At 40.3% G+C, this 509,173-nt stretch overlaps 54 protein-coding genes and 7 long non-coding RNA genes across 109 annotated transcripts; 31 read left to right on the plus strand and 30 right to left on the minus strand.

Annotated features, from left to right (window-relative positions):
* The first annotated feature begins 12,820 nt into the window (after positions 1-12,820).
* Positions 12,821-38,361, plus strand: LOC107223426. Its single transcript, XM_015663105.2, has 7 exons — positions 12,821-13,755; positions 20,607-20,819; positions 20,905-21,043; positions 33,918-34,044; positions 34,872-34,920; positions 35,111-35,290; positions 35,365-38,361. The coding sequence occupies exons 1-7, from the start codon at positions 13,454-13,456 to the stop codon at positions 38,141-38,143; spliced, it is 3,789 nt and encodes a 1,262-aa protein (XP_015518591.1). The 5' UTR covers positions 12,821-13,453; the 3' UTR covers positions 38,144-38,361.
* LOC124292690 lies at positions 24,127-25,869 on the plus strand. The gene is made up of 2 exons (XR_006902548.1): positions 24,127-24,760; positions 25,261-25,869. It is a non-coding gene; the product is annotated as an uncharacterized LOC124292690 (long non-coding RNA).
* Positions 38,362-39,142: 781 nt separating the features above from the next.
* On the minus strand, positions 39,143-43,338 carry LOC107223430 (ATP-dependent RNA helicase DDX42). 2 transcript variants are annotated; one of them, XM_015663108.2, is made up of 10 exons: positions 43,171-43,338; positions 42,737-42,960; positions 42,363-42,635; positions 41,702-42,242; positions 41,381-41,609; positions 41,009-41,283; positions 40,767-40,917; positions 40,247-40,587; positions 40,052-40,180; positions 39,143-39,971 (listed from the first exon to the last, which is right to left on the minus strand). In XM_015663108.2, the coding sequence occupies exons 2-10, from the start codon at positions 42,949-42,951 to the stop codon at positions 39,765-39,767; spliced, it is 2,361 nt and encodes a 786-aa protein (XP_015518594.2). In that variant the 5' UTR covers positions 42,952-42,960; positions 43,171-43,338; the 3' UTR covers positions 39,143-39,764. The 2 variants fall into 2 exon arrangements, with proteins under 2 accessions (XP_015518594.2, XP_046586055.1); XM_046730099.1 differs by lacking the exon at positions 43,171-43,338 and having other exon boundaries at positions 42,363-42,625; positions 42,737-42,877.
* A 1,412-nt stretch (positions 43,339-44,750) lies between these two features.
* LOC124292691 lies at positions 44,751-47,652 on the plus strand. Its single transcript, XR_006902549.1, has 3 exons — positions 44,751-44,944; positions 45,188-45,297; positions 46,304-47,652. It is a non-coding gene; the product is annotated as an uncharacterized LOC124292691 (long non-coding RNA).
* A 3,746-nt stretch (positions 47,653-51,398) lies between these two features.
* LOC107223428 (protein tweety) lies at positions 51,399-71,692 on the minus strand. The gene is made up of 9 exons (XM_015663107.2): positions 71,608-71,692; positions 58,158-58,388; positions 56,165-56,437; positions 55,750-56,084; positions 55,227-55,658; positions 55,023-55,124; positions 54,681-54,914; positions 53,525-53,718; positions 51,399-53,427 (listed from the first exon to the last, which is right to left on the minus strand). Exons 2-8 carry the CDS (start codon positions 58,293-58,295, stop codon positions 53,547-53,549), a joined length of 1,686 nt encoding a protein of 561 aa, XP_015518593.1. The 5' UTR covers positions 58,296-58,388; positions 71,608-71,692; the 3' UTR covers positions 51,399-53,427; positions 53,525-53,546.
* A 249-nt stretch (positions 71,693-71,941) lies between these two features.
* LOC107223427 (ubiquitin carboxyl-terminal hydrolase 31) lies at positions 71,942-94,021 on the minus strand. The gene is made up of 4 exons (XM_015663106.2): positions 92,878-94,021; positions 77,247-77,620; positions 75,499-76,909; positions 71,942-75,350 (listed from the first exon to the last, which is right to left on the minus strand). The coding sequence occupies exons 1-4, from the start codon at positions 93,727-93,729 to the stop codon at positions 75,231-75,233; spliced, it is 2,757 nt and encodes a 918-aa protein (XP_015518592.2). The 5' UTR covers positions 93,730-94,021; the 3' UTR covers positions 71,942-75,230.
* Positions 94,022-95,166: 1,145 nt separating this feature from the next.
* On the plus strand, positions 95,167-98,068 carry LOC107223422 (major royal jelly protein 1). The gene is made up of 6 exons (XM_015663099.2): positions 95,167-95,561; positions 95,780-96,047; positions 96,143-96,278; positions 96,498-96,688; positions 96,772-96,918; positions 97,231-98,068. The coding sequence occupies exons 1-6, from the start codon at positions 95,389-95,391 to the stop codon at positions 97,441-97,443; spliced, it is 1,128 nt and encodes a 375-aa protein (XP_015518585.2). The 5' UTR covers positions 95,167-95,388; the 3' UTR covers positions 97,444-98,068.
* A 609-nt stretch (positions 98,069-98,677) lies between these two features.
* On the minus strand, positions 98,678-100,597 carry LOC107223431 (major royal jelly protein 1-like). The gene is made up of 3 exons (XM_015663109.2): positions 100,480-100,597; positions 99,478-100,408; positions 98,678-98,941 (listed from the first exon to the last, which is right to left on the minus strand). The coding sequence occupies exons 1-3, from the start codon at positions 100,513-100,515 to the stop codon at positions 98,715-98,717; spliced, it is 1,194 nt and encodes a 397-aa protein (XP_015518595.1). The 5' UTR covers positions 100,516-100,597; the 3' UTR covers positions 98,678-98,714.
* On the plus strand, positions 99,622-112,059 carry LOC107223425 (protein yellow). The gene is made up of 8 exons (XM_015663103.2): positions 99,622-99,625; positions 107,295-107,326; positions 108,962-109,238; positions 109,314-109,538; positions 109,785-109,887; positions 110,027-110,115; positions 110,404-110,696; positions 111,136-112,059. The coding sequence occupies exons 2-8, from the start codon at positions 107,322-107,324 to the stop codon at positions 111,395-111,397; spliced, it is 1,254 nt and encodes a 417-aa protein (XP_015518589.2). The 5' UTR covers positions 99,622-99,625; positions 107,295-107,321; the 3' UTR covers positions 111,398-112,059.
* Positions 101,998-103,634, plus strand: LOC107223433 (major royal jelly protein 1). The gene is made up of 3 exons (XM_015663112.2): positions 101,998-102,310; positions 102,385-102,640; positions 102,744-103,634. The coding sequence occupies exons 1-3, from the start codon at positions 102,084-102,086 to the stop codon at positions 103,377-103,379; spliced, it is 1,119 nt and encodes a 372-aa protein (XP_015518598.1). The 5' UTR covers positions 101,998-102,083; the 3' UTR covers positions 103,380-103,634.
* Positions 112,060-114,706: 2,647 nt separating the features above from the next.
* Positions 114,707-121,387, plus strand: LOC107223421 (protein yellow). 6 transcript variants are annotated; one of them, XM_046733010.1, is made up of 7 exons: positions 114,711-114,853; positions 117,866-117,945; positions 118,158-118,385; positions 119,189-119,370; positions 119,483-119,943; positions 120,006-120,246; positions 120,312-121,387. In XM_046733010.1, exons 3-7 carry the CDS (start codon positions 118,166-118,168, stop codon positions 120,534-120,536), a joined length of 1,329 nt encoding a protein of 442 aa, XP_046588966.1. In that variant the 5' UTR covers positions 114,711-114,853; positions 117,866-117,945; positions 118,158-118,165; the 3' UTR covers positions 120,537-121,387. The 6 variants fall into 6 exon arrangements, with proteins under 6 accessions (XP_046588965.1, XP_046588966.1, XP_046588964.1 ...); XM_046733012.1 differs by lacking the exon at positions 114,711-114,853 and adding an exon at positions 115,225-115,419; XM_046733011.1 differs by lacking the exon at positions 114,711-114,853 and adding an exon at positions 115,438-115,667.
* A 203-nt stretch (positions 121,388-121,590) lies between these two features.
* LOC124293164 (major royal jelly protein 1-like) lies at positions 121,591-124,837 on the plus strand. The gene is made up of 6 exons (XM_046733014.1): positions 121,591-121,729; positions 121,956-122,181; positions 122,256-122,434; positions 122,490-122,708; positions 122,785-123,204; positions 123,267-124,837. Exons 2-6 carry the CDS (start codon positions 121,977-121,979, stop codon positions 123,537-123,539), a joined length of 1,296 nt encoding a protein of 431 aa, XP_046588970.1. The 5' UTR covers positions 121,591-121,729; positions 121,956-121,976; the 3' UTR covers positions 123,540-124,837.
* Positions 124,838-124,898: 61 nt separating this feature from the next.
* LOC107223424 (maltase 1) lies at positions 124,899-127,987 on the minus strand. 2 transcript variants are annotated; one of them, XM_046733007.1, is made up of 7 exons: positions 127,793-127,987; positions 127,096-127,280; positions 126,501-126,964; positions 125,977-126,420; positions 125,641-125,896; positions 125,174-125,519; positions 124,899-125,088 (listed from the first exon to the last, which is right to left on the minus strand). In XM_046733007.1, the coding sequence occupies exons 2-7, from the start codon at positions 127,262-127,264 to the stop codon at positions 125,013-125,015; spliced, it is 1,755 nt and encodes a 584-aa protein (XP_046588963.1). In that variant the 5' UTR covers positions 127,265-127,280; positions 127,793-127,987; the 3' UTR covers positions 124,899-125,012. The 2 variants fall into 2 exon arrangements, with proteins under 2 accessions (XP_046588963.1, XP_015518588.2); XM_015663102.2 differs by lacking the exon at positions 127,793-127,987 and having other exon boundaries at positions 127,096-127,306.
* A 7,094-nt stretch (positions 127,988-135,081) lies between these two features.
* Positions 135,082-138,201, minus strand: LOC124293163 (major royal jelly protein 1-like). 3 transcript variants are annotated; one of them, XR_006903105.1, is made up of 6 exons: positions 137,532-137,766; positions 137,099-137,271; positions 136,807-137,025; positions 136,201-136,626; positions 135,712-136,039; positions 135,082-135,527 (listed from the first exon to the last, which is right to left on the minus strand). XR_006903105.1 is itself a non-coding variant. In XM_046733013.1 (6 exons), the coding sequence occupies exons 2-6, from the start codon at positions 137,731-137,733 to the stop codon at positions 135,764-135,766; spliced, it is 1,296 nt and encodes a 431-aa protein (XP_046588969.1). In that variant the 5' UTR covers positions 137,734-137,766; positions 138,017-138,201; the 3' UTR covers positions 135,602-135,763. The 3 variants fall into 3 exon arrangements, 1 of the variants encoding a protein (XP_046588969.1); XR_006903104.1 differs by having other exon boundaries at positions 135,082-135,543; XM_046733013.1 differs by lacking the exon at positions 135,082-135,527 and adding an exon at positions 138,017-138,201 and having other exon boundaries at positions 135,602-136,039.
* Positions 138,202-146,331: 8,130 nt separating this feature from the next.
* Positions 146,332-148,924, plus strand: LOC107222278 (alpha-glucosidase). Its single transcript, XM_046733006.1, has 6 exons — positions 146,332-146,530; positions 146,665-147,128; positions 147,209-147,652; positions 147,799-148,054; positions 148,176-148,521; positions 148,607-148,924. Exons 1-6 carry the CDS (start codon positions 146,362-146,364, stop codon positions 148,677-148,679), a joined length of 1,752 nt encoding a protein of 583 aa, XP_046588962.1. The 5' UTR covers positions 146,332-146,361; the 3' UTR covers positions 148,680-148,924.
* A 4,755-nt stretch (positions 148,925-153,679) lies between these two features.
* LOC107220269 (major royal jelly protein 1) lies at positions 153,680-156,553 on the plus strand. Of its 2 annotated transcripts, XM_046731224.1 has the most exons (7): positions 153,680-153,790; positions 154,020-154,498; positions 154,570-154,797; positions 154,899-155,065; positions 155,137-155,355; positions 155,481-155,912; positions 156,140-156,553. In XM_046731224.1, exons 2-7 carry the CDS (start codon positions 154,417-154,419, stop codon positions 156,425-156,427), a joined length of 1,416 nt encoding a protein of 471 aa, XP_046587180.1. In that variant the 5' UTR covers positions 153,680-153,790; positions 154,020-154,416; the 3' UTR covers positions 156,428-156,553. The 2 variants fall into 2 exon arrangements, with proteins under 2 accessions (XP_046587180.1, XP_046587181.1); XM_046731225.1 differs by lacking the exon at positions 154,020-154,498 and having other exon boundaries at positions 153,697-153,790.
* An 887-nt stretch (positions 156,554-157,440) lies between these two features.
* Positions 157,441-159,615, plus strand: LOC124292864 (major royal jelly protein 1-like). Its single transcript, XM_046731227.1, has 5 exons — positions 157,441-157,685; positions 157,946-158,118; positions 158,192-158,410; positions 158,591-159,016; positions 159,178-159,615. The coding sequence occupies exons 1-5, from the start codon at positions 157,484-157,486 to the stop codon at positions 159,451-159,453; spliced, it is 1,296 nt and encodes a 431-aa protein (XP_046587183.1). The 5' UTR covers positions 157,441-157,483; the 3' UTR covers positions 159,454-159,615.
* Positions 159,616-162,210: 2,595 nt separating this feature from the next.
* On the plus strand, positions 162,211-164,441 carry LOC107216489 (major royal jelly protein 1). 2 transcript variants are annotated; one of them, XM_046731638.1, is made up of 6 exons: positions 162,211-162,281; positions 162,485-162,704; positions 162,804-162,973; positions 163,048-163,266; positions 163,368-163,790; positions 163,888-164,441. In XM_046731638.1, exons 2-6 carry the CDS (start codon positions 162,503-162,505, stop codon positions 164,158-164,160), a joined length of 1,287 nt encoding a protein of 428 aa, XP_046587594.1. In that variant the 5' UTR covers positions 162,211-162,281; positions 162,485-162,502; the 3' UTR covers positions 164,161-164,441. The 2 variants fall into 2 exon arrangements, with proteins under 2 accessions (XP_046587594.1, XP_015509170.2); XM_015653684.2 differs by having other exon boundaries at positions 162,237-162,342.
* A 1,680-nt stretch (positions 164,442-166,121) lies between these two features.
* Positions 166,122-167,687, plus strand: LOC107216477 (major royal jelly protein 1-like). Its single transcript, XM_015653672.2, has 5 exons — positions 166,122-166,305; positions 166,411-166,583; positions 166,659-166,877; positions 166,959-167,381; positions 167,463-167,687. The coding sequence occupies exons 1-5, from the start codon at positions 166,122-166,124 to the stop codon at positions 167,685-167,687; spliced, it is 1,224 nt and encodes a 407-aa protein (XP_015509158.1).
* Positions 167,688-172,169: 4,482 nt separating this feature from the next.
* On the plus strand, positions 172,170-179,584 carry LOC107216515 (protein yellow). Of its 3 annotated transcripts, none has more exons than XM_015653726.2 (6): positions 172,170-172,406; positions 174,405-174,621; positions 177,073-177,209; positions 177,430-177,585; positions 178,000-178,249; positions 178,347-179,584. In XM_015653726.2, the coding sequence occupies exons 2-6, from the start codon at positions 174,414-174,416 to the stop codon at positions 179,285-179,287; spliced, it is 1,692 nt and encodes a 563-aa protein (XP_015509212.1). In that variant the 5' UTR covers positions 172,170-172,406; positions 174,405-174,413; the 3' UTR covers positions 179,288-179,584. The 3 variants fall into 3 exon arrangements, with proteins under 3 accessions (XP_015509212.1, XP_015509213.1, XP_046587658.1); XM_015653727.2 differs by lacking the exon at positions 172,170-172,406 and adding an exon at positions 172,709-173,206; XM_046731702.1 differs by lacking the exons at positions 172,170-172,406; positions 174,405-174,621 and adding an exon at positions 176,547-176,689.
* Positions 179,585-186,338: 6,754 nt separating this feature from the next.
* LOC124293035 lies at positions 186,339-190,716 on the minus strand. The gene is made up of 3 exons (XM_046731942.1): positions 190,315-190,716; positions 186,519-186,767; positions 186,339-186,384 (listed from the first exon to the last, which is right to left on the minus strand). Exons 1-3 carry the CDS (start codon positions 190,389-190,391, stop codon positions 186,339-186,341), a joined length of 372 nt encoding a protein of 123 aa, XP_046587898.1. The 5' UTR covers positions 190,392-190,716.
* Positions 190,717-190,750: 34 nt separating this feature from the next.
* Positions 190,751-196,437, plus strand: LOC107216505 (lysosomal-associated transmembrane protein 4B). The gene is made up of 5 exons (XM_015653714.2): positions 190,751-190,965; positions 194,108-194,180; positions 194,275-194,436; positions 195,476-195,629; positions 195,783-196,437. Exons 2-5 carry the CDS (start codon positions 194,109-194,111, stop codon positions 195,896-195,898), a joined length of 504 nt encoding a protein of 167 aa, XP_015509200.1. The 5' UTR covers positions 190,751-190,965; position 194,108; the 3' UTR covers positions 195,899-196,437.
* LOC107216492 (UPF0764 protein C16orf89 homolog) lies at positions 196,214-199,065 on the minus strand. 2 transcript variants are annotated; one of them, XM_015653688.2, is made up of 7 exons: positions 198,894-199,065; positions 198,700-198,798; positions 198,468-198,617; positions 197,905-198,203; positions 197,259-197,394; positions 196,741-196,843; positions 196,214-196,680 (listed from the first exon to the last, which is right to left on the minus strand). In XM_015653688.2, the coding sequence occupies exons 1-7, from the start codon at positions 199,036-199,038 to the stop codon at positions 196,533-196,535; spliced, it is 1,080 nt and encodes a 359-aa protein (XP_015509174.2). In that variant the 5' UTR covers positions 199,039-199,065; the 3' UTR covers positions 196,214-196,532. The 2 variants fall into 2 exon arrangements, with proteins under 2 accessions (XP_015509174.2, XP_046587659.1); XM_046731703.1 differs by having other exon boundaries at positions 197,809-198,203.
* A 414-nt stretch (positions 199,066-199,479) lies between these two features.
* LOC107216491 lies at positions 199,480-201,176 on the minus strand. Its single transcript, XM_015653687.2, has 4 exons — positions 200,929-201,176; positions 200,652-200,790; positions 200,106-200,174; positions 199,480-199,893 (listed from the first exon to the last, which is right to left on the minus strand). Coding segments are annotated over exons 1-4 (309 nt in total). The 5' UTR covers positions 200,931-201,176; the 3' UTR covers positions 199,480-199,794.
* A 2,064-nt stretch (positions 201,177-203,240) lies between these two features.
* LOC107216514 (L-xylulose reductase) lies at positions 203,241-205,000 on the plus strand. Its single transcript, XM_015653725.2, has 4 exons — positions 203,241-203,439; positions 203,689-204,118; positions 204,384-204,532; positions 204,751-205,000. The coding sequence occupies exons 1-4, from the start codon at positions 203,388-203,390 to the stop codon at positions 204,852-204,854; spliced, it is 735 nt and encodes a 244-aa protein (XP_015509211.2). The 5' UTR covers positions 203,241-203,387; the 3' UTR covers positions 204,855-205,000.
* LOC124292938 lies at positions 203,926-212,254 on the minus strand. 2 transcript variants are annotated; one of them, XR_006902899.1, is made up of 7 exons: positions 212,182-212,254; positions 210,506-210,642; positions 209,851-209,975; positions 209,587-209,695; positions 209,211-209,295; positions 208,099-208,150; positions 203,926-205,222 (listed from the first exon to the last, which is right to left on the minus strand). It is a non-coding gene; the product is annotated as an uncharacterized LOC124292938 (long non-coding RNA). The 2 variants fall into 2 exon arrangements; XR_006902898.1 differs by lacking the exon at positions 212,182-212,254 and adding an exon at positions 210,826-211,178.
* LOC107216484 (L-xylulose reductase) lies at positions 211,343-213,806 on the plus strand. Of its 3 annotated transcripts, XM_046731706.1 has the most exons (6): positions 211,448-211,573; positions 211,653-211,719; positions 212,121-212,153; positions 212,232-212,661; positions 213,075-213,223; positions 213,456-213,806. In XM_046731706.1, exons 2-6 carry the CDS (start codon positions 211,692-211,694, stop codon positions 213,557-213,559), a joined length of 744 nt encoding a protein of 247 aa, XP_046587662.1. In that variant the 5' UTR covers positions 211,448-211,573; positions 211,653-211,691; the 3' UTR covers positions 213,560-213,806. The 3 variants fall into 3 exon arrangements, with proteins under 3 accessions (XP_046587663.1, XP_046587662.1, XP_015509166.1); XM_015653680.2 differs by lacking the exon at positions 211,653-211,719 and having other exon boundaries at positions 211,520-211,573; XM_046731707.1 differs by lacking the exons at positions 211,448-211,573; positions 211,653-211,719; positions 212,121-212,153 and adding an exon at positions 211,343-211,411 and having other exon boundaries at positions 212,327-212,661.
* A 3,184-nt stretch (positions 213,807-216,990) lies between these two features.
* LOC107216498 (casein kinase I) lies at positions 216,991-228,364 on the minus strand. The gene is made up of 9 exons (XM_015653696.2): positions 227,893-228,364; positions 227,540-227,650; positions 226,751-226,899; positions 225,350-225,546; positions 224,957-225,159; positions 224,539-224,800; positions 223,971-224,119; positions 218,951-219,044; positions 216,991-217,320 (listed from the first exon to the last, which is right to left on the minus strand). The coding sequence occupies exons 1-9, from the start codon at positions 227,966-227,968 to the stop codon at positions 217,185-217,187; spliced, it is 1,377 nt and encodes a 458-aa protein (XP_015509182.2). The 5' UTR covers positions 227,969-228,364; the 3' UTR covers positions 216,991-217,184.
* A 417-nt stretch (positions 228,365-228,781) lies between these two features.
* Positions 228,782-241,381, minus strand: LOC107216499 (lethal(2) giant larvae protein homolog 1). Of its 7 annotated transcripts, none has more exons than XM_046731700.1 (17): positions 241,252-241,381; positions 240,871-240,958; positions 239,047-239,144; positions 238,606-238,696; positions 237,680-237,921; positions 237,374-237,512; positions 236,642-236,829; positions 236,230-236,518; positions 235,379-236,138; positions 235,123-235,279; positions 234,887-235,032; positions 234,285-234,801; positions 233,903-234,177; positions 233,378-233,510; positions 232,741-232,940; positions 232,372-232,454; positions 228,782-231,962 (listed from the first exon to the last, which is right to left on the minus strand). In XM_046731700.1, the coding sequence occupies exons 2-17, from the start codon at positions 240,952-240,954 to the stop codon at positions 231,861-231,863; spliced, it is 3,504 nt and encodes a 1,167-aa protein (XP_046587656.1). In that variant the 5' UTR covers positions 240,955-240,958; positions 241,252-241,381; the 3' UTR covers positions 228,782-231,860. The 7 variants fall into 7 exon arrangements, with proteins under 7 accessions (XP_046587656.1, XP_046587652.1, XP_046587651.1 ...); XM_046731696.1 differs by having other exon boundaries at positions 232,741-232,958; positions 241,048-241,362; XM_046731695.1 differs by having other exon boundaries at positions 236,642-236,856; positions 241,048-241,362.
* Positions 241,382-243,640: 2,259 nt separating this feature from the next.
* LOC107216483 (glutaminyl-peptide cyclotransferase) lies at positions 243,641-246,006 on the minus strand. The gene is made up of 6 exons (XM_015653679.2): positions 245,831-246,006; positions 245,047-245,190; positions 244,634-244,903; positions 244,389-244,550; positions 244,012-244,237; positions 243,641-243,867 (listed from the first exon to the last, which is right to left on the minus strand). The coding sequence occupies exons 1-6, from the start codon at positions 245,924-245,926 to the stop codon at positions 243,716-243,718; spliced, it is 1,050 nt and encodes a 349-aa protein (XP_015509165.2). The 5' UTR covers positions 245,927-246,006; the 3' UTR covers positions 243,641-243,715.
* A 1,038-nt stretch (positions 246,007-247,044) lies between these two features.
* LOC107216504 lies at positions 247,045-268,582 on the minus strand. 3 transcript variants are annotated; one of them, XM_015653713.2, is made up of 7 exons: positions 267,928-268,582; positions 262,079-262,205; positions 254,400-254,510; positions 253,723-253,860; positions 253,509-253,606; positions 251,917-252,082; positions 247,045-248,422 (listed from the first exon to the last, which is right to left on the minus strand). In XM_015653713.2, exons 1-7 carry the CDS (start codon positions 268,051-268,053, stop codon positions 248,319-248,321), a joined length of 870 nt encoding a protein of 289 aa, XP_015509199.1. In that variant the 5' UTR covers positions 268,054-268,582; the 3' UTR covers positions 247,045-248,318. The 3 variants fall into 3 exon arrangements, with proteins under 3 accessions (XP_015509199.1, XP_015509198.1, XP_046587661.1); XM_015653712.2 differs by lacking the exon at positions 251,917-252,082 and adding an exon at positions 252,134-252,299 and having other exon boundaries at positions 267,928-268,581; XM_046731705.1 differs by lacking the exons at positions 251,917-252,082; positions 267,928-268,582 and adding exons at positions 252,134-252,299; positions 262,298-262,438.
* Positions 268,583-271,341: 2,759 nt separating this feature from the next.
* LOC107216510 (nudC domain-containing protein 3) lies at positions 271,342-274,328 on the minus strand. 2 transcript variants are annotated; one of them, XM_046731633.1, is made up of 5 exons: positions 274,106-274,328; positions 272,865-273,152; positions 272,213-272,783; positions 271,853-272,041; positions 271,342-271,732 (listed from the first exon to the last, which is right to left on the minus strand). In XM_046731633.1, exons 2-5 carry the CDS (start codon positions 272,960-272,962, stop codon positions 271,640-271,642), a joined length of 951 nt encoding a protein of 316 aa, XP_046587589.1. In that variant the 5' UTR covers positions 272,963-273,152; positions 274,106-274,328; the 3' UTR covers positions 271,342-271,639. The 2 variants fall into 2 exon arrangements, with proteins under 2 accessions (XP_046587589.1, XP_015509205.1); XM_015653719.2 differs by having other exon boundaries at positions 272,213-272,768; positions 274,106-274,322.
* Positions 273,783-276,705, plus strand: LOC107216509 (protein CLP1 homolog). Its single transcript, XM_015653718.2, has 3 exons — positions 273,783-274,075; positions 274,438-275,495; positions 275,575-276,705. Exons 1-3 carry the CDS (start codon positions 273,977-273,979, stop codon positions 275,684-275,686), a joined length of 1,269 nt encoding a protein of 422 aa, XP_015509204.1. The 5' UTR covers positions 273,783-273,976; the 3' UTR covers positions 275,687-276,705.
* Positions 275,798-279,309, minus strand: LOC107216500. Its single transcript, XM_015653704.2, has 3 exons — positions 278,920-279,309; positions 277,969-278,764; positions 275,798-277,305 (listed from the first exon to the last, which is right to left on the minus strand). Exons 1-3 carry the CDS (start codon positions 278,920-278,922, stop codon positions 276,011-276,013), a joined length of 2,094 nt encoding a protein of 697 aa, XP_015509190.1. The 5' UTR covers positions 278,923-279,309; the 3' UTR covers positions 275,798-276,010.
* Positions 279,310-279,721: 412 nt separating this feature from the next.
* Positions 279,722-282,836, plus strand: LOC107216501 (ras-related protein Rab-8A). Of its 2 annotated transcripts, XM_015653705.2 has the most exons (5): positions 279,722-279,994; positions 280,290-280,350; positions 280,515-280,860; positions 281,043-281,045; positions 281,325-282,836. In XM_015653705.2, the coding sequence occupies exons 1-5, from the start codon at positions 279,871-279,873 to the stop codon at positions 281,421-281,423; spliced, it is 633 nt and encodes a 210-aa protein (XP_015509191.1). In that variant the 5' UTR covers positions 279,722-279,870; the 3' UTR covers positions 281,424-282,836. The 2 variants fall into 2 exon arrangements, with proteins under 2 accessions (XP_015509191.1, XP_015509192.1); XM_015653706.2 differs by lacking the exon at positions 281,043-281,045.
* On the minus strand, positions 282,601-284,576 carry LOC107216487. Its single transcript, XM_015653682.2, has 3 exons — positions 283,896-284,576; positions 283,389-283,768; positions 282,601-283,145 (listed from the first exon to the last, which is right to left on the minus strand). Exons 1-3 carry the CDS (start codon positions 284,109-284,111, stop codon positions 282,965-282,967), a joined length of 777 nt encoding a protein of 258 aa, XP_015509168.1. The 5' UTR covers positions 284,112-284,576; the 3' UTR covers positions 282,601-282,964.
* A 405-nt stretch (positions 284,577-284,981) lies between these two features.
* LOC107216503 (nuclear distribution protein nudE-like 1-B) lies at positions 284,982-294,239 on the plus strand. 7 transcript variants are annotated; one of them, XR_006902883.1, is made up of 9 exons: positions 285,166-285,318; positions 285,962-286,176; positions 286,295-286,585; positions 287,058-287,194; positions 287,281-287,469; positions 288,692-288,813; positions 289,332-289,534; positions 289,971-290,041; positions 292,172-294,239. XR_006902883.1 is itself a non-coding variant. In XM_015653707.2 (9 exons), exons 3-8 carry the CDS (start codon positions 286,091-286,093, stop codon positions 289,485-289,487), a joined length of 981 nt encoding a protein of 326 aa, XP_015509193.2. In that variant the 5' UTR covers positions 285,167-285,318; positions 285,556-285,733; positions 285,962-286,090; the 3' UTR covers positions 289,488-289,534; positions 289,971-294,239. The 7 variants fall into 7 exon arrangements, 5 of the variants coding, with proteins under 5 accessions (XP_046587586.1, XP_015509194.2, XP_046587587.1 ...); XR_006902882.1 differs by lacking the exon at positions 292,172-294,239 and adding an exon at positions 291,737-291,806; XM_015653707.2 differs by adding an exon at positions 285,556-285,733 and having other exon boundaries at positions 285,167-285,318; positions 289,971-294,239.
* On the minus strand, positions 293,971-296,071 carry LOC107216496 (histone H3.3A). 2 transcript variants are annotated; one of them, XM_015653694.2, is made up of 3 exons: positions 295,959-296,071; positions 295,113-295,249; positions 293,971-295,014 (listed from the first exon to the last, which is right to left on the minus strand). In XM_015653694.2, exons 2-3 carry the CDS (start codon positions 295,238-295,240, stop codon positions 294,732-294,734), a joined length of 411 nt encoding a protein of 136 aa, XP_015509180.1. In that variant the 5' UTR covers positions 295,241-295,249; positions 295,959-296,071; the 3' UTR covers positions 293,971-294,731. The 2 variants fall into 2 exon arrangements, with proteins under 2 accessions (XP_015509180.1, XP_046587591.1); XM_046731635.1 differs by lacking the exon at positions 295,959-296,071 and adding an exon at positions 295,661-295,773.
* Positions 296,072-296,612: 541 nt separating this feature from the next.
* LOC107216497 (histone H3.3A) lies at positions 296,613-298,427 on the minus strand. 2 transcript variants are annotated; one of them, XM_015653695.2, is made up of 3 exons: positions 298,274-298,427; positions 297,696-297,825; positions 296,613-297,572 (listed from the first exon to the last, which is right to left on the minus strand). In XM_015653695.2, the coding sequence occupies exons 2-3, from the start codon at positions 297,821-297,823 to the stop codon at positions 297,290-297,292; spliced, it is 411 nt and encodes a 136-aa protein (XP_015509181.1). In that variant the 5' UTR covers positions 297,824-297,825; positions 298,274-298,427; the 3' UTR covers positions 296,613-297,289. The 2 variants fall into 2 exon arrangements, with proteins under 2 accessions (XP_015509181.1, XP_046587592.1); XM_046731636.1 differs by having other exon boundaries at positions 298,279-298,291.
* A 1,584-nt stretch (positions 298,428-300,011) lies between these two features.
* On the minus strand, positions 300,012-301,605 carry LOC124293036. The gene is made up of 6 exons (XM_046731943.1): positions 301,558-301,605; positions 301,152-301,404; positions 300,842-301,073; positions 300,580-300,754; positions 300,312-300,470; positions 300,012-300,173 (listed from the first exon to the last, which is right to left on the minus strand). Exons 1-6 carry the CDS (start codon positions 301,603-301,605, stop codon positions 300,012-300,014), a joined length of 1,029 nt encoding a protein of 342 aa, XP_046587899.1.
* A 1,161-nt stretch (positions 301,606-302,766) lies between these two features.
* Positions 302,767-305,377, minus strand: LOC107216513 (proteasome activator complex subunit 3). Of its 4 annotated transcripts, none has more exons than XM_015653724.2 (5): positions 305,228-305,377; positions 304,179-304,211; positions 303,705-304,031; positions 303,359-303,495; positions 302,767-303,275 (listed from the first exon to the last, which is right to left on the minus strand). In XM_015653724.2, exons 1-5 carry the CDS (start codon positions 305,249-305,251, stop codon positions 303,053-303,055), a joined length of 744 nt encoding a protein of 247 aa, XP_015509210.1. In that variant the 5' UTR covers positions 305,252-305,377; the 3' UTR covers positions 302,767-303,052. The 4 variants fall into 4 exon arrangements, with proteins under 4 accessions (XP_015509210.1, XP_015509208.1, XP_046587590.1 ...); XM_015653722.2 differs by lacking the exon at positions 305,228-305,377 and adding an exon at positions 305,039-305,164; XM_046731634.1 differs by lacking the exon at positions 305,228-305,377 and adding an exon at positions 304,620-304,787.
* A 226-nt stretch (positions 305,378-305,603) lies between these two features.
* LOC107216512 (transmembrane channel-like protein 5) lies at positions 305,604-311,093 on the plus strand. Of its 2 annotated transcripts, none has more exons than XM_015653720.2 (10): positions 305,604-306,372; positions 306,592-306,714; positions 306,818-307,152; positions 307,465-307,616; positions 307,686-307,770; positions 308,012-308,160; positions 308,331-308,721; positions 308,848-309,533; positions 309,621-309,754; positions 309,844-311,093. In XM_015653720.2, exons 1-10 carry the CDS (start codon positions 306,309-306,311, stop codon positions 310,188-310,190), a joined length of 2,466 nt encoding a protein of 821 aa, XP_015509206.1. In that variant the 5' UTR covers positions 305,604-306,308; the 3' UTR covers positions 310,191-311,093. The 2 variants fall into 2 exon arrangements, with proteins under 2 accessions (XP_015509206.1, XP_046587585.1); XM_046731629.1 differs by lacking the exon at positions 305,604-306,372 and adding an exon at positions 306,408-306,494.
* Positions 311,094-311,112: 19 nt separating this feature from the next.
* LOC107216478 (dynein axonemal heavy chain 3) lies at positions 311,113-325,443 on the plus strand. 4 transcript variants are annotated; one of them, XM_046731626.1, is made up of 13 exons: positions 311,113-311,274; positions 311,342-311,835; positions 311,902-312,131; positions 312,204-312,473; positions 312,554-312,916; positions 313,001-313,211; positions 313,331-313,558; positions 313,652-317,476; positions 317,559-317,864; positions 317,967-323,006; positions 323,132-323,289; positions 323,370-324,138; positions 324,215-325,443. In XM_046731626.1, exons 2-13 carry the CDS (start codon positions 311,380-311,382, stop codon positions 324,509-324,511), a joined length of 12,153 nt encoding a protein of 4,050 aa, XP_046587582.1. In that variant the 5' UTR covers positions 311,113-311,274; positions 311,342-311,379; the 3' UTR covers positions 324,512-325,443. The 4 variants fall into 4 exon arrangements, with proteins under 4 accessions (XP_046587582.1, XP_015509159.2, XP_046587583.1 ...); XM_015653673.2 differs by having other exon boundaries at positions 311,113-311,835; XM_046731627.1 differs by lacking the exons at positions 311,113-311,274; positions 311,342-311,835; positions 311,902-312,131; positions 312,204-312,473 and having other exon boundaries at positions 312,739-312,888; positions 312,972-313,211; positions 324,215-325,440.
* A 224-nt stretch (positions 325,444-325,667) lies between these two features.
* Positions 325,668-332,294, plus strand: LOC107216516 (forkhead box protein K1). The gene is made up of 5 exons (XM_015653728.2): positions 325,668-326,440; positions 327,359-328,123; positions 328,775-329,028; positions 329,489-329,591; positions 329,748-332,294. Exons 1-5 carry the CDS (start codon positions 326,082-326,084, stop codon positions 329,926-329,928), a joined length of 1,662 nt encoding a protein of 553 aa, XP_015509214.1. The 5' UTR covers positions 325,668-326,081; the 3' UTR covers positions 329,929-332,294.
* Positions 332,295-339,513: 7,219 nt separating this feature from the next.
* On the minus strand, positions 339,514-340,513 carry LOC124292855. Its single transcript, XR_006902794.1, has 3 exons — positions 340,336-340,513; positions 339,858-340,172; positions 339,514-339,768 (listed from the first exon to the last, which is right to left on the minus strand). It is a non-coding gene; the product is annotated as an uncharacterized LOC124292855 (long non-coding RNA).
* Positions 340,514-340,656: 143 nt separating this feature from the next.
* LOC107216507 (cubilin) lies at positions 340,657-424,931 on the plus strand. 2 transcript variants are annotated; one of them, XM_046731083.1, is made up of 5 exons: positions 340,657-340,696; positions 341,316-341,404; positions 381,327-381,491; positions 402,873-403,087; positions 420,191-424,931. In XM_046731083.1, exons 3-5 carry the CDS (start codon positions 381,404-381,406, stop codon positions 422,537-422,539), a joined length of 2,652 nt encoding a protein of 883 aa, XP_046587039.1. In that variant the 5' UTR covers positions 340,657-340,696; positions 341,316-341,404; positions 381,327-381,403; the 3' UTR covers positions 422,540-424,931. The 2 variants fall into 2 exon arrangements, with proteins under 2 accessions (XP_046587039.1, XP_015509202.1); XM_015653716.2 differs by lacking the exons at positions 340,657-340,696; positions 341,316-341,404 and adding an exon at positions 375,118-375,553.
* Positions 424,932-427,351: 2,420 nt separating this feature from the next.
* Positions 427,352-431,245, plus strand: LOC107216479 (innexin inx2-like). Its single transcript, XM_015653675.2, has 6 exons — positions 427,352-427,666; positions 428,731-428,882; positions 429,067-429,309; positions 429,839-430,134; positions 430,211-430,427; positions 431,160-431,245. Exons 1-6 carry the CDS (start codon positions 427,486-427,488, stop codon positions 431,193-431,195), a joined length of 1,125 nt encoding a protein of 374 aa, XP_015509161.2. The 5' UTR covers positions 427,352-427,485; the 3' UTR covers positions 431,196-431,245.
* Positions 431,246-431,253: 8 nt separating this feature from the next.
* On the plus strand, positions 431,254-434,189 carry LOC107216480. Its single transcript, XM_015653676.2, has 5 exons — positions 431,254-431,604; positions 431,699-431,874; positions 431,959-432,572; positions 432,648-432,753; positions 433,015-434,189. The coding sequence occupies exons 1-5, from the start codon at positions 431,378-431,380 to the stop codon at positions 433,155-433,157; spliced, it is 1,266 nt and encodes a 421-aa protein (XP_015509162.1). The 5' UTR covers positions 431,254-431,377; the 3' UTR covers positions 433,158-434,189.
* Positions 433,142-439,415, plus strand: LOC107216508. Its single transcript, XM_046732320.1, has 6 exons — positions 433,142-433,160; positions 437,201-437,658; positions 437,748-438,037; positions 438,108-438,520; positions 438,604-438,734; positions 438,800-439,415. Exons 2-6 carry the CDS (start codon positions 437,251-437,253, stop codon positions 439,130-439,132), a joined length of 1,575 nt encoding a protein of 524 aa, XP_046588276.1. The 5' UTR covers positions 433,142-433,160; positions 437,201-437,250; the 3' UTR covers positions 439,133-439,415.
* Positions 434,252-434,599, minus strand: LOC124293076. The gene is made up of 2 exons (XR_006902987.1): positions 434,501-434,599; positions 434,252-434,357 (listed from the first exon to the last, which is right to left on the minus strand). It is a non-coding gene; the product is annotated as an uncharacterized LOC124293076 (long non-coding RNA).
* Positions 439,140-440,149, minus strand: LOC107216488 (protein BUD31 homolog). Its single transcript, XM_015653683.2, has 3 exons — positions 439,907-440,149; positions 439,705-439,827; positions 439,140-439,545 (listed from the first exon to the last, which is right to left on the minus strand). Exons 1-3 carry the CDS (start codon positions 439,998-440,000, stop codon positions 439,328-439,330), a joined length of 435 nt encoding a protein of 144 aa, XP_015509169.1. The 5' UTR covers positions 440,001-440,149; the 3' UTR covers positions 439,140-439,327.
* Positions 440,150-440,254: 105 nt separating this feature from the next.
* LOC107216485 (28 kDa heat- and acid-stable phosphoprotein) lies at positions 440,255-441,944 on the plus strand. The gene is made up of 5 exons (XM_015653681.2): positions 440,255-440,454; positions 440,607-440,704; positions 440,791-440,928; positions 441,278-441,411; positions 441,520-441,944. Exons 1-5 carry the CDS (start codon positions 440,445-440,447, stop codon positions 441,734-441,736), a joined length of 597 nt encoding a protein of 198 aa, XP_015509167.1. The 5' UTR covers positions 440,255-440,444; the 3' UTR covers positions 441,737-441,944.
* A 1,237-nt stretch (positions 441,945-443,181) lies between these two features.
* LOC107216481 (vicilin-like seed storage protein At2g18540) lies at positions 443,182-445,842 on the plus strand. The gene is made up of 4 exons (XM_046732325.1): positions 443,182-443,999; positions 444,074-444,492; positions 444,621-444,761; positions 444,882-445,842. The coding sequence occupies exons 1-4, from the start codon at positions 443,407-443,409 to the stop codon at positions 445,043-445,045; spliced, it is 1,317 nt and encodes a 438-aa protein (XP_046588281.1). The 5' UTR covers positions 443,182-443,406; the 3' UTR covers positions 445,046-445,842.
* Positions 445,843-445,985: 143 nt separating this feature from the next.
* Positions 445,986-462,481, minus strand: LOC107216506. 5 transcript variants are annotated; one of them, XM_046732323.1, is made up of 22 exons: positions 462,441-462,481; positions 458,957-459,117; positions 458,671-458,880; positions 457,816-458,017; positions 456,249-456,409; positions 456,040-456,171; positions 455,772-455,951; positions 455,402-455,653; positions 454,762-455,286; positions 453,819-454,028; positions 453,457-453,620; positions 452,939-453,086; positions 452,696-452,810; positions 451,509-451,646; positions 447,943-448,002; positions 447,745-447,872; positions 447,512-447,643; positions 447,238-447,442; positions 446,998-447,146; positions 446,684-446,899; positions 446,477-446,578; positions 445,986-446,395 (listed from the first exon to the last, which is right to left on the minus strand). In XM_046732323.1, the coding sequence occupies exons 2-22, from the start codon at positions 459,107-459,109 to the stop codon at positions 446,309-446,311; spliced, it is 3,669 nt and encodes a 1,222-aa protein (XP_046588279.1). In that variant the 5' UTR covers positions 459,110-459,117; positions 462,441-462,481; the 3' UTR covers positions 445,986-446,308. The 5 variants fall into 5 exon arrangements, with proteins under 5 accessions (XP_046588279.1, XP_015509201.2, XP_046588278.1 ...); XM_015653715.2 differs by lacking the exon at positions 462,441-462,481 and adding an exon at positions 461,968-462,261; XM_046732322.1 differs by lacking the exon at positions 462,441-462,481 and adding an exon at positions 460,838-461,024.
* Positions 462,482-463,504: 1,023 nt separating this feature from the next.
* LOC107216490 lies at positions 463,505-465,440 on the plus strand. The gene is made up of 4 exons (XM_015653686.2): positions 463,505-463,655; positions 463,763-463,905; positions 464,958-465,083; positions 465,153-465,440. Exons 1-4 carry the CDS (start codon positions 463,598-463,600, stop codon positions 465,270-465,272), a joined length of 447 nt encoding a protein of 148 aa, XP_015509172.1. The 5' UTR covers positions 463,505-463,597; the 3' UTR covers positions 465,273-465,440.
* A 63-nt stretch (positions 465,441-465,503) lies between these two features.
* LOC107216517 (peptidoglycan-recognition protein SC2) lies at positions 465,504-471,265 on the minus strand. Its single transcript, XM_015653729.2, has 4 exons — positions 471,068-471,265; positions 468,890-469,234; positions 468,516-468,804; positions 465,504-465,784 (listed from the first exon to the last, which is right to left on the minus strand). The coding sequence occupies exons 1-4, from the start codon at positions 471,183-471,185 to the stop codon at positions 465,595-465,597; spliced, it is 942 nt and encodes a 313-aa protein (XP_015509215.2). The 5' UTR covers positions 471,186-471,265; the 3' UTR covers positions 465,504-465,594.
* Positions 471,266-472,104: 839 nt separating this feature from the next.
* On the plus strand, positions 472,105-475,997 carry LOC107216493 (transcription initiation factor TFIID subunit 5). The gene is made up of 10 exons (XM_015653690.2): positions 472,105-472,531; positions 472,621-472,806; positions 472,880-473,082; positions 473,168-473,364; positions 473,453-473,657; positions 473,736-473,855; positions 473,925-474,070; positions 474,167-474,304; positions 474,455-474,648; positions 474,716-475,997. Exons 1-10 carry the CDS (start codon positions 472,469-472,471, stop codon positions 475,220-475,222), a joined length of 1,959 nt encoding a protein of 652 aa, XP_015509176.1. The 5' UTR covers positions 472,105-472,468; the 3' UTR covers positions 475,223-475,997.
* Positions 475,497-478,922, minus strand: LOC107216494 (enolase). Of its 2 annotated transcripts, XM_015653691.2 has the most exons (8): positions 478,765-478,882; positions 478,531-478,603; positions 477,985-478,081; positions 477,726-477,899; positions 477,259-477,416; positions 476,860-477,160; positions 476,468-476,754; positions 475,497-476,349 (listed from the first exon to the last, which is right to left on the minus strand). In XM_015653691.2, exons 2-8 carry the CDS (start codon positions 478,593-478,595, stop codon positions 476,028-476,030), a joined length of 1,404 nt encoding a protein of 467 aa, XP_015509177.1. In that variant the 5' UTR covers positions 478,596-478,603; positions 478,765-478,882; the 3' UTR covers positions 475,497-476,027. The 2 variants fall into 2 exon arrangements, with proteins under 2 accessions (XP_015509177.1, XP_015509178.1); XM_015653692.2 differs by lacking the exon at positions 478,531-478,603 and having other exon boundaries at positions 478,765-478,922.
* A 6,182-nt stretch (positions 478,923-485,104) lies between these two features.
* On the minus strand, positions 485,105-487,050 carry LOC124292719. The gene is made up of 3 exons (XR_006902624.1): positions 486,851-487,050; positions 486,493-486,629; positions 485,105-486,228 (listed from the first exon to the last, which is right to left on the minus strand). It is a non-coding gene; the product is annotated as an uncharacterized LOC124292719 (long non-coding RNA).
* A 4,296-nt stretch (positions 487,051-491,346) lies between these two features.
* LOC107220792 lies at positions 491,347-495,716 on the minus strand. Its single transcript, XM_015659527.2, has 3 exons — positions 495,126-495,716; positions 493,219-493,433; positions 491,347-493,062 (listed from the first exon to the last, which is right to left on the minus strand). Exons 1-3 carry the CDS (start codon positions 495,210-495,212, stop codon positions 492,948-492,950), a joined length of 417 nt encoding a protein of 138 aa, XP_015515013.1. The 5' UTR covers positions 495,213-495,716; the 3' UTR covers positions 491,347-492,947.
* Positions 495,717-499,733: 4,017 nt separating this feature from the next.
* On the minus strand, positions 499,734-501,171 carry LOC124292734. Its single transcript, XR_006902641.1, has 2 exons — positions 500,011-501,171; positions 499,734-499,817 (listed from the first exon to the last, which is right to left on the minus strand). It is a non-coding gene; the product is annotated as an uncharacterized LOC124292734 (long non-coding RNA).
* Between the last annotated feature and the right edge of the window lie 8,002 nt (positions 501,172-509,173).

Here is a 509,173-nt window from a genome sequence, read left to right on the forward strand (position 1 = left end):
ACGCTCTAAAAATACGAGCCCTGCCGATTAAAATGAGCTTTTGTCAACGGGGGGACCGATATGGCGATTCGCGGGACCTTTTTTACAGACGCACAGGCCAAACGGCGCGGAGTGATCGCTTTCAACTCGCTCCCTATAAATAGCCGCGAATTGTTCACCGCGTAATGCCGCGCAGGTGACGCGGTGAATCACGGCGTTCGTCTCTGCGGAATTGCCGCGCCACCGCTTGTAATCCTTTTAGTCTTAGGGAAATAGGAGGGAAAAAGGTAACGCGTATAAGTACCTGTGCCTGATGTCGATCTTTTTTACCGACCGGCTGCTGAGCCGCTGTGAGACCGTTTGATGCGGCTTTTTCAACGCTTTGTAACGGGCCCGCAAGCCTGTCTCTTGCGCTTTCCTTATGCCGCCTGGCGGGGGATTGAAATTTTCAGAAGAGACAGATCGATCCCAGGAAATCGTATCAGGGCGCGATATAACCAGGCACGGAATCCACGCCGAAATCGGCAGTGATTCGGAATTTCAATTTAGAAATACCTTCTGTCGTTCATGGGTTGCTAAATTATTGGTGACTCAACAAAGCGGGATTTATATCATTAACAAAAGTCGAACACGCAAGAACGAGATTTGAGATTCGAAGATCCTCGAGTCCCACTTCGCATTTTGTAAACCTCTTTCTCAGCTTCTCTTGTAAATACATGCACTCCAGTTTCTCACTTGATTTACTCTACCAACGACGGATGGATTCATTCTCACTTCTCACGAATTGATGCGAAGGCTAGCAAAAGTGTCCACATTTTGCAAAGTCAGGCTACGTTCGGAACGAATATAGCTTCCGGAAATTAAGTATCGATTACAATACATTGCTTGCGCTCAGTTATGTCCGGCAGAACATCTCGTGGATGGTTTTTCTGCTAGCCGCACCTGAGGATTATTCTCTTATAGTGTAAACACCCGTCTGTAGGCGCGTGTTTACCGTCGAGCACAGAAATTATACGGGCTTAGATTAGGCAGTCAGTAAGACTTCAGCTCTCGTCGAGTTCAATTGGTTGCCGTATTTTCGGTATGCATTTGTTCTGTGAATATATAAAGTCTTCTTCCTCTTCGAGCACAACTGTAAGAATGTCTGTAAGTGTGTTTACATTTTGGAATCTTACGCTTCTGATGCGTTGTGTGTTGCCCAACTTTTATTCGGAGTTACATTATTCTAAGTAATAAATCTGAGTAAACAATCGTGATAATATTAGTGAGTGGTACTTGGCGGATCTTTTTAGAAAAATACCTTGGGAAATAAATCAAATTCTATCATTATCGTTTCATGTATAAATCATGCCTTGGAAGAAGCACGCCAAGTTTCACGTACCAATTTAATTTTGTTTACGATCACATCACGGTGCGATGGACTTTCACAATTGGTTCGTAACACATGAACTCCTACAATGCAACTTAATAAATCGTGAGCGATTACTGTTTTGTAGATTAATTGACCATCGTTCCGAATTCGCAGAACTTTAGTGTTCTCAAAGTTATAAAACATTTGGTAAATGAAGTAGGTGATTTTGAGTTTTAAGAAATCTGTCGTGCAAGATTTTCCAAGTCGAAAACAAATTTGGCATGTAGATGGAGTCACCAAGTTTTTGCGGGTTCTTGACTCAGTGGTAGAACAGTCGTATATATAATCTCTCCAAAAAGCACCTCTGGTGCAAAAAATTCTCGCCAAGTACATTAAAAATGAGGCCATAACCCACAAAAATACCTTCTCTGATCAAAAATGTATGCATACAGTCACCTCGTACAAAAAAGATCCAAATCTCATGCTAGCGCCAAGTAGGTGTCTGTTAATTCACAACAAAACCATGATTGAAACTCTACTCTTAGCTTCCATATCTTTTAGGAAGAGCATTATTGCCACACTGGGAAGACTATGTCATTTCTCATACTCATTCAAATCGCTTGTACCACGAGTCAATTATACAATATGGACAACCGCATTAATCACTGCTTCTGTATGTCTATGTACACCAAAAAGCGTATGTCAATGTCATAAATATAAAAAGAACGACTGAAGGTGAAGAAAAATCTTGATCGAACTGACGATTTCGACGATGTTGGAAGTATTAAAACTGGTATATTTTGGCTCTACGTGCGCCGTTCGTATTATTATAAGGCTTAAATGAAAGTCCATAAAATTTATAAACGTAAAAAAGTTGTCAAATGTTGAATTCCATCGCGAGAGGGGAGATATGTGTGACAATATTTTCAACGAGTACGTTAGAAGGCTTTTCTTCGCGCGCGTTAATGTTTTTAATGAACTTGGCGCGATCGGCGACCGCCGATCTTGATACACACTTGAACGGTTCAGCTTTGACATATCTGCAGACAATTTCATTCCTACGTTTATTTTTCTTTTGTTGTTCGACTCTAGAACATTACCATTTAAATAGAGTTTGGTTAAAATCGTTTCAACCGAAGCGGGTAGGAGTCTAAAACTAAGTGGTTATAGCCCAGGGGCAGCGCCTACGCACATTTCGCATCAAGACAACATCAACGAATTAATAACGATATTCGACGCGTATTCGGTTCAATTAATAATACTACTATACATCCAGATTATTGCCTATTGATATTATAATTATAATAATCTTCAATTTGTTATAAATAATTTTTGTCGATCATGGTTATAATAACAACAATCATCATCGGACACACACTTCTTCCGGCAGGAATTAATATAAACGCATCAAATTATCCTATAAAACAGTCATTATCTTACAGGATTTTTTCACTCGAAGAATTCGTATAACTGTATCGAATAGAATTAATTGTACAGAACTTTCTCCACCCCGAGACTTCGCTGTTGAATTGGACGAGAAAAATAAACAAATCCGTGCAGGCTTGTTAGCATCAAGATGATAAAGATCAAGTGTTCGCGATCTCTACATTGATCGGCTAATCTTCCGTATGATGAATCATTTGTTGAACCTTGTTTCATTGTGTTGTGTTTCCTTGTTTTCAATTGCCATTGAAACTGATCTGCGTTCAAAAATTTGTCAAACTGTCAGCAAACTTAAAAATCATTTTTCCCATCAAATTTGATTATAGAGAACATGAAGTAAGGAATGAATCATTTGAACTTATCGTAAATTGTTTGTGGAAAAACGAAATTGGCATTAAAATTGGCAAAAATTGCGAGGCGTAAACGTGCAAGTGATAAATCCGTGATATATCCCCAGGGATTGTTGAATTATTAGGTATAACACAAAGATCAGTTTTATAGCTCGGCGCAAGGGCGCCAACTGTTATTATATATATAATATGTTACAAGCCTGCCTGCATGGTAGACCCAAACGCACGGTCGTAATGGGCGAACCTGAGAACGTCGAGTGATTGACGGACGTTGAGCTACCGTGCCTATAACTCGCTTTAAAAAAAAAAAAAAAAACAACAAACAAATAAATAAAACCGACAGAAAGACGAGAAAATAAAAAAATATACAAGCAAAAAAATTAAAATCCACCTACCGAAGCGAGTCGAGGCGTATAAAGCCCGGAGCAACTGCCCTGTAATTATAATCTCAAATGCCGCGACGGCCGCGAACTTGCGTACCTGCACACCGCGTGTGCGTAACGCGCCAGTTTGCACAATATAACTGCTATTATATAGGTCCGATGGAAATCGCGCGCTACCGACACCTCGGATCTGCAGGGTTACACCTTGATTAACACCAGAGGCTGCACACTTCTTACGACGCCCATTGTAATTACGCATGTGAAGAAGGCCGTCGAACGCGAGTCGTGATCGGAAGGAGAGCGATAAAATTTTGCCACCGGGAGCGAAATTTTGCCGCGGCGACATCTGGCGGCAGAGAATTTAGCGCTCAAGCTCGGCCGTATTTAATTTTAAAACACCTCGTAATCGATATTTTTTGCGGTATACGGATTCCGTGTGGCAAAATTTGAATCTCACAGCTTGCACTAAGCTCTGTGCGAGCGCGTATTCGCGTAATTTACTTCAAATCATTTCGACGATAGCCAAGTTCTGTACGCCATGATTGCTGCGCCTCGCTCTCCTTCGTTCGCTTGTAATACGTATAAAATGTAACAACTCTTGACACCTGGTCTAATTTTACAAAGACACGTAACACAAGCAGATCATACATTCGCGGAAATCGCATGAGATATTATATCGTGCTTACCGATGCAACCGAATCGGTATTCAAGCAATTATACCAACCGTGCGAATATTTCCCGTGATGCGTGTTCACGTTTCTGTTCTTTTGCGGAAGAAAGCCGCGCCGCGTTCGCGCTGCGTGTCTATATAAAGCGACGTGTATCATAAACTAAATTATTGTTACCCATTATTTTTATCTTCTTTATACCGCGGAACAATTATTTATCCTGCATTTCGCAGAATTTCAGATACGTGGAATAATTTATTTCCCACAGGATTTTCGTGCAAATCTACAGCAATAAGACTGTAAGAAGTGCGCAGTTGTGGTAAAATCGAAACGATCTCACTCTCGTTACTTTTAGCCAAGATTAAACTCGCCTTGATCGTTGCTAATCTCGATGCAAACTAGCTCAGAAAAGTTTGGGAACGAAAAATAGCGCGCTGCATTGTTAAAAATTTCTGTGTTGAACTTCCTACACTGTATTAGAAGTTTCATTCGGGTATGCAACAGTGAATTCACCATTTATTCAATTTACAAATACGATAAATTTACTACACAGTTTAGTAAATTGAAATAATTTTTTTGTCTTTTTCTTATAAATATTATTAAAATCAAAAATTTCATCGTAAATTTAAGGCAAATACGTAGTAATGTACCTCGCTACACCGAATTTGTAAATTTGCAACCTGATTTCGTAATTTGACAACTTTTTTATACAGTAAATGTGCAGTAAATTCACAGTCATTTTTCTCAATGTAGGACTGTTACCTCAGCTATTTAGGTCCTTCGCGGCGAACGATTCGTCCGTAAAGTCAGAGTGACTGCAGTCAATCAGTCAGTCAGTCGGTGAGGCAGCCGTTTCTATTGTATATGTATACGGTTTTAAGAGTCGTAAATTACACAGGTTCGTTGCAGCACATAGAGCGGCGTGTCCGCAACGACGACTATAAGCAATAAGTAAGTAGGTAAGTGAGTAAAAGAGTAGAGGAGTAAGTAAGCATGAGAATGTTGAGACTGGAGGCCTAGGCTGAACTGGATTCTCACGATCGGCGAGTCGTCTTGAAGTATCGCTGTTGGTAGGAAATTGCGTCAATAGTACGCATTTAGCGAAAAATTTTCTGAAAACAACATCACGTTCAGATTTTCGAAAGGCCGATTCGTCTTGCGAACAAGCCTCTGACAGGTTATAGTGATCGAAATCAAGTGTAATTAGTAGGACAATTAGTACGTCGAAAAGAGTCCATAATTATTCTTTCAATTTATCATACCTCGGAGCTAAATTATTGGTTATTAGACAGAATTTATTTGACACCGAACCGGCAGTGAAATATACAAGAGTACCTACTCAATGTCGAACAACTGCCGGAAGAAATCCATAACGATTTTGAGAACCTGTGAACCGGAGGTTATCACGATGTGGCAGAACAGACTTAACATTGATGAATTTTCGAAGATCGTTAGTCGCCTTAACGGTCCATTGCCATGTAAGTAAGTATAAATGTGGGGTGAAAAATAAGCTTGTCGAAACCTGTCGATTTCGTCATCGGCATAAATTATTTTCAGCTGTATAAAGAGTGATGAGAACGGCCATTATAATTGGCTTCTACCTGTATTTCAGTCCGCGCTGAATACGTTTCATTGTCACACAGGGTCGAAGCCTCGAGGAGTGATTCTTAATTTGGGAAAGCGGTGGTCGGAAGTCGGAGGGCTGATTGCCATTCGATCCGACCTATAATTACACCCATTAAACGTTTCTTGTATTATTATGAGCGTCAAAACGCGCGCGTACTCGAAGCCGGAATTTAAATTACCGCGATGCAATTACCCAATGTATAAATCACGTGCGGTGCCTCGATACGTGCGTCCACGTGTCTATAGTACGAGTATCTACGATGCACGCTAACAATCGACTATTTCTTTACCCGAATCGCGCAAATGACTGATCCACGCGCACCTGTATCAACGGAGTGGCAAAAAAACCTTGAATGATTCGTAGAGTGCAGCGTTGTATATGTAGGTGCGAGTCCGCCGTGATACATGGATTATTTCTATACATTTTTAAACTCGACGTCCACGGCTGATCAGCTCGGCGGCCATTTTAATTATTCCTGAAAAGTGCACCGTAAGCCAAACACTTGTGAAATTTTTTAACAGACGTTTAAAAAATTCTGACAAACTTTGGATTTTTTTCACGTGATTCGAACACATGAGACATTTGTTGGAACGATTTTGGAGAAGGTTTTTACGTCTTTTCCAAGTTACTCATATCGGGAAATCAAAATTCATGGTGAATCAATTTTTCATGAAAACTTCTTTGAAATCGATCGACAAAGCCCATAAAACGTATTTTACGAAAATTTTTGGCCCAATTTTGGGAAGAATTGCGATTCAATAAAAAATATCGATAGATGTAATTTTGTGAGACTCAATTTGCCGATATTTGAAAACTTATCGGACACTCTCCGTGCCCAAAATCATTGAAAATATTCGACTTGTGTAGAAAATGATGACAAATAATTCAGAGGTTACAAGACTATTTTAAAGTTCGACAAAGGTGTCGTTATAACATTTCATAATTTCTATAAGCTGGGGTAAAATTCCCTCATAATTCAAAATCAGGTGTAAGTATATTTTTCAGGCAGGTTCGCGTTCGAGTTAGCGAGTAAAAACCACCCCAAGATAGTTTAACCGTACGAAAGCTGAAGTCTTCTTTGGAACAATTTACGGTTTATTTACATCGGTTCACCTCGTTGATTGTGGAAAAATAAGAGGCGTAGGTACGAGTCGAGAATTTCCAGGTTCGCGTCGTTCGCGAGGTTTCTCGGGTTCAACCACCTCGCCGGTCTTCTTCGGTGTAACACCGCCAGGTTCTTCAATATATCGGGTTCTGATTCAGAGGGTCCTACGCATTCGCGTCCTGGACATATTTAGGTATCCGCGCCCACTGATTGCGAGTTTCTCGTAAGTCGCGTAACCGAAGGGCGTATCTTGACGCTCCGTAGCCCGCGCTTCCTTTCGAACCCATCTTTTATACCCTCGGTAGATTGTAGGCTGAAAAACGAATAAAAGTTTCGTGACGCGAGCACGATCGATTTATCCCGCTTATCGGTGGACAAATTTTCCACACGCCTTGCAGCCAGTCAAGTTATCAGTAATTGTATATCGACACTTAACGTCAATTAAATTCGGGCCTCTCGGCCCACGGCTCCTAAAACGACCTCACCGCCGAAGACCTTGGATGTGCCACCTGAGGTGGGCGCCTTGAGGCGAAGATCAGTTGTTCCCTTCATCTGCGACGTATTTTTTTATTTTATTTTATTTTTATTGCTTCTCTCCTCTCCCTATCCGGGAGTCTGGGTCAGAGTTTGGCGGACTTCCTGCTGCGCTGCAGCGCGGAATCATGTACAATATATATAAGCGTAATGATTCGCCTTCACCCCGTGCTGCAATTAAAAATAGCCATCAAATCCACATCCCGAGTTCTTTTTCTGAGGATTAACTGGATACCCGGGTGTCTTTAACAGGCAAAGAGAGACACGACGTAATAGAATCCCTGAAACGTTCGCCGCGAGATCGGTGCTCACAAATAACGCCGCTGCACACAATCAAGCCGGCAAGTCGAGGGACGCGATCGCTTGTTGCGAATTTATTGCGGATTCAAACCGCTGTAAATAGAAATCATTAAAACGGTCGTAACAATTTATTATCTCTCCTCGGCTGCTATACGGCGACGCCGGACATTTTCCTCTCTTTGTCCTCATTTTATTTTCGACTAGAAAACGCGACGCCGACCTCCGGCCGGGATTAGGGCAGTGCTGCTGATTTCCGGGTGCAGCCTCGAGCGCCTCGAAATCACGAGAGATCCGGCGAAAATTTACCGCAGCATGGAACTCGACTTGACCTCCGAGCAGCGAGGATATTCACGAGACATGCACGTCGGCCTGGCTACACTTACCGCGGTAATAGTGCTTTTACACTGAGGAGAATTCCGATGCCGGAGATTATAATCAACGGGTCAATTGCGTGCAGTCTGATCCTGCAGCCTCCGCCGCTTTGCTGATTCTGCGATTTAGGCATTCCCCGATTATTACATATATGATATGTATGCACATATTCCGCTGAATCGCTGGAAAATATATGAATTGTATGTATACGTATGATTTACTCGACGTGATCAGCTTATCGTTAAGCACACGAGAGGCTTACTTCGACTTTAACATGTCGAGAATGAGATTTGAACACAGAAATTGGAAGGTATAACAAGCATGAACTGCACGCGACTTCTTTCGAGCTAACTTCTCGATTGAATCCATTTGTAATCATTAATAATTTTTTAATTTTCAATAAGATTGTAAACGAAAGCTCGGTTATGTATTTGTTACTTCAGACTGCTTCATAATGGCAAAAAGTCCTTTCCGATTTCGATGTGATTTCAATCTGAGACACTTTTATATTGAATTTCTTAAGACAACACTGATCTTGATTTTGATTGACAAACAATAACATTAAATTGTCGTTTTAATAAACAAATCTTATCCAGTGAACACGTGAAAGATAGTTTTCCAAACAAAACAATCCGTCGTAAATAAAAGTTTCTAATTTTTGTATTTTTTATATACCCCTTATAAAACAATCATCGCGTCTTATACGGACATTTGAATTTAATTGACCAGCACAAAGAATCAAATTCACACTTTCGAGAATTGGATAATTTTAGTTCACCGAGATCATCAGTGACTGGTGGTGACTTAAAAAAAAAAAATATATGCCATACATATATGTAGATGAGTTGTAGCAAAATTTCGCAGAGCCTCATCGTGAGATCGTTCATAATACCGAAAATTCTTTTATCAAGAATGTAATAAATATGCATCGTAATCGTATCGAGGAAGTTCGTCCGGATTAAATACACACCACAATGGAGATTAAACATTCGTTTAATCCGGCAAGACGCATACTCAACAGCCCCAGTTATAAGGATATAATCCTTCAGTCCCGGTGACAGATTCGGGTCGCGTTCTCCGCGGTGATAAAATCATGAAGAGACTCGGAGCAGCGGACAGTGATACGCGTCGCCCGGTCTTTGCAAGTGCATTTCAGCTGCCTGCAAGCGCAGGGCATGAAATGCCCGTTGAGAATTTGTTATTAATGACGCGCTGCCATATTTGTCAATGAAAACCATGCGCGCATTGCTCGCCCTCCGCAGAACTAAAATGCAAATTTATACGGACGTATAAGTACCTTATATATACACACACGTGTATCTACATATATATATATATATATATATATATATATATATATATATACACACGAGGCTCGCTTTAAGATGAATCGCGCGATATGCGAGAAGCTCTTTTATTTTTCCGGGCAAAAACCTATGTAGCCAGCATGGCGAAAAATCCGGGTGGTTCGGGGCATAACGCGCACGCCACAATTCCTACTCAGAAAACTCATTATCTCCCTTGGGAGAACTTGTTATATTATAATGGGCTTGTATACGTATATAGTATACATATATGATGCGTAGATCGGAGTAAAAGAAATTCTTCTTTGTTGCTCGGATCCCCGGAGCGATCGAGATCCGGCTTATATTCTGACGAATGTTCGGTGATATTTTTCGAAACACATGCAGCGGGGGGGAGGGGGGGAGGCAAAGCATCGTATAATGATCTTAACCCTGGACCTCGTTTGAGTCCTCGGTATTAAAATGCGAATTTCGCGCCTCTGCGGCTGCTCCGCTTGCCTGAGATTTTCATCTACAAAACCATGCAGAGAAACAAAGCGGGGCGGATCCGTAGTCAAGTCGCGAATTATAGACGGTCCGTTTCTTGCGGAAGGTCAGAGGATCATTGACTTTAATTCCACCCGCGATGATTGAAACATTTTCAAAGAGGTGCTCGGTTAACACTCGTCTTTGTTTACCGCGTCTCGCACGCTCTGAATACCGTTAATTGTGCGAATGTAAAATGCGAAAGGAAACAAGAAAACTGAGAGGAAGATTTAAATTTAAGTACGATTTTTCTGCACTACGGGATCGAAATGTAGTCAACATTTTTTGGTAATTGAATACTGGCTGAATAGATATGGCTATTTTTTTTCTAAAAATGTAGTTTCCATTTGGCAAAACCGATTCCAGGATGTTTCGAAGGCAACGGAGGGGAAATAACCACCTCTCTCTGCAACTTGTTTAATTAATTCCTCTGCACTTAAATGGGAGAAAATAAGCTTCCATATGACGATTCGCCGGAGTTTCTTTGTGCTTTACGATTATCGGCTCATGTTGGCGGACCCGCGACGCGAAGAGTGCAACTTCCGGGATGAGAGAAGCCGATCCGGCTGCATTGCAGGCTTGCAGCGACGACCTCTCGACGAGAGTAAAAGATAAAACTGTGCATCAGGCGTCAGGATCTTAAGACTCCGCTAACGAGGCTAACGTGTTTCTCACCGGGCGCAGACTCCGGCTGACGGGCCAAGTCAAAAAGGTTTATTTTAATCGTTCATTGTGAAAACAAGCCAATTCTCATCTCGTCAAGAATATCAAGCGACAGCCACCGCTGCAATCCTTTCCTGATCGTACGTCATCGTTCGTTGCACAAATATACCTACACCTTATCGTTGCAGAAAATGACTCGCCTTGGCGCTGAACGTTTTTTCTCCGATACCGACAGACGTGCAAAATATATAATTCTTAACCGCGCTGATTGACTCTATACATGTAATGTGAAAATGGTAACACCTTAATGTAACCACAAAATTGCCATTTGTTGAAAAAATATCTCGTAATCGCAAATTCGAATCGTTAAATAAATTCTTGTCAATTTTCTCACAAACTGTTTTATAATCAACCGCCGCGGCTAATCGGCAAAAAATTTTGAGCATTCTTTCTGGGAACGTGAAGAAATTGTGTAAAAATTACAGGTAGCATATTTTTTCCAGTAGCGCATATTCCGCCTCCGTGATGTCGGGCTAATTCAAGGAAAGCAAATGTTTGCAGTCCGACTCGTCGGCCGTCCGAGTTTGTATTATACGGCTGTACAAGGTGCTCTCTGATAAATTACCGCGAACTCATGCACGCGTCCAGAGAGAACGTATATAGGTAGGTAAGTGCATGTTAAATTCCGTAAACGAAGACTCACGTATCTTTCATCTGGTGTATGTACAAATACATACAAGTATACGTATGGCGCGCATAGGCATGAGACACAATCTAAAACCACTATGGCGGAAATGGGGAGACCTTCGCTTCCATTATAGCTCGGAAACGGTGATTTACTGTTCAGGCTATCTAGATCTAGAAAAAGCAGCAACCCTTGGCGTTTATGAGACATACGGAGCGAAACGACGTAGCCGCGAATCAAACTGCACGAACTTAACCCGATGCCGCGTTAGTTCCGGAATCAAAAATTTCTGACCAATCGTCAGGACGAGCTTTTACTCCACGGCCGCGTGTAATTATTGCAATTTTATCAAGGTGAGATCGGATTTCTTTGACCTCTTTTCTTCTATCATAAATATTGTTTCTACTTATTTTTCTTTATGTGATTTTCTCGTATCCTGAGTTTAATTGGAATTCAGATTTCCTGAATCAGTTTTCATCCTGTTTTCACCTCGGATTTAATTTCTTGATAACCGCAGGAAAAAAAGAGTTTCCATTCTAGGAACTTGAACGTTGCATGTGAAATTCGAACCGCGGTCTGTTTTGTTCATTTCCTTCTTCATTGTCCCATTTATATTTTCGTTTTTACCATCGGTTTATTCACGGATCGAATTTCAGAAATCAAGCAAATGTTTTACAAGCTCGAAATCATTATTTGAACAAAATATATTATATTATTGTCTGATGTCTAGAAAAAACAATAATATTCTCGTTCTGAAGATAATTCGAGATTGCTCTGTGGTTTAAAATTCTTCAATTCCTTCTTCAAAATAAAAGAAAATAGAAAAAAAAAGAAATAGCAAAAGTCCGATCATAACGCAAAATTAAAAAATAAAAAAAAAAACCTTTAAAACCTTGTGCTCAAAGTTGAAGTGGAAAAAACGAATCAGCAAACCTTTCGGTCTTGACCGAAAACTGAAGTACCCACGATTCCCAGAAAGATATCGATGCTACGTGTGCTCATCCCGAGGACCGGGCAGGCTTAAGGATGCGTGGGACGTACAGTCAGGTCGAAAATGCGTCAAAATAAAGGTTCAAAAAATGAAACTGATCCGGATAGAGTTATACTGTATCAACTTTTTTAGCAATGGATAGTCAAAAATTGTTGTTTTTTTTTTTTTTTGTTTTTTTTTTGTTACTTTTGCTTGGTAACTCGATATTTACAATTCAAATCCAGGGTTCAATAAATATTTTACCGTATCACAGATCACACTTTTTTCCGATGGTAATAAAAAATAGCTAATTTGATTCACAAACGTGCGAATGTGTCGATCTTTGTTTCAGATTTTTGCCCCGACTGTACGGCCCGTATGTCCTTAATAAAGAGGGAAATTAGCAGTGTCAACAGAGTCTGGCGACCGGCGGACAAACAACGACAACGAAAACGCGGCGTCTGGCTCCACCTACGTCAGAGTGTCCTGCACCTCGGCGTCGCGACGGCGGCGGCGGCGTCTCGACGCAGCCTCGAGTGGGAGAGAGAGGAGATCGTAAAGACTTTGATCGGTTCGGAGCCGCGGTGCAGGAGCCGGACGATGCTGGCGCGGATCGACAGTAACGTATCCGCGCTGGACCGCGCAGGAAGTCAGCAGCGAGCGAGAGAACGGGCGCCTCTCTCGAGAGGAAGAGGAAACGGACGAAGAGGAGGTTTCGCCGATCAGGCATGTGAAATTAATGCTCGCGCGGTTTCGTACGGAGATTGCACGAGACGTCGATTCGCCGAACGATTTCCGGTTGTGCCGATTACCGCAGTCGCGCGCGGCAATTACGAACAGTCCTCGAAATCGTAGGGAGAGTAAAAAAAAAAAAGTAGGATTTCTACGGTGTCGCTCGTCAGTGCGTGCGGTGAAACTCGAGCTTGCAACACCGGCGAGAGAAGTTGAAGAATCGCGTTTATCACAGATCGACTCGATTGTCCGCCGATTCTCTTTTCGCGTAAATCGCGGAACTGTGAGTTTGAAAATCGGTGCTGCTCTTGCGAATTCGCGCCGTCGGCTCGTGATGGGATCAGCTGTGCTGACGCCATCGGTCGACTGGTGAACGCGAGGCTTTGAGCGCGCTGCCGATTCCGAAATCGACGTTGCAAGATCGGCGCCGGCGCCCTTCTGCCTGGCACCATTTTTGCTGACATGATATACCCCTCGAGTCATCAGGCTCCGACGATGTCCTCCGCCAGGAAAATTTCCCCCAGACCGCAGCACCGATCCGGGAAATCGGCACCAACGCCGAACTCACCGTCACCCTCGAAGGGCCGACGGACTCTCGATCGAAACGGCGGGGCCGAACGCTGTCGCGGAAGGTGCAGAGTTCAGTGGAGCGAGAAACACGTCAAGGAGGGCCTCGTCCTTGTCCAGGAGTCGCAGCTCGCCCGAGTCGTCAAGACTGGACCGATTTCCGAACACTACGAAATCGATCCGAAGCCCTTCGCCAGGTGAGTCGACAAATTTTTTTTAAGACAATTACGCCGATTTTATACCGATCATTTTTCAACCGATTTCCTTGATGCAAAAGATTTGGTTCGATAGATCTATCGTTCCGTATTTCTTTTTGATCCCGGCAAGGCATTTGATGAATTTGATCGCAATAAAGTGAATACAATGCAAATTCGGAAGATTTGTAAAATTCAAATCACAGAAAGAAACAAACGTTGTATTGATCTCGATAAATCTCGTTCTATAGATCGTTCCAGTATATCTTATTTGAACAAATCGTAATGAAATAAAACGCGCGACGAAGGACGAAGGGCGCTATAATTATAATAACAGTGACCGCGGGCTGTTTTGACGCGTGATCAGTTATTGAAAAGTTGTTAGCTCGGTCAGAACCGATCCGATCGACGATTAATGCGTCGACTGGGCAGCCGTGGACGCCTACAAGTATCGGATCGGTTGGCACGATTCATTTTAGCCGGACCGCAGCAGACCGAATGTTTCAACACTCACCTGTATGTCGAGCTGTGGATACTGTCCCGTCGCCCACGTTTCGAGCCTCGAAAGCAAAACATACGGTAACTTCGCAGCATCCATGCGTTTATATGGGCCATTCCCGTAAGAATCTAACTCACCTTTTCTCCATTCCGATTAATTTGAATTTTTTTTTCATCCGCGTCGGCGAATCTTCTCAAACGATTCGAAATCCCGTTTTGATTATCGGAATATTCCCCTTCCAGATTCAATATCTTGATTTTAATTTTTTTAAATTTGTAAAAAAATAAATCAGTCTCTGATTTATGAACCTGTTGAAAAATGAGTAGACTGTTTTTCAATTGTTTCCGATTGCCTGGATCGGAAACGAAGGATGAAACAATTTTTTATTCAATATTATATAAATACACGGGAACGCCTCTCTCGACGAATATTTGCATTCAGGTTATATCGAAGTTTGTAATAGTGACCGTTGCAAAATATTGTCAAGTGGCAAAAAAGGAACGACGAAACGAAGCTGAATTTTCATAAGGCGGGTTACGCAGTCGAGAGTAGCGATATAATTCTACACGTATAATAACGCGGTGCTGCAGCAGCGGCGGCGGCGGCACGAGCTCGTCGTGTTCATTAATAATTGACTTCGTTTTATTTCAATTTGTCACGCAACGTACCTATAATAATTCTGACACGTGTACGGCGGAAACTTGCGTTAGGCCTATCTGACGCGAATTAATCAACTTTATTACGCCAATTAATATCGCTGCGCAAATTGGACTTTTAATAACTATATAGACTCAAGTATGTACAACGTATATACGTATTATATACTTAACACCGTCTCTGCGTCGCACGCGTAAAAGATGGCCGTGTTCACTTCTTACAGCCAGCCGGATCTTCGTTACCTTAAAAGAAAAACAAAACTTTGAATAGCGTAAGTTTCGCAGGAATATTTGCCAACATTGTACGTACAGAGACGAGTTTTGACGGAGAACTTTGATTGAATTGTTTTACGAATATTCCATTCAATTTTTTTTTAATTTCTTAATTTTTTTTATTGTTTTTTTTTTTTTTTTGTACAGCGATTATTCACAGCAAACGGTCTAACCGGAAAGATATCGCAGAGCTGACCTAGTCTTGAATTTCTAACATCGCGAGAAGTCGATCGAACTGTACAGATTTGGTGTCCATAATCGATATCCAAAGACTTATAGATAACTTCTCTGGCGTTAAATTGTGCGTGATTTTGAGCAGGTGTGACACTCTAACAAGATTCTCGGTCGAGATGAAGCCACAAATCTCTTGAGCAATTGGTCGGATCATTTTGCGAGAAACCTAAATCGCCTAAACGGTGCGTGGGATTGGAAGTAACGAATATAATTCGCGGCGTGTAGGCGCGCGGTGCCAATTCGCCAAAGGTTCGTTGTGCCACTCGCAAACGGATTTCCACGCATTCGTTACACATTTATTACCCCTCGCGCGTCTTGAATTATATCGGACGGCGATAGGTGGCCGTCAAAAGATGCCGGTTATGCGTGCCGATAGATCGATATATTATCGCAACAACGAAACGACGTCGCGACGGTGAGTGATCGTCAGTGTTGAAACGGAACATGCGGCTGGAAGAGAATGGCTACTTGATAATATGCTAATTTCTGGCTGTCCAAAGCGCTCGGCGGTTATAACCTATCTTGATAATTATATTGCGATCATTCGAATCACGCGCCATTCAGCTGCGGCGGAATCGCACGGGTCGCCGGACGCGTTACGCAAACCGATTAAACCCCCACGGATTTATCAGTCGTGCAAAGGTTGCATTTTTCGTCGAGTCTTAAATCTCCGCGGGATCGTTCACGTTTCTACCCAAAACTGTATAATATTAATAATAATAATAATAATAATAATAATGAATCGTGGAATTGGAAAATTCGAAAAATCTTCATCTCGTCAACGTCGCTTTGTTTACTCGGACTGGAAGTCGAATGACATCACGCACGCTGCTTGCTGCTGCATTTTTCTTTATGCAAAGCAGGTGCTGCGGCACGCTGCAATGATCTAATCTAATGCATAAAGTCGGAGTCGACGGCTGGTTTGAAGCTGGACGTACATCGGGCTCTTCGTAATTCCTTGACGATCGTATTTATTTCCATAGTTTTTGGTGTTTTTTTTTTTTTTTTTGACAACTTAGAAGCAACGCAATCGAGACAATTATCGTCGACACGATTTCACGAAGAGCGAAATTTTTGGGCATGATTTGCAAACAATTTTCTTCCAAGGACAAGACGAAAATTCAAGCATGGCGATGTGAGACTTCGCTTCAATTATATGCTAATTGTAACGTATTGTAACTTCGTGATGGTAATTGTACGGTATAACTGATTCTGCTAAATTGCGAACGCAATCGGCGACCGTTTATTCGCGTCGATTGCAAATTTCAATTGTAGAGGGTACCTAATTGGCAATAAATTCAACCTCAATAATATCCTACATTGCAATTGTAATTGCTAATTCCCAATCACGTATTCGCTTACAACCGCATGTAATTTCACTGTTCGCATAACTCTGATCGATATCTTACAGCGGCATCCAGAACAGCTATAGATGAATAACAATTAGCCCTGAAATAATGAAAACTATCAGATCAATCATTTCAAAGGCTAAAATTATAATCGTAACGTTGTAGCCGAGGAATAATCTAGAATTAATTTAAAAAAAGAAAATTGTTATCTCATTACCGAGATGATTAAAAATACGCGAACGCTAACGAAGGAGTAAATTTGCGAAAGCTGATCGTTCACAGCGCGGAGGTTAAATCGCTAATGAACTCGTCGCGATCGCGTATTTTAATAAACGCGAGTTAAGCGCCGCCTTATTGTTGTCTAGGATAGCGAAACGAGTTATGGACACGGATTAAGTTCACGGCACAGACACAAAACGAGTTTCTGCATACACGCGCGTAATAATTGCAACGCAGGCATTCTCGATACTAATCTCCGATAAGATCTATGTGCTGGTTTGTTTTTCTGCTTCCAGAAATGTTTATATACATGTGTGTGTGTGTGCAAGTACGTAAGCGACACACACGACCAAGCGTACGAAGTTTCGCGAGGTAGATCACTGTGACAATAATTGCGATAAGTGCACAAGAGAGTAATCGTAATCATAAGTTTGAGGCGTGGAAAACACACATGCAATATTCATGAATCGACGAATGCACGGTGTCGTCACGCTAGTCGCGTACCGCCAGATTACACATAGATACACATCTATCATACCAGGTGTACCAACCAACCTGCGGCTCGTGTTAGCGAGTCGCCATCTCTGCAACCTTTATGCACCTACCTATATCCGCGGCGCATGACGTATGTTCCAGACGTCTACACCGTGTATCAACTTTGCGTTTAACGTTCTACGCTCGATTACAAACAACCATGGGAATATAAGACGCACTTCTCCGTGTCAAATGCAGCTTGCCCATGGCGCGGCGGTGTTATAATTTCGATTTGTCACGAGCACGAAGTCGTTTCGCTCGTCAGGACCGCCGAGTCCTGTGTCGTGGAATAAGGTATGTTATTATACGCGGAATGCGAAAGCCGCAGGGGGAGTATTTTATGGCATAATTTCGCCGCTGCCGAGGATTCTCCCGCAGGGAGTAAATAAAGGAGCGTTAAGAATAATGAGGAAATGTTACAACGATGAAACAGGAACATTAACAGTACAGTGACACCCTCGATGCGACCTGCGGATATAATGCGGTGGGCGACTCTCGACGATGCTGCACGCAAGCTGAGAACGCGTAAAAGCCGCATCGTGAGCTTGTTTTAACAAGCGACAGCCTTATTCGTCCATTACGATTTGCCATCCTCATCGCGAAATCCTGTTCCTGCATTTTTTAAAATTTTATTACTTCTTCTTTTTTTCTTCCTGTCTTGTTAGTCAAATCGCGCGACGAAGAAATAACGCAGCTTTGATACGTATCCTTCGTCGTCGGCTTCTCGTTCCGAATATACATTTAGGCATACCATAGATATGTAATTTTTAGAAACTCGTAGACGATCTCTTCACTCGATAAATGATAATGGCGGATTTAATAATTGTTGCTGTAGAGAAATTTGCGAATAATGGAAATTGCGGTGAATTTTAATTTCGAGAAGCTATGGATGTTGAGACGTTTTGAGACGAGAGCGCAATTACCGTTCACCCCTTCAATCTAAGATATATTCTAATCTATACCTGGCAGGTGATTTCAACACCTGCAGTCAGAGAGATCAACGCTACGCTTAAGCTCACATAATCGGCAACCAGCGAGTGAAATAAAATTCGTACTTCTCTTATTTCAACGGGATAAAATAGATATTACAGCTGAATAGCAATCGGTATATACCGGATTCTAAATTGATGCATTATTAATGAAGTGCCGGACTGTGTCAGGAGGTGGTTCACCTATATTCACGTTGTAGCGGCGTTTCACGTTTGCTTCGCCTCTAATCTAGCCAGTTTAATATTTACACATACGTTATATGGTATGCACGACGAACGACTCGAACGAGCCTTCGATATTGTTTCGAAAGTAATTTTGACTTTAATTTTTTATCGCAAGTCCGAAGGTGTTTGACAGTGTTTTATCGACTCTGCGGCAAATAGGGAAGTAAGTGAGTCAGGATTCTGACTCTATTATATACTCGAATTATTTATACCGGGTTTCAGGGCTGAAACGCGTTTGTTTATCATAAAATTGTACGAACAGTGAGAATTTGCGTGATTTATAGCCAACAGTTTGCACGATCCTTCAATGTTTCGTGCGGAATTTCAAAAGCCCACGCTGTTACTTTGGCCGAAGTGAAAAGCCAAACTTTAACATCTAACGAATCTTAAATCTTTTCGTAGGAATAAAAATCAGCGGCTGATATAACAGTCCGCCAAAATAGGATCAATCCTTCGATTCAACTGTCGTCCATCGGAATATACCTTTTAAAGAAAGCGAGAGGTGAATAAAAAAGAAAATTAACACTATGATATATGATATATAGAAACACACCCACGTTAAACTCGGAGATAAAAATTTTTGTGCAAATGTTAAATTATCGCTTCCACTTATTCATAATCCGAATCGGAAGATTTATTAGATTTGACAAAGAATCGAAAGATCTTCAAGTAATTCTCAAAATATGTAAAAATTTGTACCGTATGTATCGCGCGTCAAGTCTTTTGTTAAATAATCCGTTGAATTTTTGTATTATCGAAGGAACGCTGCAATCGAGTTGCAACATCACCGAGCGATCTTGTTTAAATGAAATCGATCGAGACTTCCAGAAGTATCATTACAGGCTCTGCTCATAGCTGCGCGTGGCGTATAAGGAACCGGCATCGATAAATCAGTTTTGTCGTTGGTCAAAGAACATGGCGAGAGGGTTCCCAGCATGCCGCCATTGTCACTGGGAACATGATCGCTGATCCTTCGGCAGTTCTTGCCTGTACGAGTGCGTGTTTGTAGGACGGCCTAGTCACGTGTTGTAACCATTAAATATAACAATCTATACCGAAAGCAGCGTCTCATTCGGGTCGCCCGCTCCACAGAGAAAAAAATTCCTTCCGCAGCCTTGTAACTATTTCGATAATTTATTACAATCCGTCCGAGGCTCGGAGCCCCTTTTTCAAATCCACCTTACGCATATGGGATTCCCCCGAGTTTGCATTTATAAGGAAGGGATAAAAGTCAGGACTCGCTTTGAAGCTAGTGCAGCGGTTTGCAATCGACTGAGGTTCAAACGACCGATGGGAATAACTCACCTTCCGTAGTCGATAAGTCGATTCATTACGTGTATATTATCCGTTGCCTGACGGTGAAAATAAAATAACGCGCAAGTAGGCCTTCGGGCACGCTAAGCGCCGCGGCGCCAGCCTTGTCCGATCCCTGTTACAACGAAATCTGCCTGCCATGGTTCTTAAATCATTGCCTCTGTTGATCACGTGGAACACGGCGCGACCACGTGAATCCAATTATTCAATTCCCTGAAACCTTTTCTAACCCAGACATTTACATCGTCGAATTAATCATTCCCCGCCTGCAAGCTCTACGAGCGGCGGAACTATTGTCGCTGTGTTCGATTTTACACCAGCTATCTGTCAAATTCAACGACATTTACAAATTTTTGACTCTTGGTTTCGAATAACTATCGGTGTTCGATATCTTCAATGTTACAGGGCGCGTCAGGGTAGGTGGTGAATTGATGCTACATAGATTATAAAAAAAATTTCATTGATTTTGAACTGACAAACCTGACTTCCTTAATTAGTCCAAGATGAAAATGTTTAAAAATCGATCGCAGTAACGCCTGTTTATGATTATCCCAATTTGCAGCGGACAATGGGCAAAGGTTTACCGATGCAGATCTCGATCTACGGGGATCGTCTACGCGGCAAAATACTCGTCGAGAAATCGGTTCAACGCCGATTGCAGCGCTGAACTTCGACACGAAATAGCTCTCCTCTCGCTCTGTTCCCAGTCGCCACGCGTCGTCCGACTTCACGACGTCTACGAAACCCCGAAGGAAATCATCCTGGTGATGGAATTGTGAGTTTGGGGGAATACCGACGAAGCGATAAGAGGAAGAAAGCACGTAAACCAGTTCGTTCTGATTCTCACTTCCACTTTCCAGCGCTCCGGGAGGTGATCTTCAGACTCTGATAGACGGCGACTTGGTCCCTCTGGAAGGCGACGTGGTCCACTTCGTCCGACAGCTGGTGGAAGGCCTCGCCTATCTCCACGAGAGGAACATCGCTCACCTGGATATAAAGGTTGGTGCAATTGCGTTTCACAGACGTTTCACAGACGTGGTGAACGGAGCGATAATCGAGCGCAGCGAAAGTCCGCGGACGCGTTGATATTCGTTCGCTCGAAAAAAAAGTAAAGGTTTACGCATTAATCCGGCGATCCTGACGCAAGACTCTCGAGTATTCAGCTCGGCGAGCAATCCCGTCAATCAAAGCGCAGATATATAGCGGCGCAGCTGATCGATGGCTGGATCGATGGGTAAATTTTCTCGCATATACGTAGATTATACATACCTGTATCGATCGATCGATCAGACGCGCAAAGTCCGACGTCTTGTAGGCTGCCGCTGGAGGAGTGAGACATGCCGAGCAATTAATAAAGCCTTGTAAAGGCATCGACGGGATCAGAAAACGTCTTCTGACATTTCATCTCGGGCCTAGATCGCCCGATCTTTTATCGGCGCGTATACGAACGTACCGAGCCGAGGGTGTTCGGAATGAAAAATAGATATACCTATTCGTTCGACCCAAGCGAATGATTACTTGACCATGTATCAGCAAGTGCAGGATCAACTATTGCCTATTCGACGCGAGCAATTGCAGTTGCAGTCACACACTCGCACACACACACGCATTCGTACATAAATATATCGAGTAAGCATCTGGGAACAGTATCAGCGTCATGCTGTATAATTTGATTGAAATGACGCGGTGCTAATTTGCCAGAACACGGATGTACACCAGATGCAGTCCAATCAACCAATCGACGAACGTGTACAAGCCGAATGGAATTCCATGGCAGCGTCTTCGGGATCGCCTGTAAAAAACTGAGTATCGCGTATGTAGTCAAGGATCGTGAATTGAAAACGTAGCGTTCATCCTCGCCGAATACTCCCAAGCACACAACGATACGCGCATACGGAATGTACGTACCAGGATACGGAGCGAGTGCAATGCCGGAGTTCGCTGCATCTGCTGCAATTCCGTTTAATTGCGACGCCCGTTACAAGCATTGTGATTCACGGATTGTATCGCTCGAGACACCGTTCCGCGATAAGCTCGGGGTGAAAACAAATTGGAATTCCATTTACGGCGCGTCGCTGTGGGGAACAAAGGGTCGTATAAACCGAGAACAGGACAGGATCCTCCTTTCTCGCAAACCGACTCATACCTTATATACCCGTTACCAAAGTGTCGGGCTTCCGCGTGTCGCGAGCATCGCACACGGATCCTGGGTCGAACTTTTTTGCTCGTTTGATTCTTCGATGTATATTCAGAAGCTCGATTGCTAATTGCCACTCTCAAAGTGGTGGGAATGGAAAATCGGTAAATTTATTCACACCTGTAACGATTTCACCGCATTTCCTCACATCCAACGTCTACATAAAATGCATTTCAAGTGAATTCGATCGACTTCTCACCAACTAGGAACTCTACATGTATCTTTGAGTAGAATTTAGGATGGATCGAGTGTAGGTCAAAACAATGTCCAATCAACGATTACGAGGTACGAAATACAGATTGAACAACCAGAATTGAGGTCAATCAAGTTGAATGAAAATGGTGAAAAAAAAGTGAAGTAGTAAAAAGAAATCAACTGATTCGCACGCTCGTCAACAACTTTTGACATGCAATGCCTGTCAACTTTATTGTTTTCGCCTGTTTCATTAATTGAAATCTATTTAAACTCGGTTTCTTAATTTTTCCATTTCGACACTTTTCTGACTTTACTCTACACGTGACACATGCTTTCAACTCGAAACTTCTGCCAACTTATCGGTGACTGATTGGGGACAGTTTTGAATAGAGGAGAGAAAATCCGGCAAAAGTGCGGCTCACCTGGACCACAGCCATTTGTTCAAGAAGAAGAAGAAGAAGAAGAAGAAGAAGAAGAAGAAGAAGAAGAAGTGCAGCACCTGTCCTTGACGATTTGCGGCAGCGGGACGGAGATCTCGGGATCTCGAGATGAGGAGGAGGAGACCCAGTAAACATGAGCCGGTTAAAATGTGGTTGAAGAAACGTTAAGGTCGTATAATTATGGTATAGGTAGAAAATATTACCGTGTTCGATATACGGTAATTTTTCAGTAAAATATTAATCGTTGTCTCTCCACAAATATTATACGATTTTCATTACACGTACATTTAAACAACGGTTTCTAGACTAATAATCAACGTTTTGTTTACTAGTTCAATTGCTAATTTAAATTCGTTAAAAACCGGTATATTTATAGATATTAAAATACAAATTTTCTACGTTTCATCGTCAACGTTTTGTTGTGGTAAGCGAGATTCGTAGTATAAACGTGTGGTAAAACCGTTTATATTTCTAGTCTTATGAACAGTTAATATACATGTTTTATTCCTTCACCGGTAACACAAGTTTAACGTTTAATTCACTGCTTTTCTACAACATTTAAACAACGGTTTCTAGACTAATAATCAACGTTTTGTTTACTAGCTCAATTGTCAATTTAAATTCGTTAAAAATCGGTATATTTGTAGGTATTAAAATACAAAATTTCTGCGTTCCATCATCAACGTTTTATTGTGGTAAGCGAGATCCGTAGTATAAACGTGTGGTAAAATCCATTATATTTCTAGTCTCATGAACAGCTAATATACATATTTTATTCCTTCACCAGTAACACAAGTTTAACGTTTCGTATAGTTACCATACCTTGCCAATATGTTCTCATTAATTGTTTAATAATTAAGTCAATACACTTTTGATCTACTGATCACATGTAATACGTGAAAATTACGTCGTACATAGACTTGTCATATCGATACACAGAATTATATACCTACTCGGGCCGAAACGTAAACAAGATTTGTTTCGTACCTTTCTGACCTTCATATCCAAGAATACTACCCTTTTCAACATAGTGAGGGCAGGAATCAACTTTTACATCATTTACTTACATATTGCGATGTTTGAATTTGGAACTATAATCATTATATTCAAGTTTTTCTCATGTTAGCAGTGACTAAAATTCAACGTTTTGTTATCCTCCTCAGCACGTTCTTCTGATTACCTTAAATTTTGTAAACAACTGGTCATTCGATTTCCAATCTTTTTTTTCATTCGATAAACTAGTAAGTATCATCAAAAATATGAAAAAATTCAGGTGACATAACACTAGAAGTGATAATTTTATTCTACGTAATATTGTAAAGTAGAACAATATGTTACCTCCATTTTTTCAAATTCTTTTCCTTGTGTTATTGTTAATTCCCTAACATAGGAAAAAAAGTTGAAAAATCGATGAACAGATTTTTTTACAAAGGTCACCAAGAAATTACGTAGTTGAGCATATAAGTGCATCCCTTCGCGGCGTCTTTATTAATTGTAAAACATACGTTTTCCTATACCATAATGTATATATTGGAATAACCCATGCTAGGAAAGCGAGTGGCCGTAGATGAAGCTCGTGTACCATGGATGTTACATATACGTATAATGAGCGCATGTATCAAACGACAAGCGGTCGCGAAGAATCGAGAATGTCCGAGCGTGAAATACTCGCGCCTCTTCTTCTGCCTCTGATTGGCTCGCTAGGTCAGCGTGTTGTAACTCGTACGGTTCCTGCACGCTGAGAGCCGAGGACGACGCGCCAGAATGCCCCCCCCCCACCGCCGTTCGCGAAGGCTCTCAGCTCACGCGATCAGTGAATCAGTCTAATTTGACCAACTTCCGAGGTCAGTGCACGTCCGTGTTTATGTGAGCCTTCATAAGCTGGTAAGTACAAATGTATTTTCTATTTGGAAAAATTTATCACGATGATTCAATACAGACGAAAATGACAATACAGGCGTAAATAACCTGACAATAAAAAGAAGAAACAAATACTTTGTGATTGCGTCGTACTTGCTTTTGAACGTCGCCGAAAGGATGTAGGCACAATAGAATTGCTTGTAGATAATGCTATAAGAAGCATGTCTATGGTATGGAATATATACTGATTGCAAATAGAAGCCGCAGATATTTATTGTTAGCTTCATTCTTACTTGTGCAGGCATCGTTTTTCTTTTATAAGGTTATCCAGTGAAATAGATCGCTAACACATACGTATCATGTACGAATGAACGATCATTTAGTGGCTGCATCTTTTCCCAATAAACACACAGTGGTTGAAATGATATATAATAGACCTGTCAAGACACGTTGAGAGAACGTTGAAATGGCACATAAAGATTATTCTACCTAGAATACAGGTGTTAAATACTATGTATTTTCAGGTATTTGACGGATTAGCAGTGATATCGAGGAAGTGAATGCTCCAGCTGCGGTCGAATAATAATTAAAACTTATGCGTACTGCGTACCTAGACAACGCTTTCTATAGCGTCTGTGTTCTTTTTTGAAATAATGTGCCAATACTTTTTATTATTTTACTTTGTCAGGATTGTGATTTTTTACCTAGTCCCGAGATGAAAGTTAACAATTTTCCTCGTTAGGGTATAATCATTGTATGATTATTTTGTTTCATGTTTTATTTGTTATCAAACCTCTTGTATCGGATATAAGTTTTTGTTTGTTCATGTTTACTTAATTTTACTATTTGCTATACTTCTATACTCTTGTGAGTACATCTGTACAATTGAGGTATGCGTATATGTAAAAGACTGTATGTTTATTTATACATCCCAGTCAACATTCACACAGTTACATCGTTGGCATAATAAAATGTCCGCATCAACGATACAGACAAACTGGTATATAAAAAACTACTGTTATGTTTCGGATACATTGTTAAAGCGGATATTTCGATACGTGTGCAATGTAACTATTGTCATTGTTGCCTTGGATGAAAGTACCTTATAATAAATATATATCATGTTTCGCAAAGGTGTGTGCTTTATCTCATTTAGTTGTCCTGTATTTCTCATAAGAATACATAGGTGTGGATGTAAAATAATTAATATCATTTAATTGGTGCAAGTTACCATTACTGAAATAGCTAAGAATGTGAGCGTTGCTGTATCATCTAACCCCTGAGATAAGTCCATATTGACCATACAAGAAGCTTTTAACAGCTTGTGTATTAATATAGTACATGAAAAATTATACCGAAAACATATTCTCAAGTTGGTTGTTACACGTTTATCGGAACCGCGTGATATTCGATTAAGTGTATTCAATTAAACGTATAATAATTGTTTACGGATATCGTTTTTACGTTAAATCAACACACATTAAGTACGTGTATTATTATGAAAAAAATTTTCCAATGAACACGCTTATTAAACGTGTTTGAACCACGAAAAATGGTGGCTATAACAGGTATATATTAAACGTCTACGTTAACATTTAAATTGCGTTCTTTCATACTTGTTTCATTACGTTTCTGAAAACCGTAATTTCGACGTTTACTTCAACCGTGGAATATCCGGATCATAATCACTAACAGAAAACGTTGATGAGCGCAGTAGAAAAAACCTATATCAGGGCGGACATTTTTCACGAGAAAAAACGTATGTGCTGAACGATTATTCAACTATATACAACGTTATTTTTCGACGTATTTCTTACGATTTATTTACCAGCAATGTTTATTGGGGAGGAAATGAGTGCGGTCAGAAGTGTAGGTCGCACGGAGCGTCCTTTGTTCGGGTCTTGCCTATACGGCGTACAAAGAGAACCGGCTCGCGCGTATAATGCCGGACCGCGAGAAAGTCGCGCCGGGTCCTCGAGGCAGGCCCTAAGCTGGCCCAGCGTTCCGCGGTCCCCGGGAAATCTCATCGATCATTTGATCAATTTGTCCAGCCTTCACGGGCCGGTCGGGAACAACGCGCGTCGCGTGGCGCCCGTCTTTTATACCTACCCTCGACACCGGCGATCCACCCGCGAAATGCGACGCAACTTATTTCAAATTTGGTCTCTGATCCCCCCGCCTTTCGCCATGAAATCAAATCCCAAAGCTTAAGTGGTTTTCATACACTTGTTACACACGTTTTGTACAGGAATGATTTATTTTTGCGATTACCTAACTCTTTTTAAAAATTTTTTTTTTTAATATGTTTTTTTTTTTAATTTTGGTGAGAAGAAAAAATGATTCTAGTGTTAATCTGTTATAGTGTATATGATGGAAAATTTGCTTCTTTAAAATGAAAACCTATTTACAATTGGTGGTTTGCAGATAGGAAATTGAGTTTTCGTTTTTTTTTTTTCTTACTGTTTTATTTGATAGATTCTTATTCCTGAAACGTGATATCAAAACCTCTCGGCATTTCTCAGGAATATTATTATTTCCGGTATAATAATTTAAACCACAATTTTATAAAAATGTTACATACTGTTTGTCTGATAGTGAGAAACTGACTAGATTAAAAACTATACCTGATGATGTACCGATTCAACCGGAGGTTGAAATTAAATACGGCGAGGGTCGTTTTGACACGGAATATCCTATACAACTTGCTGGGCCAAGCTGCAAAGCTTACTTTTCAACGATTCGATCGGTGCAGCCAACTGGAGCCCGAGGTCGGTTGCAGGCATTGCAAATGTCGCGAAGAAAAATTTTCCATACCGGGTTTGCGGTAACCAAAATGGCCGTGAATTTTTGTGTCGAAAATTCCATGACATTTCCAGGCTTTCCAGGATCCAAAACCTAGTCTTCCCTGACATATTCCCAGTTCTATTAAGTTACTAAAACCTAAATCGTTCAGCTTATCAACTCTGTGTGCTGTTCAAATTCAATTTCAATTGAAGATAAATATAATGTACAAAAAGGTCGGTTTAAGCGAATTTGTTTTCACGACGAAAAACAGTAAACTAGCCACTTCAAAAAATCCATTTCCAATTCCCATCATAGAAATATGATATTTTTAGTTATTTCCATAAACAAATTAAAAGTCCCGTGATATTTCCGTGTTTTTCAGGTTTTCCAAGGGTGTGTAGCCACCCTGGTAACGTTGTTTTGGCTACACGTGAATTAATACAGCCTCACAGTCACGATTCTCATTTTTTCATTCATTTTTATTTCAAGGAATGTCCGTAATCTAGCATAAACAATTTGAAACGACGATCTAGGCCGACTGCCGAGATCGTAAAACTTACTCAAGGGGGTGGATGACCTTGAGCTAACGAATTACTAAAAGCCACTGCGAAACAGCGGTACGCGCATTAAAAAAAAAAAAAAAAGAGAAAAGGAAAACGCGTCTGTCCTTATGTCATACTTTCGGTTTCTGTATTTGGCGCGCGAGAACGTGTTCAAAAGTGAGAGTAGAAGATGACGACTTGTTTGTTTCCAAGATAGCAGCATAACTGCAACGAGTTGGAATTCTCGAAGGGATTAAACATCCCGAGAAAATTTTCACCCCGATTCTTTGGATTATTCAAATTACTCGGTAATTGGTAATTGACTCTACGATGCTGGCGATGGAAAATTTCCCAATGAATAAAAATAGAGAATGATCATCGTCACTGCATACCTACAAATGGATCTAAAATTGGATTAATCCGAGCTGGTTGCCGTAGATCAGCAACGTCGATTCCCGGTCAGAAGTAATAGAAATATTTCTAAATGAGAAAAGCGTCAACCGCGATTTACGGTATTCACCATATAGGATTACGGCGTGCCGATAAGCACGTATGCAGGCGATCGAAGTAAAGTGCAGAAATGCGAACAGAGTTTGTACCAGAGCCGCTGGGTATTCGGCGAGCCTCGTCCTCGATAGTCGAAAAATCGTCTAATTAAGATATCTCGATTCGAAATCGAGCTAGCAGAGGCTATTTATTCACCGTCGTCGTAATTGCGGATAATAAACTTTGCCCGGCTATCTTCTCTCCTCTTCTTTCTCACAATTGCCTTGAGCTCGTTTCCCCTAAGACTTTCGAACGTCTATGAATTAAAATTAAGCTCGCTGATCGACGCCGCCAACCGACTCCTTATTCTTTTAATACCAACTGCGAATAAATTTTTGGAAACCGGTAACGTCCAGTCCAAAAATGATCCTCCTAAACGGTCAAAGTTCAAGGGCGGAGGGTGTTGCGAACGCTACTGTTCAAGGACGAACCGATTTCTTCACCTTCTTCGAGCCGCGTTCTTCGCATCCGGTCTATCAATGCAGATCAGAATTGGCCGGCTAGGTGGAAGTCGTTAAGGGCGATCGACTGGCCCCCACGCTACGCGAGGCGTTGACCACACCCTGTATTTTCTACCTGGTGAATCACACCTGGTGTCCTGGTCCACCGTCGTCAGCCTCCCGCCTCCGTTTCTCCGCGAACGCTGCTCGCGCTATTCTAGAGTAGATTAGCGCCCGGTCTGGTACGAGCGATCCAAGATCCATGATCCAAGATTCTTTCGATTTTGCTACGCTGTTTGCGCGAAGAGAATCGGTGGAAAACGGAGGCGTGATACGTCGGAGACGATCTTGGCGAGCTTTTTTCGCAACGTCTCGGAGCCGAAGTAGACCGCAGCCTTGTATTCGCAGATTTATGAAATCTTCCGCCTACGATCTCGACTCGCAGGCGAGAGATCGGAGAAGGACGCTTGGGTTGCACGTCGGAACAAGAATACAAAAAATTTGGACGCGAAGCGACGATTTCGTCAACGATTATCAGCCTGCGAGTATCGAATGGTTGGAAATTTTTCTACGACAGAGAGATTCTTCAATGCTCCATGCGGGACGAAAGAAATCGCGGAAAAATTCCCGGAATCGCTGTAAACCGATACGCGGAATCAGATAGATCGGTAATTAATGACCGTGGGAATTTAAATGTTTTCGAGATGTGCCCACGTGCTTTCAGCTTCGGGTGTATCTGTGGACTGTAACCTGCGCCGTTTCGCTTCGCTTTATCACCGGCGAGTGTATAATCGTTTCCGGCAACGTCCGAGTCAAAGATTTTCACCGATACGCGTAATTAGAGGCCTGGATCACCGGCCCACGCGAAACGGCCGAATGTCTTTCAGAAACGATTCGAATCGATCGTAGGCAAGCATTTACGCCTTGTTCCTCGAATAATATCGCCGATTCCGACCCTCCTGATTAATGATCCACGTTTTATCCACATGCTCCTCAGACGCGCTTCGGAGTTACATGAATAATCGACGTGTATACAAGACCCGCCTTCAAGGTGTACGTTATAATTAGCGTACTCGGTGCCGTTTGCGGTACGTGCGTAAATGTAATTATGTCAATTTTACGAATGATTAACAATATCTCGCCGGGATTCATTGTTGATAATATTTTCATCCGTATTATGTCATTCGCGAGTTCTACTCTGGCGTTTTAATATACATATGTACGTACAATGCACGCGATCCCTAATTGCAGTACGATACCTTTCAAATCGCGATGAGATCTGGACAATTTTTTATTTTCAAAAATTTGATCTCGAGAATCCTTGAAACTCTTTGTATTGGTGTAATCCTCTGTGACTTAAACTTGATATTACGTTGATCTGAGTTGAAGAAATTTTGTGCTGTCATCAATTATACCTATACGTATGTATAAGTCTATCCAAAGAATTTGCCAAGTCACCACTTATAACTGTAAGTGATAATGCGGTCTGGCAAAAAATGATATTCTTCGAACGAATTTCAAGTGATTTATATATTGTTTACGAAAAATTGTGTGACATGTTTCAAAATATTGTTAAATAATTCTCAAGCTCCTAAAACTCTATCCAAATGAATGGTATAATTAGTATTGTTATAAGAATTTATTAATGTCCATGACAATGTTGGACAACTAGTTAGACCAAACAGTTACAAAAGACAAAGTATCTCAAAGAGGAGAAATCCAAAAATACTATTCTAGAAAATAAAATACAATTAAAAAACCTGAAATTAATAGAAATCAAATCAAAACAGTCAAAGTAAGAGACACGGGGAAACAATAAAAATTAGTACAGCGTTACGAAATAAGAAATACAGAGAAGCAATGAAAAGCAAGGTGCAAGTATAGAGATTTAGGTCAGATTACGTAAAATACAAATAAAAATAACCACGCATCTAAAATTCAAATTAATTGAAATCAGAGGATTCGAAAATAATTCAATACATCTGTGTAATTTTTCACGATTACTTAAAATTCGTGGTGGAAAAGTTGGCGGGATAGTAAATAAAAATCACGTTTTATTTTCGCAGGTTTTATTCCACGTATCATTGGCTATTGTTATTAGTAACCTGAGATAAACACGGAGTTTGAATATTCATTCGCCCACACGACGAGCAGTCAAGGTTTAATATTAAAGTTCGAAGATGCAACCAGCATGTGAATTATACTCACCGATGACAGCATGCGTTCTGAATTACACGCGTTTTTAGTCTACGGACTAAAGAATATCCATTTTCTCTCTTTCACTCTTTCACTATTTTGGTGGGTGAAGCAGTCTTTCACCCGATAACCTAAAACGGAGTTTGATCATTTTGAAATTCTTGTACGTTTTAATAGTTTTTGAATAAACTCGATTTTGTGACAGAATAATCGGTTTCTTTTATCAGACTATAAACATGAACCTCTGTCATCGATGTTTGATCAGTTTCAAAGTTACGGAATATTCCGTTTGCTGCATACATATTCAATCGAACATTTTTCACTTGAAAGACGTTGATAAAGTTGTGAAAATGCGAGAGTGAATCCCTGTTCGCTCGAAGACGTCCGGATCCCACGTGGGAAATAATTTGTGATCAAAAAAGCGACTTCTCCAGTTTCGGATACCCTCTCACAATGAACTAGAAATTTCAATGGTCACACACAACGTCTCGTGTTCGCCACTCGGTACGAATAGCGTATGTTTACGCGGGCGCAGGTCTAGACAACGAAGATTTATCGCAACAGCATGTGCCGTGTTTATGTAAATGATAGCGATGTTTTCTCAAGTAAACCAGGCAGCTGTGCGACAGTTGCACTCCGAAGCGCGTAGGTTTTATTTCCTGATCGCGGAATATCGGCCGGAGTTGGACTAGAGATTTAGCTACGGGAAGCTGCTCCGCGCCTCTTGGAGTGATTGACGAACAACGATTTCCAAGATCGGAACTGCATCTTGGACAGAAATTATCATCACGAGTCAATCAGCGACCAAGTCAACGAACACAGGGAAAGAAATTGCGATTATGATGGCGAAGTGGATGAAAATATGTTAGGACGGAGTAATTTTTCTTACCTTGTTAACAACAATTTAGTGTTTGACATTTTTTAATCATCAGCTTCGCTTTCTCCTTAATCCTTTTTTCCTCAATCTTACCCTGCACGTGCCTGATCCTTATTTTCAGCAACCAGAGTCCGCAGCATCGGATTTTTCCGCGAATTAAACCAACCTACCAGGCTGGACTGCGGCAGGCTGCGAATATGGCGCGGCATGAAACACGCCGGTAATTACTGAGTTAATAACGTAATTAAATGTAGTGTCTACTTATGGCCGCGTATTTGGTCCGGTCGTAATCTCCGGTCCGAGCGGGAACTTGATGCGCATTATACTCGGGATAAACGACGTTGCTGAATTACTGCAGATGTAGGCATAACAGCGATCCGCAAGTTCGTCGGTCTCATGTTTGTTCCTTACGATAAGACAAAAAAAGGAGTTCAATGCCTTTTCCCGAGGTTAAAGAAGGCAATTGCTCCACTTCGAGTGAGAATCGTTCCTCTTTCTCTTCATTTTTTCTTCTTCTCTTTTTTCACAAAACAGCAATATACGATTTGTTCATCAAGGAATTCAGTCCCTCGGGAGTTACCTGCAAACAGACTGTTATCGCTTTTATACGAGAACGGCGCCTACGCCAACCGTCGACATGTTGAAGTTTGCCTACCGGGCGTGCAGCAGGCTTTCACCGTTTTCCTTTGGCCATTTTAATCGGCTCTGATTACCGAACGCACGTTATCCGAGTGCGGAGAATAACTCGAGCGTGAAGATTTGCGCCGGCTGTTAATATTATACAGTGACTGAGGTATGGAGGTTGCAATGACTGAAAAACTGACTGGATTATGATCGCTTTTGAGCCAGGATTCAGTTGCTGCTTCGCTGCTTTGAACAGCTAGACTATTAAATTTCGAACGAAATTCCGACGCCGGTTGTAAACCAAAGGATATGAATGGACCCATGCAAATGGTTACAATCCTCGGAGGCGCGAAGACACGGAGCAGTCTAATCCTTGGATAGTTAACAACTACGCTTCACACCCACTAAAACGGGATGTAAAGTGGGTTTATTCGCAGACTCGCGTTTCCGACGACACGCGGACTGCGAAAAACAAGATTATTTGTTGCTATTCTTGGACCGACATTCCACGTATATGGACACCGTGACGTTGGGATGAGGCAGAACTCGTGACTTCAAGATATACGTCAACTTATAGCCATTCAGTGGCCACGACTCCAGACGCCAAATAAAAAAAAAACACCTTATGCTCGTAGAAATTTGTCCCACGGAAATTGAAGATGGGTCATTTTTGCTCTCGTTAACCTCCGTGTCAACGAACCGTCCTCTTCGCTTCCCTCAATCAAGGGGGTTATCAAAATTTCTCATTTCAAAGGAAAGTCCAGTCGGATGAACAAAGATTCTCTTGAATTGACCGAATTCTTTTTTTTGCTTCATGGACAGCTCAATATACGTTCGATCCGAATGAATTGTTTGGTGGTTGATATCATCAAATCGTTTTCGCATCGCATTCGTATACGAATATGGTAATCTGATACAATCCATGAAATATTTGGTTGCGTGACACTGTAACATTTACAAATGAATAATTTAACCAATGTCCATTCGATCATCAAACTCCCATTTTAAATCAACTATCTTGTTTATTTTAAGCTGTTGATTATTTCAATCTGATAAGAAGTCGTTTAATAACCATATGAACGTTCTATTGAAAATACTAATTTTGTTTTGCAAATGTCAAATCTGCGTTTTTTATCCCAGATCTGAATTTTACTCAACAAATTAAATTTCAGCCTCAAAACTTAGTGATGATGGGGGCTTTCCCGGAGTGCGACGTGAAGCTGTGCGATTTTGAGATTTCGCGAGTTGTGCTGGAAGGAACGGAGGTCAGAGAGATACTCGGGACGCCGGACTACGTGGGTAAGTGGTTGTTTCGTATTAATTTCTTTCCCCTTCGTCTTGACTTGGCCCCGATCTCCTTAAGGCAGGGTGCAATTAACCGACGATGATTGATCAGTATAAAATGATCTATATTAATTGACACGTTGGCCTAGCTGTAATAATTACGATTTATATAAGCGGTCGTTGCTGCTGTTGCTGCTGCTGGTGCTGGTGCATCAGCTGCAGCTTTGCAAGGATGAAGAGAAGGCTATTATACCTACTCAAAGTGTATAACGGACGGAAGATGCGGAGAAACGAGAGAAAGAATAATCGACATTAACGTTTCTGGTAATAGAAAATAACGTTTATTGCAATCGTATTTTAACCGCTAATCCGCCGGCGATGATAGCATCTTCACTCGGCTTTTACGACCGAATTTATCGGTTGTTTGGGTTTGCGAGAATGTTATACCACGATATTCTTCTCACTCTCTCTCTCTCTCTCTTTCTCTCTTCGCATATCTTGCTGGTAAATTATATTCTAGTTTTAAACGGCATCTGTATACCGAGCTGCTGCTTGCCCGCCACATGACGTCATTCCACCGTTTGCCGCTTCGTGTATGCCTTGTCTTTGTCCATACTAAGGTACCTACTTAGGTCCCACGAGTTTAGTCAATAAATATGTGACGCTGGCACACTTAAACTATGTATACACTCGCTCTAGCGATATTCTACCGGTGTACGTCATTACGCGAATATCGATCGAATTATGCAACGCGTTCCGGGGATAAAGAACTGGTTGACTTAGGTCCAAGATCAGCTGCAGAAACTTCAATCTAAAGTAAATACCATTTTTGTTCGTTTCAGCTCCCGAAATTCTGCACTACGAGCCCATCACCTTGGCAGCTGACATGTGGTGTGTACTCATTAACGTTTGCATACTTTCAAAAGCTTGTTCCAAGCTCATAAGTCTGGGTTAAGTAATCACTTGTTATACTTCCTGAGGCTGAGAAAAAATAACTCTGCGAACTTAGCGATCGATCCACCTGCCCATAAACTGCATCACTGTTTTTACGCCATACTTAATCGAGAAAAACGCTCCACAGGTCCCTTGGAGTGACGACATACGTGTTACTGACTGGATTTTCACCATTCGGAGGAGACACGGACCAGGAAACCTTCCAGAACATCTCACTCGGTGAAGTTGATTTTCCAGAGGAATTATTCGAGGACGTTTCATCGCAGGCGAAAGACTTCGTGGCCAGACTCCTCGTGCCGGATCCTAGGTGAGCAGACTTTCGCGGTTCTTTATCGTTGACTCTGATTCTTTGCTTCCTGCACTCCAATTCATTTTCCACAGAGCACGCATGAACGCCAAACAATGTCTTCGTCACGATTGGCTCCGCGGTGCTCCGACTCAGGCTTCGCCGCACCTTCGGAGGTATCTGTCAAAGTCGCGAGAGGTGTTGCTGGAACGAGTCGTAAGCCGGGAGAACCTGAGGAGAGCGACGCTGCTGAGCCAAGCGAGGAGCCACGCGAATTTGTCGGAGGGAAACTGCAAGGGGATCCAAGGACTCGGGGGAAATTTGAGCCAAAGCGAGATGTGCCTGCAGAGCTACGGCATGACCGGAAGTCAAATCAGCCTCCCGGGAAGCGAGGACGGCGTCATAAGTCCGTCGGACTCGCAAGTCAGCCTCGAGTCAACGTATCAGAACGCCGAGTTTGCGCTGAGTCAAAGCTGCCTGCTTAACAAAGAGCAGACTCAAGGCCTGCTGAGTCAGGCGCAGAGCAAATCTCACGCCAACTTGAGCCACGGACCGAGCAGAGGAATCCTTTCGAGGATGAGAAACTTGAGCGAGACTCAGTCACAGTTCTGTCTGTTGAACATGGCGAAGAACATTCCTCGGCACGTGATGAATCCGCTCTTCAGCAGGTCGCGGGATAAGCTATACGGCCTCAAAAGCCTCTCCAAGTCCCAAGGAGTCCTGGACATATACAGGAGCCTGGAGTGCCTCAAGACCAGGAAGAACCAAAGGGCAAGAACCGAAGATATGCTTCCCGTTTTCAAACAACTAAGCGCTGACATCGCGGCATCTAATGCTTCCCTCGGGTCTGCGGATTGGAGTCTGGACTCGGGCCACACTTCGGATTCGCTCTACCAAACCGGTGGAGACGAGGTTAAAACGGACGGGAATAGGAACGACGCTAAAGTGAACCTTGGAGCGAGCGAAGATCCGGTGAAAACCAATTCCAGTCATCCGAACGGACAAAACTCGAATGGAGCCGTATCACCGGAAGATGACAAGCCAGAAGTTGAACGTTCCCTGGGTAATGGAAGGGTTTGTTCTACCCAGAAGCCAGAAAGCGGTTACGGAAAATCCCTGACCATTGAGTCACTAGTTGGAGCCACAAAAAACCCTTCTTACGATTCTGAAGGTAATCTGGACTCCTTGCAGTCAGTGGAATCTATCGAGTCAGTTGAGTCTGACACGCTGACGGAAGACTCGGACGAAACCCCGAACAGGTTGTCAGTCAAGCAGCCTAGCAAGCGGCAGAATTCGGACATATCGAGTCATTCGAACAACTCCGGTAACTCCGACGAAAAGGACGATCACTCGGAGTCGGAGAACGACGAACCGAAGTACACGGTTGCTCAGTTGGTTTCGGCGTTCAACAAGCATCAGGAGGTCGCCTCGAAGACGAGCCTAGAGGCTATTATGACGGAGAAGAGAATAAACGAGGTCAATTTTCCCACCGGACCGAAGGCTCTCAGGCTTTTCATACCTGATATAAACATCACGGAGAGCACGATAGTCAGGCGAAAGACCAGCTACAAGCCGAGGAAGAACTGGGAGGAACTGAGGAAAATGAACGAGAGAAACGAGGGGGTGACGAAGAGGAATTTCGACGACTCCGGGAACGAAGACGAGGACGACGATGACGATAAAACAGCTTCGGATCACGCGTCAGCGGTGGATAACGAAAGTGTTCATATTTCCGAAAGTTCCGCGAACGTTACCTCTGATACACGACGATCGAATGAGAGTTCGGTGAGCGCGGTAAATTGTGAAGATTCGAATGCAGTGGATCGGGTTAAGATTGTGATAGAAATAGGGGGTATCGAAGATGCTGCGACGTCTCTGGAAGACCGTGAGAACGTGAAAATCGATGAGAAATACAAGCAGTGCGTTGACGGTGTTGCCTTGCTCGGAAAAGCAGCGGATCATCAAATATCGGGTGGAAAAGTAACGAAAGAGAGACCGGCAAAGGCTGAAACGACGAACCAGAACCGCACGACTACCAAGAGCCACAACGAAAGAGTGGCGAACTATATTTTCGCGGATGTTGCGACCTGTAAGAAGGAAGACAAGAACGAACCTCCGACCCGGATAAAGAAGACCTCGGGAAAGGAGGACGGGAGGCCGACACCGAAGGTGGATAACACCGTGAACCTCAAGGACATCCTGCAGAGAGTGGACAACTCTCAAACGTCGCCGAAGGAGAATCTAGAGAATTTGCGGAAGAGAACGTCGATCGCCAAGATCATACTGAACGACAACTTGACCCTCGACGAGGATGCCAACAACAACGGGGGCGGCAGTCCATCCATACAGAGGGCAAAGAGCGAACCGCCGCTGATCGTGACACAGGACAACAGGAAGATGCAGCTCGACATTCCGCCGTCTTTCGTTAGGTCAGCATCCCTCTCGAGTGAGAGCAGCTGCCTGACTCCATCGAGCGTCCAGTCGGACATCGGAATGTCCTGGGAGGACGTCCGCGTTAATAAAAGCCAAATTCAAAGTCCAACCGGCGTGGGATCGATGGGTCTGGAGAGTAAGAACCTGCAGCGACGAATCCCTGGGTGGGAAATATCGGGAGGAGACGGGTCCCATAAAGGGCAACTGCAGAGCTGCAACGACGCTAAGGGGGGGTCGACTGTTAGCTTGGAGGAGAAAAAGATCTGGGGCAAAGTGTGCACGGGTTCTTACACCCGGGCGATGGAGAAATTCAACGGTAAAAATCCCCCCGAATTGGGTGGGAAAAAATCGTCGCCAAACTCGTTGGTAGCGTCGCACGATCAGGCGGAAAAAACTAGGAGAAAAAGCAGCCCCGCCATGCCGCAGTTCGTCAATCCCTGATGCAGATCTTAGCACGTAGACGTGATCAATGTTACCATGAAGCCATATGGCACCGATCGTTTCGCGGAGAAAATAGATTATAGCGAGACACACCTCGCAGTTCAGGTTTCCATAGTTATAAGCCTTCGGACCACATAGACTGAAATGAAAAAAAAAAAAACTCCAACACCGACTACAGAGATGTACCTATAAGTGTATGCTTAACAAGGGCACGTCCCGAGAATGCCGCTGCGGTTGCTCACGCCGATCTTCCGACGACCTCAGCACTTTGTACCAATTAGCATCGGCTAAACCGAGCTTTGTGTTTACTTGTATGGCACGATCAATCGTTATACCAGAGTTTAAATTACGCAAGGCTCGATTCCTGAGCCCGTTTCAATACCCATTTGAAGTGAAAACGACGATTTGCGATCGGAGAGAGAGAAAAAAAAATGTTACTAAACAGGTTCTTTTTTTCCAATCGTTCAAAGTGAATCATATCCATTTTGGCACAAATTACTCAACTGCGCGCACAGTACGAGCGAATTACTCAAAGGTCGTTCTTCAACGTGGAGAGATATTTATCGAACAAGTATTTAGCGCAAAGCAGCATTGATTAGCTGCAAACTTGGTTAACAATATGAAAAAAGAAATTTATTAGAAATATTTGACCGAGGAAATTCGAACATGGGTATAAAGTAGCGCGTTTCTTTCATTTTTCATTTTCATTTCTTGGGTATACGAAACGGAATACATAATATCATATTCTCTGCATACAGTATGTATTGTAGATCGATAAAGCAAATATTCATTACGTTTTCGTAACGATTATACATATATTAATTTTTTTATAATTTTTTGCGAGGAGTTAACCGCTGATGACCTTATTCTTTCTATACATTGCCACAAAAGTTCACAGGAGATGTTGAGATAAAGATTAGAACAAGTATAGTTAGACAGTTGTTGCTCCGTAATTGGACAGTAGTTGACTCCTCGGTTAGACATTTTTTTTTTTTATGATTGCAGTTTTATATTAAAAATAGAGATAAATCTAAACGACTCATTATTGTATCGGAAATAATATGATGTACTAGATAACTAGTAATCTGCGATTAGCACTATATGTTACAATACAAGCAGTATAAATTTGACCATTGAGAAGTACATCTTGCCTAATTCTATTGTTTCTCTGGCAAATACATAAATATTGCGGATCACAGCGGAGCCCTAAATCATCTTATAGCGGATCGCATTTGTATCTTGAGTGTAAATTGATCATGCTAGGAGTTTTGGGTGAATGCGAAACAAGCTAAAAGACCATTTACTGGATGCTGTGAACCCTTTCCTATAAATCTGATCGTTGTTGGAAATAGAAAATTATGTAACTCGTGCAGAGGACAAACTAATGTAAAAGATGTATGATCGTTGAATCAACTTTATCTTTCGTATATCAATAAATATGATTAAACAGGAACCTAAGGATCAAATTGGCACACGACTCGCACAGAATTGGTAAAATGAGGATTTATTTTCATTATAATAATATAAAACAAAACAGGCTTTGCAGTCGGTGTATTTGCGATGATAGAATAATCGTAGATTTGGGCTCACTGATATGGCTTGGCAGCAATTTTAATCCGACTCACTCCCATCGACTCTTTCTGACCCTCCGCCTCTCTCCCGTTGCCGCAGAGTTAGAATTCTGATATTCCTGGCCCTCCGACTGCTCGCTGAGACCGGCGGCTGACGTAGGAGGTGAAGAAGAGGGTAGCATTGGCGGAGGCGGGGGCATCACGACAGATGCTGGCTGAATCGTTTGCTCCCACGTGTGATCCGAAGACGCACGGAACTATAACAAAAAACAAACAAATAATTAAATAATTTTCGAACGGTTCGGCAGGTGGCAGCGATTACAATATAAGATCATACCTGAGTGTTGTACTGGCTTTTGAAGGCAGCTTTCATCGCCGAGAGTCGATCGCTTCCCGGTCCATGTCTCTCCAATTTTTTGACTACTTCGCTGATGTCCTTCGATGCCGGATTCGAGGATCCGCCACTCTGTAGAATTGAAGATGAATTAACGGTGTACAAACGTGTACTTACAATTACGTGTTTGCAACAAACCTGTCCACTGTTTGTTCCATCGGACACTCGACCTCTGAACCCGAGTCCTGCACCACCGACGTTCAAGCTTTTGCCTTTTCCACCTTTAAATCTCGATTTTCGGAACCAGGCACTTTGCAAGGCCAGATCGAGCAGACCTTTCGGTACATCTTGATTCGCTCCCTCTAAATTTCTCACTAAATGACCAGCGAATTCTTTATCTTTGTCAGTGACCAGAGTGAACGCTGTTCCCTTTTCTCCTGCTCGACCTGTCCTTCCTATCCTGTGTGTGTGCGTGTCTATGTCGCGCGCCACATCGTAATTCAGTACCGTTTTTATGTGAGGGATATCCAAGCCACGAGCTGAAGTTAAGAGTATTGCGATAAATATACCATATAGAAAAACTTCAGACCACACGTCTGCTTTGTTCTCATAAAAGGTATCTCGACGTAAAAAATCAGGGGGAATTGCAAAATCAGTTGAGAGATTTCTTTGAATAGTAAATTTCAATATCGTTATTTCTGTCACAGATGTAGCTTACCTGCGACATCGGTAGCGACAAGTATACTTATTTCTTGTTTCTTGAAAGCAGTGATAACTTTGTTTCGTTCGATCTGGTCCATATCACCGTGCAACAGGAGAACATCGAATTCCTTCAATTTTAGATTGTTCGAGACCTCCTCAGCGTTTAGCTAAGATCAAAAATTGAAAAACGCTCAAAGATCGTAGCCTGTGTTTATTTGCCGTAACTGATTCTCGTTGGTTTATTATAATATTCCGCACCTTTTTAGTTACAAATATGAGTAGACTACCAGCGCTGAGAAATTCAACAATGTTATGCAGTAGCCAAGACCATTTGGCAGCAGGATTACTGTTGAACATGACAACGTGTTGCGTCACGTCTGTGTTAGCTTCTCCTACATCTCCTTGAACAATCCTTATAGGATCCGTGAGCACGTCACGCGCCAGTTTTTCAACCCTCTTCTTAAAAGTCGCACTGAACAGTAGCGTTTGTCTGTCTGGTCTGACATGGTTGCAAATCGACCTTACCTGTGGTTCTGAACATTGTATGTGATAAAAATGAGTTTGTTTGTACAGAACAGTAATGACTTTTGATGTTTCAATGTAAAGGATATCGCCTGGCTGCTCACTCACCAAAACCCATGTCAAACATTCTGTCAGCTTCGTCAAGCACGAGAAACGAAACTCTGGCCAAATTGGTAGCCTTCATCTTGACCAAATCGATCATTCGACCAGGAGTAGCAACGACTATTTCCGCACCTCCTTCCAAGGCTTTGCTTTGCTCCCATTTACTGCCACCTCCGTAGCAACAGCATACTTGTATGTTATATACCTTGCCAAATTTCTTAGCCTCTTGGTATATCTGCAAGAAGATAATTTTCCAGGTAATTATTAAAGTTTATAATTTGTCATTTTCTACAACTGACGGTAAATTATCGTTGCTACAAATTTTACCTGCTGTGATAATTCTCTGGTTGGCGCTAATATCAGACCGATTGGCCCATCGCCTGGCTTTAGTTCTTGCTGATCCATAATGTGCACCAACATCGGCCAAATAAACGCCGCTGTTTTTCCACTACCAGTTTTAGCAATTCCTATCAAATCCCGGCCACTCAGAGCAGCAGGTATTGCTTGTGCCTGAATGGGAGTCGGCTGAGTATACTCGTTTTTTCTAATCGACTTTATCAAAGCATCGTCGAATCCGAAATGTGCAAAGCTGGTGACTGGATTGGGCGCAGAAGGACCGGTCACTTTGATTCCCAAGGTCTGCCGTAAGTCCTCGACTTGCTGCTTGTTTAAATTTGCAATCTCCTCGTGTACATTATAGAAATTCTTTTCAAATGGTTCGTAGTTTATTTCACTGTGATCAATCGGAGGCAAGGGATCAATGTCCTTCTTTTTTGGTGGTGGTATTGGGTTCCCATCTTCGTCATACTCAATCTCCTGATCCGAGTCATCTTGCTGAAGCCCTGCTGTAGGGTTTTCTTCCATATATCTGAAAAACGAAATGCAGTCATTTTTATCACACCACTTTGAACTTTCTTGTGATTGTTTACAATATGGAATTTTTAGCGAATGGAAGACGTCGTATGCTTTTTTATAAATAAAATATTACTTGTAGTAACTCTCCTCGTCGTCTTCATCATCGATGTCAGTTCTGATTCCCTTGGATTTGTCTTCCATTCTCATCTCTTCAGCCAGCTCAGCTTCGAATGTATTCTTTTTAACTTCAGCGTCGATTCCAGCCATAAACGCGTCGAGTGGATCCTCGTCACTGTCACTTTCCTGTTTTCGATTGTCTTTCTTCATAAGTTCGTAGGTCGGAGAACCCGGCGCAGGGATATATTCCAATGAGGAAGTCGGCGCATCGTCATCATCCTCAAAATATCTGATTATGTAAATTGATTTTATAATCGACTTACTTTTTAAACTAAATCCTATCTGGGAAACTTCAATAATAATAGTAACTACCAACTGAACAACACTTACTCTTCCTCAGTTTTGCTTCGCTTTTTAGGTATCCCCCAGTTTGCAGATAGAGCGTTCTCGGTTATAGAATTCATTGTATGATAGCCTTGTTTGCTGAGAGTTGAGTTGTTCGGGGGTGGCGGAATGTTGACGCCGCTTCTCTTGGTTCCAGCCATCTGAAATCCAGCGAAGCCAAAGCCCTTTGGCTTGTTACCACCTCCCCGGTGGTAACTCATTTTTCAGTGCTATCATAAAATCGTTGTAAATACAAAGTCAACTTCAACTTGGTGTACGGTAAATATTTCAGGAAAGGATACCAAATAGCAAAACTGTATACTCAGCCCGGTTAGGTTAAGTACAAGGTTTACTCTACGAATGAAGCAAGAATGTAATTTCCCGCTATTCGACTAAGGGTGCCCATATAATTAATTGAAATTCTGTGGTACTTTACTCACATTAATCTGGCGATATTCGAATAAAATTACGATCACTGTTACATTTAACAATGGTAAGGTGGTCGATGGCACCGGACACTGGACGACCGAATTAACCTCTTTGCGAACGAGTGAATCTCGATGAATCTACAGACCGCCTGCAGCAGCACTGGTATAGAATAAAAATGTCCGAAATCACGCTACGAGCAGATAACAAAGTTCTCTTTCTCTCTTTCTAATAACGCATGCGCAATACGCCATCGCAGCTGACTATATTTAGACTTGGGGGCAATAGCAGTTTCACGTATTATCAACCAAATAACTAACCACATCGGTAAATGAAGTTCTTCATAACCAACAACTATCTATATTTTACAAAGGCGAGAAAATACGTAGATAAAAATGGGAAAGTAAAAACTGCACGCGAGTATGCGTACATGTATAAGTACGACTTGAAATAGCGATTGAAATGAAACTGTAGTAAGCGCGAGGTAATACTTTGATTTGAATCGTTACATCGCTACTTTGTCGGAACACGTAGTTATAATCTGTTATTCCGCATCGAAGGAAATTGAAATGAATATAGTTACACTTTGCACTGTAGTACATAACAAGAAGATAACCCGAGAATTTCTTTGCACGGATTTATAAAAGTTTGACTATTGCATTAAACGTATCGCCTGCCTCTTTTGGAAAGCAATCCTTGGGGATCACCCTTACCATATAAAAAGATCTTTTTTGGAATATTTAGTGTTACAAGTACGCGTGATAGAATTTTATTATTGTTAATTGAAAAGTGTGTCAACCCAAAAAGTACAGATACGTGGCTTTGGAATTTGGTATAGATGTCAAGAATAAGTAAACGATTGGTTGCAAAATCATCCGAAAACTTGGAGTCTTCTGTACCCCATGATCCATTGCTTATCTTTAAGAAAAATTATCAACGTTAGATATTACCACTGATATGTGGGAAACGTGTTTTTGTTTGCGGAATTATACGAAAAATATGAAAAACATCGAAAGCCTGCACTCTAAATATTACCCAAACCTCGATTCCAACTGATGCAATTTAAAATTCGAAAAATCTCCAAAGACTCCAGGAGTTTAGATGTGTAAATTCGTGATCTTGGAAACGGGTGAAGCAACACAGTTAACAGCAAATCGATCGTGTTATTCAACTCGATGCAATCAGTTTCAGAATTTTAGAATTTTTTTTCCCTTGACGTCATCGATCTATATAGACGAAAATCAGTTAGCCGAATTCCTCAGTCTGGTAACAACCGCGCAGTAGAGAGGACGTATGAGAATCGCGCTCCGCAGATTTCGAGTTCCGGGTTCTCTACCTCCTGGATCCTGCGCTCCGGGTCCGCTTCCTGATGCAACGCGAGTTCCAGGACAAGCGCTCCGTGGTCCCTGCGCTCCAGGTCCACTACCTGGTGAAACTCGACTTCCAGGACAACCGCTCCGTAGTTTCTGCGCTCAAGGTCCATTACCTGGTGAAACTCGACTTCAGGAACAAGCGCTCCGTACTTCCTGCGCTCCAGGTCCGCTACCTGGTGAAACTCGACTTCCAAGACAAGCGCTCCGTGGTTCTAGTGGTCCAGGTCCTTGACCTGGTAACGTTCGACCTTCAGGACTAATTTTCCGTAGATTTGGCTGTTGAGATCCTCCACCTGATGTTACTCGACTTCAGGACTAATTTTCCGTAGTTCTATCTGTCCAGGTCCTCCACCTGATGGATCTTGACATCCAGGAGAAGCGCTCCGTAGTTCTGGCTGTCCCGGTCCTTGACCTGGTAACGTTCGACCTTCAGGACTAATTTTCCGTAATTCTGGTTAAACCTGTCATGTTCACAATAAATTATTTCAATTCATTTTTCGTGCAAGCCCAAATTCATTAGCTATCAATGCGCTAGTAAAATTCCAATAATTTTTCATAATTTTCTCATAAACTTCTGGGTAAAATGTGACCTTAAAAAAATTACATTAATCCTTACACAATATTTTTGATGAGATCTAATACTTGTAATATTTATTAGTATTCGAGGTATAACCCGAGGTGGTCAGCGGTGGTCGTTGGTGGTGGTTGGAGGTAGTCGAGCTGGACGAGGAGAACAAGGTGGACAAGGAGGATGAGGATTTGTGCTCGGTGAGTTTAACATTTTTATAATATTTGATGAAGAAGGATCAGTATCAGGAGTAGGAATAGGAGTAGGATCAGAAGGAGGAGTAGGAGTAAGATCAGGAATAGAATCAGGAGTAGGAGTAGGAGTATGAGTAGGATCAGAAGTGGGATCGGGAGTAGAAGTAGGAGTAGGAATAGGATCAGGAGTAGGATTAGCAGTAGGATCAGGAGTAGGAGTAGGAGTAGGATCAGAGAAAGATGTAGAAATAGGAGTAGAAGTAGGAGTAGAAGTAGGAGAAGTAGTAGGAATAGGACTCGGAGTAGGAATAGGAGTAGAAGTAGTAACAGTAGGAGTAGTAGATCAGGAGTAGAAGTAGGAGTAGGAATAGGGTCAGGAGTAGGATTAGCAGTAGGATCAGGAGTAGGACTAGGAGTAGGATCAGAGAAAGATGTAGAAATAGGAGTAGAAGTAGAAGTAGAAGTAGGAGTAGTAGTAGGAATAGGACTCGGAGTAGGAATAGGAGTAGAAGTAGTAACAGTAGGAGTAGTAGTAGGATCAGGGGTAGAAGTAGGAGTAGGAATAGGATCAGAAGTAGGAGTAGAAGTAGACGCTAGAGGGGCAGCCTAGACAGAAATCGTACCTAAGTTAATTTTCAGGGTATTCCTCAAGGTGCGACGTCTTCAGAGGTACCGGCACGACTTGATCGGGCGTCTCGACGTCCGACGTTTCCCACTCTCCTTAGGGTTACCCCTTCCCTCCCTGTCGCGAGGCCTCCGTTACACGCGATTCTGGGTATTTTATGCTCCGTGCGTAGGCGTATGTTGATTTCGAGGCCAGTTCGGACGAGTAGAAAAAATCCAGAAAAATACAGTTTGGACGTGTAAATCGTATTAGTGTGCACGATCGTATATATAGGTATGTACGTGCGTGCGTGTGTGCGGGAAGGGGGCACTTGTATGATCAACAATTTTTACTGATAATTCGAAATTTGTTTTGAATAGAAAGCACTAATTTTAGATCTTGTTTCAGGTAACTCTGCACATACCTTCGATCTGTTCGCTATATTGGTACACGACGAGTGAACCTCGTTTCGTGGGCTCCATCCGATTGGACTCAGCAACACGAATTCGTCGCCTAATTCTCGAAAGTGCAATAACAAAAATTAAACGTGAAATAGTTGTAGCTATTATGAGAAAGGATAAGTTAGGTTAAGGATCTCTGGATAGGTGCACTCTGGTTTAATGACATGAAACTGCATATTGAAGCGTTCGCTGAAACTGTACTTATGACTAACTCCTTGAATGCGGGAGGATTACAATACAAGGAGTCGTTTGGACAGCATTGCAGCGCTGCGACATTCTTGAATAACGAACGAAGTACATCGGATAACCATCGGAAATACAACTTGTTTAAATTCTTCCTGATACCTGCTTCCACAACTGACACATAATTCATATCTATTCTAATGCTCGATACAAAGCATTGATTCTGCAAGCTATTGAATCGTGTTATATGAGATTAGATAAGTCGGAACGCATGATGGATGATCAAAAATGATAACACAAAATAATATGCACGTGAAAAAACACACAGGCCTCACTAGCATACAGTGAGAATATGTACGTCCGACTCCTTAGCTGTGGGTCCTACGATGTTCTGGATGCCGTGATTTTGACGATTCTGAATGATGTTGGAATCAATTCTTGAATGCATTATTTCGACGCAATTTTGCGAAAGGAATCGTTTGGGCGCGGTCCAAGTACGCTGCGCCCAAGAAATTCAGAATTGCAGCCGAAAGCATCCGATTCCTACCGAGTTTTCAGATGGATGGGAAAGGAAAATTATGAATTCACAGTGACAAAGTTTTTGTTTCAGTTCAGTTACAGTTTATTCAATGTGCCTTAAATCTAATACAAGTGTTCGCGTGACAGTGTACGGTACTTCAACAGGTTGCCTAATAGTAGTTATTATAAAGTTGAAGACACAGAGAATATGAGGAAAGAGAAGTACAATATAAGTTGCTTTGAGCAGAATGCGTGAATGGTTATATGGGTGTGAGGTATATGTTGTAAAGTTCAAGTTCTGAGCTATACACGTGTGCAATGTACATACCTCTAAAGAATACGATACGAATAATATTGGTATATAATAATTTTACTACTGCATGTAACCTGTACTAAAATCAATAAATTAATAAATTTCCCTGTATCCTTTATGCCTTTTTTCTGCTGTTGTTTCTACGGTATTTCTAGTGTATTTTCGGCGTTGCTGGGTGTACAATTGATTGGAACACGGACATACAAATGAATTGCGAAGCAAACGATTTTTTGCTAAAACAGTGACCCCTTTGCATTTTTTGCGAAAATTTTCGCGATTTCCAAAAGTGCTGGAATAGATTCTTTCTTGCACTATTCCGACGTAATTTTGCCAGAGAAATCGATTGGGCGCAGTCTCGATACGCTGCGAGCAGCGGATCAAAAGTTACAGCCGAAAAACCAGAAGTTGTGTTTTCGACATTTTTCAGCAGGTGCTTTTTCCTTCGTAACTTCTTCCCTGTTGATCCCACGCTCTTTTCGCTGCGTTTTCTGAGTTCCTGGGGGTCCAATTAGTCAGGAAATAGTCATACAAGTCGAATCTGAGACCACAAATTTTTGGCTCCAAAAATGAAGAAAAAAGTAAGGCTAACCCCTTTGCATTTTTGGCGAAAATTTTCGCGATTTTGAAAAGTGCTGGAAAGAAATCTTTGATGCACTATTCCGACGCGATTTTGCGAGAGAAATCGATTGGGCGCAGTCTCGGTACGCTGCGAGCAGCGGATCAAAAGTTACAGCCGAAAAACCAGAAGCTGTGTTTTCGACATTTTTCAGCAGGTGCTTTTTCCTTCGTAACTTCTTCCCTGTTGATCCCACGCTCTTTTCGCTGCGTTTTCTGAGTTCCTGGGGGTCCAATTAGTCAGGAAATAGTCATACAAGTCGAATCTGAGACCACAAATTTTTGGCTCCAAAAATGAAGAAAAAAGTAAGGCTAACCCCTTTGCATTTTTGGCGAAAATTTTCGCGATTTTGAAAAGTGCTGGAATAAATTCTTTCGTGCACTATTCCGACGTAATTTTGCGAGAGGAATCGATAAAGCGCAGTCCCGATACGCTTCGAGCAACGAATCAAATCTAAATTCCAAGAATTCTTTTTGTTTTTTGGGTGAACTTTTTTATCCGCTCAATGCAACGACTGTAGATGACGTTTGGGCTCTGGACAAGTTGCAGAAATGAGTTTTATGTATCTTTTCCACCAACCGCGAATTTAGGAATCATATTCGGTAATTCAAAAATGCTACACCATTTTAGTTTCATTTCTCTTTATCACTTTAACCGTAAAGGACGTTTCAATTTTCAAATACGCTATTTAGTACAAATTTCTGATCGTATGTAGGAGACCAGAGAAGTATTGCAATTTAAACTTTTTGTTTTCACCTGAACACAATCCATTTCACGTTTCCTAGATTCTCAGGTCGAATCAATTAATAACTAAGCCATTATCACTCCCATTCGCTATTTAGTACATAACTTTTTTTACGATGAAGTGTGTTTCCTGATTCAAATATCGCCCTGAAAGGGTAAAATGATCTTTACTGAGTTACACATGTATACTTGGACAGTTAGAAAGCTGGAGTTGGACATGATAGGCGCGAAAGACATGAGTATTGCCATGTTTCGCTCGAGAATTTGCCCTTAGAGCCAAAGAAACGAAAACAAAATAAATGAGTGCAAAAATAATATTATACCATTTTACGGAGATAAAACAAGAACATTTTTATACAATGACGTAGTAATTCGTATTTTATTTCTTCTCTTACAGTACTTGTGTATCATTACAATAGTAGGAATAAAGTTTGGATTATCGCACTTAAGAGACAATAATAATAATAATAATAATAATAATAATAAACAAAAACCGTTTGATTGTAAATGGATCAAATAATGAATTACTCTTACGTTTAACATTGTATTTTTCTCCACACATAAAAAAGTGTTACAAATCTTAATCTTGTTACGCTCGGATAGCCTCTATGTTTATTCTTAAGTGTAGACCTCTTGTTGAACAAAAAAAAAAAGAAGAGAAAAGAAAAATTGCATAAATTGTAATCGATTTTTAATGTCATCACAGAGAATCAAAACAGTCGACAGTATTTTGTACATACAAGTCAGGTATGTAGTTAATTCTTTAATTTCACCTGTGTTTGATACTCTGTATTTCCTAATGTCGATATATGTAATGTGTGTCGAAGGTTTAGTATGACACGTTTGCTACGAGTAGGCCAAAATTGCAACAGTACGCTTTTAATAAATGCAGGAACTACAGAATAATTATTTCTATAAATTATATTATTTATTAAATTTTTTAAATATATATTATATGCAAATATATTTTCGTATCTAAAATAATTCGTAAACGAAAACCGGTTTCATAGATCTCAAATGGAATTGTACTTGTTTCAAAGAATTGATAATATGTGTATAAAATTCCTCGGATTGCCGAAATTCGGATCGTTCAATACTTGGATTAAATATTTCGGTGCGAATTGACGAACAGTTACAACAAATTTTATCAACAAACGCTATATAATAGGCTACGATGTATTTAGATTTTAGAATTCAACAATCTTAAATTTAATTATTATTGTTATCTTTATTCGAATTACAATTATATCAATTAACTCGCTCATGTTGACGGTAATTAGTGAAAAAAAAAACAACAATTAAGATAAATAAAAATCATACGGGATTCTAAATTGAGTGCAATCGTTAATTCATTTATTCAAGAGAATATTGAATTGATCCCATTTACTATTACGACAGTCTTAGCAAGGTTCAAATCATTTTCATAATTCTATTATTATGCCTGTTATTACTCTTACTTTCTAAAATCCAAACGTAGTGTCACATTTCATATCTCTATTTTTTATAATTTTCATCTTCTTCCCAATACGTAGTTCCATTGAATCACGTTCGCTGATCTAATATACCTTCAAAATTGAGCCGCTTTACAGAGTTTGGCAAGAAATACATATACCTATATAGTTATATATAGGTATATATATGTATATATTTTGTATGTATTTTTACGCATTTTTCTTCCTTTGTTTATTAAAGATACAACATTACTGACTAGGACTATTTTCTTATCACACTAAAAAATAATGTACTTTTTTTTTTCTCCCACTCATCAAATCAATTTATGTACCAGTATTTCCAATTAAACTAATTAATTACTAATCTACTTTGAATTGTCCTATACGCTACTTTCAATAAATATTACAAATATTTACATTATGGCCGATGTTCACTCGATCCTCTTATCGTTTACGTCTTCGTATCAACGAATTTGCACACACACGTGATGTAAATCTTTTAGTGTTTCCATTAATGATAACAGAAAAGTGTTTTTTGTCTTTTTTGCAAGTGAAATAGATTTAAATTGCGAGTCGTAATTAACAGGTGTGCCATTAAATTGTGAATATTTCACTACTAATTGTGTGACTTATTACCACGCGAATGATAAACTGTTATAAAGTTATTGTAAACGGGGTGTGTAAATAAAATGTTATTCCAGAATATTATCCTTAGATTACACATTAAGATTCAAAATTCCACATTTTATAAGTTTCATTCAGCTACAGCATTATATATACAATGGTTTTTTTCTAATTGTTTATAAACTAAACCGAAATCTTTTTCATCTAACTTGGCAGTTTCGTTGCAATTGTTTTTTATTTTGTCTTTCTCTGTCTATCTTCAATAAGTTACGTGATGGAAGTAAAATCACCATCGTTGTTACAGGTAATTTCGCGCCCAAAAAAATCTTCAAAATCCGTACAAAGTAAACGTATATATGTGTCTTTTACGGGATCTTGCAAATACAACAATGCCACATAACGTCCGTGTCTGCGCAACTATTTCTTAAGATTACAGTAAATACGATATTATATCGTAGTATTAGAAAATAATCCGTTTTGTTGTGGTTGTAACCGATAAATTGATGAAGTTTAATGAAACTTTACCATAGGTTCATCAATCGATACGATAGTTCTGACGTAATGTGTTTGTACTTAAAAAACGTGGCCTGAGTTTTGGGCAGCATTTTATACAATATGCATTAAATTATGGATACTAATATTACTTGTTTGTCGGTGTTTTTTTTCTTTTTTTTTTTTTCAAGAGGAAGAAAAATCAATTGGGAGATAACAAATATACTTACACATATATACACATTCGTATATAGCTATATATTAAAATTCATACTAATCAATTGCCAACGGCTTGATATACCGATGAAATTGAAAAGATTTGTGTGCTTTTTCTCGTCTCTCCTGTACATGTTACAATTAATCGAAACGTTTGGCTGCAATGTATATGAAAATTATCTTTCAGTTTACCTAGACGTTATAATTTTTTTCTTGTTTCATTTTTTTGTCGAAAGATATTTAAATGCATTAAAACAATGACGTCTCGTCATCAATAATAATTATGTCTTTTGTGGAGTACAAATACACGTACATTTTCTTAGCAACAGTTCATTAGAAAATGAGCATTCTTATTTTTTTTTTTCTTATTACTAATGAAAATCAAACTCCGATCAATGTGCAATCGTAATATTACCAATCACATACCATACATACATATGTATATATATATATATTCAGTGATCTACGTGATTAATAATTTGAAATATATAAATATGTAGGTTTGCGTGAAATCTTTCGTGAAAATAACCTATGTATAAATTTGAATCCGAACTGATAGAACGCCAAAAACCAACGCATGCAAATTCCAACGTCCGTTTCACTAACTCCGGTATAACGTAACATACCATAAAATCTACTACAACCAGATTCTTCTATACGGGAACACTGAGTATTTTTACCATTTTCCGTCCACTGACGGTTAAACGGTTTTTTCTCAATATTGATATTCGATCAAGCTTTCACCAGTGAATTAACCAACCTATTTTCACATAATTAGATCCAAGATTTTTTCGCCCCCTCATTATCGTTACGCTATCGTCGTCACGACGATTTCACAACTCGAAATAAACCCCCGCCGCTCAATAAATCGCATATCCTATGCCTAGCTTACGTAATCCGAAGACTCCAGAGATATCACCGTATAGTACTTCAAGCGATCAAAGAAACGTTAAAATCACTCCTATATCAGTTTGCCGATTACATAGTATTCATTTGTTTACCGTGAAAAGTAACATATGTGTTATTTTATCTGCTTGTCCTTACCGAATTCATCGACCCATTTATATGTACGTATTTTGTATTGAGTGTATGACAAACCGTTTATTAAACTTTAACCGGTATGTGCGTTTAAAATCGTTTCAATTATTTAATTGTATTACCGATGATTCGTTATTTAATGAGATACAAGAAGATTGTTTTGATTATGTTTCTTGATATTTTCACACACGCGCACACATACACGCACACACACACACACACACACGTTCGTAACACATACACATACAGTATTTGTCGATCGTGAGCTGTATTCAATTTCTTATTCTCAATAGAGAAATTTTGTTTCAGTTTCTTCGAAAGTTTTACTCTACAATCCAATCAACTATCGTCAAATCGATCGTTACACCCACGAAATTCTCCCAATTACAATTCGGTAACGGCATATAAATTGGGATCGCTGCCTTGTACCTGACTCAAAGTGGGAACGGGTTTTTCCTGCCTAGCTTGAGCCCTGTTGTATGTTCCATACATGTTCGGTACCGCGTTGTTTTGTCCACCGTTATTAAACTGACCCCTCGAAAAATTACGGTCCAAAGTACGAACCTGATCCTGCATCTGATCTTGTATTCTGATATTAGGAGCTTTGTTTCTAACCAGGGATCTGAACTGATTCATGTTCGACTGCGAACGTGACTCGAACTCCCAGGAAGGCTGGGATGGATTAGGCGGTAACGGTCGGTTCTGATTCCACGCCGGAGTTGGACCGCGTTTCAGATTGGCCAGGTTCTTCGGATCAAGGGTCTGCGTTTTTCTAGAGTCTTGGAAAGTGGCTAGATGAGCTGGGCCGTGCGAATTATTGTGCGACAGAGTCCCGGTGAAAGACGCGACGGTTGGCGTCCAGGGCGGTTCTCTACCTAAAAGTTGAAGACGAAGAACCAGTCATTAAACGAACGAGTAGACTTCGACAATGAAAAAGCCAAGAATGGAAGTACGACTCGAGCCAGGTCTTACCAGGTCCCGAGGGGGCGTGCCCTCAGTAGAAATCACTAGATTCAAGGGTTTTGCACTGTTTGCTTAAAGTCGCGTACTGGCCAGGTTGGTCTCCGAGCCCAGCCCTGTGGTGCTCAGCCCGTCCACTTGCCGATTGCTGATTATGCTGAGCCGATTTAATGTCCCCGGCTCCTCCCCCGTTGACACCCCCACCTCTGTAACATGCAGGGAAAAAAAAAATTAAAAAAAAAAAAATATCAAACAAATAAACTTGCAACTTTTTCTATCGTTCGAACGCGCCATTCTGATCTTTATCATTTATATATGTATGTATACTAATATATATATATATATAGTTGGAAATGTAAAGTTGCGCTCAAGTTTAATAATGACCTCGATTTGAATCTATGTTATTCTGTATATAAGAATCAATGAGAATGCATAATTTTTAACTTATAAGCCCATTGTTCGCAGGATGTGAAAAAAAAAAATCAAGGAAAACATTCAAAGCAACATTCGGGATTACGTAATTATATGTATATCAAATACTAATATATTAATAGCGCGCAATTCTACATACAGCAGCCAATAATTACTTCAAATTAAACGGCGTTATTTATAAATGTAAATGGTTTACATTTTCATAGTTAACTTTGTCGTTTTTGGCTGTTTTTTCTTTTTCTTTTTTTTTTTTAATGAAAAATCAATACAATTGTTACTACATGCCGTTCCGGATTTATTATCAGATTGATTAAAACAATTATTGTAAGAGGGCTGGGAAACGTTTATTGAAATGATCGATTTCGGACTTCGGATGGTGCCAAAATCTTGTCAACTTGCAAGAACTGAATCGATGCTATTTGGCGATAAGTTAACCGTTTCGAGCAAAAGTTCCTAGACCCCTTGACACGATAACTGAGACGATACAGTTAGAAAGTTAATACAGAAAAGATAAAATTTCGATCGTAAATATTAAGAAGAAAAAAATAGTCGAGAGAGAAGAAACAAAATTACAAGGAAATATATATAAAAAATAAATTTAAAAAAAAAAAAAAAAGTACACAACAAAGATCGAGCAAAACCGGCGTGATTTTGAAAAATTGTTAAACTCGTTTTATTTTTGAATCATTGACTGTAAAGTAAAATATAAAAATATAAATATTAATCATGCACAAACTTGAGCATGCTCTCGTGCAGTTGACGTGCTCGAGCAGTAGCTGTTGCGTAGGACGGCGGGGGAGGCGTGAGCAACAAGGGCTGCTTAATAGCATTTTTGTTGCCAATTTGAATACTAGGAGGGGCTGTAGGCGGGTACGACCCTTGGCCACGAAGAGTGCGTGCTGCGATAGCCTGCGAAGCCGCCGACGGAGGTAGGAACGGATCCTGTTCGTCCACTTGATGATAGTCGCGTCTGCGGGAGCAAAAAGAGAGACGAATAAATAAAGGAACGAGTATATGACAAAGAGTTGGATTCGACGCCGGACGTTGATTCATTCGCAAAATTGCCGACCGGGCTTACCGTTTCCGTATGTAAATCCACGTGTGCGAATCGACCCAAACGAGGACAGTGAAAAACAATCCGGCAGCAAGACTCGCAAGCAGCATGAACGTCAGCCCGTATCTGTGGTAAAGAAAAAAATTAAATGTTATTTGGATGAAAACTTTTCATGATAAATGGAGTAATTATTCCAACAACAATAACAAATCAATTATTCATACTCACAATCCTAAGTGGCAAAGACTTTTCGCAGCGTTAACATATTGCTTGTGCAGAGGTTTGCAGTCGAGGATAGTAGCGAGATTCGACATTAGACGATCGACGGAATTTACGTCGGTCATGAGGCTACTGAGCCTCGGTTGGAGCTGTTGACTCTTGAACAAGTCGTCGGCTAATCGTGTAACGATATTCAAATTCAGCCGCATGTTAACGGCGGCTCGTTGACCGTCCCGCAGTCTCTGGGTGAAGGGATTACTCCGAGTACTTTCGCAGTGGGTGTAGTAAGACAGGACCTCGGAAGCCAGTGTCGAGGGTACCGCCCTTGTCAAGTAATCGTCCGGAGACACGCAGAGATCTCCTAGAGCTACCGAGGTCGCCAGATAAAGGGAGGCCATTAGCCACGAGACTATCACGGCGAACAAACCAAACACGGAAAAGCTGTAATGCAGAGAAGATTTTTCGGTAAGCCTGGCGCGTCTTCGCGTTGTAAGCGAGGAGAAGGAAAGTTAAGGAAATACGTGAAACTCACGTGATCAGGGCGCATCGAGAGTGACGAGCTACGCCGACGAGTAAAACAACGCAGAGAACGAGAAGGGCGCTGAGAACAGCCATGGTAACCGGCCACCTTAACTGCTCGATTTTCTCCCCCATTCCAATGGCACCAGCCAAGCCAATTCCACTCAGTGGTCTCCTCATCTCGATGCTCCGGTTAGCGGCGACGCTTGTATTCAGTTTCATGCTAGTCAAGGCGGCGAGCAAAGCTGCCAGCATGGTTTTGTTGCTCGTCGGTTCGTCGAAGGCGTCTTCGAGAGCTGTTAGCTGGACCTGAATTTTCTGCTTGAGCGTTGCCTCTATCGTACCAGTCTGCGTGCAAGAAATCGGAAATAAAATCGAGGCTATGCCTTCAAACTGCGAGAATACCGAGAGAGCGTAGAAAACCTCACCTGATTTCTTATCGACATAATAATACCGTCGACGTGTTTCGCCGCCGAAATAAGCTGTATCAATCCATTGTGGAGGTCGTCGTTCCCGTAGAGACCAACGGCAACGGCGCCGCAGCACAACAGAGCCAGTATGGCGAGCGAACACTTCAACAGAGCGATGGATCTCCTTGGTCTTGGTTTCCGATCGCAGCATCTCGTCACGAGATAAACCAGCAGGACCAGAAGGGTGAGAATAAGCCAAGCTGCCGGGATACTGCCCAGTATGCCCAAGCTCTGTGGATGAAAGAGGAGATTTGAAAAAATTAAAAATAATAAAAACCGTGAGAAACAGTGCAGCTCGCAGAAAGAAGACACCTGCTTCTTTCGATCGGTGACCTGGAAGAAGCTGACTGTGTAGTTGCAGCTCATTCCGCGCGGTATAAGCAATTGAATAACCAATGGGGAAAATCAAAGCACTAATGATTTGTTAGATTGCAAAATTGAGCTTGGACGAGTCTCAGAATAATTGAACCGTCAAACTGTTAAACTGCAGAACAGTGAACTTGATTAGAAATGCAGAGGAGCTCAAGTGTGCAATCTGCAGATTCGTTCTGATTGATAATCCTGCTATGCGTATAGCTACGCAGCTTAAGTACAGTTATACAATATCATTGTGTCGCTGTGCTTGAAACACAACGGATTATAAGATTATGAGTTGAGTCAGTAGCGTCAACGTAACGAAGCATTGTGAATAAATTCATCGTGCATTACAATTTGAAAATGACCAATAGAATAATATCGCCGAAAAAAAATTGAACACTTCGCGCAACCGCCAAGGCTAACCGTCGTTGGGTTCCGACGTTGAAAAAACAGGCAACGGTTGTTTGTTTAGCTGTTACGAATAAATACACTCGTCGTATTAACAATCAACGGATGTGGGGCAACTTTTCAATTTTCATCTATCATTACGCTACACGACATAACGTCGTAAGTTGTAAAACCGCGGACATAAATGGAAATTTTCTATGACTTTCCGTTAGATGTTAACGTAAGATTATCAAACAATTGAAACGAGGATAGCGAAGGAGACTTTGGACTTTGTTCAGTTTGAACTTGATACGTCATACATCCCGATGATTGAATTCGATTAGTCATCGACTTCCAAAGCAGGAAAACCTTGCTTCCAGTGATTCGTTTGAATACGCGTAAACCGCTGTACAAAGATAATTCTTCTACCGTAATTTTATTACCGGGTAATAAATACGCGGTCGGAATATGCGGCAATAAATGATTTCTTGTCATTTCTAGGCCTCGTATGGTAAACGCGGCCTTTCGTGAACGAGTGGAAAAAAACTTGCCTAGTAACAATTGAAATCGAACCAGAAACTATCGAACCGAAACCTTACACGACTTCCATCGAATCGTATTACACTGAAATTGCGCAACAACTACGTGTGTAATATACGAAAACTAATTTCATCGCGAGACTATAATAAACTGTAGACTCTTTGATACTTGACCTGAGAAGGACTTAAAAATTTCCCGACCAAATATCACTGTAAAAAAAAAAAACGTATTTATATATGTATACATGAAAAGAGCTGCACGAGTTTTATTTCCTCTGTAAAATTCTTGTATTTTAATTGCAAACTATGCACGTAGACTTGAATTCAGACTGCAAGCACAACATACATATATAATACAGTATTCACATAGTTTCAACGACTCGCGTTACCTGCCTTCGGGGGATTCTGAAAATCCTTTGTACATTCCATCCGCGGTACACGGGATTCCTTACATATTTCATCAACGAGACGAAATATATATATATATATATATATATTATATACATAGATATTTGCAGGTACTTCGAATGCTGCAGAGATCTTCTTACATGCTCGCCTTGTAATTTTATTATGCGCGCGTATGCATACACGTATACATAATATATGTATACACAGGTACCTTAGGTATGACATGGAAACAGTACAGAGATGCGATCCGAAAAGCTCACCTCGAGATAAATTTCCGAGTGTGGATTGAAAGTGTTGTTCACGGAATGAAGAGACACGTTGAGGTGAGGGAGGTTGTGAAATATTCTTGCCAACTGTGGTACCGTGTACTGTTCTTGCTGCTGTTGACCCCCCGCCATTTTGGAGAAGAATCCTTATCTATCCGACAATCCCCTTGGATCTTTCCCCGCAACCTGCTAACAGCTTCCTCCACTTGTCAGGACATGCTCTGGCTGCAAATGAGGAATAAGAAGAAGAAAAGGATAAGTTTTCAAGACATGTATGTACATGTATATATATATATTTGCTACGGTAGCAATTAAATCACATCACGTGTACAATTTTATGATACATGGGAATTGGTACGGTAAACGGAAATCATGAACCTGTAATTTGATGCACGTGCAGCAGTACTTTAACGAACGCAACTTAAATGTGTTATATTATAGACGCGTATCGGAGAGGCTGCAGTTTGTCTTGATTATACGCCATTGCGTAATTGTCGCGTGTCGCCGGTCGCATTGTTTCGTTTTATACATCATATTATGCATGTAACGTAGGTATACGCCATAGAGATTTTCCCCGAATGAGTCAAGAGCCGAGCGAGCGATGCCCTCCGTCGTGCTACGTGAGGAGTCAAATTAAATTAGTCGAGGCGTTGTTGTACCGGCTGAAATGATTTTAATTAATGAAATCAGTGTGTTTAACGTTGTTTTCTCTAATCGTTGCTGTGTACATATATATATATATACATACAAACGTATTGTATCATAGCCTTCTCGACAGAAATAAAACTACTCGCTAACCCGTTTGACGCATACAGGAATAGGTCACTCGTGTAGAACTCGACGGGTCAAATAAAACTGCACCGTGCGGATTGTAAAAAAATTTATAAGATGAGAAAAAAAAAAAATGCGCTGAACTGCAGAATTCCTGTCCCATTTTTATTTTATCCTTTGTTTTCATATTACATATATTGTATGGAATATTAACACCGCAGGAAATGACAGGCACAGAGGAAAACCAATACATTTTGCGATGACATTCACAATTTGGCGGAAGTCGAGGTCGCATAATACACGTTGTTTTTTCTTTGTTAGAAAAAAAAAAAAGAGTATTTCAATCATTGTAAATAACCGGACAATAGACTCTGATTGCGTATGAGACTCAGAAATGTACAGCATTTGTTGCTAATATATAGTCGAGCCCTTCGCGTCGATACGAATGAGAGATTATTTAATTTTATCGAAAAAACCAAAAAAAAAAAATCAGAAAAAGAAACTCGTAATTGTAAAATTATACACGTGTGGTATTTTTCGTGAATAAGACACGATAATCTTCATGGAATTCCGGGAGTATCGCCTTCCGGTTTTTGTCCATCATCGGAAGGCGATAACGGCGGGCCGTTAAAGAGAAAGTTCGAGTGTATATTCTTAGGCCCTCTCCTATATAGGTATAATATAAGAGTGGCCGGGGGTTCAAGGACCGAATTCAAAAATCACGATTAGCTTCACGATGAGGGTTCGTCTTCTTCTTAAGACGAGTTGTACAAAATAAAGCTGACGCGGAAGGAGATAGTGGGGCAAAAATGATAACGGGGAACATCGAGATGTTGAATATTTAATCAAGATTCCGTCAAGTTTTTATACCTCATTTAACAAAGAAAATACCCTCGCGTCATCCGCGTGGAAAATGAATTAAATGCGCTCAAGAAATTATAGTTACATTTTTTAATTCAAGTTTTTTTCCTTACAAAATATACTCGTACGTACCTACGTGTGATTTCTTTTCATATCTCACTGTGCAGACTCGCGGTCATCAATTCATATATGTAGAAGTTAGTATAATATATTCTATTGCGGAAAGCGAGTCGGAATATTCCAGATAATCAGACATAACGACATCATCCTCTGTTCTCTTTGTCTAAAGATATCTGTCACGAGCGTTGTTCCTGATGCAAAAACTAGACGCATAGCTTGAAATGAAATTCTGGACAGTAGAGGAGTGGATGAAATTTGATAAGCTCGAAAAGCTTCGCGTCGCTCAATTACCAATCATTTACATTGGATTTATTCTATGTAATGAAAATAATTTTGTGACTAACAATTCCAAAATTTTCGTCAGCAGTAAATAGCGCGGTGAAAAAAATATTTTCTTCTTTATCTCCTCGTGTCTTCTGCAGCAGTTATCACTGCAGGGCGCGAGAGAGCGAAGGAGGCTTGCGAGCTGCATTAGTGAGTCATGGAGGGCAGAAAATACTCTGAATACATGTATACGTGACACGTGTATGTATATTTTAAAGCGGCCGATACAACAGTGTAGGTTACACAGCGACGATGGTGGGAAGATAGAAACGTCTATGATACACAAGCGTTTTCTAAATATCTTTTCAACGTTCCCAGTAATAATCATCGTTCTCAAATTTCAATTCTCGTTTTCGCATTGTAAACTTTTGAGGAAATAATAGTTGACGATTCGATTGAAACGTCAATTGGCAAGATTGATCAATAAAAAAAATGTATAGTACAGAGTTTTCTCTTCCTAGCGGAGGATAATAAAATCCTCGAAACTGTATCTTGAACATTATTTTTCACGCAGCTGTAATCACACCGTAAAAATAATTCGACTGCCTAGCTGCTAGCCGTTTAAGACATAACACGCACGTAAGGTTTTCGTTTTTCAATTTTTCCTCTTTATTTCTCTCACAGCTCGAGGCTCCCGTTACAAGTTACGACTGTTTAAGTGCGTTCCTGGTTTCGTGGGTTCCCAGAAGCTGCAACCGCGTCTCAAGAAGAAGGATGAGGAGAAGGAGGAGGACGAAGGCGAGACTTGAGAGAGTCGAAGAGAGTCGAAGAGATCGACATATCACAGCGAGTAGCTGCAGCGGCATCATAGAGCGTACACACATGCCGCAAGTATCATCCATATGCATACGCGCATACGTTGGCATACGTCACGTGTAACGAAAGCGAAGCTAAGGCAATGGACCAGAGACAAGGAAGGCAAAAGGCTACGGGATATAGGCGATATCTTTTTACCGAACGCGCACGCACGGATGCGTAACTTCCACACAACTTTGAACGGGTGTTTCTACGGTTCCGAAGCACCACGTTGCCTGCCGCCCTTCTCTCGTAGTACTCGAGACATCTGCGTCATGCGGCGAACTCTGACGGTCTATATCCATCAACCCGTGTGGAAATAAAGGTAGCAGAAGGTGCTTTATGACGAGTGGAGGCGTTGCGCAGAGATATCAGGATCGTGCGATTCCAGCCTCGCGTTTATGGCGACGGGATGGAACGTCCCTTAAAAACCACCGTCATCCATACCGAGCGAGGGAAAATTTTTACACTTATGGTCGGTCAAATATTGACATTTTTACGTTGATGAAAACGAACTTTTTCCCTCTAACCGCGTAAAGTCTACAATGTAATTATTTTCTGATACAGACACGCCGATACCACATTTTATTGAGACTCTTTGGACGGTTTAACGCTGATGGTAAAACATTGATTAAGCTAAGTCAAGACTAAGAAAACAAGTTCATTTTTCAGTTACCAAAAAAGGTGGCGTCGACGACTACGATAATTACTTTAAATAGTTTACACTTTTCTCGTAATTGTAACAATATTTGAACGATACACTTTCTTTTTTACTTACATTTTCCATCAATTCTGTCCAAGTGAAACTGCTATCTGGGAAGCAAAGGTCTGATGTGAAAAGTTTCCGCGATATTCCAGCACAAACAAACCAATGAAAAAAAGAAGTTCAAACTGGAATTTTCACACGCGAAATTTTTACGATATTTTTTTGTTTCCATCATTTGCAGAAAAAAACGAATTTGGGATCTCAATCGTTGTTGCGCGGGTGCTCTTTTTTGGGGAGTGGGATTTGACAGTTCTCTTTTTTGGAAAGGAGTTTCGGTGCGATCGGGAGGCGATAGCGGCGGCTACGCAACGTCGTCCGTGAATATTATGATTCATATCTCACAATCAGGTCGTCTACCAACCACGACTGCATCCGTGAACAGCTGCTGCTCTGGACTAAGCGGCTTCTCTTATATCCCGTTCATCTAATGATCACAGGTCGCAGGAAATCGAGTGTTTAAAGACCGACGAATAAACTTCCGGCGTACCTTGTACGATACATATAACACACACACACACACACACACATGCACGCACACGCGCGCGTTATATACCAATCCTATATATTGTGTAAATACATGTATCTATCCATGGCTGGAAGTATCTGCCGGAAGAAAAAGAAATTCGTTCAAGTTACGTAAAAACTGTCGTAATATATTGGATTTGTTTTCTACTTTTACCGTATTTTAACATGCGTAATTTTATCATGCAAACCGGAAAAATTATCATCATGTAAAGCGAAAAAATTCATTTACTTATGGACTGCATGGTTTGTTGGTTTTTGAAGAACAAGAGAAAAAAAAACCATAACTGGAATATATTATTTAGATGTTAAATGTTTTTCAAAGTTTTCTTTCTTTTTCAAATACCTGGGTATAAAATTAATGTTAAAAAATTAAATTCACGTCAAGACTTTCTCACATCTCGAGAGTATTAAGATAGTCGGTGTACGTGGTAAACATATTTCAATCTGAATTTAAAAAAAAAACACAGCGAAAATACGTTTGAATTTTTTAATCGACCGCTCTGTGTTTAAACTCGTAGAATAGAACGCTTGCGTTATTCGTTATTCTCCTCTCTCTCCTGCACCGTGACGGTTTACCGTGGCCCATATAGACCCGGAGCACGAAACGTACATGCATGCATACGTACGTATAACAGTTTGTGTCCTCATCCAGCCATGGAGCTGGATAATGTAGCGGGTAAGGCATACACCGCCTTTATTGATTTCAGAAAACCATCGCACGCACGTACGTATATCATTATAGATCCTTCCCCATGAGCAGGTGTTACACGGTACGACACCTTGTAAGATTATTCCAACAACATTAACAAATTTTCCCGTACCCATTATAACGGAACTTCATTTTTCACACTCATAGTATATAAATAATAAAAAGTAGGAATTACTCGTCGTCAGTCAACCGCACAGATTTTGAAAAGCGAGCAATGTAGACGATTTAAAAAAAATTTTCCACTTTCAAAATCCGTACAAGTACGGGCACAAAAATTGTTCGACGGAAATTGAAAAGTAAAAAAAAATTGTAGTATCCCGAACTATCTCGTTCGGTGAATATCTGATAATAAAATTTTTTTAAAACTAGATATAATTATTTCGTAATACGATTCAATTGACTAAAGTGTTACAGTGTCGACAGAGGATGGAAAACAGTATTATGGTATAAAAAAGAAATAAGGAAATAAATTCAAGGCAATAGATGCGCGGTGGTAGAAAAATACGATCATGCACACGCAACGCGCGATCTCCCCGAAAAGTCATCATTCCTCGTGTCGTGTAGCCTGCATAGCTTCCAGCAGGGGTGGCCCTTGCGTGATGCGTTATACGCGTGAGTTAAGTATTATTTACACACGTCCCTCTCTCTCTCTCTCTCGCTTTCTGTAGTTCGTTGCATGACACAGGGGAAAAATATCCACATATGCGTACGGTATACACGTATATAGATACGTAGAGAAACATGCCATATACATGAGTATACGTAATCCATAACGGTGAACCGTGTACTATTCGTCACAGAATTTACTCTCTCTCTCCCTTTACGTCCATTTTTTTATTTAATATGGGAAGAAAAAGGGCGGGTTTCCTCTGTCGGTAAGGGTAGGACCGCTACACGACCTTAACAATTCAAAAAAAATTATTTTCGTCTCTGCATCGATTACAAATCATCCAACCTGTTGTAAAAATTCATAATGTTTTGCTGCATGTATAAATGTAAAACAAAAGTTCATTTCAAATATGAAATCCAACCTCTTCTCTGCGTAATAAAATTGCGAGGAGAACGAAACATGATTTTGCATCAAATATAACTTTCTATAACAAAAATTTTCAAAATTATGACTGAACACCTTTTTTCGAGTAAACACTAATCAAGCATCTAACCCCTGCAGGAATTCTCACACACACGCCCGATATTTGTTGATTAGTTATTGTAACTTTCTTATAAAACGTACGAGACCATGAATGATTATTCCAAACCGAGATTGTATAATCTCTAGCAATCCTCTGTGTTATAGTAATGTTTGATATAGCTCGAAACGCGTATAAAAAAAAAAAAAAAAAAAAAAAAAAAAAACCGATATCCCGTGCAATAGGAAGCAAGTGAAACGTCGGCACACGGGATGTCTATAAACGAGTTCTACTCCGCTTACATAATGGGGAAAAGTGACTGCGGTGCGTGCGAAAATTGAGGTAAAAATATGCACGCATATACGTATATAGATCATAAAAGTTTCTCGGCATCGATACGTCTACGTACCAACACACTGAAAGGCGTGGCGATCTCCCGAGGGATGGATGGACGGGAGAAAGAGAGGGAGGGAGGGAGGGAGGGCGACGGGTTCACTCACACCCGGGAATCGATCGGGAACCAAGTCGACGGAGCCGGCGCCGCGCCGAGTTCCGCGACCCTTTTCTCTCCCTCTCGCTCTCTCGGCTATAAAGTACCCAGTCCCAGTCCTTACGTACGGAAGTACGAGAAGAGAGGCTCTTCTCGGGCGACCCGCGCCTCCGTGTCTATCGCCCCAACTTCCGGTTGCACCCGACGTAACTTCGCGATCACGAAGCCGGAGGCGGTACCAAAATCACCGGGTACTGCACGGATGCCTGAACATGGATAGACGGGACACGTCGAGTCATCTTTCGGATTTCGTAACAAATGCAATTATTTGTAGTTTATTTATTTTTTAATTTACATTTTCCAAAATTTATTAATGAAAACATAGATGATCGACGGTAATTGTAAATGTTTCGTAAAGTTTCTGAAATATGTCTTCAAACATTTATGTATGTACACACATTAAATAACAACACGGTTAATGAACAAGTTTGAAACATTTTTTTGCAAACACGAATCACTCTAGAAAATGCGAAGAGATACAGAAAGTTTAAGTCATACGATATATTGTATATCTTATCGATAGCGCGTCGAGTCGTAATTTCGCAGGCTTTTTCCCCTTCCGTAAAGATGGTAAAGAATAAAAAAAAAAAAAGAGTAGAAAAAAAACGAAAGGTCGGTGGATTTATTGCCAAGGACAGGTAGGTATAATAATATATAAGGTACAACAGTTATAGTGCAGAAGCACGATATGAGATATTGCCCCCGGATTCGCGGTCTCCCGATATTGCACACCGTTCGCTTTTAGTTATATATATATATATATATATATATATATCAATTAGAGCGGAATATATTTCACCTGAATTGAGAAATTGTTTTTTTTACAAGTACAATACTATAAACGACAGCCGCAGCTGCGTCCTGTATAATTTACAGCCTCAATGCCAAAGACTTTGTACGGTGAGAGTTGAACACGGTCAAACTTATAAATTGACGATAAATTTATCAGTCTTATTAGTGACTGTATATCACTGTAAATATTTTTCTCATTTCCAGTTTCTTTTCGTTTCACGATTGCGTGTGCCTACTCGATAATTAAATTATTGATGAAAAGTTTACCAAATCACGTACGTCGTCACATTTTCTTGGAATTATTTATAACTCAATGCGGTATTTATCATTGTTATTTGTGTTTTAAAATTTTATCGTTATACCTAATTCTACGAGTGCTTGCGGAAAGTGTTGACACGAACGAACTAATAATGTATCCAGGGTACTGAAAAAATAATACATACAGAGTGGTGACAATTATACCGTATTACACAGGGCAGCCGTAATAACAAGACGTCGTAAAAATTTATGCACACTCTTTGTTTGTTCGCAAATTTCTTCAATTTTGCAATTGTTCTGCGGCTGGTGATCGTCGACTCTCGCGCAAATCTGTCGAGTCAAGCGACGAGCTGCCGGTGTTAATCGAATTAGTCGAGGGTTGAGTGGCGAGGGACGCGATTCAATGAAGGAATACCATCAACGAATGAATGAAAGCTGTGAAGTGCAATAAAGTGCTCGTATACGCCCAAGGTAACTTTACATTCCTGCTTAACCTTATTTTTCCCGAATTTCCATAATATCCAATGGGACGCGGCATGAATTTATGATTCGACTCAGCCGTGTTGAATTTTCGTTAAAATTACCGTTGCATATCCGTCACGTATGTGAACAAAATACGTTATATTAGAGTCTGCGCCGATTTCCATTTCAAAAATTATTTTTCTACACGCATAACGTGACGCTGTAAGAAGGGGGGGGTTAAATATTCCGAAAATGAGCCGTCACGAGTTTTACCAACAGCCCCTGAAATCTGTTCAATCCCAAAAAAAAACATTGCCTGTTGAAATTTGTAACCACAGTAGACTTCACTTATACTTTTTCAACCCTGACTCGATCGTTCCTTTGATTTTATGTTAATCTGCAGTTTTATAGCCGGATACTGATAAATCTTTAATCTTACAGCTGGTGTCGTTTCCAGAAGCTTTATACTTCCTTGCAGGTTTTACGACTCCCGCGCACAATAGGTGGAGGTATTTAGGTACCGTGCATCTATGCGTTATACCCATCGGAATCGGAAACCGATAGGCGATCGAGTAGCTGTATGAAATAGTCTCGAGCAACCAGCGAGGATCTCTTGTCGAAACGTCACGTAAACAACAAGCAATTAGATCGAACGATCCCCCCTCGTTTTCTGATTGCAGAACACGATTTGTCCTTGCGAATACGGCCGTCATTTAGTTCCGCGCTCTTATTTAGAGAGGTAATCGTTAAGTTTCAGTGCAATTGCCGAGCTGAACTGCTGGCCAAAAAAGTGGCTGAATTAACTCCTCTGTTCGTTAATTGATCTAATAATTTGAAAATTTCTATTAACGATATTTTTTACACCTCGACACTGCATTAATAATAGAAATTGCCAAAATGAATAAAGAAGAAAAATTCAACATTGTAAGTACGCAAAATGTTACAGTTTATGTCCGAGTTACGTGAAATTCTTGGGCAAGCGAATATATGCTCTCGGTTTTATGGCGAGCCGACTAACGATGCCCTGTGATATAATAACGACCGGAAGTACGCGGTGTTTCGGTCATTAGCTGACCGGTCAATATCACACGCATTATATTGTACACGACGATAATATCGTAGGATTTTGTACGTGACACTAACTCGTGAGAATATCTTATTATCACCACGCTCAGTATTTAAGATGGTATAGTTTTTAGATCCCGATCCTTCTGCCAATTTTTCTCCAAGTTTTCCAAAAGCTTAAAGAAAAAAATACCGAATCCTGAAACGGCAGCGGCATTACTGCAACCACGTGTCAGATTCATCGAACAAATGTGGCGAGCAGATGGCTCGACGAACGTGAACTGCAGCGAGAATTAGGGTCTCTATGTAATTGCAGCTAGACATCGGATGGTCTACTACACGAAAGTTTTGTGAATACGAATGTGTACATAAGTATAAATAAAAATGGATTAAAAGTGTAGATAAACGTACGAAAATATCCATGAGCGATGATTCTTCTCTGGATTAATTATTCGCATTAATAACGACGAGACTGAGTACGTTTCCAATTAATTTATTCCTTGATACACGCGCCTCTCCGTCTCTTTGTCGATTCTTCGCACGGACATCACAATTCCCATATCACGCGTCTCGCTGCTATCACGTACTTTGAATCACGTGTCCAAAATATATACAATTTTAATCCAATTCCAAAGTTCTGTTACACCTTCTTGTCGCAGCAGCGTCATTTGCGACTACATACTCTACTCCTAGCTGCTGACACTTTGCGAGTGTAACAAAGAAGCGGCCTTGAGTGTAAGAAGCACCGTCACCGGCAGATGATAATTACAGTTATTACGGTTGGTTCGGTTTTAGTTGACTGGAAAAAACAGCGGGGAAACTTGGCGATAACCGCGCGATTGCACCTCCTGATTAATTAAATATACGTTTGTTTTTCTTTACTCGTTGAAGCGATTACCTGACCCCAACTGCAACGCATCGCTGCTACAGAAGAAAACAGGGAAACATACTCGGGATTTTTATTTTTATACCTATATCCATGCGGTGATGCAATCCCTAGGTTGAGACTCGAGTGTAGTTCTCGTCATTCGCGCAGTGTTGCAGCTCGCTTTGCTCGCAATTAGTACGACTTTTGACGAGGTTGAAGTTAGTAAGCTAGTAAGATTGGAGAAAAAATCAATAATTTTTTTCATTTTTATAATGATTTTTAAGGAACTAAGATTCCGAAATATAACGATGACTTTTGCCGACTCTAGGAAAGAAAACTATAACGATATTACGACGCGATGTTAGTTTTTCCATTGCGTTTCAGTGGTCGTCGTTGATTCAATTCTTACTTACATAACTATACGTACAGAAAAATTGTTATCGCGGGGTAGAAATATAATCATCGCGATTTTAGATATATAAATATCCCTGAATAATAACAATCATAGTGATAATAAAATTTACGCGCCGTGACAGTTAAAAAAAAGGGGAAAAAAAAAAACAGTTTGCCGAACGAACTCTAACTCAATTTGTTATCTTACGCCTGATAAATTTGTAATTACCAATTCCTAATCTTTAATTTTTACATCACATCATACAAGGCGCCAACCATTGGTACAAACATACTTCGAGACACATTTTTTCAAACGTCTGATCGAAACAAATTAAATGTTCGTCGCTCAATTCTTTCTTTCCTTTTTTATTTTTCCTTTTCATCCCGTTTTTATTTTTTTTTTTTTTATTTTCGTACTATACCAGGAGTTTTCTCGTCGTGTTAAATACGTCGTTCCTCGCAGATGAGTTTCGTCGCTGCATGCCCGTATTATACGTACGCCAGATCCGGCGTGCATCTCTCCACGCATTCGTGCTGCATATGTATGAATCTATGTATAAATGTATGTATGTATGATACATATTCACTGCATCCGGCGAGTCCTCTATTACGAGCGAGCGTTCGTTTCTTCTTTCGTCGTTGTTTTCTTTTCTCTTCTTTTTATTTTTTTTTTTTTTATTATTTCATTTACTTTATTTTATTTGTTTTACGATTTCGTCTCTTCTCTCCCAACTCTTCGCGCCCTATTTAAACCGCGTTGCGATTATATTCTTAATTCCGCCCTTGAGTCGCCGTTTAAAACTTCCCCGCAAATTTCCTTCCGCGCAGTATGTATACACATACATACGTGTTATGCTCGATATCGTTCGAACAGCAGGACTGGCGTTAACCGAGCCACGGTTTAACCACCTCTAGTAATTAGTTGCGCCGGAATGCGTCGTCAGGTGCAAACCACCGAGCCTTAAATCACCTGCACTGCGACGTTGCATTGCTCGACTAAAAATGCAGGGACGTCACCGCGATGATGATTCAATTATACGTTTGTTGGTATAGTGATCGCGCGGAAAACTCCCAAGGACGAAAAATAGTTTTTCTTTCTTTTCGTTCACGAAACGATATTATTTATACTTTTCACAGACATTACAGGACTTCGATTATAAATCCGATTTAAATTCGTACGAAAATATTAAGTAACAAATCGCAACATAGACCTTGAAATCTTTCTGTCATTCGGGTCAGAAATCGTCTATAAAAATTCTTTTTTTTTCTCGCCCTGTCTATGAATTTTTCCATTTTTTGCTGTTAATTTCTTTTTCTTCCATGTCACTGCGGACTTGGTTTGTATTTTATTTTAATTTTTTTTACTATCGTACGAGATACCGCGGTCTGGAATCATCCGAGATTTGTATTTATCGTCGGATTGTATTAAGTACATATGTCATACAGAAGCGAGGTGATAAGACGATGGAGTCTTGTGCGTAATGGCCTCGCGATTTGAAACGCTACTTTTGCTAATTGCCCGCCACACACTGCACATTCAATATTTATCTACGCCAGTAGTAGTTGCCCAACACTCTACAGAAAATCCCGGCTTCGATTCCCATGGTAATTAAAGACTGGATGCGGGAAAAGAGAACACCAAATTGATGGCTGTCTCTTTTTTTTTTTAACTACTTGATACATTTGTAATAAGAAACGCGTAACGGTGTCCGAAGAAGAATATAGAAGATATATTATTTTGTGTTTTTGTGTTTTGCTTTCCAAAGAAATGGGTTCAAATTTTATGTCTTTAACGTTGTAATACAAAAACCAATGTAAGATTAGTGAATTTATGTTAGTCCATACGTACAACATCTCACGATTGCAAAATGGACCTAGAAATATTTTATAAAAAAAAAAACGAGTATGCAGAGTATCACTGCTGTACTCGAAATTGTGATTGTTGTGTTTTTATTGATTGTCAAAGTATTTAAATCGCTCAAAGCTGTAAAATGTTTCGTTCTACCGAACTCAAATTTCCTCTGCGTACATTTATCCATTTTCTCAGATCCAAGTGATTGCGGAGAAAGAAAAAATAGCAAACTCGGAAAAAGGAATGATGAGAAAAAAAAAAAAAAATTGCAAGGCTAAATCAAATACCGACATCCCCAGCTACACTAACCGGCATCAGTATTGAATTTGGTTTCGTGCAAGTAAACAATACAACTGCACCGTTATCAGCGACCCTCGTCTCTTATCTGAACTCGTGCGTCGTCTATGCCTACAACCATCTCTCTCCAAAACAAAGTCGTACGACTCTACTCCAGACAACGAACGTTCAACCTTTCCCCCCGTAATACTTAATAATGAAATTGTCGACCAATCGCAGATTCGTACTTCCGCCTTGTGCATCATACACTGTGCAACGTAGTTAATAATCTACGTAGGGGTTCTTTGTCCCGTAAGCGTAGCGTAACGTAACGTAACCTCGTAAACGGGGCCCGCATGGCGGGTACGCATTAATGTGGGACCCTGAGGGTCGGGGGAAGGAGAAACGGTGGCAGTGGGTAGACAGGAAGGAAGCAGCAGGAAGGAGGAAGAGACGCCCCCGAGAGAGTCTAACCGGTGAAAATCCACCCTCGCTCAGAAGCGGCAGAGATGAATGTATCGATCCCGACCTACACACACTACACGAGTGGCTTTCGCCGACGAGGACGTAGCGCCGCGTTCCCTGCACTAATATCCTCCCCGTTTGCGATCAGGGATAGGCGCTGGCCGATCCTTGGATTTGACGAGCGGGACGAATGCAAAACGAGGCATCGTCATTCCCGTCGGTTGATACTATCGTCGATTGTCAAGGATTGAACCAGCGGTCATTTGTCGTATATAGAGACTCTCGAATGCCATTTTTTGTTGTCGATCGGAGGGTCCCGAAAGAATTGTCACAGCCGAGGATACCTGAGACTTTGTAATCGGCAGTGAGACGCGATAAATCGTCCCCGCGATTCACAATTTCGTGGCTGATATCATCGGGCGTTTGTTTACAGTGGATAAATAACAACGGGTATACCCTTACCTCAGTTTTCAGTTAGAAACGTCGGGGGTTCAACACCGCGCACTTGACTACACCTCACACAACTTCACTCGTTGCGGGCTCGAGGCCGACTCGCGATTTTTACTAATCGGCTGTACGCGGCGAGAGCGATGCCAGCGCCATCCGGCGGTGATTCCGACGACCACGCCGACGCCATTTTGAAAGCGATTGGGCGGCAAAACTTCAGAAATTCAAAGATCTATTCTTCGTAGGGAGATACGATTTCAAATCCTTTTTTTTCTCTCTGCTTATAAATTTTTATTCGTATCTATATATCGCATCAATCGTTGAAATCATACTTGAGTCTCTTTTCATATATTATCATTAATATATATAATATATATATTTATCGATAACCCTATTGTTTGGTTACACGATGTATGTACGAATGAAATATGACATGTATGGGGTAAAATAGCTATTAAAAAACGTTCTGACAATAATAATATAATAATCATCATAGTAATATTAATAATTAATATAATAATCTTCAATGCTTCGTACCTGTTATTATATATTTGTACAATATGTATGATATCATCGCGGCGGTAACGAGAGAATTATTATTAATACTATTACTATTTACATATGTATCTGTTTTTTTTTTTTAATGTTTTTATTAGTTGTGGAAATAGATAATAATCACATTAATGCCCAAGGTTTACAGAGAAAAATACCCCGAAGGCTCCGAGGATTTAATGTCGGCAATCTGTACACCAGAGGCTTGAATTTTGTAAGGCATTGTCAATCTTCAGTCGTTAATTTACGTAGCTGCGTATTTTATTCATGCGTGTGAGTGCATTCTCACGTTTTTTTTCCGTCAAATTTCGTCAACTTAAAAAATTACAATGTTAATATTTCATAAAGTTGGTCGTTTCGGATCGTCTGTACCGTGCACTGGAAACTAATCAAACTACGCAATCTACCATCAGAAATGTATACCAAGTTACGAGGACGTATACACAATATTGAAAGAAGTTTTTTTTCATCCCATTTTTAACATAACCACTTGTACGAGGTTCAACGTGCCTCGGTAACCCTGTAATTTAACTAAAACGGTCAGCTGATTATATCTATCGGGCGCCATATTGCTCAGCTCACGCACATAAGTTGGATCTAAATGCAGTAAAATTTATAAATTAAAGTGACTCCTCGTTTTCTATCTTCTTGAACTTTTTTCACAGACATATCCATCTTATGAATAATAGATTTTTATTACTACAATGACCATTACGAAATTTTAAAAATTCCCTAACCACGCGCAAGTTTTTTACACACACAGAGGCACGTACACACACACATACACAATTAATTATCGTGAAAACCGCATACTTTCCTTCTAATTTTTCTCTTCAACCATTACAACTTCAAATACGAAGTATAGGTATAAAATTGTTTTTCTAGAACAACATATTACGCAGTACTGAACAATACTTGTTATAATAACAACAACAACGATGGTCGTTATTGGCGTATAATTATAATTATCATTACTATATGTATACAAATACAACCATGTTTTGCCGAACAGTCCTCAGAGCCTCCGAAAATAAAACTATATATTCACGTACCTATAGATACTCTACAGATCAATTTACAGAGTTTATGTAAGGCTTGTTATATGCATATTTATATGTATTTATATTAGGAGTATCCATACGCTTGTGGATCATTTTCTAAAATTGGCGTTATTACAGTTAAAAATGGACAAAGTATTCGCTGAGCAAAAAGTATTCTTATTATTATTACTACTTTTTGTCTCTTAATGGAATAAACAATCTTTCAATTGTTATAAGAACAAAAACAATTGAATGATTATTAAATATATGCGAATAATTTACGAAGATCATTTTCTATCTTGCTGCCGCAATAATTTTCGACGATTACTTGTAGAGCATATTTAATTACATTAATATTGAAAGGAAAATTTATCACGGCTGATACGGATTTCATTCGTTCGTAAAGATCCAACGGGCATTTAGTACTTCGAATTTTGCGTATTTCGTATAATATCCCATTTTAGTAGCAAAAATTCATTGAATATAATTACTGTAACACAATTTGCAGCTGCATCCTTGTATGATTTTGCAGACCGAGATTACAAAGGTTACGGCTGAATTTCGACAATTTTTTCTTGTTTTTCCGTATCGTGATGTCATAATATATTTCTCCCGTTCGTAGCTGCTAACTCTGACCACGATGCGTGACTAGCAATGTTGCCTTCAAATAATTTGATCACCTACATACATGGACATAAATTTAAATTGAGTTTTTCGTTCATCTTTTTGTAACAAAGCTTACCTATCTGGAATGATTATAATTAATTGAAACTCGATAATCATGTAGAATTAATATGAAACTGTTCAACTTGTGCCGCGAAGGTTATCGACTAAAATTAATCAATCGAAACTGCCAACACGGATGACGCGTACTTTTCGTATTAAAAATGCTACACATAATTCAAACGGTACATGATAATATTAAAACGTTACATAATTCAAATAGTGTATCAATATTATTAATCTATTTCCAATGTAATTATTAATATTCGATAAGGCCACTAGTGGGTGATATAAATACAATATAAATATTATATCTAAACACAGACTCGATGTGCAATACGCTGTCAATTCTAATCAATGTTCGACTGAACATAGTAGGTGCAGTAGCCCTGGAAATAAGAAAGTTTTTCAAATTGAATAAGCTTACGTCCGTGGTCATGGTTAAAAAATAAAACTTTCAAGCGCCTGTACATCTGTAATAACTTGTCAAATTTGAGGACTGATTATACAAATAGCGTCAAAATTGCATACTTTCGTTCTTCTCTGTACAAGATCTGACATAGAATTGACGATGCGTTACATTGATAATCTGTGATACATAACAATTTATGAATCAATAGGAAGAAGTATTCTATCCATCGACCTATTGCCTAACTTATGTGTTACATATAGTTAAATATCATTGAAATATTTTACTTTGGTAAATTAGGAAATAGGTCTTTTCTCCGAAACAGTCTGCGAAATAGGGGAAATATCTACAGTTTCCCTTCTATATAACATTCAACTCGTACATTTTTTGTATAGAAATACATTATAAATAAGAAATGAAACCTGTGTGTATGCGTGTGTATGCGTGTGTATCGAATAGTAGGTCGTATGCAATAATATAATATAATATAATAGAATAGAATATAATATATGTATATGTAATATGTATACTTTAAATTTGTAATCAGAAATAGCTTCGAAAGAGCATAATTATGAGATCTTTTGTAATTATTTCCAAAAACCGTACACAAATATGTCCTATTATTATAACTATTATTACTAGTAACCAATTAAATGACAATGATTAGACGAATCGATATAATTATAAGATATCCGTACGACGATAATTAAAATACAAAAAACCCCAGACTTATATTCACTGTCTTTTTCTTTTTAAATATTAAATCAGTTTTTCAGACTTTCTCGTATATAATATACCTTCGCTTATCTTCCTATTATTACTATAATTATTTTTGTTATTATTAAATCCGATTTTCAACGGCATTGTCCAAGCCAAGCTCACAGGTCGGACCAACACCCGACTTAGATCGTGTGTTACAAAGTAGATTCATGTATCACTGTAGGTTCCGGTTCACCGTTTTCATCGTGAATCACAGCTGGAAGAAGGGGAGTCAGTGCGATCGATGACGTCTTCCTTACCGGCTTCGGCGAGGCCTGAAATGCAGAACCAATCGTTGTATTATAACAAATATGAAACTCATTATAAAGGAACTTTAATGAACGAATTGGAAAATTCCGTTCAAAGAAGTAATAATACCGTACAGAAAAATATTGAGATACGTAGACGGAATATTTTACCTACCCATTCTCTCCTTGGCGGCGCTTCGTCGTCAGAGTAATGATCAGTTTCTCCATTCTCAGTTTCGGTAGCGACGTTGCGTTTTTTGGGTTGAAGAGTTGCGTAGTTGCGACAACCTCTGTTGAAATTGTTCAAATTCTTTTCCTCGACGATTTTATCCTGGCACAAAACCTCTTGAGATTTGCTCTGTTTGTTGTTGCCAACACTGGCGGTATTTTTATTACTAAAATGAAAAGGCGGCATTCTGGAGACCCAATGGTCAAGCCCAGACCCAGCTGAGCTAGTCGAAGCTGCGGACGAGTTGCCGGCGGAATTATTGGTGAGTCCGCGCCTCTGATAGAACAGCATGTAAGCCGCGTTGGTTATCAAATTCGTGTCGGTGACAGCCTCGACTCTGGTATCGTCGAAGCAGTACCACTGAGTGTCGTAGGGATTCCGACAAAACGCCGTGTAATGACCGCCCTGAAGATCCTGGCCGTGGTGATTGCATATGGCGTAGAGATCGTAGACGTTCTCGTCATACTTTGGCAGGTTCTGCCTGGGTCTGGGCTTCTTCCAGGGTGACCATCCAAGTCCCCCGAGCATCGTCAGGTTCGTATGCGTCTGCATGTTGTTGTGAGCGAGATGCGGCGTCATGTCGAAACCGTAAAGCGGAAAGTCAACTAGCGTCGTGAGCTTCGAGGTCGACCTCTGCTTCGACTGCTGCTTGAACCTCTTCAAGTGTATGACTAATATGTCGGGCAGGGACCAAAGTCCCAGCTTCTTGACCACTTCCTGTTTTCTGTTACAGTAAGGACAGTGCCAAGCGTCTTCCGCCCCCAGGATCTCGGCTTTGGTGTAGAGGTCGAAGCACTCCTCAAGCGTCACCGCTCCACCCTGCTCCGAGTTCGTCTTCAGCTGTTTAACGCTGGCGTGTTCCTCGATTTGATCGGAATCGTCCTGGATGATGTTCCCCTTGGTAGCCTCGTCCCATTCGAGTATCAGCTTAACGTGCTGAGGTCCGGAGTCGTCCGCGCAGAGAGCTAACGCCTGCTCGATTTGTTCGGTGTAAAGAGGATGCTCGACGCAGGGATCTATGCATGGATGCTCGTCCTGGACGGGGGTTGCGGCCGGATCGGCCACCCTGATGTTAAACAGACCCGGACTTTGGCTCGACGTGAGAACGTCGTCGGTCAACGTCGTGTGCATTTCCTTGAGCAGTAGTTTCTGCAAGTCTTCGTAAGAGGTTTCCCTCGAAACCTGCATCGTGTACGGACTACCGAATCGTTCCCTCAAATCCCCTTTCACCAGGACGTTTATCCATACGAGTAAAATGTACGCCTGCTCCGCCGGCTCCTTGAGCTGCGGTAATTCTATGCAGTACAACGGATCGTTCTCCGTTATCACAGAAAGTGGCTGACAGTCGGAGAATGTTCTGAAAATGATTATTTTTTTTTTTGCGTTAGCAAATCAGATCGGCATATAGTTAATTATATATTCAAAATCATCGAAGAACAATCTCAGTCAACTTTTCGAGGCTAAGGAAATGAAGGAGAAAAGATACAAAGAAAGGTGTGATGAAAAGATGCGTTAGATATTCATAATCATTACAACGTAATTGGGCTCTAAATGTTGGCGGTTTGTCTTATTATTCAGTTGAATTGCGATAAAGGATCCTGCGGTCAGACAACCGGACGCGCATTGCAGTGCAACGGGTTGCCCAGCGTAAGGCGGTCGAGTCGATTTTATCACTCCGTGTAACGGACTCTCACCTGTGAAATCCTTCGTCGTGAACTTCGGTGAGCAGCATATGATCCTCACTTATTCCGGTGTCGCTGGCCAGGATTTCGCGAAGTTCCTTGACGTTACCTGCCTGATTTACGCTGACGCCGATCTTGACTTGACGAGGTTGCTGCGACGTGTAAAGAACGTTTATGAAGAGGCTTATCTGTCGGTGATTCTGCGGTACGGGTACCGAGACGCACAGAAACGGATCGAAGGTGTTCGACTGCCGATGACATCGCGGACACGTCAGACTCGACCGGAACTGGGCTTGAAACACGGCGTGGACGAAGGAGTTGTTGCATCTCACGTGATTCGCGAGCGTTTCCGCCGCCACAATGTCGTCCGGTCTTCCAAAAGAATTCTGAAAATTAATCAAAAAGATAAAAGAATTAAAATTTGTCCGCATATTGTGCGTATCATCTATCCGATAAAATATAGTTTCTGTTTAATTAAAAACCGGGCGTATCATCGACTGATAAAATAGATATGTGTCATACATATTTTGCATTCAATTTAAGAAATTTAGCTCGCCGTACAAAATTGTATAACAATCTGAACATATTGCAGGTAGGCATTTACAAAACCCGATATGGGAAATATTGCAGCTAGCATCAACTGCACATTTCAACCCACATTCTGCAATGTGGTTTATATAATAACATCGTTATCTGGAAACTTGTTTTATATAATATACATATATTATTGTAGTCTCATGTTTCGGCAAATGCTGTTGCGTTGTGAATTATTACGTAATTACAGATCTGCGTATACTATACCTAAGCAGACTTACGTTTGTGAATATGATATTTGACATTCATGGCTTATACACCGCGCATGAATATATACCATCTTTATGCTAATCTTGTGATACATACTCCGTGTCTAGATTCGAATTGGGGGATATTTTTTCTGTTTAAAAAGAGGAAATCGGTGTTGCATGGTAAAATTGGCTTGACGTATTTATATATTCGATTTCCAGTTCCGGAAGCTTAGTTTTTAGTCTTAAACGAAGCCTCGTGAAACCGGAAATCGGTAGTCAAATTCTAAAAAATCATTCACCCGGTTTGAATTTTTCAAACACTCTAACCGAAATATCTCGAAAACTATACAAGTTGGGAAAAGTTGTATTTGGTTTAATTTTGTAGATAATCGAATTAAATTGTCTACAAAAAAAAAAAGTCGAGAAATTATTTTTATCAGCTTAAAACACGGAGGAGATTACAATTTACGAGCATCTTCATTCGTTTATTCAATGCACTCAGCTTTAAACGTTCGTATCGAATACAAGATGAACATTTAGGTGTATAGTAGTCTCAACCTTATTTATACAAAATTTGATTATCTGCAAAATGAAGCCGAAAACAGCTTTCCAACGTGTATAGTTTTCTGTGGTTAGAGTGTCAGAAAAATTCAAACCGTATGAATCACCTTTTAGAATTTCACTTACCGAGTCCCGGTTTCACGAGGCTTCTTTTGAGGCTAAAAATTAAATTGTCGAAGGGTACGCATGAAGAAAAAAAGTTTAAAAAAAAAAAAAAAAAAAAAAAAAAACCGGCCCAGTATACTATACATATAACGAAATGAAAATGCAGTTATACATCACAAAATTCACCGTACGTTAACATACAAACATTGACGATCAATGACAGCGCACTTAATAATTGGCACGCGATTCTATGTGCTGCACCGCCGAAGCTCGATCGTGCCCAGACTTGATCATGAAGTGAAATCGTCCTGTAGTCGTGGTTTTCACTCGCTCTCAAGCATACCCTACAAAATGTAACACAAATGCCGCTGCTGTTTCTGGCGCTGACCAAGCAACCAAGCGAGCAAGTCGTGCAGCTCTAATGGCGAAGCGGTGCATGTATGTAGTCCAAGGATCTCGAAAGATAAGAGGCGCGCAGCCAGGGAATAAAAAATGCATCATCAAGTAATAGTAGACGCTGCAGCCAAGAAAGCCGGGAATCGAGTGCACAAATATACCGCTGCTCTTTCGATTATAGCTGCGGTGCACTGATGGACATACGCCTCTGTGTGAGTGTGTGTGTTTGTTCTACCGCGATCGCCGTACTGTAGTAAAAAGCGGTCTACATTTACGGAAAGAAGTGATCTTAAGACAATATTGATTCCGTTCTGTTATACGTAAACCTCAATCAGTGACGTTGCGGAAGGCCTCGACCGCAAGACAATTAATTTTTCTTGTTCAATACAATGTCGCGTGACATCCGTTGAAATGAAAAAGTTATACTACAATCTGAACATTACGACGTCACGCAAATGCAACTGGCTATATTTTTGTTAATAAAACATTGAAATAAAAAAAGTAAAAATACGTGTCAATTATTTTCCGTTATTCTGTCTGGCGGATTTAATGGAATTATTCAGAATTTCTCATTCAACGACCCAATTTTACATTCAATAAATAATGATATGTAAATTCGTGCATAATCTCGTTCGAATTAAGAAAGGATTTATGTAATTATGATTATCGATTTGCTAAATTACGATTTCAGGATTATCCTTGATCCAATTACCGACGCATCAAGCCGCGTTTGCGTGATGATAGAGCCGAGTTGGAAGTAAATTTCGTCGCAATCTTCAACGGCCGGCACAAAGTTCCCCCATAGTTTAAACAGTAGGTCTAGGTATAATCCGCCGATTATAATAATAGATGCGCCCATCATCACCCCGAGTCTGCGTCAGCTGTCTGATAAGTTTTACAAGTTACAACGGCACGTGTTTGGCGTCACCGCGCGATGGATGTTAAAACGTTTTGCGGTCCGCAGAGTAGTTAGTCATAGAGTTAGTTATACGTACATGTATATACATACCGTACCGTCCGACTTACACATATCGCCAATGTATGCACATCATATGCATACGCACACAAATATATATATATTTACACAAATATACACATACTAACTGGTTAAAACGAGTTGCTCTATATATAGAACGGCGTGTAATAAGCCCTGCACGATGAGTCGATATGTTATTATTATTACGTACCGCAGGATGAGAGAGATTTTGTCAATTATGTAAATTTCAACGATAGCTCGTTGTTGTGTTGCTATCATTATTATTGTTATTAAATGCCAGGCGACGGGTAAAACCCAGAGATATACCTGATTCACATATTACACCTATCGATCAGATGCAGCGGATCCACTGCACGTTGTTTTTATCGCATCGCGAAATAATCACGGCGCCACGTATCCAGCCGATCGACAAACGCAGTCCGTTTATTATACCTGATATCTTCGTCTCAGGCAATTCAGCTGTAAAACGCAGAGGTGTGTTAATCGTATATACCATATACGTATATACGCATATATCATATGTATGGAATGATAAATAAGAGATAGACGTGCGATATACCGTATCATCTGATTACACGTTATAATCAACGTTCGAGTCGTCTTGGTATGTACTTTTCTGCACCACGAAGGAAAGAAAGAGAAAGAAATGGTCGCGACAGAAACGCGATTTAACGCCGTTGCAAGTACTTTAATATCTTGTTATGCGGTTTTGCTCGACAGAGCTGACCATCTGCGACGTTGTTACATAGCTGTGCAGATATATACCGGAAGGATTATACCAACTCCAAGATTACCGAACTTACATTATACTCGTTATAATTCGCAGTCGTTAATTCATACAATACCTCGTTACGTATCAATTATACACAAGCGATTGTTTCGACGATTAAAATATTCGATGCGTACCCAATTTTTTTTAATCTTTCATGTCACTGAAACTTGTGACTTAAAAATTCGTTAAAAATTAATCGATATTTCAATTAACTTCAAATCTATCGTGTATACGTAAAGAAATTATATTTCTACTTTTTCAAACATTCATATCATCGATGAATATAAACTAATGTCGAATTCACACTCGCGTAAGAAAATCTTCGCTCTGTATTAATAATTTTTGCACTCGTCGCGAAATAATAATAATAATAATAATAATAATAATAATAATAATAGTTATTATTTAACGTTCGTGCAACTGTACTCCGAATAACATTGACAACTTCTCGCGAGAAAGCGCGCAGTGCCTGACACAGACAGCCTGTCTGCCTCTGAACGCACGTTACATACCGTATAGCTATATATTGATCCGTGTTAAAACGTAGTGAAACGCGTAGTGGTTCAATAAACTCAAAATACTGCCTGACCAGTGGTAAGGGAGAGAGACCGAAGTTTTCTATAGTCATTCTTCAGTAAATTACACTATATATAATACAGCCGGAAGTTTACGAATCCGTCGAATCACGGTGTTCATTGCTTTTTCCGTCTTTTGCCTATTCTTCTTCTTTAACTACATTATTCTGCTACTATTCGACGAGTGTTTGGTTCTATTTTGGGAGGGGAAAAATTTCTCAATTTGCATGATAATATTAGATCACACATAAAACATTGCTGTTTTTTTTTTGCTTCTTTTTTTTTGCGTTACGTACAAAATCCGAGTGTTACGTTTGACGAAAATATTACCTCATATGTTGCAATTATTGCACGTTAATAATATAAATATATATACATACATAGAAATTTCGTAGAAAAATTGTGAAAGAAATTAAATAATTCTCGCACGGCTCATTCCGCGATTTTTAATTGATATAGAATGCATATGTGAAACATGTCGAGTGAAAGAAAAACACGATGTCAAGAAAAGACTAATGATTTGCTCCCGGGCACACAAATATGATTTAGGTTCCATATCTCCTGGAAAACGATTAATAAAGTTATGATTCGAGTTAGAGAATTTATCACATCCGGTTATATACAGTGAATTATATTGTATACAACCGTGATCCGAAAATAGTTTTCGTTTAGGTAATTATATATATACACCGTATATGTATACGGGGACCCTGTGTCGCAGGGACAGGGTGCGACCCTTTATAGGTGCGTTATATACATAACGAGTACAAAAGCGAAAACGGAAGTGCGGCGGTAGAGGCGTGGCGTAAATTGAAGAAGGAAGTAAGAAAAAAACAAATAAATAAAGAAAACGAGCCTCACAGGCGCCGGAAATGCATCGGAAGTAAACTAAAATTAGCCATTGGGCGCTGTGACTAACATAAATCAGCTATGCATCATGCGTTTAACTATGATACATCGAATAACAATTTTTCCATATCTTCCCAACTTTCAAAATCGATCAACCGACCAAGTACTTAATTTTCTATGATAAAAACTATCATCTACCACGGATTTTTCCTAAGGCGTGCAGCGACTACCGAAATAAAGGGACAACTCAAGGCACGACGAAAAAAAAAAAAAAATACGACGCGGAGACGAAGATGATGATAATGCTCGATAAACGGAGGAGCGAGCACTCAGTCGGATAGTCGTAGTCGTAGCTAATTGTCTCGATTGAATAAAACTCGGATTCAAAGGTCCTGACCCCAAAAAATCAGCCGAGTCAGTGTACACATGACATTAGTCATTGGAATACCGTCCGGCAAATGTATACATGATAATAATATGTGTATTATACATGCCGTGGGAGCTGCAGTGTTGAGTCATCGAGTATAACGAGGATTTGGAAAATCAAACTCTCGATTATAAATGGAGTTACGTAAGTTTGGAAATTTCAAAAATTCATCCATTTATTCATTTAGAAATATTATGTAATAGTACATGATGTCAATAATATTTTCCCAGAGCTTCAAGTTAATTAGAGTAAAAGCCTGAGAAAGAACCTTTGGAAATTCCTCTACATTAGGCTCGATCAGCCGGGAGCATCGCAGGTACGTATATCGTTATTTTCTCAAAACTGTATTTTTGTAATCGGTGGACAGGATTTCTCAGCAACTAACGTACCGTGGTTATTGAAATTTTGCAGACTTTTTCTAAATAGAGTTAACTATAGTACTTGGACGAAGGTTTGTTTTTTCTTTTTTTTTTTATTCGATCACGATTTAATTTACAAGGCAACGCATGTTGTAGATGTTTACCGAAAATTGTAGTTTATTTGCGTACAATTCTGCTCAAAATTTAAATAAATTTTTTTTTGAAATTCCTCGTCAAAGTATAAGCTATAATAGAAAATATTTGGTTTTTGTTTAACCTTCGAAACCCATGTAACCCCTTAATTAAAGCCAGAGGAGGCACGGTAGTTCCTCTCACCAGCTGCGGCGATAGACAATAATTGCCTCCGAGAATTGTTTCAGCCGTAAGTAAAGCTGATGCACGGCCCTAACCATAAGCCGCTGTGCAGAGAGGGTAAAATTGAATTACCGCAACCCCCAGAAGACTTAAGAGTTGCGATCCGATTTTCCTTAGCTTATACGTTGTACGTATACGTAACGTACGTACGTATTATTTTCCTTCATCGGTAAACTTACAGCCACGCAAGTTCACTGTACCTAAGAGTTTCACTTGGTAAATTCTCCACACTATTTCTCATTCATTCAATTATCACGCATTACACGCTGCAGACTCATTAATTAATGTTGTTACACCTAAAAATAGATAGCCAAATTACCACCATAGTCGGACAACCGTTTTAAATTCTGTTGTTAAATACCGTGTAACGTTTAGAAATAACGTATCTACGTACACGATGTACAATCCATTTACGGCAACGAATCATCCATAATATTATACAAAGAAATCCATTAGTGGAAGTTCCATACTCATAAATCGCTGCTGTACAGGTACAGCATCACATAATTAAACCGGAAATACTATCGCGGGCAGGTGGAACCTGTACCGGTAGAAAACTCGTTCAACTCAGTCAAAGGTATGCAGTATGTGCTATAATATTTTGTCGTATACATACACGTGTGTGCATATGCACGAAGGCTGACCTCTCCTCACGCAGGCATAAAGACACACCAATGTGCATTATGTGCGGAATTTAATTCTTGGTCAATGTCACTCGGGTCCATCATACACGAGGGGAGGCGTTGAATGACGTCATCATTACGTGGACGAAATGAGGTATTATCGCATGCATGCACGCATGCGTGTATGTGGATACGTACGTATATTCATGCACGACGCGCCCGCAGGTCTTGACAAGCGATAAACTGCCGGTGCACGAACCGCGTCACTGATTAGCTAATTCAGTGCCTCCGCACCTGCATCGCGCCGATGCGACCACCGGAATTCCGCGACGTATTAGCCGCGTGCTAAACTGCCACAGCCTGCAAGCAAAATGTGCCGCGACTTGCGAGAGAATACAGCTATCATTATACCATACGAAACGGTGTTACGGTATGTAATATTATTACAGAAAATTGTTGGAAATAATAATGTTTAATTACGTTTTGTTATTGTTATATACTGTAATGTATTCATTGTGCATAATAAACGTTTTTCACACTAATTGCAAGGTGTGCAGGAATATTCGAAACAACGTTTGGTCCTCTAATATCCCGTTTCTACGTGCATCTGTGTTTTCTTCCATGTTTCGCGTTTTTATAACTTCGTTAGTCTCGCTCGTTGCGAAAAATCTGCACAGGCAAGCAGCAGCAGCGGTGAGATCTGAATTTCCTATCCTGTCTTTGGGACTGTACCAGTAACGGTAGTTACGGTCGTTACGTACACAGGTTTTGGTCTAATTGAAACGACTTTCAATTTTTTTGTTCTCTCTCTCTCTTCTCCTCTCTTCTGATATATATTTTTTCACCGATAAAACGTTGCTGTTGCGTGACTGTCGTGTTGCAAAATAAATTATGTAAAACACGAGACTGTACATCAAGTTACAACAACCGTACACAGCTGTTGGCTACAATTATGCATGTAGTAACGACGTACAACGCAAGCCCCTATAATCTTGCCTGATTCGTTTAAACGCGACAACGAAATCGATCTCTGTAAGGCGTGACTTCTAGATCGTATTCGAAGCTCTATAACCAAAGCTACGACTTTGCTTCGATCCTTGTTGCTTATCGCACCAATGTGTACATAGAAGTGTGTGTGTGATCCGTGTGTACATTGCACACACATTGTACACGTATTAAAGCTACCTTGGCACGGTTGATCAGTCCCGCATCAACACCCTGAGCACCTCCACTGTCACGCGAGACCATAACCTCGAACGAGTTACGAACTCGACATAATATATATTATATATAATACATATATCTATCTATCTATCTATTTATCCATCTATCGGCGGTGTTCAATTCTTTCAGGGACGGAACCAGTACGGAAAAGCCCACAGAAACCGTAGCTGGTTCTGGAGAGACTCCACACCGCATAACGGAACGCGCATGCGCGAATTATAATAACGATTACAATTGTACCCTTGCGTACGAATAAACAACGCGATTATCACCGACCAATAATAACCGAGAGGATCAAACGACAAGGCGGCGTGTTTGCAGACTTGCAAGTCCTGTTTCCGATTGCGGTGTCTGTATATTTAAGGTTAGGATTACGTTAGGTTATGTTGTGTTGGCGAGCTAAGCCGCCGCCGGCCGTTCCTCTTCGCCGGAATAACTATACCTACATAATAATACGAGCGTGGGTAGGGTACGGGGCTTGTTTTCGTTTACTATACATCAGCACGACCTTCGCACCGGCGGAGCAGCACAGAAGCAAGCATGGTCACGGAGTCATAACACGTAACAATCCTCCGCCACCGACTACACAATACGCCCGCCGGCTGGAACGATGATTCACGACGACGTCGTTCGTGGATTTTGCATATTTAATTATGAGGACAACGGGTGATAAACTGATGCAGAAATCAGCGACGAGACACAATTAGAAGAGAAAAAACAACGAGCGGCACGGCGGCTTGTGTTCCCTGCAAAAAAAATCTGCGGAAGGTCTACCAAACGTCCAAGGTGGATTGCCGACGATGATCCATGACCAAAGTTCCTTTGCGCGAACGCTGTGCGACCGATAGTTTTCGAATTAGAGATCGCGCAAGCTTTCCACCAATCGGAGAACGGCGGGGGCGTGGCCCGAGTCACGTGGAAGCCCGGCGATTGGCGGATCTTCAACGTTCCATAACTCGAAAACTATCGGTCCCTCGAAGTTTCTGCAAAGGGCGATTAGCCTTGTATTTTCATAAGGAATCTACCCTGCAAGTTTCGTTTCTCCAGAAAGGGATCGCGCGCCCCATGTTATATATCGACCTTCTTATTTACGTGTACTTATTTATTTATTACAACGACCGCGTGTCAAGTGGGGCACGTCACGCTAGCCAGCGAATATTTCGTCCTCCACCCGACGTTTTTACGTATCTACAATGTATACACAATATACATACCTACTTGTTACCGTACAAACCGGCGCATTCAAGTTTCTCTTTTGCTACAAGCGTATTTCTGGAAATTCGGTTTCGATCCAGCGCATATGCGCGTATGCATAAAGAACGCGAACCAGAACATGAGACAAGAAACCGACGAACCGGACTTTTCGGTGAATTCGAAGGCCGGATTCGACGAGTCATTCTCGGTCTATTTACGCACCGCTTGGATATGCAAAGCGCATATCGGGTGTTCATTTATTAATTATCTTTATTTACCTTACAAGTGGTCGTGTATACCTAAAAAGTGGAGTTTTTTTTTTTTTAATCCTCATTTTACCGACAGAGTTTCACAGACATCGCGTTAAACATTGCGCAGTCATGTATGAAAAAAAGATGTACACGTTGTACATCGTGCGGCAAATTTGTTGTTAAATTGTAAGAAGGAGGAATAAAAAATAAAAATAAAAAATTTACGGGTAACAAGAAAAGAACCAAGAATAGAGAAACAATGAAAATTCTTCAGCTCTGGTAATTGGAAAGTCCTACCACTTTTGAGAAATTTCATTATTATGGATATGTGCTCCTGTGTGTATTTATAACCTTACGTACCGTTTTGAAACGACACCTCGTTCAGACACAACGATACGAGTATTCCCTGTGCATACATTCAAGCCTCCTGCGTTCATACAACCTAACGAACAAATATGGGGAAAAATATGATAAATATATCCGCAAATACGCGGCCCGCTTCAGGTCTTACATTCTTATCGCAAAAAGTGCAACCTCAGCGTGGTTATTCTTACGCATATTTCAAGCTCAAGATACACACGTACACGCCTACGCGCAAGTATAACGTAAGAGACAGTGACAGCGTCGCCACTCTGAATGACTTTAAATGGTAAAGAAATATGTTTGAAAAAATCTACCATACGGCTTCTTGCTTGCTTAAGCCACAAAGGAGAAAGAGCGAGAGAAGAAAACTCCTTTGGTTCACGAGACTGTGCAATAAGAATAGGTACACGAAGCGCGATAATTCATGACGTGACGGTATCGTATTTACTTATCGTGATCCTCTTCTTCTTCTTCTTCTTCTTTCTCTTTCTTTTCTCCTTTTGTATTTTTTATATCTCTTTACCAATCTTTCATCACTCAAAGAAGTTTACAAGCACTGCCAGCCGTCGCGGTTGTCGCAGACATAATGCGCACACTTAGGCATACCACGCATTGTATTATATACGTACTCATACTTAATTCAATGGATGGTTACGATGACATCACCGTAACGACACTTTTTTCGATTTATTATTTCTCTGCAGTCTCGTGCGTAGAAATGAAACACGATTTTAATACAATATCGTTCGAATAATATTTGGTAATTTTTCTTCTGTTACTGCTTTTACACCATACTGACGATGATTGCAGCTATCGCAACGACGATTGTCGGCCAATCGCGCATTTTCTTTTCCCCGCGTTATTATTCGTTCACCGTATATCATTAGTAAATATTAGTTGACCCGTCCCTCTCCGTCGTTTCCAACGAACGTTACGAAATAAGCTGCGATTTAGTGAAAGTGATCGAGCGATTCTCAAAGCGCGATGAATGTAATCTTCAAGTTGTAAGGATAATCTCAAGAGTTTTCTTCCCGCTGCTTCAACAACAAATTTTACCTGTAGTAAATTCGATTCTTCGTTCTATTTTTCCTCTCCGCTTTCATTCGCTGACACTAGTGAAACGATAAGCTATGCTATGCGTGTGAATTGTGATTGGAGAAAATAAAGGCGAGTTGGTTATTTCAACAATATTACACGTACGGTATAGATATAGAGATCGCGCTTGGTGACTAATCTCATGTTTTATTCTTTTACCTCGCGGCGAGAAAAATTACAACAACACGAAATACCATAACCTTATATATACGTGAAAAATTGCAACAATGTATTTAAAAATAATCGTTACGTTCAAAGTCATGTAAATACCTCCGTATAACGAAAAGGAATCAACAACGTTACGTGGCTCAAGATCAAATAAGACAAACGTGTTAAAAATTGCCGACCAACGATATTTGAGTATAGTATGAAAGTAACTGAAAAAAAAAATTCAGAAATTGCGTAATTTTCACCATAATTAGTGTATAGATAGCGACTATAAACAAACGAGAAAGTGTATAACGTAAAAAGAGTGAGTGACGGTAGGTAGGTAGCAGTACTAGCGGCATGAGAAGTGAATGAACTCTACACCCGCTGCTGTATTCGAGAAGTCGCAGAGTCAGTCAGTCAGTAAGTCAGTCAGTCATTCAGAAAGTTCATCACGGAGATAAGTTATATATATAGAATAAACCGATGTAATCACTTTTAATTAAACGAGCTATACATAACGACATATTATACTATATAGCTGTAATTTATCGAGCAGCAGCTGGACACGGAGATATTCAATCGCATTTTTCTCCTCATGCGCAGCTCATCGTTAATAAATTCATTGATCGCGATAATAATAAGAATCGTGAGTGAGATGAAATACGTGTTGGACATATGGCCGAACGCGACATTTTGTGTACACAGACTGGTTAACATGGGTAATTTTTATTGAGAAACAAAAAAATTCAGTCTTCGAGTTATATCTGAATCCGTTACAGCAAATACGTCCCTGTCTCTCAGTTTATCTATAATGCAACAGAGAAAAAAATAACAAAATGTGCGCTCACTAAAAGATTAGATAAGCTGCGGCCGAACAAACTTTAGCTACCGCCTCGACTGATATATATAATACTAGCATTAAACTAGCTGTATATGCGTAGACTATATTTGTCGAGGAAGCTTGCACAAACTCGGTATTCGTGCCGTTCGCATTTGTCGGAAACTACAATGACGAACCCGAGTAAACAATCAGGGAAAATTCACGACGAAAGCTTTGTAAGAATCGGAGAGTATTAGGATTCCAATATTTTTTCACACTGCTGATCAAACAGAGCAAAATTAGGTACGCACTAGGGTGTTCGTTATTTTACTAGTTTTCGTGTTTTTTCAACGCAATCCTAAAAACATGTTCAGATTAGAGAAAAAAAAAAATAACCTGTGAATATAAAATTATTTGGCTAATATTAAACCGCGTCGAGAGGCGATTCAAATTTTGAATCAAAAATACATTGAAACTTTCGATGTTTTTCAATTATTTTTTTTTTTTCATACACTAAAATGGACTGAACGAATTAATTTGATGCTTTAGAACAATCTTTATATTTCTGACTAAATATAGGAACAAAATAATTTGGAAAGAGTGCAGGTATTTCGTAGATAACGACACTCAATTGAACAGTCAAAATTATGGTTTCGTTAAATGTAAGAAAGTTTTGAGATTTTATCTATTTTTTTTTTTTTTTTACATGTTACGTTGGAAGTATAAATATTGTTTTCAAGCATCAAAATAATTTTTTAAATCGATTTTAATTTATCGAGAAAAAAACGCAACTAACTGTAAAAATGGGTACGTTTTAGGGTGAAATTAACTGCTTTAGGGTGCGTATAGAGAAAATTATCAGTTTCAGAGTGCTTATGGGAGAAGAAGAAAAAATTGGATACTTTAACAATAAGATAGAGCACCCACTGTGTTGTCTGTAATATTGTTCCTGCCACTTATCGTCCGTTTGGCAAAATTCTAATCGTGTTTCTTCCTAGCCTTTGGCTTCTGCACGAAGCAGATAACAATACGCGGAGGAGGAGAGGAGCTAGTCGCATCTAATGAGTAATTAAATATAAGTCATCCCCAGAGCACTGTGTAGCCTGCATTGCGGAGAAGCAGAAATGAAAAATATGTCGAGAGTAAGAATGCGAGTAGCGTCAGCAGCCAGCAGCAACGGGAACGACGATGAACGTTGAACCGTTCCGTTCATCGTCAAGAAATGTTAATTGGCAATTCTGTCTCTCATTCAGGAATTCCTTGCTTAAGGAGACGTTTTTATTTGGCCTGTCAGGGTGCAGCTGTACAGCTCCAATTAAAATCCGTCATTCAGCGGGTTCAAATTCAGCACATAAAAATCCTTCTACGAGGGATAGATTTGTATGGAATAATGTTTTTCAAACCGTCATTTACAGCGTGTACAGATTTTAAAGAAAATTATATAGTTTGCGAATTTCGTACTTTTTTCTCTCGCTCGCGGTGGAAAATCGCAACCGCGCCGGTTTAAAACTGACTTTATTGTTACGTACAGCGAGCAAAGACCGCGGACAATGTTTTATTTTCTCCGAACGCGAAATAAATTTAGGTGAAGGCCTGCCTCCAGTCCAACCGACGTCTCCGTCCCGCCTATCCGTCTGCGGCCTTTCGACTCGCATCACATTGTAACAAATGTACTATATATATATATATATATTACTGTCTTCCCAAGGACACCGGGTGTAAGCTGCCGATTTCTGCGTTCTATGTTGTAGGAAATGCGAAAAGGAGAAGATTATGTGCACGCATATGCTATAATTCGGTATCGGAGCCTCTCACGATTACAGCCCGCTCCTCTCCGCATCGTCCAAGAATAGAGGCGATACTTCGTCGTTGCTATTATGCATTTATTCGTTAGTTTCTGCGGTATTTGTTTAATTTCGACAGTCAGAGGATGCGCGGCGTGAAGCCTCGCGACGACGTTTAGCGACGTCGAAGAACCAACCTTTTTTGGAGGGGCAAGGAAGGGGAGGGGGGGAGGATCACTGATTAATTCATACGGCATCATAACCATCGTGAAGAGACTTCGTTCCCGGTTAGGTGCATAGAATTTTTGGTCAAGGACACGGCGAGTAAGCGCTGCGAGAATAGCGTAAGATAATACTACTTGTAGACATGTGCGAATGTTTTTGGAACGATCGCGTTCAACTTGTTACGTTTCATTAGCATTTTTACGCTAATCGAAACTCACAATTATACTCGAGAAGTTATTTTACACGTTAGTTGATAATACGTGACTATTGTGAGGATTGGCGTAATTTTTTCCGTCTTCCTTGTACAAATATACATATTACTCGTTATGTACGATGATGCAAAGGTGTAGTGAATTATACGTAAACGTTAGAGTTTTGCAAGACGCGGTAACAACGACGATAATAAGGAGAAGAGGGAAGCGGGAAACGCGCGAGTGACGGATTTCTGTAATGTTCTAGACGATGACGAGTCCGGCAACATGATGGGGCCCAAATCTGACGAAACACGGATCTATTTATAAACGGCGGAGTATTAAACAGTTTTACATCACACGCTCGTGAAAAAAATATCAAGAAGAATACGATGGATTTGTCTCATCGGAGCATAATAAAGACAAGGAAACGACTGACTAAGCCTCGCATATTGTTTTGACATCAAGTACAAAGTGGCACAATCAACAACGCCTTCTTTCTAACTTCATCGAATCGCGAGATCTTTGTCACAAATTTTCAATACATTAGTCAAAATTTAATTCTATGACGACTGTTTCGGTGATTCAGGTTTGTCCTAAAAAATAAGAAAAAAAAACCGCCCGGGTAACGATTAATGAAAACAGTGGAAACACAACGAGGGAACTAATTATAAACACGTAAAGTGGTTTTTTCCCGAGCCAGGTTCGAATTTCAAGGGCGCTTCGCTCGACGAGGTTCTGTACTACGAATAAGAGGAACGAATACACGCATGCTTGAGAGTATTCTAAACACTAGGAAATGACGAATAATTTGTTTCAGGTTCGTCGACGTGTACGCGTGGAAACTAACGAGACGAATGTTCGACTCCTAAGCGCCTAAACTAATTATTACGTAACATGTAAGCCTGATGTTCAGCTCCAAAGGTGATTCAATATACATGGGATATCTTCTTAAACGTTGCATCGACTGGCGCTTCTTCCTTATTCGCAATACTTGCAATTAGCACTTTCGTAATACTTAGGAAGAGTTAGGCACGTTTCTGGGTGCAAAAAACCTCGTAATATGTTTACGTACGAAAATGGAATATTCGATCAAGTCGTTCCACCGGTTGAGTTGCCAAGTGGCACAGGTAAAAGAAATTTACGAATTTCATCATCGATCGCGGGATGCAATGTCTGAATTTTTGTTAACCGATCGGCGTTTTTGTCACCTCTGGAAATGTGATTGAAGCTAGTAGTAACGTTACTATATGTAACGACGCATGTTCGGTAAAGAGCTATACTTCGCCCCATTAGAATTGTCTGAAATTTAGAACACCATACCGAACCAAACGAACAATCGATATTTTTCAAAAGCCAACTACTTAAAAAAAAAAAAAAAAAATCATTCCAAAATTGCAAGACAACGAATTTCTTCCCGATATTTCGTGACGCTTACGTTACTTACGTCAACATCGTCCCTGGGAAACCTAGGCTAGATATCGAGATTGGTAATAAGACGTGATTAGTAAGAGTCTCTCACCTTGATGATCTTGTACTTCTTTTTTGTCGCCTGATTGAGGTCCTCGTGGACCTTGTCCAGTAACCAAAGCAGGAACTCCTGTGCGTCGTGTTGAAGATTGCCTCTGTACTGGCTCCCGTACTTGTCGACGACGCTCTTGAAGGTGGTGCTCATTTCGGGGTCGTACTGGCAGCTCCATATGGCCTTGAGAAGCAGGGCGAGTTGCTCGGTGATCTCGCCCTTGGTCCCGTACTTCTTCGAATTGAGCTTGTTGCGGCGAGATAGGTCGACCTTGTACTGGTCGAGGACGAAATACTCGGCCAGTATGTCGGTGTGGGACAGGCACTGGAGTACGGCGTTCATGAAGCAGGTGTTGCCGTGGTTCCTCAGCCCGATCACCCCGGGGACGCGGTCCGGCGGAATGTGCGCCGGCCTGGGGGGCGGGACCCTGAGGTCGTGGGCCGAGAGGCTGAGTCCGTCGCAGTTCGAGGGTTTCTGTTGGACCCCAACGCTCGACATGTGCTGGACCATCTTGTTGATGAGCTTCTTCCACGAGGGCCGCCTGAAGATCTTTTTCCCGGGCTGTCGTTCGGCCGTCGCGTAAAAACCACCGCCAGGATGGATCTGTCCCTGGGGGGCGTTCGCGTCCTGCTGCTGCTGCTGTCCGCCGTCCTTGTGCTTCACCCGACGCTTCGACATCTTCGCCGCGTTCTGAAACGGGTTCTTCGGCAGCGTGAAGGTCCGTCGGAACCTGTGACCCTCCGCGCTTCGCGTCCCTCCGTCAGTCGATCCGTCGGACCGAATTGCCGCCGTTGAGTTTGAGACGACTTTAACCTCTTCCACGCCCAGCTCGCTCTCGGACACCGGTTTCATTACTCCGATTACATACAACTCTCGTTCCTGCTTTTACCGCTTTTGGATAACCCTCGCGAGTTTATCAACGCGAGTCCGAAGACATTCTCGAATTGCGACGCGCACCTCTGGATATTCACTCACCGCACCTTCCTCGGAGACATCACATCTCGCGATATACCGATATTATTATATATTCACCGACTCACTACGCCACGACACGCACTCGACATCAGGCTGCTCGCAATCAACTCCGCCTCCTTACTACACGGTACACACTGTCCACGGTGCACAGCGGCCATTTGCAACCTTTTTTACTCACCCGATGCTAGCGCCACACCGCGTCGGTATTTCGCAGCTCGTCGTCACGTGTCGCGTTGTGCTACGCATTATAGGTGTGTGTGTCGTACACGTTCATCGTGGCTCGGAACCTTGGCACGCTCTTGCGGATTTCATAGAAACGGGTCGGTCAACTCTTTCTCACGAATCGAGACGGCGCAGCCAGCCTGTAATACCTACACTTGTGTGTATGCAGCTTTCCTGAGTTACCGACAGTCGGAAAATTCAGCTCACTCGTCGCGGATGGAATCCAAGTAACTCTACGGACCCCGATGATAAAACAATTATCTTCTATGCTTATACACAGGATCAACCGTTTTATCATAGGGGTTCGTAGAGTGATCAGCCTCTCTAACGTTGAGTGAATTTTAAGCAACTTACAACTATTAGACTAATTACCAGCAGGTAATGGTGTTCGGTCGGTCGATTGAATTTTTATTTTCAATTCAATTTAATCAAGTAATTGTCGCTATACATGCCGACGGTTAGACGATGCAGTTTCGTTATAGCTACAGCGATATGTTTTTATATTACGTCTATAAATATTATTTGAACGATTATTTTTTAGACTTGAGAATAATTTATTACAACGAGACTTTACTGATGATTTTATTGCGATAGTAATATAATCGTATATTCAATAGCAAGATTTTCCGAATTATTTTTCTTGTAAACATGCGGGCATTCGACATGCGTCCTATATGCATTTCGAGGAGTAAATTAAAAAAAAACAAAAATGAAATTACACTCGCAAAGGTGATTTCTTGTTGGATTAATTAGTGATATACGTCTAGATGTTTTCAGTTCTTTCAATTACTTCATAGACGAGTTGTCAAATAATTTTGATACCGGTATAATATTCTCACGAGACTAATTACTGAGAATTTCTTTTATTGCGTTTTACCGCTCGAGAAACCTGATCAATTAATTTAATCGTTACACGACGTGCATGCGTAAACTATACACGTCGGAATCAGCTTAAACAGCGGTTGAATTATTGATACTCGAGATTAAAATACATGTTTAAAAAAATTTCACCTGTAAAAAATAAAATCTGATACTCACAGGCGGCAAGTTATTTGTAATGCAATTATAACGATATTACAGGCAAACCGATTGCAAAATAAGATTCAAGCGGTCGGTGACTCGGTGAATAGAATATATGAACATGGATTCTCGTCTTATCCGGGTGTACTTGTTCGATACATGAATATTTAGTACAACCGCAGCACAATTTATGACAGACAACACCGCGCTGATATCAGCAAATAATAACCAGGCACGATGGAAGAGAGTCGGTTGGCTCATTAATCTAGTCTTCCTCCAACGTTACCGCCGAAAATGCCAATTCTAAGTAATTTAATCTTGACAACGATTCTTCTTCCAATCTTCGATCCATGCTCTGTGATCCTAGAAGCCTTTGCCTGGAATTTTTCAACCGTCGGACTTCCTCACAACGTTCCGATATGGAGGTTCACCGTATGGAGGAACAAGGCTTACTTCGCGGTACCCAGGTTCAGAATTAGTTATACATTTTCTACGAGTCATTGTGTGAGAAGAAAACCGTATCTTACGATTACCATTAATTGCGGCAAGGCGTCGAATGAATTCGCTGACAAAAGTGCCGCGATCTGCTTGTCATATCAATGAATGTATTGTAAAGAATTATCGAACTATCGGAATCCTATTTACTCACGTTTGCAACTCAATGTGTTAATCGTTATACAAACAGGTGGGACAAAGCGACCAAGGTGCAATTCACGCTGCTCGAAGCTACCTGGCCGGAGTTTGGAAATCCATTGCAACTAGCAGCGGTGACTGCTGACTTGCTTCCGTTTCCGGATTCGAAATCCCAACAGGAAGACGATTGCCAGGATCTACAGTCTGTAACCGGATTAGACTCTGACGTCAGAGGAAGGCTTTGGATCCTAGATGCACCCACACGCAGCCATCGGTGTTCCGCGAAGATTGTCATTTTTGATTTACGAAGAAACGAAAAGGTGCGAAAATGATAATCATATTCGCCAGCTAGTATCGGGCAATTTTTTACGACGATCGTATCTTGTGCACTGATTTGAGACGCTTCTGGATTCAGGTAACCGAAACAAAACTGCAGAACATTCCGTCTCGGGATTTGAAGTGCCTCGTTGTGGACCCAGTCGCTGGTCAACGCGGGTTTCAAGCCTACGTCAGTGACCCCGGAGACCAAAGCATAATCGTTTACAGTCTCGGTGAGCATTTGTTACGAACTATTAAATCTATACGTGGTCTTGCAGGAAGTGGAAAGTGGCTTTTCGATATTGGATCAATCGTCACCCGCAATTACAGAACATCTTTTCAAGTCTTTCCGAGGCTGCAAGAAGCTCTCAAAATCTGTTTCATCTCGAGTCCGACAGAACGTTGTATTCACTACACGGAAAATCTTTGGTTTTTTGCATGCGCCTGCTCAGCCGAGAGGACCTGGTGGAGATTGAAACTGTCGAGTCAATCTGACATCCCTAAAATATTCAGCACTGACTTGGCGATTTCCCGAAAGAGTCCCATAATGTATTTGACCGGATATGGGTCAGACGATTTGTTCAGCATGGACCTGAACAGCATTCGCAACGGAGGAGTGCCCCCATCTGTTCTGATGAAAAACGTGAGTGCCCTCGCAGAAGCATCGTAATCGTGTGAATAATGATTTCCGGTGGTGAAAAACACAAAAGTAAAACTGGTTTGCAGGAATCGCTGAGCGGAATTTCCGTCACGTGGATCGGATCGAAGATGGGTCCGTCGTCCGGACTGATCTGCGACCTTCGAGGTGGTCTGCACTACTTCCTGACGACGGAAATCGCAAGCGTGAGATGGGATTCTAGGCAAAAGTTAGAGGCAAGTTTATCCGCGTTAATTAAGTGTCGTTTCGAAAATGTGTCGTATGATTGAACGCGTTTTAAAGCCGTCATCATCAGCTGCATGTTGTGTAATTACACACATCGTCTATCAATCGGTTCACTTTACTTGCTAATGGCGTAATAACTAATCGCATAATATTGATAATCATACCTTTGAGTAATTCGGAAGTCGTTAGTTTTGATCGCCATAGCTGATACTCGATTGATGGTCGATTACCTGGATGACTGTGGGTCTCGCAGGGTTTTAACGGCTTTATCTTTTCCTTCTCTTTACCGGATCTGCGATCAGGCGGAGGGACACAGGATCCAGCTTCAGTCTGAAACCATCCCGAGCATAACCGACTACGCCCTGGATTCCCAGAAGAACGTCTGGGCTGTTGTCAACGAAAGACATCCCCTGCGAGACCCGAAGGACTCGAAGGATACCGTAGGCTGGAAAAATCGCAAATCGATTAAAAAACGTACGATAAAAGTTTACAAATACAAACCGTTCGTTTTGTAAGCTTCAGTAAAGTTTACGGCTATTATATTTGCACGCACGGTGACCTGAGACATCATTTATTCGTTCGAAGTCCACCGATTTCGCTGCTTTGTATCAAATCTTTTTTTGGCGAACTGTGAATGTCAAATTTGACAGCATGTCAATTATTCTTGAACGCATTCTTTTATGAAAGGCCCGCAGTCAAGGCAAACTTCCTTTGTCCGTAGGCTTATTTGGCCTGCAACGGCAATCGCGTGATCGATATTAAAATATTGGTTTGTATTTACGCAGTGCAACGTTTGCTCCGTATTATGTATCGCTTGCCACGATCGCTGTGCGATACGTGGATCATGTATGTATATTACACCCATACGATTATTACGCAATTCGAAACACTGCGCTACCTGTGTGATGTTGATACAAACGAGATCAGATTCTGAACGTCTGTATATTATCTCTACGTATACATATAAGTTATATATTATTACCGACCGTGAGACCGGTACTCAATTAGGTGAAAGTTATACCATGCGACTATGTGTACAGAATTTTACGCTCATCAATTATAATGACACGCGTACGGATGGTTATTGGGGTGAAACTCTTAATTATACATACAACAGACTCGGGGTAGTATCAACAAAATTAAACAAAAGAAGAATATTTCGGAGATAAAGTTCAAAAAATATGGAATGAAAATAACGGGGAACAAATTGTCGTTCAAATTAGTGCATTAATTTTTTTATTATTGCTATCATAATCAACAACTGTAAAATTGTTGACGTCGAATAAACTGGCCCTAATAGTTCACACAATGGACGACAAAGAACCAATCTATTCATCTTGCCTGGACTCGCGGACTTTGATAAACTGTTTCATTAATAATCGGATTATTCTTTCCTCGGTATGACAATTTTCGGCACTGGTCTACTTGCGTCTTGTATCCGTCACTCAACGTCGTTTTAAGAAATTGCAATTTAACTACAGACACGTATGTATTAAAAGATTTTGAATTTAATCGATAACGAAATTGGCCGAAGCATGAAATTTGACTAGAATATCACGTTGAACATGTCAAGCTAAACTTTTCTATTTCTGTACGCATGTACTACGAAACGGAAAGATAGCGACGGTAAATCGGTAGAAGGGAGGGCGAGAAAGCAAAACTAGAAAAAATACAGTTATATGTAACAGAAGTTTTTAGATCATTTCAGCGGGCCGAATCGTTCGATCCGATCTTGAATGATTCGTTTCGTTATTTCGTCCGGGATCTGTCCGCGGTTTTGTGAAATTTAGTCATCGCACGACTTAACCAGGGGATGAATGACCACGGATGCACCGGCGCAGCCTATCGTGTTTTGAATGAAGTCCTGGAAGTTGCTCTCGATGACCCACATCAGCCTCTTGTATCCGGGAACGACGCCGGTGGCAAGGCGACATTCGCCGCCCTTTTGTACCAGGAGGAAATTGTCGCTCTTGAAGCAGGTGTCCGTGTTCCACATGTAGATATCCGACTCGCCTGTAAATAAGACCAATTTAAATTCCTCGATCTCTAAGTTGCGCAAAATCTTATATAGGACAATATAAAGCGATACGTTTATTTTTACCAGCTAGACTAGGCACGTAACGAGTGCGTGCATGGCAACAGTCGTTGATAACCAATTCGTATGTAAGAGTATTTGCCGAATGATTGCGAGCGTTGATCGATCGAAAATTGACTAGCAGTTTTGTTCATTCGACCCCGAATCGTTTGTTCGAGAAATCGGTTACGATCCAAAATTGTAGTAATTTCATTTCATCGACATTCTCCGCTAACGAAGTACAGATCAAGCCCAAAATTGGAACCGATAACCATGGCCGGACGCGATTTTGAATCGTAGAAAATGGTAATTGAGTTGATTTTCATCGGTCTAAGTTGAAATCGACATTTTTCATCCCATTAAACCCGCAGTTATTAAACAACGAATCAGAATGATCTGTTATCAATCGAATATTCGCTTGGCGACTTATCCGATTGCGAGTTGGTTTATATCCTTGAAGAAATACCGAACTCACCCTTGTTCCTGAAGAAGAGCGCCGCGCCTCCGTCGGTACCAAGAAGAACAATCTTCGCGTTCTTGACGCCGACGTCAACCACGGCACCGTTGGTGGATCCCTTGCGAAGATGAACAGTCTTGATGCTGAACATTCTACTGGAGCTCAGGTAAGTGAAGTAGAGAACAGTGGCGCCGCAGGACTTTCTTGCAAGGGCGAGGTAGAGCACATCGCGTCTCGCGCATCCGAGGGTGACAGCCTTGGGTAAAACGACGCGGAATCCGCGGTTCGCGAGGACGTCGAAGACGATGATGGCGCGAGTGGCGGCGTCGGATATGTAGAGGAAAATGCACCCGTCCTCGGCGAGGTCGACGGCGAGGTACTGAAGCCTGGAGGCCGCGGAGACGAGGGTGCTGAGGTCGACTACCTTGACGACCTTTCCGGTCTTGACGTTGATGCCGAGGACCTTCGGCGCGCACCTTCGCACCGGCTGGGACTCGAGGGTGTAAACGATTCCGGCGTCCAGAACCCAGAGGATGTCCTGAGCGTCCAGGAAGACGTCGACGGCGCTCTGGATCGCACCGCAGTTGCCCTCCTCCTGCATCGACCAGCACGGGAATGGAGTGATCGTAGCTGCGCAGCCCTTGTTCTTCAGCGAGACGACGCCGAGGGTGAACGGAACGCCGACCTTGAACCGTGGCTGAGCAACGAAGACCTCGTCCTTGTATATCTGAATCCGGGTGGCGATGATGTTCTTTGGCACGTAGCGGCCGTTCGTCTCGTAGATGGTCCTCGTGCTGGCGCAGGGCCAGGCCAGGTTCTGACCCGACAGGCTGTAGGTCAGGTCAGGGAGCAGCTGCTTGTCGCAGGACATCGAGGCGGAGGCGCAGCCGACGGAGATGACGAACGCGCAGAGCGCGCCCAGGAGGAATCGGTTCATCCTGTATTGGATCTGCCGAGGGGAATGAAGCGAGTCAGATTAAACGGCCCCGAGGAGAAAATCGATGGGCCGGAGTTACTTACCGAATAATATGTGGAGCTGAAACGACCGAAGTACATGTGAAATTCCTTCGTCGGGGTTATATATAGTCGATGCTTGGACACCGTTTGATTTGTTTACTGTTTTTCTTATTATACGATTTTCAGCGAGGCTGTTTTTATTGTTTTGGGTGTTGAAACCCGGCCTTGCGACAAGGAATTACGAACTTTGCACGACGCGGTTGCCTCGATTTTACGACAGTGATAATTATTTTCATTCAGTCTTTCGTTGCGTTATTTTCTCGCGCTGCAACGTCAGACTCTGGCGGAAGTATTCGTGCCATCCTCATCCGTGTTTGTAAAAACTACAAAATTCGTTGACAAATAAGATCGCAAAACAGGAAGAGATTCAGGAAGGGAATCGCTCTTCTTCTTTGTTTCGTCGGCTCTCCACCGATTGCGAAACTTTCCGATAATCCCGACTCATCGTGTCGTATCGATTATCAATCAATTTCCCAAGCTTGTCACTCGAATGAAAGAATCGAAAATTTTCCGTGCTTCACCCTCAAAATCCTATTTCTCTTCAGGCCATGATCACATTTTGAAAAGCTGCACGGAAAGAAAAATATTGCAGATTTTACATCTCCTGCGGTTAATATACGAACGGTACTTTTTTTAGAGTTAAATATACAGCAATCCATATATTCAGCACAACAGATGTAAGATCTGCGTAACATTTTTTTCATGTGTGCACCACGTTGGATTTCACCACAAGATGTATAAAATATTAATTGTCGTAGCCTTCCTACTTATGTTTTGTGGCTTTTTCGTTGAAGATGAAAAGAAATACAATCTGTCCCATCAGGTTCGAAAATTAAATCAGTAGCGGAAGTCGCAGTATCAAATTACCGCTAGATATAATCGTAACACGACTTTCGATGTTTGACGATTAAAGACGTAAGAGAAAGTTCGGTAAAACGATACGGTTTAAAGAAATCGGAGATACTCTCCGTAGATTGTGCTAAAGTTGAGATCGATTGTTCGCAGAAAATATGCTTCTCCAATACGTGAATTGTATTGTGAATCCATTTCCTAAAAAAAGGTTTTCAAGCTCAACAGAATAATTTTTTCCACTGCGGGGCAGAAAAATTTTGACAATGCGAGTCCAGCTCGAATTTGAGCTTTCTCTATTTCCTGCGTCGAGCATTCGTGTCTACTTTTTTTTTCTTCTTTTTCGTTTTCCTTTGAGTACGTACAATATATATTTTACAAAACGATCATTTTCTACTTGGCCGACGGTAAAAAAAATCGCGAATAACAATGGAATCGGGATGCTCGCGGTGAGTGCCGAATACAGTGAGCAGCGTCGACGCGTGCAGAATGTTTTCTGTTTGTAATAATTATTTAAAAAATATTTCGCAAGAGTACGGCATCGGTGGCAGAATGTGTTTGTGTATATATATGTGGCGTAACCTTTTGGCGCTCAGTCTGTCTCTCAGTCTCGCGGCAAACTCTCATCGGTAATAAATATATATATATATACATACGCGTATATATATATGTATATATATATCTGTAAAAAAGGGATCGGAAAAAAGTAAAAGAAATTACAAAAAATTTTAAGAAAAAAGAAGAACGCCGAGTATAAAATGCTGCGATTATTAGCGGTGGCGTTCGCCCTCGCCGCCGTAACAACGGCCTACGATTGCAACCGCGGGGTGGAAATGAAGAGCATCCAGTGGACCGGCGGTTCCTTCGAATGGCCTTGTTCGACGACCAAGAGCATCTTCAAGAACAGCGGCCGCTACAACACAAAGCACGTGATCGCGACCCGAGCCCAAATCTACAGGGACGAAGCCTTCCTGGTACTGCCAAGGTAACGAAGCGAAATCGAATTAACCGTAAGGTCATGTATCCGGGTCATCTCTCATCTCCTCGCGCTTCTCTCAGGTACAAGTCCGGCGTTCCGGTGACCGTGGCCAAGGTCTCACTGAGGAGCAAAGGCTGCTCCGCAACCCTCACCGCCTTCCCGTGCTGGTCGATGCAGGAAGAGGGAACCTGCAGCGCCTTCCAGAACGCGGTGGACCTCTTCCTCGACCCCCAGGACATCCTATGGGTCCTCGACACAGGCGTGGTTATGACCCTCGAGGAGCCGGTGTACAGATGCCCGCCCAAGGTCGTGGCCATTAACGTGAAAACCGGCAAGGTGAGGAAGTTGGGAGGAAAAAATAAAGAAGGCAAACCTTTCCCCGACGTCATCCTCTTCGCGTTCTTGAAGTTATCCCTCCGTGTCTTTTTTCCCTTCGCAGATCGTCAAGACCATAGACCTCAGCGGCCTTGCCTGCTCCTCTTCTCGTCTGCAATACCTCGTCGTCGATTACTCATCCGACGGACGGATAACCCTCTACGTTTCGGACGCGGCGATGCGGGCCATCCTCGTTTACGACGTGACGGCTGGCAGAGGCTACCGCGTCGTGCTTCCTGCGGCCGTTACATCGGGGGCGGCGCGTCGCGACGTCTTGTACCTGGCGCTCGTCCGTCGGTCCGACGGTAGCAGCTGCCTCGTGTTCACCTACCTGAGCAGCTCGAGGATGTTCACGATAAGGACGGAGTACCTGCGGAAGGGATCGGCGTCCGGAAAGGTCCACGACCTCGGACCGAAGCCCGCCACCCTCGTGATCCTCGGTACCGACGGCGGCGCGGCCCTCTTCTTCAGGTACGAAGGCCGCTCCGAGGTCTACAGATGGGACACAGCGAACTGCTTCAAGCAGGAGAACTTCCAGCTTGTTTACCAGGGCTCGAGCTGCCTTCTCGCCACCCAGGTGGTCGTCGACTACAAACGCGGCCGCATGCGCGTCCTTGAGTCAAACTTCCCCGACTTCATCCAGGGCACCGTTGGCTGCGGCGCCAATCAAGCCCTCACCATAATGCAAGCCTGCAGTTGAGCCGATGTAGCGCTCCCGGAATTGTCTTGACTTCGCTCGTCCTGATCCTGCCCTCCCTCCACCAACTGAAGTACGCACAGCTCGTCGAAGGCCCCGAAAAGTTGGACAATTTTTTGCAATTTTGTGATAGCTCGAAGAAGCCGCATCGGAGGATTTCGTTCTCTTTGTACGAATTCTTGTTCGCCGAATAATTAGTTCAAGTCGCGGTCAGAATTCCAGCGAGTCTTGTACATACAATAAATATACATATGAATACAAGAATACGGATATATTTTGTTTTTCTCCCTAACGAAATTCAATCTGCGTCACACCCTTGACCCAATTTTATATGACGCGTCCTACGTCGACATCATTTTCAGATTCTTCCAAATTACCCGTGGTATTTTGTTCATGGTATTCAACTTGTCGTCAAGATTCAATTCCCAATCTCTATGATGGGGGTTAATTTGTAATTTCACGTCCGATACATATTGCGCGAGTATGTGTAATTGGAGTAAATAATTGATGCCGAATATTTTACACGCTTATTTTCCGGTGTACATTGTTTCTTGGAAATATTTGGTGAAAAAAAAAAATTACCGAGTAAAAGTCCGAACTTTCCTGACGCTTTTGGCTGACTGCGCAATTTCATTATTTTATTTTTTATCATTACGACGATGCGAAGTAAAGGAAAAAGATGTTACGTATAAAGTTTTGTTGAAACCGAGATTCTCGGGTCAGAGATAAGATAAAATGGACTTTCTACGTGCACAGAAAAATTAATACAACGGAAAAATAATTAGAGTAATGACGCAATCTGTTTTCACTCTGAACGCCCTATTTAACATGCGTATACAAGATTCACCCTTGCGATTATTCTTTGGCCGCAAATTCAGTGAACCATACGTCGAACACACGCTACTGTCCACTTGTTAGATTTGCTGACAAGGAATGAAAGAGAGAGTTTCGACGCATTGTGCGGCATATTGTTTTCAAACTCGAACACTTTGCAAGCATATGTATGTAACACGAGTCGGAGAAAATTCCGGAAAAACGGAATTCGCTGTACAACGTATGAGAGGTGAATAATAATTTATTGTTATTAAAATTTGCTACGTAACGTGATTACGATGTCGACACTGTATTAAATATCACATGACTTCTACATGAATTTATGATAACTTGCCGTGGTAACATGTTATTACTTTATAAATTTTATGGCAAATTAATTATATGTTGTAGAAAAGCATTTCCAAGATACAATCTCGAGTTCGGAACCGCACCAAATGGCGCCTGCAACGTGATATAGACAGCGGGACTTGTTTCTGAAACCCTCGCGAGTAACTCGTTCATTTTACTCGCACTAACGCCTCAGGCGATACGAATACATATAAATGCGTGGTCAACGAGGTTTACGATAAAAAGTGTGTACGTATCCTTGCACCATATTAACCAGCAAACTGCTCCCGCTCAGCCACTATATGTTGTTATTTATCATTACGGGCCAAGCATGGATATAATACTAATTAGTAGACAGCTACAATTTCATCAGACCAATCCTCGGACGTGATCATTAAGAGCAAGTTGCAATCGATTCGTTCGTTTATATATTTTGCTTCGAGAAGAATAAAAAAATAACTTAGCAAAAAGCAGAAGTTTTCTCCAAACGTTGTAAACTGCACTCGCATAAAATAAATATCTCAACTTCGGGTGTAAATTCGAACCCTGATCTTTTTTATGGGAATTTAACATTATATATTACACCCGAGTTGAGGTTTCTTCGCCGTGAGTGCGACAGAATGTTTCAAGTATCCGATAACATTCCGTAGAAAAAGGATTGAAAAATTTGTTTCACCGTTTAACCATTACGGGAACTGGATCAGAGTAACATTGTAGACACCAATCAAGATCCTGAGGACTGTTATTAACTGGAATCAAGGTAGTTGTAGGAGGTGTGGTTGTCGATAAAATGTAGGTACAGTAATCTGGGATCAGTTCTAGTTGCAATCACGATTAATTTTTTCGTTAAGTGAAAATGTTCAGTGCGTGGTCAACAACATTGCATGCGAATGCCGAAGCGCTAAGCTGGAAAATCGCGTTAAATACAGTCAACTTTCTCCCGTGAAAAATACCCCGCCCTCCGAATTCCGATCGCGACTTCGGCTGGCCGCAAGTCATGGCCTTGAAATTTGTGGGTGGTACCAATCGGCGGAGATCAGTTTGGTTCCGTTTTCACAAGAACGGCGAAAAAACTTGGCACCAACTTTCAACGCGGCCGATGCCAAGGGCATCGCCGCTTCAATTATCGGTCTGCACAACGAAACGATCGCCGCATGCACGTATATCCACCATTGATCGAAACCACTGTCCCTGCCGGAAGGCTTGGCTGTATGTACGAGTCTAGAATGCCCGCGGATCCGAATTGTCTAAGAGCTAGAAGTGGGGACCAGGAATGCCTTATTGCGTTGAAAAAGAAAAGCAAACGCGGAAATTAATTGGTGTTTAGTCGGCATCGGAGAGACAGAGAATTCAAAGTCAACCGCAGCTTGACTGACACCAAATCTTGACGGTTGTGTATCTTTATCGAAATGCCACGGACGTTTATTTAGGTGCAATATATCTTCGTTCTCGCCTCGTTCTATTTTGCAGTCGCACGCCTTTCGTTACTTGTCGAAAACGCGATTGCGAAATTTTTAAAATATCACGCTGACCTGATAAAGGCGTATGAATTCGTAGCACAGGACGCGGCGAGTCCGTTGGAATTCATGCGATAACTTGCTGAGCGAGTGGAAGGCGCAGCGTTTGAACGTCGGATTAAACGTAACAACTCGCGTGGTTGTGAAAAATAATTACACGTATTACGCACAATGTAACAGCGGCCAGCGAGAAATTGGACCTATTTCCCATTTTGTTTCTTCCGAGCGTCGTAACAACGAGAATGCTACAGCCACGTACTCGTCGAGCCCCGCCTTTCATTCTTTCGCGTGACCTTTACCTCAATTGTATCGCAACACAACGAGCCGATCTCGCTTAGGCATGCCCGCGATTCCTCAGACACGATGACCCAACAGTGATTAGCCGACGAGTGTTTCTGTAGGGTCATTGCATAAAGCGATCATCAGAGGCACGGACAACAGGGAAATTTCATTGGTATGGGAGTATCGTATCTCGCCTGGGTCGTTCTCTCTGACAATAGCAAGGCCGTTGATCAGAGTTCCGCAAACAACGTCCAGGATGTGTGGTTCATAAATCTACGAGCGAAAGTACAGACCGCCTGAATCTAAGATCACGGACTAGCCTTAGACATGCGGCACGAATGGTTATCACAGGAATACTCACCGTCCCGCGATTCTGGAAGCTCGCAAACTCGCAATTGGTGCCTCAGGTTGAATACCAAACGCTTGTCAAGGTTCGCATGCAAGACCATTTTAAAGTGTCGAATCGAAGCCTCACTTTTGGGCACGTAAAAATGTTGAAACAAGCAAGGAGAACGCAAAATCGAAAAAGGAGGCGTACTTTTTCCTGCACCTCGGAACGCGACACACCCAGCCCTCGCATAATAGCCGATTGGTGGGAGTGGAGCACGGAGTGTGAGCACTGTTACTGTGTGGTTTCGATGTGTGTATCTATCGAAAGGTAGAGGTGTAACACCACCGTAACGCGATTACGCAGTAGCCCTCACCTCGCGAGCAAATGTGTCTCCGTCTCGGGAGACGGGGGAGATTTGCATCGAGGTAAGTACGGTATACCTGGATATCGGACCAGGTCTTGGTTCTTACTGGCCCATTCGCCCCCACGAAGCCGTTCTATCACTTGACGGCGGTACTTGTTCCACACTGCGGAAGAATCGGCGCGTCTAGTTGATCGAGTCCTGGCCACCGATCCGTAGTGCCTACAGTCGACGGTGTCCCAAGTTCCTCAGATCCTTTGAAGAAGACGTCAGCCTGTTCCGTCTACCCGAATATGAGGTAAGTCGTTGTGCCGCTGGTCGATGGACGTGAGAATATTCCAACGAAAAATTGTGGCAAAGGGTGAACGTGTATGCAAATGTTGGTCGATGAATCGAGGTGCGTGGTTTTTGTGCACGGCAATTGTCGCTGGTTTTATACTGTTCAGACTGAATCCGTATTCAGTCAAGCGATACCAGCCAGCAAATGGGATAGTTTTTTTTCCTTCCTGTACGTCTTTCTGTCTGCTAAGTTTGCATTCACTTCTCGAATGCAGATATGCAACGAGCATAAATTGCAAATAAACGAGAAAAACGGATTTGAGAACAATGATCGTAGATAAAGTTTGGGGACGATTTGCCGATGCGTTGATACGCCTGATTGATCGCTGGCAAAATTCTCACGCTGATTTGCGTAACATTGTCGGTATCGTTGGTTAGCCTGGTATGGCAAGGTATCGTTAAGGAGCTGGAGCATGATCCGTGATTGCCAGTGGCTAGGGAATAAGTGTAAGAAAAAAGAGTAACGCTTGATCTTTCATTTTTCAACCCACCACCTCATTTGTCGCCAATAATCACACTACACAATCACTGCGATGATCGCACCGATAGATAAGCGGCGGTATTGTTCTTTGAATAACGCCATTGTTAGTATTTGGCACAAACGGTAGCTGTTTAACGTTCTGCAGGATATTTACAAACGGCACAATTATACCTGATGCCATTGTGATTCTAGACAATGATAAATATAAACCATGCGTAGCTGTTGCATGCCTGTGAAATTTTATCCTGTAGGACGAATGAGTTAGATCCAATAGACTAGGTTAATGCATGTCATTGAATAAAGGTTATCATATCAAACTGGATAATATAACATGTCTTGGGCATGGTAAACTATTAAGCACCAGTTTGCGATTACAGCGATGCTTTAAAAGCAAATAAATGTTACTCATGCGAAGCGAAGTACACACGGATGGTTTGATTTACGCATGGAACTGAAACAAGTTTCAACACAGCTTGAAAATATAATAATATCTCGACGTGGATTGGCAACAAGAAACCATCGATTGACAGTTTCCGGTTACGGTAATTGTGTCAAGCTGTCCTCTTGTGCGTAAGGAAATTTGTATTTACGACCGATCGTGAGTAAACTCGTTTACTCGAAGTTACGCCGCCTTGGCCTCCGCAGAATACCGACACAGGTATTCAAGCCTTCGTACGGTTCACTACGGAAACTGTAACGGCAACGACAAGGGCCACTCTAAGGAGCTGGTGGACTGGTTTAACGAGCGTAAATCCCTTTCTCTCCTTGTGCAAGTAAATTGGACGTTCGAGGAATTTTGCAGGAACCTACATACCTCGAGCCGTTGCCGCAACGCCGCGAAACCGCGATACAACCCTTCGAGGCTAACGTGAGGTTTCTTGCCATATTGATTTCGATTTCCGAAATTCATCATTTCACAGATCGTGCTGCAGGAGATTGCGAGGCTACTTTAAAGAACAATTCTAAACAATTTATATTCTTCATAGTCAGCGCTTTCTTGAGGAAAGATGGATTCAGACGTAAAGCCGTAAAAATTTCATCGTCTTGGTCTTGACGTCGACTATACGGAGTATTTTCAAAAAACTAACGTCTCCTTACCACTGAAACGAGCAGGATGCTTCCGGCCATCGCCTTCTTTGGCGTCCTGGTGTCGCTGAGCTCGGCGGCTGATCAACTGGAAGTGATAGCGCAGTGGCCTCTTATGGACTTCGCGCTGCCGTACGACCGAGGTTTCCTGGATAACTTCCGTCCCGAGAACGTGGTGCCAACGGGGATCGAGATCGCCTGGCACCGCATATTCGTCGCCACCCCGAGACTACGAGCAGGAATTCCGGCGACCCTGAGTTTCATCCCACGGGACATCCCACCAGGCAGCAGTCCTCAGCTCCAGGTAGGGAAAGCGTTGCCCGATAAAGCAGGGAAAATTTGACAAGTCCTCAACTTTGTTTTTTTTTTCGATATCCAGGCTTATCCTTCCTGGGACTGGCACACCGCTGGACGCGGCGATGTCAACTGCTCCGGGTTGACCTCGGTCTACAGGATTCGAGCTGACAAGTGCAACAGGCTTTGGGTCGTCGACAGTGGGGTGATGACCTCCATCGATGACTTCACCTCCGTCTGTCCCCCGAAAATTGTGGTCTTTGATCTGCAGACCGATCAGGTTATTCGGACCTTCCAGTTTCCTCGTGAGGTAAGCCGACCGCTACTTTCTCTTTGAGTGTATATTTGTTTGCACGGAATCGCACGTGCCCGCAAGTCGACAGCGCTGAAAGGATCGCTTACACTTGACCACGTACGGTTACTACGTTGTTTTTAAATTTATGCTGTAGTACGTAGAGAATCCTGCAACACGCGTGTAGGCAACAACCCGTCTACACCTACTTTCTAATCACTGGACAAGGGCGCGACCGATCTTACCGTCACCGTTTACTTTTAGGTACTGAGGCTAAATTCACTCCTTACTAATCTTGTGATAGACGACAACGCGGCAACGACTTGCGATGACGTCTTTGTCTACATGCCCGATACCACAGCACCGGGTATGATGATTAATCAGATAAAAAGCACATGAAAATTGCCGATCACCCTCTTGACAAACAATTTTTCAATAGATGATAATTAGAGTACGACGGAGAACTTGAGTGAGACTAATACCTACTCTGATTTCATCATCTCCAGGAATTGTCGTTTACGACGCAGCTACGGACAGGAGTTGGAGAGTGTCGCACGCCTCCATGTATCCGGATCCCGATCACACCATGTATCAGGTATAGAAAACGACTTCGATTATAATTTATTGACAAATGCCCGTCAGTATTATTCGAGTCAAAAGTGCTTACTGTAATATAAAGAAACACTCTATTCAATCCGCTGATAAAAGCTACCACTTGCAACGTCGATTATCGAAACATCAAGCTGTTACTACGGTAGACTGTGATGGGTTTTCTTGCATTAAAATTAAGCCGCGCGCATGTGATTTTAGTACGAAGACCGGTTTTTCGTTCGAATAACAGTATTGCTTCCGTTCTTGCAATCACCGTGTCTTTCTCCCCCAGATCGGCGGGGATACATTCGAGCTCTTGGACGGAATCGTCGGTATGGCTTTCTCGCCGCGACAGGGGACCGTGTACTTCCAGCCATTGGCAACGGATCGTCTCTTCAGCGTGCCGACTTCCGCTCTGCAGGCTGGAGCTCCAGCATTCGGTGAACAACTACCGGTTACATTGGTTGGTAGGAAATCGAGTCAGGGTATGGGATTGGGTCTTGACCCTAGAGACGACACGATTCTCTTCTCACCGCTGACCGAAACCGCAATCGCCGCTTGGCAACCGCACTCGAATAAACAACGGTGAGTTATTAGTTCCACACGAAAACCATGACGGTATTTGACGATCGAGTGCTGCTTTTTTTTGTTCCCTTTTAATTGAGAATATTAAATCTTTCATTGCTCGTAATAAGAAAACTTTTACAGTTGGATTGGTTAAGATATATTATTTTCTTGTGGGTAAAAGTGCCAAATCACCCCTTGATACGCCTTACTTCGGAGGGTGGTTTCACCCCCTTAAAGCGTTTAATGGCAGATGAAAAGAAACACGTGTCGCGCAGTTTTTAGTCTACTGTAACATATTGCAAAAGAAATCAAATCGGAAAGATCGACCTCGGATGCCTTTCTTGTAAGACCAAACCATTTCCATTGCATTTCAGTTTTTTCTCTGAGATTCGTTGAATCTCAAATCTCGAAACCTAAGCGATTCAGGTTAATTCGACTTTGCTTCTACTTCTCACAGAATACTAGCGTACAGTCCTGAGCTGCTTCAGTTCGTTGCGGAAGTGAGATGGGTGGACCGTGACGGAGGTAACATTTGGGCGCTTTCATCGCGTTTCCAAAAGTTCTTCAAGAAGGAAGTTGACCCGCGAGATATCAACGTACGCATAATGAGAATCCGCAGCGAAGAGGAATCGCCGGTCGTTGCCTTTCCGGCCGGTGGATACAGGCAGATAAATCCCGTCTTTGGACACAACGTTTACAACAATACACTCGGCTTCTAAGTATAGGTATGGGACGCGATAAGCAGATATCATATCATTGAAGAACCGTTTTAACTCAAATAACCATGTTCGGGTAAAAATCGTACAACGTTGTTAAGCGACGTAAGCAAGTTTTTTTTCATCATGCTCGAGAAATCTCATGTAACGAGATTTAGTTACTGTAAAAATAATACTCGCACGGCGATAAATAATTAAGCTTAGCCCGTAACAGGAATTTTATCGATATACCTTTGAAGAAACAAATAGTTTAAAAAAGAAGAAAACTTATGTTCATTTTCATTTCAAACTGTGCTTATTCGGAAGAAAATTATTTAACCCTACGTGTGAAGCGTTGCATGTTGTTTCGATCTGTTTGAAAATATCTAGGAATTATCGACTGCCGCAATGCATAGCACAGCTTTGCAATATCTTGTATATAGTTCGCCATGAGAGAGAAACAGAGGGAAAAAAGAAACAATAAATTTCACGTGATGCAAGAGCTACGTAAATGAATTTTTGCATCGCGGGCAAATTCCACGCATCGTAAATACGCACATATTATACCACTTCGTAGCTCAGAAACACGACCAAAACGAAACGCTGTGTCATATTTTATACTCACAGTGTATTTTATACAATCAAATAAATTTGTTTACTCAGTGATGTAAACTCATCGCACGTTATCTGTTCCTTTCCTTTTTTTCTCCCATATCAATTTAGTTATGCCAGAATTTGCGGTCACATTTTCCGCTCAATGACGCAATACGACTAGCGTCGGTGCATCGGTCCTTGCCGCAAAAAAAAAAAAAATAAATAAATAAAAAAAATAAAACTCAAAAGAAAGGAGCAACCATCGACTGTCACATTACTTATATATGCAAATTTCAGACTTTGTGACTCGATGCAAATCTTTGAGAGTATAATAACGAATACCTTTTGTCAACCACGCGAGATTGCCTGCTTTAATTGCCTGAACGATAATGAAAAACATCTTTACGTCGAGGTTAGTAGATTTTCTCAGAGTGAAAAAAAAATGTAAACGTTTAATAGGAAGGTAATTAGACCGCATTGCTTTCTCCGTACTTATAACGCAATATGTTACAAGTTTTTTTTATAAACAATGGATGGATAACCAACGCCTTATTGTATGCAACTGAGCACGCGTATCGTAAAGGCGTGTGTCGGTTTTTACGTAGCGTTGCTTTGCATCAAATGAAAATGCCGAATAGCCGAATGATGAACAAAGACTCGAACAGCGTGCAATTGCCGCGAATGTCAACGCTTGGCCTAAATAAAACCGATACGTATCGCATCGATAAAAATTGCAAATTACACGCTTTTCTGTGCAATATACAATTCGCACAGGATTTACGGGCAAGCGGAGGCGAGTATACGCTATCATTTATGAACCGAGAGGCAACGAAAAATGACGATGCAAAAGAAGAGTGAAACAAAGAGTAGCAAGGCCCTGTCCTACTTAAATTTCCCAGATATTTCACTCCGCTTCGAAACGACGCACGGGAAAAATTTACTCTGTTATTCCGAGGACTGTCGACATAGGTGTACACCTAATACAGGTGATGTTTGCATAAATTTGTTCAATTTTTCTCTGTGAGCTAACAGCAACCGGTATGAATTGAAATCGGAATAATGGAACGCTCGTGAATTATTGAGACAGTTTTCTCCGACTTACCTAGTATTTCCAAGAATTGCGCACTAATCGCCGTATTGCCCACGAGTAAATTTCGTACTTTTGTCTTACTATATAGCGGCTGCAGCGGCAGTTCTCTTTCTCAATAACGTTATTAACACGACATGGCTATCAGTACGGGTTTGCTAATAATTTATGCCCCTTTAGGCAAGCTAATGGCACAGGCTTCGCGGTATTCGGAGACTACAAAGATTCAGAGCGTGACCATTGGCCATCGTATCGTTACCCATCCCACTGTACCTCTGACCCATTTCTTTTGAACTATGATCCGTTCCGAACTCCGTGTCATATTTCATGAGTTATATAATTCACCGTTGGTTGTTTCCTTCGACTTGTCCTGAATTTGCTCCATAGCATCTGTAATTTACGCAGCGAATGCGTGATTGCGTTGCACAGGAACATTTATTTTTGAAAGATGGCTTACCTCCAATTTCACGGTCGAATATGCATGGATGAAGAACGTCAAATAACGATATCCGGTTTCTGATTGGTCGTAGTTCGTTAGTTTAGCTAATTCATGAGAAATCGTGAGGTCGTAGACAAATATACTAGAATAGTGTACGAAGATCTTGGCAAATATTGAAACGAAAACAATATAATTGCTGAGAAATTACATCCAATGTGCCAAAGGTAGAAAATAGGCAATTTCTTTTTTTCCAACGAATGACCCAAACATTGAATATTCTTTTGCCTTTTCGCTCCGCTAAAGCGGTTGGATATCGTGCTGAGATGCCTATTGGATTCGTAGAAAAATTTCAACTGTCGGGATTTGATGAGTTAATATTATGCGTCGTCCCGGGATATTGCCAGAGGCCAATATGCGCCGTTGGTCTGCTTTAACAGTTGTAAAACTCTCCAAGGAGCGTCTGCAGCAACGACCGGAGGCCCCAGGAAATTCCATAAGCGTGTCCGCAGACTTGCTTACGTGAGATAACTACAAATTGGTCGATTATCGAAAGAGACGATGAAAAAAATATCAGCTCGTAAATTTAACATCAAGCTACTATAAACGTTATGACGGTAGGTTAAATTAAACTCCGTCATTTCTACTAATGGAAAGAAGATCACAAGATCAAAGGTCATCGCTCGGCACACTTTCGACACTTGGCAGTCTCCGGACGCGGTTGTGAAAATTATCTGTGACCGCAGAAAGAATCGTTCGCTATTTATTCCTATCACACTTCGTTGTTCGAATTCCTCGCCTTATGCTATAGGTATATTACAGGTAGGGGAAAGCGCGACAAGTTGACGACCTTCCCGCACGGAAAAATTGCATACGTCACGGAAGACACGCCGAATGACAGCGTGTTCGAGAAAATGGCCGCAACTAAGATTTACACCTCGGCGAAAATTTACAGTCGAGGAAAATCATCGACGCTGGTCGAGAGCGCATCGTTCGAGGAAAACCCTGCACGTTCAAGAGCAGGTTACACCCACCCGCTTCTTCCTCGGACGAGGATGTAGAATATCAGGCTTCAATGATATCATCAAAATTCCCCGGCAGTGGGGGCGCGTTTCCCTCTCTAAATAAACCATCGTACTTCCAACCTGTTTCCACATGCCGCGCGCAGAGGCGGAGTGAAAAAGAGGCATCCAATCTTTGCACGCGGCTCTGGGAGAATGAGTATATAAGCGTAATACGTAAAATCTTTGAAAAGAGACAAACTTTGCAGTAACGCTTCCGAGTCCGCTGAGAGAAGACCGTCGACGACCTCGAGTCGTTGGTTTGCATTTTCGTCCGACTGGGCTGGACATCGGAATTTCCGGTACGCAAAACTCCGCCCCTGATCCTTGTTCGGCGATCGCAAGCCCTGACAGGGTGTGAAACCAGTATTCTAAAAATCTGTGGCAGTTTTCGGAATCCTCTTTGAACGATAAAAAAAAGTGGGTGTCGGTCTTCTATCCAGGTGAAGAATTATTTGTACAGTTAATGCGGCGGCGTAAGCGAGCGAGAGAAATTTTGAGTGATCGATTGCGGCTCGAAGTTGACAGAGCCGTAGTTTGATGCTGCACGATTTTCGGTCAAGTAGTTTCGAATACCGAGGTTTCTAGTTTCCGGAAAGCATTCGAAGTCGCGTAGAGACGCTCTTGCAGAGTTTAATTGTGCCGCGGTACTACGAGCGCAGAGTTGGGAGTCAGTGAGTTTCGCTTTTCGTGCAAAATCACAGTCAAGCATTGACCGCTGAAGCGTTAGCATCACGTCACCGCATCTGAGAATAATGATTGTGGAAAATAGCGAACATAGATTACGAACCGTGAATTGTAGCAGCAACGTGAGGCCGTAGTCTCGATAAATTGCCGATAGTGAACGTTCGACGGATTGACATGAAAAGTAATCATTGTTACGGCGGAAAAAGAACCAAATCGGTATATCGTGTCCCGGTGAAAGTTTACGGCAAAAGAAGTATATTATACCTATGCCTAGTAGTAGTACCCAGTTTTGTTTACAACAGTTCTGCAGACTTGATAAGAAGTGTTTCATTAGCGCGTTGTAAAGTTCTCCGCGATTTTCGACGGCTTCAGGAATTCTTCGCAGTGCAATTGGCATCATCGTTATAGTGAAATTCGCATTTCCCAATCGTAAGTTCGATTCCGGGTTTACGTGTAATTTTCGAAACTTCTACTCGTACCATCCGCTTATCGATGAGTTACGCGAAAGCAATTATCACGACTTCTTTACTGCAGTTGCTTATTCGCAATAAGTGGTTATTCCAGTCCACTGAATGATAAACGTGATGTATCATTCTTTGATTGCGTTATAACGCAATTGATTGCAGCAATAACATTGGAACAATTTGTTCTTTCTTATTCGTAAAAAATTGACATCCTTATTTGTGCGAATTTTTTTCCCAAAAATTTGCCTGTAGCCGAGTAATCTTTATTCCAATTAACGATTACGGTAAGCGTCGGTATAGACGTAGAATTGTTTAACCGACCGTATAATCGAATAGTCATTTAAACGGTGAACTTTTTTGATTTCGTAATAATTAAATGATTTTCAGTTTTATCACCGAAATATTCCAACGCTTTTGCAAGTGTATCTAAACCGGTATTAGACAGATTTCGGTCAGAATTCGAATTCGTTTACGTCTCAGCGATGAATTAATCATTCATTACACTGTTTTACAATTTCCTCATATCACGGTAATATGCTGTTTTGAATAACCGAAATCAGTTCGAGATCAGAGTATGCTAATTTTGTTCTAATTTTACACAAATTGAACTCTAGCCTTGCAATATCGTCAAAACTTTGATCATTACCAAAATAGCTCCCAAGACGAAATGTTTAAAAACGTGTCTAATTAATTAACGTATCAATCACCATCTTACCTTACTGAAAATGTTCATATGTCAAATCATATAATATTTTAAAAGAATTCAGCCTGTAATTTATTACATGATTTATTTTGTAAATTCTATAAAACATATAAAAAATCACATAATAAATTAGAAAATCACGAATCATTAGATATACTCGTACGAGATCAAAAATTATACAATCGCCTGTACGGTGAACTGTATGAATTTTTATCTAGTATATCAGATGATTCGTATCTAACAAACAAGATGATTGCAACGTCTGGTATATTAATAATTGCGCAAACGTAATTGCTTCATTGTTTGTACATGTGATAGATAACGCGTCTGAATATGCAGCGGATTAAAAGTAATCCCCAGTTCTCTGTAATCGGATAAAATCCATGTTGCATTGCGAGTGGATGCCTTATCGGGGTGCATTGCGAATAGTGACGTCATTCAAGTTACTCATCAAGTTGGTTTTGCCGAGGAGCGGAAATTCCAAAGCAAATTCCAATGTTCCGAAAAAAGTAAACACAATTTTTTAATTGCACAGATAACTTATTATCTTCCCAAACACGAATCGAAACGTTTACGTATTACGATATTTAGTCAGTTGCGATAGCCTCTTTGGCAGCTGGGCTTCCTGGCATATAACAAAAAACCGGTCTCCCACGCCTCATTACACAACTTGTTTGTCATCGTTTACTGAGCTGCCGTCGCTTCGCTTCACTATTAATATTGTAAACAATGCGAGAGCCCACCCGCTTGAGTTTTGGAAAAAAATTATTTCTTCACGCTTATGCGCTTGGAAATTCGAATTTTCGCTTGCGTAACCGATGAAGATCAAAAATTCTACCGAGGATTAAAAAATTTGCGAGCTTCGCCGATTTTTCTCATCTGTTCAACGCTTTTTGTTTACTTAGCTACTCAAATATCGTTCTCGGTGGAAACAACAAGCCACCGAGGCCAACAACGCTACAATATTACGAGACTTTAATGTAAATTCAGTTGATAATACCGACGTTTGATATATCCTACTGTAATTCATAGCTTCCATAGCTAGGTCGCATGTCAAATTTTCGAATAACGTCGCGATACAGTGAATGTGACCTGATCACCTAAAACTCTACCGGAATTCATCTCGGTAATGACTTTATATAAGAACACCGACAGCATTATGCCATTAGGAATCATTATGTTCGCCCCAAATTATTCTACCTCACTTTGTGTAAAACCTTTGTGAATTATAGGCTCTGTCAAAAGATTAAGTATCACAGACTAGAATTTTTTTATCTGTTGCCATTAGTTATCGATTAAAAAAAACGATTCTTATTCTGTTCAGATTCATAATATTCATAAAATCGTATCGTAAAGGCGTTCTGCTTTCGGAAAAGATATGTAATAATAAACTGAACAATTGTACAAAAGCAAGAAATCAATCGTCGAATTGTGTACTCAGGTTAAAATTTTCTTTACAGATTGTTACACGTTAATTTGAAGAATAAAAACTTTTTTAATTTCGGCAACGTCTCAAATCTACGATTGAGAGAAAAGCAAGGTAAGATAATATGTAAGTAGAAACTAAATTACGACGTTCCTCGTCGTCCCGATATGCCGTATAATTACTCGCACACACTATACTTTCCTACTGCTGTATATTAGGTGATTTAGTAAACGTGGACATATGGAACTACGACTATGATACCTACGCACTGTCGGAGCTACGGTATATTGACCATTGATTACTCAATTGCGCTGTATTTTCCGCAGGTGAAGCGATGATGGACCTTAGGCGAGTGGCCTCACATGCAGTCTTTGTCATTCTTATCATCTCGGGGGTCCGGGCCCACTCTTCAAATAACGAATTCCGAAGCATTTACTCCTGGAAGGCCCTCGAGTTCGCTTTTACGACTCCCCAGGCGAGAGAGACTGCCATTGAGCTGGGCGAATTCATACCTGGCAAACCGCTGCCCATCGACGTTGACACTTATCGCGGCAGTAAGTTTACCGTCTACATTCTACGATTCGAACCCTAGAGAAAAAGGACACAGGAAATGAGATAGCAATGCGTCACAGTGGATTCCGCCTAAATTCCCGTCCGCCGAGACTCTTGGAAATCGGCTATCACCGTCTGACGAGAGACGGTTCAAGCGAGTAGTTAACGCGTTAGAAGTTTTCAAGAGTTCACTGTGGTCGCATTGTGTCCTTGAATTGATGTGCGAAAAGGAGAATAGGAAGAAAGAATTAGCGGAAGCAAGTGGAGGTACCGGTCACGCGATTGTACATACGATTCGGTAAGACTTGCAAGGATGGTTCAGGAGGAGTATACCCAATATACCGGGTGTGCTTAATCCGCGGAAATTACGTTTTCAATTGGGCGTACACGTACAACACGGTATGAGGTACATGGTATGACGAGCCCGTTCATGCGATTGGTGTTCACGTGATGGACGCCATCATTTATGACCATATAGTGTTCACCTTATCTCATCATCAAAGGGCAATGCTTGTTACGAAAAGCCTATACTTAGTAATTCTTGTTCACCAGATAGTTGTTGATTCTTGTTTGCTGCCTACTAGACGGAATTTATACCAGCACTCATCTCGCTGTTTTACAGTAATGCAATAAAAAACCGGTTTTATAATGCTAGTGAAAAAAAGGTGTTCGGTCGGAAGGTGAATTTTTAATACTCACGTTCCATCTTTTCCTTGTATAAAAATATTCACTGATTTTATTTACGCTGCCATAGACTTGCAGGTTTTAAGCATCGTTTGAATTCATCTTGAAATCAAATTTACAGGCAGAACTGGATCCCGGATTTTCGTATCGATACCACGATTCCAACAAGGAGTACCGGTAACCTTGGGCTACGTAACCAACGTTGTTTCAAGTCATGACAATCCGGTAATCGCACCTTATCCAAGCTGGGATTGGCACCGGTCCGGTGATTGCGACGGTTTGACCAGCGTTTGGAGGATGCAGGTGACGTACATGTTGGTTTAAAATGGAGATATTCGTGAAAACGAAACAGCAGATCCAACTCTGTGTGGAAATATTCAATATCCAATGTATCCATCTTCTTGCACATCCGCAGATTGACCGTTGCGGGCGATTGTGGGTGATGGACACGGGGAAAATCGTGGAAAATCAAATATGCTCGCCACAGCTGCTAGTCTTCTCGCTCGAGACGAACCAGCTCCTCTCGCGTTACAGATTCCCAAAGGACCACGTCAAGGAGAGCTCCCTCTTCGTGAGCCCGGTCGTCGACGTGCGCGGTCAGTTTTGTCAGAACACCTTTGTCTACGTCGCCGACGTGACCGGGTTCGGCCTGATAGTGTACGACCACCAGAAAACTCGAAGCTGGAGGATAAACAACAACCTGTTCTACCCATACCCGAACTACGGAACGTTCTCCATCAAGGGCGAAGTCTTCGATCTGATGGACGGCGTTCTGGGGATGGCGCTGAGCCCTCTGAAGCCAAACGAGGACAGAACCCTGTACTTCCACTCGCTGGCGAGTAGAGTAGAGTCCTACGTCGCGACCTCGGTTATAAGGTAAAAGAAATGCCAAATTTGAACGAACACCCGATGGTCTGACCGGTGTACTCTGGTTTCAGGAACTATTCTCTCTTCCACGAGAATCCCGACGGAGCTGCTCGCTCCTTCGTCTCCTTTAAAAACGAACGGAGCACCCAATCGGCGGCCGAAGCCATGGACAAGAACGGCGTCATGTACTTCGGACTGCTTTCCGAGTTGGCGATCGGCTGCTGGAATAGCAGGAACTATGAATACGGCGATGAATTCATTGAGAGGATCGCCGTGAATGCGGACACCCTGCAATTCCCCTCTGGAGTCAAGGTAATAGGAATATCTCGGATGCTGTGCAACGCGTGAGGCAGCGGTGACGACTTGTCTGTTTCCAGGTTATCACCGAGTCCGACGGACATCAGCAGCTCTGGGTGATAACGGTGTCCTTCCAACGAGTTATGGTTGGAACCCTGACTCCGAACGAAACGAACTTCCGGATCCAGGCTGCCGATATCAATGAGCTGGTGCGCGGAACGAAGTGTGACGTCGCTTCTCTGAACATAAACGCGATCAGGGAGTCAGCGACCAGCGGTGGTGGTACTCTGACATTTCCACAATGAGTGTCAAGGCCCCGCGAAAAGTTCTCCAAATCACCTAACATAATTTCGTACTTTTCGCGGTTCACCAAACACTACCGCTGCAAAGTGTCTTGCGTGCATGTCAGAATGAAACCTGAGGGGTATAGTTTTTACATTGATCATGGATGACGTCAACGATGAGATTTTACTATCGGGTGAAATCGAGAAAGCTACGCATGGACGGTGCATTGTTTGATATTGCAGTTCCTAAATCTGCGTGTTATCGTTGAAGACGTGTTGGACCTTGGCCGTAAAACTGAGTGCAAATTCTTCAGCCGATTGTTCTGCTGGATGAATTTAACCCGTTCGTACCCGATGCTATTCCACACGTTTCCAAGCCACGCACCCATTTGGACAGTCCGAGGATTGAAGGGTCAAGCCTGTAAATACAGAGAGAATAGTTGAGTGAAATAGGTTTTTGTATTAATAAATTATACTATTTATGGCGCATAGAGCTGGTGTAATTAGGTAAGCAATGTAATGTGAGTTAAGTACTCGGAAAAACCATCCTCGTTTATCAACCGTTATCGGTTCACAGTTAACACGGCTGTACAATTTTTTCGCAGTTCTGAGTAAAATGTCACAATACTTTGACCTTCGTTTAAATAGAAACGCGTGTCGCGAGTTTGGATGAAGAATAATATCGATTAACAAATTGTATAAATTTGATTAATATTTAACAATTCTAGTTATGAGTATAACCGTTGCAACAAAGAAAGTTGATTTGGTCAGTCAAAGACTTACAATCAACAGGATATGACTAATAAATATATACACATTTATAGTATTCTAAGTTAAGTGTAATAATAAATGTTGATCGATAGAATACTGAATTAATCTTGTGTCTGTGCTTTGACTAATTATCCTGATCACATTAAATTTGAACTTTTGCATTTAGCCGTTAAGATAGATTACACAACGCTCGAATTTCAGTCCCCAAAAAAGAAGCATCGGAGCAGAATGAAATTTTAGTAGAGACCAGAAATTGCGCGAAGAGAACGCAATCGGAAATTAAACAGCTGTGCCAATAATATTTGGCCCGCTCAACTAAATTATGCTGGGTTTCAAGGTAGTCACGAATAAACTTCGTAGTCAAAACCATCGTTATCGACATTGCACATCGATCGCTAATTTTGTTAAAGCCGGACGAAACTCTACTTCAACGAACACTTAGAGTAAGTCTGTAATCATAACAATGAATTAAGTTTGCGTACGTCAATCATATCATCATTAATATTTAGATGAAAATTACGTAACTATAGAAACAACACGTAGGTGATCAAACCGATTGGATGATGCGATTGAATTATTTCTCTTCTTTTGTTCCATCAAGTCACATAGGCACCATCAAGTTTCGAATAAAGCCCGTTTTCTAATGTGTTCCTGTTCTCTTCGGAGCAGGAATCGAAGAACCGTAATAAAATGACAACCCCATCTAGACCATTTCGTATACTCACAATCGTATTGTCATGTGTTGGCTCGTTGTTGGCGGCAGAACTTACGACTATCCATGAATGGAAGTACATTGAATACGCGGCCGAAGATCCACTTGTTGAGCATATGTTGCAAGTTTCTGAAGAATACAATTACACGAAAATCATACCAATTGATTTCCAGAAAATCTCAGGTACAATCTGCAGCAAACACATCTAGACAAAATAATCACCTGTTGCTTCTACAGCTCAGAACTTTCGTTTCCAGGCAATAGAGTTCTGGTTACAACACCCAGATATTCCAACGATTTGTTAATTCCAAGTTTGTCAATTGTTTCGCCTATGATCGGGGACGGTGGTTCGTTGCTGGAGCCCTACCCAAATTGGGATTGGCACGAGACAGAATGTTGTGGTGATGAAATAATAACAAGCGTGTCTCGTCTTTTCGTGAGTACCAAATCGTCCCGTTTCGACTCTTTGCACTGATTGAATATTTTTCCAGACGGACCAGTGCAACAGGCTGTGGTTCGTCGACTCCGGGAAGATAGGAGATAAGCAAGTATGTTCTGCTAAGCTGTTCGCCTTCAATACGACAACCGACCAGGTGATCCATCGGATTGATATTCCACATGAGTTGACCCATAATTCTGTAGATCCGAGCAAGGGCCGGCTTGAGATACAATTCGTCGAGACGAAGGGGGACTCCTGCGATGAGACTTGGGTTAGTTACGGACTTTCATGTCAGTTCGAAATCGTTGCCGCTAAGAATTCGATTTTCACGAAAGAATCCTCCTCAGGCTTACATTGGGGACCCGGAGGGCTATGGCCTTGTTATTTGGGACGGTTCGGACATATGGCGTCTGGAAAACGACGACGTTTATGCCCCGGCCTCGTCAGCTACGAAGTTCAGCGTTGCCGGCGAGAACGTCACCCTGGAACTCGGGACTTCCATTGTGAGGATACCACCCCCGGGATTCATCGACGAGGACTATCTTCTTCTGAGACCATTGTCCTCCTACTCAGACTACGCGATAAGAGTCGAGGATTTGCACAATTCGAAGAACAGCAGTGTAACTTACTACAAGGGCAACATTACGCTGCCGTCGCAAGAGCTTGTCAAAGTCTTCTCGAAGTCCGGGGTCCTTATGGGCGCCTTGGCCTCGAGTCTGGTAGTGGCTTGCTGGAACCTGGCAAATCCTCTGGCTACAGAGTACGTGGTGAGTAGAACCCCGATCAGAATTCAGTGCTTCGTATTACAGCCAATTTTCAACTGTCTCAGGGTACACCGTTGGAGGATGACGAGGCTCTGCAATTTACCAGCGCTGCTAAAATATTCGAAGGATCTGAGCCCGGATTTGAGCACGAAGAGTACTGGATGCTGACCAATCGGTATCAAAAATTCGCCCTGGGTACCATGGACTTCGACGATGTCAATTTCAGAATTCTGTCGGTCAACATCGCTGATACCGTCCAAGGCACGGTGTGCGCGCCGAGCTCGCACAGTGCCACTAGCATTGAGGATAAATTTTTCTTTGAATATGAAACGGTATGAGAAATTTTCCATAAGCTCGTCTATATTCTGGTGTCCTTTACGATAGTATCCACTCACAATCAGTTTCCCCATGTAGCGTACCTCCTTATAAACTGAGCGACTTATGTACGTACTTTAGCACTGAAATGTATTTTTGGTTTGAAGCAGACGATCTTTCCAGCAATTCATTACATCGTCGGTTAAAATTGTATTCGAAAATGATTAAATTATAGTGATAAAGGAACATCTTGACAATTATATGGACAGAATTATGTACGGGCGGGGGGAATGCGTGTCATTATGGGGAAAACCTCCAAGTTTTATTCGCCATTGACGAGACACTGAACTTGTTCTGCAAGTGATACATAATGTACTGTATACAATATTCGTATATAATCTATTTCTATACAGAGGGTTCAGTATTTTGCTTACGGTGAAACTTTCTTGTTGTATGGCAAGATATATATTTTTTATCTCGATTATTCAAATTATAAAAACGTTGGCCGTTGAGCTTGAAGCTCTTCACGAACGGAAGTATATAAACTATAATTACGTGATAATTATTCCACATTCTTAAAAGTGTTCGGAAATTTACCAAAATTTTACTGTACCACAGTGTAATTGAATAAAAAATTCCGTGTTGTAAAGTGTATTACTAGGCATTCTCATTGAATTTGCATATAAATTTCCTAATTTCGCTCAACTTGGTTGGAGGAACGCTGGAGCGTACTTTGAATTTAAGAAATTATATAGTAAATGCATTGTATTTGTAAACTTGCTAGACATTTTCTGTACTTTATTTGGAATTTACTAAACATACTGCTGAATTTAAGTGATAAAAACCATAGAACTTTGGTTTTCTCCAAGTTATAAAACATTTGGTCTAGACAAAATAAGAGATTGTGAGTTGTAAAAAATCTGACATGCAAAATTTTTTGACTTTGTAGCTTCGGAAATTAGTATTTTTATTAGTGTTAAGCCCATATTTGACTCGGCATCTCCGTCTCCGTCTGTAGATCGATGTTTTCAGTTTACCGTGAATATTAGCGATTGAAATGAGTAGAATGATAAAATAACATAACGCTAGATGCATGATCATATCGGAACGTTTATCACAAATTGAAGGAAATGACGATAGTTTTAAAAAACGACGATCACCTAACAACGACGAATGGATACTGTTTGTAAATTTCTCATATCAGAGGATGAATTTTCAAACTCAGTATCGTAAATTTGACAACCGTTCTTAGTTTTGCTGTTAGACAGGCAACTCAAAAAACAGAGTCACGACCGTTCGCGGAAAAAAGCGGGGACTTGTTCTGTGAGAAAAAAAATGTGATCTGTGATTGGAGAGGCATTAACAGCCATGCGCGTCTGAAGTAATGGTTCATACATGTGTCTTTATTCAGCGGTAACTGAATTGAAACTTGGAATAAATTTTGGAATACTTCCCGCAGTTATTACTCGGATGGGAATTTCGCTGGTTGATGAATCTCAAGCACTAGTTGTCCCGAGCAAGACCATTGAGCCATATTCGGGAAGTTCTATACTTGACTTGCTGTACGTATCTCTGAAAGTTAAAAGGTGAATAATGAAAGAACATTCGCCAGAAAACTCGATTACTTACACTTCTCAGCAACAAATGGAGAACTTACCCAATTTTTGCGCTCAATCCGGAATAGATATCAGCGATTTTGAGTGACAACTCGTCGGGCAGACCGTCAAAGTAATTATCCAAGTCCACCGTGACGGTGGAATTCTCCCAGTTTATCAACACAACTATCGGCTCCTCACCGTCAAGTTGCCTAGCGATACCTACCACCTGATCCTCAATAAGTTCGACGTCGACCGTTCCCTCCCGCCATACGGTGGTGTTGCGCAGAGCGATTGCTTGTTGAATATTCTTATAATGGCTGAAATCCGCCTCTTTTTCAGTGGCAAGGTTCACCGTCAAGTAGTTCGGATTGACCTTGAGGAAAGGAGTAGAGTTTGTGGAAAAACCTGAAAGTTATCGATCCAAATACAATTTCTCAGATAAATTTTAAGGAGGCTCGAGTACAAAGACTTGCCATCGAGAAAGTAGAGTTACTACCTTTGATCAATGAAAACGGGGCACACTAACCGGCAGAAGTGGTGTTGTCCCATTGGTAAGGAGTGCGCCAGGGATCTCGCGAGATCAGAGAGTAAGTTGTATTGGTTGTACTGCAAGCAAAATGATCAATAGTTTCTTCCCACGTAAGATATGTGTCCGTCATACCGAGCTCATCGCCATTGAACATAGTAAAAACACCAGGCATCAAAAGTACGGACATGTGAAACCCATCCGTTCGGTACAGTCCGATTCGTGTGGCGATTCGAGAGAAGTCGTGATTCCCTAACTACGTGCATATGAGTCATAAGACTTACCGACCATACAAAATTGAAGGAACGAAGATTTAAAAATGCACCTATAACTCACCACCCAATTAGCTGTTTTACCCGATGGCATATTGTCCAGCCATTTGACGTATATGCCGTAGATGTCCTCCGCTGTATCTAGAACAGCTTCATTGGCGATATCTCCGTCTCTAATGAAGTTCAAGTTGAATGGAAAGTCATCACCGTAGTCATACCATTTCATAACGTAATCAATGTCAGAGTATCCTTCCGTGCAGATGAACCGAACCTTGTCGTTACCCTTTGAGACTGTGTAATTGTTTATGTGTTCCTTCCACTCTTGCACGATAGGATAATTTTCTGGTTGATCCTTTGTTTGGGTGTGGTTCAGGTAGAAATAATTGGTTGAATCGACATCTTTGTCGGACCTAGTTTCGTTCTCCAAAGTAGAAGACTCTACATAGTACGGCACAGCGTCGATACGGAAGCCATCTACGTTACGATCAAGCCAGAACGTAAGAACGTTCTGAAAAGTCATGAAATTTCAGATGAATTCTCCCTGCCTCTTACACTAACAGATGTTATTCAAAGGAAATTAAGTTTTACCTTCATTTCCGTCATCACGAAAGGGTTCCTCCAGTTGAGGTCGACTTCGTGCACGCTGAACTGATGAAGATAATAAGCTTCGCGTTCGTCGACCCATTCCCAAACGGTGCCGTCGTTGAAGGCGTCCAACCAATTATTTGGATAGCTAAGATAGTCGCCGTAATAAACTCCTTTGTTCCAGACGTAGTAACTGTAGTATGGTTCGATGCCCTGCTTCGCTTTGACGAACCATTCGTGCTCGTCACTCGTGTGGTTGGGAACAAAGTCGATGATTACTTTGAGTCCCAATTTATGGGCCGCAGTTACCAGTGCATCGAAATCGTCAAGTGTCCCATAAAGTGAGTTCACGGCAATAAAATTGGAAATGTCGTAGCCACTGTCAACCATGGGAGTCTCGTATATCGGCGGCAGCCAAATGCATGTCACCCCCATGTCGACGAAGTGATCCAATTTGCTCTTGATACCTGTATAATGATTGTGGGAGTATCGTTAAAAAAATCACTGCCAGAAAAACTGTATTTCCTTCACCCCACATATTTATGAAATAATCAACAAACCGAAATGTTTTCTTTATTGATCAAACAGGCTGGCTTACCATTCAAATCGCCCTTTCCATTGCCATCACTGTCTTTGAAGGATTCGATCCAGATTTCATACATGACGTTTGTTTGCCACCACTCTGTTGGTACGGTGACATTGTATGTGATAGCATGAATTGATGCCGAAACAGCAAGGATCAGGTAGAACAGCCGTAGGGCGCTCATTACTTATACTGTAGGGCTACGTAGCGATAGACCATCAAAACACTTCACATCGAACAAAAAAATACATCGAACATCGAAGAAAAAAAATCAGGTAAAAAATCAAAAATCAAAAATATGGGCCACATGCGTCTTCGTGTTTTGTTAGAAGTGATGTAAATCAAATTGTCACTTCTGTATTCGGTCAGTATTTCATATTAAAGCTAATCCTGAAAAATCGAAGGTTTTTGGCTCTTGTTGAACCTACCATTTCCCGTTGTCTAAATCTATTGATGCGAAAATCAATTATCAAATCATTTACTCATGTTTTCCTATAGTTTGTACACAGCTGATACAATGTTAGATTTTATATAGTAGGGAAGATCGGGGGAAAGTAAGGCAGAAAAAAAAATTGAATGAATTCTTTCTTCATTATTCGCAACTGCTTTTTCCCTCTTGACAGTTTAACAAGTGATCCATTTTCGGCGTTTTTTAGTAAGCAGGAATTGAGAAATGGCTTTCCAATAACAAGAATCATGATATTTCTAGTACCTCGTATGACGTTGTGTTGGTCTCTTGTGAAAAATGGAAAATCATAGGCAAAGATTTGATTAGAAAATCGATTGAATATAAGCCCTCCAATCTCGTCCATACCGATACGAATGACACAACTGTTAGTTGTTCTGGTGTACTCGCCCTGTTAAGATCTTCTAATGACAGCCTTTCGGCTTACTTAAATGACTTTGTACGTACCTTGAGCTGACCGTTACCAGTTGGCATGCTTCACGAGTACAAAAGCCCATCTTATAGAAACCTTTCGGTGTAATTTTATCTTCTAGGTCATAAATAAATGTAGTAAACTACTACCTTCGTGACAACTTTAGTGCAAACGTGATTTGAGCTAAGACAGATAAAGATAACAACGCGACTATCTTTCCGTGAGTGATCAATATTTCAGTATCGACACAACTAAAAAAGCTTCAGCCATTAGGCTATTGCTGTATGTTGACGATTTTTCCTAACCTATGTAAAAACTTATTGGAAATTTATTCAGTGTTTTGCCATCTTTATTGCGACATAAATGCAAAGCCAAACGTGATATAACTCGCGAATTTTATTACAGCCATACTTTTATTTCAAAGACATGATTCCTGTGTTGCCCTAACACGTCGAATTGTAATAATTTTTTACTGTTCTTTTAATTGTTTTCGTGAGTGAAAAAATGTTGCAATAGCTCCTTCTTGTCTCTGCAAGTAAGTACTTCGTGATAAATCATGTGGAAATTCGCATAATACGGAGTTAACATATCCTTGCATCAGGGACCATGACGCAAAGTATTGATCATGCTGATAAACCTTTTTCTGAATTTCTGTTTTTGAATATTAATTAATAATCTCTTCTTTCATACGTATGATTTGTGAGATAAAAGACACATCGATTTCTTGTTTAAATAATTTACAAACTGTGTATTGTTTCCGACATGAATTGCACCGCACGTAGTGTGAATTGGTTTGAATTCATCAAACTGAGAATATTAGAAAAAAATTAACAAGTCAGAAAAACAGTATCAGTAATACGTTATTTCAAACTTTTTTTTCATACGTCTCTGTGCTTGCCACACAGCTAGGAAACAAGTTTAGCCATATCCGTAATCGTAAGCGTTGATTATATTCAATCCGAGTGTTGCCACATATGCATAATGTTGGCCTGCGTAAAATGCAAAGTTTTCCTCCGTCATACTATCGCTGTTTCGGATAAATTTTCGCAAACAATTCGAAATATCCGAGAACTCTTCCGTGGCGTTCCCAAAATTTATCCTTTTTCAAAATGAAAATGAACTGCAGTCTTTCATCATCCGATAACAGAAATATCTAAAATAGGTTAATACTATATGGTAGGTACATTATAAAAATAGGCTCTTGAAATATTATGAAAAAACTGGACACCACGGTAGTTTTTCGAAAAATATAGAAGACGTCTTATGACATCGGCGCATTCATCACTTTATCTCGATCGAGATAGATTAGTTGATTTGTAGTCAATTAGCCAGTTTTGTTCCAAGTGCCAGAATCCAATCGCAGAAACTTCGACGAAACTCATGATCGAAAGACCCTACCTAGTAAAACTTTTCACTTGTACTCGACTCCGTGGTATAAGAGTCGTATATATAATCCCTCCAGAAAGCACATCCGGTGCGAAAACCTTTCGCCAAGTATATTTAAAATGTGGTCATTACCCACAAAAACACCATCTCTGATCAAAAATGTATGCATATAATCAACTCGTACGAAAAAGAATCAAATCACGCACTATCACCAAATACATGTCTGTCAATTTACAATAAACGTACGATTGAAACTTGACCCTCAGTTTTCATATCTCTTAGGAATCACAATGCTGCTACTCTGGGTTCAGACTAACCCTAAACTTATCCAACTATAAGTGATAATTGAGTATGAAGAAAATTAAAAAAAACTCACACATAAACATACTTTCGAATTACAAATAAAATACGGCGGTGCCGATCAGACGAGTCAAGAATTGATAAAGTTTTCCGATCGCGATGTGAGCAGGGAATGTTGTCTGTTATTTTGACTTCCAACTATGAGTGTGCTACCAAACCGTACTACCGCTATGTGATTGCAAGCAAAGGATTGGCAACTGCTATATAATGCTATTGAAAAACGAGAGAAAAAAAACACTATACTAGTACGTGAAACTTGGCGTGCCTTTTTCAAGGCATGATGCATACACTATAAGCATCTTGTTTATTTGTTAACTATTTATAAAAGAAAATCACAAAATGAAATGATGGGTGACCGAAACCTTGAAGGGTTATCGACCGCTTACTAATTCTTACCAATTCTTGTGTGATCATGCAACCTTAACCATACATCGAAAAACTGTCATTAATTTATAACTCGGTAGTTCGTCTAATTTCCGTGGGCTCAGCGTCTTCCTTGTTCATGGGGATATTCCCTGGGATGTCGTGTCTTATGGGATGGATCGTGGAATATCGAGGCCCGTGCGAGATCTATGGTGCGAAAGAGAGATGGTCGGATCGAATCCCGGCTCCAGCGTCGTCGATATTAGAAGCTCTGTCCAATGTTACTACTAAGTCGTCCTCCTCTGATCCCTTATTCGCACCGTTGGCTATAGCCCAATTGAAAAGTCAATCAATCCCGATCGTCGTTCAAAGTACTTCTATCACTCATTTCTCGACTTTCAGAGATACTTACAACAAATCAAGCATGTACATCCCAGCGTATGGCGCAATGGTACTTCTGGGTACAAGTTCGTAGAGCCATTCCGAATCAATCCGAGATATTTTGTTCTTACGACAATTTTGCACACAAGCATCAACGATGGATTGACGTTCCTTGCACCATTCGACGATCAGTCTGGCCGAAACTCATCACAAACTAAAGTTTAACTTTTGATGATTACTTGGAAACGTTATCTTCGCCCCTTTAAAATAACGCAAAAAATGTATTCGAGGTCCGTTTCAAGTCGTACGTATAACAATGGACTCTAAACTTGAATAACTATTACTTACCGATTTGTAGTTCACGCACAATAATTTCGAAATAAAGTAGAACAAATTTTCGTAGTCAAGTGTAACCGGATGGTATATCATTATATTGTTATGAACGAAAGTTAATTGATAATTTTCAAATAATGTGAAAATCTGTTCGTACCCCTTAATTCAGGGTTAACCTCGAAGTCGAAGGTTTACTCCCAAGTCTAGAGTTTACTCCCAAGTTGAGAGCTTACCTCTTAAGTGAGGGTTAACCCCCAAGTCAAGGGTTTATCTCCGAGTTGAGGGTGAACCTCCCAATCGAGGATTCACTTTGAAAGAATTCTCGAGTCAAGAGCTTATTGTGTCATTTCATTGGGATTATAGATATAACGGTATTACAAAAGTCCATTACACACTATTAGTAAATACAATAGAAACTGACTCATCAAGAAGTTGTCTGGTTATTTCTCATTTGATATCTTGAATCTATCATATACATATGTTATATATGCATTTGGATATTCATTTTTATCATTGAATGCCACGAAAATTATATATAAACATTATTAAATTCTTGTATATCTATACGAATTCGCGTTTAATATAGAAGGAGGGTATAATGCATCCCCACGCAGAAAAATAATCGTGAATAAAATTTAACGTACGTATGTATAATTCATATAGCCACGAAGAATTATCTATACGCAATGCATTCCATTCATTATTATATTATAATGAAGATGTATGCGTACATGTACAATGTACATACACTATATGAAAATATATAAAATATTCAGATTCGATAATTTTCAGATAATTTCCAAGAACTATCATATAAAAAATGACTGAGAAAATCGAAGAGGGTCAATGTTTTTGATTCACCGAGTTGACGTGAGAATCCCCATATAAAGTGTAGTTTATGATTTCTAATTTCAACCCTGAAAAAACTAAGTAGTATTCTTTTGGTGCGTTGCATAATGGCATGCAGGGTAAGTAAAATGCAACATCAATAGTGATCCTTATACTATATGATGCGATGGCTCAATTCCAGCGAGCTGCTCGAAAGTTTAATTCAAATTGAATCATTGGTTTTGCTATAAATAATATGTAGATAGATCATTTCACATGTTGTTGAGAATAATAGAACTTCAACGAATATCATAAGAATTACCTTGGAAATTTCACGGGTTATGTTACCCTGCAATGGAATCAAGGCTTCACCACCAATCTTTTACATATTATATTTTCGCGTCGACACTCAAATTTTAGAGTTTACCCTCAAGAAGAGATAGGTGTATCCCTTGGGGTTGCAGGGGACAATCCCCGCAATGTTGATAGTTCACCCTCACATTTAATATCAGTTAAATCTTAGGGATATGAATTACCCTCATCGTTGAAGGTGTACCTTCAACGTCGAGGATTCACCTTCATGTCTTGGGGATTGAACCCTCAATTGTTAGGAATTAACCTTTATCGCTAAGGGTTTACCTTCAACGTTGAGGCTTCACCTTCAACGTCGAGGGTTCATCTTCAACTCTGGGGGATGAACCTTCAATCGTTGAGGGTTAATCTCCAACTGTTGGAGATAAACCCTCCATTAATGATGATTTACCTTCAATTTTTGGGGGTAAACCCCCAAATTTAGGGGTTTATCCTCAACTTTTAGGGTGAATCCTTAAATTTTAAGGCTTACCCGCAAAAATTGAGGGTTTTTTTCCATGAGGGTAAAATCCTGTACATCATTGACATTTTTCCATCGCACCATGTTCTCGAGATATCGTCGGTTAAAAAAATTGATCAGATACGTACATACACACTCACACAGAGAGAGGTCCATCTGGAAATGATTGGAGGTGATTCTCTAGATCTGGAAGCGTCGAAGTCTAGTGAAAACTCGACTTTTCATTTTCGGGGTAATTATAATAACTTCCTTTTTTCTTTGAAAATAGAGAAACAGGAAGTTGAAAATGTATGAAATAATGTTGACAAATTTGGTACAATGTGACATCCTCCAGATTTTACGTTCCTTCAATTCTGTTCTCGCACTCTTACAGCTACTTTAAGGCGATCCGCAACCTTCATTTCCAGCTACGTGAAGTAACAGTGTCACCATTTAACGAAATAAATGGATTAATAAATAATATCAAACAATTAGATTCTAATTATATAATTTAACGAAATAAATATTATCTTATTTCCTTAAATGGTGATTTTTTACTTTATGACACAACTTTGATGCGCTGGTACTTTGTTAATTTCATCGTTCTAAATCGCCCAATTTTTTGTAGAATATCTATGAATATAGGAAAGACATATGCCAAGTTTCAGATTTTTCAAAATACTATTTAGGCGGGGGGGGAAAAAAATAGTGCAGTAAGTCCGAATTCCCATTGAAATTACATGGGAAAATTCATGGCCTTGGCGGGAGTACTTAGGGTTGGCTTACAGGCTCCCGGTTTGGCGTACTTTTTTATTGATTTATTTGCAAACTTTTTCCGTCTTGTCCGCAGGAAAATTCGAAAACACCCCAAATAAGGACCAACCTAATATATGTGTATATATATATATATATATATATATATGGGGCAGCACCTACTGCTACGTAATGTGGAAGCCACATAGACGAATCGTTTTCTAGATTATGAAAAGATTTTTAAAACATTTATATCTTTCGTACAACAAATTTCTTCGTACTGTCAAAAGATATCAAGAAAAATGTGAATTACAGTTTACAAAGAAAAATTTCGGAACAGAATCCAGGGTGGCGAAGCTTCTGTAGTATACATATAACATGGTTTTTATGTATGTATAAGTTCGTATCAGCACATCGGTCTATATGCGCATCACAAATGTGGAAGCTCGCAAGATTTGTTATACCAAATGTTTCTCGTTTTTGATTGAACGCGTAATTTATGGGAAGAAATAAAGCATATCAAGACACTTTGAAAGTATGAAAAGATCGTTGCAAAGGTACTTCTTTGGTGAATTCGAAACGATGTTGAAATCAGGCAGTACTATAAGACAATTCATTCTTATTTGTATAGGATTTGTATGAAGTGAATTATGAATACAAATTACTTTTTTGGCGTTACAAAAATTCTGTTATACCAGCCTCATTATGCTTGTCTTAACTTTGAAATAGTATTTGTTTAGATTATTCCCGACTCAACCATAAAGTTAACTTTTTTAACCGGAAAAGCGGAATGAAAGTAACATATTATTCCATCTTAACGCATTTGCGGGAAATATGAAGCCATATGTCCAGCAAAACCAAATTAGCGGGAAATATGAGGCCACGTTCCTTCCTGTCTTACTCTCGTTGATCTAGACTTTTCCTTCAGTTACTCTGCCTTTCCTTCTTCCTTACCGCCATCGTTATCGTCGCTATCGTTCTTCTCGAAAACCCTCTTTCGTTTGCACTATCGTTTAACTTCTTTCCTTTCACTACAGATTACCTTTCTCTTACCTTCTCTCTTCTGTGCTATCGATAAGTTTAATTTAAATTAAATTCAGTGCTTGTGAGCCCGGGTCACAGGCTGAGGTAAAGCTTCCGCTTTTGTCACATATCATTACGAAGTTGCTCATGTTCTCTGTTTTATCGTATTGTATTTGTCTTTGGTATGTCGAATTTTTTGAGTATAGGAATTTAGCATTTTGATCACCTAGCGATAACGCTCTCGTAAATTATCCCTCGTAATTTACTGTAATTAATATTCTCTGGTCAAAGCTACCGATTTTCGTAAATTATTAATTAATCTCAATCTTTCTTATAAGTTAAACTCTATCGTAAGGTCTGTCTTAGTCTTTCGTTACTAACATCCAAGCTATCGTCACTTTCGTTAACTATCGATTTCTAATAAAGTTCTCATTCTCGCATTAAATTAACAGGCTAATAATTATCGTAGCGTCCATCTTTGGAAATTAGGTGAAATCACGTCGCCTAGTGACGCATAGTCTTAAGTAGGTTTTTGCATTATATCGCTTCTCCGAACCTACGCTCAGTTCTCTCTGTTAACTGTCGTCTTTGTTCAACTGCCGTTTAATTTTATTCCATCGAAAATCTTGCGAACTATTCTTGTTGACTTATCGATTGCTGCTAATTTTTGTAATCCAGTTTGACCGACGCGAATTTGTGAACCTAATCGACAATATGCGACTGATTGACTTGTTAATTTATCCTGACTTGAGCTTATTCTTTATTACTTTAATTCTTTAATTATCGTTAGCTATCTTGAATACCGCCACTCTAGTAGTTCGTGTGAGTACCTGAGCCTAGCCAGCCATACAACGGGTTCTCTAATTACTAATATCGTATCACATATTTATTTCGAAATCGATGTTGAAGCGTCTGGCGCCCAACAGATATCGTTTTATTCTTGTTCATTGAATTCAGAGTAATTAGAGAATCGCACCAAAGTGTCAACGGTGAGTCCTCAGCTGATGGTATAACAAATTAGCGTTACAACATATATCTATAAAGTCTATAAATATCGTAACATATCATATGTATACCGAGTGAGTCCCGTTTTTCAAGTCAACAATGTGTCCAGAGTTGATAATAAGTCGAGAACAAACGTTTTTATGTAACACAGGAATAAAAGTCAATTATTCCCTTCTTGCACGATGTACTGCGATCGGTATTTTATTGATCCAAGACTTATATGAAGCCGTGAAGTCCATAAAAATATTAATCGCACTCGGTAGCGATGTTTCTATGCGACCCCAAACGATAAACCCTCGCAAATCCAACGTGTTCGTCCGTAATATCTTGGAAAATTCGATTCTATGAAGTAAATTCTTTTTTGTATTTTAGGCGTAAGCAATCTTGTGCAATAATGAAGTATGATTGTTGAAAAACTTTATTTTCTGACATTTTAATACGACTGAAGAACGAATATACCCGAGTTTGTGTAGCTACCGAAGTAGTCTAAGAATGCGAAATATTCCTTACCAAGAATTTAGTTTCGCACGCTACGCGCCACGCTAATACGGTCGGTGACAGTTTATACGGATACAGTTTTCAGGTAAAGAAAATTTATATCAAGTATACTATCCAAAACTTCGTGATCCTCCGGTTCGCATACAGTGTCTTTGACAAGGGCAGCGACGTCGGCCGTTATCATTCTGAAGTTTATCTCGTCGAAATTCATCGTGCCCAATACGTACTTCTGGAATCTATTCGTCAATACCCAGACTGTCTCGATGTCACTACCGTCTTCTATTATGGGCTTGACGCTGGAAATATACTGCAAGGTAGTTTCACTCTGCTCCAGAACACCCTGAAATCATTCGCAACCATACATCAGAGCTGCAGATCTGAAACTTATTCTAAACCACGGCGTGTAATCGCGTTAAAAGTTCGAAATCATAGGAAATTTTTGAAACAACTAATTAAATTGTGCGGACAAATTTTATCGGAGAAATGCGGCATTGTACGTACGACGTAGCCGTTATCCAGAGGATTCTGTAGATTCCAACACACCAATTCCGTTTCATCAGTGAATCCAGTGATGACGATACCTCCGTATTTTGTAAAAACCTTTCCAACTTCATGACTCGATGCTGTCCAATTGCTAACGTAGTATGTGACGTTACTTCCCGAGTACTGGGTATTATGCATGTCTTCCAAAGAAGCCGCGTACGTCTTAAAGGAAGATAAGGCCTTAAACATCAAATATTTCTCCTTCAGAAATCCATCGAGAGTTAACAAAAAGCCAGAAGGTCCAATGCCCATGGTGAAATTTTCTCCAGCAATGCTAAATTGCGAGCCAGCTTCGGACGGGAGGAAAATCTCATCGTTTAATCGCCACGCCTTCTCTCCGTTGAAAATCACCATGCCGTAGCTCGATACATCGCCAATGTATACCTGTAAGTGTACAATAACCGTTGATTTTCCACTATATAAATCATCAATTTAGCCAAAGTGGAATACGAATAATATGTCATTATATTCAGTCCAAGACCAACGCCGTTTCACCATAATTCCAGATGCTGTAAACGATGTCTAGAACGGAACGAATCGTAATTGAAACTGTAGTCGACTAACCCAGTAATCGTCGCAAGCGTTAGCAGAGCATTCTACGACTTGTATTTCGAGTATTCCCGTGTCGTTGTTCCAGGGACCGCGCAGTAAATCGCTCGAGAATTCAAAGCTCTCCAGCAGCTCGTCGGTCGTCGAGCTGAAGGCGAGAATCTTGGCCGGGCATATCAGTTCGTTGCCGATTGTACCAGAGTCCACTATCCAAATTCTGCCGCAGTCGTCGATCTGTGACAAATTAAATATCACGTGTAAAGATGTGTACCGAATATTCTTACCAGCCACCTTTCAATATACTTGCAACTGCTCTGTTGACGCTCGTGATCCCCGAACAGTCTCCCGATGACTTATTGTGCCAGCTCCAATCTGGGTACGGAGCCAGCAATGGACCACCGTCGCCGGTTGCGTCCGAAATCGTCGATAGAGTCGCCGGGTTATTGTAGAATTTCGGAGTTGTTACCATTCGTCGGCCATCTAAGCATGTAGACACAAGTGAATTAGACTCTGTGATAGATCTGAACTGATTTCTTACCAACAGAATATTGTAAGATATGGACAAAGAAATTTAAAAATTTTATAATTTTTAGTGCGGTCGGTTGTGCCATGACCACCCAATTCATGTTCAAATTTGCCATATTCCTATTGTAAATCGACGACGATGAGTAGAGCTGCGGCATCGAAGCAGTCAGTAACGATTTACTACGAGCGACAGTTAATCATTACGAGAGGTGTACCTGGCAGTGGCTGTTGGTCAAACATCAAGATTCTCGAGTGGTTGTAAACACCCTGTTCGATGGCATCTTGTTTTTGATCCGTACTTTGCCATACATAGTCAACGTATTTCCATTCGTAAATAACGTCCAGTTCAGTCGCAGATAAGCCAGTGCAGGCCAATATAACCGGCAGTAGCCAATTAATTCGGAAAAAAATTGTCATCCCGAAAGTCTCACGGTAAATTTCCAGGAAATACTGTTGAGTGAAAAAAAATTTATTTTTCAACTCTTTTATTTCTTATTAACAGTAACTTCTTGCTACTGTTGCAACAGATATTTGAATGATTCTATAGGCAGTTCTTTGAAATATTTACAACACCCAGGTCATAGTTACATAAAAATATAAACAGTTGGCAGTTTAACAAGTGATCCATTTTCGGCATTTTTTAGTAAGCAGAATTTGAGAAATGGCTTTCCAATAACAAGAATCATGATATTTCTAGTACCTCATATTACGTTGTGTTGGTCTCTTGTGAAAAATGGAGAATCATAGTCAAAGATTTGATTAGAAAATCGATTGAATATAAGCCCTCCAATCTCGTCCATACCGATACGAATGACACAACTGTTAGTTGTTCTGGTGTACTCGCCCTGTTAAGATCTTCTAATGACAGCCTTTCGGCTTACTTAAATGACTTTGTACGTACCTTGAGCTAACCGTCACCAGTTGGCATGCTCCACGAGTACAAAAGCCCATCTTATAGAAACCTTTCGGTGTAATTTTATCTTCTAGGTCATAAATAAATGTAGTAAACTACTACCTTCGTGACAACTTTAGTGCAAACGTGATTTGAGCCAAGACAGATAAAGATGACAACGCGACTATCTTTCCGTGAGTGATCAATATTTCAGTATCGACACAACTAAAAAAGCTTCAGCCATTAGGCTATTGCTGTATGTTGATGGTTTTTCCTAACCCGTGTAAAAACTTATTGGAAATTTATTCAGTGTTTTACCATCTTTATTGCGACATAACTGCAAAGCCAAACGTGATATAACTCGCGAATTTTATTACAGCCATACTTTTATTTCAAAGACATGATTCCTGTGTTGCCCTAACACGTCGAATTGTAATAATTTTTTACTGTTCTTTTAATTGTTTTCGTGAGTGAAAAAATGTTGCAATAGCTCCTTCTTGTCTCTGCAAGTAAGTACTTCGTGATAAATCATGTGGAAATTCGCATAATACGGAGTTAACATATCCTTGCATCAGGGACCATGACGCAAAGTATTGATCATGCTGATAAACCTTTTTCTGAATTTTTGTTTTTGAGTATTAATTAATAATCTCTTCTTTCATACGTATGATTTGTGAGATAAAAGACACATCGATTTCTTGTTTAAATAATTTACAAACTGTGTATTGTTTCTGACATGAATTGCACTGCACGTACTGTGAATTGGTTTGAATTCATTAAAGTGAGAATATTAGAAAAAAATTAACAAGTCAGAAAAACAGTATCAGTAATACGTTATTTCAAACTTTTTTTTTCGTACGTCTCTGTGCTTGCCACACAGCTAGGAAACAAGTTTAGCCATGTCCGTAATCGTAAGCGTTGATTATATTCAATCCGAGTGTTGCCACATACGCATAATGTTGGCCTGCGTAAAATGCAAAGTTTTCCTCCGTTATACTATCGTCTGTTTTGGATAAATTTTCGCAAACAATTCGAAATAACCGAGAACTCTTCCGTGGCGTTCCCAAAATTTATCCTTTTCAAATTGAAAATGAACCGCAGTCTTTCATCATCCGATAACAGAAATATGTAAAATAGGTTAATACTATATGGTAGGTACATTAAAAAAATAGGCTCTTGAAATATTATGAAAAAATTGGACACCACGGTAGTTTTTCGAAAAATATAGAAGACGTCTTATGACATCGGCGCATTCATCACTTTATCTCGATCGAGATAGATTAGTTGATTTGTAGTCAATTAGCCAGTTTTGTTCCAAGTGCCAGAATCCAATCGCAGAAACTTCGACGAAACTCATGATCGAAAGACCCTACCTAGTAAAACTTTTCACTTGTACTCGACTCCGTGGTATAAGAGTCGTATATATAATCCCTCCAGAAAGCACATCCGGTGCGAAAACCTTTCGCCAAGTATATTTAAAATGTGGTCATTACCCACAAAAACACCATCTCTGATCAAAAATGTATGCATATAATCACCTCGTACGAAAAAAGATTCAAATCACGCACTATCACCAAGTACATGTCTGTCAATTTACTATAAACGTACGATTGAAACTTGACCCTCAGTTTTCATATCTCTTAGGAATCACAATGCTGCTACTCTGGGTTCAGACTAACCCTAAACTTATCCAACTATAAGTGATAATTGAGTATGAAGAAAATTAAAAAAAACTCACACATAAACATACTTTCGAATTACAAATAAAATACGGCGGTGCCGATCAGACGAGTCAAAAATTGATAAAGTTTTCCGATCGCGATGTGAGCAGGGAATGAATGTTTATTTTGACATCCAACTATGAGTGTGTTACCAAACCGTACTACCGCTATGTGATTGCAAGCAAAGGATTGGCAACTGCTATGTAATGCTATTGAAAAACGAGAGAAAAAAAACACTATACTAGTACGTGAAACTTGGCGTGCCTTTTTCAAGGCATGATGCATACACTATAAGAATCTTGTTTATTTGTTAACTATTTATAAAAGAAAATCACAAAATGAAATGATGGGTGACCGAAACCTTGAAGGGTTATCGACCGCTTACTAATTCTTACCAATTCTTGTGTGATCATGCAACCTTAACCATACATCGAAAAACTGTCATTAATTTATAACTCGGTAGTTCGTCTAATTTCCGTGGGCTCAGCGTCTTCCTTGTTCATGGGGATATTCCCTGGGATGTCGTGTCTTATGGGATGGATCGTGGAATATCGAGGCCCGTGCGAGATCTATGGTGCGAAAGAGAGATGGTCGGATCGAATCCCGGCTCCAGCGTCGTCGATATTAGAAGCTCTGTCCAATGTTACTACTAAGTCGTCCTCCTCTGATCCCTTATTCGCACCGTTGGCTATAGCCCAATTGAAAAGTCAATCAATCCCGATCGTCGTTCAAAGTACTTCTATCACTCATTTCTCGACTTTCAGAGATACTTACAACAAATCAAGCATGTACATCCCAGCGTATGGCGCAATGGTACTTCTGGGTACAAGTTCGTAGAGCCATTCCGAATCAATCCGAGATATTTTGTTCTTACGACAATTTTGCACACAAGCATCAACGATGGATTGACGTTCCTTGCACCATTCGACGATCAGTCTGGCCGAAACTCATCACAAACTAAAGTTTAACTTTTGATGATTACTTGGAAACGTTATCTTCGCCCCTTTAAAATAACGCAAAAAATGTATTCGAGGTCCGTTTCAAGTCGTACGTATAACAATGGACTCTAAACTTGAATAACTATTACTTACCGATTTGTAGTTCACGCACAATAATTTCGAAATAAAGTAGAACAAATTTTCGTAGTCAAGTGTAACCGGATGGTATATCATTATATTGTTATGAACGAAAGTTAATTGATAATTTTCAAATAATGTGAAAATCTGTTCGTACCCCTTAATTCAGGGTTAACCTCGAAGTCGAAGGTTTACTCCCAAGTCTAGAGTTTACTCCCAAGTTGAGAGCTTACCTCTTAAGTGAGGGTTAACCCCCAAGTCAAGGGTTTATCTCCGAGTTGAGGGTGAACCTCCCAATCGAGGATTCACTTTGAAAGAATTCTCGAGTCAAGAGCTTATTGTGTCATTTCATTGGGATTATAGATATAACGGTATTACAAAAGTCCATTACACACTATTAGTAAATACAATAGAAACTGACTCATCAAGAAGTTGTCTGGTTATTTCTCATTTGATATCTTGAATCTATCATATACATATGTTATATATGCATTTGGATATTCATTTTTATCATTGAATGCCACGAAAATTATATATAAACATTATTAAATTCTTGTATATCTATACGAATTCGCGTTTAATATAGAAGGAGGGTATAATGCATCCCCACGCAGAAAAATAATCGTGAATAAAATTTAACGTACGTATGTATAATTCATATAGCCACGAAGAATTATCTATACGCAATGCATTCCATTCATTATTATATTATAATGAAGATGTATGCGTACATGTACAATGTACATACACTATATGAAAATATATAAAATATTCAGATTCGATAATTTTCAGATAATTTCCAAGAACTATCATATAAAAAATGACTGAGAAAATCGAAGAGGGTCAATGTTTTTGATTCACCGAGTTGACGTGAGAATCCCCATATAAAGTGTAGTTTATGATTTCTAATTTCAACCCTGAAAAAACTAAGTAGTATTCTTTTGGTGCGTTGCATAATGGCATGCAGGGTAAGTAAAATGCAACATCAATAGTGATCCTTATACTATATGATGCGATGGCTCAATTCCAGCGAGCTGCTCGAAAGTTGAATTCAAATTGAATCATTGGTTTTGCTATAAATAATATGTAGATAGATCATTTCACATGTTGTTGAGAGTAATAGAACTTCAACGAATATCATAAGAATTACCTTGGAAATTTCACGGGTTATGTTACCCTGCAATGGAATCAAGGCTTCACCACCAATCTTTTACATATTATATTTTCGCGTCGACACTCAAATTTTAGAGTTTACCCTCAAGAAGAGATAGGTGTATCCCTTGGGGTTGCAGGGGACAATCCCCGCAATGTTGATAGTTCACCCTCACATTTAATATCAGTTAAATCTTAGGGATATGAATTACCCTCATCGTTGAAGGTGTACCTTCAACGTCGAGGATTCACCTTCATGTCTTGGGGATTGAACCCTCAATTGTTAGGAATTAACCTTTATCGCTAAGGGTTTACCTTCAACGTCGAGGGTTCATCTTCAACTCTTGGGGATGATATATATATATATAATATATATAATATATATAATATATATATATTAGGTTGGTCCTTATTTGGGGTGTCTTCGAATTTTCATGTGGACAAGGCGGAAACAGTTTGCAAATAAATCAATATATATATATATGGGGCATTTCACGACAACTCAACCCCCGTATCTTTGCATCTCCAAGAACCAGCTGTTCATATTGCTAATGCTATAAGTAATTCGTAACCCTTCGAAATTCAGACGCGCAAATTCTTCTCTGTCATTACATCAATGAGTCTTCCAGTAATGTTTAAACCATCGAGATGAAATGTAACGAGAACTTACACGCGCAAGCTTTCGGAACAAGTGATAAAACAAACTCTCTCAAATTCTACAGAAATGCATACCACTTGAAATATTCGATGCGCTAAATGATTCGTCACAGGAACTGACGAATGATTTTCACAACAATTCGATTCATCTGCGTATTCATAATGAATTTTGCAAGCAGTGATAATCGAAATCATGGGTTTTATGACTAATCAACTTGAAGTAAACTCAATTTGAATATTTAGTAGAAATAACTAGAGGGATGATTATTATTGCCTCGAATTTCGGTTAATGTGCGACGTAATGTAGTTAATTTTAGCGAGGTTTCTGTCTACCATTACACAGCTGAATTGATGATCAAGGAAACTTCGGTCTTATTTCCGTAACATTGCACTAAATTGATTATTTTTTCAGGTATGTATTAGTTCCGCAACACGGCGCAATTTAGGTAGGCGGATATCGTGGATTATTAAGCTAATTTTTCTGTACGTGACACACCTGAAATGACAAGAGATGCCACGAAGGTCGATCGTAATTCGTACCAAGTACTGCTAAGGAATTACGTAAGCTCAGCTGTAAAGGAAGGAGGGACATGATACAAGAAATTCCCATTAAAGTTCTAGGGTATATTTCATGTTTTTTCGATACATACGTTACTATTTATTGTAATGGTAAAATAATTCTTAGCTTTCATTCAGGAACGCAAAGTGAAAAGTAATCATTCACTAGAAATTCTCTCCTGGCCGAAACGATCCTTCTACGTATGTTTTGCCCAAGGATTGGCCAAAATTGGAAATAACTCATAGACATACCTACGGATAGAAATTTGGCTGCAATTTTAGGACCTGGTCGGCATCTAGCCGGGATTCTGGCAAAAAAATTATTTGTTTTAAAAAAATATTGAGTACAAAGTTCGAAGTAGGTATGACGTAATTTTTGAACGCTTCTATAAACGATGAAAAGATAGCGTTGACATAGACAATGGAAATTCTCGCACGTACCACGCAATTATTTGAAAGTTAGTATAGCTACAGTTTCTTAAAACTATTCCGGAAGTTTCGATTTATTAGTTGCGCAATTTGAAATTATTTTATTACGCACTACAGTGAGTTTTTCCAAACATTTTTTTCATTGCACAGCTGTATTTATCGTAAAGTATACGTAATGTGTAAATTGTCATTTTTGTAAATCCTTCGGGTGAAAAATTCATTTTACAAAGAGAACATCATTCAACAGTGTGGAGTATTTTACTGAGATAATATTTTTAGTCATTTCCTTAATTTCGCCGTTATGTATCACACTTGATTTGATATTAGTTTATCACGAAGATTTCACGTGCTTCCTAACCCACAAGGGAGAAAACTTGTTAAAACTCTTTAGTTCTGAAAATTCGCTTCGCTTGAAAACGGTAAACATCCTGTTGGAATTCCATCATCCGGAAAGAATTTCAGGGGGAGCGCCCGGTGAAATTGTCAAGTCCGGCACGTTTCGATAGAACTAAATGCGCATCCAATTATCCTACCGAACGCCTGAGATTTTCTCAAAATTCTCCAGATTTGACAGCGTTCTCCGACATTATTCGAGACGCCCGTTTCATCCGAGCACTCTGCATTGAACAATTATATACAACTTCAGATAATACGGAGAACCGTGAATAAAACGGAATCATCCGCTATGCCTGATGCGTATGAAATAGTTTTGCGTCGCATCTTTAGTTGAACATGCATAAACTTGTAAAAGATTCTTGCGATTTTTTACATTGCGAACTATAAACGTGACAATTCCGATTGTGGAGTCAAGGGTGGAATATCGTAATGGCTTGGATCGTATAATATTCAAGCATTTCAAAGCTTGATTGGAAAAAGTATTTTTCTTAATCCCTGTAGTGACAGCGTATTACTGATATATTTTTGGAGTGGACACTGCCCGAAGGTCGTTGGAGAAGCAGCCCCTCGAAATAAATATATATTTCCAATGGTTATACACAAAGGCTAGATACGATTGGAAAAATTCAACCGCTTGATGTATTTAGATTCCGGATATGGGAAAATTTTTGACATTTTTCAGACGGCGTTAACTTTATTGGATTCTGAAATAAATTTACGTTTAAAGAATAAAATTATCGAACTGCAATCTCTTACACATAATCGACTTTCATATCCGCGCTAGGTAAATCTTTCTAAATATTAATGGTTCAAAAGTAATTATACAACGGAAAAACCAGAATATTTTGAAAACCCTGTTGATTTTAGTTTCGGTGGATCACAAACACATAGTCAAATACCCGGTTGTAATCATATAGCTGTTGTAAGATCTGCACGGTGCAAAAAGAAATTTTTCCATCATACAAATATAATTATTCGTACTTACCCTTACTTGAGGGGTAGTTTACACCCTTTATGGATGTTTCTTCAAGTATGCACGAGTACACATACACAACATTTGTGTTTTCGATATAATGGCACCAGTCATATCAGAATGGATTGGCAAATGTATGATACCGTGAATGAAGAGTAAAACAGAGAGGGTGGTTCACCCTCTCAAACATACCTAATAATTTTGTGACATGCCGGCGCTCAATGTACTCTGTTGCCTAAATAAAGGTTCATTTACGCAGTTCGACCGCCTCTATAACCCCTATCACTTTGGTCACTTGATGCTGGGTCACCTTGCAGTTATATATTTTTATTGATTTACATGAATAAAATTTTCGTTTTTGATTCATTGAAATCGGTCCAGCATGTTCCAAAAACAGTTGAAACATAAATTGATTACTGCGTTGTCTTAGGCTTTTATATTTTTAAGGCAACTGAAGTTTTCATTACCGAAAAATCTAAAATTTTCAGTAATTATTATAAAGCCACTTAACGGGTTTAGCGGGTTGATTTTTTTCGAAATAATCATATGATATTGTATGATATTACCAAGGATTTGTTAACAGTAAGCAGCAACATAAAATTTCATTTTCATCATTGGTTTTCCGTGTTTTTCTCATCGTCTGAAGTTCAAAAAAATACCGCATTCGCTTTAGCCTAACAACATGTCGCAGTATTTTTAAAATTACCTCTTTGATTTAATAATATTTTGAAATCAAATTAAAACTTTCCGATTTTAATGTGTTGTGGCAGAGATCAAGAGGTCAAATATGTTTATGCTTGAACATCGGCCAATGTCCATGATAAATACAATAGTTGTATTTTTAGCTAAAAGTGGTCATCAGAAACTTTGAAACAATGAACAAAGAGGTTTTGGTCGCGGTAATAACTAACAAACCCACCGTCTTCGCAATATCTATGGTGTACAGGATTACATTTGGACAAGAAAAAAAGGTAACGCACCGTGTAGAAACGTATGAATTCCGATTATGATTATAGAAGCATGAAAATAAACGACTTCTCATTGGGGAAACGCTTTTACAAAGAACACATTTTATTTGCGTTCCCCCACGCCGCAAACCAATGAGTAATGGCGAAATACGGTATCAATTATTCGTATAAATACAGCTGAAAACGGATGAGATGTCAAGCGACGAAGAATTCGAGTGTCACGATGTGTGCTCCCCAGCTGCTCTTCCTCATCCTTGCTGCTGCGGCATCGGTTGATGCCGTAACTTACAATGTCACCGCACCCACCGAGTGGTGGCAGAAAAACGTTATCTACGAAGTCTGGGTCGAATCGTTTAAGGACAGTGATGGCGATGGAAAAGGAGATCTGAATGGTAAGTCACATGGTTTTCTTTACAATGGCGACATTGTTTTCTTGCCATTCAATTCGTACACATATGTAGTGAGGTGAATGCAGTTAAATTACCAACTTCGATATTTCTGACTTTGCTCTGTAATAATTGAATAGGTATCAAGAGCAAAATGGAACACTTTGTCGACCTGGGCGTGACGTGCATTTGGCTGCCGCCCATATACGAGACTCCCATGGTTGACAGTGGCTACGACATTTCCAATTTCACTGCCGTGAACACAGATTACGGGACACTTGACGATTTCGATGCACTGGTAACTGCGGCCCATGAATTGGGACTAAAAGTAATCATCGACTTTGTTCCCAACCACACGAGTGACGAACACGAATGGTTCCTCAAAGCAAAACAGGGAATCGAACCATACTACAGTTACTACGTCTGGAACAAAGGAGTTTATTACGGCGACTATCTTAGCTATCCAAATAATTGGTTGGACGTCTTCAACGACGGCACCGTTTGGGAATGGGTCGACGAACGCGAAGCTTATTATCTTCATCAATTCAGCGTGCACGAAGTCGACCTTAACTGGACGAACCCTCTCGTGATGTCGGAAATGAAGGTAAAACATACTTTCATTTGAATAACATCTGTTTGTTTAAGAGGCAGCGAGAATTCATCTGAAATTTCATGACTTTTCAGAACGTTCTTACGTTCTGGCTTGATCATGACGTAGATGGCTTCCGTATCGACGCTGCGCCGTACTACGTAGAGTCTTCTACTCTGGAGAACGAAACTAGGTCCGACAAAGATGTCGATTCAAGCAATTATTTCTACCTGAACCACACCCAAACAAAGGATCAACCAGAAAATTATCCTATCGTGAAAGAGTGGAAGGAACACATAAACAATTATACAGCCTCAAAGGGTAACGACAAGGTTCGGTTCATCTGCACGGAAGGATACTCTGACATTGAATACGTTATGAAATGGTATGACTACGATGATGACTTTCCATTCAACTTTTACTTCATCAAAGACGGAGATATCGCCAACGACGCTGTTATAGATACAGCGGAGGACATCTACGACATATTCATCGAATGGCTCGACAATATGCCATCGGGTAAAACAGCTAATTGGGTGGTAAGTCATTGTTGCATTTATTAATCTACGTTCCGTCAAGTTTGCATGTTTGGCACTTCCTCTTCGGAGGCATAGCCATTTGGAAGAAGAATAAGACGAAGAAGTTTGTATGTTCTGTAAGTTTCACGATTCTCGTTTCCATGCAGCTCGGAAATCACGACATGAATCGAATCGCTACACGAATCGGACTGTACCGAACTGATGGACTTCACTTGTCGACACTTTTGCTGCCTGGTGTTTTCACCATGTACAATGGTGATGAGCTCGGTATGACCAACACATATCTCACGTGGGCAGAAACTACCGATGTCCGAGCTTGCAGTACGACTAATACAACTTACACTCTGTACTCGCGAGACCCCGTGCGCACTCCGTACCAATGGGACAACACCACTTCTGCCGGTTAGTATGCCCCATTTTTCTTGAACGAAGGCGCTAACCTTTCTCTCTGATTGGTAAACCTTTGAACTCGAGTCTCGTCAAAATTTCTCCGTGAAATTGTATATGGATCGACCACTTTCAGGTTTCTCCACAAACTCTACAACTTTCCTCAAGGTCAATCCGGACTACGTGACAGTAAACCTTGCCGCTGAGAAAGAGGCCGATTTCAGTCATTACCAAAATATACAAAAAGCAATTGCTCTACGTAACACCACCGTATGGGAAGAAGGAACAGTCGACGTCGAACTTATTGAAGATCAGATGGTAGGTATCGCTAGGCAACTTGACGGCGAGAATCCAATAGTTGTGTTGATGAACTGGGAAAATTCCACCGTCACGGTCGACTTGGATGATTACTTTGACGGTCTGCCCGATACCCTGGAACTTGTTATAGCTGATATGTATTCCGGACTGAACGACAACGTCGGGTGAGTTGATCGATTATTGTTGAAGAGTACAAATAGCCTCCATTACTGTTCAAAGTAATTCATGACTCTCCTCTCTTACTTCCAGAGATACATACGAAAAATCGAGCATAGAGGTCCCGGAGCATGGCTCAATGGTACTCCTGGGTGTGAGTTCGTAAGACCACCGCTGAATCCATCCGTAACATTCTGATGGTGCAATATATGGGCAACGAACATGCTGAGATCTTTTCAAACATCCGGCAAAGAAAATGGACGAAACTTATAGCAAACGAGATTCATAACTCCTTGAGAATTACTAACAACTGAAATTCTTGGCCTGCTGCCTGCGAAAAAGTATTTGAGACCTACTCCAAATTGTAGCCCAATAATTACAAAATAAAGATAAGCCAACCACTACTTTAAACCTTCGTGGCTGTTACTTGTCCAATCACAGGTTACACACTCCATCCTTTCATTCCTGTCGTTGAATTGAAAAAAAAAATATTGTCTCGATCGTCTAAATACAGCAGTCACGGGCGGCGAAGTGAATATCACATTATTACAACAATTTGCAAGTTGTACGAAATAGATCAAAAATAGTTCTGTTGAATAAATTATTATTGGGGTAGCGGTGGACGGCAACCGGCCGCCCGCCATTACGTAGAGACACCTTTAATGATTTTTTACTCGAAAACGAAGAAAAACACCCCTCTGGAATTAATTCACAGGTTGTAGTACAGTTCAAGGAACATGTCAGAATTTTAAAAAAATTTTTTTATGGAGTCAGTCACCATTTTAAAAATCTTTGAAAAATTAATTGTTAAATAAACAATTGATAACAACTTTTTTTTAACATTTCGTATTTTTTTTTTAAATTCTATGGAGCTTTCCGCGTAATTTGAAAAAAAAAAAATATTGTATCTAATTTTTTGCCGAAGTTATGAATTTTTGAAAAAAATGGGAGTCTAATTTGTTATTGTTAATAAAAAATCGAATTTTGCATTATGAGACTCGCGCTTTGGCACAAAAATCTAACTCCCCCTACAGAATCCACATGCCAAATTAAAAAAATATCTGAGAGACGACTGATCCGGTTGACGCGGAATAGCCCATACGCGAATATGTTCAGTCGCCTGAGCTGATCATTTTTCAGGAACATTTTTATGACATTGGCTTCAAAATTTCTCTAATTTTTCAAAAAACTCTGTTAATCCATTTCCATTCGTGTGACGCTCAGCTATTTCCCTGTAACAAGTGTACGGGCTAATTTTAAAAAAAGTCGCTTCTAAGTTTTGCCGCCCCAAGTTATAGCTTATTCAGCCAATTGGCAAAAACAAGGAAATAACAAAAAACAGAAAATAATTTTTTTCGCAGGATTAAATAGACCGCTTTATTTGAAAATTAATCACGTTATTGAGAAAGTCGAGAGTTTTTATAGACATAATGGTCAGTTTTTGAGCTTATTAAATTAATGATAAAAAAAAATTGTTAACTCTCAAATTTTTGTTCCTTACTGTGATATTTTTTTCAGTATAAAGATAAATGCACTAAAAATCTATCCATTGTATCTATAAAAGCTCTTCACTCTATCGATTCATAACATATTAAATTTTCAATCAAATCGGTTTTGTCAATCCTGAGAATTTCTTCTTTTTTTTACTAAGAGGTTAAGGTCTGATACCTTCAGGGTCGTAGTGTTTTAATTAAGGCTGTTCGGGCTCCCGAAAACTCGGGTAAAAACTTCGAATACGGGACGTGTTTGAATCGGATCCATTTTTTTAGCAATCCCGGTAAGAACCATTTTATTTCCGAACCGATAAAGCACATAAAATACATATGTAGTACACGGATTATACGAAATCGCAATAGTAAATTCGAAGTATTCGTACTATTTCTTTATTGCCATATCTTCAGTGTCAAATGAAAATGCATTGGAGTTTTTTCCATCAGAACCGTATACAGTATGGGGCTGTTAATCTTTCTTTTGGGTTTGAACTACGTGGACTTCTATACTTGGAGATATATGTATACGATATATATTAATGATAAAAATTAATAATAGTTGATAAAATTTACGGTCTTTTTACGACTTATAATTGGGCGACTCTCTTCAACGCCTGTGAATAAAAGTGCTTGAGAAGTAAAAACTTCTTTCGCAATCTTACCTTTCCCCCCTTCTTCATACTGAAACTACAATCACACTCGCAGTATCGAATAAAAAAGGGTCACGTTAGATTACTTTTTTCGTTTTCAAAACTCGCGTTTATTACGAAACGACTCGGTAAATTTGAATATCTTTTACTGTTTATTCAAGTGAAGTTTGCATATTGGTTCCCCGTGCAGTAATCCAATGTTAAATTATCACGCGGAAAATCAGTCAAAGTCCTGCTCATACTGCTCGATGAGACGTGTAGCAGATTCGGCCTTATTTGAATTTGGAAGAAAAATGTGTAGAAAGGAAAAACAGATATTCTGAACGTGTTTGGCCTACGATTTGCAAAGTTTGATCAGCAGATGAATGTAATTTTTTATTCATTCAAGCGTGACATTTCGAATAAATTCAAATATGGAATGTCTGTTATTGCGAAATCATAATAATCATTTCACCTTGCACAAGCATCGACGTGTACGTTAGAAATACGTGTCGCAGCTTAATATAAAGTTTTATGTATATTCAAAAACGCGGATTCGAGAAATTTCTAGGAGATGATTAGGCTATGTTTTGCTTTCCGTCGGTATAATCTTCAAAAATTGATCGAATAACGTTATTTATTAGTCGTTTATTCGCTTCAACGATGAAAGCGCACTTCGAGTCTGTTCAAACTTCAACAAAAATACTGCCCTTCCAAAATTCGTTACTTCGTTAATGCGTTGAGGGTCAATGATAAGATTTCCGACCGTCTTAACCATTTATAATAAAAGGTTAAAACCGGACAATTTTACAAACCAATTTATATATCGAAGATTGAATGGACACTGGTCAGCGCTGCGATCTTGCCACCTTCACAATCAAAATGACTCATACGTCACCACGGATTTGGATAAAAATAATCACTGATGTGTAATGAAGGAAGATCTGCGAATATTAATCGCATGGCAGGATGTAAAATTTTACGCGCTATCACGTGGAAATAATACGTATGCCTGGTAACTTGAGTTGATCACGTGAAACATTTCGGAAATTGAGTGGAATCTTTATTTCTGGATGACGATTTACACAGCTGTGCAACATAAAAGAATATTTTGCTAAATTCAACAGCGTTGCCTAATTCATCGTTGATTACAGATTGAGATGATAACGATTTCGAACGAGCGCGATTTCGAAATAATTTTACCGTCTGCAAATTAAGAGTATATTTATCTTAGGGAACTAGGAAGCGAAAAGAATGGAAATGTTTAATTTTTTTCCTTATTCTGTTACTACGATCTCTTCCAAATATTTTAGCGTAAGACAAACTGAAAAATTCGCAATATTGGGCTCAGGGGGACTAGAAAGCCTTTGACGACTGAAAACGTGGTAAAAAGTGAATTCGCCTTTGTAAACTACTGAAAAAACATGAGCAATTTTTTTTGATATTCCTAAATCTTTTTTTTTTTAATGAAGATATCAACCTCTTCTAGAAAGTGAACCAAGGTTTGTGTGAAAAAATGAAAATTATTATTGTTGTTGTTACAATAAATATCATTCGTTTTTCAATGTTTTTCAAATTTTAGCTACGTTTTTTTAATTTTCATGTTTTCTCAAAAATTTCAGCTTCAGTCTGCAAAGGAACATCCCCCGAAGAGAATGAAGCTTGAAAATTGCCGAAAACTCCTACCGTTCAGCGCATGAGACACGTGGTCTTCTTTATCCGCCCGTACTTCCCTTGAATATTTATATTTTTCAAACTTTAACCACTAAATTTTATAACCAAAACTTCAATAAAACGTTTTAAAAAAGAAATTGTACGTATGTTGGTTCAGTTCTTCACAAATGCCATTTGAATTTTATCTCATTTCCGGCTTATTTGCGCTTCCTAGTCCCTTTGAATCAATGGTTTGTTTTTTTTTTTTTGTTTTTTTTTTGTTTTTTTACTTCACCGTTAGTGTTCAGAAACGAAGTGAGAACTACTTTGCATATGCATTTTCGACCATATTGTATCTTTACAACGATTGATTTTGTAAGAAGAATGAAGATTGAATTGGACTGAAAGGACCAATCTGGTAAAAAATATATTGCGGCAGATAACAATTAGAATGAAAACTTATATGCAACTTATATGTAACACAGGGTCTTGCCGGAAACTATTTTTGAAAATCTTTGTTTGCAAAACAAACATAGTTTTCAAAGTCAGAATATGTTGAAACACAAGCAAGTGTGTTCTATAGTATGGTGATTAAGAAAAATCGACTACTTTTTTTCAAGTTTACACAATTAATAGTAACAGTGAAGTGACATAAAATGTCTGTCAAAATAACAAATTAACCCTGAATTCATTCAACGTGGAAAAAAGGTTATTTGTTAATTCTGAATTTAATAACTCGCCAACGGACGAACACACAGAAAGACCGAAGACATAGTACTTTGGAGGATTGAACCCTCTACAAAATGGATCCCCAGTCGCCATGTGATAAATCTACGCGTTCAAATGTTATTCAATGTCAAACTTAAACTTGTATAAAATTTCAAATTTTTTGAGAGCAAAACTGTCAGACTTACCACAAAATGCCGGAGGACCATTTCTGTAGAAGGCCTTGCTAGGCTGTAAAAAACAACTTAATACAAATCGGCGTTATCGATTTATTTTGTACGTGCACTCGTATGCGAGTTATAAAATTCAGAATTATCAATCAAAATTTCGCCTATGTCAAATGTATGGGAAATAGAAAATTGAAATGCCGAATCTATAACTATTTTAACAGGCTTCTTTCATCTTATTTTACCACACTGCAGTTATTGAATTTGCGAATTTGGTGTGACAGCGCAATCACAATCATGGCTACATACGTGGCTTTCATGTATAAGCAAGCATTGAAATTATTGGTAAATCGTTTTCGTCCGAAAAATGGCGTAGATTCCAAAACTGGGGTTGGGTGTGCGGCTTAACGGATCGCTGCGCTTGAAACCAATAAAAGGTAATCGATAATTGCACATGTTAAACTTATATAATGATTATAGAGCCGAATGGGATGTAAAAGACCTTGACGTCGAGTAGTATAAATAGCCCCTGTTCTAAGGGGAGCATCAGATTCACATCCAGCATCGTGAGTGAAGAATCTGGAAGATTTTGTGACAGCAAACTACCTCAACGTGAGTATTGGATTTTCGAGGAAAACCAGTTGCATCTCATGACGCAAAAAAGTCAGTCATTTTTACTCACAAATGCATCTCGGAACCAAACTAATCGACATTTAAACGCGGCCACTTTGACCAAAGTTCAACTATTAGAACAGTTGTGCTGATCATTGTTACACTACGTACATACGTATATAATTCACTTGACCTGCAGCACCTTATAGCTTTGTAAATTTTTTTTTAGATAAAACGATGACGTAAATCTCTATGCACAAAAAGATCAGGGAAAACTCGCGAAGATGGCGGTTTTAAGACGCGACGACGACTCTACGAAGTTAGCCTTTTAAAGTCCCTTTCTTCATATCGTTCCCAAGTTTTCATGATAAATTTATATTTGAATTTGGAAAAAAATTCATTTTCAAAGGGAACAAAGTCAGTAAAATGGAAGAAAGAACGGTCGAAATTGTCTATTTAGGGCAGTATCGTACTGCTTGTTTAATACGCAAGAGAAACACGCAGAGGTAGGAGAAAGTATTGTTTCGTAAGCTACGCAAAATTGATGAGAATATGAAGATCCGGTGATGAATCGCATCGGGTATCGATCCAATCTTCTGCTAATTATAAGCGTTACATGAGTACAAATGGAACAGACCCCGTTGAAGCTTTATATTGACCGTAGAAAAGTATGTTCCTCGGAAACGAGCAAAACGAGCGACGAGGCCGGTTAGTCTTAGAAAATAAAATTTAATACCAATTATAAGATTTACTCAATCCATCCTATTTTTCGAAATTAGGAACTCCGCTCTTCATCATGACGCTTCAGTTTTCCCGTATTTGGAGAATACTGCCCATTTTCTTGGCATGCGTGGCATGGTCTTCAGCTGCAGCAGATCTCGAAACCATTTACGAATGGAAATACATCGACTACGTTTGGGAAAGCGACGCGGAAAAAGAAGCCGCTGTTGCCAATGAAACATACGACTACACTAACATCGTAGTGGTCGATGTTCAATCACTGCCTGGTACTTCAATTATGCTTCTTACGAAAAATATTTGCAATCGAGTATGAAGCTGCTTCGGAAATGCTCTATTTGCATCATTTTAATGATATTTGGCTTTGCAGACGATCGTGTGATTGTGACGACTCCAAGGTACAAGAATAACCCCGCTACCTTATCGGTGATTTCGTCTCAATCCGCGGACAATGGTCCACTGCTGCAACCTTATCCCAGCTGGTCATGGAATAACGCTGACGACTGCTCAGGTTTCACGAGCGTCAACAGAGTTTACGTGAGTATATGAGAAAATTCTAGAGGAATTGAATTATTTACTGTGGTACACTTACCGTCCGATTATTGCAGCTCGACCAGTGCAACAGACTTTGGCTTGTAGACTCCGGAAAAATCGGAAACGAGCAGGTTTGCAGTGCCAAAATTTTCGGGTTTGACCCGAGCACAGACGAAATGTTGTACAACATGACGATCCCCGATAACATAAGCCATAATCCAACCAACACCAGCCAAGGGCGACTCGAATTGCAGGTTGTTGAAACAACTGGGGACAACTGTGAAAATACTTGGGTCAGTAAATTGTATGTTACTGCAGATTCAAATTTTGAACTTCCAGGCTTCCTCCTTAGTGAAGCTATCTTACAATGTATTCATCAAGTCATAAAGCCTTTCATTTGACATTTTTTCGTTCACAGCTTTACATATCGGACTTGGAGGGCTACGGGCTTCTCATTTCCAATCTAACGGCCACATGGCGGCTCCAAGATAAGATCTTCGAGCCGGATTATTCGGATGCAAGTGCAACGAACTTCACCTCATGCGATGAGTCTGTAGATATGTATCTCGGACCTTCGGGCCTTCTAATTTTTCCTCCTGGATTCGTGGAGGATGGAAATTACTTGATTTTCAAGCCCATGTCAAAAATAAAGTCGTACACCGTGAACGTTGACGAATTGCACAACTCCTGGACCGGAAGTGAACTCTCCTTCTACCTTTCGACTTACACACCGCCGAGTCAGGAACCCGCGAAAACTTACACAAAGGAGGGTCTCTTGTTCGCTAATTTCATCTCTGCCAATGCCATTGGATGCTGGCATCTGGAACACCCTCTGGCAGACGCCAATGTCGTAAGTAACATCGAGATCTCTGAATCAAAATAATGATGAAGTTACGTGAATTCTATCAAACCAATTCTCAGTTACACAATATTGACGAATTAATTGTCTGAAGAAGCTTCCTGAGAGCAATTTCATAAACCTCGTGAACAAACTTCAAGCGATATCTGTATTTCAATCGATAACGTTTCAGTGATCTCTAAAATTGTACTACAGCGTGTGATTTTGGACTTTTCCAGGCGGAGTTGACGCAAGATGACGAAAGGCTGCAGTTCGTTTTCAGTTTGAAAATGAAACATTTCACAAACGGTACCCAAGAACTCTGGGTCATGTCAAATCGCTTGCAAAAGTTCATACTCGGAACTGTCGATTTTACTGACGTCAACATCAGAATTATGACCGTGGAGCCGTATGCCTACGTTGAAGGCACAGTGTGCGAACCAGAGTCGTATGAAGTAGTTGACACTATCTTCGAGAAGAACTACACGCTTTACGAACAGAGCGCCTGCCTGTACACACCTTCATAACCTGGGAAGTGTTTGATACGTCTAATATACTTTGCAATAACGATTTTCAATTTCATACGTATATCTAACTTGTCTTCGATTATGTAAGCATAGATTCATACGTAATAAACTTATTCAGCAATCAAATTCTTTATCAATGTGATTATCTTGTACCTACTGATTCTATATCCCCCATTCCTCAATGCTTTCGAGTTCTTTTCTCTTAATTGCATGAGATTTTTATCGTTAGTCTGGGGTAAATAGACTCAAGGATTCACCTTAGATTCGGCGTTCAATTATGTTACAAGTTGGTTAATTTTAAAGAAATATTATCAAAGTCCGGTTTCTGACAAATGAATCGGATACGAGTTTTTCGAATATTAGCGTTTATATACGCTTAAGTTATGACAAAACGAAGTCGTGCGAAAGCGTGTTCTCTAGATTGGAAGTTTTTGGTGGGGACAATCCGATTGATTACCTTCTCCAGCTGGCGATAAACTGCCAAACGTTCACATCCGATTCTCACCTACCACTCGTGATTTCCACGGTCCTCATTGGTGGTTACTAATGTTTACCTATTACCATTGTATCATTCTTTTTCTCAATTATTTTTATGTAACCTTGTCGCCTGTACTTCCTCGTTTTTTGTCTCCTCCATAATTGCTCATTTGCAGTTGAAGGGAACTGAATACGCAAAATGTAAGAAGGGATTAAATTCGAGGAAAATTGTGACTTTTTCAAGGTATAAAAACTCGCGCCCTCAGGTGAATTTAACTTATCTTAGTCCAAGATATTGCGTGGTCTACTGAATTGGTGAGTACAGTATTAACGAGACGTAGGTGAAAAGTTTTCATTGCCGAAATTTATTTCGATAATCTTGCCAAGGCTGCACTGTTTATATTTTTATGTAACTATGACCTGGGTGTTGTAAATATTTCAAAGAACTGCCTATAGAATCATTCAAATATCTGTTGCAACAGTAGCAAGAAGTTACTGTTAATAAGAAATAAAAGAGTTGAAAAATAAATTTTTTTCACTCAACAGTATTTCCTGGAAATTTACCGTGAGACTTTCGGGATGACAAGTTTTTTCCGAATTAATTGGCTACTGCCGATTATATTGGCCTGCACTGGCTTATCTGCGACTGAACTGGACGTTATTTACGAATGGAAATACGTTGACTATGTATGGCAAAGTACGGATCAAAAACAAGATGCCATCGAACAGGGTGTTTACAACCACTCGAGAATCTTGATGTTTGACCAACAGCCACTGCCAGGTACACCTCTCGTAATGATTAACTGTCGTTCGTGGTAAATCGTTACTGACTGCTTCGATGCCGCAGCTCTACTCATCGTCGTCGATTTACAATAGGAATATGGCAAATTTGAACATGAATTGGGTGGTCATGGCACAACCGACCGCACTAAAAATGATAAAATTTTTGAATTTCTTTGTCCATATCTTATAATATTCTGTTGGTAAGAAATCAGTTCGGACCTATCACAGAGTCTAATTGACTTGTGTCTACATGCTTAGATGGCCGACGAATGGTAACAACTCCGAAATTCTACAATAACCCGGCGACTCTATCGACGATTTCGGACGCAACCGGCGACGGTGGTCCATTGCTGGCTCCGTACCCAGATTGGAGCTGGCACAATAAGTCATCGGGAGACTGTTCGGGGATCACGAGCGTCAACAGAGCAGTTGCAAGTATATTGAAAGGTGGCTGGTAAGAATATTCGGTACACATCTTTACACGTGATATTTAATTTGTCACAGATCGACGACTGCGGCAGAATTTGGATAGTGGACTCTGGTACAATCGGCAACGAACTGATATGCCCGGCCAAGATTCTCGCCTTCAGCTCGACGACCGACGAGCTGCTGGAGAGCTTTGAATTCTCGAGCGATTTACTGCGCGGTCCCTGGAACAACGACACGGGAATACTCGAAATACAAGTCGTAGAATGCTCTGCTAACGCTTGCGACGATTACTGGGTTAGTCGACTACAGTTTCAATTACGATTCGTTCCGTTCTAGACATCGTTTACAGCATCTGGAATTATGGTGAAACGGCGTTGGTCTTGGACTGAATATAATGACATATTATTCGTATTCCACTTTGGCTAAATTGATGATTTATATAGTGGAAAATCAACGGTTATTGTACACTTACAGGTATACATTGGCGATGTATCGAGCTACGGCATGGTGATTTTCAACGGAGAGAAGGCGTGGCGATTAAACGATGAGATTTTCCTCCCGTCCGAAGCTGGCTCGCAATTTAGCATTGCTGGAGAAAATTTCACCATGGGCATTGGACCTTCTGGCTTTTTGTTAACTCTCGATGGATTTCTGAAGGAGAAATATTTGATGTTTAAGGCCTTATCTTCCTTTAAGACGTACGCGGCTTCTTTGGAAGACATGCATAATACCCAGTACTCGGGAAGTAACGTCACATACTACGTTAGCAATTGGACAGCATCGAGTCATGAAGTTGGAAAGGTTTTTACAAAATACGGAGGTATCGTCATCACTGGATTCACTGATGAAACGGAATTGGTGTGTTGGAATCTACAGAATCCTCTGGATAACGGCTACGTCGTACGTACAATGCCGCATTTCTCCGATAAAATTTGTCCGCACAATTTAATTAGTTGTTTCAAAAATTTCCTATGATTTCGAACTTTTAACGCGATTACACGCCGTGGTTTAGAATAAGTTTCAGATCTGCAGCTCTGATGTATGGTTGCGAATGATTTCAGGGTGTTCTGGAGCAGAGTGAAACTACCTTGCAGTATATTTCCAGCGTCAAGCCCATAATAGAAGACGGTAGTGACATCGAGACAGTCTGGGTATTGACGAATAGATTCCAGAAGTACGTATTGGGCACGATGAATTTCGACGAGATAAACTTCAGAATGATAACGGCCGACGTCGCTGCCCTTGTCAAAGACACTGTATGCGAACCGGAGGATCACGAAGTTTTGGATAGTATACTTGATATAAATTTTCTTTACCTGAAAACTGTATCCGTATAAACTGTCACCGACCGTATTAGCGTGGCGCGTAGCGTGCGAAACTAAATTCTTGGTAAGGAATATTTCGCATTCTTAGACTACTTCGGTAGCTACACAAACTCGGGTATAATCGTTTTTCAGTCGTATTAAAATGTCACAAAATAAAGCTTTTCAACAATCATACTTCATTATTGCACAAGATTGTTTACGTCTAAAATACAAAAAAGAATTTACTTCATAGAATCGAATTTTCCAAGATATTACGGACGAACACGTTGGATTTGCGAGGGTTTATCGTTTGGGGTCGCATAGAAACATCGCTACCGAGTGGATTAATATTTTTATGAACTTCACGGCTTCATATAAGTCTTGGATCAATAAAATACCGATCGCAGTACATCTTGCAACAAGGGAATAATTGACTTTTATTCCTGTGTTACATAAAAAAGTTTGTTCTCGACTTATTATCAACTCTGGACACATTGTTGACTTGAAAAACGGGACTCACTCGGTATACATATGATATGTTATGATATTTATAGACTTTATAGGTATACGTTGTAAAGCTAATTTGTTATACCATCAGCTGAGGACTCACCGTTGACACTTTGGTGCGATTCTCTAATTACTCTGAATTCAATGAACAAGAATAAAACGATATCTGTTGGGCGCCAGACGCTTCAACATCGATTTCGAAATAAATATGCGATACGATATTAGTAATTAGAGAACCCGTTGTATGGCTGGCTAGGCTCAGGTACTCACACGAACTACTAGAGTGGCGGTATTCAAGATAGCTAACGATAATTAAAGAATTAAAGTAATAAAGAATAAGCTCAAGTCAGGATAAATTAACAAGTCAATCAGTCGCATATTGTCGATTAGGTTCACAAATTCGCGTCGGTCAAACTGGATTACAAAAATTAGCAGCAATCGATAAGTCAACAAGAATAGTTCGCAAGATTTTCGATGGAATAAAATTAAACGGCAGTTGAACAAAGACGACAGTTAACAGAGAGAACTGAGCGTAGGTTCGGAGAAGCGATATAATGCAAAAACCTACTTAAGACTATGCGTCACTAGGCGACGTGATTTCACCTAATTTCCAAAGATGGACGCTACGATAATTATTAGCCTGTTAATTTAATGCGAGAATGAGAACTTTATTAGAAATCGATAGTTAACGAAAGTGACGATAGCTTGGATGTTAGTAACGAAAGACTAAGACAGACCTTACGATAGAGTTTAACTTATAAGAAAGATTGAGATTAATTAATAATTTACGAAAATCGGTAGCTTTGACCAGAGAATATTAATTACAGTAAATTACGAGGGATAATTTACGAGAGCGTTATCGCTAGGTGATCAAAATGCTAAATTCCTATACTCAAAAAATTCGACATACCAAAGACAAATACAATACGATAAAACAGAGAACATGAGCAACTTCGTAATGATATGTGACAAAAGCGGAAGCTTTACCTCAGCCTGTGACCCGGGCTCACAAGCACTGAATTTAATTTAAATTAAACTTATCGATAGCACAGAAGAGAGAAGGTAAGAGAAAGGTAATCTGTAGTGAAAGGAAAGAAGTTAAACGATAGTGCAAACGAAAGAGGGTTTTCGAGAAGAACGATAGCGACGATAACGATGGCGGTAAGGAAGAAGGAAAGGCAGAGTAACTGAAGGAAAAGTCTAGATCAACGAGAGTAAGACAGGAAGGAACGTGGCCTCATATTTCCCGCTAATTTGGTTTTGCTGGACATATGGCTTCATATTTCCCGCAAATGCGTTAAGATGGAATAATATGTTACTTTCATTCCGCTTTTCCGGTTAAAAAAGTTAACTTTATGGTTGAGTCGGGAATAATCTAAACAAATACTATTTCAAAGTTAAGACAAGCATAATGAGGCTGGTATAACAGAATTTTTGTAACGCCAAAAAAGTAATTTGTATTCATAATTCACTTCATACAAATCCTATACAAATAAGAATGAATTGTCTTATAGTACTGCCTGATTTCAACATCGTTTCGAATTCACCAAAGAAGTACCTTTGCAACGATCTTTTCATACTTTCAAAGTGTCTTGATATGCTTTATTTCTTCCCATAAATTACGCGTTCAATCAAAAACGAGAAACATTTGGTATAACAAATCTTGCGAGCTTCCACATTTGTGATGCGCATATAGACCGATGTGCTGATACGAACTTATACATACATAAAAACCATGTTATATGTATACTACAGAAGCTTCGCCACCCTGGATTCTGTTCCGAAATTTTTCTTTGTAAACTGTAATTCACATTTTTCTTGATATCTTTTGACAGTACGAAGAAATTTGTTGTACGAAAGATATAAATGTTTTAAAAATCTTTTCATAATCTAGAAAACGATTCGTCTATGTGGCTTCCACATTACGTAGCAGTCGGTGTACTGACGCTTTTTTTTCAACGACACTCACAGCAGGCCTAATCCACTTTTCTACGAGGATTTACGAAATTGTAAGCATGTTCTTAACATTTAATTAAAAAACTCTTTCCATACGATGTATGAACAAAGCGGATAAAGTTATAGGAATATATCGTAAAATATTATTCATAATGGAAGAACATTGGAGCAGAATTCAAAGAGGGGCTTGATTCCTGAAGTAGCAGCTGAGGTGACGGCGACGAGATCTTTATATAGTGTCTCCGACCATTTGTGTACATATCACATACATCGTAATTATTATATGCTTTTTTAATTTATACATTCGAAGTGTTATATAAATCGCAGCTCTCGTAGAAACGGGCATATAGACTACGAACCACCAAGGACGCAGCTCTTGAAAGTTCAATTCGAAATAAGTGAGTTCACTAATACAATATTCACAAAATTCTCAACAACAACTTACTCAAGCTACATTGGGTAAGCCACTTTGATTGTTGATGGTGTATGTGTAGAGATAACTACGCTTCACAAGAAACAGTTTACGTACTTCGAAACTACGGAGACCGCTTAATCCCATTAGTCCGATCATTATCATAAACTTGTCCGTTCTCTGCATTAGATACCAATAACAAACAAAATGAAAATCCTATTCCAACCGACGTGGATATTGCCAATGATATTGGCTTGCACTGCTCGCTGCTCGGCAGATCTGGACGTTCTGCATACGTGGAAGTACATCGATTACGTCTGGGATAACGACACGCAAAAAGAAGATGCGGTCGCTTCTGGTCAATACGACGCTACAAAAATCGCTATTAATGATGTTCAACAACTTCCAGGTATGATCCTGTCATAGTTCATTATTAATGGTCAATGTATTCCCGACGATCCAACCTTTTGAAGACATCGGTGTCACATAAATTTTTGTAATTCCTTAGACGGTCGGGTGCTGGTGACCACTCCGAAGTATTTCAATAACCCCGCAAGTTTGTCCGTGATTTCGAATACGTCAGGTGATGGAGGTCCGCTGCTGGAGCCCTATCCCAGCTGGAGTTGGCATACAACAGACGGAAATAGCTCCAGCATTACTAGCGTCAATAGAGTTCGGGTAAGTATCGTACAATGGTAGAAAAACAACATTCAGCAATTATTTCACAACTCTATATTATTGGCGCCCTACAGGTGGACCAGTGCAACAGACTTTGGATCGTCGACTCCGGAAAAATAGGAAACGATCAAGTATCGCCAGCTCGTATTCTGATATTTGATCCCGCTACAGACGAGTTGCTGGAACGCATTGAGATTCCAGACGAATTGTCTCACAATCCCAATGACACAAGCAAAGGAAAATTAGAACTACAAGCTGTCGAGACAGAGGGGGATACTTGTGAAAAAACTTGGGTGCGTTGAACACTAGTCTAAAGTACTGGGATCGGTGCAAATTTTGTGAATCCCAACTTTTAGTCAGTTTCGATTGCATGCGAATCACTCGTGGGTTTCAGGTATACATTGGAGATCTGGAAGGATGGGGTCTTCTTATCTACAACGGATCTGACATATGGCGCATTGACAACGACGAATTATTCGCCCCGCAAGAGGAGTACACCACATTTTCTCTCAATGACAAAAATGTAACGTTAAATACCGGAGTAGCCAGCATGCTGATCCTGCCTGATGGATTCTTCAGAGAAAAATCGACAATCTTTAAGCCGATGGCTTCGGAAGTTGGGTACGGTGCGTCCCTTGAAGATCTACACAACTCTTTCTCGGGGAACGTGGTCAGGTATTACAAGACCAACTTCACCGCCCCCAGCCAAGAACTTGCAAGGGATATCTCGTCGGATGGTATTCTAATCGCCGGTTTCCCCACCGTCTCAGTCCTTGTCTGCTGGAATATAGAGTGGCCCCTGCTTGATGCTAACGTAGTAAGTAACCGTGATTGATTTTACAGTAATTTTACAGATCAAAGTTACTTCTATACCACGTCAAACTGCATCATTATTGCTGCATAAATTTCTTCAGGTAACGCTGCAAACGAGTGACGAGTATTTACAATTCGTCAGTGGTGTGAAGATTACCAATGGGATTCAAAGCGGTGTTGAAGGTGACAACGTTTGGGTTGCGTCGATTCATTTACAGCAGTTCATCTCGGGTTCCCTGGACATCACTGAGGACAATTATTACATCCTCGGAGGAAATGTGAAAACCCTCGTGAACGGCACAAGGTGTCAAACTGGGCCACGTCCGTTGGTCGATGATCTTAACGATAAGTTCTTCTTCTCTTACAGTCCATAATTCTTTCTGTACCAACTCCTCCGTAATATACGTTCGTTCCGGTCTAGCGGTTCTTTGAAACTGTTGCTACTTCGAATCAAGAAGATGTGCTGATGCTTATATTAATGTGAAGGTCACTCGTTGAACGAGTTTAAATGCAATTTTTCTAGGAATACATCGAACTTTTCAGCAGTAAAATTAAGCTTTCACACTGACAATTTGTATTCGTACCTTGTGCATTGTATACATTGTAAACAAGGACCGTTACCTAACCTTTCAATTAATAAAGCATTGGAACGAAACTTGCGGTTGTATACTTTGAGTAACATAAGCAAGAAATCGAATAATACCAGAACATCCATGACCCTGCTCACATCCTAGGTATTAGCTTATTGTCAGTGCTATGCCATCTATGTGACATTGAGACGGTCGGGTTGGGCGAAAATCTGCTCCATACGTTTACGTACTCATCATGTGTAAACTTGAATTCAAGTCAAGATATTGATGACTATGATATGTGGATCGTTGAATCAGGTCTGCTGCTTAAATGACACTGGATAAGCCTGGTGTCACAGTAAAGGCAATAACGAAGACGCAGCTGCGTCAACATTCGGTCACTCGATTGTTTCCCATCGCCAAGAACTCGAGTCTAGTCATTCATCTAGATTTAGGATGTATTAAAATACACGCTGTGTAATACACAAAATGAGCTCTTCTGTTGCTTTGGTGAAAATTTTGCCATGCAAATCACTGTAAAACTGTATTAAAATGGATTTTCGAAAATAAATTTTCACATTCACACCCGATAATCATCCTCGTAAGACCTGAAATATAGCATGCAAGTAACCTTTAGCGATTTCTGCACTGATTTAGCTAACTGAGAACAGTAGAATCATCGGTATATTTTCAAAACGACGAACGGTTATGTTATAACGGTAAGAAAATGACTAATAAGTGAAAAGTAAGAGCAGTTATGAATAGGTAGGCCCAACAGAATGTTCAGTGGCAGATTCGAGCTGGTCGTACCGACACGTGATCCAATTGCAAGAGCAAGAGTTGATTGTAAGTGAAAAGTTGTGCAAATTCGCAGGGAAAAGTTCATATTTCTACTGTCTACTTGCAAAATGTCATATTAGCAGGCGAAGAAACAATCTTTTGCATTGTTTAATGATCTTGTTTTGCAAACTTTCACGTTCAATGTTTCAAAAGAATTTACACTCGAGCAATGTCCGGGCACCACTAAAATTGTGCCCTGATTACTGCAGGTACTATCATCAACAGTTCAATATATGAACTGAGATCAGAAACGATTAAGTATTCAAGCCATGGAAAAAGGTTCAAAGTCTTACGACACATTTTGACAATCTTTCAGACAATGTTTTTCACCTCCGACCGCCCAGGGCCTTGGCAAAATCTGATTCAGACACTATATCACTATTTCATATTTTGGACACATTTTTGTTGGAACGAGGAGTTATGAAATAATCAATTAACCGTTTCAAAGTTGATGTAATGGCTTTCAGAAGTTCTATTAGCTGGAAACCAGGAACACGTTCCGTCAGCGTTCAGTTGAATTCGGTTCGTGGTGCCCGTCATTGCAATTAAAATCAGTTGTGCTAACCAAAGAACCATTTTCCTCACGCACCCTCGACAACGGAAGTCGTTGATATGCAAAACAGTTTAAAATTTGCTTCAGAATTAAGATTAACTCCTATCACCCGGGCATAAATTACGTTTAAAAACCTATCTCACCGGCCTTCCTTAGAAGGCTGTCACTGTCCAGTGTGCGACTGATAAAGGCCACCTTTATGATGTACGGTTGACTATGATAAATACTGCATTCGCTGTTACTTATAATGGCAGGAATCATTTTCACTACATCATCAGTGGGATAACGTGTAGTATACCGTTTCGAGGAAGGCAAAAACGTTCGGATGTATGATTCATTGGACTATTTACGTTCCAGAAATTTTCTTCCGAGGATGCATCGCTTCGTACTTATTCTAACTATCGCCAATTGTGCGGTGGCTGCAAAATTGAACGTGGTTTATCAATGGAAATACATCGACTACGTCTGGAACAGCGAAGAACATCGACAATGGGCAATTGCCGAAGGGAGATACAACTACACGAAGATCTTCACGATCGACGTTCAGAAGGCTCCAGGTACCGACGTGAAATGCAAGCCCACAAGCCTGATTCGAAAATTGATTTTGATTGACGTGATCGTTTCCTGAAACTCGTTACTAATCTTCATACCTACACTCATAGATCAACGAGTCTTTGTCACAACGCCAGCATTCAATGCTGACGCAGTTCCGGCGACCCTTTCAACGATATCCTCGCGTCAAGGTCCCGGTGGTCCGCTATTACAGCCCTATCCAAATTGGACCTGGCACATACCTGGGAACTGTAACGGCATCACAAGTGTGTGGAGAGTGGCTGTAAGTTGTGACCAACGAGTTCTGGTCGATGTTATATCACATTGTTGTATCATCTTTTGTGCTGTTTTTCCGCAGGTCGACGAATGCGATAGACTCTGGGTGCTTGATAGCGGAAAAATTGGCAGTAATCAGGTGTGTCCAGCTCAACTTTTGGTATTTGATTTGAGAACCGACATACTGCAGCAACGAATCATCGTCCCAAATTACCTCTCGCATAATCCCACAAACAAGAGTCTGGGGCTACTAATTACCCCTGTCGTTGAGACAGTGGACATCTACTGTCGTCGGACATGGGTCAGTAGTCTTCTGATTTTTGAGTAAAACTAAATCTATTCGTGGCTGGAAGTATTGAACCATCAAACATGATGTTTCAAGGTTTACATAGCGGACGTACAGGGTGGGGGTCTTATAATCTGGGACGGATCGCGGATTTGGCGCCTCGACAACGAAGTATTCAAAGCGGACCCAACGGCCTCGACGTTCACCATCGCTGGGGAGAATTTTACTCTTGCGGATGGGATTTTCGGACTCGCGGTGTCACCCCGCTACTCGCGACATGCCCGCCGTTTATTTTTCAAGCCGTTGGCCTCCCTCAGAGAATATTCCTACGCTGTTGACGATCTACACGGACTGGGATCCAGATTAAAATCTCTAAGGTACACCACTTCTAACTATCAATTTCCCAGTCAGGCTACCGCACAAGCATTTTCACGGGAAGGTATCCTGTTCTTCGGACTGACGACAGAAATAGCAATAGCATGCTGGAACATGAATCACCCGATGGACAACGAGCACGTTGTAAGTTGAGGATTCCCGATAGGATTTTCGCTTCGCGTGAAAATTTTTAATTGCTATATTGAATGTGAGTTATTTTTTCAGGCCATCTTGGCCCAGAACAGCGACACCTTGCAGTTCGCCAGTGGGGTCAAGGTTTCGAAACGCGGCCTTGATGTACTCAAAGAGGACCTTTGGGTCTCGACAAACCGCTTCCAAAAAATATTCACTGGCACTCAAAACTTCAGTGAAATCAACTTTAGAATCCTCAGCGCTCCAGTCGAAGTCCTCGTCAAGAATTCTAAATGTCAGCGGGATAAGAATTACTGATCAGAATAACCATGATCGCGTGTCAGACTCGACGTATATATATATATATGAACTATTCCTTCAAACGAGCATAGTTGTTAATACCTGTTCAATCACAGATCACATGTTTTTTTTACAAAATAAATCCTCGCTTTTTTCACGAACGATCATGACTCTGTTTTTTGACTTGCCTGTCTAGCAGCGATACTAAAAACACTTGTCGAACTAATCAAATTGAGTTTGAAACATCATCCTCTAATATGAGAAATTTACTAACAGTATCCATCGGTAATTCCTGGGTGATCGAGGTTATTTGAAACTTTCGTCATTTCGTTCAATTTGTGAGAAACATTTCGATACGAACATGCATCTAGCGTTATTTTATTTTATCATTCTACACATTTCAACTGTGGCAATTCAGTGGCAATTCTTATTAATAACCCAATTCATAGTAAAAGAATCAGTCTGCATTGACGTGTGAAGATAACGTCAGACATGAGATTATAGACAACTAGTAGGAATAAATAAAGCATAACTGCATCGCTTTCTGAGTTTTCAATCAATACAATATGGAAATTTAAGTAATTTGTGATTATTTCGTGACTGTAACTGACGTGCTTGTGATATGCCAGGCTGAGCCTGATGTCACGAAAGAACCCTGAATCTGCTCTCGTCACACTCACCGGTTGCATCGATTGAAAGGAAGTATATATCCGTAAGTTATTTCACACGTATCAAATATTTATGAAATATTCAACATCCACGGCACAGTATATGAATCGTTATCAAGTCTGGCATTAAGATTCCCATAAACAATATAATGTAGGGCCCAATATAATGACGTCACAGAAGTTCGGGTCACCAAAAGTCAACCAAGTATTGAAATAATTTAAATTTCATAAGCTTTTTCTTACACTAGTTATATACATTTATTCTAATTACTTTATTTCAATCTATTTATTATTTATTATCCTGGAGATGTTAGTCAAAGAAAATTATCCAGGGAGTTTTACGAAGGAGTGATTTTAGCCGAGTGGAGATTTTATCCAAAGGAAATCTTATCCGCGGTATTTTGTCCTGAAATTTTGTCTGGAGAGATTTCATGCAGAAGGAGGGTTTTTTCATGGGATATTTTGTTCGGCACAGATTTTGTACGGTGCGATTTTATGCTGGGGATCTGATTGGGGAAATTTTGTCCGGAGAGATTTCTTGACTGGGATATTTTGACCAGCCACCGGGCAATGGTCCAGATCAGCTGCAATAATGGCAACTCTCTTCTATGCATTTCCATAATCCTTGATGCGATATTACCGACCGTGGTAGCGTCGCGTCATGCTAGCATGCAACAAGTGTAAGACAGGTCACGTCGCTTAGGCGCCAAATCAGCAAACAATGAGTCTTGGTCTCATTGTCAGTACAGTCTAGCCACAACTGAGCAAAGTTATCTGCAGTTTTCCTTGTCATATGTGCAAATGCGGGTATTTCTACTGAAAGTCATAGGACAGCTGCAGACGTATAAGGCCAATTCCACATCAAAGCTTACAGACTCGAATTAAGATTTCAACAACACTTTTCCCAATTTTTAAACCATTCTTCACAGATTCTTCACAGTAACAAATTATTTCTTCCAAAGTGTGGATTCTCCTTTTCGAAGTAAAACAGTCCTTTCTTTCTCCTCACGTACCATCCTATCTTTCAAAATCACCATCGTCCTCAATATCTGTCCTCTGCAGATGGTCGAGCCTTTGCAAAAACTTCAACATTCGAGTCAATCAAATTTCCGGCCACTTTATCGACGGTGTCTGATAAAAGAGGACCCGGTGGTCCGCTGCTAAAGCTCTATCCCGTTTAGAACGCTTGCGATGGTATCCACAGTGTTTGGAGAGTAGCTGTAAGTTTCAACTAGTCTAGTCTAAGTTTTTCTCGAAGTATTACACGTGATTTACCGTAGGTCGACGACTGGAACAGACTTTGGATACTAGAAGATGGAAAGGTTTTGAGACGACTTCGTTTGCTTGGCAAGATTTTAATTTTCAATTTGAAAAACTGACAACTGCAGGAAATTGAAATCCCAAAGAATATCTCGCAGAACTCTGATGATGAAAGCCTGGTGCTGCTCATCCTGCATGTACTTGAATCGAAAGGCCAAGATTGCAAAGAATCTTGGGTCAGTTATGCAATGAATTGTGAAATAGATCGGCAGAAATATTTCCAACAATAATAATAATAATCATATTATCGAACGAATCCAATTTTTAAAGGCTTACGCGTTTTAAAGACAAGTACAAGTCGGCGGGCCCGTAATTTGGAACCGGAAAGAATTGCGAAAACGACGCGTTCAAAGCGAACAAGGCAGTGACGAATTTCAGCATCACCACCGAAAACTTTATCCTGAGGGATAGACTTTTCGAACTCGCGTGTTCGCCACCAATCTCCTCTAAAGATCCCTATCTATATTTCAACCGATTGGCTTCTTATAAAGAGCATTTCTGATCTCTCAACGACCTGCCCTACAGCTTGGAAAACATATTCGACAACCTCAGTACGTTAACACCGATATTGTGCTTCCCAGTTAAGTTACCGCAGAAGAATTTTCCCAGAGAGGTACCTTGTTCCTTGGTTTTTGTTGTTGAGTAAGCTGCAGTTTGTCCCCACGTTACCCGATCCTAAAATCTCCAAAGATCTAGATTTTACACTTAAATTAGCCGTAGTAGTCCTGCATCGGTTTTTATTCGAAAACCACCATCTCGTGAAGTTACAGGCCGTCGTATTTACACTGCAAAGTTTCTGGTCCGTTTACTTGTATTTTGCGGTCACGCGGCGGACGCGCTACCACAACAGGCAATCATGATATGCTATCCTCACCATTGTTGGTTTCGAAATACCATAATCGTATAACATCTGTTTAAAAGTGATCAAATCCATTCGAAACCATATCAAGCTCATGTTTTATGTTTATGTTTATTTTTTTTTACTTTTATGATCACCTGAACTTTATGTTTATAACAAAGCACTGAGCTTCATATCAAGCTCATGTTTTATGAGCTTGATATAAAGCTCAGTGCTTCGTTGTAAACATAAAGTTCAGGTGATCATTCTACTACACCTCCATGCAAATGCACTCCAATCGTTTACACGAATTATTTTAAACTGATTCACAGATTATCTTATTTGCTCTTATTTGCTCAAGATAAGGAGACCCGTAAATTTTCCCGTAGTTTCAAGGTGACAATAGATCTATACGACATATATCTAAAGAAGAGCTCTAGCTGACGACTAATCGCTTCCAGAAAATAATGCGTGGCACCCAAAACTTCGATTAAGTGAACGTGAGAATCCTGCTAGAGTTGCTCTTTGAAGTAGTGGAAGGATTAAATTTATACTGTACTTAACCAGTATAATCTCAGTGTAATAATCTGAGTCTATGGAATAATAATCAATTCACATGTAATCACCGTTATGTTAGTGCAAGCTTGTTTCTGGGTACGACCACGTATGCAGATATTGTGAAAACAAGAAAGAGGTTCGATTCAATTTTGTTTCTTCCCCTTCTTGTCCTTTCATTTTTGGCCACCCGGATTTCGCTGATGAATAGTTACTCCGTGCTCTAAATTTCGTATGGTCAAACATTCGTCGGATGGATGGCTTACGATTACGCTATAATTGGTTTCGCAACCCTGGACATTAATTCTTGCTCGTGATCCAAGGACTCATTTACTCGGAATCAGGTTTATAACTTGAGCCATCGGAAATGAAAGTATTGGTGCAAAATGCAACCTACCTTCGCTGCAGTAAGGTCATGATCTAGCTTAAGCTTTACTGTGATATTTAAATCATCCGGATGTGTCAGTTGCTCGTTGAGAACATCTCGTGATTCGAGCGCAAACTTTTTCTTTCCACGCTGTAACAATTTGGACAGTCGTAGATTCAAGCCGTAGATTATTTCAGTTCGTTTATATCATCGATATATCGACTGAAATCGATACCATGCATTGTTAAATTTTACGCAAGAACATCAAGTTTAAAATTGTTAATTTCCCATGAACGATATTTTGTCTTTCATGGCCAGTCTCAGTAAATAATTAATTCATGAAACAAGTTAGGTAAGTGGTAGAGATGCAGGCAAAATAGAACAAACAAGAGCAACAACAAAAAGTTCTGGATTAGATGACTGTTCTAAAATTGAATGGTCCACTGCACGAGTGGGCGGCTACTACTCATTGCTTAACATACCTGATGGAACCTGGCTGATTATCTTGATTGGCGTTTCGAATATCGACAGAGCCTGCAATGTTATGGTGCGTGCGATTGATCACAAGACTAATAAATATTCCGTACAAATTGGGTTCAGGTTGCAACCGAGGAGAGTGGAACCGGAATCAAATTTTCGTCATGGCAAAAGTTGATCTTGGAATTAGCACGAAAAAAACCTCGCCGCATTCGTGTGTAGGTAAGTACAAAAGCTTGGAATTGATTCGAAGCAACGCAATCGATACTACGGATCGAAGTATGACACGGGTGGATCAGTCACTTTAGATCAGTATAAGCGAAGTTTAATAAATTGCGAAAGCAAAAATCCAGAAATTTTTAATTATAATTCTGTTATTGGAAGATTGAAAGGAATGTCGCTGATACTTCGACACTAATTCAAAAAACGACTGTTTAAAAATATTTAAATTGGATTTAAAAAAAAACCATGTTATGTGAAAGCTTTCCAGGGATTATGCGTCGCTGCTAAATGTAAGTACACGGATATTTTACATAATTTGCTAAAATGAGCTCTTTCAAAGGTCATTCACACTTTCTCTAGGTTACTAATTAGAGGCCTTAAGAGAAAGGAAAAATTTTAGGGTAGAGAGGGCGACAACACGCGTCTCTAAATTATGCAAGGTGCGTGTAAATTTCTCCGCTTCCCTGTGCGGATCCAGTTTAACGAATCGTTTCGGAATTGGGCTGTTGTTTCAATTTCTACAGTAGCCTGTAGACAAGAGGTAACCGGACTACAATAACAGTGCCGAGGCTTTCTCCAAGTGGGGCGGTCAGTCAGTCGGCTCTAGAGATTGATCTGTCCTTAAATGTTATAACGGGCCGACCGTATCGTAGTAGCAAAATAACTATAAGCCGGACTGACAGCTGCGCGGACGGTTCAAAGTATTCGGTGATCTTTGACGTAGCCGAGTTTGCTTTGTACCGGAGGGGGGCAAAACGAGCCGGAAGTGAATACGGAAAGAGCAGGTGCATCCGCGGATGAAAGTCTCAGGGTGAAATTTATCAGGAAGAAACATTAACACAAGCAGGGCCAGCTCAGAGAAGATTACGTTGTTTCATGAGCTCTCATGAGAAGTGAATAGAGTGATGAATTTGCTCGGCACGTAATATCACACGAGCTAACAACAAGTTCGATAACGATCTCGCGGCTATTCAACCAAAATAAAAACTCCACCTGCAACGTGAGGATGCCACGTGAGAATAGGAGAAAAGAAATGCCGACTGACTCAACTCTGGAGGCTTTTACACCTTATACAGTCTGAATTACTGAGGTACTTGACCCTGTCTCGAGATTTTCTTACGACTGAAATGTCGACAAATAATTGGAACAAAAATTCTATAACATTTAAACTTATTAGTTATTTTGTTTCTCATGCTAATACGCTGATAATGATAACGTTATTAACACGCTGGTTACAAAAAATGATCAAGGTAGATAGCTGTAGTTGTAATTCGTACCTTGTACAACTTGTTCTGTCAACATATTTAACCACATAATTTAAGTGCAAATAGGTTTTTGTAAATCGGGAATTATAAAATATCAGTTGTTTCATTGAAAGAATGTAAAACATCAGTTGCACAGGCACAACTGTAGAAACTATGAATTCTAATATACAAAAACCTTGCGCAATTATCTAAATGCTTAAATAATTATGTTAAAACTTCGTTTCATTTATTTTTATCATGAGCTATCCCCCTTTACTGCATAGGTTTCAGATAGTTCAAAACATTTAGCAAAATTTATCGTAAATACACAAGAGAAATGGCGATTTCGCATAAATCTTTTCACGACATTTAATCGGCGCCTAAAATCATCATCAACATCTTTTCTCCGACTAGAAAACAAACAAAAAAATATCAGCAAGTCCACTCTTGCGAATCACGCGTAGCTTGGAAGGTACCGTAACCGATCAGAAATCGACATAAATTAATACGATGCTTACATGACAGCATCGTTTTGCCATCCCTGATGATTGTACATTTATTTCACGTTCGACGATTTCTACACGAATGGCATAACGGTTCGTTAACTGACGTTGAACCCGAGCTGTTGGCACGTTGACATAAATTTATCTCATGACTCTAACGCGTGAAGATTAGCTGAAATGTTACTAAACATGGCTATGTCGTAAATTGCGAAAAACGAAAGCCTTGCGCAACTATGTATATTGATGTTGAGTTTTGCGACTGTTGCAAATATCTGAACATTTTCTATTGCGTGCACTGTTTGCGAACATTCCGTGCTCACACGCGGCAGCTACGTAAGTAGATCGGTATAAAACAGGTGCGCGAGAAAACGAAGTAGCGAACGTAAATTACCATTGAAAGTGTACAAGAATTATTTGCCCGTCAAATATCGCTGTTACGTGTCGCATTTTTATGCTTCGTTTGTTCTTTTTTTTTTTTTGCCTACTCTTTTATACGTTATTGCACAGAGCTGAATGATCTTGTGAATGTTCTACTTTTAAGAAATGCAACATGACAAGGAAGGCCAAAAATACAGAACGAGATCTTGCCAGCACCGGTTGGATTTACAAATGGAGTCCAGGGGAGAATGCCAGATCTCCAGGCACCTATTTCCACGAACTGGACCAGGCAGCCTGGACCAACCCTGCTATCTTTAAATACCACGAAGAATTTTTGCAGAATAATAGAGGAAAGCTGAGAAATGCAAGCGGCAAAGGGAGTAAGTATTCCACATCGACAAGCAGCAAAATTTTCGCAAAATTTTCCAGAGTCACACGTAAAAAAGTGTAATGTAGATTTTACATCTGTTGTGATGACTATATGAACATCACTTTTTCCGAGTCAAATCTACATGAATTGCGATATATCTAACCAAGCATATTGTAGCTCTTTTTATCAGATTTGTAAGTCTTGCCGCAATTGTTGTACATACATATTCACCACAGGAAATGTAAAATCCACAATATTTTTCTTTTCGTGCATCGGCGATTTTCCGCATGCGATACAGAACGTGTTTCGTAATTTTCGAACGCATCCAAGAATTCATTATCGAAATAAATGCGAGGTGTGATGCGTTAGGAAAAACGGCGACAGGCACGCCTACCGACCGAATGGGCCATTCGATATCCAACGTAAATAATTGGCAGATTACGTAAATACGAATATTTTACTAGTAGGTAACTGTAGAAGTTGGAACTCGCAGTTATGAAAGCGACTCTTTGTTACAACGTCCCGTACTTTTTACTGCAGACTGTACTTATTTATTACCCGACGTATTCACAACGACCATCACCCGGCGAGGCCGACCTTTTTCACACGCTGCCTGGGGTCGGGAGAAAAACCGATTAACGGCTGATCAGAATCCGCGAAGATTCTCAAAACTACGTACAACGGAGGTCTCCTCTCCTTCAGCGAACACGTTGATTAAAGCCGTTGTACAGTATCACTGACGCGGAGCAAACGTAACGGCGACTAACTTTTGCGAAAATTGAACATCAGTGATCCGCGCGCATTATCCACGCTCGTTTATTCGCACAGCTATATAACATAAAATTAATTAATGAGTTGGACAGCGCAGTCTGCAGTTAGGGTTTTACATAATTTCTGACCCAATTGTGATATTATCTGGCTCCGGCGCTTTTTCAACGTTGATCAGCCGTATAAGTTGTCGATCTATTCACTTGAGCAACGGTTGGCAAATAAATGGCAACTACATAACAGATAGCCGCACCAAAAAAGAGGATCCGCCAACGTCTGCAAGAAATTTATAAAAAGTTGCTCAGCTCGATTCTTTGCATTACAGACTTCCCAATATCTATACACAAGTTGATGAAATGCCTGACGTCTTCTCCTACCGTCGAAAAAAATGTTGCGCACAACTTTTTGGCCGCGACATGAAAAAAAAAAAAAAAATACCAACGTAAAAACCACCGAGCAATAAATTCTTTCAACTAATTTCTTTTGCAACACTAAAACGTCAAAAGTTGATTTAAGTACTCCATTCCGCTCGAGAAAGCACAAAATGTATCTTATAGACTGTGAAAGTGCACAAATGACAAATGACCATCTGCGGTTGGATTGAATGGTTTAGCTACACAGAAAGAAGAATAATTGTAGATGTTACATCTCCCGTGGTGAATATATGAACAGCACTTTTTTTGAGTTAAATCTAAAGCAATTGTAGCAAGATTGACAGTAAGAGAATTGACAGTAAGAGTTACAATATACTTGGGTCGATATACCGCAACTGATTTAGAATTGACTCCAAAAAGGTGCTGTCGATATATTCAACACGATAGTTGTAAAATCTACGTTAAATTTTTTTTCCGCGTACGATAATTATCTTAATTGCGTTAATTAATGCTCACATGCAGTCTCGTTTGCATCGTGGACATGCGATTAATACCAACTGATTTGCGTTTTTTGCTAATTCGTCTTGTGCAGTCTACAATGGAATCCTTGTGCTGCACTCGTGTTCCCATTCGAAATAATGGTCGATTTGCCTTTTACAAGTGAATCTAGGCCTCCTTCTGAGCGTACTCGTATCCAGACGCCTCGAGGCTGTTACATCACAGGGTTCTCACAGAGAGAAAGGTAGGGATTCTCTGGCTCTGATGGGGACGAGCGCCTCGGACGATATGCCAATACGATCTCACACTGCACCGTGTATCAGCAGCGACATCCTCTCATACGCAAACCTTTTGCGGCGACGAACTCTCGCTTCGCAAGAGCCGCGTTTCCTGTTAAAGTGCGTTGCACGTGGTGATAAAACATCGTTGAAAATAGTAGTACGTTATTTTCATCGTCTATGCCTCGATTAAGCATTGAGTAACGGATCGCGATCACCCATACCATTTGGGAAAAAATTCACCTATAAAACAAACAACGAAAGAAAACATCGGTCGCTCGATGCGGCAGTTTTAAAAGAAAGATGCAACATTTACTGTATCGTAAAAAAGAAAGAGTGAATTGAGTTAAAAAGTCGATGAAAAAGAGCAGCTTTTTTCTCATCGCGTCGGAGTGATATCGGTGCTGTTCCGCGTGCGGTCAAATCGAGTCGTATTTGTTTTGTTGTGTGCCGTTAAATCCATTTCACGCTGATCTTCGCTCGTTCTGTGTAACAATTTAACGACTCGTACTTCGTTACAAGAATTCATTCGAATTTTCACAGGCATGGCCAACGTGATTCCATGGCTCATGTCGATGTCCCTGATCGGAGCCCAGAACTTCGGGAACTTGCCGGGGCCCGGAACCGTTTCCCAAGACCTACTACCTCCACCGAAAAGCCCAGGGTACTACAGTGCTCCGGTAAGCCCTTTGTCAGTTTGCAAGATCATTATTCTGGTTTCTTTGTCTCGTATATTTTTCAAGTGAGCGTCAAAGTTTGTGCTTAGCTCACACTTTTTCTCCTTGCACCCAACACGCAGTAGAATAAACGCTACAAATTATCGCCAACAGCGAGAACATCGAGTGACTTGACACAAAGGTGGAAGATTACACAAGTGAAAATGATCTTGGCTTGTTTCAGAATCACGTCAACACGGACGCTGTGTACCAAGTGCCAAGCCCGGCACTCAGAAGCATCATCAACGTCCAGACGGAGGAGTATAGTACTGCGCACAAATTCATTCCGCCAGAAAACAACGGATACAATGACGAGTACAGCGGACCAGCCATGGAGCAGGTGAAATTTCCTTTTTTTAATTATCAGAAAGAATCAGTGTCGAGCAGTATGTTGGTGGTCACGGTACCTAATTTATACCCATGCAAACCGGTTGTGATGATCCCGGAAGCACAGTACCGTGAGAATCTTCAAAGTCTGACGTACAGCGAACATGCGTTAGAACCGAGAAGCTGTCCGCTACATGAATTATGTTACTGCAGAATTCACCATTTTAAATGTCAGCTGAATACGGAGAAACAAAGAGCTCGTAATTTATAAGTATATAACGAATCCCCAACTCTTTCTTAATTAGCTCCAGGCAATAATCATAATGTTTTCATAAAGATTGAAAGTGAAACTTTCGTTTTCATCGCCAGTTTTCTACCCTCTACTATTCCCTCACTACGTCGTGGAATTTACTGATATCTTTGGCAGATTTACTCGTGGAGGACCGTCGATTTCGAGTTCGACAGCGAGTTGTCGAGGCAGCGTGCTATTGATGCTGGTCACTACGAGCTGGAAAATGCTCTGCCCCTGGGAATTGAGGTGTGGAAGGATAAAATATTCCTGACTCTACCAAGGTGGAAGAAAGGCATACCTGCCACCCTCGCCACCGTTCCGCGATATTCAAGAGAGAAAAGCCCGAAACTGCGCCCGTACCCAAACTGGGCGTGGCACGACCCAGGTAGAGTTGGCGAAGAAAAAATGTTTAACACCAAAACATCAGCCCGTATTCGGTTAGGAATTGTTCGTAACAATACAAGAATGTAAATTTGTTGCAGAAAATTGCGCCGGATTAACGTCTGTCTTCCGGGTTCAAGTGGACCAATGCGATCGACTGTGGGTCTTGGATTCGGGGCAAACGGACATCATGTCGGATCCGCAGCAAGTCTGTCCCCCTGAATTATTCATTTTCGATTTAAAGACCGACAGGCTACTGAAAAAGTACACTTTGCCGAAGAAGTACGTAAAGCAAGATTCTCTGTATTCGAATCTCGCGGTAGACATCCGCGCCGGGGAGTGCGAGCACGCGTTCGCCTATCTCGCCGACGTTTGGCGATTCGGAATAGTCGTCTATGACCTCTTCAAGGACAAATCCTTCCGAATCGAGCACCACTTTTTCTTCCCGGACCCGCTGTCATCGAGATACGAACTTCACGGTCTGCACTTTCAATGGACCGACGGGATCTTCGGGCTCTCCCTGAGTCCAGTCGACGTGAATAACGACCGCACTCTCTTTTTTCATCCAATGTCAAGCTTCCGGGAATTCGCGGTCTCGACGTCAGTGCTCAGAGATGAGAAAACTGCGGAAGATAATCCGGAGATGTTCATCCCGATCGGTAAGCCGAGAGCGAAGTATTGCGGACACTCTTCAGGATCTGCTATGGATAGGAACGGCGTGATGTTCTTCAACATGGTGACGAGGGACTCCATCTGGTGCTGGGACTCCAGGAAGGAATACATACCACAGAATTTGGGAGTCATCGGGCAGAGCAACGTGTCCCTAGTATTCCCAAATGATATTAAAGTGGACCACGAACCGGATCAGAGCATGTGGGCGTTGTCGAACAAGCTTCCAATGTACTTGTACGGGAAACTCGACCCCCATGACATCAACTACAGACTGTTTCGGGCGAACGTAAAAGAAGCTATAAAAAATACCATCTGCGACCCCAACTACGTTGTACCGCCTTCGGAGCACAGCTACGATGAGACTTGCTGAGGAACCGGTTTCCTTTCCTGTTCTTTTAATAGGTACCATTAAAAGAACAGTTGAATACAAAAATAAGTACTACACTTTTGTGAATGCTATGTTATACCGATCAGTTCAGATGATGGACTAGGTTCAACCATTGGTGTGATGTATTTTAAAGAATATTCATTCCACCGAAAGGAATAAAACGATATACATCATTGCCTTGCACGATTACCGTGCCCATAATGTACATACTATGTAATTTTTTGTAAGCCAGTCAATTGTTTTATACGAAATATATTATAAATAAAGTGAGGCCTTTTTCAAATAAAAAAAAATGGCGGGATTCCTTTTCCTCATCCGGTTGTCCATGTATTCATCAATTACTTACAGAACGAAATGTTTTCCTAAAGTTTACACAATGAATTGTACGAAACTCGACGCGACACGTAGCACTTATTTTTTTCATTTCTATTTCATAATTGTTAACGTGAATGCGAATTGAATTACAAATCTCAGTCCCGATATCCTTGCCCTGTGTCATGTCTCTTTGCTCCCCTTATTGTTTTTCACTGGCCTGGGTATTGAGCTTTTCGTTGACACCGCATCTTTCTTTGGTTCAGCATCACACGTACTGCTACTCGTTGAGACTAAAGCTGCATGACTACCATTTGTATCAGAACTAACAGCACTTGTTTGCTGTTTTAAACTCGTTTCAGCAGAGTCTTCATCAAACTGGGATTTCATCGATTCGCTCGACCGTTTATCAACAACTTCACTGGACTCTAGTAATAAATTTATGCTGCTCTCAAGCTGTTCGGGAAACTCTTCAAGGAATGTGTGATTGGAGATGGAAATTTCCCGGGAAACTAATTCGGACGTATCGGTGATATTTCGGTACGACAAACTTGCAAAACTGTCGTAGCTATAAAAATCTGAACCAGGTGAGTCGAGTTTCTCAAGGAAATTTGAGTACTTGACTTGCTCAATGTTATTACTTTTCACTAGATTTTCGTGAGACTGGATTTCATCGACTCCTGTATTTGAATGTTCTTTCCTGAAACTCTGCAAGTGCAAAAGCTTTACTGCGCTATCTAAATCCTTGGTTGGAATGACAACAAGCGGTGAGTCGATTCTGGATAAGTTTGATGTCCCTTTCAAGTATATTTCATCAGAAGAATTAAACGGCGGAATAGCATCCCGAGATCCTTCTCCAGGCGTATTTCGGTCAGATTCTGATGTTGTTTGAACCAGGGAATGAACATTGACGGTAAGGAGTTTTTTAAATAGATGCAACAGGTCTTTGAAGACTTCAACGTTGTACTCGGTTCCAATGGCCACATGTTTTAGGCTAATTCTAGACCTTGGCACTGGCATTTCAAACGGCACACTGTCCGAACTTTCAGATGTTGATTCGACTGATCCCCTGAAGTGACCAATGAGTTCATCAATAGGCGTATCATCAGACCTGTCCAAAATATTCACGATCTTCTTCTGGCACTCTTCTTTCATTCGGTTTCGTGTTTGAATCTCTGCTTCCGGATCGCAGTCATTCAACCGAGAGTCGATCCAAGAGTCAATCATCGTAGGACCAGAAACCGAAATGAAACTTCCAATCTTCGAATCAGTTACAGAAGAAGTCTGAGGTTCAACTCGGCTAAATTGGTGGCTCAAAATTTGCTGCATCACGTCGTTCAACTTATCTTCAATCCTCGTAGCGTAAATTGGTGACATACGATTGAGTTCACTTTTGGTGGGGAGAGTTTTCGTAACTAATACATGCGATTTTTCACCTCGCCATCCATTTTTCGTACTTTCATCAGCACCAATCACATCCAGCAGAATTGACTCTGCACGTAAAGGTGCTTCTGGTTCAACCACAACTAATGAACTAGACATTTCCGAAGATTGTTGAGTTTCGATCATCTCATTTCGACATGAATACCTTCTCCAATCGCTATTGAGAGGCAGCAAGTTGTTCATCAAATCCGAAGCATTTTCTGATAAAATTGTTTCTCCAATAGGATTTTGAGATGCACTAGTCAAGCAAATTTCTCTAGGGAAGTCAGTGACGTGCGAGTGTTGGGTCATTTCAGATGAGGAAAGAATGCCAGGAGTCATCAGCGGATCAGAAAAAACATCAGGCTGTTCACTATCGCATGACAAACTTTGGCTGACCGCCGATCCAACTGAACTGGGCGTGGGAGGACGTGAAACGGTTAAATTTCCATCACTGTCGGAGTCCATCAGATAACCCGAAGATAGTCCTCTACCTCTCTGAGGTACGTATCTCGCGCTAAAAAAATCCAAATTTTTCTCTGCGATCAGCTTATCTACTTTGACCATTCTTCTAGAAGGCTCGGGGATAGCCACAACTTTTCTTGCCCGACTTTTCCGTTTACTTCTGGCTAGCTGGAGTCTCGTAGACAACGGAATCATCCGATCCCAACTCGAAAAACGATTTACCTGGTGCTTCGTCTCTTTCTGGGAACTTCTCGACCTTGATACAGGGTCTTGAGTAGCTTGGAGGTCACCGATACCTGGTAGAGTATCAGATCCTTCTTCAAGATTGCCAGAAATTTCATTTGTGCAGTGTTTATCTTTTCTTTGCACGTCAGAATTGTTCAATTGTTGTGATGACTTAATGCCGGAAGATGTCGACTGTCCAGGCTCACTGGATGAGAAAATCCCCGAGGAATATTCAGTAATCATAGCATAATTCACAACAATTTTCATGAGATTATGCAACTTTTGTAACTCGCTGTTATCTGGAAACCGCAAATCTGTTACCGAGGAAACTTTACCCTCTATATCAACCGGCGTTTCGCACTTTTCAATTTGATCTTCACGGCTATTTCCATGAACATGAAACTGTTCTAAAACAGTGTTCATTTTCTTAATCACACTTTCTGCAGACTCAACATCTCTCAACATTTTTACTCTTCTAAGCAACTCAGAGGGCATTGGTGGTAGAATTGATGTTTCTGTTTCCAAAATATTCGACAGAAGTTTCTTTCCCTCATTGTCAAACAATTCATCAATTTTCTCAGTGGAAGAGACTCTGCTTTCTGGATTATTTTCGGTATCAATAACCACTTGACAACTTGAACTATATTTTATCTCCTCTCGATCCTCTGTTCGACCTAAATCACTAGTCTCCGTTGAAGTTTCTGCTTTTAATTGTTGATATTTTGGCGCGTCTGATATCCTTGGCACTGTCATTGCTTGCTCTGGTGAAATTTGATTTTGATCAACAGAATGATGACGAGTACTGTCAGCCGGTGTTTTTTCTGACTCTCGGCAGTCATCACTCACGTTGATAATTTTCCCAGCAATATTTTTGATTAACTGTAAATTGGTGATCATTTGTAAAACTGTTATAAATTCTGAGCCCCGCAAATTCCCGAATAGATCCTCATCGAGGTTATCACGAATCTGCAAATTTGGATTCTCACTGCGAGTAAACATTTTAGAGTTAGGAAGTTGGTCAAAAATCTTCACTATTACGTTCTGCATTTCTTTCCCCCCAGAATTGAAGTGGTTCAGAATACGTTGGCAAGACGTAACGTCAACCTGAAACGGTGATTCCCCGTTGACATCAAACGACCTGAGTCTGAACGAGGTTCCCTGGATTGTGTCAGGAGATTGATGGATGATATCCCTCAGAGCCAATCCTACTCGTTCGCGACTTCTTCTCGGTGTAGATCCTATGCGTCGTTCCGAATCGTGTCGCTTTGAAAAAGTCGGCAACGTTTTAGGTGTCGGTAAGCCCTTGAATATGCTCAACGAGGATGTCTGTTCCTCATGAACTGCGTGCATCCCAAGATCGGCTGATAAATTAAACCCCAAAAATTGTCTGGAAGATGATCTCCGCTCCAGTGGGCAGAGCGGATCGACCAGATTATAAAGATCTACATCAGGGATTTCCGGTATCTCGATTTCTGTTGCTGGTTGACTGATGAATTCGTCTCTATACCCCCTCAACGCTGCTGCTTTCACAATTTCCCCCATAGTGAGATTAACGTTATTGAATATTGGATAAAATTCATTTGTTCTTTCGCCCAGATGAAATCCTCTCTCAGAGCTTTCGCTATGGGCGAAAGCACTCTGTAGCATTTTTTCTGTAGTCTCATACACGATATCTTGCTGTTCTAAACTACGATCCCTTATCACGATCGTGTCGTTCAACTCGTTTCGTTCTCGTTGAGAGATTTCGTTGTTATTTAACCACCCGCATGACCAGTCGATATTCTTTATGGCTTCTCTAACGTTCTCCGGTATGTTTCTCTCCCCCAACTGTACGTAGTACTCGTCCTCAATTCGACGTGGGATTTCTTCAGGGGTTGTCGAAACGTCGACCATCGGTGACCGAGATTCATCGGGTATCGAAATCTCCGAAGACCCAGTAGTAGAGGTATCAGTGCCTCGTTTTGGGAAGAACGTCTTTATCGTTGTAATTGACACGTCTTTACTAGTCGTAGGTTTGTCATCGATGTGTCGTTCAAAAAAATAAACTTCGATCTCTTGAGCTCTGAAGTTTGCTTTTGCGGTAGTTCTATCCAAATCCCGTCCTTTTTGTGAGCCCTCGATTCTTCTGCACGATTTTGAACTGACATCAGACTCATTTCCTCCTCTGTCAGATTTACTGTACTTCGAATGCTGCTTCCTCGCTGCTTTATCCTGAATTTTAACCTTCTGCGACTCTGACTTCAGTCGTCCACTACCGCTGTACATTTCGACGAACTCTTTCGTCGCGCACTTTCTGTGCAGAGAAGAGGGATCGATTGGTTTCGACCGCGTGAACCTTGCATAAGCATTATCAATTTTCCACATCAATTCCTTCTCGGGAGTTTCAATTTCAGGTACCGAAGGGACGTACAGGATTTGGTTGGCGTGACTCCGACGAGTAGCAGTGGGTGAAACTGAAGGTTCTGCATCATCTCGATCTGAACAAGAAATCGCCGTTGGCTGCTTCGAAAACAGTAAACCAGTCCGTGAATCGTGGGAATCATCTTGTCGATGTCCAATTTTGGGTCTTTCATGCTGCTTACGAGCATCCATTTCTCTCTTATATTTGACGATGGTTTTTTCGTTGTAAGCTTTGAGTGCTTCGATAGCTTTCACTTCCCACTCTCTGGAAGATTTTCGAATTTTACTAGACCCCAATGAACTGGGCGGGGATCGCGTATCCATCCAGTCTCTACAACGGCTGCCCTTTTGAGAAGATTTTTCACCAGCCACGGATTCATTCTCTGGAGCAGAAAGAACAATGCTTTTATCAATTTGTATTAATTTTTGTGAATCCGAAATTGAGTGAACTGCAACACTTGGCTTGTTAAATTCGGGCAAACGATTTATCCGTGATTCGGACTTTTTTTTTGTCATTGTAGGTGAAATTTTCGAAGAGCAAGGAAATTTTTCGTTGAATTTCGTCGGGTTCGTTGGACCAGAAGAGACACTCTCATCTCCCAGCAATGACAAACTGTAGACTTTTTCATCTGAGTTTTCCCACTGAATCTTGAGAGACATTCTCGAAATAGCTGGTGGTTTATGATCATGATGACCCTGCGGCAGAGTGGCCGATTTTATGATTTCTTCTTCTAAGTTTTCTTCAAGCTCTGTTGTTGGATTGTGAAACATGTTAGAATGTCTCGGAAAGCTTGATATTAAGTATGAGTCAGCGGAGACATCTTGATGAGATGGAATCGGTGACTCCTTTTTTGAAATGGTTGTAGAGTCAAAGCTTTCAATACCTGAGATGGGCATCTTTTCGAAAACGTGACTCACATTTAGAGCTAGAATATCAGCGTTGATCCCAAAGCTGACTGAACTCTGTGCTGAAAATGCATGTTTCCCCGCCGCAGAGGAATGAGAAAACTTGTCAATAATTCGAGAGCCATCTTCACGCTCGGAGATTATTGTTTCGCAGCGATGATCACTTTGCCGATTGACTTTATCCTTGTTGTGTTCACAACTCCATCGAAGTCTCCAGTCAATTTCTTTCAAAATATTGTTCAGAGTCTGCTCAGCGTTTTCCCTCGATTTTTTACCTTCAACGTAAATCCTCTGCAGTTTAAATGGTTTAAATTCGTCATAGAGCATCCTTTTTATTACGGAAACAAAGTTTATCTCTTTTAGATTCTCCCAGACGATACCATCTCTGTGTACAATGGCCTGGAAGCAGGATGTAGGAAGACATGAATCATGAGTGTGGTAACTAAATGCCGTTGATACTGTATTTGATTCCAATTGATATCGCGCAAGAATTTCTGCAGCCTTTGCATTTCCCGAATTACTTTCGTCCAGGTCATTGCTATCGTCTTCCTTTTCATGCGATTTTCTTTCATCGTGACGATTCTGACTGCAGCAATCAAACGATTTCCCTCTACTCGGCCGTTCTCTCTTAATATCGACTGATTCCCCAGCAATTCCTGACGCCACGATTACTATTTGGTGCATCGATCCAGCATCAGATGTAGAACTGTTGGAATCTCGATCATTTTCTTTAGAACAAATCGTTTTTTCACAGCAGATACATCTCCTCGAACTTTGAGCTAATTCGTCTTTCGATCTAGAAAATGAATGCTCAATTTGCGTTGCTACGGTGCGTGGTTCAACGGCTTCCTTTGTCACAGACAACGTTGACGGCTTCGTTTCAACCGCATTGATATCAGTTGATGGTTTTTTGTGAAGCTTGACAGTAGTGGCCTCAACTTCTTCGTAGGTGAGCCCGAGGATCTTCCTGGTTTTTTCGGCTGGTGTAAGGTTTGCATCGTCGATGATACGTAAGCGCGAGTCATCTTCAACGTCGTCAGAGTCCTGACTTTCTATGCTCAACAAAGTAGTCAGAGACTTTGAGATCTTATGATCGGAAGGTATCTCCCAGTCCTTCGGACCAAAGAATTCGTTGTAAGTCAGACAACTGTAATTCATTCCTGACGCGTTGTCAGGATCTGGTGTTCTTGGTATTTTACCGTCCAAAGACTTCGAAGCCCTGCGACGTTGCGCTAAGGTCAGACTCCGACCCGGCTTGATCATTGGGAAAACAGATACACCATCTAACTCAGCGTAGTGAAGATCAAAGTAGTAAGATCTCAGCCGACGCCATAAGTATATTGAAGGCACTGCCGATGGGAAAATATACGGTGAATAAAAGGAGGAACTGATCACAAGTTATAATCTCAGCAGTCCAAGATTCTTTAGGATCGAGCGGTTTACTGTATTCACGATTTTAAAATAAGAGGTAGGATTCACTCACTCATCGATATTATTCGAACAATGAGAAACTCCACAGCCAATAACCCGCACGAGTGCAATATCCAACAAAGCAACAGACCAGCAATTGTACAAATTATATCCGCAACGATGTTCTTCATCATCTGGAGGTACAGCCAAGGCAACATTAGGCGATGTCGATTTCCAGTGAATACTGGGTACAGCATGACGACGTAGAAGATGAGGTGAAGGTGGGTTGTATAGTTTCGAAACAAGACGACACACGAAACTACTGCAACGGCGAAATTACACTGATTATTATTGCGGTATGATAAGAATATTGATCGTACTAGCTCAACTACAGCTTCGTAATACCGGTGACGCTCATTGGATATTGTAAATGATGACGAGATGTTTGGCAAGATTTCAAGAGTATATTACATGATACCCCCCTAAGGTTCAGAATAAAGTGTTATCTAGACCTGATCCAAGTCAGGCCGGCCTTTTGTTCTATTTACAAGCGTAACGCGTATCAACTGTCACAGACAGAACCCAAGCGATGCCACCGGTCTGATATCAGATTCGCACTTTCACGGCAGCGTAGACTTTGACGGTTATCTTTTTAATATTCGCAGAGTTGGTCTACTTGTATAGACACTGCACTACCACAACCTCAGCATAGATAGAATGCTGTTTTTTACTTATTTGCAGTTTGCAAGCCCGCTTTAATCAATTGAAAAAGAAACTAGCTTGATTCTTCTAAATTAGATAGCAAACTAATGGATCAGAAGTCAAGCGTGACACCGTGTTAAATTCAATTACAACAGGTTGTTACTATTCAATGAGAGTGATGAAATAAAATCGCGTGCCAATGACACAGAAAGATATTGATTTATTGGTTTGACGGAGCAATCCACGTTAGTTGGAACTATGAAACCTTCCAAGCCTGCGTAGCATCATTGATAGCATCTGGATCTGTATCAACAATGAATGACCTTTCTCTCTGTTCATTGTGACAGGCCAAACAGCCCCCAACCTATTAGGATAATTGAAACGGTCCTGCACAATTGACCTCCTCAAGCTATTAGGCTCATGCTTGATTATCAATTAGCTGTGCAAATAGCATAGGTCAATTGGACTAACTTGTCTTGAGCCAGTAGTCAATATGGTACTTCGCTGTAAAAGATGGCTCTGGACCGGGTAAGTTCCATATCGCCTGAACGTTACCATCCCAGGTGAACGAAAACCAATTCATCGCATTTCTGACCTAGAATATAAAGAGCGAAGCATTTCTCGTGGTATTCCACGAATGGATAACCGCAGGATCATTATCATAGTAGACTGGTTAATTGATGACTGACTCGACAAAGAGGTAAGTTACCGTGCCGAGTAAAGCCATGATTAGCAATTCGGTATGCGGTGATATTCCAACAAGCTGTCTGAGTGTACGTCTAGGCATGTATATCCCGTTCCACCGCGATTGTGGAAGATCCTAAGCGACCTCCGCGCGCCCAGGTTGCCTGCGGCATCGGTTCTACTGATCATCATCAAACGGACTCGAGAAAATTTATAGCCTGGACTAGCCTCAACGAGGTTCAAGGATTCTCGATCACATGGCGTTTACGCACGTCAATAATTTTGAAGCCCAAACTGACTGCAGACTCTTCGTTGCTACGAGTTACCTACACGTCGATTTTTCCATCAAACAAGAGAAGGGCACGATGCGCTGATGCTCGATTCCATTTGCAGTCTTTACCGGTTATCCAAAGTACAATTCTTATTTCACGCGGACCTCTACTGATGCATTTTACTGACAACGCTTAATAGCCCATGGATTAAGTACCTATAAGATGAATAATTTCGGACTCGTTTATTACAATCAGTTTCCTTTTTCTGAGAGACAACCCGTTTCTCAGTGGCAATTAAAGTCGTGATAGTTGATTACTTCATATTCAGCATGTTGACATAGTGTCTCGAGAAGCTTAAGCCACCGGGTAAATTACAAAAGCGTCAACACTGTCCAGTAGATAATATCAGAGCTGCTTTCCCGCATGTTCGATTTTCGTGGTATACCGAGTGTAATTCAGAGTCACGGAACCTGTTCTCGTATTCCGAGAGGTATCGATATGTCTCGTGTCCACGTTCTGTGACGGCAACAGTGTGTAACTGCGCATAAATATCGCGATTAGGTTTATGACACGGTAGGATAATGGTGCATAGCCTTGCGAGTAGACACTGTTACGTAATTATTCACATCAGGTGTATTACGAAGAGAACAAAAGGACCGAACGAGCTTGTATAGTAGAAAGTTTAGTGCGCGTGTAATGAATTTCCTTATCACGTAAGATTATTAGACACGCTACGGAAACTAATAACTACATTATTGATAATAAACGCCCGAATCACGTAATAAATCTTTAATCTTAAATCTCTCTTTACCAAACAGTATTCCAAACGAATTTCACCCTTTTCCTCGAATCTACATCACGTCCATTTGGCAAATGAGGAAAACCAGTCGCTGGATGAGATAAGACGCTGGTATTGACCCGATCGACATTTCTAATACATCTTTGCCGACCCAGAAATCTCAATATCACCCGTGCAGACAGCTGGTTTACTTAATAAAGCGTCCACGTCTGCCTGCAGGTGAACCACACTTTGTCGACGAATCGATCGATAGACCGCCCTTTTAGCGCAAAGGTGCGCCTGACCCTGCAAACTTCGTTATTGGATAGGTAACTGATATCATAGTCGCTGTTTATTAGAGAACGATCGGAGCGACGCTCGTGCACTTTGTTTTAACGTAAATTGACGAGAAAGGCCAAGCGTCGCGTGTTACATCAGAGCCTACACCCGGTTAATCATGCACATAGCGGATACCTGCCAACACATCTTCAAGCTAAGCATCGCTCGCTTAATACAAAAAATTCACCGATAAACTACGTCGTGTAATAAATGCTCGATTTTACGAGTATAATAACCGTACCAGATGCGTAAAATAACCATTATTATTTACTTTGCATCGGCGATGCGGATACGACAATCAAAACCTACTGACCTTGCACTTGGATAAGTTTAGTAACGAGTTCAGTTGCGATAACGGATAATAAGCAAACGGAGCACATGTCATACACTGCGAAAGACTTGAGTACATGTATGTGATGACGGTGCACGTACGAGCTTGGGTGTTTATACAGAAGCTTATAAACATATTTTCATTGCGTAAAGCAAGGCTGATTGGGTCGCGGGTTCGGTGTGTGGGAGGTCAGATATATTATCTCATCACCTCCCGTGCCGTAATCGCGTAAGTTGAAGTAAATTACGAGCTTGGAATAAAAAATACGCGCACTCTCTAACATTCCTTTCTTTTCAAGCCCTCGTAAGATGGCATGAAAAACTTGTGCTAACAGAATCCAATTAATCGTTCACCAATAAACACCAAACCGCGCCTAACAATTCCGCAGTTGGCTGTTCTCGTCTTTTATCCGAGAGATTACCGTCTCGGAGAAATTAGGATAACAGTTTTTGTTACCAAAATAGGAGTATCGCATCACCTTAATGTTCCTATTTCGTTTTTAGCACTAATTTTTATGAACAATGATTAACGGGACCACGATACGAAAAAATAAACTAATATATACGTACACATGTGTAAGTCCGTAAAGTGTACACATAAAAATAAATAAAAAATATTACAATAATCGGTAGCGACCTCTAAATATTTTCCAACGTCATCCGGTATTTACGAAAATAATTTTAAAAGTATTTGTCACAAATTTTCTCGAGAGACACCTTGAAAAAATTTAAAAAACGAACCAACCTACCGTACGCGTACGTACCTATCCATACTTGGTATTCCAGTGCAAATGATGACAGTCCCTTGACCTTCGTCTAACTCGTCTCTAAGTATGTACATATCTGCGTACTCGGCCTCTCCATGATATTCTCCGGAATCTTACAGCTGGCGATCTTCCTCGAATAGTGTTGTGAACATACGCAGTTCCTCGCTAATCGCAAAGGTGACGTAATGCACCTGTGAACTGGTACCCGCCCATATGCGCAACGTTGAAACGGAGTCTGCGTTAGTCCGGTGTGTGGGTCCATCTTTCGTGGCAATGAACGTAACGCACACACTCCGAGATGCCGATGGATGGAGTGGCACACGGTGATGTAGGTTGCCCGGGTGCCCACGTAGCGTATAGGTTTCCACACGGTCGGTGTAACGCTACCGAGACCAAGGTGGTGTTGGTCACAGTCACGCATTTGGCGCGGAGTCGTGGTCTTGGCACAGTTTCTTGCCATCCTCTCTTCGGATCGGACTACAGCGAACGATCTGCGCGCAATTTTAAATCGGGATCCGTTCTATGGTTTTTTTTTTCTTGTTTGTCAACGCTTTGCGTACATGGGAAGTAATCGCGCGACAGCAGTGACCATTAATTAAGCAGTACATGAAACAACTTTTGTACAAAAGGAACGAATTAGAGACACACGTGAGTATACCCTTCGTGCTGATTCTGTTATCGGGAAGTTTTTTACCCAACGGACGGACTGTGATTCGCGATATGTTGAAAAGGCGGTTGTTTTCTCTGTCTCTTTTTTTACGTCTTCTCTTTGAGGCCGCCATCGTTCGATCACAGGGCTTCTATGTAGACAGACGTTCGATTTCTTATCGGAGATTCGATCGGTGCAAAATGGCATCAAAGATGCTTCGACGCGGTTCGACGCGGCTTGACGTAACTTCCTTTCCGTACCTGGGAGTTGCTATCAGGCCAGAGCCAACTCCCAGGATTTTTTATCAAAAAAGGTATCGCGGTCCACCGGACGGCTGTCCACGCCTTTCAAGCACGGTTTTCAATACTTAATTGTCTTGGCGCATTATGCGCGGAAATTCTCTCGTCGACGCGCCAATAGCATGATAAAAACAAAAAAAAAAAACGGTGAATTAAGTAACCATGGCGGTCCACCGCGCTGCTTTTGACTCATATAACGCTGCGAAAGTTTCGTGAGAACGGCCCAATCCTTATTATCATCCACAAAACAAGCGGACCGTGAGATACCTCCTGGATCCAGTAAAATTTTACATCGGTTTCACAGTAAGAAGACCGCCTGCATCTACGCGTCTCGAACACCAGCAGCAGCTTGCACTTGACGGTCAAAAATTTCGAGTACCTAGTGTGCTTTCGCCATGCACTCGATCTCTGCACCGGTCAAGTGGTTTCAGATTATTTTTAACCGCATATGATTGCCATGTGGTTACTCACCTTCTATAAATAAAAGCTTCTTATTTTATGCGGCAATATTCGGATGATTTACGATTATCCCTAAATTTCACGCGCCCTTATATTTCGAGTCTTGAAGAGTCTGAAACGCCATTTGTCTGCCCAAGTTTTGTCAGCTCTTGGTCACTTGACCTTTTTCGCTATGCGTATGTACGAGGCAAACAAGGCCCGTGAGTCTTTCCTTATGAGGAGCGTCATCAGGCCTCGATATCGACTTGTTGTTCACGGTCATGTACACCGGTGACACCAGTTCTCTCCACCACGAATCGTCCCTGAGAGCCAGTTTCCTTTCTTTCCCGAAGTTATTGAGCCTGTTCAACGTTGCTGAGAAATTCCCAGATTACGCGGGTATTGGCAAAAGATATTTCCTAATTCGAACTATGACACGCAATCCGTCATACATGCTCGAGCTGCTCATCGTCACCTGTTATCAAATCAATTTGAGAGAGATGAACGTATTTGACTCCACTGATGTGCAAAATTTTTACAACGAACAAATAAATATGCATGTAAGAATGTAGTAAACGGCCGAACGAGTTGTGCAGTAAAGAATACGACATTTTATAAATTGCGGTATATTTACATTATACCGCAACTTTGACCATCGAGCGAAACGTTATAAAGACAAAATATTTCTATGTTCCATAGTTTAAAAAAATATATAATTGCAGTAACAAGTTATACTCCAACAATCTTTTCACTTACGGCACCTAAAAGATCGTAATACAATTTCGAAGCAAAGAATGTTCCGATTTACCGGATCGAACTTTAACCTCGTTGATCAATCAATTCGTCATCAAAACTGGAATTCACCGCGTGTTTCCTCAGGACGAATCCGGATGTACGTTCGGTGACTGTCTGTAAGTCGGAAATGTGTCGAAACAAGGAAATTACGAAACGGACGTTCAACACACGCAACTCGAGTAAATCGAATTGGATTTTATTGAAATAAAATAATACACCGTAAGCGTAGAAAACTGTTGAAAATCGCGTGAGTTTTCAGTACAAATACTGAGCTGTCAACAAGTTCAGACTTTCTCTTCTGGGGTGCTTCAAGTAAAGTGTTCCAAAGAAATTCAGCTCGACAAGCTTCAGCTGCACTTAACAAGTCATCGTTTCGTAATCTTTCAAATTTCACCACTTTTCAACAACGGTAAATCGTTGTTTTCAAATTTCTCAAGCTTCACGTTTCGTTTGTTTTAACAAAACTCTCATAATTTCCCACCAATTATTTGTATACACTTCGGTGCAGAATATGCAAAGATGACGAAACTCAACTGCGTTACGTATACATATAATAACACACTTGCAGGGTGTACGTATGCCGTGAACCGGGTTTGTTTTAAAAAGAAGCGGGAATTCCTGCTCCGTTGTATAATTGAAACACGATAACCACCACGGGCCGGTGCTGCAACGCTTAATATTTCCGTTCCACTTGCCCCGCGGCTGCAACGCACGATGATCGAGGTGCAGAAGCAATAATTGTACAAAAGTTGAAAGGTTCAACGCGGCATTTGATAGACGGCTTTGCGGCTGATTACACAAACATTGAAACGCGTCGGCCCTTTCGCATCTGGCCCGGAAACGCCAGCATTGTCTATACCAGGCGAAAAGAAAGGTCGCCAATGGGCCGATCAGGCGGCCTGCTGCGAGAGGTCGAAAATAGCGAAGGTCATTCTAGGCGACCTATTTTCACCGATCATTCACGAATAGACGTGAATATTAATCCACCCATATTACTAACTTCGCTGTTTGGTACGCAAACCCGGAGAATGAATTCGACCGAACGATTAGCGCCGGCTTAATTAAAATCGTTAGCAGCGCTTCGTCGTGATGCATCGTGCTATTTCAAAGTCTGACACACAATTCCCGTGGAGTACAAAGTTGGCCTAGAAATATATATCCACTGGCCGAGCGAGCGTGAAACCCTGCCAAGGTTGATACGACACTCGCGGTCATTTTGGGGTTGATAAAGATTTGGAGAAGTATGAAAAGTGCAAGGGAATAAGGGGGAAGGGGAATAAAAAGAAGAACCGCGGTTTTCTGACGCACGATTCTAGGCAGAGTGAGAAAGCAAGGGAGCGAATCGACGAGTCGAGTCGACCGCGGTATTTTAAACGCATTCTTTATAACTTGTGTCAGCGCTAAAGTCTATACCAATCCAGACATGACATCGCGATGTGTATTGTTTGCAGAAATATACGTATGACATGCCTGTTATGTCGTTAAGTGTATATATGGAGACGTAATTGTACTGCGTCACGTGGTCGCGATATTATTTTAACCCAGTTTGTGTACAAATATACGCGACGCAATTCGCCAGAGTAACATACGAGCTTTAAACCTCCTCCAGGATGCAGCTCACAACGTGCTGCCGGTGCTGCTCCCTAAGGACTGGGACCATAATAAGCGGAATATGTGGAATAGTGAGTGAAACTAGATAATTTTATTTTCGTTTCGATCACGTCTAGGATTGTGATGAAGATGAAAAATCATAATACCTACGATTTTCTGCCACAGATCCTTGCTGTGATCGCCATAATAATCATGCTGACAACGGAAGTCGAGTGGAAAACTATCGTGATTGACTTTCTGCCGCAGTCGGTAGTCAAAATCATATTGGCGATAAATTTGTGCATGACGATCCTGATCTCAACGCTGCTGATCATCGGAGTGTGCAAGGTAAGATATTTGAGGGCTTGGCAGCGACCCTGGATGTGGATGGTCGTTGACAGCATCAAAGAATGACGTAACTAATAAGAATTTCAACGTGTATTAAAGCAAGAATCTTAAAATTCTCACGAAGAGAATATAATCTTATCGAAAAGTTTGCTGCAGACTCTATAACTGTATTTTTAACTTCGAGAAGCGAGTGACGTTCGCTCGGTTAAACTTGATCATTTAAAGAACCAACCGCAAAATGAATAGTACTTTTTAAATAGAGCTCGTGTGCTGCACGTTTGTTTATCCAACCGCAACTTTTTCTCAGCGTGGCTCTCAGTATAATAACCGAATATAATCGCAAGATGACTTAACCTGTTGTAGGATTTTTTTTTCTCGCACACGATACCCACAATTGTACAACGTGATTTGACGCTTCGTTAACCGCTCGATTTACCGTGATTAAATATGTCAGTCTAACCCACCGCGGAAAACGATCGCCGAGCGTAACAACTCTTTACACAAGCACACATTATTCTTCCTAAATACCGTCAACTTGACTAATTATTGTCGTAATAAATTTACCCTTGGCGTTCATCGAAACTTGCTTATTTATCCGCATCAATTTTTCACATCGTCGATCGGTCCTGGTGAAATTTTTACTCCAGTAAAGCTCTCTGTGCAAAGTATACGTTAGGAAGAATTTTCACCGACGGGATCTGCATTTTTTCGGAACACCTTGTGATTTATATCCATCTATTGATGCCATTCTAGTTTTTTGCGTATTAAATGAAAGAGGATGAACATTAAAATAGCTTATCTAAACGACGACTTTTTATTTTTTGGAGAAACGAGGAAATTGATGGAAAAATAACGATCTTTATGAAAGAATATTCTATAGAGGTAGCTTCGAAAATCGAATTCACTCGACGTGCAATCAAATAGCGCGACAAAGTATCGCTCCGCGAAGTTATTCTATTACCTGCAACATCGGTTTCCTCATACATTTTTCAAGCAGGCCAAACCCCAACGTTAACCTCACCAATTTTTACAATTACAGCGAAATACGTTTTTGATGCTGCCCTGGGTCGTGTTGGGTATTATGCTGGCCGTGTCGCTTTTGATCAGCGTAATATATACGTCGGTGATGCTCTTTATGAACGACGACGTACTCAACGGTTCTCTTTGGATAGTATTCGGTCTGATATCCGTTGGTGAGTAAACGTTCAACAATTGATAAATCTTCGAAAGACTCAAAAGAAGTCCGTTGTTGCCGAGAACTCGACGATTGTCGTTAAAAGCTGGTGAAATTCCTCTGGTTATAAGATTTTTACATCTAATAATAAAACACTGTGTCGCCGTTGCAGTTGTTTACGTCTACATGTGGCTGGTGGTATACAGTTTCTTCCAACAATTGCGTTTCGAGAAGGCCAATGTGAGAATCGGGCCGTATGGAAGGCCGTACAATTACCGCAAGGCATAGGACTGCATACACGGACAGCGAACGATCGAAGAAATCGTTGGGGAGCAAAGGAATCTCGTTCAAATTGTAAAATAGTCATTATTTGAACAATTGTTTTACTTCCAAAAAATTTCACCAAAGCATCACACATGACAAAATATAGGTACATACATCGTCCGATTCATTCACTCTCGTCCCAATGCAATTCTGCACTATTAAGTATAAATGTGTCCAACACTTATACTCAGTGTAACCAAAGTAAGGATATTTTGCTGGTGTATAATATAAATACTCAGGTAAAAGTGTGCGAGCTGCGAAGAATTTTTTTTTTTTTTATTTTCATCAAGTTTCGTTCTAAATTTTTTTAAGTTCATTTTCCCCATGTCATTGTTACACGTTAAACCTATACCGATATCGCACATTTTATACACTCACTTATCATCGATTCAGACCGCACAAGCATCGAATGAATGAACATGAATTTATTATACACATAATATTATTATACTGTTTTCTAACATTTTTATTATTTAATTGAATAAATTATTGTGTCATTTTTATTACCTCGTGTCAAACTTCGTCGATATTCAACGTTTCACCAGAGACGACCGGCTCTTAGATACAAAAATTCGGTTCAAACTTTTTTACCCACTGACTACACAGTCAAATTTGAAGTCTCAACGAACTGACGGATCAGCAGAGACAAACTTGCTGCGGCCAACGCCGTCGCGTGGTTGTCACAACCGTAGTCCATCCTTTCACTTTCCCGCTTGAATCTTTTTCGAAATATTTCCTCTCCAAATCTACGGGTTTGATTATCAAAGTAAATACCTACGTCAAGGTCTGAACAGCGCTGAACTCACCCTAAACTTGTGAAACAACCCGCATCGTTCGGCCAGCTCAGTATCAACGCCGCGTAATGGTCATTGGCAAACTCCATATAGCCTGCCATTCCGCAGAGAATGACTGCATCCAGATTTGAAGTGAAAAACGAGAAGGAGGATTTCAAAATTCATATTTCTTCCATGAAATACTTACCTTGGAGCTCAGGTACGCCAGGGTGGCCACACATTTTCGGGGAAATAATTCCATGACGTTTCCAGGTTTTCCAAAACCTAAAACCTGGCTTTCCTTGACATTTTCCCAGTTCTAGTAAGTTACTAAAACCTAAATCGTTGGTACCTCAAAAAATTATTTCTAATTCACATGATAGAAAATTGATGTTTCCAGTTTTTTTCATGACCAAATTAAAAATCCCCTCAGAATTCCAGGTCTTCTGGGTGTGTGGCCACCTCGTACGCCGATAATTATATGGCAAATCGATTTTCATAGAGAGGAACGCTTTGTTCGATCATTAGACACAAAGATACGAAGCGCTCACCTTGCTCGCAGACCATGTCTCTTGACATTGCTGGAAAGTTAGTATCTTCCATATCGACTGCATCCTGTAACATAGCCGTGCAGTAGGCAGGTATAAGTTTGTCGAACGGAGTGGAGTCGCGCTCCATGCATCTTAGCTGAAAGAGCGAAAGCAAAATAAGATCAGTTTTTTTTCATATTTTTTATCAAACCCTAATACGTCACACTTCAATAGAATCGCATATAGGTCACACAGGCTGAAAATCGATATTCTGTTTCAACAATGAGTTCTAAAAATCGAAAAAATATACCTAGGTATTGTTTAATGATCGCAGAAAAAGCTCCCTCAATTTTCTTAACCAAAGTTTATTGTTTAAATATTGTAAAACATCGGCAAAGTTGAGGCAACGTGTGTAATGTTTGGGGTGAAATTCACCCAGAGTCACCCATTAGAGTTAAATGATTTTCATTCCTTACTTGGTTTCTTACATAAAGTATGACGTTTGGAGCCAGAAAATGCGGTTTCTATTTTCCATATTTTAGTTTTTCAAGTCTATAGTAAGTATACGTACATATTTTGTTATTTTTAATACAGACTTATCCGGGCCCCAGAGATCAGTATCCCAAACTGCTAATCCTGCACTGATTTCAATCAAAGATAAACTCACGGCGACAGCTGTCACGACGTACAGCAGCCTGTGCGCAAGCGGATACCCTCTGGGCCCGTCATTTCTTGTCAACATTTCGGCGCAGGGCTCCGACACCTGACAAAGGGGCCTCCTGTAGTCTTGAGCAAGCTGAGAGAGACACCGATCGCTTTCGGTCTCGTTCGGCGTCCCCTTGTAGAAACACTCCAGAACGGAAGATTCCGTGTTGTTCTCACTCGGTGGAGGTCTGGGGCCCAATAACCCGACGCTCCATGCAACAGGCCGTTGCCAAATCTCCGGCTGATTCAGTACTTGGTTCACTGAGACGAAGGACGAAAATATCAGAAGGTTTGCTCAGCTTTACCCTCACGGAAAAAAACCCCAACTTGGGTGTAAATTCGTACCCCCAACTCATAGATAATGCTAATTTCCCATGAGAAAAAAAGTTAGGATTACGAATTTACACCCAAGTTGGGGTTTTTTTCCGTGTGGGTATCAACTCACTTTTGCCTCTTTCCAGAGTTTTCTCAAAACCTTCCGTTATTTTTTAACTTTCATCTATCATTAACGCACATACAGCTTACATATCGCGGTTTCCTTAGTCTTCGTTAAAACTACTGTTGCGGCTTGTCGACGAGCGCGCCGGCAGAGTTCCAGGATGTCGATGAGGACGTCTCGAAAACGAGGGTGAAAAATCGTCAGTTTCACGTGGTTCAGGGTGCTTGCAACGTGGGCTGTGAAGGAAAATTTATTCACATTCAAGGTAAAATACTGACTGGCGAGTGCTACTCCCTTAATGAGTACGTATCTACATGCCTTCAACTATGGTGAGTCCGAAAATCGCGTCGACGTTCATCTGACGAGGTCTCTGCGCCATGAAATCGACTACCCTGTAAAGCGCCAGGATTCTTTGTCCTGAAAAAGTCCGATCAATTGCGCAATTGGATCACTATGTAGGATCGAGAATTCGATAACGATAAACGACGGTGATGACTGACTATAATGCTTACCCAGCTTGTGGTCACTTGCATTGTTGGAGTGGGTTTGTCTTGCGGAAATAATAACGACGCTGATAAGCGTCGAGATGCCGTGTAACAGCATCCGCAGTTTCATGACGACGATACTATGGGTTCTGATAAGGTGAGCACCTGGCATCGTCGCCTATATACGATCCCCTCCAGTCGACGCGTCACCATGGGTTGCAGGTCCAATTCTAGGAGCTTGCCAGCTCGCTCCGAGGCTCGGTGGTAGACATAAATTAAATCTCGTAACGTAGAAAAATCACGACAAGCTAAGGCGGCCGTAAAGTTGATCTCAAGATTCAAAGTACTTGTGGGTTTTTCGCCGCGGGACACGTCGAAATGAAATTTTTATTCATCAAACGCGCGGTAAGTCAGGCTATTTTTTCCCCTTACTTCTTGTGCTTATTTTTGCATCAGATCGGTTCTTGAAAACAGTAAGCCGGTCGCCCGAAGGGGAGCGGTAATTAAATTCAACATATAACGAGTCAAATATATTCCGTTCGAGAGCTGATGTTTTTTTTTCTTTATTCTCTTAATTCTACAAGTGAGCGTGACGAAGGTTGACGATCGGTGATTTATAGCAAGGATTTGAGTATGTTCTTTATTGGTAAAATTTTTTGTGTGTTATTTAAATGAAAGTATATACATGTCAGAATTATACAAACTAACGATTAATTCAAGCATAAGAAAATACAAATTCCGGAGGATAAATGGAGATGACAAAAATTCGCTAGAATATTTATCACATACCCTTTTAGAAACAAACGATTTATAATGATAATAAATCTTGAATTAATCAGTGATAAGTAAACATGAGATCTCAGGGGTTCTTGCAGTACGTGCCAAAGGTCTTCTGCTTCAACTTACGCTTCGACGTGCGTGTTGCTAATTACATACATTCCGGATGAAAGGGGTCCAGATATGTACCGGAAACGCAGGCTCGAATGTCGCGGCCCAACTTAACGCAGCGACCTACGGCACGCTTAGTCTGTAACATGAAAAGAAAAACGTCGAAAAACTTCCGAGCCAAGTTTCGATTTATATTTCACGGGTAGTAGCTGCTCGCACGTCTTGCGGTCATAAATTACACTTATCGAACCTCTTTCTTTCCTCATCTACGTACCGCATGCGGTGCAGCGCAATTTGCAACGCACACCAACGCACAAATAACGCGTGTCGAGTGCCTTCACTTATACTCACCACTTGATATTCGACTTGACAAGAATTACCGACGCTGTTGTCCTCCAAACTCTCCCTCAGCAAATTCGACTGTAAAATTATCGTGGAATTAAATGCACATTAAAGATTAGGGTACGTATGAAGCTAAAATTCAGGGTGGCGACAATTATGTTCAAATAGAATTCCCTCGCTTTTCCCGTAAAAAAATTCAGAATTCCCCGACGTTTTCCCACGAAACTCAGGTAACGTTGGACAGCTTTTATGACCAAAAGCTCCAAAAGTTGTGCAGCTTGAGTATATAAATTTGAATCTAGGAAACACACGTTATTGCTTCGTCTCATACAAATAATAAAAAAATGAACGAATGACATTTCCTAAAGTTAACTTGACTGAATTTACGAAGCACGGCTAAAGTTTGAGAACGATTTAAAAAAAAAAATGTAAAAATACCTGACATTTCCCTGACTTTTCCCCATAGTCGAAATTCCCTGACTGTTCCCGGTCTGTAGCCACCCTGCGAATCCATGATACCACACTTTCGAGAATTGTCAAGATTCATATACCTACCACGGAGGTGTGTGCCGGAGGCACTTGTAAACCAGCGTCGTCGACGCCGTTGAGAAGCTCGGCGATGCCTGCGGAAGCTGTACGCAGATTCGATGACACAAGTGCAAGCCCCATAGCAAGATAGAGAATCGCGGAGTTCCTTGAACGGAAAAAATGTCTCAAGTCTTTTCGATACCAATTGCAAACAGCAGGAGCGACGGATTTTACGGAAGCACTGGTCAGGTGCTCGATGTTGTAATATGTACAGCAGTGATAACACTGCACGGTGCAAACTTACATGATTTTGCAATTTTTTTCCCACCGATCAGTTTCGTTGATGGAAGAGAGAATAACTGGTGCTGAAAGGATGGGGACAATGATATTTATACCCGATGGGAAGCCCTGCTAAGGTCTCCTAATGGAACGGGGTTTCTCACAAGCAATGATTGTCTCACAGAGGGGACGATCTTGCCGTGAATTATTTTGCGATATCACGGGAATCGAGGAAACGTCAAGAAAATTAACTTTTTCCCGTAGGAGTTGATCTTGTACGGATTCTATCAATTCAAACGCTACGCTCTAGACTGTGCAATTATTTTTCTGATTATGCCGTACTTCGGTATGACCGATTGATTCTACCATTATTCTCGGTTTGTCACGTAGGTGAAACGATTGTTTCAACTTTTGGCACTTGCCTGAAAGCAAAGTTTGCATCTTAATAGATACAACGATTTCACGCTAACACGTCAAAAATTCTCGAGTGTGAAAAACGTTTGAAAAAAGATATGCAACGTTTTTGTATTATTTGCCTTTCGACGACAAGGGAGAAAAAAAAAACAAAAAACGACAACGAAAATGTGGAAATATTCAAGTTGCTTTTGAAAAATAAATTCTTACATGTGGTAAAATATTTTTCATCGACAATTGTAATTATCTGTCTTTTCGAGGATGTTCAACTCATCGTCATGATCACAAATACCAGCCGATTTAAATCAAACTACATATATAACGTATATCATATATTTACTGAGGTACATAATAATGATTAAATTATTGCTAGCAATCAACACGATCGAAGAGTACGGAAATGTATTAAGTTAATTATACAAGTAATCGGTAACGATAGACTATTCGATTGTCATAGAAGCGATTGAAAATTCGTATGAGGTATATCTTTCTGGCTAACGATACAATACGATGCTTCGTGAATGTGCTATTATACCTACAGTAGAACCTTCACTATCCAAATTCATTACGTTCTTCATCATCCCATTAATTGGGAACGGGCGTACTTCAGACTAGCGAGGATTCGTATAATGGAATACCAATGGTACGTGAAACAATACTGCACGACAAAGAATATTACAAATGCATATTATGTTGCGTGTATTAGTTTTGCGTACATGATGCGTGGCTTCAATTTTAACTTCCTTCACGAATAAAGTTGACTGAAATATCGTTAATTGTAACGTAAGACTGCGAATGGACGTTCTCCGTGGATATCTTTTTCTCAACAACGTATTTATGCATTGCCAAATGTCGGGCCCTCGATGGGTTGAAGTTCAAGCTGTGGTTTGAATAATGGAGGTTCGGATAATCGAGATTCTACTCACTACTGTATATATTTTCATTATTACAACATAATTGAACAGTATCAAAGCCGTGTGCAGGAATAAAAAGTTCACAGAGTAATGGTATTGAGTTAGATTATTCATACTATCATAACAATTGATAACAATCGATAAGTGTGTACTATCTCAAATTTGAATCCAAATTAAACCTCCGAATATTTATACAGAGGTAGATGTACGAATTTTTCTTCCCAACTTTTCTATAACTGGGTGTATAATGATGCACGTAAAGACATACGTGAGAACAACACGCCGTTGGGTGAAATTTATGATAAATGTACTTAATATAAATTATCTATTATATTTTTCTTCATTATAATCAGCCACGATGTCATCGATAAGAATGTCGTTGCTGTGGTCATAATGTATATTATTAGCTATAAATCATGTTTATTCAGTTTTAAAAAACGATTAGGGCAACCGCGTAACAATATTTAAACAATATGTATCTCAAGTTCGACCCTTTCGTCGAGGGCGAGAAAGGCAACGACGATGAGAACGGGGAGTCGGAATCTTGACTTCCATCCCAATTTCATCATGAACATGAGAGCCTTGTGGAGAATCCCGCCGCTGCCAAAAAAGACCTCTGCCGACATCTTCCGCATCTTGTATGTACATACGAACAGAACACAACCTGACTTTAGGGACAATGAAACCGTCGGTAAAACAGAACAATACGCAGTAACATAACCTCGGCAAACTGTTCGACCATAAACAGTCGGGTTTTCCGAATTATCCCGGGTACGCATATTTTAAATAATATAATTACCTTGGTCAATCGTATCGTAACGCTATGAAATTCACAACTTTTAGTCTGTTCGTTCACACCACATTCTACGCCTTCACCGTCAACATCAATAACGACTTTGACACTTCCGCACGACGCGGTGACAACTGCGACTGTGTTACCGACCGAGACGAGGAGGTGACTTGCTACTGCCTGCGGTGCCGACCTTGGCGTGCCACATCGCAAACATATGCTATGCTATGCGACTCATCTCCCGACACGATGTACCTGTCCGTTACCTCAGATTACTCCTTATCGATTCCTTATCGCGGTGATAGACAAAAGCTAAATCTTAGTTTATCTTGGTAGTTTCATCAGCATCTTAATCCTAATAGTAAAATGAACATCTCCTTCGAGGGAAAACGTATTCTGGTGACGGGAGCTGGATCGGGTAAAACTCAAAATTCCTAACTCCGCAAAATATATTACGTAAATTGTAAGAATCTTGTGCTTGATGCCAATGAAAAAAAATTCAGCGCAGACATTTTCGCTTTCGCTTGAAGCATTGTGTAACTTTTCGAAACAAAGAAACACTCGGATTTTTGTGAAATCCTCAAGACGGACACGTAATTGCGACGTTCCGTTTTTCAAATCTTTCGCTCGAATTCCACCAGATTCACATATTTCGGGCAAATTTCAGGTATCGGTCGAGCCGTTGCCCTGAGGCTGTCAAAGTTCGGGGCCAACGTGATCGCCGTATCGCTTCCCGACAAGAGCTTCGATACTCTTTCGGAGGAGGATCCTAAAATCGAGATCGTCAAGGTGGACCTGACGGATTGGAACGCGACGAAGGATGCTCTGCAGAGTGTAACACCTGTGGATCATCTCGTTAACAGTGCGGGAATGTTTAGAGGACATGCTTTTCTTGACGTAACGGCTGAAGACGTCGACGAGTCATTTAACATAAATTTCAAAGCTGCTATTAACGTTTCTCAAATCGTAGCTAAGGATTTGATAGCAAGAGGAAAACCCGGGAGTATCGTGAATATTTCATCTCAAGCTAGCCAGGCCGCTTTTCACGATCACACTGTTTACTGCTGCTCTAAAGGAGCTGTTGACCAGCTTACAAGGTTTGTTGCAGATTTCGTTATCACGCGAGATAGATGGAACGTTATCTAACGCGTGTCATACATCTCACGGTACACGCGATACACGCGTTGGCGCGTTACATAACTACCAGTCATTATAATTTAAATATTCAATAACAAACCGGACACCGATCAAACTAATCATCAAAATAATTATTATATATATTAAATGAATGAATGAAACTACCAATTAGCTTGTTGCATGAGAAAAATAAGACTTCGACAATGAATAGTCAATATTTTCTAGAGTCATGTCGTTGGAATTGGGTCCCCACAACATCAGAGTGAATGCAATCAATCCCACTGTTGTAATGACCGAATTGGGTCGCCAAGCATGGAGCGATCCGAAGAAAGCTGCCAACATGAAGAGCAAGATTCCGCTTGGCCGTTTTGCTGGTAGTTATACACGAAATAACCATTACGAAATTTTACAATCTCACACATTTAACCGTCGTCGGGATATTAATAAAAATTTTGCGAACTTGGCTTATAACAACCGATAATTAGAGATATTCCCGGTCATTCGTTATTCAACGCTGAGTAAAAGTAAATTATACCCTATTTTATTAGTCGTCTCTAGTAGCAAAGAATAATTTTCTCTTCGCTTTTTACAGAGGTGGAAGAGGTCGTTGATGCAATAACCTACTTGCTCAGCGATCGGAGCTCAATGATCAACGGTGTGACGCTACCAGTTGACGGAGGTTTCCTGGCTACGTAGACGGGAACTATTATCCAATATCCTCTCGTATGGTTACGATGCGTGAACTTCAGAAAATTCCTCATCACGATACTCGCCTGTTACTATGTAAAACTCATGACCCACACAAACGAAAACAATTCAAATAAAATGAGCATTGGGTTATACAACGCAATAAAACTTATTGATGTGAAACATCCCGATTTCTGGTGCGGCGACGCGTCGCCACGCTATATGATGGTATATATATACAGTCTATATGTAGTAGTGTGTACGGTGTGGCGACGCGTCGCCATGCGCAATCAATCGACTGTGCGATTCTCTTCCCACTCGATCCGGCGCTAATTAAGCCATCTCTCTCGCCACACTGAGTGAAAGTGATCAGCCTCCTGCAAAGAAAGCAAAATCACGCTATGACACACTATCAAGTCATCAGTAAGTTAATTATATTTTTATAATTAAAGTGTGCATTTATCTGTGCATTAAGCACGCGTATATTTGGTGTGTTTTAACGCCAGTAAATGTAAAATCTACTCTGTTGGTAGATTAAAATTCACATAAATTTCATTGCATACAATGTTTTTAAATTGATTATTAATTTTCATTAATTTTAATTTCATTCTAATTAAAATTAATGCATTAGAACAATTGCTTAAAGAATAAATTTAATAAAGACTGATAAAATTGTATTTCAAAATCATCTGATGGCGTGTAGCGCATGAATGTTTTTCTTATTTCAAAATAATGTCGATGTTTCACATCTGCCAGGCGTCCCGTGACGGCTCACATTTTTTTTCTCAGTTTAAATCAGGTTTATAATGTTAGTAGAGCCATGTCATGAAATCCGATCACGAGGTATAGCATTTAATCAAGTGCTCGCCAATTGCTAATTTGGTACGATATTAAAAATTCATGTGACGTCACATTAGCGAAGCATTATAAAAATCGAGATTCAAACAAAACTTTCTATTGAAAGGAAATTCAGCATTTGAAATTTTATCAAGGTATGTAGCTAATTACAATTAGCAGCACCAGAAAAACTCCTACAGTTATGCTGTAACTCATGGTTAGCCTTCTTGACACAGTTCAGCAAATATTACCTGCGAGCGCTTAAATCCCATGCCTAACATACGTTCCCCACTCAATGTGTCAATAACAATGATACGGTTGTGACAATCTTCACAGAGATTCCAACAACCATTTTATCCTCAATAATATCAATGCCATGTAAAGATTAGAAACAATGATTAATGGCTGTGAAAAAATTGGTATGTTGCTCTGGAGCAAAAAAACGAGATGAACAGCTACAGTAGAATGTAAATACTCGTATTTCTGTACACCTCAGACGTATTTCATAAATATTTACAATAAGATTCTTCAACATAACGTCAATACTCTTCGCGATTGTTATTCCTGCGCGTTTGAACGTCGGCTTGCGAATACTGCGCTTTTTCTCAGAAGCAAAAAGTATCAAGTTGTTGGGAAAAAGGCGTGTTAAACTTGCAAACTTCAGTATTCGTAACAAAATTGACTGAAGAGCTGAAGGCTCAGCACATCAAGAGCTATTTACTTTTTCATATCATACTATTTGCGAAATCGTCGCGCAAGGTGCTCGTTCAATCCAAAAAGGCGCGAATCGAACAATCTGTCAAAAAACACTTCAAAGTTTATGCCATTGAACAGGATGGATGATCCAAAGATGCGTTTTGCTCAATCAGGAGATCACACCAATGAACTGAATTATCGCTATTAATTGATTATGATTGAATAATTAAATTAAATAACCGCTGAAAGATGGTTGCAGAATGATAAAAAATTGATAATGAACCTCATTAAATTTCCAAGCTTACAAATGTATTGCAGACTCGTACATACCGAGTCTTTTATGTGTTTCAGATGGAAAATCTCTACGATCGTTTGAAAAACTTTAACTTACAAAAGGTAGTAACATAACGGTATCTCACGATCTACCTATCCTCGCTTGCAGATTCCTAATGGAACCAGCCAACGGAAATATTCAAAAGTCAGACACTCACACGCACAAGCATAAACAACGCAACGTATCCCAAAGCGACCACGATCTATCTACCCAGTAACCTATGTTATTCGATCTACGCGATTTTCCATTCTTTCCAACATACATCGTTCTTCCCCATTCGCGCCATGGTCGCTAGTGACTTTTTCGTTGATTGCCTGTATGGAGCTAAATGTTTTTTAGCATAGTTAGCCAGCTGCTACACAATGATTTTGTAAGTGTGTGACATTCGAAACATTATAAGGACCTATTTCAGAAGCAACGTCAGATGATGATTTCAATAAAATGCCTCTCACATCTACATTTCGCAAGCTACGATACCAAGATGGACACCCTAAGACTTGTGTGTATGTCCAATCCTATATTACGAATTGATTTAATCAGGGACCTGGGTCGACATAAGCATCATGCGGCAACTCGTGAGACTGGCGAAAGCCTCAAACTGTTGCTATCGAGCTCACGTTCGGGAATAATGATTTTCTGTCACGACATCGTGACACACATGATAATTTTCGGAAACGAGATTGCTCCCAATGCTTGAACCGCATTCTTATTCGCAAAGTCTGCGAAATGGAAGATTTTAACAACTAATGTAACTGAAATAACTTGACTCAACAGCTGATATCATAGCTAATTGTTACTTTTCGAATGCATAATACAGTATTTTAATGATGCTGGAGGACTATCGGTACATCAAAATTTTGTAAAATGGTTTAGAAATGTCCTGTTTGTTAGTCAACATTTATCTGAGCGAGCTAAATCTGCAATTGATTGATACTTGCCGGTTGACAAAAAAAGTTCTAATTGATTCAAGTCATAGCATACAATTTCATTACATTAAGTTATGCCAGACTTTGAAATTTCAACGATTAAGCAATCGTGCGAACATAATTAAACCTTAGAGCAATCCACCGCTTGAACGGCAGCAGTAACAAATTCAAACAGATTATTATACTACACAATTTGTGCTTGAAAATGCCGAGTAAGCGATGTTTACCTGTGGCGATACTCAATATACTTTTAGCAGTGTGCAAAATTTCTAACTTGACGTGAGCTACGGTAAAATCAATTGCAAATAATGATTCAACTAAAAGTCAAAAACTGTTGCAGTCGCGATGATCATATTCATGCAGCTGAGAAATCAAAGATGTGTATAAGAATTGTTACGGCCACGCCACGTGATAAAAGAGTACTAGGGAAACACACCCGTAAAAATAAACGAAAACTCACCAACGTCGCCGAATAATGGAGAAGTTATTCGGATGTCTCTGCTTAATTAACTCTGGAAAAAACAATAAATGGAAACCCGAATTAATTTAGCAAACAGTGACAACGTGTATACTGCTGATTTTCAGTCCTTAAATTAGTTCGTCATTACTGTTGTATACTTCTATGGTTATTCAAAGCGTGTTACACATGGACAAAAATTCGTTTTCAAATGTTCCACCTTCAGGGTGGCGGGCTTATCCTGCAAATGTGCCTATAACTACAAGAAATGACCGTAGAAGCTTGTCAATGTTCATTCAAATACCGTTCGACGAAACTATTAATATTACTATATCCCTAAAAAAATGATGGCTGATTTTCTAAATGTTAAGCAAAACTATAAATCAAAAATCTAAAACGCTTGGTTGGTTAGAAGTACGCACTAAATTTACATACCAAATATCGGCCAAAAGTCTTCAAAATTATATCAGTACTGAATTATGTGAATAAACGCGCCTACCTGAAATAAAGCTTACTGGTATATAATAAGGTAGTTGGTCACGTGATAATCCACCCACGAACCTCACTCTACGAGAAGAGGCCCGGTTTCGTTCGTAAGATGGTAAATTGTAACTTCAGTTGCCTATCTGTAGGCGCCGAGGTGGTTTGTTACCACGTTTAGGTCTCCTATACTTTTTTCGTCTTCATTGCTTTTTCTATATAAACGATAATTTTTTACCCAGTTTACGCATTTATTTTTTTTTTAATTTACAATTTTTTGTTCTTTAGAAATTCTTTTTGTTCTAATTTTTCATTCAATACTTTTTCATTTGTCTGCCAAGTTTTACCATTTTCAGATTTTGCACTGGGCTTCTTTTGAGATCAACGCAGAAGTTTGTCGGACAGACCAACAAACTCTTCTCTTTTCATAGTGATGAAAAGTATCGCGAAAGAACTTTGTTTCTGGCTTGTTGCTTTCGGGGCTGTAGCGTATGTAATTTGATTGGTTTGACAGCATTTACACAAAAAATTCGCAAGCTTCTACGGCCATCACTTCTTATAAGTACGTTTGTAAGATTAGTCCCCAGTTCAATTATGAACTATAATTAAACTATTATTGAAATAACTATACTTACATTCTCCGGGTTGCTCCATACTTTAAATGTAGCAGATCTCGTAATATCTCCGCAGTATGGATAATGAGATGACGCACTCTATACACTGTAATTAAGACAACAGAATATTAGTCATGCAATAAACACGAAGTCAAAGTTCACGTGACTGCAGACCATCTGTGTCAAACAAGTTTTTATTCCATAATATTTCAGTGATTTTTGATGTACTAGTAATTGAATCATGCAGAATAGAATAACAGAATGCCTACCAGGTAACCACAAGTATTGAACGAATGCATAAAATAAGTGAGCAGAGTTCAATATTAGTCTAGCTTAAATGCCAAAATCATACACGATTAAAGAAGACAGCGTAATTCAAAACCATACTGATTTTTACCTCCTTTGGATTACTCTACACGTTGTACATAGCAGTCCTTGTAGCATTTGTCCAAATTCATTATGATTAATGCTGAACGTGGGTAATACTACTGCAATGACATGTATCTCTGTAATAAAACAAGAGAGAACAATATTTTATTAGAATTCAATCTTCAAAATCAATCGCAGCATTTAAATTTGACTATCATTTTTAAAGAACCGGCAACTGTTTAAAAGTACAAGTAGCGTAATAGTACGATTAAGAATGATCACGAACGGATACCTGATTCTTTTCGTCCATAACATGATAACCCGTTCACCTTCTGTATTCTGATCTGCAATATTTGGTGTTTGGTTCACTCTACTCACGTATTCACTAACCTGGCTCAATCTTGCGGCCATTTATTTCTGTAATACCAGGTGAAAACCACAACATTTTGTTAATATTTCTCTCAAACCAGGTCATCAATATTGTTTATCAACGTTTCTGCAGTTTATTTCTGAGATCAAGATATGACAAAATTTTGTAAGCAAACACCATGATCATGATCAACACCTCTTCTATCAATCAAACTGTCGAATTTGATAATTCGTCCGATTATTTAACCCTTCAATTAAGATAGCAATTCGAAAAATTCGTTAAAAAGCTCGCATGCCGGGCTGCCTACAGAAAAGGAGTGAGATTCGCCGCTTGAGAAGAGGAATCGTATTCGAAATTTCATGATATAGAAAAGCCTACACGCTGTAAGCGTAAGACTGTGCTTCAAACCCAAAACGGAGTTATCGATATTTTAGAAAATTAAACAGAGAAATACAAGCTCGCAACGCCGTACGGCGAAATAGGATCTACGAAAATTTTTTATCATGCTATTACACATGAAATCACGAGCAAAGATCGTGGCGTCTCAATACTTTTATTGGTTAAATGGGAGGCTTACCGATCATTCGATGCTTCCAGAATGTAGGATCAGTCGAATCAGCTCTCCTAATCGACCTGAAGACACAAGTTTCGCCGGCGATGACTTTTGGCCTTATGGAGTCCTAGAGTCCGATCAGCACTAGAGAACCTACACAACTGTTGAAAATTAAATATAACAGTTACACAGTGTTGATGGATTTATATTCTTTGTTTCTACCCCAGAATTCTCACGCAAGTCATACCAGCAGCGACTTCAAACAAAATCTGTCAAGAGCAATAGTGAAAAACTATGCACAACAACAATTGAACATTGAGTGTACAATCGTCCAACGTACTTACGTATATATATCTGCGTATGTCGTTTAACGATCGTATATCACCTCTGATACCCGAAATAATCGCGGCAACATGAAAATGGAACGTTCAAAAGTGAATAGCAAGCTTAACACATGATTTCTCTACCTACGGAATTGCCGAAAACATTCACAAGTTTAATCTCACGCGTAAATCCGTAACGGTCGAATTGCGATCGTCATTTGTTCAGCGTTTTAAAATACCAGTCACAGGCACACTGTGAGAAAACAAACCTCTGCGCGACTTTGAACTGTTTATTTGACGATCATTTGCCACGGCCACCGTCACAGTTAAATTGAGCATAAATTCGTCCAAATTCAGGACGCAGGACGCAACCCTAGCACGTTTGAATCGTAGAGTCCCAGAAATCCGTGAGCGTTCTGAAGGTAGCGCTGCAACAGCGACGCCTGCGCGGCAAAACGAGACCCGCCGAGAAGCGACATTGAAATGTAGTAAGCTGCGTATTGGCAAAGTGATAAGCACAGCAATGTCTATATTTTACACAGTGACCTACTAAATGGTTGTGGGAAGAGATAGAATTGGCTTCAACCCATATCCGCGTTTCCACCAGGTACTATTTGCTTTAAGGGAAAACCCGATGCAAACGTTTTTCGTATCTCCGGAGCACTAGCGCTCTCTGACCAGGTTTGTGGAACTAATTTTCGGTGACGAAAGCACGTGAGTAACATATCCACAAAATCATGTCGTGAATCAATGGTGTTATCTATTTTTGGTAAATAAAGTAAACATACATCGATTACCGAAATTTGCCTTCAATGGAAAATTAGTTCCAAAAATCTATTTTATTTTAGAGGCCGCTAGTTCTCGAGGGACACGAAAAATCACGATTTATGCTCAATTTTAGGATTGAATTTATCGGTCAGTAAACTTGGACGCATCGGTAACCGTCCAAAGGGACTGTGATTACATTGCTCAATCATCTCACGTCGAAAAAAGATCTATCAACTGTTTGTTTATGTGAATTAGCTGAGAACTTAGCGCAGGAATCGTGAGATTTCTGCTTGTGATTACCACTTGCTCTAATGATTGGATATCTCAAGTACAGTTTTCACAAATAATTTGATCTGTAATTCGACCTTGACCAAGCGTCAGCGACACATGGTTTCGTTATTATCTATACGGCTAATTTTGCATTGCCTCATAATGTTCATTATCAATTCTTTATCACATTAAAGTTGTAAAGGCCAAATCAGAAAGTTTCGCTAGCCAGTTTCATTCAGTTCTGAGCCACAATACTAAAATGAACGTTTCGTTCGAAGGAAAGCGGATTGTAGTGACCGGAGCTGGACAGGGTAAAAATCAACTTATACTTAACTGTACCTAATTGTAATCTTGCCTCTTCTGTAATTCCTTCTAATTACATTTGGTAGGCATCGGCCGAGCTCTCGCCCTGAGACTGTCAAAGTTTGGCGGTAAAGTGATTGCCGTATCGCGCACCCAGAAACACTTGGACACTCTTTTCCAGGAAGACCCAAAAATTGAGATCATCACGGCGGATCTCGCCGATTGGGAATCGACAAGGGCTGCAATAGAGGGCGCAGGGCGGATAGATCTTCTCGTAAACAACGCGGCAGCGGCCAGGCTAGACCGTTTTTTGGACGTAAAGCCGGACGATGTCGACGTGCTTTTTAACGTCAACTTAAAGTCGGTTATCAATGTATCTCAAGTCGCGGCTAAAAGTATGATAGCCACAGGGAATGGCGGAAGCATCGTTAATATATCTTCTCAGGCAAGCCAAGCCGCTTTAAAAGATCACGCAGTTTATTGCGCAACTAAAGCAGCTCTGGATCAGCTTACAAGGTATACGTATAAAAATCAAGATGAAACCTAACTATAGATGGTCTTGTCACAGTTCACGACTATGAAAAAGTATAGTCAATAATTTGTGATAATTAGGCACTTCAGTTCGACTCATACTCAAACTGTTATCATAGCAGATAAGCAAAAATTGATAGTACAGCGATGTACACCGTATGAATATTATCTGAACAATTCCTGTCATTTAAGTCTGCGCGCGAAAGAGCCGATTCTTGAAATATTTAGAATGAAATATATCAATCACATCTCAAATATGCATATATGGGTTGATCTCAATTTGATCATTCTGGCTGTACGAATTTTTGCTTCGAACTGTTTTTTAATCTATTACATAGTTCAATATTTTACTGATGGTGAGCTTACAAATTTATAACTTTAGCTGATTTATTTTTCAGAGTAATGGCATTGGAATTGGGCCCACACAATATTAGAGTGAATGCAGTAAATCCCACTGTCGTAATGACCGATATGGGTCGTGTTGGATGGAATGACCCGGAGAAGGCTGCCAGCATGACGAGCAAAATTCCGCTTGGTCGTTTTGCAGGTAATTAGCCATTTTCAGTAACGTAACTTGATATCAATGCTTATATGCACTACTTCAAACGTCAGAACCAAATAGGAAACAGTATAACTAAATACATGAAGAATGTGTAGTGCAGAGCCAAGAATGTACAGTGGTTGATGCTGAGCAAAATTATTGAATTTCGCATTTTGATATTTTGATTACAGAACGTCAGTAGTAATTCGATCGTTTTTTTTTTTTTTTTAAATTTCAGAGGTCGACGAAGTTGTGGATGCAGTTGTCTACCTGCTGAGCAATCGTAGCTCAATGATCAATGGTGTGACATTACCGATTGATGGAGGATTTTTGGCTACATAGACAGCTTCCCTAAAGAACGTTTTACGTGTTTATATACAAGTACTTTGTTAACATTGTACGGCTCGATAATTACAATAAATTACAATAGTAGAAAATGAGAAACAAGTGTTGTTATTTTGTAGTAGAAAAAAAAGGAATAGTGTACAAAACATACAGCGATGGTAGTTGACGTGAAAGATAAGCCGTTTCTTTTTGTTTTAACTTATCTTGGAATAACACCAAAAGCCAACATCGCGTAATACAAAAATATTGTAAGGAAAAAAGGGGTTTAACAAATTGTTGTTCGACTTATTTTCCCTTGTATAATTATCTTCAATCAAATTCATCTTATGCAATATGTTTTGATAATCCTTATATACATGAACGTACAATAAATTCGCACTTTCTCACACATAATATCAAGAAGAAATTAATAAAAGTTTCTAATCATAGTTCGTACGAAATATGAATGATAAATTGTGGGCATTGCCTTCGACTGCCTGGGTCGTGTTCGATATGATCTATTTTCGAAAAATTGAAAAAGTACGTAGTACCAAGGCTAAAGGTTTAACAGTATCCTTTCAAGTACAGACAATAAGGCAATGCTCTGAATGATGAGATACTAAAAAAAAAACGTTCGTATCAATGTTAAATACAGTGAGAAAAAAACGAATCCACATCAGTAGTTGAAAATTCATACTTATAACTTTAATTGGTAGAAATAGCAAGGACATACTAATCTAGCATTTAAAACACTTACAAATATCAGTTACATAAAAACAAGCTCACTTTCGGCTGCCAATCCGACATTTAACTGACATGAGGTAAGAAATGATTCGATGATAATGGTAATGATGATGTATCATAGAAAATTTAATGATAAAAAGTTAGCTAACAGCCGCAACATCGAATTAATACTCTCGAACAACCTTTGCCTATTTTTCCATTCATAACATTTTGTCTTCTATTACTAAAACATACGAACATAGAGAAAAAAAGCTGCAGTTTTTTAGATGCGCGTGATTATATTTTACACTTTGAAGTTTAGGGAAAGATTGCTACTAGTTACACTACTCTTTTGCTCTTTCTTTCCAATTTTCAATAAGTCAAGCTGAGTGCTTGCTTGTTCGTGGAGAAATTCATGATAGCTCCTCTGTGCCTGGGAAAAAGATTAAATTCGAACAAGGTACATTTCAAAATTTTTTGTGAATTCAACTTACTTCGCTCAGGTGTGCAGTGTTATCTCTCTAATTCGCTAACATTCCTTTTAAAATTACATGATAACCAGTAGAACGGCACACAGTGCAATAAGTTGAATTCACCGTTCAACAGGATTAGATAAATTCTAGAGTATAATTTAGTTGATTAGTGACTGAAAATAATGTAGATAATAATTTGGACGCCTGTAGTTACAAATTTGATGAAAATCATTATCGCAGTTTGTAATCTACAATTTTCACCATAACTGCCCGAACTTTTATGATAAACTGGCAAAAGTTGAGCACAGAAATTGATTATTCTGTGATAAACATGAATATCAAACATGAATAGATACCGTAATAAGAAACCTATAATCAATTGCACAAATTAAGTATACTCAGTTTTATTTCAAATTCAATTTCAACAAATAAGGGTTCTGTAGAAAAAAAACGCAAAAATAACAACCTTGAATTTGACATAAGATCTAAGATGTGGGTAATCTACATATCAATATACTTTTTTTCTTTAAAAAAGTAACAGCCTTAAAATTGCACGAATAGAAATCCCTGATAATATATAAATGCAGACATTCAATTGGTTTCTTCAAATTACACTCCTGCTTACCCAGCACTCTTCCTTCCCCTATACTCCAATAGTTTATGTATATTGTATTTTTAATCTGAGATATGTATATATGTATATATATATATATATATGTATATACACGACATGCAATGTATATCATAATACAGTATGTATGCATATATAATATATATACATACTTACTATACATATAAATATTTTATATCAAAAAGCTGCAAGCTTTTCTGAAATAAAATGAAATATTTGCTAGATAGATTCTTGATTATGCTTAAAAACGTTTATAGTTTCAAATTCTATTAAAAACCTATGCTTCATCCGTGAAGCCATTGATTAGCTTAATTTTTAGTACACAAAAAGTTACAATCTGTGGCTGTTTCGTGGTACATTTTTTATTATATAATTCCTTAATTGATTATAATGGATGTATATATATATACAAACTGATCAATTTGATACAGTGGGTTATACACTTAAACACATTCTTTTCTTCATTATTTACCAACGATCGTAGCTCAATTCGAATTCTAGAACTTTGAGTTCGTCAATAATTATCGTTAAACATTACAAACAAAATTAATGACATATTTTCCTTTCTTTCTCGTTTATATTTTAATTAAAGGTCAACCAGGCTTCTCTCTGCTCTCTCACAGAACACCAACGTAACAAAAATATTTTTAAGGTTGCCACATTCAAAAAACTTATGCATCTATTATAATACGTCCACATTTAATTATCACTCAAATCACTTTTATTTTCCAACTCTTTCATATTAAATCAAGAATGTAGAAGCAACTATCCATCACTAAAAAATTGACAAATAGTAGAATCCGGTCATTTGAAAATTCAAAGTAAACATAAGTCCCCGTAAACGCAGAAGAAAACAAAAAAAAAAAAAATATGCAGCATACCTGACTCAACTTTCGAATAATTTTTCATAAGCGAAGTGGCAACATATTATCTGAAACCCAATTCCCCCAGCTTTAGCACACCAAATAATTAGATTTGCCTGACTTTTCTGAGCAAATTTTAAAATATTCGGGTAGTCTTAGCTCGAAAAAAATCAGAAATCATGTTACAGCGTTCGCTCGACTTTTCTTGGTCGACAATTCTTCAACTATTTCAAATTATCTCAGTCTGTCAACACCCTTGTGCAGTACCGTGCTATGTAAAACAAAAATATTCTACAGTAAAAAATCAATAGAAAAAATACGTTAGTGTACAGATACATTTATATAAAACTTTCTTATCACCGTTTTAGTATCCTGCTTATTGTTTATTTTTCTTTTTTCCTTTTTCTCATATTCTGTTGTAATACAACCATTTTATTACTATAATTTATACAAGAAAACGCAGGCCATTCGCTTAATACCAGCCATGATAAAGCAACTTAGAGAAGGAGGAGCCTGGTACCTCTCTCTACGATGAAATTTTTCACATATTCAATTGTTCATTTAATCAAAATCACACGTTAACAACGGCTACACTTTCTGAACATCACTTAATTCGTTCGTATCTGAGATTGGACTTTCTCAAATTTATTTTGTATTAATCATGAATTAATATTATAATACACACTATATTTCGAAATATTTTAATCTATTCTTTTACAATTTTTTTTTTTTCCATTCATTATGCTTTTGTCTTGCTTTTTGTTTTTTCCTTTTCAATCGACAAAACTTTAATTCAATCTCTCTCTCTCTTTCTCTCGGTCTCTCGCTCACTCTCTTTCTCTCTCACACTCTCTCTTCTGAATTTGGGGATGTGTGTATGTGTGTGATGTGTGTGGTATAAAAAAGGCAGGGATATTGCTGGCCTAGTGCAGCAGAATTCTTTATTCAAAAGTTTACTTCCGACTCTGACGACTGCCAGGCAAAGATGAGTGCTGATTGGAAGAATGGTTGGCGCTCACTTGTTGTGCTGAACGCTTGCCCGCCTGGCCACCAGAATGGGCAGTGCTATTGCCGTCGCATTGGCGCTTCCAAAACAAAAGACACACAAACAGCGACATTAGCGCGTCACCGTTCGACCTGACTTTGTTCACTTATCCCATCATTTCCTAAAACCCCTTTTCATTACCTTTATCAATGTTATCGTTATTATTCTTATTATTATTATTATCAATATTATCATTATCGTTTATTTTTATAGCCGATACGCTACCAACATTTAGCAACATACGTACATATTGTGAGTCATTATATATGTCAAATCTTTTCCGCATGTAAATCACGGAGCAAACTGTGAATTTTTTTAATTCATTAAGTCACTCAGGCAATCAAACCAAGATAGCAATTGATGATACATATATTGGTAGCATAGGCGTTTATACCAGTAACTGAATCACAGTATGTCCTACTGTTACGGGAACATGGTTCCCGCTTCCAATCACATTAAACATTTCACTTATTATTTCATTTCATTGCATATCCTGTTCGATCACTTATTGCGAGACTTAGTTTCGGTTACCTGGAAATCAACGGAGAAAAATGAAAACGAATTTTAGAATTTTGATGCCAAAAAGTAATTGTACATGGTTATTGCTAGGTAATTATATTCTTTAATACGTACAAGGTGATTAATTGTACAGTTTACATTATGAGTTTCACTACTCAATGTTTCCACCAATTAGTGTCAAACTGGAGTAATAAAATATAGCAGTGACCAAAAGATACAGATAAATATATCCGAGTAAAATTAGTTACTTGAATTTGGCATACCACAAAATTGTACAAATTCACACTGAAAGCAAAGTTACACTTACTCTCAGTCAAGTTATTGCTCTCAATTTAATAGCACTAGCAATAGTGACAGATACAATGAAAAGTGAAATTTCCAAATTCCCACAAACTTTTGGTTGCAAATTTGATCATAGAGTGAACATAGACCAATGCTTGATAGATTTATTTTAATTTCAAATTGGTATTTAGAAAACTACAACTGACAGTTTAGCAGAGAAAATATTGTATTGCTAAATAGTTTTGAAAGATTTGAATGAATAAGAATGCTACTATAATACATCTGGTAGTGATAATCATCAATTATTGTAATGAACCACCTTGTATATCGGAAAGACTTATATGAAAACATTGAAAATTTCAAAGGCCTGAACAGATTTAGCCAATGAGAAACATGCGTTTGTATAGTACACAGACCATAGACCGTTTCAAAACCAAAACCAACTCCCGTTACTAAATGGGGGTCCCAACCTTCCACAATCTAAATACAAGGGGTTTCTTTATTGGGTAAGATACTATTAACATTTCTCGACTACCCAAACCACAAGTGGGAACCATGCCACGGCATCAAATCACCATGTTATCCAATTACCTACGATCTATATTAGAAGAATATCCGAAAAGAAATTCTTTAAAGGTGTACTTTACTTGAGATGGCAGTCAAAATGACGTAACATGCATTAATTTTACTGCGGAGGTAGGAAGAATCTTTTCGATGAATATTCCGTTTGTCTTTTTTTCATTTCAAAATAGTGCTGTTAGACTAGAATTAAATTAGTTATCATCTATTTGACCACCATATTGTTATTCCAATCTCAGTTATCCCTGTAATTAGATAATAGATAACGTTTTAAAAAAATGTTAAGCAACTCACTTGGACTTGGGCTGCATTTCTCCGGCAGCTGCAGCAGCGTTACTTCGATGAAGCCGCATACTGACCCTTCGCTCTTGGCCACCAGCCCCAGCTGCTGAAAGACACCACAACTAAATAATCCTTACATCTCAGCATGCATTGTGTTGCTTAGTAAGTCGGAGTATGCAAATTCTCAGCCTTCTTTCCATTATTTCACAGGAATGTATTTTTTCTTTTGTCTTGCTTTTAATTAATCAAAAATTAAACCACACACATGAATATATTTTGATCTTGGAATTTAATGTCAGAATCGTGCGAAATTTGATGAAATATTTAAAAGTATAGTAAATGCTTCGTTTTTAATAATTTCTCTAGTGAGTTATACTGGGACAAAGATGCAAAGAACGAACGCAAATTCAAAGTCTTAACTGAGTTTACCTTAAAATAATGTACGTTGCTGATCCCTCAAGTGATTGATTACATAAATGAAAAAACTAAGAAACTCTCTGAAGAACATTTCACGCTTGGTAATTGAAATGGAAAAATCAAAAGCCTCAGTAAAAACAAGATTCGTGAGACCAATGTTAAAAATGTGTAAAATACGAAAACGTCACAAGGTGGATGATGGAATTTAGAAAGTCAAAATATTCTTGACTATTGATTGTCAAAAATTGTGAATTACAAGAATTGTGCGAATAGTTTGCCGGAAAAAAAATGTATGAGTAATTTTTTATTTCATAGCCTTGTGAATAAAGTGATGAACGAAAATTAGAACTAAATGCGAAAAATTAATAAATTGATTTCAGAATTCAGGCCTCGGAGTTTTTCCATTCAAGCCAAGTGAGAAAAATTTTGAAAATATGCTAATTAGGATCCGAAATTTGATGGTAAGAAATAAATAAAAAAACCAGTCCTTGAATGGAAAAACATTTATTTCTACTTTTGCATCATAAAAAGTAAGCAGATTACAGTGGGTGATGAAAATGGTTAAATTAAAATGTAATATCTAAGGATATACAGTAGGAACAGCAGACCTGGATAGCAGTGAGAATTTAAGGCCAAGAAACTTTTGAAAGTTTCTGAGAAAAAAAATATGCTATTTATCGACGAAACACAAAAAAGCGCTGTCCTGGCACCCAACCATGAGACAACCCAAATAACGCGTTAATTCTCATAAAAATCATTCGAGCTGAAAGAAAATATACCTTTTGTACCGTACATATCTTTGATACATGTTCCGGGCGTTAATAAAAATATTGCAAAACAAAGCTTTCAATTACACTACTCAAGCAAGTTGTGTAAATTTCTATGCTCTAAATAGCATAGTTCGAATAATTTTACTTTTTCCCACCCTTGAAAACTCCTCCTGCTATCCACAAATTTGTTTTCCTGAATAGCCTTAGCTTTTGATCATTGCAGAAATAATATATTAATCTAAGAGAAAAGAAACAACTAATTGAAGATGAGTGGTGTTATGATGTTTGAATCCAAGCATGGTCCTAGGATGACTGATTGTTGCATTCATATCTGCTCAAACTAATCTGGTACCAATCGACAGAAGAATTAACAAATGCCTTTCTATACTATAAAACAAAGAAACTAATGTGATAATTACATAAGTCAATCGATAATAATTAATAATAATTAATAGTAGTAATATTAATAAGTAATAATAACAATAATAGTAATAATAATGATAAAAATTATAATAAACTCAAAAGAGTAAAATTATTTTATAAAAATGAACACTTGTTTTGTGTTTAGCGTATATTAAAGATTTCTTATAACAGAGTTGCTGTTGATAAAAGGCAACAAGGAAAAGTTATTTTCGTCAATTAAATTCAATTAAAAATTCGTGAACTATCCTTATTTTCCACTGCCAGTGTTTAGAGATGCAAGTTATGATTACATTCAAAGTTATTATCTCCAGAGCTATTATTAGTTGTAAAACGATATCACACAAAAATGTCTCAACAATTGCACAAATGTTAAGGGATTTTACAAAAATCAGTCATGTGTATAATCATAGGGAATAATATTTCGGTTTCGTATCATCCCGTGTGTGCTAAGAGACTTTATACAATTTAGAAAAAAACGTGAGTAAAAATAACAATATTAAACTTGATGAAACTGAAGAGAGAAAAACTATTTCGATTATTATTTTGCAATAATAATTGTCAAAATGCAGCTGAGAATGAAGAGTAAGTTTCGATACTTCCCTTAATATTACATATAATTAGCTAATCAGTTACACACCTTTGTGAGTCATTCAAAAGTTTTGCTCAAATACAATAATTACATTTTTTGTTGTCAACTTGTATTCTTATTTCAGCTATCCTCTGTGCACGTCAGTCTATGTTTTCGGTCAGTCTAAAAATAATAAAAAAAAAAAAAATGCAAACGAATAATGATTGGTGTGAAAATTTTTAGTCTTTTGTTTTTAAGATTTAGTTTTAACTAATGTTGATGAATCCTACGTGTCTTGAGTCCTCATCTTTTGGAATACGTTTACCAATTTTCGACAGGATCCTGAACAGCAAAATTGTCCGATCACAGTGCAAAATGATGTTTGTCGTGCAGAGTAGCAAATTGTTATTCATATAAAATATTACATCTATACATTTCGTGTTCCATATATAGAGATAATTTCTCGTAATTGTGTACTGCATTAGTTCGATAGAAGATAAGAACACAGCAGTATAATAATCATTTTCTTAGAACTCAACGGGATGAAATGATAAAACGTCACTACAAAAACTTACAACTAAAACCTAACAGGGACATCACAAAACAGTCTTTATATAATAATATCTATTACGTGGTGTACATAAAGACAGCTGTCTAAAACTCAATAAAATAGTCACTTATATATCCTTAAACCAATTGATTGAACATAACGCAATTCTTTTATTAATTGTTAGACCCCTCTACTATTTCGAACTACATAATAATAAACAAATCTCACGTCAAAGGCAACTTTAAACAAAAATTGAATAGGAAGAATACAACCATTTCTTCATCAGTTCAAAACGCAAACAACACGATGTCTGCTACAAACAAAGAAGCTGTGATATGTAATAAAAAAATTTTTTCAAACAGCAACTTCATTAATTCAGAAAATCGCAAGAAATCTGTAAGTTCGTGTGGCCTGTGTCGCATGATATATTCAAATTCATAAATGGATTTGAAACTTCGAACATTCCTAACAATCCTAAAACAACAGGATATATACTTAATATGGTGGGAAAAACTCCAGTAAATTAAATACAAATGCAGACAAACAAATCCATGAGAATCCCTTTCAAAATGTCCATGTTACGCTGCGGTTTATTATTACCCAACGAATCACTCGAATTTGTTCCTTGGCTCAATGCATCTAAATCTTTTCGAGCAAGCCAATCCACGTAATGTTGTCTTTTTTCCGCGTCGGTGATTTCATTTAACTTCAAACCCTCGGCATTAGTATTTTGTAAATTCTGCAAGTAAAATCTGCCATGCTGGCTTATAGAATAACCAATTTCTAAGCTATCCTTGTTACCACTTGTAGTCTCATGAGTGACGATGCTTGCACCCCGATCTATGAATTGAATTTCAGAAGTGGTGTTTACCACTCCAGTTTCCTTGTTATCGGTATTAAAAACATTGCCTAAATCTTCATTATTCACGTCCTCGTGGCGAAATAAATCATTGCAAATTTGGCTTACTTGACTATTCAACACTAGTTTTTGGTTTAGCAGTTCATCAACAGAAGTTATGATACCTCGACGAGTTGATTCAACATCTTTACGAATGCTTGGAAAAAATCGATATTTTGATTCCTTTTCAGCTATTCCGAAATCATCGACATCTTTGTCACGATCGTGGAAAAAATCCGAATCGTCTTTCGCTTTTCCCTCACGTTTACCGGACAAGTCTAAAGTTCGATCAAAAAAATTCAAACCCTGTTCGTGTCTCTGTAGAAAATATTCACACTTCTCTTGCTCAGATCGCAGGAATTCGTTTTTTTTATCTTCTCTCAGAAACACATGATCTTTCTCCTTTCCTTTGGGTAAAAAATGCAAGCTTCGACCAACTCGTTGAAAAAAACCAGGACGCTTATGCATTTTGGTAAGAGAATCATTCGATTGTTTTGACTTTTGTGTGCACGAATCTAGGCTATGTTGTTTCTTATGGAAAAATGTTTTTGTCGGCATCGCTGATACGAAATCAAGACTTTTTGCATCTGCTCCAAAGTGATCTGGACTTTTTTCCAAAGACTCTAAGCTCTTACAACTTTTATCCTTAGGTGGACGAGAAAAATTACTTTCTATTCCAACACAACCACTATCTGGCACAAGCTTTGAACTTTTTTCCCTGACCACTGGTTCTTTTATAGCGAATACAACATTCCCGAGGGTATCAAGGTTCTCATCAACGTTATCTATAACATTGTGATCAAGGTTCACATATCCCAAAGTTTCCTGAGCAGAATCAGAAACTTTTGCCTGTGAAAAGATTCCCTCCATGTTCAATTCCACGTTCGTTGCAAAACACGGATTCCACACTTTGTTTCGTCTATTCTCTAAACGTTTATGCAATTGAACTTGGTCATGAAATAAACCTACTTTGCCATGCAGAATATTCTCACGCCGTATCTCTGCTACAACTTTCTCAGTTTTATGCCCATGAAAAAAATAACTCTGTTTATCTAAATGCCTAGACTTAACATTGGGGCTCCTGTCTTGGACAGAAGCTGTTGGGTGATAAAAGCCTGATGCCCCAGTCTCAACTTCAGACCTGTTACGACTCATTTCATGATGTCCGGAGCTCAAGTTCACTAGATCTAAAGACGTGACATGTAACTCGTCAATTCCTTTGCGTAAATTAGTGTCCGGAGATGACTTGAAAGTACTAAATTGATAAGAATCCTTCCTAGGATGTTTACTAGAAGCTGCATTTGATAAATCTAAGTTACTAGAACGATCCGTGTGTAAGTCTTTAGAAATTTTTCTCTCGCCACTTTGTTGATTCGCGTAGAATTGTTGGTAGAATTGTATTTTACCTTGGAGGTCGCTCTTGTCCTGATTGTCCTGATCACCGCGTGCGTCCATCGTCTCATGTTTCTGGCGACGACTAGAAGTGCCAACTGTTGGACCCGCAGGACCGAGACCCAATGCATTTGCCAGACATTGTCGTGTATAAGGCCTGGAACTTAAGAGAAGAGCAAAAATTTTTCAACAGTGTTTTAAAAATTATGATATTGGTAAGCAAACATAAGTGAATTATGCAAATAGCCAATCTACACGTCAAAGTTACGGTATTTCACAATCTCCATCACTACTAAAATCTGACAATACAGAATGGCCATTTACTGAGAATTACATTACGAAACAGATTAATCTGTGTATATACTTACAAGCTGCTGGATTACAGAAAATTGATTGAAAATCGGTTACATAAGATTTTCTATAGCAGATGTATATACAAACAGAGAAGAGAAAAACCGAGTAACTACTTCTGAACAATATTACATAAAAAAAAGAAAAAAAAAAAAAAAAAACTTCCAATTTAAGAAATGGACGACCTTCGTTGCCCCGTAAATATTTTGTAGAGCAAATTTATATACGAACCTTGAGCGATGTTCCTGATCATTGTTGGTCCCACTAGGAGGTGCCACATTAGTGGGCTGTGAGTGGCTAGGTGGCTGTTGGGCCGAGGGCTGTGCAGGTTGCCTGGCGTTACCAAACTTCAACATGTTCCAGTCAAAAACATAGTCGTAAGTAAATCCCTGACTATGAAACAATGTGCGAAATAACTGACGCAGGTATGAGTAATCCGGTCGCTCTTCAAAACGAAGTTGCCTACAGTACCTCAAATACGTTGAGAATTCGGCTGGGGATAAGTCAATCGGTATTAGTATTGATGAACAGATCTGTAAACCTAGTTTGTTATGATGTTGCTGATATAACGACATTGAGTTTGTAGCAAAATAAACAAAAGTAAATGAAATAGATTTAAGTGATAGGATTCTTTTCCTTAAACACGTACCAGGATAACCCTTGCAAAGCTCTTCTATAGGAGTAGACATTTTTTTTTCTGAGATACGTTCATATTTTTGTCGCTTCGTAGCTGCCTTAAGCCCCTGCCAAGGGAGACTTCCCCGATTAAAATACATCAGGACATAACCTAACGATTCAAGATCATCTCTCCGTGATTGTTCAATTCCCAAATGTGTATTTATACTTGCGTATCTGAAATATAAAAACACATTGTGTTGCTGTTTACAGTGAAGTTGGTAATTCAACCTGCAGTTTTAACACTGACTATATTTTTGGTAGCTACAGGTTAAGTTAACGGTGTCCAGAGTGAAAGTCGTAAATATTAAAAAATTCAAGTATCGCGTTATGATGGCTAGTAATAAAGAAATTTAGAAATACTAACCTGGCAGTTCCTGTGAGGTTTTTATTTTCTCGATAAGGTATGTGCATGTGCGTCCGACCATCTCGATACTTTTTGGCCAGACCGAAATCTATGATATATACAAGATTTCCTTTCTTTCCCAAGCCCATGAGAAAATTGTCAGGTTTGATATCCCGGTGGATGAAATTTCGACTATGAATGTAATCCGTTCTGCTTATCTATATTCAAAAAGAAAACAGTGTGGATCACTGAAAGGATACAACCATTGGATTGCGCAATTAAAATATACTATATATTGCCCTAAAAAGGTAAGAAAATCTTTGGTCTCTGCAACACATTCCGGAGATCATCAAAGGATCGAATCATCATATAAGATAAAAAGGTCAAGTGAATAATTAATTGTCTGCAAGGGATTTACAATGACAACTGAGACTCACAGTAAGAAAAGATAATTATATTTGTACATATTTATACTAACTCAAAACGCTTGTTGAGTAATAATATTAAATGTATATGCAGACATGGTCTATAACACATGCTTTTAGGGTCGCTGCCTTAGTTAATTATTTGAAGTACTGTTCGGTATCATAAAACTCAGTGAACCATGATTTCCTGCTTAGTATTCTGACCCAGCCTTAAAAATCATCTTATGTAAATCATATTGCATGCAAAATGCTTTCAATCATTTACCATTGCACTTGATCAATGAAGATATTAGATCAAACTTTATTTCTGACACAATGGACCTTTCGCAAATTTGATATTCTGAAATATTCCCCTAGGCTCATCATGGAATAAGTGAAAATGTAGTTTCAGAGTTTATGTTTAAAGTTCAACAGCCTTTGCATTAAAAAAGATATGAATGCATGATTTATAAACACAGTTAATTTCTACACATCATTTACACTTGGACTTTGAACAGTCGTTGCAAAGCCCGCTGAATTGCCGATGAAAAAGCAATGGATATCCAGAGATAGTAACATTGTACAAGCGACACAGTTGGCTGTTTGATGAAAGACTCAACGAACTCCTCAGCCAACTTAGGACTCATTGTACAACATGCTTGAAAAAGTCAAACTTTTGATACAGGATGACAAAAGCATAGAGTTTACAATTATTTGTAACATTAGCCAGTCTCACAATGACCCAGTTAGAGCGCCAGGTAAGTAGAGCGTATCACTAAGTGAAGTCTAATGTCAGTGAAAGCATGTTTCAATTCAGGTGTTCCGAGATAGCGAGTTGCATGGTAGACATGATATCGTATTAAAGGCGAACATTGAGAAAATTGGTTTAGAATAGTAACGAAAATTGCTTCTGAATTTGTTTTTGCTATTTCAACAGGACGAGGAACGTTTCTCGTTCGATAGACTAAGCTAAATTTTCAATGTCGTTAGAAAAGGATAATTATTTTTTTAGACTCACCAATTGATCAGCGAGTAGTAGAACAGTTTTTAACGAAAATTTTCGAGAGCAAAAATTGAAAAGATCTTCAAGTGATGGGCCGAGTAGTTCCATCACCATAACATTATAGTCACCTTCCGAACCGCACCATTTTATTGTGGGGATTCCAACTGAAAGTAAAAAATACTTGTACATCGCGCAGTACTGAAAAAATTTTGACAATACGAAATGACAGAAGAAACCAGTGTGGAAATAAAAATGCAACACGGTTGAAAAGTCAGATCAAGTTAAAACTCTAGTTTAATAAAACAATAACTGTAAAAATAATCAGAGTAAAAAACAATTCATAAACCTTAGGTAACCAATTTCCAGTGAAAGTTATGAGGTAATTAGGTAAGGTATTTCACATTCGAGTTTGGTGTTAGTTAAGCTAAATATAAATTCTAGAATTGTGGATGGTAATTTGTTTCATTTTTCTTCTCGCTACCCTCTTTCGTTGAAGATTGATGATGAAAGCGATACAATGACGATTTGAAATGAATTCTAAACCAAATCGAATAGAAGATACAAATAATTGTTTTGAATGAAAAATGGATTCCTTTGGTTAGATTCTATAAATAAAATGTGCATGAAAATGCAGGAAATATATTTGTGGCATTGTATCGAGGAGAAGGGGCAGCGCCTGGAGGACCAGCTGTGGTGAAGCAAACAAACAAAGCACTTTGACAGTCTAAGGATTTTTTTGCTCAAGAAAAAATGCTTGTTAACCTGTCGAAGAATGAACAATTGGGTTGATAAATCCATACTCACCACCACCTTGCATCATTTTGTAAAATTTCGACTCTATATGGAGCTGGGGATGCCTTGTTTTTATGCATTCTAGCTTTATGGCGACTTCCTCACCCGTGGAAATGTTCGTCCCTGTTAAAAGAAGGACGATTTGGTGAAAATCAAAGCGAATAAACGTATGCCACTTTGGCGAATAATTAAACTCTGTGTAAAAATGAGCGGTAAAAGATGCAAAGTTCAACTCTCAAGTTGAAGATACCCTAAGCTTAACATTGATGCCCAGTTTGGCTGGGAATGAATATATTTTGTTTGTGCATAGAATATCGGTACGACGATCCGTGGTACAATTGTGAAATTGTTTTGTTCATAGTTACCTAGATAAATATCACCGAAGGAACCGCTCCCGATTTTCCGCCCGAGCCTATACTTGTTCCCTACGCGTAGCTCCATTTTTGTTTTGACCGAGGTAACGACTACTCAAAACTCACGAAACACAACGCGGTTTAAAGGAATTTTCGTTACATTGTCGGAGCCTCCATGTTTGATATTTGTGGACGGGGCATCTTTTCGCTGTTAGCCTGCCTGGACGGGGGACTACTTCTTCGACACAAAGAGGAATTCTCGCCCCGCCTTGCGGGCATCAGTCGTCACTATTGCACATCAATTGAGCACGCAAATAAAGTATCGGGATCTCAGGAATACGATACGCGCGTCAGAAAATCGTAATTCTTGACGTGAAGCGCGGATTAAATGGATTTTTCATGGCCTGTCTCAACGCATCCGCTAACGGTGACACACGGACCTGCCACAGACACGACTCAACCGTCAACACCAAGATACGCAACAGCTACATGGATCGGGCTCTCGCTCTCTTCCACTTCCCTCGCCTAGTACGGTGAATTGCCGCATAGGTTCGCATCTAGTATGCGTGATGCGGTGCAGCTGCATATGCCGCAAAATGCAAATCAAAATATGCGCACTTCGTTACATTAATTTCCCCATACATTTTCACTATCTTACTTTCTTTTTTTGTTAACTTTACCAGAACGCTGACAAAATTTCCACTCACCCTAACACATAGTTGTCGTACAACATTAATGTAAATTAGCGAGCAAAACATAACCATCCAATGCGATTCAATTTTGCATCACCACAATTACTTCGATTGAAATCCTTAAATTCGCTACTCATAAAGGTTTTTTTTTTAAATTCGCCCCAACTCTCTCTTTTAGGATCCATGAAGATGTATATTAAATTGATATACACTGGAATTTTTTTGAAAAGGCATTTATTGTTATAGAAATATAAGTGATGTTGTAGACAGTAAGAGATACCTAAGCTGTAGAAAAATTCAATGAAAAATTTGTTAATTTTCACTGCAGTGAACTAATTTGGGAGTAGTTATAATGGAAAATTGTACAGTTATTGTTTTTTGATCCTCATACTGAAACGTGAATGAGAACTTAGCCTTTAGGCAGTGTCATGTTAATTTCTTTGCTCACGCAAGCTTTGAATCAGCCTGAGTAGAACTGACTGAATTTTGTGACATCGAATGATGAATTGTAGTCAAAAATGCGATTTGAAAGTTAATTTCCGAAACTCGGGTTTAGTTAGAAAATTTAAATGTATATTCCTAACTACGATTAACAATCACTGGCTTACATAATTAAGCGAAACTGCTATATGCTATATATTTTAAATTGCGAATAAACTGTCAAGTAACACTTTTTGAATAGTTATGAAATTCCTATTAAAATTAGTAATACAGAATTATTCCTTCTCTTTTACCACTAATTGCAGTATGTACGATAACAGTAATTATGAATCAGTTGCTTAATTATTAAGTATACAGTTAAAGATAATTAGATACATAATTAAAATCTATCTACAAAGGCCCCACGTAAATTCTTCGTATTATCAAAAAATGGTACTTATAAACAGAATTACTTTCCATCAAACTTAAAAACAGAGGGGTAGAAAGTTTGTCAATCAGACGCACAAATAATTGGCAACATACTTATCTGTATTCTTATAAAGCAGGGGGGATATTCATTTTTTTTTTTATATAAATAATTACTTTTAATTTTGCCTCTTGTAGAATGAGCGCTATACTTTTATCTCAAATGTACGATCTTGGTCTACTAGAGAATTATGTTATTCAAAGTATAAGCGATACCGGACACGGCCTATTGAAATCGATAATTGATGAAATTTCATTTGCCCAGAATATCTTGTGTGCCGTAAAAATTGAGAATAACAGTTGAATGAATAAAAAACGGAGAATTAGTTTTAGGTATGATTCAGTGAGCATCCATTAGATATAACATTCGAAATAAAAAGTTAAAAGTTAATATGCTGTGTCCTCCACCAAATATAGAATATAATTATACCAAAACATTAGTATAACGATAAATTGGATTCTTATTAAAAATTATAATAACAACAATTTCTTGCTCACTTAACTGGATAACAATAAAGTCAAAACTCTAGTTTTCTACATAGTATGAACACAAATTCAGAAGATGGTTAATTTCAACATTGACAAACTGAAAGTAGTATTGGCATGTAAACATATAATCTTTACTATATATAATGTGTCTATATACCTAGGGCTACAAAAAAAAGAAAAAGTATTCATATGCCAATCAAAAAAATTTACTTTCATGAACTAGGGTGAAAACTTAAAGATTAAACAACATCGATAAAAAATATATTTTTAATGTGTATGTTGCTGCTCGTTTTAAAAGTCAATATCCCTCATGTTCATATTGGAAAAAAAAAATATATTTATGTATGTATGTGAATGTGTTTGTATATATATATATATGCACATATGTATATATATGTATATATATACACACATATATATGCACCTATATTTTACTATTAAGTCGCTACCTTTTATTTATATTATCAATTCCACAAGTAATTTTTTTACTTTAAAACATCAAAGCTTAAAATATAATTGAAACATTTAGAATACTGCAGACGGTTTAAGTCGCATTGTCACTCCAGAAAAAATGTAATCATTCTTATTAAAATTACTATTATCATTAATCTTATTAATTCTACGATATGGCTGCCATTCTCACAATCTGTGATGTATATTCATTCGATGGTTCAGTGTTTTGAAAATTCAAATACAATTAAAACACTGTGTTTTTACATTTTTGCGTTCTATTATTCAGTTCATTTCGCACTATATTTATTATTCAATTATGAAGAAACACAAAGTTATTAAATTCTCATAAGAAAATTTTGCTTTGCTTCTAGTCACTAATCACTGCGACTTGAAATGATCACGTTATTAAATCTATTTTATTACTAGGTGTTGTGATAATTGAATAAATCAAATGGAGGTGATGAATTACTAAGATTTTCGATAGTTCAATTCTTGCTTAGGCCAACCGGTGCGATAAGTTTATTTTGTGCCGAACCCAATGCACAATCAAAATTCTTGGACACTGAATTGTGAATTATAAAATGCCTGTACCACAACGCTTCATTTTAGATTTAAAAAAAAAAAAATAATACAATCCGCCATGTTTTTGTTTGATCGTGATTGTTGAGATAACGTTTGAAATAGACCGACTGATTGCAATAAATTTCTTTTCCCAGTTAACCAATCATACGTTACAAATCAGTTGAAATAACGGGATAGCAGTTGTATTCTAGTATTAAGTACAACAACAGCATAATAGAGAGAAGACAACTGGTGAAAAATGTCTAGGTTTGTATCTTTCTTATATTTTCAAATAGGCAAATTTCAAAAAAGTATATATGCCCAATGAACATAAGATTAGAATTACGTTTTATACAAACTCAAATTAAGAAGTACTATCCGTTGTTGCACATTTTGGGAATATTATTGTAACGAAAGTGAAAATGATAATGGTAGGATAATGTATACCTACTAACATATCTGTAGACCTCAGCCCCCAAAGCTGTACAGTACTGTTGTACAGAGAACTCTTTCGAAACATACTTTACCTTATAAAAAAAAATTTTTTAAAATAACGTCAATGTTGAATATAGCCTAGATTTTTAGCCTTTAGAGGGCCAACATTTTTCCCTTCACTTCAGATGTTTTTTTGAGGTAAGCTTTATATGCATAAATAGTCAACACGTTCGGTAGTTTCCGAGGTACCTGCTGGCTCCGAAAGGAGCCAGGCCGACTCTCTAAAGGTTAAAAAATCTCCGATAATTGTATAATATGTATATGTATGAATTTAAGCTAGCTGCTGTGTACAAGATTATGATTCATCGATTAGCATATCAAACTATTAATCGCTTGTCTGTATGTTCCAATCTTTCATCAACTATAGGACAACAGTCATGAGCTCTAAGATCCTACTTCTTCGGGTCTTGCGAGTGGTGCCTTGGAATTTTCAGTTGTTACTGTTGTCGTGGTTACTTCAAGATTAGCCAAGTCTGCTGCGCTAATCTGTAAGGGAAAACAACGTACTCTGTAAAAAGTGGTATTTGAGATATATAAATAAAATTTTTCCAAAATCAGCTACGATAATTAGTAATTTGCCTTCAGTTATACACCGACACCAATTAGATGTTTTTCAAAATGTAGTAACAATAATTTTTAAAGATCTTGGGAGTCGGTCAAGTAATTGGGTAATATCTGATGAGTGTTGACAGTTATTAGCCAACTAAAGAATTTGTCGTCCATAATATGAATTCTCTCTATTATTCAGCATTTTGGGTGTTAGTATTGTTAAAAGAAGAATAAAAGGATAAAGCAGAAAAACATAACGTAACATGTTAAAACAAACGTATTAGAATAGAGAACATTTCATTCAATGATTCCTTTCTTTTTTTCCAAACTTTGTTGTATTGCTGACCTCGACATTTGGGGGAAGTGTAATCGTTGCATGTGTTGTAGTAGTCTCAGTCCCGCTTGCAATTTCTCTCTCTACGGTGGTGCCTAGGCAACATTAGGACGAAAACAATAACCAATACGGCACATAAAAAAACAGTAAAAGCGTTCAAAATCAATCAACGTTAAAAAAATGATATAAATTATATTCCAAAATTTTTATCACCTGAAAAACAATTACCAATAGACAAAAAGAAAAAAATTAAATCAATGGTATCCAAATAAAACTGTAGATGGAAAGATCCATAAAATGATTATTAACGACCAATAAAATGACAAAAAAAAATGTAACTATGTAAATAGGTGAATAAATCAGCAATTCTTCACAACTCACTGTTAAGCTGTTGCAAATCATTTGTTGGACTTGCTTCGATATCGCCATTACTAGTTCCATTGCTAGGAGCTTGAGTAATGACTGTAGTAGTTTTAACCACTAACGACTGATTCTGAGTCGATATTTCCGAAGTGCGAGAAGTAACTTCCATTTTTAAGCCAGCTAATCTGCTATGCAGCTCTTCTGAAGATGTTGCATTTCTGAAAAGGGAACTGTTACTGCCAGGAGATGGCAAGCAAACAAAAATATAACGATTAGCTTTGCAACCAAAGAGAATTCACGGTAATAACGGAATAATAATAATACATAAACTTAACTGTACTTCAGGTATGAAAATCACCAAATTACCAACTGTCGTTTAAATATTTTTTTCATTAATATCGGAACTATGATATTTTTTAAACATCAAACAATACTGTACAGGTAATTGAAGCAGACATATTTAAGAGTATGAAACGTGAAGAAAAAGAAACTGAGAAGAATAAGCAACTGGAATTTATTTTTCCTATGTAAAAAGCGCATTAGTCTAGTCCAACGCTAGAACGTTGGAAGTATATAAGATTGTACATTCAATCTGTAATGCAGCATCTGAATCATCTACACAAAAGGTGTATATTACTCACAAGAAAAGACTTACAGCAAATGGTCCTTGACACTGTCAATTGTTATGTCTCCAATTGAACTTAAATCGTTGCGATCGTCATCTCCATTGACCTCAGTAGTGCTGGCAGCTGGTCGAAGAGATGGTTCTTTTGGAGACTCTGTTCCAGCTAAAATATATGCGTAACAATTCGGAACAGGGGCACAAATTGGGAGCAGACGTAGATATGTAATGGGTGTAAAAAACGCAGATCAATGACAAGATGTTGTGTTAATCGGATCAATCGTTATGAAGAATTAATGAGTATTGTTATGTAACAATTTCAGAACTGATCCACAGAATTAGTTGAAACATGATGACACACACGAAAGCACAAATATACACAAGTATGCAGTTTCAGACTGGCCAAGTATTACGTTATTTATACCAAACCTATCACAATAAGTTTATATTATGTTTATATAAATTATTCATGTCGCGTCTTGAGTAGTAGAGACAACACTTCTTCAGGGCAATATTTTGAGCCTCTGTAATATAATCACGTTAAAACTTCGTACTTACTGGATACCAAAGTACCATTTTCTGACATGGTTCGAGGTGCTGGCACAGGTTGACTACCTTGCAATTCTCCTTCGTTCTCCGCAGTTCCCTCTATCCTTCCTTCTTCCCGAACTTCGCCTGTCGGTTCATCAGTAGCTCTGGCATTTGGGGGTAGATTCAAAACGCACTGAGCTTTTGTGACTCGAGTTGCAGACAGCGAAATTCGCTGCAGTTCCGAGCTGGAGTGAAGATACAGTGCCTGTCCAGCCTTCGTAAATGTCAGTGAAGAAATACCACTAAAACAAATAATTCATTTCCACTCAAAAACGTAGATGCACTTCAAGAAGAATGAAAAACAAAAACATTATTCCCATCAAATTTTTTAGTCGATAATACGACGTACTTGATGTCTTCTCTCTTGATCGCGGCTGCATTCAACTGTCTTCGGAGTTCTGGGATACTTAGTAAAAGGCAGTCTCCTAGATTTGTGAGACAAAGCAAACAAGTTTCCTCATGAACGCCTGCAGGTTCTAACGAGCACGTAAACTTGGCGAATCCCGTTTTCCGAACCCGAGATCCTTCATGTGCAGTTAATTTGTACTTGCAGAACGGTTTCAGGGACGGTAAATTGAAGATTTTGAATTGTTCTTCGCTTGCAATCACTACTCTGTGTGGGGACGACATATCAGGACCAGGAGCCACTCCTTTTTCTGCTTCCAAAGGTTCGGGTAATGGTACGCTAGAGCCATCAAGAATAGTTATTGCAATGACAGGTGCTCGATGTTTCAGCTGTATTTCTTTGCCAAGTGTACAATTGATATCCTCTTCGGTTCGCCTTGCGCCCGCAGGAATGGCTAGTGTAAAAACGTACACTGTTCCATTATTTGTACCGGCCCAAAGAGTCGGAGTCGTATTTTGCACTGAAAAATTATCAAGAAAATTTTACCCCGAACCATCAATGAAAAACAATAAAATCGACATCTTATAAAATTACAAAATACTTACTACTGATTATGTAGCTGCGTGCAAAATACAAGCACCGCACCATCGAGCCTAGGGAGTCGTCTGTAGGCCTTGCTTCCACTTGTCTTTCAACGGGTTTAGCTTCGATGGGAGAAAGGTCTCCAGCTGGAGTGGATGCCTGACTTGGCCTGGATGAACAAAGAATGAATAACCATGTCTTTCCACGTTTTAACCATTATTCCACGTTTAGAAGCAACTTCAATTACCGCAAAACTTACGGGTCTTTTTTTTTCTCCGGCACAGTGTTTCTCGTTGGGCTACTGGCATTAGTGCGCCGTTGTGATCTTCCTTTCCTCAGTCTTCTAAATGACTCTCTGAGTGATTTTTTGAACGATTTCCGCCGTGAAATTGGTGTATCTCCAGCTCCAGACAAATCTGTATTCAAAATTCGGAATTGTACAACAGATTTCTACCTCTGCAATCTTTCAATTCCTAAAATATTGTAGAATGTATAGCTCGAAACTACCGACATACCATTTGGGTTCAAGGTGCACTTGACGCTGACCGTTTTCGCTCTTGTATAATCAAACACAGCTAAGCCATGCGCAGTTCCAGCAGCCAGGAGTCCCCATTCACTGTGTAAAGCTAATGCAGTAATGGCTGCGGGTGGATGAAGCTGTAGTAAACTTTGCGGTTGAAAGCCAACGCCAAATGATATGCTGGTCGATCTGGCAGGAAGCTGATCGTGTCCCTTCCAAACAAAGCCGTCTCTATCATTGACTATATTCATTGTGACGGCTTTAATTTCCTTGTTGATAGGTTCTGACGATATGACGGCAGTAATAACGTGCCCCGCAGTACCAGCAACGACTAGCGTTGAAGAGAGTGGACAGAGCAATACTTTTTTCACTGCTAAACGAGGATCATCCGAGTATGGATCGAATGTTCCAACTTTTCTAAATGGCGGCCATTCATCTTCCTCATCCTCTGGTGGCTGTTCCAGCACATCAAGATGCTCTCCAGTGAATAAAACGGACGAATTATATTTGTATAGCGGGGTAAGAGCGACGTCTGATGCATTCCAAAATCTTACTGTCCCATCTTCATGTCCAGTCAACAGAAGCTCATTGTTAACTGGTGTGTTTTTATTCGCTGGGTTTGCAGTCAATATAAGACCACCGTCGATGGGCCATGATTTATCAGAATATAAATGCTCAGTTTGCGCTTTACCAGCTGCAGTGATTGACTCCCACAAATTTTGGGGGACGTTTGGAATATGTTGAGAACATGTCACCTGGATAGTACAGAAATGTTGTTGAATTTAAAGCTGATAATTATTGTTTATTAATACAGAATACTTCAATAACGAGAGAATATTTTTATACCGCGCTCGCATGTAAAGATACCAAATATGGTAATGCCATCATTTTCCAGTCCGGATTTGTCAGATCTATAGCAACAAGTTCTTCTTCGGCTAAAACAATCAAAGCCTCCGGTGTTTGAAGAGCACTTTTACCATCTTCTTCCTCCTTCGGCATGACAGTGAAAAAGTCGATAACTTTTGATGTGAAATCAAAAACGACGTGTTTTTCTTTGGTCATAGCCGTGATAGTGTGCCGATCCCCGTAGCTTGCTCTTGGCATTCCGCCAGAGAATAAAATAATTTCTTCGTCGCTGAAAACACAATTTTTTTTTTTGTCTCTTAAAACAAAATTAACTATTTGCACCCGAACTTTGAGAAAAAAAATTTACATCTAGTTACATTTTGGATTATTCTTTACTTGTTGCTACACTTACTCGCTTATCGGATGAGCCAGAATTTTGGAGACAGCCTTACACGGAAATGGTCCATAGAGGGTTGTGGATTCTGGCACAGTGTCGTTCCCAGCTCCCCAAAATGCGTACGAACCATCATTGTGTGAAGATACAAAACGAGTCTCGGAAACCCAGTAGATAGATTCCAGCTGTTGGGTGGAGACGAATGTCTGCGCACGCGAAAATAAACCCATCAGCTGCACACGTTCACCGAAACCACGAAAGACACAAACAACAGTCAGAAAATGCGTCGCCAGCACTAAACGAAAACTAACTTTGCACAATCGATTTACGTAGCTAATCTTCAGCCATCTACTCGATGCATACACTGTATAATATCCAACTCTGAACGGTCATTACAGTTCTATATTTTAGCTCCAAAGTCTCAATGTAGTGACAATTGTGAAAATTAAATTTAAGAGTATGCTGGTACAACATATAAAATTTTTTTATCACTTGAGTATACTTCATGGTTTAAAGTTAAACGCGAGTTTTCGCACCAAGATATTCAATTATATTTACGAAACTACAGAATACACGCAGCAAATGAAATTGAAAATAAAAAATAGAAAGCTACTGGTATTTGATAATATAAGAATTCTGATTGTGGCGGACAATTATTATTCAATTGAAATAAGAAAGCTTGACGCAACAAATAGTTAATAGATTAACAATAGGGTGTATTACTTAATTTTGATCATACTCTCAACTCACCTGTTGGGCTCCGGGTGTAGCTTTGTTCCACAAAACCATGAGCCCACGATTGTATCCAATTAAAATATTATCTGGATGTCCAGGTTGCTCGGCTATGGCCTCCACTGCTCCAGGATTTATTTTGTAATCCTCCGGGACACTGCGTGAATTTTATGCAATTTTTATTCCAGTATTCATGTAATTAAAACGGAAATATTCGGGATCATGATCATAATCTATTTTGCAAATACGAGTCATTTGTTCAACTCTTCAAGATTTAGTAACTCCTTATAACTTCCAGTAATTAGTACTAGATACACTACTCACTTTTGCATCACAACATCCTGATAAATGATATTATCAGAAACTGTAAATGACTTTAGATTCAATAGATAAATATTTCCTCCTTCTGTCCCTAGTAATAGATGATCCCCGTTGGATTCCAAACACATTGCAGAGATTTTTTTCAACTTTCCTTCAAGGGAAAGTGATTTTGTTTCAACCAAAGAACTCTCATTGATCTCCCACAGGTGTAGAGAGTTGTCGTCGCAAAGCGATACAACACGTCCCTAAAAAATAATTTCAAAAATTTTTCCATTTCTGCAATAGCAACCAATTAACAAAGTTGAAGGTGGTAACATTATTATAACAAAACGTTGGATAGAAATTCACTGTTTTCCAGTTTTCAATCCCTTCAAAGAAACTTAAATTTGAAAATATGAGTGTGATTTGTTTTATTACGATTTGCTGTATTTCAAACAATTCGAAAGTCGCAAAAAAAATAGTTCTACAAAATGAATCGTTTGAATAACGTTAGTAACTTCAGCATGTTGCCATTCATCAATTGTTCAAACACATAGCTCGCTAACAATTAATTATTACAAGTAAAGTTACAAGTAATAAGAAAGATTTGTCTAGATGGTACGGTACAGGAATAGCATATATGTAAACCACCCCTACACATTAACGGCTTATGTAACATTTTGTGGTGATCGTGAGTGCAAGAAGGTGTCAGATTACCTCGGTGCACGTGTATGACTTTTATAATAACACTTCACAGCTTTATGCTTTTACTTCTCTGTATAGTCGTCAACAGAAATTAAAGTTTATTTTCATTCCCTTGGGTTACTTAATTTATAGCAGTGTCATGCAGGCAGTTTTTTGTTTTTTCCATTTTTGATGGATGCGTTTACCAAAGCGTGAAAAAAAAAAAATTTAATCACAAAACTATAAAAGAGGACCATTGTGCTCACCTCGTTTGGTATAGCAATGATTTTGGTGACTGCATTTTCACCGCTTTCCGTTGTGTGTTGTCCGTAAAATTCCACACCAGGCCTTCCAAAACTGTGATTTTATATCACAGGTATCGGTTAAGGAAAATACATACTCCTACCTAATAGAGATTGTATCCACGTTAAATGCTACCAACGGATTTTTCACCACAGCTGATAAAATATTTCCCAGAAAAGTGAACACATTAGAGTGTTGGTTTTATAATACCTGATCGCAATGCTGGCACAGGTACCTAAAGCTATGCGAGGGCGTCCGGTATCTTGGAATGGTAACATATTCACCGCTGATTCATCACATGATGTTTTTTCTATTTAAACTTTTTTGTAACACACTATCAGAACAAACAGTGATGGGGTTTGCGAGTAATTGAATTTCTCTCATCCATCAATAGAAAAGGATACACTTTGATGGCTCCAGAAGCTGTGCCGATGATCATTAGTCGTAAACTGTAATCCCATGCGAATGCAGTGGGCTTATTAGGAAATCCATGCTGTATTGTCTGCAAAAATAATGAATATTATGACAACAAAAATCAGCATCCGGTTTTACCTGTTGGGCTGAAAAGTCTGATCAATATAGGGTAACAAGATTAATTGACTGAAAAAAAAAACATATTTTGATTAACATGTGCTTCCTATGAGTAATCTGAGAAGAGGATGACTCATATTTTGACAACTTAAATACGCTAGACCTGTTTATATATCTCATCTTACTTTTTCACTCTTTCTCGCTATCTCTGTTTTTCACATGCTGTTTGTCAATATGACAAGAAAAAAAATACACACACATTTCTTCTCAACTCATTTGCTATGCAGAATAGTTAATCAAGTTGGCTTGAACAGATCAGAGTAATAGTATGAACAGACTTATCGCACACAATTTGAAAAACGACCCGATCTAACGAGCTTAATTACTTTTAAGTGGCTCTGATTAAATATTGGAGACAAATGGAATAATAAATGATTCTATTTTTACAAGTGACATTCCACAATATAAAACTGCTTCTTACATCACTCCAATCAGTCTCAAATTGCACAGAATGTTACAAATTGCGCTGCAAATTCATACAGATGAAATTCTTTCCTGGACTCGTTTTCATTGGCAATAAATAAATACAATATTTAACATGCTCCATGCCGGATTATTAATTGTTATATCAGTGTGTGTATACCAAAATGCATCGTACGTACAATATCAGCACTTTTCTGTTACCCAAGAAAATACGAGTGATCAATTTATATATTATAGATAATAGATTTTGTGAGTCATGTATCGAAGTGTATACAAGAGATAAGAAATCGGAGCACGAATTAATATATCAGTTCAGCAATATCTCGTGTATCACATGTATCAATGTCAAAATGTATTTCGAAAAATCTTTCCCCTTCATCAATTCTTACATCAAAAATTATAAGAAAAATTGAAAACTGTTGATCATTGTTCTTTCAGAATCACATGAATGCATTATCAACAGAAGCATAACTAAATGAAACTAGCTATAGGCAATGGTTTGAAAAAAACAAAAAAAGGGAGTTATTTCTTTATGTATGGCAACGCTCTATACATAGACACTAGATACAAATACATATGTATGCGAGTAAATATTAGTTTTAAGGGCAGGGCATCTCTTATCACTGTTTTTAAACAGAGTTTTACGATAAGATAGATATCCACCAACTGCCGATAGGTATAAATGAACCATCGTTTATTGCATTAAATCTTGCTAGTTACGATTATAACAAATCAATTGCATCAACTTAGAATATTGCAGAAGAAAAGCCGATACGGTATTAAAAACCAGCGTTTGTTATCTCTAGGCCACATCATGGTTCACGCACACCTACCGACTTATCTTTTAATCAAAACTGTAACTAATTGCAAACTACAAATAACCGCATTAGGCATGGATAAAAGTAAAAAATAAAATTAACATATCAAGTTAATTTCATTATTTTTTCATTACCGTAGTATATTTGAATATGAACATTTGGTGATATAAGGGTTTAAGAACAAATAATAAAGGCTATAGCCAATTATCGCCAGACGGTATTTAAATTACAAATGAAGTTCCATTATTTGATAAATAAACTCCCAACGAAGTTTAAAACACGTGTGAATTTGGTACGGGGTTGATTAGTTCGCGATAGAAATTGATGATGAAACGAGTGCTTCCGATATTGTTGATCGGATGAATAGTTGTTAATTAATGTTTATGTTCTGCTTACCTTCCGGAAAGCGAAAAGGTCCTTTTGCAACTTCTGACGCTCAGCTGTGGGTTGCTGACCCTTCCCTCTGATAAACTTCAACATATTTCTGCGAGATGGTAATGAAAAAAAGAAAAAGAATACGTACACAACAATTCACATTTACGCTATAACGATCGCAATGTTACGATATCTCACTATTAGCTCAATTAAAACATTCTTGAATGAACGCCGAACGAGGCTAGTGCAACTCCTGAACGCCTGTTTATTGTCAGTGTGTTCGGCTCCCACGTCCTACACACGCCTATATCGCCGTGTGTCACTCGCCTGCACCGTATATACCGAAAAATATCGTACAATGGGTGAAAAAATTGAGCGAAAACACTCGCGGGCACCTCTTACCTTTTTCTATCAGAGATTTTCGCTAATTTCACGAGAGAAATTCACGTAAAAGCACGTAAAATCTCGACGAAGCGGGGCGGTAAGTCATTCCACGACTCTTGATCGCGTCGTTCGTGTTCGTCACTTCGTGTGTCGGGTCGTCCAATCGCCAAACGGTCGGCTCTTCTCGGCTCGGTCGGCGTGACGTCACGGGACCGCAACGTTATGCTCAACGCCCAACATCGGCAGGGTTCGGAGCTGTGGCCGAATTCACTCGAACAATGACCTCGAACATTTGAAACCTGTAGCGTGTGTACTCAGCGTGTGCTCGGCTCGTTTTGTGCGCATTGTATGTACAATACGTACAATGTATTTCTCTCTGCAATGTGTTGTACTTACATACATGCATACATATTCCACGAACGCTACAAACTGTTGGTGTTACGCGTATTGTATGTATGCAGTCAGTATAGGTACAAACATATACCTATAAACCAATGGCATTGCGCACAATGCGTCGACATTCGAGCATAGCAAATCAATTAACAAATGACAATATATACATTCACGAAACGATGCACGCCTTTCATTCTAGTCAGATTGTCAGGGTAACGGGACATTTCGTGGACAAACGCGTTTTCTCCGGCATGCGATGTATGTATGTACATGTGTCAATTTACGTGCCCAAAGCAACATTCTTTCATAAACGAGACGTGATCCAACAAACTGTGCGATCGGAGCACGTAATTGGCGGGTGTTACAAGTTACAGTTCAATCCGGCCTTTTTATATGTGTATATGTGTATATGTGTATATATCTATTTTGTAGCTACTGCCACCTGTAAACGGGTTCATTCAACATCCCCGCCCTGACCAAATCGAACGAATTTTCAAAATTACGACTGCGTCATGTTAATCCATCCATTAGCTGCTTTGCCGTCAATATTGACTGTGACAGAATCTTTTGATCCGAAATCCTGATTTTGAAACATATGCAGGCTTATTGTCGAACATGTTCAAATCCGGGATCGCGAAAAGAACTCTCAATTAACTTACTAGGTAGATGATTCTAGAAAATTTATGTCTTCATAGCATCGGTGTTCAGTCATTTTTCTATTGTTATTCTAAAAAAAAGGAGTCCCGCGCTTTCCGTTCGTTCTGTACGTGCTCGGCACCATTTGTTCGGCCGTTTGTATTTAAGCGATTCTACACGTTTAATCGCTACAATTTGATTTGCTATCGGGGAAGAAGACCGGAAAAAACGATCGCCGAGGAATGAAGAGAAGAATTTTCAAATAGAATATACTCATTTATCCCGTATTCGAATGATCATGAAAGATCGAGAGGCATTCTCATTACCGATTACGATCACGCATCAGGAAGTCAAGATACGTTTTGAGGAATAGTCTGCAACGATCTTAGTTCGGTCTTGTCTCCCGGGTAGAATAGTAAGCTTTGTACAGGTCAGCAGGTTTATTTTCATTCTTACGCTTACCGTCTTAGTCATTGTCAAATTAGTTGACCAGTAATTACTACCTTTTTTGTCAAGCCTTCGTCAAGTTTATCAAAGTAAGCGGTTTTTTTTTACAGTAGACTCTAATAGGCATTCTAATAAGTCCGCTACCTGAGTTTTACACGATAACAAAAATGTACCGATGCTGAGTAATGAACAGACATATCAGCTACTCTTCATCAAAATATGATATATTTGTTTTAACAGACCATTTTACAATATCTTTTCATATGCACATTTTCAAATTAATTAATTTATAATAACAATAAATAAGCGTTGTTAAATTTTGGTAGCGTACAATTGTACTTTCAGATTCATGACAAAACTAATTTCATATGCTCATGCAAAAGCTACTAATCGATAGACCAACCATTTGAAAAATTGTCAAATATAAAATTGCTACTCTTAAGTAGTCCTGTAATGATATGTCTACAATCCCTGTTATAAATTATTTTCAGCCCAACCATAGAAAATCCGGTTTTGAATGGAAAAAGATGAAAAACAGAATGTTACACACGTTTAACCGAATTCTGCATTTACATCTGCCTATCTTCACGTCTCGTATTTTGCAATAGTGTAATAGTTATTATGCTTCTCTTAAAAATTCAATTACGCATAGGTACTGCGGTAAAATGGATATTTCGACGAATAATATAACTGCTTTCCATTTATCACAAGATAATAAAATAAAAAATTTTCACATAATTAGAAAAATGTTCAATAAATATGTAATATATTTATATATATATATATAAATATAAATAATACACCTGTTATGCTGCAGTGTGCACAAGTTTGTTGACATTTCAAATATATTTATCTTAAAATTGATATCAAGTATACTTTATAAAGTCGGCGAATAGTTCACATTGAGTTAGAGAGTTCAGTTTTTTTTTTCTTCTCATGTACCTAATTGACTACACATTGAGCAGTTGAATGATTTCGAGTACTGGTGCCATTCGATACCGCAGTATTAAACATCCATCCCAAGGTACGACGCGACAAATATCCTCAGGATCTTATTGATGTTTTCTGTCGCAGCCATATCTATGTTACCTCTGTTATCCCCCGATTGGTGCCAGAAAGAGGGGAAAGGCGACGGAATTAAATGGAGTACCGGCACACCTAAAAATTTGCCATTTCAAAACACGATACAAATTTGTTTTAACTTCACTACCGCCATTCTTGGTTTGATTACTTCGGAAAAAAAAGAACCTTTGGAATAAGCAAATGCAGCTTGATCGAATTAAAACATATCTTTCTCCTCACCTCTTTTTAAAAATGGAATATGATCATCTTCGATATTGGCCCGAACTGAGTACGGCTGGAAATATGTCTGCTCAGGATTTTCGTACGAATATTTTTCCAGTCTTCGCATGGCTGCCAATTTTCTCTCCGCATTAATCAGCATCCCATACCATTTTTCTGTGTTCTCAAAATAGTTGTAAAACGTCGGGTCTGGGGCGCCTATTAAGTCCAGAAGTACTAAAACGTCCTGAAATCATTAAATTCAATCGACTTAGCTAAGAATTGTCAATATAGATACATAAACGATTTTGAATGCTATATTCAGCGCATATTGATCTTTGAATGGTCGAGAAAAAATATTACTGCAACTGGTCCGTGGTTATTCATCTCATTCTTACAATTCTATCGAGTTCCGTCATTCCCTCGGTATTGCCAGGGGGGTACAGTGTCTTCTGCCATTTTTTAGCCAGATGTCTAGCACCGTAAATGGAGTCAGTGGGTCCCCACGATTTGAAAGCCTCTTCGCCGTCAAAAAATATAAACATCAGACTGATGTCTTGCTGAAAATATAATAAAGGTATACCATACTGATACTGTTGTAAAATTTTTTGGTGTAAGAATAACGCCAAGCGGCTGTTATTACCCTTTTTATATCATCCAAGTACGACTTCATCACACTAGCCAAATTGATCATCTGCGCACACGGCACAGCGCTGTCCGTAGCCCCAACAAAGTCCCCCTCTCTCGTGTACTTTGAATCAAAATGGCATGCGAGTGCCAAGTACCTGCTGGCATTGGGGTTCAGTCTTGATATTACATTTTCAAATTCCAATTTTCCGAAATTCGGCGTCTTGTCTAAGAACCTGTCCGTTTCCACTGACCATCCGAGATTTTCCATCGATTTTATTATGTACTGGAACAAACAAGGAAAGGAACAATTCGTTTTACAATCAGCAGTAAACTTTGAAACGATCAGTAATTTGATATAATTTGAATAAAGCGCCAAACGCGCTCGACGTCTTCCAACTTCAAGTATGAGAGGGGATTCACACTCACGTTTTTCACTCTCTGATGGCCCCGAGTTGAGACGACTCTCTTTATGCATATATTATCCAATATTTCGTTGATGTGATCGACGTCCGACATGTCGGCGAGTCTAAGCAAATTCTCATCATTGAAGTATTTCGGAGCATGGTGAAGCTGAAATTAACGGTTCAACTTTCAAATATGATCGTATTGAAGTTAGTAACGTTATCGTAACGATTCATGCCGGGGAAAAGCCGTTATTTTGCGATTTTGGAATTATCTGAAATTCAGGAAATCATAATAAAACAAAATACACTCATACATGGAAATCTTAGTTCCTTAAAAATCATTCTGAAATTAAAAGAATCTGGATATTTTCCCCAATCTTTCGTTACGATAACGTTACTACCTTCAATCTTGTCAAATATGACATGTCGCGCATCGCTGCCATAATAAGTATACCTATACGATTGCCTTCGAACCGGGACCTTTAAAGTTCAAAGCTTCATCTTGCGCATAAGTTGTAATTTCACGTAACGCGCGTCGCTCAAATTCGACCCTGGTTGATCAGTGTGAGTAAAGAAAAGTCTAGCGTCAACCAGAGTAAGAAAGTATCGTAAATGTTGACCAGCAATTGTTTGTCGAGCGAAATAAATTGCGCCTTCGTTGCGCATATCCTCGAATAGCGGTAGCGATTATTACACATGCCTTTCACTCGTTAAGTTTGCGTGCTGGTGTGTGGCTGACTTTTACGAGCGTATTTGAATCATTTCTCTGTGACGTTTACGTGTGTGCAAACAATTTTCTTACTCACCTTCTGGTTCGTCAACAGCGATTTATTGAGAGCTGCCGCGTAGCCAGTGAGCAGCAAAATCTTAATCACGTTCAGCGGAAACTTCAACATGGTCATACCTTCTGCGAAGCCGCGGCCAAACTGATTATCACGGAAAAGTCATGCCACAGTCCACATGCAGCCGCGAGCTCGCGGCCATATTATCAAGGTCGTAGTCAAGCCGTATTTCCCCCGGGGTTTAGAGAACGATTTTTCGGAGAACGAAGCGTCGTCGACGGGAACTACCGCTGTGGAGAATTTGCGGACATTGTGCGAATTTTTTACAATCCTTATTTTTTTCTTTCTATTTATCCAATTTACTTCGCATCTCCTATACGTCGTAAAATTTTCGCGTCAACTTTCACCAACAATTTATATTACGGACGTATACAACGATTGTAATAATTATCTTGTATTATTGTTCTTATTATTGGTATTATTAGAAACGGTTTGTTGGTGAAAGTTAACCAATAATGTAAATAATCAATTGAGTATTTTATTGAATAGAGAAATTATACAGCATGATCTGCGGCAGCATTCGAGATGCGATGTAGTCAGTGATATATTTGCGATCTTGATTAATTTCTCTTATATTTCACTTGGAACGTGTTTGCACAATTAAAAAGAATGAAGAAACATTGAATACCATTGGAACGAAATAAAATGGCATTATAGTTAAAAAAAAAAACATTGTCACAATTGGAGAAGACAATATCGCTTGCTTGTCATTTCGTTATTTATACAAGGCTGACGTTAAAATAACGTCACCATAACGAAACATGATGGAAAAAATCGTTGTTGCACAATTTTAGAACGATTTTCAAGGAGTTGGCTTATCGAAATATGAACATGAACATTTTTTTGTTACGATTTACTAGCTGAATTTCAGAAAATCCTGAAAATCGAAACAATAATGTTTCCTAAACGTGCATCGTTAAAGTAACAACGTTACTAACTTCAACCTCGTTCGTTATTCCGGACTACAATTATTTATTAATCACCGGAATATAATGGCAATACACAATTATATCGCTTTCAATCCAGATTTCTTTGCAATTGTCAGTGGTACAGGATGTAAAAAAAATTAACACCAACTCGTTAAAACTGTTTTGCAGGATATGATATAAACTGAAACGGTTATACATAGAACAGTGATATGAAAATGGACAAATCGATGCATGTTTTTTTTCTTCAAGTCAGTTTCTTTCGAGATAGAGCACGGCAAAGTTATTTTAATCATTGATAGGTGACGATATAATTTGAATTATGCGCAACGGCAGGTAAATTATCGTACATGTTATACGATGATAAAAACTTATTTTATTCCAGTTTATTAATATCGATGATGGTATAACTATTATTATTACTAAATCGTTATAAATTTACAATTTACACATTGTTTCCTTTACTTTTTGCAATAACAATATTACAAATAATTTTAAAAATCATTATAATTAAGTACAAATCGTTTTACAAAAGTGTCATGAACCAGGCATGATTCGTTATAGAGTTTTGAAATATAAAAAAAACTCTGTAGTGATGCAAAAAGGGGCGGGGGGGAGGGGGGGGATGGGGGGGATGACGTAGATTACTACGTATATATTCCAAGATTATACTCGCTTTTATTATTATACGTTTGCGTTAAAATAATGAATCTATTTCGGAAATTGTCATTACCACTGTATGCAGCATTGATTATAACATACAATTATAAAGAATAAAATACCAAACAGTATGTTGTATACTACTATACATATACTTCGATACCATTTATTACAGAATTTGAGCAACCTTCGCGTGGTTAATTAGTTCGATGTTTATGATAATAATAAGTATTTATAATCATTCGTTCTATATATATATATATATGTATACATATATAAATTATGATAATCAGAAATCATAATATTGGTAAAAAAAAAAACAAAATAAAAAAAAAATAGTAAAAATGAACGGTAAAAAAAAATAAAACAAAACCATAAACCCAAAGAATTAGGCCCGTTATAACGGAGAGCGGCATCTAACTTCAATTCAGTCCATTCGATTACGGCGAACTAACGTATCTATTTGCGTAATAATTTCCTATCGTGAAAAACTCGTACGTTCTAATATAAAAAGAGAGTAATTACATTTGTATAATAACCTGTGATCGAATTATAATCGTTTATAAATAAACTATACTGGGCCTAGTTCGGGTATTATACATATATATATATGCATATAATATGCACACCTCGGCAGCACTGCGTAACTCGCACATACACACTATAATGTATGATAACTAAATATAGATAACAAATAATATTATTGCAATACAAATTCCATTTCCAGAATTCATATGAATGAATAGCCTAATTGGTAATTTATCGCCGCTCCGTTAAATTCCTTGTAGAATTTAATTTAATTTTCAACCATTTTCTCGAATTCCATTTTCCGCTCTTCCTTTCTCTCTTCTCACTCCTCGACGAGATCAGTAGTTGTACGGGCCGTATTGGGAACCGTGATAATACGGCCCTGGATAGGCGGCAGGCGGGGGATAACCGGCGTATGCGTATTGTTGCTTTTGCGGATAAACTGTGAACATAATCAACGTATAGTTAATGACGATTATCTCCCTTGGAAATTTCTTTACTGTCTTATAATTGCAAATCGACCATGACCATGATTTATAATATTTTACATCACGGAATACAAAAGTTTGAAGAAAATTTTGCAAAAAATAACAAGGAAAAAATATTTTTAAAGATACTCGCGTCTCTCCGTTTCTTAAATTTTGTATAATCGTTAATTTTATCTACTATTTTCGGGAAATTGTTTCCAATGACTTGAATAATTTGCATGATATTCGGTACTGCAGTACTGCAGTATAGATTTTCCCACAGGCTTAGCAAGGTGTCAAGTCAAAACTTGGGAGAACAATAATAAATGGAAAGCCGTTTCTTCCTTTCTAATGAAACATTTGTCATTAACGCTTTAATTTGCAGGTGTTGATTTGTCGGAGAAGCAATTCAACTCGCAGCCTGAACGCGAAATTGAATTAGAACATTAAAAGAAGCAATAAAAGGGAAGAGCCCAACGAGTCGAAATTCTTTTTGTCATAATATGTCAGTAAATTTGTATCCGGGTGAGAATCAATTCATTCTCTTTTGCGAATTATTATCACTAGTACATGCATAATATAGAGAAATGTTTTGTACAATATATACATGAAATGTAAAATCGATGCTCCTCAATGATTCTCATATGTATAATAAGAGAAGCAATTTGAGTAAACTGTTATTTACGATATTATACGTAGTATTATTTTAACGCTTTCGGAATAGAAAACTACGGAAAATCTTTGGAGTGTAAGTAGGTGGGTACCTTTATAGGTATGCTGATGGTGTATACTTAACGCCCCGGTAGCAGATATATATGTATATATATATGTATATGTACACATTGATACAATATAATACGCGGTTAACGCTGCGCGCAGCTATATAAAGTCGAGATGCGATCGTCGGACGTAAAATGATATAGAAAGTATTCTATATAGAGCGTGACTCTGCTGCTTCAATAGTCATTTGAGATAAGCAGACCGTGGGATGAATGAAAAAAGTCTCACAAGTAATTACACCGAGACGCGAATTGTACACACAGTAAATAGCACGAGAAAATTCAAAACCGCATTCGCGCCGTCTCAAGTCATTCTGCATGCACGGAAATTGTGTGGTGTAAATGGCGTTTTAGGAAATTATTATACATATAGTTATAATTGTGCGTATTAAGAGTAAGCCGTGCTTATGCGTTTGGATGTATGTTATTCTTGATATTAAATGTGTAATATGACATGTGACGTATTCAATGCAATGTATGTACAAAAAATTACTACACAATATGAGTATAATGTAACATTGTGTAACAGGTAAAAGTCAGTTCTTTGTACAGCCGTGATATAATAATGATCACGATGTTTTAATTACATGGAGTATTTATATTTATTGTTAAGAAAGCAGAAATTAGCTGACGAAGAACCATGATATCAGGGCAGGGGGTTTTCATAATTAAACGAACGTGTATGATTCGCCGAATTAACGATCGAGGCCTAATTGCATGATCCACGAAGTGTTCTACACTCTCCTGCAAGAGCCTGCGATAATTGGAGTTTGAATCACCTCAATATTCCGCAACCGGCGTTAAAACACTGAAGCAACCGAATTCGAGATTCTAATCATGTATTCCAATATAAGACGTGGTGCTTCAATCATTTCGCGGAGGTTCGCAATTTCTGCTTGAGTTTATTTAGCAATCCCGGATGACTAGATTATATATTTCAGGATCTTCGGAGCGCACGTAGAGCTTAACTAATTAGTCAATTTATCCAGACGTACCTGTATATGAAACACAGATCTAGAAAGTAAAAGTTCGCACTTACGTTGGTCAGTATTTTACTCAGAAATCAGGAAAAACTTTATTACTGCTACACACTAAAGTCTAAAGAGGAGAGAAATCATTTGAATGAATGGACGTTCGGGCTCAGTGAAATTTAAATTAAATCCAATCGACCATAGGCTATAATAATACCGGTGGTTACGGGAAATTAAAGAAACGAGAATCTGTTTTTCGCATAACCCAGTTTCGCAAGTTGTAAACTGTATAACGTATAATACGGAACAGCATTATATTTGTCTCAATCAACTACGCTATCTTTAAGATGACTTTAAATTTTATTACATTTTGTAGCCCGTTTACAAACGATGCAAAATACCTCGTCGATGAATAAGATCAAATCTCAATCTTTTCAGGAATTGAATAAGCTGATTGCAATCATTAATATGGTCAATAACGAATCACCTCGCAAACGTTTCGGTCAATCACTTGTGTCTAAATTTTTATTCTCATATCCCATGTGCACAAAAATTGAACTACAAAGATTACTTTTGAGCTTTCCGTAAAACAATTAATTCAAATGTACGAGCATCCTTGCATAACATAATTGATGCAAGTTCTTGCTAGCGATATTCTTTATACCCAACTTCATTAAACAGTTTACGTCAAGTCGGGTTACTGCGTATACCTATACTATATATGTACAGGCACAGGTATATAAAGTTTTCTACCAACATATTTTCGCGTCACAAATTCGGCTGTCTGTTCCACGAAGTCGTCGCTTGACGTATAATCAATACGCCTTTCGGTATGGGGTGGCATATCAGCTCCGTGTACATCGGTATCCATGCACAGTAGGGTGGTTCTTATTTAGCGTGTTCACGAATTTTTGCCGCCCCCATCCCCCAAATTAACTTGAAATAGTTGGAAATAAATTGTATAATTTTTCAGATTTTTACCTCAGCTCTAGGATAGTGCGCTTTGCGATTGAAGTTTGTTGTGGAAATAACGTGGGTAAAATGTTTCTTTTCCCGGTACATATTTTATTGTAAAAGTAACAATGGTACTAAAAATTTGGTAAAAATCTAATAAAATTAAGCAATTGTTCTGGAATTATTTGAAGCCGATTTAGGGGGTCGGGCGGAAAAACTTCAACACCCTAAATACGAACCACCCTAACGCACGAGCACCTGGATTTAAGATTTTCATTTCATCCCGTCTAAAGCCGCAAAAAAGCGTTGGCTTATATCCTTCGCCTTATAATCGTTCAAACATTACCGCACTATACTTCCGACAAGAAAGACAAACTTACACTCGACTTTCGGAAAAGAGTGAAAAAAATAATCAAGCTACGCCGATAATTTCTTTACCCATCGTTTCTTTTTTCACGCTAGGTAAAATCAAATTGGCAAAGTACTCTAAATGTACGGTACCTACACACAGAAAACGATTGCGACGAGACACCAAAATAAGTATAAAAAAGTTTGTGCGATCGTATTACGAAACATTGCTCAGCATCGTTGTAACTATAATTGTACGGACGACGAAATTGTTTAGTAAAAGTGTAAGTCGCGTTTAATCTTTGTTTTTCAAACCATGCGATCACGTATTATGTCATTATTGCTATCGTCGTCGTAGGTAGGCAGGTAGGTAGGTGGGTAGATGTGTATAAAGTTAGTAAAAGCAAATTGTTATACCAGGCATGAGGTACTGCATGTTCATAGCCTCCTCTCGCAAGCGTTCGCCCCGCAAGCAAATGGCCGCTGCGCTAAACAGGATCGCGCTGACCAGAGACCAACCGACGCCGACCCAAGCGACGACATACGACCAATCGTACGACACTATCGAGTTGTCCTTCAATACCTAGAACGGTTAATTCAAGGGTGGATTATCGTTCGCGTCAGTTATTCCCACCTGGCATTATGTACTGGACATTCTGCGCCTGCTCCCGCGCTCGCTCCTTTCGCAGGCAGGATGCTGCAATTAGGAAAAGTGTCATGGCGGCCAAACATGTCGCCACCCCGAGCCACGCCAAGTAGAATGACCAGTCGTACCACTGCCCCACGTTATCCTTCAGCACCTGTTGATCATCATTTTGATTCACACCGCAGTCTCACCGTTGCGGGGATTTTTACTTTCCCGCATCACTTGTGTGTATGTGTGTATACGTGTATCCCTGGCCAATGAAAACGACAAAATTTTGACGAAAATTAACTATTCTTTACCAAAAATTATACATGTATACAATTTTGTACGAAATGTTTCAAATTCTGTAGAAAATCGTAGTAGTAGAAATTTTCACCAGGGATGTCATACATACGTGTGATCTCTGCAAGCTGCATGTCGACTATGCAGTAGCGCGAGACATCCTTGAATAAGAGTACGAATCAAGTATGACGTGAGCTTTTTTTAGAAGAGGAACGATCTGTGCGCCTGATTCAGGCAACCGGAGTTACAGCGCATGTTCAGGTTGAGCACCTTATCTCCCCACGGCCATCCCAAACCTTGATTCAACTGTTTCGACGATATTTGGAATGGCCGGTACGCGGTGCTCAACCTAAACATAAACTGTGACTCGGGTTGCCTCATTCAGGAGCACGATTCGTTCCGTTGTTAGAAAAACTCACCGCATAATATACTCTAATAATTTTCGCAAATCAATGGTAAAGATACGTAATCTTATTTATTCCCAAAACTAAAGAGACAGAATAATTTTCTCATCACCGCCTCCGTAAAGAGAGGTCAAAAGAAATTGTCGCGTAAAGAGGCAGACGTATATTGCGTCGAACCTTTCCGAAGTTCCTCCTTTTTTCCTTCGCTTTACGACAGAGATAAAGATATAACATTAAACGCGTATTTCTCCTCTCTAATGTCTGTGAGGCACCTCAAGTATCGTCACGCTTAGAAATCCTTCAACGTTAGACGTAGGTATACAGGAATGTTTGACTAGGCCGTACTTCCTGCGACTCCTACGCTCAGTTTGACCTTGCCAAATAATAATTACGGAGAATATAGCACGCGAAGTTTTTTTAAATCTGTCTGTAAGGGCAAATATGCAGGGAAAAATTTTTGCTGCGTCGTATATTGCGGTGTAGTTTATTAACCCTAGAACGGTAACGTTATTTTGTTAGAGGGGGGAATGAGAGATTCTCTCGGGTACCCGAGAGATGGAATTTACGAGATTTGGGCGTTTTTCACCCCCCGTTACCGTTCCAAGGTTAAACAGTCAACCGTAAGTTCCTGTAAGAACGCCACGTGTGAACTGATAGTTTGACGATTCGTTACTCACGTTGCTCCATTGCTGATAATATTCCTCACCGACGACCTTCTCCTTCTCATAGTACTCGACCCCGTGCCAAAGTCCCATACCACCAGCGCTCAAGAGACCTTCGATGTGTCGCGGGTAAATGAAAGAGAAAAATTCACGCTCGGGTAATTCGAGAAAGCGAAAATAATTGCTTCAGTGGTTAATTTGAACCTCATCAGAGCAATTCGATACTCACAGGCGAAGAGCATCAGAATAGCCGTCGCTGTTATGTTTCCTGGAGACCTTCGCCAGCAGCCAACAACTCCGGTCCAGAATGCGGAAAAGATTGCCAAAAATCCAACCATGAACAAGGCGATCACCGATCTGCCCATATCTGTAAAATTCAAGACGAACCACAACCGGCATACAAAAAATTGGAACAGCATTAAGCCCAGCAATTATAGTTTTATACAGTCACTTTGGGACAACGGCTCGTTTATCGATTATCGAGCCCAGCAACGCGTGTCTATGCAAAATTATGCTAAGCACGCTTATATATTTCATCTATTTTTTTACATTTTCTTCTGGGCAATGAAATTTTTATTTTTTTTTTTTTCTTGTTCACTCTGCCAACCGTACAATAGTCTGCAGATTCTTTTTACTACCGTGCTTTCTAATATACCACGAAGCCTACCACTTCATGGACTGTAAAGTTTCTTTGTGAGACTCTTGCGTTACAGGTATACGAATTACATATATAGATCAAATCTAGAGTCTAGTTTAGAAAGAAATTATTAATAATGGACGTCCTTGTTCTCCAAACACAGACCCAGGGTATGCCTTTCGGCTCGAGGCGTTGTTTCGGATTTGAAAAAAAAAAGAGAAAAAGAAAAAAGGATCCAAAACGATAGAAGGATCGTGAAAGGTGCTTACGAAGGCGAGCTATAGCGTCGTCTGAGAAACCCCTCGTCTGGTTCTCCTCGTCCGGGATGAAGTAGTCGATATTCATACAGTGAGTTTCCACCGGGCTGAGGTAAGTCTCGACTGGAAAATGATAAAAGGACATACTTGAAACGTGCTGTTGGCCATGGCTATCATGAGAAATTGTGCTTATCGCTAAGTGTGCAATACGATAAGAAGAAACTGCAGCATTGTGATTCCTGGGATCCTTATATATACTCGTCGCTTCATAATGGATACGTATGTTGTAAATTTGATAGCGATATAACATATTACACGTCGATTTTTCGTGCGAGAAAAACAGGTTCGACGACACGTGCGCTCGATTTTGTCCCTGAAAATGGAACAAAACTGTATAACAATCAGCTACCATGGCCGACGCAAATATACTCGTAGCGCGATCGTCTTACTGTGTTTTCATGTCTGTAAATAGTATTCCACAATTGGTTATAATGTGAAGTGTCACCGTCGTATCTCGGAATCACGGACCACTCGGAGTGGGACTCGAGCATTCCATTGTTAAGGTACAATATTGTACCCTATTATCGCAGCGTGTCGTCGCCGTTGATCACGAGTCTTGCTTACTCCAAATTGTATACCCATAATACATCGTATAACCAGTACAGATACGCTTACGTGCGTATTCAAAGTTCAATACCATGAATCGGAGCAAAGCGGTTTTCAAAATAGCGATCAAAGCGCGCGTAACGTCTAGAGGACGGAAATTCATGTTCCATGGCAAGACCAAACGAAAGTCCAGAATTCTGGCACAACGGTGAATCCATCAATATTTTATACTTCACAGGCCTCGATTGTGCGAAAAGTAGAACGAAGTCATTTTCGAGTTTCGCCATGGGTATAATCAGGTCGATGTACCTGAAAATTACGGTGGATTGAACGAGAAGGCACCAAAGTAAAACGACCGAAGTATATTGCGTAACTTAATAACTGGAGTTATCAGCGGTAATTTTTTTATGTCAAATACTGAACAAACAACAAGCAATCGTGTAGTACAGACTTTCAAGTCTCTAGGGGAAATTTTTGGCTTCTGAATGTAACTGAAAGATCAGTTGGCTGCTATAATCGAGTATCGATTTGCCGGTAATTAAAGTGGGTGGAAGACGTCGTTGCCACGAAGCAACCCGAGACGCACATTATGTTTACGAATAGGAACGATGTCTGCCTATGTCCGCATTACACGCAATCAAAGTTGAATTTCAATTGTAATGAAAATATCTTTTGCTGAAGCCACGTGCGTACCGTGCTCACATACGGTGCATTCTCTACAAATCGTACGATGTTTTTCTCGCTACTCGACTATTGTAGTAACCATTAGAAGTAATTACCCACGTGCCTCCTTCACGGTCGCTGTACAAACTTTTTGTCGCTGAAAGATACGATGTAAAAGTCGTACAACGTGAGTGCGTGCGGAGGGAAAAACGCAAATACACATAGCTACGCGTTTTCTTCATGAACCGAAGGACGCGATTTCACCCCGCTACTAACGGGGATAAGGACACTGGAACCTGCACGTCTTTCTGTACGATGCTCACTCGTTGTTACGGTTTTATTTCGGAGCCCTCGACGCAGATCGAAGCAAACCTTTTTTATCGCAACATTTGTACGCTACTAGACTCATCGTTCCATTGTGTCTTACGATTCAAAGCGTTTCGGATCAAAGTGAGACTTCCATAAATTTGTATAAAAATACGTTCGCATGGTTCAGAAACAGCTGGAATAATATTTCTTGTTATTACACCTGCAGTTCCTCTTCGTTTCTCCGTTCCCGCCGAGTATGTGTAACGCGAGGAACCTCCCCAGGAGTCGGTAGCAATCGCTGTTCCGTCCTCTCGGCTTTTTGCCTTCCTTCCCATCAACTTATGGTCTAGTGTGGACTGCCGCTCAGGATACAGTTACGAGTCAATGCTCTGGTGCAGCCGTTTCTTTACGGACGGACACGTTCGGCTCGCCACAGCAGGTATATAATTCAAGTCGAACAATGATTCGCCGCCTTCTTCACGAGTCGGGATTTTACTCGTTTTCTTCAATCGCGGTACGCATTAGGGTGGTTCACGTTTCAACTTTTTTTTCAAGGTGACGCTCGAGAAATCTGTGACATTTCTCTCAAAAAATTTAAAAAATGAACCACCCGAGCCTACATATTTCAAAATTTGAGATTATACGTGAATCAAGAAGCTGTTTTATTTTATCGGCTTTTGTATAATTGTGTATACGTACGTGTACACATGTTCCCTGTAAAGGAGGTTCTAACCGAATCGTACGCCTAACGACATATACACGCGTAATAGGCATACGTGTACGTTCTCATGCCTGTGACGCGTGCGAATATCAACGAAATATGTACTTTCTTTTTCGGGTGTAGTGTAATGTGGGTCATCATGCACCGGGTATATTATACTGCACGTCGTTTCAATAAATTACTCAGCTATTCGCGGGCTCACGTTTGCGATTAACAGTATAACGCAATCGGCCGGAAACTCCTGCCGGAAGTAAGGAGACTCTGTACGATCCTATAAGGTGCGTTCGGTCAGGAAACGGTACCCGTCTATTTTGCATCGAATAACAATTTATTATTGTTGACGGGACACTTCGGAACCGCGCCATTGTAGTCGCCGTCGTCTACTAGCCGAACTCCCAGATCAATTCCCCAGGCGTTGTTATAATAGTTCCTTTCTCTCTCTCTCTCTCTCTCTCTCTCTCTCTCTCTCTGTCTCGGCGAGAATTGAACAGAAACAGCATTGAATTGTTTGCTTGAATTTTACGTGCATACAAGAATTACCATATCGCGCATTATCCGTAAATTCTTGATCACTTTTTCAATGAACGTAAAGACATTAATTCAATGTCTGCCTAATATACATCACGATGTCTCTGTATTGTTTTCTCTGCGAAAGGTGATTATTACACCTACAGACAATAATCTAACTCCTAGAAATATAAACTTCTACCGTGTAAACGAAAAATATCGGCCACCGATCCATCGAACTCCTACTCCTACATACCATATTGTATCTGATTGTTTTTTAATCACATATAACACAACTTTCGGTTTCACATCCCGTATTCTTGTTCAAAAATTAATTAGAACGCTTCTATACGCCTCTCATTTCTCACTGCAATCAATTTAAACATGCCTTTGTAGCAGCAACAGCTGTATATTCGACGTAACGTGACTCGGTACCACTGTCTTTCACTGCATTGTAGGTATATCAGTCCAACAATCGGCGGGTTGCACGGCAAATCTATGTCCGTCTATAGCTGGAAGGTATACGAGCAATATGACGTCGAAGACACATTCTATACAAGTGCCAGGGTGTTGAGAAACGGCGCTTGGATTCCGGAGCTTCGATATCCGAGACTTGGAGTAAACTATCGCAATAAGACGTGCCTTTATAATAACAAATCGTGGGATATTCAACCGCCTCCTGAATCTGCCGCCTTTCGTTCCCGCTTTCCAACAGAATACTCGATAAATTCAGTTCTCTGCTCTTGTATGCAATGCATACACTCTGTACATTAACATATAACCGAAGAGTTTTTGCGGTTAAACCGCGGGAACGCGAAGCCTGGGTGAATAAGTGAATAAATTGGTTAAAATTGTGGCGATTTTACGCTTAGTTTGAACGGCTGAACGACCTGAAACGGATCAAAACCACGATGCTGCATGTATGTGCTTGAAAAATTGGAGGAAGTTTGAATCGCAAGTTGCATTTTATATGCTACAGCGGTAGAAAAAGCTCGACGACTTTTCTCTCGGTTCGTTATCGAGTAAGACTTGTTAGTCTTAGACACGTACTACGAATGTACCGAGTACCGTTTTGAGTCCAATAGCTCAACTGCGTGACGACAATTAAGCTGTTCAACTTGCGGTGTAGAACAGTTACGACACAGAGCAGTTATTACTCGGGTTGGCAAGCATGCGGAAGTACCGGTTCCCAAATCCCATAACGCCTTGAATCGTCAAAGCAACACTGTCGAATTGTCAGACTGCACCTGGCAAAACAAGAAACTACAACTCAGGTCTCCAACCAAAAACGTGCACAGATTTTTTTATCCTGCTTCTTATAGATTTTTACTCACTGGAATCAGGAAAAAGTACTCAAAAAAAACTCCATCACGTCAGGTTTTTTCCTTTGAACTCGTGTTTGTAGTTTCATTTATAGCGAAAATCCCGTTTAACTCGAAATCTGGTAACCTGTATTCTTGATTCTGAAAATCCTATGCAAAAGTGATTTCTTACTTCCATGTAATACGTACTAGAGTAAGACTCGAGAATAAATACTAACAGGGAAACGGAAATTGGAAAGCGGAAGCGTGTTCGGAGGAGTATAAAAGAGAAGAAGAAATGGTTTCACAGGCAAAAAGAACGAACACGGAGTGTTAAATACATTTCACGAAGAAATTGCTTGTTTAATCTTACAAGAAATATTGTTTGGTTCGTTGTAACGAAATGCTGGTGTTTTTCACTATTGTTAAGCTTTCTTTTTTTTATCCAAACACCTTGTATTTTGCAAGAATACCGTGCGCGAAGAAGGGAAATGGAAGTTATTTGTCAAAAACATCCCATGCAGCTGAAATGAAATATTTTCTTGCAGACCCGTGTAATTCTTTCAAACCTTCCGAAACAACTTGCTTGTCTCATTGTCAAGATGAATACCTCAAGGAGCACGTACATACACGTAACATGCCTCTGTGTAACGCCGTGCGAAGTGTGTCGAGGCCGGATCTGACTATTGATCTATTTCCTGAGAAGAACAGCCGTTTAACTTCACTTTACGGAATTAATTACAAGGCATTGTTGATCACAATCGGAGATGCCGCGCGAACGGCACGTCTCGCAAACGTTTCCATCACTTTTTCTGTGACCCCTTTTTGCCCAACTATTCTCTCAGGAATAACAATTTTTAAGAAACTCTCGCCTCCCGGACACCCATGCAGGAATCACGATACGTGCTATGCAGATTTCGCCGTCTGATAACAATATGAGAACGCTTCTTTTTCCGTTTCTTCAAATTCACCATTTTCTAATTCCCAGGCACCGCCGTCTACCGTATTAATACGGCAATCCGACCCCGTCTCTTCACCTTGCCCATTAACCCATTACGTGAAATACTTTTCTACTTTTCAGAAAGGTAGATATAGAAAGTCGCGGTGAGTTAGGCGGAGCTGCACTGTTACCTTGAAAAAATAACGCCGAAGTCGAGGAGAAAAAGACAAAGAATATTAACCTCGTATTTCAGCCAGTTGCGAAGAAAATCGCCGAAATATTTCGCCATTGAATTCGCGGTTGAGCGCAGACACCGATCGTAATTATACAGATTAAATTGCGGGACCGATTAATTAATCGAAAGGATGCGTCGAGACCGGACCTCGCAAACTGCCGATACAACTGCGCGATTAGAGCCGAAAAACTCGTTTTGTGGATATCGTTACAGACTGTCGAGTAATAAACTCAAAGTGCGAAAGTGCTTGAGTTTTTAGGTTACAGTCGAAAGCTGGCTGAAATAATCTTTTTCGCGAGAATTCCACGCGTGCGATGCAGAACTGGAGAGAAAGATTGTATCGTACGTACTTGACTTCAACAAATTTTCGCTGGTTAACTTGTTCGTGAAATTATACGAAAGCTAAGCTCCGTTTAGGATTTCACCCGATTCCAAGTTCCACCTGTATGAGATTTTACTTTTTTGCTACATTGTTCTACATTTTTATATCGATCACGCAAAATCTATTCGCAAGCTTAAAATTTCACCACGCTGTACACGCCGAATAACCGTCAATTAAGGGGCGGGGTTGAAGTTTCGAATTCGAAAAGTTCCGATAACACCTAATTCCGAATTACTTGGTGGTGAAACTTGAAGTAAGGAGATGAAAATTTTACGAAACAACAAAGTTTCGAATGGTTGGAAAGCCGACGGTTTGAAAGTTCCTAAACGCACGATTTCGAAAATTCCAGTTCCGATAGGGAATAATTCCGATAAATAAAATCTACTTAGACAGCGTAGTTTACTCAACGAGTGGGTGTAAAAAATCAGAAAAAGCGAAAATCAGAATGACCGGGATTCCGAACGTAAAAATATCGAAAATCCAAAATAAAGAAAGATCAAAGTGGTGAAATTTCACCGTGCCAGAAAGTCACGGAACTGAAAATCTTCGATCATTCGGAACTTTCAGCGTCAGGTTTCGGACCATTCGAAATTTTGATGTTTCGTCAAAGTTTGATTTCTTTACTTCAAGTTTCGCCACCAAAAATTTGAACTTTAGCGCTTTCGGAACTTTTCAAATTCGGAATTTCTCATATTTGCAATATTCGAATTCGGTGAAATAGCTTTGGCAACGAAACTGAAACTAATTTATGAAGTTGGTAAATTGAGGATGCGTTGCAATATTAGATTCTCGTTGCACCATCGGCGGTAAATCCGTCAAGTGCCTGAACACCACACAAAATCCTATTTGTGCTTGTAACTGTTTTCACTGCCTAATTACCCACGCACTAATTACCGCACAGCGTATCAATTAATGCAATATGTGAAATACGTCATATATAATGGACCTTCGTATAATCTGAGGGTGCAATCACGGCACGTATATCATCATACATTTTTAGTGGATATCCAAACGTGGAGGTAATTTATTTGTGAATGCTAATCGCATGTTCGTATAATTCGAGAAATGTTAGAATCTAAAGAATTCACACAGAATCCTAATTGCAGAAAAAAAAAAAAAAACGAGATTGCGAATCTACGCATCGAAATTGTTCCGCACACTTCCCAATTGAAATTCCTACTGCTTCTTGGTTGTTGGTCGAACGGCATCGGTAATTTTTTCTATGACGTTAAGAAAATAGTATGACTATTGTTATTTAATTACCCGTTCTTAATGATAGGTCGGACATTTCGTGACACAATTACACGCTGATAACAAAGCGGTAAATGTTCGCCTTGAACGGCGAGGGTCGATACGCGTCTCGACAATAACATTTACGAAATCCGACAATGAAACAATGTCGTGCAGGCCAATCCTAAGTAGATACAGGCACATAACGGTGTCGCGCATTGCTCCTGCAATTACCGCCTCGACAGTCATTGTACCCACACGTGAACGGCTTGTAATTTCACGAAACGGTGGATTTCTTCGTCCAACTGACCATGGAGGCCATAATTCGATACTCGGGCGTGAATCGCGAACCGGGAAATCGGTGATCGGCGGAAAATCTATTCGCCTTTACGTCCCTCGGCTGCAGTTTTTTCTCTATCTTTCTCGCGCCGCACCATCAAAAGAAAGTCCGTTACAAATGGCAATTTTCCTACAATGTGTTATTACTTGAAACACGAAGACGAGACTTTGCAGGTTGCAGTCTCTACAAAGATAAGCGTACCAGTTATGAGTACCGGTTACGTCTAGACCCAATTCTTGACCCTTTTATTTAAAAAAATATTTGGAATTTATTGATCAACCTAAAACCAATTACTAGAGACTTAGAGAGTGTAAATTTATTCTTAGGTAACTTTAGAAATAAGGATCAAACATGTATACACAACCAGAAAAGGTCAATAATTTGGACAGAGTCGATAACTGGTACACTTATCTTAGATCGTGATCAACTCTCAGCTCCGCGTCTATCAGCCACTTACCAGTCGGTGGTCTCTCCTTTGGATAACATATCCTGAAGAGTCCCTGAGTCCTTGTGTAGTAGTAAAACTTGGAGTTCATCTGGTCAACCAGCTGCATACTCTGCTCTCGATTCTTCGCGGCATATTGCTGAAAAAAAAAAAAATCTTGCATTGATTACAGCTGCCTCATTTTGGAAGCCATTGCACTTCTCAAAGGAAGAAACCGGCTTTTCTACTCACAATCAGGACCGATCAATCAATCGGCTTGATTCATTTCGTTCCTGTTCGAAGAAGTTGGCTTTTAAAAACATTGGTATGTTTTATTCACAATCGTTACGGTTTACCCAATTTGATACAATTCTGACGGTGCGTAGTAACGATTTTTCTTTAAACACACATCGCTACAGTTACGTTACTAACTTCAATCACATGAAATGTTTCAGCCATGCTTCGAACTGTTGGAAAAACCTGGATCACTTTGATGGTTGGGAAGAAATTTGCGATGCGCGTTCACGTCACTCGCGTTATCCAATACCTGTCACAATGCGGTTTGAAATTCTATCGGTGTAGGTGTAACAAATGGGCCTCAGTCAAGTCGCCTAGCACCATCGTTCGTTCTCTTGCCTCGCTAAATCGTTTACTCATACTCCAGCACGTTAGATGAATAGCAAATTTTCCCGCACTTGTCGCATACAAAGACGTATAATCTTGGTCTGTGGAACTTTACCTTCGAGTAACTCCGCGTTGTACAATGCGATGAGGAAAAAAAAAATACTCGTGTCGCTGAAGTTCCCGCGCCAAACTTCAACAACGTTATTATCAGGGAGTTCACGGGTCATGTTCGCATTCTTTCAACTACGGAATGACGTTTACTAACGTGACTTTGGCCTGCGGTTACGTAAATCTAGGTAAATGACATCAGGCTTCAGCCATCGTTAGTCAGTCCGATTCGTGGCCATGGGATTATAAAGCGTCGATGTCATTCGCGCATGAAATATACTGTGAAAGTAGATAACGGCAGAAATTCCGTTCTTCCTTCTTTCCTTCTATAAATAAGGATTGACTATTTTTGCCAACTCGCGTTTATTGTTAGTGTGAACCGTACTTTTCTCACGCTCAATACCGTCTTCCTCGCCATTTTCTTTCATTCTTATTACAGGTATTATGGGCAAAAGGTACGATCCTTCGGATCTGTCGCACTTTCGAAATTCTGCATACTTGTGTGAAAATATCAACATCGCGGTAAGAAATAAATCTTCAGGAAATTCTCCCAGCAGGTGAAATCGATGATTTGGATATTTTATCATCCCGCAGATCGAATGCTGCTCAATTGCAGGTAATGGATGAAACGCGACTTGGTCACGCGACTAATGAATGTCCGACTCGCAACGCTTCTCCAGCCGGCCGGTTACTGACCCGCTGACCCGTCGTCTTCGTCGGCATAATGAAACGTAAACATCCCAAGTATCCGGGGAGCCGACATTCACCGGAGATTTCCGTTCTCCAAGGACCGCGAACGACCCTCAGCTTCCGGTTGCGCGTAGCTCTGTCATTATTTTCAAAACTCTTCGTATCTGATCGACAAACGAGATATTTATCACAACATAAGCAGAGAGTGTCAAGTAACTGAGTGAATTCTAGATAAAAATCATCAGTTCGGTAAGAAATTCTGATGGGTTAACTTTTTAATTATTCGAATTCGTCGTCAAAACGCCGGTGGTGTCAGTTTTTAAGAAACGAGGACTACTGAGATAATTGTGCTCGTCCGAAAACCAGCTGCAAGATTAACCATGATGAATCAGAATTTACTTTCTGCCGAAAGGATGAGAACCAAGAACGCGTAAGATATTGTTCAAAACCGAAGTGATGCTGTGGATATTTTTAAGCTCATGATATGATTTCTGACGGATGTTGATCATTTCAGAGATGATGCAGGTAATGTGCAAAAGATCAATTACGAAACGGTCGTGGATTTATAAAGCATCAACACCCAGCTGCCCGGTGTAAGCGGCTCTTTGAAAAAGAGAGTCAGTCTCGTGTTTCCGCCACTGCTGCTTTCACAGTTTAGTTTCACCGCGATGAGGAGCTGGCGCTCGACTAGCGGAAGGTAAGACGACGACGACGATGACGACGATGTCGGAAACCTGCTGAGGCAGCAGCGAACTTTTCTCCTCCTCACTTGCCTCGCTCAATGCGCAGGGCGACCGATTTCTTTGACACACAAAATGATGATATTCATCCTTGCCTTGCTCGGCAAATATGTACATGGTAAAACAGGCAGAAATAGATTATCCGAATCATAGACTGATCGAATGATAAATTTACGTTTTCTTAATTATTGTTCACTCAAATTTTTCACGCTGTCTATAATTTTACAGATTTTACTCGACCGTCTCTCCTCAAAGGTCTGTAATTGAGTTGTCTTTTTTTTTTTTTCTTTTATTTCACCTGTATAAGAGAAATGGAGGTTTCATTTCCTGCCTCGCCAGTATTCGCAGGATATTAGTTTCTGTATATATGCTCGATGAAAGAAGAACCGAGTCTCTTCTAGGCTGTGACGCGTAGTAATATTATCCCTCACACGCAGGTAATAAAGCTGAAACGTAATTACAGTGTTGTACAGGTCGTATAAATAACGAAAGTGAACGTGTACATTTTACACGAGAATTAAAATACTGGTTACGACTACATCTATCTATTTATCATTTTACAAGAAATTCAATTCTTTACAGACTTTGCGCAATTAATCCAGCAGCATTTTCGAACCCCTACGACGATCAGTGAAGAATTTTCTTTCTCCGCCAAGAAACTGGCTTACATTTTTTGCAACACTTTGAACTTTCCCCTTGTAGGTATGCCACTCTCGGGTCAGACGTTAAGGAATTTTCAACTTCTGTAGCACCGGCTCAAAATAACTCTTCAAATGCGAATTCTGCCGTGCAGTTTCTTCCGTCATATAAATATGCTTGCCGTACTCCAATGCAGCCTTGCAATGCTGGCAACAGTACTTTGCATTGTTTCCTCTCCAGCGTCAGCTGGTTGCGTAAAATCGGCTGCTGATGACATTTCCATCGACATTTGTGCTCTCTGTCGTTTGATTCAATTAGAATAGTAGCGTATGGAAGGTACAGTCAGGTTGAAAATGTGTCGCGACAAAAACGAGAGACAAGAAGGATGCAAAAAGTGCAACCAGAGCTGATCGATTTAGACTTATTGTTAGTATTGGAGTCTATTTCTGAACTGTTAAATTTTCTCTCAGAATTTTGTTCAAGTCGTAACGTAATATTGCGTACAGTAACAACGTTCAAAAATTTCCCGAGGTCCGAATAACTCCGTGTAAGTAACACGAAAGTTTCCATAGGTGTAATTGACTAGGATTAAACGCAGATCTAACTCAAGCGATACTTTTTTGACCCGACTATTCGTTCGTTCCGTACATCCTTAGTCATTAAGATAGCACCGGAAATGCAGCACAGATTCCAGTTCTTCCAACTGTATTTTCCCGTGTTGCAAAACCAGCGATAAAGGGCATCAGAATCTACCGCACTTCCTGCAGCAGTCTCTCCGCCATGCAGGTGCGGAAAAAATGCATCAACGCGATATCGGTTAGATGCCTCGTATATACATACATATATATGTATATGTATGTATGTATGTATACGTATATGTGTGCGGAAGGTATACCTGCGGTTATTCTCACACTCCTCTCAACCACTCCGAACGACCGACTCGTTTGCTTCGTTCTTACACGTACGTACAGTGGAAATAACTGTACTCCGGGCATTGAAACTACACGAGCAAAAATCGGCAGGGTACGATGCAGAAAATACCAAGGCGTTCGGGTCCGCACTCGCCATTAACTCACGAAGGTCACGTATTTATCTTTGTGTTTTTCTTGGTTTTTACTTACTTACCGCCTTTCTTTTAATTATCTACCGATAACGCAGCGGATAATGTAGGCAGTATTCGTTTGTCGAGGAAACTAAATACTTTCTTCTTACGCTTCTGACTCATCGTGTCAAATTCCAAGGAAGAAATGTTTGTTCTCACATTCAGTGCGAAATACCAACGATCTATCTACGTCACTCGATGACCGTATTTAACCGGATTTTGCGGGTTTTCGCGATGCTCGAGAACTTGCAACATCGTGTGCGCAAACAGCGTGTATTATTAAGAAAAATGTTGGTCTGGGTACGATTTATACGAAGATGCGAATCGCATACGGTAATAATTAAATATAATTCGGTCACAGCGCTATGAACTAGACTAAACTGAAACGGTATAATATAAAAATACGGTGATCGTTGCAAGCTCGTAATTACAGTACGCTTTACGATGTGTCCTTAATTTTTAAAAAAATCGCGATTTGCGCTCTCGGCTGGAATTTTTATACATATTATATACCTAATATAAGTATAAATTCGTTTTTTCTCCTCGACCTTCTTATACTTTCAAACCGCAATACGTGTGTCGATGATATATCCCAGTTTGAGTATAAAAAGTTTCTCCTTTCCCACGAATTTCCCGCTGTACAAGCAAAGGATCGTCGTTACGACTCTGCTCGACTCGCCGAGTGGTGCTTAGCTCAGGCTCAGAGACACAGACTATTAAAAAACGGGTTTGCCTTGTTGAGTTTGCAGTCAGCGGCGTCACGGATTCCATTGTAATAACGTAGTCTCATTATACGATTGGCATCATGGAGAAATTCACCGAACAACAACAACACCATTTTGTCTATGGTTTCATCAAATGCGCTTTACGAACGTCGCCGTCCTGGTGAAAATTTCTACCGCAGACTAGAAATTTGAATATTTCGTATTGCTCCGTACAAAATTGTAAATACGCATAATTTTTCATAAAGAATCGTTAATTTTCTTTAGAAAATTTTATCGCCTGGTAGACTTCTTAAAAATTACAAATTTCATGAATATTGACCAAGTTTTTATGAGAAACTATATCTACGCATGTTTACAATTTTTCACGAAATAACACCAAATGTTCCCGTATTTCGAAAAATTTTTAGAAAATCGTAGAAATCATTTTCACCGAGGGGTCACTCATAAAAGTACAGTCGTGCACATGGGTATAAAACGGTGAAAAAAAAAACAAACAGTACACTTTTTCATCTGTTTTGCACCCTCGCTCACTTCTCCCTGGATTTCGCGGTGCACATAAACGCTAGATGTCCACGGGTAGGAGTGTAACATTATTACACCCACATCGCTGCATCGCAGAGACGCCTGAGTATGCGTGAAAGTGTGTTCCATGGGTGCGGCTGAGCTGGAATGTGAGTCTTACTTCACCTACACACCGTTGACAAACATGTTAGAAAATGTGAGAAAGAGAAAAAAAAAAAGTGTCGGCGAACATCCGTACGATCACCGCGGTCCCGCTTCGTCGGTGTTGATTTTGATTAGACTGTCGCTGGACGCATTCCACCGAACATAATTCCTACCCAGGGCGAAGCTCTTCAGGCGGAGGTGAAGAAGCGGCGTAAGCAGTCGATTCTTCATCGGCACACAACTGTACGCAGTTGCAAGTCTTGCAACAACCTGCGCAGGTAGCGATCGGGCAAGTTTTTGTACCTCGTAGAGGGACAGACACGCGGCCTGATCGTCGACATGTTGAAAGTGCGAATATCCCGTCGCATGACCTCACCGAGTAACGTATAGGTATATAATGTGTACACATGTAAATTGTAAATCAGCAATTGCAAATGGAATGCAGATTTCCGTCTCCCCTTCAGCTTATACGGTCATTTTTTGTTTTCATCCCAACAGCTGGTTTCGAAACGTTTCGAAAGTGATCGGTTAAAAACGGTCGCCTTTTTACCACCGCCGAGGGGAATAATTGGAAAATTTTCAACAAACCTGTATTTGGGCTCGCTTCACCTCGGTGTAGAGCCAGTTGTCCGTAGAAAAAGCGATCGCCAGAAGAGCGGTGGCGATGATACCGGTGATGGTAGCCAGAGAAAGAGTCACCGCGGAACAAGGCATTTTTAGGTTTACTTATTTACTTTCCTTTCGAAACGAAGTTGAGATTTAATTCACTTCACAGTACGAAACCAACGAGAATTAATAAGAACGGATAAAAGGTGTAATTCCGTCTGACGTTGCAGCGATCCGAGGATCAATCGATATTACGATCCTACTTACGTACGATCGACGTTACTCGTTATCAATTCACACCGATATTCGCGGTTTTTACAATCTCGTCGTCGTGAGAATTTATCCCTCATCTGTCCTCGCGTTTCAGATTCTCTCCCTGTTCGTTTTACTAAAAAATCACCTCCTCTCCTTCCGCCTCTATTCGTAAATTAATTAACACTAGTCAGTCTTTGTACGAGAACAAGGTCCGTGCGCTATCCTCGCGTAGCATAGCGTTCCTTCGACGGCACTAACCAGTAACCAGTAACCAAGCACTCACTGCGCGACTCTGCCTTCCTTAGTGCCTGCAACTCGCACTAACGAGTAACAGCCGCGATGGAGAAAACCGAGGGGCCCGCTCGTCCGGAGGTCTGCCTACCTGCCTGGCTGGCCCAGCTTGGTCCGTAGGTAAGGCCCAAAGTGGGGGCGAATCGCTTGCGGCAACAGGTATGCATCTGTCTATGTATCGGAGGTACAGGCGTAGCATGAATAGTATCCGGGGGAATACGAGTGGAGCGAAGGCGTAAGTGTGCGGGGTTCTCAACCTTCGGCTCTTCGATCTTCGTCCGTCTTCGTCATTTTTCGACTACCTAGAGTTTAGGAGTGAACGATCCTGTAGGTGCGGGAAACAGGTTCGGCCGCCGATTTCCACCCGGCGGTCTTTCTCTCTCTCTCTCTCTCTCTCTCTCTCTCTCTTTCTCTTTCTCTTTCACTTTGTCCCTGATCTGCAGATTGCCCTATAATAAGTAAACTCACGCGGAGCGAGATTATCGCGATAAGCCAACGCGAACACGTGTAATAGAAACTAGTAATAATCTCGGAATGTGCTGCTGTACGATTATTCTTCGTAGAACATGTAATTGCGGATCGGGTAGAGTTTCGAGAATCGGATCGTCTTTCCAAACGAAATTGCCTCGGATGATCGCACACCTTGCCGCTGGGCGTTGTAACAAACCTGTTAAAAAAAACTTTCAACCATAACACATAGATGCGAAGCGGGCAGCTGACCGCCTGATGGAATTATTTGATCCGGTTTGACTCCGTTCCTTCGTCATTCCTAAGCGGGCTTGTTTCTCGAGTCTCTTCAATGCTCCTAATAACTTCGTCGCGTAACTTGTTTATGACATTTCAGGCCACCCGTTGTACCTGCTCCGTTTATCCGACGTATTTCCCGATACCTACTGCTTATACCTGCCCTACCCTGCCTGGGATTCAAATGTGTAGATCCTTAAGTTTCCGGGCCACTGGCAAAATACCTGTTAAACTCCAGTCGACGAATCAGCCTCTTGATGCGGGTATCAGATCCTGGGTATTAGTGTAGTTTGCACGATTGCGAGGTAGACGAGTAAGCGCGTCAAGTTTTCGATGAAATCAAGTAACAGGACAATGACTTTGTGATTTTCTCGGAGTAAAATACATCAGGCAATGACAGTACGCTACACTTTCGTATTATTGATTCAATTTATTAGGTGTTGGAATTAATTCGTAGCGTTTTTTTCACGAATACAGACGTGTAAAACTGTACGAATTTAATTGCAACGCCTAATATGTAAAACAGTATACTGACATTCCGTTAATCAAACTCTGCAATCCGGACATATAATTATCATTCTTCACACACGTTTCAGCCATAAATTTTACAAGGTCGTACATGTATACAGGAAGTATAACGTGGCCAAACACGACGGAGAATTTCTCTATTGGTGATGCAAAGTCCTCATCGCTTATAGTTAAGGGGGACATTAAAATTTAAAGAAAATAAGCCACGGTTCGATTGCAAATCGCGGTTGCTTTTCCCCCCGCCAATTTTCTCTGTCGCGATAATTACCAAAGTTCGCCGTTGTCTCGTATTTCTCCCCGATGTAAAGAAGGGCGGAAAACTTTGTTCAAACTTCTATTCGATCTTAAAAATTTTCCGTATTTTATTATGAAATGTCCAAGTATTTGCAGAGTTTCCGGTAACGACACGCTTACGAGGAAACGATTATTCCAGTATCATATTCTCTGAGAAGTTCCGTCTCTTTTGATCGAAATCTTTCAAGATTTCTCAATGAATTTCAGCGAAACATTGTCACCAGTGTGTAAAATACCTGCAATGGCTATGATGATATAATGAGAATAATGAAATAACAGCTCGCTGTTTCACACAACCTCTGGTACGTACGTACAGTCTATAGTTGTAATGGCAAATCCTGAATGTATATTCATGTCGACTGGCTCATTTGCATGAGAAATACTTAAAAGAAGACTGCAGAACGCGTCGATTTTCCCACGAAAAGTTAGCTGTGTAAATGTAACGGCTACGGTACGCACAGATGTGATCTATGGGAAAGAAAATATGTATACAACACCCTGATTTAGCGTATATACTTACGAAAGGAAAATATACATTTCCTTTATACTCCAAGTATGGAATGTAACAATTAACAGTACTCCAAAAGCAGAATCCGCACTTTCTTCTCAGTTTCCTCGTATATCTCCGGGATCCAAGATACAAACAAAAAAAAACAAGACAGAAAAAAATACGCACGCTGTGCTCGTTCTCAGCAACAGAACGAAGACACAGAGATTTTTTTCAACCGCATCTACTTGTTGCACCGTTTTCGCAACTTTTTCCATTTTCATTAGTGTTTGTTTTAATTCATTATTCTTGTTTTTTCTTCTTTTATTTCCCATTGGTAATAGATACGAGTGTACCTACATACCCGGTTTTCGGTATTAGACGAGATTAAACGAGGTGTCCGATACGGGGGCACCGTTATACGAACATGCCTAGGCGCCTCGGAATGACCGCGAAGGCGTGCGCCAGCCGGATTTTTGGTAAAAGTAAAATGAAAATTAACACATTTACCCAATAAGTTAACGGGTTTTACAGCTAGCGCTGCACTTGTTCCACATTGGTTGAGCATTTCTGTGACCGTATATGTATAAGTAGGTCACCGTAGCGTCAGCGCAACTAATTCTGACTTCGGTATTTCATTGTCCCGTGTCAATTTTTGGGGATTCAGTAGTTTTTTACAGAATTCATATTATAAGAAACTAATTGAGCTTATTCGTTAAATGACGCATCATACAGATCATATGGTTTTCCCGGTATATTTGAGATTTACAATAATTGACAGATATTGTACTGCACGATTACAATAAGTGAATATAGTATGTATTTGTACTTTTTTACATTTTTTACACACAATAGTATTTCGTACAATATAAAATGTTATCACTCATTTCGTTTGCTGCGCCGCGCAAAATAAAAAAGTCAGGGAAAAAACATGTTTTAAAATACGGACCCGTTGATGATCGTAAAATATTAAAATGCAAAAACGATTAACATAAATGTGTTCAAAATATTCAAATAATTGATGTACCTATTTCGTTTTCAGTGGTTCTGGCTTTCGACCCTCTGTTTTGACTTTACTTTTCTGGAAAATCAAATTTAGTTATACTGAAGCACACTTGGATCATATTCAGTGCCCTTAAATGGAGATCCCTCAGCATTCCACGCTTTTTTTAAAACTCTTTCCAAATTCTGTAATGAAGAATCGAAAGAAACAAGCAATCAGTACTTTATGTTTTTACAAAATTCAGCCGCACAAAAAAAATTCTACCCTGTCTCGTCACAAATCATTCCATCATATACGATACTTACACATTGCTCAGATGTCGGCTTTCCAAGAAGTTTTTGCTGGTGATTCCACATCAGTTCTTGAACTTTCATCTGTTCATTTGCTCCCAAGTCCTCAATTGGTCGGGAGCAATCAATTTTAGTCAAATCTATGTGCGGCTCACCCTTAGTCAGAGCCTCCCACCATCTTTCGGTTGCTTTTTCCAAATGAACCTGTAGAATTTTGTTAGAGATCAATGGAATGCTGTCAAATCGTAATTGAAAAACGAACATCTTGGATTTCTTTTGCCGAAAGGAAGACGCTACTATTTTCTATTATCAGAAGATTCGCTACTAAATTTGAATAAAAGCTCCAAATCATATCAAATAAAATTGAAAGCTTACATGGACGTAGTACCCAGGTATAATGCACCACATAGATTCCTCTCTTTGCGTTTTAAAGCTGAGTTCTTCGTCGAAGGTAACGATCCATTCAGAGTCTGTAGCACCGTCAGAATATTTGTCCAGAGAATTATTTTCTCTAAGGCGTTCCGTTTTCACAGCTATTCTTATTTTTTGGGCAGTTATATCAACCCTCAAGTCTTTCGCCGATTCGATATTTGAAGGAATGTTGACAAGTGCATCAACGTCGCTTATCGTCTGCGACCAAGTGTAATTTTCTCTAACAGCTCCGTTATAGCTGTCAGATGGCTGTACCGGCGTTTTGTAAGTCTTTATCGGCTCATCGTCTATTTGGTTACTGCTGGTTTCGACTTCTACTTCAACTACTTCGGTAGGCTCCAGCAATTCTGAGGTTTGAGCCTGGGCCTCAGATCTGGACAGATTGTCAGCTTCAAATCTACTTTTCCACTTCCGATAGATTTTTAAGACTAAGTCTTCAGCAACCCCTGCTGGAAAACCCAACTTCTGGTCTTGTGTCGATTCAACGTAAAAGTCGGTGCTAAAAAGAATGAAACTGACAGTCTTGAATCATTATCAATTATTATGAATTCTGTTCTTAATCCAAGTACTCAAATGTTCAATTCAGGTACATTACCATCTGTACATAAATCCGAAGAACGTATTCAAAAAATTGGTTATGTTCAGTTCATCCTTCAAAATTTGTAAAAGTAACTCGTCGTGTTTCGACTCCATGACACAAACGCGGTTTGACAGTGACGTTTCTTCACAGATAAACCACAAACTATCGTCCGAAATATAGGTATTTAGGTAGCACGTGGATAAAGTTAAGCAGAAATGACGCTTCAGACAAACTTAGTTCTCCCGAATACCAGCGACAGCAGCACTAGCTGGATATTGAAGATATTGCACGCACTTTTGAACGCTACAAATCGACACACATAATTGTTTAATACATGTTGGCAAAACGAGAAAGAAATAATTCAACTCTTCGATTGAAATTAGATAAATTTCGAAAAATAACTGCCATAAATTTGAAAGTCATTGAAATAATTCGTTTCAGTTCTTCGACGGAATTTTGGAAGAAATAATGATATCCTTTTCGGAGAAGATTATTATCACGGAATAGGGGTCAACACTGAAACCCTCGCGTAGTTAAGGCTTACAATTAGAGCATACAGAGTTAAGGGCAGCACTGTTACAATAAGTTCTGCAGAGGCGAAAAAATATAATTCTTAGATTTACTTTTCATAAATGAATAACATTTACTTTAATGAATTATTTACCAAATCCCTCATTTCTCTTCGTAATATAGACAATTTACGCATGGATAAATTGTGGAAAACGTAAATATATTTTTATTATTTCGCAAATGTTGATAAACATAACTTTATTTTATTGCAACTTATCGTACGCCTCGTTCCGTGCACGGTTCCAACAAATATTATTTGGAACAATTGTTTGAATTAATTTTTTGTGTGTCAAACTGTCCATCTGCTGTATTTACTGTCGTAAAAATCATTTAAAATTTTTGGTACAGATAGATAATATGATTTTACGCTCGCAAAAGATCCTAGAACATTGGGATTTCATTTCGACAGCGAGAGCATCTCCATGAACGAAAGGAATCGATGAGACATTTTCGTCGTCAATTGTGTGAAGTGCGATACAAAAACGGTGTGAACTTAACGTGACGATTAGTCTTCTGTTTTGAACCTGTTTTGATTGAGAACAGTACTTGAAACAACAATGACGGAAGAGAAAGGTCTGACGCAGGAATACAAGCTCGAACCTGACTGCGAGCTGCGGTTCGAACTTGAACAAAAGAATGAAAAAGTTACTTTAGAGGTTAGAAAACTATATCATAGGTTTATTTACGTTTACTTAACACTGATTCTTGGTTGTTCTTCTCGACTTCAGCTTTTGTTCTTAACCCTCAAACGGTACGGTGGTTTGAAACGGAATATTCGGTACGGTTCGACCGTATGCAACGAGAGGGAAGAATAAGACCGAGAGAAATAGAACTGTGGGTCGGATCCGACCCCCAAAGTCCCGTTTGAGAGTTAAAACTGAACCACTCACAAATCGTTCAACGCGACAGTCGTTGAGATTAAAAAAAAAAAAAAGACGGCTATGTACATTTAAACCTTTTTATAATCTGTCCTCTGACTAATGAACATCGAACTATAAAATTCGTGTAACGATTTCAGCTGAAAAGCGGTCTTGCCGAAGTGTTTGGTACAGAACTAGTTAAAGGGAAAAAATACGAATTCTCTGCGGGTGCAAAACTCGCAGTGTTCACATGGCAAGGATGCGTCTTAGAACTGGTAGGAAAGACAGATGTGATCTACGTGGCCAAAGAGACGCCAATGGGTGTTTATCTCAACTGCCATGCAGCGATGGAGCGAATGCGTGAAACAGCAGAAAAAGAAGATACAGTTGGACCTATAACAATGGTAGTAGGGCCCGGAGATGTAGGAAAATCCACCTTCTGCAGACTGTTGCTAAATTATGCAGTTCGAATGGGGCGAAGACCTGTTTTCGTTGATCTCGACGTCGGTCAAGGTGACATAGCAATACCTGGAACAGTCGGAGCTTTATTAGTAGAAAGACCGGCAAACATTGTCGAAGGATTTAGTCAACAAGCCCCGCTTGTCTTTCACTTTGGTCACTCCAGTCCCAGCGCAAATACTGCGCTGTACAATCTTTTAGTTTCACGATTGGCTGAAGTATGTTCTGACAGACTTCAAGCCAACAAGAAAGCTAAGGCCTCAGGAATCGTTATAAACACTTGCGGCTGGATCAAGGGTGCTGGTTATAAACTACTGACTCATGCTGCACAGGCTTTTGAAGTGGACGCGATTTTAGTGCTCGATCAGGAGCGTCTCTATAATGAGCTAGTCAGAGATATGCCAGACTTTGTGAAGGTCGTTTTTCTCCCCAAAAGCGGCGGTGTTGTTGAGAGGAGTAAATCCTTAAGGACTGAATCGCGGGACAAAAGAGTTCGCGAGTACTTCTACGGTTTTCGAACTCCGCTCTACCCTCATAGCTTTGAAGTCAAATGGAGTGAAGCAAGGCTCTACAAGGTGGGAGCTCCGATGTTGCCAGCGTCATGTATGCCTCTAGGAATGAAAGCAGAAGATAATTTGACAAAACTGGTAGCCGTTAGCCCAGGTCCAAGTTTGCTGCATCACTTACTCTCAGTCTCATTTGCTGATTCCCCTGAAGATGACGTTGTGCAAACCAATGTGGCAGGCTTCGTATGCGTGTTCGTATTCATATTTACCCTTCGATCTAAGAAAGTGGCATGAATCTAATGATGTTTAGTAAATAATCAAATGTTTCAGAACTAACGTTGATGTCGAGAGGCAAACTTTTATGGTTTTGAGTCCACAACCAAGGCCGCTACCAAACACCGTCCTCCTTCTGTCTGATATACAATTTATGGATAGCCATTAAGCCATTGAGGGAATTTTACACTTGTATAAACGCTACTGAATATTTTTACCATACAAAAATATATATATTTTTATAGGTAACAGAACAAATGCATTTGAAGATATTTGAAACTTATATTGTGCAAATGATTTTATTGTTTACCACAGTCCTAAAATCATTAGGATGGTACAATCTGGCTAATGGAGCAATATTATTAGAGCTAAATTATAAATAGTTAGTGATACTATTAATTGTGAGCAGTATTTGATTTGTATTAATTAGCTCCATTTAGTATTTTTAAGGCACCTTCCTTACTCTTGGAGTAAAAACTCATGCAACTGAGTACTAATCGCTCAGCAAATGCCCTGAGCAAATTCTGCAGACAGCAGCCTCTGATTGCAACTGAGAACTTCTTAAAAAGCTCACTTTTATTTCCTCCAAAAAATTATCTATTTCGTTATATATGTCCTCAATTATCTCACGTGCAGTATCGAAGAAAAACTCTGCTAAATTATCACAGCGATCCATGTGACTAGCATCTATGCCTAAATCTGCAAACAGATTCTCGACTTTTGGTCTCACATACCCAATCCAAATATCGTACATTAATTTATCCATTGACTCCTTTGCAAATTCTTTGCTTTTTCTAAGAATATGTTGCGCAATGTTTGCGAGATTCGTAATTAAATTCGTACATTCAATGTCACTAAAGTTCTGCATGTCAATTACAAGCTTTCCAATATAATTCATGCTTTCAAAAGATATCGGAAATGATGCATAGTACGTGAAAGGTTTAAAACTTTCTCTAATCAAGCCAAGTTGCCTTACATAGTTCGCCACTGGCATTCTATTTGGAGATGGTATGGTACTCCGTGATACATGAAAAGGGTCTACAGCTCTCACAGTATTGACTCTTACTTGCTGTGTTTGCTGAGATAATTCAATGGGATCAAATTTTACATTGTGATTGATCATAGCATGACCATCTTTGAACGTAACTTCAGCATTCGACGACCTAAATACTTTATTGTTTCTAACAACTCCAGCAAAAAAATCATCTTTATTTTGAATCGATCGGATTCCACGAATGATCTCAGAGTCTCCGGTAATTTGATCGCCGCTACATGCCTGAGTGTTACATCTGATCTGTCTGAAAGCTTTTTTGTGTCTGTTACTTCTCAGTGACTGTTCATAATCTTGAAGCACTTGTTGCTGAGTATTATTGATTATAGTTTTAGCCGTATGAAAATTTATCACAGCGTTACCAAAGAACAATACGTGCGCTATTACTTGGGTTACATCAAGTACAGAAATTTCTTTTTTGTTGTGGTAATTCATATATATATTGTAGATTCCATTACCAATTCCCATACCATTTATAACTATATTACCGATAGTGATTACATTATATGTAGTTCGGCCCGCAGTTCCTATTGTCAGACCTGCCCGGACTGCCTTGTTCAAAATCATTGTAGACCCACTTGCTAAACCTCCTGCCACACCACCTACAACACCAAACCAAGCGGAACGTGCTGTTTCATCCATCACAGAGATAGACTGTTGGTGTTGATGGCGGTCTGCCAATTGCTGACCAGATCTGACCATTGCGCAGACCCCACTTACAGCACCGCAAACCGAACCTATGGTTGAAACATTTTATCATTTAATTCGTTCAAAGGTACTTGAAAAGAATTTGGTTTTTAACGGAATTAAGTGACGCTACCAACTTTGTGCTATGAGATGAATAAATGTCTTTTGAAAATTTCGTTAATATTGTGACAACGTTTTACATTAAAGATTTTTATGACTTTCAAAGAAGAACCATTTTCATGATTTAAGTAACCATTATCAATGATATGCAATTAATTACGCCTTGATAATCCTATTTTGGACCGTATGAAATTATAAAAAAAAAGTCAAGAAATGATATCTTCATGTTTCAATGTTCTTTTTGTATTAGGGAATGAAACCATGTGGAGATTATGACATGAATGGATTTCAGTCATTATTTTTAACAATTTCAATGTCCTAGTGAAATTTTAGATTCTACATGAAATCTTTCTGTAAAATTCACACATGTGCTGCTTTTTTATGTTCGTAAGAAGTTTGACCATAGTCAAATCTTGAAAAATTAATTTTGCGTTAATTTCAACTCAGTAATTGAAAACCCCAGTGAGCAAGCATAAATATTAGTAAATAATTATTATAGAAATTCTAGATCAACATGTTAATTAGTTATCTAATAATCCTGTTCATTGTGTTTGAAAGTAGTTGTATTCTTTTTCAGTGAAAAAGCAACAAACCTGTTAAAACCACAGGAGCAGCAATAATAGCGGGTGCTGCCAGAGCTGCCGCGCCAATGCCAAGTGCTCCAACCCCTAAGATAGCGCTTGCGACATCGAGGCAGGATAAAATCTTAGCAGTCCCTGGAGATGGACCAATTTCAACCCAAACATAAGTCATATCAGCTGTATTATTTACATGTGGATTTGCCTGGTAGTATCCACCCATTGGAAGTACCATCATGCACTTAGGAAGCGTATTGTTGGTCACATAATCTGTCCAGTTTTGATAAATCCGCCCCTCTGAGTCAATGTAATTAACACAGTAAGGATATAGAGCTGTTCTTCCAATTGTAGTGTTTGAAACTGGAGCGTGTGGCCCAGTTTTCAGGCTCTCCTTTCGTTCCATACATCTCTTTACCTTAAATACTGGCACTGGAGCCACATACTTATCTTCTTTTTTCTTAAGATTGCACAAGACGTTAAATATTATGCCAACGTGAAGAGAGTTCTTGCATCTACTCACTTCGAGTATCCGACTATATATCATATCGATTAACTTCGCTTGCTCAGGCAATAGTTCAGTTGGAACTGGATCTCCTGTATAAACATCTATATTCGTTGAAGGGGCATCAGTCTCCGGTGCTCCGAAAAGTGAATAACGTATATTTTCTTTCAAATATTCATGCTGATCACTCTCATAGTATAACCAATCGCTTGATAGCTCATATAAATTTTGTTGGAATGCAATCGCTTCGTTTAAGGACTGTTGAACTTTATCTGGGTAGACCCGCAAATTGAGTTGACTATCAGAGTCCTGTAAAATGAGCTTCAGTTGAAAAACATATAGAGAACCAATTAGGGAAATAATATGCCAAATATATCGTAGGCGAACACCGATTAATAGGATACAGTCAAAGTATCGCTGATGCTGCGAATATACTCAGAATTAGTGTAATAAAAATACTTTACCATGATGGCCGATGGTTGAAGGCAGTAATGTAGTAAGAGATGGAGAAATTGATCTTCGAGAATGCCTTGACACACAAATTGACAGCTATTAAAATAGTCCAGCGGCAACGTAGTCGCGTAACCATAACAATGACAGTACGCAGTTAGAATTTGCGAAACGAACAGCTCGACTCTACAGCAAGTGCTACGGTTAAGACTCTTCCGACACACATGAAAGTTGAGAGAAAAAACCTAGAAAGTTTGAAGCATGGGGATTCCCAACAAGATTCCCTTAGTTATCTGTCTGGTATCGTTAGACCGTGAATCCAATGGATCCACAGTCCCTGTCGCGCGTCCCACAAATTCGATCATTTCCAACATGAGCTATGCAAAAGCATGAGAAAAGCGACGGGAAGTCAATGACGCGAAAAAAGTTGTCCAACTTCACAAGATTCACCAAACAGAGAGAAACCTCTTTACCAACATTGACGGCGTAAGAAACTAAAGTTTGTAACCATGTTTTCAAACAGGTTACACAACTTGACGTGACAAAATTGTGCTGTTGAGTGGCTGTCATCGCTGCTTCTCCGTGACAGATGTTTGATGTGATTAATTTCCTTTGTTAATTGGCGCGGAAATAACGTCTGTGCTTGGCGAATACATAGGTCATTATCTGTTGCTGTGACTGATAGCTGGGTACGGGAATCCGGGTGATTATACCCTCAATAAATGCGTGGCATCTACGGCGGGTAGATTTCCGGGAAGGACCCAAGTAAACTGTATAACCAGCTGTCTTCACCACCACCACCGTCACGGCCACCGCCACCACCACCACCACCACCACCACACCACACGACGACGACCAACGACGACGACCAACGACGACGGCAACAACGACGACGAAACATCCGGACACGGCGAAGCAAATTTAGTGTAGATAGTTGGTGATTCGATAATATTGTATTTCTTAAAATGGCAAAGACCTATGACTATTTATTTAAGTTGCTACTTATCGGGGACTCGGGCGTAGGCAAAACTTGTGTATTGTTCAGATTTTCCGAGGATGCATTCAACACGACCTTCATCTCCACTATTGGTAAGTACACATACATGGTCCTACACTAGTTACACTTTTTTTTCGCCCCGAAATTTGTCTTATCTCACGTATCTTCCGACGGATATTATACTTGACAATCTAGTCTGTATTATTTATCACTCATCAAGGGTGTGGTGTCTCAGACTCTGCCCTTCTTAGCCTTGGTATGCATAGATGTTTTTTACTCCAAACAAAGAGGTACATTGTGCCTCTAATTATCTTACCACTAATTATCCAGATATCAATGGACATAACCGCCACTGTCACCTCTTATCCCATGTATTCACTATTCCAGGAATCGACTTTAAGATTCGAACCATCGACTTGGACAACAAGAAGGTCAAGTTACAAATATGGTAGGTTCCTTTAATACTATATGTTTATTTTTTTCCGTCGCTGATCTATTTGACATTATATTCCATACAAGACTGTTCCTGACACTAAAGCCACTAGAACAAAAAAAATTTTGTTCCACAACTATTTTGACTTTTCTTAAAATCCACACGCATTATACTTACAGGGACACAGCAGGACAGGAGAGGTTCAGAACAATAACGACAGCATATTATCGTGGTGCGATGGGTATAATGCTTGTATACGATGTGAACAACGAAAGGAGTTTTGAGAATATAAAAAACTGGATTCGCAACATCGAAGAAAATGCATCAGCAGATGTTGAAAAGATGCTGTTGGGTAACAAATGTGATCTCGCAGATAGGAGGCAGGTTTCAAAGCAGAGAGGAGAGCAATTGGCAGTCGAGTACGGTATAAAATTCATGGAAACTTCCGCCAAGGCCAGTATTAATGTCGAAGAAGCTTTTTACACCCTAGCCCGTGATATTAAGGCCAAAACGGAAAAGAAATTGGTAAGTCACAGAAAAGTAATAATTTTTCTACGTTCATTTTAAATGGTAATTAAACACTGATCAGTTGTCACTGAGTCGTTGCTTTTACACAGCCTTATTTGTTTACCTGTACTGTTAATAATTGTCATTTCTCTGTTTCCCATGTTTCTTTCTCTCTGTACGATGCGGGTGTATATTGGCAGAAGGTAACTTTAGCACTATTTTCTCTCAAACTTATTAATCACTAACAATTTCCTATACATATACTCAATGCTTCAAATCAGCCTCATAATATTCAGCCACTTACTGTATAAACATATGTGTGTGTATTTACATGTAATATCAACTATATTCTAGATTTTCTTGATTAGCAAATTGACTACACAGTAAATTAACACAATAACATGTGTACCGATGCTTGGTTTGGGATATTCGAATATGAAAATACGATAATCATAACATTGTATAAATATTTTGTTATACAGGAAGCATCAAATCCAACGAAGTCTGGTGGTCACGCGTTAAGAGCTCCGGAGATATCGAGAAAGCCACCAGTATGGCTAGCCCGTTGTTCCATACTCTGACCCGCCAAGCCAGATGCACACTTTATCGAGGCTCATTCATGTACTTCTATTATAAATTTGCGTTCTTTTTGTCGAACAAAATTAACGTTTAACAAGGCTACACGCTTGCTCGATATCGTACTCCAACATTTTATTCTTTGACAGCAAATTTGTTTCATCATCTGGTGGTGTTTTTTCTTTTTTTTTTTTTTTTTTTTATAAATTATTCATTATAAATCCTATCCACTGATCGAAGGATTAGGAGAAAAAATGACCAAGATAGGTTTCTGTTGCTTTTCCCGACACATTCGAAATAATACATTCAAAAGCATGAGATGTGTCATTAGTCTTATGTTTGGGTCCGGGCTGTGATTGCTGCTTAAAAGTGTCATTAGTTTTTTTTCCATGTTTTTAAACTTGTTTAGCATTTGTTGAGAGTTCATTATGCCATGATTAACTTTTTATTGGACACTGAAGCTACTCTCATTAATCGTCCTCGATTTCCTTCGATTGGTGTACAGTGGCGATGCATCAACATTAAACCACACAACACTATGGAACTTCGAAAAACCATGTACGAAACACAAATACAGGCTGTTTCATTTGTAACTAAATAGGAACTTGCATATCATGGCGATGTAACGCGCTATTTCACGTTCAAACTGAAACAGTGTGTCTCCGCAATATATTAACGTAAAACACAAACGACTTAATTATTGATAGAAGAAAGCACTTCAATAATTACCTGTGTCCGTGCGATGCAAACAGAGATCGTGATCGTTATAAACGAAATAGCTTTTACACCGAATTAATAATAACAAATTCACATAACATGATACTACCACGTAGCCGCATTAATTATTAGTTCAATAACTATACTCGTAAGAAATATATAAATAAATTTAAAAAAAAAAGAAACAATGAAATGCAATTCTCGCATCATGCGATATTGTGGATTTTAAAAAACAATTACTCAATCTAAAATTTATAGTAATAGATTTTGAAGGTGATGTATTGGTATGTGTAATCCGTAAGAGTTTTCACCTATATATTGGAAAATGACGAGATATGTGGAAATTTTTCTGCTGTATACGTGCAGGTGGGGATTTATGTACAGAGTAACTATAGAGAAATTCATTATTAATTGCTTGTTGTTGTCACAGCTTTTTACATATTCTTGACGATTTTCAGATTTTTATCTTTTGACCCAGTTCAATTCAGTTCCGAATATACAAACGATAATACATTTTATATTAATCCTACATATCTCTGTGTGTGTGCGTGTGTATGTTCGTTGAAGAAGCCCTGCCTTTTGCCACTATCCTGTTATTATCGTTCGAATTCAAAGTTTAGAGTACATTGTTCCTCGATTTTGTTAATCTAATTTAATTTTTAATAGTCTGGTGTTAAATTAAATATCGCCAATCCAAATTACATTATTTACAAATTACTTTATATTCTAATAACATTATACATTAGTAGAATTTTAATACTTAAAAGTAATTATTATTACTTCTATTATTATTAAAAATAGACACCTGTGTGATACTCCATGTCAAGATTCACTGACGAAACTGATTGATTGGGTTTAGTTTATTTTCTAATTCACGAATTCGTGCTCTGTACTTCTCTTCTATTGCGTGTCTGCACATACCCGCAGCCTGGAGTCGCCCATTAAGCTTATTCGCTGCATTTACAGAAATCTGTAGATTTTCAAGATCCCGGTGTAGTTTCTCAATTTCACTAAAATCAACGTTTAATCGTTCACACTTAAATGAAGCTAAGTTTTCACAGAGTACTAGAACTATACCCTTGTTGTGTAGTTGCCTAGATAATCAGGCAATTGATATCAAACATGCATAACTCGGATGTAACTTGAATCATGAACAACCTAACTGATTATGAATAACGTTTTGAATTGTAGTGCTGATATCTAAATATCAGCCTAATTTTTCACGTACAGAGTTCCAAAGGTTTTAAAATCACCTAGTAGCAGTGTTTATGATGAGTGATACTTTATTTTTCATTTCCATGAAATTTTCCTCAATTGGTCCTCTGATGGCATTGATCGTTTCGATTTCTTGAATTTTTTGTTTTAGCATCATATTTTCTAACTGTAGATTTTTCGTCTGATGAAGCAGAGAATCTCGTTCTCTTATTACAGTTTCAGAATACATGGTCGACTGAATTTGTTGACATCTGTTCACAGTTTTTTCTTCTTCCCATCGCCTAGCTGCTGCCATAGCAAAGTCTAACTGAGCTCGCATCAGCTCAGACTGTCGTCTCTCCTCTTCGGCTTGGCGCTCCATTTCATACAGAGATTGACGAGCCTGTGCAAGCTCTCGTTGCAGCTCCTCCAGATTATTCTTTCATCATATTGAAGAATAAATATTTTGAACAGTTTCAATAAGTGCTTTTATAAACAGTGCAATATTTCAAGTCCTGGGCAGCACAGTGATAAAATATGAAATGAAATTTTTTTTAACCAATTACCGTTTTCATCTGTAATTCGATCAACTTATCACGCACAAGATGTTCCATCTTGGCCAAGTCAACGAGTATCGCATCCTGGGTGTTTTCCATAATTATTAGCAACTTTTTGAAAGTCAATTCGTGTGTAGATGTTCCGTAGTTGTGTTTCAGTGAATTCGAGTACCTATGAAAGGAATGTAACGAAGTTCGGCCTTGAACAGCTTTACTTTCGACCATTTGGCGGCTTTATTAACTCGGATTAGCCACTTAATTGCCAAAAGCAGACCGCTATAATCGGACATGAGGTCATCATGACGGTCAAAGAACGCAACAAGATCGTTCCATAAAAGAATACATCGCTGCAACTCTCCTGAACTTACGTACTGTATGTATGTACCTGTAAGCTAATTATGATTCATCATCTAAGAACGTGCATCGTCATCTTCGACGGCATAAGGTGTAGTAACGTCGTATTTACACTATTCTCGAATTGATCCATTGTCGCAATTTAAAAATATCTGTGAGCCGGCATAGTAAGAATTCTTCCCAGTCCCTGATTCTACCCTTTCCAAACTGCGTCATTCTCGTTTGAAAAAATTCCGAACAATCGGTAACTGTTAAATTACAGTTTTAGTAAAATGAATGTTTTATCTTCAGTCAACGTATTATGCAATGTACATAAAATTTCGGGGAATTTGGTTGATATAAATTTTATCGGGGTAAGCTTCGATAAACGGCAAAATATACCAATCACTGATACAAACATTGACTGAAATTACGCAGTTCCAGCCGCCATGTTTGCATACAAAGCGATACAGATATTCCGATTGAGGCAACTTTTTTTTCTAGACTTCGCAAGAATATCTGGTTATTTCGCAAACATATTTTGCGCATTAGCAATGTGAAAAATAAATTCGATTCTACCTCTGTTCTAAAGGAAAACGACTAAACTATGATTTTGATCGATCACTTGTTGACGGAAGAATTTAAGGACGGTTACCCCGAGTAAATTTTCGTGACCAGTACCCTGTAGATAAGTGGGCCTGGGTGAGCCTAACGTCATCAGGACCCGTATTAGCGATCCGGTACCTTCTTTAACGGTGGAAGCCACTTGAGACGCAATCCTTTGACAAAGAGGAAGTCAACGGATCAGTGAGGAATGAGCATATTGGCATCATTTTGGAGTCAGGTACGCCAACGTAAATATACCAAAGGATCCGTAGTACGGAAAAAGCTAAATCTCCAGGTAAGTCTAGTGTTTGTATACCCAATGCTTCATGAGAGAAATCGCGCGAGGTGAGGTTAGGTCGCGTACACGAGCAACCTGTTCCCTCGAATGCCATCTCGAACTGTAGTTCGTGCGAGATGAGTGGTTTTCGCGTGCTGCCATTTTGCGATCAGTAAACATCTACTCGGCGTATCGTGTTGATAATTTTAGATGAATGTGAGTACAATTTCATGAATATTGAGCGACAGATTGCCGCTTGAAGCTTACTGGCTGTTTCGAAATTTCGTCAAAAGTCGAGCCTTGTTGGCAATATATAAGTGGAAGGCACAATTTTTCCGTATCGGGCAGGACATTGAGTGACTCATTAATTAGCAATGACATTTCTGTCACATGCAAATGCTTCCACTTTTCATTCAACATCGCCAATAAGTGACTATTAATTGTTTTTATCAGGTTATTATAACTAGCAGCACTCGTGACCTTCGCGCTTCTTGACGCTCTTTGCCGAGTTAATCTTGCCACGAAGAAATTGATGACATATTCTGAAGAGCAAGCGATTAATTATACGTACACGTTTGGTTATAATAGAATTACTTCGTTGCCAAATGTCAAACGTATTGCGATATTCGAGGTACCACCATTACATACCTAATATCAAGTTATCGTTTTTTACCAATTTTATACACATTGGACAAGCTTATCGTGTATAAAGGTTACAAGTTTTTAACAATTTCGCGTCTTAGTGATATCTGTGTTCAAAATATTTGAATAAGTTCTATCGCGAATTTATGAACCATCAGTCAGTGGTGTTAAAATTTGCAGTATGTAACGCTAACCTTGTGGTGTCATTTCTTTACAGAATGAGCCTTTCTGCGTAATATTGGCTCCTGTCTATTTTACGCACAACAACAAACGGCTGATAACGGATCTGCGTGAAACCAATTAAAGATTCAATATTTGGATACAAGAAAGATCGTAAACTGGCAGAATGATGGAGATCGATCTGCCTCATTTTTCTAATAAGGATGAAGAAATTCAATATTGGATGGAGTTGGCGCATCAGCTACATCAACGGTATTATCACTCAATGCAATTTCAAACTTTCCGCTATTTGTACTATGATTGTGCCGTTTTCTGTTTCTCAGCTATTCAGTAACTATAATTAAAAAACGAAATTATAATTGCACCACAGGAAAGAGGACACAGAACATGAGTTGGAAGAATTCCAAGAAAATTCCCAAATGTTAGAAAAAGAACTAGAAACTTCACTTGAACAGTCTGAAAAGGCAAATAGAGAACTGCGACAGAGAAATACACGGCTTGCTACGGAAGTCGAACAACTCAGAGCTCGGTTAGATCAGCAATCAATTGATTGTGCTGCATTTCAGGCAAAGGCCCACGATCTTCAATCTAGACAAGATCAATTGGTGAAATATATACGAGAACTAGAACAGAAGAATGATGATTTGGAAAGGGCGCAAAGGTACTTGTCAAAATTAATCGCAAAAATTAATATGAGCATCTATTTCTTTTACTCAGAACCCTTAAAACCTAATAATTGAACGGTCAAACCTCAAATTGATACAGAATTCTCAAGAAATCCTAGTGGAGGATCAAAAATAAATAACCCCAATTCATCAGTATATGTCAATTATTTTAATCTAGATATATTTTCTTCTAAAATAGAAATTAGCGATACCACTGCTTGAGTTGATGCGATTCCATTTGTAATATTCTACATGAGTTTTTGTAATTATTCACAGTATATCAGTTATCTTTGAACTTCCCATGATTAATGTAGGTCCAACATGACATAGCAGGATGCAGACTAAGACCGTTTCTAATGTAGCAAGAGAGTATTGAAAGTGCACTGTCCTGTTGAATGATTAGATAGAAGTATCTCTTGATGTGGTGTTAATTCAATGAAAGAAAAATTACATTTTTTTTAATCATAGAGTTAATATGGTGACGGAAGAGGAAATGGAGGCAAAGTGTAATTTGGCCATTGAACGAAATGCATTACTCGAATCTGAGTTGGATGAGAAGGAAGGCTTGAAGGTAATGGTACAGCGGCTTATGGATGAAATCAGAGGTGAGTAACTTGTGTGAAACTTGGTGCAAGCCATTATTCCGTCTTCTCATAGAAATATCTCATAACTAGTCATGATTGATTTACAGACTTGAAGCAGGAAATACAAGTACAAGAACGTCATCAACCGGATAATGATAAATCTGTGGACAGAGTACGGAGTATTGTGGATAGTAATAAGCTTCAGGTGGAACTGGAGACACTCACACCATCCAGCAGTCCTTCTACACCCCAAACGATACCTCCGACAACACATACAACAGCTCCTCCATTAAAGAGTAAGATGCATAGTGCTGTTCATACAACGAAGACAATATCTAATTTTATGACTATAACTGAATTTTTATCCTCTGGTAAAAAATCCCCTATAAAAGCCAAGAGATCTTTATCACCAAAAGTTACGCGAAAACTTCACAGACGGATAAATTTTGAGCTTAGAATTTAGGCGGATTACTCTATCCATGTACTGACATTGTTTCTAATTGTTTAATTCTTTTTACTACTGGTACCTACCTATACTTTGTGTGATAACCTTAGATTGACGAATTTGTTGAAAACCATCATTTATTTTCAACATCATTTCCCCGTTCTCTGATATATATATATATATATATATATTTTGGTTTACATAGCGTATCAAATTTCAGTATATCAAAAATAGCATATGTGTTCTAAATTTGTAAAGTGTATAGGTTGTTTCTTTTTTTCTTTTTTTTAAAGATTATTCGAAACGTGTTAATACTTTTTTTGTTCTGTAAATAATTTTATGTTTATTGCTGTACTATTTTACATTTGCGACTTGACACGCAGTTTTACAAAGCAGATAGTTCATGGTTCGTAAAATTTATTTGTAAGAATTATGAATATCTGATACAGAAAAATTTTGTCTGTATCAACGATACATGTGCGTTGTTTAAAATATCAAGATCACAACTTTAACAAAAATTACAACCTTCACAATGTTCTTCATCAATAACTGTGATACTTGCTCAAGATGCGAGATGTGTGTAAACTCTGAATAGAATGTCTCTTAGGCCAATATTGCGTAGAATAATAGTTTCGAAATTTAACACTGCCATTATACCTATTCTGAGAATTTTCGTACGCAATTATGATATGTATTTTATATACTCTTTGTCCATTATACTTGCACATTATTGCATGCCTTTAATATTATGCATACATATACATACATTATGATTCTAATAAAATGTCGTTTTTATTTCAAATTTGTTTTATTTCTATTCAGTAATATTTTTGACTGGTATTAAAATCCTAAAGTGTGCTCGTCTCACCAATGTGGAGGTTGTGGTATTTTGCATTTATTTGTTACACGACTAATGGGAGAATTTGGCCTTTCGTTCAGATATTATTTTATAATCAGATTAAGCATACGAATATTAGTGGTTCGATTCAAAACCAAACAGCCACAAGACAGAGAGGTACAGATTTTCCTTGAAAAACAAATTGTAACATGTTTTTATCTTTCTTCACAAATAGTTGGAAATGGAGTAATTGGAGGTATGATTGGTAACAACAATAATAACATGAATCCACCACTGGCACCCTGTACAAGGATACTCGCAATGAACATGATTGGGGACCTGATGCGAAAAGTTGGGGTAAGTTTCACCGAGGATGAAATATCCCATATTGTGCATGGTGTGTAAAGCTTCTATGTATATGTAAATTTGTATGTAATTTATTTTTCGGTACATTCATATACTCTATAATGTAATAGTAGCTAGCAGCATGGCTTTTGTACAGTGTCTCTGTTTGAGAATTCTTTATTTTTGTTTTCAATGATAATTCTTGAATCTGTCTTATTGAAAATCTTGAGAAATCAAAGAAAATTCTTTGCAATATCTTCGTTTATTTGAACTACGCTCCATAATCCTTTTACCCACTTACATACAACCATTAGTACCAAGACATGGTACAAAATTTTATTACAAGAAGGACATACCCAGGGCATAGTACTAAATGAAATTCTGTCCACTAGAGACGAGGAGATTACAGGGGCTGGTTTTTCGCAGACATTTTTACGTATAATTCTCTGTTTAGATGTTAGAGACACCTGTTAAAATTCCAGTATAAATAGGTACTTTGGTAGTCTGGTAGTTAGTTGGTGTGTTGGTAGCTTGACAGGTGGGTCTGCATGGACTGTAGAAGGATAAAGTGCTCATGCCCTGGTGGAAAAAAGACCAATTCTACTCCACCCGCTGGTAAACCATCAATTCAAGTTCAGACACCTACTCAATGTATCCAGCAGCAGCCCAGGCCCACCAAATGCTGATGTCTGATACTCCCCACTTTACTACCACATACTTCCATATGCTGCAGGTCCTTATTTGGTTTTTTTCTTTACGTTTGCATGCTTATCTGCTTTTAGTTTTAACAACAATCGATTCTTCCATGCTAAAGCTCCCCTTCTACCTTGTGTCTCGGCAATGCATGTGATCCCACATGTCGTATAATGGAACGTCAAGACACAAAGTTTGCTGATAAAACAGTCGATTGTAATTCAATGCTAGAAAAGATGTTAGATTTGAAAAAAGGCCAAATAGAGGTTTTATGAAGGTATTTCTTTATCCTAGAATAAATTTCTATAATACACGTGAGCAGTTGCACATTGATTATGAGGTATTAATACATTCTGCACGGTACTATTTCACCAACTCAAGCGAGAAAACAGCATAAGATAATTAAAACTGTTTCAAGACACGTTATAAAACTCCAAAACTTTCACAATTCTAACAATTTGTTTTTGTTATCACAGGCCCTGGAGAGTAAGCTAAATACATGCCGCAATTCAACTCGAGAGGATCAGGCAGTGCGGGATCACTACAGGTAATGCTAACTAATCCAATCCATAGGATTATGTTGTTCCTTTTTGAAATGTAGGATATTTGTACTTGCGGGAGAGCACCACGTACTCCATTCGCATTCCGATTGCTTAAAGATAATTCAAATTAAATTAATCTGTAAATATTCGTATTTATCTGCAAAGTGTTCAATCCCAATGAAAATATAAGTTTAAAAATAGACAACAATTGTTGGAATCTGATGGAGTATATGATACCAACTGTAATTTGTACTTACTCGAGACACGCTGGTTGTGCTTTTTTAATATAACGATTTTATTTTAATCTTCAATTCTTCCATCTGCATAAACATTGTCACATCTCTCGTATCGCGTTTAATATTTGGTTTATCATCATACCACTGTAGCCGTATGATCAATTTAAACTTACGATGATAATGTTGGACAGAATCTATCATAGTACAAACCTGATTCTAGAATTTAAACTGCATAATATATGTATAGGTTACTGCTCAAATTTACTATTTGTTGGATTATTATTACCTTCCTACTGAAAATTAGTTGAAATTATTCACATAAATATAAGTCACACATGTGGGTTATATGAAATTTGAAATATTTTTAAACAATCGAAACAAATTCGTATTATGTGATGTCCGTTTCCATGTCAATTGATTTACTTCTCAATTAACTTCATAATAACAACATCACCAAATGCAACGATAACATGCAGGTATAAAAAGTTTTCTGCTTTGATTATTTAAAAGTCACTTTATGCATTGATACTCTTCGTTATCTTGGTTTTTTTAATACGTAGTTAATTATGTATTGAAACTAATACTCAGTGATTACCTTGAATACAATAGCATTCGTTATTGTTATTATCATTATTATTATTATTAATTTTAATTTTACTCTTATTACTGTTGTTGTTATCATTAATGTCGGCAATTAAGAAAATCTATTTATGTTCAAACTAAAATCAATGTTTAGTGTAGATACATAAAATTCATAGGATATATTATTTTATGGTGAATTGAAACATCCGTCCTTTAAATCATTTTTATGAATATTTCATGTACGTTGTATGTTCTTCATTACTTTGACCAATTTGTTTATTTGTGTGACAATTTCATACTTTTTGGCCAGTGAACATGGTAAGCTACTAACAATGTACCAAGGAATATTTGAATCAAAGTGCATATAAAATCAAAATTCGTCTATGATTCTGATTATCTTTTATGGAAAGGTGAACCATGAATACAAATATAGTTAGACTTAATTGTAATACAAATGTTTTCAATAGAGTTTTAATCTTTCATGTTTGTATTTACTTGTGATTTATATAACTGTAATTGATTGGTTACACAGTTTCCTCAGTTTTTTGACATCCCAAATTTTCGTGCATCTCTCAGTGCATGCGCATTGAATTATGAAATACTCTGCTAGATTTGTTCAGCCAAATCGATATCCAAGCCAGAGTTTAAGTTAACTATTTTTTTCTCTAATCCTAACCGTCGTCTAATGTGAAAATTGGCTGCGCGGTAAATGTTTAGAAGAGTTCAATATTATGTTTGGATACTTTTGTTGAAAATAGTGCACACAAATTTGAAGTGCAAACTCTCATACCTTTTAAGTACTACATACTGCAGTGATTGTCGTGTTTAAGCTATCCGTTAATCATGGATAGTAACGAATAGTTCTTGCATATGTTTACCCAGGACTAGACGGCAGGTGCGAGGCCCGGCCTCTGGAAACAACAACCACATTCGCTTATAATCACTCGATAGAGTTTACACCTGTACTACTAACGACATCACCATGCTTCTTTCCAATGGCTTATATTAAATTTTTTTCACAATTAAAATTCTTGTTATGTTGTGATGAAAATTGTCCAATGCAGCTATTGATATTAGATCACGAATTATCATACGGCACTGGCAGGACAACATTGTATTAGACAATGTATACGTGTATGCGACTCCTTTATATTTAATATCAAGCGATAAAGAAAGCGATACTGATCACGTGCACAGCTATTAAAAATCGTAAGGATATCTGAATAATTCTCATGGTCTAAATAAAGTTAACCCATGATAATGTCGATATTTATTTTCTAATTTATGATTGAGTGATATTCATTTAAATATTCACAGCAAATTAATGGTCTATCATTATATTTGACGAGAAGCATTGGAATGAACGCATGATGTGGAACTTATGGTTGAATTTTTAACTTCATCAGGAGGAAAGGACCGTTACCCGTTTGTAAATACCATTTATTTATAGATATGTTGCGATTTGTAATATACATTGTCTTAGTCTCTCAATTATAGCAAGAATGTAGATATTTATCAAAGAAAAAGTTTAATAAACAATTTATTATCATTATCTGACAGTTTACATAATCTTTCAATGAATAAATCATATATTGTATGCGGTAGACCGATATGATATGATGATTGGTTTATTATTTCTTACTAACATCAAAATTTAATGCTCATTTAAAGAAAGACATTATTTGTTATACTCCTTGTTAGAATTTATCATATTGTTCCGAATACAAGTCTACTTCCGATTTGAAAACTTCATTTCAGAAAATGTTTGTTTACGAATATACCTGCAAGAGCAGCCCTACGTGTAAGTCAGAGCGAATATTTCGCGTCACGTCCAGCTTATAAAACCTTGACCTTATGTCAGGAGCAGTATTGGTACTTGTACAAGTAACCTGACAGTATTTAATATCTACAGTGGTTGATGAAATATCTACTCAATGCTGTTATGTTTGTATGTAAAGATACACTTGTGATTTTTTGTTTATAAATCTTCATTAGTTTTTCATTTGAACCGCCAAATTGTACAATATACGTGTGTCAGGTGCCTTTTTATTAAATGATCATTATAATTATATTTCTCAGTGTCGTGTAAAAAAAATTAACACCTTTACCAATAGTTGACTACAATAAATAGCATAGTAATGTTACTAACAATAAACGATGTAGAAATTACGTGACAATTCGTGAAAATTCGAATCGGACCATTGAGTTTATTTTTGAAGATCTCTGACTTAAGTCTCCCCTAACATATTAATTAATATGCATCAATATTGGAGGCTTGATTGTTCGGTAGCATGATTAAATTATATATTTAATGATTCATTGAGAAACTGTATATATAATTGTGTTATTCGATTATGAACGGGACAGTTCCATTAATATATATTTACTTCGGTTGACATTAAAAACATGCACTGTTTGAAAAGGTCTAACTTATTATACATATATTCTTTTATTGAACATCGACCGTTCATACGCGCTCTCACCAAATTTTAGAAGAAGTAACAGTTATTACTATGTAATAGTTGTAAGATTATGTGCAATGATTTGATTCTTATCTGAAATAATTTGTTGCTAATATATCAATTCGTCTGGCTCCAGTATCTCCACGTAAACAAGTTTGAATAAAGTTAACTAGAATAATGTAATGCCTTTTCAAACACCATTGTATAAATGTATTGGCAACTTAATTAATAATTCCGCATTATATGGATAGAATTCTCTTGATTGTTAAATAAAATTATAGAATAGTGTACATTGTATGCTCTGTTCAAGATACTGTCACTAGAACATCAAGTATTAATTACTTCGTTACAACTGACGCATCATAGAATCAAAACGTTTCACTGGTAAAACAAATTACGTTAGTTTCATTCTTTCTAATCTAAATAAGGTTCTGTTATTGAGTAGTTATTATAAAATCCACAAAATTAATGCAATACATAGCCAGAATATGTGTGAATATCTTGAACAGAGTCGCAAACCAAGTTTTAATGATATTATTCTGTGAAATAAAAGTGGTGATTGACAACTAAAACAGTTTATTATATAGTTACCATTAAATTACACTGCTAATATTGAATAAAATATGGGGGGTATGATGTATATAATACAATAGCTGAATTTAGAGAATTTATTTACGAAATATGTATTCTGCACAGAAAATTGAACACACGAGTAAATTAAAATCAATTACGTAACTTATTCGTAAACATAACCAAATCTGAGACCATTATAATTGATCTAGTACTAAACAAACAGACACTTAAATTCTAAAGTACACTTATACTCTTGTTGTATAATGTTGTGTAATGACGATAGGGTTTAATGACACTGCCCAACCACTTCAATTACTTCCCTTTTGGTTGAGAATATATTGGATTTAGTGCTAATGCAGAAAAAGAATATATGATTATTTAATCTTGTTCGATAATATAATGAAAATAACAATGACATCTAAATGCAATATCAAAAGAATTCAATTTAAGTTGATATCTTCAAAATCAACCGTTAATGAGCCATTGGATAAATGTTACTAATTTTTACAGTGAAAATAAAGGAGAAACAATATAGAATAGTAGTATTCGAATATGTACAGCTGCTCTGTGTGAAAATGCTTGAAAAATTAATAGTAGTAATAATAATCATAATAATAATGTTAGTAAAACCGTTAATAGTCAAACTTTATGTATCTGATACACGTGCGTATGTACGAATGGGTGTGTATTGTGTGCGTGTGCGTGTTAATTACGTCTAAAACATTCGATACAAGCCAAAATACAAGAGACAATATAGGTATCAATGAACATCTGATTTCATCAATTATAATGAATATTAATAATATTATTAATCGGTATGCGTGAAATTTAACCGCTCCGCTTTAAGCACGCTCTCCTCGGATTCGTCGAGCCAATTGTATATCCTTAGGCATGATGGTGACACGTTTGGCATGAATAGCGCAGAGGTTAGTGTCTTCAAACAGACCGACCAGATAAGCTTCAGAAGCTTCTTGCAGGGCGCCGATGGCTGCGCTCTGGAAACGTAGATCAGTCTTGAAGTCTTGCGCTATTTCACGCACCAAACGTTGGAATGGCAATTTCCTGATCAACAACTCAGTCGACTTCTGGTATCTTCTGATTTCACGAAGAGCTACAGTACCTGGCCTGAAAATTTCAGTTGTTTAATCATGATCATAATAATGAAGATTTTTTGTCATCACTTTCATCAAATTTTGTGTTCAGTATTTTTTGTCGATATTTACCTGTAACGATGAGGTTTTTTCACACCCCCAGTCGAGGGAGCACTTTTACGGGCTGCTTTAGTAGCCAACTGTTTACGGGGAGCTTTACCTCCAGTTGATTTACGGGCTGTTTGCTTAGTACGAGCCATGGCTTATAGCTGAAAATTAAAGTACATATAATAAGTACATTAAATGCATAACAGAGGATTTGGTGAGGGAAAAAATGGTGATGTCACGGTAAACAAAATTCTAGCCGAGATCATTACTGAATGACATCACATACTCGAGCAATCAATTTTTTCATTAATGTAGGAAAAAAAGGTCTCAGCAGTAATTTGGTACATAAATGAAAATCTCGGGATATTAAAAGTAACAATAATGGTAAGACTGAGCTGAATTCTACAGAAAATTTTACGAATTCGAGACGTTCCGTTAACAGGACGCCAAAGCTCTATATACCATGAGCTTAGCTACTATTTCTAGAAGTAATCTAAACACAGTTATTATAATTAGACATTTGACAGAACTAAGTTTGTTATGTGAGCTTTGTTAGGTATAATAACACATACAAATATTATTCAGGAATAAAATTGCCCACGCGAATACTACAAATTGATGTTGCTTGCAGCAGTTCAACAACCTCGGAAACAGCGTGCTCTAAAAATGTCAATACATGAAATCGGCTCGGCCCACAAAACAGAAACGCGATAAAATGGCGACGACGCTAATATCGTCATGTCGTGAAGTCGAACGGAAACAATGACTATTTTTCGGTTAATATCATGAAAATTCTCATACCGATACCTGATATTGCGAGTAATAAGCTAGGTCGCGTAAGAATTTCTAAAATCTGTCAAGTTAACTCACCTTTGACGCACGAAATTTGCTATAAAATATAGAGCTTGAGTTTTAACTCCTTCTACTTCGATGGCAGTGAGTACTCTCTCCGAGGATTCCCCCTACTCTGGAACCTGCATCGGGAATGGCTCAGAACTTAAACGCGGGTCTCAGAGGACCAATAGCAGTTTTCCTTACAGCTTTGCGTGTTACCCGTTTCCTTATTGGAGGAATCCGCTGTGTCAAGAGCAGGAGCATGCAATGAATTTTCACAATGATGATAATAACAACAACACAACAATAATAATAATAGTAATGATGCTTGATATGTGGATTGCTCTGTCCTGTACGACTTCCAGGTGCCCAGCGTAAAACCACACGCAACGCTTTATTCCGGTGAAATCTGTGGGAGTACTCATTTTTCACACATTGCGTCAAAGCATGACTCATCGCTTACTTCCTTATAAATCCTGTTTATATTCAATAAGACGTCACTTCAAATACTCGTTAAACCGCTATACTGTTTTCCTAAACCTCCCCACTCCCAGCGAGGTTTTTCCGTTACTTGTTGTGTTGCTGAAATATATGCTATTGCATCATATTGGAAATTGAAATTGTATCGAGTGTCCCCCCGAGAATGTGAGGTATCTGGGTTGGGTTCTATAAAATGAGTAATAAACAAGATTTACGTAATAATTATATGTATATTTCAAATTACTCTACACAGCTTAGTAAATATTTTTCAGATTATGAGTGCCTGGAAGTGTCACATACTTATATTGTATGTACAGACAATTATCAAGATACAGGAATATCATTACAGAAAAATAGTCCACATCGCTTTTAGACTATTGATGTGAATTATTTTTATCTCGACGAAACCGAATCAGAACTGAACGAGATATAAGATTTACTATTTCTCTTTCATATTTCAAAAACTAGATAATTGCCTGATACGAAATAATAAAAGTATATGGCAGAGCACTCTAGTATTTAGACTTCATTTTCAACTAAAAACTAATACACTTACGTTTTCTAATATATGTGTATGAGGGGCGATGTTTAGTAAAATAATGAGTGTTAACAAAACCAATCCATTGTTTCTGCTGCCACCCACTTTGAAAAGACAATTTCTTATTCAACAAAATCTACATGTTATTGTAAACTACTGGCTATCATCTGTGGATAATTGTGTTAGTGCCCAGTAACACGTTTGGCAGTGACGATTATACGATGAATGTAACAAGGGATTGATATTACCATAACGTACTTTTCTGCATTGTCAATACTTAAAAAAAAAAAAAACGGAAAAGAATGGAGTGATAACGTTTACAATGTCAGCCAATTCAATTGACCAATGCTTAAGCACGTTCGCCTCTGATTCGTCGAGCTAACTGTATATCTTTGGGCATAATAGTGACCCGCTTAGCGTGAATGGCGCACAAGTTGGTATCTTCAAAAAGACCAACCAGGTAAGCCTCAGATGCTTCTTGCAGAGCTCCAATTGCCGCACTCTGGAAACGAAGATCAGTCTTGAAGTCTTGGGCAATTTCACGAACAAGACGCTGGAAGGGTAGTTTCCTGATCAGTAATTCTGTAGATTTCTGGTATCTCCTGATCTCACGCAGAGCCACGGTTCCAGGCCTAAGATGAGAAAATCAGTGAAATTACGTTATTAGCATTTCATGTTTTCAGTAGCAATTATTAATGCATTTTGGCAAAATTCATCCATCTTTTAACAAATTGTATGAAAGATTTTTTACATGCCTGTAACGATGGGGTTTTTTCACTCCACCAGTTGAAGGTGCACTCTTGCGGGCAGCTTTTGTGGCTAGCTGTTTACGAGGAGCCTTTCCTCCCGTCGATTTACGGGCAGTTTGCTTGGTACGAGCCATTACTAAGGAGAACCAGATTATTCTAGGTAACTTAGATGTCTCAAGTGTGAGTGTAACGCAAGAATATTCCCGTGTGTACGTGACAGTTGAGAATTGAATTTATACCATATAGTACAATAATATACGTGATAAAAAGCTTCACAATGAAATTCAACGCGTTATGCGCATAACGTTCGTTCTTACATTCGTATTTTACTCCAATGAAATTAGAAAAATTATTGCAGTCTCCAAGATAAATGTGTCAATAATTTCCCTCCAAAATGTTTCACATAGACAAAATGGCGGTAGGTGTGCAACGGTTGTTGCCAGTGTAACGACGCGTTTGGGATAAATTGCAATCCAAGTTTTATCTGGTGCCACCCGACAAAATAGGCACAGAGTTTGTCAGCACTTCGAAGTGGCAATACGCAATATCAGAAAATAAACGATCGTATATATTAAGATTTTTACCTTACGATTGTATAAAGGTGCGGCGGTAACGTTTTTCTACGGTCCTAACACAGGGAGGAATTCAAAGCAACTGATCCCCAATTTACCACAGTGTACGAAGAGTGAAGCAGCCAGCGCACGAACTCAATCAAGAGCTTAGTCGCGTGGAGGGGGCAGGCGTCTGCTGACAACAGTGAGTGCTGATATTGCTGATTCCGCTCCTGCGATCTTGGAGTGGGGGATCGTAAGGGTTGAACGGGTTGAATTTGGGAAACCCTGTTCGCCATCTTCCACCGCTAGAGGCGCTACAGAGATAAGCTACGTGCTCCGAATAAATTTCGTTATTATACCATTGAGTTCGGATGTATAAAGACTGCTAGCCTTATGCACTCTGCTTCGTGGATGACCGCACGGTAAGGGAACTGAAGGGATGCGGGGGAAAGTGCAATATTCGTGTCAGTCCGATAAGACCAGTCAGTAAGTCCAGAGCAATGGGATTATCGCCAGAACTACTTTCGTTTCTATTCTAGGGGCTGAACTTCTTTATACGTTATGTCCAGTCCATAATTCTACGGCGACCTTAGAGCGCATAAATATTACACTTTTTAAATGTAAAATTCACGATTTGTTATCGTTTGATGTTTATTTTAACGTGTACATTGACTGATTCATTATAACTAAAGATGTAAAGTCAGATGCCCTTGATCAAATTTTCGTGACTAGTTTTCGGGGGATAGGTGGAATAATTCTTCAATCAACGGTATTGGTTTGCGGTATTCAAATTCAGCGCCTGACGTCGCAAGCGACGGCAATTCGGTAGTCAAAGGCTGTGAGCGACTCATCTCGACTGGTTGAGATCTGCGAGTGAACGTCGAAGGTGCCGGTCGGCATCATTCGTTGTCGGGTACGTCCTTAGAGTGCGGGAAGCTGCGCACTTTTGCGCACCAAAATCTAGATTGCTCTTTTAAGTCCGTATCGCATAATTCGATCAGCGTATTTCTGCTAAGTTTACATTCGGCAATGGAAATGCGACCACGGACGCGTGGACCAAAGAACGATGATTTAGGTAGATGTTATAATAGACCGTAAATACTGGAGAAGGTGAGCTTAGTATAATATCGTGGCTTTTTGCTATATTGTGTGAAATTTCACTTTTGATGAACTTGTATCTTTACGTGGTGTAATGTGTTTTGGTGCTCTGTTTGCACATTTTTAGTAAATGCGTAACTGTGAGCGGAGTTTCATCTGAATTTCATCCCGAGTTTCGGATGATCCATTTTACCGATACTCCCTTGTGGGTCGTTCGCTTTAAAGTCTTGTTATTTCTTTTTTCATTTTTGACTATTACTGTATCTTCTGATGGGATAAATGCCGATGTTTACCAATTTTGCGAGTTCGTCTACGGGTTTTCCACTCAGTGTAAGTATGCGCATGCAGTCAAACTCGATCAACGAAAAAAAATTCGCTCATCTACAGTAAAAACAATTTTGAGATGATCTACAATAAATATAATCACCGAATAACATCAATTAAAAAACAACATGAGTATATGCATTATGAATGTAAATAGAGACATCGACTTCACATCCAGTGCATATATTTTATTAACAATGGTTCGACATGACCACTCACAGTACATCGTACACAAACTAATGCAAATAACATAGAAGCCAAGCGATTTTGATACTGACGGACATGCGTAAATGCTTTGACTATAGGTACACCGTAAATGGGTATAACTCAAGCCTACTGCGGATAGTCACTCCAATATTTTTTTGGAATCTCTGGATAACTTGTAAAATTGACTATTGCTGAATAAACTTTCATAGAGGTAGACATAATTATCTCGTAACCGCACCAGCCGATGACAAAGATTCACGTTTCTCAACTTGTCACTAATTTTCAATCCCGGGACAGCATTCTTAAAAATAATTTGGTCAAATCTCAATTAGGTATCAATCTACTCATGCGAACTGAAAACCTATCTTTACATAGTAATTAACAATATTATGCGACAAATTATGAAAGCAGAAGAAAATGAAATGACAGATTCACATACCTTTTCGACATTATGGATCTGATTTTCCTGAAGATACTTCAAATGGAAGAAAAGCTCGTAAGCCCAGCCGTCAATGGCTTCGGTTTTTCGTATAGCATGGATCAAAGTAGGCGTCGGAGGCGTGAAATTCAAAGCAAGCGCTTGTAGCCAGCGTTTCAACTGTAACATTATAGGTATATTATACATAGAACATAATGTTGCACAACTCGCAAGAATTGAGATTCCAATCTTAGATTTCATAAAAACTGTATAAAAGCTATTGAAATACTTTTGTTGTATCCGCGATAAGCTGAGCCACGGCTGGTCTCATTATTCTCATGCAATTGTCGAGCGTCGAACCGAGATCAGTCTGCATTAATTTCATCGACGCTCTACTTTCCGGTAGCGACCAAATTATCGAAGCGCCACATTTAGCGCTCATAATATCTCCGCGCTGTATTAAGCTATGTGAATAGATATGCGATTAAGAAGATATAACTTCGGTTATTCAGGGTGTAAAATTCGCAGTTCGACAAAATACCGCGTCTTACTAATCCTTTAGCATGGTGAGAGCATGATTTGCGATGTATTGAGTCGGCCTGATTACTGTATTTTTTGTACAAGCCGCAAGACTGTTTGATAGAAAAGCCAGGATACGTGCCAGAGGTCCTGGACGACGTCGAAAATTTATTTGATCTGATCTTCGCGAACGGTGATGATTTCTCTTTGATAATCCATGACGTTGAATAGGTCGGCTTGAGTTTGATTCGGAGCATAATGCATCTGCTGGTTTATCATTACATAGTTAAACACGATTGTGTACCGAAAGGTTGAACAAGATATGTGAATATTAGACGAATCAATAGTTAACAAGATTATCCGTACTTGCGATAATTAAAAATGTACGTATATCTTTTTTTTTCTTACAATTCACATGGTCATTCTCCAAACTGGTTTCATTCGGAACGTATTTATTAGTCGGAATGCAAGGCACACGTATTTGGGGTTCTCTGTTTTCCGGATTTCTTTTAACGTCAACTTCCGGTACATAAGCATCAATGATATCATTTAAGGCTTTAACTTTGTTAGGAAATCCATTTAAACACGTAAGAGCCTACAGGAAAAATACTTTTCTTCAAAAAAGACGCTGTCGCATTCTGCCGAATTTATATTCAGAAGAACATTAAAAATTTTGATTGGAAAGATTTTCAAATTCACAATTTCATTTTGACAAACTATTTTGTAATGAAGACTGCGAATCACTTACCTCGCGCTGCAGTCGGTCTAGATACGATGCCTCAATTTCGTAATCCATTATATCGGTTTCTACTGAATTAAAAATTTCCTTTTTTTTATTCATAAAACAATGTTTTTCTATTTTTTTGCTGAAATTCGATGTTTGTTCTGTGACAGCTCAATTTTGTATGAAAAATTTCTCTTCAAACAAAACCAAAACAAAAATTGTCCTCTTTGAGTTTGTGAAATCGGATGTTTATAATACTATAGCTACAAGCACCGCGTGTATTGTTACATTATTCTATTTTCATTTATTCGTTTCACGTTTCAAAATACAAGGTTAAATCAAAAGTTATACGTATGCTATATGTATATTATATTTAGAGCCATATAATCAGCCATTACGAAACCAATCACAACACCTTCCAGATCTATGATCGTTATACATACCGACATAACGAAAGAAAGAAATTTAGGTATATTTTTGCTGTGTGATTTCTGACAGAATAAAAAAAATCGTAGACTCAATACTGATGGTAAAAAGTATCAGATGAAAGTAGAGGGCACAAATTATTCTACGCCCTGTAAGTACTTTCATTACTTTTGACACAGTTGAATTCTTGTTGCAAATAAATAAAATACTTCTGAACCGTAAATTTTCAAGAAATATACCAATGTGAACATCAAAGAAATGTTCACTCTGTAAACCTTCTCCAGTTCTTCTTCAATTGCCAAATCTTCATTAAGAGCACACCTATATTAATAAATACAAATATCATGTCTTTTGGGTATGTTGTAAAAAATTACGTACTTCAAGTTAAGATACTTTGCATTATAGATATATTTTCCAGTGCTGAAGAAGTTTTCTTTCTGGGTTTAGTAAGATTGATAATGATGATTTGGGTCGTAATTTTATAATTACTATTCAATGGAGTCTGTCTATTTTTTAGAGTCTAATTAATCTCAAATTCTTATAAATTAAGTCGATGATCATGATTTACTAATCACTCGAGAAAATTAATTTGCCGATTCTCAATTGCTGATCGCATGTACATACATGCAGGAAGCATAAATATCGAATTTCATATCAAACCCCACAGGGACGATAAGTTAAACGATATATGATAACCTTTTTGATAATTGAAGAAAAAAGGAGATAGATTTCGCAATAAACAGAAATTATTTACTTAAAAGCAAGCAAATAAGCAAAAGTGTGTTTATACATATACTTATCTATGCAGTGGATGGAACCTAGTTCAAATTAAAACATGTTCAGATCCTACAACCCATACATGGCGAAAACAGTTTTTTTTTTGTTTTTTTTTTTTAGATTTAGAACACATTACAATAATGAAAGGGTTCAAGTACTGGTGGTAGTGGTAAGATGTTTGTAACGTAATTCTGATTTCATCGAAAAGCAAGATTTCTTAATTTTATCGTTCATCATTTTTTACCACATCATACTCTCTGAGGTTTAAATTAGAATAAAGTTTGCACTCATATGTGAGGGCGATGTTGATTTTTCCTTAATACAAGGATTCAGCGTTTGTCGATCGAGGCCGCTTTATCTTCTCAAGATTTTTTATAACTATGTCGTGTAACGAACAGTAACGGTTACGAACTTCACACATCACCAGCCATAAGCTGAGGTATTCCTTTTCGTCCAATTCTTGAACCGAGCGCCTGTAGTCAATGATGTGTGGATATTTGGCTACTTTACTTACAATTTTACCTCTTGATATGAAGTACCTAGAAAAAAGCATTTCATTATTGTTATATGTCATCATTTTCAATTATGCCGTGTTTTACAAGACATGCGCAACATTTCTTACCTCGAAATTTGATCAAAGAATGCTGCAGCTTCGCTTTCAACTGATTGGATTTCAGCTAAAGTGTCTTCCTGGATTGAGACACCAAAATTGTTTCCATCTTCAATTTTTGGAATCATAAACGAAATCCACATTTTCAGCTGTAGAAACAATGTGAAGGAAAATAAATTAACAAAACGGAGCGACATTTCTCGACCGAGATAATAAATGATTAACATATATGGGGAAACTAGCATTACATAAGACATAGATTTTTTAATCAATATGCTATGTTCTTCTCAATTATCTCAGGAGTTGTTTTTTTCAATTTTTCGCGGTTTTATAACCTTTTCCTCAACAATATACTTACAAGGTTGGAATCCTCGACAAGTTGCCTGATGTATGGCTTGGCAATACGAATCAGTTCACAGAGTGGTTTGTTACATGGTACGGGTCCGCTGGGGAGAACCATAACTTTGGTACCGCTGGCCTCAATATCGTTCAAATTGTTCTCCAGCTTCAGTTTTTTTGTTGCTGGTCCATCGTCGGAATGATTAAGCGAAATTGGATCTGGGATAGGGACATTCAAATCCTGATGTACATCGGAAAGTTCACGGTTGCAGAAGCTCGGTGTTTCCAAAAGCTCATTAAGCTTCATTATCTTCTCAGGAAAGCCTTTTATGATCAATTGTTCCGCCTGATGTTTGTATGAAAAAACATTTTAATAGCAAATGGTTAGGGGATCAGTGTAGCGTTCGAAATAGATTCGGTACTGCTGTTAAACTTTCGATTCAAATTGCAAGGTTCATTAACTGCTGTTTCGACTTAAGTGGATATTGATTACCTTCGTTTTAAGCGAATCTTTGTATTCCTGGACCTGCAAGGAGAATTAATAATTAACATTTTGTATAAATTCAGTTGCAGATTCACTTTCATGCATGTTCTACTCAACTTATTCTCAAATACCTCAGTTTCAGTAAAAGCATCTTTCGAACCTTTTGATTCATTGCTTGGAACAGGGCGAAAAAATAACGGCAACATTTCTGGTAATTTTAAGTGATTTTTACGTTGTTAAATTTTTTACGCTACTTCTACGCCTGAATACGGTATATGTTTAATTAATTTGTCATTTTTTATTAGCGGTGACATGACTTACGAATTTTGGCAGGTTATTGAGAAATTTTTGTCGTCAAACAAATGAATTCGTTAAAATTCACTTTTATCAATATCTAATATCTGCAGGTAAGTATGATATCATTCGAAGGACATGTAGACAAAATTATACCTTGCAGCTTGTGTGATACATGAAGAAAATTTCTAACGACAGACTATTTTTTATAAGGCAGCGACGCTTTATGACGGCAGGTCATGGCTGAAAAATATACGCGTCATAATCACAAGGAAGTGTTAAAAGTTTTGTCAACTGAAACGCAGGTTCGACTTGTAAATGTAACAATAATAATCTACATATTTGTAAAAAAAACGTGAAAAATTTCCGCAATAGGCAAGTATGCGGACTAAACTTTCCAATTTATATCGTACGTACGGCGCAATGTGCACGATTTAAGGTTAGGTTAGGTTAATAGCACAGTAGAACGGTGATGTTTAAGCGGCATTGTAGAAAGTGAATAGTGAATAAGGATTTTACAAAATTTAGGATCGTGTACTATGATCGATAATGGGTAAGGAAAGTTTGACAATTACCACATTTGTTGGTGCCATCGTGAAACACAAAACAATACTAAGCCGAGCCTGTAACCTGTAACCCTACCGGTCGATGTTGGCACTAGTTAAAAACCAGTTATATTTCACCTTTCTGAGAACTCTTGGGACTAAAATTTTGCGCAGGAAGGGTTAGACGGATGTCTTAGGTGTTGTTAACAAAGAAATTACCTTCTGCAACGTTGAATCAGCCATTATATCACTTAGTAAAAAATATAACTTATAAAATATAACCACACTCTTTTCCTCGTTGAAACGTGCAACTTCAAACCTATAAGTGGTCTCTGCTTCCAACAGGAAGTTGTCAATGAGTTTTGGAACGCTCTAGTCAAATCAAAAACCAACTAACTATATCAGTGTCTTCAGTAAACAACAATCGCATTTATATTCACATTTATTCACTGAAAATTGGCCAAAATTCAATGATTGGGCGTATTCCAATGGTACTAAAATCATTCCAAGCACTTTATGTATTCTCCATTCACACGATGAACCTCGATCTGATCTTGATATTCCGCAAGTCAGTTGACTCATCTTCGATTTCACGAAACGCTGCAACCAAAACGCGCAACTGTGTCTTTATTAATACAAAACAGTATACATAGTTTAACACATTAATGTGGAAACGTTTGTAAATATGTAGCGATCCACGCTATAGAGTTGTACATGAAATCAGTCGTTTTTAACTATGATTAAAAAAAAATTGTATAATGCACGGACATCACTAATCCTTGAAAGACGTAGCTTTGTGTACATTATTTAAGCATTTCTAATTTTTAAATCAATACGTTGCAGCATACGCTGTCGTAAAAATATTTCACTTGATTAAAATCGAGTAAGGTAAGATAAAATGACTCAACGATTTGATACAACGTTGATCCGGTGTATTTTTGAATATTCGCCTTTCTTGTATAATCGCGCCTGTAAAATCGAAGAGACTCAGCAACTCGATTATTAGATTCGATTTAAAAGCCTCGAATTGTGACAGATGAGAATTGAGACGTGCGAGGAATGATAAACAAATGCATACTTTGAAGCTGAGTAACCGAATCACTGGTGGAATAAACTCTCAAAGATAAACAATCTCAAATTATTGACTCAAGTCTCACGGCCGACGGCATGTACTTGACATTAGTCGAACGGATACGTGTTGATAAGATAATACATTTCCTATGATAACGATCTATTCACGTATTAGCAACAGGAAATAACAGCGCGTTAGTTATTGAGAATTGATTTAATTGAATTAAGGATGACGAACGAACCAGGTACCTCAAAAGATGATCATCCACCTAATGATGTTGGAGGGATACCTCGTAAGTGTTCATCAATATCTTACTAGGCGTATTCATCGTACTTCATAGACAACCATTTTTTAAGTCCTACTCAATGAATCCGTTTGGTGTACTGTTAAAATGCAAAAATAGCATTGTGTAAGGTATTCTATAGAACCTTTCTCTTGCTTCATCATATTCATTAACACTTGTCGATACATTTTCAAAAGATCATACTGAAGTCTCGATGTATTGTTATAGCAAATACATCCAGCGAATTAGATGTATCAAATGTGGAAAAACATTGGGGATTAACAATGAGGCGTCCATCAGTACAACGGAAACATGCACAGCATGCTCGATATATGCCGTCCAGAACTTTAGGTGAATATTATTATTGAGTCTCTATGTTTATTTATCAATGAAAGAAGAGTATCTAACGAGATACTTTTGTCCTGTGTTTTTTCAAACATTTCAATTATTTCAGTCGGTTTGAATGAGGAGACAAAACATGAACGGCACGGACGGACAAACGCGCTTCTGTATGCTACCATGAGAGCTCATCGAGAACCTGTCTCACCAACAGAAGATCGTGCAATGAACATAGCGAGCCGCATGGAGTTGGACGACGAACTAATGCACGATGATCCTATATCAGAACTTCTTAGAATAGAGAAACTGCGAGACATGCCACAGTGTCTTACTGTGAAAAGGACAATTAAGGCTAGGCTTACGACATCGGTCAGCGAAAATAAGAAGAAAAGGAAACCGATCAGCTTTTGGAAGCGACTGAAATACAAAATCAGTATGAGTTTTACCAAGGTGACAATTGGAATGCAGAATTTTTTCATGCTGTTTAAACTAAGTCCAGAGGATTTTGTACTTTAAAAATGAATATTTTTAAGCTCTGCCGATTTCTAAGTTACACAGTTTTATGTAAACTATGTCCAACTGTTTTAAAGAATGATTTATTTCAATGTCAGGATTTGTGAGGCCTCAACTTTTTAGCTAGAGATAGTCTAATTTCAAAATTAACCACACATTCTACCATCATTTCTCAGTACAAGAGGCACTGTCACTCATACATAACAACTCATTAGACATACTAGCGCCTAAAAATACTTTTGAATGCAGATTGGTATGGCAATGCGTGAGGTCGCATCGACTATGGAGCTGTGGTATCATTCGATCAAAGCAATCGAGGGTCATTTTGGTAGCGGGGTAGCTACTTACTTCAAATTTCTGCGCTGGTTATTCATTTCAAACACCATATGCTGTGTCTTGAGGTACTAGTATCTTCAACTATATGAATCGTACACACGTGTAGTTTGATTTAACATGATTTATACTTTTAGTTTGGGATTCATCGTCCTACCACAGTCTTTGTTGGAAGCGTATTCAGATACGGCATTCAGTGGATGGGATCTTTTAACAGGAACTGTAAGTCTGCTGACTAAGAGTAATAAGAGTTATTGAAAACTTGAAAGATCAGGTGTAAGGAAAATAATCCAGCTTTCTTGACTAAATCAATTATATCTTTAGTTGTTACTTTTAACGGTAATTTTAATAACTGAAAAATGAACCTCAGTATGACAATGAAATAGAGATGGATGCCAACAACCAGTTCCATTGGACGAAAAAATTTTGGTTAATTAATAATGCAAGTAATTTCACGTTATAGGGCTTTTTTACGGATTCGATAATGTATTACGGATTTTATTCAAATGGAACAGTCTCAAAAGGATCTTACCTGACATACAGCATTCCATCAGCGTATTTTATGACGTTGTTATGTTGTTATATTTTCACTTTTCTTCTTCTTTCAATCAAGTTAGTATGCATTTATTTACGGTGTTAATCGTCTTATCATTTATCGAATTGTTTATTCATGTTTACATTTCATGCAACTCAAGCGAGGAGCAAAAACAAGTAAACGTTGCTGGCACCTTATTAATATTTTATTAATCAAAGTTGGTAAATCCAAATACTTCTTGTTCTAGAGTTGCACGTTCATATCGTAAGAATTTTATTGAAACTGCCGGTGGCTTGACTAATCTGTACGCCAGCAAAATATTTTGTGGTTGGGACTTCGGCATCGCTTCTTACAAAGCAGCAAACTTACGGTCTGCTACCATTTATGGAGAATTAAAGGAGTTATTGGGAGAAGCCCAGAAACAATCACACAAAGGCTGTGTCATCAAAACTTATGTGCTGTTAATTCAAGTAGCTGTGACGGTATTAGTAATTACTATTATGTCCAGCACTGGAGTATTACTATGGAAATTATTGACCCAGTACACAGTGGACTACAGTCAAACCGTCTTTACTTTGCTTGTACCATTATCTATTACGACTGTCATGAACCTATATCCAGCGTTTTTCTCATGGCTGGTTAGTATTCAATGTAATAATACATAGGCATGCATACTTTGTAAGCTGAAAGTGGAAATTGATGGCGTTCATTTATGAGTTGTTGACGTTTGTTCCATTAATCATTGTTGTTATTATTACTTGTAGGCTCAATACGAAGGCTATGCGAGTAAACGCACAACTCTCTACGTAACAATGATAAGAACCTATATTATGGAAGTTGTGATTGTTGGAGTGCTTCTAGCCTTTTGGCTCTCTCATTCAACCGAAAATTGCTGGCAGACTGCATTTACTCAGGAAATATATCGGCTAATTATTATTGACTTCATAATATCTATAGTCCTGATATTCATGGCTCAAATGATAAGATCAAAGATTTACATATTGGGATGGAAGAAAATTGGGGCACCAAGATTTGACATAGCTCGAAACACCTTGAATCTGACTTACAATCAGACACTGTTCTGGATAGCTTTCTACTTTAGTCCACCAATGTCATTCGTTATTCTTGCAAAATTGATCTTGATTTTTTATATCAAGAAATACGGAGTCTTGAATCACTGTGAACCACCATCGCGATCCTGGAGAGCTGCGCAAACGCAGACTCTTTTTTTGGCACTAGCATTTCTGTCAATGGTTGGTGTACTCACAGTTCTTGGATACATTGTGACGAATATAAAATCTCAGGATTGTGGCCCGTTTCAAGATTACGAGTACACTTGGCAAATGGTTGTTTTGGGCGTACTGCAGCTAAGAAATGACAGTCAATTCTGGGTGGTTGTTACAGGATTAGCAAAACCTGGTATCGGTGCTGCAATACTAATTGCAATGTGGTAAGTAGTTAGAACTTTAATAATAAGGAACCTTCGACTATCTACCATTAAGATATTGGAAAATAATGCTGGTGCAACAAATTTCAGCGTTGCTGTTTATTATTTGCGTGCCAAGGCTTGTGCCAGAAAAGAAATGGTTGAAATTTTACGAGGCATGTTGGTCTTGGAAGCTCAGGACAAGGAATTCCTTCTAAATGGAATATCTAGAGTGACAGAGGAACGTTAGTATCCCGAGTACTTACCTTTCCGAACACTGCACTATACTTCAATACAGGCATAGTCTCTAATTCAAAAATTTTACTTTTCATAGAATGGTTGTATCACCTGAATCCGCTACTAACACCACGACCTAGTTTGCTAACCAATCCTCAGCAGGAGCATGTCGGGGGGACTCCAGCTCGTCACCGTCGTTATAGTAAACTGAACTATCATGCCCGAAAATCAAGTATATCCTCGATAAATTATCAGGAATCAAATAATGCATTGCACAAATCATTGTCTTCTGATGCCTTTCGCGAAAGTATTGGTAATAGAAATGATCAGTACTTGGAATTGACTCAAAGGCCAAGCACGGTTTCGGACGCTAGTAGTATTCATGATTCTATAAAAAGTCGGGATGCAAACGAAGGGATCGCTCGTCAATACGACTTCTTTTAGTCAACAAGATTACAGTATAGGCTTGTCTATTAGACAAGTATGGATAATTTAGTTAAGTATTGAAATTTGTATTTGTCTTTTGCTATATCGCAAAAATCTAATGGTATGGACAGTGCTGTTAAGATTACTAACTATTGGTGTTTTTTTTTTTAAATGTATTCTTGAGACTGCTATGGATTGAGTAGCTGTAGCTCGTACAGTACAGTATTATTTATATTCAAGCATTTTTACACATCGTTCTTTGATATTTTTGTGCTTTAATAACATATTTTTACATACCAGTTTTGCTATAGTATTTACGTATTATTATTTTGTGGCTCTAATACAAACTCGACCAATGTGTATGGCAGATAATTTAGATTTGGGAATAATAGAAATCACGAAAACAGACATTACAAATTCCGCGAGAGTTTCAAATTCTCTCACAAAAATTTTCACGTCAAGAACGACAACTGAGATATTCTTAATCAAAATATTAGGTGTAATGTTAGGTAATGATAAAGTTCTGCAGATCCATTCGGTATGCACACCCTACTTTATTGTGCCACAGATTGAAAGCCTATACCAAATAGTAAGTGAAATAATTTGTGATAAAGTTGAACTGTACAAACAATTTATTATCATTGAGAATAGAATCAAATGCAATGACATTGTGCCAATTTTAGTGGTAATATGATAGACTCGAATATATATATATATACATAAAAATAAATATATTTTTTAAAAAATATTTGTAAACACTTTTGTAACTTATCTCTAGTTTTAATCACAAATATGCCTTCAGAAATGAATAATGATTCCTATACATACACATACATATGTGTACCCCTAATTTGTTCTTACTTGACAACGGTTGTTAAGAAAATAAACATCGTACTTCAGTGACGACACATGTGCTATCGATTACAATTTGGTTATGATACAGTACTGACAGTGTCGCCAGTTCACCATAACAACTTTAGTGGGTATTGACGTAGTTCTTGTATTTCTCCACTTATATCAAGAAAAGAATAATTGGCACCTAAAAAATGTAGGATCAAAATTATCAGATTATAACATCACAAGTACTTGTGCTAATATAAGAGTAAGTAGTATCTTTCTATACTGTTAGTAAAATCTGTTACGTTATGTAATTAGAAATGATTTTATAGGGTAACGAACACCTAGAAAATGCCCTTTGGTCAATGCCATGCAATATTTGAAGAATATGACAGAGGCGAATTCTGTTAATTGTGCATGTACCGGGGATGGTTCTGTAGAACCTTACAAGAATTGGTACGAATATGTCAAGCCTATGGAGAGTATCGGTACTTTCTTTACTCCGACAAGTTGCAAATTTCGCATCAAAACTGTCACTTCCAAGCAGTTGGGGTGTCCGTGGCATCCCTTTGGACCTGATAGAAAGCTTAAATATCCACCAGCAGACTGTGTTAAAGCTCATTACGAAGAGGTGGCAAATATTAATTTGAAGAAATCCAAACGCTTGAAGATCACACCGGACAATATAATAAGCTTGAAGGATTTAGCTGATGGTACTTGGGAGAGACAGAAGGCTGAGAAATTTGAGGCTCAAATTTTGGCAAGAAAAAAAAACATTCGGCAGAAACGACAAGAACGCATGGCTACAAGAATCCCTGAGTCTGTGGTAAGTTCCTTAACAGCCCAGCAAAGACGTGATAGTAAACTACTCAAGTATTCTTAACGAATTCAGATTCTGGCCCAAAAACAAGCAGAATGTCCTAGAGATATTGAAGATCAGCTAGACGAGTTGCATTCACGAGTCAATGAAGAACAAAGTGCGTTTGTTCGCCCCGAAGATTTTTGCAGGATTCATTATCTGAGGCACCATAGTATCAAAGATTCAGACCTGGAACCGTACGACTATACGAATATTGAACAAGCTCGAGCTCGCATAACAGGCAGGCTGCGCCTACGCCGAGAGTATGTGAACAATTCATATTATATATTATCATATAAGATTCTTTGGAATATCATTGAGTATTCCTCTTTTAGTTTCAATGAGCGATTGGCTTCCCTTGAGCCTGAGATCATTGCGGATTATAAAGAAAGTTTGAGAGTGGCAATTGTTGCTTATGCTCTGTTAGATCCTGATGAAAGGAAACGCTTGCTCATAATGACTCTGCCTGCAGAATACCCTATTATCAATGTGAGGGCTCCAGTGCCTTGGCATTCTTTCAAAATCATTGCTGAACATTTTATGGAATATAATTTCTTCATAGGAAATGAAATCCTACAGGACATTCGTGATTTGTGGTATACCAAGTAAGTGTTCAACTGGTCATGGACTCATTGATCTCTGGGTCTATAATGACACATTTATGACAGCTAATTGCTTCATCCAGATATCGACATATGTTGATTGTCAGACCTTCCGACTTCGGCGACTTTCCAGTACAAGCGTCTGAAATTAGGTCAAAGATAGATGTTTTGTGCGAAGCTGCTAATCAAAAGATAATGGATGGATGGATGTCAGAAGTTGCCGAAATGTTTTTAGAGAAAAAACACGCTTGGAAAATATATCTATCGATGAAACCGGGTGCGTCGACGATTGGCATTGAAAATTACTTTCGATGTGTAAATACCTTGCTATCGAAAAGCTTGCGTGACTTGATTGTAAAAACGCTCATACATCTGAAAGATTTTATCGTTGAATACAGCGAAGGAAATGATTTCACAGGTGAATATCAGGACATGACATTTATTAGGTATGTTTATTATTCGCACAGACTGATCGTGGCATTTTATTCCTTGTGTGGGTAGTCAAAGAATAAGGCTCACCCTTGTTCTAGGAAACCTTGTATGACGGTGCGTGTTGAGCCTGTATTGGGTACGAATGAATTGAAGTTAACACCCGATTCATCTGAGATATGTCGATCCATCTGCTATTGCTTTGAGCGAATAATCAAAATTGGCGATGCTATACCCAAGATTGAAGGTCTCTTGTTTCCCGAAATACACGTCAAGTCATTCATGTCGCCTGTTCAGCTTCTAGAACCAGCTGTTAGTGTGTTTATTCATATTTGTAAATTACTAACTAGCATCAATAATTCCATTTATATTAGCCTGAATTTAAGTTCTCATTACAATAAGCATAAAAATAAGTTACATGGAATTTTCAGATACAAGAAACAATCGACGAAGCTTTAAATACCTTCAAAGCAAATATAAACGGGCCACACAAATATTTAAAAATGTACGACAATTTTCTATACATTCTTGATGGTCAGGCCGAGCATGACTTGGAAAACTACTTTGCTCTTGATCCATTGCCAGCATTGCGCGAATTTGGTCACAGAATTGAGGGCTATGACACTTTAATACGCCAAGTATTTCTTTTTAGGAATAAAGTAAATTATAAAATCACTTAATATTACATGTTCAATAATATTATGCAAGTCAAGTATCTATCTTAAAGTTTACAATCAAAATTTCATTTGCAGATACCATTGAACATCGTAGAATTGGATTGTACAGAACTTAATGAAACACTTAGATCTGTGTTGCGCAGTCTTCGGACGAAAATATGTAATCATTTTTATGCAGAGTTACGTGCCAATAATCAAGAACTGTGTACTGTTTTTGAAGAAATAGCTGACAAGGTTTCAGAAATGCCTGAAACTACTCAAGAAGTTATAGATTTATTTAATTACCTATCAGAGAGTCGGGACTGTACGATGTTTAATCTCCGAAGTAAATCAGCCCATTCTGTTGAGTTAATATTATTCCTTATCGACTATCAGCCACCTACAAATGACGAAATTATTTTGAATACAAGAACTCTCACGTGGCCCAAGGAAATGGAAGCAGTAATGGAATTAGCTAACACCAGATTGAATCTCAGAAAGGAGTTTGTCGAAGGTGTCCTTCGTATACGAAGAGATAATTTTGAGACACGAATTCACAATGTCCAGAATGCGATAGATCAGTTTAAAAAAAAGGACCCACCTGTGCTGACGATGGATGAGATGGAATCAGGAACCGAAGAAATCGAGGAGATTTCAAAACAGATGGCCGAGATTAGGAAAGAAGCGGAGGAGATTAACAGAGAAGAGGCCTTGCTCGACATGGAGCTTAGTCCATACATGATACTTCCAACGATGAGCTCTACTGTAGATGTTTTTGATAGATTATGGCACACCATTACAAATTTCCACAAAAATTATGAAAAATGGTACTATGGACCATTTAAAGATCTTGATGCTGAAGAGGTTCGAGAAGAAACAGAAAACTCTTGGCGAACTCTCTACAAGTTATCCAGACTTTTAACTGACACACCAGGGGCAAGACGAATCGCCGAGATGGTCAGAGGAAAGGTGGAAAAATTTAAGCAATTTATTCCATTACTACAAACAATTTGTAATCCTGGCTTACAACAACGACACTGGGAGCAAATTAGCCAAGCTGTTGAAATAAAAATTATTCCAAATGCATCAAGCAGTCTAGGAGAAATGGTAGACTTTGGATTACCTGTTTACATCAATCGTTTAGAGGAAATATCTATGTCTGCTACAAAAGAGTACGGACTTGAAAAAAATTTACGAAAGATGCAGGATGAGTGGTCTGAAGTGTACTTTGACCTAACTCCGTATCGCGAAACTGGTGTTCATATATTGTCTGCCGTTGATGATATCCAAATGCTTTTAGACGACCATATCCTGAAAGCTCAAACAATGAGAGGTTCTCCATACGTCAAGGCCTTTGAACATGCGATGCAAGCTTGGGAAGAAAAGTTAATGTCGATGCAGGATATTATCGACCAATGGTTGTATTATCAGGCAACGTGGATGTACCTCGAACCCATATTTAGCAGCGAGGATATAATGAGGCAAATGCCAACCGAGGCAAAGAATTTCCGAGTTGTTGATAAAATATGGCGGCAAATAATGACATATGTTGCAAGTAATAGGAAAGTTACTGTAGCAACATCGATGCCTGATATGTTAAAGCAGTTCAAGTCAGGGAACACATTGTTGGATGAAATTCAGAAGCGTTTAAACGATTACTTAGAAAAGAAGAGATTATTCTTCCCTAGATTCTTCTTCCTATCCAATGACGAGTTGCTTGAAATTTTGTCAGAAACGAAAGACCCTCAAAGGGTTCAGCCACATTTGAAGAAATGCTTTGAAGGAATTTCTAAATTACGCTTTACAAAAGAGCAAGAGATCATTGGAATGCTTTCTGACGAGGATGAGTATGTCCCAATGAGCACAAAAATCTTTCCTGCCGATGCTAAGGGCTTAGTGGAAAAGTGGCTTTCTCAAGTAGAGAAACTGATGAAAGTATCTCTGCGAGATGTTTCGCAGGATAGTATAGCTGCTTATTTCAATACCGTAAGAGAAGTTTGGATCTTATCTTGGCCTGGACAAATCGTACTATGCGGCAGCCAGGTTCACTGGACGAGTGAAGTCTGTGAATCTTTTGAGGCAAATTCCGTTCCTGCATATCTTGCCCAATGCAGTTCTCAAATTGATAAGACTGTAGCCTTGGTTCGTGGAAAATTAGAACCTGGTGCAAGAATTACCCTAAATGCTTTGATTGTCATTGATGTTCATGCCAGAGATGTTGTCAAATTGCTGGTAGAAAAAAAGGTCACCTCTGTGACAGATTTCAATTGGATATCTCAGCTGCGCTACTACTGGATCGATGATAGCATAACTGTTTCAATGATCACAACGGAAGTAGCCTATGCATATGAATATCTAGGAAATTCACCACGCCTAGTAATAACCCCTCTGACAGATAGATGTTATCGCACTTTGATGGGCGCTCTCAAGTTGTATCTTGGGGGAGCGCCCGAAGGGCCTGCTGGTACTGGTAAGACTGAGACATCAAAAGACCTCGCAAAAGCAGTAGCTAAACAATGCGTCGTGTTTAATTGCTCAGACGGCCTTGACTACAAAGCAATGGGAAAATTCTTTAAAGGCCTTGCTCAGTCTGGTGCGTGGTCTTGCTTCGATGAATTCAATCGAATTGAACTTGAGGTACTCTCTGTCATTGCGCAGCAAATTCTGACAATTCAAATGGCAGTTGGTTTGCATCTTGAGAAGTTTATTTTCGAGGGGACTGAAATAAAACTGGATCCGACGTGTAACATTTTCATTACCATGAATCCTGGCTATGCAGGTCGTCAAGAGCTTCCTGATAACTTGAAAGTTCTTTTCCGTACTGTAGCTATGATGGTACCCGACTATGGTATGATTGGGGAAATCACTTTGTATTCGTATGGATTTATTGACGCTAGAAGTCTTGCCGAGAAGATAGTTCATACTTACAAGTTATGTTCAGAACAGTTAAGCTCACAGTGTCATTATGACTATGGAATGCGAGCTGTAAAAACGGTGCTACTAGCTGCTGGAAATCTGAAACTCAAGTATACATCGCAAAACGAATCCATATTAGTATTAAGAGCTATTGTAGATGTGAATCTTCCAAAATTTCTCGCGCAGGATGTGCCTCTGTTCAATGGTATCTACAGCGATTTGTTTCCTGGAATTGATTTACCTCAGCCAGATCGTGTTGAGCTAATTGACTTGCTGAAGGTCAATTGCCAAAAAAGAAATTTACAAGCAACAGATTGGTTTATTGAAAAAGTTATTCAAATCTATGAAATGATTCTTGTAAGACACGGCCTGATGATAGTCGGTGAACCTATGGGTGGAAAAACACAGGCTTATCAGTCACTAGCTGATTCATTAGGTGATTTATCCACAATGCGACGAGCGACAATGAGAGAGTTTAGGACTGTATATAGAATTATCAACCCCAAGGCAATTACAATGGGCCAATTGTATGGCAGTTTTGATCCTATATCACACGAGTGGAGCGACGGTGTTCTTGCTAACACGTTTCGAGAATATGCTCAGTCGTTGAGTATTGAAAGGAAATGGATTTTATTTGACGGTCCGGTAGATGCTGTCTGGATTGAAAATATGAACACTGTACTGGATGACAACAAAAAGCTTTGTTTAATGTCTGGAGAAATTATCCAAATGTCTAACAGGATGAATTTGATATTTGAACCAGCTGACCTGGAACAGGCCTCACCAGCAACAGTCAGCAGATGTGGAATGATATACATGGAACCTTCCCAGCTTGGTTGGCATCCGTTTTTTGAATCTTACAAAAAACACCTCAAGGAAAAACTACTGACAGAACAATTCGGCTTACTAGTTGAACTCGTTGAATGGTTGACTCAGTCAATCTTTGATTTCGTGAGATTGAACTGTAAGACATTCATTGAAACATCAGAACTGCATATGTTCCATGTAAGTGTTGCATTGTTTTACCATCAATAGTATTAGAAGGGAGTTGTCATTAAATGTGTATAGGAAATTGTACGGATTTCAGTCATTTACAAGAATGTTAACCACGATGCTTGAAGGAGAGGGGCAAGTTAGCACAGTGTGGCTGCAATGCACGCTTTTATTCAGCATGATATGGGGTATGTGTCCCACGCTTGTCAACGACAGTCGTAAACTCTTCGATATATTTTTGCGTAAATTACTGGACGGTGGTATCGAAGAAAATCCAAAACCCAAGGCTTTCAAGTTGACAAAACAGCAACTTTTTCCGGATAAAGGAACAGTTTTTGACTGGGTCTATGATAAGAAAAATAATGGCACTTGGATTTCGTGGGCGGATACAACGACGCAGGTAACACAAATTTATCCCAGTTCAATTGGTGATCAAATATTAATGCTAAAAAACGATTTGTACATGTATTTGCTAATAATAATATTTGCTTGTAATCAACAGGTACAAATGGCACCAAATGCAAAGGTTGGCGAACTAATTATTCAAACAAACGAAATGTGTATGCAGCGTTTTTTCTTATCATGCCTACTTCCACGAGAAATACCACTTTTATTTGTCGGTCCAACGGGAACAGGAAAATCTGCAATAGTGTTAAACTATTTGGTATCTCTGGCTAAAGAAAAATTCACTCAAAATGCAATAAACTTTAGCGCAAGAACAAGCGCATTTCAAACTCAAGAAATAGTTATGTCCAAATTAGATAGACGCAGAAAAGGAGTGTATGGCCCAACTATGGGCAAACAGTGTGTCTTATTTGTAGACGATCTGAGTATGCCACAGAAGGAAGTGTATGGTGCACAACCGCCTATAGAATTATTACGGCAATGGATTGATCATGGATATTGGTTTGACCCAAAAGACACTACCATACTTTACTTAGTTGATATTTTGATGATAGCTGCTATGATTCCACCAGGAGGTGGATCTAATGTAGTTACTTCACGTCTGACTCGCCATATGCATATTATTGGTATTGATTCATTTGATGATTCTACAATGACAAAGATATTTACGTCAATTTTGGACTGGCATCTCGCCAAGGGGTTTGATTCGAATGTTGCCAGACTTGGCAAAATGGTTGTCGCTGCTACAATTGATCTTTTTCATGATGCGATAGAGAACTTTCTACCAACCCCAGCCAAGAGTCATTACACTTTTAGTTTGCGAGACTTTAGTCGAGTGATTAGAGGGATTGTGCTTGTACCATCGTCACGAATGAAAGATCCAGATAAGATGGTGAGACTATGGATCCACGAAGCCTACCGAGTCTTCTATGATCGGCTCATCGATGACAATGACCGTGAAACGTTATTCAAATTAGTTAAAAATGCATGCTACCAGCAATTGCGTCAGTCAGTCGATAAGGTTCTCGGTCATTTCTTGGAAGAAGATGAAAAAATCATCTCAAACTCACACATTCGCAAGTTATTCTTTGGAAATTATATGGAGCCTGATGTAGAATCAAAGATTTACGACGAAGTAGTAAACGAAGAGGATTTGCAAGAGAAAATGGAATATTATTTGACTGAGTACAATATCATGGCTAAAACTCCAATGTCTCTAGTACTCTTCAGATATGCTATTGAACATATATCAAGAATTTCTCGCATATTGCTTCAAGATAACGGACACGCGCTTTTGGTTGGCATTGGTGGCTCTGGTCGGAGTTCATGTGCCAGACTAGCAACATCTATGTGTGAATATTTACTTTATCAAGTTGAAATGACCAGAACTTATGGTCAATCTGATTGGAGGGATGATTTGAAAGCTCTTCTATTGAGCGCAGGAGGTGATGGGAAAATTACGGTCTTTCTCTTTGGTGATAACCAGATTAAAGATGAATCTTTCGTAGAAGATATAAATATGATACTTAACACGGGCGATGTGCCAAATTTGTACGCATCTGATGAAAAAGCTGAGATACTTGAAAAAATGATGAACACAACACGCGAAGGGACTGGCAAAAAAATGGAAACCACACCAATGGCGTTATACAATTTCTTTATCGAAAGAGTTAAAAATAATTTACATGTCGTTCTGACCATGTCACCAATTGGAGATGCGTTTAGAAACAGGTTGAGAATGTTTCCTTCGCTCATCAATTGCTGTACCATAGACTGGTACACGGCTTGGCCTGAAGATGCTCTTGAAAAAGTAGCTAAAATGTTCCTCAAGGATCTTGATATTACATCTGAGCTTCGTGCAAAGTCTGTGCTTATTTGTAAACAGTTTCACACTAGTGTGCAAACTGCTAGCGAGGATTATTTTGTTACTCAGCGTAGGAAAAATTATGTTACTCCTACCAGTTTTCTCGAGCTTATCAAGTCCATTCACAAATTGTATGGGCAAAAAATAGAACAAATTACATTGCAGCAAAACAGGTACGAAGTTGGCTTGGACAAGCTAGATTTCGCCGCTGCGCAAGTCGGAGTAATGCAGGAAGAACTGCATGCTCTGCAACCAAAACTCTTAGCGCAATCACAGCTCAGTGATAAGTTGATGATCAGAGTTGAACAAGATACTGTTACAGTAGAAGCTAAGAAAGAAGTAGTTGCAGCTGACGAAGCTTTGGCCAATGAAGCTGCAGCAGCTGCACAAGCGATAAAAGATGACTGTGAAAGTGATTTGGCAGAGGCAACTCCAGCACTGGAGGCAGCATTATCTGCCCTCAATACACTAAAACCTTCTGATATTGTTATTGTAAAATCTATGAAAAATCCACCAGCTGGAGTGAGGCTTGTCATGGAAGCGGTATGTGTACTTAAGGGTGTTAAACCAGTACCGGTGCAAGATCCAACCACTGGAGGTATAGTAGATGATTACTGGGCAGCATCTATAAAAATGCTTGGTGACATGAAATTTCTTGAAAGTTTGAAAACATTCAATAAGGACAATATACCGACAGCTAATATAAAAAAGATACGAGAAAAATACATGAACGACAGAGCTTTTGTGCCGGAGGTGATTAAGAAATCGTCTACTGCTTGTGAAGGATTATGCAAGTGGGTGCGAGCGATGGAAGTGTATGACAGGGTAATTAAGGTGGTAGCACCGAAGAAAGCTATGTTAGCTGAAGCTGAAGGAGAGTTGTTGGCGCAGTTGGAAACTTTAAATGCTAAGAGAGCACTGCTGCAGGAAGTGACTGACAAATTGCAATCCCTGAATGATGAATTTGCTGAATGCATGCGGGAAAAGAAGAAACTAGAGGACCTCATTGATCATTGCATGCAAAAATTAGACAGAGCTGAAAAACTACTAGGTGGACTTGGCGGGGAAAAAACAAGATGGAGCGAAACAGCTGCTGCTCTCGGTGAGAGTCTTGGAAGTGTAATTGGCGATGTGATACTAGGTTCTGGCATAATTGCCTACCTCGGTGCTTTTACTATTGAGTATCGTAACAGTTTAATTAAACAATGGCATGAATCTTGTTCTAAATTACGAATTCCATGCGATTCGGATTTCGGTCTAGTTAAAATCCTTGGTGAACCGGTCGAGATTAGGGCTTGGATGATCCATGGCTTGCCAGCAGACACTTTCTCTGTAGAGAATGCTATTATTGTAAAAAATGCAAATCGGTGGCCGCTCATGATTGATCCTCAGGGACAAGCTAACAAGTGGGTGAAAAATATGGAAAAACAGAATAAATTGAATATTATCAAGTTAACAGACCCAAATTACGTTAGAATTATGGAATTGGCCATTCAGTACGGCAATCCAGTATTACTAGAAAATATACTTGAAGAGATCGATGCCATTCTAGAGCCAGTGCTAGTAAAAAATATCTACAAACAACAGGGAGTAACGTATATGAAATTTGGAGAGAACGTTATCGAGTATCATACAGATTTTCGATTCTACATAACCACACGGCTTCGTAATCCTCATTATTTGCCAGAAGTAGCAGTTAAAGTGAGCCTTCTTAATTTTATGATAACACCGCAAGGACTTCAGGATCAGCTGCTCGGTATTGTAGTTGCTAAGGATCTACCTGTGCTGGAGGAAAAAAAGAATCAATTGATCATTGAAGGTGCTAATAATAAGCGGATTCTAAAAGAAATTGAAGACAAAATCTTGGAAGTTCTCTCCACATCTGAAGGCAATATCCTGGAAGATGAAACGGCTGTAAAAATACTATCATCTTCAAAAGTTCTCTCCGCTGAGATTCAAGCAAAGCAGGCTGCGGCAATGAAAACAACACTAGAGATTGATGATGCTCGTAATAAGTACAAACCTGTTTCATTCCATGGAGCTGTTTTATTTTTCTGTATATCAGAATTGGCTAATATTGATCCAATGTACCAGTATTCTTTGGCGTGGTTCATCCATTTATATACTATGGCGATTCTCAACAGTGAGAAGTCTGTTGAACTAAATACACGAATGAAGAATTTAAATACATACTTTACAGCTAGTATATACAGAAATGTTTGTCGATCTTTATTTGAAAAAGATAAGTTAATATTTTCTTTTGTTTTGTGCATCGGCCTTATGCGCGCCGATAATAAAGTGGAGGAGGATCTTTGGGTCTTTCTGTTAACTGGTGGTGTAACGCTACAAAACGCTTATAAGAATCCAGCTCCATCCTGGCTCTCAGAAAAATCCTGGTCCGAAGTAGTGAGATCATCACGATTGACCGGGCTTGGAGAATTCCAATCTTCGGTTGAAAATCGTACGTCAGATTGGAAGGCATTCTACGACCTTGCAGACCCTCAGGATCACCCTCTCCCTTCACCCTTTACGAATGAAGTACACACCCTGAATAAACTTGTCATATTGAGATGCATAAGACCGGATAAAATCGTATCTGCTGTTCAGACATTTATTACTCATCACATGGGTCAATCATTTATCGAACCGCCACCGTTTGATCTACAAGATTCGTACAATGACTCCAGTAATATTTCGCCTTTGGTTTTTATTTTGTCTCCTGGATCTGACCCAATGGCTGGCCTGATCAAGTTCGCCGAAGACAGAGGAATCCAAAAGAAAAATCTTATGACAATTTCTTTGGGTCAAGGTCAGGGACCAATTGCAGCTGGAATGATAAACAAAGGTATAAAAAATGGGGAATGGGTTGTTTTGCAAAACTGTCACCTGGCTGAGAGTTGGATGAAAGAATTGGACAGAATCTGTGACGAAGTCATAATACCTGAAAACACGCATTCCAAATTTCGAATATGGCTAACGAGTTACCCTTCCAAAGCATTCCCTGTTTCCATACTACAAAACGGTGTCAAAATGACGAATGAAGCACCCAAAGGCTTGAAACAAAATTTACTCAGAAGCTATCTTAACGACCCAATTTCAGACATGAAATTTTTTAATAATTGCTACAAAATAAGTGAATGGCGGACCTTGCTATTTTCGTTATGTTTCTTCCATGCTGTAGTCCAAGAAAGACGAAAATTTGGACCCCTTGGATGGAATATTCCATATGAATTCAATGAGTCAGACTTGCGGATCAGTGTTTTACAGTTGCAGGTAAACCTTTTTTTTTTTGAAAATTTAGCTTAAATCTCTGTCTGAAATTAATTACAATCAACGTTAATGTACATGCTTAAAAATTGAGTTATTTATTTTTAATTAATGATTCCTTCATTCCAAAGATGTTTTTGAACGAATATCAAGAAGTTCCATTTGAAGCGCTGCTCTATCTCACTGGAGAATGTAATTATGGCGGTCGTGTTACTGATGACAAGGATCGTCGATTAATGAGCTCTCTTCTCCAGAATTACTACTGCGAAGCAGCCCTAAAAGACCCTGAGTAATTTTAGATTCTCTTCCATAATAATTGTCTACATGGCTATGATATTGCAAAATTATCTTGAATTATTACTTTTATAGGTACTCCTTTTCTGCAAGTGGAATGTATCACCTACCACCAAATACAGACATGGCTGGATGCTTACAGTATATTCGCAGCCTACCAATAAATCAGCTGCCTGAAGTATATGGACTACATGCTAATGCCGACATTACTAAGGATAATAAGGAAACTTCGCAACTATTAGCAGGAGTGCTGCTTACACAGACGCAAATAAGTGGTGGAACTGGTGACGGAGATACCGGCGAGATGGTTATTAATCTTGCAGAAACGATTCTTTCCTCGATGCCACCGCAGTTTGATGTAGAATATGTAGCGCGGAAGTATCCTGTGCTATATTCTAATAGTATGAATACAGTTCTGCGGCAAGAATTGATTAGATTCAACCGACTCACCGAAGTGATTAAAAGCACTTTAAAGAATGTGCAAAAAGCAATTAGAGGGCAGGTAGTGATGTCAGAATCGTTGGAAGAGGTTTACATTAACATGAACATCGGCAAAGTGCCAGCCTGCTGGGACAAAAAGTCTTATCCCTCACTGAAACCACTTGGGAGTTATATTACTGATCTGCTCGCGCGTTTGGAATTTTTGCAAAAATGGATCGAAAACGATGCTCCTGTCGTATTCTGGCTGTCTGGATTCTTCTTTACTCAATCTTTCCTAACTGGTGTACTACAGAATTTTGCTCGGAAACATAAAATACCAATCGATCATCTTGATTTCGAATTCAAAGTTACGCAGTTTGAGAGAAGTACTGATGAACCACCATCCTATGGAGTTTACACACAGGTATATATAGGAATCGTGGATATATATTTTTATTACATGTTGTTACCAAGGCGTTGGTGCGCTTACTCTATTGCAGGGATTATTCCTGGAAGGTGCACGTTGGGATAGAAAGCTAATGGCACTGAACGAATCTCTGGCTAAGATAATGTTTGACGTTGTGCCAATAATATGGCTAATGCCAGGCAAAAAGATTGAGTTCAAGGAACTCCCGGTTTACCATTGCCCTGTCTATAAGACGAGCGCAAGACGAGGAGTTCTGGCCACTACAGGGCATTCGTCCAACTTTGTCATGTATATTTTATTAACATCAAACCACCCGGAAACCCATTGGATTAATCGTGGAGTCGCGTGCCTTTGTCAACTGGACGACTAGGTAGCGATAAGTTTAAAAATAGTATTACTTCTTTGGGCTATTTTTGGACGTCTGCCTTATTTGCCATTGAAGAGAGAGTCACAAAATGACCGCAAATGGTCAGCTTTAATACAGCAAGTAAGTTCTATAATCCGAATTTCGATAAGCACACTATCCAACGAAATGCAAAATATAATGTAACCTTATCTTTTCTGAAGTAATCAGAATTACATGTAATTTAAGAAATATTTACATAGTACAATCTTTACCGCAGTCTTATATCATTTTGAATGTAACAATATGATATAATCTTCAACTTTTATTCATCTCTTATTATACAAATATCGATACATGAGACTTATATACTGCAATTGCGTCAGACATTTTTTCAAAAATTTAATCTTGAATCATAACACAACGCAGTTGATCCGGTAGAAAATTTATCTATTGAAGATAAATAAATAAAAATTTGCGAAAAAATTAAAAATCGTATATATCCAATGAGTAAACTTAAGTCACAGGTAAAATTTAGTGTAAGCCGTAGTATAAGAATAAACTTTAGAACACCGGTAAGTTGAGGAGTGGGATGACAAACGGGTAAATCTCATGATTTGTTAGAACTTGTTGAAGGTTGTACCTCCCGTGCAACAATTAATATAATCAGACGTTGATTGAAGGATATACCCATCAATAAATGAGAACTGCGAAGGACATTGCAGGATTCGGGTGTTCAAATTACGCGCTTAGTCCACTGCTAGAGATAGTGCAGCGACTGTATAATTTGCAGACAGGTCGACCAGCAGTAATGTACATACAACAGATAATTTTGTTCCAATATATTTTGATCGATCAGCTAGTACGATTATAGGTGACTTCGTTCCTTATGACACGATTATGAAATTTGATAACCGAACCGGCGCGCCAAAAATATATCCTACACATTCCGCAGTGCCAGTCATACGAGCGTATGTTTGCGATAATATCGAGAGCTGATAGGTATGGGAGAGTAAGTATAGATCGGTTGAAATTCATAAAATGAATTTGGGAGAATGTAAAATATTGATAAGTTGAAATAAACGTAAAGTAAAACGAATTTGATGCGATACTGAATGTTGACGGAGCGTGAGGTCGGCCATATTGAAATAATTTAAAAAAATGGCCTCGAGACAAGTTCCGCTTCCTTTTGTCCCTTCGTCGGCTGGAGCAGAAGACAGAAATGCACCTGTGTCGCGTACTCGTTTGGATAATGGGTATTATTGACTTTTCGGTATTACGGAACGGTCGCGTAGCATGAATATCGCGATAATATACACGAACTTATGGGGCCGATAGGGTAAACATATTGTCGTAATGCAGGTTTGACTTTGACGAAGGGCGTATGTACCAGGGGTTTTGAACTAGCCGCTAGTGAGGACGTATTAACGGGCTGCGTCACGTGGTGGCCACCCACGTTTCGGATTGTGGGTAAACAAGGAGGAGAGAAATATTTGTGCGTGTCGAACTGGTCGCGGTGAGGCAGCCAGCAGTATCGTGTTGGTAAGGGCCGGCCATATTACGGAGATTCGCGAAGAGTGTTTAGTGATTGAGTGATATGTCCACGTATTCGCAAACGCAGGAGAGTGACGCCTGGGCCCTTTTGGCATTGAAATCGGCACCCGCGAGCCCCTCAAAAGTGCAATGGAACACAGAGGCGAAGGGAATGCCGATCGCGAGGCTCGAGGGCCGCGAATTCGAGTACATGGTTCGCCAGAAGCGCATAACCATCGGTCGCAACAGCAGCAAAGGCGATGTAGACGTAAACATGGGTCACTCAAGTTTCATATCTCGAAAGCATTTGGAAATATTCTACGATCACCCGTACTTCTTCATGATGTGCAACGGGAAGAACGGGGTCTTCGTTGACGGTGTTTTTCAGCGCAAAGGGGCGCCCGCATTTCAGCTGCCAAAATCGTAAGCTATTATTTCCCCCCTCCTTCCCCCCTCCGGCACCGATCGCTCCCCCTTAATCTATATCGCACACCTCCCCCCGCGCTCCTCCGATAATACCCACCGAAATATGAACTCAATGTAAACAAATAATTCCTAGTAGCCGCTGACCCCGTAGACGGGGGGCTTAAATCGTTACTACAAAAATCACCACAGAGGGTGGCATACTTTCCGAAATAGATTATATATTCCACGTGAAACTATCCGGCTCACTCTCAACTACAATTAGCACTTTTGTTTACTCTCTCGTTCTATTTATAGCTATTTGCTGCTCGGGGCAATTCGCCTGCATGCTTTTAAATCATACAAACTTAAACCATCACGTATGTACCATACGAACACGTTTTTACGGTATGTCTTATCGTGTGATGTAACTGCGGCTTGTCTCTGTAACCTAGAATGCAACGCGACTCTCACGCCTCCAATTTTTCATCCCGATTATCGGAGCGACGCTCGTGTAAATACTCCCTTATGTTTTAACACTGTTTTTCGTCGATCTTATCATACGCATTTCATTCACCGAATGTTTTCAACAATTTCAAAGCAAACTCATTATGTCACGTGTTTTTTTTTTTTTTCCTCATGAGAAATCAATGATATAATACCTGCAGTAGCAAGGTAATCTGTGGGATGACTTATGGGATTTGTATAGCAACCATTCTTAACAATATGAGGTGAAGTCGAGAAAGCGAGAACTACGCGTTTCACGCTTTTTCTTTTGAATATCAACACAAGTCATGATTGGTTTACTGATAATTTAACCATTCCAATAACACGAAAATAACAAGCCAGTGTTTGCTCTTTGAATAAGGAAATGATGAAAAACAATAATATTGACACATGCAAATGCAACACGTACTGATATCCATTTCGTTATTTTAGGTGTACATTTAGATTTCCAAGCACCAACATACGGCTTGTGTTTCAATCATTGATCGACGAACAAGAGCAGAGCAATGTCCGAGTTCCGTCACCGCCAAAGCAAAGAGCGCCGTTGCCGCCTCTTCGCATCAATATTCCAGACACAGGATACAGTAGTCCGTTTCCTTCGCCCACAGGCACGATTAGTGCGGCTAATTCTTGTCCAGCAAGCCCAAGGGCGGGTCAAGGCAGGAGAAACATTTCAGCAGACCTTCAAATGGTCGCCGCATACGCAGCTGTCGTTGCCAGTGGTCCTCAGAATTCCAGCATTGAAGTCGGGCAAAGTTCAAGTCGACAGATAAGTCCTGAGCCTGGAGCGGAACCTCGATATAGAAGTGGCGGAGGTGGGGGAGCTAATGGAACACCTGCGCACTACAGTCCTCCGAAAGATGACTCGAAGCCACCTTATTCTTACGCTCAACTCATAGTACAGGCGATTGCTTCTGCTCCGGACAAGCAACTGACACTTTCGGGGATTTATTCTTATATTACTAAAAATTATCCTTACTACAGGACAGCCGATAAAGGCTGGCAGAATTCTATAAGGCATAATCTTTCACTCAATCGCTACTTCATCAAAGTCCCGAGGAGCCAAGAGGAACCTGGTAAAGGATCTTTTTGGAGGATAGATCCTCAGTCAGAAGCTAAACTTATCGAACAAGCATTTAGGAGGAGAAGACAAAGAGGGGTCCCCTGCTTCAGGGCGCCCTTCGGCTTATCGTCAAGGTATTCTTTTCATTCATATTCTTCTTACTTATCCATGCATATTTTAACCTACGCACTTTTTATTCTGGATTGAATTTCGTACAGAGATCAGAAAATTGTGTGTTATATGCTCACTGCTGGAGTTGGGTTTCCTGGGGCCACAGGAGCTCAATGTATCTATCGTTCAATGATCAGAGTGATAGATAGAACTTTTTACAATTCGTATTGATGTTTTTAAAAATATTTTGTCAATTATTTTGTCAGAAAATTAAACCATCATTACTGTATAAGCAATTTTTATAAATGAAGATTATTTAATCGAAATGAATGATACGTATAGACTTTTCACGTAACTGCAGACCTGTTTTGTTTTTTCATTGCGTTATAATCTTAAAGAGTCGGCATTTGACCTTTGAGACGAATTTTACTTCAATGCTGGCAAAGTGATTTTATTTTTCCATATCACAATCAAAACATAAAACGATACAGTATGGCATTGAAATTTCTTGGCTAGCTAATAATATCCGCGTAGTACGTTGGAATAGAGGTTCAGTTTCCCTAATTGAATGAAAACGGCAGCGGCAAGTGTTCTAATGCTTAAGAAGTTGACTTTCTTTTCTCTCCGCGTTTACATGTAAACAAAGATAACAGTTGGAATTAATAAATTCACAGGAGTGCCCCAGCTTCACCATCACATGTGGGTATCAGTGGGCTTATGACACCGGAGTGCCTGAGTCGGGAGGGATCACCAGGGCCAGAGTCTTATCCAGATAGTTCTGTATCATCGCCGGCAGGTCAGCTTACGAGCCAGTCAGCCCCTGGCTCGCCTGGGCATCCCTATGCTCCACCTCCCAATCACAAGGGGCGTCTGATGCAGCAGATCACCGTTGTTACAAATGGAGTAAACAGCGACGGAGCCAGAGAGGGTAAATAAGTGCTCAAGTTTCATTAAAAATCATAATTCCTCTAGATATTTGTGATAAATATATCACGCTGCGAATGGTGAGAACAATTATGAGTTTAGGAGTTAGAAAATTTTGGTAGTGGATTTTTCCTGAAATCTTGCTTATATCTCAGCAGCATCCAGATATATTCTCCTTCATTAGTTGGGTGAAAGTCTGAAATGGATAGCATTTGATTTTTCGTTTGATGTTAGGTGTGACTGCCTTATAAAAATGGAAACCAAACTATCTCATGTACAATTCTGCAATGTTTGGGTTCCGTTTGCTCTTCTTAATCGTCAACATATTTTTTTCATCATTCTTCAAGAACCAGAAATATTAGACAAGAAACTGATATAATTGAGCCTTTCTGTTGCAAACTAAGTTTTGAACGTTCACGTCCGAATCTAGGTGGATACTGTGTTAAATGAACATTCTCTCACAGATAAATATTTGGTGCCTGGAAATGTTGGAGAAGAACACTCTTTATCGCCTGCTGGACAATATAGTCCAGCTCCTGTTATTGTACAAACTTCCTACAACTACAGGTATGTATTAGTATAGGACGTTCAGCTCTCAAAAGAGGATTTATCCTGCATAGAAATCTGCCTAGATAATGAATTGTGCTTTTTCCCGTCAAGGAATGAATATGTATAATACGGATGACGATGAATCACGTAAAGTTTTATTGGTTATCATTTTAGTGGGAGCTTTATTGGACCTGATACGGGCGTTGGGGTTGGAAAGCGAGCGCACGATGAACCTGACAGCTCGCCAGGTTCTCCAGCCCCTTTAGCCATTGTTGAGAGTCCAGAGCCCCCTGATCACCAGCAGCAGCAGCAGCAGCCTAAACGTCAGCGTCTTCATGACGCAGATGATCACTGAAATATAACTCCACTGATATCTTTCTCCGTAGGACTTTGTTACGTTACATTAATATTTTAATCAGCGCTCCATCCATTTCTGCCCATTTTCCAAGAAAGATTTGTATAGTCAGGCATATTGAAGTTTTCCAACGTAGAGGCATTTAAAAGTTTTCATCTTTGTTTTTGATTTTTTTTTTTTTTTTCTTCGTATTTGGTGGGTAAGATTTTTTCAAAAACAAATCTACTGCCTACACCAACATGCCGGCGAAATGTCACTGAAACACAGTATATTTTTCGTACACCTCTATCACTCAAGTTATACATAACATTATGCACAGCCCATAGTGTATTTGTTACGATTCATGAATTTCTTATTCAAATTATATTCTCTAACGATGTTTAAAAATATGAGAACAAATTGCACATAGGTACATACATACAACTCGTAATTATTTTCACGCAGATCACAATCGACACAACTCTGTTTCCGTTTATGTGAGTATAGTTTATTTGTATACCGTTTTTTTTCAAAAATTGTTTTTTCAATTTGCTACTTAGTAGTATGCATATACATGTTGACAAATCATGTACTTCAATATTTCGCGGGGTAACCTCGAGCGTTGCTATATTTTAAATGAATTTTTCCTCGTTCTTGTTTCTTCTGTGTAATGAACAGTGAGGTTCAAAAAAGTATAGTAGTTATAGTAGTACTATCGATAGTTATTATGGGTACATTTATCCACGTATTTTTTCCCTTTGAATCTAATTTTGCTGTGAAAGAAAATCTGATCTACGTGGACGCAGATATGTAGTCGGTTCATTTTGCTGAATTTGATAAACAAAATCCCCATGGTCGTTTTCTGAGTCGAATACACGTAGGACAATGCATAATAACCGCGATACACAGTTTTACTTTGGAAATGGTTCCAGATTGTTGGTTGCAAAGCTGTCATTTAAAACTTTTATTCACCACAATAACCAAGTTGTTATTTTAAATCAACTGATATATGGTTGTTTTACACGTCCTCATCCCCCTTGCAAATGCGCTTGTATTCGCTATAGAAGTCTTAGAATCATTACGATTATAATAGTACAATAGTCGTAGCAAAATCATGTAAAAATATGGAGAGATAAAACAATAATATTGTCAAGTGATGTAGTCACTGGTCATAGAAATATTTTCTTTTTTTTTCCTAGCAAAGCTTTAAATTTTTCCCTAGCCAAACAAAATCTCACTCTGTTGTCGTGGTTACCCTACGAATTTAATATAACAGATGCTGTCATTGCTTCTACATTTATGATGGGAAAGTCACATTTTATCATTTATCATTTTCCGTTACCGTCGGTAACTCATGTAAATTCCAAACATTTGTTTGAAGAAACTTTCATTCGCATGCTTGGAACCTAGATGATTGCAAAAAGAAAAAAAGCTATCTAACCCGACTGATCTTCCCTTATATAAATATTTTACTAGGCGTTTCGGAGCGCCTTCGTTACGAAAACTTCGGTAGACTTCAGATGCTGCTGTATAGTGTAATTATTTTACTAAAGTAAAGTTTTTAGTAAAGTACTGTATTCCGCGATCACATACTCTTATTCTTTCGATTATAAGCCGAGGTTTTTTCTTATCGAGTCATCGGTAATTTTTGTCTTCTAATTTCCTTAATAATTACAAGATTGAAGCAGAATTAACCAAACGGGTCCAGAAATTTAGTTGCCCAGAGAGTCGCTATTTTCAGGTGAAATAATATTTCTTTTTGAGCGTTAATGTATTGTTCATTAAAATCTCCGAGTGATGAAAGACCGTCTGTTTTTCTCACTGGTACCTTGTGAATTCGCAAAGAGTGGAATATTCGTGCAGGGTGACCATCAGTACTCAACAATTTATCACTGTTGCTAGTTATTTTATGTAGAGTATATTGCAGTAGAGGTATTTCTTTTTTTTTTTCGTTTTATATATGTATATATGTATTCATACACACATATTTTTTTCAAGTAATGAATTTCAGCACTACATATAATAAATCTGTATAATAAATTGTTAAAATGTTGAGTAAACGAAGTCGTCAGTTTTCTTGACATTTTTTTTTTCTTCAAATTTTCACAATGATTCTATTTTACCGCCAGCTTGTAGTAGCCCTCTGTGTATGAAATAATTGCTTAACCCATTTGAGATAAGCATAGATATGAATAGATATGACACGTACAAACACATGTACTAACACCGCTGAAAATAATCTGATAAAAATATTTGCAATAACTAATAAATAGTAGTTGCACGAGTATATAGTATCAGAATTAGATAAAAACGATTCTGGCTTTGAAACGAGGAAAAAGAAAAAAAAAAAAAAAAAAGAAAAACCAATTACACAATGGAGATAGAGATAGAGAGTAATGATAAAAGAACAAATATTCTAGTGAAAGGCTTTCATTATTTTTTCTTGCCACTAAGGTTGTTAAATTTGATAAGTTTTGTTTTCACCTTCACAGTGTTTCACGATAAAGAGTATCTCATCCTATTATGTATATTTCGCAATTATAGTAATATTAATCCTGTGACATCACGATACTCTGCTTTTAATTACGAAAATACGGAAAGAGCAATTTTAACATTTTTCTACTACGTGCAGAAACTTGATCAGCGTATTTTACTGAACTATCACTCGGTTGTAATTCATTTATAGGTAAATATATACATATACGCATACATGCGTAATATCAAGTGACACCACTTTCCCAGTATAAATAAGCAGCAATTGACTTGGATAGAGATGTGGAATGGAAAAAAAATAAAATTAGGCAGACCGACATATAAACTCCTGGATTAAACTTCGATGGTTGAAATACGGTTCTACTGTATTTTCAAACTTTCGTTCGTGGTACATTTATAAAACTGGACTTTCGACATTTTCTCCAGATACGTGTACTGAAATTGCCTGTATATTTTCAGAATCTGTTTTGGAGAAATAGTCTACTATGGGAAAAGGAACAAAAAGAAAAAATCATAAACTAATATGGTGAATCGATTAAAATCTGATCTCTCCTTTTCTGACTTTAAATAACCGTCACAGTATTTGACCTCTGCTTGGCGATTTAATGCCCACACTGTTGACCATATGATGAAAAAACAAATTTGTACTTCATTGTTCACAATTCAGTGGACGGATGGCCTAAAAGGTATAATGGGGTTTTTGGATAAGTCTGTAAGGCTGCCAGTTTGGGGGATGAGGTAAAGCGCCCTCCATAAGTAGTCCATCAATCAACTAATCCCGTTTTTATTTTTATTTTTATTTTTTATTTTTTTTTTTTTTTTGATAGTAATGAAAGGGATACGACATTCAAAAGAAATTACAGAAAATTTGAATCTGCTTATGTATTGCCTTGATTGCATGAAATTTCCTTGAAATCATGGAACAGTTGCGTAGTTCTTGTCCCTCTTATCAAAACTTCTACCGACCCCAAGCCTTTTGAATCATGAATGCGTTGAACAACCGTAGTTGCAAATGCATATTCGATAGAAAGAATTACAAAGGTAAAAAAAAAAAGGAAGTTGAACAGAAAACACATAAAATATATTATAAATAATACGTTAGATACATATTATAAATAAATAAGGTACGGTGGATTCCTTTTAAAATCCCATTACAAGTCCCTCAGCTCCTTCCCCATAAATTTCTCAATATTATAATAAATGTTTTATTTAAATTTTGTATACGACGTATAGGTACTAAATATTATAATTACAAATTGTTCAAAGGCAGATTAATCTTTTACGCAAGATACAAGTTTTCCATTTTTTTTTTTTACTGTCAATCTCTTACTTTCTTTCTCTTTTCAGGAGAATACTTTTTCAAGGTACAATGTACCATTCACAGTAGTGACACTCATGAAACTAGAGAAATCGTGGTATTAAAAAAAAAAAAAATTAAGAAAACTGATAAAAGCGGTCCGATAAATTTTGAGGTGAAATATTCTCAACAAAATAATTCATTAAAGGTTGAAAAGCATACACAAACACACACACACACACATCAATATATTTCTTAATCATGTTTCATCCGTGACCTCATGATTTTGTTTTCTATGAAGAACCTGCTGTTTGCTTACAAATGAGAAATATAGATATACCCAATAGTGACCTAGTTGGTCGTAGTAGATACATTATATGATGACTTCAGCTCGTCTTATCATTTAAATCAAAGGTTTTTATTTGATAATAACTATTATTCATAATAAAACTAATGAAATTATTATTGTTATTATTATTATTAATATTATAATTAGTTATAATTAGGTTGAATATAATTAATTAATGAATTGAAAAGGAAATTTGGAGCGATACAAAACAAAACGTAAAAAAAAAAACTGTTAAATGTTATTCAAAAAATAATAACACTATAAGACGAAGAAATTTATTTATTAATTCACACAATCCGTTATTTTGGAGATGCTATATTAGTACTATTATACATTATTATACACGAACAATTGAGTGGTTGGAGAGTTTCGAATTACGGGAAATAGAGAATAGGAGAGAAAGAGAGAAAGAGAGAAAGACAAAGAAAGAACGCTAGAGTGCATGGAAGTTGAAAAATGTTGAGATTTGGAGCGAATAATAATTCAGTCGAAAGTGAGCTGTGAAAACGACGAAGAGAGATGTGAATATCTGAATTTGTTGGCTTTCGATAAGAATGTGGATAAAATATACAATCGATTCCGGACATTTGTTGTATCATCATTTGCATGCACAATAACCCAAATCATCACTATTGAATATCATTCATGCAGGGCATTGATTTGACGGTTTCTTAGATCAGGAATAATAATAATTTTTTTTCCTTCCGCGTGTGTTTGAATCTTTCAAACTGAAATCAACGTACCGACGACCTATATTGACGGAAACCAGTGAATTGGCTCTTAATGAGATAACACGTGTTATAAAGCTTCCTCTTTCTTTACAATTATTACAATATGTACGTTCGCGAATGTCTTCATCGCTTTGATATCAGACCCGAGTCGGCTGCAGCTTCTCGTAATATTCCGAAGCCCGATGAATAAAGTATACTTTCTGTATCCCCGCAGCGTAAGAGAATTGAAAATTAAATAAATCAGCGCGCAGACGGCGGGCATAATTAGCTGAGCGCGAAGCGGCATAAGGTATATGCATATAAGGTATAAGGTACATACTTACCTGGCTGGTATCTGCTTATCAACAATAAGGAGTTGCTTGCGGGATGAGCCTGAAGGAAGCTCTCAGCTCCTTAGCTTTCCGCTTTATGTACATATACGTACGTATACCTATACAGGGACTTGGAACCGATGTGACAACTGAAAGTTTATCGCGCGCTTGATGTAGAACTTGCGAAATGCGCTATCCCAAGCAATTAGGTACGGCGGCTTCCTTTATCATCATGAACCGCTCGCTCAAATACCGTTGTGGGTATAATGCATGTAATCAGGGATTCAGGAATTCAGTTGGCTGTATTAATGTTTCCGAAGTCGAGAAATGGAATCTATTCTAACCGTCACACAGGCCTAATATCCGCAGCTTTTACATTATACCAAAAATATACATCGTCACTGCACTTTCGTTCAATATTTTTATTCGATCTTCGAGAAACTTCCGCCGCTCGGTGGGAAGCTGCACGGCGTTATTATATAAAAAAAAAGTAATCCATTGAAAAAAAGATAGGATAGTTTGCGGTGAGTATATTATCTCAGGTTCGAAGCTGTGTAGTACTTTGTTTCATATCGGCGAGTTCGACTTCCGGTTTTATTGAAATCTACCCGTAGATTATTCTTTTTCAAATAAAGGCTGCGATACTCATCATCTTGTTTCATACCTTAACATTGCACAGTGCGGTATGAGGGAAATATAGTCTGCATGGAATATTTCTTACACGGGAAGCGAATCAACAGATTAACGCAAGAACTTCCGGCAATGAAAATTAATTACACACTTAACACCTGCGGCTGAAAAAGAGTAGGTAGGTACCGCGTTGCAGCCGCGTTACTTATTACATCCGCACCGCAGGCGGATGCGGTGCAGTTTCTTATTTTACCGAAGCAATAACCTCGAGATTAAAAACGGCGTTGATTTATAGAGTATAACGTCTCTAGAAATTGAAGTTATTGGTCAGACGGCCGGTTTCTCGCTGAGAATCGCAAATGCTATTCTCTCAATTATAGGTATAAGCTGCAGTGTTCCGTGAAATTTTCATCCTTCCGCCAATTTTCCGAAGCTGTGCAAAAAAGAAAAACTCGATTACATCACTCGTCGACCTTTTATTCTCCACTTCGGAGTGACCCTGATAAAATTCTCTCCTCGACGTCACTCTGGTATATCTGCTCCATCTCCGGTGTCCTGAACTTTGTGAAAATAAATTTTCGATTATCGAAGCTGAAGCGGTATGGTAATCTCTTGTGTAGTAGCAGCAGCTCAGGAGGCGAAGTGGTTCAGCCAAGCCTCGAGTCAGCCCTCCGCCACCGGCACTTATCCTTTTAAGGATAAGGAGAAGGAGAAGGAGAAGACACCGTCGTTCTGTCGGCCAGCGGCGCCGACAGCAAGTCGAAGCCTCTTAAGCCGCGAAGGCTGTGTCTCTGAAATTTGGGGTGAAGTGATTAAGGCCTTCGGTCGTGTTCCAGGCGATGCACTAATTCGCGGGGAGCGTTCGGGCCCTTCCGCAGATAAGCTTAACGTCCCCGGTCTCGATATTACATATACATATTGAATTTCGTAGCGGAGGAACGGTATACCCGCATTATCTCCGTTTATCAATCTTGCCCGTGTTTCGAGATACAAAATTGATGGAGGTTACTGATCAATTTACCCGAAGCTTAACTTGCTGTACGTACCCGGATAAACGGTCTACGCGAAGGCGGAAAATTTTGGTAGTCTGTGGAAACAAAATCGTTCTCTGTGAAAATCTGATCTCTTTTGAGTACCTAGAGATATTAGATCGAAGAGATTTGCCGAAGAGTTTTCGGGGGAGTATTTACTTCACGTGTTGACAGAGCGATCCTATAACACGTCGAAAACATATCTGAAAGTGTTATTGCAATATCGAATGTGCGAACCTACGTGTGTGCTGATAAAAAAATATTCCGAGTAGTTATATACGTGCGAATTACCTACGCAGAAGAGAGTTTTGCTAACTGCACAACCTAGGTTTGAAAATTCAATTTATCAAATGCTTTTCCTTATATATATATATTATATATATATATATCCCTCTCCCTTTTCAGCACTGCGCGGTAAACTGTTGGAAAGTCAAACACAGAGCTGTAGAACTGACTGACAATGAGTCCGTAGAACAGTTGGCCAGGGCAGCACTTGGGAACTAACTTAAGACGATCACGCAGCACTTTGTCTGTCCTCCGAATTTCCCTTGTGAGTATAATGCGGCCACGCCAACGTGTAGCCGTGAAAATTTTCGAACACACATTTACAACACCCCCTGCTTTCGTTCGACGATAGTATTATTATGTGCAAGAAGGAAGTAAACTTGGTCTTTTTAGGTCGAGCGTAAGTTTGCAATATAAGTCGTAGGTGAAGTCGAAGCCCAAAGTACGTTGTGCGTTTTTTCGCAAGGCGCGAAATTGAGGTTAGGGTTGCGTAATGTTAGATTTTTTTGCGACAGCGCATGCGCACAGTACGGAAAAGTCCACTTTGAACTCATAGGGTTTAAAAGTGGTATTTTCTGTACTCTACGCATACGCATTCGCAGACTCACTCGACCGTCGTGGAAACGGGTACTTTGTGTTTCTCAAAACAGTATATGAAGGGAGATATGGAAGCTAATTCCCAAATTTACACTTTCCACATTACGCATGATCTCATTTTTAGATACCACCGGGTTACACAAGAAAATCATCTGTCAAATTAAGTTTCAAATGTTAATTTCTACCTATCAAAAATAACGAATTCAGATCCTATAATGTTACGAAGGATTTGTTAGCAGTAAGTAATATAAAATACCATTCTCGCCAATTGGTTCTACAAATATTTTCTCACATCACTAACTTCTCCAGAATTTCGCATCGCTTTAGTCTAATATTTAGTCTCATTATTTTTAATTACCTCTTTACTCTAGTAACATTTTGCAATTGAATTCAAACTTTTCGAAAAGAAAATTTCACACATGGCCGATTCTACCGTGGGAATTTTTACCTACCTTAGAATAGGGGGATATCATTAATCTCGAGCCTAATATTGCTTAAGATGCGATTAAACGGTTCTGCCCCACAGCCTAGGAGTCGATAAAAGCTTTCATTTCATCCAGCTCAAAAGTTCCCGGTCCCCCTCATTTGCTCACCGGATTTTGAGTTCATTGACCAATTCATTCGTGATCCCTCTCCCTCTGCGTCTACGCAAATATCTTTGAGGCGCCTCACAGTGGTCCCAAATCCCAAGAAGCTGGCCAAAAGTGGAAAAAAAAATAATTTTTTTAGGGACTTTAATAAATCTAATTCGCTGATTATTTTGTTTTTTTTTATTCATTTGACTTTAGATTCGTAATTAAGGGCCTGAAAAATCTTCATACAGAATGTTTCAAAAAAATTGAAAAAGTACTCGCCGTGTTGGAACCATTTTTTTTTTGCCATATTCGAGCCATAATATTGTTTTTTTTTTTTGAATGTCACCTCGCATTCGTAACCAGCGACCTCGAAAACCCCTATATCCGAATTTTTATAAAAATCAACGAACGGGATTTGGGACCGCTGTGCGCCTGGAATATAAGCTGAAATGTGAACGATTCGCACCATCTCCCGAAAGCACCATATACCGGCTATTCAACTATAATGAAAATTCGAACGCCGGATAACCGTGCGAGTAGAAAATTCCTGCAGGACGCTGAGGCCCGCGGTCAGTTTGCAGGCTCTACTCGTGCGGGTGGGTTTGGATCTTTACGGGTGTTTAATCTCTAATGCGGACACCGGTACGTGAGTCGCTTTGTAAACGCAAATCGTGTAGCTCGCTTCGCAAAATCTCGTGAAAATGTGATATTCTCACACGGTATTTCGGTTTATTATATCCACCCCGGTGTGTGTTCTTTTGCTCGTAGAAACAGGCAACGAATTTTCCTAAGTACAAATTCGTTACGTTTGAAAAGAACACGCCGGAGCGCATTTTCAGCGGGTGAGCTTCGGTGATCAGATTTCTTCTCCTCTTTGCGTTTTTCCACTCTGGAAGCTCCATTCGATTGGAAATCGCTGCTAATTCGAGTGCAGCGGATTATATGGGGTCAAAGCGTTCCCGTGTTAAGGTGCCTGTAATCGATTTTACTCAGCTCCAACTTTGTTCCACGATGCAAGGGGTCAGTGCAGCGAACGTAGCGATCGATGTTGCTCGCTTCATGCACGAAAATATCAAACCGTTTATAACTTGCCCTCGAATAAAGCTCTCTGCAGCCGGTGCTTTGCGGATTATATCGGAAATATTTAGCGAGTCTTCGACGGCACGTAATAATAACTGTGCACGAAGACTGACAGCTGAAGTTAAGTGGAATTCAATTTTATCTCAGAATTTACATTTCCATTTTGTCTTCCGTCAATCTGTTCTTTTATTCTTTTTTTTTTTCTTAGCGAGAGAGGAGAGAGAGAGAGAGAGAGCTGATTTACCGATATTCAAAGCTCTAGGACACTTAATCGATTTTCGGTACCATTTAACACGAAGAGCCAACATCTTATTCTTTCTTTAACCCCGCCTCAGCTTCCCCATTTATCCAAGGGTCCCGGATCTTTCCCTCTTCCCAGAAATACTTGATCTTGCGCGAACTTCCTCCTGCTACAAGCACTCTGAGATAATGACAACGTTAGCGGCGTAGCGCGTCGGCGAGCTGCTATATCGCACTGCGTTCTGCAAAGCATGTAGTTTCATAATTGTTAATTTATAAAAGAACGTGTAGCGAGAAGTGGATGGAATAATGGTATATACGATATACATACTTATGTAGACTTTTGCAAGTCGTATCGATATCCGCTTAAGTTTTCCATAGACAAGCATAGCATTGTTGTATGTATAAATAAAAATCACAGTTTTCGAAATTCTGACACCATTTTTCCACGTCAAGTATTATATATTCTTCATTGTATCTATAAGAATCTGTGTTCTCGAATGCTTCTCGAATCTTTGTCACATGGTGTAATACATAAATGAAATGACGATCTTCCAGATTAACCCTTTCAGTCACACATTATTCAGCTCAATATTTTTGCCTGAATTTTCTTACACGGGGGTTTTCGGGGTCGATGATCATGAATCTGAAGTAACAAAGATCGTGTGGAGTTGTAAATAAACTGTGATAAGGTTGGGTCAAGGAAATTCTTGAGGTGAGACGCTTAGCATCCCACTGTGACTGAAAAACAGCCTCGTATACGCTTTCGAAGCGATAGACCATACAATTTGCTCCCGTAGAATACTTACACAGACGAGTGTCGCTGATTAATTTACAAACATATCTCAGGTCAGATTTCCATCAGTGGTGGTGATCCTTCCTACCCTCCCCCCTCCCTTGCTTTCCTCCGACGTTTTCTCATCCCATCCACATCACAAGCTCCACACACCAACGGTGGAAGTTAACGCCAGCTCGTTCGGAATAGAAGCAAAAACCACGAGTCGTGCCAAGCCCTGATATTGCCTTACTGCTCAGCATAATGTCCCCAATGTCCCACTCATATTTTCCGCTCGCATATAGCTGATGGCCTCAGTCTCCGTTCAGCGACGGATCGGAGCGTTGCGCGAACTTGTACAATGTTTGTTTACTCTTCGGTGCCGAGGCGATCCAGTGAGTGACTAATGATAGCCACTAAGCTAAAAATACGATTCGGTTGAGTCGGTAAAAATTAATCGATTAATCGATTATTTCGTAGTTTTTTGAAACGGTACACTTGGGGACAATGAATCCGGGACGGCTAATTTTTTATACTAGACAGTTATGTTGGCAAAACAGAGAAACCCACAGCGCCATAGTGGTCTGAGCGTGAAACAAACTCAACCTCGATAAACATAATATAACCCATGACCGTCGAATCTAACCTTAGTATACGTGTCAATCCGACAAGTCATTATCCCCGCGGTATTCTAAGGTTAGATTTGACGGTCATGGGTTATGTCAGGTTTCTCTGCGTTGCCAATATAACTGTCTAGTGTAAAAAATTAGCCGTTTCAGATTCATTGTCCCCAAGTGTACATGTAAAAACAAAATTTCGTAGATTTGAGTATGTATTCTTAATCGAGGAAAAGATTTTTGATAATTTACAGTTTCGCTCAAAATATTTTTCAATTTCAGGTGAAAATATTCATTTATCTTTCACTTGTTGTATCAAATGGGTTTGAAAAATAATCGATTATACTCGATTAATCGGGAAATATAATCGATTTAATCAAAAAACGCTTATTTTTAGTCATTCTCATCAGTGACGGTTGTTAGTTTTGTGCATAGTGTCTTTCAGCGCTGTAGGCGTGTGTTTTGAATCTGCAAGCGGGTGGTTGGGTAAGTGAGCTTTGTATTTTGACTTTCGAATATAATATCCTGCGCGCGATTCGCTCGCAGCTTTCGCTGTTCCTCCTGTTGCCACAACCCAACTCGATTCCCGACCTTTTTCTAGGCTCGTGTTTTCGGCAAAGTTTTTCTACTTGTCCAATACGAGTCACATATTTTTAAGATTTCTCTCGAGAATTTGACTGTGGGTAAAAACATTGTTTGCGAGAAAGGATTTTCACTTTTTGAAAGGTTTGAAGGCCGCGTCGTTACTTTCCGGTTCCTACTTCTTCGCTCTTTTTTTTTTTTTCGCCATGATCGGTCTTGTATGTTATTATTTTCTTTCTGCTCTCTTATCGCCGATTCAAACGCAGGCGGTATCTCACCGCGTTGTTTCCTCTATGATTCTACTGGATTTGGTTAGAGATTTATGGTGTGTGAACGGTCTAATCCGCAAATAAACTGCGCTTCTCTTCGCGATACTTAGCTTCTGCAGCAGCCTTAAACAGCGAGGTCGGGCGCTAGAAGCAACACGAACAAACTCAATAATACGTAATGCACGTTTATTTGTTCGTTGTATAGTTTGCTTAAACAAATTGGGGTATCGGCAAAAGGACAGAAGGAATGAAAAAAGCAGAAAACTGAGAATAATTTGCCCTGGAAATTGAAGCGCAATTACAGCAGCTGTATATGTACATCCGTTAGGCGCAAATTGGGTATTCGAAGCAGAATCAAAGTTCCGATATTTAAGGAGAATATATCAATTATATCGCGAACGCGAAAGCGTATGGCTGCAGTTTCATAACCAACGCTGCCGACGTAACGAAGTCTCCTGCGTTTTATAATGTAAATTAATTATATCATAGTGATTTGATTAACGAAACGGAATATTAAATGGAATGGAATGGAATTTAATTAACTGGCCTTAATGCGTACATATTGTCAAGTCTACATAAGTTTGCTACATTTTGCGACCGTGCTGCATATCGTCTGGGCTAATCGTACTCGTTTTATACGCTGCAACGCGAATGAGGAACTGGTGCGTAAAAAGGCTTTTCCTCGCTCGGAGAAAGCACAACAAAGGCAGGCGAAAATAGCCGTGACAATTTATTCGCACGTAGGGTGAAGAAAACAAAGAGAGGGAAAATTGTTTTGCGGACAGGCATGTGATCGTCGGTATAAAATATATATATACATATATATATATGTATATGTATATATATATTTCTGTTTCCGGTGTGAACGTGGCGTGCACGGTCTAACGTAGTGGCGGTCTGCGGTGGACGCATTAATTCGTAAAAATAGCTGCCCTTTCTCCTGAAATAATATTACATATACCACGGAAGAAAGGCCGGCAGGATAAGTGCGAGGTGGATGTGAAGAGAACAAAGAGACTCGCGAGCCGACCGCCAAAAGACGAATGGCGGAGCAAGAAGTTGTAGTGCCTCTTTGTTTTCCCAAAGAACGGTGGCTTCCACCCTTTGCTTCGTCCTTGCCGAGATCCTGGACCCGAAATCTCGCCCCCAGACGTTTCTGTCGTTACACGTGTGCAATTACTCTCCTAAGAATCGAGGACTCGCTAATTGGTAGAAATTTCATACGAACCCTCGTAACTTTCCTGCGAAAACCATGAAGTCATTTACTCTATTCAGCAAAGGAGGTGAAACCGGAGACTCGTGTATATGAGCATAGCTCAATTTCTGAGAAAATTTAATAGCATCTCTGGTAAGAGTTATGGTCCCGATATCGCTGCCATCTATTGAGGATATCAAACAAATTTTCTTAATCAATCTGAAAGGTTTACAAAAGAATATTGATTTTTGCCTGAAAGTATTTTACCCAACCCTTTGAGTCGCACATTATTGTGCCGAGTCAACTTTTCTAAGAAGATAGCATTCCACGGTTTTTGAGGTCACGGATTAAGAAACTAACATCATGTTTCAAAAATTCAAGATGGCGGGTGAAAAGTCCAAATTTGATCGAATGCGGTGAAAAAAGTCGCTGATTGGATTCGCTATACCGAATTTTCAAAATCTGATTTCAGATTAGTAATCACCGACCCCAAAAACCCCTGGACTGAGTTTTTTCTCCGGATTCGATCGTATTTGAAATTTTCGTCCGCGGTATCGGATCTGCCATTTTGAATTTTTTAAATCCGATTTCAGATTCGTACTTTGACTCAAAGGATTAAAGTCCCCCTCTTCTTCCGCACCTCGCGGAGAATATTTTGGTTAAAATTCCTTACAGTATTATCGAAGAATAGAAAATATATTTCTGAGAAGTATTTCTTTCCGGATGAAATGGCAATATCCGTATCATTTTCTCGGGGATATCGCATGTCGAAAAAGCGGAAGTGTAAACAAGGAGAAAGTCGCGCGTCGTTTTGGTCGGTCTCGGTACTTGGGCCGTCGGTTCGCCGTTATTCCGGGCAGGCAGCGTTTCGTCGTCATTGGCCATTGAATAACCCTTTCTATATATAAGGAGGCGGGTATAAGCTGGGAGAAAGAAGAAAGCCGGTACCGCCTCGCTGATTACTTCCGGAGATAAGATTTCTCCGGCACCTTAATAGTCACACCTATAGGTATACGCCGCCCTTAAGCCCAGAGCATAGAACGACCATACTTTCCTCGGCGAGAATCTGTTTTCTCTTCCCGTCGGTCTAACGTTTTGTTCCTGATTCTAGCCGCCCGAAATAACAGCTAAGTATCCCGAGGGAGACGCAAGCCTGGCTCTTTTTCGCCTCACCTTAGCTTCGCCCGAGTAGCGTAGCTCGTTTTTCAACCCTCGGCTGCGACGAACCGATAAAAGGGGATATCACCCGGGTGTCGCAAAGATAATTTCGGAAGAGAAAAGCGAACCGTATACCGTCAACGCGCAATTTTTTCCTTCTCGCCTTCGAAGTTTCAAAAATATTCAGCTCCGAAGAACAGGGTCGGTAAGGAAGGGGGCATGCGGCTATATACGAGTGGGTGGGACTGATGTATTCCGAATTTGAGAAGTTCCGAATATATGTCGGTGGCGGAACCTCAAGTGAAGAAATCAAACTTTGACGAAACAGCAAAGTTTCGAATGGTCCGAAACCTAACGCTCAAAGTTCCGAAAGGGCGTAACTCGGACAAGTCAAGGTTCCGAAAGTGCGAAAGTGAGAAAAATTAAAAATCCGAAACGTCGAAATTCCGAATGATCGAAGATTCTCAGTTCCGTGAATTACTAAACTTTGCTCTATCGGAGCTTGAATTTTCGGTATCTTGAATTTCGGAACTTTGATCCTTCGGATTTCCGACCATTCAAAATTTTGTCGTTTCGTCGACGTTCGATTTCTCTTCTTCAAGTTTCGTGACAAGATAACTCGGAATCAGGTGCTTTCGGAACTTTTCAATTTCGCAACTTCAACCCCGTTCCTCACAAATCTCGTCGAAAATGCGATCGGGCCATCTTGTCTTTAACGTCTGTTTTCGAGCAGCGAGGATTTTCGCGATGTTGGATATTAATGCGAATTCGCGGGATCTGCGGAGGCACGGAGTAGACTAAAAAAAGACAAAAATCTCGAGCAATAGTCCAGGGCGCGAAAGCTCTGCAGCACGGCAGTGTTCCCCCTGGAAATCTCATCCGACGGATCAACGCTTGCATTTATAAAAGGCATTTCTTTTTCTTTCTTATCTTGTTTGTGCCGGCTTTGTTTCCTTTTCTTTCCCATTTCCCCCGGGCTTCATTCGTCTCTATTCACTCCGCTGCAGCCTCTCTTCCAGCTTCCCGAACTCCGGGAATTCCGCCCTCGCCTGGATGGTATACATTACGGGACTGTAAGGCAACCGGCGAACAGGGAGAAAAATATTTTCCATTATACACAGGAGACCGCCGATCCTGCACCTATTATGCGTCTATCAGCCGGCGTGCCTTCTTCCTTTCCATAATGCTCTTTTTCCGCGCTCCGTATAGCTACAGCCTTCGAGATTACGTAATTGCAGCATTCATCGCCCCGTCCGGGGTCTGAAAATCGTGCCATGAAATCGCGAGTCCTTCCTGGGTAGAGAAACGTCATGCAAGATAATTCTCCGAGATGAAAATTTAGCTTCGGGAAGCGAATTATTGTTGTTACTTAAATTTATAGCCGACGCTAAGGTCAAGAGAGGCCAAATTGCAGACTCACTTCGGATTACGGAACATACCCGGGGAGGTTGGAATCCGTTAAACACCTGAGCGCACAACGCCAGCTGAAAGTGTAAGGTTTCCTCGAGGAATCGTTGGGGTCCTCCGGACGCCGATTTAAGACGGACCGGGGCCGGAATAATCGAACAGCACTCGAGACAAATAAATAAGCGATTGCCGCGAGAATACACCGAGCCGCCTCGACTCCTGCGGCAGAAAAGCTCGGCGCGAGCTTTTATCTGCGAATGTCGGTAATTTGCCTCGATGGCTCTCACTTTCGAACTCAAGGTCTCGAAAGGAGTCCTCCGCGCATCGGTACCCAGATACATTATAGGTGTGGGACCGCGTATCCGAAAACCGTGGGAAGGCGGGGACGGCGTAGAATAAATATAAAGAAGAATCTTGCAGGGGCGTGAAGAGGACGAAGAGACCTTTTTTTAGGGGAAAAGATGAAATGCCCAGAGTCAGCCGGCTTTGTGCGGGCGGGCGGACAGGCAGGCCGACTTGCCGGGTGGATGGGTGGGTCCGCTTTTCGTGCGGGGGAGGCTGCGGTAACTTACAGCCATTTCCATTAAGAGGCACGATTTCGAGGATTTATTAGAGCCGCGTGGTGTGGCGTGTCGGGGTGAACCGCGTACCGGGGACAGCGACCGGCGTCCCCGTCACCGAGGTAAAAAATCGCCGGAATTTAAAACGAGAGAAGAATAAAACCGAAACAAGTATCCAAAAATTTTTATTAAGGCAAGGTTTGGGGAGGCGTTGAAGTTTCGAATTTTTTGCTGGCGAAACTCAAAGTAAAGAAATCAAACTTTGACGAAATATCAAAGTTTCGAAATGACCGAAATCCGACGCTCAAAGTTCCGAAAATGAGAAAATAAGAAAATTAAAAAATTTGAAACATCGAAATTCTGAATGATCGGAAATTTTCAGTTGTGCGAACTTCTGGGTTGGTGAAATTGTACGAGTTTGATCTTTCTTTGTTTTCGATTTTCGATATTTTCACGTTCGGAAACCTGGTCGCTCGGATTTTTGGTTTTTCTAATTTTTCACACCCACTCGTCGAGTAAACTACGCTGAGTGAGTGCATGTTAACTTTCGGAATTTTACTTTATTGTAACTTGAATTTTCGAAATCTTGCATTTCGGAACTTTGCGTCGTCGGGTTTCTAGCCGTTCGAAACCTTGTAGTTTCGTAAAATTTTCATCTCCTTACTGCAAGTTTCGCCACAAAATGACTTGAAATTAGACGCTTTCGGAACTTTTCAAATTCGGAACTTCAGACTCACCCCCAAGGTTTGATATTAGGACAAGATTCTCTGATAGTTCGTTACTCGAAACGGATACCTATTTAACCTTGAAATTTTGCCGAATTTCCCAACGTCGCCCATAAGTCGGATCACGAGGGCAAAGAACCGTGCAGCAAAGGCGCGAACGAATCTCTCGCGAACCTAACGAAGTTCGTGTTTGTTTAGGAATGAGGGTCAAAGATTGGACAAACAATCCGCGGCATCTGTGAACCCACTGTATCTTTTTCATCGTCTGTTTGTTCCGGCTTCCCACCTTCGCTCGCGTGATATAGGCAGACATATGAGAATATACCATATATATAAGACTAGCCACGTTTCGCGAGATGATACAAACAAATATATATATATCGATATTATCGATGCAATGTATGATACATGGGTATAGATTAGGGTGTATCGAAAAACCACGTTTCTTCCAATTTCTACACGGAAACTAGTGTAGAAAATTTCGGTCTTGACAAAAGAATGAATTGGTTTCAAGGAGAACATTTTTGGTTGATATTTTTAGCCTTAGCAAACGGTTTTAAATTTCGGAATTTCCTTAACACAGCCAAGTATTCTTTTCTACAGTTTTTTTATCTGACGCACACTGTATGGAAAAGTGACATTCAAGGCAATAATAACAGTGCGTAAAATCGAATTTTGCGCACAGTATTGCAAAAAACTGTCTTCAATTCTCCACCGAGTTATTTCCTCTCTTCCTCTCTCTCTCTCTCTCTAGGTATGTAGGTATATGTCTTGTATGTATATGTATATGTACACATAAGACAAGGTAAACGTCAACGACGTCGTCGCGGCATCGATTTTCAACGCTTCTCACGTCCGACCGGCTCTCCAGCCACTCACTCCAGTGACGCAATTGTTTTCGGTGAAGAATTCGAACCCCGAAGCTAGAAGTTATTGGTTTTAATCTTTCCACGGCTTGGCAAGAGTTACGGCGAATCGCTCGCGCTGGTTTTTCGCAAGTACTTTAAACTTCTTTCCTAGCCGATTTTCAGGGCACGGTATAAGACGAGGGTAATAACGGGGCCGCGGAAAGGGAGGAAAAGGGGGCGAGGCGAGGTCGCTGCTGCTTCGAAAGTGATTAAAAAATATCCAACATTTTATCTTCATTCCGACCTTTTATCCCGGCGGGGCATGATTTTGCACTTATAAATTCCGTTCGTGGTTATGTAAACGGCAATGAAAAAACAAAATGAAAAGAAGACGTGAAAGAAAAAGAGAGCATAGAGCGTTACGAACGGTAAAGATTATAAAAGTTATGGAAAAATGTGGGTACATGCAGATGTGCGTATAATAAATACGTATATATTGTGATAATAAAGAATTAGTTATCGCTGTATGGATCGTAAATTTTAACTGAGAAACTAAAACTTAAAGAAAAAAAATTAATAAATGTAACGAAGAAGAAAACGAGAACGTGGAAAAGTTTTATCCCGTTTTTTCACCAGATTGTTACTCAACTTTGTACATTTCAATTATTCTACACCAAGTTCTGTATAATTGTTTGTTTATTTTTTTTTTTTTTTTTGCTACCGTGCCTTTTTTTCTTCTTCTCTTCTTTTTTCTACTCATAATTTTTCTCTCGTTTTGGTCGCCGGCGGCTCATAATTCAGCTCCTCGCGATAAAGTCGCCCGGCTGAATTATACTCGTACACGTACATTGTATATTGTATGTACTTACGTAGAACATACGTGTGTGTATTAAAATACACGCATTGGGTATGTGTGCGATAATTCTATGACCTATAGTACTATTATTATACAAAATGTCAAAGAGTACGAGGAGCATCGAAGAACGATTCTCCAAGACAGGTGTATTTCCATGAATGACTGCCTATAACTTACGTTATATTCGCGTTTATCGCCTTGATGTTTCAGAGCAAGAAGGTGATGGAAAACTGAAACTCTACTAGCGGTGAAATACCTCAGCTTATAGACGGACGCGTCTGACGTGTTCAGCGATTTGTGGGTGAATTGGATATTCGCAATTTTCCCGTAGGAAATAAATTTCGCAACTAGGGCAATAAAATTTCGTCAAGTGTAATTAACTTTGCATAATATTTTACACCAAGTTTCCGTTATTCCGCACTTACTTTTTTTCTATTCAAACAATTTATATTATATCGGTTATATTATCGTTATTCTTCTTATTATCATCATCGATAATTTTCTTTTTTTTTTTTTTTTTTTCTACAGAAATTGCTTTGCAATCAGAATATTAATACTTTGGCAAGCGTTACCGAGAAGAGGAGATTAATCTTCATTTGACGAGATTAATTGTGCAAATATTGATATTTCCAACCCCCCGCCCCCAAGGTATAGGTATACCATCCGTGCGAGATTATAAAGCCTGGGGAAAGTCTCTCCATCGTCTCGCTCTCTCCTCCCTCTCCTCTCCCCCCTCCCCCACCCTTTCCTCTTTTTTTACGGTGGTAACGTTTATAAAGGGGGAGGTCGGATCTCTTGGTGAACCTGAAGCAAAAAACGGAAAAACAGGCAGAAAAAACGGGAGGAGAAACTAAGCCAGCCCACTTTAGCGGAAACGAGGTTCTACCGTGTTTTTCATCCGTGTTCGCCCTGTTTTCCTTGCGAAGAGGGGTCGAATTGCAGCAGCGGGAAATCCTTGAGCGCAAAAATCAGCGGCTCCGAAACGCCGTCGGAGTGTTATCTAACTCTAACGAATTTCCCACAATTTCTAACTCGTTTCACTTAACCCAACCCGAGCTTACCTGGGAACTGTTTGTACAGTATAAGGAATTCAATTATCCTGAGGAGAGGAAAAAATTCGTGCTACACGGTGATTGCGATTGATCTCTGGTATTTTATAAATTCTTCCCTCCCCCCTGCAACAATTTTTCGTTCCGACTTGGAAGAACGAACAAATTTCAGCTGTACCGCTGCAGTTTTTATCGTTTGAAAATCTTATCGAATCGTATGATTTGTTCGAAACGTGGGGAGATGTTGAAATTAATCGTGTATAATAATAATACAAAGTTTGCGCATAAATTCGCAATGTGCACAAGGCCTTACAGCCGGGCGTCTGCAGGCGAAAAATCGCATCGCGGAGCAATTAGTAGGAAATGTAAGCACCGACGGAAAATATTATGAAATTAAGCCCTGGCCGGGTGGATGATGGTTGGAGGACTGGGGGCGGTAGTCTGGAAAAGTTTTAATTAAAAATGATTGTTGCCCCCCCCCCCCCCCCGCCCACCCTTCATTACATAATAAAACAGGTATTAAAAATACACGTATATACGTTATTATGCCACAACGGCGAGGTGAAAAGTATAACTTTTGGAATAGAGGAAAGCACAAGAGAGAGAGAGAGAGAGGAAGCGTGAGATAATCACGGCTGGTGCGGAGAAGAATGTTCGCCAATTACTCGAACCTCGAAGAGCTACGCGTACGTGAAAAGTTAATTTTCCACGATGAAAAATTCAGCCTCCGTTCTGACGCGGGACGAGAAAAATATGATATCTGCGAGCCGCACCTGCTGTCATTCGCCGAGTGAAACCGGCGAAACGGGGCATAAAGATGGCTCTGTCTCTTATCGGCAGCGCTGGTGAAAGGACAGGTGTGGGTGCGGGTCGTAAAACGTAGGCGATACAAATCTGCGGAGGAAAATTCAACCGTCGACTCCGAGGCACGTAGACGCGGCGTCGAAAATTAAAGCTAAACCCTGCACCCGCCACTCGGAAGCTTCGCGAGCTTGCGGATCGCGCGTGAAAACCCCTGCAGAAACATTGCATAAACATTGCCGTGGTTCGGTCGCTTTTCTTTCTTTCTCACTGCTCCTATGCTCCATACTAGGTGATAAAATTCGAACCTCGAAGCTAAAAGAGCCTCTCGAGCTTCGAGCACGCGATGCGCGAGGAAATTGCGCGAGACTGATATCAACGCTGTTTCAGGCAACAACAGAGCTTTCCCATTCGCGGGGCTGAGAACAACCCAAGATTCAATTTTCACATATTTCGAATTCAACTGTGCCGAACCATTTTCATTCAACGATTCTTATAATCGCTCACTCAATTCGGCCAATTCAAGTTCTCTGACTATAATCTGGTTTCGAATTACTTGCAATATTCCAGAGGAACATTATAACTTCAAGCATTCTCCTCGCGGGTCATTGGCTCGATCGGATTTACCGATTTATATTATCATCGTTGCGCGGAGCGAAAACAACGACGTAGTTTTCAGAAGCGATTTTACTTGTACGCATCTCGCCATATTTTACATCATTATTATTATTATTATTGTTGTTGTCGTCGTCGTCGATAGATTAACCTTTTTCTAATCAAAAACACAATGATTATAAAGTTTCTAATGGCAAGTGTCCTCCGGTTTTAAATTAATTTTTATTCATAACTTTTGTTTCAGTAAAAATATATGTATATTACATAAACAATTGTGGAAATTTTTTGTATTCAACACGCGCTTCTTTATTTCATTTCAACCTTCCGCATCTCTGCAATACCTACCTATGATAATTAATATTGTTGTTTGAATCGAATGCTTCAATCAGTTCAATGCAGGTCATTCATTCTCCATCTCTCTTTTCATCGTTGCGGCTCAGAATCAAACGAACTACAACACAACCAAATAGTGACAAGTAGCTCTTTGGCGATGAAATTTAGCCCGCTTCGCGGTATATCTTGAGCGTACTTCGAACAAGGTTCGTAATTTCTCTAACACGTTTTCACGAATCAATAAGTTGCCCGGATCCCTACTCGATCACCCGCCCAAAGATCTATATCGATCCCACCATCGATGGTGAACTTGGACGAGTTGGAACGGGGCGTGAGGAACAGGTGCCGAGGTGTGTATAAAGGACAGGCGTTAGGGTGTCTTGGGAAATTTGAGGGAAGAAGGAAAGACGGCTGTACCTACTAGCCGGGCTTCGTCCCGAAAATCAATCGAGACACCGATGGGTCTGTTCCTTTCAGATCTTAAGTAAAAGTTCCGAAGGAAAATTGCACGTGTCAATGCTTTCAGAAATACGCTAAAATGCGTTTAACGCTGAGCGATTAACGTACTGGCGAAACGGGGCTGGAATTGAGGCAGTTCGTATTTTAAAGCTGGAAACTGTGGAAAACAAGGGTTTGGCGGGGCAAATCAATCGCCTGCTTCACAAGGGGTTTCACGATACGTGTCAGAGGGGGGCCGGCGGCTTACGCCGTTTATTCAAAATTAAATCGAATCAAATGAAATTGAGATTCGTTGAATACAAATCGTACCGTTAATACGAATATCCACCGCCACCGCAGAACGCTGCACTTCTCGTTTTATTTCCACTTTTATTCCTGGCACCGAAATACCCGAATCCGGATTCAATTCCTCGACTACTGTGATTCCACGATTCTCAACCCACCTCACGTTGTTTTCTTTTTCGGTTTTATGTTATTCACGTTTATCTCGATGCTACCGGCTGCGTGACTTCTTCTACAATTTTACTAATTTTAAAGCATAAATTCGTAATCAGAGATGCATTGTACGTTTTGAACCGTACAGGTTTTCGAATAACGTTTATTAAACTCGACGTGACTCGCAGTTTTTTGAAACGTTGCGCACGAAATCAAAATTTCGTAAATTTCCGTACGCAGTCTTAATAGCGGAAAATTTTTCTCATAATTTATAGTTCCATTAAAAATATTTTTCAATTTCAGGTGAAAATATTCGTTCATCTTTCACTTGTTAATCAAATAGTTACTCATTGTTAGTAAGTAAGACAACGATAAGAACTGATACTCTAATCACATAAATTGATATCGCATTGCGTAGTTCGTGGGTGTGAAAAGCAAAAACTGATTGCGAGGAAAAATACTCAATTATACTCCGTAAATCGGGAAAAATTAACCGAAATTCGATGATTTTTGGTAATTCTTAAGCTTCGCGCCAGATCCATTTGCGAAGCTCCGTCATCCAGACGCGGCGTCGTTTCTCTAGTTTCCTTGGCCTGATCGTCGGCAGCCGGACTTCTCGAACTCTGCAACACCCGAATGCATCCCGAATGTACTCGTATCTTTAGTCCGAGACTCACCCCCTCGCCGAGAGAGGGGATGATCAATGGGCGTTAATATCGAGGTTTCCCGGAGGGTTCGCGCCACGTGGGGCACCTGCAGCCCGTGGGGACAAAACTGGAGTCGCTCCTGCAGGATCTATGGGCTGGGGCTTGTTTTGCGATGGGTATATGTACGCAGCTCCTCTAGTTTCTCGGGTAAAGTGGAGGGAGGAAGAAGCCGGACCGTATAATAAATTTCACCATACCCAGCTTATTGCTATTCAACGCAAACGGCAAACTCTTCGCGTAATGAAACCGCAGCTTCGACCGAAATCGAGGAGGGGTTTTGGCCGAAAAAGAAAGCCTTGAAATGCTGCTCTGGCTATCGTCTTTTTTTCATACCAGGATGTAGAAAAAAGTGATCCATTCTGTTGGTAATTTTATAACTTTCTTCTATTTCATCCATTCTTCAGCCTTCAAACTGAGCAACGAATTTTTCCCAGAAAATATATTCAGTGACTTTGAAAAAAATATATCTCCCGTATCGTTATGGCTCGAAAGTGGTACGGAAACTTTTCCATATTAAGTATCTAGACTTGCCCCGGGTATCGTTTCAATCGCCCTTAAAAATCTGTCGATGAAAAAAGTTTACCAATTAGCGGGAAAAAAAGCTTTGCGAAATCGAATTCGGGAAAAAAAGTTACCATCCGAATTATTACGAATTCTCCAATCAATGCAGGTGATCGTTTAAATTTTTTCTATAAATTCAGATTCTTCGGATTTATTCTGCGCAGGTTTATTACGTATAATAAGCCCACTTTGCTTTTCGTTGAAGCCTATTTATTTCTCTGGAAAAGCACGGTACGATTCCGTTAAAAAAACCTCACCACGCCGACCTTTTCTAAATTGAAAGAAGAGAATTGGTACGTGTATGCCAATAAATTCTTCAATATCTTCGGGGGTTATTTTATTTCTGGCAAAAACGTCCACATCGTACGATTTATTACAGCATTTAGCGCGGTAAACTCTTTGGTTAAAAATGATCGAGGGGGAGTGGCGTTATATTTTAATCCCCATAATTCCTCCGTGGTTTCGTGAATCTTCCGGGAAGAGGGAAGGTCGAGAGGGAGGTTGGCTGGGAGGTTTGATTGGGGAAAGTTGTAGGTACCGTAATATAGTCACCCACCGAGCTAGGATAGCGTTATGAGAGCCGGGCTTGCGGGAGCTTGCGGAGACTTGCAGGGTCGAGTTTATCAGCGAGCAAAGTTTCGGGTTGTGCGTCGTCGCCGTTGGAGGGCGGTCATGAAATTCGGCATAATCTTTAGAGTTTCACGGATGGCAGGGCGGAGGGGGGGGGGGGGGGTGGGGGAGGGGGACGAGAAGAGACAAATTGCTATGGCCGAACTTTTTGCGAACGTTCCGAGCCGTCAACGCTAGCTGCTCTTCAATGCGCTGGCTGATATGCGACGATAGAATGATCCTTATTTAGGGTCTTGACGAATTTTTTTTGCCCCATCCCCCAAATCAACTACAAATAATTCAAAAACAATTGCTACGGTTATTTTATCGCACATCGAGTGCGTAGGTGCAAAGAAGAAAATTAAAAAAAAAAAAAATACAAATAAAAAAGGAAAAAAAGTTCTCCCGCAAGAAAAAGACAAAGAGGAGAGAAAATTTCATCGCGTCCTCCTTCATCCGGGTGATAAAACTTTGTGTGTATGGAAAATTGCCGGGGATAAATTACGGGGTAATAAAAGCGGCCCTTTTATAACTTGCGGGTGAATTTATGAATCCAAGTGTATAATAACGTGTAATATACAGTCGAAAGTGAAAGGATCTTCTTGTTTTTTTCTTTTCTCGTTTCATAAAACAACACCAGGTGTATTTTTTCAAAGTAACTGATTAAAACGAACTTTTTCTTGGAATACACGATTTATTGCGCGTGGCTCTCGCACGTTTGTGTGTTTTATTTATTTATTTTTCTTGCCGCCCTCTGCATGTGTATAAATTTCAAATACTGGAATTGCATAAAGTGTAAATATTCGGAATTTCTGGAAATATCGCGGCAATTTCCACCTTGACTTTAATACTTAAACCTAGATACCGGCGCAAACTCTATAAATATTCTTAAAGTTTCACTCCTCGAACTGCTGCAGGAACTAAAAAAGTACCGGATGCTACGCGTATAGGTATACGTATAAGTACGTATATACTTTATATCTAAACTCCCCGATAAAACGGTATAAAGAGACTATTGAAAAGCCTTGGAAACTTGGCTACTTGTGCAGCAGTAACTAATGGCATAAAATAACTTCGAAATAGTCGATTGGTGTACGTGAGGCTAGAGCTTCGCCCCGAGTCCTTGCTGGAACTCCACGGTCCGTTATATAACATAACGTCTTGTACACGCTACTGCATCTTCTCGATTTTTGATTAAATCGATTATTTTTCCTCTCATTCGATTTTTGTTTTTTACTCCCATGAACTTTGCATTGCAATATTAATTTATGTGATCAAAGTATCAATTATTATCATTTTCCTACTCGCTAAGTACCTGTTCGATGCAATAATGGAAAGATAAATGAATATTTTCACCTGAAAATGAAAAATATTTTGAATGAAACTATGAATTATCAAAAAACTTTTCCGCTATTAAGACAACGTACTGAAATTTACCAAATTTTGATTTCACATGTACAGTTTCAAAAAACTGCGAAACAATCGATTAATCGATTAATTTTCACCGATGCAATCGAGTCGTGTTCGATTATTTATTTGGACTCGATTAATCGATGCATCAATTATTTTCAGCTTATTGTTAGTAGCCATCGCTTATTATCTCTTGCATCCGGCTAATCAGAGCATCGGGCCCTTGTATTTGCGTAATGTAATTATTTCCTTCAATCATTGCCGTAGGAAATAAATACCCGACGTAAAAAGTGTGAAATCGTTAAATTCCTCTGGCGCGAAGCGCCAATAATGTTGTGCAAAAAATAACCACGTCGCAACGGTATTTTGCCGTAGATATTTTAGCCGCCATTCGCGTTCGCGTTACACACTCACCCACTTATCTTTTAATTTCCGCTACACGGTCGACGTGAAATTGGTATTTTTCCCATTCCTCCCATTTCGTTTCATTATTTTTTCAATCTCAATACAGTGAGTATGTCCGGAAATACGAAGATTAGAAAAAACACAGTGTCACTGACATTTAATTCGGTGAAATAAAGAAGAAAAACTTCTTCTTTCCCTGTTCTTCGGCGTAAATAATTCAAAGCGTTACACAAATCGAATTTCTATAATTTCTTCAACACCTGATACTTGCACTCCTAATATATAGGTACTATAGGTTGTACACACCAATACACATGTGTATATAGCTACTCTCGATCCTCGTAGCGCATGAACGTTGTAACTTTTCACTGTAGTAAACGGTAAACAAAGTTTGGAAAAATAATGGTCACTCCACGGCCGTTAAACCTGAGAAAGCGAAGTGGAGAGCGATCGATTCGCTGAAAGTGGACGTATAGGGCAGATCGAGAAAAAGAGAGAGAGAAAAAGAGGGGGGGGGGGGGGGGGGGATAAAAAGCACAAAATTTCGTACAAACAAATGAAATAAATATCTATCTTCACTCGAGCGAGTGAAGCCAAGCGAACGTAACGCTGGGAGTGAATAATTTTCATTTTTTACCTACGTGTAGGTACAATCGTACAACGTGATAGTGGCTTAGGTAGGTGCCGGTATATTCGAGTAAGGTTAAGGGTCTCCTCGGAGGTTCGTAGTCGTCTAGATCCGCCGTTGCAGAGTGGGACAACCTCTCTTCCCAGCTGCTGCCTCCGCCCCACGCCCCAGGAGCTTAATTAATAAAGCCCCTAGCCCAGGCTTGCCCTCCGCCCCCCTCGGCCCTCGCCCTTCCCGGTTCTTGCCCTGTTCTTCCCTCGCGTCTCCCCGTCTCCTTTCCATCCCTCTACAGGTATCCTCGAGAGCGCCTCTTCGGGAAAAAGAAAGAGAGAGAGAGAGAGAGAGAGTCTCGCCTCTCCATTGTTGAACAACTTTTAATTTTTATCGCGTGACCTCGCGTTATTTGTTGAGAATTATGTTTCACCCTTGTAACATTGTTATTCCTTTATTGTATCATCTAGTTTTTTCATTAACATTGGATCGTTTGCACGGGTTGTCTCATATTCGATTCTTCTCTTTAAAGAAACTTTCGTCGTTTATACTTGAAGCCCTTTTATTAGATGACAAAAAAAAAAAGGTCAACAATCGAAGTTTGAAAGGTTTTTTCAATATCTTTTCGATCGCTGCATGTCGGTTTTCGTTCAAATGTAAATCCCAATCGGTATGCAAAAAACTCGGAGAACACGAGAGTTGAATCAAACCAGATACACATTATATACACACATACAAGGAGCACGAAATTAAATTATGTTTTTGTTTGTTTACTTCAATTTTCTTGAGACTTGTGTACAGATGTATATACATATATTATATCTGTATAATCAATTTCGTTTTCAAATGATAAATACAGAGTAACGCGCAGCAGTTACAACGATCTTCCGCCGTTGTTATACATACAAAGAAATTATTAATTCCAGGCGTCAGCTGACTAATTTTAATAAAATACCTACCCCGAAGAGTTTTCCTCCAGACCGCACCGGCTGACTTCTACCGGACCTTTTCTACTCCGCAGCGGCAATATTTCAACGTCTCTGACGGCATTGTTTGCTGCTGCTGTTATACCTCATACCTTCTTGTTGCAGCTCGGGGGGAGAGCACAATTCGCATAATAGCTGGAACACAACGGTTTATATATATAGGTATATATATTTATACCTACATATAAATACGTATACGTGTGTAGTATTCCCCTTGGCTCTATAGCTCTATAGCTCCATAGTTCTATACACGGACCTCTTTGTTCTTGGCCGGGAGTTTTACACCCCGTGAAAAGAACCTTAGGCGGGATTCTTTCACGCCGGTTGAGTCTCGCTGTTTTCCAAACTTTTCTACCCTCGTACACTGATGCAGGTTTCTTTCGTGGATTCTTCTTCGTTAATTGTTTCTTGTACTATTCTTGCTTTTTTCTCTCATTTAGGTATACCGCTTTCGCGAATCTAAATGGTCGTTATACTTTTTAAAGCCGTGTCTTTTACGTCGCGCAATTACCATTTCAAATTCGTCCTCGACAAATTATCGACGCTGCTTAAAAAATATACAAGTTTTTCTCGTATATTATTTTTCAACCGCACAATATTTCCAATTACGATGATGCGATGGTGTAACGATATATTTTACGTCACTGCGGCGTCGAGTCAAAAACTGGAAATTCGCAAAATTTCGGACCATCGAAAGATCGAAGTGATGCATTTCAGTGAATTTATAACACGTTCGATTCTTCACTGCACCACGCGTGTTAAATTGATGTTGCACTCGGTGAAAGTTTCGAAAGCGAAAAATTACGAATCATTTTGCGACGATTCCAAAATTAACAAACACGAAAGAAAAAAAAAAAAAAAAAAATACCGTAATTATCAATACAGAAATGTCTGAGTCACGCAAATAATACGTGGATTCCGGTAAGCTGGAGGAAAGATCGATATAATTTTAAATATAAGAATCCCCAATGCTCTTGACTTTCGCTGGCTGGTTGTACCTACGCACACATGTAACGGCACGAAAGGGCTGCGCGGTATGATTTATGGGGGTGAAACTGGCCCGCAACAATTTTTCAAATAGTTTTGGACTGTCGAGACGGCGAGCCGCGCCGTCGTGAGTCTGAAGACGGAAACGTCGAACAATTTTTCACCAATATCGTATACAAGATGTATGGCGTATCGTCGAGGCGGCGTAACGCGTTTCCTCCATCCCCCGGTCGGCATAAATCCCCATTCCGGAGATTTTCGTCTCGGTGAAAAATACCCGAAATACGAGGGACCCAAATACACATTCGTCGAGGGTTCGCGCCTCTCGTTCATAGCCACATATTCATCCAAGTTCTTCGGCACAATGCGAAAATATAAACGCAGCGCACAGTACAACCCGTTGTGGCTAATCTCCGATCGCGTGGGGTGCTTGACATGTATTTACACGACGTAGCGAAAGTTTCCATTATTTTCACCGAAATCCGATTGTCCTGGGGATGTAAATCCACCCGCTCAACTCTGAAAAATCCCTCCTCGCCAAGGAGTGAGGAACAAAAAAAGTACGTAATATATCTACACCACGTATACTCCGCAGTAAAAGTTCCCTTAAAATTATACGGCGGGTTTTACTCACTCTGTTTACCTAACGTACATATTTTGTAGCTTCTGGGTCTGGACAGACCGTAAAAAGCGAAGCGAAATTTTTGGCAGAACACTTTCGTCGTTGGTTCCAAAGACTATCCGTCAAACCCTTCGCAAATGTGTTGGTTTGTGCATATAAAGCGCGTCGCGGAGATAATGCATGCAAACCTTCGTGAAAATGGAATTTTTTTTTCACTCTAGTTGAAAGCACAATTTTGGAATCATCTACGAGTGTTGAAATATTGAAAATTAACTCTGCTACACGTGTAACGTAAAAATCATCTGTAATTTCAATTGAAAATGAGTTTCAAACATTTTTCTGTATTAAACGACGTGAGGTTTTGAATGAAAAATACTTTACCTTGAGGAAAAAATACGTGAAAAGAAAATCAGCCTGATCCGAGGAAATAAATGACCGAGCGAACAGACAGCAGTCAATTATCGATGGTATTCCACCCCCATAAGTTGGCGAATTAAATTTGTAGCGGAGAAAAGGGTACCGTAGGGTATAATAAAATAGGTCTGCATAGCTATCCGAAAAACTCCATTCGAATCCGGCATCCCGCGGCGCTGATCCAGAGATCCCTGCAGGGTTTTTCCCCAGGGACCGAAGTGTGCAGGGAGTGTGCTAACCCCAATAAATTAATTGGCGAATGGGTAAATTACACGGTGGGTTTATTTTTTCATCCTTCTTCCGTTCCTCTTCCACATCCTCCTCTAATTCTTTGCGGGGGAAAAAACCGCTGCAGCAAGCACGGGATGGCTGGTGGGATAAGGGGGGGATTTGCTACTGCAGAGCTTAAGTTGGCTCGGATGACGGTGGCAGCAGCCCGGCACTGTGGAACTCAGCTACCTAATTGCGACTACCAATTTGTCACGTAGACAAATGGTGCCTCATCAGGCTAGGACCGGAGTGCGAGTTAAAGTCTCCTAGCCGCGTTTCTTGAGTCGCTTTACTCCGGATAAATTCCTCCTATTCGACTTTCTGTACCACGATCTTGCTGCAATTTCACACCGTATCTAACGATGTCTGAGTCTCGAGAAGGAGAACGGCGAGTTACCGCGTGCATCTGTAGTCCAGAGACAAAAGTTTCGAAGCAAAAAAAATTGAGGAATAGAGGTTTAGAGTCAAAAAATTAATTAACTCCTGCATGATAAGTTTTATTAGTAAACTATTCACAGTGAACAAAAATTCAAATTTAGGTGATTCAGATAGTTTCCATTGACAAACAACTTGACCCTAACTTGACCTAACCTGTTAAATCGTACAACATTGTACCGTTTCCCGCCGGAGCTCCTGTTGACGTGACGTCATTCACCTGCAGCAAATCGAAAGCGGTAGGCAGATATGGCGGGGAATTCGAAATGAAATCTAACAGGGTAAATATACCGGGAACGTATTAAAAAAAAAAAACGAAGCGAAAGTTGTGGAGTTAAAACTATTCACAGCAATCGAAAATTCAAATTCATGTAATTGAAATATTGTCCAATAACAAACAAAGTGAGCTGAGATTTATTGAAACTGGGAACGTGGTGCAGTTATTTCCTTTCAAAATGCGGAAACTACAGTGTTTGAGAAATTCGTGATAAATAAGATTTTCTGTGCAATACCGTTGGCATTTTTCATTTCTTCGTTCACGGATAGATCATTATTTTAACCTGATTTAACTTGACTAACCTGCGTCCCAACAGTTTACTCTTTACTCCGTAATGCTTTCATTTGTGCACTCTTTTGACTGAACTGTAAATCTGATACATCCGTATTGAAAAAAGAAATTTCTTTCGGCACCACCACCGTTTTTCTTACTTTGCTCCCGTCTGAACCCTACCGAGAGGATTGGAACAGGGTTTAATTAAAGAAACGCACCGACACAACGTGGCGGGAGCGGAACTCGAACGTGATTCGGTTTTAAACGATATTAACAAATTCCTGCGACATCTATAAGACGAAGTGTGAGGCCGACTCGATGCGACCATTAAGTCGAGGGCATGTTGACACGTTCCTGAGATATAAGGGTCGAACTTTGACACCCCATACACGCGACTTTGACGTTGCTGCCGCACGCGAAAACCTCGTACCCTCCATACCTGCGGACTGGCAGTGTGGCGCAGATGTGTTTGTGCGTTGAGGAGGGTGAAATCTATTGCCGGTGAAGAACTCAAACTCGGGGAATAAGGCAAAAACCGGGGACTCCGATAAATTTCGTGACTCTAATTGGCACGAACACGGCTCGGGACACGTCAACCTTGAATTTCCTAAAAATAAATTTCCACCTCTGCAACGAGGGGCTGGGCAGATCCTCGAAAGATTGAAAGTTTTCTACAGCTATGCAAACCGGGTGAAATTGCTGCTCAAAATCGAGTGGAGTTGAAGAAAAACCGTCATCGGTCGCTTTGCAAGCACTGCATAGAGTTTCTTTCGAAGGTATTTCAAATCGCTGAAAGTGCAGAGCTAAAGACTCCAGAAACAATTCAAAACTGTCTTAAAACAAGAGAAGATTACTCAGAGCTAGTAAATTTGTTACGCTTTGGAAGGCGAAAGGGAAAAGTTGGTAAAGATTCTTTCGACGTCGCTGATTTTCACTGTGAAACATGGCGAGGTTGGTGACTTTATACTTTGCAGTTCTGAATCTTGGTGACACCTCAGGTGACATATACATATATAGGTATACATGTATGACGTGAAAAGTTTCTTTTTAGAAGTTCATATTTCTCCCGCGTCGTTGCATTCTTCGGGAAGTTTACCGGAATAGTTTTTTTTCACCAATTTCCGTCCGCACGTTGTAACGATAATTCGACGACAGAAATGCTCGCTCGTTGAATCTCATCCGTTGCTGGTACTACCCGTGGTAGTAAAAACAATGATAATAATAATAATAATAATTTTGTGACCGCTGATAGAATCAGCTCAGGGGAAAGAATTTAACGAAGTAAAACTTGAGCACTTTAAGAGCCACGTTGTACCGTCCATAGAAAAGTTCTGCAACGAGACAGGGAACGTAGAGAATGGAGTCTAATTTACCCGCGAGCACAATTTTCAAACGACTCTAACAGCGTTGCCTGTTATATACTATAGTATACGTAGGTAGAGCAATGCGAAGGCAAGTGCGCAAGGCTTTTGCATGGTGTGGATGCCCGTCTGCGTACTCTATACACACAGATTATATTAACAAGGCAAACATTGCGACGTAGATTACATACCCTGTGCATAGAATTGTTCCACTAAAAGCTGACTGGATTAACAGACATAATCTCCTAAATAAACGGGACTGCAGACTATACGCGGACACGAGCTGCGCCAAACCTCACCGAAATTTTTTCAACGATGTAATCAAATTCAAACGCTGTACTATATCTACCGATTCTTTATCCGATTACATGTGTTTCACTGGTATTTTTACTATTCGATTGAAATACTGATCCGAGAGCGTGACAGTAAGGTTATCATTATTTCAAACACTTGCGCTAGTCTTTCTAACCAATTTTTTCACCACTAGACATTGATAATCCTGATCGAAATTTGACTTAATCTGTCAAATGTTCACATTGCGTTGTACGATTTCCCGCCAGAGTTCCTGTTGACGTGCCGTCACTCGCCTGCAGCAAATCGAAAGCGGTAGGCAGAAATGGCGGGAAATTCGAAATGAAATCAAAGAAGATAAATATACCGTGAACGTATTTAAAAAAACGAAGCGAAAATTGTGGAGTTACAGTCTCGGCAAAGAGCTCGCGTGAATTTCCATAAATTTAAATTCGTATAAAATCAGCCAGAAGCTTCTATGAGCTCCAGCGGAAAACTGGCAGCTGGCTTTGTGTCTCGATCTGACCTCAGCAGTGGGAGGTTCGAGTTTTGCCGGTACGCGACTCCAGAAAGGAGGGAACGGCGGGTGGAACGCCATTCGCTTTGGTACCAGTTCGACTAACTGAATCACAGTAATTTCTGAAACACTTTAGCGGGCAATAAGCTGCATTCAACGCCTAATGGAATTCTGCGAGCATGACCTCGAAAGTCCCGGGAATTACGAGTACATTTGCCATTCACCTACCTTCCAAAGGCATTTGTATGTATGGGTGTGCACGGGTACCGTGGAATCGACGACGACTCTCGTCTCTCGCTGAATTACTCCCATTTACATAAATCGATACGTCTGCATCTTTCGAGCGTTCAATTTAGCGCTATGTTTCTAATTGTCACATTTCTAATCTCTGATTTCACTCTCTCGTTTGAACATTTCGAAGCAAAGACACGGATAATCGGTAAATATCGTTCCTTTCCAATTTCTGTCAAACTTCTCGGAAATTTTTTAGCAAATTCTCGGTCTTTCACTGACACGGCGTTGGAGGTTTCCAAGTTCCGTTGTGAGGTTGGAGGAGTTTTTCACGCTACGTTGACAGGTATTCTTAGCACCTCCCAGTAAAATCCATTGGGATGTACTCGAGCAAAGCTCGCAGATGTTGGATAGACCATGAGATATAGCTGGGACCTGGATCCAAGGCGTTCGATTCTTTTTATACTCTGCAGGCCTGTAAACAGTGAGTAATCCTCGACGGGTGGTGGGAGTGAAAGCTTATTAGCAAACTTTCCAAGTAAGTGCCAGAAGCTGCTCGCTCATGTCTATCCCGCGACGAGAAAAGTGAAAAAAGGTAATAATTGAAAAAGTAACGCCGATCAGCATTGCGCTCACAGTGATTCGAATTGTCCGAACTTCGTTCCGAGCGTTACAGAGGAGTGTCGGTCGTACGGTTCGGTGAAAAAATTGGAAAAAATAACAAGCGAATGTTTGAAGAGTGAAACTCAAGTTAGCTGATTTGAAATTCACCAAAGGAACGTTAAAAATGGCAAATTGAAATAAAAGGAATTTGATTAGGTTTCAATAATTTGAGGACCGTTAAGACTATTGTTTCAATTTTCATCGCCAAAACCACATTGTTTCTCCAATTTAGCAAGAAACATGAACAAGTAGTGCGATTTTGGCATTCGAAAACAAACTAGTATCCTCTAAAATCGCCGTCAACTAATAATTTTCATTTTATTTTTGAATTAGCGGTTTCTAATTTTTTCCACGTTAAAAATAGATTATTTTAATAATATTCATGTAAATTAACTTGAGTTTGAATTTTTAAACCTCGAGTGTATGACTTTTTCATTTGACTAATTTCCCCACCGGGCTGTACGGCTCGTACATTCTTAAATAATTGAAAGGAACGAGAAGAAGAACCGGGTAATCTCCTCCCTTCTCGTTTTAAATTTTGATTGCTAATTATTCCTCCTCCCCCGCCCCCCCCCCCCCCTCATCTCTCTCTCTCTCCCGTTTATTTCTTTTCATTCGTTTTTCTTTCTTTTTTTTTTTCGTCGATTTTCGCAATCACCGATCCAACGTCGAAGTTAGGGAATTTGCGAGAGTGCAACGTTCGCCCAGCGATGAGGTCCACGCGCAGAGAATGCTGGGACGGGTGAGCCGCGATCGTTGAGAGGATTAAACGAAACAAGCTCACCGAGTTTTCACGTTACACACGAGCCAGGCGAACGTGTCACATACGTATCCACGTGTAGCCTATCCACACGTGGAAATACCAACCAACACGGGCTACCTACACAAATGCCATACTGCAGGGGTGGAAACGTTAGCCGATGTTTTGCGGCGACGAAATAACGAGGCGGCAGACTAGCCGGCGGAAAATACAAACCCGGAGTATACTCACCTCGAGCTTTTAACCCCGGACCCTTTCCCTTTACCTCTCCCGTTAACCCCGCAAATCCCACCCACATTTCTGTATAAACCTCAACCATCCAAGTTCGTTCGACGGAAATGTTTAGTTTAAATTAGGAGCTGCAACGCCGTCGACCACTTCTCCGCAAATTTATCCCTGCATGTACCTGCGAATGCGCGTGATGTCCGCTACGGCATATACATATATGTTGAAGGAGAATATACACAAACCTCAGGTATGTGCATAGCGTTGTACAGTATTTTATCACTAACGTGGTGCATCCGGTTAGAATCTGGCTGTGCATTTACCGCGATGGTATTTCTTGCCCTCGAGATTCATCCCTCAAATCTGTTACCTATGTGCAATCTGGTTTAAGGAACGATCGACCCGCCGTTTTCAAGCAGATCACTGCACCCTTTAATCTTGTATTTTGCAGGGGTTGAATAGCGCGCGAAGCGACCCTGTCGTATGGGCGAAGATCTTTTTTTTTGCTCGGAACGTTTCTTCGCGCACTATTTATTTTTTACCTTTTCCGTTTCTGCAGTGAAATCGAATCGAGAGATTAAAGCAAGCTCGGTTACCTTGCGATTGAATCGCACGAGGGTTTCGCAGAACGAAGGCTATGCCGACAATGAACGTGAATTCCGGAGCCGTTCACTCTGAGGATATTATACCAGCACCCAGTTTCACCGGCTCGGCGTGGCAGCCCTTGCAGTCCTTGTAGCCGTCTGGAACACCTGGAGGTGACTGCCGGCGTAGGGTGTTGTCGTCGTCGTCGTTATGATAGCAGTTTCGGTCGTTAGCGGAACATTTGTACGTCATGTTGCCTTAATAACGGTAGGGAGTAGAGTGCAGGAGCTAAGCTTGGCGGGTGTCGCGCTGTTGGAAGTTGGCCGAAAGCGTCGAAGAACCGTCAAGGTTCAGCCACCCTATGTACCTAGTCACAACGAATCGATCGTAACAATTATTCTTGTCGTTGTAATATACTTCAGACATGACGATAGCTTCGCGAAGGAATAATAATGAACGATCGGGAAGTTTCAGTGAGGTCGATATTCATCCCCCTGCATTTGCATAACATCGAGCTTTATTACCGCATGTTCAATATGCTGCACGTATTTCAAAACGAAGGGTGCAAAGACCATTTGAGAAATATCGTTTATGTGTACTTACACTTACATATGTTATACGTATACTAGCGCGAGTCGGCTGCAGGATTGCGCCAGTATTGTATAGAGATAATGATTCTTGGAGAGGCGAACTCCAGTGCGTCATTAGAGAAATGTGAGGACAGTGGCGACGGAGAGACAGGGAGGAAAGCTTCAAGTTCGGTACGGGGTATTAAACGATATTGATAAATTATTCAAGAAAATTGCGATGTACTTCTCGCTGGGGAAATGAACGATGGCGAAAGGAAATCGCTCGAGTTAAGTACGCACTCTAGGGGCGCATTCACGTTATTTTACGGAACGGAGTTCAAACGTCGGTACAAGTCGCTCGAGTCAGACCTGGAACGAAGGACTTGTACGGATGAGACTCATTGTTACGGTCGACAATACAAGTCGCGATACAACCGAGTAGGGATTCTCAATACTTTGGAGCATCTTGAGAAATTGATTCGATTCGAGTAATGCGAAGTACTTTGGTAATGTGAAATTCGGAGTCAGTGCAAAAGTCGATAATGAGAACTCAAGCGACTTGACGAATTACTTGCTCCGAGTCACGTGCCACAATGTATATTGAATCGATGTGTTGTGTCGACATTTTGGAAACGATGACGTTACGTCGGATCGAGAAAAATAACCATCGTCAAAAGGCGATGTTCATCGGTTCACGGGGGTTGATTTTTCGATGGGCAAAAGCAGCGGGGCGGGCAAACGTGCCAAGAATCAGTGTATAACAATTAGCGTTGAGACAATGCCCCGCCTGTAGGTATACCTGATCCTGGAAAGAGTCCCTCGGGTGGGATGCGGAAGCGGAAAATCGGGGGATGGAGGGTGACTGGCCAATTAGTCTGAGGCGCCTTGACTGCCGTGTAACTGCTTAATTATTTTGAGTTATCGGACCGGACACCGCGGGCGGAAATTTCCCGCCTCCTTTGAACGGATCCCTTCTTGCAGGGGGCGACGAGAGATCGGAGAGAGAGAGAGAAGGAGGAAGACGGCGAGACGGAGAGCGAAATTCACCGGTTCCCCCAACATCGGGTCGGCCACCAGATTGCCGACATCCTGATTAGCAGTCAGCCGGCATGGCGAACGTGCTGTGCGAGCCACGTCCGCCGGTTCTGCTTTGGAAATCCTCGATGCTGCGCTAAGAACAACGAGGTTTGAGCTGACTTGGAATTGGATGCATTCGGTGCACCCCCGGGAGCCGCGGTTTTTGCCTTCGAGTCGCGGCTTGCCGATCGCTTGACGGAGATCCGTCGGCGCCGAAGCGTCGAGTCGCCGTTTTAAACGTGGGAAACTTTTTGAATTATTAAAAGGCACCTTGACATCTCCGCAGAGGGTGTCGAGTGCTCGAGGGCTCGCTGAAAACTTCGCAGACTGGCCCACTTAACCTGTATTGGGCAAAAGTGAACGCCTTTGGAGTCGGAGGGATGAAGACTGTTACCTTGACCTTGGAACGTACGGACCTTGGGTGGTCCGAAACTGTAGAGGAGGGCTGTCTACGAAGGTTTCACAGGGTGGCCACACACCTGAAATACCTGGAAAACCTGGAATTGTCAGGGGATTTTTTATTTTGTCATGGAAAACACTGAAAATATCAGCTTTCCATCATGGGAATTAGAAAGGTTTTTTTTCATGTAACAAGTTTACTTTTCATCGCCAAGAAAAGAAATTGGCTTAAACTGATATTTTTATAAATCATACTTTTATTCAATTCGAATCGAATTGGAACCGAATATAGAGTTAACAAGCTGAACGATTGATGTTTTAGTAACCTACTAGAAGTGGGAAAATGTCAGGGAAGACTAGGTTTTAGATTCCAGAAAACCCGGAAATGTCATGGAATTTTTTTCCCAAGACTTTGTGGCCACCCTGTCTCAGTGTATTTTCGACAATCGAAACGCGACATTTCTATTCTATTCCCGTCTAATTTTTCATCGCATCGCGACCTCCGAGGCAGAATAACAAGAAATTGATGTGACGAAGGGTGGAATCTTTTCGGAGAAAAGAATTCCCGAGACGATTGAACAATCGACTGTTTTTTACTGTATCAGTAGGACGAGGAATATGCTTTTACCAATTCGCGAAAACGAAAGCAGAGAGCATGAATCGCGAGTGGAATCGATATCCGAAGCAAATGCTCGTCTTCACGGTACATAGCGTGTGGCGAATTGTCTACTTTCTTTACGTTTTGATAATAATTTGATTGGAGGGTACGTTAAGTGTACCGGTTATTGACACGATTCGACCCAATTATTGGAACCTTTTATTTACGAAGATTACAAATTGACGGCAGAAATTGTGAATTTTTCAACGACTAAAACCAATCGCTAGAGAGTTAGACACCGCAAATTTAGTTTTCACTAATTTTAGTACCAAGGAACAAAGAAATACAACTAAAAAAGGTGAATAATTGAGACAGGATCGACAACTGGGGCACTTTTCTTAATCATGATCCGTCGATATGTTCTCGCACACGTTCACGAGGGTGGTAATTAACTAGTGCAGGATTCATCGGTTCGAGAATCAGTCGAAAGTAACGAGACAAATATTTGACTCGTTAAATGGCGGGAAAAGTTGGTAGGGGAATATCGTAACGAAGGTATACATCTGTGTAAAGTAGAGATGTGTGTATTACGATTACACGCGAGGCAGGCAAGCGGGCAGGTATTAGACTACGGAGCTGAGTGGTAAATTGGCTCGGTCGATTCAGCGTGCGCCAAGAAACTGGCAAGTTTTAGTCCCCCCAGACACGGTAGGGCGCCATTTTCTACCCCGGTGGGAATACAAGGTTTGCGGGGTGAAGTTGCGGACCAATTATACTCTAATCTGAAGGTAGAGTCGGCCGGGGGCCGGAGGCCGAACCCCGGGGACCGAATTAGGCCTCTTCTCCACACATGTAGCTCGAGAGGGTAGGTGGTCCGTGATAATTACAAGAACTCGAATAAATCGAGCAGAAATTTCCGCTGCTCAAGGTAGCGATGAACAAGCGGCAGCCGAGGGAGTTACGAAGCACCGGAGAAAGCTCGGGTGAAGTCATTTATCATGTACAAACGTTCCGCCTGTACTCGACAATTTTTTTTCGCGTCAACTACGCGGCAACTTTGAACTAGTCAATATTACCCCGGAAATCGCTGTGCATCTGGAATTATCTGATTAACAAATAATTCCCTTGTTAAATAAAACCGGGTCTGCACCTAACAAACTTTGGTTTTTCGCCCTTCACGCGGAACACTTCACCGGCACCGAGACGGTCTCGGTTTGAAATTATTCCAGGCACTTGACTCGTCCTCGAGAATGATTACAGGTTTTTTGAAAGAAATAACGACAGCTCTTGAGACCCGTTGTAGGTGGATGTATATGTATTATACGTGCACCTATCAAAGCAACGAACGGAAGTTCGCTCCTCTGGAAAAGTTGAAGTTCATCCAACGCCGTCAGCGATGCGATCCGACGTAAATACCGTGACCTGGTCGCTGCAGCGGTGAATGTCGCTAATAAAACCGAACGGGATTCCGGCTCCGGCTTATCACGGAGCGGGGCTAATGAGCCGGCCATTTTGGAGAGTCAATCACCAGTCGTAAATCGGCTTCAAAGATTTACCGGCAAAGAACCGCCCCATCGTTTCACGGTAACGTAAACATTTACCTCGCACGCCGGGAGGTTGAACAGGGAGAGAAAATATATCGATACCTATTTCGGAATCGGAGATAAAGAAGCGAGAGAATTAGCGATGACAGTCCACCAATCGTACCTTACACGGAGAATTAGCGCAGGATGGAGCTTTGCTTGGGTTAAAGTGTGCCTAAGGGGTCCGGGTCACGAGCTCACCGTTGGAGTTGGTTGAAGTAGGTAGATCAATCCCGATTAATCAGGAAGTAAACATGCGAGAGGGGGATGGGGTCGGGTTCGAGTTCGAGTTTGAGCGGCCCCAAGACTCGGCAAGAGATCACCGGGGCCAAGATTCTCCATCCCGCTTGGTTTCTGATCCCCCAGGTAACGATTCCCTGCCCCTTTGACCGCAACAATCAATAATCCGGAAGTGTATCGGACTTGGAGCTTATATGAGGGGGGAAGCTCCTGCAAAGAGGCCCCATCACTCGACGTCGAGAGCGCGAAACGAATGGGTGGAATCGAGTGGGGAGTGTGGCATACTTAATTCGAGCTGGTGCAGTAACGGGAGGCTTTTTGGCTTCGATCTGCGCCGACGTTGGCCAAAATTTGCACAAACGTTAGGGACGGAGGGTCGATAGGGAGACTGATGGACGATTAGTTTACGAGTTGGTAATTGGATGATTCTCGGTACGACAAGAAGTCTGCGGAAACCTGCTTTTGGATTCCCTCCAGCGGTGGTCGAAGAGGACAGTTCAAAGTATCATGAAAGAAATCTATACACAGAGTCACAATTCTTTTTTTTTCCTTTGTTTCACTCTGCAACTGGACACAGATACAGCTACGTATACGGTTGAATCGAAAAGGTATCAAAACGCGGAAGTTAAGAAACAGAGTGTTTAGAATCAATGAAAGGATTAAACGGTGATAATTTTTATCAGAAAACTATGTATCCTTGGTACGGTGAAAAGAAATTGGAAACCACGAATTTTGAAGTATTAAATCATTCGGTAATCTATAATCTGACAGTGAGACGGGTTAGATTATCGATCACTTTTTTTATGGGACATTGTTTCGACCAAATTAATGGACTGCGCACCTGGTACATGATCCTTAACGCTCTTTCGTGAAGGAGTGCAAACGGATAGTAGAACCAACACGCACACGGCATCCGCGGCAAACGAACAGGGTCAGCCACTGCAGGAGAGTAATGACACATTGATTAGATTTACGATGCCTGGCTAGTCGAACGAGAGCAAATTAATTTGTGTACGGCATGGCAGGCTATGTATAGACTCATTTGGCTCGATGTACCTCCTGCACGCCGACCAGCAACTCCCTGTACGTGCATAGTAGAACCTTCCGTTCTCGACTTTCAGTACCGAGCTTTTACCTCCCGTCGGTGAACAGCCAGTACTAGGCTAAAAATAATCGATGCACCGAGTCCATAAAAATAGTCGAACACGATCCGATTGAATCGGTGAAAGTTAATCGACTAATCGATTATTTCGTAGTCTTTTAAAACGGTGAATTCCAGTACGTAGTCTTAATAGCGGAAAAGTTTTTTGATAATTTAATTATAAGTTCATTCAAAACATTTTTCAATTTCGTGTTAAAATATTCATTTACCTTTCACTTATTACGTCAAACAGGTACTCAGTAAGTACTCGATTATGTTTGGTCATTCCTAACAGCTACAGTTCTGGCTTCGTATTTTCTGAATCAAAGTTCACTCCGAGGGATCGAAGATGATTCTCACACGATCGATACAATTTTAGAAAATTTCAGGCACCTCTCGCTCTTCTTCTTCAATCCACTCACTCTTTTTTGGGTTTCGAAAAACACGACGATTTTCGGAGGAATCGTTCCTTTGATTATTAACGAGTTGGCGTGTCCGTGTAACGGGTCTTATAAATATTCATTTCTTTTTCCCGGGGGCGGCTGTGAAGGGGGTATGAAAATGCGGGAAATGAAAAGTGCGGGTCGGCACGTTCGCCCCGTCTATAAACCTTGACGCCCACGTGCAGCCACCAGGCGGGAAAAAATTGCCGCTTCCTGTATTCCCCGGTCTGTCGCGGACTCGTCCCCTACCGTACAAATCATAACCCTAGGTACGTACATTCCGTAGCTTCGCCGTGCCCCGTATGCCTCTGGTAACGTCCCCTCTTCCTGCGATATCTCGAATAACGAATACCTGCACTTCGTTTGACGTCTTATGCGAATCGTTTTCGTTTCTTTTCCTTTCCGCGAAGAGGTCAAGGATGCTTTCAGAGATCGCTGCCGGTTTTCCCTAGAAATCCTTTCAGCGGGTCAGCTTTTCTTTATTTGAATATTTAAGGATACGTCGGGTGTACGGAAAATGCGGACGAAACAACTTCCAAACGAAAGATTTCTCGGGTAGAGACTGGAAAAGTGTAGCTGAGGTCAACTGAGTTCAATTTGTTCAAAATGATACCTTAATATTGAGAAATTCAAGAAAAACAACGGATTTAGACGACAATATTTCGGTTATCAATAATTTTTTAGACATCGATACTATTCTGCCATTTTTTTTCACGAAGAAACTGTACCTCAAATACAGTTTCGATAAATTGTAGGTCAGATCGTTTGTAAATAGATTTTCTAAAAATTGTCCAAACTTTAAATATTATTTACTTTTTCAATCTACAGAAGAAATAACTTATAGAAAATAAATATAGATTTTGAATGATAAACTTGTGCTTTATTGCAGCATACATTGAGCTTGCATTAAATGAATAAGATGGGCTGTTATTCATTGAAATTTAATAAGCTACACAAATTTGGGATTAAAAAAAGGTGCTCGATAATGTAACCCGTGTCACATTATTAATTACTCAAATATTTCAATTGAAATTTGCGGTTGTCAATTTTCATCCGCATCACACCAACGGATATATCTATCGGGATTATTTTCTGACAAAAACAACTTATCAGATTTTATTCTTCACTCAGTTACTGCTTCCGAAGGGGTGTCGAAATTTTTCCCCTTTGAAACTTTTCCAACCGGACTGTACACGTGGTACATCCTTAACCCTGATGATATCTTTCATTCCCGTTGAAGTCGGACGATCGGTTGATGCAAATTCTCTACAAGTCTGCCTTTGACTTGCGTTTTGGTGGCTCCCTCGAGTTTCCGCTGCTCCCTCTTTTTCATCCGTCGTTTCGGTATCTCCGGTGAAATACGAATAGCGGTACGTATAGGTATACATACCATGATACACATGGCATACACGTATCAAAGTACGCTCAAAAGGCTCGTCGGCGTTTCTGAATCCTTGCCAAATTCTTGTAGGTATACAGGATACGCGAACATCCGTATACCTACACCTAAACATCACGTACATGCATTATACCTACCTTACACTTACATCGGTCGGCTGGTGACTACACGCTTCGTTGATTAGCGATAAAGTTCCGATCCAATGTGAAAGTCGCGGCTGGCGGGCACGGGCATGTCCGTTTGCCAGAGATGGTAAATATTTCAACCTCCAGGGATCCGATCCCGCAGGCGGAGATGAACAGATCTACCGGTTTCGCGAACTGCATGCATGCTCGGCGAAATCAGACGTGTGTCCGAGGAGAAAAGCTGGTAAATAAGAAAACAGCCCTGAATACTTTACACGAGTCACGTACGAACGCCATCAAATCTTGACCACAACGAGATCCCAACAACAGATATCTATGTACATAGGTATGTGACGCAGGTTGTACGTGCACACGTGTACATGTGTGTACACCTATGTATACCCGTCCTATGGAACTCTGGTCATAGAGATGGACGATTCGCGATGCCCGCGTCCACGCTCGACGTCGTTTACTAATTGACAGCGCATCGATCTTTTCCCTCGACTATAATCCCCCTTTGCGGGGGAGAATATAGATTTGCATGAATGTGTGTAACACTCTTTGTGTGCATCAGTCGTATGACTGTCAAGGGTTGAGGGGTGATCTCGCATTTACTGTCGGTGAATTGACGGAAGCTTTTTTTGGGGTTCACGCACAGGTTCATTGACTAAAAATACTTTTTTTTTTTTTTTTGTTCAAAGTGTATACAGAAATCTGTCATATATACAGGCCGATCTTTCTGACGGTTTAATCGAGAGTTTATTTGTACCGCGGTTTGTTTTATTAATTTTTTTACAAGCTTAAAAGCTCTCCAGGGCAGGACAGAATCAAGGATTAACGACCCTGTTTGACTTCGTGATAGATATTACTCACTGCGAGTTTTGTGTAGAGGGTAAAGAGAGGAACAAAAAGGCGCGAGATTAGAGGAATGCAAAAATAGACGTATGAGATATGAATAAAGAAGTCGGCAACTAGTTATGAAATATGGCAGGTTTAGCGAGGCATAAAAAATCGGAGACAGCTCGTAGCAACGAGGGTTACAAAGGAAAAGCAACAACAAAGAGACGTCGAGGCTCCAGTCAGCCGCCGGAATCCAAAAGCTTGGAGGGAAAAAAGCCTCGACGACTACGACCCGACGAGTTGCGGAAGGAATCGTACATAAGACGAAGCGTATAATACGGCTTACGGACTGCCTGGAATGGTGGAAGGATTCGGTCCCGATGTAAGAATCGGGCTCCGCGTATGGGTGAACACACAACACACGACACACGCAATGCATTATATCGTGGTTGAGGCTTGCGAGCGGTCGGAAAAAAGCACCTTCCGCCTAGCAAACGTCCGGTCGTCGAACAACGGTCGAGTTTACGAATCCGTCAAAGAAACGGAAGCTTTCCTCACCCTTCGCGCCTCACCCTTTTAATATAAAAAGTTTCCAACCCCATCGATTCCTCGTCGAACATCCAGTAATTGTGAACAAAGTACCGGCCAACTTTCGGCCCCTCTTCATCCCCTCGAGCCTTTCCTACATTGGTTGTTAAATTTCTTTTACCGACCCCAACTCCCCCCCCCCCCACCCCCGTCCCCTCCTTATCCTTTCCTTTCTTCGATTTTCAGGAGGGTTGGTGGGGGGCGTCTCCTCGACCACATCGGCTACAGACAGCTTGCAGTCAATTTTCAATTAAACCGTCCGAAATGCTGTAGAAAAAAGCTCGGAACCGAAATTTCGCTTGAAAAAGCTCGTCCGTGACTTCTTGCGCCACGGTTGATACTTGCAGCCCGTTACTAGGTCCGTGGCTCTAGGAGCTTGCACGGATCCCGATCCGCGAACGGAGACAACGATGAGGTATAAAAGATCCTTGCCGGTAGTGGCGGCGGGCAATGTAAAACTTTCGAACGTGAAAACGCTACGTGAGACGTCCAGGTGATTCCGCCGGCCGCATAAAACAGCCCTCGCCGCGATCCTCGCCACCCGTAGTATAAGGAGCTTACACTGTGCTCGCTGCTGGGAATAGAAGGGGATGCACGGAGCTTGCGCGGACTCGACCCGCCGCCACGCGCGCCTACCTGCCTCCGAGCTTCCGAGCTTTCGGGCTTTCGGGCTTTCGAGCTTTCGGCGTCGCTGCTTACTGTCGCACGTACCCCCGCTGGCCAAGGACCGTCGACGGGCCGCTCTCGCTCATCGTCAGCTCGACGACTTGCCGGTCGTCCCTCCCCTCTGCGAGTGCTTTCAGTGCTCTCTCTCTCTCTCCTCGCTGTCTCTCTCCCCCCCCTCGCCCCCAACCCTCTCGCCCGTCCACCTCATCCCTCGACCCCTCTGTCTATCGTTATCACTCTCTCTCTCTCTCTCTCTTTCTCTCTCTCGCTCTATCGCTCCGTCAGTGTATCTCGTTCCGTACGCAGGGGACTAACGTCGACGTTCCGTTTCATTCCCCCGCATACGTAGAGAAGTATAACCAATATACGCGTATATCTGCGCTGTGATAACCCGGGGATATTATTGCCTCGTTGTCCCCAGTGAAGGATTGTGCCTCGGGAAGAGTGTGCGCCTCGCGGTGAACCAGGTGATGATCGTTTGCCTGTAGATAAATATACGGAAGAAGTTGAATTCATTTTTATTATTATGCTGTATATACGCTTAATGTTCCTTGATTATTTCCTCTTCAATATTTCTATTTCTACGTAGTTTTTACAATTATCTCTAACTGTGTTTCAGTGTTTTCTCTTTGTTGAACAATTACCTTGTACGTGATTCATTCCGGAACACGCCATGTCCCGTTCATTATATTTTCTGTGCAATTCGTCATTCGTCGATTAATGTAATATATTTATATGTCATAGGCAGGTTGTGCGTGTGCTTGTGTGGATATCGTTACGTATGTAGACGGTTTTTTTTCTTCTATCTCTCATAAAACCCGGTAACGGTTCTGGGTATAGCGTTTTATGACAACTCTAACATTCGTCGAAGGAAATTTTTTGTGCATGTGCCTACGTTTGCCGTGTATTTGTGGTACACCGTTTATTTCACTGTCTCTACGTTCGCGAGGTGTATATACATCTGTGTAAGTGCGTGGGTGTGTGTGTGTGTGTGTTTGGCGGGCGACGGAACGACAATCTTCATTAGCACAATGAAATTGAAATTCCGTGTACGTTTCACCGGGTTTTCGATGCGACGTATTCTCCCCATTTCGTATTTCTTCCATTGTCTATTTCACTTTGTCTTGATTCGGATGCTTCCCTCGCTTCATTTTTTATTTTTTTTTCCCCCGCTTCTTTAATCATGCGTATGAGGCATTCCACGCCAACTCAACCAACGTCCGACCCTTACCATTTTTGATTTTGTTAAAAAATTTTGATGCTATTGTCCCAACTTCAAAACGGTACCTCGAAGTTTTACACATCTTCTGTAATTAATTTGTTTTAGTCATGATGTTTACAAACTAACATGTTTTTGGCTGTTGTTTAGAGCTCTGAAAAAATTATCGAAAATTTTGTGTCAGACGTAAAAATTTTTAAACCTAGACCGAGATTGGACTGGCGGAAATTTAGATCTCTGATACAAAAAATTAAAAAATTTTTCAAGATTCTTAAACAATCGCCAAAGACATGTTAGTATCAAACATCATAAGTGAAACAAATTTAGTTCACAAAATGTGAGAAACTTCGGAATACTGTTTTGGAGTTGGAAATATCCTATTCGAATTTTTGAGCAAATTCAAAAATGGCGTGGAATGCCCCATATATGTATATTTACACGTGGTAAGTGCATACATACACAATTTTTTACACTCTTTTTCGTTTCATATTTTATTATAATTTCCTGTTGTTTTTTTGTGTCATCAAGTGTCAGTAGTTAGGAATAATATTGTATTGTGGTTTGTACGTGTCGAAAAATATGTTAATGCATTACTAACGATGGTGTCAACTATACGAATAGGTATAAAAAAAACTGTTCATATAGATATATATTCTTCGTCTGTTACCATTTTATATCGTGATCGCAGTTGTTCCATAATAATTTTGAATTCCCTTTGTAAAACGAACTTGAGTTGAGAGAAAAAATTCTGTACAGGTATAATATGTAAAAGTTGAATCCCATTATCTTTGCAGTCTCTGATCCTTACTTTAATAACGAAAGCCTAAATTATGCTGAGACAAATTTTCCGGTGGGGGGAGAGTTTTAAACAAATATTCTTCATACACATTTAGATGTAACAATTTACCGTAGACTAAACATGGCATCCAAACCGAGACGATTCAATTTAAATCGTCTTGTACGAGTAAAAGTACAAAATTACGTAGAACGAAACTTTCGATTCGTATATGTATATTGAAGCATTCCGTTAGCCGAAGAAATGGATATACTATTTTTGTTCCTTGTTATATTTCTCATCTTTCTTACGCTAGCAGATTCCGTTTCAAAGCCGCAAATTCCGGCTACGGGTTGAATACATAAATTTAAATTAGAAGTTCAGACAAGTAGAGAAACGTATAATAATATTATACATGCGTACGTATACACGTGTAATCTATACGTGTTTCGGTAGGAGGGTATGTCCTTACGCTTTTTGGCGGTTCAAGTGCAAAAAATCATCCCTACAGGCCGCGGTTCGTGACTGGAGTAATAAACAGCCCCTAAATTGAAAAGGACCTTGCAAAAGACGAGCCCCAGTGAATATAAACATGTACAGGGTTCCCCCTTGCCGGCACTATCTGCAATTTAGCTGTCATCATCGTATTTTTTTCTTCTTCCTCCGGCTCTGTCCTTGCAGAGACACAATACTTGGGGAAAAGTTTTATTCCCTAACTGGAAAGAAACGACGGGCCTCCCTGTCGGCTTCATCCTAGCTGCCTGCCTGCCTGCCCGCTTGTACGCTCTCTCTGTATTCCACTCTCGAACTTTTACTTGAAATTTATTTTTCCACAGCGCAACCCGAATAACCAACCCTCTAGCATACGTATAATACATCCCGTTCCTCCCCCCCCCCCCCCGTTTCGCGTACCGCAGAGCGTAAGTTAGAAACGTTTACGAGCCGGGCTCACAATCAGTTCGAGAACTACAAACGTGCACCAGGCATGGCTGAAAAAAGTCGAGTGTGGAATCGAAGTGAAGAGAAAGAACGTAATAAAATTGAAGAGAATGAGGAAGGAAACGGAAAGGGGAAAAACATACAAACGCGTCTAGGTATATCATATCACGAATTCCTTTGTCGAATACACGAACAATTTCCGTTTCCGATACTCGCGATAACTGTTCTTTACTTTTCACGATTTTTCGTATTGTTTTTTTTTTTTCTAATTATGCATGCGAAATGACGAATCTAGGGGGCGGATCTGCAGCTCTATCGAATTAGGGGATGTCGACCGAAGCGGGTACGCAGAGTACGTGCTTCGTTTCAACGATTCCATGGTTTAAATTTCGACGCGGCTGTTTCGGACGGAGCTGAAATAAAGGCAACAATATCACGAGGAAAGAATAGCAATGTAATTTCGAGCCACCTTATTTCATTTGCTACAGAGAGAGAGAGAGGGAGAGAGAGTCTTTCGTTGCCCGTTCCGCGGGGATGGTTACGGCGAACCGAAAGGAACCCCGTCCCAACCCCCCATACGAAAAATCCACCACTCTCTCTGTATTTTACACGGTCACGGAGGATAAAGTCAAGAATTTTTCCGCCCGTTATCTTGTTCGTGAAAGCTTTTTCATTACGAGTTTCGACCCTCTGGCTTACACCTTGGTTTTAATTACACGGCGGAGTGTCGGCCTCTCCCTAAAAAATTTATCGAATCAATTATTTTGCTAGTTCGCAATTTCAACGCGTTGTATAATCGTAGCTAAATTTATCAGCCAACAGAATTTTGCAAAAAAAAAAACAAAAAAACACTTTGATACTTTTGAGCATCGGTTTATCAACGATTGTAAATTTTGAATACGTATTGTACAAGGAGAAGGGAATGTTAGAAATTATAAGTAAAAAACATGCGCTGAAACTTTGACTTTTGCTCGAGTAAATTGGTTAATTAATCGTTTCCTGCGACCTGTAATTGCCATGCATAAGTAATATCGGACGCGATATAATAATTCATCTCAATTCCTATCGCGCGCTAACTACATTCTTGACTGATTTAATTGATGCCGGGTTTTATTATATAAATCAGAAGGACTTGCGGCACGCGACAGCCTATCGTATTAAATCGTGAGGTTAATTGCCGCAGCCGCGTATCCATCCCCATTCCCATTCCCACAACCCACCCTACCTATATGTATAATAATAATAATGATAATATACTCTTCTCTCGAATTTTTCCCGTCGTCTGGCGAGCTAAAAATTTCAGGATTTGACTAAAATTACCAACAATACAGATACATACAATTCCCCTTGCAAAATATGAAAACAATTCTCCTCTAATCTGCAGTCGTTGAAGCAAAAAAACAAACGACTTTGCTAACCTTCCGACCTTTGCGACTAGTCAGTGGGCAAAAAAATGTAGACAAGAAAACAAAAATGATAATAGAAAAGAAGGGGCAAAAAAATCAAGGTGAAAAAGTTTCCCGTTAAATTCTCCGGTAACTTTTTGCATTCTGTACTAATGGGGATGCCAATTAATGGCGAAGGTTTCTCTCGGAGCGGGAACGCGACTAAATGGCGCCAGCCGGGGCAAGAAGCTGCTCTATAGAAACGTCTAACGTCGCGACGTATAGAAAATAGAGTTAAATCGTAAATCGATAAAATTATTCCCGGCGATGTTACCGAGTGCCATCGCAGTGCAGAAATTTTGCGAAAGTTTAAAGAAAATCACGCCGGAAACTTGCTGCGTGCTTAACTCGCGCGTGTATAGGTATACCATGAAAACCGGTGAGAAAATTCCTCGAATTTGAGAGATATTTTTTTTAATATAGAACTTGCGAGAATCCTTACGTACGTCGGTATGCGCGAGAAGAAGTTGTAAGAAATATCTCCGGACGCACAATATGAAACGTTTCTAAAATGGAATTGCTCCTCCGAGAGAGCTGGATCCGTTTGGATCAGAATTTCAATAACTTGTCCTCTTTTTTTCGTTCAATTTACTTTTAAAGTTGACAACCACACCGCGCAGAGTGACTGTACATCGCGAGGTGACAATAAATATTTCACATTGCGAAGAGTGGTAGTCGAAGTGCTGGAGGCAGAAGTAGAAGCAGAAGTATAGCAACGGTTCATCGCCGACACGTAGAGGAGTTGCATCGGGGGTATCGGGGAGTTTCAACCCCGTTACCAGCATGAATCAATATCGACCCGGTTGTTCTGAATTCTCAAAGTGTTTGCCCGCGTCTACTCAATTGCGCCGGAACTCACTTTGGTCCCTCCACTTGTCGTCACTTGGCTTCTACGCCTCGGTTCCCGCAAAGGTACTTTTACCGCAATTTGATCCGGATAAATTCAACGCGGTCTCCCAACAATTACCCAACGGAACACGAATACGCGGAGCGCGAATCACCCTGCAGGTATCAAAAGCCTCTTTGCAGGGCGGAATCATCGATATTGACACGGTATCTGGGAGTGCTTTAGTCATTCGTGAGGTTCAATAGAGTAAAAGCTTGCAGCCTCTGCGCGCTTTCATTCATTCATTCATTCGTTACACAGGTCAGCAGCCAAAAAATTGCACAGGTTTTTTTAATACTTTTTCTTACAGATCACACGTCAGGTTTTTTTTCTTGAACTCGTGATTGCAGTTTCATTTAGAGTGAAAATCCCTTTTAACTCGAAATCTGGTATCCTTTTCTTGATTCTGAAAAGTGATTTCTTACTTCCATTTAATATGTATTAGAGTGAGACTCGAGAATAAATACTAACGGAGAAACAGAAATTGGAAGGCGGAAGCGTGTTCGGAGAAGTGTAAAAGAGTAGAAGAAAAGGTTTAACAGGCAAAGAGAACGAACACGGAATGTTAAGTACATTTCACGAAGAATTCTTTCGTTTAATTTTTGTACCAAGTATTGTTTAGTTCATTGTACAAAATGATGAATTTTTCATATTGTTATGCTTCTTTTTGTTATCCAAACACCTTGTATTTTGCAAGAATACTGTAACGTAACGGAGGTACACGGAAGTAATTTTTGGATTCAGCGCGCTCGAAATCAAAATATTTACCAAAAACATCCCACGCGGCTAAAATGAAATATTTTTTCGCAGATTTGTTTTATCAACGTGCACCGAGATACGGTGTGACGACGTAACTGAAATTTTCAACCCTTTAGGTGTTTTTAACAGTTTCTACAACCATGGATCAAGTTAGATGTGTACCGTAACGTAACGCCGCTAGGTCGGACGATACTGAATAAGGGGTTTCTCGGTGCAGGTGGTCGCCGCAAATGAGGCCTGACGAGGAAGATTGACGATCGGGAACGAAGGAGGGTTCAGAGACGGGACACCCCGATGGCTGCTGCCGTCGTTGGCGGTTGGGGGCTTCTTGCGCTGGCCATACTCACCCTGGCCACCCCGAGTCCTGCAGCCATTCGAAAAAGTAAGTTAACTTTCCGTCTACTCGTCGCGTTCGTACCTCTAGGGATTCGAAAAGCGCCAAATCACCTCGCATCAATTCGAGTTATACAAACTACAACACCGACCGAGTCGAACGATACGAATGATCATTAAAAGTGAATTATTTGCGATAAGCTTGAAGATTGGAAGTAGACTCAAAGGACTTTATTCAAGTCTCGGCATTATCTTCGACGTCTTGTACCAACGCGAGTTAAACTCGAGTTCCAAGAGCGTAGCGACGGCGAGACGGTATACCTATACATAGATCGTACTTTGTACCAAAAGTGCCCTGCTGCAGGATTGTTCGATAATAGTTAGGATAGAGACAAAGGATTTGTTTCGGAGAGTTTGTTGCCCGGCGTTGTTAAGCTTGACGACCATGGTTGACGAAGTTTCGATCGATTGCTTTCAGCTGCGTTAGCTGCGGGAAACAGCTCTATGAAATATTGTGTTACACTTGTTACTCTCCGCGTATACGTACATATACGTGTACGTATGTATGTGCATACATGGGTCTGTGTTTATGCTCGTACTGTGTTCACACAGGCGTGACGGCAGACGGAGAAATGTGTGCCTTCCGCCTCAAGCCGGCTCTCCAGAAATTATAGTTCGGAGGGTTCCGGTACACATTTCCGAAGTGCGTATACACACGAGTGATTTACCCCTCGTCATCGACATCTATTATACACCCTGCACCATGCACCGTATATCCACCGTTGTGTCTGTCTGTTTGCCCCACTGTTCGTATAATAGATACGAGGACAAATATATTACGCACGAGCCATTTGACGTGCCGCAGGTTATTTTTTACGCCCCTTGGGGGAAGAGTGGAAATTACTCAAACATTATGACATGTTCTGCACGATCGATTATACGTATGCGGGTGAGGAGAAACGTATTACTTTTATGGCAATAATGATATTATAGTAGTAATAATAATAATAATAATAATAACAACAACAACAACAACCACAACAATAATAATAACATTACTTCGAGGCTCGTAAGAGATCGCGGCAATTTTTTCTCGGTATTATAGAATCGTATTTTTTTCCATTACTCTAAAAATTTGAAGGGAAAAACAGAAGAAGATTCTCTATAATTCTCCTGATGTCGTAATATTCACGAACAAGCAAATTCGAAAGTAATTTGACGTGGAATAAATTTATGCGTCTTGCGACGGTGGTGAAGACGATTGAAATGAAGAGAGGGTAAATTGGGGTAAATTAATGAAGTAGAGAAACGTTACGGAAATCGGAGGAAATTTGATAAATCAAGCCGGCATGGCGAATATATAGCTGCAGGATCAGGACGAGTCGAGCGAAACGAATATAATTATGCGTCCGACTGATTGTAGCAGCGGTGAGTGCGAATAGCTTTACCGTTTCGATCTCCAACTCGGTTCTTCCCGGACGTTCCCCAGCTGCTGCTCAATTGGCACTCAAGATCAGACTTCCCTTTCGGGAATGAGTCTTGATCGCTAAGAAATTCGCGAGCGTTTCATCCCCCCATCGAAATTATCCTGTTTCACCCCACCGGATCAGCGATTCTCGGGGGAGGAAAAGTGCGCCCTAGGACGGGGACTGGTTTCGGGAACGACGGTTAGACGAGGGGCTTTTCGGCGTCAAGTGTCTAGGCAGGCTCTCCCGTTTCAGTCCTGGATCAAGGGGAGGTGGGAGAAAGCCGAGACGAGTCGAGGTCGCGGTTAGAGGGTTTACGGAGTACCGGAGCTAGGGATGCGGGGTGGAAGATGATGGCCTCGAATTTAGCCCTCATGCGCGAGCTAGAGCCACTCGCTGCAAGCTCGCCGGCCCGGGTTTTATTCACAAGCAGCTTACGTCATACTTCCGGCTGTACAGTTCTTCGAGAGTAGGTCGGTACACAAGGTCGGTTCTGGACACAGACTGGCATACCGACGTTTACCGACATTTAGCCAAGACACGAACCTTTTTCTGGTACCTTTGACGGTGGGGAATATCCCCACTCTGGCTGGCTTGAATTCTACAAAAAGGTTTGCGTCTTGGCTAAGTGTCGGTAAATGTCCGTATCGGAATCTGTATCCAGAACCGGGCTTGTATACCTGCTTTCGGGTACGTCGTTCTTTGAAAGTTGGGAAAAGTTCTTTGTTATTTAGCTACATAACGTAGCTGACTCCCTACCGCATTTTGGGTCCGATTGGTGTTTGGCAATAAAGTGCGTCGGTAAGCCCAGAAGCGAGAATTTATGCAGATTGTTGAGAAAAAAATTTCTGAAAGGGTAGCTTCTGTCGTTTTTCTTGCCTGTATAATTCGTTATCTAGGCTGGGTGGAAGGAGTCGGCAAAATTCCTACGTCTTTCGGTTCAGTTAGCGAAGTCGAGTGAGGCGCGTACTGCTTTGTCAGCTGCTAAAAACGTGACGTTCTCACACTGCCTTAAGGGACGGAATCCGGTGACGGCTGCCGCTCGTCGCACACGAACGTTTTACACACCGCGAAAACCGCGCGTCTATTCCAGGATGGAAAAGAGACGAGGAGGATGAGGATCGGGAGGAGGTGGAGGAGGAGAAACGGCGGACGGTTGGAGCTTGGCTGTCCTCCCTTTGCCTCCCATCGCCTCCCTTCGCCTCCCTGCAGCCATCGCGGGTACTCGAGCTCTCCCGGATTTGTATTCAGATTTCTCTGCACCCCGAAATCAGACCGGCAGCTCAACCTATACGGAGGAAGTCCTCGCAAGCTCGTTGAAAGGCGAGCCACGCGCGTTCGCGAGGAGACGTGCGGAGGAGGCGCCGTCCACTGAATGGCGACAAAGCCGAGAAAGAGCCGAAGGACCGTGACCTCAATGGCTGGGCTTAAATAGGGCTTTTACGGTGGAAAGTATTTCTCTTTACGGTTTAGCCCTTTCGAGGGAAAGGAGAGAAAAGATAGACAGAGAGAGAGAGGGAGAGAGTTGAAACGCCTGCAATTCTGCTCTTCTTTTCCCCCTTTTTCAGATATTCTTTTTTGTTTCTTCACAATTTTTACCTGAGCAAATATGCCGAGCGGAAAAATGTAGGAGAAACAAAGAATGTACACCCAGAATTCGTTTCAACCTGCAGTCCTTTTGTCTCGGGAAAAATTCGCATGTATCGCTGCTGAACGAAATTTTACGACTAATACCTTCCATTTGTAAAACTGTCACTCAAAGTAAGTACTTGCCGTCCACGGTCGTATTTAGTCTCGCTGAAGCCTCGTGGATACTCCGAGTTTGTCGGTAATTCTGAGTGTCTCGCCGATTTACTGCGAGCAAAAATTCGGCTTCCTAATTTCTTCTTTTCTTTTCTTCAAACCATCAGGTATCGGGCGCTGGCCATATCCCAAAGCTTCCCCAATTTCCTTCTCAACAAAAGCTATAAATAAATAGAAATCTTGACTGGCAACAATTCTTCGACAGGCAAAAGTCGTAGGCGAATAAATCGCGGGGAAATCCATGACGTGCAAATGGTCGATCCACACAACGAGGGATTTGGTTTTGAGGCAGCGAGGGGCGGAAGGGGAACTCGCGAATGGCGACAAAAGTAAAGGCTAACCAGGGCTGGGATTAACCGGGTATTAAGACGTTCTTAAACGGACTATTTAAGCTCCCGATTAGCACAACACCGGCCAATTTATACCGGGCAAGGATTACAACTTTGTAGGTAATTGCGTTATCCCTGTTCCACGGTTCGCTATCACGTAGGTACATACATACGTTTAACGCGCGCCTAGAGCAACGTTACACACCGTGGCTCACGTGTGCGAAGGAATGCAGTTTACCTTACTTCGGGAAATGTGATAGGATTTAGGATCGGCGAGTAGTTACTCTACCACCGCTTGTAGCCGCTGTCTCATACAGCTCTCTCTCACTCTCTCTCCCCCATTCTCTCTGCACAGACTTGGAACGTTCATTGATTCGAGGATGCACGGGACATTAGGGTGGTCCTTAATTAGAGTATTGATGAATTTTTGACGCCCTCCCACTCCCAGATCAACTGCAAATAATTTAAAAACACATGCCTAATTTTTTCAGAGTTTTGTCTCAACCCTAAAATAGTCCGCATTTCGACCGAAGTTTCTTATGGAAATAAAACGGGAAAAACTGTTTCAGTATATATATTATTGTAAAAGTAATAATTTTCCAAAAAGTCTGTAGGTGCGACGTTTTAGTGGGCATTAGTGCTACTGTCGGGAAAAAAAAGATGAGTCCGAATTTTTACTCCTTTCCGACCCATCTCGCGTGTAAACTTGTAGCAAAGATTGGCAAAAGTTTTCACCCGATTTTTTTCCTCCGTTTTCATAATTGAAATTTTAGTTTCTGACACACAACCTTCGCGTCTGCTGCAGGGTTGTTAGGCGCAGACTCTTCACACGGTTGTTAGAAAACTTTTCGAACTCCTATACCACTTACAGTTGAAAAGTGGAGCGAGCTGCCTGAACACGCTTGAGATATTTATAACCGGGCTTATACGGCGGATATTGTACACGATTTTTGGCCGGTTGGGCTGATTTAATCCACGCCGTTATACTTGTGCCAACTTTCTCATATGTATTATATATACCTGGATTTGTTATCATCGAGTCGACAGGAAATCCGGATTTTTATACTGCAGTTTTCAATAGGATTCCAGCGAATTACAAGCGGCGCTCGGAGTTAAAAAATTCAGCTAGATTTCTCGCGTCCAACATAATCGCTCAAGAACTTTGAGTTTTGTAACTGTAACCAGGAAATCTAGGATCTATATAACTATTCTTGTAACTATTGCGAAAATTTGATGTTGGTACAACAATAAATGATGTTGGTGCCTTAATCAATTGAGAAATTACAGTAATTTTGCGTTAAAATTAACAGAAAATATTTCAATGACAATTAGAATCTTAAAGGTATAAAATATTTACTTGTACCTAGTATCTAACATGAGACGATTGCAATGCTGCACATTCCCGTAGGAAATTATGAAATTAACTTCGTCCATTTCCACGGTGCTGGAATTCAATTTTGGTATTCTGACGGTAATTTGCCATTTAATTCCATCCAATTCTACGATTTTTCCAGTAATCAGGTATTGCACGGAAGGATGTTCGGCTACAGTGATCTATAAGAGTTGGAAATGATACGTTCACATTATGTCACTAAACTGGTATAAGCCAATGCGTGGACTTTATTCTTAATAGCAAATTATGCCGACAGGTTTTTCTGTGGATAAATGATGATTGATAGAGAATTCTATCGACCGATAATTTGACCTTGTGGCCGGATATTGAACCACAAGGATATCGTACATTCCAGCAGTTAACGCCCTTCGACTTAGCAAAGCCACCCGTTAAGACACCGGTGTGGGAAATATCTCTGCTATCCACCGACTAAAACTCGGCGATGTCAAGTTGCCTGTGTAGTATTTTATGTCAGAGTTTCCGTAAATCAGATCAGACAAATCGAATTCTTATATCTTGGAAAGGATTAAAGATTGCGAATGATAAATGAAAGAATGATAATAATGTTTTCTAGAAAATTAAAACTCCATTTGAATGGCTCACGGTTAGATCGCCGTAACTAGTTTTGTGTAACTGTGTTTAAAATATCAATGCATCTTGCTTCTGGCAAAATCGGGCAGGAACTCTAATTACAAATATTTCTGATGTTGTTTTAACGAAATTTTGTAAGATTCTGGAAGCCCCGAGAAACTGTGAATTTTTAATTTTCTACTGAATTTTTTTTTCTTATTAATCGAGTTCAAACAAATAATCGTACATCACTCGATTGACTCGGAAAAAATGAACCCCATAATCGATTATTTCATGTTTTTTTTTTAAAAACGGTGCGGTTGAAGCAAAATTTCGTAAATTTCAATACGTAGTCTTAAGAGCGGAAAAGTTTTTTGATCATTTATAGTTTCATTTAAAGTATTTTTATCTTTCGCTTATTATATCTAATAGGTACTCGGTAAGTATGACAATAATAATAATTGATACTTTAATCACATAAATTTATGGGAGTAAAAAACAAAAACCGACTGTGAGATAAAATAATCGAGTCGGTCGATTAATCGATTTGGTCATTTCTAGTGCACGATGCAAAGGAAATCATGTAATCTAATCGAATATCGTTAATTCGTATGGATGTTACCCGATCGAAATGGACTCGTCAAATCCGTGGTCTATTCCAGAGATAATTCGCGACGCGTGTTCTCGGATGAAATCTTTTCAACGTTGCAGGTAATGCGAGCAAGCAGTGAAGACTGTAGGAAAATCCGCCTCAACTCTCGCTGCGCCTCTTATACTGTCGGGACGTAAATTAGATTCCAAGAGATTAAATTAGGTTTCCTCCACTGAGGTTCGCCCGGCTTTGGTGCGTACCGACCAAAAGTTCCGAAACTGTGGCGAAATCGAGTTTCCACCAATCGTAACGCGAGCTCATCTTATCCACGAATCCCTGACTATATACGGGCCAAGTTTGAACTTTCAGAGTCCTCGGGTTGCGATAAAATAACAGAAATAGTGCAACTCGGTTTCCTATAATCCCGATTCCTGGCGCATCTGCATCTCGGCTTGCCCCACTTCCGGTCTTGTCTTTCGATTCTTGGTGTCCGACGGAAAGTTTTACCCCCCTTCCTTTATCCTCCCATTTTAAAGTCGAGCTTCCGGATTTGGACGAACTCAATGATGTACAGAAAGTACAGCCCAGTGGAAAAATTAGGCAAATGAAGAAACGACGAAGTCCATATTCGGAAAGTGAAACTCTTCTAAATACAAAAAAAAAAAAAAAAAATATCAAGAAACTTAGATTCGATTTGAAATGTAATTTTTTATTCTTAAAAATACTGTCCCGGTTGTTTATCCCGAAGAGAAGAGATCCGTTTTCTAAGAGAGATTCGAAAAAGTGAAATATATACATTGCGTAGTGTAAAAACCCAGTTTGGCATAAATGTATCATCGTGCGCAACTAGGAATAAATTGGGAAAAGAAAAACTGTTAACCTCGTTTTACGGTAAAGAAAATTAATCAATGAGAGGAGGTTTCTACATTTTCTGAAGAGATGAATACACTTGTCCTTATGATCCCTGAAAAAATTGCTCCGATCTATCCGATACTCCATTGTACGGAAATCTCGGCTGACTCGGCGTGATCGTCGGGCGAAATAAGCGATTCTGCAACTCGACGCGAGTGCAGAATAGCCGTCGGCTTCCGTCTATCAACTGTCGGCACTCAGCACCGTGTAATACGTATGCAATATACCTGCGTTACATGGCGATGATTACACCGCAGCGAAGCTGAAAATCCAGGCTAAAATATCGGCGCACGCGAAGCAAACTTGCGCCTTCATATCCGCCTGAACGAGAACCAAGCGTCGTTTTAAATTGATCGATTCGACGGCGATGTTATCCTTCTTGTATAACATATATACATATAAGTGTACCTATCACGGAAATACTGCACTGCGATTCGCGTGCCGTGATTTAAAAAAGTGCTCGGTTTGATTTCCCGCAAAATTATTATACCGTAAAAGAAAAAAGAAGACAAAGAGGGAAGCATCCGAAGCTATCAGCCTCAGTTTACAAAATTATTTCACTCTACGATATTCAGAGGACACACACTAGAAATATGGGACAACACTGGCTTGCTTCCAGATATACGCCGGTTTTTGAGGGTCGAGGAACTTGGCTGATTATGTGTGTGAATATATATATACATATATACATATATATATAAAATATATATATATATATACGGCATCGCGGACACAGTGGAAAGTTTTACGGTTCAGGACTTCTCTATGCAAATATAACCGGTATGCATGGATATAACGAAACTGTTGAGCTTCGGCGAGATTAAATTCAAATTTTAGCGCGGGCCCAGGATTATCCTGGGAGTCTTATCGCCGGTGGGACAGGCCTAAAGTTTCGTCGGTTACAGGCCGACGATGAGACGACGACAAGGTTGGCGCTTTCTTTCTCTTTTTCTTCCTCTTCTTTTTCTTCTTCTTCTTCTTCTTCTTCTTCATCTCCCCGGCGTTATTACACCGCGGAAACGTGCAACCCCGTTGGGGACAACCGGATGCTCCTCGGCCCCAGCTCGAGAAGCACATCCAATGTAATATATATCACAGCGGGTAGTTCGGGCCCGCGAACTACTGTGCGAACCGAGTTAAACTTGCCTCACCCGCGGGGCGAGATGATGAATAAATATTAGACGTGGAACGTAATTGAAAATTATATTACCGAGATAAGAGCTGCTGCGCTCTTCTCCTCCAGAAACCCCGATTTTAACGATATTGCAAACTGTGACCTCGAGTTATATGACCATCGTGTATATACGGGAGGGATGTGCAACTACCTCGGTTTCTCCAGTGATGCATCGAACGGTTAAGAAAGTTGGATAATTAATTTACAAGCTTACTATACGAAGGTTTTACTCAAAATGTAAAAACGAAAACTAGCGAAATTACGTACAACAGGCTTACAGATATCGATTTATTATTCCAAAGTGGCAGAGAATCGATAAGTTTATTCGCTCGATTTCACTCTCCGTACAATCATTTCGTTCGGATGATTATTCTTTATTTAAATCGCATTTTGAAGGTTGAAAAAAACAAAAAAAATCCACTAGCTCCGTGAATTTCTGAGAATGATTATTTTTAAACGAAAAGAGACAAACTTACAATCTACCAGATTTTGAGGCACCTGAAATAGATTTGAAACGAAAAATCGTTATCCAAGCTTTCGATCGATAATTTCGGTATTGATTTTCCCGCATTTTCAGGAAAATCACTCGACCTATGGATCTGTACAATAAACTTCGAACTCAGCGACCTCCTCGAAGATTCGCCGGGCGGCGTATCGCAATTCGTAGAAACTACCCCGAGTTTCGCATTATAACAGTAATATTCGACCCACGGCGAGAACGCCGGGTTCCGATAACACTGTTAAACGTCAACCGGCCGGCATTCGAATCACGTTAGCCAGTAAGGCAAAGCCACCTTACACCCGCATTTAACGCTATCGTGCGCATACGTGCATCGCTTCGTGACCGATATTATATAAGGTATGTCGCACGTAGGTAAGTTCGCGTGCAGTGCCCCAGACTTGCCGATACCGGTAATCAGGATAGACACATCCGTGCGATAAGCGTTTAACCGCGTTTAGTATTCACTGAAAAGGAAGCGGTGATACGAATTTTTTCGATAAAAATCACCGGTAGATTCGTACAAACGAGAATCATGTTTTTGAATCAATCACACCGGTCGACGCAAATTTTCAGTCTGGGTTCTACATGTCAAATTTTCATTAAGTAAAAATAGTTTTATCAGGTAAAGTTTGCTTTTGTATAAACTGGAACGATATTACGGATTTTAAGAAAAATCATCTATTTTCTCAAATATTTATTGTGGATAACAATTAATCAAACTTCAGTATCGCCTTTAAATTACTTGTATTAAAGAATAATAATTAATAATAAAATAAAAATGTGAAAGAATTGATAAACAAAGTTCAAAAATGAAAATTTTTTGTAATTTTTCCATATTCGTATCAACTTTCTCGTATAAAACCTCGAACGTAATCCCCCATCACGCTCTCCTTATACCGCCTCTGACAACGTCGTTCAAAGTCAATCGCATCTTGGTGAAAACGTTTTCCTTCTTCTTCTGATCAGGCATCCATATTACCTATAAACCAAAAACTTCAATTCTCATTGATCAACTCACGAAAAACAAATGCAAACTTTACAAGCAACGAATGAAAATTTTGCTTATGATTCAGCGTATAGTACCAAAATTTATTTATTTAAATATAAACTCAAAACCAAAAAACAAATATTCTTTCCCCACACACAAGAAACGGTCATGAAAAAAGTGACTGAGAAATTTCGCCACGATACCATTGAGCCAGTTTTTGCAAAAATTTTTCCAAAGAGAGTCGAACAAAATCCATTCGATTCAATTCCGGGGCCCCACGTATGGAGGAGAGCAGAATCCAGGGCGAAAGAATGTTCCCGTTTGTTCTCCCCCCTTCACCGTCCTTTGTCCAGGTCAAAATGACAGGGACACGATGCAGAGGGAGTGCGGATGGGGATGATGGGGAGTGAGGATCGCGATAAGCCGTGGGAAAAGGGGAGGGGGGAAGACGATGAAGCGGCGAAGAATGCCCAGACGCAAATGAAATTTGTCTGGTACGTGCCCCGAGGCACGTGACTCGATAACTTCGGCACGCCATTCACGTTCCTCGTCCATCAATATGAAAATTTGACTGCATATTAAGACGAGCTCGTTGGGGGAGAGAGAATGGCTCCATTGATTTTCGAAACGATCGATATAATCTCGACCCAGGTACCCTCCCGCCCGCCCTCGTCCCGAATCCCTTTTAGCCGACGGTTATCCCTGGTGGGCCATTCGTCCTGGACGGAACCGAGGAAACGACGCTACACCGAAGAGCCGTTGAAAGTATACACACCTGATCTCTTCACGGCTACTCATCTCATCCGCCTGTAGGGGCTATTCAATTACACCTATCGCCGAGCATTCGCGAATGGTGTCGCCGTTTGAGGTGACAAGAGCTTTCAAGCTGCATCGAGACCGTCTCCAAGCGACAAACTTTGCGAAGCTCGAACCTCATCGGCTGACAAAGACCGTCGGAAATCAGTCGGTTATAATTGAGGCTGAACCGGGCTAACGCTATAAATTGCTCGTGTCCCATCTGGAGTTGAATGTTCTGGATCCTTAGTCGTCCCTTAATTTCCTGCTGTGGATCGGCACGTGCGACGGAGGCCGGGGTCTTTCGTTTCGCCATAATTCACCTCGGGCAAAATACCCAGTAACCGTTTACTGTAAGCCTGCACTGGGGGAAATTTTTAGCTCCGGTTACCGCTCGGTCCTTAACTATTTTCATTTTTTACCAGAATCGGAAAATATACTTCTGGGTAGAATGTGAAAATTATTTTTATAGCTGTTACCGGAAAGTCTAGTATCTCTTACTATTCTTTCCCATTACGATCACTGTTAATATATTTTCTTGTAACTGTTGGAAAAATTTAATACTTGTGCAAAGATAAATTGATTTTAAGGCCTCGTTTAACTAAAAAAGTACAGTTAACCGAACAAACTGGGTTTGCGTTGCTATTACCAAAAAAGGATCGACAATAGCGCAAAACGGTTGCGTGTACCTCGTTTTTCGTAATCCCAACAATGTTCAAACAGTTTTTTTTAACGATACCAGTATTACTGAATTTTTCTAGTTACTGTAAAAAATGAAATTTTTCTCGGTGTACGCGTTAGAATATCGGGGTTTTTTTTAGAACGATTCTTCGCCCTTAATGCAGTTGTAGCTTTTCGTATAGCTGAGGACAGTAAAATTGAAAGTCAGTCCGGATCGCGTGTCGGAAAGTTTCCAAGTTTTCCATGAACGATCTCCAGTTTATACCTCAATAATATTTGTCGCAATAATTTTATCACATACATACATATAATTAACAAAATTCACAGAAAGGAATCGACCCTTACAGATCAGAAAAAAAGACGTCGCGTCTGGATTTTTCCTGGGGTTACATTCGGATGGGACCCTTGGCGCGAAGTGAAAGAAACACATCGTCTAGTTTCAGGGAAAGGAAGGAAAAAAGTAAATAAAAGAAAAATAAAACAAAATAAGTAAAAAGAAAAAAAAAAAAAAAAGAAAAAAACAGACACACACAGCGCGAAAAAAAGCAATATATTTCCAACTGGCCTGGGACTTGGTCGTCGCGCAAATCTTTCGCGATGTTTTGACAGTACCTATCTTATCTTCACCTATACCTGCCTTCTTTTCCTTCTTCGTGCCGCGCGCAGCTTTCACCATCTCCTCAGGGATCTCCGAGCCCTGTTTTTCCTCTTTCTTCCCCCTTTATTTTCACCACGCCGTGATAATAATTCCGAGATTCCTTCGTCTCTGCGTTCTCGGGAAAGAATCGAATCGAAAATTTACCCAACGTCGAGGCTGCCGATTATATAATTCCTTTGCCTTTATTTCGCAATTTTTTCTTTGTTTTACGATTATTATTTTTCTGTTAAACACATGTTTGCAAATTTTTTTACAAACTGATTATATTCGAATTTATATCACGAGTTGAAGAATCTTTATCATGCAGATGATTTTGTCGTTCGTAAAGGAAAACGCTGTTCTTATGAAGCATAATCTTGTTAATTGGCTTTTATCCGATAAGGGATTCTCAGACTGGCCGTGCGTGAATTTGAAAAGATTTTATTCTCCGCTCTAAGGGTGAGTCGGATAAACGATAGTCTCGATCCGTTCGACTCCATGTTCCCACTTTTCCAGTTTCCGGTTTCCCGGTCGCTTCTCCTCCTGTACAAAAATTTGTATTTAGATACCAGCGATTAAACTCAAAGTAGCTATACACACCGGACGTATTTTAGCAGTCGGCCTTTTTGTCGAGTTTAGCCGAGCAGTCTCGATCCCTTGTCGTCCGTCCGCATTGTGTCCTAGTTTGGGGATATTTGTTTGAAAACCCCATCTCGGGAATTGAGAACTCTGCACGCGAACGGAACATCGTTGAAATTAAACAATTTTACTCTGTATCGAGTAACGGAATATTCGGTGATTGCTTGGGGGAGGGGGGATTTATAGCTTGGACGGTCTAAAATCATAGCTGTTTTCATGAGTATTTTTTTTTCTTTAATTAAGAAAATGAAAACACTTCTATCTGTTACAAGTTGGGCGGTGATGTCGGGAGATGCGCCACCGCAAAAGCCCTCGAGTTTGGAGACTTTCGCTACGTATATGCGCCATGTCGCCATTTTGTTATTAATTTCAATGAAAAAATTCTTAGAATTTCTAAAAAAAATGTGTTTTCGTCAGTTTGTAGGGATTTCATTGCTAATTGAATGGAGAGATATTTTTCATTAGAATCGGCCGAACTTGACGGATCTTTCGATGTGAGAATAGTAAAATAATGTGATTTCTTTGACGTTATTAACAATAAAGTTCGGTCACAGATTAGATTGAGTGTTTCAAAATATTTTTATACACAACACGGGCTATCTTCATTGGAATTGACTTCATTAGCTTCGATCGAACTTTGGAAAGCTTTGATCTACCCTGTTTCTCTCTCGTCAATAATTTTCGACTCGACTGTACGTCTGTCATGCATCGTTAAAACAGCGTACCTTGTGCAACTTGTCAAACGTGTAATTTACCCCGCACTAGCATAAAGTGGGCTTTGATTAACGTTCAGAATCTCGATGCCTATTCCTCGTTTCAACTGAGCCAACATCCCTGTCGCTGACCTGACGAGCATTTCTATTTTTTTTTTTTTTCAAGATGTGTAACATCCACATAACGGCGTCGAAAAGCGTGTTGATTTCAACACACTAATTCTTTAATTTACAGGGGAGGTGTTACGATGCGAATTTTTTTTATTTTTTATTTTATTCTTTGTTTAAAAAAACACGTTTTCTCCCCAACGCATCCCGTGCCGCGTCCCTCAGGGATCGCGTAACAGCTGCGGCTCATTTTGCGCGGCCGACTGATGTTGCAAACTCTCCCCCCCCCCCCCCCTCCTTCTTTTTCTCCCACCGGGTTCCCTCACTCTCCTCACTTTCATCTAATTGCAACGAGACCTCGAAGAGCACGGTTAGAAAAATATTTACCAATTACTGTACTGCATTGTTGCTGTAAATGTCCCCCAGTATAAATGCCAGTATAAAAATAAGCTCTCCAATATCGATTGAACCCGCTGATGGGAAGCGGGGGCAAGCCTAGTTAATACTCACTCAGCTGGTTACACTCTTGGATACATACAACGGTATTGAGGTACAAGGTACGTATGGAGCAAGGTCATACCATTTCGACCTGGGTCTGACCCTAGACCTCTCGGATTGGGTTCGCAATTTTTTGTAAGATTTTTCTCACTTTGAAAATCGCTCGGTTTTTTTTTTTAATTTTTTTGACTCGGTTTGAATGTTTTAGAATTTTTTAAACACGATTTTATCGATCGACACTATTTATTCGATTTTTCAGATTTTCAAATAGTGTCGATCGATAAAATCGTGTTTAAAAAATTCTAGAACATTCAAATCGAGTCAAAAAAATCTAAAAAAAAAAAACCGAGCGCCTTTCAAAGTGAGAACAATCTTGTGAAAAATTGCGAACCCAATCCGAGAGGTCAAGGGTCAGACCCAGATCGAAATTGCACGGGTTGCCCCATACGTACATACAGCAGCTCCGCGATCTCGTGCGAGGTGATTATCCGGTGGATCAACTAGGCGAGTAGGTGTAGGCATATACAGTAAAGATAACGCGAGCACCTTTTAGAGTTTTATTATACCGCAAAATGAAGGAGGCTATATTTCACCGTGCTGTAAGGTAATTACGCAATCGCGTTGAATTCCCGGAGCCAAGCACGCGAAACTCGGATGTTTTGCCGATCCGGTATAACAACTGTAGGTACACACATACTTACTCGACTATAAATTACAACCGAACAGCTATAACTAAAGATCGCTTTTTTTTATCAACGGTTTACCAACTAACGCGAGCCCGGATTAGTGGTACCTGTTTTTGCCCGACGGTTTCGGGATTGCCGATCCCCATTTAGTTCCGTTGCAGAGTGTAAGCTCGGTACAATAGAGGCATTTGCCTTGTTCAAGGGAAATTAATTACCAGGTATGCCTTGGACTCAAGCGCCTATTCCCCCATTAATAGTCTCTAATCTTCTCTCAGCCCCACAGTCATCTTTCACCGAAGTGCCGCCTATCCTCGACCATTCGACCTTCCCATTCTCTATTTCACACACGCCTATTACGCAGGTGCTCCGGAAACGGAAGGACAGTGTTTGTTATACTTGTAATAATTTCCCCGGTGCAATGGGTCGGTTGATAAGGTGAGTGTCCCAGTTACAGGTTGTATCTGTTTGATCCTTGGTTGTAAGATTACGAAATAATAAATTTACAGTGTTTAAACCTCCGGCGATTCACACTTTAGTCATAGAGAAATTCACAGTCTGTGCCTCCAACTTGTAATTTTGGAAGATACGAGGTTCGGTAATTGGGTCTAAACGTGTCGATCACCGGCACACTTATCTCACATCGCCGTTTGCGTGTCTGTGATTTCTTAATATTGCGCTGCGAAAGGACCGAAGCGAATGAAAAAGGAATGGGAAAAACGGGGTTCAAAGGATCTGTGGTAAAAGCAAACTGTGCCTCCTGCCATGCGTCGTCGGCTCTCGATGGTCGGACTCGAAAATTAGTGTACCTACCCGACTAAATTCCGACGGCTAGACGTATATTGGTAGTTTGATGCCCAGGAACGGGACAATGCTCGGCCATCGTGCGGTGTCATTAGCGGGCGAATGCAGGAAAACCGGTGTTTCACAGAGCTTGCCGGTGAAGCCGTGTAATCAATGCATGCCGAATAATCCGCCCGCTGCCGGGTTTTTGTCACCGGCGGAACATCGAGCTTAATGGACCGGTCGACACCAGCCATCAACCCTCTGTTTTATCGACGATAAGACACGACGAGCTGCCTGTAACCACTGACCAAACTATGTAATGATCGGTCATCGTTTCGTCAACTTCTTTATTTCCTTCTTTGAATATTACCTCTCGATCGTATCTTGAGTATGCGGATGTGAATTGCTTTTCAATAATACCCATGACCACCTTGTCGAAGCATTTAATCTTTACTTACTCCGTCGTCGATCAATTGAAACTGATTCGTTCGCTTGCTTTTAGATGCAAATTACGAAATCCTTTGATTGAATCGAGTCGAAGGTGTAGGTCAAGTTTCCGTAGATATATTTAATCGACCGAATATGTTGATCCGACAGATACCGTCGAATATTTGGCAGCATGAAACCACGCGTACAACCAAATAGTTGAGTCGACTCAAGTCAAATTAGCAGCCCATGTACATACCTGACTCCCTTCGATCTTGATCATTTTTTTGGTATGATCTCTCTCGGAATTCGCTTCAAATTTTTTTTTAGCCACTGGTGATATTTGGAAGAAAATCGAAAAACAAATTCCAAAAACGACATTTTTAAAAAAATGTGTCAAAATTCCCGAGACTCATTTGGTCTGACAAGAACATCATACTAAAAAATGATGAAAATCGAAGGGGGCGAGTTACACGGACTGCTAATTTCACGCGCAGGAATGCCGCATTCTATATAATGAAAAAAAGCGAATTGGACCGAACGTTCTATCAACGATGCCGAATCCTTCATCCTACAGCTAGTTGAACTCTCAATCCCCGACACTCGCAATTGTCATACCGACCTGTGTTTGATTTCTGGTCTGCGTTTGCGTTTGCCAAACAACAACAAGAGCTTGCTCCTACGACTCGTCGAGAATCAGTCGTATCTGCGGCCGGGTTGGCGAAGGGTATACCTACTCGAAGGGCGGAGGAAAGAAGGCAGAGGCGGAAGGAGGAGGAAGGAGGCGAATACGACTGTCGGGGATTAACCAGTAAACCCCCGTCGGTTCTTATTCCCTTTTATCATCGAGTGTGGGAGCAGCTTTACGATCCTGTTGTCGCAACGGTCGCAACTCGAGCACCTTCGAGTCGCGGTTACGTCGCGCACAGTGTGCTCCATGAAGGGTTGTTGTTACGCGGAGTACTCGCGTGTCTCCGTATTTTGCGAGCTGGTTCCTGCCTCGTCTGGCTCTACCAGCTTTTTCTCCAACGGTCTGGCAGATCGATCTTCGTTTCTCCCATGTGGCCTCTGGAACGGCCGGATAATATAAACGAAACGTTGCAACGCAACTCTCTCCTATGTACCTGTGACTTATTGCTGGTGATGTGACGAATACTCGCATCCGTCACGAATACTTCATATTGTCGGAAAAAGAAGAAAAAAAAATACGTTAGTTTGATAGCGAACTTTTATTTTACAATCTAACCCAAGCATTAATTTGTTTTTTTTTTTTTTTTGATATCAATTTTTTGTTAAACAATCGAACAAACTATCGGCTCCGTTTCAATCAGCTTGGCAATTTCCGGAATAAGATGGAAACGGCGCTAAGGCGTGGGTGCGACTCGCATGGTGTGCGTACCTGTCAGTCAATCAATTGTCAACTTTCAGCCTTAAAGAAATGGCGCTGTGTTTAAAAATTTAAACGCTTAAAAATTTGCGCTTGTTGCATCACGAATATCGCTCAAGAAAGAGGGAAAACCGCCCGTTGCTAATCAGCCATTTTACCGATCGAATGCATTTGTATCGTTGATATCGTACTTCGAGTGAAACAGGATCGACGTCGGTTGTTGCGATTTTCTATTATAACAAAATTTAAAAAAACTTGACACCGACAGCTTGATATTATATATAATAAAGTTCATGGAGTTGCGTGGAGTGGATTTTATTACTTTCCATCGAGCGCGGACTGGACGTTTTCCTCTCCCGCTTCGGTCTCTTTATTTCTTTTCTTTTCCTTTATTTTTCCGCCGTTCTTTTTCTTTCCTGCAATTCGTCGTCGCGTTCGCCGCAAGCTACTCAGAAGCACAGTCTCCACTCTGCTCCGAGTGCAATTCGATATACACGTATCTGTAGGGGGAGGGAATGCACAGAGGCAGCAGTCAGAAGCCGGATAAATCGCGATTCTCAAGTATTATATCTATACAGCTTATACACCCGCCCAGCTGATCCTCCGTATCTTAAATTCTCTACTTTATTGCTAATCCTCCGATAGTATCGACATTCTTCATCGTATAGAACCCGGAGTTCTCCTTCCTCCCTTCCTCCGGCAATGATGGGCGTAATTCCACTCGGTTTATACGAATTAATCATGTTTTTTTTCTCCTCATAGCCCCGACCCCAACTTATAAGCTGGGCAATTTCAAGCAGCTACGATGCAAATTGCACTACGCTATTTTTCTAGACTTTGTGAGATGAATAAATCGAAATGTAAGAACACGGCAAGGAAAGAAAAAAAGTCGACGATACTGTACGCAAGTCTAGCCTTGACTGCATTTCCCTCTGACAATATGATTGAGTCAGAGTTTTCTCACCAGCATACCTGACATTTCTTCAAAAAGTGTCTGTTAGCTGACTTTTGACCGTTGCGTTATATCTGGGAAAAAAAAAAACAAAATACTGGAAGACGGTTCTCCAAGTTCATCAGCCGTGTGTATAATAATAATAATCGTAATTTGTTCGAACGAGAAACGGGCTGTAAAATTTTTAAGCTCATCGCTCAACGCCACGTCTTTTTCTGAGTCCTTTCTTCGATTTCTCTTCTATTCTTTTTATCGATATCCTTTTTTACTCGGCACTCGTCGCACTAAATCCGTGCATTTAACCTTTCAAAATCACGTGGCGAAGGTTTTATTTTTACTGTTCAAAGAAAATGGAAAATTGATTTACTGGCGAAGGGAACATTGTTTCCATTCCAAATCATAGCAGTGAATTACTCTTTCAGTTTACTCTCCGAATCGTTTTATTATGTCGCTCGTTCGATCCCCTTGAATTCCGATTGGAGTAGTCTGTTCCGTTTCTGACATTTTTCGACTGTCAGGTTTGGATTAACTTTGAGGTTTTTTTTTTTTTTTCATCATCTGCTACCGCTGCAGCCTCAGGCTTCTTAATCTTTCAGCTGGTCTCGTCAAACGTCTCCTCGTGCGAACGATCTACTCCGTAGGATCTACGGTGAATAAACTCATGGCTCAATATTTACCCGATGGCTTATTTGACGTTGTGAAACGCGAGGTTCAAAGTAAAGCTGCTGCGGAGGGATGAAGCGACCCTTAAACGCTCCAAAGACGATGACAAAAATTCCTCGAGTCAATTTCAATGACGCGAATTTTCATCGATAGCAGTAGCAAATCCGGCGACAAGGTTGATTTGCACAATTTCGGTCACCGACCGACAGTGAAATGTGCCAGATGAATGATCGGAAACCGGAGAAAAACTCGATGATTAAATAGGCAAAAAGATGATACTGAATCCGGATGCAGATCAATATGACAGATTAACCGAGTCCTTTACTTTGATCCTCGGCTGTCTATGGACTAGCGCAATAGAACAGCCATGGCGGCATGAAGAGACGAGAATTTTTCATTCCCTTTTTAGCGGTTGAAAGTACGAGACTATTCGCCATTTGGCGGCGCGACGGTCGACCTGTGAATTTAACGAGCTTTGCTCGGTTTTTAATCACGCGAGTAATCAGGTGCCGAGCTGATTGCCTCCAGTTAACTTAAATTAGCCCGGTTTAACCGTCACCCGCTATTCCAGCACGCGAATATTTCCCCGTTCGCCGTACTCGCTTATAATACGTGTGCATACTGTATAGGAATACAAGGGTATACGATGTGTATATGGGGCATTACACGTCAAATTTGCAACCCACGTACCTCAATCCCTTCGATGTTGATAATTTTTTAGTATGATGCTGCAACCGACCCAAGGGGGTCTCGGAATTTTGTTCACATTTTTTTAGCCAACAGTGACGTTTAAAAAAAAAAAAAACAAAAAACCAATTCCGAAACGCCATATTTTTAATATAATAATTTGAAAAAATTTACGGTGACTTTATGATTTAAAATATGATTTTCCCCGATCAAAAAGGATCACGGAATCATGAAAAGAACGCGATTCCGCAATCTATTAAGATCGTGGCATGTGAAAAATAAGGTAGCAAAAGCAATTCCCATATGAAAAAACTAGAAACTTGCGAACGAAATAGTAAATATTGAGATTCCATTATCGTGCCATGCTTAAGAATCATATTTTAAATCATAAGATCGTTGTGAATTTTTTCAGATTTTTAAAAAGGACATTTCCTGAACTGGTTTGTTAATTTTTTTCTCATGTCACCGGTGGCTAAAAAAATGTCAAAAAATATTCCGCGACCCCTTTGAGTCGGTTGCAACGTCGTACTGAAAACTGATAAAAATCCAAGGGACCGAGGTACACGGATTGCAAATTTGACGTGGAACGCCCCGTATACATATGTGCAGTGTTGCGAGCATACGTGCGGCACACGAACAGCTGTGATCTATGTACACGAGATATCTTCATCCGGGTTTCTGGGGGAGCTGCAAGCGGCTAAGTGCACTGCTGCATGATATGACGCGATATTGCAACCCCCGGAATAGACGCCGCCAGCGTCTTACACAAACAGTGTTTATCGTCGAGCTCACGCGGCTGCACGTGCTCTGGGAGGAAATTCCACGATTTACGTCAACCCATTTTTACCTCAGTTTTATGTATCCGGGATTTTCCTTCGATTTAACAGACGGCGCCGAATTGAAGCGAAAAACAAACGGGACATAAAAGGAGAAATACCTGAATCGAATTCGTTTTGTCCTCTCAGCGAATCATTTATTTTGAAACTGATCTTGATCGGTTTGATTCGAGGCGTCGAAAATATCAATTTCCGACAATTAAAGTTACAACTATTTTATTCAAGGGTGCATGTAAGGGTAAAAGGGTACAATATACGTCGAAACGAGAAAATGATTGGACTAACATCTGAAGAGTTGAATCGAAGGTAATTGAGTTCAATTATCTGAATGAAAGAATCACCGTTATTTGGAAGAGCATGTTAAAACAGTATTTTAAATTATTTCACTGCATCGCGCGTACTTTTTTCATTCTTTATTTTTTATTACACGTATAAACCGAACACAGTGACATTATAGAAACGTGTGATTTACCAAGTTTTCTTTGGATAGTCACTAATTTCTCGTTCCGACTGTCCGTCCCATGCATCCATAATTGAAGTACACTCATTTTCCACCGAGCAGTACGTCGTTACATGCCTGGCTTATTCAAACCGATGTTGTACGTATAGAATAGAATCGAACAATCCATTAGCTAATACCGTGCCCGTTAAATATACGGATATACGAATTTCTCTGCATGCGAATGAACGTGTATCAATACGAACGGCTGACTGAGCTACACCGGTCCGAGTACAGGGGAAATGCAAACATCGATACTAATCGAGAAAATTAGATAAACATATTCGTAGAGCCTACAGGTATCACTGATATTCCGACTGATATTATACACCTGTACACGTTCGCTGCGTCGATCCACGCGTCAGCAACAATATTTCCGAAAATTCGTGATCGTTCGTTGGTGCAACGATACTTTTGTCATTCTGCGTATGAAGTTAATAAGGTAAATGTACTGCTTATTGACCTTTTTTGGTTGCGTATCTGTCCGATCCTCGGTTATAAAATTATCAAAAAATAAATTTGCAGTGTCTGATCCTCTAGCGATTGGCTTTAGTCATCGAGAAATTCACAACTTCTGCCCCTCAATTTCTAATTTTGGTAAATAAAAGTGCCAGTAATTGGTACACTCAGCTTACACTGTAGTTTTACTTTTACCGATGTCAAACTTTTGCCCGTCCAATCTCACCGATTCTTCTTGACAATTATTTTCAGCCGAGAGGGACCATTGCAATAAAACTGTGGACATTTACGAAGACGTCTCCAGCCCCGCGGTGACAGCCGCTACTTGGGGTCGACCCTTGACCTGCTGGTATCGCTTTCGGTCATTTCGCGGGACGCCCCGAGAGTGGATTCTTCGTGTACGTTTCAAAAAATTCAAGGTCGGCGTTTTGGCAAACGCGACAACATGCGTCGGGGGATTTTTGCAGGTAAGATATTCACCGACTACTCTGCGATTCAATCGCAGTCGATGGTATAATTTGAAAAATTTCTCATTAACTTTCCCATGTTATACGTACATCCGCAGTGATTATTTTAGCCTCGCGTCTACACCGCGACAGCGGGATTTATCGCATCCAGCTTGCGTTTCACGCTTTTTGCATTTCCCGGGCAAAGTGCGTTTCATCCAGCCGTTGAAAAGCCCAAGTATTTACGGTTTTCAGTGGGTGCAATTAGCTAAGCCGTCAACTTTGAGCGATGCGCTTTCGTGGACAAATTACTAGCGCGGTTTTTGAACGAGTTTCTCGTTTTTTGCCTTGATTCAAATTTTTTCACTGTTTTTTTTTTTTATACACATTCTACGTAATTTCCCGCTTTCACGCTGCAGCAAGAAAACTAAGTTTAAAAGTACGCGGTTTTACCTCTTTAACCTACATTTTCCCTCTCACCGTGGGATGTATATTACATGTATACGTATACTATGTAACACGATGCACGAAAATTACCTTATCGGTTGCAATCGCATTTTCCACCCCTGTAAGCCCACCTCTCGTCGAGTAATAAATTTTCTCTATTCCCTTTTTTCCGGCTCTGGTAATTAAATATTAACCTAACGGAGGGTGAAACGAATAATTGATAACGTGATACGATTTCTCGGGCGTATAACATTGTACGCTTTGCATAGCTATACACGAAGTCATGCGGGGCTGGTAATATTGAGTTATCTGCATACGCGGCTTGATTTACCTTCGTACCCCAATTCATTACCGCTCTCGTTATATCCTAACACCGAGTTAGTGTCTAATTTTTGGGAAGGCACGCATACTCGCCGTAAACCCGAGCTAAAATCTCAATTTCGCGGATTAACGCAACCCGATGATTATCTCCTGACTGTTTACACCCTCAAATATTTTGCGGATTCGCAATTTTAAGGAGGTCGTCTGGTGTAAGGCTGTTTTTTTTAAAGGTTCTTTGGGTGTTTTTTTTTTTAAGGCAAACTGTTGCTACAAAATTTCTCACAATTTTCACATCATATTTATTTACATTTTAACAATCTTTGTGAAATTTTTCGAGTCCGAATATCGAATATAATCTAATGTATAGTGTCCGATAGGAGCGTACGTAAAAAAATAGTCCAGACATGATATCTCAAAAAGCACTGGATCGATCCTGCTTAAATTTTTACAACATTTTTATTATACCTGTACCTCCTTATTGCGTGAACTAGGATAATCGTGATTGCTTTGATAGTTTTCGTTTTACGAGCTAAACAAATACGAAAAAAATGTAAATTTCAAATGTTTTATCGTAAAACAAAAACTACCAAAGCAATCACGATTATCCTAGCTCACGCGATAGGTATAGATATAATGAAGATGCTGTAAAAATTTCAGCAGGATCGGTCTAGTGCTTTTTGATATATCATGTCTACACTTTTTTTTTAACTTACGTTCCTATCCGGCAGTGTACATTAGGTTATATTCAATATTTCGTCTTGAAAAAAATCAAAAAGTTTGCTTAAATGTCAATAAATATAACGTGAAAATGAAGATAAATTTAATTTGAATGACTTGCCTTAAAAAAATCCCCAAAAAGGATTAAAAAAAAACACCCTACACACCAGACGACCCCCGTAATTTCACAACTGTGAGGCCACAAGTCAGCGAAAGAATCGATGTTATTATTATACGCATCGAACAATCAATCTTGGCCCAGCTCCGCTTTTGACGTATATTTGATATCAAGATGAAATATATCACGAATGGAAAACGAAGTGCTTTGTGGATGTGACGCGGTCACCGTTACTTTTCCACAAATCGAATGATAGACTTGAAAACCACAAGGAATTCCACGTTTCTGCCGCATCGAAGAGACGGTTAATTCGTCTGCACCGTTCAATCAGCCCACTGATTCGCAATAAAAGCACCATTCAGGGTATCAAAGCTTTCATTCGACACGCAGTTTTTTTCCTCGAATTACGTACGTACTACGGTATTGCGTTACCCCGCAACATGTAGGCTGATGGTGTAATATGTATTCCATTGTGTCTCGGCCGACGGTTGCTAGCCGTATTATATCCTGCGGGACATGGGTACCCACTTTTGCCGGCGCCCTTTATCACAGGTGGAGCGAGCTTGCGAGCCTAGCGTTTGAAACACGAGCTATTTCGCGTTGGGATCTCAAAAATCCTCATAAAATAAACCTGGAAAACCTTCCGTTCTCGGTATTTTTTTGTTTTTTTTTTTATCTCCCATTGTGCTTCCATTTCCATAAACGTTGACGTCTCGTTTTTTTTTAGCATTTCGCAAATCGATCGAAAGAAAGAAAATAATTCAAAGTAGCATGGAAAGCATATCCATTAGATCTCTGTTAGGGTAAAAGTAAAAAAAAAAAGGAAAAAGAAACGGTTCAAACCTTGACGTTTGAGGGATTGTGGAAACTGGATAGCACGGACGGTAGGAAAACAGAGGAATCTTGGGAGAGAGGGTTTATCGCCGGAGCAGAGGATGCTGGCCAAGCTCGAACTTGGAACGGAAATGGCAGTCCGTATACCTTTTCCGGTCGACAGAAAATCGCCCCAGCAAGAGGAGACGGATCTTCGAGTCGCGGCTCCGCGGCTTTGGACGCAATCAAAGGCCAGCAGACGACATCGCGGCCCACATCCTCTGCTTTACCGAGATCAATAACTGATACGGGTTACGGATTACGGATTACGGACTACGGGATGCGGGCTACGGGTTACGGAGTGTGCGCTCCGTTACCCCGCGGGCAAGCCTGTTTGGCATGCCTTATTGACGCTGGATCGTGCATGCAGCGTCTTACTTTCACTCTCTATTCTTCTCTTATCTCGCCTCCTGCACAGCTGCGCATTGGGAGCGGGACGAAGAAATTGAGAGTGATTCTGCTCTCTCGCCTTCGGATTATTCTGCAGCCTCGGTATGCGTGGAGAAAGAAAGTAAGCCGGTGAAATACTTTTTTCCGCGAACCTTTCGTCACCGTCAAAAGGGAAGAATCTGTCAGTCTGGTCGACAAACTTTCTCGATAATCTCGAAAGCGACTGGATGAAAAATCTGAAACTGAGAGGCGTGGTAACCAAATGAGAAATAAAATAGATAGGATGGAAGGACATGGTTGTTTATTTAGAAAAAATAATAAGGAGGAAAAAGTACAGGTTGGTCGGTAAAACATTGAGAACTGAGTTCAAATTAAAGATGACATGGTGATTTTTCATGTCCATCATTTGGTTGTTAAATCCTCTACGTTTCAGGTTTCTTCATTGACCCGTTTCCGCGATAATCGCGGGAGTTTTGGACAGACGGACATTTCTCCAAAAACTTGTTTTCTGTATTCTATAGACTTGAGAAGTTAAAGATTCATTGAAATTAGAAAAAGTAAAAGATTGTGACGAAAAGAACTCTGCAGTTGTCAACAATTTTATAAACGTCGTGAAACTTCGTATTTTTTCACGAAACTGTATCGTATGTCCAGTTTTGACGAATATGGATACCTCGTTTTGTTTGTAAATGACTTAGCTATAAATTAACTTATATAATAAAAAAAATAACTTATAACTGAAATCAATACAAATCTCAAATAATAAACGTGTGTGCTTACTTTTCGAATATATCAGTTTTACAGTCAATGCACAAACTGAGCTATTAATCATTGAAATTAAATGGACTGTAGAAATTTGGCATTAACAAAAAGTGTTTGAATTCCAACAAATCACAGCTCGCTTACGTTAAGACGTATTAGGTATTTATAAATTATCTTAACATTAATTTTTACCTGATTCTTCAATTTACCAAAACATACAATATTCCTAAAATCAATACAAGTTGCGCATAACAAACTGATCATGAATTTCATGAGGTAATCGTTTCTTCAGAATTCAATGTCAGGTCATACGCGTAGGATTAATTTTTGGGTACAATGAGCTATTGAAATTAGATGAAATTCTACGAATTTGGCATTAACAAAAGTTGCATAGCATTCTAGCCGGTTTCAATCAACTAATTACCGAATCGTTTCAATGAAAATCAAGCTTTCAATTTTTTTTTCCACTCCTTTTTTCCTCATACAATTCAGTCGAACTCAAATCGGTCATCGATTATAAATCTCCGTTTTTTAATTTTCCCGTTTTAACCGTTTTCCAGCTTGGACTTAAGCACTCGATATATTTTCAATCAGTAGAAATTGCTACCGTTTCATTTCCTCCATTCGAGTAGATGGTAAAGAAAGTCGATAGTTGTCAGAAAATACGATGAGATCTTACGTCCCTCTCGGTATATTATTTGATAAACGTCCGCGTTCAGCACCAACAACGTAGTTTCTCTCTTCTCCACCGTATAACTTCAAGTGATTTACTATGACTTATCAACTTCCAGGACGAGTCCTACTTGTGTAATACCTTCGTTCAGAGAGACGGTGGCGTGCTTCGATTATAATAGAAACTCTACAGTCACTACTGTATATCTACAGGTTTACGTATTACAGATATCTGAGAACTCGAGGAGATCGTGAGTCTATTCAACGTAATATTAATGCTGGAATGAAAAGTACCGGGAAATGATTTATGGACACGCGATGTCAGCTCTGACTCCGCTGACTTGTCACGGGTCGGTATAAACGCCTCGACCACACGAGGTCGAAGTGTCGATGATCAACATCATTGGAGCTCGAGTCATTCGATGGCACGTACTGCAAGCCCGGCTTTGGTAACCTCTATTTCATTATCCGAATCGCAGCGTATTTCGTTGCATCGATTATCATTCATTGTCATAATGACCCAAATGCAGCATCGATTGGAATTCACCTCACTACTGGCCACTGGAATGAGACACCTAGACTGCAGCTCGACTCTCGCCTAGCCAACCGGGCGAGGATCGGACTTCCCGATGAAGTTTGCACTGCACTGCAGATGGGAGTCCGGTAAATTAACGGAAATAGTCAGGGCACCCTTCACCTTCCGGTCCTAGATCATCGTCGCTGATTGAGGGGAGGACCATGCGTAAGTCTGTTAGTGTCCAATGGAATGACCTGGTCCAGAGTAGATGCTTGCGGGAACGATCGCACATTTTCAGAAATTCATGGACAACCTCTTACGGAATACTAATTAAAAAGATTCCGAGTAAGTCCGAATTTCCGATCAGTTACGTAGGTACTATCGTTTGTTTCCACCTTATTGCGAGAAATTTTACGATAATTATAACCATTCCGAAGTTTCACCGTTCCGAGTTTTCTGCGCTATTCGGAGTGATCAGATCCGACGCCATGCTCACTATCTAAACTTTGATCATTTAGAATTTTAACTCGTGATCGTTACTTTTGCAGTGTATCGTATCGCCTGATTAGAAGAGCCATGGTTCAGGAAACTTTAGCGAGCAAGTAAACAGGGAGAGAATTTCCGGGTTAAGCGGGTTGGTGAATGGAATATCAACAGCAACTTTTATTTTGTTAATTTCATTACAACGTGGTCACGAATCGCATTTTCATCAAATTTACTGAACTTATAAACAATCAGCACGTGTTAGATATCGACTTTTCATCTTAAATCCTATGAGAAATGATGTTTTACTACCTTGGTTACTTTTGTTCTTGAGTTCTTAAGAAAATCATCGTAGCTAAGTAATCCATGAATTTGTTAAGTACTCAACGTGCGGCTATCTCGGTGATGGAATGATCGAAAAATTCTCCACTTTCGACTCCTCGTAAAGCAGGTATACAGGATCGTTTCTACGTACAGCTCCCGATACCGACATTTCAGCCGCTTCACAGCTCAGACACAAACCCTTTTTTGCAGTTGAGAGTTAATCCCCACTCTGGTCTACTTTATCGATCATTGGAAAAAAGGGTTTGTGTCTGAGCTGGAAAGCGGATGAAATATCGGTAAACTGTCGGTATCGGGATCTGTACGCAAAAGAAACCCTACATAACCACTTCGCAACGCTCGCATAAGGATCCCGACGCCGAGAAATACGCATCGGTGTTGCATCACAGTTGGTGGGATAGGACTTAATTATTCATTCGGTGATGGAACGAAGAACAGAGTCGGAAGATGCGTGCCATACGTGCCGGTTATGGGGGCTGAGGAATGGGCCCTTGACTGCCTGCCGGGAACGTGATACAGGACTGAAACAGGGGTTGCTGGGTTGGTTGGTACGCGCCAACGGCAGAACGTCATTAATCTTCGACAGGCTTGCCCGGAGCTCGCATCTATCGGGCCAAACATCACGCGGGTTCTTCGCCCGTCTGCCCGCAAGTCACGAGTCGGAATTTCGCGGGAAAACGCGAAGCGCGAAACACCGAGCGCAATAATAAATTGAATTAAATATAAGCGATCTCTTCCTCTTTGGCCGATTTTGCTCCCCCCTTTTCTCTCCCTCTCTGCGAATTCGAAAAATGTATTTCACCAAGATTACTTTTTCCCGGAAAAATTCGTCCAGGGAACGGACGCGATTCCATGCCTTTTTCTTCTTACCTTTACTCTCATTTTTTATTTATGTACTGAATATAAAAAAGTGCCTCGCTTTTTCTCATTCTATATTCGCTCTAACGCCGCTTTTGAAGCGTCTGCGAATGACGTCGTTACCCGTTTACGTCCTACAATTTTATATATTGTATAATATATCACTAAACCGACTGAATGGCTGCAGGAATTTCACGTTTCAATTTGCATAAGCTAACAATTAACTGGACTGCGGATAACATGTAGCTTACAAGTATTAAATTCTGCACGATTTTTGTTTGCTACACTGTTTTTTCTGCCCTCGTGTCGCAGCGCGAACGAAAATGCACGATTTTAAATTCCTTCCCGCAGCCAATTAAAATTTTCGTAATTGGAACGGTTTTAATACCCGTGAATGGAGAGCGATGAGTTAAAACAGGAACAGATATGTCATTTGGAATATTTTAATCTCAACTCTTTGGGTGATTCGCATGTTTTCCCTTCAGATATTATCTGAACAGTAATAAATCACTGTAACCAGGGACAGAACAATTTCAACTATCAAACGTAAAAAATCAACCATTGCACTGAACTAAACAAATAAGACATCAGCTTTACACCGAGTATCCTAAAATCCAAAATTCAAACGATTTCGTCAAGTTTAATTAAGCGTGAGAAGTGAGTGAAAACAGGAGAGAAAATATTTCTGCTAGAACCCTACCCAATAATTGAACTGCATGTTTCGCATTCCCGCCACAGATAACAGCAGCAGCAGCAGAACTTCGACGTTGATTAAAAAATCGAGAGGTTTCTGTCAGTTACGGGAGCACTTGCTGTATTTCACGATGCGCAATATAGATACAAGAATAAGCCTTATACACACACGGACAGATTTTTACGATCAATGATTTAATTCCACGCATCTGTTATCTTCGTACACAACATGGGGGGGGGGGGGGGGAGGGGAGGAATGAATGGTGTATAGTTGAGCCAATTTCATCTCTCTGGCCGATAAACTAAATTGCGAGGAGTGTAACGAGAATATCGACTGTGTGACGTAAACGTTATACCTGTTGTGTTTCTGTAAGTTTGGACGTTACAAAAAAAATATGTCCTCCGTCTCACAGTCCGCGATGCTAATTGAATAGTCTGGACTGCGATTACAACATTACTATTACTACTACTACTACTATTATTATTATTATTGTTATTATTACTATTATTGTTGTTGTTGTTGTTGATGTTATTATTATTATTTTACGTGGGAAGCTGATTCGTCGCTCGAAAGTTTTTTCATCTTCATTAACTGGCATAACGGTGGCCGTCTGTACGTTCCAACAACTCCTAGTTTCAACTCGTTTTCTAAATTGAAGTTTCGCCAACTGGGAAAGGGTACAGCAGTGTAAAATTTTCGCGCATTTTCTCTAATAGCACCAACCGCCGCTCGTCTCGCGACCGTAAATTAATGAATCGGTGTGAAATTTTAACGCCGCCGCGAGAAAGTTTGCCTAACTAATTCTTCGCGAGGTGTGGATACGGATATCCGTGTGAAATCGCGATGAAACTGTTTGCACAAAATCCTCGAAGGGTTTGATTTATTCGATTTTTTTTATGACGTAATATTTCGTCCCGAGAAAACCTTTGAAATGAAAAATAGAGAGGTGAGAAAACGGGGAAATGAAGGATGCGAAAATCGTCATGACAACGAGAGCCACATTTCCATTCCATGCTTGGCAAACTTCAACGACAAGCGAGTCTGAGGACGTGCAAACAACGGTGAAGTATCTTTGTACACATCCCCCTCGATCCTGCAGCAGTGATAAGTCAACGATCATTCAGTGCTTCCAGAGAGGGTCTCGACAACGCTCGTTGGAGTCGGTTGAAAAGGATCAGAGGAGAAGGGCCGAATAGTGAGTGTCGAAGAATTGGCGACGTTTGAAACAGGGTTGCGTGATAATATGTTCCGATACACCTTCTTCCGCAGCGATATTGAAAGTGCTTGAACGCCGCTAAACGAGGCATGGAATATGCAAGCTGATGTGTGGATACTTTTACGATATAAGTTGTTGGCGTATCGTCTCTCGTTGATGATCGTGTCTCTCGGCCCTAAAGGTAGTTTTATGAGGAAACGTTATATACGTATATACATTTGTGGTATAATAATAGTTTACGCCGCAAAACACTGTGGGAAAATTTATATATCCAAGGGTCGCCTATCTGCCGTTGTATAGTCGTAATATTTTCACTTTTATCTTTATGCTCATTTCATCGTTGTCGTTCTCTTCTTCGGTCGGCAACGACCGGGGAATTGAAGAAAGAAAGAATGAAAGAAAGAAAGAATGAAAAAGATAAAAAAACGCAAAGCAGTGAAAATATCGAACAATCACGCGCGCACGCGCTCGAACACGCTAAAAAAAGACAACGCGATAAACAGAATTGGGGTGCATGGCAGTTCAAGGGTCGCGAACCTACCGCCCCTCCAATATCGATAAGGGAAATCGTTGTTTGCGTTGTAACAAATGACAGATCTTTCAAATTAAGAACGGGCCGTAGCGGCAGCGGAGGGAGGGGGGAGGAGGAGAAAAGGCTGATGGGAACAAAAGGCCGCAGCGAACTCCGTTCAATTTCCGTCCCGCGGAATAATCAAGGGAATACGGCGGGATGATCAATATAGAATCAAGCGGCTCGCTCGGCGCTGAGTTTCAAATCGAGCAATCCGATTGACACAAGATTTTTCGGAGAGGGGGCCTCGAGGGGTGGGGAATTCGATACTTGTAAAATATAAAGATTGACAAAAAGAGAAAAAGAAAAACGAACCTACCAAACGAAACCACCGCACTTTCGATCTACGAACGTTAAAAACGCCAAAGGCGGCGTGTTTTAAGGTTATATGCATATATATAATATGTATGGGCTCAGTAGGTCATAATACAGATACATGTACAATCGCCACATCATCCTCCCACTTTCGAGGTGCAAAAGTATACAGATAGCTTCCTAAAGCAATTTCAAACCAATCGTCGAATCGCGATCCTGTCAAATCGTTCGGAATAAGAGGATAAAATACACACACACACACATAGATACGTCCACGCGAGTTTCGCATTCTCGTGAAATTTGTTTTTCACACCTCGTTTTCGTTCCGAGCTTATTTCCATATTTTCCGCGAGAAAAAAGAGCCGAAATTCCGTCAGTGAAAGTCTTCATAGTCTCATAGGTTTCAAATTGGAACACTCTGAAGTTGGCCAATCGCACAGCGGAGAGAGACGAAAAATAACGGTCATGCTCACCGCCGACCAATCAGCGGCGGCGTAAGCGAACGCAGCCTCGATCCCATTGGTCAACTTTGAACGACTGCCGTTTGAAATCTGTATAAGCTAAACTGGTGAAGCTGGAATACTCCGTATCCGTGAAAACCGGTATTCCAGTGTGAATGGAGACGTGCATACGTCAGCAGTGACGGGACACGCAGGATATACAAGAGAATCGTCGGAAAATCTACACACTGCCCCTCGTGAAAGTCGATGATGCTTGCTATCGTGTATCTCGAAAAGTATTCGTGTTGGGGTGAGACGAAAGGAAGAAGAAGAGGCAACGGAAAGTGATGTAAAAATGAGGTTGGCTCGACTGCAGGGAGAATCGAAGACGGGGGCGGGAGGGAGAAGGGAGAAGTAGAGACTCTGGCCGCCTCTGAACGAGCTACATGGAAAATCAATGAACTTCGAAGTGTGAGGCATGAGTATTTATAGCCCCTACTCTGTACCTTATTCGCATCTGTAGCTGTTGGTGTATATTCGAGAGTATTCACCGACGCCCTGTATGCCTGTATGCCACACACGTTATACAATTTCTATTCTTCTGGCTTCGATTCAGAAAGATATCGGGGACACGTTCGTCCTTCTCTCTTTCTCTCTCTCCTCCTCATTTCATCTCTCGTCCTTCTCTCTCCGGCCCGAGACAAAGGGATGTTCGAAACTCGTTATCGGTTTATCCTTTATCCCCTCAAATCGAACGCGTTGTATAAAATATTCTCTCAGAAAACATTTGTGTACCAAAGTGTTTTTTGGCTCGACGTGACGAGCTTTTGGCTTTTCAATACAGCATCTTTATTTTTATTTTCTTGTTCACGACGTGCGCGGGGAGGAAAGCTTACATATGTTCGTTGGAAACAAAAAAAAAAAAAACAAAGCATACAAATTAGGTGTATCTAATTTTCAAATTTCACCAAAACTGTAAAACTTAATAATCAAAAAAAAAGAGTTCAATCTCTCTGACGAATCGTATCTGCAATTTTTCTGAACTTCTAAATTCAGAACTTGCATTTACAAGGATTCAATCTTCTTAAATTAGTAACGACGAAGAATTTTCAATTGTTCTTGAAACGTATCCAGCACGTATCAAATTTCCGGGATGACTGCTCGAGTCAGGAATTTTCTTTCGGTTCAGAAGCGTGGAGTACAAGGAATAAAATATCATCGTATTAGGTCGATGTATTGCGGGAATTTGGTCGAAGTAAATTACGCCAGCGAAGCGTATTCGGCTTCGTTATACCAGACACATAGAGATATACCCAGTTTCCCGGCTTACGCGGGATCTCAAGAGAATTGGCTTCGCCGTACCGCGCGCAGTCTCTTACCTCCTTCAACGTATATAACTATACACGCGTGGTATACATTTCCACCCGCATCACCTAAGCTCTATTCAAAATCGCTCCCAAAGCCATGACACCGTATCTATTCGACGTTTCCGGCATATCGGAAGGCGCCATTTGGTGGCGAATATTCACCACTCTGAACCAGTCGAATAATAATTAATCCAACTACGCAATTCGAGCTTTGCCGTGGACGAGAAAAATTTTTCATCCGGCATCAACTTAACGCAACAGAACGGGGGCCTTACAATTTTTGCGCGACATTTTCTGTACCTTGGAACTTGTGTTCATAACCTGAAACGATCAGCTGATTATAAACTCCTACGCCATTTTGCTCGTCTCACATCCCCGCGTATTCTCCCGCGAACAAAGAACGAAAAAAATGTGAAAGTGCAAGAATCGCTTGTGTATGTATCATATAAGGTATAACGTATATCCATATCCTGATTGTTATGCACAGTTGGCTAACTTTCAATACGTGCGACTCGGTTTTCGCCGTTGCTAAGGAAATTCGAGGCCAGCTTAATGCTTTGCGGAGCTTTTAGCGGCAGGCAAAGCACTTCGCGAGATCAAGCCATCTGCAGCGCAGCCAGCGGCATGGCAGAGAACTCGCAGCCGTTCAGGTTCACACGTCAAGTTTTCTAATCCGCTGATCGGACCGAGTTTCCAAACGCCTTCCAGTAAAGTATCTTACGTATATATATATATACCTTTGCACGATGCATAAACTCTATCAGGAAAGTTCATCGCCTCGATATCGCCGGAATCGATTTCGCCTGAATGAATCTTTCAGTACCGTTTATTGTATTGTTCTTCAATTGCGAACGTTTTCAAGATCTGAGAAAAGCTCGATCCTGGCTACTGCAGTCTCTATTTGCCTTTAAAAAAAATCCGAGTTTCAGGTGGCGCTGTACGCGAGTGATGCGAGTCGTTTCCCCCTCTGGATGAATAAATTCTTTATGGCTGAAATATTAAAAGGGTAAAGTGGAAAGCGAGGAGTCGTTAACACCGTTAAACGTCGTTAAGCTGTAGCCGCCGCTTCTCCGTAGCCCCGAAGCATTTTCTCCGAGAGAAATATCTCCTCCAATGTTAATGAGCAGCCTTGAGACCGGATTCCCACGGCCCCGGCTCTGCAGAGATGTACCTACTCTGCGGAGATCTTTTCGAAACTCGACTCCCGCAAGTTCGAGGATTCTGTCGGCTTGCCTATCGACCTCTCATCCCTTCGTTGCGCAAGAAGTCAAACAGCAACTTTGATGTTTATCCGACCGTAACGGGACTCGATAACGACTAAAAGGGTGTCTAGTTTGTAAATTATTATAACCCGCTACTTCGGACGAAGGTTTAAACCCTTTTCCAGATACATTTTACCCGTCAAAACATCCGTAAACTATCATTTTTCAAGATTTCTCTTATCTTGGTAAAACTTTAGCTCTTGATTAATCATATCGGTCGGATTTTCCAAAATGTGTACGAAAATGGTAGAGAACAAAAAAAAAAAAAAAAAAACAAAACCATAGAGCAAAGGCTTGAATATTCATAATATAAAAAACTTGAACAGATTCAAAATTGCAGAGGAATCATTTTTAACTGCTTGGAAATATATTTTGGGTAGGTAATTTTACGAGCAGACCAGACGTTGAACCGTGGAGAAGGGACCGCGACAACTTGAAAACGCAATGGTATACTGTAAAAGCCTTGCCAGCTGGAGGATCCCTTGTAATATACGAGACACCTGTGCGCCGAGGAAAAAGGGTGTAGCAGTCTACGGTCCCGGGAATGAAGATAATAATTTCATTTATATACTCGGGTTGCAGAGTAGTGCCGAGCTTTTGCCTCTCTGGTTGGAAGTGAAAAAAGAAGGTAGAAAAGCTGCAGCTAGACGAGATTTGTAATTGTCTTTCTCCCCGATGTTATAATTCTCCCCTCTATCCGGTACAATTATTGTCTTAATGTGAAATTTCGCAGTCCGAAATCGCGAAATTCTGCAGACCATTTTCGCAATTATTCCGCTGAAACAGAGAGAAGTAATTAACAGGCATCATGTTTCGGTTTATCAAAGTTTACATAAGTGTGTTTGAATTCTTGAAGCCGAGTATTCAATGCGATATATTTCGGAGGGAACACAGACGGAATCAATAGTCATCGTATAGGTATACCAACCGTGGGTATTCACCCTCCGGCTACCGTTTTATAATTTTTCAGCGTCCCAGGCTCGTTCAGCCGGCTCCTCCGGGTCTGCCGTATATCTGGACGGAAGCTGCCCTCATCCTCGCGCGAAATTTCAAGATATTATTTCATCTTCGTTCTCTTATTTTCGGGGAAAAATTAAATCGATAGCCGGAGTGTATTTGGAATAATTTATACGAGACGATTCTCGTTACGGAGAGGCAAATGAGTTTTACTTTCGTACTTGTTACAGCACTGTAACGTATTTGCAAACACGATTAAACATTAAAACCGCGTTTGCTGAAAAACTGAAATATTTATTTCCTAACCGAAGCCGTTTTAAATTGGCGCTGGGTACTTTGCATCGGTTCGTTGCATGAGGTAAAAAAAAAAAAAAACAACCCAGAGTTTATTTCAAATATTTTCGATTCCCGTCGAGCATACCACGACCAATAGACGGCGAAAATAAAGCAGAGTTCGCCTCTTCTGAAGGAATACTTTCTAGAGTTTGCTCCACAGCTCAACGAGCTTTCTCTTCATGATAGCAGCGGACTCCACATTGGGTTTCAGAGACTCCCGCTCGAAAAAACGGTGTCTTCAATCATGTGAAACGTTTGTATGAAATATTCGAGTTCAGGGAAAAGAAAGAAGGAAAGAAAGTTAAAAAAAAAAATAAATAACTCACTCGGCTGAGTAATCCTACGATGTGACGATACATCAACGGATTCCACGATGAAAAGTTTCCGCTCCTACTCCGCAAACTTTCCACCCTCGGCAGCCGAAGAAGCTGCCGATTTCTTGCATCCTGGCACACTGTCCTGTTCCTTCCAAAGTAGGAGCCTAAGACTCGAGTAACGAGCGAAACGCGGGTCGGGTCAGCTCTGATTGCTGTAGCTGATGGCGTGCAAGGGGGCCGGGAAATATTGAATTTGCAGTGGGAAGCCGCAGCGCTTAATTAGCGTGGAACCGCGCAACCAACGCGTCGGATCCATTCAACTAGCTTGGCAATTACCCGCGCAGAAATTAGCTCAGGGCGTTCAGGTGTTTCGCTCTCTCCTCTCCCTCTCTCTCTCGCTCTCTCTCTTTCGTCCGCACCCTCGCCCAGTCGTCTCGAGTCGGGGAGATAGGGTGTACATTATGTATACACAGGGGGTGAGCGACTGCCGTCGCGATACAACGCGGATAGATACAAGGAAGATTGCGTACGGCTGCCGGAGCTCATTACGCTTCCATTGCCAGGTGACGCCCGAGATAAATCGGTGCTCCTCGAATTTGGGCCCTTGGAACTTTGGAAGGATCAGTGGACCGTGCTCTACCTCGATTCGAACCAACTGCACGGGACGAAATGCAGATTTGTTTAGCTGAAAGGCGAGCGGTTGTCGATGATCGATGATGGGCTGAGAGCAAGCTTACAAAAAGCTCGTATTCCATGCCAGCTTTCACAATGTTTCGCAGGTACACTCTGCGTGAGACCGTCGGACAACTTTCAAGGGACATCGATTTTTATCACGTTGAAAAGGGAGTGCAAAGCTTTCCGACTTACACCGGGTATTATGTATTTATTTGTAAAGATGGGCAAAGTTTTGTGCTCGGAACCCGTAAGCGAAGCGGGACGGATTTTACTTTGATGTGCAGTAGGTTCGCTGAAATACATACAAATTCATTTTGTTTCATTTTTACAAACCGAGGCGCGGGAGTTTCGCTAATTTATACTTTTTCTCTGCAAGTAGCAAGGGCGAGTTACGTTTTTTTTTTTTTTTCACAATAACGTTGAATAAATTTAATATAAGCCGTTTCTGCAACTAATCACCGTATTAAGAGCTCTTGGAAAAGCCTCTCGTATATCGGTGATGCCAGAAACTGGTGGGAAATTAAATAGAAACATTACACGCGTACGGTGATATTTAACCGGTTCCACTGCACGCCCTAACGATAAATAAATTTAATATTCTACCACCTACAGGGTTAATTAAGTCGAGGAATGCCTCGCACGGCATACCCAACTCATACCCATGCACACCTATAAGCTGGCTGTCAACGTGCCATTGCAAATTACAATTGAAGCTTACTCTAATTAAATTCCCATACTGATTAGTCGGTATTATTTTACCACCGAATTTACGCACACAGGGATGAAACTTCGCCAAAGTCCGGCATTGCGCGTAGAGACGGAAAACAATGATGCGGTGTTTGTTTTTACTTTTGAACTTTTGTTTTACTGTCGCGCACATTTTACATCCAAATAAAAAGAGTAAATGTTTGCACTTCGTGCAGTACGTGAATTTAATTAGTCCGGTGTCGTTACTTCTTGGTTTGATGCAGTTGAATCCATTCCGAGTTAATGTTGACGATCGTATATAATCTATGATTCCGAAAGCTTTCCTCGTGACGTACGATATTAATAGCAGCTAAATGTCTCGGTAAATGTGGATTTATGGCTTGCATAAAACAGTGTGCAACATGCCGCACATTCGGGGTAAACTGAGTGCATTATTGCATGGCAATATAGCCTGATTTTATCCCGGTGAACCTGCGAAGCGTACTTCACAATTTTTCCGAATGGAAAGGGCTGATGGTAATTCTGACCGCAGTAAAATTTCAGACAGTGAATACGGTTGTAATTTCTTAATTTCATTCCATGTACAAGAATTTCACACCGGGCAATCGAAGGTGCAACTTTTAGCGGCGACGACGGCAAGTCATAAAGTCTTTCCCATCTTTCCGCTTAAAACTTTTTCATTTTCGTCTTCTTCTTCTTCTTCTTCTTCTTCTACTTTAACCTTTCTATTTTATTTTCATTCTTATGCCAAAAGTTCGAATGTTTTATACCGGCATTATACAACTGAATAAAGAAGCCGCGAGATCGACTACACGGGAGTATGAGGTGTATAATATAGGTATACACCCACCCCTATACGTATAGCGTAGTGAAAAGTAACGCGGTTGCGAATTCATCCACACTTGTCATCCGGCAGTAGTAAGTGGATACAAAGTTTTGACGTGGCCACCCGGGGTTAAACCAAAAGTTTTCCAGTTCATTCGAGGAGGCCGAGTCTTTTCTACCATATACTACCCGAACCTTGGAACTTTAACCAGACAAACTTTTTCGTTCATTCTCTGCAGAACTGGGAACACTTTTCTGTTAAACTATATTTTATTCTCCCCCTCCTATCGTGAGCTGCTCACACGCACATGCTTCAGAGAACAAATACGGGTTGTTCTAATTCTCTCCATCCTTTTTTTCTTGGCCCTAAACCGTGTTAGCTGAACTCACCGCCAAGTATTTCACCAGAGCTAACCTGCGTTAAGCTAACATTCCTAAGACCTGCGCACATACCAAAGTTTCAGGACTCTACATGTCAAGTGCTTGTTTTCTCCCTTAAAACGATGGACAGAATTTTGAACGCGAAACTGAGGGATTAATTACGCGTGGTGCGATCTCAAGTTCACATCTCGGTTGGAAGTCCTTTGAACCAAGTTAGTTGGTATCGTATCGAATCGTACGTATGTCAAATACTGTACGTATTGAAAAATCGTTTATAAGATTGTATTTCGAACTAATTGTGTAAATGGGTTTTCGTAACTTCGAATCAATCGCCGCAATGCAAACCGCTTGTTAAGAGACACGAACCACTCAAAGAGTTGGAAGTAATCATGGGAAGAGTATCGGCGAGTTTCTATCTGTAAAGTAGGATGTAGATTGATAACTCCAAGCGTTGAGTTCCTAGAAGTTGAGGCCATATCATAAAGTCTCGAAACTTGCACGAGTATAAGTTTTGATAATAAGACACGACTAAAGGACATATGTGTAATTCTGTTCCGCAGATCATCGATGGAAACGCGAAGACGGAGGTTAGCAACAGAAAGGACCCGGGAGTTTTCTGCGGAGAGTCGGAGCAGCCGCAGACTTTCATATCGGAGACGAGTTTCGTGCGGGTTCTCTTCCACGCGGAAAATTTCACGGATCAAACCTACTTCAGCTTCGATTCACGGGCTGAACAGCAGACCGAGGTCTATCTCAGGTACGGTCAGCACCCCGAGCTCTACCCGAACCGACGCGGCGAGGTGGTGCCCGGAAGCTACTGCGAGCGGGTCTTCAAGGACTGCAGATTGCAGACATGCTACGTCCAGAGTCCGGCATACCCGGGGGTTTATCCCCGCGCCCTGCACTGCAAGTACCGCCTGAACACCAGGCTCCCCTTCATAAAGCTCTACATCGAGAACGAGGAGTTCAACATAGACGGGCAGCGGTGCGAGAACATAATGACCTGTCCCATGCGCCCAATAAGCTCAGGCTCCCAGCACTGTCCCTACGACTACATCCGCGTCTTCGACGGCATGAACGAGACCAGTCCGGTGATCGGTACCTTCTGCGGAATGGGGAAGTTCCCCTACAGCATCATTGGCACGAGCGAGGACCTCTACGTCGAGTTCGTCTCCTCGCCGGCTGGACCGTTGCTGAACACGGGCTTTCACTTCAACGTCGGGAACTGGCCCGGCCACGTCGAGACCGCCGGGGTGAAGAACGGCAGCTGCGACTGGTTGCTCAGCAGCGAGACCCTCGGTGCTGGTGAGGGGATATTTCTGTCGGTGGCTCACTGGTACCCGCCTCACACGAGCTGCACCTACTTGCTGAAGGGCCGTCCGGGGGAAATCGCAAGGCTTTACTTTCCAAGCTTCAGGGTGAACCGGATCGAGTCACCGATCCAGCTGTACGACGGGGACTGCGGCGAGAGCCTTACCCTCTACGACGCCGACTGGCCGGACGACGCGAGGATCATAAAGACATTCTGCGACACGTTCAGCAGGCCGATGGAAAAGCACGACTTCGTGTCGACTTCGAACGCTCTGTTCGTCAGGTTCGAGAGCAAGACCGGAAGCTACTCTGGTAGTTCGTTGTACTACTGGGCTCACTACGACTTCTTCAACGCGACAAAGTTCGGCGAGGCTGTGCCGAACACCGAGTGTGACGAGACCTTCGCAGCGTGGAAAGCCCAGAGTGGCTACCTCCGATCACCCCTCAACACCCTCGTCTACAAACGTCCCGGCGATCCGCCGAACGACCTGACCTGCACCTACAGCTTTGTCACCGACAAGCGGCTCTTCGCTCGCGTCATACTGACCGTCGAGGCCGTCACCTTCAAGGATCATCCTTACGCCCAGTGCGGAATGTGCTGGGACAGCCGGGCCGATCGGATCATCGTTAAAGAGCCGCTACCAGGGTCCGGAAAAGGGAGCTGCGTTTGCCGGCTGGGAAACGGCTCGCCGCCCCTGAGGATCGTCTCCCGGGGTGAAAAGCTCGATCTGAAACTCTTGGTGGACGGGGCCCATGCCGCGGCCAGCTACTTCAAGCACTCGTCTCCGCTATTCGAGGCCAAGTACGAGTTTGCGCACAGTCCGCTATGCGGACCGGCCCTTTTTCCCGCGACCACCGACGGCGAGATTGAATTTCCCCATTACGAGGCCCTCGGCTACGTGACTCCTCCACGCTCGATCAAGTGCATATGGGAGCTACGCGTAAATCCGGAACGAGACCTGTGGCTTCACTTCGACAAGATAAAGTTCGCCTCGCGTTCGTGCGAGGACGGCAAGCTGGATATATTCCTGCCCGGAATGACCGAGCCGTACCTCGGTATCTGCGGGGAGAACGTCAGCGTCGTCAGGGAGATGCCGATCCTTTCGGCCGCGCAGCTAGGCCCCGTCGGGCCCATTTCCGAGAGCCACGAGGACGAACCTCCCGCCGTCATAATCCAGTTCACCGGGTCGATGGCGCCCGCCCGAGCGGCCTTCAAGATCGCATGGACGGAGCTTTTCCACCTGCCTCGCGACGAATCCGGAGCTATAAAAACCCTGAAGCTCGAGGACTGTGGCTTTCGGTGCCCCGGTGATGCCGTATGCATCTCGACCCGCCTTCTCTGCAACGGCGTCGTCAACTGCCCGACGCCGACCGGCACCGCCTTCAACGCCAGCTTTCCCGAGGCCGATGACGAGTCCCCGCAAACTTGCGGAGGGCCCGTTGCCGCCGACGGAAGCGGCGTCGTTGGGCCCGCCGGTTGGGCCGGGGCCGGACTCGGTGCCGGACTCGCCGCGCTTCTCGGACTCGCGTGCTTCGTTGCTGTTTGTCGACTCTGTCGACGCCGCGGAAGGTCTAGGGATATTCACGTACCTTACTGATCATCGGGACACCCTCATCCTTGTACAACGCGAACGTAACGCCTTTGTCACGCGATACCCTGGATGCGTGCCTATATGCCTGCCGTGATGCCGTCGCGTCATCGACACCCTGACGCTTGGCTCTTCATCGGCACACTTTGCAGCATGGCAATTGCGCTACAAACCGGATTTCGTATCGTACGAGTTGATTTTTATTATTCCACAAAAGCATACCGATCAGTTGGGGTGTGTTCATTGGGATTGTCACTTTGCAATGTGTCATCTGGTGGGGTAAAATCAAACCGATGCAACCAGGCTGACAGCTGACCGTTGACCGTAGTTTTTCGCGTGTGGATAGTAGAACAGGTATATTATTGATTAGGTTTAATTAATTTGTGTGACATGAGTAATTTAAAAGCTCAAGAATTACGATTTGCCTCCATTAAAATTAAAAACTCAGGTTACGCGGTGATGAAATGGCGCCGATAACCGGGTTCCGAAGTCATGAGGACATTTTCCAATTCTGGGGTGAAATTTGTCAACCCTAGTTTCTCCGAGTGAATTGATCCAATTGCAGATTCAATTAAATCGAGCAATTGAAGCACTAGTCGAATTTAAACTGGTGAGAGTGATGAAATCGGAGTAAGGAAAGTTTTTCCGAAGCAATTGAATCGTGAAATTGAAGACCTTATAATCTTATTCAGCTTGATCTTCTCTTCTATGAAACTTAAATATTTGGCTCGGTAAAATTCGAATCCGGCCTTGTTCATTTTTCAGCGAGCTTTGACAGCAGCGCAGGCGAGTTTTTAGCTCGGCTGGACGTGCTTTGTTATCTTTCGTGTACCTATTACAAGGCAGCAGATATCGACGACATTCGTCGATGACACATTTTGTAGTTCACAGTAATAATCGATCGTTGAGCGCACACAGTGTTGATACCTGCAGGTATATGTATACCTATAGTACATGTATACCGGTATAACTGGGATGGTATGAATTATGGATGAATCCGTGCGCGAATACCGACTAAAATATGAGGACGCAGGGAAATTTTTTATTCATTTTTCTTCGGTGTTCGTTTTGTTTCGTGCTTGGTTATTTGTGCATTTTTTTTTTTTTTTTTTTACTTTTTTTTATTTTTCACGTTCCTGCCGAGCAGCAACGAGAGAGGGTGAAAGAGATGGCTTGGTTCGTTCAAATTGTAAATGAAAACACATTTGTGAGTATGTGACATCTGGGACGGTCGTAAAACTTGCTCGTGTCATATGCGACTTTCGCATCGACGTACGTACGTACACGTATTACGTAGGTATACCTATAGGCATACAGCCATTTATGAAATACTGTATTTTACCGATGCATTTGAGATAGGTATGCGTTCGCGTACGTGAGAATATGAAATTTCGTTGATGGGGGAGAGTTTGTGAATTGTATCGGTATAGAATCAGTATACAATAAAGGAAACACGTGATGATGCTGAGTGAGTGCCTGTGTGTGTGTATGTGTGAAAACTCACTGTCATTATACGTATATGATCGTTCTGCAATCATGTTGAACGATTTACCTGTATACCCAAACCAATGTAAACGAAGAAGGGCTGAAGCGAAGAAAAATGGAAAGGTCGTAGGAAGATTCGACGAATGAATGGACGTAAGAGGGTGTGAAAAATGTCCGTGGTATTCGCTTTATGAATTTTCTACGGCGTTTAACGATCCCTAATGGACCGTGAGGCTAAGCTCCTCGATATTGTAGCAGCATGCCTACCTGTACCCTGGCCCATATAGAAGAGGGGAGTAAATCGAGGACTGCTAATGTCAAATTTATGCCCCGAAAGGCGGGCAATAATGATTCGGGAATCGAGCAGCAATCAGTCGTCCTCGTCAGGTGAATTTATTCCCACCCTCTCTGTATCCACGACATTAAGCGCTACGGCGGGTTTGCACGGGGTGTGGGAGACGCGATCAGACAAGCTTTTAGGAGAATTGTCAATGCCTGACAATGAGGAGAGGAGCAGCACCGGCTTAGCGCCACGGTATTTCTATTCCTTCATCTTCACTGTCTTTTTTCCTGTTCTTTCGAAGCGACGGGTTTACAACAGCTGCAGAAATTTGTGCGAAATCCTAAAAAAATTTCACGCTTGTAAATAGCCAGTGTTTTTAGTAGAATGTAGGACAATCATAGCCGTACACAGGATATTATATGTATAAATAAATTAATTAATATGCAAATATAATATAAATAATATATATATAAATATATAATATATAAATTATGTACGATAGATTATACAAATTATAATGTAACGGTGTGTAATTACTCTTGTACACCATTGTAACGATATGATTATTATATTTTTTACTAATAAATAACGAAGCGCGTTTACGGTGCGCCGTCGAGCCAGGTAAATAAGTTACATACCGGATCTTATACACAGTCCTCGTTCCGTGTAACGGTCTTCGCATCGATATCCCATCCCGTCGTGAAACGGCAATCAATTTCTTGCCCCGATTTCGCTTACGTGATAAGGCGGGTACACCCAAATATCCAAATATCCTTGCGGCAGATACTCACAACGGGCGTCGTGTGCATAGCCGAGGTTCTCCTTGTTTCTGTCCTTCGGAAGCCGGACTAATTTCAAAGCGGAAATTGCTTTTATTTAAATCTTATGTTAAGTAACCCAATTTGGACGGTCGGGCCGACCTGACGAGAAATAAGCTAACCGAATACCCACCTCCGAGTAAAAGTTCGCCGTACGAATCCTTCGCACTGACGCGACGGCGTAAGAAACTCCGTAACTAATTAACCAGAATTCTACTAATGACGGAGACGCCAAGAGTGGGAATAATTAAGACTGCGCGGAGAATTCCTCTCGTATTTCATTTTCAATAAGAAGCAGGGCTGGTTTGAAAATCTTTTCTGCTCGGGACAGTGGCAACGCTGTAATACCTCCAACTGCAGCGTAAAAATAAAAAAAGGGAAAAAGCACAGGATGTCAACATCGTACATTTCAAACCAAGGTTTACGTAGTCGTACGGCGAAAAGCTGATTCGCCTCGTAGCTGAATTCTCGATTCTATTAAATCGAATTCACTGTTGCAACTCATACGCGCACATATATCATACGTTTTGATGCAGTATCTGTAATAATAAATATTCATATGACGCAGACCACGACCGTACCGCGTATTGATTTCGCTTTAAACTCACGTGAACACGCGATGATTTGAAGCAATTTCGTCGACTATGTGCGGTAATTGCGTACCGTTATCACTGCAGATTTTACATACATATGTTTACGGTAGCGGGCAATAAAGCGACTGTTCGGGATTTTTATTTCATTTACATTATACTCATACTCTTCTTTCATTTATGTCGAATCACGCGATTACCATTGACATTTTGCATAACGTGCATTAGCGGATTCGATTAGCGAATTCTAATTCGCTCGTTCAACTCGCTATGAAGCATACTTATACAACTTTGCACGAATCTGCCTGCGTCGAAACTCCCATCGGTCGATTTATTACTTTTATCTTCATTCCTGCACCTGTAATGAAATTTTAAACAGAGATTAATGTAAAACGGCTTCCATCCCGCAACTGAGCTTTTAATCTCCTTTGTACTCGCGGGGCTCGACCTGGTGGGGCGCGAACGCCTGCAGCCCAAGCTCTGTAGGTATTCTCTTTGAGTTCTGTGATATTGCTACACCAACTGTTCGATAATCCATTTCCACTTGGGTTCAGATAATAAAAGATACTTTTATTCCGCATTCCGCATTCCGTTACAGCTACGCCCGTCTACACAGATCACATACATATTCTTCACGATTATAGAGAGATATAGATTTAAGAATGAAATTTATTCTCGTTATTCGCATTATCGTAAAGTTATACTGTAAAAAATACAAATTCAAATCGACAAAGAAGAAGCCTCGAACATTTATCCGATAGGATGCTTTCGACATTGCCATTCGTCACTGCTGTAACCGCACAGGCCATTGCTCAAGCTTTTATATCTTATGTCATATACGCACATAGATTGAGAAGAAAAGTAGAAAGTCACGGAGAGTCGGAAGAATACACCATTATGCCGCATATTCGTTTGCAGCGGTGAAGAAGGCAGCAAACAAACATGGCGTCGCGATGATGAATAACAATTTGTAATGCAAGGTGTCGGGCTTTATGAATAAAAAGCGCCACACTCGATTTAATATCTTCACGTAGCTTCGATATTTTTTTCACATGAAAATTTAATTACAACAGTTCATAACGTCAAAATGATCTTAGTGAATTTAAACGAATATAACATTATCAATCACTGTAAACGGAAAGGGGAAAGAGAGAAGCCATATTGGCTAACAGCACTACGACGTAGTCTTCATGGCGGACTATTTCAAATAGTTTGGCGGTGTCATTAGGGTGGTTCTCTTTCTAAACTTGTTTTTAAGGTACGAAAAATACTGGGGAAAAAGAATTGTCGCAAAACTTGGAAGAAGTAGGAATATATTTCGAGGTCGCCAACGATTATTTTAATACTTTTTAAAAGTTAAAAAACGGACCACCCTACGGTGTCGTATATTCAACACAAGGCATTCGCATCGTACGGCGTATCTTGAGGCGGCGACTTGGCTCATAATGTACGCACAGCGTAGGAGGAATTCGGAAATTATACATCCACAACCTACCGCGGTAACGGGCAGATTGTCAAATTTAAACAATCGGGTGGCTGCAGGGTTGGCGCTGGAGCCGCTTCGCGCCAACTTGTAACAATGGAACGTCGGATATGACAAAGTACGATCGCGCGTTGCCGGAGTCTCGCGATTGTTTCAAAGTTTACGGGGATCAGCCCAGTTTGATATACTGCATTGTTCCCCTCGGCCGTTGGGTTCGGTTGATTTCACGCCAGTATTTAGTCGACCCTCCGCAACCTCCCGCCCGCGATCGCCGACACGCACTGGAAACTAGGAAAATGCTCGATCTCTTCGACTCCCTCAAGGCTCTTCTGCAGGAGGAAACCGCCCGCGTCGACAACATCGTCTTCAGGCTCCATTCACGGGCGACCGTTATCCTCCTCTCGGCCTGCGCCATCCTCGTCACCGCCAAGCAGTACATCGGCGAACCCATTTCCTGCATCACGGATGGAACTATCGGTACAACCGCATCCCCCCCCCCCCCCCCCCAAAAAAAATTTTACCCGATATCGTTCATTTATCATTCCGCAACTCAGCTGTCGACGAGTTTTTAGGTTATATTGTACTTTCTTACAGACAAACATCACCCTCTAGGGTTTTATATTTTCAGCCAGAGCGATCATCGAATCGTTAATCTCTCACACATTTAATTGTCAATTTCGTACGTTTTGATTTATTTTAATTTAATTTAATTTGTGAGGGGTTATTTTGCCCCCTCCCGAAATTCCGCAGTCAATTTCTTTCGCAAAATTTCCGTGTCTTTATTGCGCGTACTAATTATTCACATTCTTCCGACTCGATGGAATAAATTGACGTCACGTACAGCGTCACGAGGTGCAGACTTGCAAACAATGGTTATATAACGCGTAGATCGGCTAAAACGCGATCGAAAAGAAATTAGGTAGCCGCTGGGTGCAGCATGTTGAAAACGTTTTTGATTAGCTATCGGAAAACGTTTAGGTCGCGTTATTGAATGACTCGAATAATTCCACCTCATCTTACCCTGCGGGCGGCTGCTTCAGCCTGTTATTATACCTATAAAGTAAAATACGCCCCACCGAATACCAACGCTGATCTTATATACGAGATATTTATCTCGGATCTTCTCTTATTCTCTACCGTCTACTGCACAGGATTATACGATTCGGTATCGACCCTGCCTCCATGAGCTGAATCATGCATCAGCGGTTAATTTCATTTTAATCGAATCCAATGTATTGTTTTTGCACTTTTTAATATGAAATATTTCGAGGATGCTCGTGAAGAGTTAATGGTAAAAAAGAATAATCAGGTAACACGACTACCCTGATGTACGCGGTCTGTTCTTAACGTAGGTCGTCTGACAAGTGTCCTGGACAATATTTTTCCAGCATTATCGGACGGCAGCTGAAGCTGAAGTAGATGAAAGAAAACACAACGATCTGGTTAATTCGCGAACGTTGAACCCTTTTCATTACCAATTTGTAATCCAATTGCCTCAATTATCACGACCCTTATCAATTTCCCCGAACCTTATCCGGCAGACAAGGACTCCGTGAACGCCTACTGTTGGATCTATAGCACGTTCACCGTTTCGCGGCACTTGACCGGAATCCCGGGAATCAGCGTGGCCAGTCCTGGTGTGGGCCAAGCACTTGAAGGCGACGAAATTCACCATCATCGCTACTACCAATGGGTGGGTGCGTTCCCGCCAAGGGAGTAGAGTAATGAATTTACGTAATCCCAGCTAACGAGGTTGTCGAGGTCCCGCAAAAGGGGAACACCTCGCACGGTGGATTTTCCGCGGTACAACGTATTCCCTGCATGTCTTCAGGGGTATTGTAACTAAAACGTTTTTCCCCCCAAAATTGAACGAGCAGGTATGCTTCGTCCTCGTGCTCCAGGCCCTGATGTTCTACACACCCCGAGCCCTCTGGGGTGTCTGGGAACGTGGAACCGTGAGACTCCTCTCCGTGAATCTCGACAACCCGTTCTACCGCGACGAATGGACTAAAGAGAGAAGGAACCAGCTGGTGGAATACTTCGCCATCACGAATCTGCATACTCACAACTTCTACGCCTTTAGATTCCTTACTTGTGAAATCCTCAACTTCTGCAACGCGGTATGGGTCTTGGTCGTTAAAACATATTTTCAATTTAAATATCGCGATTACCTACCGCACCTGATTTCCTTTACGACAGCTGCCAATTGGAATTTCACCGTCTCTATACGTGTATATAATAATGTACTTATAATTCGATGAAAATTCAGTCACGATTCGATATTCATGACTTGCCCTCGTCAGATCTACCGCGATCCTTGTGGAAACCCGAACGATGAATTAAATAACGCAACGTCGGGTCCGAAAATCGCTACAACGTTAAAAACAAAAGCACGCGAAATAACCGAGCCAAACCTTCTGGGTATTTAAGTCGTTGATTTTTAATTAAGGCAGGTTCGTTAAAAGCTTGGCGAGCAGTCAAAAAAAGCTCCTTCATCTTTTCCTTTGATTCAGAAGTTGAAAGGAAGCTCAACGTTCGTCAGTCGGCGGGCTAAAGGGGCGCTTTTTAGGAGATGCCCGGACTACAATATACAATGGGCATAATACTAAAGATCCGAGTGAATCGGACGTAGCTTTTAACATTATACAGATTGGCCAGATGTATCTGCTCGACGTGTTCCTGGAAGGACAATTCACTAAATATGGACCAGCGGTAACGGCGTTTGCGATTGAATCGAGACCGTTCCAAAGAGTGGACCCCATGACGAGGCTTTTCCCAAAGATGACCAAGTGCACCATCCACACCTTTGGCGCTTCGGGTTCGCCGCAGACCCGCGACGCTCTTTGCGTTTTGCCTCTGAACGTAGTCAACGAGAAGATATTTGTCTTCATCTGGTTCTGGCTCGTGTTTTTGGCCGCAGTTAGCGGCCTCGCCGTTGTTTACAGGTACTGTATCTTAGAGCTGAAATCCAATTTACAATATTTACCATATCGATTTTTCGTACGAATTTTTATGCCACAGAATGATAGTCTTCTCTCAGCCGTGGGCTCGCGTTTATCTGCTGCGAGCAACGGCCCAGCTTATTCCACGATCTCAGGCTGAGACGATTGTGCAAGCTTTTGATATCGGCGATTGGTTCCTGTTGCATCAACTCAGTCACAATATAAACCCGATCGTTTTCTGGGAACTCGTAAACGAGCTCGCATCGAAATTCTCTGGAAAGCTCGCCAAGGAGAAAGTGGAAAGTCTTGAATTTATCTGAATGTAATATACTAATAAACCGTGGTATTAATGGTATACAAATTTTAAACCATAATTATCGTGCTCCTTTAATTATATGTGTACCCCTAAATCAGTTTTTATCGTATGCCACAACTTGCAGTTTACTTTCCTGATATCTAACGTTGAACAGAAATCGAACGCAAGCCCGAAGAATATAGTTAATGAATTTGATCATAAATCGAACATGTTCATTTAATAATATATTATGTATATAATTCTATAACATACAAAATCATGCGAAACCATGAGAAAGAATAGAAGCATCCTGCGTAAAAAGTTGATGGTAATGAGATCTTTCTGACGAGAATATTGACGGAAAAAAAAAATCGACGAACGGAATGAGAATCGTTATGCGGAGGAATTATGAGATACTATCAGAACAAGATAATTAATTACGGTGCTTGTCGTGGTAATTGATTTCTGAATAATCAATTCAACTTCGTGATAGGATGTTATGGGTTATCGAAGATTTCAGGCATTACAATTTAATTATCTTGATGTAATTCGACATGATACGGGATTAGTGAATTCGAATATTTAAACATGCATGTAAAATTATAATATTGATCTTCATATTATAGATATGTATAGATTCAGTTGCTGTATAGTGTAACAACTCTAGTAAACTTGCGAAGACACAGATTTCCCTAAAGTACCTTCAAAGTGTTTGAATCCATACTTTTCGCAGGTTTTTTCCCGCTTTGTCAAAGTTGTCGACGCATGAGCTGACATCTATGAGGCTGTCAGCTTGACAGTTTGAATGTCAAAACGCGGGGAATTGGATTCGGTTGAGGCGGTTCTGTATCTCGCCGGGTGGCACTACACGTGGTATCGTTGAAAATAATCAATTCCGTGAGAGCTGAGTGAATAACCTCAAATCCTGACGGGCACGCGAAGACCCAAAAAATGTGCAATTTCCGGGTGAAAGTCGACCTGTCGGCCTTCTACGATGACGTGAGGCGTTTCAGTTGGGTCTACGTCGACAAAGGCACGGTAACTTGCATCTGCCACCTTCAAAATCACATCGCCAAGGTTTTCGACATACAACAACCGTTACACTTGCTCCTTCACACCGGCGAGTATTTACCGCCGAACGAAGACGCCCGTATTTTGAAAGAAAATGAAACAATCGTGTGAGTATCACATTATCTCTGTCTCTCTATTCCGTTCTGATGAAATCGCGATTCAAATCTACTTACCCAAAATGCGACACGTCCTATATTTCAGCGCTGTACCTGGCACTGGATTACAAAATGATCAAGATTCTGGCAAAGCTGAATCAGATGTTCAGGTCGATACAAGCTCCATCATTTCATCTTCAAAAAAACATAAACAACCCACTGCGGAGGAAAAGAATGAAAAGGGTTCGATCGCAGATGGAAATGATTTTCACAACTCAACGGGTGAGACTAATTCTTAATGATTCAAACCCCACAGTTTGAAACTGAAATTTTTTATGTAATTGTTATTATCGTTTCTTTGTACAGAAACTACCAATGGAAATACATTATTTCTGAGCGTGGTGAATGATTCTCAAATAGAGAGCGCGTCAGAATCAAAGATGGAAGTTGGTACGCTGGATGAAAATCTGGTGCAAGGTTCGCCACCCTTTAAAAATAAGCGAAAACGCACACGTCAAAGAAAGTCTAAGACCAAAGAACAGCCAGAAGAACCTGTTGCAGCTGAACTAGTTGAGTCTGAATACAAGAAGCCAAAGATAATAAATTCGGTCACGATTCCTAACGGAAAGCATATACGCTTTGGCGATGTCGAGCAGCAAGAATTTGACAGCTATGATAGCTCTGCCTCGTGCGATTCCAGGAAGCCTTCAACGAGAGAAACCACCCCTCGGAGTAAATCTGTCCCGAACTCTAGTCTTTCCAATCTTTTAGCCCTGCGTCAAAGTTCGACACCGATAACATTTGCAGCGCAGAAAAAACTTGAAAAAAAACAGCAACCGCGACACGATTCCTACGAAGTCAAGGAATTATCAACTGAAGATTGCCAAACCCCTACAAGATTCACAGAGGTAAAGGTAGATCCTGAGAAACACGTTTTAATGGAGAGCAAGGCACGAGTCAACGATATCATTGGGTTCAAGGTAAATGCTCGATGAGCTCCTGGATGAAAACCTACATCAATTTATTGAGGGACTAATTTAAAATGGTGGTTTCAGATGTTGAAGATGGGCCAAGACTACACGCCGCAAGTTTCAAAGTATGTGACTGCGCAAGTATCTCAAATTTTGCCGGACAATTCAACCTACGTCTTCGAGATCATAGGTACAGCAGTAATTGATTTTTACTATCATTTGGTTTTTTTTACGATCCTAAGTAAGAGACTTTGAGATTAGTGCAGGATAATATACGATAAATAAGAAGTTAATCATTTGAGAAATCGGGGTTATTCAGCGTAAAATAGTTCTATCGAATTCTAGAGAAAATAGCAATTATAATTTTGCCAACATCGAGAAAAAAAACTATCGAAAGAAATTCATAATTTCAAAATTTATAATATCTTTTGTTTAATACACTATTTTTTAGATGGGAAAAGAGAGATACAAGCTCCACAGGGAAAGTTCGATATTGAGACCGATGAAACAGAGAACAAAGATTCGAACGCGTTTGTCCTAAATTGGTCACAACTCATTGAACCTCGATTGATGTACCGTGGAAGTTCCGAGTAGATGGTACACTATTATCACAGATCATCCATGTTCTTTTTTTTTGTTTTCATAAATCAATAACGCTTTATTTTTGTCGCACATGCAAAGGACGAACTTTTTAAAACTGAGAACAAATTGCCGTTTGCTGTCGAGCTTCGGCAAAGTCGTAATTTAACGTTGTATAAGTCTTACATTTTATTATTATTTTTTCCGTTGATGTTACAAGTATCCCAATTTTAAGAAACGAAAGATAAACTTTAGATATAAGCTGTGTTTGGAAATGAATGCGAAGTTTTGCCGACAACATCCCGCCGAATATATTGGAAGGAGATATTTAAAAATTCGAGAACGTCCTAGTTGGTGAAACTTGATTGACTGTCAGAAAATTCATCAACATTTATTTATTGTAACTGATCAATGAATCGTCTCGTATTGTTAAATTTCTTCTGCATTGTGTTTAGCGCCTGAATCACCGCAACCCTTCTAGCACCATTGAGTTTCTCTGATAATTCACAGATGACAGCTCTGCCCAAAGTAACCGCTAAATATAGCAATGCCGTATTATTTTTCGGTCTCACTTAATTTGTTTACACCTCTAAATTTCGATGTAGTTAAAACAGCATGACTTCAAAATCGGGTCATTTTTATATCTTATGTAAAGAGTAATCGCCGCATCAATAATCAACGTTTCACCATCGGAGAACCGGCTGAAGAATCAGTTGAACGTCAGTTAATTTTATACAAACAAATAATACGTAGAAAACTGTGTATATTCTAAATTACTTTCACCCGCTGCATGAGCTTTTTTTTTTATCCCTGTTTCCTCAGCCACACCCGATGAACGGTTTAATTTTATCTTGTCATCAATCCTTACCAGCATTTCAATTTCGTACGAGATTTCAACATTCTTTACGGGTGTACCTGACGTAAGAGAATGCGCTGCATATTGCTGTTTTAAGTTTAAGATATTTCTAACCTATAACGTGATTGCAATACTGTAATTTTGAACTGAAAAGCTAAGATGCAATAAAAACTAATCATATTTTATTATTATTTAATGCCTTGCTTCTTCAATTAACCAAGCTTGAAAAATTATGGTTTTCGATCACAGTCCCTCACCGTGTAAATTATTCCTTTATTCTTATGTTTTTCACCATCCAATTCCATTATCAGCCTTGAGTAGTTTTATACCGGGACCCGATAATTTTTTGGTATTTTATACTGAAAATCGCAATTCATATTTTCATTACAATTGAATCTCTCACTTCCTTATTTTACGTTAGAAACTTTCTTTGAAGAAATGGATAATAATCGGAATTCGAAATCAAAAACACGCAAGAAGCACATGAAACAAAACGCTTTACCACTCTTGAGACCAGACATTATGTTGATAACCAAAGATGTGATGGTCCCGGTAAAATTGCCTCCTCCTCCTGGGAAACTATTTCCCATTCAACAAAAAACTGAAAAGAAAAAGTATGGAGTTGCCAAAATGCAGAGATCTGATACACAGGCGTTGAAACCACTTGTGAATTGTGAAAACCTCCGAAAGAACCGTATTGATCCATTGATTCAGGTGCGTTCCATAAACCAACCCTTACTAATGGTGAAACACAGTGATGATCTACTATTTAGGATTATATTCGAATTAGCCTCCTGGTATACTCACTCTTTTTAATTTGTTCCTCAACTAATTTCTCAGGTGAGCGATATCACACATGCGACGAAAGCACGTATAGATGTCTTTCCCAAATCCCAATCTTGTTATCATCCCCGAAAAAATGTGCTTACAAAGAATGCTCATATGGATGAAAAACGATCAGTATCATTAAGGAGTGAAAAGCCAAGCTCATCATCAAATTCAAAACTATTCCAATTTGGTCAAAGTGATAGAAGTAGTATTTCACCGACTCCAAAGATATCACTAGTAGATAAGCTTTCGGTTCAATCATCTAAAGACTCAGTGAACACTGTACCTACGCCTCTCGAAACTCAGTCGTGTATTTCTATCAAATCACTGAACATAATAGACGATTCGTTAACAAAAGTATTCTTAAATATGATTTCAAGTTCGGAAAGTGAGAGCAACGTCGATTATGCTGCTCAACCAAGCACTCAAGCTGAATATGATCTTAGAACTCCTGTGGCCAATAATGTTAGTTCAAATGTAACTGAAAATCCAGTTGGAACTTTTTCTTTCCATCATGCTTATTCAAACAATAACGAACGAAGCGAATGTACGAAAGGAGGTTTGGAAGATTGTATAAATTCTGACCTCTGTATTTCTACAAGTAACCAGGAGTGTCACGAACAAGTTGCTAATCAAGTTTCAATTCCTACAAAAGAATGCGATGTTGATCTGGATGATTGTGATATGAATAAGCTGACGAGTGATGCTAAAGTAAGTTTCTTGCGGCAAGATCCAGGATGTCTGCAAGATTCCTGTGAAGATGAATATGAAAATGAAATAAAACTCGTCACAAATGATACAGATACTAATGATCGAATGATACAACTATCAATGGATGTTGACTACCTGTTGCAGAGTTTAATATCGAATATTTTAAATTTAGAATGTTCTAATAACTCCAATGAGTGTATTATTGAAAAAAGATATTCACCATGTATTCTCCCTCATCCCGAATCCCATTCCGGGAAACAAGAAGTTGAGAAATTAGGGGATAACTCGAACGAACGACTTCCAAGGATTGTTGGATTAAAGTATTCATTGCACGATTTACTTCGTACAACTTTAGACTCAGATGACCATATTCTCCCTTGTACGGAGCAACTAGACATTGACTCAGAACTCAAATATTCTCGGCATGATCTGTTAGACTGTTCGTTAACTCGTGAAGGTAATGAGGAACAATTGGGAACAGTTAACTGTCATCTCAATGTTGATGGAAATCTAAGCGATCAGCAAGTAGAGATTAAATATTCATGGCAGATAATACCATTGAAGAATGAAAACTTACAATTAGATGACGTTTGTAATTCTAAACCGAAGGTACAAAATTGTGAAAACCATTCAAAGCTCACTTCAACCGAAGATCTTCATCTAATTGAGCCTGAATATCAATATTCATGGCAAAGACTGACATCTAAGTATCTTGCAGAAAAGAGTAAAGAAAATTGCTTGTTTGACATAAAGGAACTTGCAATGAAGGTTAGTGATGCGCAAGAGAAATGTACTGAGAGTGAATGTATAAGGAACAATTTTAACTCGATCTCAAGTAATAGTTGTGCAGAAAAGGGTCAATCAGTGGAACATAATAGAAGAACCATAGTGAATCCCCCATTGGATAATATTATATCATCTAGGCTACCCCAAATCAACATAATAAGTAATGCCACTGCGGACATCACAAGTAAATACAGAGAGAATTTCCTAGAGTATCCTTCAAAACCTGGGTTGTATAATTCCTCCATTTCCTATTCCTCTATTTCCAGTATCAAGCAGGTCATAGCAAATCTCAATGAAATGGTAACAACGCAGAAAGGCATGCTTGACGCTTATGTGAAAGATCATGGATTAGATAGAGACGTCAAACAAACTAAAGCAGTAGAAAGTACCGTGAGAAATACAGCGGAGAAAGTTGAAATTTTTCCCTCAACTTTGCACGTATTAGGAGATTACATAGTGAAGGATATTCGTCCTGCAGATATGAGTAATTTGAGATGTTTGTTAGATGCAAATAATGATGAGATGGTACAAGACCATTCGTTATCAGAAGAAATAGTGTCTGCGGAAAACGCTACTCTTGATGAACGCATCAAAAGGGCTTTAAGTGGAAAAATACTTTGTAGAAATGATAGACCTGTTACTTTAGACATTGGCCTGTTGAGATCAATCGATCATTCTCCCAAACTAATCCTAGATCCAAAAAAAGATGATCCAAGCTTGTCCAGTGATCCCATTTCCTATGACATCAATAACTACCTTACATCAATTCTTGCACCCAATGATAATTTTTACACTAATATCAGCAATTCAATACATAACAAATGTGGAACTTGTAATTCTGACGAAAATAGAATTAGTTTATCATCGGAAATTCTAGAAACTGAGCAAATACCAACTGACGTCAATTGGAAAGCCGAAACTGCAGAGATGGAGAAGCAAGCATTGGAACCACCGATGGATTTGGCACAACATATCAACAAGGAAAAAGATGTCCAGAGTGACAGTTTACCGTGTACAAAAAATACAGTGTCCAAGCCGAGGCTCCAAGTCAGTTTCACTGAAATAAAGGAGGCTGGAGACAATAATACGAAAAAAGATGAGCTTACGACGAGATTAGAAAATGCAATGAGCAGATTACAACAGTGTCAACAGCATATTGATGCAAACTGGAATCTCGACTACTCTGTGCTTGATATTGAGGAGGGCATTAGTGACGAAGGAGTCCAGCTGCCAGAACAAGTAGAAGCACACATTAAGGATATCATCAAATCCGCTGAAGAGTATTTAGCCAAATTAGATGAACAGTTGAATGACCTCAGAAATGCAGACGACCAGGTAGGCGTTTTCCAGTCTTATTGTTAGAATTAGATGAGGATGAAGGCACTATCACAGCAAAGGAAACACTATTGTTCTTTTCATTGTAGATAATAAACAGCAGTGAACGAACATTGAAGAACATTGATGAAACATATCAGCTTATATTGGACAACTTGTGTAAGGAGATCAAGAAGAGACGAGATTTAGTGAAATTGGAAACCGAGGTGCTTAAATGCGAAGGCCTTGCTCCCTTGAGAGCCTGCAAACAAGAAGTAGACGCTCAAATTCGCAGCACTCGACATCTGATAGTGTTAACAGATACTATGCTCACAAATCCTGTTACCTTCAACAGAGACAGACTTGGAAAGATTATCACCGCCACGAGCCACATGGGGAGGTATGCATCATAGTAATTTTCAATCATGTCATTTATACAATTGCTACTTTTCTTTACGTTTAAATTTTAGGATACCAGCAGTTCCGATGCTCGAGGAGCTACCCTACGTGACATTCAGTCCACCTAGTGAGGAAGCAAAGAAAGAAATTCTAGATCGAATATCGTGCTTGGGCTGTGTGTTGCGAATGGGTCCTGCACAGTTTACAGAAGTACTTGATCGACCAGCAGGTCTACGGCTAAAGTGGCACATTGTAGATCCTGAGTATGCTTCCGAGGAGCAAACATTCATAGTGCAAAAAGCACTAGGAGAAATTATCGAGCCGACTTCACCTGCTTTTGAAACTGTTTACGTAGGCCCTGACACGTCATGTTTCATCAGAGAAATACCCGTCGATCAACCAATCACCCTAAGGGTGGGAATCCAAATGCCCGACACTGCTTGGAGCATTCATCGGATTACCCGAACTTCAATACCAGCCTACTGTAATTGCCAATGCCAAAAAAAGACGAGTCAGTAAAAACAAACATTGTAGTACCCAAATCTAATTCGATAATCTCGATTTCAGCTTGGGACATGAACAATGCGGACTATCTTGTTACAAACAGTGGCCGAATTGCTACCAAGATTACACGGAATCTTAGCACACTGTTATCTCGGAGTGCACAGTTCGGCACGGACCACATTATAGAGTTCAAAGTAAGTTAATAAATATGGAAAAATTAATAATATACATTTAATAATGACCGATGTATATACTATAGTTCTTAGAGACAGCGTCAGGGAGCAATAATGAAGGAATTGGACTAGTACTAGAACCTGATGGTGTGAACGAAAGCTTGAAGAGGAGCAGAGCACTTTTGATAACGCCAAATGGTAACATATTCATAGACGGAGAAGAGAAGCTGATGCAATTGCCCAAAATGCAATTGGGCACAAGGATAATATTCACGAGTGAGAAAAAGGATGACGATACGCTCAGAATGACCATAGAATGCGCGAACAAGGCCGTTACTTACGACTGGACTATACAAACACCACTGCACTTTGCAGCTAGATTTTTAGAACACAACAAATGGAACTTTATGATCAAATAGAAACAGATACACGTACAAGAATGCTTTTATTTACATAAAAAAGGAAACAAAATACTGGAAGAGATGAAAAAGAGGAAGAAAAAAAACAGACACAGACAAGTATTCACTTACACCCCGTTAAACGAGTTATGAATTTTTAAATAAATCAGTGCCTTATATTATTATTATTATCATAATGATTTTACATTCATTCCATCAGCCGGAGCAACCGCGGCATCCACAATGGATGCACTCGACTATTCTTCCCTCCTCCAACTTTCCCTTCGGAACCCTGCAGATGCAATTTGTACCAAAATTTGTATCTCTGGTTTGGATACATCGCAGGCAGCACAGATTCTCATAACCAACCTTCTTCCACTTGGCTATTAGATTCTTGTCAGCTATATTCTCATTGAGACAGTAATCATAGAGTTCTGAAATTAAATTCAAGCCCAAATCAATACAAATTAGTGAGGAAATTTCCGAGTAGTATTTGATTAATATTTATTCAATCTATACTTCTCTTTCTCTGGAACGAGAGATAATTCACGAACAAAATTTTTCCAAACATTAAGGTTCTGCCCACTACTAACCTCTGCTGATGGCTTTGCGACGATAAAATAAATCGTAAATGTAACGAGATTTCTGATGATGAATTTTAAATATGGGCCACAATGATTCTTGTTTTCTCTTTCCTTCGTGTGGCTCGGTTTCAGCTGTAAAACATGAAGCAAGAAATTTGTGAAATTGAGCTAATCTTTGGTTATGTCGACATCGTATGGATTGATTATTAACCTTCTCGCATTTTTTGTTCCAATTCCTCCAGCGTTGGCTCGATCAATTCCCAACCATCCGGAGGTGGCTTCTTGCTTCTTCGAACTTTCGGCATACTCGACTTGAGGCGAAATAAAGTAAATCAATCTAATCAATCGAATACTACTTCGAATGGTTTTGTTTGACGTTTACGCAAATTCCTTCCTGGTCATTGGTCAATCAAAGAAGCAGACAATGGCCACGAAGTAATACTTCATGACAATGGCATCTGGCGATGATAGACCCAGGTGTGTACAAAAAAATTTCGCCAGATGGCGCATGTTGTAGGTTTTTTTGTTGCTTCAAGATTTCAATCGCGTATGCTCGTCAGTTTGTCCTTGAACTGGGTTGCTCGTAGTAGTTGCCTGTTAAAGCAGCAATACGGAGCTTGACAAGAGATTGAGCGGTTAGGAGTATCGAGTGAAAATTAGGGCCAGCGGAGTGAAGATAAATACATAATTGTGGAATTTTTTTTATCCAATATTCGTCGAAGGTTATCCTATATTTAATTCGCCGAAAAATGCCACGAGGTTAGTAGACGGGAGGTGAAAATCTCCATTTTCGTAATCAGTACGAAATACCAGTGTACAAGTACGAAATGTAATACACGAGCACGTTCTTGTACTGAAATCATTCTGGACTCCCGCGGACCGAATAACCAATAGAATCGCATATTTTCCAGGAAAGTTCGTTAATCACAAGGGCAGAAATCGCCGCTTCACGAATCCTGAAGAGTTGGAGGAGCAGCGAAGGCAAGAAGAAAAACAACGACAGTGGAGGGTTAGCATTTTGAGGTTAACTTTTGTGAGCAATAATACACGTCCCGGAATTTGCCTGTAATAAACTTGTAACCCATCTGAATACAGCAAACAAGAGGAGATGCGAGTTCCAGTGAAGAGGAGGAGCAGGAACAATCCAAAGCAGCTGGCAGTGACAAGCTGAAGAAAGTCGATGAGTCTGAATCGGAAAGCGACAGTGAATCCGAGTCGGACTCGGACCCAGATGTAATGCGGATTCCTTGAAACTCTTACTTTTCTCCGCATTACACGAAAACTTATATGACATTCAAGATTTCCATCATTCTATTGTCGGTAGTTTAATTTATCAAAACTATTGCCTACAACGATGGCACAGTTCGTTCAACAAACATCATTTTATTCAGTCACGTGATACCGTCTAATTAAGAAATGTATTGCATCATGTTACCGACAACTGTGTGACTCACATTTCCTTGCCATTTTTATTTTTGCTCGTTTTCAATCCTCAAAACCTAATGGCATTACGAAAACAATTCTATGTTACCAATAGTGAACCAGCTCCTTGAATCATATAAATAAAATCCATTATTTACAGGGGAAAGCAAAGGGGGTAGAAAATCTAATTCAAGTAGAAAATCCGAATAGGGTGCAGAAAAAAGTGAAGAAATTATCCCAGCTGAATGAGGCGCTAGCGAAATCATCCAAGCCCGAACTTTCACGAAGAGAAAGGTACTTATTGATCTGATAAATAACTACTCTGAATGCAACATGATTTGCAATGTGTTGTTCGACTGGTAGTTATTCCAATCTTGTAACACAATACGTTTTGGGTCGTAGGGAAGAACTGGAGAAACAAAGAGCAAAGGCAAACTACCAGAAACTCCATGCTGAGGGTAAAACAGATGAAGCACGTGCGGATCTGGCTCGGCTAGCAATAATTAAGCAGCAGCGAGCAGAGGCTGCTAAACAGCGGGAGGATGAAAAGAAACAAAAGGAATTGGCACAACAAAAAAAGACGGAATTAACACAGAAGGCTTTGGGAAAACGTTCCTAGTGCAATTAATAATCGTTTTATAATAAAAATTATGACGAATATTACTATTACCATATTATAATCATAATACTAAAAGACTCACTCTTCTCTTTACTCGCGTAATTACATCGCAATTTATTGAAGCAACCAAACAAAAATCACTAAGCGGTCTATTACGTTTGTTTCATGGATTTGTATTTATTTGTATGAATACAGTTTACTAAACTAATATTAAAGTTATCTTTAATTTTCATTACACTTCGAATTCACTAAAACTTTATCTTCCGAAAAATAACGCCCGGCAGAGAGCAACTGAATCAACACTTCAAACGCTTCAAACGGACAGTGAATGCTAAGATAGTGTAATTAAGATAATGCGTAGTTCAGACAAATAATAATGGTGTTCTGTAGTACCGGTGCAACCAGCAGACATACCACTTAACACAGAAGACGCATTGTCGGTAACGTTTTTTGGTTTCGGTTTCGGTTTTCGTTGACGGAAAACTTTGTAACCCCGCTTGCCTGAATCATGCGCACGAATGCGCGTTCAGCGTGTAGGAAAATTCACGGTATATACCATGTAGCCTAAATTCATCGATCACAAAACTTTTGTACATGTGCATACATATATACACCGGTTCATAGTATTCAAATTTAAGCCAATCGTCGCTGGCGATGACAAATCAGTAACCATTGAATCGCGTTACAAATAGAGATCGCCAGTCGCAGCTCGCTCCGATCGGTCTAGGGTTGTGTGAGGTGTGTTAGTCGTGTTCGGACAGCACAAGTGGAACCTCGCAGTTTTCGGGCTGTATCGTTTACTCTAATCTTTGTTTGCTTACCAAACTTAGATTACTTGATTCTTACACGTAACGCAGACCTTTGGCTCCGGGAGAAACAGGCTTATTGAAATTAGAATAGGATTCAAGTGTTGGAATGAAATTGGAGTTTCTTGAGTGTCACAGAAATCTGCGATTTATTAGTAGCATGGACAAATTCATTTACTATCGCAACGACACTAGATTACCAAGGAATAATCTTCGCTTAGGATTGATTTTACCATGGGTTTTATATTCATAAAAATGTTGGGACCACCAGTGCCTATTACTGGAATTTTGATATCGAGTGACTTTCAATTATTTATTCTCTGCGGCAATACGCGTGAAAGAATGAAGAGAAGTTGGCTAGATCAGTCTGGCATTTGTAAATGTGGTATAGCGGATAGCGAGTGGTCGAGAATAGTGTTTTTTTTTTTTTTTGCGGCTTGTGATCGGCTACCAAAGTCGTAAAACATCAGTGACTAGGACCGCCGAAATTCAATCTCCGGAATAGTGAGTTTAAAACAATTTAGGAAACTGCTTGATGGAGGAGGTTCGAAACCAGATGCAAAATACGTATTTGAGTGGTGAGACTTTGAACGAAACCGATAGATTTACAACATATCCTGAAAACTGTAGATCGTTTGTCATCGAAGTTACCGGGAAATCGCCATTGTTTGAATAAAAAGCTCAACATCCTAGTACCTATTATGGATAAACATTCATTCGTCTGTAAGTAGCGCATTAATCTCTGCCTTACCCAACGCGGAAAGTCGCCGGGTAAAAAATTGGCGCTTATTTTAAACGATTTCCTCTAAAAATACCGCCAATCGGAATTCTAGGTCCTCGACCAGGGTTAAATGTTGGACAGTGATGGCCGATGACAGTGACATTGACAGCTGGTATTTAATGAAAGATGAAATCGTTCACCCGCCCTGTAAAAACCTGCGTTCGAAATTCAACGACCCTGAGCACAACGGGGCCAGAATATCAAACGGTTACTCCGCAGCCTCCCATCGATCTCAAAACGCGGAACAAAAATCGTCTCCATCCAGTACCGAGGTTCGTTTCATAAACCCAGCGATATACGCGGAGTCTCTCACACCCTCGAACGGCTTCGCCGAGAACGTGAGGACGTCCCGCACAAGCACCGACGAGGAGGCAACCGTCGTCGTCGAGGTCCGTTACGGCGATTCGAACGGTCTTGCAGACGGGCTCTCCACCCTATCAGTCAACGAAGACTCCCCCAGTATCGGCGAAGGTGATGCCCCCAGTGATCAGGTTGACCTGGGTGCAGCGGACACGTACCGATGCAGTTCTCAGTCAGACACATCGCGGACCTCGACGCTTACCCTGACGAACAATTCAAAGTCCGTCACTCGGCTCGTGAGGCGGTGCGTAATCGATGGGTCTTCAAAAATTTACGACGATGGAGACACGGCCGCGGATCAGGAGGACGTCCACAGGTGCGCCATGCCTCGTTGTCCTTAATTTTTAGCTCGAAAGCTGAGAATAAATGGACACGTGACTTCTGCTTCAGGTTTTCTACGAATTGTCGAAGAATAGTGCAGCTCTCCTCCTCGTCGGTCTCGAGTTCTACGTTCTCTGACAGCAGAACGAGCGGCCCAGTTCTTGCTCGTAGAATCGCCCATCAGGAATGGGTCCGGAAGAAGCAGCGGGCTGCTCTCCAGAAAAGCGAAGCTGAGCGCAGGGCCGAACTCAGACGTCGGCAGGAAGAGGAACGAGCTGAGAGGGAGCGAGTTGAGCGCGAGCGGAAGGAACGAGAGAATTTTTTAAGATGGCAGGAACGGAAGAAGAAGGAAGAAGCGGATAGGAAACTGGCTGTCGAACAGGAACTCGAATTTCAAAGGCGGCTGAAGGCGGTCGAAGATCGAGCCGCCATCGCGAAGATAATACATCTTCAGCAGTGGGCGAGGAAAAAGGAAGCAGCGCAGAAAGGTTTCGTTTCACTTTCTTTTAGTCAATTGAATTGAGTAATACCATTATTGATAATGTGTGGTTTCGTCGCGTGGAGGAGACGCTCAGCGTGTCGATACCAAATGGTACATTTCCTGCTGTTTGTGTAGCACAACAGAAGGAACAAGAGCTTAAACAAAAGGCCATTGAGGAAGAGCGGAAAAAGAGACTGGCGGAAAGCTCTGAGGCTTTCGAGAAGTGGCGGGAAAGCGCGAAGAGCAGACCGAGGCCTGCTACTCAGGGACTCCTACGTTAGTACAATTATAGGCTGATTAAATATTGGCGTAAAGAGGGATGTTGACCCCCCTCGGCTTGAGTCATTTTGTATCGATTTCTTCTCTTTTGAATTTCATTGATTGCCGACCGCGTAGCCCATCAGCGCGCTAAGCCGTCCTACGTGAATCCGAAGCCCTGGCAGCAAATCGTCGACGCAGAAGAACCGGAATCCCAGGATGACTTGTTGAGTAAAAAACCCGCGATGCAGGGCAAGTCAAAGGATAATATTGTGAGGAGAAGCATCGTGTCGCATCACTGACAACGACGAAATGGCGCGAAAAAGGAACGTCAATTGAAAGAGGAGCCCACCCACGTATTTTTCAAATCTTAATCAGAGACGGTATACCGATCACTATTCGATCGATTACTATTATCGCCAGCATCAACGCGGATCCCGATAATTATTATATCGCTTCGATCGTTTCTAACCTCTCCTACAGGCCATCCCTGCATCAGGATGAGTTGCATTTCGTGATCATTTGCGACATGTATATTATTATTAAATTCGTGAGATGCAGTGAAATCATGTTACGAAAAGAGAAACGAGAGCTAGGTCTCTTTTTTAATTCGGGTTACTCGCTTCTCGGTATATCTAATTTTTAGGGCCCCATTTGAGTTAACTTCAACTGGTAGCCAAAATTTAAATCCCGTCACATTGTCATTATTATTTTACGAATTTCGTTCTTTTCATTGAATTTAATTCGTGTCAAATGTATTTATCAACAGCTGATAATTACAACGTGATTGAATCTGTATTTCACCAATTTTTTAAGCTCAACACACAACGGTTCCTCTACATGTCTTATTTTGAAACAATCCCTTGCATAATTTGGTGTGATTTACCCGGAGATTGCTAGCTACATTTTTTTATAGATAATGTTTAATGACAGCTAATTACCTTCTCCGTCGAGGTCTAAGAAACTGAGTCACAGACGACTCATAGAAGTATTGTATAATTGTATTTACTAGCTCTTGCCCCTTTTCGTATTATATCTTAATATTACATCCGGACTAGTTATCGTCTTGTGGCGCTATCTCCTATAAAATACAAATCGAACGTGGAGCTCCCCACAACCGTTTGTCCACTTGATGCCATGCGTTTCACTAAACAATAATAAAATTAAAAATCTACACACACCAACGGCTTGTCCGAGTTTTTTGGCACGCTGGAATTATTGAGGCGAGATGTGTAAAGCGCATTTACATTCCCAGAATCCTATATCAGCTTTATTTGTTTGTTCATAATCAAAATGTTTACTTTGACATACATCTAATCCAGTTTACCCAGGCTATAAAATTTTCGCATCTCGTTACAGTGTCGAATCAGTAATTTTAAACGGTCCCGATATAGGTATTCGACATACAGCGTATATATCGGTCATACTTTCGTCACTCGTAGTAAATATTTAGTTAATTGTTATACTCTTTATACATATATTATCACATAATACTATATGGTATATCCTGATCGTTCGTTGTATACAATAACTAAATCCCGGGTGTTGTAACAACCTCGCAATTCTTAATTGTTCAATAGTTCCTCTTCTTCCTCTTGAAGTCTTTGAATCTCAGATTTGTTCATAAAGTAGTACGACGGCTGTCGTGCTTTCTGAAATTGATAAATAAAAATCGCTCTCAGTTCTAATTCGCAGTTCACGCATCGATGGATCTCGGCAATTACCGGTCTTACCAAATCTTTATGAACTCGTTTTGCTCCACACTTGATCAAAACGTTACTCAAATCTTCTACAGCTTCGACGCCCATCGCGTAATGTAGGGCAGTTCGCTCTAGCTGTAATGAATTTATATTATTTAAGTACAGTATTGTAGTTACCTTTACATTGTCGATTCAAATTACACTCTATGGACTCAAGCCTGCATCGTAATTCACACTCACGTTATCTCCGATCTTCAGAGTCTCAGGATAATTCTGGGCAATAAACTTGACCATTTCAACGTGCTGTCCCAGGGTCGCGATGTGAAGGGCGCAACGACCCATCGAATTCTTTCCTACAGCCAGCAGACGGCCTCCTCCGTTACCGTCGCTCAGGAGCTCTTTAACGGTATTAGTATCGCCCCGTCGCACTGCCTGATGAACTTCTTCACGTCGGGACTGCAAGGAGTGAAATTCATAGAAGACTTATAAATGGTCGGAAATTGTTCTTCGAAGAAACGGTTGTTGCGCAATTCTTTTTCATGTATGATACTTGCCACAAAGTTTGGTATAGATTGAAGGAACTGAACGGTGGCCTCGTGTCCTCGCTGAGTAGCAACGTCGATGATCTGCACGCCGTCATCCTTGACGTCCAGGATGTGGTCGTATCCCTCGAGCAGAAGCTCTACGAGTCTTTCGGTTTCACCTGAAAGCGAAAAAATCACCGGTACATATCACTATGTAAGTATGACAAACAATTACATCAGGCTTATTCCCGATAATCTTAATCATCTCACCTCTGGCTGCCAAGTAGACAACCCAGCGATCAATCTCAGCAATATTCTCCGGGATTCCGGCTTGGTGTGCGACGTCTCTTGCCGTTCTGTAGAGCTCATCCCTGAAACCGACGTTCACGTCCGACTCCTGTAGGAACTGGAATAATCCGTTTGCAGCGTGGGAACGAACGGCGGCAAAGTGCAGGAGACTCTGGCCATGCTCGTCCTGCAAGAAATCAACGGGACATGACTGTTGGTGTGAAAAATGAAACAGACATTTGCACGGAATTAATACCCGGTTGTAATTATTGTTCAGGGTGGAATCGGCAGCATCCGAATCCGGACTCTGGGGATAACCGGCGTCATCATCGGCTGGATGTTCATGGGATTCCTGCTCGCGTTCCGATATTATCAAGACGTTCGATTCCTACGGTAGTAAGCGGAGAGTCGAGTTGTGATAGCAACATGACGAGAAGATTACGAGAAATTATGGAGTGAAATGTTCATCCAGTGCCGGGTGAGTTTTACCTGAGTTTTCACTCTTGGCTTGTTCTTGCTGGCGAAGTTGTACAAGTACGTTGCCAGATAGGTAACGGGATCCTTAGGGCGTGTGTTTGCTACTTCGGTTAGTCCCTTTATCAGTGGATCACCAAGGGCTAGAGTGGGATATTTTTATTGCCAGGAGTTACAGAGAGATAATGTGTACGATAGTATAATTCTACTTACAAGAAGCGAGGTAGTGGCCCTCGTCGGTTCGAAAAATGGGGATGTCGATCGTGGACTCTCCTGGAACGAAAGAAATCGATTAAAGTTGTAGGAACGATTTATCTGGCGTGGAAAACATCGATAGGAATGTCTGATATTTTCGGAGTATAAAAGCTTGTGAAAATCACTGCTGATTACAGAACGTATAGTTGCGTTTTAGTTCGATTCTGTGACCTGAGCGAACACTAGAGGTAAACTGTAACAAAGCCCTTCCGGTTAATACGAGCATTTACAAAGCACCTAATTGGCTTAGGTGTTTGTGGTTGATACTCGATGAACTTAACAGCAGGGCTATAGCCAGTACCTCTGACAATGGGTTGGATGTGGAACAGAGCACGTAACGCAGCATGCCAAAACAGAAAGCAAACGAACACAAGACATCACGTTGTAAAAATTCGGAGAAGTTTTGGTGATGACATCGAATCACAGTAGACACAGTGTCGAGCAAAAGGGTCTTTGAAAAGAACGCTGAATTCAAAACTCGGTATCACTGCTCGGTAATTGCTTGACGATCTACGCTCCAAAAGTATGAAGATTATATACGTTGACTGACGTGTAATTAGTATGAAAGTGCTAATAGTTGGTTCATTTTTGGTACGAATAAGACATTCTTACTTCCAAGAAGGTACATCGTCGGTTCTTTCTTGCAATTAAATGAACAGTGCGTCAAAATTTGAAAACTCGTGTGTCTCTTGTGGGTTATACAGATATATGAGCGTAGTAGTAGTATTAATAATACTAGTAGGAGTAGTAATAGTAGTAGTAGTAGTAGTAGTAGTAGTAGTAGTAGAAGTAGTAGTAGTAGTAGTAGTAGTGGTGTAAAATTTGCATTTGAGAAGAGGCTTATTGTTTTGCGGTACTGTCATTGTTTTCGTTGAGGTTTTCGTTGCTTTCGATACACAACAGTCAATATCGATTGAAGTATTATAATTATTTCGCGCAATATTTGAGTATGAATTTAAAATATATTTAGAAAGCGGAGATTTGTCATGTCTTAGTATTAGATTTCTTCTTTTCAATACACTGCGCACTGCACACATGAAGAGAAAGAGATAAACAGAGTTCAGGGTTACGGCGAAAGCTCTATCAGACCATCCTCAAATTTAAAGGCGAGAATAGTATCGATTATCCAATTATTAAGTTAGTCCATGAACATCAATAAGTATACTATCAGCAAATATCGGATTATATAGTAAAATCGGTATCTGTATTATGTTTATAAATCGAGTTGGAAAGATATATGCTCCGCCATATGGTTGTTGTTGTTGTAACATTTGTAAACATCGATTCATGCGTGACATATAAAGCTTTGTTAATTTTTTATACGAATGCACGCTGATGACTTGCCATCAATGAAATAAAGAAATATTAGACACAGGATTATTTTTCTTACACATCGCGATACAAATTGTTATCGTTACTATTAGCAGTCATTGCTATTATACGATGGCAAAACACCAAAGGCATCTCGTATATCCAATTATACGCATATTTATTAGTCAATAATATATAATCTTACTAACCCGATATGACAAATTCTTCAGCTCTTCCAGTGCCTAATAATCCAAATTACTGATCTGCCCCAACATCTTTGTCATTAAAATTCTGCCATCAATATAACATTTTTTTTTTTTTGTCTAATTTACACGTGTATAATTCATATGCATAATATCAAATCAACGTATGTAAAATAGTAGAAAATAACGAGTTCACATGCACATATCTTTCCAACAAGATATTCTTGTAATACTGTATATACTGTATATACGAGTATATACCTACTTATTGGTTTTGATTCAATGCTCCCACATATTACAATTCAACGATTAAATATACAACATTGGCAAGGGCTTTACATCGAGGGCTAGATACCGAAAAGGCGTAAACCTCAAATATCTCAGCAAACGATGATTTTACTGCGACACGGGCGAACGCAACAAAACTGAGAAAGGTGAATTTCCGCATGAATCGAAAATAATAATGGGTTACGCCCTTATGGTTCTCAGCTCGCCTCGATATCACATAGAGAGTTCGCATAAATAGTATTACGATCTATTCGTTATCACCTCTACCACTATATACACGTATTTAACAACTTTGGCGATACATGAGTTGAAAAACTCTACACATTTACTTTATGTAAGAAATTGGTATTTTTATGTTAATAATTGACATTTAACGCACATCCACCTATAAACACGCGATTCGTTACAACAAAATATTACCCATAGATCGAACAATTATCAAATGATTTTACTCATTTTTATTATTATTAATCCGGGTCCGGCGCGAGCTGGTCATTCGTTTGCGGAAGGCACTAGCGATCAGGGATGCAATCCTCATGGAATTATTGAGGGCGAGTTCTTTTTCGAGACTTATGATGTTCAGCAGGGCCCTGCAGAAGTCTTGAAGGGTCTGTAACTCCGTGACAGCAAGGCATTGCTGATTACTAATTTTCACGGTGTTCCTCTGCATGGTTTCCCTGATGCTGAGTCCCCGGACGAGGCAAAGGTGCCACAAATTTCCAGGCTCCTTCGTGAGCTCCGGGAGTTTAGCGACGAGGTTGAACTTGAGAGTATTCCCGAGCACAGTGGGTCTCGACGATAGAAAGCCCAGCTTCCGGTCCTTCTTGAAGGCCAGTCCCGCGTCTAGCACCGACATTACTCGTCCCAGCCGCACGTATGCCCTCCCAATCTGCCCCGGGTTATCCTCGGGCGTGCAGCACACCACTCTGAGGTGATCCTGCACGTTGACCCAGACTGCGAGGTCGCCTGCCGCGGCAACAAAGACTCCACGGCCGTAAGGCCAGTGGCGGCCGTGCAGGCGCCGCTCGTCACTCTTGGTGTGCGGGTCGAGGGACAGCAGGAGGCCCGCGGCCGCGAGACGCGCGCGCACCTCGCTTGGTCGCTCGAGAACCTCGTTTAGAGTGTAGTAGGTGCCGGCCTCGTCTTCGCTCGATCCCTCGGCCATGAAACTGGCGAGCTCGGGGCTCATCAACTCGGTCGTTATGTCGCGCTCAGTTTCCTCGAGCTGGTTGACGGTGAGGTTGAGGGGAAGCGAATAGGCCTCGAGGTTGCGACAGCACTCGACGACCCCGGCCAATATGTGTTTCGAGGTCGGGTCCAGGTCGAAGTTCTCTACTACGGCTACGCTGTGCGATTTTTCGTCCGTCGACCGCTCCGAATCGAAGAAGTGCGAGTCCAGGTGATCCGGAATCTCGCCGGTCACTGTCACGCAATGGAAGTCTCTGATAAGCGGTTCCAGCAATTCCGCGAACACGATGTAACTCTCGTAGTCCGGTACTATAATGTAGCCCGGGAAATTTTCATCGTCCAGGTTTGACGGCCGAACGTAGCTCAAACTGTTTAGGCTTACGAAACTCCCGATTGAGCTGTTGCTGCTGTTCATGTTACTGTACTTTCTAAGAGCGGGCCAGATAAGGTCAAACAGGTTGTGATCCAAGCGTGTCAAACGGTGCTTCAGTATTTCAAAAACTGGGCGTTTCAGGTACCGCCCTAGAAGTATACCAGTATTCGTTGCGTTTAACCCGGACAATGAACCTCGACGTCCACCACCTGCCAACAGCTTGAAACAACGCTCCAGGGTCACCAGGGTTTCCGGTTCTGTCACGTCGCGCCGTGCGGAATATGTGTCTCCTCCGGGAACTGTGTTCAATTTTCACCAGAACAATATTAGCAATTACAAAACATTCAACTCTTTGCTAGACATTCGATTTCCTGACGTCAGGTTCACACTTACAAACATTTAGATAATGTGATATACAACAGATTGCATTGGGGGATGCACAATGAACGATTAGTCACGCTGAAATGGAAACTCTTGAACGATGATTTAGAATTCTTCTCGTTTATAACGTACTTTACTGAATTCACATTGGTAGTAGCAATTTCTTGTTTTTCGATACACAACTTCAGTGATTTATATGCAACGGTCGTAAGAATCAAAATATTTACAGTAATAGCTCAACTACGGTTTTTTAATTCCAGATTACCGTAACCATCACTGTCAGAAACAATTCTCGTGAATGTTAAAATAGATTTCGTACAGTGAAAGTGTAACGTTTTGGAATCTATCTTTACATTTTTGATTCGTATCAAGTTTTAAAACAGCTCAAATGTTGACATATTTTTTTATCAATTCAAAATTGAATACGCCTCAATTTGATCCGATACAACAGAATACACCTGCGGATGTGATCAAGCCTTTGCATGATAAAAGATGTCGGGGAATTTTATTGAATAATCATGAATACAGTTTGTTCCGGATTATGTGTTAATCAAATGTAAATTGACGTGACCGTGATTCAACGTACTCTTAATTTCAACAGTGAAGTTATGCGATAACTATTTGTAACACTTTTCCATCGATTCCTCGGGTCTGACAACTGCAGCATGCGAAAATTTACGTCGTTGGAAAAAATGTCCTACTAATGAACTTTTTGAAAGCTCTATAAAAACGCGCAACAAAGTAAAACTTGAAAGTCATTGCGATTTATCATAATTGTAACAATATTCGATGTTCTTACTAGGTTGTTACTACATTTGGTTTACACACATTCATTTATTTTCAGTTGCGATAAGCGTGAATCGTGAGCGGTGATAATAATTTCCGTGCATTAGTTGCGACACGCGAAAAGATTCCACGTGACTTACGGTGCCTCATAAATACTTTGAAGAGGGGTCTCTTATTATACCTTTATCTGTCAACATTTCGTCGGCAATCTTTTCGTGCGCCCCGAAATCCCGCAGTAATTTTTTATGCGAAAAGTCCTCCGGATTTGTTTTATAATAATCCGCTTTGTGCCCAAACTGTGTAAAATTGAAACCCACAATATCAGCGATTCGTAATATTGAAACGCCCATTGGCCACCGTTCTTCCAAAAAAACAAATCAAAGTAGAAACGTGAAAAATAATTCGATCCGCAGTCCAGACTCACGTTATCTTGGACCATAGGATTCGCTCCGAGGTGCAGAAGGAGGTTGTAGTAATGCCCGTTGTCGGCGAGGGTGGCTGCGTAATGAAGAGGCGTCCTACCGTCCCGGTCTGGAGCGTGTGCGGTTTCTGCGAACCTGCCAGCAAGGTACCTGCGGAGTTCGATGTCGATTAAGAATTAAAACGTGAGTTAAAAATTCCTTCGCGATGGTGTCAGGCCGGCTGATCGATTCACGACTTGGAACGAAGGGCGTGGAAGGATATCGACGACACAGCTCGACCTTCTCCGCAGAATAGAGAAGCAATAGCAATCCTTAAATTAGTTATGAGAGGTATGTACGTTGCGATTAGGAATCACATTCGGTACGCGGAATGTCACACCCGTTTCACGGTTTGGCGGCCAAGCGAAAGGTCAAGGCATCTTAAATTACTGGCTGGAAAATCAATGCGACAAGCTTGAGTAAAGTCTATACCGCGGGAGAAAAAACTGTTGAAAATGATTCAAACGATTTTCTTTCTCACCTTATTACACCGGTGTGTCCGAATATTACGGCCACGTGCAGAGGCGTTGCTCCGTTTGGCGATGAGCCGTCTCTTGCAATTGCAAATTTACGACGATCCAAGGCCCCCTGAAGGTCTCGCAAGTTACCTTCGCGCGCCGCCATGTGAATGGCGTGTATTTTTCCCTGTAAATTATAAAACTCCACGTGCTTAATAGCTGTATGCGTGTACACTATGGGAAATGTTCTGTGTTGGCGTTGATAATTTGTGCAGTCTTCAATTTCATTCGAAACTCTGTGTGTCACGCCAACCCTTAGAAACGTGTCGAGTAAAATTATGCGCGCGGATGGGTTTGTTTGTGTATTCGATGACAAAGAACGCACCATGTAGGCAGGGACGTTATCGATGAACGCCTGAAGTTCAGGGTTGCTCGAATGCCTTCCGACGAGTCTGCGACCCTCGCCGTTGAGCACCAAAGCAGCGAGCTGCTCCATGTTCCCGTTTTCAACGAGATCCTCAACTTCTGGATCAACCGTCATACTTCCATCGTTCAGCTCGGCTTCGGGTAGTTCTTCGTGTTCACCGACTATCACCTGGACAAACAAAAGGCTTGCGCATGATTCGCAATGCGTCACGTACAGTGGAAGGACAATCGATAATATATCTCTTTGCATATATACATATGTATTCATCTATTATTTATTTTCTTGTCACCCGCATATTCTGCACGCGGGCTAAAATTTACCTCGAGCAATCGGATGACACGGAGTGCAGGCGTTATCGCAATGAATTAATAAAATACAAGTGTGAACCATTCATCGTTTATTTTCCGCAGTTAATTGGGGTCAGAGTTTTATATTCATGATTTACAGACAACTGTTATTGATATAGAAGAGTGTTTTTTTTTTTTAATCAAATTCGTTGTTTGGAATGCAATGAATCATTTTTGAAACAATTATCTTTCAATATTAGGAAATCAGTGTTCGGGAAAATGAATTTTCAAACTTTCAACAAAATTCTTTACCGAATTCGATTCGTGTACATATTTTGCACCCTTCATACATGAATGATAAACTGTATGCCAGACGTTGCCGATGTTTCATTCCAAATATCTTCAATAATCATAATATGGTATGACTAGTATATTCGACATCGTTAGTTATCGTATGAAAAACCCGTACGCCAGTTTTAGCATTAATTGTACGAAGAGAGCTTGATTTGAGTCGAACTACGATATCTCTCCCCGCATCGCAAGCTCAATAGCTCAATCCTCCGATCATACTTTCCAACTTCTACATCTCAATTGCTGCCTGAAATTCCCCAAACCTGATCATCCTCGTGAACCGTATCGTCAAGTCCAGAATCCCCGGTGCTTGGTTCAGTTCGTTCGTCGTGGTCCCCTTTTGTCTCTTCTCCAAGAGCGTCCTGTTCCTTGTGCTGATCTAGAACCGCTTCCTTGATCTCCCTGACTTCCCGGTTACCTTCGCCTTCCGAACCCATCTTGGAATTTTTCACCACCACATCATCGTCCGAAGAATCCTCCTCAGTTTCCTCCTTTAACGGGTCCACCATGGGCTTCGACTCTGTCTCTGTCTCTGTCTCTGGTTCTGGCTCTGGCTCTGGCTCTGTCTCTGACTCTGGTACTGGCTCTAGCTCTGGCTCTGGCTCTTTCTCTGGTTCTGGATCTGATTCTGTTATTACTTCAGTTTCAGATTGCGGTTCCTGCGCTGGTTCCGGTTCCGCTTCTGGCTCGGATTCCGATTTCCTCTCTGGTTCCTTGTGCTCAAGCTCGTCGTGAGCGAGTTTTATCTGCTCCTCCAAGTCGTCCTTACCGTCGTCTTTGAAACCATTCTGAAAAAGAGATGCGTTGCTCGCTAAATGATCGGGAACTCGATTTCGGGAATCGATCGCCCTTAATTTCGACGGTCAACCCGGAGCTCGCATTGTCAAATTGAATCTCAATTACCCCGAACGTTTCCTTCTCGCTTTCCTCCGACTTTGAGGGTGCCTCAGGACTCCCGAAAGCACTGTCAATGTCCGCGTTGCTCACAGCTTTCTTCACCCCTCTAACAACTGTTTCTCCAGCTTCCAAGATTCGCCAGTCCCAGTTCTTCGGGTAAGATGTACCGGAAACGCGCGGTGCTTCTGGTATGACGACCAAATTTGTCGCGTCTACGTCCGACGGTCGGTTCTTGTAGAAGGACGCTGTCTTTTGTCTCTGTGGGTATGATAATTCGGTATACTTAAAAAATAGGGTTGCAGTGTTTGGCGGATAATTGACGGTGTGCTTTTTGTGATTGTTAACTTTGCGATCAAATATCAGTGTATTGACTAACGTTATCCATTTGATTTTCGTTGGCGCCGCTTTGGACCAGCATATCGTACATGATCCCGTCATCCTTCAGGGCTGCGGCATAATGGAGCGGAGTCTTGCCTTCGGAATCTTGCATATCAATCGTCTCAGGACACCTGGTCAGGATCTCTCGGACAATTTCAGTATGCCCCAATCCAGCGGCCTGAGAAAAAGGTAAGACATTTGGTGTATTGAATACTGCTTCGAGTATGGAGTGACCGGAATCATTTATTTAACTGATGAAGATTTACCTTGTGGAGAACGTTCAGACCGTTGGCATCTTTGCTGGTGAGTATTACCGGGCAAACGGGATCGCTCACTTTTTGCCTGAACCCATCAACGTCGTTTTTAACCGCAGCAGTATGAATGTCTTTCACAGTGCCCTGTGGGAGATGGAAACTGATCGCTTGAACAACGAATTGTCGTGGTTAACGAACACCATGCTCGAATGTTTGCCTACCATTATGAACGGCACTGCTTCTAAAAACTTCTTGACTCGAGGATTGTTGCTCGTCTCGCACCGCAATTTCAACCCATGGCCCTCCCATAGTACTTGCTGCAGTTTACCGATGTCCCGATTATGAATCCATATCCGTATATTCGACGGCTTGAAGTCCAATGCTGAAAATCGAACATTTCTGGTATTGAAAAAAAGCTCAAGTCACTTTCACGATTCCGAAACTTGCGTCTGTGTCCATCTCATCGGCAAATAACTGTTAAAGTTCAACCACCGCGGGCTGGCGGAGAACTTGGCGAAGTCAAGTGACGGAAGAGGTGTTTTAAAAAATGCATGGGGCATGCCGTGACTGCAAACGTTTACCTCGTGTGCCTAAGTCCGTGTGCCTCGGAGCAAGAGAATCGCGTGTTTCGTAGGTCGCTAAATATTTTATCGCTTAGTTATAATCTAGGTGAACGCATACCGAGTCTGAGGAAAGGTAGGAAGAAGTGAGCTCGCACGATTTACGATATTGCCACAGCCACGCGCATTAAACCAGCTTTCAAGCCGTAAAAAGTATTTCGTTATTTTTGCTTTTTATCAGTAAGAGATAGCCGAAAAAAACGGACCTTGGCTGTCGACCGAATACTAGGTAGGTTTTTGAACGGCGTGATAATCGTGGGGTACACCATGCTGATATTAAAAACGTAGTTAAATACCGAGAAACGAACATAGAAACAAAGCAACAATGTCACACCGCGATACAGAGGATGTGGAATTAGATGATAAAAATTGGCGTTTCCGCCGATCGCCGGGAATAACATACGTATTCTTATTTATCCACCTTATAGCATATCGCAAATCGCGTGTTCTGCAGCCGGCTGCTGTTGCCACCACTAAATATTAAAACAGCCCGTCACGAGCTGCCCCATTGGTGAGCAGTGTGTTTTACCTGACAACTTTGCGATGTTGTAACACGGGTTCCTTGAAGCAAGAGCCATTTAACGAAATTTTCGTAATATTCTCCGACGATTTTCAAACTTGTCGCAAAAAGGAAGAAGAACGAGAGCCAGAAAATACGTACGGAAAATCGTCACCGCGGTGTCTTTCCAACGGCTATTAGAAACGAATAATCGTCACCGGCTTGATTACTCCTAAAATATAATTATTTCCGGCGGATCCGCAGCGTTTTCAAACAAAATAATCGATGAACGTTTTCCTACATTTCGCCGTGTCCTACATAATATCATTATTGCGTCTCTGTGTCTGTAAACGAGCTCGGCACCTATTACGAATTTACGTATTATCGATCATCGGCATCGGTATAAGTTTAACGTACCTAATGCATAGCTCAGAATAGGTAGAAGGGGCTTGTGTTAAACTCTTCTGCGACGCAAGACGTAGTAAGTGTGAGTTACGTCGCAGCTGGCATTTTCGCCTCGCAATTACGCCGAACGATGGGGAACAAGCCGGTATTTCACCACTTTTTCCACCCTCCTTCCCCCCTTTCGAGAACCGCGAACAATGCATTTCTTACAATGATCGAAAAACTCGTCGCGATCACCGGCTGATCCTATACTCATATACTCACTCTCTTTAAAGCTGTAAACTTTTCTTCCCTGCATTTTTTCACCCTCGGGCAATTCCACCTCCCCCGTATGCTCGAGGTAGTAAGCTGCCGGATGACCTTGCTTGTCCCAGAGACTCGTGTCACAGCCACCCTTCACCAGGACCTCCCAAACGATGTCTGGCGTTGCGCAAGCTGAGCAGTAGTGCAGCGCTGTTCTGCCCTCCTGCGCAAAAAAGATTTTTTACTCGGGGTAACGCTCGAAAGCTTCGCGATTTATTCTCCCTTTCACACGCCGGAGAACGCGATTAATTAACACCTCGGTACAAACTTTATTGTATAATTTATTGACTGTATATATTCGAAAGGATATAGCGGGATTGGTATTTATTATTATTATTATTCTTGACCCATTCGTCGAATTGATTATTACCGATAGTGCACGATGAGCGAATAATTTTTATGCGCAAAAATCGACGATAATTAACTTTCATCGGAAGCAAATGACGCGATAGGCAATAATTAGCGCAATGTTTTGACACACCGAGAAAGTTAATTAGAGATTAGTAGAGAAATAGAGACGAGCGATATTTATTACCTCCTGTGGAGGCTTTTCAGAGACGGAACTGTAATTGACGAATTACGAGAAGCGGAAACGGATAACGATCGACGGAATTCGCGAACTAGAGAGGCGAGCTTTCGAGACTAAGACGACGTATAGCGCTAAGCGATCCGGACACGAACCTGAAACTCGACAAACAGGTGGTTTACAGCAGAAGCTGAAACGAGGAACACGGCAGAGGTGCGAAAAACTAGAGTCTAACGATATATGAGCAAGGATTTCGCGAGCTTTTGGACAAGTTAAACCGTCAGACTCACTCTGTCCCGCTGCTGGGTTGTGGCGGGGTAATTTTCTACCAGATATTCAACGATGTCCTGGTGATCATAGTACACGGCTTTGTGAAGGAGAGGAATACCCGCGGAGTCCTTTGACGTCGCCAATTTCTTCTTCGGCTCGTCGAGGATCAGCCGTTGGACGTCACCCAGGGCGCCGCGTACCGTCGCGTCGTGAACCTGGCTGATTTTCGTCTGCGGACACGAACGGAAAGTGGAATTAGATCGCATGATTCGCGGAAAGAGAAGCCGCGTCCGTTGCACTATTTACCAGGTAGATCGGCAGGCCCTTTAGGAAAACCCGCGTTCGAAGGTCCGGCGAATTTTCACCCAGCAATCGGGTTCCTCGACCTTCCAGTACCACATTTTCCAACTTCTCGATTTCCCCTCGCTGAAGCCACTGTCTAACGGTGTTTGGGTTCATCTGCAGGTCTGAAAGCACGTTGCTAATTTTCGCAAACTGTCTTTGAACGCGGGCGTGGGTGCGAAGGGACGTGTCTCGTCAAAGAAGTTGTGAAAACGAAGGACAATATTTCGTGACAGTTCTTTACTTAAACTGAACTCAAATTACATTATCAATTGTCGCATAATTAATCGCAAAAACTTCAGCATCGAGTAACGGGGGAAAATGAAGAGGAAAAAACTGATGAAAAAGAATTCTCGGAACTTGTAGACCTTCAAATTGTTTCACGTAACTTTTATACGGAGTGAATTAAAGAGCAGACTTTATTCAAAATTAAAGGAAACGAAAGGGATACATCGCGTCTTCTGCTGAAATATACTTCGTAAAATTTAGAATCCACTATAAAAACAGTGATAACCACTTGTGCGTAAGTAAAATCTGCTACACTTATGGTAATCCGTGTTTTTCCGTGTATTACGAGTATATAAACACGTTTCCAGCTACGTATTGGCCGGTTATTCACTCGTCGGTTACGCATGCGGTGAATCCCAAACGTGCGTTTTGTTTAACTTGAATTACAGAGAATAATTATCACGTATACATTAAGTCCTTCGTTTCTTTCTTACGCCTCAACATTGCATCATTCTTTTGATGTTTGCGGTTCCTTCTCCTTTATTTCAAAAAAACTTAACCACTCACCTGGATAATAACACATGAATTATTGAAGAGTATAGTTTTTCCCAAAAAACGAATTGCTCGCGGTACTTAAGATATGTTGGAAATAATTACAACTACTCCTAAATACAACGACCGAATTGCGTCATTGTTAAACAAATTTCCATCCACGCACATATTTTCATGTAGGATTTTATCCATCGAGCAAAACACATAACGCGTAATAAGTATGTCGCACAATTTATGCACATATGAGTACAAGATAAGTCTGTAAAGTGACGCGTGTCACACACGTGTACAGTTCTGGGGGATAGTGCAAAAATCAATTATTTACACTAAAGGCTGTCGGGCTGCCCTACATACGCGACTATTGGAACTGGAACGTCTTTCTATTTATATCGTATATACAAATATATTTCTCACCACTTCGACGGTACTTATTGTTACTAATGTCGAGGGCAAAGATATTCGACAATTAGGCAAGAAATCGTGGCATTTTTGCTTACGCCAAATTCTGACAAAATCGCTGTAACAGGAAGTAGAATTCTTCTATTTATTATTTTCACTGTCAGTGAGGTCGTGAATTAATTAATTAAACCTTGCACGAGACGATTGTAAATAATTATTGCGAAACTTCGAAGTTGTCCGAAAAAAAAAAAAAAAAAACAAGAGCAAGTCTCATTACGTTGCACGAGATATTTTATTACTTTTGCGTGAAAAATAATTTCACATACACACGTGTACGATTTAATTGCAGGAACGAATGAGGAAAAAAAATTACAAATTTCGCGATATAATTTATAGGAGCAAGTTTACAGAAAATTATGATTGCACGCGTCTAAACTTCTTGGAGATATTCTTCGCAGAATTTTGTGAAATGTAAAAACGTTCGATTGTTGAAACATCGAAATCGACCAAAAAAACATAAATTTTGTTTTCTCTATCGTTTGTAACATCTCGCCGTGGAAGGTGCAAGAATAATCGATGAATTTTGCAGTGAACATACGAAAACGTTCAAGTGCGTACAGAGTGCTAAAGAATTCTTGCAGAGAATCGAATTAATTTTCCTTATACCTTATTCCGTATCTGGGACGCTGATTTATGGTCGAAAAATCCATTCGACCGACGCCTAAATTGTGTGTGAATTTGCCCTCAAGTGTATAATGTCCGCTCAACTGGTTCAGAAACCAGCGGGCAGTTTGACGTGCGTCGCGTTTGGACGTCACGCGTCGAATGACGACGCCTGGCGTCGCGATGCGCCGTTAGTGGGATCTACACGTACAGGGTCGTGGGTAGTTATATACGCGCATCGGCTTATGTACCCCTAATTTGCTAAATAATATCGATTCCTTATTCATTATTCGATTACTAGAATAACGGAGCTGCAGTTCAACGTTAAAGGATATAAATACAAACCTACAATTGCCGCTTTGCTCGCGGTTATCGCTGCATCGCAAAGTTTCATTTTTACACCTGCAGCGGACATTGATTTGACAAAAATTTGATCGGAAAACGTTAATAACGGTAAAAATTCGAAGAGTAGAAAATTCGAAGCAAACTTTGGCTGGAAATAAATTTACCGCTGAGTGCAGCTGTAACGCGTAAGTAATGACAGTCTGCAAAAAAAAGTTGCGCAAAAAACCGACCGTCAAGAAGTAGGTAGAGAGAAAAGTTTGAAAAAAAATCTGTAGTTTATTTGATTACATAGGATAAAAAAAAAAAATTGAACGTAGATCGTTTAGCTCAAGGCTGGGAGCGTAATGATCGACCATCGACTGGCAAGTAAATATTCATTTAAAACTGTTTACTTTCTCACGATTCGCCATCGCCCATAAAACGAATCTGAGAAGTTGCTTATTTCGCCGGTGATTTCCCTCCCGACGAGTGACGCGATCGGTCAGAGGAAGAAGGGTAAAAAAAAAAAAAATCCCACGGTTGATAAACGACGTCGTTTAAAACGCCGTTTAACCTCGCGAGATCGCCGCAGGCGTTAATAATTCTTCCTGCCCCAGTTTGAAATAGGAAATTAAACTGTTTTCCGTAAAACAAATCACCCGAAATGGAACGGTATTGAAATTAGAATTCTCAAAATTTTGATTAATCAAAAATCTTGGCAATTTTTATCGCCGAACGTATATTCCCGGAACAGTTGTTTTAATTTTAATTAAAACCGATTACCGCAAATTGCACTAATGAGCGCTTACCTTTCATTGCGGTGACGTAGATATCCGTATAATTTTTCTTTTATTTCTTACTATCGGTGATACGTCGAATTGGATTCTTAGATATTCAAATACGTACTTAGGAAACGTGCACTATAGTTTCCTATCCAAACGATTTCACCGTATCGTCGAGTATGATCATAAACAGCTAAAATTACTTATTAATACCCACGGCGGGAAGGCCAGTCGATATATTTTCTACATAGTGCAATGACACATCGACCCTCCGCCGACATTCCAGCTCGATAATTCTCTAAATTTCATCGCATAATATAGAATATTCGGCGAATTTTAGACCCAAAAAATCTACCGTAATATTCTTCGGTAATTAATTACACCACCTTGTATGATCCAACAGTTTTTACAACCGATTAAAATTCTACGGTAATTCCCCGAGACGATTCGGACTATAAAATTCACCCACAGAGCTACTTTGCGATACGATAAAATCTGACCATTCAGCGACGATTTTAGTCCTGATCGAGCCGAGCGACGGGTAAATTCCAACTGCGGGAAATGGCGGTGCACCGCACGTAGTCGGCTCATTGTCAGTCGCCCCTACATTGTTTAATTATTAAAAGTGATAAGCGCGCATGCAGGAAGACATCAGGCCTATGATACGCGAGGCCCGACAAATTTCGTCGGCTGATTTATACTAAGCTTTCGTGCTTTCAGAATTTTTCACTTATGAGTAAGGTTCTCTCTCTCTGCCATTTTGTTCCTAATGAAATAACGGATCTTGATAACTATCAACCGCCGGAAATGATGGCACAACCAGTATGGAACTGCAGGCGTGTAAGCTCGACGAAGCCACGCTGCTGATTTTTCGCCTCGCGAATATGTTGCTGAAATCGAAAGCATCCGGCCAGGCACATCACCTGTCGGCGGTTTCCGTCACGTATGAATTTTCGACTGCTTTGCTGGCGAAGTTCTACCTGAATTATGGAGGATGATACAGGCGGTAATTTGGCTGATAATGAGAGGTCGGAACAACACGGTACAACATAACTGTATAACAGATCAATAATAATTGTGCGTGATAATTTTATTAGTACGGGCCAGGTGAATTGCGTATATTATTGACCCTAATTCTTTACCTCACTCAGGCGGAGTAATAGTTGAAAATTTTTATTAGAATATTGTAGTTTGTTGTTAGCAACCGGAGTTCTAGACGCTTCGCGAGTAATGTGGTAGGACTCACGGATCGAAGGTGAGGGAAAGCAACACGTGGCACGGACAAGCTTCGCGGCTTGCAAGCCTTCTGGAATTACGTCGATTAAACCCAGTCGCAGCCATCTTTTAATCAAGGCTCGAATAATTCGCCGCTATGATTTTTATGCGAAAATTTACGAATTCCCAAAATCGTAGGAGAAAGTGAAACTAACGTTAAGTTGAAAAAAAATTCATTCGTTAATAATGCCGGCTGTACGATCGGATATTCGATATTCCTGATTGCAGTGTACTTCGGTAACTCTGCACTTACCAGAAATGTGCTTGGTTAGCTAAATTAAAACCGAATCGCACACTCAGCAAAGCCGATTCTCGAGTCTCCGATTCAAAGTAGACCGCAGTTGTATTCGTTCGTTGATCGCGCAGAGGTAAAATTCGCAGAATGTTCGTCGCGAATTATTTCTTCGCTATTTCCGGGTTACTCGGTGTCGTTTGCATCGGTGAGTCCGTCTAAATTCATACTTTACCTAATTATTTTTACATTGCGCATTTTCTTCTCTTCTACTCTTTTCTTTTATTACTGGTTTTGTATCCAATTAATCGACAGCTGGAATTGCTGAATCCGTGACTTCCAAATGCTCCGGTCGACCGCATTACAACGTTTCATTAACCGCCTACTATCCCGACTTCAACAGCGGCTTTGAATCCGATTATCTGGACGCCCGAGGAAAGAAATTGCGACCGTTGCAGGTGAGAACTACGCCAAGAAATTGATTGTTTGAAATCAGCCGCATACTGCGAACGCAGTTGAAATATGCAGTCGGCAATGAAACGTGAAAAATTGATTCCTCACAATTTCGATCGGAGTAAATGTATAGCGAACAAATCGTGCAATTGATTCCGCGATCTGACCGTATAATGTCATAAAAATTTCCCACCTCGTCGCAAGCTTTCTTTAAATTATTTTAATACTCTTTCTTACGCTTTTGAACAAGACTGTATGCGGGTGGAAAAAATTCGCATCTACTTTTCGTTCTCAATTTTGATTAACGACACGGTGCTAGAGATAACAAAGTATTTTTTCAATCATATAAATCTCTGTAGTTACATCGCTGCTTCTGACCAAGCCGCGCACATTTTGATATTAAGCAAATCACGTTACAGCACGATTACCTAATTGACAATTTGTTTTCGCCGAAGGCGGTCAGCTGCTTTTGTAAATGTTACCGAACTCGGGACTTCACCGAGTCGTATCACATCGCATATTCATCCACAAGCCAGAGTTCTTCAGTGTGATACGTGTGTGTACCGCGTATACATTTGCAATTTGGTTAAGTTATAAACGTACATGCGAACGTAGACCGCGTATCCCATGAGGGGAGATGACCGCTTACGTAAACTGCTGTTTTATATGTATCAGGTTCATTTCCTCGAGCGTTTTATCAAGCCGACCGGATGAGCTCATATCGAACATTTTATATCATGCACCACTGTAGCTTGAAGCGATTTCCGAAAGGTCGAAATATCGCATCGTCACAAGGATAATCATAAGTCACGTGTGTTTTCTCTCTTAAATCCAAAGACACCGATGACAAGCATTTTTTTGGGGAATCAAGCTGCTGGATGCATCGGAAAAATATCAGTGAACCCCGTGAAATTGTTTAAAAAAAACCTGTTTTCTCGTACAGCAAAGGAATCGCTCGATCTTGTCGCGCCGATGATTTTTCATGGTTAATTTTTCCTCGCGTTCCAGAGTCCACGAGTTTCATTTTCCTTCTTACTTCCTCGATCCTGTGTTGCAGAACTTCCTTGACGGACGATGCGACTACGTCACCGTCGGAATGGACGAGGATCTAAACCTTGCTTACGGATCAAGCATCTGCGTTCCGGAGATGAACGAACACTTCGGAATCAACATACCGTTTCAGGTGAGAATCTCGTATCCAGTATCGCTTCGCCGGGTGAAAATATGCTTAACTTTTTCAACGTTTTCACAGGTACGAGATTACGGTGCAAATTTGAAAGGCACCGGATTCTCAAGGATGGACATTTGCGTGAGGAGCGAAGAGGACAGCTACGACAAAACCGTGAATGGAATAGTCACCATCTACGTCTAGCTGCGACATTGTTACTTTGAAAATATTTCAGATGATCTGATATACCTGCGTTTGTCCATTCATTTGTAAGATTCATGGAATCGGAGAATATTATATGCGCTATGCTTGTAACGACAGAAACGCTTGATGCGAATTTATTATATGTGTATTAAAATATTCAGGTATAGACTTTAAGCTCCACCTGGAGTCTCTAACGATCAGTGGCGCACACGCGTTTCTTTCTTCACAAACGATGCAGGGTGCTTTTTATTCCGCATTATGACATCGGTTACCGCTAACATTCAAATTACGGTTAACGTGGAGGATTGGACTGCCATCCTGGCTATTTCTTTATCACGTTGAAGAGCTTGTTGCCTGGACAGGCAGTTTGTGCAACTTGCTTGTGTGCCAGAAGAACGTAAGTCTTGTTTATCTTGCCCGAGTCAACCCCGCATTTGATCAATTTCTTCGCAGCATTCAACGCGGCCTTTTCTGCGATTGTTCCATCCCCGACCCTCGTAGACGTTGCCATCCTCCCCAATTAGGAAGTTGGGCGCTATGTCACTCCACGAATTGTTATTGATGTGTTCGTCCTGTCAGAATATAACAACAGCGTGAAAAACATGAAACATTTTGTCCGAGGAAAGAGTTCTTCCTCTTGTCGATGTGCGCAGTGATATTGTTTCCTCGTTAATAGAACCACCGTTGGTGGAATTTCTCTATTCATAGATGACGGTAGAAAAGTTATCGAAAAAAACATTCTCCGTATATTGTAACGATCGAAGCTAACGATGATTACACGAAAGAGAGATGCATCTGCAGTTCCAACCGACTCGAACAATCGGACGTACATGGTAAGATTCTGACACTAATATTCTGTCTACCTGAATCTTTCGGACCTTCGCATGGCATAGAGCTTGCTTGTAACAACTTTCAGTTTTTGTATGATGAATAATCACTAATTGTGCAGACGAGACCTTAAGTTTTCTGGGTTTCTTTTTAGCCTGAAGAGCTCCCCATTCCGGTTTTTCTATTATCGCTGGGCAGGCTGAGGGACCTACGGTAAAAAGTTTTTTTTTTTTAGATGTGTTCAATTCACAAAACGTCTTAATACAACTCCAATATTAGTTTTAGAATTCAGTTCCGAGCGTGCGTCGTAAACGAGGGCAATTGGCCAGAGTTTCCAGTGAATAAAGCTGGTCTTATATTGTCAAGAATCATGTGACGTGGGTAATTCGCACATAATGTTACACATGCAATAATAATAATAATGTTAGTTTCATAACAACTATTGTTATATATAGTATGTTCAATCGTACGGCACGGCAGCCGTGGCTGCGTAATTATTCGAGAGGCACGTAATGTTTCCTGTACGAGACTAGATTGTGTCGGATAAAATCTAGAATTCCCTCGTCAAAACTACACACTAAATTTCGCACTTCTTGCGTAGTTACAACAGCTTTGTTCAGGAACTGTTTGGTGTACGGTTATTATACATATATATGCACGACGGCAAAAGTATTTCCGCCTAATTTGATACCATTCAAAACAAGTCGTGCATTTTTATTTTTACATCAACGTATTCATCGGAGACTGTGCGTAATAACGCGAAATTATCTACTCCGTTTTTTTATCGTATGTATTTTTCATCCTTTTGACTAATTGTAAAAAATTGTGGAAAAATAAATTTCCACATTAATGGATAGACGTCTTTTCGGGTTGTAGAGCATTTCTTTAAAAAACTTTTAGACCTCATGCGCGTTTTCAGGGGTGCGTCATTCGAGTTAGTTACAAGTTATTTTGTCTCTTTAACAAATCTGTTGTCAAGTAATTATACAAAAAAAAAAAAACGGGCCTCACCTGTTACTTACAATAACTATCAGAATTTTACAAATTTATTTCAAAGCACATTTTATTTAATTAGCAAAAATCACCAAACAAATTTGTGCATGATTGTAATATACATACATGTGTAATATATTTTACATAAAAATAGAAAATGTATAGAATCTAATACGCGGGTAAAAATATCGGTCTACATTATATTATTTCAACACATTACATGATGTTACCTAATAATTGTTAGTGATTATACAAACTGGCCAATTATATTGTCTGGATCTAATTGTAATAAGCGAAGGCCATGAACGCGTTGAAAAAATCGTTAGAACGATAGTTCAAAGTGTATTCCGAATGTCTAAAAGTGGCGATCATCAATAAAGGCGTTTTCAAATCCTTGAAATTTGGCGAAGGGAAAAAATTTTAAGAGCTTAAAACCGGATAAAACGAATCAAAGTACGTACAGGCAGATCATATCGGTTCATATGTATTTTCCCGCGCCCATCAATCACGCGTGGAAACAATGAGAAATATCTTTTTCTCCATCGTAATCCGCGACACTAGCTGAATTCGGCCCATGGAAACTAATTGCAAGTGGGAAAGTAATTGCGAGCGCCGCAGCAAATCCAGCGAATAAATTTTCGAAATCTATGATTCTGGTTGGAGTTGTATATTATAATCTAACCGAGATAAGATGCAACGAACGCGTAATCATCTCGGGGTTTCACCATAATTATTGTAATTATGATTAGCGATATGCTGCATGATTCACAGTCAACGCAAAGTATAAAATGCAAAGATGGGCAGAGTGCAGCCAAAAAACGGAATAATGTTCACTTATCTATAACGACTCCCGGTTACTCAACTGACTTGATCGTTTCTAACTTCAAGCATATACACATAATTATTCATTTCTCATTTCTGATTAGGTGTACACATTCTATATCAGTCACAAGGCTTGCGCGTATACATACATACATAGAAAAGCTGTTTTTTGTTCTGTTCTTTTTCTAAAAGTAAAAATAATTTTTACATTTTTGTCTCACAAAACTGTGCTAGTTTATTCATTCTTTCGTATATTTTTTTCTACCATTTTTAATCTTTGTACTATTTTGCCGAGGCGTTTTGCCCATATTCATACATATTGTGCAAAACTCCTCTTATTTGGTATATTTAATGCTAAAAGCAAAGTTTATAACTTGTTATAGGTACTACATCACCATTAAGTTTAAAATGTAAAAAACTGTCCAAACAATCCGTTCCAACAAGCGTGCGGTAGGTAATGAATGAATGAATGAATCGATCGTTCAATCTATCAATCGATCGATCGATCAGTCAGTGGGATTCTTCTCAACGGTCGTGTTTTCCGTATCGACGTCGTTCTCCTCGACTTTCTCCCCCGTGCTTGGCTCGGATTCCTTGTACGGCACTCCCAAGGCAATAAGGCCCGTCCATCTCTGCGTCCCGGTGAGGTTCGCGGTCTTCGTACCCGGCTTGAAGACACCCTTTCCCGAAACGCCCCACAAGGGCACGGGATTCGGCTCCCAGTGCGGCATCGTCTTAATATGAGCGTAAAACGTTTCCCCCGGACACTGAGTGTCCCGGCCCTGCCGGTGCCCGATGAGCTTGTAATCTGGCTTGACCTTCCCCAGGGAAATACCGCAGTCGATGAGCGATTGGAAAGCTTCCAGGGACGCGTTGTTAGGCATGCGTGCTGAAAAAGGGAGGAAAATGCGAGGTCAGAAAATCGATGGGATCGAGTCGAGCGCACGATTCGCCGGAAGTGGATAAACACTCACAGGTATAATCGCCGATTATGCAGATCCCGATTCCTTGACCGTTGTACCCTGGGCAATGGGCGCCAACGTGGTCCCACCCTCTGCCTTCGTAGACGTTTCCATCCCCGCCGATCACGAAGTGGTACCCGATGTCGGCCCATGTGTTCACGTCCATGTGAAGGTCTTGGTAGCTCCGGACGATGTTGGCGCAAGTTGTTTCGTCGTAACAGTAATGGGGTATTCCTCCATGGTGCGCCACTACGTAGGATGAGGGTGATACCACCATTGGCAAGTATTCCTCCGTTGGTGAACGGGCTCGCCATTCGCTGCGGCTCACTATTCTCGGACAGTTAGACATCCCGGCTGCTGCAATTTCATTATACATCCTTGCTTACGTATACGAGGGAATTGTATAATGTAGTTACATACTTATAACGCGGTTGGTTCTAAATGGCAATGGGATTAATGATGACTCGACAAAATTTCAAATACAACCCAGTTACGAATCGAGCATATCGTACATATTTACGTTTACGTGGATCAATCTGGCCTGCAAATGACCACCGAGAAGCGATGATCACGAAAGAGAAGAAAAAAAAAATAGAATGGATAAGTCCAATCACCTCTTACAGTGTACATAACACATCGCGGAAGCGAGGATCACGCTAGTTGCGCTATCATATTCTCGATAGTTTGCCGCAATTTAATGTTTTTAACCAACCTCCACGTGGTTCTACGATAATGACATCACTGTCCGTTATTATTATAACTATATAGCTGCTCTTAGCATTGAATTTTCATTTTTTACATTTCTTGTTCCGTCTCCCGCGTACTGAACTTTGTTTGTGAATATGCAAATATATGCGGTGCACATATGTGAACAAGTTATTAGCGAAAGGTGTTGTGGTGGAGTACTGGTGACCAGGAAATGAGTGGTACTTTTTTATGCTCACTCTAAGGTTACATATTGGGTATATGTATATGAGAGCTGCACCGTGGGAGTTACGAGTTGGATGCGAAAATCTTGCATTGTCAGAATTTCATAAATCTAGTGTACGATAATTACCGCAATTGTTTGTCTTTCGATATTTCGAACCTGATAACCGATACTCAAGTCTTACCACGATAACACGATAACAAATTCAGAGTCTTTCTTTCGTCCGGCTGAATGTAATAATGATGTGGGAATAGGAACGTTGCATTTACACTTCCTTTTGCGGTGCACGTGATTTGATTATCGTGTTGTTTGTGGCATTACGTTGTATCTCGCCTCAATTACGCTGTCCGGGATTTTTACCGGTCAACAATACTCATCGACTCGTTCTAAACTTACACCTGATGCCTGCTAAACGAGTTTGAAACTATTAATCGTGAATTTCATTGACTTGACGCGATTGATTACGATACGAGAAACTTCACAAAATCTCGAAGAAAAACTTCGCACTACAACTTGAAAGTAACACTGTTTACAGTAAACGATCTTCATACCTGCATCGCGTTAATTACAAAAACTTCTGCTCGATTGTCGAAGATAAAAAAGTCGTGCCAAGGCACTGTTCTTAAAAGATGCCGTGAAGTACGCTACTGATATCAAACCGCAATTTTCAAACATGGATAAGGCCTGATAATCAAAGGATTTTTTTTGTGCCAGTATTAATCCTCTAACGATAACCTTTCGCGTGAATCAGGTGAGATCATAAAAACAACGCGATTCAATCAATTATCCTAAATCTGTTGAAAATTCTTATCAATGGAGTAATCGGAATGAATTACTGATAAAGAGGAACGTTTGAATCAGGTTGTTAAGTGCAGCGGGACTTCGTGCTATACTACGCGATTAATGTTTTTGTTTTGCTTTAGAAATATATTTTAATAGCAGTGCATAAAAATAGAATACTGTACCATCCAACTATTGAGACCATGCAGGAACATACTAGAAACTACTGATTGAAATTTTCAGGCATCAGATGACAAGGAAAATAGTTAACGCTGAATAAATTTTCTTCCGTGTACGGCCATGAGATGCGCACGACGAATGCATCTAATTTTCAGGGGAATTCCCAAACGCGTTGAATTTCCTATTTGTGTAACTCTAGCCGGACGAATTGTACCATTATCTATTTCATTTTCCGCGTTCAATATATTTTCGTTCAGCGCAAAGATGGATACTAAAAACAAGTCGGAACCAAATAATCTCACCCTTACTTGGTGTGGTGGAAATTGCTTCTTCGGAAAGTTTGATGGGAGTTCCAATCGCCAGAGAGCCGATTGTACTCAAGACCACAATGATCGATTTGTAATTAGCAAACCGACTCATGGTGAGGGAAAACTGAGAGAAGTGCGCGGACCGAATTATAGATAAAACTGGTGGTCAATGCGCTCACGCAGCCGCTTTTAAACTAAAAACTAAAGGACGCCGGGTATTCCCTCCCAATCTGATCGTAGGTTCTTTCAGATCTTTCCCCCTCCTCCCCCCCCCCCCCTCCGCCCCACCCCACCGCCGCTTAGTTCACGTGCTTCTACCATAAGCGATTAATCTCAATTACGGTATAAGGATGGCTTGCGATCAAAATCGATGTTCTTTGTGCAGTTTAATATTCTTGCACCTAGGAAACTATTCGTAGGGAATGATCCGAGGATTTCGAGCATTGAGTTGTGTATTATTTTCATCTGACGAGATCTGCCTCTGACATACTTTCCGAAGTTCAGAAATAATATACATGCTATGTTTTCATCGCTTTATCTAGAATTTTTATTTTCATTCTCGCTATGTATAAAGAACTCCATGATAACTGCTTCGCGTCTTGATAAATTGAAAATTTTTCTATAATACAAGTTTCGGAATATAAATGCTCCAGCATGGCTCGATATCGAAAAATTAATAGAAAGATGTACAGATGACTTCTGTAGATCATTACGTGGATTAATTGTTTCTCAAATATGTGTTAGGCATAAGAATTTCAATACATCATTTGCTATGTGAATTCAGAAATTTGTACAACATATGTACAAAATATGTTAGAACGTGACATTCTCATCAATTGTAAAAAAGTCTAAGGCAGAATAATATTGCTGAGCTTTCTTGCACAGGTAATTCTAAGTTGTAATTCGTGTAAGACTTGTGCATTTATAAATTCTGATTATTTACTTATAATTGTTCCCGTTTGATTGTAATTTTATTGGATTTATTTCTATTCTCTATGAAAAATTGTTAATGGTATGTTGCTATCCCTGGCAGACGATGACCTACTACTACCACTCCATACATTCAAAATCTAGATACTGTATGTCGGACTGGCGTGGAAACGTCCTTTTACAAGTCGGGCAGTTTCCTACGCCTGCTTATGATGGAAGCGGCAACCAGACACGCAGCTAAGTTGAGGGTGTATTTTATTCAAGGGGCATGTTTCGGAGTCACCATATATCTGACTGGTCAGCATCGTCAGCATGTTGCGTGTCACATGCGCTAGACAAATGGGGCGGCGAAATTGATCGTGTCTCCGGATAGCTAGCATCCTCGTTCGCGTCTGACGATTTCGATTCCTCGGATCAAAATTTAAATCACAGACGCGGTGCAGACGGGAAAAAAAACCTGCAACCATGGACAACGAGAAAAGCACAATGCTTGCAGTATTGCAGCTGTTACGGAAATACAATTTAAAGGTAAGCGTTGACTTAACCTCAAATTGCAAATATGACATGTAAACAAAACTGTACCGTCAGATTAAAATACGCTTCGGCTTTCTCCCCAGGGTACCGAGGAGTTATTTAGAAAGGAAGCAAACTTGACGGATGTTTCAGCTGAGGATAGTCAACAAACTGATTCTGAAGTTAGCAGCGTACTATCAGCTTACAAAAGCGAGGGTGATCCAGCGCTGTATGAGAAAGCCTATACCGAACTTAAGAAATTCGTCGAAGGAGCTCTGGATATTTACAAGGTTTGCGATAAGCGATCAATTCTTTGTGCATTTTTGTCCGACCTTATCTTACATTTACTTTCGCTTTCTGTAGCATGAACTTGGCACAATATTGTATCCGGTATTGGTTCACATGTACCTGGAACTTGTTTACAACAACCATTCAGGAGAAGCAAAACAGCTGCTGGAGAAGTTCAGTGGTAATTTGGAGGAATATTACCAGGAGGATCTGAAGCGATTGTCAAATGTCACAAAACGGGAACAGATTGCTGGTAATGAGCTGACGGATACTTTCAAGTGAGGATCAGAGCTATGGGGTTGATAAGAAAAGTAAGCTGTACAGGTAAATTTGTGACAGAAAATGACGATTACTTTCTTACAGGTCTAACCAGTTTATTATAAGGATGTCCCGAGACACGCTTTCCATACTCAAGCGGCATCTTCAAGAGAAAAAACATAGCATTTTGCTCAATATTATTCAAGAGCATCTTTACTTTGATATGTACGAAGGTGTCGCTCGGAACAAGCAACAGATTGAAGCAACGTCAGGCGCTGTTGTGGGGGAAGCTACGCGGCAAGGTATAATTTGAAAGCAATCAATGGTCTATGTCTTAAATTTGTTCAAATATCTGATCTTCAACTTCAAGGATTCCTTTCAATTCCATAGATAACAAGGCTAAAGTCTATTATGGGCTTTTAAAGGAACCAGATATTCAGTGCGTCCCGCCGGCTGAGGAAGAAGAAGACGATGGCGGTGGGGAGGGAGGAGATAAACCAAAGAAAAAGAAAGCAAAAAAAGATCCACTCTTTTCTAAGAAAACTAAATCAGACCCTAATGCACCTCCGGTCGGAAGAATGCCCCTACCAAATTTGTTAGTTTATTTTTGCACTTTGTTGATTCTAATCGATTTGACTTTGTATCGCTGCTTAAAAAGATTGATCGTATTTAGGAAAGATGCTGATAAACTGGAGAAGGTTAAAGCATTGAGAGAGGCTTCAAAGAGAGTGGTATTGGGGCCAGACAGTCTTCCGTCAATATGCTTCTATACTTTATTGAATTCAGTACACAGGTACGACTTATATTAAATATTTTAAATCATATCGATGATTCAATGACACTTTCGCTCATATAATTGCAGCGTTACTGCTGCAGAAGTCGCAGAAGATTCCAGTTTGCTGGCCATTGGCTTCAGTGATTCCGCAGTAAAAGTATGGAGCCTGGTTCCACAAAAATTAAGACTGATGAAAAGTGGGGATCAATTACAAGACATCGACCGCGAAGCTGGTACTCGCGACTCTTTCTCCTTTCAAAAAAATCTGCCTCTGGCTTTTCTAAGTTAATGTTTTTGCTGTTATCTTTAATCTGAATAATTCTCTTAAGACGATGTACTTGTGAGAATGATGGACGACAGGACAGCTGAATCGTCGAGAACCCTATATGGACACAGCGGACCTATTTATAGTTTGTCGTTTAGCCCAGACAGAAATTTACTACTATCTTCATCAGAGGACACCACAGGTGAGCATGACACAGTGAACATCAAGGTTCAGTTTTTATCAATGTATAAATATTGGTGATAATTGTCTTAAATATTCTACGAAAAAGTATCATCTTTTCTTAGTTTGCTCAACAATTTGCTCAACCTGACATTTCTCTTCTCGGTTCCAGTAAGGCTATGGTCTCTTCATACGTGGACCTGTGTTGTTTGCTACAAGGGTCACCTGTTCCCTGTTTGGTCAGTGAGATTCTCACCACATGGTTACTATTTCGCGACAGGTTCCCACGACAAGACTGCAAGACTCTGGGCAACTGACGCTCATCAGCCTCTCCGAATTTTTTCCGGGCATTACTCAGATGTCGATGTAAGTTGCATTTAATTAATTTTCGTACAATGCGAATCTAACTCCTTGTTGTCCTTTCCATCCTTAGGTCGTACAATTCCATCCAAATTCAAATTACGTTGCTACGGGATCCAGCGACCGGACAGTCAGACTGTGGGACTGTGTTACTGGAGGTCAGGTGCGGTTGATGACCGGCCACAAAGGTCCGATATATTCCCTAGCATTTTCCGCGGAAGGTCGCTTCCTGGCGACTGCGGGTGCCGATAACAGAGTCCTGATTTGGGATTTAGCGCACGGACATTTGGTCGCAGCCTTATCCAGCCATACAGCCACAGTACATTGCTTGTTCTTCAGTAGAGACGGTAATATCTTAGTGTCAGGATCCCTCGATTCGACACTGAAGCTTTGGGACTTTACCAAACTTGCTGAAGAAATGAGCTTGGAGGACGTTAACGTCTCGCATAATCCTGACGTCAAAACATGCGTCGAGACCTACCTCCTACGAACTTTTCCGACAAAAAATTCACCCGTTCTCACCCTCCACTTTTCGCGAAGAAATCTTCTACTAGCAGTCGGTATGTTCGAAGTATCTTAGACCAGTCCGGTTCTTCCAGTGCTCGCGATTGTCAGTGTGAATTTCAGAATGAGTAAGAGTTCATTGAACCTAAGTGTGAGGTTTAAAATTGTTTCATACTAAATGAACAATCCAGATCGAGCTTAATATTCATTTTTTAAGCTGTAACCTCTTACAATTCTATAAAATAGCAATATTTTGATAATTTTGTTAGATGTGTTATACTTCACAAAACTGTTGTATAAAATTTGGATCAGAGGTGTAAAGGATGCGAGAAAGAAGACAATACAACAAATTTAAATGATTAACGTTATTTACTCGTTAATTGCGAAAATGTATAGTATCACTTTACATTATAGTTTCACGAAATAATTACTCACGTAAATTCACAACGATTATTGTTAGATCAGCTTCATCGACCAATCATCTTCTAGCCCCTAAATACTTTAGCTCACTGAATAACACGGTATTATATTTTGTAATACATTTACATTAATATATTTATTAAATAAGAATCTACAGTAATGGGATGGATAAAATGAGAATTTTGTTAAAACTGAGTAATGAGCGTATGCTGATCCATGGAAAAGGAAAATTTTTCGCCGATAATACACAGCAGACTAGTACATTAAGAGCAGGAATATAATTTTTCATCGAATCTAACATTACAGGGGAATGCTTGCCTTGCGAGATTAGGTAACTGATTTCAAATTATAACCACGCATTATCGTTCTGTTCATATTTCCACATGAAAAGGCAGACCATTCTCAATAACGGTACGATAAAATTGTGATAGTACTTCTTTCAAAAATTTAGCGAGCTAAATTTAGGCGGTGGGGTTGCGGAATTTCTCTCCAGCATATTTCGCAGCAGCTCCAAGCTCCTCTTCAATACGAAGAATCTGGTTGTACTTTGCAAGACGCTCCGAGCGGCATGGGGCTCCGGTTTTAATCTGGCCGGTAGAAAGACCAACTACTAGATCAGCAATGAAGGTGTCCTCAGTTTCTCCCGATCGATGAGACACCATGGTTCCCCATCCGTTGCTCTTCGCTAGCTTGTGAGCATTGATAGATTCGGTAACACTACCAATTTGGTTGACCTTCAGCAGCAAACAGTTGCAGGCTTTGGAGTCGACAGCCTTCTGGATGCTAAGAAAAAAAATTTGATTAGTGAATAAGCAAAAAAAAAAAAAACTCGTCACGAATTTTATTGAAATAAACACAAAGTTTATGTTGAGAAGCCGAAGATATATTTGAGATAACTCACCGGATGGGATTAGTCACTGTGAGATCGTCTCCAACGATCTGAATAGGTGTTGCAGCAGTGATAGAGGTCCAAGATGCCCAATCATCTTGGTCAAACGGATCCTCAATTGAGACAATTGGGAACTCTTTAACGAAGTCAAGGTACAGATTTTGCAGAGCCTGTGGCTCTAGGAATTTGCTAGGATCTGAGGCTGGGTTCTTGAAGTCCAAATCATACTTTCCATCTTTGAAGAATTCAGATGCGGCGACATCCATGCCAATCTTGATCTTGCCTTCGTATCCGGCAGTCTGAAGGAATTCAGAGCGTTTGATTTCAGGTGAGGTGAAATTGGACTTGCATTATTTAATAATTACAACTTACACTCGTGTAATATTAAGTAATACTCTTATTACCTTGATAGCATCGATGATAAGATTTAGAGCTTCCTTGTTGTCCAGAATGTTGGGCGCAAATCCACCCTCATCACCAACGGCGGTAGCATCAAGTCCAAACTTCTTCTTGATGCCTGCCTTGAGGTAATGATAAACTTCACTGCCCATTTTCATCGCCTCAGTGAAGTTTGCTGCACCTACAGGCAGAATCATGAACTCTTGCATAGCGAGTTTGTTGCCAGCATGAGACCCTCCGTTGATAACATTGAAGGCAGGTACTGGAAGAATAATCTCAGGATTTCCTGCCAACTCTGCGATATACCTGGTAACACAAGGATCAATGATAAAAAGTGTTATGGTTCCACAGAGACCACTTACAATTAGATTGAATGATGTGCTGGAAATATCTTCCCATCTTACTTGTAAAGGGGAATTCCCTTCTTAACAGCGCCAGCCTTGCAAACAGCAAGGGAAACACCAAGGATTGCGTTAGCTCCAAGTGTCGATTTATTTGGGGTTCCGTCAATCTTGAGTAGTAGGTTGTCAATATCCACTTGCTGAGTGACTTCTAGGTTAGCCTTAGGATAGAGAAATATTTGAGGTAAGACAATGATTTCTTCGTTTCTTATCATCATGCCTATAAAGTTACGATGAGCAATGTATGCAACAGAAATGATAAAATTGAAAAGTTTTTATTCATTACTGAAATTACTCAAATCTTTGTGTAATACCTCATAGAATGACATTGATCATTCAGGGCAAGCAACGCCATTTATTTAATTTAACTGGAATAGTGAAATGTATATTGCAGAGTACTAAATTTGGATGAAGCATCATAAGCATTGAGAAAGATGATTTGTTACATCAATTTTGCAACTATTATCTACCTTGATAAGTTGAGGAGCGATGATCTTGTTAATGTTATCAACAGCCTTAAAGACAGATTTTCCATGGTACTTGGACTTGTCGTTGTCACGAAGTTCTAAAGCTTCATGAACTCCGGTCGAGGCACCAGACGGCACTGCAGCGCGAAACAATCCATTTTCAGTAACCAAATCAACCTGTGGAAAGAACAAGAGTTTATTATTTCACCACTCCCTGGTCCACAGTTATAAAAATAATGATAAATAATAGCGCATTTCATACCTCAACAGTTGGGTTTCCACGTGAGTCGTAGATCTGACGGGCCTTGATGCTTTGGATAGGCATATTGTTTGCCTTGGAGCAGGAGCTGTATTTGGAACTGATAAAGCGGGAAAATTGATTATTAAATGGTTAGCAGATTTTGACTGAGAAACAGTTCAGTTTGATATTGAGTTTTTAATTCACTTGAGACAAGTTACATCACAACAGAATATGGCAATAATTAATCACGGCCGTTCTAAATTGTGTTACACCATACTTAATTAGTTCCGTTTAATGACCTACAATTCTTAAATTTATTAGGCTAGATTCATCGAACCTCAAGCTCTGCACTGGTAAACGCCCAGAATAACTACTGCTTGACATTTAATAGTGTCAATTAATTTGACCTTAGCAAGGTCGCACAGCGACATTGAATTGCAAGGTGCACCCGGAAGTGAAAAAATGATACTAACACGAAATAGAACGAAAAAAGAAGAAAAGCTGATCAAGTTGACATTAGAGTCGTAAGTGATTTGAAAAGGAGTGAAAATTGAAAACTGCGATGACCTCCAGCTGACGGTGAAATTTCGGCTGATCGAGGAGGCGCGGAGTCCGGCTTGCACGAACCACATTCGTGTAACTTAAAAGGAGAGTAGAACGTGATATTACATAAAATCTACCGGCAGTAGACCCGATTTATAGCATCGCAGTATATTTTCGATTAGATAAAAGAAATGAAAAGGCACCTTGATTGAGAATAATCACATAACTAGGGTTTTTCTCGAAAAAATTTCAACTTACCTGAGAACGGAATGGAGCGGAAGGCACGGCTAACTAGCTGTGCTTGAATCAGACTGATCCGTGATCGAGCTACCAGTGTGACCTACCCGTGACCTCTATTCTTACGCCGTGGTTTCAGACACCGTGGAGAACGAGTCTAGGTATTATACTTATCGATTGCGAGTTTGCTAACTTAGGCTCGATTTTCACGGGCGTCAAACTGACCCGGCGGACGCTCATGAAAATGGGCACCAACGCAATGGCAACATGCCGCGAGTTTGAACTACGTCGTTTAGTCAGTGGTTCTCAGTTGCGTTTTGATCCTAAGAATTGACAAATATAATCGTTAAGTGGAAGTGTGAACAAACGGAGAAAATGGAGAAGCCAAAAGAAAATCGAATAAAACGTTAGCATTTTTTTCAGGTAAGAAAACAATTTAATTTAATCGCATTATTTCCCAATCGTGCAGTCGTGCGTGATTAAGATGCCTTTTCATATATATGTTTATGACCGCACACTCCATACCGAAAATATTGTGGTGTGTCAAGTGCCGGTCTTCTGAACAGTAAACGATGATCAAAAATTTATCAATACCTGATTCATTTGAATGCATTCTATTGCATTGACATTCTTGAATAACGAGAATAAATTAGATTGTTTTCTTATATCTTGGGTTCTCAAACATCTACTCATAGAGTTTATCGACAAGCTCTATGGAATATGCTGCGAACATCGTATGAAGAGTTACGACCGCAAAACGTAAGATTTCGTTCGTAATTTCTATGCTGTTGGTCCTACGTTATTTTTGATGCATTTTTGCATTCCTACGGTTCCGATTAGTAAAAATAGAGCCCTAAAAAAAGATTCCAAGACGAAAAAGATCCGAATTCTGAAAACCGCGAAAAAGTAAGACTAACCCCTTTGGATTTTTTCAGTCGAGATATGGCTGATTTTAGAAAGTAGTTGAATTTATTCTTCAATACACTATATCGTCCTGAATTTGGAAGAGGAATCGATTGCACGTAGTCCAAGTAAGCTGCGAGAAACGGATGATGAGTGACAACAGAAAAATGAGGACATTTCTGAGTGTTTTTATTCTGTTGGTCCAACGCTATTCTGGCTGTCGTCTTTCCATATCTAAGGGTCTAATTAGTCTAAACCGAGTCGTAAAAATTGTTCCGGACGAGAAGAATTTCTGGGTTACACAGTCGCAAAGTAACGTAAAGCCGACTTTTTTCAACATCAGATGAAGGATTACGACCAAAAAAATGAAATTTGCACAGAATTTTTGAAAGCTGGAGCAGAAAAATCACAAAATTAAAGCTACCAAGTTTCAGCTATGTATTCAATATGCTTTAAGTCTACTACAAGTGTTTCAGCGTCAGTGTGTAGTAATTTAATAAGTTACCAAATAGTATAAAAGTGACGGATCAGAAGTAATGCAAAAGTACGTTTAAACATTACGTAAGCAATATAAATATTGTGTGTGGAAATTGATGTGCAGTATACATTGACTAAAGCAGAGTACAAAACATACTATGTCGAATAGTTATTATCATAATTTTAACAGATAGTTTGAGTTTCGGCCTGCGTACAGGTGCGACACGCCTCTGCAGAACACGATATATGAAGTACGATATCGTACAGTCTATTTTATACGACCTGTATTGAAGTAAATAAAAAACCAATTTTCCTCGTTTCTTTATTTCGTATTTTTAACATTTGTTGCCTAAAAAAAAGTAAGCCCCTTTGGATTTTTGGTGGAAATTTCGACCACTTTGAGAAATGCTGGAAACAGTTCTTTAATGCTTTCCGACGTGATTTTGCAAGAGGAATCGATTGGCCGCAGTCCCAATACGCTACAAGCAAGAATTATTCATTTCGAAATGGGATTCTATTCGAAACGCGCTCGATGTATTCCATAACATTAATATTCATAATTGTTCCAACAACTTTTCATTTGCTCTCTCGATCTTCAATTTTCGTAGGTATAGAATCGAAACGCTGTTTTAGCTAGTCACGAGTGAAGTATCTACGTTGGGTGGAGAAGCAGAATTGTTTTTCGGAAATTGTTTGTATAGAAACAAATTCAAAGTAACTGTGATACATCACGGATGCGCTACTTTTGATCGCGATAAAATGGATGCTCCGTATATGAGACATTATTTAAGGCAGTATCCTGATTTCTCTCGCAAAGTTACGTCGGAATAGTGCATGAAAGAATTTATTCCGGCACTTTTCAAAATCGCGATAATTTTCGTCAAAAATACAAAGGGCCTTACTTTTTCTTCATTTTCAGAGCCGGAAGTTTTTGGTCTCAGATTCGATTTGAATGACCCTTACCTGACTAATTGGACCCTCAGGAACTCGGAGAAAGCAGCGAAAAAAGCGTAGGACCAACAAGAGAGAAATGGCGAGCGAAAAAGCACCTGCTGAAAAATGTGAAAAACTCGGCTTCTCGTTTTATGGCTCTAACTTTTGATGCGTTGATCGCAGCGTATTGGGACTGCGCCCAATCAGTTTCTCTTTCAAAATAACGTCGGAATAGTGCATGAAAGAATTTATTCCAGCACTTTTCAAAATCGCGAAAATTTTCGGCAAAAATGCAAAGGGGTTAGCCTTACTTTTTCTTCATTTTTGGAGCCTAAAATTTTTGGTCACAGATTCGATTCAAATGACCCGTACCTGACTAATTGGACCCTGAGGAACTCAGAAAACGCAGCGAAAAGAGGGTGAGATCAACAGGAGAGAAATGGCGAGCGAAAACACACCTGCTGAAAAATGTGGAAAACTCAGCTTCTCGTTTTTTGGCTCTAACTTTTGATGCGTTGATCGCAGCGTATTGGGACTGCGCCCAATCAGTTTCTCTTTCAAAATTACGTCGGAATAGTGCGTGAAAGAATTTATTCCAGCACTTTTCAAAATCGCGAAAATTTTCGCCAAAAATGCAAAGGGGTTAACCTTACTTTTTCTTCATTTTTGGAGCCGAAAATTTTTGGTCTTAGATTCGATTCAAATGACCCTTACCTGACTAACTGGACCTTGAGGAACTCAGAAAACGCAGCGAACAGAGGGTGAGATCAACAGGAGAAAAATGGCGAGCGAAAAAGCACCTGCTGAAAAATGTGGAAAACTCAGCTTCTCGTTTTTTGGCTCTAACTTTTGATGCGTTGATCGCAGCGTATTGGGACTGCGCCCAATCAGTTTCTCCCGCAAAATTACGTCGGAATAGTGCATGAAAGAATTTATTCCAGCACTTTTCAAAATCGCGAAAATTATCGCCAAAAATGCAAAGGGGTTAGCCTTACTTTTTCTTCATTTTCTGAGGCGAAAATTTTTGGTCTCGGATTCGATTTAAATGACCCTTACCTGACTGATTGGACCCTCAGGAACTCAGAAAACGCAGCGAACAGAGGGTGAGATCAACAGGAGAAAAATGGCGAGCGAAAAAGCACCTGCTGAAAAATGTGGAAAACTCAGCTTCTCGTTTTTTGGCTCTAACTTTTGATGCGTTGATCGAAGCGTATTGGGACTGCGCCCAATCAGTTTCTCTCGCAAAATTACGTCGGATTAGTGCTACAATTAATTTATTCCAGCATTTTTCAGAACCGCGAAAACTTTCGCAAAAAATGCAAAGGGGTTAGCCTTACTTTTTCTTCATTTTTGGAGCCCAAAATTTTTGGTCTAAGATTTGATTCAAATGACCCTTATCTGACTAATTGGACCCTGAGGAACTCAGAAAACGCAGCGAAAAGAGCGTAGGACCAACAGGAGAGAAATCGCAAGCGAAAAAGCACCTGCTGCAAAATGTGGAAAACTCAGCTTCTCGTTTTTTGGCTCTAACTTTTGATGCGTTGATCGCAGCGTATTGGGACTGCGCCCAATCAGTTTCTCTTTCAAAATTACGTCGGAATAGTGCATGAAAGAATTTATTCCAGCACTTTTCAAAATCGCGAAAATTTTCGCCAAAAATGCAAAGGGGTTAACCTTACTTTTTCTTCATTTTCTGAGGCGAAAATTTTTGGTCTCGGATTCGATTTAAATGACCCTTACCTGACTGATTGGACGCTCAGGATCTCAGAAAACGCAGCGAAAAGAGCGTAGGACCAACAGGAGAGAAATGGCGAGCGAAAAAGCACCTGCTGGAAAATGTGGAAAACTCAGCTTCTCGTTTTTTGGCTGTAACTTTTGATGCGTTGATCGCAGCGTATTGGGACTGCGCCCAATCAGTTTCTCTCGCAAAATTACGTCAGAATAGTGCATGAAAGAATTCATTTTAGCACTTTTCAAAATCGCGAAAATTTTCGCCAAAAATGCAAAGGGGTTAGCCTTACTTTTTCTTCATTTTTGGAGCCCAAAATTTTTGGTCCAAGATTTGATTCAAATGACCCTTATCTGACTAATTGGACCCTGAGGAACTCAGAAAACGCAGCGAAAAGAGCGTAGGACCAACAGGAGAGAAATCGCAAGCGAAAAAGCACCTGCTGAAAAATGTGGAAAACTCGGCTTCTCGTTTTTTGGCTGTAACTTTTGATGCGTTGATCGCAGCGTATTGGGACTGCGCCCAATCAGTTTCTCTTTCAAAATTACGTCGGAATAGTGCATGAAAGAATTTATTCCAGCACTTTTCAAAATCGCGAAAATTTTCGCCAAAAATGCAAAGGGGTTAACCTTACTTTTTCTTCATTTTCTGAGGCGAAAATTTTTGGTCTCGGATTCGATTTAAATGACCCTTACCTGACTGATTGGACGCTCAGGATCTCAGAAAACGCAGCGAAAAGAGCGTAGGACCAACAGGAGAGAAATGGCGAGCGAAAAAGCACCTGCTGGAAAATGTGGAAAACTCAGTTTCTCGTTTTTTGGCTGTAACTTTTGATGCGTTGATCGCAGCGTATTGGGACTGCGCCCAATCAGTTTCTCTTGCAAAATAACGTCCGAATAGTGCATGAAAGAATTTATTCCAGCACTTTTCGAAATCGCGAAAATTTTCGCCAAAAATGCAAAGGGGTTAACCTTACTTTTTCTTCATTTTTGGAGCCGAAAATTTTTGGTCTTAGATTCGATTCAAATGACCCTTACCTGACTGATTGGACCCTCAGGAACTCAGAAAACGCAGCGAAAAGAGTGTAGGACCAACAGGAGAGAAATGGCGAGCGAAAAAGCACCTGCTGAAAAATGTGGAAAACTCAGCTTCTCGTTTTTTGGCTCTAACTTTTGATGCGTTGATCGCAGCGTATTGGGACTGCGCCCAATCAGTTTCTCCCTCAAAATTACGTCGGAATAGTGCGTGAAAGAATTTATTCCAGCACTTTTCAAAATCGCGAAAATTATCGCCGAAAATGCAAAGGGGTTAGCCTTACTTTTTCTTCATTTTCTGAGGCGAAAATTTTTGGTCTCGGATTCAATTTAAATGACCCTTACCTGACTGATTGGACGCTCAGGATCTCAGAAAACGCAGCGAAAAGAGCGTAGGACCAACAGGAGAGAAATGGCGAGCGAAAAAGCACCTGCTGGAAAATGTGGAAAACTCAGCTTCTCGTTTTTTGGCTGTAACTTTTGATGCGTTGATCGCAGCGTATTGGGACTGCGCCCAATCAGTTTCTCTCGCAAAATTACGTCAGAATAGTGCATGAAAGAATTCATTTTAGCACTTTTCAAAATCGCGAAAATTTTCGCCAAAAATGCAAAGGGGTTAGCCTTACTTTTTCTTCATTTTTGGAGCCCAAAATTTTTGGTCCAAGATTTGATTCAAATGACCCTTATCTGACTAATTGGACCCTGAGGAACTCAGAAAACGCAGCGAAAAGAGCGTAGGACCAACAGGAGAGAAATCGCAAGCGAAAAAGCACCTGCTGAAAAATGTGGAAAACTCGGCTTCTCGTTTTTTGGCTGTAACTTTTGATGCGTTGATCGCAGCGTATTGGGACTGCGCCCAATCAGTTTCTCCCGCAAAATTACGTCAGAATAGTGAATGAAAGAATTTATTCCAGCACTTTTCAAAATCGCGAAAATTTTCGCCAAAAATGCAAAGGGGTTAGCCTTACCATTGGATGAAGAATATAAAGATAGCTACCCTCATGGGCTTTGATGTGACATCCTAAAATTGCTCAGTGAGATGTTCCAACGGTAGAGTCGAGAACTTATCACAGAACATCAGAGAATTACCGATTTCGACATGACGCTGGCTGCATTCACGTTCTGAGTAACACAGTTTTAGCAATGGTAAGCCCAAGCCAGTACTTAGCCTGAGTGTACTTACCGACTTGTCGGCGATACAAGAAATTATTAATGAGAATAAATATCTTTCAAAGTTCGTAGCAAAACAGTGATTTAATCAAAGTATCGGTACCCGAGAGAAGAATTTATACATAGATCATGAATAAAAATAGATCAGATGCAATAATGATGCAGAGACCAAAAAGTATAAATGTATATGCGGTCCATGTACGACATTGATATATATGATTTATTTATGATTAATACGTGATGCATACTACAAATTTTATAATTTTCTAGGAAACATACGAGATTATCAACTAGAATCGGCTATAATATTACAATAAAAGAATTGTTCGTTTCGATATGGGATTCAATTCGACATGCAGTTCATATATGTAGGAGTAAAGAATATTCTCTATGTTAAGTTTATATTTTAAAGTAAAGATAAGGTTGTGTTTATTTCTAAGTGTCGTAAATTTAAGGATTATGTTGTGACAAAGGCTATCCAACATGCTGTTGCCAGATGAGGAAACGTGGCTAGTTGGTGAGTCTCGGTCACTAAAGTATTGTATAATTGAGATGGATACGAGTCGTGTGAGAGCGAGAGAGAGAGCCAGGTATGAAGTATGGAGTACAAAGTATAAGTAAGGGTATGAGGGTGGGGGTGAGAAAAGGCCAAGAGGCCCTGCATGTACCTAATAGCTAAAAAAGTCAGCCTAAGACCATCGGGACTACTGTAAAGATGTACTTGTCACTTTGTCATAATAAAGAAATACTTCTGTAAAATTCAAACCTGCCGTCACTGCAAATCTTTCTTTAGTAAAATTAATAGCATCAAACCTATTATTATCATTATACTACATATATTCAATAACATTAATATTCAGAATTAGGAGTAGGAATAGGAGTGGGATCAGGAGTAGGAGTAGGAATAGAAGTAGAATCAGGAGTTGGAGTAAGATCGTAGTAGAAGTAGCAGTAAGATTGAAGTAGAAGTAGGAGTATAGGAGGCGGGTAGGGGCGGGAAGTGTAGGGTGGGGTAGGGTAGGGTAGGGTAGGGTAGGGTAGGGTACTCCCACTCCCACTCCCACTCCCACTTCCCCTCTTGATCCTACACCTAGTCCTACTCCTACTCCTGTTCCTACTCCTGATCCTTCTTCTACTTTAATTCTGATCCTCCTCCTTCTCGTCCACCTCTATCGGCCGCAACCACCGCCAACCACCTCCAATGTCCACTGCAAACCACCTCGGGTTATACCTCGAATACTAATAAATATTTCAAGTATGAGAACTTATCAAAAATATTGTGTAAGGATCAATATAATTTTTTTATCGTCACATTTTACCGAGAAGTGTATGAGAAAGTTATGAAAAATTATTCGAATTTCATTAGCGCATTGATAGTGACTAAATTCGGGCTTGCGCGAAAAATGAATTGAAATAATTCACTGTAAACATGACAAGTTTGAAAAATTTCAGATGAAATATAATCACAATTGCCATTAAATATTATCAAAATGTTTTACTCACCGTGCACAAATCTTCGTCATCTTTGTCCATCTCGTTCTCCTCGTCTTCCTCGTCGTCCTCCCCCTTGTTCACCTCCGACCCTCTTCAACCACCGCTAACCACCTCCAACGACCACCGCTATCCACCACGGGTTATACCTCAAATACCAATAAATATTTTCAGCATTAGGACACATCAAAAATATTGTGTAAGGATTGATATAATTTTTTTCTTTACACATTTTATCAAGAAGATTATGAGAAAATCATAAAAAATTATAGAAATTATATTAGCGCATTGATAGCTACCGAATTTGGGCTTTCGCGAAAAACGAATCGAAATACTTTATTGTGAACGTGACAAGTTTAACCAGAATTACGGAAATATAGTCCTGAAGGTCAAAAGTCACCAGGTCAAGGACCTGGACAGCCAGAACTACGGAGCACTTTTCCTGGATGTCAAGATCCATCAGGTGGAGGACCTGGACAGCCAGAACTACGGAAAAGTAGTCCTGAAGGTCAAAAGTCACCAGGTCAAGGACGGCCAGAACCACGGAGCGTTTGTCTTGGAAGTCGAGTTTCACCGGGTAGTGGACCTTGAGCGCAGAAAATACTCAGCGCTTGTCCTGGAAGTCGAGTTTCACCAGGTTGTGGACCTGGAGCGCAGAAACTACAGAGCGCTTGTCTTGGAAGTCGAGTTTCACCAGGTAGTAGACCTTGAGCGCAGAAACTATGGAGCGCTTGTCCTGGAAGTCAAGTTTCACCAGGTAGTGGACCTGGAGCGCAGGAACCACGTAGCGCTTGTCCTGGAAGTCGAATTTCAAGTGGTAGCGTACCTGGAGCGCAGGAACCACGGAGCGCTTGTCCTGGAAATCGAGTTTCACCAGGCAGTGGACCTGGAGCGCAGGAACCACGGAGCGCTTGTCCTGGAACTCGAGTTGCACCAGTAAGTGGACCCGGAGCGCAGGATCCAGGAGGTGGAGAACCCGGAACTCGAAATCTGCGGAGCGCGATTCTCATACGTCCTCTCTACTGCGCGGTTGTTTCCCGACTGAGGAATTCGGCTAGCTGATTTTCGTCTATATAGATCGATGACGTCAAGAGAAAAAAAACTTTGGGTGGCGTCACTTTCTGAACATCCGAACATCCAAACTTTGTTTTTGACCTTTAATACGATGTATGATGTACGATGTGTGGTGTATGATGACAGGATATGATGTATAGTGATTTTAGTTTGTTACATTTCAGACAAGAAATACGCACGTTATCTTTCCTGCCGATTCCAGACTCGAGCGGCTAGGCCCTTCGATCGTCAGCCGTTGACTAAAGATATATTCTTCAGTCGACAGGTCAGCTTATAACGCTGCCGTTCTGCGACAGTTGGATGATAAAAATTTTTGCTGGCACCTTTCAAATGTGTGTTAAAATACACTCGAAGTCTTAAGAAGCTTCGTTCTTTCTCTCTCTATCAAAAAAAAAAAAAATGGGTGCGTGTACCTATTTACGCGCGTGAGAAGTTATACTTCTTTGGCATCATTAAATAATAAATATTCAACATTGATAATTTAATAATATTTAGTATTAATTATATTAAATAATGATATTTTAATTTATATCAATAAATAATATATACGGATAACTACCCTCAATTATATTGGAGCACTTGAAAAAGTATTTTAGCACAATTTTTTCACTAATATTCACAAATATTAAATAATATTAATCCAAATATTCAATTTAAATCACTACTGAATATATTTTATTGCCACATATATAATTCGCACTTGTATGAAAATAAAACACGTGTTGTGACTGTAAAAACTAAAACCATGTGGATAAATATTATAAATAAATATGAAAACAGTGATCAGAGGCGACAAGCGTACCAACATTAGCTTTTTTCCGAGACTTAATGAATTCGGTTGAGTGGGCAACTTCATCCTGTTAATTTTGTGTTACAGTGATGCGCGCGCATCTTGAAATTTCACTCTCATCAGTTTTTCATAACGCGCCTAAAGAAGTATAACTTCAAAAAGAAAAAATCGCCGACAATCACCTTTTTAGGTTTTTATATTAGGACACTGTGTTAAATACTGTCTCATGCACGGAGCATCCTTTTCATCTGGATCAAAATTTGCGCGTCCGGGATGTATTACAGTTACTCTGAATTTTTTTTCCATACGAACACTTTTCGCAAAATAATTCTGCTTCTCTACCCAACGTAGATACTTCATTTGCGACGAGCTAAAACAGCGTTCCGATTTTATGCCTACGAAAATTTAAGCTCGAGAGAGCAAATGAAAAGCTGTTGGAATACTCATGAATATTAATGTTATAGAATACATGGCGGAGCAGGGGGACGAAGAGAGCGAAGCTGGTCGGAGGTGGTCGGAGATGGTTGGAGGTGTTTGGAAATGGTAGGAGGTGGCAGGGGTGGTAGGACGTGTTCGGAGCTGGTAGGAGGTGTTAGGGGGCGGTCGGAGGTGTTTGGCAATGGTAGGTGCTGGTAGGAGGTGGTTGGAGGTGATAGGAGGTGACAGGGAGTGGTAGGAGGTGGACGGAGATGGTAGAAGGTGTTTGATGGTGGTTGGAAGTGATCGGCGTTGGTCGAGGAGGACGATGACGACGAGGACGACGAGGGCGGCGGGAGGAGGAGGAGGAGGACGACGGTGGTCGGAAGTGGGAGGAGGTGGTTGACGGTGGTTCGAGGTGCTCGGAGGTTGTGCGGTGGTTGGCGGTGGATGCGGTGGTCGTTGGAGGCGGTTGGCGATGGACGCGGTTATGCGTCTCCTCACGGGGATGATCGAGCTGATCGACATTTCTAAGTCACAGTCGACAAGTAGTCTCACGTACTCACACTGTACCGACTCAATCTCAAGCTTGCATACGGACACTACTTTGGTTGCTACGTAAGTCGGTGCGAGCCATTAGGTAGAGTCGATAGAGCAGAACCCTTCTACGCTTTTAGGCCCACCTGGGCCCACTTGCCCGCTGAAAACTGGTCACAAAAATTTACCCAGGGGTATCCGTCTTTATATTCTTCAGTCAACGGTATCATAGACATTGATCTACGTAGTGGACGGAAAGTAACGTTCTGTAGAACCCGGTTACGCAGTGACGCTTTGTCGATTACATCTTTATCGCCGTTAACTGAAGGTTATACCTATAATATCTTCAGTCAATATTACCGCTTGTCGAAATATCCAAATAAACACTTGCATTTACGCCTGACGCTGTGGATCACGGCAATTCGATAAGCATCGAAACGTGTCATATCCTCCAATAGAATGTAATATATCTATAAGACGTTGATTGTCATTTCTGCCATATACTATGTTTAATTCTGCGCATATTGATTTTAAAGACGAAATGTGGTTGAGTCTTACATGATCGTAGCGACAGACTAAACCTCAGAACTATTTATCTACGCGCATACTTATAACGTGCGGGAGCCGTTTTCGACTCAATGTACTCCCAAAAAATCCAATAAGAAATAAAAATAAACCATTATACGATCAACAGCTGCAAAAATACGTCCAAATTATGCCGTTTTTCTGAAAGTTCGTCAAAAATGAACTGAAACAATACAAAGTGGTTAAATTTTCTTTCTTTGCGAGGCTAAAAACCTTTAGATTCAAAAATGATTTCAATGATTTCCCTTTCCAGACTAATTGATGCCGAATGAATTACGAAAATGCAGTTTATACATCGCTGCATCAGCAGCTAAAAAGTTGTAAATTATAAGGCCGCAACTTTTGAAGGTGGTTTTGAAGGTGAAGAAGGCTTTCTCATGTGAGACTTGATTTGTATCCTACCTTAACACATTGTAAGTCAGGTGTTATAAAAAATGAACCAGAACATCATAGAATCAAGAGTTGACCCAAAATCCGTAAATGTATCATATTATTTGTCTTATAACAAATAATGAAACATAACAACGTTAAAGTGACAATGGTTTTAATACAACAATATTACATTCGATGATAGATATGGGTTAGTCGTCATATCGCAATAATATCATCATCGTGTGTAGTAATTATATTGTCCATACGTGTAATTTTAATTTGTGTATACATTTATTGTAACGTTAGATGAAATACTGCGTATAAATACATTGAACTAAGGTTTTTCCTAAATAACTAGTGGGGTCCTAAGATTACGAACGTCGAACATATCCTTGTTCTCAGAATGAAATAACGACGTGATTCCAGTATACTCTCACACGCTGGTAGTACGATGAGAATATGTTATAAGAATCTTATAATTTTCAACAGACATAATCTGACACCATTTTTTGAGTCTATAAAGTCGTTAAATGTCTGATTGATAAAGCAGAAAAGATTGAACCTTTAGTGAATTTGAAATTTTTTCAAAAAATTTCATCGCGAATGTAATATTATTCGTAATTATATTGTGGTGATAAAAATAATTACTTAGAAACTGATCAGTCACCAATTGCTGCATTCATTTTTTATTCTTTTCGCTGTATTTGCCATAAGAGTTATCTGCATTATCGTGATTAGCATTGTATTTTTCACAAATATATCTCCCGTCATTACTATTGAGATGTATATATATATATAAATATATGGCATGTTTATAGGGTAGCTATGGCGGAAAGCGAAATGAACGTTCCCGGCGATTTTTACAATAACTATGTCAATAAAAAGTTGAAGTGACACAAAAAACAATGTTCATTTTGCCTGTTTTGTACAAAATCTTAAGTAACAAATAACATTATTATCAAGTTTAATTTTCTTTTCATAAATAATAGTTTCCGTGTTATTATATTATACAAAGTGAAGTTATTTACCGCGATTGTAAAATTATGGGTATTACTTTTTCGCTTTACTCTTTTCCATGGTTTTTTCTATCCTTTTTTTTTTTTTTTTGTTCTTTACTTTGTCTTTTAAGTACGTCGAGGGTGTTGGCATGTGTGCGCGCCGGATCTTTATGAAAATACTGTGACTACTTTACTAAATAGCCTACAAACTGCAGATGCTTTAAGGTGATATTAACAATACGTATCCTAATATTATACGTGTATTATTATACTTATCTGACTTACAATTAAATATTTATCCTGTATACTATAGTATATCATCATTATTGTATCATTGTTAGGTATATTGCTAAAGAGGCTGGCATAACCGACTGCATTCAGAAAGCGTACAAAGTATCTGTATAGTGGTATTAGCATATTTGTAGAAAATGTCAAACCCGTCACACGAAACACCAGACAGTTGTATTAAATGAATTTTAAACAGTAGGTACAGGTCTGTTTACCTACATGTAATTGTTCAGATTTAAATAAACAATGTACATACATAAGCGATTGACGCTAGCATCGAAAATTATGGCGTTGGTACCAAGATTCTTCTTTGTGATTTTCTCACTTTTTCTTCCAATTTCAGCTTCCTTCCTTTCCCCTACATAAGTATAAGCGAAATAATTGCGCGGAGTGTGCATAGTTTACTGCAGTTTAAATAATACCACAATTATGGAAATGTACAACAGAAAGTGTGTCAATTCGGGGGAATGCTGAAATCGAAATACAAATGAAAGAAGAAGAAGAAAAGAAAACCTGTTACTACAGGGTAATCCGCGCGACGGGTAACAACAACAATCTTATGCTTTTATCAAGATGAAAAATAGTAATATTGCGTGGGTATGGTGGGTATAACATATGCTTATTACCAGTTAGCCTTTTTTTCACGAGAAAGTCGGCAGCGAAAGATCAAACTATTTCTACAATATTTAGAGAATTTTTGATATACATGCGCAGTTTGTAAGTAAATTGCAATAGAAAATTAAAGATGAAGAATAAAAGAAAAGAAGTTGGTATTAAAAAACAAAAAACTTGACGGAACTAACGCGTCGCACGTTTTCACAATGAATTTGAGCGCGGGTAAAATTAATGATTAAATCTTCTAACCTAACTTGTATTATTATGTATAATGTATAACCCCACGTAACGATATATATTCACATTATACGTATATAACCGCACGACACTTGGCTGCATGCACGTATTATTTGGGCCGTAGGTAGCATACTGTATGTTATGACAAGTGTATAATATAAAGATTTTAGAAACAAAATTTTGACAATTTATTCTAAATAATATGATGTTGTTGTTGTTGGTTTTTTCGTCATTTCTCGTATTTTCCTTCCAATTTTTCAATATTATTTTTATCAATTTTCTCCGCCTTTCTTCGTTTTACACATATACAGTTTCACCCTGCGATATGTAAACGGCGCGTATCGTGACGTAATAATTAATTTTTTTATTTACTCTCTGTTATTCTGTTCCATTAATTTATTACCGAAAACTCTCCGTACGAACTGACGGATTATACACAATAAAACTGTGTAATTTTTGCGCAACGGTGCACGTAGGTATGTCTTACGCGAAGTACATACGTTTCATGCTGCTTGCCATACATATGTACGTACGTTTTAGTCAGGATTCGTATTTTACGGCGACTCGATGTCGGTCGCGCTAACGTTGCTCCTACATCTGTAGACGTAGGCACTGATCGACAAGTCGTCGTCCGTTCTTATGCACTTGTGCGAGGTTTGGCACGAGCATCTGAAAATGAAAAAGCAAGGAAATACGTTAATGAAAAGTCCGCCAAAACTCCCCCCCCCCCCCCCCAGTTTTCACATCACGATCCAGTGAAAATTTTAATTTTTTTTTTTTGTCTCTCTAATCGGGAAGAAAACTTCGATGCTCGATGGCACTTACGTGTTCTTCAGGAAGTACTCCACCCTCCTTGTGAATGGCTCGTAAACCGCCCATCCACACGGTGCCCAGTGGTGGCAAGTTCCTTCGAAATTGGATCTGCGCTCTCGAATACTTTCCGGAAACGCGTGTCCATTTTCGACACTGATGATCCCTGCAGCCTCTGATCGAGTCTCGTCTGCGCTGCTTGTGCCATCCTGCAGTTTCCCCTCAAATAACTGGAGTAGAGACGATGGGATAGATTAGTTTGTAACGTTGGAATTATATCAATTAATCCGTAAAATGACACCATCATTACAATATTTCACGAGTACTCGTAGCTTGTGGAGAATTTACGAGAGATTACTTGACAAATGATTTTACCTTGACCAGGTAATCTCTCATGATTTCTTGGATTTGAAACGATTTTTTGAAAGTACAAAGAGATTTCCGTAAATTCTAAATTATTTCTCATAACTACCAATGATTACTAAGGCAGAATTTTATTTTAACGTTACTAATTTCAGTCTGACTTCCGAGGATATGAAATCATTTCGAATTATGTTGCCATCATGATTACCCGAGTGAAAGATCCCTTGATAATTATCGATCGGGTGAGCAAAAATTCTTTTTGTCGTTTTCTCTTTCTTCCGGGTTCAAACTTCTTCACTCGACAGAAGATAATATTCAATCGCAAAGGAATCATCGCTCCTCTTCGTAAAACGAAACCTATTCTCGTTTGTTCATTTATTGTTTTCAATTGAAAGTTGACTTCACATACATGGCCCTGAATTCCGAACCATGAATTCAACATTCAAACTCCAAGACATTTAGTTTCCGATCTTTTTAATCACACTGCAGAAATTGAAAAAAGTAACAACAATCTTAAGTTTTTAGATCGGCATCTGTCCGGTAATGGTATAAAAATTTTTCCAGCGATTCTAGCGGGCGTATCTCTGCATTTCAAGTGGCGCTATTTCTTACAAAACGTGTACGCAATGCGAAATCGAAAAGGTAATTTTTTCTCGCCTTATCACGAGTTAGCCGGCAATTCGATCGAGAAGGAACGTGCGTTTGCCCACGTACGCGTGCAATTACAGGATCCGCAGTCTATGCTACCAATGTGCATATCGCAGCTTGCGTCGGAGTTGCGCGAGTGCAGCAAATGCGTCGCATACGAGTCGTATACCTACTAGACGTGCATCATCATGAATGCGTGGACTCTCAATTTATGAATGAAATGTTCCATACGGAGTCGCGTGACTCGCCGGTGGATTATTATTAAATCTAGACTCAACTGGTTCGGTGTAATTAGCGCAGCGAGGTCCACAGAGCGAAACCCCGACGACGAGCCTCGACTCTAAACGCGCGTAATCATTTCGGCGCGCGTGATTAGGAAACATCAGTTGAATCTCGCTCGGCTTTCTCTGTAATTGTTGGGCACAGATTAATTCGGGGTCGCGAAGCTGTCGCCCCGTTGATCTCGCAATAATTCGTCAGGTCGTATTCTGATAACTCACGCGTCACATACGGCACGATTGTTTATATAATAATAGCCGAATTAATTAGCGGACGCTACTTTGTTGCGGGATGGATAAGTAACGAGCTCGGGCCGCGATTCTACGCGCTCTGACAAGAGCATCGCGCTCCGGATGTAAAAACGTAGTTTCACCCGTGATTCCGCTACGCTACACCCAGAGTTGCACCGTGTTCGAAAGTTCGGACCTCGGGTACTCGGGCTTCGGTCCGTTTTACAGCGATTACTTTGGATGCCAGTTGACATTGACCCTGCTGGGCCTTTATACGCGTATAAAATGTTGCATTAGCTAGTCGCTCTACGGCGCGAGGCGATAGGAAAGGGAGGACGATAGTGCGAATAACAATCTATCGTCGTTTTTTCGGGCCAACAGGTACAGAGGTGCTCTACTCACCAATTTGTGAACGGCCGCAGCGTTGATCAGCGAGCAGAAGCACAACGCGGAGATGAGAAAGCACAGGGTCAGTCGAAACGCAGCCATGTCTGACGTATCTCGGGTTCGTCGGATGTTCGGAGCAGGAGGTGTCTTCGTCTCTTACTAATTTCAAATCTCAGCTTTTCGCCGACTGCACGCTCTGAGGTCCCGGTGCCACGGGTTTCGTCTTTCGCCTAGGTAAGGAACGCGTCGTCTCTCCGACGATCCGCCCTGCGCACACGGCTGGTAAGTCGTACAGCTGCAGTATTATTGCACTCGAGTATTATTATACTCGAGAAGACTTTTCTCTTATTATACGTCGAAGCCTTAGCCGGTGGTATTTGAAAATCCGCCTCGTGTTATACCGCCGACGCCCACAGAACTGCCGGTTGTCTTGCGAAAATGTCGTTTCCTCTCTTACGTCTGAGAGCTTAACGCCGAAATTTTCCTGTATCTCTGGCCGAAACTTGACGAACCACGCGAGACTGACTACTGAAAACTGACTCTCGCCTTAAACGCGATGGGGGGGAAAAAAGTCGAGGACCTGTCACTCTCTCAAGTGTGGAGCCTCGCGCTGCGGAGGGTTTATATAGAGGCTCGGCTCAGCTAGCTCTCAGACCCCACGGTGGTGGGGAGAGACTACGCTAGAAGTTATAATATTAGTTGTAAGTTCAACTTAAGTAGCGACTTGTGGGAGGCAATAATAACAACAACAACGATAACGAATCAAGGGAAGGGAAGGGAAGGGAGCTCCGCCACTCAGAGACGGACTTTTGCTAATAATCCTCCCCTTCTTTCCCTGCCTCGCCGAACGCAACCTCGGGGAGCCGCAGTTTCAAATTTCGAACGTTCGAACGCGGCTGCGTACTACTTTGGCGGGAATCCCCGCGTGTCCGGCAACTCCTCCCTCCCGTTTTCCCCGTCTCTAATCCCCCTTACGCGTATTTGAAAAATCGATATTGATCCTCCATCGCCTGATACCGCGTTTGTACAACGCCGTGTAATTATTCTCGATATTAAATTTTCACCCGAATACTTTTCGTTCGTTACCGTTCACACATCTGCTTTGCGCGAGTACGTAAACGCGTACGTATGTATACATACACATTATACATACGTACGCACAAGTATACAACGCGACTACTTGGCGAGTTTATCGGCAGTTATTTTAAACTTCAAAGAAAACCATTGAAATCTTTCGCGAATATTAGTTACACGAACGCTATCCGCGGCTTAAATCTCACGTGTGTAACCTCGGAGCGTCCATATAACGACGAGCCTCTTTTCGGTGTCTTTTATTCTTCCGTTCGCATGAAACTCGCGAGATTTCACTCAAAAAATTACCAAGTTTTCTTGTCAAGTTTTTCAGATAACAGAAGAGACGGAAGTCGCGGCAGCGAGCTGTTGCAAAAATATGCAGCAACGAATTTCCACCTTCGTTCCGCAACGAAACGTGTTTTTCGAACGATGATCACGATGATGATGTAACGTTGCGAAAGAAGAAAATTGTACAGGGGAGAATGTAACCTCGTTATATCTATTGAATAAAAATAATTGTCTGCGAACGAGAAATTAAGAACAAGCCTCGTCGGTTTTAACTAACTAAATTCTCATGGTTTCCGAATTGGTAACGATTCCTCACCTTTCTTGACTCTCCGTGCCCGCAACTGAAACCATTTGCCGTACAAATTTGTTTTAAACAAAATTTCGTTTCACGACGAGTGATTTAAAACTTGGTGAACAATCTTATGGGGAATTTCATCATCTCTCTCCAATTTCACGGAAGATCTCCGGGCGGTAGGTTGGAGGATGGCTTAGGGGCAGGGAGCTGGAAAATTCATGCGATATCTATGGGGCCGACCGTGAAGGAGAGAGGGATTTTGATTAATGGCAGTGATGCGTGACTCGACGGAGGCTCGCCTCACGCCATCCAATCCAAGCTCCTCCTCCTTCACGTGACGTCACGTCGCCTCATACTCGACCCGATTCTAGTGCAGCGGCAACAACCCAGCGTCTAACTTGTTGAAAACTTCTCGGTCATCGTTGCACGTTACAAACCATGCCGAAGACTTAACGACGCAGCGCGTCTATGTCACGTTTTTACGCTGCAGCATGTATTTCCAAATAAAGACAGCGTACAGCCTTGACTGCTCAAAATCATCGTTGTTCCAATTGATTTTTTCACCACGTGCCGAAGGGACGATCGAACTTTGTTGAAATTCGAAAAATTTCGAACAGCGAACAATGTAACGATCAATTGTCGGGATATGTAAGAAGTATATGTGCGTCTGGGAGTGAAAATCGCCTTGGCCATCCGTCGACGAAATACCCTGGACCACGTGGTGTGTAGTTCAATGATCGCAGCTAGGCGCGAGGCTCTTTCGTAATAGAAACGCAAATTCGTTAGGTATAATAAGATACGCGCGACTACTGACCCATCAAGATCACTTGTACAGGACCGATCTAAGTTTCATGTCTCCACCGAGCGAGTCTCCTACGATTAGTTAGAAATTAGATGAAACTATTGAGACGACGTATACGACACGGCCGAAGCCCCCGCGGCTGTGCGACAAGTTATGAAAAGCCAAAGGCGATATGAAAATAGAAATTTTCCTTAACCGAATATCTCTTGATAGCAGCATTTCTTTTCAGACTTTTATCGCTGCGACGAAATGATTTAACAAACCACCAAGCCCGCATGTTTGACAGTTCCGATGTCAAAAATGTTGGCTAATTAACTTCAATCGCCGATTTGATAACCCCGAATTTGTCGAAACGGGTTTTCCTCGACGGAGATCTGCCCGAACCATCGGGGGGATGATAATACGTGTAACGCTTTTAAAAATAGAAGCTGATCAGCGATCCGAGCTTACAAAGATATATTTTAATTCGTCGAACGAGCGGGCTTTGTACGCAGCTTCGGTAATTATTAATTACCGCGATCCAACCAGCAAAGGGCGGCGCGCACGTGACATGAGAATGGTTCGGGCTCAGAGGTAGTCGGAGTAAACTAGATGAGCTGCTAAACATTCTTGCGAGAAGAGCTTAAACTGGTTTACACCAACGCGTCTGCCTCGCCAGCGTATACCTTACACGCTATGCCGCGTGATTGCCTTGTGCGCGACTTGAGGATTAGGAGACTTTTCTTGTTCCCCGGAGGGTTAGCAATTTTCGCTCTATACATTATATCCGTACAGCGCCGAGTTCGCAACTTCGATAGCCCCGAACATTCGTTCGCGTACAGAGAACGATTAGACGAATTTTTTCGAGGTGTTGTGACTTGGGTATCGTACGGTAGGGATGACCGTCCAGAATTTAAAAGAAAAATATTTTTTATTTCATGTATAGATAGGTACCTGCAGTAGCTGGTAAAACATGTTTACAGTATTCTTCGAAAGTCAAGCAATGACGATTATACCTACTTTATATATATATATATACATATATATACACTTGAACGAACGACGATGTTTTTCTTTCGCTTGAAAAAAATATGGAGGTGCGTGTTTATTCTTTGATAAAAACTCCCTCAATTCTATCGAATTCCGTTTAATCATTGCCAATCGCTCAACGTTGTTTTTCCCCGTCTCAAATCTGTGGTAGGTATATTGAGTAAAATATGCGTTCTTCGTAAGTTGCACCGTAAACCGATAACGCGTCTGAATATATTGCTGTCTCAAGTAAAAAATATTTCTTTTCTTTTTTTTATTCTCCAATGAAACGCAATATTTGCGTGAAACGTACAAACAAATGATCATCGATGAAATTTCACGTGACGTCAACCGAGTTTCGCATTACATCGAGTTGCACAGATTTTACTCAAAGTTACGTCAACCAACACACGTCAAATAACATATTTTCAACGAAGATCAAGGGTCGCAGATTTCCGTCAAAATATATTTACGACTCAATTCGACAATATTTCTATTCTGACGGTGCCCATCATTCGTCGATACTAACGCGATAGCGTATTCGTAACGCCTGCAACTGATACTTCTACCAACTCGGTTGGAGACGACTGACCATGAAAGGTCGGTATCGGGGTTACGAAAAGTGTCGAGAGTTAGGTATCCGTGGAACATAGAAAAAAAAAAGAAAAAAGCAAAAAGTAGGGAATTCTTGGATTTGGCAAAATGGTCGGGGGTCTCGGATGTCCCAGCGGGGTGACCGAACATATAATGAATAGTAGGCGTGAGCTTCGTACGTGCGGAGTGAATGACATCGCATTCCAGGGATACTTCCAGGAAGGATCCCTGGAATGCGAAGCTGCTGGCTCCTTGGCTAATCGTCAGGCAAGGTCCACGTTGGACCCTCCGGAGATTCGGAGGTGCTTTAGGTACCGCCCCTCCTCCTATCCCCACGACCTAACGACCTTTTTATCCCTCCGTTCTCCGGCTCCCCGTATTAAAATAATCACTCAATTTTCCTACCTCCCTATCGACGGACGCGTCTTTCACCTCTGCAGCGGCTCTTATCTTCTTTCTCGTCGCTTCTGTTCGCTCTCCTTCTCGGAGTCCAGGGTAAGAGGGAACCCATGACGTCAATTGGTTCCCGGAAGGGTGCTCGGGAATGTTGCACTTCTCCCTCTCGTTTGGGCCTTCGGCCGATGCTCGGCACGCCCTCCGGGTCCCACGATGCTGGCCATTTGTGATTACCGAGATTCAGTCTTCGCTTCGTTATGCCACGATACATGCGGGAAAAGAGATACTCGTTATCTACGTACGTATATTTATAGTGAATACCTATGAAACGGAACTTCGTTGTCATTCCACCGCCGATTCCTGGATGACGCTATCTTTCGTCGACTCCTGTTTCACCGTTGTACACAGTTACGGAAATTGAAAAATTTCATCGAGTAACTTACAAATTCTGTCAAGTAAACGTCCCATGCGGATGCTTTGATTTTAGCTTCACGCTTTTTCCGCTATCCTCTTTACACATTCCACGATATCTAAACGAGTCATTTGTATATTTACGGAGCATTCTAACGGCCGAATTTTCCACGAATCAGCGCGAGCCTTGCGATATTGCAGATCATGGGAAAATGTGGCACGCTGCACGGTGAGAAAAAGAAATCAGTAAGAAGCGAGATATTTAGTCGCTTGCATCTATTTCGCTGCAGGGTGAACTTTGAAAAAGTTTCATCAGCCGCAGCGTAACGATTCCGTAAACAGTCAGAGGGTGTGACAAAGGCCAAAGGTTCGGTATACACCGGATACAACGAGGACGCACGGATCTGAAATCGACGAACGATTAACCGGTATCGAACGTCGAATGAAGCAAAAAATTCACCGCATGATCATCGACGCGTACGTCTCTATCTGCGATGACGTCAATACGACGTTCCGTGATTAATCGAGCGTTAATTCATCCACACAAACACACAAGGTCCGACCGGCACGCATGATCTTCTCTTGAATGAGGCGATAAATCAAAAGTGGATTACTTCTTACGGCGTTGTAGCGCACGTGATGTGTGCGGAATTTTCTCAACAACATCTGCCACCACCCCAGATACGATCGTTGTTGAAACGGCGATTGGACGAGAGACCGGCTGATATCATCCGCTGCGCAAAGTCATGATGGTCTCGTATCTGGATAAAATGATATATGGTACAGGAGACTAACGGGGGCGCGTTGAGTTATCTTCAACGCATGGGGAAGAATGCCGATTTTAATGAATTGGCTTCTTTTCCGAAGGTAATCGGATACCCTGACTAATTGGAATCGGTTTTTAAACCTTGCGAAAATCTCTCGTTATCTTTACGCCCACTTGTCACGCGGACCTCGCGGTCTCGGACCGTTTTGCGAGGTCTATAAAGGACAGCCGCAGGACAAGATTGATGAGCTAGCCCAGGGTGCGTGAGCTAAAAGGTAAGGGGAAATATGAATAGCTTTTAAGCTTGTCTACGTGCGGCAAGTCCGTCGGTATGTCTGTCCGAGTACCTTCGCCTCGGCGAGGCTGGCGGTCGCAGAACATTTTCCGAGAAGAGAGGAAGCAATTTGCCTTGGTTAGAATTTTCTTGGCAGACTCTGTCTAGCCGGGTCGATTACATAAGTCGATTCTTAAAACTTGACGACGACGACGACGAAGACGAAGAAGATCGGAGAACCTAAACAGTTGACACGGTCTTATCACGTGCAGAGCACGTGGTAACCCAGCCTCGTCATCGTCGTCCTAGTACTTTTGTCAAAGCCCAGCCGACGCGTGTGATTTACCCTCCATTTACCGTGGAAAAAAAATGGACACGGTTCAGCTGCGATTTCCATTTTTCAAGCGCTGCACTTTCGGACGAACGACCAGCGCGATATCCAGTCACTGATGAAAATACGTACGACCAACCGATATATCTGCATCGTATGCACTTTTAAACGTTTCGTCAGCGGCAACGTGCAAACCATGACTATTGGACAAAAATTTCCAGCGAGTTTCTTCCACATTATTGGATAATCTGGATGCGTGTTTGCAAAAAAAAAAAATAAAAATCTGGCTCAATTTAAGGGGTTTCATTGCAAGTTTAATACTTTGTACACCTTGAACTATAATTCTAAGAGAATTGTTTCGACGAGCATTTTTGTCTTGTGTAATTTTTTTTTTTTCTCGTGACAAATTCTACACCTAGAAGCAGTGATTTTTTTCATCATCAGAAACTCGGATCGAGCCTGTGATATTTGAATTTTTATTTCCTAATTCCAAAATCGTAAAATTTGAATTTGAGTTCGAAAAAAATGAGAAAAGGAAGAATAATGTTCCTATAAAACAAGTAAAAAAAAATGGAATTAAAAAAACCTAAAGAGAAACAAATATTCTCATCGAAACATTTCTCCTAAAGTTATAGTTTAAGGCGTACTGCGATCCGGAGTATTAAAATTATAACAAAACGCGTACGATTGAGCGGCAAGTTTTTTCTTTTTTTCTCGTTTCCGAATAACGCGCATCTACAGAATCCAAATAAGGTGGAAAAAATACCTTGGACATTTTTTAAATGACCAAACGTTTACAAGTGCAGAGTATGCAGAAATCTTCAGGGTCATAAATAAGATTTCCCATATCAACAGGGGTTAATATCCAAGATCGCTAATCGTTCAGCTCCCTCGCTGTCCGTCTGGCTTTTACCGCTGAGCGTTCGCAACCAGGTTTGATCATCTCCACGCTTGAAGGGGTATAAAATGAGAGAAAAGGAAAAAGGTCGAGAGCGCCGCCACGGTGTCTTGTGTCTGGCATTCTTTGCACGCAACCCCCGGGATTGTTTGAGAAGTTGCTTGATTAATCGCTCGTGCATTCGAGATGCCGCTGCATCAGCCCCTGGCTTTTTGCCACCTGCGGCAGCGAACGCAGCCACTCGGTGATATTTTATCCATCCGTCGTAATCAACGGCCGCGATGATTACCCCCTGCAACACGCTCACTATTATATCCCCATCAGTCGACCCGCGGGGCTGGATGCAATTTCTTCCTTGGATTCGAGTTACCGACTCGTTCATTGCCCGTTGAAAACCGGCTCAAATAACAACGATGTTTGAAAATATCCCTCGGGTGTAGTTTCGCTTTTTTCACCCTCGAAAGGTTACCTGGAACGCTCAGAGCCGGAAAATTCCATGGTCACTTCGGCTCGCTAGAATTCGCATTCCAACTTCGTTCCGATCCAGGGTTGGAAAATCGCTTCTCCACGCGGTTTGTAACTCGCACGAATCCGAGAGGAAGTCGTGACGAAACTTGTCCGAAAGTTGAATATAGAATCTGTCACAATGGACCTTGCAATCATCGTCGGTCTCTCGGAACGGGACGAAGATCGTGAGCAGCCCTCGATCCTCGGCGATTTCGTGACCCGAAGACGTTTTCCTCGAGGCTTAAGCGTTTCGAACGGCACGTACGCGATATTAGAAACAGATTTGGAAAGGTTTTCAGAATTCTTCGAGGCCCTTTTACCCTGCGGTCGCAGGGCTTAGAAGGGCGAGGTAAATAAAACGTGGACGTGGGCACGTACAATCGTAGTAACAATGCCTTCGTGCCAAACGGCGCGGAATACAGACGATCAGCTGATCCGGTCTAGCTTTTGGCCCCGGGTGAATCACGTTTGAAAAATATTATTAGCGTCGCCGCGGGGGTGGGGGAGGGGGTTGTGTTGGCAGAAGAGTCGATTGGCAGTCGGTCGTCCGTGCGCCCTCGTTTGAACGGAGATGACGGTTGTGCCCGGAGTTTCTGGTTCCCGAACCGAAGCGACCCGGTCGATTCCAGGAGCGCGAGCGTCCGAAACACACCCCGAGTAAACGGCGAACGATCGGATTTCACGCGGTCTATTTGGAATTTCGATATTTTTCATCGCCCTTACTTCCCCGATCGAGAGAGATAGCCGCCCGAGAGGATTCGCAACGAAATTAACTCACGCCTGCACGTGATATTCCGCGGTGAAACGAGGCGAAACAAAGATCGTTCAAATTGCATCACGTCTCGCTATTTCAGTCTTAACCGCGACGACGACGACGACGACGACGACGATCCCGAGATCTTGGCCTCGTCGCTCTGCGTCCCCCTGCAGGTATATAAATCTCTGATAATTTCTCGTCTCTCCGCGCTTGCCGTCTCCGTTCACGCTTATTTTCACTTTACCAAATCTGTTATTCAGAATTTTCCGCCTAATCTCACCTGCGTGAGTTAAGATACGCGTCGTTTGTCGCAAATGATGAGATCCTGTAACGTTAAAAAATCACCAGTGCATCCATAGGTACAACGTACGTGAAAGTAGCTGAGAAATAAACCACAAAATCCACTTCTGCACGACTGTACGATACATCACAGATTTTCAATGAATTCGATTCCGCTGAACGGATCGGAAAAAAATCCGTTCGCATCAGGGCCTTAAATTCTTATCAATTCGATGCGTATCTGTCTTAAAAATCAAAGAATACAGGGTTCCGGTGTAAATCGTTTCGGTTGCAATTGAAAAGAAAACAATAAAAAAAAAAAAAGGACAACGTTAAAAACGGAATCGCAAACAAATAGAATAAAAATCCCCCTCGGCGATGTTTTCAATTTCAAATCGTCCTTAAAACGTTTCTTCCAAAACTGAGATCGCGGATCTCTTTACGCGGCAACGTCGAAACGGGAAACCGTTGCGTTCGCCCCCCGTGCGTGATTGACGCGATAACGAATGGCGATAAAAGAGAAGGACCATCGTCGGGCAGTGATCACTCGTCAACGGCGAGGGAATAACGGAGGTAAGGGGCGTTAGCCGTCGGATCGTTGATTCCCAGACAGCGCGACGCCGATTATTTCCGTCGCGACGGAACGGTGCACGCAGGTGCTAGACGACGTTCCCCGGGTTCCGAGCGCGGATTTTCTCGTCACCGATCAGACCGCGGAGTCCGGCTATCCGTCACGGAGGCCCGGTCGGCTTGCCAGATTGTGCAACGGTCGTTGGAACCTCCGTGCACCAGGTGGTTCGGTTTGCGTATCGAGTCTTGGCTGGAAACCAAAGCGACCGAGACGCTGGCTGGATCGGCAACTCTTTTATTACGTCTCAATTTTCATTTCTCTTCCTTGCGGAATATCCACGACTACGTCAAGTTTGTCGACGGCCGTTGTAGCGCAGGAAAGAATAGGAAAGGAAACTAAAAGCTTGAAAAGTACCAAGTTGAGAGTTAGGATTGATTCGAATCGTTATCCAGCTATATATATATTCTTCAAAGAAGAGTTCTTAATGGTTATAAAACAAAAAAAAAAAAAAAATTTACGTGACTAGTATTTTGGCAAAGATATTTCGATAAAAAAACCGAAAAAAAAATTTCTCCCCTCTTCGACAAAGTCAGAAACAATTATTTTCGTTTCTCGAGGCGTCGCGCAATAAGCCGTCTAATTAAAAATCCTCATTATTCATATCGGATTTTTATTATTTCATTAAAAATGACCCACAAATTTATCAAGCGAAAAATTACAGAAGCGGTGAATTTCGAGATTGAAATCGGCGCGACGTGATTGCAAATTCGGGGTCTGGAGCGAGACGGCGCCGTGATTATTGAAATAAAAATATTAGGGTAAAAGCGAAAGAAGATCAAATGTCGGGGGGTTCGGTCTCCGGAGGATCTAGGTACTCGACTCAAATAAAATACAACGGCGGATCGTTTGATGCGGCCGGATCCACTAAGTATCGCGAGGCGAATTTACGCGTATTTACACAGACGGATACCGAGCGCCGGCGCCCCAACGACGTTATACCTTTCACCCGCGTCTCTCGTCTCGACTAAAACCGTCCTCAAGTTATGGGAACCGACACGTTGGATGTCGGCATCTGCGAAATGAGCCGCGTAACGAGGAAGATGCGAGATAGAGACACCTTTTCACCCATTTCAGCGATTGCGATTAACCCCCCCTCTCGTCGGTGAGACGAAGAGGAAACACCGAGGAAAAACTTACAGGACGATTGATCTAGATCGCAAGACCGCTTCGTGTTTCTCGTTGAAAAACATTCCTAATCACGAACGCACATTTGCAATGAAAAATAGTCGTCCATTTGCGAAATCAGATTGCAAATTTACAAACTCCGCGGAGCGAAGTAAATTGTGTCGTGCATTTGTCTTAATTTGCAATGAAAATTTCTGTCTTTGCTAAAATTTACATCGGGAAAACGCAAAGGAGTAACTGGAATAAAACTTCCAGTACAACGTGATAACTGGGTAACGTTTTTTTTTTTTTTTTTTTTTTTTTTTAAGATGAATTAATTTGACGGTTGGTCAATTTTGAAAAAAACGCCAGCTTTTCGATCGGCCGAAAGGAGTTTTGGTACGCTACATTTATCGCGTCGAAAAACGAATTTCCTACGCATACGTCGGTGCAACTTGTCGTTAAAATAAGGGGGTGGCACTCGATCAAGGGTTTTATTCCTTCGCCATAAATACTCGTTCACCGGTTATACAGCCACGTCGTTCATACGTGTCTCCAGCCACATTACAACGTAGAGCTAGGGATCTTATTATCAGATTAATCAAGTTGAAAGGTAATCTAAGCGTGTAATTGGTGCCGATTTGTTACCCCATCTCGTATCGTGCTATTAACACGGGTTAAGGATGGAGACGACGCGACGGAACGGCGGCATTTCGCGTCCGATGGTCGACCGGATTGAAAATGATAAATTAAGTAGACAAAACCAGCGTCTTGCTTCACCCTTTAACTTCGATTTGCAGCTAGGTGTACGCGTAAGGCAGAGAATGAACCGGAGAGGTTCGTCGATTACCTCCCAGCAATAATTGCTGGCATCGAGGAGGAACCGAAGAAGACTCGATTGGCATATCGTATTACAGCGCTCGTCCATCACGTTCGTATTTCGAACGATAAGCGATCGGTGGAACTATCTCAGTGATTATAATTGGTTGGTAATTTTTGAAATTTTCATATTGGAAGTTTCGCGTCTATCTCAGGATTAATAGATCGATAAACGATTCTTCGGTATTTTCAAGTAATCGAACGTAGAACAAGTTTGTGCTCTTCGGTTTCCCTTCCTCGGTGATACAGCCGAGGGACGGTTTAATTTAAGTTCAATTATTACTGATTAACACTCGTTGAAACCGGACGAGAAAGAAGGCCAGACATTGACAGAAATAATTGTCACGATTATCGCCCGAGGCGGGAGGCGCCGTTTCTCGTTTGACTTCCGATGTTCTTCGGGGCGGTAAAAAGGGTCGGACAAGGTCTGACCGTAGGATCGAACGACTCTTTAGTCGGAACGACGTTTCGTCCGCCGTCGGTGAATTGGTTTGAAAAGAGAAAAGAAAAAAAAAAAAAATTACCGTCTTTTCCGGAGGAGCGTAAGCAGCGCGACGGAGTTTTCCCGTCGCCTTGAACGTCTCGAAGACAAAGTATTTTTTAAGTATATATCCGAAGCGTATAGGCTAAATCGGTTGCCGCTGGTGAATCAACATTTTGGAAAGCGCCGGAGAGAGAGAGACGCGTCTAGACGCACAAATCGTTCGAGATTTCAGAGCCTTCTTCCTCTCCGCCCGGCCTCGTCTCGATCCCTTCTTACAGCCACACCGGCACATGTCGTCGTATCGTTACTTTATATCACGCTCCTTCGTTTTGCGGGCTTAAACCTACCGCTCTAGTAAACCACGATGCATCGGGTCTATAGATAGGAACCGCTTCGAGCTGATCCGCGGACCAAGGTACGTACGTGCAACCTACGCTCTTCATCCTCACACCCCGCGATTATAATTCTAGACAGGTTATTAAATTACGAAGATTATTTCGAACCGGGAAAAACCACGGTTACTTTATTTATTCTTATTTTATCAATTTATCGTCCTGCCTCGCGTTACGTCATTTACATTACGGTGTGTATATGTATACAATATATACACGTTAGGGTGGCTCAATTTTCAACTCTTTTTTGTTTAAGGTGCTGCTAGAAAATTTGGCGACAAATATCGAACAAAAAAAAATAAATAAATAAATTGATGCAAAACCTGGAGGAGGTAGGAAAACATTTAGAGATCGTCACCAATTGTTGAGATATTTTTTATTTATTTTTACGTGTACACTTTTAAATACATGTATTAGTTTATGCTTTTCGTATAGTGGTCCAATTAATCATTGTTCATAGAAATTAGTACTGAAAACGAAATAGGGACATCAAGGCGATGCGATGCTTCTCTTTCGGTAGCAAAACTTGTTAGTCAAATTTCTCCGAGACGATTAACCTTTTGGATAAAAGACGAGAACGGCCAACTGCGGAATTGTTAGGCGCGGTTTGATGTTGATCAATGAACGATCAATTGGACCACGGGACAAAAAAAAACAAAAAACAACAACAAGCTAATATATGTACGAATCCGTGAAGTGTACGCATAAAAAAAATAAAAAATATCTCAACAATTGGTAGCGACCTCTCGATATTTGCCTACCTCCTCCAGATTCTACGAGGGTATTTTTTTTCTCGATATTTGTCAGAAATTTTTCAGGTAGCATCTCGAAAAAAAGAAAAGTTAAATAACGAGCCACCTTAATGTACGTATTGTACATACGTACGTATAAAGTATATACGATACTAAAACTAAGTGTGTGGGAACGGCTGCAGCTGTTGGAAACTTGTCAATTCTTCCTAGATAACGCTAGCTTCGGTAGACATCCACGTGTAGGTATACAAGATGTACGATATTCCACGAAACTACATGTATAACTTAAGTTATATGTATATTGCGAAGTGCGTGGTAATATCGTCACAACGCGTGTTGGCCTCAATTTTCAATGACTCCGTCGCGCCATTATATTCTTATATCGATAAATAAACACACTGCGACCATAGATTTTTCCTAAAGTCGGTAACACGGACGATAACGACTTTTCTCAATCGGACATTTATATGTAACAACATTTAATACAGTTTGAATTATTCAACGTATAAATATATCAGACAACATGCCGCGTGCAGTGATAATTTGCAACGTAAACGTAGATACATTAGTTCAAACATATTACAATCACCATATCTTCGCGTAATAATTTGCTGAGCCTGCCAAACATGGCGGAAGAAAAATGTTTTGTCAATTCAAATAAATCGGGTTGTGTTCGATGATTCGACGAGTTTTTGTTGCATCGAATGATGGTTCATTGATTAAAGAATAAGAAACCACTTTTTTTTTCAAAGACAACCGCAAGAATTCCTTCTCTATGCAGTGTTTGTAGATACCACTGCGCACAAACGGTGCCATTGAACCGATTTGGATGAATGATTGTTCGTTCAAGACGTCGCTCATTGTCAGCATGTCAGAGTAGTAGACAAGCCATCGTAATATATAGTGTACGAGTATACCCAATGGTTGTCTATGAACCGAACCCACCCCGAATCGCGAGAACTACGATTTCGTGAAAAGTCGCGAATTTTCAAAGTTCAACATTCCAAATGCCGACATTATCTTTCCTTGAAACATCACCGATCATTTCATTTTCCTCGATTGAAGATATCAGCCAAGATTCTCAGATTTTGGTATCGTCGTCTTTGTCACCATACAGAAACAGTTCAAACAGTGAAGTTAA

This window comes from Neodiprion lecontei, chromosome 2 (assembly GCF_021901455.1).
Source record: "Neodiprion lecontei isolate iyNeoLeco1 chromosome 2, iyNeoLeco1.1, whole genome shotgun sequence".
Taxonomy (NCBI): domain Eukaryota; kingdom Metazoa; phylum Arthropoda; class Insecta; order Hymenoptera; family Diprionidae; genus Neodiprion; species Neodiprion lecontei.

Bases quoted from the DNA above. Each gene is read 5' to 3' on its own strand.
- LOC107220792 (XM_015659527.2), bottom strand. From the start codon at position 495,212: ATGGCTGCGTTTCGACTGACCCTGTGCTTTCTCATCTCCGCGTTGTGC. The intron at 493,434-495,125 runs GTGAGTAGAGCA...TCTCTACTCCAG, and splicing joins CTGCGGCCGTTCACAAATTG to TTATTTGAGGGGAAACTGCA. The intron at 493,063-493,218 runs GTAAGTGCCATC...TTTCATTTTCAG, and splicing joins GAGTACTTCCTGAAGAACAC to ATGCTCGTGCCAAACCTCGC.
- LOC124293163 (XM_046733013.1), bottom strand. From the start codon at position 137,733: ATGACAATTTTTTTCCGAATTAATTGGCTACTGCCGGTTATATTGGCC. The intron at 137,272-137,531 runs GTACACCTCTCG...CTACATGCTTAG, and splicing joins TGACCAACAGCCACTGCCAG to ATGGCCGACGAATGGTAACA. The intron at 136,627-136,806 runs GTTAGTCGACTA...GTACACTTACAG, and splicing joins ACGCTTGCGACGATTACTGG to GTATACATTGGCGATGTATC.
- LOC124293035 (XM_046731942.1), bottom strand. From the start codon at position 190,391: ATGTACATACTTAGAGACGAGTTAGACGAAGGTCAAGGGACTGTCATC. The intron at 186,768-190,314 runs GTACGTACGCGT...TCGCCGTTGCAG, and splicing joins GGAATACCAAGTATGGATAG to TAGTTTCGTGTGTCGTCTTG. The intron at 186,385-186,518 runs GTGAGTGAATCC...TCCCATCGGCAG, and splicing joins TGTTCGAATAATATCGATGA to TGCCTTCAATATACTTATGG.
- LOC107216494 (XM_015653691.2), bottom strand. From the start codon at position 478,595: ATGTGGTTCGTGCAAGCCGGACTCCGCGCCTCCTCGATCAGCCGAAAT. The intron at 476,755-476,859 runs GTAATAAGAGTA...GAATTCCTTCAG, and splicing joins TTATCATCGATGCTATCAAG to ACTGCCGGATACGAAGGCAA. The intron at 476,350-476,467 runs GTGAGTTATCTC...TTTTTTTCTTAG, and splicing joins ACAGTGACTAATCCCATCCG to CATCCAGAAGGCTGTCGACT.
- LOC107222278 (XM_046733006.1), top strand. From the start codon at position 146,362: ATGTGTGCTCCCCAGCTGCTCTTCCTCATCCTTGCTGCTGCGGCATCG. The intron at 146,531-146,664 runs GTAAGTCACATG...ATAATTGAATAG, and splicing joins TGGAAAAGGAGATCTGAATG to GTATCAAGAGCAAAATGGAA. The intron at 147,129-147,208 runs GTAAAACATACT...ATGACTTTTCAG, and splicing joins TCGTGATGTCGGAAATGAAG to AACGTTCTTACGTTCTGGCT.
- LOC107216506 (XM_046732321.1), bottom strand. The intron at 454,029-454,761 runs GTTTGGGGAATT...TTGTTTGTCCAG, and splicing joins CGGTTCACGAGGATGATCAG to GTGATAGTCGGTGAACACGA. The intron at 447,147-447,237 runs GTGAGATGATTA...TTTCGCTTTCAG, and splicing joins TGTCTACTTGGCAGCCAGAG to GTGAAACCGAAAGACTCGTA.
- LOC107223433 (XM_015663112.2), top strand. From the start codon at position 102,084: ATGCTGCGATTATTAGCGGTGGCGTTCGCCCTCGCCGCCGTAACAACG. The intron at 102,311-102,384 runs GTAACGAAGCGA...CGCTTCTCTCAG, and splicing joins GCCTTCCTGGTACTGCCAAG to GTACAAGTCCGGCGTTCCGG. The intron at 102,641-102,743 runs GTGAGGAAGTTG...TTCCCTTCGCAG, and splicing joins TTAACGTGAAAACCGGCAAG to ATCGTCAAGACCATAGACCT.
- LOC107216512 (XM_015653720.2), top strand. From the start codon at position 306,309: ATGACGAACGAACCAGGTACCTCAAAAGATGATCATCCACCTAATGAT. The intron at 306,373-306,591 runs GTAAGTGTTCAT...GTATTGTTATAG, and splicing joins TGATGTTGGAGGGATACCTC to CAAATACATCCAGCGAATTA. The intron at 307,617-307,685 runs GTACTAGTATCT...TTATACTTTTAG, and splicing joins ACCATATGCTGTGTCTTGAG to TTTGGGATTCATCGTCCTAC.
- LOC107216481 (XM_046732325.1), top strand. From the start codon at position 443,407: ATGGCCGATGACAGTGACATTGACAGCTGGTATTTAATGAAAGATGAA. The intron at 444,493-444,620 runs GTTTCGTTTCAC...CTGTTTGTGTAG, and splicing joins AAAGGAAGCAGCGCAGAAAG to CACAACAGAAGGAACAAGAG. The intron at 444,762-444,881 runs GTTAGTACAATT...CCGACCGCGTAG, and splicing joins TGCTACTCAGGGACTCCTAC to CCCATCAGCGCGCTAAGCCG.
- LOC107216513 (XM_015653721.2), bottom strand. From the start codon at position 304,375: ATGTTGCCGTTATTTTTTCGCCCTGTTCCAAGCAATGAATCAAAAGGT. The intron at 304,212-304,300 runs GTATTTGAGAAT...TTCTCCTTGCAG, and splicing joins ATGCTTTTACTGAAACTGAG to GTCCAGGAATACAAAGATTC. The intron at 303,496-303,704 runs GTAAGTATATTG...TTGTTTCTACAG, and splicing joins TTGTCGAGGATTCCAACCTT to CTGAAAATGTGGATTTCGTT.
- LOC107216479 (XM_015653675.2), top strand. From the start codon at position 427,486: ATGCTCGATCTCTTCGACTCCCTCAAGGCTCTTCTGCAGGAGGAAACC. The intron at 427,667-428,730 runs GTACAACCGCAT...CTTATCCGGCAG, and splicing joins CATCACGGATGGAACTATCG to ACAAGGACTCCGTGAACGCC. The intron at 430,135-430,210 runs GTACTGTATCTT...TTTATGCCACAG, and splicing joins GGCCTCGCCGTTGTTTACAG to AATGATAGTCTTCTCTCAGC.
- LOC107216509 (XM_015653718.2), top strand. From the start codon at position 273,977: ATGACGGAAGAGAAAGGTCTGACGCAGGAATACAAGCTCGAACCTGAC. The intron at 274,076-274,437 runs GTTAGAAAACTA...TAACGATTTCAG, and splicing joins ATGAAAAAGTTACTTTAGAG to CTGAAAAGCGGTCTTGCCGA. The intron at 275,496-275,574 runs GTTCGTATTCAT...CAAATGTTTCAG, and splicing joins GTGGCAGGCTTCGTATGCGT to AACTAACGTTGATGTCGAGA.
- LOC107216501 (XM_015653705.2), top strand. From the start codon at position 279,871: ATGGCAAAGACCTATGACTATTTATTTAAGTTGCTACTTATCGGGGAC. The intron at 279,995-280,289 runs GTAAGTACACAT...TCACTATTCCAG, and splicing joins GACCTTCATCTCCACTATTG to GAATCGACTTTAAGATTCGA. The intron at 280,351-280,514 runs GTAGGTTCCTTT...TTATACTTACAG, and splicing joins AAGGTCAAGTTACAAATATG to GGACACAGCAGGACAGGAGA.
- LOC107216485 (XM_015653681.2), top strand. The intron at 440,705-440,790 runs GTTAGCATTTTG...ATCTGAATACAG, and splicing joins AAAAACAACGACAGTGGAGG to CAAACAAGAGGAGATGCGAG. The intron at 440,929-441,277 runs GTAATGCGGATT...CATTATTTACAG, and splicing joins AGTCGGACTCGGACCCAGAT to GGGAAAGCAAAGGGGGTAGA.
- LOC107223426 (XM_015663105.2), top strand. From the start codon at position 13,454: ATGATATACCCCTCGAGTCATCAGGCTCCGACGATGTCCTCCGCCAGG. The intron at 13,756-20,606 runs GTGAGTCGACAA...CCCAATTTGCAG, and splicing joins GATCCGAAGCCCTTCGCCAG to CGGACAATGGGCAAAGGTTT. The intron at 21,044-33,917 runs GTTGGTGCAATT...ATTAAATTTCAG, and splicing joins TCGCTCACCTGGATATAAAG to CCTCAAAACTTAGTGATGAT.
- LOC107216510 (XM_046731633.1), bottom strand. From the start codon at position 272,962: ATGGAGTCGAAACACGACGAGTTACTTTTACAAATTTTGAAGGATGAA. The intron at 272,042-272,212 runs GTAAGCTTTCAA...AAAATTCTACAG, and splicing joins TACCTGGGTACTACGTCCAT to GTTCATTTGGAAAAAGCAAC. The intron at 271,733-271,852 runs GTAAGTATCGTA...TCTTCATTACAG, and splicing joins AGCCGACATCTGAGCAATGT to AATTTGGAAAGAGTTTTAAA.
- LOC107216504 (XM_015653713.2), bottom strand. From the start codon at position 268,053: ATGCCTTGTTCCGCGGTGACTCTTTCTCTGGCTACCATCACCGGTATC. The intron at 253,861-254,399 runs GTAAGCACCTTT...TGAATTTTACAG, and splicing joins CGACGCTATAGCTCGCCTTC to ATATGGGCAGATCGGTGATC. The intron at 252,083-253,508 runs GTGAGTAACGAA...TAACCGTTCTAG, and splicing joins ATTATCAGCAATGGAGCAAC to GTATTGAAGGACAACTCGAT.
- LOC107216477 (XM_015653672.2), top strand. From the start codon at position 166,122: ATGCATCGCTTCGTACTTATTCTAACTATCGCCAATTGTGCGGTGGCT. The intron at 166,878-166,958 runs GTCAGTAGTCTT...TGATGTTTCAAG, and splicing joins TCTACTGTCGTCGGACATGG to GTTTACATAGCGGACGTACA. The intron at 167,382-167,462 runs GTAAGTTGAGGA...TTATTTTTTCAG, and splicing joins CGATGGACAACGAGCACGTT to GCCATCTTGGCCCAGAACAG.
- LOC124292864 (XM_046731227.1), top strand. From the start codon at position 157,484: ATGACAAGTTTTTTCCGAATTAATTGGCTACTGCCGATTATATTGGCC. The intron at 158,119-158,191 runs GCAAGTATATTG...AATTTGTCACAG, and splicing joins CGAGCGTCAACAGAGCAGTT to ATCGACGACTGCGGCAGAAT. The intron at 158,411-158,590 runs GTTAGTCGACTA...GTACACTTACAG, and splicing joins ACGCTTGCGACGATTACTGG to GTATACATTGGCGATGTATC.
- LOC107223424 (XM_046733007.1), bottom strand. From the start codon at position 127,264: ATGAGCGCCCTACGGCTGTTCTACCTGATCCTTGCTGTTTCGGCATCA. The intron at 126,965-127,095 runs GTAAGCCAGCCT...ATCATTATACAG, and splicing joins TGGAAAGGGCGATTTGAATG to GTATCAAGAGCAAATTGGAT. The intron at 125,520-125,640 runs GTTAGTGTGCCC...GATAACTTTCAG, and splicing joins GGACAACACCACTTCTGCCG to GTTTTTCCACAAACTCTACT.
- LOC107216500 (XM_015653704.2), bottom strand. The intron at 277,306-277,968 runs GTTTGTTGCTTT...TTTCAACCATAG, and splicing joins TGCTCCTGTGGTTTTAACAG to GTTCGGTTTGCGGTGCTGTA.
- LOC107216496 (XM_015653694.2), bottom strand. From the start codon at position 295,240: ATGGCTCGTACTAAGCAAACAGCCCGTAAATCAACTGGAGGTAAAGCT. The intron at 295,015-295,112 runs GTAAATATCGAC...TGAAATTTTCAG, and splicing joins AAAAAACCTCATCGTTACAG to GCCAGGTACTGTAGCTCTTC.
- LOC107223431 (XM_015663109.2), bottom strand. From the start codon at position 100,515: ATGTACTTCGGTCGTTTCAGCTCCACATATTATTCG. The intron at 100,409-100,479 runs GTAAGTAACTCC...TCCCCTCGGCAG, and splicing joins TCAGCTCCACATATTATTCG to ATCCAATACAGGATGAACCG. The intron at 98,942-99,477 runs GTGAGTTCGGTA...TCTTATTTACAG, and splicing joins GCTCTTCTTCAGGAACAAGG to GCGAGTCGGATATCTACATG.
- LOC107216516 (XM_015653728.2), top strand. From the start codon at position 326,082: ATGTCCACGTATTCGCAAACGCAGGAGAGTGACGCCTGGGCCCTTTTG. The intron at 326,441-327,358 runs GTAAGCTATTAT...TCGTTATTTTAG, and splicing joins GCATTTCAGCTGCCAAAATC to GTGTACATTTAGATTTCCAA. The intron at 329,592-329,747 runs GTATGTATTAGT...TTATCATTTTAG, and splicing joins CAAACTTCCTACAACTACAG to TGGGAGCTTTATTGGACCTG.
- LOC107223425 (XM_015663103.2), top strand. The intron at 109,539-109,784 runs GTAAGCCGACCG...GTTTACTTTTAG, and splicing joins CCTTCCAGTTTCCTCGTGAG to GTACTGAGGCTAAATTCACT. The intron at 110,697-111,135 runs GTGAGTTATTAG...TACTTCTCACAG, and splicing joins CCGCACTCGAATAAACAACG to AATACTAGCGTACAGTCCTG.
- LOC107216499 (XM_046731694.1), bottom strand. From the start codon at position 240,954: ATGTTGAAGTTTATCAGAGGGAAGGGTCAGCAACCCACAGCTGAGCGT. The intron at 236,857-237,373 runs GTGAGTTGAGAG...GAACGTGTGCAG, and splicing joins CTACACCCGGAGCCCAACAG to CTGATGGGTTTATTTTCGCG. The intron at 232,959-233,377 runs GTAAGTCTTTTC...ATCTCCTGGCAG, and splicing joins AGTGTCAAGGACCATTTGCT to TAACAGTTCCCTTTTCAGAA.
- LOC107216507 (XM_046731083.1), top strand. From the start codon at position 381,404: ATGGCTGCTGCCGTCGTTGGCGGTTGGGGGCTTCTTGCGCTGGCCATA. The intron at 381,492-402,872 runs GTAAGTTAACTT...AATTATTTTCAG, and splicing joins TCCTGCAGCCATTCGAAAAA to CCGAGAGGGACCATTGCAAT. The intron at 403,088-420,190 runs GTAAGATATTCA...TCTGTTCCGCAG, and splicing joins GCGTCGGGGGATTTTTGCAG to ATCATCGATGGAAACGCGAA.
- LOC107220269 (XM_046731224.1), top strand. From the start codon at position 154,417: ATGGAACAGACCCCGTTGAAGCTTTATATTGACCGTAGAAAAGTATGT. The intron at 154,798-154,898 runs GTACTTCAATTA...TTGGCTTTGCAG, and splicing joins CGATGTTCAATCACTGCCTG to ACGATCGTGTGATTGTGACG. The intron at 155,913-156,139 runs GTAAGTAACATC...GGACTTTTCCAG, and splicing joins CTCTGGCAGACGCCAATGTC to GCGGAGTTGACGCAAGATGA.
- LOC107216488 (XM_015653683.2), bottom strand. From the start codon at position 440,000: ATGCCGAAAGTTCGAAGAAGCAAGAAGCCACCTCCGGATGGTTGGGAA. The intron at 439,828-439,906 runs GTTAATAATCAA...CATGTTTTACAG, and splicing joins GGAACAAAAAATGCGAGAAG to CTGAAACCGAGCCACACGAA. The intron at 439,546-439,704 runs GTTAGTAGTGGG...ATTTAATTTCAG, and splicing joins TCGCAAAGCCATCAGCAGAG to AACTCTATGATTACTGTCTC.
- LOC107216505 (XM_015653714.2), top strand. From the start codon at position 194,109: ATGCAGCTCACAACGTGCTGCCGGTGCTGCTCCCTAAGGACTGGGACC. The intron at 194,437-195,475 runs GTAAGATATTTG...TTACAATTACAG, and splicing joins TGATCATCGGAGTGTGCAAG to CGAAATACGTTTTTGATGCT. The intron at 195,630-195,782 runs GTGAGTAAACGT...TCGCCGTTGCAG, and splicing joins ATTCGGTCTGATATCCGTTG to TTGTTTACGTCTACATGTGG.
- LOC107216484 (XM_046731706.1), top strand. From the start codon at position 211,692: ATGCTCAATTTTAGGATTGAATTTATCG. The intron at 212,154-212,231 runs GTAAAAATCAAC...TACATTTGGTAG, and splicing joins AGTGACCGGAGCTGGACAGG to GCATCGGCCGAGCTCTCGCC. The intron at 212,662-213,074 runs GTATACGTATAA...TTTATTTTTCAG, and splicing joins GCTCTGGATCAGCTTACAAG to AGTAATGGCATTGGAATTGG.
- LOC107223430 (XM_015663108.2), bottom strand. From the start codon at position 42,951: ATGAGTTACCACCGGGGAGGTGGTAACAAGCCAAAGGGCTTTGGCTTC. The intron at 42,243-42,362 runs GTAATATTTTAT...TTCGTTTTTCAG, and splicing joins GACGAGGAGAGTTACTACAA to ATATATGGAAGAAAACCCTA. The intron at 41,610-41,701 runs GTAAAATTTGTA...ATCTTCTTGCAG, and splicing joins CCAGAGAATTATCACAGCAG to ATATACCAAGAGGCTAAGAA.
- LOC107216480 (XM_015653676.2), top strand. From the start codon at position 431,378: ATGTGCAATTTCCGGGTGAAAGTCGACCTGTCGGCCTTCTACGATGAC. The intron at 432,573-432,647 runs GTAAATGCTCGA...TGGTGGTTTCAG, and splicing joins ACGATATCATTGGGTTCAAG to ATGTTGAAGATGGGCCAAGA. The intron at 432,754-433,014 runs GTACAGCAGTAA...ACTATTTTTTAG, and splicing joins CTACGTCTTCGAGATCATAG to ATGGGAAAAGAGAGATACAA.
- LOC107216498 (XM_015653696.2), bottom strand. From the start codon at position 227,968: ATGGAGCTACGCGTAGGGAACAAGTATAGGCTCGGGCGGAAAATCGGG. The intron at 224,801-224,956 runs GTACGTGTTTAA...ACTTATCCCCAG, and splicing joins GCTTTGCAAGGGTTATCCTG to CCGAATTCTCAACGTATTTG. The intron at 217,321-218,950 runs GTGAGTTGCTTA...TCTTTTGTTTTG, and splicing joins GAAATGCAGCCCAAGTCCAA to GAAGCGCCAATGCGACGGCA.
- LOC107216517 (XM_015653729.2), bottom strand. From the start codon at position 471,185: ATGAGTCGGTTTGCTAATTACAAATCGATCATTGTGGTCTTGAGTACA. The intron at 468,805-468,889 runs GTGAGTGTTTAT...TCCCTTTTTCAG, and splicing joins CATAATCGGCGATTATACCT to CACGCATGCCTAACAACGCG. The intron at 465,785-468,515 runs GTACAAGGAATC...CTAATTGGGGAG, and splicing joins CTTATTGCCTTGGGAGTGCC to GATGGCAACGTCTACGAGGG.
- LOC124293036 (XM_046731943.1), bottom strand. From the start codon at position 301,605: ATGGATTACGAAATTGAGGCATCGTATCTAGACCGACTGCAGCGCGAG. The intron at 301,074-301,151 runs GATTCGTCTAAT...ATAAACCAGCAG, and splicing joins GGATAATCTTGTTAACTATT to ATGCATTATGCTCCGAATCA. The intron at 300,755-300,841 runs GTAAGACGCGGT...CTATTCACATAG, and splicing joins CTCACCATGCTAAAGGATTA to CTTAATACAGCGCGGAGATA.
- LOC107216508 (XM_046732320.1), top strand. From the start codon at position 437,251: ATGGAGAAGCAAGCATTGGAACCACCGATGGATTTGGCACAACATATC. The intron at 438,038-438,107 runs GTATGCATCATA...TTTAAATTTTAG, and splicing joins GCCACGAGCCACATGGGGAG to GATACCAGCAGTTCCGATGC. The intron at 438,735-438,799 runs GTAAGTTAATAA...TATATACTATAG, and splicing joins ACCACATTATAGAGTTCAAA to TTCTTAGAGACAGCGTCAGG.
- LOC107216491 (XM_015653687.2), bottom strand. The intron at 200,175-200,651 runs GTAGGTATATGA...ATAATTTTACAG, and splicing joins CTCCGGCACACACCTCCGTG to TCGAATTTGCTGAGGGAGAG. The intron at 199,894-200,105 runs GTGAGTATAAGT...TTCATGTTACAG, and splicing joins GTCAAGTCGAATATCAAGTG to ACTAAGCGTGCCGTAGGTCG.
- LOC107216503 (XM_046731630.1), top strand. From the start codon at position 286,091: ATGATGGAGATCGATCTGCCTCATTTTTCTAATAAGGATGAAGAAATT. The intron at 287,470-288,691 runs GTAAGATGCATA...CTTCACAAATAG, and splicing joins AACAGCTCCTCCATTAAAGA to TTGGAAATGGAGTAATTGGA. The intron at 288,814-289,331 runs GTAAGTTTCACC...GTGTGTTGGTAG, and splicing joins ACCTGATGCGAAAAGTTGGG to CTTGACAGGTGGGTCTGCAT.
- LOC107223427 (XM_015663106.2), bottom strand. From the start codon at position 93,729: ATGAAACCGGTGTCCGAGAGCGAGCTGGGCGTGGAAGAGGTTAAAGTC. The intron at 76,910-77,246 runs GTGAGAGTCCGT...AATCATTTTCAG, and splicing joins CACGACGAAGGATTTCACAG to AACATTCTCCGACTGTCAGC. The intron at 75,351-75,498 runs GTAGGTAAAATA...TCTGCATTTCAG, and splicing joins CGCCGCCAAGGAGAGAATGG to GCCTCGCCGAAGCCGGTAAG.
- LOC107216492 (XM_046731703.1), bottom strand. From the start codon at position 199,038: ATGCCAGGTGCTCACCTTATCAGAACCCATAGTATCGTCGTCATGAAA. The intron at 196,844-197,258 runs GTGAGCGCTTCG...ATCTGGATGCAG, and splicing joins AGACATGGTCTGCGAGCAAG to TCATTCTCTGCGGAATGGCA. The intron at 196,681-196,740 runs GTGAGTTCAGCG...TCAAACCCGTAG, and splicing joins GGTTGTTTCACAAGTTTAGG to ATTTGGAGAGGAAATATTTC.
- LOC107216497 (XM_015653695.2), bottom strand. From the start codon at position 297,823: ATGGCTCGTACCAAGCAAACTGCCCGTAAATCGACGGGAGGAAAGGCT. The intron at 297,573-297,695 runs GCATGTAAAAAA...TTCTCATCTTAG, and splicing joins AAAAAACCCCATCGTTACAG to GCCTGGAACCGTGGCTCTGC.
- LOC107216487 (XM_015653682.2), bottom strand. From the start codon at position 284,111: ATGGTCGAAAGTAAAGCTGTTCAAGGCCGAACTTCGTTACATTCCTTT. The intron at 283,769-283,895 runs GTAATTGGTTAA...ATATGATGAAAG, and splicing joins TCGAATTACAGATGAAAACG to AATAATCTGGAGGAGCTGCA. The intron at 283,146-283,388 runs GTGATTTTAAAA...CGTTGATTTTAG, and splicing joins ATCATAAACACTGCTACTAG to TGAAATTGAGAAACTACACC.
- LOC107216490 (XM_015653686.2), top strand. From the start codon at position 463,598: ATGTTCGTCGCGAATTATTTCTTCGCTATTTCCGGGTTACTCGGTGTC. The intron at 463,656-463,762 runs GTGAGTCCGTCT...ATTAATCGACAG, and splicing joins ACTCGGTGTCGTTTGCATCG to CTGGAATTGCTGAATCCGTG. The intron at 463,906-464,957 runs GTGAGAACTACG...CCTGTGTTGCAG, and splicing joins AGAAATTGCGACCGTTGCAG to AACTTCCTTGACGGACGATG.
- LOC107216493 (XM_015653690.2), top strand. From the start codon at position 472,469: ATGGACAACGAGAAAAGCACAATGCTTGCAGTATTGCAGCTGTTACGG. The intron at 473,083-473,167 runs GTGAGGATCAGA...ACTTTCTTACAG, and splicing joins GAGCTGACGGATACTTTCAA to GTCTAACCAGTTTATTATAA. The intron at 474,305-474,454 runs GTGAGCATGACA...TCTCGGTTCCAG, and splicing joins TTCATCAGAGGACACCACAG to TAAGGCTATGGTCTCTTCAT.
- LOC124293164 (XM_046733014.1), top strand. From the start codon at position 121,977: ATGACAACCCCATCTAGACCATTTCGTATACTCACAATCGTATTGTCA. The intron at 122,182-122,255 runs GTACAATCTGCA...TTTCGTTTCCAG, and splicing joins TGATTTCCAGAAAATCTCAG to GCAATAGAGTTCTGGTTACA. The intron at 122,709-122,784 runs GTTAGTTACGGA...AATCCTCCTCAG, and splicing joins ACTCCTGCGATGAGACTTGG to GCTTACATTGGGGACCCGGA.
- LOC107216514 (XM_015653725.2), top strand. From the start codon at position 203,388: ATGAACATCTCCTTCGAGGGAAAACGTATTCTGGTGACGGGAGCTGGA. The intron at 203,440-203,688 runs GTAAAACTCAAA...GGCAAATTTCAG, and splicing joins GGTGACGGGAGCTGGATCGG to GTATCGGTCGAGCCGTTGCC. The intron at 204,119-204,383 runs GTTTGTTGCAGA...AATATTTTCTAG, and splicing joins GCTGTTGACCAGCTTACAAG to AGTCATGTCGTTGGAATTGG.
- LOC107216478 (XM_015653673.2), top strand. From the start codon at position 311,380: ATGCAATATTTGAAGAATATGACAGAGGCGAATTCTGTTAATTGTGCA. The intron at 323,007-323,131 runs GTAAACCTTTTT...TTCATTCCAAAG, and splicing joins TCAGTGTTTTACAGTTGCAG to ATGTTTTTGAACGAATATCA. The intron at 323,290-323,369 runs GTAATTTTAGAT...TTACTTTTATAG, and splicing joins GCAGCCCTAAAAGACCCTGA to GTACTCCTTTTCTGCAAGTG.
- LOC107223428 (XM_015663107.2), bottom strand. From the start codon at position 58,295: ATGGCGGGGGGTCAACAGCAGCAAGAACAGTACACGGTACCACAGTTG. The intron at 56,438-58,157 runs GTGAGCTTTTCG...TTTCATCCACAG, and splicing joins ACTCGGAAATTTATCTCGAG to AGCTTGGGCATACTGGGCAG. The intron at 55,125-55,226 runs GTGAGTATGAAT...TCTTTACCACAG, and splicing joins AGTCTTTGCCACTTAGGATT to ATACGGGCTGACGTTCATGC.
- LOC107223422 (XM_015663099.2), top strand. From the start codon at position 95,389: ATGCCAATTCTAAGTAATTTAATCTTGACAACGATTCTTCTTCCAATC. The intron at 95,562-95,779 runs GTTCAGAATTAG...TTATACAAACAG, and splicing joins GCTTACTTCGCGGTACCCAG to GTGGGACAAAGCGACCAAGG. The intron at 96,279-96,497 runs GTGAGCATTTGT...GCGCCTGCTCAG, and splicing joins CATAATCGTTTACAGTCTCG to CCGAGAGGACCTGGTGGAGA.
- LOC107216483 (XM_015653679.2), bottom strand. From the start codon at position 245,926: ATGACCATGTTGAAGTTTCCGCTGAACGTGATTAAGATTTTGCTGCTC. The intron at 245,191-245,830 runs GTGAGTAAGAAA...CGTTAATTTCAG, and splicing joins CGCTGTTGACGAACCAGAAG to CTTCACCATGCTCCGAAATA. The intron at 244,904-245,046 runs GTGAGTGTGAAT...TGTTTGTTCCAG, and splicing joins GCCATCAGAGAGTGAAAAAC to TACATAATAAAATCGATGGA.
- LOC107223421 (XM_046733008.1), top strand. The intron at 118,386-119,188 runs GTAAGTTTACCG...TCAAATTTACAG, and splicing joins CGTTGACACTTATCGCGGCA to GCAGAACTGGATCCCGGATT. The intron at 119,371-119,482 runs GTGACGTACATG...GCACATCCGCAG, and splicing joins CCAGCGTTTGGAGGATGCAG to ATTGACCGTTGCGGGCGATT.
- LOC107216515 (XM_015653726.2), top strand. From the start codon at position 174,414: ATGACAAGGAAGGCCAAAAATACAGAACGAGATCTTGCCAGCACCGGT. The intron at 177,210-177,429 runs GTAAGCCCTTTG...GGCTTGTTTCAG, and splicing joins CAGGGTACTACAGTGCTCCG to AATCACGTCAACACGGACGC. The intron at 178,250-178,346 runs GTAGAGTTGGCG...AATTTGTTGCAG, and splicing joins CTGGGCGTGGCACGACCCAG to AAAATTGCGCCGGATTAACG.
- LOC107216489 (XM_046731638.1), top strand. From the start codon at position 162,503: ATGAAAATCCTATTCCAACCGACGTGGATATTGCCAATGATATTGGCT. The intron at 162,974-163,047 runs GTAAGTATCGTA...GGCGCCCTACAG, and splicing joins CTAGCGTCAATAGAGTTCGG to GTGGACCAGTGCAACAGACT. The intron at 163,791-163,887 runs GTAAGTAACCGT...AAATTTCTTCAG, and splicing joins CCCTGCTTGATGCTAACGTA to GTAACGCTGCAAACGAGTGA.